Below are 576,716 nucleotides of genomic sequence, written 5' to 3'. Positions count from 1 at the left end.
TGGCCTTGGGCTTTTCTTCATTGGGAGGTTTTTTGATTACTGGTTTCAATCTTCATACTATTTATAGTTCTGTTTACATTTTCTATTTCTTCATGATTTAGATTTGGTAGGATGTATGTGTTCAGAATTTATTCATTGTTCTACATTTTCCAGAATTTTCATGTGTATTTATTCATAATGGGACTACACGTATGTGGTGTATATGTGTGTGTGATGCTGGGGACCAAGCCCAGGCCCTCACACATGCAAGGCCTATGCTCTACCACTAAGATTGAACCCTAAGCCTTAAAGTATCTTAGGATACTTGAGTCTTTTTAAAAAAGCTCAGTTTAGGTAAGGGTCTGTCAATGTTTGCTAATGTTTTCAAAAAAGCCAACTCTTAGTTTTGTTAATTTTTAAAATTATTTTCCTGTTTTTAAAAATTCTCTTCCAATGTTTGTTATTTTCTTCCTTCTACTAACTGTGGACTTGTTTATTCTTTCCCAGTTTCTTGAAGTATGCTTATGGGTCATTTATAAAACCTGCGAATTCAACAAATGTTTCAGGGGCTTATGAGGATAAAAATGATCCTAGCCTTTATTTAGAGTTCTACTTTTAGAAAAGTCAAATTATGAAATAATTTTTTGATGGTATTGAGGGTTGCACTCAAGGCCTCATGCTTCCTAGGCAAGTGCTCTACCACTTGAACCATGCCACCAACCCTTTTTGCTTTGGTTATTTTTGAGATAGGATCTCAGAAGCCACCTAGACTGTGAGTCTCCCCACCTAGAAGGGATTGACAGTGTGTACCACTTCACCAGCCATTGGTTGAGGTGGGGTCTTAGCGAACTTTTTGCTTGGGCTAGCCTTGAACTGTGATTCTCCAGATCTTTGCCTCCCCTGTGGCTAGGATTATAGGCTTTAACTACTCATGCTTGGCTGAAATAATTATTTAAGTAAGTCCCCAACTTAAAAATAGAATGCACAATGATTAATGGAGATTGGATAATTATACCAATCAGTTCATAACTCAAGTGAACATCTCCGGTCATCATTATGGTTTTTACCAGTCATTAGTTTTGATTTATTTTAATTTTTAAAAATTGAAACATACTATATAAACAGGTGGGAAGTATAAGACATTATTGTCTATAATCAAATAATATTAAATGAACACAAGAGCACTCACCACCAAGGTTAGAAATAGAACATTAACATTTTTTATCAGTCAAGTGTGCCCCTTCCAATAACATCTCCTTTCCTATCTGCCTACTAGAAGGTAACCACTGTTCTAGGTTTTGTACAATTATTCTTTTTTATTACAATATTTTAAACAATTTATTGAATATCTGTGGTATATCCATACTTACATGCACATACAAATTGATATACAAATATTCTCATTATATATGCATATATGTATATGCCCAAATAGTGTTTGCCTATTTTTGAATGCTCTAGAAGTGGAATTATATTTCATATGTTCTTCGATGATTTTATTGTTTCCTTCTTTAATATAATACGATGTTTTGAGATTCAGCCATATTTATGTTGAATTGACTTGTTTTCATTGCTATTTTACCATATAATTTGATTAAAACTTATTTGTATATTCCATTACTGTTGGATATTTGTGCCTTTTCTAAAAATATTCTTGTGTTTGGTTGCTGGTTGTATACAAACAGTATTTCCATAGTTGTTTATTTGCAAGTGGGATGGAGAGGCCATTGAGTAGGTGCATTTACAGCCTTTGGGTGGTGCAATACTGTTTTCCAAATGGCTGTAATAAGTTTTACTTTCAGTGTCATGAATAGGAGTTCCCTTTGCTACACGTACTCACCCACACTTACACTGACCAGCTTTCTAATTTTTTGGCAGTCAAATATGAAATAATATATCACAGTGTTTTGATTTTCTTTTCTCTGATAAAATTAAGGATCTTTTGATTTTAGTATGAGACATTTATGTTTCTTCCAATGTGTAGTGATGGTATTTACTTTCTTTTTGGTTTTGAGGAGGCTGTATTACTTGCCTTTTTCTTATTAATTCATTGATGCTTTTAATATTTATTTTATTTTTATTGGATAGTTTTCAAATAACTTTCTCTAGTATTTATATTTTCTTTTAATTCTTGTGGTATCATTTGATGATCTTAACTTCTAAATTGTATTGAAGTCAAAGTATTAATTTTTTCTCTATGGTTTGAGCTTTTATTTCTTAATAAGTTCTATCTTAATTATAATTATTTGTAATTTTCTTTCAAATTAAATCTTAAATCCACTTGGAATAGTTTTTATATACTTTTCCCAATAGTTGCAGCACTATCTGCTGTCATAATTATTTCTTTACTCACTGATCTGAAAATCACAACTACCTTCTTAATAAATTATCTCCATTTTCACATGGGCTTATTTCTGGTCTTTCTGATCTGTTCTACTCTAGTCATTGCTCTATTTGCCAATTCTTGTGATGGCACCCACCATTTGCATTAGCTGTGTAAAGTGTCTTCATAGTTGGCAGAAATGCATTACTTCGTTTTGTTCTCATTTCTTCCATATCAGTTTGTTAAGATTGACTGTCAGGTTGCTAAGCTTCAAGAAACAAATCTATCTAGACTAATTGGACCTCGTATGAATCAATTAGGAGAGTACCAATGGTTTTTTAATATTGATCTTCATATTAAGGTCTTTTCATTTCTCTACTGTCTTTAAAATATTAAAGGAAATACTTTTAACATTACATAATTAATGATGGTATTTACTATTTACTGTACCTTTTAAGAAAGTAGATCTCTTTTAACAGTTTGTATCAGTTTGCTAGTGCTTCCCTAACAAAATACCATGTGTTGCGTGACTAAATTTATTTTCTTACAGTTCTGGAGTCTAGACATTCAATAGTGGCTTCACATAGATTTTTGTCTATTTGTCTCTGTGTACCTAAATCCCAATCTCTTAGAATTACATCAGTCATATTGGATTAAGACCCATCCTAAAGACCACATTTTAATTTAATTACTTCTTTTAATGCCTTATTTCCAAATATGATTATATAGTGACATCCCTGGAGGTTAGGAATTCAGCATATAGAATTGAGGGACAATAAAATTCAGCCATAACACAGGGTAATAGCATAGAAGTGATTTTGAGAAGTATTGAATGCAGAAAAATTTGTATAGGCATGGGCAGGATTAAGGAAATGAATAGGGGAGGGTCAAATATCTAATGAGAAGCCTTTTATGTCCCCTGGACCTGTTTGCTGTTGGTTCACACAGTGAGAACTGGACTTGTGAACCAGGGCTATCTGATAAGAGTCATAGTTACAACCTGAGTTGCAGAACCCTCCACCATGATGGGGGGAACACCCTGACCTGCCTCCTTCCACCCTCAGATTTCTTGTTCACACGGACCAAACCCAACATGTAAGGGCACTAAGTGATACAGTGTTTAGAGTCTGGCACTCCAGAGCCTAGATCAAGGTTGAAACAGGCAGAGAACAGGTCCGGAGGGCAAAAAGCGAATAGTGAGCACTTCTCCAGTTCCCAATTTGCTGAGAGGTTTTATTATAAATGGGTTTTCATTTTATTGAATGATAGTTCTGCATCTTTAGAAAAAAACAACGATATGTTTTGCCTTTAATGCAGAGAATTACAAATAATTGGTTTCCTATTTTCTTGGGATACATCCAACATCATTAGGAATTATTATTTTATATTTCTTTCTGGTTTTGGTGTACCAATATTTTGCATGAGCTTTTCCCATTTGTATTCATGAGTAAAATTGGCCCTGTAATTTTCCTTCTTGTACTGCTCTTGATTGAGTGTGATAGCAAGGTTAGGTTGACTTCATAACATGTTTTGAGAATTTCCTGTCTTTCTCTCTTTTATTATTGGTAAGAATTTATATAGCCTAGAATTAGCTGTCTCTTGAATGATAGGATTTGGAAGGAAAGTTATGTGGTTCTAGTGATTATGAGAAAGGAGCTTACCTACTGATTCAATTTTTTATTGAAATTGAAATATAAATAGGTTATTGAAACATTTCTTTAAAAATATATTTTAGTGAGTTGTATTTTATTTCCCACAGATTTTTGCCCATCTTGTATAATTTGGACTTTTCAAAGATTTAACTTCTGGTTTTGCTAATATCTCTGCTGTATCAATGGATTTTATTTCATTAATTTCAGCTTTTATCTCTAATCTTTCTTTCTTTGAGTGTCTTTTCCTATTTGTTTATTTCCCTAAAGTCTTTAGTGAGAAGTTTGTAACCCATTAATTTTGAGACTTCATTTCTAATGTAAACATATACATTTGTTTCTAAGTGCTCCTTTAGATTTAAGGAACACATTTTTATATGTGTGGTAGGTTTATTATTTTATTCTAATTGTTTGTTTTAGACTCCACTATGACTTCTTTATTTTTATATCAGCTAAATAGAATATTTGTATTTTGAATTCCCAAACCTAAGTTATTTTTCTTAGTTCTTTTTTGTTATTGATTTTTAATTCATTTGCCATGTGGTTAGAATCTGTGATCTATGGAGTAGTCAGTCTTTAAAACTTGGCAGGGCCAGCTTATGGCCTCACATATGGCTAATTTCCTAAATGTTCAATATATGCTTAAGGATAATATGCATTTTCCAATTTGAGTGCACAAAAATATGTTGCTAAGCTGTTAAATTATGCTGTCGTACAATTTATGTCTGATTGATATTTTTATTACTGCTTCTTTAACCTTCTTTTCATGTCTGCTTGAACTGCATCATGTTTTACACACACATACACATTCGCCTTTTTGTATATACACATTCCCTCTTTCCTTCACACACATACTCTGTCACACACATTCTCTCTCACACATCACACATTTCTCTCTCTCTCTCTCTCTCTCCCCCCCACCCCCCCCCACAGACACATAGACTCTTTTGGGCTGCTGTTGAGAGTTAGCTGGCATTGCTATTCCTTGTCAGTGACTTGCTGATTGCCTCTGGCTGCCTTTAAGATTTTTCTCTCTCTCTCTTAGGCATTTTGCATTTTCAACTTGATGGGTCTCATAGTTGATTTATGCCATTTGAGAAACAGTTGGTTTACAGGTTCAGAAGAATGGTGTATTTTAAGAATTCTTCAGCATTCTGCAAATATTCAAATATTGCTTTTTGTAGCTTCTGTTGTCTCTTTCTGAAACTGGTTAGATTTCACTCTATTTTGTGTACTTCTTAACCTTCCTTTCATTTATGCCTGAACTTCATCCTGTATCATTTGGATTTATCTACATGTTTATAATTTGGCTTCATATTTACAAATTCACTCTAGCTATTTATAAACTGCTGTACTATCCATGGATTATTTAATTTCAGTTATATGTTTTATTTCTAATAGTTCTACCTAATTAATTTTTAATCTTCATAGTTATTACAATTTCTTATTCTCTGCTTAAATAAATTTTCTAATTACTCTTTTTTAAAAAAATAATGTGCTAGTCCTTCTTATTCCGTTTCATTTTCTGCTGCTTTAGTTACCCATGGTGAACAGTGGTTCAAAAATTCTAGAGAATTCCAGATATAAACAATTTATAAGTTTTGAATAACTTTTATTACATTATATTACTATAGTCACTCTATTTTACTGTTAGTTATAATTGTTAAATTTTTACTGTCCCTAATTAAGAAATTAAATTTTATTATAGGTATTTATATATGGGAAGAAGCATAATACATACAGGGCTGGGATTATCTGTGGTTTTAGGCATCTGTAGAACATCTTGGAATGCTTCCCCTGTGCTGGAGGAAGACTACCATATTGTTATTTCATATTTTGTGCTGGGTATTTACAATACTTAATGTTATTGCAGTCTGTTTCTGTTAATAGTGTCAATTGTTATAAGTTTTTTTTGTATTTTGTGAATTTTGGCTGTGGATTGTTTATGCTCATGGGATTTTTACTTGTGGTACTTCTTTGAGTACTGGTGAAGTTAAATTCCTTCTGAGAATTGTTGTATCTGCTTTTATCAATCACCCTGGCAGTGTGTTCCATAGTCAGGCTAGGCTAACCCACCCCAAGTTTCAGTTGCTTGACACAACGAAAGTTGATTTCCCACTTATTCAAGATCTGCGGTAAGTTCAGGCAACCCTCCAAGGCCTTTGATTTTTATCCAGAAGGATTGATTTTCCAACATTTCATAGCTAAATATGTGAAATACATGCCCTCCTTGGTCATGTCTCATCAACTCTGCTAATCTTCTGCCCAGAAGTAACTCATGTCTCTTATACCCAAAGGCAATTGATGAGAATTGGTCACAGGACCCTTCCCAATTACAGTGCTGAGAAATGTAAGGAAACCCTCTGGATACTGAGTGAACACCATTGTTTCTGCACAACTAAATACAGCAACATTTGACTTCAAGTCTTCCTTCAAACTTATTGATCACATACAAAATATGTATTGATCAAAACAAACTATGTATTAAAATCATCTTGGAAAAAACAATTCTTGCAGGAAATTTTTCCTTCACCTGGTACCCAGATTGAGATAAGCATGTTCCCATGGTGTCCTCTTTTGCACATCACAGTTATTTGTTGCTTGAACTTTACACTGAGGGTGTCACCCTTTGAGGCTCCAGGATCATGTGGAGCTCACTGCTTAGGTTCATTAGGGAACTCTTATGTCTTGTACCTTGTATCCTGTGCAGGAAACCAAGTGCATGTGGAAGCCCACAGTCTCCATGTTTGGCAGAAATGCTCAGGGAAAAGCTGTTTCTGATTTACCACTCATCTACCAGAAGTCCTGCTTTTATGAGATCAGTAGGCTCCTTCCTTCAGAATAGCTCAGCAAGGCATTTAAAATGATGATTTTAATTTTGCCTTAGCATTTTAGTTGTTTCTACTAAAAGGATCACTGAGAGTATCTAATCTGCCATATTACTGGAAACAGAAGTCTAATTTTAATAACTTTTAATTATTTAGTGTATTCATAGTCATATATTATTTAATTTATACCTATAATGGCCCATTAACTTAAATTAGGAAGAACTAGGTATATTAAAGTTGAAATAAAACTTAATGAGGAATATAAGAATTATCATAAATCTGCAATATCAATTTAAGATGACTTTGAGTAGATGCAAATTCATTTGACCAACTAGTCTATAGATAAAAATTCTAGTATTTCAAAAATTGACATGAGCTGGCAGAGTATCTCAAATGCTAGAGGGCTTGCCTAACAAGTAAGGTCCCGAATTAAAATCCCAGTACTGCTCCCCCAAAAATAGACATGAAAGAGAAAAAGTATCATGATAACTAAATCTGATTAGGATTTACATTCAGCAGTAAATTCCATCTCTCTCTTTTTTTTTTTAAACAAGATCTCCCTATGTAGCTCCGGATAGCTTTGAATTCTTACCCTCCCAAGTGCTGGGATTACAGGTAAACCACCCTACCTAGTTTTATCTGTATATTTAATAAGTAAGCTATAGAGACAGATGCTTGAAATTTTCCTTTTGTCTTGCCTGGTATTTGAAATAAACCATAGACAATATTAAAATGAGGCAATATCTTTGGTAAAACAAAATAATTCAAGGTTATTGTGACATTTCTCCCTCAATCTCAGTGTAAGAAAATGACTACACTTAAATCTACATTGTTACACTTGATACAAAACCAAATATGTTACAATATAAAATGAATTTACCAATAAATCCTGTATTTTTCTTACTGGCTTTGTTTCTTAGCTGACTGAGGTCCTTTTGCTCTACCTGCAGAGGAATTAAAGCAAGGTGAGGAAGTGCTCTTCTAGAACTGGCAGTCCTGGGCTCTTGAGTGCCCAGGGTCTGGGGGATGCACTGGAAGACTCAGATTGACAAACCCAGTCCTGAGAGGAAGGGTGTATTGCTCCAGGCTTCAGAGGCTTTCAAGTGAGACGCTTATTGCTCTGGGATTTAACCACCAGTGGCCATGGCATTTGGCAGCTATTAGGATCCTCAGATTCCAGCAGCAGTGGACAGTGCCAGTAGATATCAGCAAGTATCAGTGGGTGACACCTTCCAGTGTTAGAGCTCTCATACAGGCTTTAGGTGCTGGGACCCTCAGCCTTACAGTGATAAGTGTTACAGCTTTTGAGACTAGAGTTTCTGACCATAAGGTTGCAACTCTCTGGAACTCTTTCAGCGATGAGGGTTTGCAGTTTCTCATCTCAGCTCTTCACAGCCCTGGTTGTCTCACTTACCTCTGCTTCCTGTTAGCTCTACCCTGGCTACGCCCCACTCACCGTACTACTGCTACTGGGGTGGTTACTGCTGCTACTGCCTCTACTACTGCTGATACTTCTACCGTCCTTTCTTCATGTTATGAGCCAAGCCCTTCCTACTAATGATAAAGATCAGAAGCAGGCAAGAAAAACCACTCCAGAGAAGCCTTTTATTGAGGTCTGATGTTGCAACACCAGAGGGCAGCACATAAGACTGTCTTTTGGGTGGCAAGCAGAATAGCCTGCTTACATAGCCAGAAAGGGGGTGTGGCAAGAGTGTCTGCATCAATCCCAGAAGTACTTAATGCAAACAGGGACAGTGTTTTCACCAGTCATGGCACATTCCCTCATGCAATTAAGGGACCACACTTACACAAATCTCTGCAGTCCCTCATGAAAATGAAGGACTGTGTTTCTACCAGTCACAAGCCTTCTGCTGGGCCGCCAGGGGAAGTAATTCCCCTCTGGCCTAGGTGGAAATGGCTACAGGGTCATCTAAAGCTCACTGTGGCTTGTTAAAAGTCTGGCACAAGCTGTTTGAGACTGTCATGGTTGGGAAAGTGCCTTTAGGCACTACGGTTGTTCTTTGGTAACAAGCAACGGTGGTTGTCATGTAGTTTCCTCAAGGCATCCATGTAATGTTCAAAGCAGCAGACCGTGCTGGCATGAGGACAATCTTGCTGACTGGTTGGCTGATGGTCCTTTTCTCAGGGCAGCCGAGGAACCAGGGAAAAGCTTAATGGGGTCAGACCACTCTGTTTCCAACAACTTAGCTAAGTAAACACGTAAGTGATTCTTACAACATAGTGCTTGAATTCTTAGCCAGAGCAGCAAGGCAAAAGAAAGAAATAAAGTGGGTACAAATAGAAAATGAAGAAATCAAATTATTTCTATTTGCAAATGATAAAATCTTATTTGTAAAAGACCCTAAAAGCTAAGCATATGGTACATATCTGTCATCCCAAACTAAAAGCAAGGTAAGATTAGGAAGATTGCATTTCCAGGCCAGCCCAGACCAAAAAAAGCTCATGAGACACCTGCCCAATTCTCAGTGGGATAAGTGCTGTGCATGGCAGTGTGTGCCTGTCGTCCCAGCTATGGTGGGACGTATAAAATAGGAAGATTGTAGTGCAGATCACCACAGGCAAAAAGTGACCACCTATTTCAAAAATAAGCAGAGCAAAAAGGGCTAGAAGGGCTAGAGACATGGCTCAAGCATTAGAGCACCTGGCTAGCAAGCTTGAGTTCAAGTGCGAGAACAGAACAGAACAAAACGAAGACCAAAAAGCCCTTAGATCTGATATGTGCTTTCAGCAAAGTACCAGGATACAAAACAAACATGTAAAAATCAGCAGGTTTTCTATGTACTAAGAATGAACAGGCTGAGAAAGAAATCAGGAAAACAATGGCATTAACAATAGCCTTACAATACCCTGGAATAAGCCAAACTAAGGGGGTAAAAGACCTCTACAATGAAAATATAAAATACTGAAGAAAGAAACTGAAGAAAACACAAGAAGATGGAAAGACTCCCACATTCATGGATTGACAGAATTAATATTGTGAAAATGGCTATACCATCAAAAGCAATGTATGGATTCAATGCAATTTCCATAAAAATCTCAGTGTTATTCTCCACAGAAATAGAAAAATAAGCCCTAAAATTCATATGGAACCATAAAATTCCCTGGATAGTCAAAGCATATTGAGTAAAAAAAGAGAAATGCTGGAGATATCACAATACCTGATTTCAAATTATGCTACAGGGTCATAATAACAAAAGCAGCATGGTACTGGCACAAAAACAGACATGCAGACCAGTGGAGCAGAATAGAGGATCCAGAAATAAAAACCCACACAGCTACAGCCATCTAATTCTTGACAAAGGTGCCAAAAACCTATGTTGGAAAAAGATATCCTCTTCAACAAATTGTTTGGGAAACCTGGATAGCAACATGTAAAAGACTGAAACTAGATTCCTATCTTTCATTCTGTACAAAAAAATATTCAAACTACATCAAAGGCCTTCATGTAAGACCTGAAACTTTGAAACTACTTCAGGAAAACACTTTAAAGATATAGACATAAGTAATGACTTTCTGAACATGACTCAAAAAGCTCAGGAAATAAAAGACATCAATTGACAAATGGGATTACATCAAATTAATCCTCTGTACAGCAAAGGAATAATGAACAGAATGAAGAAATATTCTGAAGAATGGGAGAAAATATCAGCCAGCTATTCATCAGACAAGGGATTAATATTTGAAATATATAAAGAGTTAAAAATTGATCATCAAAAGAACAGATAATTCATTTAATAAGTGGGTAAATTAATTGAATAGACAATTCTCAAAAGGAACAAATGGACAATAAAAAGATGAAGAAATACTCAGCATCTTTAGTCATCAGGAAATGCAAATCACAACTACATTGAGTCAGACATCTCACTCAAGTCAGAATAGCTAGCACTAAGACAACAATCAAAATCTGGCAAAGATATGGGAAAAAGAAGCTCTTATCCACTGTTGGAGGGAATATAAATTATTGTAACCACCATAGAAATCAATATGGAGGTTCTTCAAAATAATAGAATGACCATATGGTCCTTTTACATCATTCCTGAACATATATAAAAAGGAATGTTAAATTAGCATACAATATAGACACCTGCAGACCCAAGTTTATAGAAGCACTGTCCCCAATAGCTAGGAAATGGAAACAGCATAGGTGCCCATAAACCAATGAATAAAGAAAACAACCAAAAATGTCATTTTTTCCTTCTTCTTCTACAAATACAGCAATATTATGAAAAACAGATCACACTAAGGGGAGGTCACACAAGAGGGATAGTTTGATAAAAGAGGGAATGAAGAAAGTGAATATGGTTGATGTACTCTCTATACAAGAATGAATATAGAAATTTTAAACCAGTTGAAACCACCATGAGAAAGGGACTAAGGTAGAATAAAGAAAAAATAGAGGAGATGAACAAGCTGGGGTTATAATACATACATGGGAAAGTCACAAGGAAACTCCCTGTGTAGCTATCTTTATCTTAAACAAGCAAAAATAGTATTTCTTTTTTTCTTTTTTCTTCTACAAAATCAGAGAAAAGGAGGGCAGAACAGGTCCTGTGGAAGGGGGGCTGGGTGAGTGGGAGGAGTTGGTACCAGTGGGAGGGGGAAAGGGTGACTATGGTGCAAAAATGTGTTGACATGTATGTAAATGCAAAAATGATACCTGTTGAAACTATTCCAGGAATGGGGGTAGGAGGGATAAAGGAGAGCAGTGGAGGGGGTTAATTTAAGTATGATATATTTGATACATTGTAAGAACTTATATAAATGCCACAATGTACCCCCACCCAGCACAGCAATAATAAATAAATAAATAAACAAAAATGTGGTATACACACAATGAACTATTATTCAGTCATAAAGAAGAATGAAGTCATTTATAGGAAAATGGACAGAACTGGAGATTATCATGTTAAGCAAGATAAGCCAGATTCAGAAAGACAAATATCACAGGATTTCTCTCATGTGTGAAATCTAGACCTTAAAAAGATAGAAAGAAAAATATTACATGAATATAAAATAGGGACTCTTTGGGGGTTGGACCCATAGAAGAAGGGGTGAAAAGATCAATGATTGTGATTGACATACTTTATATACATGTATGAAAATACAATATTAAAATCCATTGAAATTTTTAAGAGGAGAAGCAGGAGGAGGACAATAAAGAGTAATAGAAGAGGTGAGTAAGATCAAAGTATATTGTATGCATGTGTGGAAATGTCACAATGAAACTTCTGTACAATTAATACAAACATAAAAGTTAAAAAAAAGCAAACAAACAGGCTGTTACCATAAAGGCTTAAAATTAGCCTAATCGTGATTTGACAGTATTTAACAGTGTTTTAACAATCATTTCCTGCCCCAGTGCCCCAGGAAGAGGTGAGTGTCTCTAATTTGTCTAAGTTTAAAGCACATTAAATCATATGCATTTCAAAATATCTGTGAAAATGTCATTTCACATTCATATTTATAATAGATAAATTTGTTAAATTTTACTTTTTAAGTCTGTAGTGTTTTTATTTCTACATTTGATGGTTTTCATTGCAAAAAGATGAATGTTGAGAACAATTCCTTATGTGGTTCACAGGATTCTGTAAAAACAATGAAAGGGGCCTGAGAACTAAAACAGAATGGAAAAACTGCTCTACTGGACACCAGTGACACTGGTTCGATCTCTTCTCTCACCAGTCAGAAAGCGAGAGGCAGGTCAGTGAGTCCATCAGCTTGGGGGCAGCAGGAGGGACAGGGCCAGTGGCTGAGTCATCCCAAAGTGAAAGTGGCACTGTCCTCCAAGCTCACCCACAGGGGCAATGAGACAACTTGGTTGCTAGACCTGCAAGGCAACTGTAGGACACTGTATCTTTTCTTTTTTTTCCAGTATCCTCTTACATTTATTGAGATCTGGACACTGTATCTTGATGGACTGCGTCGTTCCTTTTTTTATCTCCCATGTGTTGTAGAGGGTAGGGTGAGGGTTTGAGTCCACCATTTGGCACACTTGTCTGTTTTATCTACTATTCATAATAGACTCCCATGGCTTTAATTTAATCTAATCATGTCTTTCTCTTTGTCAACCTAAAAGAAAAAAACTTAGCAGAGGTTAAAGTATAAGATTTAAAGAGCTCAAAGAAAAGAAAAGCCTGGAAAACTGGTTGGCTTGCAGGCTGTATAGTTTAATGTATTACCTAATATACTATTTAGTCAACAGGAAGGACTTTTCTTTGGCAATATTGAGTGCTCAACCTGGAAATGGGAGACCATTGTACACTTGGATGACAAAGGTCTCTTCCTAAGCCAAAAAGCTGTTTGGATGTGACCAAACGGGAGAAGAAAGGCTCATGGAGTCTTCCACCGTAACTGGACAGTGCAGGCACAGTTGTTTCCAAGTAAGTACAAGTGATACAGCTTTACCAAACTCAGCTTATATACAGAGCTACATACACAAGATTCTTTTTTATTTTCCTCTTTCCCAGTCCTCTTGTAAATGTTCAGTTGTTTACCAATGTGAAGATGAGTCTTTGGTGACTATGATACATTTTTCAATGGTCTAGTCTGTGCTTTCAGGATTGAGTGAGTGAAAGAAAAATAATTTCCTACTTAAAAGTCTTATTATTTAATTTTTCCTATATTCCTCACCCTCTTTCATCAGGTGTAAGGACACCTTTTCTTCTGTGCTAATGAGAGGTACAGCTGAATGTTCAGTCAATAAAAAGTGTTTCATATTCTTTTTTTCCAGTCACTCTGAATAAAATTTTCAATTTTTAATGGCTAGAATGACCTCTTAATAATTTCTCAAGAATTTGATCAACAGCTCCCCATTGTAGGACAGCACACAGAATCTCATTGTCAGAACCAGGTGTCTATATTAACCTAGAAGACATCAGCTCATTAAACCAGAAAAGGAAGGAGTAGAGTTCAACTGGCTATATGCTATTTTTGTGAGGAGTAGTTTAAGGGGTTTAGATTGGTGCTGCTTAATAGAAACGTAGTGTTGGCTACATATGCCATTTTATGTGCTCTATAAACCACATATAAAATAAAGTAAAAATAGACTAAGTAATTTGAATACTGTATTTTAATCTAATGTACCACAAATATATTTTCAGCTTGTAATTAATATAAATATCAATGAGGTAGTTTACAATCCTATTTTTGTTTGTTCTAAATCTTCCAAATTCATTCACAGCATATTTAATTTTCAACTAGCAACATTTCAAGTATTCAGTAGACACATGTGACTGCATGTGTGCATGTATAGTCCAAAACTTGAGCTCAAGATTTTCTCCCCCAGTGGTTCCAGAGAAGTGCAATGGTCTAGATTTCCCTTCACCAATGAGTCTTCCAATGTATTGTAGAGTTGCAACCTGTCTCTCCCCATGGCTAGTTTCCTTTTCGATTAGAGACAAAGTGTTTTTAACACTGGAGAACTGTGGTGTGCAGCTAGATCCATCCTGGATAACTTCAGTATAAAATGTGTTACAAGGTCATAGCCAATGAGCAGAGTAAATATTCAATCCTTTTGCTTTTGAGCTATGGTTTTTGCATACTTTGGGATTCCTCTGCCCAGTCTCCTGACTCTGCATGCCTGTGCCACTGTGTTAAACTTTCCATCTTGTGAAAAACACATGTGTTCTCCCTGAGGTGTACTACTTTGTGTAAATCTGTCAGATTTGACCTGCCTCATCTTGATTTCCTACTTTGGGGCAGGGGTTGTATCCCTCCTGTCTCATATTAGAAGCTCTTACAGATTCTTGGCTTCCTAGGTCAGGCTTCTAGCTCCCTGAAGCAGTCTCTGACCAATTCCTTTAGAGCCTATATTAATGCAGATCACCCAAGTTTTTGAACCAGGTTGGTATAATATAGAAGTCAAATATAATATTTTTTTTATGTTTAACAACCTGAAAACCTTTAACCAGAATAACATTGGCTTAAATGAGACAGAGTTTGTTTCTTTCTTGTGTAAGGTCCAGAGGTAAGTGGTTCAGAGACCGAAGAGTAGCTGTATTCCATAAGGCTGTCAAAAAATAGTTTCAGGTCTCACTCTACCACTTGAACTATGCCTCCAGACTGGTTTTTTCTTTAGTTATTTTTTATATAAGGTCTTGCATTTTTTCCTGGGGGTTGACTTTGGACCTCGATTCTCCTCATCTTTGCCTGCCATGTAGCTGGGATTACAGGGGTGAACCACCATGTCTGACCCTCAGAATTTTATTTTGCTATTCTGGTATTCCTATGTATATTGCTTTTGTCCACCTAGACTAATGTGGCTTAACATCAAGATTATTTTCAAAAGCAGCATAGAGACAGGGAGAAGAAAAAGCAGGCCTTGTCCTTCAAGGACATGACTTGGAAGTTCCTCCATAACTTCTTCTCATATGCCTTTGGTCAAACTTTAGTAATATGGCCGATAACTATTTGCACAGGAGCATAAGCTAAGTGGTCTTTATTTTAGGTGGTCTTGTGTCCAGCTAAAAATTGGGAGTTCTATTACTCCAAGAGCAAGAGAAGAGTAGATATCAAAGGACAACTGGCAGCCTTTGTCTTATACAAGGCTATGCATTCTGTAAGGTTTGCTTCTGATATAGCATCTTTCAGTGGTTACAGATTATCAGCCTTCTCATAAGATGGGAAATTCATGAAGAGATGCAAAATATAGATGTGACCCCTGAAGTTTGAATGGGTGGGATAGAGAAATACTAAAATTAAGGGCAAAGAGACATTAATGGGAGAAAAATCCTATTGACCACAAAGTGACATGGTGGTGGATTAGAATTTTTTCTATAGAACTTCTCTCTACTGTTCACATTTGCTTTGTCCCTTTGGCCTTCTGGCCAACAGTTAAACACACTTTCATGGTATCATGCAACTATTTTATTCTGTAACATTCACTGGTACCTACATATCACTGTCAGCACCATTGCCTAGTGAAAGGAGAGGTAGGTGATACATAAAACAGAATGGAGAAAGTCAATGGGTGTGAATAGTTGAGAGAAGATACATGAAAACTTTATCTTAAGGAAAAAAAAAACAACTGAAGCAGCCTCTATTGAAATCAGAGTGGTGATATTTTGGGGGGAGGAGAAGCAAGTTCTTCAGTAGAATGTTCCTAAATAATTGTCCTATATCGTGTTACTGTCTGTCTCAAGGCAGCATCACCTGATGATCCATCTCTGACATCTCAGGGTGAACTGCCACATTGAGGGACAGTAATGAGAGTTGTTTTTTGGGATGAAAGGGCCACAGAAGTACTTATCTGCCTTCTCACCCTGGGCTCTGTGCACCTTATGACTCTAATTCGACTTGCTTTGCTGTCTTCCCTAATGGAAGTTGCCCCTAGGGAAATATGACCGCCTAGGGGGGTGGGACCAGAGTCAGGTGTCTGGGCCCCTTTATAAGAGAGTATGGAGGAGCATACTCTCGAGGCCGGTCCCCAAGTCTTCAGAGTGGCTCTCCTACCTCCCTCCTGCAGCAGCCTGTGGTTGCCATGGCACTGCTGGACCATCTCCACTTTAGGTTAGATTGCTTCTGCAGCAATGTCAGAGGTAACAATAGCCTTTGTGGCTGTCTTGCTAAGGCTGACCCTTAAAAGCAGCTCTTCATCTTCTACAGCTAATGAGTTGGAATGATGTCCAAAGACCTCTTCCTGAGGTCTTTCTTTCTTCTTTTCTCTTCCTTCCTTCCTTTATTCCTTCCTGCTTTTCTTCCATCCCTCCTTCCCTCCCCCCTCCCTTTCTTTCCTTCCTTCCTTCTTTCTTTCATTCTTTCTTTTTTTCATTGCTTTTGGTGGGCTTGGGTGCCTTTGGAATGTTGCTCTGCCCATCTACTTATCATTGGGCCCTCTGATAAGAAGCCAAAAATAACAGTTGTAAATCAGGGGCTTTTTGATGTTTTTTGCACACTGCAACAAACTGCAGATTGAAAGGAGCCTAACAGAAAGTGACTGTCTTCTTTACATTACTTAAGTACTCACTCAGAAAGCAGAAACTATTGTCACACTGTCCTGTCCCTGGGGTGTGAAATAGCTATGGAACTTAGAAAGGCTCAATATAATATACTTCTGTGAAATACATTTGGACACCAGCTTCCCCATGATATACTGGAAGGTACCTTAATTTCTTCTATTAATCTGGGAAACAATTTATTATTTTTCATTCCTGTTCTATAGACACAATTTATTAAGATAAAGCCAGCTATTATCTTTGTTCAATATTGTTTAGATATTTCTACTGAATGTGTAAACTCATTTAGAATATTCTTTACTTAGTTTGTGAATTATCTCAATATTAATAAAATCAGTCTATTTTTCATAATTCCATAAAAATGAATTAAAGATTCAAGACACACTTCTGGAATCAGTTCTCTTATGTATGTGGCTTGGCATATTAGTTCAAAGGATGAGAATCTTCCAGGTTAGCAAATTCACATATTCACAGTAAGAGTGGCAGGACGTTTAAACAACCCACTCACCTTTCCAAATGACAAGTCTTCAGGTTTGGCCCATTAAAGAGCAACTTGTCCTGGGAATGTCAAAGCCAAATGTATCAGTTAAGTTTATATACTAATCCCAATGACTCAGCCAGATGACATTGTTTGCGGTTGAGTCAAAAAGTAAATTAATCATCACACTTCTCTCAATTAAATCATTAGGGTTCAAAAGTTGAAATGAAATTCTTTCCTCAGTTACTGAAGTATTGTATGTTATTAGCAATATTTAATTTTATCACTTGTTGCTTAATAAAGCATAAATCAACATAGATGTTTTGTCAAGCCCAATGACCTATAAATCCAAGCTGACCTTTTTATTATGTTTTGCAGTTTGTAAGTAGAGTTGGGTTTATAGTTATCTGCTTTCCAACATTTTGTGTCTTTACTCAAATGAGGAAAGTATGGAATGATGATCTTTAGGCTGCTAGTCAAGAGAGCTGCTTCTCTCAGCACTGGCTTTTACTAGGTCATAGGGTAGAAATCATGGTGGAGGTAGAAAACCATAAACCCAATCATCTGCCTTTTACTTGCTGTGTGACCTTGGGGGCAATTGCTCCATCACTCTGAGACTCATTTTGGTTTTGCATTTAAAGTTTATAAATCAAGTCCATAAAATAAAAATAAGACAGACGAGTATGTAGAAACTCAAGTGAAAGGTCAAGGTGGAGAAAACATTGCATTTACAAACTTCAACTAAGGCAGGAAGAAACTGGTAATGCATGAAAAAGGTTATATTTGGTACAACAATGTGCCAGAAGTTGGGAAACTAAAGCAAAAGGTGTTAGGAAACAAACTGACCATCTCAGCCAAAAATACAATCAACCAGAAAATTTGGAAGTGAAGTTGGAATCTGGACAAGGATCTGAACATCAGGAAGAAGGCTAAACAGCCTGGACAGAGCCTCAAACTAAGCTGATGAAAGACATGAGCTCATCATTTGCTTGAAGGGATCTTGGTGCATCTGTGAGCCTGACCCTATAGATAAGAAGGATGGGAATGGAGGGAACCCAGGCATCTGTGGAATCCAGGGAAGGAAGAATTGCTTTCAGGTGCTATGCTTTCTCCTTAGAAAATTTCACTTCTGAAGTAGGAGTAGAAATGAGTATTTGCTATAAAATAATATGTCAAAAATATAGCTCCTCAGCAAAATCAAGAATTTGCCATTTTAAATGGTTATTTTCCATAAACTTATGTGAATTTCTAATTCACATCTAATACAATTTTACCATTAATACAGTATAATTTGGGGATTGCTTATTCTCTCCTTTAGATTGCACTTAGGGGCAAGTGAACTAAACAGAACTTTCTCAAAAGAAGAAATTCAAATGGCCAAAAAACACATGAAAAAATGCTCACCATCTCTAACAAATTAAAACCACACTAAGATTCCACCTCACCCCTGTTAGAATAGCCATCATTAGCAACACCACCACCAACAGGTGTTGGCGAGGATGCAGGGGAAAAAGGAACCCTCTTACACTGTTGGTGGGAATGTAAACTAGTACAACCACTCTGGAAAAAAATTTGGAGGCTACTTAAAAAGCTAGACATTGATCTACCATTTGATCCAGCAATACCACTCTTGGGGATATACCCAAAAGACTGTGACACAGGTTACTCCAGAGGCACCTGCACACCCATGTTTATTGCGGCACTATTCACAATAGCCAAGTTATGGAAACAGCCAAGATGCCCCACCACTGACGAATGGATTAAGAAAATGTGGTATCTATACCCAATGGAATTTTACGCAGCCATGAAGAAGAACGAAATGTTATAATTCGCTGGTAAATGGATGGAATTGGAGACCATCATTCTGAGTGAAGTTAGCCTGGCCCAAAAGACCAAAAATCGTAGGTTCTCCCTCATATGTGGACATTAGATCAAGGGCAAACACAATAAGGGGATTGACTTTGAGCACATGATAAAAGCTTTAGCATACAAGGGAGGGGTGAGGATAGGTAAGACACCTAAAAAATTAGTTAGCATTTGTTGCCCTTAACGCAGAGAAACTAAAACAGATACCTTAAAAGCAATTGAGGCCAATAGGAAAAGTGGACCAGGAACTAGAAAAAAGGTGAGATCAAAAAGAATTAACCTAGAAGTTAACACACACACACAGGAAATTAATGTGAGTCAACTCCCTGTATAGATATCCTTATCTCAACCAGCAAAAACCCTTGTTCCTTCCTATTATGGCTTATACTCTCTCTACAACAAAATTAGAAATAAAGGCAAAATAGTTTCTGCTGGGTATTGAGGGGGTAGGGTGAGAGGGAGGGGGTGGAGTGGGTGGTAAGGGAGGGGGTGGGGGCAGGGGGGAGAAATGACCCAAGCCTTGTATGCACATATGAATAATAATAAAAAAAAAGAATGCACTTAGTACGCAAAAGCAACAATGAAGTTTTAAGTTTCCTGGAAATTGAAAACACATGACAAGCAAATTAGGTTTGATGCATATTTTTATGTTCCTTTTATATGTGCTACTTTTTAAAGGAATGAACAAAGATCTCTTCAAAACTAAGAAATCACTTCATAAAGGGACTAGCATCCAGGTAATGTCTAATTTGTAAATTTGAACCTTCATGTGGTGTTTTCAGTTATGAATGTGCCCTCACTTGGGACCTTCTGTCCAATAGGCACCATTTAAAATATTAAACTGTGCAAAGGATCAGAGAATGGAACTATGAAGGCATATACCTAACTCATCTTTGTAATGACTGTCTTTCAATTGGGAGCCCTCAGAAGCTGTGCTTGTTGTTTGTTGATAGCTTTGAAACTTATTCTCTAGTGGCCCTTTCAGCAATTCTAGCAGAAGGTGAAAAAAAAATGCTTCAGGACTTCCCAGTGGTTGAGAAAAGGAGACTTATTCAGGCCAAAAGTGAGAACAACATTTTTTTCCATAATGAAGGGCTCATAAATGTTTTGGAACAGCTGTTTTATAACTAGTAAAGTGAAGGGAGCAAAGTCATAATTCTAGGGGGAAGGTGGTTTGGAGGAGAGCCAGCTTCAGCAACATCAAACCTTGTATCCATGATTCAGCACTAACCACATCTCTATAACCCTCAAACACTCTGTAGAACCTAAGAGGGGATATCCTGAATCCCACATATCATTCAAAAATCATGGGAAAGCCATTCTGCTTAGAGTTAGAGTTCTCATTTCACAGATATTGAGACACCTTTCTCCATAGTTTTTAGGCTCAAAACTAGAGATTGTTTGATGAAATCTTCTCTATTTAGCCTTCCTAGGAAAACATTTTCAGCTTTGAAGCAATTCTAGTTCAAAAGACCAAATGCATTAATTCATGAGATTCCATTTGGAACATCCAATATGGTAGCAAAATTTAAATTGTATCATATGCCACGTGTTTCAGTCAGTGATGCACTGCACATAGGATAGTAGCTATACTGTATAGCTTAAGTGTGTAGTAGGCTATATCATGTAAGTTTGTATAAGTATACCCTATGATATGTAAGATGTATTTTGTTGAACATATCTCCTTTGTTAAACAAAATGAAATAAAATTAGTTCTTCAGAAGCGCTAATCACATTTTAAGTGTTCAAATGCCAATTGTGAAGCCCAGGCCACACATCTGTAATCCAAGCATTTGAGAGGCTAAGGCATGAGGATTGTGAATTCAAGGCTGGCCTTTACTACATAGCAAGTTTGAGATCAGCCTGGACTATAGAGACAGACCCTGTCTCAACCAACCAATCAACCAACCAATCAACCAAATAAACAAAGCCACTGTGATGAGAAGCTACTCGACTGGATGATACAGGTGTAGGACACATCTGTCATTATGGGCAGTGTTTTTGGACAGCGCTGTAAGTCTCATTTTATGATCACATATGACATCTGGGGACATTTTAGTGTTGAGTCTCATTATTAAAAATGTATGAGTGATTGGTATGATGGCACAAACATGTAATCTCAACTACTCATCAGGATAGCCCAGGTAAAGTTTGGGAGACTCTTTCTCAAAAACAAAGTAAAAACATAAAAGGCTGGGGGCTGTGACTCAAGTGGTAGAACACTTGCCAAACATGAGGTTATGGGTTCAGTCACCAGTACTAGAGAGAGAGAGAGAGAGAGAGAGAGAGAGAGAGAGAGAGAAACTTAGAAACAACCTGAAGTATGAATAATTCATATTCTGCAGAATAAGCCCATTGATGGCCATTGCCTTGCGTAAGAGAACTTACAGATTGCTAACACAAATAAGCAGTGCCTTTTTTTCTTTATTTGGCCACAGTATGTTCTGGCACTGCATATGGAGGTCATTAATGCACATTGGACATGTCTCTTTTTGTTGTGGGTGCTGATGGGTTAGCTGAAATTTATTGCCTTCCTCTTTGTTGACTGACTCACTTGGCAAAAAGAAAATTGTGAATAAAGAAGAGTTGTGCAGCACCAGTTACATAACTTATTTTGGTTACTGGCATGTATTTTTCTAACTTTAAAAAGTTAGCCAATAAAATTGTATACATTGATGGTATATAAAATGATGCTTTATGTATACAGCTGTGGTAGCTAAATCAAGCTAATTAGCACATGGACTACCTTGCATATTTGTGGCTATTGGCATTTTTAACTAACAAATGAAAGAAACATGGAAATGTTTTTATGTCTTGTTTTCTTTATTAGTGATGCAGACATCTTTTCTCATTAGGGGATTATTTCACAAAGTCACAAGGAATATATCCAATTTTCTTTTCAGCAAGCAGCCTAGATTCACAGAAAGATTTCACTAGGTGACTCCTCAGGTCATTGAGCCCTGATTAAAAGCAGCTATTGACTGTAGATGTGGTGAATTTGATTTGGTGAGTAGAGGATTTCTGGCCAAAATGCAACTGAGAAGATTAAAAATTAGAGACCCAGGCAGGGTTCTGCTTCTTGTGTGGATTATTTGAGGTTGGTGGGAACCTGGCATTGTCAGCATATTAGGAAAATATTGCAAAATCCAGGAGCAGATTTTTTTAAACCACATAACCCTTCCTGAGGGTCAGTTTACATAGCTGCATTGAGGTTTTACCAGGGAGACATGACTATGAATGAGTCATGCTCAAACAGTGTGTCTGCCTCTCTGATAAGAAGAAAACTGGTACTGAAAAATGATTCAGAATGTTAAGTATTTTAGGTGGCGACAATCCATGGAGAAGAGATGCAAAAGTTCTTCTACATAAAATTATTAAAACATTGAGGAATTTCTTGAAGTGATTTCATTTCAGCAGATGATAAACTTAAAAGGATTTCCCTGTTTTTAAATTTTGGTCACTATCTTAGCTTAGCATTTTCATAAGATTTTTTATCAGTAAATCAATGAATTACACTCATATGTGTGTGTGTATGTGTGTACATGTGTGATTCATTTCTCAAAGAAAAGCCTTGTGAGCCAATCTCTACAGTTAATGAGCCATGAAGTCTTTTCCAGCATTTTTTTCTGGAATAAAATATATATTATTTGAGCTAGTTAAGAAGTCTCTAATGAGGTTGTGACTGAAATATTTGTCAAGACTGCAGTCATCCAATGCTTGACTGGGCGAGAGGACCTGCTAGCAAACCACTCGTGTTCATTGGCAGGATTCCTCAGTTCCTGGTTCATGCCCTCAGTTTCTCTGTACACATGAGCCTCTCCATGTGTGAAATAAGGAAGTCTGAATGTCCTCAAACATGGCAGCTAGCCTTCCCTACAGTGTACAACTCAAGAGAAAGAGCACGAGGCAAAGGTCACTAGGTGTTTTATCTTCTCTCCTCAGAAGTAGCATACCATCACTTTGCCATACCTTGTATGACAGGCCAGTCCTAGTAAAATGTTTATCATAGGTTGGTGTCTCTGGAGCCACATTGGGGTCTGGGGACTGACTATCACACAGTATGTGGTCTAGAAAATCTTGATTTTTGGTAGATATTAGTAGTCCAGAATATTTAGCAATTGGATGCTTAAGAAATTGGGAGCCACATTTTCGTTCTGGTTCATATTCTCAGTGAACATCTTATAAGTTAGAAATCTCCCTGTACTTAAACCAATGGATTTCTGTGTTATCATTCTGTGCCCCTACCTCAGAAGAATGATGCCATAAGAAAATCAAACTACCATTTGCTGGAGTTGCATGTGGAGGGAGATATATAATATTTTATAAAAAATCATGTGAATTTTTAAACCCATTGAAATCACCATAACAAGGGGACTAAGGTAGAAAGGAGAAAAAATAGAATGAACCAATTTGGGTTATAATACATATATACATGGAAATGTCATAATGAAACTCCCCGCATAGCTATCTTAAACAAAAATGCCTTTTTTTCAAAACTGGAGACCAGAAAGGTAAAACAAGTCCCGTCTGGTAGTTGGTACCGAGAAGGGGGAGAATATAGGAAAGGGTGAAGGAGTGTGAATATAGTGGAAATAATATGTACTCATGTATGAAAATGGAAAAATGAGATTTGTTCTAACTATTCCAGGAACAGGGGGAGGGAAGATAAAGGAGAATGACAGAGAAGGTGAATTCAACCATGATATATTGTAAGAACTTTTGTAATGTCACAATGCACTCCCACTACAATAATACTATGATAAAAAAGAAAGAAAAGAAAAAAATCATGTACAAACAAAGTTCAGGCATCTTAAATGACATGGGGTATGCCAACTATTAGCAATACACTAACTAGAAGCTCCAGCATTTGCTTTGCTTTTTAATGACTTTTTCTTTATAGGTCTCTTGAGGCTGATGACAGTTCTTGAGTAGCCTTTGGGGTTGAGTGGTTCGGTTGATTGTGTAGCCCTCAGATTACTTTCTGAAAATTTACCCAATATGTAGTGGCAGTGAATTGCACAAAATGAGAAGATGTGGCCTTGCTTCAGTGGTGCAGAACCATTCTCATAATAGCTAATACTAGACAATTAGGTAGACATAGATTACAAACAAGTAAATATGAAATGAATAAATAAAATACAGATGTAGGCACTGAAGACCAACCCAGAGTGGTTTATCTTACAGTTTTGCCTTTCACTGGCAAATGGAAATGCACTTCTTACCTTATCCCACATGTCTTGGATGCATCTGACAAGAGGATCCACATTTACTCATCTTCAGGGACCCTTTCAGGGCAGAGTACAGATGCAGTCTTTATTGATTATGAGGTATCAGATAGGATTTGAGGTAGACTGTGGTCCTCATAGCACCCTCCTTTGCCCATGTTTAAACCAGGCTTGCTGAGAAGATGTATGGAACCGCTCTACTTCCTTAAGCCTTCGTGTACTTACTGAGGACCCCTATACAAGGCAGTGGCAGCTGCTGGACTTTCACAGGTATATATTTAATATACCAAATCTAGTGCCTGTGCAAATTTTGTAGACGAAAAGATAATTCTGTTATCAGTTGACCAAGTGAGGATCTGAGGCAAAACAAGTTGGAAAATTAAGTTTACCTCAGTTCTATGAAAATAGTGGGAGGAGAGAATTTAACTAAATCATTGAATTGCTTTTGGGGGAGGACAGTTACCCACTAATCACCACTTTGCCTCAAGAATAGTGATTTTACTTTCTTATTTACTACAGAATGAGCTTCAAGTTGAAATATTTATAATTATAGCTCAAAACAGAAAACTTACAATGATCAAGGATGAGAAGTCTGACAGGAGGAACTGAGGGTGTCTGTCAAGTTGTTCTCTAGACCATTTTAGAAAGCTCAGAGGTGGTCCTGGTCACATTAACTTTTTTAATGCAGTGCTGGGGAGTGAACCTGGGTCTTTATAAATGCTGGAAAAGTACTTTCCCACTGAGCCACCTCCCTAGTCCAGTCACACTGATTTATATTCAGAATTCTAATCACCAAATTACAGTGGAGGAAAACTGTCAAGTTTCTGAGAGCACTGATATGTAAGAAACAACTGAGAAGAGGAAGTTGGTGGATAGGAAAACCTTACCAGTGCCTATGTAGTAAAGGAAAAGCCTGTAAAATGAAAGAGAATTTGTACCTAATTGAGGCTGTTTGACTCATATTTGTTATCATATGGTTTGAATATTTTCTATATATCCTCCAGCTACTGGGGTGAAGAAAATAAAATTTGTTTTTAGTTTTTATCACTCCCCACAGTAGAAGAAATTCTTAACCCTGATGTTCCTCAGAGCTGCACTGAGAGAACAGCTGTCTCCTGGAGCTCCTCTGCAGGCTGCTGTCCTACAGCAAGCAGTACCTTAGCTGTTGCTGAAGGCCACACAAATGAGGGAAGATTTCCAAGACTTGCAAGTCCTACCTGTTAAAGTTTTCTGTAATGACAAGATGCTATTGCTGAATGACTTTTTAATTGTTTTCTCCAAGCAACTGCCAATTGTGTAATTATGCTACAGCTAATAGGTTTTAAGTTAATTTAAGACAAATGGCTGTGCTGTGGTTATTTGTGAGAGTATACTGATCTTAGAGTGTCTGATTCTGGTGTGGATCTGTCCTCTGCAGTTATGCTGCCGTAGACCGAGATGGCCAGACAGGCCAGTCTACCCTTGCATGGAAATGGCTACCACCTGTTTCGGGCAATTAATCTCCCCATCACACTACCTGAGGTCATTCCCTCAGGTTCAAGCTAAACTGGTATGTACTTAAAATGTGGAATTTTATTACTAAGAGAATTAATAATAGTAGCTTTCATGTGTTAAAAGCATGCTTGCATCCATTATATCAGAGTGCCTTAAAAAGCATTATATCAGAGCTAGAACAAACCTTGGAGTAGGTCTGTTCCAATCCTCACATTTTCATATGAATCAAAGAAGGACCTGAGAGGAGGAACCATGTCCCCAAGATTATCCAGATTTTATAAATAGGACTAAAACCTGGGACTTTTAATGGTGAGTCTTCTGTTAAAGTTCCCCTTTGTCCTCCTTGCCCCAAATTGTACCAATTTATCCGTCAACTCCAATTCTTTCAGGACAGGAAGGAAGTGGAGGTACAAGGATTTAGGCTAGGAGGTGGGAAGGAATATTTCTGATGGGCTGATATGCTTAACTCATGCTGCAGACAGAGGACAAGGTCTAGTAGGTTGGAGGGGTCAAGAAAAGACCTTGTGGCATTATTTGTTAACATTGCAGGACACTTGGATGCTAAGATCTGGTTCAATAACTTCAGTTTTCTTGCGGCTTCCTCTCTGTTTCCTCAAGGTCAACTTTTTGACTTTGTTATTCTCAATCATTCCTTGTCACCAGTAGTCTTTCTGTCCCATTCCCACTCTCCTCCCCTACTTTTGCTCTTGGTCTACTCTGTCATGATCTTTTATCTTAGTTTCTCCTTGGTTGTGTTTCCTTTCAGTTCTCACCTCCCACTTCCTGTCCAGTGTCTTCTCCACTGTCGTATCAGCTGATTATTTTATGCTTCATAGGTTTATTATTATGATTAAGTTAAAACCTGGAAACTTTTGAGAAAATTGTCTGAGGCATGACAGTATGATAAGCACTCTTAAAGGGTGGCTATTTTCCCTAATTATTATTCGATGTGTTTTCTTATCTTTCTCGTGTTCTGACAATAGTCTTATCTTTATATTGTGCTCATTTAACAAACTCTTATCATATCTCATGTCTCAGTTTTCCACTTCAATTGGAGTATCTCCTCTGCCAGGTCTCTTGCAGACCTGACATAACTAGGGACAAGCTGCTTCTTGGAGGTTCTTCACATCCTCCATGGGAAAGATAAAGCAGATGAGTTTAAAGTATTATTTTAAAATTCACATTTTACATCCAAAACAGCTGTATTTTATTATAGTTGCTTTGAAGGAGCTGCTTACTTTATTGAGAACTATTGTTGTCATAAAAATGAATTTTAACTCTCTTTTGACAATTTCAGAGATTATAGAATACTTATTTCTAAAGTTCATGAAAGTATAAATCTTAGAAGTAAAAAAAATTGTAAGTCTTTGGGAAAAAGCAAAAGACATTCAGAGAAAAATTTGATAAAAACGAGATAAAGTGAATGACTTTCTAAGTTTAAGAAAATCTTTAGATACAAAGTAGCTATAAAGTCATGCCAGTTATTTGTGATAATTGCAAAGACAGGCTCACTATCAGTTATCCTATTACAGATTTTTAAGTTTTAATGAATTTAAATATTTTCATTTTCTCTATTACTGTTAACTAATTATACAAAGTGTTTCATTGTGGTATTTACATGCATGCATATAATGTACTTTGATCAAATTCACTTATCTATATTACTCTTTCTTAACCCCTCTTTTTCTCCCTCCCCTTTTAAACTGTTTTTAGTGGGTTTGATTATGCTATTTTCATACATATATATAATGCACTTCAATCATATTCACCCTCCATGACCCTCTCCTTTCCCCCTCCCTCCTTCTGCTGGCTCCACTCCCACTTCACAAAGTTTTCACGAAGATAAGTGTGTCTATGTTGTATAGGTAAATCAGCACAGATGGAAGAGATTTGCTATTTGGAGTGTATGTGAGAAAAATAGACTATAAAATGGTAAGGTAGGTGCTGGATTATATTAATCCAGCTCACAGTAAGTTTACTTTTACTAGTCCTCGTTTGCCAATCTGGCTACTGCAAATGGGATAAATGTTCTATGTGTATTGCTTGAGACTGATTTAGAAGAACTTTGTGCGTACTGACTACCACAGAGGGAATTTCAATCGAAGGCTAGAACAGAAATGGCACGGCTTACAATTTCACCACAATCATTTTCAAAAGCAATGTAATTGCCTTTTCCAGACTGCAATACAAAAAAAAAAAATGATGCTACTTCTTACTGAGACTCCTTTGTCATTCTTTAATTCTAAATTGCTAGTAATACTTTAAGATTCCTAATTAGTGCACAAAAGAAAACAACAGGCCACCAAATCAAAGAATAGTCTTATCTCATATAAAAACCTAACCAAAGTGTACAGGAAGTTAAAAAATTATAAAAAAAAATGAAACTCAGGAAAAGCTTGAAAGAAATGAGGAAACTCATCACACTGTGTGCTATTACAAGATTGGTGGGGCACCAGCGTGGTAAAGGGGAAATTTTACCATGGTTGAAGTTTAGGTATTATTTAAGTAACAAGACATGATGGCTGTGTCTATTAACTACGTTGTGGTCATAATGATACCATTTGGTGATTTCCACTTCCTGAATGATTTACAGAAGATTAAAACCCTGCACCAGCATAACAGAAATGAGTATTACAGCCAAGTCCTTTAATTAAACTTTTTAGCCAATTGAATTGAATCATGAAGATAATTTTGTGTCCTGGACACATTTTGTCAAGTTTCTTATGATGTTTATTTCAGTTTCTTGAAATAGTTTGCTTAGAGATTGCAATCAATTTTATTTCCTGCCAAGCATTAATCTACCCCTTTCTGCTCCAATGGTCAAAACTGTTAGATAATAACAAAAATGTCTTAAAATTTCCTTTGAGAAGGTTTTAATTGGCCTAGGCAGAAATCAAGCCTAAGGACTCGAACCACACTGCTTGGTTGAATTTGAGGCCTGCCTTTCTTTGTGAATTGGATAGGTTAGTTAACTCCTCGGTGTCTCACTTTTGTCATCTATGACTGCATAAGCAAGGCAAAACTTCAATAAGACAATACTTGCATAGTAATAGTACAGTGCCTGGTATACGGTAAACACTCCCTACATGTCTCTTGAATTAGCAATGATGTGGGACCCTTCAGCAACCTCTTTGTGGTGCCCTATGTTTACTTTATAAAGGAAGTCATGGTAGTATGATTACTCACATAATTGTCTCCCTTCTGAGACTCTAGGGCTTATGAAGGTAGAGGCATGTGTGTCTTATTTCATGATTGATCACCAATTGATCTCGGCACGATCATGATGCCTGTCTCATAGAAACTTTAATAATTAATTTTCAACAAATGATTACATTATCATTAAATAATAGTTTCTGGAATTAGACTTTGATTTGAATTTCAAAACAAATGAACTGACAAGTCAGCATTGTAAATTAAATGAAGACTTTTCATCCCCTAAGTAGAGTTTTTTCAACCACCTACACATTGACAGTAGATGCAAGAAGGAGGCAATTTTGATGTAAAGCTGGAGCTGGTCCAGGTATCAAAGTATCAGTTGGGAGGCCTAGTTTTGAAGTTTACTCATTGTGGGGCTCTGGGAAGGGTCTCCCATCTCTTTGAGACTCATGTCCCTCAGCTCTAAAAAGGTACAAGAGATGAGAGATAACTAATGTGAAAATACTTTGTAAAGTTTACTTATTTATTACAAAGGTAAGAGATGGTTAGTAAGGGTGAGTATGGCAAAGTGAGAATAGAAAATAATAATTTACTTCCAAGAATATGATGTACTCACTTACAAGAAATTCATCTAGTGGCAAGAAGTTCTCTACTTAGTCCTAAAACTTAGTCCTATTATGACTCTAATATGGTCACCTGTCAAGGGACTAGTAAATCTAAAATTAAAAAAGGCATTCTAAGGATGAAAAATCTTCAAATAGTCCCAAATTGGAGAATATCTGATCCCTATTACTCTACTAGAGACACATATTTATCTACGGAATCCACTGATCAATATTTATGAATTTATAAATTGTAGAAAAAGCTACCTGGGAGCCCTCCAGTGATGGATATTTGTCAGGCCTGTCCATGGATGTGTTTGCATGGTGGGTCCTTTGACAGATGCCATCTCACAGTACCAATCATTACCTCTGCTAGTGAGCTCTGTGTCCATGCAGGAGAATAGAAGTGGACAGGCCTATTTTTCCCCAGTCCCAACTGCTTCAGTAAAACAGACTAATTTCCCATTTTCTTAGCTGTACTTCTCTCTGTGATGTGTACTTTAGGGAAAAAAAACCAGTCACTGGTTATTATTGTAAAGTTTCTATCAACGTACCTGACCATAAAGGAAGTGCAAATCAAAACCACGTTAAGATTTCACTTCACTCCTACGAGAATGACTATCATCAAGAACACAAACAACAAAATGTTGGCAAGGTTATGGGGGAAAAGGAACCCTCATACTCTGTGGGTCGGAATGTAAATTAGTACAACCAGTATGGAAAACAGTACGAAGGCTCCTCAAAAAAATAAAAATAGAACTGCCATATGATTCAGCAATCCTACTCTTAGGTATATTCTCAAAGGAATGTAAGTCAGGTTATGACAAAGGCACCTGCACACCCATGTTTATTGCAGCATTATTCACAATAGCTAGGGTATGGAAACAGCCAAGATGCTCCACTGCTGATGAATGGATTAAGAAAATGTGGTATTTATACACAATGGAATTTTACTCAGCCACAAAGAAGAATGATTTTTTTCGTTTGCAGATAAATGGATGGAACTGAAGAACATCATCTTAAGTGAAGTTACCCAGGTTCAGAAGGCCAAAAGTCACATGTTTTCTCTCATATGTGGAATGTAGACCTAATACAAATCAGCAATATTACGAAAACAGGTCATGATAAGGGGAGGTCACATACGAGAGGGGGAGGGTAAAGGAAGGAAGTTAAGGTGAATATGGTTGTTGTAGTCTCCATACAAGAATGAATATAGAATTTTCAAACCAGTTGAAACAGCCATAAGAAAGGGACTAAGGCAGAAAGAAGAAAAAAGAGGAGATGAACCAAATCGGGCTATAATACACATATACATGGAAAAGCCACAAGGAAACTCCCTGTGTAGCTATTTTAAATAAGCAAAAATGTCATTCTTTTAATTTACAAAATCAGAGAACAGGAGGATGGAACAAGTCTTACCTGGGAGGGGGTTGATACCAGAGGGAAAGGAGAAGGGGGAAGGGAGTAGGGGGGTGAATATGGCACAAATACTGTGTACACATGCATGTAAACAGAAAATTGATACCTGTTGAAACTGTTCCAGAAATGGGGAGAGAGTGATAAAGAAGTATAGTGGAGGGGTGAATTCAAGTATGATATATTTGCTATATTACAGGAACCTTTGTAAATGTCACAATGTACCCCCAAACACAGCAATAAAAAAAAAAGAGAGAGAAAGAAATACCAATGTCTTGCGGCCACATTCTAAAATTAAATACAAGAAGATTACAAAGGAAAAACTTAATTAGGATTAAAGTTTCAGCTAAAGCAACATATATATGTGAATGTTATTGTCTTTGACAATTGCACAGAATTTATTCTTCTTGTGACCTACGAGGACAGGTGTAGACTACCTACATTGTTGATAGTATGCAATGATCTCACAGGAAGCAGATGATAGCTGTTAAATGGGTGTATTGTAAACTCCCCCAAATTTAAATGATTTGATGTAGCACTTGACAGTACCCCCCTTTAAATGTTTAAATGAGGCAGTGATATATTGATGCACTCGTATAGTAAATATACTTATAATAGCAAAATTGAGAGAAATAGTAAAAGTGATAAGCTATAGAAATCTACCGAACTTCACTGTTACACTGTTCCTTGTACTTTCTGTGAATTCTGACAAGAGCACTTTACCTCAAACAAATGAAGAAAATCTTTCACCTCTGGAAAGAAATCCCTATGAGACAGAATTTAAAGTACAAATCACAGTCTCCTTACTAGATAAAGCATATAATTTTCCTCCTTAGGAGTGTGGATTTAAAACAGCTCCCAAGCCTACTTAATTATGGGCCCTCAGAGTCCAAGTAGAAATGACAGATTTTCATTTTGATAGCAACCGCATCAAGTGTTCATTTAGGAAGTATGGGTAATTATTCCAGTTCTTATTTGAAAAGTTTTTTCAACGTTGGTTGTATATTGTTAATGAAAGGATGTGATCTCAATGCATAGCATTTCAGGGCCTTTTCTTCTTTCTTCCCTTTTTTTTGTTATGGGAAATTTTTCTAAATTTAAAAACTGATTTCTCACCTACAGTACACAAACAATAATACCATCTCCAAAGAAGGAGGTGAATTACAGCATTTTTTTTGTTGTTTTGTTTTTTTATTTAAATCAGTTTTATTTAAGAATTTCCAACATTGACAACTCTTATAAAAAGCACCCAAGCACAGGACACAGAACTGCAGCAAACAGCGTTCTTATGTGTAGCTAACAGACATGAGAACTTGCACCCTTCTGGAGACACCCAAGCTCACTGGTGAACTCTGCTTCCAGTACTCCTGCAAAGCACACCCCAGGCTCAGTTCATGTTCTCAGCCCATCAGCTTCAGTCATATTCCCACACTTACAGATCAGTAACAGAAGAGAACACACACCACACAGCATTCACAGCAGTTGACAAAAGGGGAGGGGAAGTACAAGTATCACTTCACTCAACACATTCAACTGACCTGGGTTATCTAGGAACAAAACTCAGTCTTCCAACAGAAGTGGATGTCCTTTGAATGCAAAAACATTCGTACATTATTTGCTATCATTGCTCTCTGCGCACGCTCTCACCAAAGCCACAGGACTGAGAGACACATCTCGCCAAGTTAAAAAATATCCATTATGCACCACCAAGTCTCTGCACGCGCTCTGTTCTTTTCTCGCTCATACTAGCCTTTCATGCCTCGGCACCACATCAATCCCACACAAGGTTTCAAAAGTTCAAACAGCCTTCTGGTTCCATATCTGTATAGCATTGCGTTCATAGCGTTGATACGATTCCATGAAATAAAGAGTAGCGGATAAAAATGGGACACTCACCGTCAAAAACGCAGCCTGTGCGCGTGATGACGAATTCTTGGATGAGAAAGCATGTAGACAGACGTATTCCTATGGCAGAATATTTACAGCACTACTTTCAATGAAGTGCTTCTACCATAAACATTTGAAATGAGATGAACTGCAGAGATTAAATGAAGGCTTCATATTGTACTTTTGTATATGAAGGGAGACAAGTGTTAAAAAAACAAAACTAGAAGAACCAAACATGGTGACATCATGCTCTCCCAAAAGGAGATTTTTCTAAGGAAAAAATCCATATGGTAGGGGTTCAAATGAAAACAAAAAAAAGAATGTAGTTCTAACCAATGGTTTCCACTTTGAACATGCAAAGAATTCACTTAACGAGTCCAGGGATAAAATGTTACAGGAGAAACCTTTTGCTATCAATTGTAGTGTGTTGTTTTACCAATCAGGCAAATAGCAGTTCACTTTCAGCCACTCAATATTTCCACCCTTTATGTAACAAAGCTTATAAAACTCCTTTAGCTCTTCCTCTTTTTTTTTGGCTTATAAATAATTTTTCACAGTGCTGGAGGTTGGGAAGATCTAGATCCAGTGGCGGGTAGATTCAATGTCTGGTAAGGGCCCACTTCCTGGTTCATAGATAAACATCATTTTTCCAGTAACCTCTCATAGAAGAAAGGGAAAATGGTGATCTCTAGGGATCCATTTTATTAGGACATTAATCCTATTCATGAGAGCTTTGAAATGTCAAAAATACTGCTGAATATACTTCACACTGAACAAACCAATTCTGAAAATTCTTAGTACATGTTATTTTACAATATACTTACCGTGAGTTTAGAAAAATTTGAATTCCCACCATCCCACACCAACCAACCCTAGCCCACCCTTACATCCCCGAGCCGGAAGATTTAGAATCCATGCTCGAGCCAAAGCCTCCATTGAAACCACTACCTGACCCCGCATTCGATGCAGAGCCCCAGCCAATTGCCGCACCGGAGTTAGAACCACTGTAAGAGTTATTTCCAGAACCAAAAGTTTGATTTGGCTCTCTCTGCATGTTCCCCTGACTTTGGTTATTACCTGACGGGCCTGACTGGTTCCGCTGACTGGCTAACATGCCCATCATACCCTAACTGCTCTGCAGTGCTGCCTGGGCTGTAGCCATCATTGCTGGATTAATGCTGAAAGCACCGAAGTTCATCCCTCCACCCATATTACTACCCTGATTATTTCCCAAGCCAGCTCCACCCCCTCTACTGTTACCAAACCCACCCTGATTCCCAAAGCCACCTGGATTACCACCAAATCTTCTACTTCTTTCTAACTGTCTATTGCTATTGTGCTTAGGTTCGGCATTGGATGTATGCACGCTGATTCCTTTAATGATCAAGTCCTCTCCACAAAGAGATTGGGCAACCTGATCATCTGCAAATGTAACAAAGGCAAAAGCCCTGAATGGTTTTGGAATGAAGACATCCACCACTTCTCCGTATTGACAGAAGAACTGCTGCAGCTCTTCAGCAGTCATGTCCTCTGTACAACGCCCAACACCTTTCTGCTTCTCAAAGGCTCATCTGGGCTTTGCTTGGAATTAGGAAGCTTACAGTCACACCACCGTCCATCTATCATATGTCGCTGTGACATTACTTTCACCTGGGTTTCGTATTCCGTAAAACGAACAAAGCCAAACCCTTTTGAGTGACCAGTTTTAGTATCTTTCTTGATCTGCACCATAAGAACTTCTCCGAAGGTACTAAAATAGTCCTTTAGGTCCTGCTCAGTTGTTTTCCACGGGAGACCCAGCACTATTAAATCAGATGTTTTCTGGACCGCTCTTTTCACTTTCACTGCTGATGAAGCAAGCGTCTCATCCATTTTCCTTTTGTTATCTTTGGGATAGTTGACAACGTATACCAGATTTCCCCGGCCAGCATCCGGGGCGTGCAGAATTCCCTCCACCAGCCGGACACCTCTCATACACTGAGACACTGGATTCCTATGGCGCAGCCCGCAGGCCCTTGGAAACTGGGCTGTAACCGTGGACAGTAGCACTGTCGTCTTCAGACGGTATCTCAATGGGCTTGTCATTCTCATCTTCCGTTACCCGAATATATTCAGACATCTTATTTCTCCGCTAGGCCACAGCTAGGAAGAGCGACAGAGAAACTGAAGCAGTGAGGGGTCCGAGAGCAGCCCAGCTACCGCTTCGTTCCCACAAAATGGCCTGAATTACAGTGTTGATGGAAAAAAATTATGTTTCAGGGCAGAAAAAAATTCTGGTCATCAACTCAGAGGGTCAATATTATGGCCAACATTTCTTATTTCAGATCTTCAGTCCTTTATTGCAAAGCATTAAATCCATGGCAATGGTTCTAGAGGGAGACCCTTAATTTACTATAGGGAAGGGATAGAGGTGCCCACATAGCATTAGTTGATCTGTGGGATTGGCTTTCAGAGCAAGGAATAAGGTAGAACTTTGAGCTCCAAAATTTAAAGCTACACAAATAACAAACTTCTATTATTGTAACATGACTCTTTTAGAAACATTTTTTATTTCACTTAAATATTTTGAGGATAACGACAATAATTTAAGTAGGCAGAGAAGACATTTTTATTTCTATTTTAATTAATGAGTCTTAGGGATGGTAATTATTATAGTCAAATCAGACACCTATAGCACATTGGATGCTGGAATCCACAGCTCAGAACTCTTAGCACAGGTTTCTCTGTGTATGGCCATTGCTTCAGGTATCATAGTTAGGGCAGTAGCACCTAGGAGCTAATGGAAAACCAGAGGATCTTGAAGAGCTGCTTTAGGGCTGCCAGATAAAATGTTTACCTAGATAAATTTGTGTTTCTGATAAACAACAAAAGTTTTAAACATAAATATGTCCTATACTGTATTTGGGATATATAAGTTAAAATTATTATTAATTTAAAATTTTAACTAAACCTGGCATCTTATGATTTATTTGCTGAATCTGACAACCCTAGTCTGTGTTTCCCTCTGATTGGGCAGCCCAAGTCAAAAAAGCAGATAACACTGACACTTATAGGTCAGTACTGTAACTTATAGGTTGAGTTATGTCCCTTATAAAAGATGCTGGAGTCCTAACTTTAATTATTTTAGAATGTGATCTCATTTGAAAACAGTGTCTTTATAGGGGTGATCATGTTAAAATGAGGTACTGAGGTTGGGGCCTCAGTATGACTATGTACTAATATGTACATATTAGTACTATGTACTAATATGACTATGTACTAATATGACTGTGTACTTACACAAAGAGACAATTTGGACCAGAGATAGGCATGCACAGAGGAAAAAGATGTGAAGACACCCAGGGAAAAGATGGACCATACAAATGAACTGACATCTACAAGCCAATGATCACCAACAATTACTGGAAAACACCAGAAGCTGGAAGTCCAATAAGAATACTCCCCTAAAATTATCAGAGAAAGTATGGCCCTGTAGACAACTTGATTTCAGATTTCTAATCCTTGGAACAGTGAAACAATAAATTTTCATTATTTTAAGCCACACGGTTTTGGGGACTTTGTAACAGAAGTCTTAGGAAATGAACTTACCTAATAGAAGTTGGCATATAATTTATAAGTCTACTTTGTCATTTTTACAGGTTGGCAGAGGCCTCCTGGCCATAGTCATATTTAGTGTACATCTCATCTCGTCAGGAGCTTATTTGAATATTGTAAAGGTTTATGCAGCTTGTTAAAGCATTACAATCATGTTAAATCATGATTTTATAATATTACTCCACCCAAGGTCTTCCTGGGCCTTTTCGTTCCCCTCTCTTTCTATACCCAAATGAGAATAATTTGACTCTCATTTGAGAATATCTCCATCAGGCTGGTAGAGGGGTTCAAGCAGGAGAGCACCTGCCTAACAAGTGTGAGTTCAAACTCAGAACCACTGAGAGAGAAAGAAATAGATAGACAGGGAGAGAGAGAGAGAGAGAGAGAGAGAGAGAGAGAGAGAGAGAGAGAGAGAGAGAGAGAGAATATCTGTCTTTTATGGGTTCCATGGGTCACACTAAAACTTGTAAATGACATTAACCAGAGAGGTTTGCAAATGAATTGGGTTGAGCCTGGGCCACAAAAGTGACTAAAATCTCACCCCAAATTCTAAGTAGTTTGAAAATATTTGATATCTTAAAATGGTGTAATCAGTGCCATGAGAGGAAGGGAAATATAGCAGTAGGAAATAGTGGGAATCAAGGTGCATCTGGCCTAAAAAACACCCATTCACTGTAGCTTTGCTTCTTCTCTGTTGTGAGGACAGCCATTCTGAGTTCAAAAGAGCTGAGCGAATTGCACTGTGTGGCGTCCCAGCAGGTACATAATAACCTGGATTGCTCATCTCATTAAAAGATCATTTCTCTTATCCTCTCCAGTGAAAATTAATGGAGAGGGAGCTTCCTTTGAAGTAAGCACATGGAAGAAGTAAGGCAGGCGTATTTGCCTTCTGTGCTCCTTGCCCTTCTATGACTTTACAATCCCAGGATGGCAGACATGAAACATGACATTTTATTAATCTCCTGCAAACAATTTGATGACTAGGGACATTTTGACTCTAGAAGACTACTAAGTGACACAAAGCCACCCACTCTATTCATAGGCTTAACACTATGTAAGATTGTACAGAAGTGACCACGACCTGTTAAAGCATTCATCCCATTAACCTCCTGAAGTGGAGTATGAATTTACAGCCCAGGCCTTTGCTTTCCTGTGATTCTTCCTTCTGCTTGTTCTGCTTCTACAATTCTTCTTCCTCATTTGGTCTCAGCTTCAATGACACTTCCTTGGGAGTCTTTCTGAACTTCCCTCATTGTTTTGTCTTTCCCCATCTCCCTGTCTTAAAACTTCTAAAGTTCTCATTTGTATATTGGTTACATTAGTTGTCATCTCTCTCCACTCAAATGAAGACTACCAGAAAAAACCTACCTGCCTTTCCAAACATATTTGTTGAATGAAGGAATGAATAACTACTAATTCTGTGACCAGTGGTCATTATTCAGTAGTTTTACGTGTAAAATTGGAACAAAATTGGTCTCATAAATATTGTAAGAATTAAATAAGATAATGTTCTAAGACAAAAAAAATTAAAAGCCTAGAAATGAAGCCACCAGAGCTAATATTTGGAGACCAGTGAGAAAGAAATCCAAAGTGACTTCCTTCTCTTCCCTCTTTCTACTGATTGAAAATATATTCAATAATGAAAGTCACTTAATATTCTGAATTGGGAAGTTAGATAATGATGATGATGAGATAGTTCAATGTCATATGCACATAAGCACACACATATGTACACACACATATATATATGTTTCATCAAATAAAACATATTTATTTTCACTTTTTCTTCATTTTCCATATAAGAAAAAATGTATATATATTTAATGTATATTTTATATAACTTCTATGTTCTTAAATTGTCATTGGAACAAAGTAAAGGATTTTTTTGAAAAAGAAAGAGAAGTAATGGGAGATAAAAGGAAAGAATACTTATCGATTATGTGACAGAACTTCTGTGTTTTCATGATTCTGTCCTTATCTTAATTAATATTTTCATTTCTGACCTACTTCAGTCATTGTGGTTTAGAGAGGCATAAATGAAGATCTAGAAAGCATTTTTCAATTCATTAACTGTGATATAAACAGAAAACATAAAATAATTATAATATCTCTAAGACTCATAGTGATAAAGAATGCTATGCAACTGCAGAGGCTTACTAATTTGGCAAATAAAAAAAAGTTAAATGTGTACAACTTAGCATATATTTCGTCTTATCCTAAAATTAGGAAAGAATTTTACATTTTGATCTTTATTTGAAATCATGAATTTGTTGATGATTTTTTCTTGGCAAAACACCTTCATCAGGTTTTTAATGGGCTAATTTAGAGAACTAATTCACATTTTCCAATATCAAATCACTCTTTGATTATCTTAATTTTAATTTTTAAATATAAAGGAGTAGAGAACAAAAGATTTCATTTCTTCTAAAGTAAGCTGTCTAAAAAATAAGAAGGAAGAAGTTAGCGAAAAGACATTAAAATTAAGGGTTTTCTTATTTTAAAAAAATTGTTAAGTCTTCTTGAGGTTTAAAGGGAGAAAATAAACTCCATAAATTCATGTGCTAATATTTTATATACTGTACTAGAAGTACATTGGACTCCATTCATTCATTTGCTCATTCACAACTGTCAATCTTTCTACCCTGTTGTATTTGAAAGAGGTTTGTTGTGTGCCACATCTATACAATAAACCATGTCATATATATATATCACATATATATATATACATATGTACATGTTTGTATACATATGCATACAAACACACATACATATAAACTATGCATGTATAGTCCTTGCGTGCCCAATTCAGGGTTTTTGCACTTGTAAAATGTGTATCTTCTCCCTGGATGTCTGCCTGAGTCTGTTTCTTGCCTTTATGTCTTTGTAAGACATTCCTTGACACAAGAAATTTTAAATTTTCCATGCTTCCTCAACTCACACTACAGTTCCATTTCTTTCCCAGTTCCCTCTCCTGCCTCATTTAGTCCCCAGTACTTACTACCACTTTCACACTAAATATTCTACTTTTAAAAAATTGTCTTTTCTATTCCAGGAGGGTATGAATTTTTGTCTGGTTTCAAGCAACATGACTAGCACATAAATTGCCCAGTGAATATGTAAAACACATTCTATATTACTGTGCAATTTTAAACTGTGATATTAGGAACTACAATGGGATTCAGCACAGTGGTTCAGAGGTTGACAACATTTCACAAGAAGCATATTGGAGGGTGAGTTTCTGCACAATGAAACCTTCATATCAGCTTTTTTGAGCAAGTGAGTCTACCCATCAAAAGGATCCTAGAGTCCTGTCCTTTTGTCAGTATACAGAGAAGGGAATCCAGTCCTACACACAGGACATTCAGATTAGACTAAGAGAGGGTAGACCACAGGGCCACACCATTATGTGGCCATTTCCATAGTCCATGATCAAACACTAAGACCTTCCAGTCATCAGTTAAAAAGAAAAGAGAAGATCCTGTACCTGCTAGCCAGACCCAGATCAGAGCCACTGAAGACACCCATAAAAAGGACTGGGTTATGCCTGAATTGTCCTCCAAGCTGCCCTGGTCAGCAACTGTTCATTAGTGAAGAGGAATTAAAGGCTGATAACACATTCTTTGAAGGCCTGTAATTTTATGTATTAAAGATCATGATTAGCAAATACTTAACAGAGTTAAGTGATAATTAAATAAAATCACTCAATGAAGAGTTTTCATAGTGGCTAGCACTTTTTGTGGCTATTATTTTATTACATACAACCTTGCATAATATATAGTATGCCAGGAAGAATCATAAAAATCTTAAAATGGCAAAAAGAGAAATATTATTGGCTATACTGTCCATTGTCCCTTCCCAGATGATCTGTTGCTTTCATTGTTTTTGAGTAATTTCACTGTTTTATAAATTTTAGAAAACTGGAGTAATTGAATTATTCTACCCATGGAAATGCAAATGAATTTGTCTGGTGAAGATAGCATTGATTAATATCCCCTGGATATTGACAAACTAGTTGTGCGTCAGTGAACCCATGCAGTTCAGCATTTCTAATTGTTCATACATGACTCTGGTCTCCTCAGAATAAGTCGTGACTCATTATCAATTCACTTACTAATAGTTTGAGTAAAATCTTTGACATGATCTCATTTTGTATTTTTATGAGGATTATTATTTTACTTTTTCAAATTTTTTTAAACAAATACATAGTTCTTATTATAAACCATGGATTTGGTCATAAGCACCAACTCATTTTATTTTATTGACATCTTAGGTATGGGTCTTTTAGTAAATATTCAGAAAGCATATTCATGTATTAATTTGTGTTCAAAAAAATTTCTTAGGATTCAAATAAATTTCATAAAATTGTAATAGAGGAAGTTAAACAGATACAGTTGTGGGTGAATGCCAACAGAAAGAGGAATGAAAGAAACCTATGTGGCGGACTGAGGAGTTTGGATGTCGTTCTTAATGATATGGCCTCCATTTGAAGCTTTGGGGTGGTCTCCCCTTAAGGACACTGCTACAGAGCCCTTATTAACTTAAGACAATACCAGCTCTCTCTCCTGTTGTCGCGGTACGTTCTTCTTTCTGAGTAAATCAGTCCCAGTAGGTTTGGTAAATTAGATACAACCTAAAACCAGTTGGAAGTTGCCCTCTTAGTGAGAGCAGAACTCAAGAAATTTTCCTCTCCTGATTCCATGCCATTGACTAATATTTTACTATTAATTGGGATAGACTTGTCATGTGGAGAAAGAGAAGATTGTGCACCAAATATCCCAAGGAAGTTGATTCAGATGCTAGGGTGGGCAAGTAAAGACAGGTCTATTCTAGAATTTTTCCCTTAGCTGTCAGTGTCAAGAATTGTCCCTTTGTTAAGAGGAGCTAAAAATTAATACAACATTCTTTGAAGTTTATAATTTGGTGTATCTTTAGGTCTTAACTGTTAGAGTTATGAAATAATTAAAGTAAGATATTTTCACAGTGGATAGCCCTTATTGTGGCTATTTTATTAGCCACATCCCCTCCTATCACTCCCTAGAGAATTCTGTTCTTATGAGTCTTTTCTCTGTCTGAGGGTACTACATGTTACACAAGCAAAGTGAAAAAAAATATAGCTTATATAGAAGTGGGAAGATTTTGAAACATGCTATAAATTAGTCAGTTCCTTAAATTCACCAGAGTTGGTATGCTCCATAAAATTCCTCCATCCCACAGTCTACCTTGTCCAATGATAAAGTCTACCTTGACCTTTAGGGCATGGATCCAAACACATGGATGGCTCAAAGTCAATGTCTTTTAGTTTCAATGACCTTTTAAGATCAAGGCTTCAAAATGTGTGCAGTGTTCTTAAAATCATGATTGTGAAATAGATAATGTAATTTTTGGTTGAAATTATTGTTGTGTTTTAGTTCAATAGAGTTGATTTGAGCAGAATGCTAAATGGAAAGCAGATGGAAAACTTCACAGGGTATAAAGTTCCAGAGCCTGCTGCAGTAGTAACTCCTTGACTGTGTTAGACTCAGCATATCTAACTATCAGTAATTCCAAACTCCTACTTTCAAAAACCCAAGATTCAATCACTACAGCTATCATGCACTTTGCATACTTTGGGATAGAACTCTAGAAATTCCTGAGCTGAATATCTGCTTCTTTAGAAGTTGGCAACATATACAAAGAGCTATGTTGGATCATAAAAAGGTAGCAATGTTATCTGCTCACAAATAAAGACAAGGAAGACACAGACTCCTGGGCATCTTGTTGATGTAAAGAGGTTAAGGAATCTTCCAACAGGAAAGGGAGAATGTGGGCCATGTCCATTCAAGTTTCCTCCTGTTCTTATAGCACATTTCCCAATATGGAGAGTCCATTAATCTGAGGTGTAATAAGACCAGCATACAGAAACCTGGGTTACTGGGTCATTAGTTAGGTATATTTCTCAGTCTGCAAACTTCAACCTTGTCTCTAATTCCATCATATGAGTAATGTATACTAGAACTGCATATTCTAATATAAATTCCAATAATAACAGGAACATGTATTTACTTAACACTTTCATCTCTTCCCTTCTATAGATCTCTCAATAACCCCATGAGATAAGCATTTATTATCTCCAATTTATTGGTGAGGTTACTGATGTTTAGGGAGCTTAAGTAATTTATCCAAGATGACTATCTTGGATAACAACCCTTAGGAAGTAATTAAATTGGGAGTCAAATCCTGAAAGACCAATTCCAGATTTCATAGGTTGACTAGTATTCTTTAATTCCACTAGTCTCAGGGGAAAAATTAATCACCATGTGTCATAAAATACATGTCTATACATTTAAAATGTTCATTAAAATAAATGATATACACCAAATACAAGAGAAAAAACACATCATGTGTAAAACGCTTCTCACCCAATTTGTTTAGAATATATAGTTTGATGGAAAGTGTTCAGCAAAAAAGAAGCATTCATCCTGCATGTTTCAACAAAAATTATCCCAATAAGTTCTCAGAGTTCTTATCAGCAGTATCTGACTACAGCACCTTGGCACTAATAGTTAACTTATGGGACCCACATTGAGAATAAGCCATTGATCCAACCACTTTGCATGGTTACTTACAATAAGTAGTCATAAATCCCAGTGAAGTCAGCATTTTATCATCTCCATTTTACAGATGAGGAACTTGAGGCATTTGACTTATACAGGTATTGAGAGGCACAGCTTGGCTTTGAGTCTCATAGGCAGATGTAGAGTCTGTGTGCTAGAACCTTGAATGCTGTCTATTTTATCCTGAATGTGCCATCAACAACAGTTTCCACAGCCTAATTGCATGTTCAATATTTATGTCTGTTTTGTCTTTGTGTACGGCTTTTCTCAGTATTGGCAAAGAATTTCCACATACCATATGTTATTTGACATAACATTCCGAAAAAAGAAGGCAGAACTATTTCCAGAGAAGCCTGTCTCTTAGATGAGGGAAACAGAAAGTCAAAGAGATTGTTGTTTTCCTAAGGTTACATAGTTGAAAAAGGCAGAAATGAGAATTAAAATCTAAGTCTTCTTGCTCTTTGTAAATGGCTTCATGTTTCTTGAATCTGGTTAAGGGCAGTATCACAGTTGTTTGGAACTCACACATATCTGGGTTTTAGAGTAAGTTCTCAGTGATCACATCCTAAATGAGGGTGCTGCTTCTTTTACATACGATGCATCAAGGAAGTTCTACAGAGAGCTGGTAGCAGAGACACATTTAAAAAATGCCTTGGGGGGGATAGGCATGGTAACTTGTGCCTGTAATCCCAGCTACTTGGGGGGTAGAGATTGGGAGAATCACAGCTCCAGGCCAGTACCAGCAAGATCCCATCCCAACCAACAAGCCAGACAGGGTGGCGTACACCTCTGATCTAAGCTACTGAGAGGCATGGGTAGGAAGATCATGATCTAAGGTCAGCCCTGGGTAAAAAGTACGACCCTATTCAAAAAATAACCAAAGCAAAAAGGAGTGGGGGTGGTTCAAGTTGTATAGCATCTGCTTAGCAAACATGAGATTCCAAGTTCAAATCCCAATACTGCCAAAAAAAAAATACGACAGAGAAGTTTTGAGTATAAACTAAAAGAATACTCTATGAGTAACTTAGGGACATATGAAAAAAAGTTGGGTCTGCCTATTAATTTAGTTTCTAGTTCTTTCCTAACTACAGAAATATTTCTCAAATTCCAGTTGTACTTCCCTAAACACCTTGTGATTTTCACCTGACCAATGGATCACCTGTTCGTTTATGTAATATGATTTTTCAGTAGGTCTACTTATTTTATTTAATCTGAGCAATAAAATATGAAAGTAAAGGTTTGATATGAGCTACAATTTTTCAAATATGCATGAAAATCAACATGAAGTTATTACCTGAAGACATGTGTCAACAAATAAGAAGTTTGAGGTTGGTAAGGTCAAAGAGAGCTTGGCAGGAAAAGACTGAGCTAATGAGCTTGAGGTTACTGGAATTCTGTTCTGCTCTTAGTGCATAAATTTGCCCAGATAGTAAGCAAACAAAGCTTCCTTCCCTTTTGAAGTTTAATGAAATTGGGGGAAAGCTTTAATTGTGCAATGCTTAATACAGAAATATGGTGGGAATTCATTACAACGACCAGGAGCATACAGTTTTTGAGTGGTGAAATATCCCATAAACACAAAACTGAGCCTTAGCTGAAGGGCAGGAGAATCTAAAATTTTGCCAATCCTTTTGTCTTTCGGTGCAGGGAGGAGAGGGGACACTGGCTTGTGAGTTTTCAGAATGTTGTTGAGTTTCTCCATGGGTATTTGAGGGCTTTAATGTAACCCTCTGCTATGCTTCCTCCCAAATTCCACGTCACACTAAAATTCAGCATAATTTTCAATTGAGTTCCAGACACAGAAACTGCAACAGATACACAAGTAGGGGATTTCCAAATTGTTACTTCTGAAACTAGTCTTCTGTTTCAATCCAGGTAGTATGCTCACTCAGCTGTCTCTATGTTCATCACTTACGTGTTCATACATTATCTATACATGTGTTCAGGTATATAATGTGAATTTTTCAAGGACCAAAACATTATTTAATTTAGTTTAACTTAATCATTGAAATAAACTCTTATCATTTGATATGTCGACATTTTGAAAACAGAAAATAGGCTGAAAGGAATTTTATAACTTGCTCTCAGATAAAAAATGGTAGAGTTGTGATTTGACGGCCACAAAACATTTGTGTTTCTTCCATTGAAAGGTGTATGGAGATTAATGCCTCTTCCTTAGATTAGGGCTAGACTTAGTGACTTTCTGGTGACTAGAATGCAGTGGTAGTAACATTCTGGAATTTCTGGGGCTAAGTCATATAAAAGCTTTGCAGCTTCTGCCTGGACCTCTGAGGACCTCATTTTCAGGACACACTCTCTTGACCCTCTTGGATGTTGGCTATCGCACTTTGAGGAAACCCAAGTGACCCCATGAAGAGGCTTATGGGAGATCAGTTGAGGCCCCCAGGTGACAGTCCTGGCTAAACTGCCAGCCTACAGTAATGTCATTGAGTCATCTTCCATATCTAGCCCAGTGGATCCTTTAGATGACTGTCATATCAGCTGGTATCTTGACTGCAATCCTGTAACAGACTCCATTTCCTAGTGTTGACATAACAAAGTACCTTGAGCAGCTTTAAACAAGAGAAATTTGTTCTCTCAAAGTTCTTGAAGCTAGAAGTATGGAATTAAGGTGTCACAAGGGCCATGCTATCTTTGTAGGTTCCAAAGAAGGAACTTTCCTTGTCTCTTCCAATTTCTGGTTGCCTCAGGCATCCCTTGGCTACTGGTGGCACAATTCCACCGGTACCATTTTACTGTATGTGTCTGCTTACTGCCGTCTTCTCTATATGTGTCTGCCCGTTCTCTCCTTTTATACCAGAAATGTTAATCACTGCATTTATAGCCTAGTCTGAATCTAGGATGATTTCATTATAAAGTTCTTAACTAATTATACCTACCAAGACACTATTTTCAATAAGGTTACACACCGAAGTTCTGAGCAGACATGAATTTGGGAGGGATACTCTTCAATTCACTATAGATCCAAGCAAAAACTATACAGCCAGCCCTTTTCTGAAATTCATCCACAAAATCATAGTGTCTTAGTTAGTCTTTTTTGTTGTTGTGACAAATACCTGAGAGAAGCAGTTTAAAAGGAGGACATATTTATTTTGGCACATATTTTGAGGGGTTTTGGTACATGGTAGGTTGGCTCTGTTGCCGAGGGCCAGAGGCAAGGCTGTACACCATGATGGAGAGCATGTGGTAGTGCAAAGAAACTTGCCTCATGGCAGACAGGAAGTTGAGTGAGAGAGAGAGAGAGAGAGAAAGAGAGAGAGAGGGAGAGAGAAGGCCAGAGACATTACATCTTTCAACACCATGCCCAAAGTAATGCATTTCTTCCACTAGGCCCTACCTCCTGATAACTCACTCAGCTATGAGCTCATCAGTTCTGATACGAGCACTCACACAACCCAGTCACCTCTCAGTGGCATCACCGGCTGGAACCAAGCTGTCATTGGGGGGCACATTCTACATTCAACCCACAACACATAGACATAACACAGTGGTTGTTCTAAGCTGTTTTGAGGCAATCATGGAGTAATAGTAAGCCATGTCTTTTTACTAATTGTTATCAATTTGGGAAGGCTGTTTTGAATTAGGGAAAGACTCTATTAAATATATGTGTGTGTTTTTTCATAAACTTTTATATGTTTTACCCTAAGAAGAGGTAGCCCTAAGAAGAATGCTAACACTGTTACTTAGTAGAAGTCTTTAGAGATCTAATTTATAGAAATGATCATGTGTATGAGGGTATATAGTAGAGTATAAAGAATAAAAATTTACTTACCAGAAGTTTTCCTCAAATAGTTCTTAAGATAAAAGTATTCAAAATGAAAGCACTATGCTTTGCAGCATAGATTTAATGCACTAGGCCATTCAGAGGGAATCTAGGGAGCACTGAGCTTCTGGATTCTCCAGTTGTCTTAGAGTGACCCCATATGGCCTTTAAGAGTGAGCAGAGCATAAGAGGATTTACGACACTGGCATACTTAAGGGTGTGTATCTGTGTGACATAAATGGGAAAACAAAAGGCAAATCAGTAAAGTAAAGCTTCATCTATAAAAACTAAAGCCTACAAAGGAAGCTAAGGCAGACAAAAATATGAGAAGATAACAGAAAGGCCTAATGTCTTCTTATGAACTAAATACTGTGTTTTATGGCCTGGCAGCCAATCTCTAAACTCTCAGAGAGGCCTTTGGATAACCCTTCAAATAGATCCCTTTTCTCTCACTAGCAAACAGTTTCGCTTTAATGTGAATCCTTAATAAGAAAGAAATGGACTTTTTAACCAAACTTAAACTTGCACTACAAATTCAGATAAGTCTGAGCTTACATTTATCTTTTCAGTATAAACAAAGACATTTTAATGAATGTTCATCACAAAAACAAAATTAGAAGGCAAATTAAATCATCAAATGAAAAAAAAAAAAGGTTGGTTCCCTTTGGTTTTAAAGAATTGCCATGAGGCAAGCAAAAGTAACCTTGAATGTGTCAATCAATATTGGGTAAATCAAATTTGCTCAAATGTATTTGACATGTGAGTTGCATACTGACATGGAGAAAACCCCCAAGGGTTCATTATTTCTCATGTTGCATGAGAACAACTCAATTATACCCTGAAAGAAGCCCCCTGAATGTTCATAATTTTTTTCTTTTGTAAATATTAGCTTTATTTACAGTACACCAGACCCCTTCCCCACCTAATTTAGAGTGCACTTTAGGGAAGTTGTCATTAAAAAAATCAAAGAAAGATCACCCAGTAGAGGGTTATAACAAAATGTCCCAAATTGCAAACTTAAAATGTCCCAAAGTTTGTCATGCCTTCCCCAACCTCCTTCTGAATCTGACCCTTCCACTAAGCCCATCACCCTCACTGGTCAAGGAGCTCCAAAGTCTCCTAATGAGTTTCTTAGTTTAATATACAAGCAATTAATCATGAAATTCCCATTTTCCCTACATTTCTTTTTCCATGATTTGGTTATTCAACCTTTCATATCTAAATGCTTCAGACAAAATTCTTTGTTAGTTAATCATATCTACCTCCTGCTTTTTAACATCGTGATCTCATCATGCCATTACCTTACTTATAACCTTTTGTGGTTCTTCATTTCCCAGTACACTGAGTCTCAGTTTTCTGCATGACTTTCAGAAATGTCCATTGAACTGACATGTACATCTCTGTTACATCAATTATTTCTCTTCAACTTGGACTCCTGTATATTGAGAGACTGTCTCCATCCTTTAAAAAATACCTCATGCTTTTTCCTGCATCTTAAATCATAGTATTTCATATGAAGTCCATCCATCCCATCTCCATTTATCTCTCCTATGAAAGCACTCAAGTTCCCACCTGATCTTCTCATCCCTCCATCTGTTACATATCTTCTTCTTCAGCCTCTTGTATTCAACACAGTTAAGTCCTTTACTGTGGTCTGAATTAGAAGGTACTGAACTGCTTCAGATGGAGTCACTTCATTACTTCAAGTGAACTTAAGCTGCCTAAATTTAAACATCACTTCCCAAAGACAGCCTTCTTATTTGTACCTTATACCTTCAATTTAGTCTAGACCCCCAAAGTGCCTGTTCCCATCACTCTAGGCCTTCTCCATAATAATACTAAAGGATCTTATAGTTGCTTATCTGTTTCTTTAGTGGGCTATGAGCTTTTTTATGGCACCAATCAGAAACTAACCATCTTGGCCACCATTGTGTTCCAAGGACCAATGTGTCTTATAGTGCTTGGCATACAACAGTTGCCACAAAACCACATTAATTTCAAAGTAAGGACTGTGCCTTCAGATTTTCTTGTATTTTCCCCAGTTATTCAATGTATAACTTTTAGAATTTATAAAATCTGTCTTTAAATATGGAAAAAATCACTAATGACAGTTGAACTTATTCTTCATGATAATTAAACTGGGATGGTTTCAAGGTCACTTTTAAGAAGGAAATTTCAAACACTCTCATCGGTAAACCACAATGGAAAATAAGTCACCAAACCCAGAGGGGTCTGACCTTTGCAAGCCTGAAAGGGTGAAGAGGTTTCTTCCTCTTATAATATGTAGAAAAGAGTATGCTCTCCTGATCATAGCTAAGCCCAGCCTTAGGGGAAGGGTGAGGGCAGGTCATGGACACTGCATTGAGGACTTAGGACATATCCAGCATCCCTGAGTCCAAAGTAACCGTAAACCTGTTTGAGTCTGTAGCCTATCACATAAAACACTAGAACGAAGAACAACAGCACTTCATGCACTCCCAGTCCTAGCACTATTTTTTTCTTCCAAGAGTTCATCCTCATAAAACACCTTAGGCACAAAATGAGCCCAAATAATAAATTTGGAGCTTCCTCACACAAAACTGGAGTTTCTATGTCTCTTTAATCAAAATATTAATTAATTGTTTTCATTCTTTTCACAGATTTTTTGTTAACCCAAATCTCTGGAATCTCACTCTAGACTTCCTAGTTTAGAACCATTTGATTTAAACTATATGTGTCTAGGGGGAGAGGAAGGAAGAATATCTAGCTTCTTGGGGGGTCCTCCTACATACCTATCTCTTCTTTCATTGTCTTTGGGTTTTCTAAAGTCCTCAGCAGGAATTCTTAACATGAGGGTCATGGAAAGACCAGTATATCCTTGATATCTATGTATACAACCTTATAAAACTTTACAGTTAGAGGATCTGCATCTTTCATTGGATTCTCAAAGAAATCAAAAAGGTTAGGAACTACATAGGTTTATATGGGATTTTCAAGTCCCATTCTTTGGTAACCTTCTTTTTGCATTTTTTTCTTGATAATCAATATATTCATCAACTTTCTGTTGCTCTGACAAAATACTTGATATAAATCAACTTAAAGTAGGAGTGGTTTATTTCAGCTCATGATTTCAGATGTCAGTTCAGTGTTGGCTGGCTCTACTGCTTTTAGACCTGTGGCAAGGAAGAATACCATGGTGAAGAAAAATTGCTTGCTTCATGGTGACTGGACAGCAAAGAGAGAGGAAATGACTGAAGACAAAATATATCCTTCAAGGGCATGACCTCAATCACTTACTTCCTCCAACTCGACCCCACCAACTAAAGATTGTAGTACATCCTCTTAGCACATTAGGTTATGCACTTATACATGGATTAATCCATTGATGAGATCAGAGTCCTCAGGAGCCAATTATCTCCCAAAGGACCCACTCTCTCTACAACACGGTGTTGAGGTCCAAGCTTGTAACAAATGAGCTTTGGGGGAATTGTTATGGTTTCTATGGAAAGGTCCTTTCAAAAAAATCTTATGTTGAATTTTGTTTTCCAGCTGGTGATGCTACTGAGAAGTGATCAGATCGTGAGAGTACTAACTTCATCCATAGAGTAATTCATTGCTGAGTTTATAGATGAATGGACAATAAGGAGGTGGGACTTAGTTGGAGGAAGTAGGCCACTGGCATGCATTTAAAGAATATATCTTATCCTGAGACTCTTCCTCTCTCTGCCTCTTTGCTTCCATGAGGTGAGCAGTTCTTTTCTGCTATGTGCTCTCTGCCCAGATGTTCTGCCTTACCACAGGCTCAGAAGTAATGGAACCAAACACTGGTAGACTTAAACTTCTCAAACCAAAAGCCAAAATAATTCATTCCTCCTTTAAATTGATTTTCTCAAATATTTTGTCACAGTGACAAAAATGTGACTAACATAGGGACATTTCAGATCCAAGCTGGAACAGTCAAAGCACTCAGTCTAAGGGGAAAAAAAACCTATACTTTTGGTAACTTATGTGAAATAGGATCATTCATTCATTATTTCAACTGATAAAGACCATCTAATCTATGCTAGTCCTGGTTCTCTGCACTAGAGATATAATATAAGACAAGATGGATATAAGAAACTTACACATGGGTTAAATTATTTATCTTCTTTAATACTCAAACCCATGAAATATGTACTATTATTGTACTAGATGAGAAAACAGAGGCAGTAGCTAGACATAGTTTTCATAGTTCATAAATAATGGCTCTAGGAACTAGACTCATCTCTTTAAGTTTTCTCTTCAAATAATTTGAGGGATGCTAGCATAACCAGTCACTATCATTTTCTCTAAGTACATCATGTTCCTTCCTTATTCTGTATCTTAGGTCATTTTGTTTCTGAGTGAAATGTGGATGTGTGTAATAGAAAACATCATTTATGAGCCATAGTGACCTGCATGGAAATTGTGAGCACGCATGACATTCTGGTCACTTGCCATCTCTCTTTTCATTCTCATGGATTCCCTGATCAGTTATCAAACCTCTTTTATTTTTTCATCTTCTAATGTTCTTCTCATCTTTACTTATAGGAGAATAATACGTCTGAGAAGCATTAACAGCAGTATTTTTAGTAATAGTATTTTTAGGCAAACTTTGTTAGACCCATTACAGATCCAAATGGTATTAGTCATAAAATCTGAGTAATATTGCAAACTCTCTTTTCATTCATTTTAATCAATTTACATTTACTTGCAATTGTTTCTGTTCACCTAGAAATGATATCTTCTGTAGCTTAGTCAATCAAGCTACTTGACTGAATGTCCGTGTGTTCAAATAATCTTTATCTTATTTATGATAGGAGCTCTTATTCTTTTTGCTTCCTACCTTCTTTTTCTTCTTCCTCCTTTCTTTTGTCATATACATCTCCAATTTCTGTGTTTCTTCATATTGCTTCCAGAGATTCAAGATTTTGGATATTTATGTATGGATTAGATTTCTTTAGATTTATAAAAATATCTTGTATTTTAGAACAATAATTGTTGTCTTTGACAGACCTTTACAAAGAGTTATCTGAGAAGTCTGGTGATTGGAAAAGTAGACAAAACATGAGGATCTAACACAAGGTTTCCAGTATGGTAGTAACTAGCCTAATTGGGCCTTTGAGCACTTAAAATGTGGATAGTGACATGTGTGAAATGTATTTCATATATATTATGTTACATTAAATTAATTTGAGCCCCTTTTTTTGGTGGTACTGGGGTTTGAACTTAGGACCTTGTGCTTGTTAAGCAGACACTTTATCACTTGAGCCACACCCTCAAGTCATTTTTGCTTTGGGTATTTTTAAATAGGCCCTTGCATCTATGGTGTGTTTATACTTCCTACCTGTCTGGGATGACAGCTGCAAGCCACCAAGTCCAGTTCTTTATTGGGTAATATGTGTTCTCATGAACTTTTTGGCTTAGGCTGGCTTCAAAACTCAATCCTCCCAATCTCTGTCTCCCAAGTAGCTAGAATTATAGGTGTGAGCCACCATGCCCTGCTTCGTCCACCTATATTTAAGGTGGTTACCATATGTAACACATACTACATTTTTATTGTACAATGCTGATATTTGCAGACCAATTTCTTTCCCATCATTGTATGTAGCAGAGCAAAGGGATTCAAGCCTGTTGCAGCGGGTACTATGCTGGTCACCTATTGAATTGATGTTTGCTTAGGGATTAAATACCTATTTAATTGTAGATGTATATTTACAGACTAAATGAGAAAATGAAAGATTCAAAAAAATTTTTAGGCATAGATTAATATGATGAATATTACCTCAGTAATATTTGTTGGAAGCTTTTGTACTTGGCACTAGTTTGGGATTATTTTTATACTGAGAAACACTGGGGCCTTTTATGCTTTAAAAATTTTTTTTATTAGGATATATTCATTATATAGGGGGCTCATTGTGATAATTCCAAATAGGCTTATATTTTATATTGGCTAGGTCACTCTTACTGTCTCTCCCCCTCAACCCCCTCCCTGTTCCTCTTTGAGCAATTGCAAGAGCTTTCTTTGCTTTATTTCATATATGAAGTCCACCAACCATATTCTCTCACCTTAATCTCCTTTGTTCACCCTGCCTCCATACACTGTACCTATTTTATAGTCCTGCCTTTTTTAAAAATTAATTTCTAAGTCTATGTTCAAAGGGATTTCTCAATGTATCACTGTGGTAAGTATACTTTACTTTGGTCTGTTCAAATCCTTCCATTACTCTCCCTTACCCCTTACCTCTCACCCTTCCATTTTCCAACAGCTTTCAATACATATCCTTATATCCTCTACCTTCACTGATGTTATGTTTTATGACATTGTTGACACTCACTCTATCATTCCCTTCTCCTTCCCTCCTCTGAGTTCCATTGTGTAGTTCTATTTTCTACATTTGTATATGATCATGCTTGTTTTTGTGTATATATTTATCTTTTGACCTGTCTCCTACATATGAGAGAAAACATGTAGCCTTTATCTTTCTGAACCTGACTTACTTCACTTAACATGATGTCCTCCACTTGCATCCATTTACCTTCAAACTCCATGTCATTATTCATTATGGCTGAGTAAAACTCCATTATGTGTATATGCCACATTTTCTCAATTCACTTGTCAGCTGTAGGGCATCTAGGTTGTTCCCATAGTTTGGCTGATAAAAATCATTCTGCAAGTGTCTCTATTGTATCCTGGATACAATCCTTTGGATTTGTGCCCAGGAGCTGTATCGCTGGATCCTATGGCAGTTCTATCCTTAGCTTTTTGAGGAATCTCCATACTGCTTTCCATAATGGTTGTACTAATTTGCATTCCCAAAAACACTGTATAAGGGTTCCTGTTTCATTGCATCCTCACCAGCATTTGTTGATGTTTTTGCCCTTGAGCATGGACATTCTACCTGGGGTGCAATGAAATCTTAGTGTAGTTTTGATTTGTATTTATTTTATAGCTGGGGAAGTTGAACACTTACTCATGTATTTATTGGTCATTTGTAACTCTCCCTTTGAGAATTCCCTATTAAATTCATGTGCCCATTTCTTCAGTGTGATGTTGACTCTTTGGGAGTTAAGTTTTTTTTAGTTCCCTGTAGATTCTGGATATCAGGACTTTTATTCTATATCTGTTTTGAAAAATATTTCTAAGAGGGGATGAAGCCCTTGACTGTTTGTCCAGTGTAAACTCAAACTTAAAGTAATATTTTTTTAGTATTGATTTAATCAGACAAAACCAGTGATAAGCAATCAATTCCAGACAGTTGAAAGGAACTTTCAATTAATTATGAACTAGGACCACATCACAAATCTACATTAAAAACCATATATGCTTACAGAGTTAATGTACTTTGGATGCTTTTTTCATGGACATAAATTAGTAAAACATTAATTCATAAGCCAATGCTCTTGTACAGTTTCCTTGTATTCTGCAAAAACCAACTCTTGACCATTTTCAGGATTTTTTTCAGTCATAGACAACTGCACATGAGCTTGACCTACTCTGATCTAATGTTTTCTAATCTGATGCTGATATACATTATGCATGCTGCACACACCATATTAACCAGAAAAATTAGGCTTCCTAATAGATGTTATATAACTATACATTAAAACTTGATTGACTACCTTTTCTCCAAAGGAGCTCCCAAGTTTCTCTAAAGGAACTTGGATTCTAACTTTCCTTTTATATTAATGGCCAATTGAAGGGTTCTTTCCTGATCCTTCTTTATCCCTAACCTCTGAGCTGCCCTCGCTGCCCTTGTGCCTCAGCTTCGGGAAAGGAAAAATAATTGCCATTAAAAAGACAAAGGAGGATTTGAAAATTGTAGCCTTGGGTCCAACAGTGAGAGAAAACTCATCTTGGGTTAACCTCCCATTACAGCCCCATGTACAAAACCATACACTCTTATGTCAAATACCTGGGCTTAAACTCTGGTCTACTTCTTATTTCTGAGGCATGTTATTTACTAACCCCAAACTTAATTTCTTCCTTTGTAAATGAAGGTAATTGTTTTTACCTTTTACACATGAAGAATTGAGTAAGATAGTGTCTAGTAATTCCTTCATTTAGCACCATATCTGGCACATATCAAAATCTCAATAAATAAAAAAATTAAATCAGTTCTAAAGTACCGATGAGATATGAGTCTTCTTTCTGTGTACCAGTAGGCTTTGGGAACACAATAGAAATCCAACTGTATCATGTTCTGTCCAATCCTGGCTTAACCGTGACCTCTCATCAACCATTAAGTATTTGTCATTGTATGGGACTGTGTGGAGAGTTCTTGCCTTCACAGGCCAAAGAATTGGCTTGTGAGGCAGTGGATTAACTCACGAGACAAGGTCAGCACACGAAGTAGGATTTGCTAGAGAGAAAGGAAAAGCTGCCTCTAGAGATAGACATGGAGCCGGGAAAATTGGTAGCTCCCTGTCATTTACAAAGGTCTTTTAAATTTTTTCCTTTTTGTTGGGGAGGGGAGTCAGGAGTCAGAGCGGACTGGTCTTTTAACATATCTCTGCAGAAACATACACAGGCCTGCAAAAGCCTCCTGTGGCATTTTGAGGCATTCCCAGGGGGCCATGACTTGTGAAGCTACATGTCCCTTTGCAGGACATGGGGGTGGGGGCACTGGCTCATTTTGTCTTCTGATCCTTCAGACCCAACATCATCAGATTTATATTGCAGGGGCTACCTGTTGAAAGGATTTCTTTTAACTATGAAGTTTGTCACCTTTTACCTTCTATTTTTCTTCCCTATCCTTTAAAAAAATATGTACGGGCTTGGGGATGAAGCTCTGTGTTGGAGCGCTTACCTTACTTTGCATGTGCAAGGCCCTAGGTTCAATCCCAAGCACTGGGATTATATGTGTGTGAATTACCTAAGCATGAGTTTATTAGCTTATGAACACTCAAAAACTATTGGGTTATTTACTTTATTTGATTTGAAGAATGAATTCTGAAAGCACAAATACAGTTCACCTGTAACATCCTTAAAACACAAATGTCAGTGTATAGCTTAGTGGTACAGTTCTTGTCTTCCATGTACGAGGTCCTGGGTTCTAGCCCCACATATGCCATGGGTCTGTGTAACTACATGTAATATACAATAAATATTTAAACATACTAGCGAATCCATCAATATTATACAATATGATAACTTTGTTTTGACTTCAGATCTATTTTCAGTTACAAGAAGGATATTAAGGATTTTAAGAAACCCATGATGTCCTCCCTACTGCCTCTGACCTGAACACCCAGTTTCTTCTTCTCACTGTCTTTAAATGATAGGGCTAAGTAGTTTAGTGCCTTTGTAGTAAGTGAAACCAGAAAAAGTTCCAATAGTTAATCCTTTTTTGAAACAAGAATTTGCCAGATTAACTTGCTCTACAGGTACACTAGAATTTGTTAGGCCCAATTCAAGTTGCCATGAACTACTTAACTAGTCAGTATAACTACAGTGCACACTATAAGTAATTTGAGATGTACATACACATATGGACACACAAACAGGAACTTCCCTAATACTCATTTTTTGGCTGAATTCTTTGTTACCTATCTTTTTAACATCCAAAGTGATCCTATCTAAAACTGTTTAGAATCAAACTATCTTCTACATCAAATTTTCCCGGTTGAATATTTTTCAGCCAGAATATAGTTTTTCAGTCTAGGTATCATAGAATTAGATGCTAGAATCAGTTTATGTTGGCTCTTTAACAGATGTTTTCATGCAATCTTTTAGCTAACCAGTGTAACCCCTGAAACCTCATTAGAAATTTGTCAGTAAATGGCATATGGTTTTCTGTTAGTTTCTCAAATGACTTCAAATTTAGTTAGCTCCCAACAGCATGATTTTCTAAGAGGGTGTTTAATAATAGTGTTGACAGTTGCTGTAGTCACTAGGGAATTGTTCAAGCTCTGTAGAATCTCCCCACTCAGCATGCTTCCCAGGCTCCAGAGTGGAATTAGAAGGCTTTGCCATTTCCTGAGGCCCTTGGCAGAGAGTACTGTGAAGGAGGAGAGTGAAACATGAGGAGGCAAAGCTTTGACATTTGAAAAATTAAACAGCTTTACTTGGCAAGATGACATTTGTCTGTTGCTCTTTCCAGTCATTGTTTCTCTGCAATGTTGGAAATGTAAGGAAGGTGCCAAGAACCTGGATCATGCGATGAGTAGGTAGTTACCAGAGAAATTGGGTGGCTATGGTGTCAGCAGCAACACATTTTTTTTTTTTTGCCATACGCACTGATGATTTCAAATGTTTTCTTTAGATTCTGCCCACTGGAAGATAGTAGTATCCAAAGTGAACTAACAGACATATAGTCTCCAAGCTTGAAAATGAAAAAAGAAAATCATAAATCCAAAGGTGAAAGACAGTATATAACCCAGTTGTGTACAATATATCTGGTGGCAAAGACCCTGGTCAAGAACCTCAACAGAAATGGATGAACTTCGATGTGGCAGTCAAGAGGTGATTATTGGCTTGGTTCAGTTTGGCGTGAAACAGGCTGGTATCAAGCTCAAGGAGATGAGGAAGGCAACACTAGAGGGTACCAGGCTGAGTAACTTCCAACAACTGAGTCAGCTAGTTGTTACCCAGTCCTCTTGCCAGGCAGTGTAATATTAACAAAAAGCACAGAAACTCAGCAGCATAAACAGTGAGCCCCAGCTGGAAAGACGCATCATCATGAGGCAGAGGGATGAAGGGAGTCAAATATTAAATAAATGGTAAGGGATAGAGCTATGTACCAGATACCTGTCTACTTGCTGGGAAATCAGAAGAGTTAAATAGAAATAAGGTAACAAGTTATTTATAGTAACAGAGCTACAAAGACTGCAATTATTCAACCTTTCAATAGTCACCCAGTCAAATCTAACTTTTCTGCTTGATTCCTGATCTAGCCTCTTGGGTAGCTTTTAGGATTTGGAGGCACAAACCCCTCCCTCTCCTAACTTTCTCTGCCTAATTTAATTTCATTCCCACGTTTTCCAGTTTTGCTCTAATATAGGGGAAAACATCAACTTATTTCACCTAATTGGACTCCACATATCACTCATTAGAATTTATATCCTAGATGCTAACCTTACCTTTGCCCTTGGGATCCAGAGCACACTCATGCCTCCTTTCTTCATAGGACCTTGATCTATAGTAGACTGCCTTGCTGTGTACTTCACCATCACTCATTCTGCCCTCCTTGCCTACCCTGATCCACTGGCCCTCCCTCCTGAAGTTGGGTTAGCTGGTTGAATGACTCTAATGGAAAGTTCTTCATAGTAAGCCCTGAAAAAAGTATCCAAGTGCAAATGGTTTGTTTGGGAGCTATTGCCAGAACAAATGAATGGGACATGAAACCAACGGGAAGTGTAGCAGGAAACCGTAAGAGGTAAGCAATCAAGTAAATTACCACTTTGGGAAAGTGCAGCTGGAAATCTGGGAGACAGAATAAAACATGCACCACAGAATTATTCTACTTAAAGGAGCAGGGATATTTTGTCTGTTAGCTCCTCTCTGTCATTGTTTGAGGGCTGCTCTGAATGGTGATTATTCTCCAGCACTTCTGGGTTACCTCACATCCCTTGCTATTTCATTAAGACTCTGGATCCTCCTACTCAAAATTTTGCCACTCTACCTCTCTAATCTTCTGTATAAGCCATATTACTTTACTCACAGTCACCCAATCAAAACAGGCACATTCAGTCTCTCTACTCCTTTTCACAGCACTTCTCAACTGGCATGAACACTTTCATTCACCAAATCATATTCACACTTTAAAGGTAGACCTCAGGTCCCACTTTCTCCAGAAACTTCTGTCACCTAATCCATGCTGATCCTTCTTAACTAAATCTGTTATTACCTGTACTAGTCATTTGGTGCTTTGTTGTTCTCTGCAATTGATTAGTTTCGTACAATTTATGATATTTCTGTTTTATTGATCAAGAGAGAACCTTTCAAACTTTTAATTTCATATCAATATTATGAGATAACTATTATTTTCCTTATTTTAAAATGAATAAACTGAGTCAAGAAGGATAACAAGTTTGTCTGCAAGAAAATAGGTGACATTTTTTATTCTTTCTTTATAGATACAGTTTTATACATATTAGGAAATCAAAGTTTTGGAAGAATTTTCCTTAATGACTTTGAAAAGCAATTCAAGGGGCATGGCTGAAATTGGTTCAATTTTGTCTATTTAGTTAGTTTATTGATTGATTGATTTTTGAGTCAGTGTCTCATTGTGTTGCCCAGCTGGCCTAGAATTCCTAATCCTTCTGCTTCAGTCTCACAAGTGATGGGATTACAGCTGTGTGCTTCCATGCCTACCTTCTACTTAGCTTAAGAAAAAACTAATGACTTTTATACTGACTTGGCCCATATTTGGTGAATCTGATGGTCTTCAAGTTTTCTGAAATAACAAACTGTGTAATTGCTCATCTGTGTACTTGTTGCATATTTGTTGAGTGAATAAGTATTTTGGAGTCAATATGTCATTATGAGTGCAGGTTTATTTTAAACATTTCGAGAATGTGAACCATGTCATAAAACTATAGTCTTAAAAGAATGTAATAGGTGTATACGAACCTTAATTTTTCATTCTTTTCCTCATTATTTCTTCCTTCCTTTAAAATGACTGAACAAAAATTCCTAAGCATAAATTAATGTAAAAGTACTTTATATTATTTTCCTTAGGCATATCATCATTTTGTCATTTGATTAAAGCTATAGATTTTTTCAGGCAAAAATTTCTCTGATACAAACATAAATAAAAACTGATGTGCCACGGATGCTCTCTTCTCATAAGGTCTTTCACATGAGTATGTTATCATGTGAAAGAAAAAAGGTAAATCAATAACTTGAATGAGTAAGGAGGCATTTTGTCTACAGTTCCAGTGGCACAAAAGGAAAAGCAGCAAAGAAGTTTGGACTTGGCTCCTGCGTAGACAGCTCTTTGCTTTGAAAAGCATGTTGAGTTGAGAAAAACTTGAGGATGTTGTGACCTGATTGTCTCAGAAAATATTTAAGATTCCAAATCAGTTCACCTTGCACCCTCTGGTGAGGTAGAGACTAGGAAAACACATAGTAATTTTGACTTTTAAAATTTCTACAGAAATTTCTAAAATAGTCATTCTCATTAGGTAAAAAATTAAAATTCTAAGCTGAACACCTATAATCCCAGTACACAGAAGGCTAAGGCAGGAGGATAACAAGATCAAGAGCATCCTGGGCTAAATAGCAAAACCCTGTCTCAAAAACAAACTCTAAAATTTCCTTGTTACAGAAGAAAAATCAAAGCCCTTTTAAGTATTTGCCATATTAAAGAAACTAGTATTAGAAAATAACCGCTTTTTCTGTTTCTTGAACATAGTCTCCTTAGAAGAAATTTTACTCATACCAAGTAAGCCTCTTGGTCTCCCATGGAGTAAAAATTCCAGGAAAAATGGTAAATATGTATTGGAGTACAAATGACTGGCTCTAAAATTTAGCTGTAGGCAGAGAGAGGTATAGCAGAAAAATATGGGCTTTTGAGCTGTAAGTCTCCATTCAATTCCCAGTCTCATTATCTGATAGTTATATGACCTTGGAAAAGTTACTTATCTTCCCTGATCCTTTTATCAACAGAAAAACCTCTCTAGGTTTTTTTAAATGACTAAAGATAACAGATAAATTGTTTTTTGTTGTAAAGCTCTATTATGGGCTGAAATTATGAAATACAACTGCTCAGTGTTTCATATGGAGATAGGGTGTTCAAAGAGGCAATCAAAGCAGAATGAGGCCTCATGGGTTGGTCCTAAGGCAATCTGACTGGTGTCCTCATAAGAAATTAGAAATTAGACACAGGAAAGCATGGTATAGGAGAAAGACTATGTGAAGGTTTAACCAAAAAGGACACCATTTATAAGCCAAGAAGAGGCATCAGAAGGATCTAATCCTGCTGACACCTAGGACTTCTAGTCTGTAGAACTGGGAGAAAATAAATTTATGTTGTTTAAGCCACCCAGGGTATGGCATCTTCTAAGGCAGCCACAGTAAGCTAACACGGGTTTTATAACAGACCCTTGATGGATGAGTTATTTTGGTTTTCTCTTGGAACACCTGAATTTAAGTGACTAAGGTAGGTATAAAAAGGGCTGGCTCATAGTGAAAGGTAAGTACCCATCCACTGAATGAATTGAAGGACATAGCAAAGTATGACTCCTTAAGATTTCCCTAGTCAGCATGCCAGAGCACTAGAAATTCTCAACACACTTAGATTAAAGCATTGAGGGTCCTTTTAAAAGACCCATTTAGCCATTCTCTTCCATTAATGTCTTTAGACAAATAATTTAGAAGATTATAGCTAGTCTTATAGATAAGATCTCAACAGCAGATCATTCAGAGCAAGTAAATTTTCAACACAAGAAGGGAGAAAGAAATCCGTAGGACTAGGGCACTGTGTAATGAAACTCTTCTGTATGGTTGCTAATGACATAGCAAGGTGATGAGCCACGAGTCCTGCCACTGCCAAGGGGTCACTCAGACAGAATGAAGGTGCTGAGAAGGGCTGCTGAAGTCCTTCTCCAACCATAGGGACTCCTCTCCTGGACCAAGGTCAGTACAACTGAGCACCAAACCAGCAGGAGTTTGCCTAAGGTGCAACTGTGAGCCTCTGGTGCCTTGCTGGATACTCAGGGGAAACCCCTTGCTGAGGACCAGCCAAAAGCAGACTTCCCTGTGCCACTCCCCCTGTCTCTCTGTCTCTCTGTTCTTGTCTTCCTGAGGGACTTTCCCATCATAGTATTGGACCAACAGCTCCTAGCCAACTTTGGCCTCATGGCAATTCCAGCTTTGGGGGTGCTCTCTGCTCCCTCCCTCGGAGTCATTGGGGTACACTTTGTGCTGTGTTGGGGGAGGCCTGTTTGGTTTCTGCACCTGGCCTTTTTCTTCCTCCTCTACCTATCAGTACCCCCTTCTGCAGGAGGCAGTGATTTGAGAGGGGAGATTTTGTGTGGCTGACAGTGTTCCCGTGCCACTTAGAGGTAGCGACCTGAAAACTCACGTAATCTTTAATCCCTCAAGAGTGTGTCATGTCTTTTGGCTCTGGTCCCCCTCCCTCACCTAGGATGTCAGGTCGCCCTCCTGTCCCCACCAGAAATGGTGTACATACTTTTACTCACACACTCTCTCGCCCACCCACCACCTAATTTGTCTCTGTCCACCTTTCCCTCCCTGTGTTTACTGGGACCCTGACCTCCCATGGGAGACTCGTACCATAGTTTCTTATGACTTTCTTGAGTTAACTCCCACACGTTGTTTGTCATGCCCCTTGGTCCACACCGGTTCTGAGTGGGCTGCTGGATGCCAGCCAAAGCAAGGGCACCACAGGGAACCACGGCCTCGGGCATGGACCTGGAACGGGTGTGAGTACCAATGCGGGCCTCTGCACCACATGCTTGCCCAAACCCTCCGCCATCCCAAGTGTAGCCCCCACCACAGCTAAGACAGCCTATGAAAAGGTCCCAACTGGTGTCCAGAGTCACCGCTGCCATCACCACCAACTGTACAGCAGCAACCATGACCTGCTGACACCCCCCCAAAAAGAGTTAGAGGGGAAATGCTCACATGCATGTGCACGCAGGAGAGGAGGAGCACAGGCTGCAGGTTGGACCCAGTGAGGGTGAGGACTGCTATGGACCTCCACTCCATACACGCACCCTAACCCCCCACCCGCTCTGCAAGGGAAGGAGGGGAAGTGCTCACCTGCGGTGGGACACTGGCCAGTCCCACTAGGCTCCCCAGGTGCAGCAGTGCTCCCTTCTGTGACTATGACAATCCATGGGAAGGGCCCCGCTCATGTGTAGAGTTGCTGCAGCATGGACAAACTGCATCCTGCCACCACTCCCGTGAAAAGGGATGAGGGGGGAAACAAATGAATGCTTGCACACATGCCGGATGAGGGGCAGGGCATTGGGGTGGGCCTGGGCAGAGGGAATTGCTCATCCCTGATGTGGGGAAAGGCAGTGACTCCTCACCCAGCCAGGACATGCGCCCAGCCCTGCTTTGCGCCTGAGCCTGACCTGTTGCAGGAAATGGCGAGGGAAGCAAAGTCGCCAAAACCATTTTTACAGAAAACAGGGAATTTATTACACTAGCGGACTCAGGAAATAATTTCTCAAAGCTCTAAGCCCTGATCTGTGTCAGGAGCTGGGTTAAATACTTACAGTGTTTGCCCTCCACCTTTCCCCCCTATAGAAGGTGGTCACAGTTACAGTAAACTTTGCAGAGCTAACTAGAGGCTTACAACTTTACAGAGCTAATAGACAGCTGCTGATAGACTAAGAGTGGGGAAAACAAGGTAAATACTAACACAGTAAATCCCCCAAAAATAACCAAGCTGGCCCCAACAGTCGGACTCAGCCCATAGAGCCAATTTTTATCCCAAAGTTACAGTTCCTAAGAAGTGCTAATATAATCTTCCAGGAACAGCTGAAAAAAATGGTTGTTCCTATGGTCTCAGGACCTCTCATTTAAAACTTCCTAAGCGTTTGGCCTCAGCATAAAAAGTTTCCTCCAAATATTGACACTAGTCGTCCCTTTGTGGCACTATGATTGCCCCGGGGAATCTGTCTGAGTACCTGTCTCTCACTCTATAGGTGATTCATCCTTTTGTTAAAGAGGTAGCCTTCCATTGGCTGCTTGCTTTTGGTGATATAAGGCTAAAAGACAGGATCCTCAAGGTTTTCACTGAGTCAGTAAGGTGGCCACAGTCTGACCAGTCACTACATTTCTTTCAGTCCTGGCCACGGACAGCAGAAGGAAATCATGAGATAGGGACACCTGTTCTCATCATGTCAATTCCCAATCTAGACACTGACCAAAGGGGAGTCTGACAAGTTTTTCTAGATGAGACCTGCCCCCTCCAGTCTTCTGGCCTCAGTACCCAAGCAGTCTCTACTGGCCTATCTACTGAACTGTTGGAAGGACCCTAATAATCTCAAAAATAAAACCAAAAAAAAAATCCCCCAAAACCCCTCATATTTCTTTGTACTGAGGCTTGGCCCCAATATCCTTTGGGTGACCAAGAAAAGTGGCCTTCAGAGGGCTCCTTAAATTATAATACCATACTCCAATTAGACCTTTCCTATAAGAGGGGGGAAATGTGGCCTGAGGTCCCTTATATACAACTATAATTGCTATTTAGATACTCAAACACTGGTTGTTCTTTGTAAACCACAGGATAAACATGGGGAAGGAGGACCAAAAAAGTCCCTTACCAGTGACAAGGCCCCCATTCCTACTGCTCCTTCTACTGCTCTACTCTCTGCCCCACCTTCTGAGCCACCCCAACATTCATGACCTCCTATGGATGTTTTCCCCTTCAACAGGCAGTGGTAGGAAGAGGATGATCTATGTTCCCTCCCAGTTGTCAGATCTAAGGGTGATTAAAAAGGGTCTGGGTAACTATTCTGATGCCCCAAGCCAGTATATCCAGGCCTTTATTTCTGTGATCTAAACCTTTGAATTGGCATGGAAGGATATCATGCTTCTTCTGGACCAGACTCTTTCCTCATTAGAAAAGCAATGGGTCTTAGCCCAGGCCACTCAAGTTGGAGATGATTTCCATCTAAAATGAGACCCAATACCCATGGCACCTGGAAATGAAGAAATAAATATGCCCATGTCCATGGGAGCACAAGCAGTCCCCTTGGTGATCCACATTGGGATCAAAATGATGAGGGGGGTGAATGGCATTGAGGCCACTTCATCCATCTTATAGTGGAAGGGATAAAAAGGGCCAAAGTTAAACCTCTAAACTATTCCCAGGTGACTGTAGTACAACGAGGTCCTGATGGAAGACCCCTTACCTTTCTACAGCATCTTAAGGACACTATCTGAAAGCATACCTCAGTAGACCTAGAGTCACAGGTGGGAGAGGTCCTCCTCAAAGATAAATTTGTAACTCAGTCAGCCCCAGATATCCATAGAAAACTCCAAAAGTCCTTGGACCAACGCATGCATGCATTAGTTGTCTGCATATTATAACTGGGACCTCACTGAAAAAAAGAGAAAAGGATAAAAAACATCATGACCTAATTGCTGCTCTCAGGGAGTTCCCCATCTGACTGGGGCCTACATCCTGAGCTTACTACCATTGTGGACAAGAGGGGCTCTTCCACAGGGAATGCCCAAAAGGGGGACAGCCTGGAGGACAGCCCCAGCCTCCACTGGGACCTTGTCCCCTCTACAAAGGTAACCCTAGAGGTCTAAGTGCCCCCATCTCCAGGTGGAAGGCAAAGTGCCACCTCCTATGGATTTATGAGTTCCAGGACCAATTATCCAGGCTCCACTTCTTGACATCAATGTTGAGGAGCCTTAGGTAGCCATATAGTAGAGAAGTGAAAGGTCATCTTCCTTGAAGACAGTGGAGACCATTCTCTGTCTTACCATTCTCTCCTGTTTCCAGGTCCAATAACAAGGTTATCATTCGGGTCATATCTGGCCAGCCCCTAGAGCACTATTTTACCCAGACTCAGACCTGCACCTCTGTCACTCTTTTCTCATAGTCCCTGAGACTCCAGTGCCCCTGCTGGGATGGGATTTACTATCTCAACTACAGGCTCAAATTCTGCTCCCCACAGGAACTATCTCTGTTGCCTCCTCTTCAGGAACAAGTAGACCCCACAGTGTGGACTGATGGAATGACTATAAGCTGAGTGAAAATGGCCTTCCCAATTCAAGTAAAACTCAAAGATCCCTCACAGTTTCCACATCACAAGCAGTATTCTCTCAAGCCTGAGGGACGACAAGGCCTCTTACCTATCATAAATTCCTTAAAAAAAGGAGAGTTACTGATCAGTGTTCCAAGCCTTACAATTCCCCTATTCTTGCTGTCCAAAAAGGACCAGATAAATGGAGACTTGTTCAAGATCTCTGGCTCATTAATGAAGCAGTCATTCCCTTCCACCTAATTGTTCCCAATCCCTATACAAATACCCTCAAAAGCCCAATATTACTCTGTGCTAAACTTAAAGGATGCTTTCTTTTACATTCCTCTACATCCTGACAGTCAGCCTCTGTTTGCCTTTAAAGACCCCACTAACCCCTTACAATAGCCAGCTAACTAGTTCTGGTCCTTCTGAAACAACATATGGAACTGGGCTCTTTAGGCACTACCTCTGGCTGGATCCCTTTTTATGTTCCTATTTGGGCCCCACAGCAATTCTCTAGCTGTAGCCTTTTCTTTCTCTAATAAATCCTACTTTGTGTGCCAACCTTGTTGCCTCATGAGTCAGTCAGCTGCCTCACAAGCCAATCCTTTGACCCATGGAAGCAAGAACTCTCGACACTGGCCTGCAACACTCAGATTCTCATACAAATTTCCCTTGTAGCATCAGAATGGTCACAAAGGACCATGAGTTTTTATTTATTTTCAGACATTGAAGGTGAAGTGACAGCTCAGTTTGTCTATCATTAAGAGACTCAAGAAGAGAAGGATGACTTTATAGAAGGTTAATAAGAGAATTGAAAAATGAAGAAATAAATTGAGAATATGAAGGCATATGAAGGCTAGTCACAAGATAATAGAGACAAAGGAAATCCAAATTTTAGGAAACAGTCATTTACTCAGATAACTCAAAAGATTTTTTAGATCTGTTATGGTTGTTATCTATTTCTTGTCTATGTTTAACCCAAATCTGTATCAGTGCCTTCTTTTTAAAGATCTTTTCATGAACTTTAATCATTCTTTGACTTAGAGTAGTTAAAACTAAGTGAAGTAAAGAAGAAAAATATAGTAAGAAAGAAATTAATGCAAGTGAACCAAATATATCTTCTTGAAAACATAACTTTTATTTGACTGAACATTAACACAGGTGCCAAACCAATAAATCAGTCTAACTGGGTTGACGATAAATAGTCAAATCAGAAATTCTAAACTAGAATGAAACTTGTCAAGCTCAATCACCTCATTTACAAAATGATGGTGTCAGAGTAGAAAACCCTAATGTATATTCTAGGCATATTATTTTTGTGATTTTGTAACACAATGATTTTCTTTAAATTTTTCCACTCAGCAGGTATTGGCAAAGATTGTAATGGTCCATTGAGGAGAAAATGAAATGACATGACACAGTTCTAAAGATTTTATTATAAAAAAGAATCCATGCTAAATCAGACAATTTTCCAAATAATAATTACAAAAGTCATTTGGCTTTTATTTTTCGCATGATAATCCCAAAATTTATGGGTGAAGTCATTTCTTGGACAATTTCTTTTAAGTTGAGTTCTCCAAATCTGAGTTTCATTTACAATTTTTTCTTTGTTGCCCATTTTATGACAGTTCCAACATATTCACCAACAACACTTCTTTGTTTGGTACAAACTATGGAACTGAAGATGCCCTAAGGCAAACAACTGTGATCCTCCTGTTAGTAAAAACAAGAAAAAAAATCACAAAACCTTTCCATTACCTTAAAAATATCAAGGATGCTGTTTTATAAACTAATGATAAAAATCCTTCTCAGCAGAAGCACATACATGATTACAAAATACCTGTAGTTGACACTGAAGAACAGTAGCTTGCTTTACAAACAAAACAAGTTTCAGATACTAGACTTAGCAAAATAAAAACAACAGAACTCACTAACACACTAAAGTCAATGAGAAGTAAACTTCTGGTTTCTGCAGGCATGAAAACAGGATAGTTGGTGTCTTTATATTATTGCTTAAGGAGACTACCCTGTATCAAAGATAAAGATATATTTCTCACAACCCAAATTTACAAGTGTCTTTAGAGCAAGAGCCATTTCTCATTTCTTCATATTCAGGTCTTCACTGGCATTTAACTAATACACATTAGGCACTTTACACACATTAAGTTGAATATTTGAATGAAGTAGAACTTTTGTGAATTGGGGCAGGTTAGGAACATTAGAAATTCATATACCTATGATTTATAAAATAGAATTTTCTTTAGGAGGTTCTTATCTCATTAGAATGGAAAAGCCAGTGGAACAGGATGAGTTAAAAATGCACTTAAAGGAATTAACAAAATATAAATAATATGCAAATCTAAATATTTTGAGCTCTCTTATTTTGATATGAAATGAAACTAGACCCCTATCTACCATTCTCTCCAAAAATCAATTTAAAATGGATCAAAGACCTTGATATAATGCTGCAACTTTGAAATTACTAGCAGAAAACATAGGAGAAACATTTTAAGATATAGGTATTTCTTGAATTCAACTCTAATAACTTAGAAAACAAAATCAAGTATTGACAAATGGGTTATGTCAAATTAAAAGGCTTCTGCCCTGCAAAAGAAAAGATCAGCAGAATAAACAGAATGGGAGAAAATCTCTGCCAGTTATTTATCTGACAGAGGTTAGTATCCATAAAATATAAAGAATCATAAAACTACCACAAAGATCCATATAGCACAATGAAATGATAGCAAATGATCCAAATAGATATTTCTAAAAAAAGGAATATAAATGGTTAATATGAAAAATGCTCTTTAGTCATCAGGAAAAATACAAATCAAAATTACATTGATATTCTATCTCACCCTAGTCAGAGTAACCATTATTCCCTTCCCCATCAAATGCTGTTGAGGTTATAGTGGAAAATTAACACTTATACACTGTTCATGGGAATGTAAATTAGTATAGCCACAATAGAAAATTGTATGGAGGTCCCTCAAAGGATTAAAAATAGAACTACTATATATGATCCCACTATGGTTTTGTATTCTGTGAATATATATCTGAGGGAGACGAAGCCAGCCTACAAAAGAGATACCTGCATGCCCGTGTTTTTTTGTAGCTCTGTTCACAAAAAGTAAGTCATGGAATAAGCTTAGGCACCCATGGATAAAGAAAATGTTCCATATATACACAAAGAAGTATTACTAAGCCTTAAAGAACAAACTTCTGTCATTTTCGGGAAAATGGATGGAACTGGAGGAGATGCTAACTGAACTAAAACAGAAACATAAAGAAATTTTTCTCATAAGTAAAAACTAACAAAAAATAATGACAAGAACGGAGAAGAAGGACTGTTAGGGATTGTGAAGGGGGTTGAAGGAGGGAGGGGTTGAGGGAAAGTATAGGAGGAGGGAGGGTGGACATGATCAACACATGGTATATACATGTATGGAAATGCTACAATGATACCCATTAATTTATATAACTAATGTGCTAATAATTATAATAGAAATATGTGTGAAATAGTTCAAGTAAACAACAAGAGTTAAATACCATCCTGTTGAGGAACCCACTTGATTTGTTATTAAACAACTGTGTGTGGAATTGTTTCTACACATCTTTATGGGCAGCTAGTGAACATAATTGAAAGGGAATTATTTGTATATTTTTGTGAATGAGTGGTTAGCCTTGGCTCTCCTTGTCACACTCTTAAGCTTAAGAAAGTTAAATAAGCAGCTATGAGGGGTATAGCTTACTAGCCCAGTTTTAGGAAGGATGTATTCAGTGAAAATCATAAGCCTTTTCTAAGGCATTGCCAGGTTTTATTGAATTACACATTTGTGTTTTGCTACTGCAAACTTGAAGTGACATATTAATTTGGAAGGTAATACTGTTTTTTATTATGCTCCAGTATAATGGGATAAACAGTCAACAAAACATGAAATTTATTTTTTAGGTGCCCTGGAGTTTCTAATCCATGTCACTGAAAGAAAATCCAAGTATTTTGCTCCTCTGTAATGCTTAGTTCTCACATCATTCACAAAAAACTGGCTATATCCTCCCCTTTTGTAACAATGTTCCTGGAGTAACTGAAATCAACAACCTGCTTTAAGAAAACTATATCATTTAACCTATCAAACTAGAGTAAGAATTCACTTGCTTGAATAATCTAAGTATGACATTTAAATCAGGTACGTTATGCACATTTTTCCTTCCCTGTTGAGGGGCATGTGCACTTGGAAGAACAGACAGATCTTGTTGCTATCTGATAAGGTCAGAGAAGCTTAGCTAGAATGTAGTGATGTTAAAAGCTCATTGGTTTTGCTATGGAGCACAAGGCTGTTGCCATGACTACAAAGCTGCAGTTGCTACAGCATCTACAGACTCATCTGATGTCAAGGCTTCTCGGTGGCCTGGCACAAAAGCTATTACTTTATGTTGTTTTCAAGAAGTCTTTGAATAGTAGTGCATAGCTAAAATAATTCCACTTAAACAAGGTTTTCTATACTTTTTTACGTACACAGAAGGCTGTTTTTCAATGTGGGAGTAAATGATTGGAAACAAATCTATTTTTGCCAATTAGCCCTTTAGAAAGTTGAAGTAGAGTTAAAAGAAGAAAAATGTATACAGTCAGTATTAAAGTGCTGCTCCACATTGCAGTTTCTAATGTAAATTTAAATTTTATGGAGAAATTTTAAATAACCTCACAAAAATCTATAGATTATTTTTGGATTAATAAGATGTAACAGCCAACACACTGATAAGAATAGGAAGTGTTACCAAACCATAAAACAGTTCCAGAATGCACCAAAAGAGGAAACTCATTCACACTCTAACTTCAGAATAGCTGATATCAACTAATTATGGGTGTGTGCCAAATGAAATGCAAACCCTCCTTTTTTTTTTGGTGGTATTTGGGTTTGAATTCAGGGCTTTGCCCTTTCTAGGCAGGCATTCTACTGCTTGAACCACACTCCAGTCCTTTCTGCTCTGGTTATTTGGAAATAGGATCTTGATTTTTGCTCAGGTCAGCCTAGACTACAATCCTCCTATTTTATGCTCTCCATTATAGCTGGGATGACAAGTGTGTCCCACCATGCCCAGGGTTTTGTTGTTGAGATGGGGTCGCACAAACTATTTTCTTTTACTGGCCTTGAATCAGGATCCTCCTAATCTCCCAAATAGCTAGGATTACAGGAATGAGTCACTAGAACACAACAACATTTTTGTTTTGTAAGCCCAGGAAAATATTCATGAATATGTGTGTGTGTGTTGTGTGTGTGTGTGTGTGTGTGTGTGTGTGTGTGTGTGTGTGTGTGTGTGAGAGAGAGAGAGAGAGAGAGAGAGAGAGAAACTTTTAGGTCAGTTGCATTCTGTTACTGCATTATCCTTTTAACACTTCCATTCCTTGAGGCTTGTGTAGTAAGTCCCCACCCCACAAAATCTGAGTAATGTTTCAGATTGTATGGAACTTATGCTTTCTTTGGTGTGGGGGGCAGGGTGAGTAGGGTGAAGTGGAAGAGGGAAGGTAACAACTAATGTTCGAGTCAGTACTATTTGGCAGATACTGTGGTAAGCATCTTACACTCATTACTTCATTTAGTACTTATACTCTTACTATGAGGTAAGTGATCTTATTTTTAGGACTGAAGAAGTTAAATGCGAGTGAGTGGTTGATCTAAGACTGGGATTTATGCCTGTGTGATACCAAACATGTTCCTTCATCTGCTGTAAGGTGCTTCCTCGGGAGTGTTACCTGAATTGTGGATATCCACCTGTTACACAGCGCTTAAAGAGACAAGTGGTGGGAGGATTCAGAGCATTACAGTGGAACACCTGGAAAGGACATAAAAGATCTAACCCAAGCCCTGATGCCTGAACCACCTCTCGTCTCCAGTCATAACATCAACCAGACAATTACTCTGCTAATCAAGAACTCGCTGTCTCCTAGGGAAGATACCTATGTTAGATTGTTTTTCATTTAATTGACCCTGATTCTCCATGGGTAGGATCTGACAGCCGGTCAACCATTATGCTTGTTATCTAAGACCTGTCAGAGCTCATTGTATTCAGTGTATGATACATAGGCCTGAGCAAGGGTAGGGCAAACAGTAACTCTTGAGAATAATGATGTCCAGAACTGTGATGGGTCTAATATTTCATCCCACATTAGCTGACCAGTTTCTTGGATGCAGGCAGAAAACATGACACTCCTAGTTCAGAGGTTAGTAATTTTATTATTTACTGCAGTAGCAGTAGTCAGAGCCTTTGTGCTTGTTCCTGAGTCCCAATTTTCATGCAGCAATGCAAAAAGGGTCAGGTGACATCTGCACATGCCGTGGCATTTGTAATAGGCGAGAAAATGTAAGCTTGGAGAATCTGATGTTTTATAATGGGTAGTAAAAAGCCTGCCTGACATTTGTCACAGAGACAGACAATATTTCTATCTTCCAAGGTTGTTTGCTATACAAACATACTATGAAAGATAGTCTAGAACAAAGGCAGTTGATGTCTCTGTTTGCAAGAAATACAGAAACAAGAGAAATCCAAAGGGAATTATGTCCCAACAAATACACTCTTTGTTCAAAATTAGATACTTCTCTTAATATGACCTAGAAGCACACGCTCGTTTATTATCTTTTATTTTTGGTTGGACAGATCATATTGCTGCCTCATACTGAGTTACTGCTAACAAGAACTTCTTTTTATAGAACATAAAAAATGACACATATTGCCCCAAACTTTACTTGTGTGATTATATTTCCTAAAAAACTAAAGCACAGTCCTTTATAGTCATTCATAATGACCTATTTTAGAAAAGTGGAAGAAATAGCATCTGAATCCAAGCTGGGCTATGGCAATAGTTTCCTAAGGGGGTTCTCCATATTCCTTGTTCTTCTCTTAAATGTAGTCTCCAAGCCTAAGGTAAGGTTATATTTTTATTTATTTATGTATTTATTGGTTAACATGTATTAATTGCACATACTAATAGGGTTCCTTGTGATATCTTTTGATATGCCCATACACTGATCAAATCCAGCTTCCCTTTATCCACCCTTCCCCAGCCCCCTCTGAACCTCTAGTAATCACTATTCTACATTCAGTTCTACTTTGTGAAGACGCCCACATACAACAGAGAACACACTGTAATTGTCTTTCTGTGTCTGGATTATTTCATTCAGCTTAATGTTCTCTAGTTCCATCATTTTTGCTGCAAATGACATAGGAGAGAATGGAGATCCCATGAATAAACTCAGGCATCTAGAGCCAGATGATTCTTGACGAAGGTGCCAAAAACACACATTGGAGAAAAGACAGCTTTTCATAAACAGTGCTTGAAAACCTGGATCTCCACTTGCAGAAGATTGAAAACTGACTCCAATCTCTCGCTCTGTACAAAAATCAATTCAAAATTGATTGGAGACCTAAATATAAGATTATAAATAAGAGACTATGAAACTACTGGAAGAAAACATAGAGGGAACGTTTTGAGATATTAATATGGGCAATTAGTTTTTGGATAAGATTCCAAAACACAGGAAATCAAAGCAAAAAAGGAATTATATCAAACTAAAATGCTCTGAGAGTTTTTTGAGTGTTCTGAACTAATCACATCCTGATTTTTGACTTTTATTTTCAATGAAACAGAACCATTTTATAGCTTCCCTTTGTTTTTAGTATGAAGCACAAGTGTTGTGGCAGGTTGACAAGGCCTTACCCTTCACCCTGAAACATTCTTCTTCCTCCTATTACTCTTGCCATCGAAACCTTTTTGGGCCCTTAAAACAGGACATGACTTGGAGACGTCACATGTAGTCTTCTTTGCCTGGAATGCTCTGGACTCCTTTCTACCCATTAGTTTAACTCATTTCTAGTCTAACTTGCAGGTCTCAGCCTCAAAATCATTTATTCAAGGAAACCTTTCCTGGGCCCTGTGCCAGATGGCTTCTATATGCTGTGTTTCCAGAGTACTCAGTCCTTCGTAGAACTTACCACATGTGTGACTGACGGAGGCCTTCCATTTTAGACTCTACAAGGGCTAATTTGCTAGGCTTCCATCAACCAACACCATACTAATAATAACACTCAAAAATATGTGTTAACTGACTTAAAGTGTGAAGCTTATTTGGGAAGAGACACATTGTCTATTTTTCTTCAAGCGTAAGTTCACGGAATGAAATTATGGTTGATACATTTGGGGTTATATTGTCTAGCATGTTCCAAGGAAGACTCAGGTATTTATATCTGATTTGGCAGATAGGAGGGAGATGGTGTAGGGTTCTGACTGACATGTGATGAGGTTAACCTGGAGTATATTCACATAATTTCCTTCTTGGAACTGAGGGTACTTGAACCAGGCACACTGTGTTTGTTGTGTCTCCATTGCAGTGTCAGACCTCCAGAGTCACTGCCATTGATGCTTTTAAACACAGAGTTGGTCATGTGGATATTAGGAATCCAGAATTTGTCCATTATGTGATTTACAATGTTACCTGAGCATATGGAATTGTGAAATTTTCAGTTCTCTTGATGCCATCATGATTTTACTGCCAGTGCAGTCTGGAAGGGCTCTGATTTTGTATGGGGAGCAAAAGCAGGGGAAGACACTACCAGCATTACTTCTGTTTTTACTTAAAGGGAAAACTCATCATTATCCTACAAATGACAATCATTTTGTAAAACAAAATCACAAATGACAGTGTAAATAAGGTTTGAAAACAGAGGCAAGAAGACTGTTTTTCTCACTTTTATATATTTTTTTCTTTCTGTGAAGCAAATAGTTTATGGGTGGTGTTTAGTCTCTGAACAAATATTTCCTTATAAAACCTAGCCTTAGTGGATTTATTACTCAACAAGCAGGTGCAGGAGCTTCTTTTCCAGGTATTGATAACTCTTTATTGTCAAGTACCTTGTTCTCTGCCATAAACACCAGTAAACAACAGTGAGAAAAATTCATACTATTTTAGAGAGTTTTGTGAAATCTAACAAAATGCTTACTATTTAACTAAATGTACCAGTAAGACTATAATCTAACTTGGGGTACATTGGAACATTTTGGTTAGATGTGAACTTTGGAGTCTGGACAGAAACCCTGGCTCTGCCATCTACTATTTATGTGACTTTTGGTAAGTTTTTACTGAGTAACTTGGCAAGGAAGTACTTTCCACTGGAGTAGCTATTATTACTATCCTTGGTTTTTATATGAGAAACTGAGGCAGGGAGGTTAAGTTAGTTGCCCAAAGCCATATAGAAATTAGCTGTAAACACAGCTTTCTACCACTGGTGGTCTGCTTTCCAGATCTCACTCTTGTACTATAGTCACTATGCCTTTGTTTTTTCTCTAAAACATTTACAATGATCTTATGTCATAGGATTGTGGAGATTTAGATGACAAACTATATGTAAAGTGTGTAGGCCACTGTTGGTACAGAGGATATACTCATTAAATACTAGCTTTTATAATTATTAATAAATAAGTCTTATAATATTAAGGTATATTAACTGTAAGCTCAGTTATCAGTTATCCATGTGAATATTATCTTTTCTGAGCGGTATTATGCATGGTATGACTTTAGTCTTACATGGGTTTTATTCATAAAGTGGAACTGTCATTTGATGTATGTTTAAGAAATAACTGATACTGCTTGCTGTGGGGTGGATTTATCCAAGGTACAAAGTCAGAGTAGTGAATGTTTCAAGCTAGCTGACTTTTCTTTTTAACTGTATTTTGAACAACCTTAAAGCAAAGATATGTATCCATGCTTGGTAAAGGAATAGATGATAATGAAAAGGAGAGATATGTTTAAATGAGTTTTGAGTTTTCTGAAAAAAGTGAAGAATGTTTCTTTATCAAGTACATATTTTTTAAAGCTTTACACAAAAGTTATTTATTTGTGCACAGAACATAGATCCTTTTAAACTTCTATCTAGAATTTCCAGTCCTATTTGACCATTATTCTACCACTAACTGATTGAAAAATAATGAAGAAGGTAGAAATCAAATAGAATTTTGTTAGTTTGTGGGGTTTGCTCCCTTCAATTCAAAATTTCTTATCATGCCACCAATCTGTCCCAAGTGCCAATTCCATTTTTTTGTTCATTTTTTTTCTCTGAAAAAGGATACTATATTTTGGACATCAGCTTGCCTGTTTCTATTCTTACCTTAGGGATATGCCACACATTTGTACTTGTTACTGATTTTATATCCTCCCTTTTACCTTTTCTAGAGATAATTCATTTTCTCAATCAGAGAAATGTTCTTTGCTAAGTACTAGAGATAAATACAGAGGGACATGGACATTTAAGAAACAGAGGGGGAAGAGGATGACAAATAAAAAACCCAGAGCAGCAAGAGAGTTAGGTAGAAAACTAGACTAGACATGAGAGTATAATAGAAGTCCAAGGAAAAGGTATTTATTGGATTTAGCAGTAAAAGAGCTGGTTACTGTGAGTCATTTGATTAATGCATAGAAGAAATAAAGAAAATAGAATGAGTATTTTCTGTCTTTTATGCTATTTTCCTGTAAAAAGTATAACCTGTAATGTAAAAAGTATAACCTATAATTGAAAGATAGTGTTGATGGTGTTGTGTCTGTGTGCATATACTTTGTGCAAAACTTGAGTCTTTTCCATATTTTTATGACCTTTCTAATACTAAATAAGAGCCTGTAGAAATTTCCAGTTCCAGATAGAATATAACAAGTCATGGCAAGTCATTATTCTCATTTATACCAAATAAAAAACCTAAATAAATTCGGAAAGAAAAATTACATTCTTAAGTCCTTCCGTGAGCTATGAAAATAATGAGGTAAAACTCCAATCCCAGAGAGGGCAGACCATTCAATTTAGATATGAGGATCAATAGAATTTATTTTTACTGTGATTATTTGTTTCTGAGCATGGGATAGACTTCAGATTGGGCTTGGTCCAGGCAGAGGTAATTTCTGGAAAAAAAGAAACTAACAAAAGTTTGAGCAATTGCTCAGGGCTAGCTTGACAATATTGGAGAACTGACTGGCTGTCTACAAAAGACATTCGTTTAATTTTGAAACTTCATGAGAAGCTAAAGTGTTTGTTAGTTCCATAGCTTCTGGAAAGCAGAGTGAAATTTGAAGTCTCACAAAACAATGGGTTCTTTGAACCCCTGAACTATGTCACCTGTGCAGTTTTAGGGTTGAGGAGACATAGTCCACCAAACTGTCAGTAGAAGTCCTGGAGGACTATGTTCCAGTAACAGTGATGATCTAGGGAAAGACTGAGTTTTACCAAAATTTTAACCCTGTTCTGAGCCAGTTCAATCCCTGATGGGATTAGGTTGACGGTACTCTATTTTCCTTTTAGAGGAAATATTGAACCACATCTGGGGAATATAATGTCATCTGGGAGCTGAACAGTTCTTTTTAACCTAATGTCTGGAATAAAGTAAAAATTCAAGACACAAGATGTGGCAGGACCATTTGTTTATAAATAGTAAAAAAACTCACCAGTAGAAGCAAACCCAAAGATGATGTACAGCTTTAAATTATTAAATAAGAACTTTAAAATAAATATGATTAATATGTTAAAAACAGAGGAAACAATGGAGGAAAATACATGACATGACAAAGAATTCACATAACTGAAATCAGTAAGTAAATCAAATGCTCACTGTGAAATTACAAAATAAAATTTCTAAAATTTAGAATTCATTGACTGTATTTAATAAAAGATTGGAAGACTAGATTAGTAAATTGAGCAATAAATCAATAGAAAATGCCCAATGAAGTGCACAGAGGGATAACTATGTAGAAGAAAGTGGACTGAAGAGTAAGAATATGCAATTTTGAGGTATTCTCAAAATTAAAAAATATGTATATATATATGATTATGTATCATTGGATTCACAATTCACAGAAGGAAAAAAGATACAGCTGAGGCAGAAGCAGTTTTGTAACAGAAGCAATTTTGGAAAGAAGTTTTTAAAGTTAGTCAAAGATTTCAGACCATACACTCATGAAGCTCAGAGAACTCCAAGTAGCAAAAGTGTTCTCCCAAAAATAAAAAACCATACTCAGGCACAAAATACTTGTATTGGCTATAAATCACAGCTAGAATAAATCTTAAAAGTGACAAAGAAGACAATTAACTTTCAGAGAAACCACAGTAATGCTGATAGTTGACTTCCTACTAGAAGTGATAATAAACCAGACATAGTATCTGCTGAAGTACCTGATACCAAAATTTGTGGAGACTCATATCCCTTATATAAATGGTTTAGCATTTGCATGTAACTTGTGCACATACTACCATATACTTTAAATCATCTCTAAATTACTTATAATATCTAGTACAGTGGAAATGCTTTATACAATGTTGCATTGTTTAGGAAATAATGAAAAGAAAATGTCTACACAATGTTTTCAAATATTTTCTAGCCATAGTTAATTGAGTCTGTGGATGCAGAGCCTACAGACATGAAGGACTGACTATGTTTAAAATGAATATGATTTCCCAGGAGGTAAAATCAATAGGAGAGGAAGACAAGGCAGAAGAGAGAGACATGGCTGCCAGGGTGGAGAGGAAGCTACAATGTGGGCCAAATAAGGAAGCAAATAAAGCTAGAATGGAAGACAGATACTATTTGCCCATATCAGTCAGGAACTAGTCTTAGACACAGCTACACTGAAAAAGAAGTGTAATTATTCATTTAGTGAGCAGTTCAAAAACTATGATTTCAATAATTGGGGTTTAGTTTGGCAAATTGAAAACACTCTCATGAAACTTTTTCCCCGTGGATATGTAATCTATCTGAAGGGATGATACTTTTTCATTTCTCTCACCAACATAGTTTCTTAGAAGAGCTCTCTGATGTCAAGGAGGACTTTCTGTGTGACTCTCAAGAATATTTTTTATTTTTTCTAAGAAACAGAAAGTTACTCACTTTCTTTGAAGTAAGCAACCAGCATGCTGAAAGATTCTTGTTTTTGGTTCACAGCTTCAACCCCCAGGTAAACCAGATGGCTCTGTCAGTCTTCTACTGTACACATGCCCAATTGTTTCCTCCTTGCCCATGGGCAGTAGGATATACCTTTAGTTTAATAAGAGCTGTGTGCTGACAGGCCATGTGAGTTTTATGGGAAACAATTCAAGAATTATTTAACTGATTTTCTCATGTTGACTCACCAACTTTTAGTTGCAAATCATTATAACATAAAGCAATACAGTAGTATTTCACACATACAACCATGTTGCATGTTAGCAAAGAGCTAAGCATGCTTTCATATCCATACATGGTGAGAGATACTTAAAGAGGCTATTCATGTTTCTTATTTTAGAGACAGATTCTCATTAAATAGCCCAGGCTGGCCGTGAACTTGTGATTCTTCTGCCTCATCCTCCTGAGTAGTGGGATTACTGACATGCATTACAGTGCCTTGTTACTCCTGTTGTTCATATAAAGTGTTGTTTGACTATTCAGCTATCTGTAGAGCGGTTACTTAGTAACCATCAGATTCTCAGAGACGTCTTTGAAAATTTTTTAGACAGTATAAACCAGTAATGCTGCAGTAACAAATGAAAGCTGGAATATCAATTACTTAACATAACAATGTTTCACTTCTTGCCTATGAGTCCTTATGGAATATGGTTTGGGGGTAGGGACAATGACTGCACTATCTGGGTCATGGCCTTCTGGGTGGCAGGGAAAAAGACAGTATGGGAGAATCTCATTCCTGCTCTTCTATGTTTCCTTCCAGAAGGGGCACATGTCTCTTCTACTAACTCTAGTCTATTTGCAACAAAAAAATATAATGGCCCCATGAATGGCCCCACAATAAGACAGGGAAGTGTGATTTTTTTGTATTTCTAGAAAGAGGAAAATCAGATGTTGTTTTTCAAGAGAATAACTACCATGGACTCAAAGAGATGTGCATTAGATTAGAAATTTATTAAATAGACTAATCAAAAATTAATACCTCCTATTTAGTAGCAAGGACTCTGAAGGTACAAGGTAGCATTACCTATATCTGATTGATAAATAAGTATTAAAGGCTCTGAAATTTGGTAATAGGCCTCTTGAATTAAGGAAAGAGAGGACAGAACATAGAAGTGCCAGACAGGAAGAATAATGATTATGTCTTTGGTCACATGATTCCATCTAGGAAGAAACAAATTCTTTCAACAACTTACAGTAATTTAATATAGAAACAACCTCTTTTGATATAAAAACATAAATGACTTGGGTCACGGCAAAAATAGCTGTTGGTATGTTAGAACTGTTTCAAAATTTCACTTACCTCATTTTGGAGGTAAAGTAGAGTCGAGTGCACCAGGAGGAGGGACTTTTTTTTGTTTTGTTTTGTTTTTATTTTTTTATTTTTTTTTTTCATTTTTCTTTTATTATTCATATGTGCATACAAGGCTTGGTTTATTTCTCCCCCCTGCCCCCACCCCCTCCCTTACCACCCACTCCACCCCCTCCCGCTCCCCCCCTCAATACCCAGCAGAAACTATTTTGCCCTTATCTCTAATTTTGTTGTAGAGAGAGTATAAGCAATAATAGGAAGGAACAAGGGGTTTTGCTGGTTGAGATAAGGATAGCTATACAGGGCATTGACTCACATTGATTTCCTGTGCATGGGTGTTACCTTCTAGGTAAATTCTTTTTAATCTAACCTTTTCTCTAGTTCCTGGTCCCCTTTTCCTATTGGCCTCAGTTGCTTTAAGGTATCTGCTTTAGGAGGGACTTTTCAGGGCCACCCAACAGGAAATTTGGCCTTGTTTTACCCAGGGTCATTCTTCACAGTCACAGGATTTTCCCATCTCACCTTGACCCTTAACTGCTCAAAAACCTTTTATCTACCCATCAAGCTCAGAATGAACAGCAGCCTCCCCAGCATACACTGCAGAGTCCTGGGTCATCTCATCCTTGCCACTTCAGTTTAAACTTCTACCATGACCTCTCTTGGAACTCAGCACCTCACACAGGCTGTGACCATGTGGCTTTGGGTATTTTATATGTATTTAGCAACCAGTATAGAATAAAATAACTGGTAAAGACAATTTTTTTTAGAATACACTGATTTCAATCCTACCATCAAAAATTAACATTTGTTTAATGGCAATATATTTTCTTATTTAAGGTAAAAAAGAAAGAAAATTCATGCTTAGATTTTTGGATACATTTTGATTTCACATTCCAGTTTTTAAAAGCACAAATGTAGATTTATTGATATCAGAAAAAGTGCTAAGTCTTATAAGATTTCTTTCAATTTTAACTCTTTTTTTTTTGCAGTATTGGGATTTGAACTCAGGGTCTTGCACTTGGTAGGTAGATGCCCTACCACTTTTGCTGTTCTGCCAGTCCAGTTTCTTTCAATTTTAAATTTTATACATGATAATGATAACAGAAATCCAAAAGAGTATTAGCCATAATAATGTAATATCATATAATAATATCACACTAACAATGATTAGTATTAATTTAATAATTTCCAGCTCCATTTCTACCCCTTTAGATAATCAGTATAAATAATCAAACCTTCTGCTAGTTTCACCTTTCCCTATGTGCATATCACCAAAATAGGTAAACATATCAGTAAGCACCTGGGTTTTCACAAGTGACAGAAAACCCACCCAAAGACAGTTGGATGAGAGAGCTTGTTCCATTCCAGGCATGGCTGAAATGGTATGTTCACTCAGCATGGCTCTGCTCTCCTTTGTGGTATGGCTTCATTTATGGTGGTTCCATGGCTCCACCAACAGAAGTGGACGCTATATACCTTTATAGGTTCATGTCCTGTAGCAAAGAGACTGTCCTGGTTTGTTACCCTGCACTCCCAGCATTCTTAGAAAAAGCACGATTACACTTTCATGGGGTTGGATTATGCTGTGTTCTTGAGCTTAGTATGTTGCCACTTGGTTCATCCGCTTCACCCTGTCTTGGGGACAGAAACCCACATGACCTAAGATGGGAGTGATAGGTCCTCCAAGGAGATTCAGGGTCTATTACTCAAAGTTCAGTAAATGAGTGATGGACATAGGTTTATAAGGTTATGATTTTCATATTGCTGCCCTCCAAGTCAGATACTGTAATTAATTCCTTTTAGTAGTTCAACAATATTTTATACCATAGAAACATCACAAGTTTTAATCTAATAATAGACATTAAGAATTTTTGTCTGTTTCTTTTTCTTTTTGTGTATGTGATGGTTTCTTGCTATCTTGCTCAGGTTGGTCTGATACTTGAGATCCTCCTGCCTTAATTTCCTTAGTGCAAGTCATATAACCACGTGCCACCAACCTCACTCCGGCTGCAGAATTTTTCTGATTTGTTTCCTTTACCACAAACAATATTGTAACAAACATTCTTTTTCATTACTGCCTTTATTTTTATATGTATATTCTGAAAAGTTTTCCTCATTAATGTTATAATATTAGTAGGTATTAAAATTATATATATTACAATTTAGTACATATATTTTATTTTTAAATTGCTAAAATTGCTAAATCTTTTTAAAAAGGTTGTAACAACTCACACTCACAAATTTGAGAGTGCACATCTTCTTACAGATGCTTGAAGACTAGATGTTGTACATATCATTTTCTGCACATTTTTAAAAGTAATGATAATGATTATCTTTCCAAATATTTACTCAAATGGGACTTATGTTAATTTTATATTAGAGTGTACGAATGTGTATGTGTGCTAGTCAATGTGGAAACCCTCCTGATTATACTAGGATTAAATATTTGACTGGCATATGTGCTGTAACCATCTTTCATATTTTTCTCTTGACTTTTACTATAGTGCTTTGTTTTCCATAAACAAAAATGAGTCTTTATGTTAAATATATTGATCTTCACCTTATTTCCTGCATTTTCTCTTTTGATAAAGAAAGTCCTAACACTTCAAGGTTAGACATACTTTTGAGTTTTACCTGATAGTAATAATTAGCAATATTTATATATTTGATTTATTTGAAATTTTAAAGAATATGATTTGAAGGAGGAGTCTATTTTATCATTTGTATGGAGCCAATTTTTTAGAAACATTTGCTAAAATTATCCTTTGAATTAATAATTTAAATTTTAATTACTTGTTAATTAAACATTTATTAAAATGTATCTTTTTTCTACGACATTCACATTTTCTTTTTGTTTATTAAGTTTTCACGTATATGTACTTGGATATTTCTGAAATATTTCAGTCTATCCACTCTTCTATTTGTTTTGTCTTACATAATACCATACTATTTGGTGAAGTTGCCCCCTAATTGTTCTTTCAAAACATTTTTCTCAGCTGTTATGGACACTCTTTGATGTGAAATTATTTTATTTTATTATAAATGTATATTTTTGTCAATACTGGGGTTTGAACTTAGTATTTTGTCAATACTGAGGTTTGAACTAGGTACCTATACCCCTAGTCCTTGAAATGAATCTTAAATTAATTTTATCATTAATTCTCTCTCTGTCTCTCTCTCTCTCTCCTTCTCTCTCTCTCTCTCCCTCTCTTTCTCTTTCTCTCTGTTTCTGTTTCTCTGTCTTTTGCTCTGTCTCTCTCTGTCCCTTTTTCTCTCTCTGTCTCTCACACACATCTTTCTTAGTTTTGGCTGTTTCTAGTGGATGTAGTGATATTGGATTGTGCTTTTAACTTGTGTCTCCTTGATGAATAATGATGTTGAGGATCTGTTCATTCATATGTATTTTATCCAAACAATTGAATCTTTTGGGGGTGGGTGGGTCTCACTATGGTGCAGATTGGCTTGAAATTTGTGATCCTCTAGTCTTGCTGAGATTTTTGACATACACCACTGTGTCTGGCTCTGATTTATTCTTTTTATATTTAGAATGCAAGTCAATCCCTAAATATAGATATTGTGAACTGTGGCAATTTTATTTTCTTCATTTTTTAAAGAGCAGAACTTTTAAATTGTCATGAGTAATTTACCAATTTTTCTTTTATGTTTAATACTTTTTGTGTCTTACTTGATAATTTTATGTTAACCTAAGGATTAGGAAGATATTCTGCTATTTATTTTCTAGAAGCTTTTTGGTTTTAGCTCGTATATCCAGCTATTATCTTCTTTGAATTACTTTTTTATATTATTCATGGTAATTCTACACTTTGAGGTAATTATTTTGTGTCAGACCTTGTGCCTGATTCCCAATCTGAAAATTTGCAAGGTATGTCAGTCCCTCTAGTCCTAGAACCCACCTCGCTTTTACTTGTACATCTACCTTTCCTTCCCACTTCGAGAAGAGATTTCTAGGTATAAATTCCAGTTTGGGTCCTATTGTCACCAACAAAACTCCTGTAACTCATCACTCTTGTCCAGGTAGAACCAGCTACTTGATTCCTCAACCCATGTTTGTTGCTGTTCGCAATACTTACTGACACCACCACCACTGTCCTCTTCTCCAGGCTGGACTGAACTTCCTCAAAGTACCTCCATACAGTCTTTCTATCCAAGGTGTCCTTCAGACTAGACATCCAAGTCCAAGTCTCACATTTCCTATTCTGTGCTGTCCTTCCAGGCAATTTAATCAGACACTGCTTGGCCATGTGCAGAATAGTTACAGTAGTTCTTTCAGCATTTCTATGATCACCATGTATCACTCCTTTGAGGTAGGCATTGTAATTCCTAATCTCCTCTGTGATGGTTACAGTCCTTCACAGTATGGAAGGGCATCTGTCATCCAATGCCATAGACATGGCCAATATTCCAACAGTAAAGTTTTCTAGATAATTAAGAAATAAATAATAATAAAATGAAAAATTTTCTTATTAAATACTAAACGATTTTCATGTTACTCATTTTATTAGTGCATAACAATTATACAGAATAACAGGACTCATTGTGATATTTTCATACAGTCATATACCATACTTTGATCATATCCTCCTCCCCATTACCCTCCACTCCTCTTTCCTTCAGATCCCTTTCTTCTTTACTTCTACTTTCATGTTATCTGTCATTTTATTTAATTTTTGGTTCCATATATGAGAGAAATCATGTAATGCTTGCTTTCTGAATCTGGTTTATTTCACTTAACATGATTTTCAGAGAGAGAGAGAAAAAGAGAAACATACAGACACTGAAACATTCTCTTTAATCTTAGTCTCCCATGTACCCTGCTCCCATCCCCACCAAAGATAAAACAGGTGAGCATCCTTGTCAATTTCTTGAATATACTTCCAGAGGCTTTCCAAGCATGTATAAATTAATGTGCACATATATGCTAATTCCCAATTATCTTACAGAAAAAAAGGGCTTTATGGAGACCACCAATGTCAGCCTGAAAGTTTCCTGCTTTTTTCCACTTAAAATCTCCTTTCCCTGGCACCTTTTTTGGTCTGGGCAAACTGGGATGGTTGATCAACACAGTGGCCTTCTATATGCTCTGGAGATAGTTTCACGTCCTTGCCACAATCTTCCTCATTTCATTTTTATGTCTGCATCATTTTGTATATGTAACACTATATCACTATATATTTAAGTATTATCCATTGATGTATATTTAAGGGGTTTTTGGTAAACTTTTGCTATAATAAAACATTGCTATGATAAGTTTTTACATAAATATGTAAGTTAATTTCTAGGTTATATTCTCAGAAATAGACTTGCTGAGTAAAGGGAAAGTGCATTCAGCATTTTACAGATATTGTCAAGCGCACATCTATTGGACCTGTGGCTAGAGATCCATCAGAGAGCTCTTCTCCATAGCTGTGCCAAAGATATCATTTCTCACCCATCAAATTGGGAATAATCCAGAAATTTGACATCTAGGTAGAGTTTTAGCTTTCATTTCATTTTTTAAATAGTGAGACTGAGCTTTATTTGTTAGAAAACTTTTTTCAATTTCCTTTTCTGAGAACTGTTTATATCTTCTACTCATTTTTCCCTTATGAGAGTGAGTTTTTCCCCTTATGAGAAATATAGCACATGTCTTGTGGCAATTTATTTACCATATATTGAGTTTTAAATATTTTCCTCAGCTTATCATTTTGGTTGGCCTTCTCTAAATTTTAATTCAGGTTCCTTTTTTTAAAGAAAAACTTCATGCAATTGCAAGTTATCTAATTTTTAAATATTTTTCTGTTTATCATTTTGGTTGGCCTTCTTTAATTTTTTAATTAAGGTTTTTTTTTTCAAAGAAAAACTTCATTCAATGAAAATTATCTACTGTCCTTTATGGTTTATAGGTGTTGGGTCATAGGAAAACTATCTTCAGGGTTATAAAGAAATATTTTCATTTTTCTTAATATATTATGGTTTGATTTTTGTTTAGTCAAATCTCAGATTCATTTTGCATTCATTCTCATGGTTGGTGGGGGTACAGTTCTAACTTAGTTCTTTTCAAGATAGCTGCCTAGTTGTCTCAGTATCATTTATTGAATTATTCAAATTTGCTTACTGATTTAAAATGTCACAAAATCATACAATAAAGTTGAAGATATGTTTGGGTTCTTTTCTGAGGTAGTCTGCTCCATTGATCTGCTGTTTATGCCTTGGTGTCATACTGTTTTACTTACTGAGGAACTATCACATATCTTAATATTTGGTAAGGTTATTGTTATCATTACAGTTTTTATTTTTCCTGAGTTTTCATAGACTATTTTTCCATGAATATTTTAAAAAATCATTAATGTATTTATTAGGATTCTACTATCTTTATGTGTTTTCAAAGGAAAATTAATTTTTATCATAATAAATCATTTTATTTTTAGTCATCAAATTTTGTCTTGTTTGTGCTTTTAGCAACCTTTTAAAGTTTTCATCATATGCATCATATGAGTTAAGTTCATTTCTAAGAAATTTACCTTAATTATATTTATATATAACAACTATAAATCAAAGATAAAGTTATGATTATGTTTACTCCATGATTGTTTTGTATTAAAGTTATATCTCTTCCAACAGGTTATTGTTTATATGTGTGAAGGCAACTGACTTCTTACCCTTCATACTTAATGCAACTTCTTTTCTCAAATATTTTCATCTGATTCTTTTGAGTTTTCTGAGTATGTAATCATACCAATTAAAGTAGGAATAGGTTCATTTTCTTCCCTCCAAATTTTATATCATAGATTCTTTCCAATGCTTTGTCTTTTTATCTCCAATACAATGTTGAATTAGAGAGGAAGTAGTGGAATTCTTATCTTGGTTTTGAACTTACTGTTTTCTCATTAATCATGATGCTGGGGTTGACAAAGAAATAGCTCATTGCACATACTAATCTCCAACCCTATTTTAAGTATCTTAAAAAAAAAAGAATCAAGAAAGATTGTTGAAAGCTGTCAGATGCCTTTTCAGTTTGTTTGTAAATGATTTGTAATCTTCATAACTAAGTTCATGAAATTACCTTCCTAATTTTGGACCATCATTATGTACTTTGGATTAATCTCTACTTGAGGTATATTATTCCTTTAAGTTGTTTCTACATGTCTTTTTCTGCTAATAATTTTTTAGAATATTTGTTTTATAATTTTGTTCATCCTATAATCTTTATCAAATATTAATACAAAATTTTAGAACTTTCCCTTTTTGCACAGTGCTCTGAGTAATTTAATAGTAATGCAGTTCCTCAGAATTGATACAATTTATCTAGGTATGGTGCCTTTCTGAGGTTATTTTTTGAAAAAAATCATAATTTACCTTATTTTCTATGTAGTGTGTATTTTAATATTGTCTGTTTCATGTGGGGTAAATTTAAAATTATATGGTTCTAGAAAAATTTATTACTGATTTTTAATTTATTTGTCTAAAATTGTACAAAAGCTTTCTTATAATTCTTTAAAATTCTTATTTCACTCTTAATATTTTCTGTATTTATACATTTTTCCTTAAGGTAGCTAATGATAACATATTTTATTATGATTTTCAAACAAGTGGTGTTTGTGTATTTTTTTTGTTCTATAATTTTCCTATTTTATTATGACAGCCCTGTGTGACAGATACAAAACAGGTGGAGGGGCTGAGGGAGACCTGCTAAAATTTTTTTCCTATTTTATAACTTATTAATTTTTGCTTTTGTGTTTTAAACTCTTCTTTTTTTATTTTGTGTTTTTTGATATTTTAGTAACATGCTAATTAATTTTTTTAGTTTTTTTCTTCTTGTTCGCTTAAATATTTAAGACCCTGAATTTTTCTCTTATTGCCAATTTTCTCACTTTCCAAAGTTTGTTTGTTGTCTATAAATTCTGTAATTTTTAGTTAGCATTCTTCTGCGACCAAGAATTGCTGAGATAGTGTTTTTATGTCTTCTGGTAAAAACCATTTTTACAAGAGAATTCAAAAGGCACCTCACACAATAGAAAATGCTAATGTCCAATCATGGAAGTATTATAAGTTAACACCGTGGAGCACCATCATATGTCTATTGAAACAGCTGACATAAAAGTGAACGTATGGAAACAACCAAGGCAATGGAGCAGAATGTGGCAGAAGGGCATTTGCTAATACCTACTGCAGTGGAGTTACTGCAAGTGTTTCAGCTACCAGAAATATGTGCAAGAGTCCAGCAATTGTGCATGTGCTTATTTATGCATATTGCCAAGATATTATTCGTCATAGCACAAAGAAAGACACACCAAAGTGTCCATCACAGTGAACTAAAGAAATAAACTCTGGTAGAATCACTGAATTGTATAATAGTCAGCAATGAACATGAATGAATTCCATCTACATATTGCAAACTCAATAAACCTCGCAAACATAATATTGTCCAAGAAAGCTTTATGATTCCAATTACAGGACTGAAGGTGTGGCTCAAGTGGTAAAACAGCTGCTTTGAGATTGCCTACTTTGCAAGCATGAAGGCCTGAGTTCAAACCATAGTCCTACAAAAAAAAATCATGATTCCAATTACATAGGTTCAAGAATAATATTAATCCTTTGTACTTAATAGTTGTTCTAAAGCAGTTAAAGAAAGGAAGAAAGTGATTACCAAATAATTCAGAATATTGGTTATGCTAAAGAAAGCAGTGAAGTTATAGTTGGAAGACAGAGAACTTCTGGGATGCTGGCAATATTCTATTTGTGGATTAAAGTGATAGGTTTATGAGTTTCAGTTTGCTTAATAATCCATTTATTACTGTTTTATGCCTTTTTGTATGAATGTTTTTTACAAGATAGATACAAAATACTTTCAAAAAACATTTATGGAATACCCAGTGTTCCAAACACTCTGTTAGTATCTATATGGATAGACAGATAGATAGATGATAGATACATACATATGTAGATACATAGTTATAAGGCATAGTTCTTGTGATAAAAAGATCTACACCTTGGGAGAAGGCTTATGTGCAATAAGATTGAATGCCATGAGTGTTACAAAGGTACAATGCTGTGTGAGGACTGGCAACTTATGGTTAACTCAATTTGGAACTTTAACAGAAAGTACATGGGTTATATACTTTTTACATTACATTAATATTTCCTGATTCGGTGTCTATAGAACACCCAAAGAATCCTATAAATATAAAACAGAAGATTAAAATTGTCTATAACCTCACCACTCAGAGAGAACTATTAACAAGCAAATAAACATAAAAAGCTGATGTATTTTCTGTCAGAGTTTTAAAAATCCATCAGTTCTTGTTTGACATGTCATATTCTATGAGGTCATTCAGCAGTGACAAAAACAGCTAATTGAGCTTGTATTATAATAAATGTGTACTTTATGTGGTTACAGGTGGGCAGAGAAAATTATAGGCAATGAATACATAGTTGACAAGTATGAAATTTTAGTCATTAATAAGTGGCATGAAGAAGATGCAATGAGTTACTGTCTGCTGGTGGTGATGTTGAAAAGGCGGCTTTGCCTTCAATAGTGGGCTCAGGAACCGTCCGTCTGGGCCAGCAGCTTTTGCAATGAGATTTATATGATAAGGAGGCAGCTGTGGTAAGATCCTGGAGACGACTGTCTAGGGGTAAGAAATAGCAGGCCTAAAGTCTCTGAAAATGACAGCATTCGACTCTTAATGTTAAAGTGATCATAATCCTTTGTCATTAATTCTCAAACCCACCAATTTTCTTGTGGGGTTTCCTGAGGGGTTAGTCATAGGAAATCATCAATTTCGGTTATTTGCATCGTCAGTTATTTGCTTTTTTCACAATTGTTGGAAATTTGCATCATTTCCAAACTATTACTCATAAATAAGACTGTATTGAACATCCTTGAACATCAATCCCTGTTTATTTCTTTCCAATGTTTGTTTCTTTGCAATAGTTCAAAAGAGCAAAGTTACAGGTGAAATCAAATAAACATTCTGAAGGTATTTCCGTCTAACCAGCTTGTAGTCCCAAAGGTAAATTACTGGAAATGGTGAGTAGTGGAAATAATGAGTCACCGATATTTTTGCCTTTAAAAACACAGGAACAACAGCTCTGGAACATTACCCGACTTGAAAAACAAATTGTTTAATTGTTTTTTAATATTTTCATATTTAATTACTGATGAGGTCAATTGTTCATTATAACTTATTGACCATTTGTCATTTTCTTTTCTGAAATACCTATCTGTCTATTTTCTATATAGGTGTTTATCTTTGTTTTATTTCTAAAACCTCTTATGTTTATCACATAGATGACACACAATTTTCCCAACTTTTATTTGGCATTTAATTTTATGGTTTCATACTTATATGATGGAACTAATTAATATTTTCCTTGCCTACTATTTTTGCTTATTTTTGTTTACTTGATCATTTTCATCTCTAAATAAGAGAAATGCTTATCTATTTTTAAAATATTTTATTTCTGTTCCATGGGGATTTAGTTTGTTGTATGGAGTGAAGAACACACCTGTCATCTCTGGTTTCTGAACAGTTTTATTTTTCAAACAATTTGTTGAATGATCTCTCATGTCCCCACTGATTTGAGGTGCCACTTCAAAGAACACATGTCATCTTTATTTAGATCCTGGAATCTCTTACTGGGCTTTCCAATTCGTTCCATTGGTGTGTCTATCCATCACCAGAATGTTACTGTCTTTTGTCACGGTGTTTTCCTAGTAACGGTTTTCTATCCAGAAGTGAGGACCCATTTAACAACTATTCTTTCTCAAAATTCTTTTGAGGGAGCAAGTATGTTTGTAACTGTTGGAGGAAATTTGGGTAGGCACATGTTTGTAGAGGGAAATCTGTTAATGTCTATGAAAACCACAAAAGCGCAGACATTTGGTTGGATCCAGAGTTTATAGGGCTGAAACTCATGTATTTTGGAACCATCTTTAATGTTAAAAATAACCCTAAAGCATTATTATAAATACAAAAGAAATATGATGATGAACATTTATTCAGGATGAGGAAAGACCGCAATCATAAAATCTAAAAAAAATAATATGCTTATTAACTGTTAAATGTCTTCTGCAATTTTCTCCTTCATATAATTTTCTACATAGGCTGTGGTCACTTCCATAATATTTTTCTATAGCAAGAATAAAATATTGTGTTCAGAGAAAAGATGGATAATATAATCTCTTCTGGCATATTTGATCTTAAATCACTTTTGATTACTGTTTCAGCTTCACAACACTTTGTCAACAGTGTGATATGCATATCAAATTTGGAAAGCAGCTGCTACATAAACTGTCAGGTTTCAGTGCACATCACACTTTCGTTTTGTATTAGACTCTTCTTAAATCTGAATTGATGACATTCTTCAAATAGTTACTTGTCAATGTCCTCATTGTATTGGTATATTATGAGCTTCATGTTAGTTCACCTAAGACAGTATTTCATTTTGAATCATGAACTCTCATGAACAAACAAATTACCATAGTATTTATGACAATGTATTTGAGTACTGAGTATATTCCTGACAGGAATACATTTTCACATTGACCTGGGATGGCATTACTTTAGACATTTTGTTTTTTTTAAACTTGGGGCTATTTATTTTGGGGCATTATTTCCTATAAGTATCATAAATATATTTGAATTTTTAAAAACATAAATGACAACATTTTTAGTTCAACAGAACATTTTGCTCATACTCACATATAATCACTATGAAAGCATTTGCTGCTACTTCTGTTGTTCTATTTTTATTTGTGTTTCCTTTGTGATTGTTTCCTTTTATTTTGTCTGGTAATATGACTGGAAAATAATTATCATATTAATCTCTTATGATTGCCTTTAGCTTTTGCAAATAGGGAGACTTATATTTCTAGAATTTTCAATAGACTCTAACTTTTCATTTTTCTTCTAAAGGAGATAAGGAATCTGTTAAAGATTTACCTTGTTCTATCTTCTCAATTCCTCTTATTCCTCATTTAATGAAGAGTGGCAAGCCAGCTTACACTCAGAATATTTTAAACCATATAATCTTTATTCTAGAATTGGTTGTGGTTGCTTTCATTCAGCATCATAATCAATGTCCAGCAGATCCCACGGGTGGCCCACTTACATCCTTTAGAATTTAACCATTGACGTGTGTGATTTCCAGATTTCTGACCGCTGGATTGTGCAATCCAGGGGCCATGGAGGGAGCTCTGCTCAGTGTCTTTACCAGAAATGTGGGTGAATAACCCACTCAGTATCCTCAAGAAATGGGCTGCTGAGCATTGATTTATTAATACTCAGAGCATTGATTTATAAATTGCCTCTCGGGTGCAATAACTCTCGGGCACACATTTTTGCATGGTTTGTTGAAATTTCCCTTGGCATTAAACTCCAGTCACCCTGTGGAAACCAGCTCAACTATGTTGACTGACTTCCTTTTCTCTCACAGACTTCTACATGTTTGCTGACATCCTAAATAAAAGTGCTTGCTCTGAAATCCTTGCCTTGGGGTCTACTTCTGGAAGAACTCAAATCTAAATATAAATTTAGAAAAAAGAATGTTCTTAATTCCATATTTTAAATCTTTACTCAATCTCCACTGGTAGATGTAATTTTTTTTCACATTCTTGATACAATGTTTTTGATTAATTTCTTAGGCAGATGGAGTACATTTCAAATAGGTTGTGTTTCAACCAGGAAGAGTATATGATTTGCAAAGTATTTTGTTGTCATTATTTGAGGAGATTTGAATGAATTTCTCTTGCTTTGGCAGACAATTTAACTAGGGACAGAGGTCCATGTATTTTCTAATAAATGATCAAAAACCATATTCTGGTTCAATACTTTAATATTGACAATCATCCATATCAGGATGGTTTTTGTTTTTTTTGTAGGCAATTAGGAAAACTGTCGTGTTACTTTATTTTTTTTTGTACTTGAATAAATGTAAGATATTGTTTTAATCTAAATGTTTTCTAACAGACTGTGACATTCAAGGTAATTTCTCCCCTTCTCTCTCTCTCTTTTCCCCCTTCTCCCCATTGTGCAATTCTTTTTGAAGAAGTGGTTAATTTACATCACTTTCAAGAGAATTTGAGAGGAGGTCTCTCGGTACTGGCTGATCTTCCACAGCGCTGGTTTCATGGTGTGTGATCATGCAGTTACATGGGCTCTGTGCTCAAAAGGATCTGGTATATAGGCTCGCCTGTCACCATATGGAAATTCTACATTTTAACTTTGAATTTATGTCCTGGAAGTAAAGTTCACCTGAGCAAGGAGCAGATGCCAGTGTCTTGAAGCTTCAGGTCACCAGTGGCTCCACCTCTTGCTGCCATCACTTGCTCTGGCCACCCACTTCTAGAGACCTCTGTGACTGCTGCAACCTGAGGGAGTGGCATTGGGAACTGTGATTTGCATGCTGTCTTCAAATGGAGACCTGGTGTCTGAGAGGTTCTGCAATTATTCCATGAGTGTGCACTTGAACGAGCACATTAATTGCAAAGAAAAAAACACCACAGTAAGTACAGAAAACTGGGTTGTAGGAGAAAAGAAAATCCATTTCTCACTTTTTTGAACAAGAAATTCCCTATTTTCATTTCATGCAATAGCCCACAAATTATGCTATCAATCCTAGTAGTTCATCTTAGAGAAAGTGTCTCTGCCCTCAGAAGTTTTGAAACCTCAGTCCTTAATTGATTCCTGTATTCCCCAGCTTAAACCCATTGACTGTACCAGTTGTGCTGCCTCATTCTGCACATATCATCTTACACACTTGCTTCTTCCTGAAACCTAGCTCCATTGTCAGTCAGAGAAACAGTGTGAATTGAATACTTTAAATCCTTTTCAGTTTTCTTCATCTTCTTTCAGGGGTCTACATGCAAAAGGTCCTCTCTTGTTACAAAAGAATCAAAGAGGAAAGTAATAAATGGTGGAATGAGGAAACAACAAGTGAAAGAAGCAGGCACTCATTCTCACTGGGATTGTCTTTGCCGTGATATTTATTTTGTCTCAATGTTGATGGTGGGTTTTTCTAGTATGGCGAGAGGAGGTTTATTTAGTATGCCATCAAAAGTGTCTTGTGTAGGAGATTTACTTTCTAGCCAGTGGACTCTGTCTGCAAAAATGTCTTCATTAACTGAGAATTTTATTAAAACCTTTTTCTTTCCCAGACACCATATTCTGAGGAGAAAATCTTCTCAGGATTTCACTTAAACATGTTAAGTGAGTAACTTCAGAATCATTTTTATCACTTTGAATCAGTAGACATCCTTGCATAACTATGTAAAGTTCTATGTATTACCAAACCCAAAACATTTACCTTTGCCTTGACAAAAGTTTCCATTTCCATAGTGCATCTGGCATTTTTAAAGTTCCTAATCTTATAGATGCTTACTCTTGCTCCATGTTTATATTTGAAAAACGGCCAATGAATTCCTACAATGGAAACCTGCGTATGCAAATTCAAAGACTGGCAGGGTAACTTTTCTAGCTTTGTTTTCAATCTTAGTCCTAAATAATCTGAATTTCTCCATGACTAAGTGGTCTAAAACTTCTTTTCCTAATGTTTTAAAAAATCTTGGTTCATTTAGGTGAGGGACATACTCCTGATCCCACTGTTACTTCATATCCTTTTTATCCACAGCTTCACAAGGGTCAACTGTTTGAAAGTAAGTACTCTCTCTTCTCATGCTAAAGCGCTGTAACGCATTAGTGTCAAAAATGCTCTCATAGTAAGTGGGTTTTAATGTATTGTGTAATGATGTTTTGTCTTCAGAAGAGGACAGAGGGATGACCAGGAAATTGATCTGCGTGCCTACATTTGTTTTGACTGAATTTCATAAGATTATTTTTCTTATTTCAATCTTGTTTCTACCAAAATTTTCTAGTGGCACAGAATTTCCAGACACATATCATAGTGGTTGTACAGGAGAGGATCTGTTTGTGGTTAGAATCTTGGTCAGTGACTTAAAATGCATTTATATTTATTAAGCATCCTCTGGTGTTTAAAAAAATGAAGAAAACCATCTAGTAGTGTCCTCCATTAGTCATACCTCAGCTAACAGCAGAGGACAAAGATGGAGAAATACACTTGTCTACCAATGAGCCTGAAGAGCTCACAACTCAGGGTCCTAAACTGCAAAATATTAGCTTTGAAATTATTCTAGAAAGAATTCTCAAGAAAGTATTGAATGAAAACATAGTTAGACATCTTTATATTCATCTCCATTTCTGAATGTTGTTATATTTTTGTTTAGGTGAATTTTAAAACCCACAACTTATACATTTACTTCTGTTTGCCATGTATAAAACAGAAAAGTGCTTGAAAGTGGTTGAAAAGTGCTTTCAGATAATTTAGCTTTGTCTTCACATGGTCATATAAATAGATGAGTGTGGTGTTAGATTAGCATCAGCTTACAAATTAGGAAACTGAACAGAACAGCTCAGTTAATTTTTTTGACAATAGAACACTATATTTTTAAGATAAATTTTTATTAGGATGTATTCATGATACAGGGGGTTTCATAGTGACAGCTATGATTAGACTTGTATTGTACATTGGTTACATTGCCCCCATCGTTTCTCCCCCTCAGCTCCCTCCCCACTCCACTTAAAGCAATTGCAAGATGTTTTCTAGTTCTGTTTCATATAGGTATATGAAGTCCATCTACCATATACAGTCACCTTAATCTCCTTAGTTCACCCTCCCTCTCCCACTAATACCCCCTGCCCCACACACACTGCCTATTTTATAGTCCTGTTATTTTTTTTGCATTATAGGTTTTATTGAGGATTCTTTGTGATTTTGTATATGAGGATTTTTACAAATATTCGCAGGTGATTTTTAAAAATTCATTTATTCACATGTGCATACATTGTTCGGGTCATTTCTCCCCCTTGCCCCCCTCCTTCACCCTCTCCCCGCCCCCTTCACTTCTAGGCAGAACCTGTTCTGCCCTTATCATTAATTTTGTTGAAGAGAAGACATAAGCATAATAAGGAAGACAAAGCGTTTTTGCTAGTTGGGTTAAGGATAGCTATACAGAAAGATTCCTAGCATTGCTTTCATGTACAAATGTGTTACAACCCAAGTTGTTTCCTCTCTAACTGATATTTACACTGGTTCCTGGTTTTCATAATTAATATTTGAGTTGACTTTCAGAGGCGCGTCTCAAATGTATGCCCTCTGTAGGTGTGCTTTACTTTGGCCTGTTCAATCCCTTAGACTACTCTCTCTTACCCCTTTACCTCCCTCTCACTCCGATTTTCAACATCTTTCAATATACATCTTTATATCCTCTACCTTCACATCTTGTGGTATGTGATATTACTGATACTCTGTCATCCTCTTTTCCTTTTTCTCTTTCCCTAAGTTCCACAGAGTAGTTACACTGTTACAAACATGTTCTACAACTGAGTTTGAATATGATCATCCTTGTTTTTGTGTATGTGTTTGTCTTTGGATCTATCTTCCATGTATGAGAAAAAACATGCATCATTTGTGTTTCAGATCCTAGCTAACTTCACTTATGATGTCCTCCAATTGCATCCATTTACCTTAAAACCTCATGTCATTATTCCTTGTGGCTAATACTCCATTGTGTATATACACCATAATTTCATGATCCATTCATCAGTTGTAGGGCATCTGGGCTGTTTCCAGAGCTTAGCTATTATGAATAGGGCTGTGATGAACATCAGTGTACAGGTGTCTCTACTGTATCCTGTTTTACATTCTTTTGGGTAGATGCGCAGGAGTTCTACTATTGGATGGTATAGCAGTTCTATCTCTAGTTTTTTAGGGAATTTCCATACTGTTTTCCATAACTGTTGTGCTAATTTGCATTCCCACCATCAGTGTATAGGGGTTTCTGTTTCACCACATCTTTGCCAGCCCTTGTTATTGTTATTACCCTTGATTCTGGCCATTCTAACTGGGGTGAGATGAAATCTAAGTGTTGTTTTTTTTTAATTGTTTTATTATTCATATGTGCATACAAGGCTTGGGTCATTTCTCACCCCTGCCCCCACCCCCTCCCTTACCACCCACTCCGCCCCCTCACTTTCCCCCCACCCCCTCAATACCCAGCAGAAACTATTTTGCCCTTATCTCTAATTTTGTTGAAGAGAGAATATAAGCAATAATAGGAAGGAACAAGGATTTTTGCTAGTTGAGATAAGGATAGCTATACAGGGAGTTGACTCACATTGATTTCCTGTGTGTGTGTGTTACCTTCTAGGTTAATTCTTTTTGGTCTAACCTTTTCTCTAGTTCCTGGTCCCCTTTTCCTATTGGCCTCAGTTGCTTTTAAGGTATCTGCTTTAGTTTCTCTGCGTTAAGGGCAACAAATGCTAGCTAATTTTTTAGGTGTCTTACCTATCCTCACCCCTCCCTTGTGTGCTCTCGCTTTTATCATGTGCTCAAAGTCAATCCCCTTATTGTGTTTGCCCTTGCTCTAATGTCCACATATGAGGGAGAACATACGATTTTTGGTCTTTTGGGCCAGGCTAACTTCACTCAGAATGATGTTCTCCAATTCCATCCATTTACCAGCGAATGATAACATTTCGTTCTTCTTCATGGCTGCATAAAATTCCATTGTGTATAGATACCACATTTTCTTAATCCATTCGTCAGTGGTGGGGCATCTTGGCTGTTTCCATAACTTGGCTATTGTGAATAGTGCCACAATAAACATGGATGTGCAGGTGCCTCTGGAGTAACCTGTGTCAGTCTTTTGGGTATATCCCCAAGAGTGGTATTGCTGGATCAAATGGTAGATCGATGTCTAGCTTTTTAAGTAGCCTCCAAATTTTTTTCCAGAGTGGTTGTACTAGTTTACATTCCCACCAACAGTGTAAGAGAGTTCCTTTTTCCCCGCATCCTCACCAACACCTATTGCTCCTGGTGTTGCTACTGACGGCTATTCTAACAGGGGTGAGGTGGAATCTTAGTGTGGTTTTAATTTGCATTTCCTTTATTGCTAGAGATGGTGAGCATTTTTTCATGTGTTTTTTGGCCATTTGAATTTCTTCTTTTGAGAAAGTTCTGTTTAGTTCACTTGCTCATTTCTTTATTGGTTCATTAGTTTTGGGAGAATTTAGTTTTTTAAGTTCCCTGTATATTCTGGTTATCAGTCCTTTCTCTGATATGTAGCTGTCAAATATTTTCCCCCACTCTGTGGGTGTTCTCTTCAGTTTAGAAACCACTTCTTTTGATGAACAGAAGCTTTTTAATTTATGAGGTCCCATTTATCTATGCTATCTCTTAGTTGCTGTGCTGCTGGGGTTTCGTTGAGAAAGTTCTTACTATACCTACTAACTCCAGAGTATTTCCTACTCTTTCCTGCATCAACTTTGGAGTTTGTAGTCTGATATTAAGATCCGTGATCCATTTTGAGTTAATATTGGTATAGGGTGATATACATGGATCTAGTTTCAGTTTTTTGCATACTGCTAACCAGTTTTCCCAGAAGTTTTTATTGAAGAGGCTGCTATTTCTCCATCATATATTTTTAGTGCCTTTGTCAGAGACAAGTTGGTTATAGTTGTGTGGCTTCATATCTGGGTCCTTTATTCTGTTCCACTGGTCTTCATGTCTGTTTTTGTGCCAGTACCATGCTGTTTTTATTGTTATTGCTTTGTAATATAGTTGAAGTCAGGTATTGTGATACCTCCAGCATGGTTCTTTTGACTGAGTATTGCCTTGGCTATTCATGGCCTCTTGTGTTTCCATATAAATTTCACGGTAGATTTTTTGATCTCTTTAATGAATGTCATTGGAATTTTGACGGGAATTGCATTATAAATGTAGATTACTTTTGGGAGTATCGACATTTTTACTATGTTGATTCTACCAATCCATGAGCATGGGAGATCTCTCCACTTTCTATAGTCTTCCTCAATCTCTTTCTTCAGAAGTTTATAGTTTTCCTTGTAGAGGTCATTCACATCTTTTGTTAGGTTTATACCCAGGTATTTGATTTTTTTGAGGCTATTGTAAATGGAATTGTTTTCATACATTCTTTTTCAGTTTGCTCATTGTTAGTGTATAGAAATGCTAATGATTTTTCTATGTTGATTTTATATCCTGCTACTTTGCTGTAGCTATTGATGATGTCTAGAAGCTTCTGAGTTGAGGTTTTTGGATCTTTAAGGTATAGAATCATGTCGTCTGCAAATAGGGATATTTTGACAGTTTCTTTACCTATTTGTATTCCTTTTATTCCTTCTTCTTGCCTAATTGCTCTGGCTAGGAATTCCAGTACTATGTTGAATAGGAGTGGAGATAGTGGGCATCCTTGTCTGGTTCCTGATTTTAGAGGGAATGGTTTCAGTTTTTCTCCATTAAGTATAATGCTGGCTGTAGGTTTGTCATATATAGCTTTAATGTTGAGGAACTTTCCTTCTATTCCTAGTTTTCTTAGAGCTTTTATTATGAAATGGTGTTGGATCTTATCAAAGGCTTTTTCTGCATCTATTGAGATGATCAAGTGGTTTTTGTCTTTGCTTCTGTTAATGTGGTTTATTACGTTTATTGATTTTCGTATGTTGAACCACCCCTGCATCCCTGGGATGAAGCCTACTTGGTCATGGTGAATAATCTTTTTGATGTGTTGTTGAATTCGGTTTGCCATTATTTTGTTGAGGATTTTTACATCAATGTTCATTAAGGAGATTGGCCTATAGTTCTCCTTTTTAGAGGTGTCTTTGCCTGGTTTTGGGATAAGTGTAATACTGGCTTCATAAAATGTGTTCGGCAGTTTTCCTTCCCTTTCTATTTCGTGGAACAGTTTAAGGAGGGTTGGTATCAGTTCTTCTTTAAAGGTCTGATAGAATTCAGCAGAGAATCCATCAGGTCCTGGACTTTTCTGTTCAGGGAGACTCTTGATTACTGCTTCAATTTCATTTTGTGTTATAGATCTATTCAGGTGATTGATTTCCTCTTGGTTCAGTTTTGGATGGTCATATGTATCTAGAAATCTGTCCATTTCTTTAAGATTTTCAAATTTATTTGAATATAGGTTCTCGAAGTAGTCTCTGATGATTTCCTGGACTTCCATGGCATTTGTTATTATCTCCTCTTTTGCATTTCTGATTCTACTAATTTGGGTTTTTTCTCTCCTCATTTTAGTCAGGCTTGCCAGTGGTCTGTCGATCTTGTTTATTTTTTCAAAGGACCAACTTTTTGTTTCATTAATTCTTTGTATAGTTTTTTTGGTTTCTATTTTGTTGATTTCAGCTCTTATTTTTATTATCTCTCTCTTTCTATTTGTTTTGGGATTTGCTTGTTCTTGTTTTTCTAGGAGTTTGAGATGTATCATTAGGTCATTGATTTGGGATCTTTCAGTCTTTTTAATATATGTACTCATGGCTATAAACTTTCCTCTCAGGACTGCCTTAGCTGTGTCCCATAGGTTCCGGTAGGTTGTGTTTTCATTTTCATTGACTTCCAGGAACCTTTTATTTTCCTCTTTTATTTCATCAATGATCCATTGTTCATTAAGTAATGAGTTATTTAGTTTCCAGCTGTTTGCATGTTTTTTGTCTTTACTTTTGTTGTTGAGTTCTAGTTTTACTGCATTGTGATCAGATAGTATGCATGGTATAATTTCTATTTTCTTATATTTGCTGAGGCTTGCTTTGTGCCCTAGGATATGATCTATTTTGGAGAAGGTTCCATGGACTGCTGAGAAGAATGTATATTGTGGAGAAGTTGGATGAAATGTTCTGTAGATCAAGTAGGTCCATTTGATATATTGTATATTTTAGATCTTGGATTTCTTCATTGATTTTTTTTGTTTGGATGACCTATCTATTGATGATAATGGGGTGTTAAAGTCTCCCACAACCACTGTGTTGGCATTAATATATGCTTTTAGGTCTTTCAGGGTATGTTTGATGAAATTGGGTGTGTTGACTTTGGGTGCATACAGGTTGATGATTATTATTTTCTTTTGGTCTATTTCCCCTTTTATTAGTGTGGAATGTCCTTCTTTATCTCATTTGATCAATGTAGGTTTGAAGTCAGAGATAAGTATTGCTACTCCTGCCTGTTTTCGGGGGCCATTGGCTTGGTAAATCTTCTTCCAACCTTTCATCCTAAGCCTATGCTTATTTCTGTCAGTGAGATGGGTCTCCTCTAAGCAACAAATTGTTGGATCTTCCTTTTTAATCCATTTTGTCAAACGGTGCCTTTTGATGGGGGAGTTAAGTCAGTTAACATTAAGTGTTAGTACTGATAGGTATGTGATGATTCCTGTCATTTAGTTGTCTTAGTTGTTTGAAGGTTTGATTGTGTGTACCTAAGTTGAGGTTACTCTCTACTTTCTTGCTTTTTCTTCTCCTGTGGTTTGGTGCTGCCTGTCTTTTCATGGTTAAGTTGGGTTTCACTTTCTGTGTGTAGAATCCCTTGAAGAATCTTTTGTAGTGGTGGCTTTGTGGTCACATATTGTTTTAGTTTCTGCTTATCATGGAAGACTTTTATTGCTCCATCTATTTTGAATGATAGTTTTGCTGGGTAGAGTATCCTGGGGTTGAAGTTATTTTCATTCAGTGCCCAGAAGATCTCACCCCATGCTCTTCTTGCTTTTAATGTTTCTGTTGAGAAGTCTGCTGTGATTTTGATGGGTTTACCTTTGTATGTTACTTGTTTTTTCTCTCTTACAGCCTTCAATTTTCTTTCCCTAGTTTCTGAGCTTGTTGTTTTAATGATAATATGCTGTGGGGTAGTTCTATTTTGATCTGGTCTGTTTGGTGTCCTGTAGGCCTCTTGCATCTTTATGGGAATATCTTTCTCTAGATTTGGGAAATTTTCTGTTATTATTTTGTTGAATATATTATGCATTCCCTTTGCTTGTACCTCTTCTCCTTCTTCAATTCCCATGATTCTCAAGTTTGGTCTTTTGATGGAGTCGGTGAGTTCTTGCATTTTCTTTTCACAGGTCTTAAGTTGTTTAATTAATAGTTCTTCAGTTTTTCCTTTGATTACCATTTCATCTTCAAGTTCTGAGATTCTGTCTTCTGTTTGTTCTATTCTGCTGGATTGGCCTTCTCTTTTGTTTTGCAGTTCTGTTTCATTCTTTTTTCTGAGGTTATCCATATTCTGGGTGGTTTCCTCTTTAATGTTGTCTATTTTTGTCCTGAGTTCATTTATCTCTTTATTAATCATGTTTTCTGTTTCACTTTGGTGTTTATACAGTGCTTCTATGGTTTCCTTTATTTCTTCTTTTGCGTTTTCAAATTCTCTATTTTTGTTGTCTTGGAATTTCTTGAGTGTCTCCTGTACATTTTGGTTGACCATATCCAGTATCATCTCTATAAAATTCTCATTGAGTACGTGTAGTACGTCTTCTTTTGAATTTTTCTTATAGGCTTCATTGGGTTCTTTGGCATAGTTTATCTTCATTTTGTTGGAGTCTGGATCTGAGTATCTGTTTTCTTCATTTCCCTCTGGTTCCTGTACTAATTTTTTGCTGTGGGGAAACTGGTTTCCTGTTTTTTCTGTCTTCCCGTCATTTTCCTTGGTGTTGTTACTGTCCCTGTACTGTGTGCAATTAAGTATTTTCTAGCTTGTAATAATAACAATGGTAAGATTTAGAATGGAAGGGTGAGAGGAGATGGAAAGCAAGAAGTTAAAGAAAATGGAAAAACAAATAAACAGACAAGTAGGAGAAAACGAAACAAGGAATCAATCAAGGAAGTTACAAAGGTATAAACAGGGAGCATTAGTGTACTAATCGACAGTAAGCTGAACAGGCATTAGAGAGACAGAGAGAGGATTGAAAATAAAAAATAAAAAGAATAAAGATAAGAATAAAAATGAAAAATAAGTAAATGAAAGAAATATATATGTATAAATAAAATAAAACAAAATGAAAAATAGATAATAAAAAATAAATTAAAAAAGACCCTCCAAGTTCAAATGCAATGAAGTTTCAGTCTTAATAATTTTGGTGTCTGTCTCATTCTCCAATCCTGGAGATGGTGCCTTAGATGTTGTTCTGTAGTTGTCTCATCAAAGGGGACACATAAAGTAGAACAAAACTGCACAAAAAAACAAAAAACAAAAAACAAATACCCACAAAGTGTCCCAAGTTCAAATGCAATACAGTTTCAGTAAGTTTCTCAGCATGCAGGTTAGTTCGGTTGTTTTCTCATCAGAAGTAGGGAGAGAGAAAAAAAAAAAAGAGTCTAGAGACAGTTTTGTGAATGGTATCTGTGGCTGTGGCTTGCCTGCCTGCTGCTGTCAGCCTGCTGTTGCTGTTGCTGGAGGCGTTATTTATGCAGATCTCTGGGGTTAACTTAGCACTCACCTGGCCCTGCAGGCTTTGATTACTCGGAGTTCTCCTGTGTGTGAGCCTCTTCTACAAGCTTTCCCCTTTCCAAGCACTGGGAGAGGTGACACTGCACCTGCTTTCTCAGGCCTGCATGTTTGTTTACAGTTCATGTCGGAAGTGGGTCTTCCCCTCTCTCCTGTGGAGTTTTCTTCCCTCCTCTCACAAGTTTTCCTGCTCCTGGTTGCTGGGCACGCGCCCCGCTCCTGCCGGAGCCTTTCCAGCCTGCCTGGCTTGTTTATTTACAGTTCTGGGAAGGATTCCCTTCCCCCAATCTTCAGCACTCAGTGCGTCCCACCCTCTTTCCTGCATGTCTTTATTGTTCTAATTGCTTATTACTCAGTTTCTCTTTTTTCCCCGGATGGAGGTCGGTCTGTCCAGGGGGTTATGCTGATCTGGCCCAGGCTTGTCTGTGGGAGTACCAGAGAATTTGAACACTTCTTCATGTATTTACTGTCCATTTATACCTCTTCCTTTGAGAATTCTGTATTTAATTCATATGCCCTTTTCTTCATTGGGGTGTTAATTCATTGGGGGCTGAGGTTTTTGAGTTCCTTGTAGATTTTGGATGTTTGACCCTTATCAGATGAGTAGCTGGCAAAGATTTTCTCCCATTCTGTGGGCTGTCTCTTGAGTCTGGTGACCGTTTCCTTTGCTGTGCAGAAGCTCTCTAGTTTGATGCAGTCCCATTTGTTCATTGTTTCTCTTAGATGCTGAACCTTTGAGTTCTGTTTAGAAAGTTGTTCCCTATACCTATGTGTGCTAGTGTATTTCCTACTGCTTCTTGGAGTTGTTTCAAAGTTTCAGGCCTTATATTAAAGTCTTTGATCTACTTTGAATTAATTGTGGTATAGGGTGAAAGATAGGGATCTAGTTTCAGTCTTCTGCATGTGCATATCCAGTTTTCCCAGCAGCATTTGTTGAAGAGTCTATCTTTTCTCCATCGTGTGCTTTGGGCTCCTTTGTCAAAGATCAGCTGGCTATAGATGCATGGGCTTATGTCTGGATCTTCTATTCTGATCCATTGGTCTTCCTGTCTGTTTTTTATTGTTATGGCTCTGTAATATAGCTTGAGGTCTGGTATTGTGATGCCTCCAGTATTGGACTTTTTGCTCAGAATTGCTTTGGCTATTCAAGGTCTTTTTTGTTTCCATATGTACTTCACTATTGTTTTTTCTATTTATGTGAAGAATAATCATTGGAAGTTTGATAGGGATTGCATTGAACATGTAGATTGCTTTTGGTAGTATGGCCGTTTTCACAATGTTGATTCTACTGATCCACAAACATGGAATGTCTTTCCATCTTCTGAAGTCTTCTTTGATTTCTTCCTTCAGTGGTTTATAGTTTTCATTAAAAAGGTCTTTGTTTTGTTAAATTTATTCTGAGGTACTTGATTATTTCTGAGGCTATTGTAAATGGGATTGTTTCCCTGACTTCTTTCTCATTCTGTGTATTGTTAGTATATAGAAAAGCTACAGATTTCTGTATGTTAATTTTGCATCCTGCTACTTTGCCAAAAGAGTTTATGATTACTAATAGTGTTTTGGTCAAGTTTTTGGGGTTTCTTAGGTATATGATCATGTCATCTGAAAATAGAAATAGTTTGACTTCTTTCTTCCCTATTTAAGTCCCTTTTATTTCTTTCTTTTGTATTATTGCTGTAGCTAGGAATTCCAAAACTATATTAAATAGGAGTGGAGAAAGCAGACAGCCCTGTTTCATTCCTGACTTTAAGGGGAATGGTTTCAGTTGTTCTCCATTTAGTATGATGTTGCTCTAGGTTTGTTATATATAGCCTTTATTATGTTGAGGAAACCATTCCTTCTAGTCCTACTTTCCTCAGAGCTTTTATCATGAAAGGGTGTTGGATTTTGTCAAAGGCCTTTTCTACATCTTTGCATCTGTTTATATGCTGTATTGCATTTATGGATTTATGTATGTTGAACCGTCCTTGCATCCCTGAAATGAAACCGACTTGGTCATGTTATGACCTTTTTAACATGTTGTTGAATTCTGTTTGCCAGTATTTAGTTGAGAATCTTTGCATCTATAGTCATTATAGATATTGGTCTATAATTCTCTTTTCTGGTTACATCTTTATTGGGTTTTGGAATGAGTGTAATGCTGGCTTCATAGAATGAATTTGGTAGTGATCCTTCCATTTCTATTTCCTGGAAAAGTTTGAGGAGTATTGGTGTTCTTTCTTAAAGGTTTGGTAAAACTTGGCCATAAATCCATCAGGTCCTGGGCTCTTCTTTATAGGGAGATACTTTATTGCTGTTTCAATTTCATTGTTTGTAATGGATTTTTAGGACTATTTAGGTGGTTAATGGTTAATATCTTCTTGGTTCAATTTTGGTTGGTTGCATGCATCTAGGAATTTATCTATTTCATCTAGATTTTTCAGTTTACTTGAATATAAGTTTTCAAAGTACTCTCTAATTATTTTATGGATTTCATTGGTATTTGTGTTTATGTCCCCTTTTTCATCTCTGATTTTATTAATTTGGTTCACAAATTCCTTTATTTTTTACTTCTTGTGGAAGGTTTTAATTTTCCCTTCAATTAGGAAAGGTAGTTTTGCTGGGTACACTACTCTAGGTTGACAGTTGCTTTCTTTCAGGGCCTGAATTATGTCTTTCCATGACCTTCTTGCATTTAGAGTTTGAGTTGAGAAATATGCTGTTATTCTAATGGGTTTGCCTTTATATGTGACTTGTCTTTTCTCTTTTGCAGCTTTCAGAATTCTTTATTTGTTCTTTGTGCTGAGTGTTTTGATTATTATGTGTCTGGAGGTGTTCCTTTTTTGGTCCTGATTGGTGTTCTGTTAGCTTCCTGCACCTGGGTGATTCTCTGTTTCTTGAAGTTAGGGAAATTTTCTGCTATTATTTATTGAAAAGGTTGTTAATGCCTCTCCTTCTTCTACACCTATGTTTCTTTTCACAGTGTCCCAGATATCTTGCATGTTCCATTCATATTTTCATAGCATTCTTTCATGATCTTTTATTGTTTGACCTAATTCCTCTACTTTGTCTTCTGTTTCTGATACTCTGTTTTCAACTTGCTCCACTCTGTTTGCCAAGCTTTTGATTGTGATATTTATTTGAGATATTGAATTGTTTATTTCAGATTGATTATTTTTCAGGATTTCCATATCTTTATTGATTTCCTCTTTCATATCCTGGATAGTGTTCTTAATATCATTAATTTGTTTATTTGTATTCTCTTTGAGTTCATTTAATTGTTTATTCATATCCTTTTTGTGGTCAGGTACTAACTTTTGTGTTTCTACTTTAAGGTCATTAATCATTTTTACTATTACTTTTTGGAATTCATTATTTGATAGATCTTTCTCTATGCAGGTGTTTAGATCCTTAGTGGTGGAATTGGCTTTTGATGGAGAGTGGTTGTATTGCTGTTTTATTCTGCATTGAGATTTACACATCTGAAGTTGTTTTTGGTTAAGGCTTTAATTTCTTGTGCCCCTGTAGTTGTTTTGAGGTTTTTTTTTTTCCTCCTGGAGCTCCAGCAGTTTTCCTCAGAGAGGGGTATGCTGGATATGTTACCCCTTACAGGATTCTTGTTGTGGTGCTGATTGCCTCTTTTCTCCCCTCCATGAAGGGGCTAGGGTTCCCACTCTTTGATGGGGGCACAGGGCTCTCCTGCAGTCACAGTAGGGAGCACTGGGTCTCTGTGCACTGTGCAGAGTAGACCTCTTAACACCAGGGGAGTAACAGGTTGCCACTCAGTAGAGGAGCTGGAGTTCTCTCTTTTGGACAGAAAATACGTGATTCTTCTGCAGAGAGGTGCAGTGTGAAGCATTTGGCTTCTGTGCACCTTGGGGGAGCAGAGCTCTGGTGTAGACTGAAAAGTAGCAGGTTATAGCTTTCCTCCCTCAGTGGGAAATCTGACATTCTCCCTCTTTGACAGGGGAGTGGGGTTTCTTTTTCTGTCAGGAAGAATGGTGAGTGCTGAGCTTCTTGCATCTGTAAGCAGAGAAGCCTCCTGAAGCCACCAGAGTAGCAAAGCCTGGAGCATAGGACTCACTTAGGTATGTGGTGGCAGGATCCTGGCAAGTTGAGGGATTTTAATCACCTGTTATCTTCCCCTTGACTCAATTACTGTACTATGGTTGGCTTAGTCTTTGGCTAGGTTGATGTGCTATTTCTGTCCCCTGCTTAGGTGGTATAAATTAGCAATAACAAATTCAATGATTCAATGCTAGACCAGTTATTTACACACTATGTAGTGAACCCCTTGGTACCATTATCTATAATCTGCAAAGATTAGAGGGCTAACAGTTGTTTGGGTAGAGAAAGGGAAGGGTGAGAAGATGGAAAGAGATGAGAAAAAAATTGAGATAGAGAAAGTAAAATGGGGCAATAGAGGGCTGGCAGGTAAGCAGATTCCCTTGGTTGGGAACAGGTCAGCTGCAGGGGAGCACAGGCAGGTGGCAGACAGAGGTTTCGTGTCTGCTTGTGTTTGGCAGGTGTCAGTCTTCCCAGATGCTTACAGCAGCTCTCTTTCTGTGGTTCTCTTTGTTGCAAGTTTGCAGACACACTAGGGCAGAGAGAGATCTGTGCAGTGGTGCCATCAGAGGTTCTGTACCTGCATGTATTATAGTGGGTCCAGGTGCTCCCAGATGTTTTCAGGTCCCTGCTGTTCTCTGTGCTGTTTTAGCTTTACTGACTTGGGCAGGAGGGAATTAAGAGAGAGGGAAAAAGAAAAAAAGGAGGGAAAAAAAAGCAGCAGATAGACCAGGTCTATCTGACCTTGCTGTGGCTGGCTGTTCCCAGCCAGCAAACAGACAGGTGGGTAGACTGGAGCTGCCCATCCCTGCATCTGGCTGTTATGCTCTTTAAAAAGTTACTTTAAGAGTCAGTCAAAAACATGTGCCTGTCCAGTGTTGGAGGTATCTTGGCTGGCAGAAAAAGCGATATTATCAGATCCTTGCTGTCACAAAAATCTGCAGTAATTGTTCAAAATTGTGCAGGTCAAGTTTCCAGGGTCTGTTAGCTATTTGCCATCTTGATTCCTGCCCCAGTTTGCCTAACATCACACAGAGTAGTGAGACTGAGAGCTGAGATGGAATGAACAGATCTTTCAATTTCTGCCTCTCAGTAGAAAAACTTTTTATTACATTCTCCATGGAATAGGGGATGGTCAAGTCCTGTGATACAATGGTTACTTATGCTCTTTGGATTGGTGAATATTGAGTCAAGAGAACTGATCCTCCATGGCAGGTGTGTCCATATTCTCAGAGAAATGTTTTATTCCTCCTTTCTTTGATACTTTTAGCTCATTTTGTGCTTCTATAATAGAATACCAAATACTAGATAATTTATAATAAGCAGGAGTTTATTTCTCACAGTTCCAGAGGATGACAAGTCTAAGACCAAGGGCTGGAATCTGGTGAGGGACTTCTTGCTTTTTCATTCCATGGTGGAAAGCAAGAGGTCCACAGAGAACAAGAGAAAGCAAGAGTAAGAGCATGCTAGTGTGGAGGCTGCACTCATCCCTTGGGTAACAAAGCCACTCCTATAAAAACAGCACTAATCAATTTACGAGGATGCAGCTCCATGAACCAAACACCTCCCATTATTCCCTACCTTCCACTGTCATCACATTCAGGGTCATGTTCCCAGGCCTGAGCTGTAGGGCACACATCTCACTTCAACTCTTCCAAATTCATGGCCTTCTTGCTTGTGAAATACATTCATTCTATCCCAATATCCCTGAAGTTTTAACTCGTTTTTAGCACTAACTCAACATTATAAAGTCTGGAATCTTATCTAGAGCAGATATGGATAAAACTCACGGCAAGATTCATGATGAGACAAATTTCCTTCATTTCTACTTCTAAAATGCAATGGTGGGACACACAGGATAGACATTCCCTTTCCAAAAGGAATAAATAGGCAAGAAGAAAAAGATAATTTGTCCTATGAATCCCAAACCCATTATGGTGAACATCAAATCTTAAAATCTTAAGGGTTCAGAATCTTCTTCCTTAACTTCATGTCTAACCTGCTGGGCACACTGGGTAGTGATTGGACCTCCAAGGACTCAGGAGCTCCGGCCCCTATGGCTTTGCTGGGCTTAGCCCATGTGACAGCTCTGGAACTCTTGTGCCTATAGCTCTCAGACTGGCAGTACATAATGGTGGCTCCCAGGTTGGTGATTCGGTGCAGCATTCTCTCAGTGGTTCCACCCCTATGGTGATTCTTGGCCTTGACCCAAAGACTCTCCAGGGCATCCTTTGAAATTTAGGTGGAGGCCACCATGGTCCCACAGTTCATGCACTGTCTACAGAGTCAGTATCAGATGAACATTGCAAAGGTTTACCACTTGTGTCCTCTAAAGCCATGGCACTTGCTGCATGTGGGCCCACTTGAACCATGACTGAGTGCTCCAGGAAACTGTCTTCAGAATGCAGGAACAGATACTTGAGGTACAAAGCAGAAACTGCTGATTTCCCATGGGCAGCCTGGGTTACTCTCTTGGGGCTTTCTCAAAGATCTCTGAAATGCCTTCAGGGTCATTCTTCCATTGCTTTGACCAACAGCACCTGGCTTCCCTCTAACCATACTAATCCCTCTTTCAAAGGGTCACTTGACTATACCTTTGTATACTCTTTTGTTCTCTAAGTGAACAGGCTAGTGATGTTCCAAATTTTTATGTTTTGCTTACTTTTATAAATTCCATCTTTAAATTGCTTTCTCTCTCGGTCTCTCCCTCTCTTTCTCTCACCATATGCAGCTAAAATATGCAGTTACAAGAAGCCATGATGCTCCCTCATTATTTTGATTAGAAATTTCTTCTGCAGATACTATTTCATAGTTCTTATAGTCTACCTTCAATAAAGCCCTTGGCCCCGGGTGAAATTCAGCCAAGTTCGTTGCCACTTTATAATAAGAATGACCTTTACTCCAGTTTTCAATACCTTGTTGTTCATTTCTATGTGAGATTTCATCAGAATTGGCTTTATGCTCCAAATTTCTACCAATATTCTGGTCATTACTACTTACCTAATCTCTAAGAAGTTTCAGATATTCTCTAAGTTCTTCTCTTCTGAACCCTCACCAAAATTGTCTTTAACACTTCATTTATGATAATCTTTTTCTAGCACAATTCTTCCAAATTCTTCCAGCCTCTATCCATTATTCACTTCCAAACAAACTTTCACATTTTCAGGTGTTTGTTATAGCAGCACTGCACTTCTCTGGTGCCAATTTTCATAGTACATTATTTGTTGTCATAATAGAATACCACATACTGGGTAATTTATTTCCCACAGTTCTGGTGCTAGGAAATTTAAGATGTTGGGGATGACAATTGGTGAGGGTTTTCTTATTGGTGAGGGCTTTCTTATGGTAGAAGATAAGGGTAAGTGTGAGAAAAATACAAAAAAAGAAGGAGTTGAACTCATCCTCTTATTAAGAGCCCAGCATTAATTTATCCCTGAGGGTGATACCCTCAGGGCTCACACACCTCCTGTCAGACCTCACTTCCCAACATTGCCACATTGGGGATCTAACACATGAACTTTGGGAGCTACTTTCATGTCATAGCTTCTCCAAACAAATTCAATTGGTAAATCAAATTAATTCTGTTTTTTAAACAGTTGTTTTTATTACCATAATCGTTTATTCATTCTAACTCAGACCCTCTTCATGTTTCCTTAGGACAAGGTCAATAGCCTCCCCAGTGATCTTTCTACATTTCGTGTCTCATTCACTCTTACCCTTCTTTTAGTGCATCTTCATAAATAGTACCTACTACCTGTCAAATACAACACTAGGTAACAGGAAAAATGAGAACCATCTCTTGGCATTTACAAGGCTTTTACTCCTGCTATTGTTTGAATCTCAATTATCTCCCAAAGGTCCATGTGGTAAAGGCTTGGTCCCTGGCATGGTGCAATTGGGAGTTGATGGAAACTTTCAGAGGTAGGGCTGAAGGGAGAACTTTAGGTCATTGGAGGTACTCTTGAAGAGGATTCTGAGACTGGCCACTACCTTTTCCCCTTTTTCTCCCTGGCTGTTAAGTGAACAATTTTGCTCCAAAACTCCATGGTGTCCCACAGACACCAAAACAGTGGAGCTGATCCATCATGGACTGAAACCTCAAAAGTGTGAGCCAAAATAAAACTTTTCTATTTATAAATTGATTATGTCAGGTATTTGTCATAGTGATAGAATGCTGGTTAACACAAGTGCCTAAGAAGAAAGATAAACACATTGATTGTTTCCACCCAATATTGTGAGTGCAATGGCAGAAATACATATAACATACTATAGGTAGCAAAAGGTATCTTAAAATTGCTATTAAGGTTTTCCTCTGTTAACACATATTTGATCTTCAAACTCCTTCAGTGATAACCACCAGCCTACAATAGGGGTTAAAAACACAATTTCCTATAGATGGCCCCAGGTACAAATCTGAGTGATGTGACTAATATAATATGATAGGAAGTGGTCAAGGCTTTGGAAACACAGCACATGTCTAATTGAGGTGTCCCAAATTTCAACCTATGCATGTTGAAGCTGCAAATCTTTTTGTTCATGAAGTTTATAGAGTTAGGAATAGTGAAACTAAATGGATTGTGATTTTTTTCTCTTGCCTTTTTGGAGCACTGTTAATTTTGTTTTGACATTTTCTCAACATTTCATGGAAAATTAAGAGTATTATTCCCTTCCCATGTCTTTCCCTTATCACTATCCTCTCCCTCTTTTTATTATAATTTCCCTATAGTTTTTTTTTCTTTCTTCATCCTGTCAACACAAAGCTAATTGCTCCATTCATATCCAACTTCTTTACATATGTGGCTCCTCTATGTTTTTTTAACACAAGCAACTTTCCAAAAATTAGAGGAGTTTGGGGGTCCTTTAGAGATGCCAAAGGTCTCCATTCAGTGATATTCATCCTTACATCTTAGCAATATGATATATATATTATAAACAATCTATAGACAAAGAAATTACATTTTACACTTATTAATGCTAGTTCTTTATCAAATCCATGTTTTCATCTTCTCCCTTCACAAGAGTATATTTTCCTTATAGTTGTGTCCTTGTGACTAAGATTTAGTCAAGTACCATGGGTATAAATAAGTACCACTCACAGCTCTGGAGTTCTTGCTTTTGTCTGGTATAAAGAAGAGCTGCATGATGACCCTGGACACCACCTACTGAAGGTGGCAGAGCTTCCATCATTCTATGTCTGAGTGATTGTGTAGAAGAATGTCAGTCAACTCTCATTCACACACCTAGTAAACATAACTAAGAAATATATTTTCATTGCTTTCAGACCAGTATACACTTCTGGTCTTATTTGCCATAGAAGTTAGTATTATTCTAGGTAATATGATAATATTTTATTATTAAAACTCTCTGTGACATGTATAATTCTATTCCACTGACTCAAGCTAATCAAATGATTGCTCTCTTTTTTCTGATATATTTGCTGATAGTATTAAGGATTTTGTGATTCTCTTCCTTTCCTTGCTATATTAACTTCACTTTTATACATGTATACACACACACACACGATTTAATGCCTTTACAGAACACTCTTTTAATATTGGATTCCTCAATCAGTTTTTATTTCAGTATCACCACTTCTATGTTCTTCCTAGACTTTTTTAGCATCAGTTTAAATTTGTTATTCATAATTTGTGTTCTCATTCATGTTTGGGTAGAATAACATAAAAGTAAAGAGTAATTTTTCTCTTGTGGAATCTGAAATATATATGGCATGTGGTTTTATATTGAAAAATTCCTTACTTTCTTACTTGGACAGGATATTATAAACATTTGATTGCATACAGTATTTTATTTTAAAAATTATAATATTAGCTCTTCTTTATCAAATGCAGAATATGTGTAGGCTTATTTTTCCCACCCTTTGATAAAAGGATGCATTAAAAATAATGTCATTACTTGAATTTTTATTATAAAAGTAAAATATGTTTGATGTAAAAAGTCAAACAATATAGAATTTAAGAAAGTAAAAGCAAAATTTGACTTATTTTTCTGAGACTAAGTTCATGTAACGTTCAATGCTTCCTGCTTAAAAAACATGGATGCCATTTAACAGAGAGAGCGAGACGATGTGAGTAAACAGAGGCAGTGCCCTCTTGAAACCTAGTGTCAACATTTTTCCAAAACCACTTTAAAGAAAATCTGATTCAGAGCACGAGACAGAGTATTTGCCTTTAGATGTGAGAGGGGCAAAGCAGGTTAGGATACCATCTTCCAAGAGATCTAAGGGAAGAACTGAGAAATGGAATGCATCTTAATTTGGGGGAAAATATTTGTGAAAAAATGCAAGATGCTTGTACTATTTATAAGAAAGGAACTTTGAAAATTTGGTTGGAGACCATGAAGGCAGTATGGTTTCAAGGTCAGAAAGAAATGTAAGGACTTCCTCCTTAAGCATGTCCTCCCTGAGAAATAAAGAGAATAGATTTCCCTACAGTCTGCAGGCCTAGTGTTGGGGTACATAAGATACATAAATATGATTTATGCAGCATATGAAGGTCTTTCCCAACATGGGACAAAGAGAATGCATCAGAGGATTGCAGGTGTGATGAAGTCAGCTGTGAATCATTTAGAATCAGTGTCAAAGGGTCAAGTGATGTTTTTGGCAGCTTTGGGGAACTGTACCTGGTAACTTGGGACTGTTTGGTCTCACTCACCTGAGATCTACACAAAGACCTAGATCAGTGAGGGTTACCAACAGAAACAGGATATCAAGGTCAACATAGAGGTTCACATAAAAGTCATAATTGGTAATGTAGAAGGAGACAGTCAGCTTGAAAGGATCAGTCATCTTCCAGCACCAATGTAAGACTATTAACCACAGTGGAGGGGTAGGGATGTGCCATGGGAGACCTTGTTCCTTCTTCACTGTCCCTCCCTCAACAGAATATAAATAGAAATAGCAAAGGAATCAAGCCTTCAAGCTTGAGGGAAAGAGGTAATGTTGTGCTGGTTAACTTTCTTTGTGGGGAAAATGTGATTGTAGTGTTTGATGATTACCACAGTGGAAACAGGCAGTTTTCTTATTTTTGACAAAGGTACCAAGAGCAGACATTGGGAAAAGGATAGTCTCTTCAACAAATGGTGCTGGGAAAACTGTATATTCACATATGAAGAATTAAATTGGATTCTTATCTCAAAGGGGACTTTTGTACACTATTGAAGAAAATGTAAATTAGTACAGACATTACAGAATACATAAAAAAAATCATCTCCAAGTGGATCACAGACTTAAATATATACCCAGAAACTGTAAAACTGCTAGAAGAAAACAAAGAGGAAAAGCTTCTTGATATTGGTCATGGAAATAACTTTTTGGATATAACTCCATAAACAGGCAACAAAAGTAAAAGTAGACAAACTAATAAAAACTGAAAAGCTTCTGCACAACAGAGAATGCAATCAACAAAGTGAACACATAACTTATGGGATGGGAGAAAATATTTGCAAGCCAGATATTTAATAAGCAGTCAGTATCCAACATGTATAAGGAACTCAAACAATTCAATTACAAGCAAGCAAATAATACTATTAAAAATTCAAATAGCATCTGAATAGACATTTCTCAAAAGAAGACATACACATGGTCAATAAGTATGTGAAAAAATGTTCAACATCACTAATCATCAGAGAAATGCAAATTTAAATTGCAATGAGATAACTCCTCATAACTGTTAGATAAACTATTGTTAAAAAGGCAAGTATAGCAAGTGTTAGAATGTGGAGAAAAGGGAACCTTTGAACACTATTGGTGAAAATGGAAATTAGCACAGTCATTATGGAAAACAGTAGCAAGTTTCATCAAAAACTTAGAAATATAACTATGATAAGATCCAGTAGTCTTACTTCTGAATCTATATGCAAAAGGAATGAAATGAGTATGTTGAAGAGGTAAGTACACTCCCATGTTAATTGCATTATCATTCACACTAGTGAGGCATGGAATCAACTTAAGTGTCCATCAGTTGATGAAAGGGTAAAGAAAATGTGGTACACACACACACACACACACACACACACGCACACACACACACACACCTAAGACTACATTTTAGCCTTATAAAAGAAGGAAACCCTGTCATTTGTGACAACATGGATTAACCTGGAAGACATTATGCTAAGTGAAATAATGCAGGCCCAGAAACATACTGCATGATTTCACTTATGTGTGGAATCTGAAGAAACTGAAGTTCTAGAAGCAGAAATTAGAGTGGTGGTTGCTAGGCAATGGGGAGGAAAGAGGGAAAAACAAGAGATGTTGGTCACAGGGTACAAAGTTTCAGTTAGACAGAATGAATCAGTTCTGGAAAACATTTGGACAGCATGGTGACTATAATTAATAATATATATTCTCACTGAGAGAGTAGATCTTAAATATTCTCACCACAAAAAGTGGTAACAGTATGTGAAGTGATGGACATGTTAATTAGATTTAATTAATCATTTCACAATGTGTGTACATATTTCACATTCTATAACGTAGTACATACCTTTTTTCTTAGAGAATTATACCTCATAAAGCTGGAGGGAATTAGTTAAGAGAATAACTTTCATATTAAGAATTCTTACAATAATAGAATGTAAAATAAAACTACCGAAGAAGCAGAAGGAAACTTTTAGAAATGATGTATATATCTATGATTGTGTTGGTGGTTTCATGAGTTTAGGCTCATATCCAAACTTATCAAGTTATATAAATTAAGCATGTACAATTTTTATATATCCATTATGCCATGATAAAGCTGTTTAAAAAACAAATAGTGGCTACCCTCCGACGTGGTGGCTGGTGTAGGGGTACAGCTATAAACCCATTGCATGTGGGGACATCAAGTCTGAAACAAGCTCTGTATGATTCTGTGAAAGGCTGGTCTATCACTAGAAAAAGATAATAGAAAAATCCCTGCCTCCCTTCACTCTGTGGAGGAGGCAAAGAAAGCAGCCATAGGCTTGGGTTCGTTACCATTAAAAGAGCAAGCCATGAAGTGTTTTAAGCTTAATCTCTTCACATAAAAACTAATATGTAACAGGTGTGCTCTGGAGGGTGAAGCAAAGCAAAGTGATTGTGGAGAAAAATGTTCACATCTCAGAACACATGAGTTTCGTATCAAACACAAGCCGCTTTGGGGTTAATCTCACAGATTTTACAAACCGTTCAAAGAGGTGAATCATTCTAAAGAATAAATAATAGCAGCGGAGAAATGGAGGTAATTGTACTCCAAGAACAAAAAGATTAACATTCTAAAAGACACTTAAATAATTAGAAATTTAATATTTGATAAGATGAAAGAAGGAATAAAAGATATAGACAAGAAGAGACAAACATGGGAACAGAAATTTCAGATTTTAAAAAGAACCAAATGGAAATTTTGGAAGAAAATTATAGTCACTGAACTAAAACAATCAAGACTCATTGATTGTCTTCAATAGCAGATTAGACAGAAGATTGTGCAATTGGAAGATAGATCTGAGAAAAATTTCCATAATGCAGAATGAAAAGAAATAAGCAGAAAGTGTGAGTGGTCGAGAGACGTGTAGTATAATGAGGTGATATAATAAACAACTCAAAGGAGTTGTGGGGAGCAAAATTAGCAAAAAGAGACAAGGAGGCAGTGACTCGTAGAGGTGGTATCAACCTAAAAGCTGAATCCTTTCCTCTTTCTTATGTGTCGAGTGCCTCCATTCCCATGGCTACCATTACCATCTATATGATAGTGACTCAAAAACTTATGTCCTTAATCCAGAACTCAGTATTGAATTCCAGACTCTACCATCTACCTAGTCATATACTTATATATTTCACAGGCATCTAAAAATGAGCTTGTTGAAAGCTTCATGTTTTATTTTCTCTGAAATGATGTTTTCTGCATTGTAAACCATTGTTTACTTTTATACAGATGCTGGAGCTATCTGGGAATCATGTTTGAGACCTCCTTCCCTCTTTTCTCCAGATCTGATCCTTACCAAATCCTGTTTGTTGAACCTCCACAAAGCTTTGATTGCCATCACCTTCTCACCTCACACCACCACTCATGTGAACTTTTGCAAGTTTCATTAATCTCCCCATTGTCATTTCTGTCCCCCTCCAATTGATTCACCTCACAGCCTCCAAATAAAGTCTTTTAAAAATACAAACTATATCATACCATTCTCTAGCTTAAAATTTTCCATTGGGGTCTCTCTTTGAAAAATCTAAACTCCTTTTTATGGTGGTTGTAAGCAGAATAATATCTAATCCAAAGATGACCAACTTCTAATCCCAAAACCTGTGAGTATGTTAGTTTATCTGGTAAGGGGAATAACAGTTGCAGGTGGTGAATTGGCTGACCTTAAAATAGGGAGAAGTGTTATGGATTAGCCTGGTGGTCCCCATGTTGTCACAAGGAATCTTCTAAGTGGAGGAAGAAGATTGAAAAGAGTCAGAGCAGTGCCGTTTGAGAAAGACTCACCCACCATTGATGGCTTTCAGGATGGCAGTGGGCTGTAAGCCAAAAATGCAGGTAAAAGGGAATTTTCCTTTGACCCCCTAGAAACCAAAACAGTCCTGCCAATCTTCTGACTGTAGTCCAGTGAGATCCATTTTTTTACTTGTGACCTGCTGAACTATAGGACAACTTCAACTCATTTTAAGCCCTAAATTTAGAGTCATTTACCACAGTAATAGGAAGATATACATGGTTTATAGGCATCTGCATGATTTGGTTGGTGCTTCTCCCACTCATTGTGTTCTGGCCATCCTGGCCTTCTTTTAGGCCCTCTATGCTGATCTAACCTCCTTTTCCTTTTGTTGGAATGTACCTTACCCGATATCTTGAAGCTTTTTCCAGAAGCAAAGCCTGAAGTAAGAACTTGAGTTTAAGTCATTTACTTGGGAAATTGTTCCAGGAAACACAAGCAGAATAGGAGACTGGGTCAAGGAAAAATACAATAGCCAGTAAGAGTAGGCTGGTGAGCATATCACACTGTGGTCAGCAGGAACTATGTCCACTGGGAAACAACATAGAAGAAACCTATTTGGTATATAAACATGTACAAAACATATTTTAGGTATTTAATAAATATTTGTTGAATGAGTAAGTAGAGCATAAGTTAATGAATGAGCTGGTGCATGAATTTCAATCAATTGTCTTTGCTTTTCTATATTTCCAAATTTGCTGGATATAAGTCATCTTTTCTTCTGTATGCTCCATAGCCTCAAAATAGATAGTAAGTCTTTCTATTTAATTGCCTAGTGCTTTAAGTTCAGCTACATTCTTAATGTTCACCCCAAGGTATGGAGTAGAGTTAGGGGAATCTTGCACAATCACTTGCAAGTTTTTCACTATTCCCAAAGAGGTGGGGGAAATGGTCATAAACTAGTATCAAGGAGGAAATTTATATATGATGGAAAAATTCCTGAGTGACTTTGACATGTATCTCTTCCCTCCAACATTGACATTAAATGAGGAAAATCATTCTCACGATTTCATGATTCATTTCAAGCAATTATTGCTTTTATTTTTAAAATAATGACTTCTTCTGGCTTTGAAGCATTTTCCATCACTTTTCCACTTCTGAATTATTTCTTGTGTCTTTTAAGCTCCTGGTCTTGCAAAAACATTGACCTTTCTCGTCCCTTAAAAGCAACTTGTTAAAATTATAAAGTGTTAACAATATCATTCTGCTAAAAGCCTCAGAGGTGCTTTATGATACATGGCTTTTGCTCACAAAATTGTTCAAGAAATGGCATTTAAGTATTTGCTTTATGCATGCTAGGAATGAGAGGTTATTACAAGCAACAATAACTTTACAGAAATGAAGATCCATTCTATATTTTAATTCCATACATAACAGTTGTGTGTACATGTGCATGCATGCATGTGTGTGTGTGTGAATAGGGATGGATAGTCAGAATTAAATGACTGGCTTTTTCAAACTATTCCTCCCACAAGAAGCGTGGTCAAAATGGGTCACTGCTAACTGCAGGAATGTATATATATACACATACATACATACACATAGTATCTGTCCCCAGTATGTTAGCATAGGCAAAAAGTTGAGAGCTACTCTATTGTCATATGAAGATTAGTATTCTTAGCTCAGTAGTACAGTGTACAACACTGATTTCCCTTTTGTGATATATTCAATAAAGAACAAAGAACTGTCCTTAAACATACAGTCTTAGTGAAAGAAAGACAAAACCACAAATAACACAACCCATTTAAACGGACATCCTTGAGATGCTCAAGAAATGAAGTGAATGTATTCGGTGGTTTGGTTTTTGTCCACTTTATTCCTAGTGGTTCCTTGAGCTAATTGTTAACGGTTAGAAGTGATGACATAAGAAGTGGAAAGCTCTTCCTCTTCCAAGAATCTGCACAGAAGAAGGATCATGGAAGGCTTGTGTAAATGGTTCTGCTACTTACTGTTGGATAGAAAACTTGGTTCCTCCTAGTCCCTTTAAATATGAAGCTTTATTAGGAGTTCCAGAAAGAACGCTAGCTATTAAACCTTCAGAATCTTTATTGATTAATACTTGACTTTAATCAAGGAAGCAGAATGTAGACATCCATATTTGACTGGACTTACTTAAATTGAAATAAATATCCTTTGAGGACAGTAAAGACATTTTGATCACTAGAGTGATGAAAGAGGGCCAGAGATCCAAGGTGGACCCGTTTTGAATGTTAGGTGGTAAACTAGAGAACAAGAGAGGTAAGGCATAAGTATTGATTGCCAATTCTTCTAAAAACTGAAGTGGAAATCCTAATAGAGAAACCTTTTAATGGAGTGATTTATAATATATTGTGCCTCCTGCCTATCAGATGGTTTTTATATGGGGCTGTTGATCACTCACGAATGTGGGGAAGAGCAAGTAAGACTCATACGAAAGAAGAAAAATATCAAGGCTATTAGAGGAAAGGATAGGAACAAGAAAAGAGACAATTAGATATCAGAAATCATGGAAATGTTTTAAAAAATGTAATTAACACAAAGGAGGAAGGGAGAAATCCTACCTCTTAAAAAAATGAGAAGAAAGACAAGCATTGTTGCAAATTTCTCTTTGCTTGGGATGTACTTAAAGGGCTATATTCTTATAGCAAAAAGTTCAGTTACTCAACACATATTTGTTGGTGCCTAGAATGTACCAGGTTCCCACAAAGAACAAGGCAAAATCCTTGGCCACAAGGAGTTTGTATTTTACAGAAGTCAACCAATCAATACATCCAGAAGTTATCAGCATAATAAGAACTATGGTCACAATAAAAACAGGATGAAAATGGAGATTGACCAACGCGAGTTAAAGTGAACATTCAGGAAACGCTTGCCTGGAAATGTGACACTGGAAGAGCCTAGAATAACGTGAAGAGGCCAACTTCACAAAAACTTGGATAGATAGGCATTAAGTGTAGAATACTAGCAAACGTTCCAAAGGGCATTCCATTCATGCATATTTTCACTAACTCATTTGTGAAACAAATGTCTATCGAGAGCTTACAAAGTACCAGGCACTGTACTGAGTAATGTGGAGTGCATTGGTGAGTAAGACCTGCAGGGTCCTTATGCTCAAGGATTATGATCCAGTAGAATTCTATTAAAGTTTGCAGGACCTGATCCAAACATTTATCTTATGCCCACTTAGATAGACACAAAGGCTTAATTCTAGAATGGCACAAAAACACCTGACTTTTGTGAACAGGAGAATGTCTTTTGTTCTCTCCAATACAGAGATCTCAGAAAATAACTTAAAAATTTTTGTCACTAGCTAGTCTTATTTTATCACCTCTAACAATTAGAAAATCATGTACTTGGACTCATTAATACATTGATATCTGTGTCTCATTTTGAGTGACAATGTTTCTAATCAGTAGAAACACTAACATGATTTTAACAAGGAAGCTTTTAGACTGAACTGTGTGAAAGCCAATTTCTACTGTCTCATCTCCACTAGTCTCTGAGATCACTATCCCTGGGTGTCTTCCTGTTGGACACTGTGCCTGCTGATGATTACATAGTAAAGGTAAAAGAGAAGATAAGATGCTGACTGCCTAAAACCACTAAAAGTTGAAGCCTATTTCTGCTGGCAAATATAGCATTTACTAAAATAGTTCATTCTTATTAACAAATTAATATATTAGTAATATATGGTTTTGGCTATCAATCAAAATTAATATGACTTTAGTATCAATAATAAATCCCCTCTGGTTTAAGTCACAGATGGTTGACACTGTTATTTCTCAATTTAGAAAACCCACAGAGGGAAAAGTAAAATCATGTATCCTAGTGTGGTAGATAAAATGCCTAGAGTGGTAAACCAGGCAACAAAAAAGTTAAATTCAGCACCGTTTGGAGAAGTCCTGGAGAAAAGAAGATACAGCTGACTGGGATGATATTTCTGAAAACTGGTTGATAGTTGACTGTTGAACATCTCTCTTTGGCATATACTGGTTCCTCACAGGGAATGCTGGAAAGGAAATAATCAAGGATGGATGTGGTGTTCTAGGTTTGGGTAAAAATGGAAGATCTTTTCTCATTGTTTCTCACTTCTTGAAACTGTTGCAACATTTCTGCTATCAATTATAGTTCCCTAGACAAGAAATGGTAAGTTTGACTAGAATATTAAACAGTGCAAACCTCCTTATTTCTCTCTATATCTCTCGAAACCATTGCCAAGGTTGGTTCAACTAAGTGCCAGTTGCTGCATTCTGGTGTTGCTTTCCACCTGTTCTGCTACTTGCTGTTACCTCTTTCCACTTGGAGTTCTTGGGTTCTGATTTGGGACAGGAAATGTGTGTGTGTATATAAGATGAGGCACTCAGTTAGTCAGTTCTCCTACTTACTTACTATAGCATACTTTAAAATATAATCCCATCTATTTCCTTGAGATAAATGCAAATTGCTTAGGAACCTAGACTTCTCCTTTGACTCTCATCTCTTTACTCGGCATTTTCCTATTTTGTATGAGCAATTGTACCTATAGCTGACAGATGTGTGTTTAGGCTGAAGGGAGATAATGACACAGTAGAAACCACTCTGAGCAACAAGTTATAAGATTTAGCTTTCTCATCACAGCTCTGCCATGTGATGCAACAAGTAAGTTTGGTGTATTGAATTGTTCAGTAAAAATACAATTGAGTACCTACCTAGTATGCAGTAGGCACCAAGCCACACTTTTTTCATTTGGGTAATCAAGGGGGGGCTCCTAGAATGGTCTTTATGATCTCAATTATATTATAAACTATGAAAAATAAATCAAACATAAACTAGAAGAAATAAAGGCTTAAACATACCGTTTCTTTATCTAGGGAACTATTCAAGTCACGAGAATGCGTGAGAATAAACTATGGTTCATGAAATAGCAAATAGACAGCATCCCTGGATGAAAGAAAAAATCATCTGACAATAACACAATGTTTCATGCTGTAAAGAATGCCAAGGTGTGGCAGTACGTAATGAACTATCAAACAGTAAAGCCCAACCCCTTTTGAAGGGGGAACTTCTTATGACTAATTGCCTCGCTCACATGGAATTGTTCCTTTCACTTTAAGCATAAGTTAAATTCACTTACTTCCAAGTCCTAGAGACATGTCTTCCTAAGTAGGAAAATACAGATCCAGCATACACCCTAAAGCTGGAATGTCTAGTAAGTATATTTTCTGAGGATTCTAGTCCCCAGAGAGGGCTTATTGATGTACACTATAGCTAATACTTTTGCCATTCCAGAATATATTGTGAAAATAATCAGCTAGAGGAGGTCACTTTGTTCCCTGTGGTTACAGAAGCAAAAAGAAAGGGAGGAGGGAGAAGCAGAGGAGAAGAAACCAATGTGGTTAATCAGATAAAAGAGAAATTTTTCTAATAGGTTGATATAAAGAAAGATGTTTTAAAAAGATCAGTATCCTTAGTGCACACTTAAAATTTTTAAGGTTGTATTGATGATCTTTCTGTGCTTTCTTATAGGAAGAAATAAACTCTAGTAATGCCTCTGGGCTTCTTTTATTTTTATTTTTCTTTGGCAATATTGGGGTTGTTAGGCAGGCCCTCTAACACTTGAGTCACATGCCTAACCCTTTTTACTTTAGCTATTTTTCAAAGAGGGTATCATGTTTTATGCCTGGGACCAGTCTTGGAAGGTGATCCTCTGCATGGTAGGTATTGCAGGCATATGTCACCACACACTTTTTTTTTTAATTGTTGTTTTTTTTTTTTCTCCCCAGACTGGCTTTCAACCATGATCCTCCAGTTTCTACTTCTTGCAGAGCTGGGATTATAGATGGGTACCGCAATGCCTGACTGTGAGCTTTTAGATTTGACTCTGTTACCTATTGTCATGTGCTATTGGGCTAGTGAATTGTTATAGTCTGACCTCACTTCTTATCATTTAATTCTATCACTGGGGTTGCTTTAAGGAAAAGTTAGATGACACATGGACAATTCTTATACTTGACACGTAGGAATTGCTTAATGGCTTAAGATTGCCACGTTCTGCTTGCTTCTCTGTCAGTGTCCACAGCATTTTCAACCCATGTTTTTGATCTCATTCTTAAGGAATGTTTTAAGCACCTATCTGAAGTTCAGTGAGAAATCAGCACATTGCTACAAAATATCCTTTTGGATTGTTGGCCAGGAGAGCAGCAAATTAAGCTTCTGCTCATGTTTCATTGAATTTCCTGACCTCACTGAGTTCTTAATCTCTGTTCAGTACATCAGCCTCTGCCACTCTGCCCTGTGAGTTTGTGAATTTGTCTCTGAATGGAAACTTCATCCCAGCACACCTTTCACACACAGACACACAGGTAGCACATATATACTCCATTACTTTTGTTCCCGGAGCTCCATTAGTACAAGGTAATTGGATGAAGCTGGTTTTCACTGAAGGTTTGGGCTAATGGAGCATTTAATCCTTCACCCAAATCCTAATATTTCTCATGAATATGAATTTCATTTTCTACCCCCTACCCAAATAAATTCTCCCTTTGTTTAGAGGAAGCTACTTCTTTTCTCCTTCTCAATATAAACATTTGTATTGCTATTTCATTGTAACTTCCATTTATCTGGATATTTCAAATAAATTAACAGTGCACTACTTTTCTGAATTAAAGGATAGAGCCACTGTGAGCCCACAGATGGACACCTCATTCTCACTTCCTGTGCTCTAGGCTCTCTTGGTTGTGACCACAAAAGCAGTGTAGAAGGCCTATGAAAAACGTTCCAATTTCTGAAGAACTGACACTTTTGTAAAATGTGAATGAATTACCAGAAAACGAAATAAAATACAAGGGACAAACTCAATCTCCAGTTATTTTTTAATGAGATGTTAACAGGTAAAACAACTGTCAAAGTGCTGTATATGTTATTAACTGTATACTCTGTATTTCCATATTTACCTTGATGCACACGAATTAACAAAGGTTTCATGGAACCAGTCATTCTGAAGTTAATTCTCAGCTCTGAAACTATAACATTCTCCTATAGCATCTTACCCCTGCAGGTCTGACATGTATGAGCATTTCCCTAGTAGGTATGTGGAACATACAAGCCCATGTTGTGAAATTCAGTTATGAAACATCCTTCCAGCCTGCAAAGTCTTCACTGAACCATTTCCAACTTTCAGTATGATGGTGTCGTAGCAACCTGTGCAGTGGCTCTTTAAAATGTGCTAGAGGATGCTAGGCATGATTGTGGGAGCTTGGAGGATTACAAGTTTCAGGCAAGCTTGGGCTACATATCAAACCCTTGTCTCAAAAAATCTAAACCAAAAATTAAAATTAAAAAAGTGAAATGTGCTAGAACTCATTGTTTTAGTTTTAACTGAGATGATTTCTTCTAAGCAAGTTGGGTTTTGTTTAATTTATTCTGGGCCTTGAGGCTAGGATTTTATAAAAATTTAGCACTGCTGGATTTACTTTTATGAAATTCAGTTATTTTTCAGTCACTTTTTGTGTTTTTGTATTTCTCAAGAAGTTGAGTAATTTTGAAAATACACAGAATATGAAAAGCAAATTCTGCAATGAGTCTATAGAAACATTTCCTGTGGTGCTGTCGTTCCTTTCAAACTTGACCTCATGTTCTTGTATTTCTACTCCAAATCTTTCAGTGGCAAAAGAGTTGGAGGGAATGAAGAGAGAGTGATACAGCCCAGTTTAGGTTAAGATCCTTTGTGTATTTCAAGTCTTCAGTTCTCTTATTTCTTTAAAGTTTTACTTTAAATTCAATTCTACTGCCTTTGCTTAGTTTTTCAGGCTTAAAGTAGACTTGGGGGCAGGTGCTTCTTAACTGTTCTATAAGTACTTTTTAGAGTTGAAATGATTTTTATCTTGCATTAGAATCCTTTACCTTAGTGAGAAACATTAAGTCCTGTTTGTTTCTTACAACTTGTGAGTTTAGATATTTCCCAAGAGATTGCTTGATGAAGTAGACCAGGTTCAAGTAAAAGCCTACTTCCCCAAGATTTTAGTTCCTATAGTCCATCAAATCTTCAGAAGGACACAAATTTTAATTATGGGTCAAGACCTGGCATATAGACTTTAGTCGTTCTTTCACTTTTCCTTGCCTCTTCCCAAGTGATCACTTTTCTGAACATGTTGCTTCAAATTAGATCACACTGGACTTCTGTCCAATACAATTCTGTTACCATTTGTTGAGCACCTAACAGGTGTTAGACAGTGTGTTAGGTATCAATAATACAATGCTGTATAAGATACAGTCTCTTTAAGGATCTCATGGAACTCAATCTGCTTGTTGATTTAGTAATTCAAGTTACTAGAGAAAAGGTTAGATCAAAAAGAATTAACCTAGAAGGTAACACACATGCACAGGAAATCAATGTGAGTCAACTCCCTGTATAGCTATCCTTATCTCAACCAGCAAAAACCCTTGTTCCTTCCTATTATTGTTTATACTCTCTCTTCAACAAAATTAGAGATAAGGGCAAAATAGTTTCTGCCGGGTATTGAGGGGGTGGGGGGAGAGGGAGGGAGCGGAGTGGGTGGTAAGGGAGAGGGTGGGGGCAGGGGGAGAAATGACCCAAGCATTGTATGCACATATGAATAAAAAAAATGTTCTTATCCTTGTCTCTAAAGTAAACACATGTAATCCTCACCCAAAATTTTATATTTAATCATTGCTATTTTTATTTATTATTATTAAAGATATTAAAATACCAGAAGTTTAAATCATGATATTACATCTAAGACAGACTTTTTGTCCCCCATAGATGTGGTTAGACATAGCACTAATGTACATTCATAGAACTCTGCTCTCATAGAACATAACACTTTTGGTCATCCCAGTAAATGACTTATTATCTGGCTTCCTCAGTAGACTAGAGATTTCTAAAGGCAGGACATTTCAACCGTCACTGGTTGTTCAGAACCCAGTACATTTCCTGGTATACTTTAAGGTCTATAAATGTTAATTGAACTATTGGATAAACAAAGAAGGGAAAGGAAAAGCTCCATTTAGCTGTTATCAAAAACAGAATATTTATAATGCTTTGTTTTCTATTCATTCACTCAGCTCCCAGTTGATTTAGTAATATAAAAAATGAAAGAGCACTTTGAGACCCACTTCTCACCTTTAACAAGGGTTTCATGGCCTTGTTATACATGATAGGAGCCCTGTGGCTGAGACAAAATGGATACAGCATTAACATAAGGCCAGTGGCCTCCTTCCCAATTCCACCCCACAGAGGCGGTTTCCTGTTGTAATTGAGACACAGAAATGTACACAATTTTACTCTCTAGTTCTGAAGAGGTTAGCTGCATGATCTTGTGAAAATGGTAATCATTTTGAGCCAGTCTTTTCATCTGCAAAATGAAGGAACAATAGTTTTCTCATAGGGCTGTTGTGAGTAGTGTTAAAAGGTAAACTGAGGCACATTTAAAGTTTAGTTTACTTGAGCAAACAGTGGTACATGAATCCGGCGTCACTAAAATACAGGCAGTTCAGGGCTCCACTGAGAGGACCCAAAAGGAACATTTATGGGGTGTTCTCAGGAGCGAGAGAAAGACAATAGAGTGGTTTTCTCCCTGTGTGAAATGAACACATGCTCTATGACTCCCCTGTTGGTGGATACCTGAAACTGCACAAAGTAATGAACCCTATGTGTACTATGTTTGTTGCCAAGTACCCATACATACCTATGATGAAGTTTAACTTATAAATTAGTCACAGTAAAAGATTAAAAAGAAATAATGGAGAGTGATGGAGGGGGTGAATTCAACTATGATAGAACTTTTGCAAATGTTACAATGTATCCCTAGTACAATAAAAATTAAAACATAAATAGATGAGAACTAATAATAATCAGAACAGTTATGACAATATACTATAATAAAAGGTATATGAATGTAGTCTCTATTTCTTTCTCAGGGTGTCTTCCTGTACCTTACTTACCCTTCTTTATCTTTTGGTGGTATGACATGGCAAAATGCCTACAAGAAAAGATGAAGTGTGATGAATGACATAGGCATTGTGAGCTCAGCATAAAAGCTTTTCCTTCTTATTGAGGCTTGGTACTCAGCTAATGGAACTATTGGAAGTGACAGAAATGTCAGCAGGTTGGGTTGAACTTGAGGAAGTAGGTTATTGGGGGCTTGCCATTCAAGGATATATGGGGAATCTGGGAGCTCTTCTCTTTCTGCTTCCAGACCCCCATGAGGTGAACAGCTTTGCTCTATCTTTGCCACCATGATCTGCCTTACCATAGATCCCAAACAATGGGGCCAAGTGTCCATGTACTGAAATCTCTGAAACCATAGGCCATGATAAAATTTTCTTTCTTTTAAGTTGTTTACCTCATGTATTTTTGTCATGGGGATCCAAAGCTGAATAACAAACTTGCGCCCAAATTTTTACCTTTCATCTTGAAGCAGGCACTTTAGAGCTTCTTTTTGCATATCCTAATTACCACGTAAATGCACTTGTGCTTTGGTGTCATTATTCAATAAAATAAGTTACTTCAACACTCTAATAGCACAGCACTTGATTTGACAACAAAGATGGCTACTAGGCAAACTAATAAGCAGGTGGTATACACAATGTGGACACACTGGAAAAAAGGGGTAATTCACTTCCCAGACAGGTTGATGATGGGTGGTACAAGATTTCATCATGCTACCCGGAATGATGTGCAAGTCAAAACAGAAATTATTTATGAAATTTTCCATTTAATATTTTCAGAACATGGTTGACCACAGATAACAGAAAATGTAAAAAGTAAAACCAAGGATAAAGGGGACTCCCATATTTTATTGGTTGAAGTGAAAATCCCTACGTAAAGGTTAGTTGGGAATTTCTGATTGGTTAAGTTTCATTTTCTTAGGCAATGTCTACTTACTCAGAGTTGGGTTTTGATTTGCTTATGTAGGAACCACAAGAACCTCTCAGCCTAGTGGCCTCCCTGTTACTGTTGTTTTTAGACTGTAGTAAGAAGTAAGTACTTATAAAATGCTTAGAACATAGTCTCATAAATAATAAGCAATCAATTAACATTAGCCAGTTATGAAAGAAGTTATTTTAAAAAGTGAAGGTGTTTACATTTTTCTGAAAAAAATGTTCACTTTGCAATTACTGAACATCAAAAGGAACTCTTTCTGGAATTTGTTGGTCACTGCAACTCTGTAGCCCAGTTTTGGATTCTGGAAAGGAAATATAACTCTAAAGACCTGTATGCTGCTTAAGGTGGCAAAGAATAGGAGAGCTTTATTCCTTGGTAGTCTCAGTAATTTCAGTCAATATCTGATGATGACTTTGAGTCAGATGCACGATTTCTTAGGGAATACAGGTGCCCTGAAGCTTGATAACTGCCATATTGTTGACAAGCAAGCTCCCTCTGATGTCCACTAAGGCCAGATAAATTAATTTCTGACAGGTCAGACTCTGACCTATATTCTATTTTTTTCAAGATATGCCATCCATCACAATTCATTTTGACTTAAGCCAAGCAGTATGGAAAGAACCGAATAAGGAGAATTAGATATTCTGTATTATATTTGTCTTCAAGATAATTTCTATAAATTACTTCAGTGTTCTTCATCCTATAAAAGATTGAAACTTTCCTAGATTCCCTGACTCCATACTATTTATACACAACTATCTGACAGTACTGGGAAAAATTACATGCATCTGCACCCAAAAGAAGTCTAAAGTTTGTACAGGAAAATTATGCTTGCCAAAATACATAGTATAAAATTCAGAGTGCGCTGCAATGTGTCCTCAACAAAGGACATTTTTCACTTGGTGTAAAAACTTAAGTTTTCATGATTGCAGTTGCTGCATTTTGTGGGAAGCAATTGTTGCTTATTTTGTCATATTTCCTATTGAGTACAAATGTACTTTCATCTAATTTTTAAGCAATATTAAAGAATTCCACAATGCCAAATTCCTGTAAGAAATATCCTTTATAACAGAAGATTCAATTACCACAATTCTGTTGTTATTCTCAAGGTTGCTCTGTTCATTAGCAACTTTCTTCCAAAAGAAATCTTTGAAAAAGAGTAACACATTTTAAAAATCTCAACTTCTTAGGGATTTATAACAAATAATGCATGTTGGGGGCAGGGCTCAGTGGTGGAACACCTGTCTAGCAAACACCCTGGGGTCAAACCCCAGTACCACAAATAGAAATAATAGTAATAACAATGATATAATTCATTTGATCTTTGGATGTTCCTATACTTATTTCTTACTTAAATTGCAAGAGTTTGATGTAGCAGATTTTACTGAAAGACCCTCACCCAAGATGTAACTCAGGAAGATTTTCCATGGTTCTTATGAACTAATTTTCATATTTTTAGATTGCTAGATGCTGAACAATTCCCTGCTTGCTATTTTCTACAAAGGCCTAGAATTTAATTTTCCTTAGAGTATTATGTGCTATATTTTTCAAATATATTGAAACATTATCCCTTTCTGATCTCTAATATGATTAATAGGCTCTGGATCCCATTTATTTGCTGTTTGTTTTTAGCTTTAGAAACTGCACTACTGCCCCCCATTTCTCTTCATAATGTTTACAATGATTTGTGAGGGTTACTGAAGAAGAAATATAGTGATTCATGTAGTGAGCCAGAAACTGTGCATAAAAGATTTCCAGCTAGGACAGAACATACACATTTCTGCATATCAGAGATCTTGGTTGTCTGCCTTGTCTCCTAAAAGTTTGTAATTTTAACTACCATATGTATACTACTAAACTTGTGAGTTGGAAGATTGTTCAAGGTTAAGGTACAATGATGATATTTTTCAAAAGGATTTTTAATATTTTAAATTGAAATCGTGACCACTATTATTTCTAAGGTATTATTGTCATGTGTATAGCTTGCCTGATATAGTACTGAGGTTTACAAGTTTCCATGGAGAACTTCTACAAAGTCCAACCCTTCTTTTTGAGACAGGATTTCACTCTGTTGCCCAGGTTGACCTCAAATCCTGAGCTTAAACAATCCTCCTGCTGCAGTCCCCTGAGTAGCCTGAATACAGGTACATTGTCCCTTTTGAGTAGTGGCAGAACCATTACAAATAATGCAATTCATTTCTGAAATTGGCACCATAGTAATTTCTACTATTGTTGTAACAAATTAATACAAATTTAGTGGCTTAAAAGAACACAAATTTATTCTTATAATTCTATAGGCTAGAAGTCTGACACTAGTCTTTCTGGGCTAAAAGCAAGGTATTAGCAGGTCATCATCTTTTCTGGAAGTGTAAGTGAGAATGCATTTCCTTTTCTTCCCATACCTACAGGATGCTGCCTTCCTTGTCTGATAATCTCTTTCCTACATCCTAAAAACCAGTAATGTTGGCTCTATTTGATGGGTCTACTGTAGCCACATATACCTACTACTACATATTCTGACCAGGAAATGTGCACTGATTTTAAGGAGCTGTGTGATTTGATTTGGACCATCTAGATTCCTGGATAATCTCTCATCTCAAGTTTCTTAACTGAATTACATCTGCAAAGATCTTCCTATCATGTAAGGTAACATATTCATAGGACCAGATACTAAGACACGAGCATTTTAGGGGATCTCTTATTCTGTCTCCCATGGGTACTATTTTTCCTGCCAGTAAATAATAAAGTATGAGCACCTGTGGGCTCTAATAGTAAATAGACTATTATTTCTATTGACTGTCTTGAAATCTTTACTGCCATAGCTTTCTTTCTACTGAAAAATAGAGGAATAGAAATACCTATTAAAACTTAGGTTAACGGAGTTAATATGCTAAGGACTGTAGTGAAAAAAGTAGATAACATCTAAGAACATATGAGTGACATAAGCAGAAAGATGGGCACCATATGCAAGAGTCAAAAGGACATTCTAGAAAGCAAAACACCGCAATAGAACGAATGATCACTTCATTGTATGTGCCACGGCCAGAGGAAAAAAATATTCTCTGATCTATCTTCTGCAAATCATACAGATAGATGGGTCAATAGACATTCCTCAAACTAGAATATAAAGAAAAAAATGTATCAAACAAGAAAAACAGAACATCCTAGAACTGTGGGCAATTTCTGAAGATATGAGATACATCATCAAAATAAAAGAAGGAAGAGGAAAAGAGAATGAAGGACAAAAAATATTTGAAGGACATTCCAGAATTAATAACAACCCAAACCACAGATACAAGAAGGTCAGAAAATATCAATCAGAGTAAATATCCTCTACACACACACACACACACACACACACACACACACACACACACAGGTCCTATCATATTTTACTTTCAGAAAGTCATGGAGAAATCTTGAAAGAAGCTGGGAAGAGGAATCAAACACCTTATCTAAAGAAAAGCAATTGTAAGAATCATAGCAAACAGGCCATCAGAAACCAAAAATAAAACTGAAAGAAGAGAATAGGTGAAAAATATTGAAGAAAATAACCCATCGACTTAGAATTCTATATCTAACAAAAGTATCCTTTGAAAGTAAAGGGGAAATGAGTAAGTAAAGATTGTGTTAGACCATCAAAAGTTGGGAACTGTCACCAGTAGACTTTCCTTATAGGAAATATTAAAACAAATTCTTTTTTTTTTTTTCATTTTTCTTTTATTATTCATATGTGCATACAAGGCTTGGTTCATTTCTCCTCCCTGCCCCCACCCCCTCCCTTACCACCCACTCCGCCCCCTCCCGCTCCCCCCCTCAATACCCAGCAGAAACTATTTTGCCCTTATCTCTAATTTTGTTGTAGAGAGAGTATAAGCAATAATAGGAAGGAACAAGGGGTTTTGCTGGTTGAGATAAGGATAGCTATACAGGGCATTGACTCACATTGATTTCCTGTGCGTGGGTGTTACCTTCTAGGTTAATTCTTTTTGATCTAACCTTTTCTCTAGTTCCTGGTCCCCTTTTCCTATTGGCCTCAGTTGCTTTAAGGTATCTGCTTTAGTTTCTCTGCATTAAGGGCAACAAATGCTAGCTAGTTTTTTAGGTGTCTTACCTATCCTCACCCCTCCCTTGTGTGCTCTCGCTTTTATCATGTGCTCATAGTCCAATCCCCTTGTTGTGTTTGCCCTTGATCTAATGTCCACATAGGAGGGAGAACATACGATTTTTGGTTTTTTGAGCCAGGCTAACCTCACTCAGAATGATGTTCTCCAACTCCATCCATTTACCAGCAAATGATAACATTTCGTTCTTCTTCATGGCTGCATAAAATTCCATTGTGTATAGATACCACATTTTCTTAATCCATTCGTCAGTGGTGGGGCATCTTGGCTGTTTCCATAACTTGGCTATTGTGAATAGTGCCGCAATAAACATGGATGTGCAGGTGCCTCTGGAGTAACAGTCTTTTGGGTATATCCCCAAGAGTGGTATTGCTGGATCAAATGGTAGATTGATGTCCAGCTTTTTAAGTAGCCTCCAAATTTTTTTCCAGAGTGGTTGTACTAGTCTACATTCCCACCAACAGTGTAAGAGGGTTCCTTTTTCCCCGCATCCTCGCCAACACCTGTTGTTGGTGGTGTTGCTGATGATGGCTATTCTAACAGGGGTGAGGTGGAATCTTAGTGTGGTTTTAATTTGCATTTCCTTTATTGCTAGAGATGGTGAGCATTTTTTCATGTGTTTTCTGGCCATTTGAATTTCTTCTTTTGAGAAAGTTCTGTTTAGTTCACATGCCCATTTCTTTATTGGTTCATTAGTTTTGGGAGAATTTAATTTTTTAAGTTCCCTGTATATTCTGGTTATCAGTCCTTTGTCTGATGTATAATTGGCAAATATTTTCTCCCACTCTGTGGGTGTTCTCTTCAGTTTAGAGACCATTTCTTTTGATGAACAGAAGCTTTTTAGTTTTATGAGGTCCCATTTATCTATGCTATCTCTTAGTTGCTGTGCTGCTGGGGTTTCATTGAGAAAGTTCTTACCTATACAAATTCTTGAGGCAGAAGGGAAATGAAAATGATATTGGTCAGAATCTTGTATCTACATAAGGAAAGGAAGAGCTCCAGAAAAGGAATAATGTAGAATATTGATTTCTCTATTCTTAATGAGTCTAAAAGATCTGTATTTGTTTGAAGCTACATGTGTTGGGTGAATGAAGCATATGAAGTATGAATGCCAACTATAAACAGGAGTGAGGAATTGAAAATATTATTATTTTCTGCTTTTAAAGTTTTAGTAATGCAGAATTGTACAAAACAAAGAGAAATGAAATTCATTCCAATTTCTCAACTCAGAAATAACTAATTATTGCTAAAATTTGGTGGTTATCATTCTAGACATCATATATATATATATATATATATATATACATACATATGAAGTTAAGTTTAGAATTGAGATGATCTATTGTAAAACAAATTTAGTTTTACTTAAATTCATTGAAAGAGAAATACCACAGTAAAACTCAATTGCTGAATTTCAAATGAGGTTTCTTCATAAGAGATATTATTTTATGAAAATGTCACTCAGAGTAAAATAAGGTCTTTTTAAAAAGAAATTGGAGGGTTGTTTATATTGCAAGAAATTTTTGTTTATTTGCTTGTTTTGGTGGTGTAACTTGAGCCACACTCCCAGTGCTTTTTGCTTTTAGTTTATTTTTTAGATAGGGTCTTGCTTTTGCCTTGGCTGTCCTTGGGTCACAATCATTTTACCTCCATCTTCTGGGTAGCTGGGATTATAGAGGTGTACCACCATGACAAATTTGTTTTTGGGGACAGAGTCTTGTTAACCTTTTTTGCCCAAGCTGGCCTTGAACCCTGATCCTTCTATTTCCACTTCCCATGAAGTTAGGATGACCAGCATACACCACCACACTCAGCTGTCTGTGTTTTAAGATGCTGGTGATGGATCCCATCCCAAGCACGCTATGCAAGTATTCTACCACTGAGCTACACCTCCAGTGCTACAGTATGTTTTGAAGTCAGAAGTTTGATTCCTTCAACATTGTTCATCTCTTTCATGGTGTTTTTGGCTATTGGGATCCTTGGGGTGAAAATACTATTTAACTGTTAGAAAGGTTAAAATCCAAAACACTGGTAATACCAGTTGCAGGCAGAGATGTGGAGCAATGGGTACTGACATTTGCTGTGATGAGAACATAACATGGCAAAGCCATTTTGGAAGACAGTTCTGCAGTTTTTTATAAAGCTGAGCATAGTCTTACCACATGGATAGGTGTTTACTCAAGTGAGTTGAGAGCTTAAATACACACAGAATTGTTCATCTGAATGAATTTCTATAGTAGCTTTATTCATAATTGTCAAAAACTAGAAATCATCAAAATGACCTTCAGGGGTAAGTAGGTAAAACAATATGACACATCCATAACAATGAAATTTTACTTAGAGATAGAGAAAAATAAGATATCAAGCTACACAAAAATGTAGATAAATCTTTAATACACATTGCTGAATGAGAGAAGGCAGTCTGAGAAGGCTAAGTATTCTAGAATTTTCTTTATCTGATAATCTGGAAAAGAAAGACCATACAGATGGTAAAGATATCAATGGTTCCTAGGATATGGGGTCGGGGAGGAGGTTTACAGCAAAGGGATTAATAAGACAGCAAGACTACTTGGTATTATACTATAATGTTGGATATGTATTTGTCAGAACCCTAAAACTTCACAGAACAAGGAGTGAACTTTAAAAGATGCAAATAAAAATATTTTAGAATGTTATAAAAATGTTACAAGTGTGTGATATAGCCCCATTAAAGTTGATTAGGAGAAAAGGTGTTGACCTTTATGACTTAAGCGAACTCTGAAAGACAAAAAGCAAAAGACACTGAACATAATTGCTATACTCTAGCTGATAGGGTTACTTCCTGTGGGGGTATGTGTTTGCTATTCTGAAACCACTCCATGTGTATACTGGAAGTGAACAACAAAATAAACGTGTTGCAGATGTTTGGAGATATATTTATTACTGTTGGAGTGGGAGGTTATGGATAGGTAAGGTGGGCAGGAGACTATGATGTATGTAGCAATGGATCAGAGTTTGAAATATCGGTATAAGTTCATGCTCATCTTAATATAGAAACAGATACATATAGAACTATTTAAGGATATGTATATACATGTGAGTTAATGTATATGAATATTTTTCCTTGGCCTATCAGCAGAAAGGACCTAGAAGCAATGGTTCCTTGGTGGCAGCAAACACACCTAACACTCCAATCTTGGTTTCTGATACCATTCTCCATTAGGGAATCAGAATTCTTAGTGAAATGGATAATTCTAGGACTGTAGCAAGAAATATAAAAGATGAGCCTCAAATACCTTGCTGTGACAAAAAGTAAGGAAGTGCCAAAAACATAAAACCAAACCAAACAAAAACCAAAATGACAGGAGCCCACCAACCAAAGCTGGAACAATTTGAGGAAAAAAAAAACAGTATTGAATTCTAAACTAAAGTATAAAATAATTGTCCAAGAGTTCACACTTATATAAATAAATAATCCCATGAGTAAACAAATAGGGAAAAAGAGAAAAAATCTCCCTTGCAGAAAAATTATAAATTATTCGTGTACTTTCTCAGCCCTGAGGAAGGTGAAACATTAGAGTACAAGTCCTAGTTCTTTGTGTGTGGTGTATGTATAATGACTTCTTTCCAGAGTGAAGTCTAGAAAGGAAAAAATACCCAGCAATTTTATAGTGGAGAAACTTGATGAACGTTACCTGAGCCAGCTATTCGAGGTCAACATCAATAATAAGTTATGACAGGGTGTACTCTTGATATGATGTGATGAGAATGGTACTGTGGTCTTAGTCCCCAGATTTCATAACCCCAATCTAATTATAAGAAAATATCAATCACATCTCAATAGAGGAACTCCTCAAAACTTTCAAGGTCATCAAAAATAAGAAAACTTGCAGGCAAAAGGAACCTGAACAGGCTGGGTAACTAAATGTAATAAGGTACCTTGTGTAGGATACTGGAACAGACATCCATGTTAGATAAAATTAAGTAAATATGAATAAAGTGTAGACCTTAGTTAACAATAATGCATTGGTAATACGTTCATTAATTGTGACAAATATATCATACTAACATGTTATTAACTTGGGAATCTGAGTGTGAGGTGAATGGAAACTCTCTGGACTATTTTTGCAACTTTTCTGTAAATTTAAAATTATTCTAAAATAAAGAATTTTAAAAAGATGAGTTAATAAAAGCTCTACATTCCTACCAGGATAGTTCAAGTAAAATATTGTGACTATGCCAAGTCCTTATAAGGATACAGAACAAATGGGGCACTCATATGCTCTAGACTGGGATGGACTGTACAGCCACTTGAGAACTCAGTTTGGTAGTTCCTTACAAAGTTAATCACACATTTATCATTTGCCCTAGTAATCTTATGCATATGTGTTTACTCTAGAAAGATAAAAACATATGTCTATGCAAAAATCTGTAACCAAACAATTGGAAAACACAATATTCAATCAATAAACAAATTAAAATGTTGTGGTAGACTCATAAATGAAATGCTATTCAACAATAAAAATTGCTAAACTATTTATCCTCAAAACAACTAGTATAAATCTCAAAGGCAGTACAAGTTTCCATAGTCTATAATGCAGTTTTTATGAGATTATTGGAAAGACAAAACTGTAGTGATGAAGAACAGATTTTTTGTTGCTGGGGGCTTAAGAGTTTTTGGAGCCTATGTCTCTAGTGGGGTAGCATGATAGTATTTTTTAGGGATATGCAACTCTTCTGTGCTTTAGTTTCCACAAATCAATGCATGCATTAAAATGCATAAAACCATACATCAAAAAAATCAGTGTTCCTCCAGATTAATTTAAAAGGAAAATGAAAAGTGATAGAGTTTAGGACTAGGAGTGTGGCTCAAGAGGTAGGGCACCTGCCTAACAAATGCAAGGCCTTGATTTCAAGCCCCAGTGCTGCAAAAGAAAAAAGAAAAAAATGAGTAAAGTTCATATCTAAATCCATATCTACTAAGACAACTCCAACAACAGAATTTTGTGCCACATCTCTTACATATTTCTCTCTCTCAAACTTTAATAGTTGTTGTTTCCAACCTGGCTCAGTGACTCACACGTGGCTCAAGTGGTAGAGAAACTTGCTTATCAAGTGTGAGACCCTGAGTTCAAACCTCAGTCCCATCAAAAAAAATTGTTTCCTTTTAATGAAAGTATTCAGTAGCCAGGAACAAAAACTTAGAGCTTTTATACCTGTCCTAAAATGTTTTATAAATATTTCATTAATAATCAAATTATAAAAACTCGATTTAGGTTTTAGAGTAGGTCACTAATGTTCCTCTTTTCCTTGTCATCCTTATGTTTCAATATTGCTTTCTACATATAACTAAGAAAACAAATTTCTCTCTAAACTTTTTTTTAATCAACTCAGACTATAGAGAAGAAAGTACATTAAAAACAATGGAAGAGAGAGGTAGAGATACGACAGTTTTAAAATTAATCTTAGCGTGATTTATGTTCCTTGAAATGTGAAGCTTATGGGTTCATTTTGCTTTATAAATGCAGGAAAAAGTGAGAGAAAATAGTAGCTTCTGACGGAGACAATTTAGCTGTGACATTATTTTGACATTTCAGACTTTGTTGGGACATAAAGATTGCTGTCTTGGACACTTCAGGAGGTTGAGCAGCATTCCTGGTCTCTGTCCAATAGGTTGTAAGATCATCGCCCCCACACCTGCAACATCCCAAGATGTTGTCATATACTGTCAAGTGTCCCCTCAGGGAGCAGGAAGGCAAAATCGTCACATATTGAGAACGAGTATGATATGGCTGGGACCTGCAGGACTAAGGTTAAAGTTCATTCCAACTTCCCCAATTATTAGCTAAGTACTCTTAAAAAAATCATGTAACTCTTTGACTGTTGGTTTTAACAGGACTAAAATAGGCAAAGACTATTTTATAGGATTTCTATGAAGTTCAAATTAGTTAATATATGAAAATAAACTGTAAATGGTATTATAACAATTCTTAGTGAATGACACAAGTATAGACTATGAAGTGTAATTATGATATAGCTCTATAGAGAAAGTACTAATATAATGCAGTATAGTTCTCAACTTAAGGAAATTTTGTCCCTAGGGGGGATTTCACAGTGTTTGAAGATACTAAGACTTTAAGTTGTCACAAGGAAGGGAGTTTACTACTGGCTGAGTAAAAGTCAGGGAGGCTGCTGAATATCCTACAATGCACAGGACAGCTCCCTGCAATAAAGAATTATCCAGCTCCGAATACCAACATTGCTGAAGCTGAGAAGCCCTGATATAGAAGCAATGCCATTGTAAGACATTGGGTGGAGCATTTTTCTCAGTGACTCTATCAGGCAGTGTCTTGGCAGGAAACAAAAGGCTTATTCAGCTAGTATCTTACAAGAAAATTAATGAAGAGATGTTTTTAAACAGAATTATGAGCAACTTAAGAAGACTAGTAAGCAATATTGAGGTTCCCAGAAGTTAATAAAGACAGAAAGCTGCTACTTCCCATGGCATGAAGAATAGACAATATAAGTACTGTATTACTGGGGTCTTGTAAGAACTTAAGCAATGGGTGTGAAGGCTATGTGATAGGAGTTGTGGTCACAGATATTGTCAGAGCTATGATGCTAAGGCAGGGAGAGAGCAGGAGAAGAAATTCTTCAATCTTTCCTCAACTGCAGATCTCCCATTGAAGCAAATGGGAGAGGACAGGGATGCCCACATATTGTGGGCACCACCATTTATGCCTCTCAGGATTCAGAGAAGGGCAAAGACAAGCTGAGTGAGACTACCTGCAGTGAATGTTCATGAATGAGTTGGGTAAAGGAATGGCAACAGAGTAGCCTGCACTGTGGCCTTTCTTATTTTTTCCTTGGCTTGTTCTGTAGTGATAGGCTACAAAAGCCACAAGAGAGTCTGGCATCTATAACACCAATAGTTGTAAGAAGTGAAATGCCACTTTCTCGGGTAGACAGCTTGACTTTCAAGTCATTGCCATGCTTAGCAATTCTATACAGAGTCCAAACACTTGTTCTGCTCCTACATTTCACAAAAAAACCCCATATCTTAAGGGCAGCTTAATGCCTCAAAATCAATAGGAATCAGGAGCATGACTGATATGGGTCTCCTGAGTATAAGTGTATAGGATGGACAGAGACTTGGATTGCAGCAAGAAGTCAGTGTTGAAACCCAGTCCCAACTGACATTAGCCATGGGCCCTGGGGGAAACCTCAGATTCTCCACTTGTAAAATGGAGTAACTGGATAGAACTAATAACAGAATTGGATGGGACTAGAAAGATCTTCTAGTTCCATGTGAACAATTCCAGCCTAGGGTGGTGAGGAGAAACCATTGTTTATTTTTCTGGAACTTTTCCAGCAACTATGGCAAGAGCAAATCAAAGCAGTTCAAAGCCCAAAGCAAAAGCCTTGTTAGCTGCTGAGACTCTCAGGGGGCAAAACAATGAGTTTCACAACTTGATGAACCAAATTACTAAAATTTCATTTTTCCATTTGAGTAAATACTTATTAAATACCAACTGCAACTTTGGGATTCTGCCAGAGTCCTGAGCATCCAAAAATGTAACAGATGAACTCTCTTTTGTAAGGAAGTTCTCAGCCCTGTGAAAGAAATGTTTTTTGTCTTCATATACTCAGCCACTTATGATATTTTTGTTTTATTGATATGATTATTGAAGATTTTCCATTCAGTGATAATCTGCTCAGAACATCTCAAAAACAGTTCTTATCCACAAGGCTAATCTTTCCTTTTGGGACTGTGAACAACATATTTTGAGGTTCCATCCAGGATGGGTGTTTGCATATTCTGTTGTACTTTATCTAATCACTCCCCATAGGTTATTTTCTCATAAGATATCTTCAAAGTTCTCCATGTGTGGCGAACACACAGTCTATCCTGTGCTATCCCAACCCCTCTGTACAGGATCCTGACTTCCCTTCTTTCCATATATTCAGAAAGAACTTTTCTTCTGACAATTTCCTGTTTTACATTCTTCTCACATTCTAAGTTCCTTGAAAGTCCTCCCCAGGCTTTTTCAGAAATGGACTATTCAACTCCAAAATGAAGTGTATGTCATCATTCAGATTTCCTTTTGCTTTATCCTTTCTTCAATTTCCACTGCACATCTCCTTTCACTCCCACATAGCCCACAATGCGTGCAGTCCTAGCCTGGCCCAGACTCTATAGCATTTATGCAACTCTGCCAGTGTCTTGCCTGCTTGTGAGATAAGAGGCAAGGTCTTTGACACAAACTCCTGATGGATCAGCATTCTTGTATCTTAGGCCCTGGCCAAAGCTTTCTTATGTTCTTTTGAAGCCATTTTCAGTGCAATAGTGTTACAAATTCACCACCTCATCTTGGAATTCCTTTCATCTTGGAATTAGCCAGTGATGGAGCTAAAAATTTATAGCAGCCAGAAAAAATGTTTGACAGACTTCCTGTTACTAAATTGCAGAATAAAAATGTCTAGTCTCCTTAAATCTGAGGTGCTCTGAAGAGCTGTTTATAACTACAGAGTGTAAGAAAAACAATAAGCAGTGGGGTGTTTCTATTCCTTTAGTTGCATTGGTTACATTTCTGAAGTGGAACTGGAATGATGCTTCATTATTCTCATATTTTCTATTAGTTCTCCTCAATTACCTCTACCCCAATATCATGCAAAAGATCTGGGAGAGTGTTACCCAGAAGCAAAATTCTGATAACCTGGATTTGTGGAGAGCAGTGAGTTACTCATGCATATTAGTTGTCCTTTGCTGCATAAAAAATTGCCTAAACTTAGTGTCTTAATAATTATTTACTGTCTCACACAGTTTCTGTGAGTTGAGAATTTGGGGCCAGTTTTGCTGAGTGATCTGACATAGGGTCTGAGACTTAGGACAGAAGTCACCCAGGAATCAGTGACCAAAGGTTTGACTGGGGCTGGAGGACCCACTCTCAGTGCCCACTCCCATGACTGGCTAGTCAATGCTGGTTGTTGATGGGAGGTCGCAGCTCCTCATCTGGTAAACCTTTGTACAGGATTGTTTGGACATTTTCATGATGTGGTCCCTGGCTTCCTCCACGGTGATACAAAGGCATCTTTAGTGACAGTCTCAGGAGTAAGTCATGCCATGTCCATGAACACTGGGAAAAAAAGCTCATTGGAAGATATCATAGGACTATCTTCAAGTCTCGTTAGACATTAGCCAGGTCTAACATAAACCCATATTTTTAATAAAATGTACAAATAATTTAGTACTCAACATCTTTGTAATAAACCCATGTTTATTGCGGCACTATTCACAATAGCTAAGCTATGGAAACAGCCAAGATGCCCCACTACTGACGAATGGATTAAGAAAGTGCGATATTTCTTTTCAATGGAATTTTATTCAGCCACAAAGAAGAATGAAATTTTGTCATTTGCAGGTAAATGGATGGAACTGGAGAACATCATCTTAAGCGAAGTTAGCCAGGTTCAGAAAGCTAGAAGTCACATGTTTTCTTCTCAATTAAAAAATACAGACCTAATACAAATAAAGTAATATTATGAGAAACAGGTCGGGGAGGTCACATATGAGAGGAGGGTAAAAGAAGGAAGTTAGGAAGGTGAATATGGTTGATGTACTCTCTATACAAGAATGAATACAGAATTTTTAAACCATAAGAAGGGGACTAAGGTAGAAAGAAAAAAAAATAGAGGAAATGAACCAATTCAAGTTATAATACTATACATGGAAATGTCAAAAGGAAACTCCCTGCATAGCTATCTTAAATAAACAAAAATGTCATTTTTATTCTTTTACAAAATTGGAGAACAGAAAGCAAAACTGGTTCTTCTGGGTGGTGGTGGGAGTCGGTATCAGTGGGGAGAGGGAGAAGGTGGAGGAAATTGTGTGGGAAGGTAAATACAGTGCAAATACTGTGTATACATGTATGTAAATGGAAAAATGATAACTGTTGAAACTGTTCTAGGAATGGGGGAAGGGGAGATAAAGGAGAATGGTACAGGTGGTGAATTCAACTGATATATTTGATATATATGATATCTTGTAAGGACTTTTGTAAACACCACATGTACCCCCAGCACCAACAATTTAAAAAAAGACACTAAAAAAAGAAACTGTTTTAAATTTATGTCTTTACCATCCTTGAAGATTGAGAACATTTTCTTCTTTTAAAAAGCATTTTAAAATCAATATAGATTGCTATTATAAGAAGCAATTTAAATGGTAACTGTGATTCTGTCAATACTTTTTTGAATTTGTTGAAATTAGTTTGTTTATATGACACAGCTCACAGAACAATTTGGATTTCCAATTGCAGATCTGTATGTATGTTATCACATTTCAGCCTTAATAGTATATAGTAGTACTAGCAATTAGCTGGAGTTTGTATTTGGTCAAAACCCTGAGTTCATTTTCTCTTTAGAATGGTGTTTTAGTTAAATATGGTGTTGCAAAGACATAATGTTCCAGGTACAGCTGATTTGCAAAGGACCTTTTCTATGTTCCACTAGAATGACATACAGCATAATATGCTTTCAGGTGCAGCTTTTGGGAAGAATGAGCTGAGTGGGAAAAGATAGTACTGTGCTTTTAGTTGCAGACCAATGCTGGCTTAGACTCTCTTCAGCTCAATGTCATCCTGACATGTTGTTGCCAGGCTGGCATGTCTGCTGCCTGGTTTCCCAGATATTCTGATAACTCCACATCATTAGAACCCAAGTCTCTAATGTTTCTGTGTACTGCTCTTGCAAGGTGGTCATTTGGTATCCTTGAAGTAACCTTGACACAGCAAGACATTCACAATGCCCTGAGGTTGGGTCACATGTATTTGCAGTTACCCACCTAAAAGATTATTACACTAGTTTTGCAAAACATCTCCTTGAACTCTATCTCTAAGGGTTTCAGCTATAGCATAGCAGATATAAGTTCATAGGAAACACAATGGAAAACCATAATTATGGAATCCAAATGAAGCAAGGAAGTCCAAATCTATGATCTAAGAATCCAAATGAAGTAGCACTTGTAATCTGAAGGGATTTTTTTCTTCTTAGTTGTAAATTGACTCCCTGAGATAAGACTGAAGAAGCAATCGTTAATTGACATTATGGTGAGAGTCCAAGTCAGAGTTTTTAAGTACAGAGCAGAGAAACTGACAGCATCAAGGATGAAGCAGTTGAGAATGATGCAAGCCTAAAAGGCTAGCAAGGCATTGCCAGCAAAGATGGTCATAACTCATAGAAGTTTGGTATCATATGACTGGAATCAAACATAGTGTTCATTATAACACGAAGCATATTAACTAATCTTTGTTTTCCTGAGATGTCTTAGTCCATTTTGTGTTTCCATAATGCAATACAACAGACTGGATAATTCATAAAGAATAAGGGTTCATAGCCAGCTTGGTGGGACATGCCTGTAATCTCAACACTCAAGAGGACCAATACCCTATTTCAAAAAGAAAAAAAAATAAAATTTGTTGAAGCAGATTAGTTCAAGAGCATGGTGCTGGCATCTGCTCAGATCTAATGAAGGCTTTCTTGCTACATTATAACATGTCAGAGACCTTCACATGGTGACCCAGAGCAAGCTTGGCAGAGAGAGCTTGCTTTTGCAACAAAACCACTGCTGTTGAAATAAACCATTATTACCATTTATGAGGGCAGAACCCACATGAACCAGTCACCTCCCAAAATAACACCTCTTAACACTTTTCCATTGGAGACCAAATCTCCAACCTGTGAAACTTGGGAGATACCTTCAAACTACAGCATGAGGAAATCATCCAGTGAATTCCATATGTATTTATTTAATTGGGGTATTTAGGAATTTTTTAAAGCTTAAGTACTAGAGAGTTTTTCTTGGAGAAATATAATAAAAGGTTTTGACTATGTGGGAATTATAATTAGTATTGCCTCCTAAAAAGCAGTAATTTTTGGTTACAAAGTTTGAACAATATTTCATAAGAAAAAATAAAGGGAAATTAACTCAAAGCAAGCAAGCCATTCCTAGCAAAAATACCTGTGAGAAATGCTTAAGGTCTATGAAATCTAGACATTTTGATCAAAAATCATTAAATTGCTATAAGAAAAATAGTGCATCATACACCATACTACACTTTCATTTTATATTTTGTATTCTTTAGGGAAACAATGTTAGAACTTTTATAAAATTAAAGCTATTTGGCTGGATTTCACTCTTTACATAGAGAATTAATAGAGAAATGATGTGTTTTTTCTAATTGAAAACACTAGGAAAATGTGTTACAACAGTTTACTGAAGAAACCCAGATGGGGGAAAAAAAAGTATTTGTCATATTATAGTATGTTTTTTGTAGGTTTTTTTTTTTTTTTTTTTTTTTTTTTTTTCGGTGCCGGGGACCGAACTCAGGGCCTTACACTTGCCAGGCAAGCGCTCTTCCACTGAGCTAAATCCCCAACCCCTTGTAGGTATTTTTCAATCAAATAAAATCTATTCCCCAAAACCTTACTCACATACTAATTTAGGGAGGATGGTGGTAGAAGACAGCAGTTTGGTTTTTTAAAATGTATGGAGTATGGAATAGTTTTTAAGACATGTTTTATGGTGGATCTTAATGTGTATTACAGAAAGCAGATCAGGACCTAGAAGACAGTACTGGTTTCAGTGTGTTTTAACTTATGACCTTGGTAAAGTCATATCCTTTCAGATTCAACTATTTGTTTTATAGAGCTAATATAAAAACAGCTCTTCTGCCCATCTCACAAGTCTGATGGATGTTCAAAATGTGCATGAAATTATTTTGTAGACTCTTTAATGTAACATACTATTATTGCATTCAAGTATACACCATAGCAATCAAAGCTAATGAAGAGTTTTCAGGTACTAATCCTTAAGGGACTTAATTAATTCTTGACTATGATTTAAAATTAGCATTTATAATCTGTAATCAACATTGTGTTTTTAATTGCTGCTTCTTGAATGCTCAAAAGTAGTTTCTTCCAAGTCTCATTTCCTTCATGGTCTTTTCTTCATTATTATTTGCAAGTTTCCCTTGCTGTTGTTTTAATTCATTTATGAAGTGAATCATTACTAGATAATTGGTTTGTCTTTCCTTCAAAGAGCTTTGACAATGGGGACATAAGCTAGGATTGTATATAACTATAATTTAAAACACATATAAAATAATGTTTATAAGACAGCAGTTTGGTTTTTTAAAATGTATGGATTATGGAATAGTTTTTAAGACACGTTTTATGGCGGATCTTAATGTGTATTACAGAAAGCAGCCTAAATGCTGTTGATACTCAAAAAAAGACTATTTCTAGAGAGAGATTCAGAAAGTTTTCTAGGGAAGGTAGAATTTTATTAGGGAATTTTGGTTAAATAGCATACTGTAGGCAAACAGACATAAACCACAATGGAGGCGGAGGTGAATACAAATGAAGTACTTTATATGCATGTGTAAAAACAAAATAATGAAAATGGGGGAAGGGGAAATAAGAAAGAATAATAAAGGGCATGAATTTTATCAAAGCACATTATACGTGTATATGGAAACATCACAAGAAACCTCTTTATAATTAATAATTGCTAATAAAAAGAGTATGCCAGGTATAATTTGGCTGGAAGATACATTGTATGTGAAGAGTTAAGGAGAATTATGGCCATACCAAAAAGAATTTTGGAACTACAAACAGGTAGAACAAAAACCAACAAGAAGAGAAAAGTGGTGCTTCTTTCCTCCTAAGGAGTTTGTACCTTTTTCCTGCTTATAACAAACTCAACATGCATTATGTACAGGTTAACACTCATAAAACAACACAAACAATCAGGAGAGGATAATAGTTTATTCTCTCATAATAACTCTCGTGCTCTAAACTACATTCTATAGACTAAAATTCGGCTTAGAGAGGATACATACTGTCCATGCTCATTGTCTTGTACTGCATTATGTACCCTTTCTGACTGAATTTGCTGGAGCCCAAATCCCCAGTGTGATAGTAATTGATGATGCTGTTTGGGGAGGTAAGTATATTTAAATGACGTCATGAGGGTGGGATCCTCATGGTGGGATTATGTCCTGCCTTTATAAGAAGACATGCCAGAGTGCTCTCTCTCTTCTCTCTCTCTTTTTTTCCACATCTCTCTCCCTGTTCCTACTCTTATAGGAAAAAGAAGTCACAGGAGCACAAGGCAAGATCACTATAAATCAGCAAGAGACGTATCAATAGAGCACCATGCTGATACCCTGATCTCCGACTTCCAGCCTCCAGAACAATGAGCAAATAAATACCTAGCACTTAGACGTTTAAGGTGACTAAAAAACTCATGCAGCTGGTAAGTCAGAATTAAAGGCTTATACCTGTAACCAAGAGATTAGGTAAAAAAATATAATCTATTTCCCAAAGTTAAGGTTAATAATAATAGTAGCTAAACAAGGCTCTATTATCATTTAATATTTGCCATAAACTTATCAAGTTGGTTCTATTATGATTCCTTAATACACTGATAAAATAATTAAAAAATAAACTATAAATAAATAAATAATAGAGAATGATTAACAACTTGAGATACATTCTTACCAATGATAGCTTGGATTCAGTATATGTAGTCTTACTATATGCAACTCTAAATGAAGTTTTTGTTTTATTTTTACTTCGTTTTTGCCTCTAATTAATTCCTGAGCTGACAGTGCCCCTGGACCTAAATTTGTAATCTCATGCTTCAGATATTACTGACAAAAACCGATGACAGCCTTGAGATAGAGAACTGAAATGCATGATAGGCATATTCACAGGGGATATGAATATGCAGTCTGGCTCTGGGAAATGTTTATCAGTTTGGAAATCTGAACTTGAAGTTTTGCAAGATAATTCACCATGGGATACCTGACCGTCTGAAACACACCAGCCCTCATACATCATTAATGATCTGTCTAGGGAACAAATTATCTTAGTTAATAAGGACTTTGCTACCATGGAAAGTTGCCAAGGGCGAAAGAAGCATACTTGTTCATCAACGTGGAAGGATCATAAAGGAGCTAGAAAAGCATAATTAGTGGTAATTAAAAAATGATGACATGAGAGAATGAGAAGGAACTATTCTTATAAAATCACAATATTTTTGAATATTAAAATTATGAAGGACCATTTGAAGCTGAATAAATCAGAGATTTACTTAATCAAGTCATTTCTCCCTTGAGGAAAGATTTCTTTCACCTCCGCACAAATCCTCTGCCTTGTTTAACCTTTGTATGTTTTCTATGTCTTACAATCTCCTTTTCTTTTTTGTCATCAAATTTCATAATTTTGTTTCAGAAAAGCAGTGATTTTTATTTCAGAAGAAAAAAATTCTCATAGTTGGCCATCCTACAAAAATTGTTTTAAAAATTAAGCTATAACTGTGTATTTGATTCACTTTTGATAACATGATAGAAAATGCTTTAATCAAACAGCCTAAGCATCTAGGAATAAATTTTTCATTCAGTGGATGACCCTATAAGATAGATCCAAAATGTGTATCTAACAAATGCAGGTATTTTTGTGCTGTAGCAAGATCAGATTGATCATAGAATAAACATTAATACAAAAATGTGAATTATGTTTGTAGAAATTTATTCCCTAATTGATATAATAAAGTACATTTATTTCTTAAACTAGGATATAAAATAGTGGAGATAAGGCAAAGGAATCAACAAACAGAAATCCAAATAACTCTCCCTTGGTAAAAAAAAAATACTCTTTAGAAAATCTGGCATACCTCTGTAGAAATGTTGTGTTCCTCACACTAAATCCCCAAATTTGGCAGACTTAATGGTCAGCTTGGCCCTGGGAAGACCTACCTAACTGCAGAGGTGGGCCTGTCCCTGAAGAAGCAGAGCCAAGACTGATTGCAGGCCGCCAACACTTCAGGAGAAAGCAAAAGAAAGAACTCAGTGACACACATGTATAGCTTCCTTTCAAGTTCAACCATCAGTTATGTCTGAAAGGGCACAGACTGGCTAAGAATGTGAAGCTATGTCATATTCCTGTACATAAAAAATAACACCAGAAGTTAGGAAGAAGTGTTTCTGTGCTCATAATATACACTAAATCATTTTTGAAATGTATCACCAAAGGAGGCTTGAATTAATTCAAGGGTTTGTCTGGTGCAGGCCCCTTCTCCTATGTCATGCAAAAGATAGTCATTAATGATTCCAAAAGTGTAATGAAAATAACCAAACCCTTTCGTACACATTAGGATGGCTTTAAAAAACTAGAGACAATAAGAAATGTTGTGGGTGTGGTGGAGAAATGAGACCCTTGTGCATTTCTGGTGGGAATGCAAAATGAACACAGTATAGAAAACCATTTGGTAGTTCCTCAAAAAGTCAAGAAGAGAATTACTATATGACTTTGCAACTCTCTATTTATTTTGGCCATTCTGGGATTTGAATTCAGGCCTTTGATCTTGTGAGGAAGTCACTCTACCATTTGAGCCATGCCTCCAGCCTTTTTTGCTCTGGTTATTTTGGAGATAGGGTGCCATTTTTTTGTCCAGGACAGCCTGAACCATCTTTCTCCTGTTCTGTGCTTCTCCCATCACTGGGATAACAGACACATGCCACCATGCCCAACTTCTTTTTTACATTGAGATTGGGTCTCCCAAACTTTTCTACCCTGGCTGGCCTCAGACTGTGATCATCCCAATCTCAGCCTCCCTTGGGATGATAGGTGCATGGCACTGTGCCCAGGTATTGGTTGAGATGGAATCTTGGGAATTGTTTTTACAAGGGCTTGCCTGGAACAGCTCTCCTCCTAATCTCAGCCTCCTAAGTAGCTAGGATTACAGATGTGAGCCACTGGTTCCCACCTTGCAACTCTATTCCTAGTTATATGTGGTGGTTAATTTTGTGTATCAACCTAGAGTAGACATGGTACCCATTTGTTGGTCAAATACTGATCTAGATGTTGCTGTGAAGGCATTTTTGATGTCATTAACATTTGCATCTGAGTGAAGAGAGTCACATCTACACTGGGTAGATATACCTCATCCTATAAGTTAAAAGAAATAGGACTAGATTAGGAATTCCTTAAGCAGAAAGACTTCTCAATACTACCTTATCAGCTCTTACTTGAACTTTCAGCCTCTTGCCCTATTATAAGAATTTTAGACTTACCAGCCCCAGGAACAAGTGAGCCAATTTCTTAAAATCTGTTTTTATCTTTGAAGTTGTGTGTGTAGATAGGTAGGTAGGTAGATAGATGGATAGCTGGATAGCTGGATATATGGATAGATAGATTAGATAGATAGATAGATAGATAGATAGATAGATAGATAGATAGATAGACAGATAGATAGATAGATAGACACATAGATAGATAGATAGATAGATAGATAGATAGATAGATAGACAGATAGATAGATAGATAGACACATAGATAGATAGATAGATAGATAGATAGATAGATAGATAGATAGATAGATAGATAGATACTATCAGTTCTGTGCCTTTGGTGGCTTTGACTAATATCTTAGTATATAACCAAAGGAACTGAAAGCAGATACTCAAAAAAATACTTGTATATGATGTTCATAGCAGCTCAATTCACAAAAGCCAGAAGGTCTAATCAACAGAGGAATGGACAAAAAGTAAAGTAATCCATATAATGGAATATACTTCTAAACGGACATCTCAGACTCCTTGGTGAATTTTGCTTAAAATCACTGTTTCTGTTGATTCAACAACAGCAGAGAATATTAACTGAAAAGCACTTGAAGTGTTAGAAATGTAATATAAATGTAAAATAACATTTGCTAGTGCAGGAGCAGTAGCACTAAGTGATATGTTAGCAGAGCACACATATAGTAGAAGAGTAGTGGTGCTAACACTGCACTTGTGCCACACTGGGGCTGTATAGAGTGGTTTCTCGTGCAGTGGTTTCTGTGGATTGCTTCAGTCCCAGGATATGGCATAAGAAATTTGAGGGCCAAAGCGATTCCTTTCTCACGGTCATGCTAAGAGGCAGCCTGGCCTTTTCCCATCCCGGACTCTATGCTCCACGTTTCTATTTTTGATGAATGTTTATTTTTATGTCTTTCCTGTGTAGTTAATTCAAGTCCTTTCATTTGCCTTTGGCCCAATATCAAATTCTGAAGAACTAAATATCCAGAACTATTTTTACAATATAATACATTTAAAAAACGTTTGCATCATAAAGCTACTTTGCATAAATGGAAGATTTTAATTTTGTTAAATGCTTGCTGTAGAGTTCATAGGATACATAAATCTTTGGTTCATAGAGATAAAACTGAGTAATAGAAATATTTTGACATTTTTATTGCCTAATAATTCTTCATTTCTGTCTGGAACTAAATCAGGAGTTTCAACCAGCCACAGTGTAACTTTCACCTGCAGCCTAATCTGAGGCAAACCCATCATCTCACCTTCATCCTCAGCCTAACCCCAGTCAGCGTGAGAGGGCTGAAACTAGGGTCTTTTCTGTCCCTGGAAATTCTATAATTCTGTTATCCTCTCACTTTTGTAGACCAGTTCAACTATGAACTCTTAACTCTGCACAAATAACCATATTTTGCTTTCTATGTAAAAGAAGGTCCACATTGTGCTTGCCTACAATTTATAGTTATAGAAAAAATACTCAGAGCCTTTATCCCAAGGCCTCTGACATTTCCAATTGAATTCCAAGCATGGCTTTGGTTCAGTCAAAGCTCTGCATGGAGTCCACTACAGGACAATTTTTCTCTTAATTTATAAATACACATATAATTGATAGGACTGCTAATTCATGTCTTTTACATTTTTTGTTAGCTCTTATTCTGTGATTCATAACAATGTAAAAAACTCTTTCCATGTCTTAAGGATGCCTTATGAACTCCTCCTCCTCCTGCTCCTCCTGCTCCTCCTGTTCCTCTTGCTCCTCCTCCTCCAGGTGGCTAGCAAATGCTCTACCACTGCAGCCATGCCTCTAGCCCCTTTTTCAGATATTGTGTTGCTTTTGCCCAGGACCTGTCTGATACTGTTATCCTCCTGTCTATGCCTCCTGTGTAGCTGGGACTAAATGTGTACCACTGTACCTGGTTTGTTTGTTGAGATGCAGTCTCACTAAATTTTTGCACAGTTAGTGCAAAAACTAACTTGAATTGTGATCATCCAGAATAGCTGAGAGTATAGGCATGAACCACTACACCTGGCCTCAGGAGACAGAAATTGGGAGGGTAGAGGTTTGGGGCCAGCTAGGGCACAAAGTAAGTGGGACTCCCATCTCAATAAATAAACCACATGTAATGGTCCATGCCTGTAACCCTTCTGCACAATAGAAGGGTTACAGTGTAAGGTTGGCCCTGGGCAAAAAGTACAAGACCCTATTTGAAAAATAAGGCAAAAGAGGGTGAGGCCCAGCTCAAGTGCAGAGTACCTGCCTAAGAAGAAGGCCCTAAATTCAAACCCAGGACCACCAAAAGAGCATCACAATATTTCCAAAATAATTAACTTCATTCCTTCTTCCAGTTTCTAGACCTTTCTCCCAAAGGTATCATATATTATTGAAGGCAAAACTCGCAAAAATCTGTTTTCCCTAACAATATGAGGTTCAGAAGTAGTCAAAGAGGCTGTTCACTCCATTTTACCTGTGAGGCAGGTCAGCATTCCAGAACCAGGGCTCTGTTACAGCAGATGGGAGACTTTCTATTTTTTTTTTTTTTTTAGGATGTATTTGTTGTACGAGGAGGGAATTCATAGTGACAATTCCAAATAAGCTTATATTGTACATTGGTTAGCTCACCTCCATTGTCTCTCCTCCTCAACACCCTGCGTACTCCACTTAAAACAGTTGCTTGTTCTATTTCATATAAGTATATGAAGTCTATCAACCATATATCTTCACCTTGATCTCCTTCATTCACTCCCACTTCTACCCCGCACATGCACTGCACCTATTTTACAGTCCTATTTTTCATTATTTATATTTAAGTCAATATTCAAAAGGGTTTCTCAATGTACCCCTGCTGTGGGTCCACTTTACTTTGGTCTGTTCAACCCCTTTCATTACTCTCCTTTATCCCTTACCTCCTAACCCCCATTTTTCAACAGCTTTCCTTACACATCCTTCTATTTTATGATATTGTTGATGCTCTAGCATTCTCTTTTCCTGTCCCTCCTTCGCTGAGCTCCATAGAGTAGTTCCACTGTTACAAACGTTCTACATATGAGTTTGTATGTGATCATGTTTATTTTTTATATATGTTTATCTTTGACTCTATTTTCCACACATGAGAGAAAGAATGTGATCTTTGTCTTTCTGAGCCTGGTTTACTTCACTTAACATGCTGTCCTCCAACTGTATCCGTCTACCTTCAAACCCCATGTCATTCTTCCTTATGGCTGAGTAAAACTCCATTGTGTATATATACCATGTTGGGGTTCGGGCATGGTTCAAGAGATTGTAAACATGGAGGACAAAGGTGAAGGCACATCCTCCAAGACAGATGAAGGCACCAGTTCAATGTTTGATCCCCATAAGCCATGCCTGTGCCCTGACCTCTAAACCTTTATTTAAGAGTAATTGTAATTCCCGGCTCGATTGCTCTGATCTTAATCTGCTGTGCTCCCTGCCTTTCCTGCTAATGCCAGCGATATAATTGATTGCTTGCAAAAATATTTTTTGGCCATTTGCTGTACTCAATAAAAGCCGCAAGGCAAATGGATTCCGGGAGCTAGCTAGTCCCGAACTAGTCTTCCCCTCCGCCTCTCTTACACATATTCCTGCATTTCAGTAATCCTTCATCTGCCTCTTAAGGTGTGCTGGTCACAACCCGGCAATACCACATTTTCTTGATCCATTCATTAGTTGTAGGGCATCTGGGTTGTTTCCATAGATTGATTATTATGAATAGTGCTGCAATAAAATTGGTGTACAGGTGTTCTATTTATCCTGACTTACCTTCCTTTGGGTAGATGCCCAGGAGCAGTATCACTGGATCATAAGGCAGTTCTATCTTTAGCTTTTTGAGGAGTTGCTATCCACAGTAGTTATACTAATTTGCATTCCCAAAAACACCGTGTAAGTGTTCCTGTTTCAACACATCCTCACCAGCATTTGTTACTGCCCTTGAATATAACCCTTCTAACTGGGGTGAGATGAAACCTTAGTGTAGTTTTGATTTGCATCTCTTTTATAACCAGGGAAGTTGAACACTTTTTCATGTATTTATTGGCCAATTGTACCTCTTCTTTTGAGAATTCCCTGTTTAATTCACGTGCCCATTTCTTCACTGGGATGTTGATTCTTTGGGGGTTGAGTTTTTTGAGTTCCCTTTAGATTTTGGATATCAATCCCTTACTGGATGAATAGCTGGTAAAGATTTTCTCCCATTCTGTGGGTAGCTTCTTGGGTCTGGTGACTGTTTCTTTGCTGTGCAGAAACTCTTCAGTTTGATGCAGTCCCATTTGTTCATTTTTCTCTTCGCTGCTGAGCCTTTATTTAGGAAGCCATTCCTTATGCCTGTCTGTTCCATTGTATTTCCTACTACTTCCTGTAGTTGTTTCAGAGTTTCAGGCCTCATATTAAGGTCTGTGATCCACTTTGAACTGATTTTGTTACAGGGTGAGAGACAGACAGGGATCTAGTTTCATTCTTCTACATGTGGATATCCAATTTTCCTGGCAACATTTGTTGAAGAGGCTGTCATTTCTCCATCATGTGCTCTGGGCTCCTTTGTCAAAGACCAGTTGCCTATAGCTGCATGGGTGTATGTCTGGATCTTCTATTCAAATCCATTTGTTTTCATGTCTGTTTTTGTGCCCAAACCATGCTGTTTTTATTGTTATGGCTCTGTAGTATAGTGTGAAGTTGGGTATTGTAATACCTCCAGCATTGAACTTTTTGCTCAGAATTTCTTTGGCTATTTCAGGTGTTTTGTGTTTCCATATGTATTTTAGGACTGATTCTTCAATGTTGTTGAAATTTTGGTAGGGATTTCATTGAACATGTAGATTGCTTTTGGTAGTATGGCCACTTTCACAATGTTGAGTCTACCAATCCATTAACATGGGAGATCTTACCATCTTTTGATGCCTTCTTCAGTTTTTCTCTTCAGTGTTTATAGTTTTCATTGAAAAGGTCTTTGGTCTCTTTGATTAAATATATTCCAAAGTACTTTATTATTTTTGAGACTATTTTAAGTGGGATAATTTCCATGATTTCTTTCTCAGTCAGTTCATTGTTGGTATATAGGAAGGCTATTGATTTCTGTATATTAATTTTGTATCCTGCTACTTTGCCAAAAGAGTTTATGATTTCTAACAGTTTTTTTGTAGAATATTTAGGGTTTTTAGGTATAAGATCATGTCATCTGCACATAGGAATAGTTTGGCTTCTTCCTTCGCTATTTGAATCCCTTTTATTTCTTTCTCTTTCTTACTGCTCTGGCTAGGAATTCCAAAACTATATCAAATAGGAGTGGAGAAAATGGGCATCCCAGTCTCGATCCTTACTTTAGTGGGAATGGTTTCAGTTTTTCTCTATTTGTTGTGGGCTATAGGTTTGTTGAATATAGCCTTTATTATACTGAGGAACATTCCTTCTATTCCTAGATTCTTCTGAACTTTTATCACAAAAGTGTGTTGAATTTTGTCAAGGGCTTTTTCTGCATCTATTGACAGAATCATGTGGCTTTTGTTTATGTGTTGTATTAGATTTATAGATTTATATATGTTGAACTATCAATGCATCCCTGGAATGAAACTAACTTGTTCATGGTGTATGATATTTTTGGTGTATTATTGAATTCTATTTGTTGATAACCTTTGTGTCTATTTTCATTAAAGATGTTGGTCTATAATTCTCTTCTTTGGTTGCATCTTTATTGGGTTTTGGAATAGTGTACTGCTGACTTCACAGCATTACACTATGTAATGGAAAAACACTATGTCCTGGAAAAGTTTGAGGATTATTGGTGTTAGTTCTTTAAAGGTTTGATAAAATTCGCCCATGAGTCCATCAGCATCTGGGCTCTTCTTTGTAGGGAAGCTCTTTATTACTCTTCCATCTCTTTGCTTGTTATATGTCTATTTAGGTGGTTAATATCTTATATTAAATTTTGGTTATTGGTTCAATTTTGGTTGATTACATGCCTCTAGAAGTTTATCCATTTCTTCTAGCTTTTCCAGTTTACTTGAATATAAATTTACAAAGTACTCTCTAGTGATCCTCTGGATTTCATTAGTACTTTGGTTATGTCCTTTTTTTCACCTTTGATTTTATTAATTTGGCTTATTTCCCTCCTCCATTTTGTCATGTTGTCTGAGGGTGTGTCGATCTTGTTAATCTTTTCAAAGAATCAACTTTTTGTTTCATTGATTCTTTGCATAGTTTTTTGATCTTGATCTTGTTCTTGATCTTTATTATTTCTCTCCATCTGCTAGTTTGGGGTTTGGTTTGCTCCTGTTTTTCTAGAGGCATCATTAGGTTGTTTGAGAAGTCTATTTTTTTAATGTAAGCACACTTATAGCTATAAATGTTCCCCTTAGCATGGCCTTTGCTGTGTCCCATAGATTCTGGTAGGTTATACATTAATTTTCATTGAATTCTAGGAACTTTTTGATTTCTTTACTTATTTCCTCAATCACTCACCTATCATTCAGCAGTATGCTATTCAGGGTGTTCTTTAAATGTTTTCTGTAGTTTCTTTTGTTGTTGAGGTCTAGTTTTATTCCATTGTGATCTGATATGATACAGGGGGTTATCTCAATTTCTTAAATTTGTTGAGACTTGCTTTGTTGGAGGGGGCACTGTTTTCTCACTCCCTCCCTTGTTAAAATGAGCTTTCTCTCTCGCTCCTGGTTATTACTGAACTTAACTGGGTTTAACTAGGGGCTAATGGAGATTCAGAAAAGACATAGGATAGACAGACAGAAAGTGGAGTCGGCTGTGTTGGGTGCTCAGGTGAAGATGCCCAACCCTAATTGCTTCTTTTCTCTATCTTTTATTCTTTAAGGTCTTTCTCCTTGCAGCTCTTTAAAACCTTGCTTCTAAGCCTTCTTTAAAACCTTGCTTAAAACCTCTTTTCTTAGACTTGCACTGTCCCAAGTTTTCTCTTAGCTTATCTTTAGCTTAATCGCTTTTAGTCTTTTGCCCCCAACCTTGCAGCTTTTCTTTAGCATTCTCTCTTTAGCTTTCTTAAAGCCTCCAGTGCTCAGACTTGCAAAGTCTCGGTGCTCTATCTTTGCACTGTCCCATGTTCTCTTTGGCTTGTCTTTAACTTCTAAAGCCTATGTTAAAGTTTTTTCTTTGGCTTAGCTTTCTAAAGCCTATGTTAAAGTTCTTAGTGCAGACTTTCTATCCACCCCTCTTTAGCCATACTTTTCCCTTCAGCAATTTCCCTTTAGCAATTCTTTTCCCTTCAGTAATTCTTTTCCCTTGCTTCCCACACCAAAAAGTCCAAAGCAAAAGAATAAAGCCAAAGCCCAAGCCAAAGCCCCAAAGGTCCTCTAAACCAAAATCCAAAAGGCCAAAAGCAAAAAGCCTCAAGCCCTCCTTCAGTGGGCCTTTTATAAACAGCAGCAAACAAGGTGCAGCAGAGGCTCTTGGGAGGGGCATGAGAAACCAGCCTTCCTGCTTCTCTGAACACAAGCTTAGGAGTTGCACTGTTCTGCTTTTTCTGTTTCGTGGCCAGGGCTGTGCCTATCTCAGCCTACAGATGAAAGCAATTAAGCTGCATCTTACCTTGCTTACATCCAGTTCTCATATGGTTTTCATAATCTGCTCTCCATACTTTGTGTCCTGAAATATGGTCTATTTGGAGAAAGTTCCATGAGCTGCAGAAAAGAATGTGTATTGCATGGTTGTTGGGTGAAATACTCTGTAAATGTCAACCATGTCTATTTGCTCTAATGTGTGAAGTAGCTCTAAAGTTTATTTGTTCATCTTTTGCCTGGATGACCTATGTATTGGTGACAGTGGAGTAGTCAGGTCTCCTGCTAACACGGTGGTCTATATGGGCTCTTACGTCCATTAGAGATTTTTTTAAATGTAGATAGATGCCCTTATGTTTGGTGTGTATGTGTTAAGAATTGACATTTTTCCTCTGATGAATTGTTCCTTTAATTAATATAAAGTGACCTTCCTTGTCTCTTCTGATTTTAGTCTGAAGTCAATTTTGTCATATATGAGTATAGCTTCTCCTGCCTCTTTGTGGGGTCCGTTTGCTTGGATAACCATTCTCTATCCTTTGACTCTAAGCCAGTGTTTACTTTTTGAGTGAAATGAGTCTTTTGTAAGGAATATATGGTTGGTGCTTGTTTTTTAACCCAGTTTGCTATTCTGTATCTTTTGGTTTGGGCATTGACATTCATTGTTAGTATTGAGAGGTGCATTTTGTTTCTAGTCATTTTTATCTCCCTGTTGTTTACTTTTTACCTATTCCTTTTTTACTGTTCTGCTTGGTCAAAAGGGTTTATTCTTTCTTACATCCTCCTGTCTCACTCTAGTTTCTTCTTCTGTGTATAAAAGTCCTTGAAGTATTTTTTGCAGTGTCTGCTTTGTAGTCATGAATTCCTTTAGTTTATCCCCTGTTATGGGAGGATTTAATTTCTTCTTCAACTAGGAAAGGTAGTTTTTCTGGATAGGCTAGTCTAGGTTGACAGTTGTTTTCTTTCAAGGTTTGAAATATGTCTTTCCATGACCTTCTTGTGTTTAGAGTTTGAGTTGAGAAATCTGCTGTTATTCTTTCTTTATTTATTTAATTTTTATTATTCATATGTGCATACAATGCTTGGGTCATTTCTCCCCCCTGCCTCCACCCCCTCCCTTACCACCCACTCCACCCCCCCCTCTCCCTCCCCACCCTCTCGATACCCAGCAGAAACTATTTTGCCCTTATCTCTAATTTTGTTGAAGAGAGAATATAAGCAATAATAGGAAGGAACAAGGGTTTTTGCTAGTTGAGATAAGGATAGCTATACAGGGAGTTGACTCACATTAATTTCCTGTGTGTGTGTGTTACCTTCTAGGTTAATTCTTTTTGATCTAACCTTTTCTCTAATTCCTGGTCCCCTTTTCCTATTGGCCTCAGTTGCTTTTAAGGTATCTGCTTTAGTTTCTCTGCATTGAGGGCAATAAATGCTAGCTAATTTTTTAGGTGTCTTACCTATCCTCATATCTCTCTTGTGTGCTCTCGCTTTTATCTTGTGATCAAAGTTCAATCCCCTTGTTGTGTTTGCCCTTGAGCTAATGTCCACATATGGGGGAGAACATATGATTTTTGGTCTTTTGGGCCAGGCTAACCTCACTCAAAATGATGTTCTCCAATTCCAATTCTGCTGTTATCATATGGATTCCTTCATATGTGACTTGTCTTTTCTCTTTTGCAGCTTTCAGTATTCTGTCTTTGTTTTGTATGTTGAGTGTTTTGATTATAATACGTCTGGGGATGTTTTTTGTTTGTGATGGTTCGATGTTCTGTAAGCTTCCTGCACCTGAAAGACCCTCTCTTTCTTGAGGTCAGGGAAGTTTTCAGTTACTATTTTATTGAATAGTTTATGCCTTTAGTTTCTATCTCTTCTCCTTCTTGTATACTTGAGATCAGTAGGTTTGGTCTTTTCATGGTATCCTAGATATCTTGCATATTCCATTCATATTTTCTTTGCATTTTTTCATGATCTTTTACCGTTTCCTTGAATTCCTCTACTTTGTCTTCTGCTCCTGATACTCTGTTTTCATCTTGCTCTACTCTGTTTTCCAATTGAAGTTTTTATTTGGGATATTGAGTTGCTTATTTCAGACTGATTATTTTTCAGAATTTCCATGCCTTTACTGATTTCCTTTTTCATGTCATGCATGGTCTTTTTAATTTCATTCATCTATTTGTGTTCTCTTTGAGCTCATTTAGTTGTTTATTCACATCCTCTTTGAGATCAGACACTAGCTTTGTGTCTCTTCTTTGAGCTCATTAATCATTTTTGCTATTATTTTTTGGAATTCAGTATTTGATATTTCCTCCTCTTCACTGTTGTTTAGATCCTTAGTGGTGGAATTGGCTTTTGAGGGAGAGATGTTGCCTTGTTGCTTCATGTTTCTGCATTGAGATTTACATATCTCGGGTTGTTTTTGGTTGGGGTTCCAAGTGTGCTTGTGTTAGGGGTATAGGACTAGACAATGATTGAGCTCTGATGTGTTTTTGTCTCTTGATGGCGGGGTAGAGGATCAATAGTATTCTCTTCTGCTTCTTATTCTGGCATGCTGGATTCTACCTTCTGTTCCTCTTAGGGCAGGGAGGTTTACCTATTAAAGCTGCTACAGTTGTTTGACAGTAACAAATTACCATAATCCCTCATGAAGATCAGTTATTGCTACTGTTCCCTTATCTCATTGTCTATTGGAGAAAGGATGTATCTTTGTGGTCCTGAAAGGCTGGCTGTAGAGCAATAGTACAGTACCTGCCTAAGAAGTGCAACTCCCTAAATTCAAACCCCAATACCACCAAAAAAGTAGTAAAGAAATTTTCAAAAATAATTAACTTCATTCCTTCTTCTAACTTCTAGCCATTTCTCCCAAAGGGATTAAATATTATTGAAAGTGAAATCACAAAAATCTGTTTTCTGTTTTCCTTAACAGCGTGAAGTTCAGAAATGGTCAAAGAGGCTGCTCATCCCATTTTACTTGTGAGGTTCTATTCCAGGTACCAGGGTTTTGTTACAACAGATGGAAAATTTTCTTTTCTATCCTAATACTGCAAAGGAATTAAAATGAAAAAAAAGTCTTAAACATTTTTAAGGCATAGTCATTTCGAAATAAATTACAGCTTTAGAAGTCAACATAAACCAACAGGGAGAAGTTTATTTATAATGTTTGTAACACAGAAGTGGTATCATGAAGTCTTAGTGAAAGTAAGTATTATTACATTATAATTAGGTAGGCAGCATGAAGGAAAATCCCCAGGACGCCATGAGCAGAGCCAATGACAAACTTTTGTAAACAATTGTGTGTGATACTGTTGGGATAGGATGGAAAAATGTGAGACTGGTAGGCCTTTTATTGAAGAATATATTGTCTAACAACAGTGTGTGTGCTTTTGTAGACTCACACTCAGATCTCATTGACCTGTGTTGGGTTTCTCTGTTACAGTGCACTCTTCCAACAAAGTGGTTCTTCCCTCCAGTTCATTCCATCAAATATTTACTGCTCTGCAGATATGCTCAATATTTGTTAGTGTCTATTATTTAACAAGTATTTTGTTAGTCCCCAGAGACTAAAGAACACAAAAAGCACAATTTCTGTCCTTGAGAAAAATATAGTCTCATGATGGAATATCACATATCATTCCCACACATGGGCCTCTGTGGTGTCTATTTCTTTTAGGATTTCAAAGGGACATTTTGAGGGGAATGTGATATTCAATGATTAGATGGGTCAGTCCTCAAATTTTCCCTCTTTTGTCCTGGATCTATCATCTAATAATTAAATCATGTTCTGTGTCCTTTTCTTGAACTGTAATGTACTTAAATTTAACACTCAGTTATACACCAATATTGTAGAAATGTCCTAAGGTTATCCTCATTTTTGAAACTTTAGCTCTTCCTAATAACTTCCTCAATATAAGTATTAGAGCCATCAAAGGTGGAGCCTCCATTATCAGTTTCACAAACTTTAGCATGCACAGTATCAGCCAAAATGACCGAACATTGTGTGTTTTGGGTACACCTTTGAAAAACTACTGTTTTAGGCCTATGGTAAATCTTCAGAAATTTTAATAAATACCTTAGGAGTTTCTGATATATATAGTCCAAAGAATATACTTTGAGAAACCTTATTTTATTGAATGTCCATTCCCAGTGTAACACATGTCTTTCAGTTTGAGAAGGAGTTAGACAAGATAGCTCTCCTTGATATTTCTTTATTGAAATAAAATGCGTTCGTTCATCAAGTAAGGTATGGTTTGGCTGAACAAAAAGGAAAAGGTCCATAAGAGCCTTTAAAGTTGCATCATGAACATGCACATGGGCACGCATTTCTCCAAAGCTACTGCATCTTGTGGTACTGGAACCTAGAAGATACTCTACTGGTGCTATCATGGATGTGAAGGCTTGGAGCCAGAGCCCCAGCCTCAACACAGGTCCTGGTCAGTCATAGATGAGGGCATGTTTTATTCAAATTCCAATATAGTTGTGCTTAAACTTGATTTATTAAGTGTATTTTATTTAAATCACACTTAAGGAAGCAGTTCCAAGAGCTTGGGTACTGTTTTAAATGCTTTACAAATGTGAACTCACTTATTTTTCACAGGTACCCCTTGAGGTAGGTACATTTATTATCTTTATTTTACCAGTGAGGAAGTTGAGGTGCAGAATGATTAGCTTGCTTAGAGGGTGTTTGAAGTTCTATTTGAAACCCGGGGTTACTGAATGGGCTCATGCACCCTTTCATCAGGTGTCCAGACCCCTGGGGGAAATAAAGGCCAGATGAAAACTGTGGGTTTCCTATACCCCCTCACATTACCTTTCCTTAACACTTAGCTACTCAGTTTGCACTATTCCTGTTGGAAATTGAAGGCTGTTTTTTGCAAATAATGTGGATCATTTGTCTTTTGTTTTCTTGCAAATGCATGATTTGTGAGGATAGCAATTTGTCTGTCTTTTGTCCATGAGGGTGGCTTATAGTGTTTTGGACTACAATGCTTCATCAATTTCAATTCCTGGACTAGGTATGTACTCAGCAGGCAAACAAAGGTAGCTGCTGCCACAATTTCAGGAGACTTCACACAGAACTCTGGCATTCTCTGTCCATGAACAGGGGGATCGCTAAGTAAAGTTCTTCATCCAGAGAACCAGGAAGGGGCATACTACGCCTCCCACTCAGAGGCCATCCGCTGGCTAAGAGCTGCATACATCTGCTGCCTTCTCTCCATCCTTGTTCTCCTGGAGTGCTTTCCCAACCCCATCTCCTGTGAGTACCTATCTGCCACTGCAACAAGAGTGACAGTTGTAGTTCCATTAATTCTCATGCTCTTCTCCATCTTCCTCATGCACTGGAAAACTCTAAGGATTTCCATTTCCATTGTAACAGTGTAATGGATGCCCTGCTTTTGTTCATAGTGCCTCCAGTGCTGGAATGCTCACTTGTTTCCTCTCTATCTGACTTAGTTCCCAATTATTTTGAAAGATGCAGTTCTGGCATCAACCTTCCTCTGGAATGCAGGAATCTCTGTGCATAGTTCTGCCATCACATTTGTGACATTGGATTCCTATATTCTCTTTTGTGTGTCTATGTCATCTAGCAGAGAGGAACAATTTAAGCGCAGGCTTTTATGTATGAACTTACTCTAAGTGTCAAGCATAAGCTAGGCTCAAGTGGACACTCATTAAGGTGCATAGAATTAACAAATAAAATTTGATGATTTAGCCGACTTTGATTTATTCATTCATTCACTCATGCACACATCCACTTGAAACTGTGTTCCTTTGAAAGTGGGGAGGGACTATATGTTCACATTAAAATGTAGCAGTTAAGAACTGCTACATTAAATGTAAATGTTAGCAAGTCAGAAAAGTGAACTTGGGAGAACATCAAAGGAGAGGGTGATGGGGAGGTGAATATGATTGAAGTACTTTATATGCATGTTTGAAAACAGAATAATGAAGCTCATTAAAATTGAAAAAAAGGGGCAGGATAAGAAAGAGTGGTAAAGGGTATGATTTGATCAAAAAACATTATATGCTTGCATGAACATTTCACAATGAAATTATATACACTAATTAAAATAAAGGAAAACTGAACTCAAATGGTATGAAGTGCAGACATTTCTTAGGTCTCATGGGAGGAAATTCTTCAGATTTAGTCCAGAAGTTTGCAAATGTCATCAAGGAAGAACTTCCCTTCTGCCATTCATTGGCCCAGTGTCAGTTGATTCCTTTAGCACAGGGTTATGGGATGGCTAACTTTTTCATGTCCAGCAAAGCTGTACCTTCCAACAAATACTTCTTGTGCCAGATTGGGTAACAGGTTTATTCCCATGCTAATCTCTGTTAAAGGGGATGAGAACACCTTTTTTAAAGTAACTACACAGGATTTCCTTAAACTAAGGCCAATTCCCCAACTCTCCCAGGTGCATTGTAATAGTCAAGGAGGATTGTTTGGATGTTTGGGAGACAATCTCAATGCACACTACACGTACATACGTGGACCCACTGTGCTTTGGAAGTCCATCAGCACTGATTGTGGCAGCTTCTATTCAAAGAGGCACAGGTCTGCCATGCTATGAGTGGGAACAGAGGAAGCAGGGAAGCCTCAGACCTCAGTCAACTCACCTCTTCATTCTTCTTGTTTTCAAGTCATTGCAAATTAGTGGTTCAGCAAATCCACTTGCCAAACAATTCCAAGAATCACAGGTTTGTCAGCAGGCCTGAAGCTCAGTATTCTTTCTTCTGGCCTCAAGAGGATACCTCTCAGCACAGGCGAAGTTTGCAGAGTGTGGTGAGAGCTGGATGCAGAATGCCTGAGTGGAGTGTGATGATAAGGAGGAAATCGTTGTCCTTAATAGTGGACCAGAGTGTCATCATGGAGGCAATACCACCTGCTGCAAATAATTTGCTTCCTTTTCAGTGACCTTGAGAAGTTCCTGGAATCAGTGTGCCGTGAGGACAAACCCCACAGCTGAATGAGTAAGCCCATCACAGGTTTAGTCACGAGAAGAAAGCACAAATAAGGCTTTTGCACAGGGTTTTCAGCCCTATGCATTTCTCTTCCTCCTTCTCTCGAAAAATCAGGGGTAAGATTCATTTTTAGGTGAGAAAGTATTTTTCTCACCCTGATATGTGCTGAAAATCGGCCACTTCTTACCTTGTTTCTATTTTCTTTCCATGTCAACTAAAGTTCAGATTGACCCATGCAGCCAGACCAAAAAGCTCAAGTTAGTTTACTGTGTTAACTAAGCCATTGCTTTTAGAGTTTTATAAGCTCAGTTTGATATTTTGTTGTTATTTGGTCCCTGAACAGTAGCCATTTTCTCTGATTCAATTTCTCCTTACTCAGAAAAGCAGAGAATAAAAAAAAGTTAGAAAATCATGCTTCTCTATCTTGTCTCACTTTTCTTCTTAATATTATGGTTTGGGTCTAAACACTAAAGAAGAAAGAAACTTTGAAATGAGTGGATAACAAATAACTTGTAACATGAATGATGTGTCAGTACTTGCAGAACTGTAAAAAGCTATCTGTATATTCATATATATATGATTTATTTTGTTAACTATATATTATTCAAGTATATTTTATATAATAAATGCATAATATATTAAAATATGTGTTATATATTTTACAAGATACATAAATATATGAATTTTATAAAACATGTTAAGAATAATATTTATATATATTACATAATAAATACCACTTTGGTCTTCACAACAACCATATGATATGTAAACACTCTTTTAATATTCTTTAATGTCTGTCATTTACTGATGAGGCCACCTAGGGCAGCAAGATGAGATTTCTTGTGCATACCAAGCAAGAAAATGACCTTCAGATAGCAGTCCCACAGAGCCTGATTTCAGAGCCCCTACTCTCAGATCTCTGCTACGTTATGCTGTCATTTAAACTTTTGACAAAAGACTCAATCCTCCATCCTCCGTCCCTCTAGCCCTTGGTCAACCATCTCACTGACTGCTTTCTCTTGCCAGGCCATCTTCTAAGCATTACCAGGAAAATTGACTGACATGGTCTCTGATTTGCCTTTAGGAGCCTCAGTTTGTCCTGGATACTTGACAGCACCTGGTAACTAGCCTCCTTCAAAGCTTGCCCCTTAGCCCTCTCCCAGTATACAGCCTTCCCAATTCTTAGAATGTTTCCATTCTTGCGAAGGGCATACTGGAGTTAAAGAGCAGTGTTATGTCCCTAAAGACATTCAAAGAATATGTACAATCCATAGGAAAACAAATCTATGCTTCTATGGATAGCAGGGCTTTCATCCTGAGAACATCGAGGGCTTAGGGTAGGTTTTTCTAAAAATGTTCTATGGCACAGTTTGCTGGTTGGAATCCTCCTCTTCGCTCCCATGTACAAATACTCTTATCATCTTCATGAGGCTGAGATCTTGCACATTCATTATTTGAGTATTTATTCCCTTTAAAACGTATTTCTTCTGATAAAATTGAGATAAGGAACATAAGAGGAAGGACAGTGAAACATCAGTTTGTCACATCACATTAGTTAACCTTATGTCCATCTCTCCATCTCGTAGGACTATGACGCATTAGAAAGCATCAGTAGAGACCAGGAAATGGAGGGGTGAGAGACTGGGGAGCCTGATTATAAAGTCTTAGAAATAGTTCAAGTCCTTATAGTCTTCATTATTCTGCCCACCCTTTTGCCCTTTGTCCTTCTGACTTAGGATCATGACTTTGACATGTTTCTATCACTGCATTTGGGTTTTGTTGAGCACTTCCTAACTTTCTGGTACAAAGGTATGCTCCATGTTCCTTTTACATTTTTCATGTACCTATCTTGGTTCCATTTATATTTTCCCTAAAAAATGTTATTAGAAACCAAGATGTGGAGTACTAGCACTAGTCCATATTTTTATTAATTAAAATTCCTATAACTCTTGTGATTTACTTTACAGACTAGTTTGTTCCCAATTTTAAAACAGAACTTTTCTTTTTCACTTGAACTTCCACTCAGTTTCATATAGAAGGCTAATAGTCTCCACTTGGGCAGTATAATTGTGGCCACATCTTCTTTGGGTTATAATGCACTGTTATGATTCAGAGACCTCCATCAAATCTCACATATATTTTCTAACATATGAGGATGTTGGATAATATAAGGTCAGTTATTATTAACTTTTCATATTCTGATATTTGGGTTGTTTTCAAAGTAAGAAATTACAATTTTATAATCTGGAGGAGCCATATTTGTAGGATCTGAAGTTTTCTGTCCTCTGACATGCTGACGACTGCTCTTACTAGTCTCTTATTTCCACTAGTTCTGACTCTGGCAATAAATTTCACCACAAATGCATAAGAAAGATGTCTATGTACAGACACATACTGTAGTACTAACTATACAAAGAAAGATAATGCCCTGAGAGCTATGGAGATAACTAAAAAACAGAGGCTAGAGGAAGGAGGAGGAACAGTCTGCATTGAAAAGTCCCTAACAATTGTTTATGTTAGCTTACTGTTTCAGAGACACCCTTGATTTAGCACTGGTTGGAGTAATCATTTAGAATGTATTTTTCTCTCTAGTTCAGACAAATTGCAATACAACATTCAAATGCAGTTTCCAGAGCTATTGAAACCATGCTTTACATGAAATTTAGAAGTTATTTTGTAAAAAATATGTTTAGGCTATTGAGGTGTCGCTGAGCTCCCAGCACAGGATGGTTATGCAGCAGGTGCCAACCCCTTCTTAGAGCCCTGTTGAGCTCATAACTTCAAGGTAATTTATATGGAATGAAGAGGGAAGTTATAATTTGAGTCCAATAAACAGACCAGTTGGAGTCCAGTGTCTGTTCTGTCACATGACATTTAGTGCCCATTACTACCTAGCCCTATAGGCACTGGACAGAAACAAGCATAAAAAAGTTGAAACAAAACATACAAAATGAATTTTTGTGTTTATAGTTCTCTGGGGTGTTTTTCTTAGAGGTCAGAAGTCCATAATGGGTTTCATTGAGCTAAAATCAAGATGATGGCAGGATGACATACCTTTCTGAAATTCTGGGGTATACTCTGTTTCTGTGAATTTTCCAACTTCTAAAGCCTGATCACATTTCTTGGCTAACATCCCCCTCCTCCATCTTCAAAGACAGCACCAGCAGATCACATTCTTCTGACATCACATAGTGACATAACCCTGCAACATCATTACATCTTTTGACTCACTTTTACCTCCTTCTGCTTGTAAGAACACTACTTGTGGTTATGAATTCAAATGGTTTATTTGATAGGCTAATTCTCCTGTCTTAAAACAGCATATTAATCTGGATTTCTGATTAAGTGCTGGTAAAACAGCATATTAATCTGGATTTCTGATTAAGTGCTGGTTATTAGCAAACACATTTCTTCGAGCTTACTGAAGCTCCACATTCTTTTGCCTTCAATCTGTTATCTTCCAAACATATAAAAAGTTTTTTTGAACCTCCCCCTTTTCTTTTATTTTTTGCCTATATGCACAAAGTAGAGCTTATTTCACAAAAACCAAAATGCCTATATTTTCTTAAGCCATGATGTAAAACCAATGACTCTGTGGCTACCTGACATAGAACACTAAATTTTGTTCCCATGGCTGAACCTTTAGGGTGACTAAAAGTAATGCTCATGAAACACAGTATCTATCTTGGATGGCCATTTGATCTCTAAGAGATATTTTGCATACTTAACAGAACTCCTATTTCTTACTCATAGAAAATGATTTTCAATTTTAAATATGTTGACAAAAAGGCACTTTCTCCAAGACTTCTAAATAAATTATTTTTAACTGGTTTATCAAAATCTTTCCATACAGAAGCATATTAAATAGCATTTCTAACAAGTGCTTGACATCTACTTAGCTCTCTATTCCTTTTTTATTTTGTCTTGTTCTGTTAAAAGATTAGGAACTCCTTCAAAGAAGATAATTTCTCATAATTAAACAGCAAGATTCTCGTCCGTCTTTATGAAGTACCAAGGATGCCAGATGTTGATAAACTTGCACTTTCTTAATCTGAACACAGCAAACCTATAACGGTATCGCCATTGTACCACATGCGCATTCTTCATGTTAAACTGCAGCCACTGAAACTCTTCCCTTATCTTTCCTATTGATTTTCTAAAGTTGGAATATAATCTTTTCTCCCCTAGGCTGTGTGTTAACTGAGGCTTTTTCTTCACCATGACTTTATAATATCTAGTATACAATATTTCTACTTTCCATTTCTTCTCACTCACTACTTAATAAAGAAAGATGACCAACTAACAGGTGAAGTGTAGCTTCCAAGTTAGAGAGACAGCACTCAGCAAGATTTGGTCATATAATTTTGTTTACACATTGGGGGAACATTTAAATTTATTAAACATTTCATGTAACTGCATCCAAGTTTCGTCAGCCTGAAAACTTGAGTTTTTTCTGTGTATTGGCTTTTTTATTCTATTTATCGTAAGTTAGAGATTAAACTGTTTCTTTTGCATGATGTACATAGTGTCTCATGACTGGAGTTTGTTCTGTTTTATAGTACCTGTACTACTTGTATTTTAACAGATGATGTAGTTCTCCACTGAACCACCATAAGAAATAACACACAAATAAAACCCTCAGCCTGTTGGCAACCTTCATTCCACATGCAACCTTAGCTCGCCTTTGCATGTTTGCATGTTTGCATGTTTATAGTATTGCAGTTCTAGAGGTAAGGCCTTTGGAGCTATTGTTCCACCTACCACATGATTCTAAGCTAATGTGACAATCAGAATATTTTTATCTCTGATATTCACCTTAACTTACTCTTTCTCAGAGAGTAACCTGCCTAATAAAAATATATAAATAAAAATATACAGGCTAATCATTACATTTTCTTACTGTGACACAATGTACATCTAAAAATATTTAACATATTTGGAGAAGTGAGTGTGTGTAGAGGTTTTAGTTAAAGTTGAGCTGCTGAGCATTATAGGTGGCATGTAAATTACTGCAGTATTTGCCAAGTCAGCTACTGAAGCAGTTGTTAACCTTGGCTGTGTGTTAGTCACTTGAGACACTTTTAGCAATCCTGATGCCTGGACTATACTTCAAACCAATTAAAACTCAATATATAGTGAGTGGTTAGAACCCAGACATTAGTGGTTAGAACAGCTCCCAGATCATTCCAGTGTGTAGCTGGAATGAGAATTACCGCTCCATAGGCAAAGGCCTAATTCAGACATCTTTCTAAATTAAGTGGGAATTGGCCATTTGTTCATAAACTGCTAATAAAGCAGTTAGAATCATTAGAATTAATAATCCTTGGAAGTTTTAAATTAGTCTACATCTTTGATTATCTCAGATTCTTCCACCTTGTCAACAAGTCCTACTTTCCTTCATATTTTTTGGTCTTTCCCTGTTTTTTATTTTTGATACTTCAGGTAGTTCTCACATGTTTCTTAGGCTGGCCTGGATGACAATCCTCCTATGTACACCTTCCATGTAGCTGGAATGACAGGCATAGACCACCATGCCCTGGTTTAAAGCAAGTTCAACTTGTTTTGTTAGACTATTCAGTAGGAAATTTCCTATAAATAGATTCTTTTTCTGAAGCACTTAAATAATTATTTTAATCAAATTTTCTAGAAAGTACAAAAGAGGGATGGTTATTTTTCCATTCATGATAAATACTAAATTCTTCTTTGTCCTTGTTTCAATACCATGAGCACATACATATTGATCTTATAAAGTCCTCCTTGTTTGCCATCTTAGTGTTTTTCCTTAAAGCATGAAACTAAACAGGATTTTTAGAAATCTTGCAAGGTTCAGATTTTTGGATCCCACACCAGAATTACTGAATCAGAGTCTCTAGGGTGGGGCCTGGAAATCAGCAAGCATACTTGATGGTGTCTTCTTAACCACACTCTGGTTGGAGAAGTACTATACCCAAACATAAGCTTTCTCTTAGTGTGCTGCCACCCTTGTTAAAATTCTTAAGAATCTAGACACATTATCCGTTTGTATGGGTTTGTACTGTTGTGGTGTTACTTATTAAAAGATAGTTTCTTTGTGCTGCCTTAAGTATTAATTTATTAAGCTTTATAGATGGATAAATTTGTTTCAACTTGACCAGACATAGGTGCCTGGATTATACATTATTTACAGGTATGTCCATGAAGGCATTTTCTCACTGAACTAGCATTTGTATTGGTGGCCTCATTAGAGTAGATCACCCTCCCCAATGTGTTGAGGTGCCATCCAACCTTTTGAGGACCTAAATAGAACAAAAGTTAGAGGATGAAGGAATAGACCCCTTCCCTTATGTCCCTCATCTCATAATTTCTAACCCTCAGTCTAGGATTTTTTTTTTTCACTGACTTTCCCAGTTCTCAGACCTTCAACCAGCTGGCAGATGGCAGATGTGGAACTTTTCAGCCTCCATAATTGCATGAGCCAATTCCTTGTAATCTCTCTCTCTCTTCTTCATATATATATGTATGTATGTATATATATATATATATATATATATATATATATATATGTATGTATATATATATATATATATGTTTATGTGTGTATAGATCTAGATATAGGCATAGGTTTAGAAATACACATATAGCTACATCTACTATCTGCTTCTCTAGAGAACCCTAATATAAGCCCTGAAACATTTCCATATAGAAAGTTTTCATAGAGGAAGATAGAGATGCATTGTGTGTTGGCAGATTGACCAAAATTGAATAACAACAAATGCTAAGATGGACAAAACAAAACCCAAAACATGAAAGCACTTGATGTCCCCACTCCAGAGGAACTAATATAGAAACCTTAAAGTAACAGAGGTTATCATGAGAAGGGGATCAGTAACCAGGGTAAAGATCAATTAGAAATGAATCAACATGGGTCATAACACGTGTACATGAAAGCAATACTAGGACTATTTCTGTATAGCTATCCTCAATGCTTTGTCTTCCTTATTAGGCTTGTCTTTTTTCTTCAACAAAACTAGTGATAAAGGCAGAACAGGACCTGTCTGGAACTGAAAGAGGAAGGGGGGAGAGGGTGAGGGAGGGGGCCAGGGGGGAGAAATGACCCAAACAATGTATGCACATGTGAATAAAAAAATAATAATTAAAAACATTGAAAAACCCTATAGAAAACTATAGGTAGCACATTGTTGGGAATGGTCTCATGCAAGTCCCAGAAACAAAACTAAGGTGAGTTAAGTTTGGATGGAGGAAATGGGTAGAGCCCAGGAGTGAATGTTGTTGCTACATCACAGCAAATGAAACAAGGGTAAACTGAAGAAAATGTCTGTGAATTGCATAACTTGCTGCAAATTCTGCAAAACCATGTTAAAAATTAGTTAAACTGGTAAAAACAACAATAAAACATCGAGAAATACATAGCTCAAGGCAAAACATAAACCTAAAAGATAAAAATAAAACAAATACTCTCTGTTAGCCAAATAAAACAGCAGGACTACTATGGCTCTTATGACTTTTAGAATATTCTAGCTATTGTGTGGATGTGTTTCAAATCATGAGAATGTGCTTTGTGGTCTGGTGTTAAATTTAAGTAAGGCCTGCAGCCAACTTTAAAATGAAGTAAAGCACATGCTAAATAGAAAACTGGGGTTACAAAACAATACAAAGCATAACCATGGAAACTGTGATAAACAAAAGTGGAAGCTTCAAAGAAAAATTTGTCGGCAAGTAAAAATAAAAGATCTCTTTTCTGTACCTGATACTGAAATGTGTGTGCACAAACTATGGATTGAACCCAGGCCTCACACACACTAGCTAAGTGTTCTACCACTGGGCTATACCTCCAGCTCCCAGAAATAAATTTTTATTGACTCTTTGAATGTTAGTTTATATGGCCTTTGTCATAGTTTTAAAGAAGTATAATATAGGCAATATTTGATACAAATAAGTTTCCTAGGAAAAAAGTATAACAATTTCATTAGACAACCTCTGTTTGGAAAGTCTGAGAAGCTTGTGAGGCTCATAAATACAAAAAAAATCTGAATAATTAATATATGAATTTCATATGGGGCAGGAAAACTTCTCAACTGCAAAAGGCTAATGATCTTCTGAACTCTAAAATGTTAATTAATGCATGGTTCAGGGTCCTCAGCTGAACACAACTATTAAAATAAATAATGAAAGCTACCATCACATTTCTTAAAAACAGATCATGAATCATTGATGAAAGCCAAGTATCTTGTAAAAAGGGAGTGAAGAGTAAGTGACAGGGACTAGTCTGCTACATGAATGGAAGTGATCATTTAGAAAAATTGATTGCTCAAGGGATTTTGAAATAGTTGCAATTCCAAATGCAACTTTGAGAGTCTGTCCTGTGGATTTGTGCAGAATATGAAAGCAGAACAAAAAGAAAGCAAGTTCCAACAATAGATGCTAAAAACTGAGAACATATCTGTAGTACTAAACACAAATCCACTTTGCAGATGCAATTAAGATATGGAATAAAGTCTTCACAAGTATATATGTTTTCCCCTGTATATATTAAGCAAAAATTCTTATTATTTAAATATATAGGATGTATCTAAAATAATTTTTAGGATCTGGGGATATAGTTGAGTGGCAGAGCACTGGCCTAGCATGTGCAAAGCCCTGGGTTCAATCCCCAAAACTGCAGAAACAATGCAAAACAAAACAGTAATGTTCAGAATGTACCAGGAAGATACAAAGTGTTCAAGAACCTGGTGTTGAATTCTTCCCTGGAGAAAGGAACTACATGACTGGGGATGGAGCTGGGGGGTGCTTCCTCTGTTTGAAATGCTTCTCTGGTGCCAAGCTGACTGTTCACATGAGAGGTATCTCAATGACCCTGCCTTCTCTTACATCTGAGAGCAATTTTAGTCTGAAGAGCATTTCATTCATTATATATTGCTGCATAATATTATTTATGTTATTTAGTTACCATTAAACTTAGAGCTTACAATGATAAATCTTTGCTACTTCATAGTTTCTGAGGGCTGGTGGTTCTGCGTCAGAGAGTAACAAGAGATTGCAGTCAAGTGGTTGGCTTAGACTGAAGTTTTCTGAAGGTTTGACTAGTTTGCAGAATCTTTTCCAAATTCATTCATGTAGCTATGGACTCAGTTCCTTTTAACTGTTGATCAGAGGCTCAATTTTTCACTTTATGGATTCTAAATTAGCCGGTTTACAATATAACATCAGATCCCTTTTCTCAGGGAGTGATCTTAAAGAAAAGGACCAAGATGGAGGTCATATTTTCTTTTGTAACCGAATCTTAGAGGTGATGCACTATCACCCCTTTCATATCCTTTTGGTTGCACAAACCAAGGGTTCAATGAGGACAACACAAATGTACAAATACCAAGATGGGATTAGTGGGACCCACCTGGGAAGGAGCCTTCTACAGACACCATTTGAAAATACCACTCTATTAATCTTCTCCTTGTTATTTCCTTGAAAATAGGAGTTAAGTGATATAATTCCTTTAATTTTATCCTCCCAAGCGATATAGAACTTCTGGGAATCTTCTACTTTCTCTTGTTTTTTTTCACATGTATATAACCTAGATTTAGGATGCCAATCAATACTAACTTAGAAACTGTAAAAATAGAAAGAATTTTATTGGGTGCAGAGGTGGCATGTCATAGAAATTGCAATTAAGGAGTCATGGGTTCAGATAACTGATTCAGTATTCCAAGGAAGGCAGAAAAATTGGGAGTTTTTATGTTGAGAAGGAACAGAAGCTACATGAGTAGAAGATAAAGAAAAGTATGCATAAACACTATGAAAATATCCATAAAACAAGAGTCCCATAATCTCTTGATATGGAACTTGTGCTTTTAGGCATGATGTAATTATCCAGTTTAGGTCAGTTTGATCCAGATGTGGATTGCCAAAGGTACAATGTTCATGTACCAGTAAGCAGCTGGAATTAGTTAATGGTCTCCCTACTCCAAAGGATCTTTCAGTATTGCTTTCACAATAATTTTTCTTTTATTTTTACCGGACGGGGCAGGGGAAGCAGCCTCTGATTCCATCTGTGTTATACAAAATAGGACGCAGCAGTAGGAAATGAAAGGGTAACTAAAAGGATATTACTAATTTTTAAAAATATATTTCAAGGAATACTTGAAATGGACAGTTATACAAAGTAAGATATTTTTCTATGTCTTTTTGTATTTCACAAAAGTCTCCCTTCATGCTTTGCCATATCTGAGTGATTTTCAAGAGCCAGCTTTAGACAGCTTGACAAATTATTATTGTCTGCTGAAGATCCTTGCCTAGGACTTCTGGGAAGAATGCTGCCCTACAAACTGAAAACTTTCTCTTGAGATCTTCGGTTATAATAAAACAGCCACTGAACACCACTATTATTGCACTGTTTGAAATGATTTTAAAAGATGTAAAACTGAGTTTGACATGGGTTAACATGTAAATGTGCAGCTGCCAAAATATCAATGAAACTCTTTTCAACTGATGAAGTGTCTTAGATTTTTCAGCAACCTTTGTCATTTAGTTGCATCACTCTCTCAACTCCTTCCTTGTATCATTATGAAGACTTCTTTCAATGCTAAGTACAGGTTTTCCTAAACCTCTTGAATGGCCTCAGAAATAAGGAGCAATTATACCAGAGGTTGAATTAAAAATGTCTTTTAATCCTGCTCAAATAGCTCAAAACTTTGACTTGAAAGAGGTGGGAGAAAGGTACTTAAACAATAGCAATTAGTTTAGATACTAAATTATAGTAGGCAAAGAATGACAGATGATAGCCCCACACCTTAAATCAGCCAAAGCCAACACAATGCTGATAGCATTAACACAAAATCCTGCTTTTCACACTTAAGGATCTATTATTGAAGGAGCATATCTTCCCATCGCTAAAAACACATTTATCTTTTTCAAAGTACTTTAAAATTCATTGTCATTTTATCCACTCACCAGTCCAGGAAATTGAGACTTAGAGCTAATTATTCTTTCCTTTATGGCTCCTGTGACCCAGGAGCCTTTCCAAATAGTTCTTTGTTACAGGTCATTGGCCTCCTCATTTATATGACTCAAGAATTATTCTCCATTCTTCCTGTCCATATGAACTCTAAACCTTTTTTCATTTGACTCTTACTCATGTTTTCCCTCAACAAGTGTTAAATCCTCATGACACTTATTTTTTCTTTCCTTCTCAGCCATCTTGAACTTGAGATGAACTAAGGTCAACCCTTTGTATTACTGATGAGCAAAGAAAAGATCCTTCAGAAAAATTAAATAGATTTTCTAGGGTCACAGAAACTAGGGTCAAGTGATGCTTTTATTATATGGGTTCCTATGGACAAAATAATAATCCAATTTAAGTTTATGTTTATCCAACAACTTTATTCATTATATCAATGGGCTTTCTATCACTGTGACACAATACCTGAGGGCAAAAAAATCAACTTAAAGGAGGAAAGGATTATTTTTGGTGCACAGTTTCAGAAGTTTTAGTTCACAGTCAGTTGTTTCAGTTTCTTTTAGGCTGATTGTAATGCAGGATATCATAGCAGAAGTGCACTGGGGCAGGGGGCATCTCATGGTGGCCATGAGCAAAGAGAGAGAAGAAAGGACTGGGTCCTAATCTACCCTCCAAAGGCGTGTCTCCAATGACCTACTTTCTCCAACTAAGCCCTACCTCCTAAGCTTCTACCACCTCCCATAGCACCCCCAGCACCAGGCTTTCAACACATGAACTTTTTAGGGACATTTAAGATCCAAACCCTAACATGTATTCTTTCAGAGCTTTTGGACCCTCAGTTAGATGATTATGGTAAAACTAAGGTCAATTACTACACTAGAGAAAATAGAAACGTGTAACAACTCTTACCAAAACATCACGTGAAGCAAGTTAGTTTTGTTAGCTCATTTTCCAGATGAAGAAACTAAAGTGAAGAACTGTGTCTTGCCCTGAGTCATGCAACTAAGAGGTAGATCTGGGATCAGAAACTTTCACAGCCAGCTTTTGTTTTCTAACAAAGGGATGAAATAAACCCAAAGTGGAATATTTGGGTGCCTATATATTGTTTCTAGGATGGTATGAGGTTTGTGTGTGGGGCATGTTTACAGCATGACATGGATGTTTACCTTGGCTAGGTGATGGCAACTGTGGGGAACATGAGTTCATTACTGAGACAGCATGTTTTCTCAATAGCCAAGGCAGTTACTAGGGCTAGCTTAAGGACTGACATCCCCCTTACCTTTACCTTAAAATATCTTCTTGGCCAACTTCTGAATGTCCACGACTTTTACAAGGTGTTCATGCACACCATAAGAATGGGTGGGAGATTTTTTTTGGAGAAACTATGTATGTATAATTTGTGATGCTAAAGATATACTACCACTTCTGTTGCATAAATGTAAATAGACCTTTCTCTGTGTGTTTTCTATTCTATGTAGGATAATTATTCTTTTCATTCGTAGATATATATATTTGAAATTGAGTCTTAATATGTTGCCAAGCTGGTCTCAGAATCGTGGACTCAAGTGATCCTTCTGCTTCATCTTCCCAAGTGGCTGTAACTATAGGCATGTGCCACCACGCCTGGTTCCTATAATTTTATGCTGACTGGTAAGTCAGATCATGAGGGTAAAGACGTAATCTATAAAGATGACTGACCACTGTATTTGCAAGTCTTTGGAAAATGTCAGGTACATATAAATTTTCAACAATATTTTAAAGGATGACTAAATGACTGGGTTTTACTAAGAGGGTTGGCTGTTTCTGTTTTTGACAGCAAATTCTTCTGAGCCAGCACACCTAAACCAGTGATCAGAGCGACACCAATGGAAAGGTACATCTGGTAACAGTGTTTTAGACTAATGAAGTGGTTACTTTCCAGAGGACATTAGCAGCTTTTGGTCTCAATTGATTTGGAAACTCTAGAAAAACAGTATTGTACTCATTAAATGTATGGAAACAGAAGCTAAGGTACACAGTTTGAGTGATGAGACTTAGTCATGGAACTGATAATTTATATAATCTGGATGACAAACAAGGCTTCAAATCCCAGTTTCCACAACACAATTTAATATGTAATGAAATAATGGAACAGCAACCACTACCAAAAGAAGCATAAACAAACATCTCACAGTTCTTTATAACCATGCTGTCGATAGATTAGAACCAAAGGAATAAAGCACTATGACATATTTGCTCTTCAGAATTAAGTACAGAGAAAGAGGAGGGAAAAATAAAAGATCAAATAAAAGAATGCATCTGCTAATACTGAGAATAAATAATAGATGGCAAATAAACTAGCAAAATATGCTTGAACTCCCAGAGGTAACACATAAACACATAAAACTAACATGATAATAAAAAAGTCATGAGCAGCCAAATCAGACCCACAGGTTTGATCCTTTTGTAAATAATCAAAATGTCTCAAGTGTGACAATATCAGCCCAAGTATGTGGGGAGCCAGGGAAAAGGAGGAGACAGATAAAAGAGACTCTTTAGTGGATAAAGAAGAGAAGTTATAACACCAACTTTTAAAAAGTTGTACTCCAGAGATTCTTTTCCTTTTCCTAAATTTAATAAAGCCTGTTTTAGATATCCATGACTGAATACCACAGACTGAGAAATTTACAAGGGAAAAATTTATTTATTTCCAGGAGCGTGGCACTGGTAACTGCTGAGGGCATTCCTTCTGGGTCTTGTCATGGTGGAGGGCATCATATGGCTGAATAAAGCAAGCACACCAGAGAGAGTTTGTTTTCATAACAAAGCCACTCCTGAGAGACTCAACCCATTAATCCATTAATCCATCCATCCATGAGTGATGTGTTCATGTAGACAGAGGGCTCACCACCCCTCCACTCTTAAGACTTCCACTTGATCTCATTTGTTGGTACCTCACAATGGGGTTAAATTTCCCCATGAGTTTTGGTGGGGATATTCAAACCATAGAAAGGCACTGTTCCCTTTTAATTATGAATGAATTCTTACCAATAAGCACTTTGGAAATGAGTTCTCCTGACTATGACTTCCTGAGAGAGGTAAAAGCACACATTGACATAAATTACCTGACTTTCACTGAGACCACACAGGTGCTGGAAGCACACATTCATCTTATTTTAATGCTGTCACCTGAATGATAAATAATTATTTTCAATTGTGTTCTTCAAGGAAATTTTCAGCACCCATAGTATTAATCTACAACATTTGCCACCTCAATTTTCTCTTGCATTCATTCATTGACAATTCAACAAATAATTATTGAGTGCCTATTCTGTTGCAGAAATTAATAAGCACAATAAACCTCTATTATTAAGAGGGTGGATATAGGAAAACTCTACAGAACATATCGGTAATGATGTAACAGGCTTCATAGGCATCTCATCTTTAACATATTGATGACAATCATTTCTGTCTGACTCTCTTTGGTGTCTCTCAAATATCAACCAGCTTTCACCCCTCCCACCACTAGCAAGTCAGTAGGTCCCTTTTTCAGTGCTAAATATGGCACAAACTTTTAACTCTCCCAGGAAGTTTGTTGTGTATGCCACTCAATTTGGATTCCCAGGGTCAGATTGGTCTGAAATTTACCGAATATGGAGCCTGAGCCACCACTTTGCACAGGCAGTGGACTCTGTTTCATTAAGGAGAATCCTATCTGTTGATTTTGGGATGCATTCACACTGTGCCTTAGGATCAAGTATTTTGTGTTCCATCTAACCTCCCTTTGAAAGAAACCACACGGTCACAGGAAATGTCACTGCCATAATGGGGCTACCATGCTTCCTTCAGTGGTCCATCACTATATATTTTAATAAGGTGAAATCCTAATAGAAAAGGCTAAGAGTTGGACTTGATTGTATGTAGGAAGTAGGATTTTGGGTGGGAGAGCTCACTGCTTCTCCTGTTATTAGGGTTATAGATACTTGACTTATTTCTCTTATTTTTTAATTTTTCTGAGATTTATAGTCAACTATTTTAGACAAACAAAATAAATGTTATGATGAATAATTATTCACTTTGCACCTAAATTAAGAAGAAATCTTATCAATCCATTTTCTTTATATAGTTATATAAATTTATTCGTATCTTTTTAAAAACCTGGGGGATAGTTATGTCACCTCTAACATCTCCTTTCAGGAGATGAAAAAATTTCTCTAGAGTTTGTGCCCAGAACTAAGGATCATGATTCATGTGCCTTTCCAACTCTCCACAAACCCAGTAGCACTCCACAGGGATGCATCAATTCACACTCTTTCCGATCTGTAATTCCATTACCTACCAACATTTGGTTCTACTGTTTAAAAACATTGATTTTTTCAATCTACTAGATGTGAAGTACTACTGGTTTATTACAATGTAAATCAACATTTCCAAATGAGTTTGAGAAACTTTTCACACTTTCTTGGCTTTCCAATTATATCACTTATCTTGACATTTAAAAGGACAAATACTCTCCAAAAAGTCTAAATTTTTTAGTCTTTTTAATGTGCATGATTCTATTATGTTAATGCAGAAGTTTATCTCTTGCACTTACAAGCATACCTGTATTTGGTGTGTGTGTGAGGCTGGGATTTGAACTTAGGGCCTTGTGTTGAGTAGTCAGGTGCTCTGCCTCTTGCGCTACACCCCTTTTTTCCTTTTTTTCTGGTTTTATTTTATTTTATTTTTTTATTATTCATATGTGCATACAAGGCTTGGGTCATTTCTCCCCCCTGCCCCCACCCCTCCCTTACCACCCACTCCACTCCCTCCCTCTCCCCCCTACCCCCTCAATACCCAGCAGAAACTATTTTGCCTTATTTCTAATTTTGTTATAGAGAGAGTATAAGCAATAATAGGAAGGAACAAGGGTTTTTACTGGTTGAGATAAGGATAGCTATGCAGGGAGTTGACTCACATTGATTTCCTGTGCGTGGGTATTACCTTCTAGGTTAATTCTTTTTGATCTCACCTTTTCTCTAGTTCCTGGTCCCCTTTTCCTATTGGCCTCAGTTGCTTTTAAGGTATCTGCTTTAGTTGCTCTGCGTTAAGGGCAACAAATGGTACCTAATTTTTTAGGTGTCTTACCTATCCTCACCCCTCCCTTGTGTGCTAAAACTTTTATCATGTGCTCAAAGTCCAATCCCCTTGTTGTGTTTGCCCTTGATCTAATGTCCACATATGAGGGAGAACATACGATTTTTGGTCTTTTGGGCCAGGCTAACCTCACTCAGAATGATGTTCTCCAATTCCATCCACTTACCAGCAAATGATAACATTTTGTTCTTCTTCATGGCTGCATAAAATTCCATTGTGTATAGATACCACATTTTCTTAATCCATTTGTCAGTAGTGGGGCATCTTGGCTGTTTCCATAACTTGGCTATTGTGAATAGGGTTGCAATAAACATGGGTGTGCAGTGCCTCTGGAGTAACCTGTGTCACATTCTTTTGGGTATATCCCCAAGAGTGGTATTGCTGGATCAAATGGTAGATCAATGTTTAGCTTTTTAAGAAGCCTCCAAATTTTTTTCCAGAGTGGTTGTACTAGTTTACATTTCCACCAACTGTGTAAGAGGGTTCCTTTTTCCCCCACATCCTCGCCAACACCTGTTGGTGGTGGTGTTGCTAATGATGGCTATTCTAACAGGGGTGAGGTGGAATCTTAGAGTAGTTTTAATTTGCATTTCCTTTATTACCCTTTTTGTTCTTTAAGTTATTCCCAAATATGATCTCATGTTTTTGCCCAGGCCAGCCTAGAGTGTGATCCTCCTAGTCATGCTTCTGCCTTGCTAGATGACAAGTGTGCACTACCAAGCCCACCTTTTATTGATTGAGATGGGTTCTCGCTAGCTTTTCACCTGGGCAGGCCTCAAACATACCGGTATAGGTATCTCTATCCTATGCACGCTTCTTTCCTTTGGGTGTATGCCCATGAATGGTATAGCAGGATCATACGGTAGCTCTATTTTTAGATTTTTGAGGAACCTTTATACTGATTTCCATACTGGTTGTACTAATGTACATTCTTACCAGCAGTGTGCAAAGGTTCCTTTCCTCCATATCCTCCCCAGCATTTGTTGTTTCTGTTTGATTTTTTGTTTTCTTTGTGACAGTCATTCTGACTGGGTGAGGTGGAATCTCAAGGTTGTATTGATTTGCATTTCCCTGGTGGATAATGAAGTTAAACACTTCTTCATGTACTTATTGCCCATTTGTGCTCCTTCTGCAAACCATTTGTTCAAGTCCCTTGCCCATGTATTAATTGGATTATTTGTTCATTTGGTGTTTAATTTTTTGAGCTCTTTATATATTCTGCATATTAATCATTTGTCAGATAAGTAACTGGCAAAGATTTTCTCATTTTGTGGATTGTCTTCTTGTTCTGATAATTATTTTCTTTGATGTGCAGAAGCTTCTTAATTTGATGCCATTCCATTTGTTAATCGTTTCTCTTATTTCCTGAGCTACTGGAGTCTTATTCAGTATGTCCTTGCCTATTTGTTTTTCTAAGTTCTCTAGTAGGTTCAAAGTTTCAGGTCTTATATTAAGGTATTTGTTTAATTTTGAATTGATTTTGCATGGGGTTAGAGATAGGGGTCTACTTTCAGTCTTCTACATGTGGATTTCCAGTTTTCCCACCATCATTTGTTGACAAGACTGTTTTTTGTCCAATGTGTGCCTTTGGCACCTTTGTGAAGAAGAATCAGATGGCTGCAGCTTCATGGACTTCTTTCTGGGCTGTCCATTCTATTCCCTTGGTCTGTGTGTTTGTCTTGTGCCAGTACCATGCATTTTTTTATATTCAGCTCTGTACCAAAATTGCTCTTTTTTGCTCAGGACTGCAATGGCTGTCCTGGGTCTTTTGTGCTTCCATATGAATTTTAAGATTTTTTCCATCTCTGTGAAGAATGTCATTGGGATTTTGATGGGAATTGCATTGAATCTGTAGGTCACTTTCAGTAATGTGCTATTTTCCTAAGTCTAGTTCTGCTGCTCCATGAACATGGGAGGTCTTTCCCTCCTCTCATGTAGAAGCGTGCTTCTGAATGAGTTACTTAACCACTTGGACCTTCAGTTTCTCCACGGATAAAATGAAGCTATTAATAACTTTCATAATTGTTGAGTAGAGTAAATGTGATAACGATTCTGAAGTGCTTAGTTCTATCCTGGCAATACCTTAATGTTATTAACCTGTACATCTATTTAGTCTTCCTTTCTTCCTAGGTCATAGACTCTACGGTCTAGAGCAGCGATCTTGCCAGTCTCATTCATCATTTCATTCTCATGATGTAACACAATGGCTGGCACATGGTTGGTAGTCAGCAATTATGTGTTGAATGAATAAATGATAATTATTATTTAGTGAATTTTCTAGAATTTTTCTGTGCATGTACAAACATATCTAAAGATATGTTTTGTTTCTGTGAATGTTTATAAAGATGTGGTCCTTTTGTACACACTGTGCAACTTGCTTCTGTTATTTCATGCATTATAAACAAGTTCCCATAGCTCACAGGCTCTTGTATTCCACTACATACCTATGTCAACCGGAATTCTGTGGATGGATAGTTACATCATTCTTTGTATGTGGACAAAACTGTTGTACTCATACTTACACTCTTGCCATTGTGTCACTTACAGACCCTCAGCTTCATGTATAGCCTGGTACCATCACCAATACCAGAATGTAATCACTTTTTTGAGCCCACTTATTTCCAAATATTTTATGGTGCTTGGGTTTGATATCAAAAGCCCTGTGCTTGTGAGGTTGGTGCTCCACCCCCTGAGCCTTTTCTACTTTGGTTATTATTGAGATAGAGTCTCGTATTGATGCTGGTCTAGACCGTGACCTTCCTATTTACATTTCCCAAACATATGGAATGACAGTGGGGCAACACCATGCCCAGCTTTTTATTGGTTGAGATGAGGTCTCAGGTACTTTTTGCTGGGCTGGCTTTGAACCTTGATCCTCCTGATCTCTGTCTACCAAGTAGTTGGGAATACAGGAGTGAGCCACTGTGCTAGGCTTATTTCCAAAAACTTTTTAAGCATTCCTAAGTAAATGTCTCATTGTTACCTCAAACTCAATCTATCAGTTTGGAAATCAACTTTAGCTATATTTAGCATTTATTGAATGATCTCCTCGTTTGTTAGTTTTTTTAAATGTTCTTTTGTTTTGTTTTTGCTTTAGACATTTTTCAGATAGGGTCTTGTGTTTTTGTCTAGGCTAGCCCTGGACCATGATCCTCCTATTTATACATTGTGTATAGCTGGGATGACAGGTGTGAGCTACCATATCCAGCTTACTGGTTGAGAAGTGGTCTCCCTAACTTTTTTCCTGGGCTGACCTCAATCTGTGATCCTCTTGACATTTGCCTCCAGAGTAGGTGGGATTATAGACATGAGCCACCATGCCCAGACTTGTTACCAGTATTGGTGAAAAAAATTAAAATTTCTGTAGTCACTGATTTTGAGCAGAGTTGTTCAGGCACATTCCAGGATGAAGCACTGTGTAAGCCTGTCAGAGCCCACAGCTTGCATTGACTCAATTTCCCTAGCTATTTCCAGACTTATTTCCCACAAATCCTGTACATCCATTCCCAAGACCTAAGAAATTGACCATAGTGTTAGTATATTTTGTGCATTTTTGCTACAAGATTTTTTTAAACTAATGCCAAATTAGTCGATTCTCTTTACAAGTAAAGTCCTACCTACTTCTTCCTTGAGGCTTTCCAAAATGGGCTAGATCAATGCTTTAACAACTGACAATTTAGACAATCCCATTTCCTGAAACAGAGGGCAAACTCCCAAGGGTCATCTTCCTAAATCTCTTCGGCTTCATACATACTTTCAGCTTCAAGGTTTTCTAAGAGACAAGTAATGCTTTCAGGAAAACCAGTAGTTTCTCCTAATCTACAAGGAAAATATCAATTACTAAATGGGCAAATGAGCTGAATAGACACTTTTCAAATAAGAACATGCAGATAACCAATGGAAAAAATGTTACTATCTTTAGTCCTCAGAAACATGCAAATCAAAACAACATTGAGAGTGTCTTACACCAGTCAGAATGGCTACTATAAGGAAAACAAGACAAACAAAACAAAAACTGTTGCAAGGATGAGGGGAAGAAGAACCCTTATACACTGTTGGTAGGAATGTAAATTAGTGCAGCCACTATAAACCAGTATGGACATTTCTCAAAAAACTATACATAGGGGTACCAAATGATCTTGCTATGTCACTTGTGGGCATATACCAAAAGGAATGTAAGTCCACATACAACAGAGATACCTGAAACCCTGTGTTTATGTTTATGCTAGTCACAATAACCAAGGTATGGAATTGTCCTAGGTGCCCATCACCAGATAAGTGGATAAAGAAAATGTAGCATATACACACGGTGGAGTGTTATTCAGTCATTAAGAACAAAATCATGTTTTTGTAGAAAAATGAATGAAACTGAAGACTATGATATTAAGCCAAATAAGCCACATTTAGAAAGACAAGTTTGCATGTTTTCTCTTATATGTGGAATCTGGACCAAAAAAAATCCATGAACATGAAGGTAGAAGGGAAACCATTAGGCAACAGAAAGAGTTTCTGCAGGAGTGTGGGGGGCAGATAAGTAGGTTACAGGCAAAGGGAGGGCAAATGTGACCAAAATACCTTGTGTACATGGAAGAAAATGTCATAATGAAATCTGTTATTTTGTTCAATTAGCATACACAAATAAAAAAAGACCCGAGCCAATTTTCCAGCAATATTCCACTTAAACTCCTCACCTTCACATGCCTCAAACAATCTGTCCTATTAAAAAATACAATTTTCTCTCAGCCTTGTAGAAAAATAGTACATACTAAATGTTATATATATTTTTATTATTTTTATTTATACATATATTTTATTTAACATACTTATACATGTATTATAGAAAACTACAACATGTATAATATAATATAGCATGATGTGATAGCATTATTCATCATATGCATATTTAAAATGGAGAATTGCATGTTATGTGTAGTACACAATACATACAATGTATTTCAAGTTATAAGATACAATAATTTATTAAATACATAGTATATTTTATAGTAGATGACATAGACAATATATAGTTGTTTTACATGTTGTGCGTATTATACAAGCCATGCCTATTATATATAAGATTGTATAATGTATATCATGTGTGTATTTATATGATATAAAAACAGGTATTAAAGCATTTGTTATATACTTTTTCATCTGGGCTTATTTCTTTTTTTACCTCTTGACTTATCCATGCACTATACCTGAGGTTCTAACACATCATTAAGATCAAAGTCGACCTTGAAAATAAGCCAAGCTTTGTTTTCTTGCTACACATGTGATTATGTTACTGAGGCTCTTGACCCTGCTAAAAAGCTATTTAGCTTATGGTTAAAAATTTTAGCAAGAAAGTGAAGAAACCCTGAGATGCACCAAGCCTAAGGAGGGGACTCAGCTGGTGAGAAAACACCACAGAAAACTGACTTCTATTTGGAGAATGCTTTTAATATCAAAAAGGGCTTTCTAATTCATGGCAAAGGTCAATGGAGTAGCAAACCAGGTCTCAATCCTTCACAAAAGTCATAACCAAGCTGCCACCTATCACAGAGCAAATGACTCCCCTGGCTGGAAGTGAAATACAAAAACTTACAAAGGTGACAATACCTGCAAAAATTAATCAATTGGTTCCATGTCATTTCAATAAGAATATTTCAAAGGTTTTTTGGAGGAATTGTCTGTAGTGATTTTAAATTTGATATATGAGTTTATAAGATAATAAAGACAATATAAAGGTAATAAACTATGAGGGTGTACTCTAACAGAGATAACTCAATATTCTGCTTCAGTAATTACAACAGTGTGATATTGTTTGTGGAACAAACAGATGAAAGAAATGGAATTAATTGCCCTGAGAAAAAGATCCATATATTTATTTGAACTTATAAAAGGAGCATTGAATGTTATTGGGGAAAAGATTTAAAAAAGATTAATAGGTTAATAAAGGCCCATGTGACAATTATCTATATCAAACATAAAAATAAAATTAGTGATGAGTTTCAGCAAAATGGCAGACTGGAGAGTTCCAGACTTCATTCCCTCCCACCCCAAAGACACAAACTTAACAACAATGTAGTCTAAAAAGCTTTTATGTGAACTCCAAACACTAGTGAAGAGATCACAGCACTGCCAAGCAGGGGATACCATTGAAACAAGTGAGGGAAGCTGCTTCATTTCAACTTCATCAGCCCTTTCTTCAGGCCAGAATGGCTAAGCACAAACAGAAGACAAATACAACTCACACATTTTCCCTCAAGAAGGAAAGAGAAGTTGTAACTTAAGTTAAATGTTGTGGTTTCTGAGCGGCTGCCTGAGGGACAAGTTTCTGTGTTGCCTGACATGGAGCTGGATATTTTAGATGGCTGGGGACTACAGAGTACAAACAGCAACTTTGTGGCAACACTAGAGAAGCTACAGTACCCTTGAGAGACACCAGATGGAGCAAGATATCACCACACCTGGAAAAAAAATTTGACAAATATTACTAAATGGGGAATTGCACAAACCTAGAGAAACCAAACTCTATAAAAGGATTCAGAGGTCCCAAAAATCTTATCCAGACTTATTGATGATATTCTTACCCTGTATATATAGCCATTCTACAAAAATGGGCAAACCAAAAAGAGTGAAATGAACCTCCAGAAATTAGCTCTAAAGCAATGGTGATCTATGAATTAGTAATCTGACAAAGAATTAATACTGAGTATCTTTAAAAAGTTTAATAAATTATAAGAGAGCACAAACAACCAAACAAATCAAGAAAACTATGCCTGAACAAAAAGAGCATCAATGAAGAGAAGGAAAGTATAAAAACAGCTGAAAAGAATTCTAGAACTGAAGAATATAACATCTGAATTGAGAAATATAATAGTTGGCTCAGCATCATACATGATTAAGGAGAAGAAAGAATCAGCAAAGTCAGGGAATCTGATGAAGCATTTCTCAAAAGATATACAAATGGTCAAAAGGTCTATGAAAAGGTGTTCAGTATCAGTAATCATCAAGGAAAAACAAAGCAAAACCAAACAAGATATCAGCTCACATCTACTAGGATGGCTCTTATCAAAAGGATAAGTTGTGTTGAGTGTGTGGAGAAAAGAGACCCCTTGCACACTGTTGGAGGGAGTGTACACGGGTACACCATTATGGAAAACAGTGTGGAGGCTTCTCTGCAAATTAAAGTCAGAACTACTAAATGCCCCAGAAATCCTTTTTCTGAGTACGCACCCAAAGGAAATGAAGTCAGCACCTCATAGAGATAGCTGTGTTCAGTGTGCAATGAATGTTATTCATCATAAACAAAACCTGGAAACAACCTAAGTGCCCACAAATGGATAAAAAGAGAAAGAAATTGCAGCTATATGTGTAAAAACAAGATGAATAAACAGAGGGCCATTATACTAAGTGAAATAAGTAAGATACAGAAAGGAAAATTCTGCATAATTTCATTCATATGCAGCATATAAAAAGAAAAACATCAGATATGTAGAAACAGAAAGTTGGAGAACTGTTACTAGGTACAGATAAAAAAAGAAGAAACGTCAAAGGGTACAAATTTGTAGTTTGGTAAGATAAGTAAGTCTGGGGATGTAAGGTACAGTATGATAATTATAATGGATAATATTGTGCTGTATACTGAAAACTTGTTGAGCCTGTAGATCCTCTTAACACACACACACAAAGGTGACCATGGAAGGTCATATGTTAAGTTGATTGACTGTAGTAATCACTTCATTATCTAGCTGTGAATCAAAATGTTACATTGTATGCCTTAAATATATACAAACCAAAACAAAATAAAAAGCAAAGAAAGAAAACAAATCAAAAGACTTCATTGGATGCATTGAAGTGTAGTGACCACCTCGAAATTTAAAGTCTTGAAAGTCTGCTGACAGATGTGAGAAAGAAAATGTGGTATTTACATATTTTTTTTCATTTAATACATATTTATTGAAATTCTGCCACATATTAGTCACTGTGCTAAATACTGTATTGATTCTACTGTATCACTCACCCTCAGTCCCTAATTTGGGACTGAAAAAAATAGCATTAACATCCATCCAACATCCAAATCACAGAACACAAACTATCTTCAACATCTTCTTCTTTCATTGTTCCAAAAGCTAATCATGTCATCATGTCTCCCAAAATTCTACTTAATATCCCTAAAATTCTACCATTCTCTGTATTTTGACAGGATTCTTACAGGTTACAGGACTCCATGTTTTTGCACTTGAGTGATTAAAATAAACTGAAATGGTTTCATTAACTTCACCCTGGCCTTTTTTCCAGTTTTGTGGTTTTAAAGTCATTTGTGTACAAAATTCAGCTGAGGTACACATGAAAAATGCTGGTCTCCAGTTATCACCTCAAAGGGCTGAGTCAGAGACTCTGCAAGTTAAAGCCCATTGAAAAGCAAGTACTGGGAATGATTCTCCTGCTGGCTCTGAAGGTCCACATTTGGGAGATTCTGCCTCATCACTGACAGGGCAATCTTTCTCAAGGCAAGTGTTTCCCATCTTTTCCTTTGTGTTACCTTGTATACAATTCTTCAGTGGCTCTTTTTTTCTTTCTTTCAGCAAAATATTCTGTGTCTTATTGTTTTATTTTCTTTCACATTTAGTCATATGTGCATACATTGTTTGTGCCATTTCTCCCCCTACCTCCCGCTCCCTTCCTCTCCCCCCTACATCCTTGCTTCCAGGCAGAAACTGTTCTACCCTTATCTCTAATATTGTTGAAGAGAGAGTATAAACAATAATAAGAAAGACAAAGTGTTTTTGCTAATTGAGATAAGGATAGCTATACAGGGAGATTCCTAGCATTGCTTCCAGGTACAAATGTGTTTGTTACATTCTAAGTTGATTCATCTCCATCTAACTGACCTTTTCACTAGTTCCTGATCCCTTTCTCATACTGACCTCTGTCACTTTTAAGTTTCTATATTAGTTCCTCTGCAGTGAGGGTCTCAAATACTATCGTTTTTTTGGTTTCTTACCTATTCCCATACCTCCCATACGTGCTCTCCCCTTAGCATGTGACCCAAGTCCAACCACATTGCTGTATTTGCCCTAGATCTAAAGTCCGCATATGAGGGAGAACATACGATTTTTGGTCTTCTGAGACTGGCTAATCTCACTCAGAATGATGTTCTCCAGTTCTATCCATTTACTTGCAAATGATAAGATCTCATTCTTCTTCAGGACTGAGTAGAATTCCATTGTGTATAAATACCACATTTTCTTAATGCATTAGTCAGTAGTGGGGCATCTTGGCTGTTTCCATAACTTGGCTATTGTGAATAGTGCTGCAATAAACATGGGTGTGCTGGTGCCTCTGGAGTAACCTGTGTCGCATTCCTTTAGGTGTACCCCCAAGAGTGGGATTGCTGGATCATATGGCAGATCCATATTTATATTTTTAAAAAGCCTCCAAATTTTTTTCCAGAGTGGTTGCACTAGTTTGCATTCCCACCAGCAGTGTGGGGGTTCCTTTTTCCCCACACCCTTGCCAACACCTGTTGGTAGTTGTGTTGCTAATGATGGCTATTCTAACAGGGGTGAGGTAGAATCTTAGTGTGGTTTTAATTTGCATTTCCATTATGGCTAGAGATGGTGAGCATCTTTTGTTGTTGTTATTATTTATTTATTTATTTATTTTATTGTTTTATTATTCATATGTGCATACAAGGCTTGGGTCATTTCTCCCCCCTGCCCCCACCCCCTCCCTTACTACCCACTCAGCCTCCTCCCTCTCCCCCCCACCCCCTCGATACCAAGCCTAAACTATTTTGCCCTTATCTCTAATTTTGTTGAAGAGAGAGTATAAGCAATAATAGGAAGGAACAAGTGTTCCTGGTTGAGATAAGGGTAGCTATAAAGTGAGTTGACTCACATTAATTTCCTGTGTGTGTGTGTTACCTTCTAGGTTAATTCTTTTTGATCTAATCTTTTCTCTAGTTTCTGGTCCCCTTTTCCTATTGGTCTCAGTTGCTTTTAAGGTATCTGCTTTAGTTTCTCTGCGTTAAGGGCAACAAATGCTATCTAATTTTTTAGGTGTCTTACCTATCCTCACCCCTCCCTTGTGTGCTAAAACTTTTATCATGTGCTCAAAGTCCAATCCCCTTGTTGCGTTTGCCCTTGATCTAATGTCCACATATGAGGGAGAACATATGATTTTTGGTCTTTTGGGCCAGGCTAACCTCACTCAGAATGATGTTCTCCAATTCCATCCATTTACCCGTGAATGATAATATTTCATTATGCTTCATGGCTGCATAAAATTCCATTGTGTATAGATACCACATTTTCTTAATCCATTTGTCAGTGGTGGGGCATCTTGGCTGTTTCCATAACTTGGCTATTGTGAATAGTGCCGCAATAAACATGGGTGTGCAGTGCCTCTGGAGTAACCTGTGTCACAGTCTTTTGGGTATATCCCCAAGAGTGGTATTGCTGGATCAAATGGTAGATCAATGTCTAGCTTTTTAAGCAGTCTCCAAATTTTTTCCAGAGTGGTTGTACTAGTTTACATTTCCACCAACAGTGTAAGAGGATTCCTTTTTCCCCGCATCCTCGCCAACACCTGTTGTTGGTGGTGTTGTTAATGATGGCTATTCTAACAGGGGTGAGGTAGAATCTTAGTGTGGTTTTAATTTGCATTTCCTTTATGGCTAGAGATGGTGAGCATTTTTTCATGTGTTTTTTGGCCATTTGAATTTCTTCCTTTGAGAAAGTAATGTTTAGTTCAGTTGCCCATTTCTTTATTGGTTCATTAATTTTGGGAGAGTTTAGTTTTTGAGTTCCCTACATATTCTGGCTATCAGTCCTTTGTCTGATGTATAGCTGTCAAATATTTTCTCCCACTCTGTAAGTGGTCTCTTCAGTTTAGAGACCATTTCTTTTGATGAACAGAAGCTTTTTAGTTTTATGAAGTCCTATTTGTCTATACTTTCTCTTAGTTGCTGAGCTGCCAGGGTTCTATGAAGGAAGTCCTTCCCTATACCTATTACCTCCAGAGTGTTTCCTGCTCTTTCCTGTACCAACTTCAGAGTTTCGGGTCTGATATTAAGGTCCTTGCTCCATTTTGAGTTGATACTAGTACAGGGTGATAAACATGGATGTAGTTTCAGTTTTTTATAGACGGCTTACCACTTTTCCCAACAACATTTGTTGAAGAGGCTGTCTGTTCTCCATCATATATTTTTAGAGCTTTTGTCAAAAATAAGGTGGGCATAGTTGTGTGGATTCATATCTGGGTCTTTGATTCTGTTCCACTGGTCTTCATGTCTGTTTTTGTGCCAGTACCATGCTCTTTTATTGCTATTGCTTTGTAATATAGTTTGAAGTCAAGTATTGTGATAACTCAAGCATTGTTCTTGTTGCTGAATATTGCCTTGGCTATTTGCGGTCTCTTGTGTTTCCAAATGAATTTTAGGGTAGATTTTTCAATCTCTGTAATGAATGTCATTGGAATTTTGATGGGAATTGCATTAAACATGTAGATTGCTTTTGTTGTATAGCTATTATTACTATATTGATTCAACCAATCCATGAGCACGAGAGATCTCTCCACCTTCTGTAATCTTCTTCCATCTCTTTCTTCAGGGGTTTGTAGTTCCCCTTGTAGAGGTCATTCACATCCTTTGTTAAGTTTACTCCTAGGTATTTGATTTTTTTGAGGCTATTGTAAATGGAATAGTTTCCATATATTCTTTCTCAGTTTGTTCGTTATTGGTTTATAGAAAAGCTAATGATTTTTGAAACTTGATTTTGTATCCTGCCACCTTGCTGTAGCTGTTTATGATGTCTAGGAGTTTTGAGGTAGAGTTTTTTTTGTCTTTAAGGTATAGAATCATATCATCTGCAAAAGGGATATTTTACCAGTTTCTTTACCTATTTGTACTCTCTTCAATTCTTCTTCTTGCCTAATTGCTCTGGCTAGGAATTCCAGTACTATGTTGAATAGGAGTGGAGATAGTGGGCACCCTTGTCTTGTTCTTGATTTTTGGAGAAATGGTTTCAGTTTTTCACCATTAAGTGTGATGTTGCCTTCAGGTTTGTCATATATAGCATTTATAATGTTGAGATACTTTCCTTCTATTCCTAATTTTCTTAAGGCTTTTTATCATGAAGTGGTATTGGATCTTGTCGAAGGCTTTTAATGCATTGATTGAGATGATCAAGTGGTTTTTGTGTTTGGTTCTATTGATGTGCTGTATTACATTTACAGATTTATGTATGTTGAAGCACCCCTGCATCCCTGGGATGAAGTCAACTTGGTCGTGGTGGATGATCTTTCTGATGTGCTGTTGGATTTGGTTTGTCATTATTTTGTTGAGCATTTTTGCGTTCATGTTCATTAAGGAGATTGGCCTGTAGTTCTCTTTTTTGGATCTGTCTTTGTCTGGTTTTGGGATGAGTGTAATACTGGCTTCATAAAATGAGTTAGGTGGTGTTCCTTCCCTTTCTATTTCATGGAACAGTTTAAGGAGAGCTGGTATTAGTTCTTCTCAAAGGTCTGATAGAATTCAGCAGAGAATCCATCAGGTCCTGGACTTTTCTTTTTTGGGAGACTTTATTGCTGCTTTAATTTCATTTTGTGTTATAGATCTATTCAGGTGGTTAATATCCTGTTGGTTCAATTTTGGATGGACATAAGTATCTAGAAATCTGTCATTTCTTCAAGATTTTAAAATTTATTAGAATATAGCTTCTCAAAGTAGTCTCTGATGATTTCCTGGATTTCCATTGTGTTTGTGGTTATCTCCCCTTTTGCATTTCTGATTTTACCGATTTGGGTTTTTTCTCTCCTCATTTTAGTCAGGTTTGCCAGGGGTTGTCAATCTTGTTTATTTTTTCAAATAACCAACTTTTTGTTTCATTGATTCTTTGTATGGTTTTTTCTGTTTGTTTCTATTTCATTAATTTCAGCTCTTATTTTTATTATTTTTCTCCTTGTGTGTTTTGGGATTTGTTTGTTCTTATTTTTCTAGGAGTTTGAGATGTAGCATTAGGTCATTGATTTGAGATTTTTCTGTCCTTTTAATATATGCACTCATGGCTATAAACTTTCCTCTCAGGACAGTCTTTGCTGTGTTCCCTAGGTTCTGGTAGGTCATATTTTCATTTTCATTAATTTCCAGGAACCTTTTAATTTCCTCTTTTATTTCATCAATGACTCATTGATCATTGTGCAATGTGTTGTTCAGCTTCCAACTGTTTGCATGTTTTTTACTATTGTTTTTATTGTTGAGTTCTAGTTTTAACACATTGTGATCAGATAGAATGCATAGTATTATTTCTGTTTTCTTATATTTGTTGAGGCTTGCTTTGTGCTCTAAGGTATGATCAATTTTGAAGAAGGTTCCATGGGCTGCTGAGAAGAATGTATATTGTGCAGAAGTTGGGTGAGATATTCTGTAGACATTGGCTAGGTCCATTTGATCTATGGTATGATTTGGATCTAGGATTTCTTTATTGATTTTTTTGTCTCAATAACCTATCTATTGGTGATAGGGGGGTATAAAGTCTCCCACTACCACTGTGTTGGAGTTTATATATGTTTTTACATCCTTCAAAGCATGTTTGATTAAATTGGGTGCATTGACATTGGGTGCATATAGATTGATAATTGTTAATTTCCTTTTGGTGTATTTCCCCTTTTATTAGTGTGGAATGTCCTTCTTTATCTCATTTGATCAATGTAGGTTTAAAGTCTACTTTGTCTGAGATAAGTATTGCTACTCTTGTTTGTTTTGGGGGACTATTGGCTTGGTAAACCTTATTCCAGCCTTTCGCCCTAAGCCAGTCCTTGTTCTGCTGATGAGATGGGTCTCCTGTAAGCAACAGATTGTTGGAGCTTCCTTTTTAATCCAGTTTGTCAAACTGTCTTTTGATGGGGGAATTAAGTCTGTTAATATTCAGTGTTAGTATTGATAAGTATGTGGTGATTCCTGTCATTTAGCTGTCTTTGTTGTTTAAGGGTTTGATTGTGTGCAGCTAAATCCATGTTGCTCTCTACTTTCCTGCCTTTTCTTCTCCTGTGGTTTGGTGCTGCCTGTTCTTTCATGGTTTTGTTTGCTTTCACTTTCTGTGTGCAGAATTCCTTGAAGAATGTTTTGTAGTGGTAGCTTGGTGGTCATATATTGTTTTAGTTTCTGTTTATTGTGGAAGACTTTTATTTTTCCATCTATTTTGAATGATAGTTTCTTGGGTAGAGTATCCTAGGGTTGAAGTTATTTTCATTCAGTGCCCAGAAGACCTCATTCCATGCTCTTCTTGCTTTTAAGGTTTCCATTGAGAAATCTTCTGTGATTTTGATGGGTTTACCCTTGTATGTTATTTTTTTTTTCTCTCTTACAGCTTTGAATATTCTTTCTCTATTCTCTGTGCTACTTGTTTTACTGATAATATGTTGTGAGGTAGTTCTATTTTAGTTAAGTCTGTTTGGCATCCTGGAGGCTTCCTGTACCTCAATGGGCATAGTTTTTTCTAGATTTGGGAAATTTTCTGTTATTATTTTGTTGAACATATTATGAATTCCTTTTGCTTGCACCTCTTCTTCTTCAATGCCCATGATTCTCAGGTTTGGTCTTTTGATGTTTTTTGAGTTCTTGCACATTCCTTTCACAGGTCTTGAGTTGTCTGACTTGTAGTTCTTCAATTTTTCCTTTAATTTCCATTTCATCTTTGAGTTCTGATATTCTGTCTTCTGCTTGTTCTAGTCTGCTGGAGTGGCCTTCCATTTCATTTTGTATTTCTGTTTCATTCTTTTTTCTGAGATTTTCCATATAATGGGTTACCTCCTCTTTAATATTGTCTATTTTTGCCCTTAATTCATATATCTTTCTATTTATGATGTTCTCTGTTTCACTTTGGTATTTATTTAGGGCTTCTATGGTTTCTTTTATTTGTTCTTTTGTCTTCTTATATTCTTTATTTTTGTTGTCTTGGAATTTCTTGAGTGCCTCCTTTATGTTTTGGTTCACCTTGTCTAGTATCATCTTTATGCAATTCTCATTGATTACTTTCAGGATTTTTTTCTTTCAGGGTGTTCTTGTGGGCTTCCTTAGGTTCCTTGGTATAGTTTATCTTTGTTTTGTTGGAGTCTGAATCTTTGTATCTATTTTCTTAATTTCCCTCTGGTTCCTGTACTAATTTATTTTGGGGGGCAGAATAGTTTCCATCCTTTTTCCATCTTCCCATCATTCTACTTGGTGCTGTTACAGTCCCTGTTCTGTGTGTAATTTAGTATTAGCTAACTTACAATAGTAAAACTAATGAAACCATGAAGGAAGGGAGAAAAGAAGAAGAAAGAAAAGAAAAGAAAGAAGGAAAAAAATTTTAAAAAATAGAGAAACAAGGAAATCAACAGAGAGAGATGGCGGTCTAATAAACAGTGAACAAGGCAATCACTTAGAGAGAAGGTTAAAAAAAGAAAAAAGCAAAAGAGAAAAGAAAAAAGAATCCCAGGTTCAGGCACAATGAAGTTTCAGTCTTAGTAGTTCTGGTGTTACACCTTCAGCATCCAGTCCTGGTGTTGGTATTTAAGCAGTAGCTTTGTCATAGTCTCGCCAGGTGGTTGGGTCAGGAGACAGCTTTGTGAACTGCTATCTGCTCTATTTCAGGCAACATCTCATCTGCTGCCTGTTGTCAGCCGTCTACTATTGCAGGCTTTGTTTACTAAAAGTTCCCATGGAAAGCAGATCCTTGACCCCTCCTCCTCCCTTCTCTGGTGGAAGGATGTGCCTGCTGGCTACTATTACAGGCTTTGTTTATTAAAGGCTCCTGTGGAGTTCAGCTCCTTGCTCCTCCACCCTGCCCTTCTCCAGTGCACTCAGAGCACCCTGCCCCTACTGCTGCATGTCCTTTTCAGTTCCTTATTGATTATTCAGTTTTTTGTTTTTTTTTTTTTGCAGGGCGGGAGTCAGTCTGTCCAGGGGGCTATGCTGGGATGGCTGTGGGAGTACTGTGTGCCACTTATTTGCTCACCTGGTGGTCTGTGTCTCCCAAGCAGATTTGGATCTGGCATCTGGTGTCATGGGAGCCCTCAGTGTAATGTGGCATGGAGAAGCTTTGTGTGGGCAGAGGGTTTGGAGTGTTAGGGGGTTTGGAGTGTTAGGATTTTGCTTCTTCTTGGTGGTTTTTTTTTCCTGCCAAGTGTGGCCCCAGCATCTCAGTGAGATTTTTGATTTATGGAGCTCACTCTATCTGCTTCCTCCCTCTAGTCACCATCTTGGATTCCTCCTGGTACTTACATATGATAGACTATTACTTGGCCTTAAATGAAGGCCATCCTCTCATATGTATCAGATGAACCTTGAGGACATTGTAAGTGAATAAGTTAGTTACAAAATAGACAAATCTGTACTGCAAAATTCTATTTTATTTATGTGAGTTATCTAAATCTTAAACTTTTGGGGAGTTTTGGCAGAATTGAGGTTTGAACTCAGTGTGTTAAGTTGGCCAGACAGGTGCTCTAACACTAGAGCCAGCTTTTTTCCTCAGGTTGTTTTGGAGATAGGTCTTCCTTTATGCTCAGGAGGGCCTGGACCATGATCCTACTGTTTTGGTTTTCCTTTTTTGCTGGGATGACAGGTGCACTCCACTATGCCCAACTTTTTTCTACTGGCATGGGGTCTTGCAAACTTTTGTCCAGGCTGGCCACAAACCCTCCTGATCTTAGCCTCCCAAGTACAGATGTGAGTCACTAGTGTCTGACTTAGATTTTTTTGTTTTAAGATAGCATCTCACTATGTTGCCCAGACTGGCCTTGATTTGCAATCCTCCTGCCTCTGCCTCTCTAAGATCTTAGAAAGTAAAATGGTAGTTGCTAAGAAGGCAATGAGAGGAAGAGGAAAAAAGGAATTGTGTGATGCATATAAAGTTTTAGTTTTGCAAGACAAGACTTATCTAGAGATCTTCAGTATGCATACAGCTAACACTATTATGCCATATCCTTAAAAATGGTAAGATGGTAATTTTTATGTTCTGTGTTTTTACCACAAAAGAAAAAGCAAAATCAGACTTATGCTTGTATCATAAACAAAAACTCTTTATATTTTAAATATTTACTTTGAATAATTTTGGCATACATACACTTGCACAATACTTTCTCTTTCTCTTCCTTCTCTCCTTCTCCCTCTCTTCCCCTCTATAAATGTATATTCCTATATGTATATATACACATATGTGTATATATATATATATATATGTATATGTATATGTATATTAAAATCTAAATGGAGCTAAACTCATAAACTACCAATAGAATGGACATTTTAGCATAGCAACTCTTTCTGCTTCTATGGGGGAAGAAAATATTTTTGTTACAAGAAACTGTCAAAAGACTAACATTGTTGTTAGTAAGAATGGAGCACTTAAGCATCAATAATTTAGCCATTTGTGCTTTCAATATCGCTTGTAGAAAAATTGACTTGACCTTTGTCCACAGGCTGCTGAATCAGACCTTGAATGGCTTCTCAGTTATGGCATTCTCAATGCTTCATGACCACACAAAAACCTGAGCATCTTCAGAGTAGAATCAGTAAATTATATATCATTTCACAGAGAACTGGGATTTTTCAAGATGCTACATGATAAGAATTCAGATCAAGTCATAGAAAAACAACAAAAAGCTTTTCTACCACCTGCTCAGTGTTTATTATAAATTGTTTCTAATTGTACTCTGCCTGTGGCTATTTGCACAAAAGAATACTCCTCCTATTGAATCTGGCAGGGCACCTATCTGCTTGGACCAAGGAACTATGAAGAAACTCTAGAAGACTTCTGAGGCTTAGTCATGGGAGACCCTGAAGGTCTGTCTTGTTCCCGGAATGCTCACTAGAGCGTCCTGGGAGAAGTCAGATCTCCCCAAGTCCACAAGCATCTGGGAACTCAGTGTGTGAGAAAGTGTCACTGGAGCTCATCCTTTAAGTCATCCTATCCCAGTTGCCAGACAGGACTAAGGGGTCAGTTGTGGCAGTTAGCAGGTAACACACACACAACAATGTGTTTACTTAGGTAAATGGCCATTTGTTTTTGTAACATTTACAAAAGTAAAATATTTCAATTTGATTAAGGGTCCAAATCCAAAATCTCTGTGTGCTATATATCAAATATCTTATTTTTCAGAAAAGGCTTCCAAAATGATGTAAATTTCAGCCTCACAAACCTGGATTCACCCTATTGGTAAACATCATATACCAGAGCTCTCAGAACTTTCTGCATAAGGCTGAGAACAATTAAATGCATAGTGTCAGAGAATTTAAAAGCAGACAGAAAGGAAGCCCAATTCCTCTCATTATAAAATGAGGAAACTGGCCTCTAATCTTTGTAAGATCATAAACTCACTTTAAAATGTATTCATTCATTCATCCATCCATCTTTCGCTTACTCATTCAGTTTTCTCACACTAAGCAGCAGCTATTAACCAGGGTCTTGTTTCTACTTGAGAGTGAGGTGCCCTCTAGTTGGCTCCTCTTTGATTTCTGCATTTATGAGAGTGAGGGTGACAATCAGACACAGAAAATAAATGGGGCAGCTGAAGCGGTCTCCTCCCACTGGAGCTTCTAGAAGGAAGTTAGATCATCAGCATGAGAACACACCCACCCTAGCCTCTTGGGTGTGATCAGAGAAACTTCAATGAGTGACAGGTATTCTGTATACTTTTGAAAAACACTGGTCCCAGTTCACTTTCCACACACTTATTTTTGTTTCTAATAGAATTTCTGTCTTAAATGGTGGTACAAAAATGGAAGACTCTTAAATTTATGAAAGAAAATAACCAACAAAAGAAATGAGAGAAATTATGAGATCTTAAGTGTGAAAAAATGAATTTAACAGTAAATTTGGATGTCATTAAAATGAGAAGAATAAGAATCAGGACATTTGGCTTTATCCACATGCTTCAACTTAAAATATTAAAAACAAATTAATATTGAATGCATTTAAATGTTGATTGCACATATGAAAGAGAATGTTCTCCTAGGGTTTATTTTACATTCCTCATCAACTTTTGAACTATGGAGCTGATATAGAATGAAAATTTGAAGCAGATTTTGTTATCAAAATAAGAATGTCAGGTTATTTTTGGGGTGAGTGGAGCTGGAGACATGACTCAAGTGGTAGAGCACCAGCATAGCAAATGCAAGTTTTTGAGTACAAACCCCAGTATAGCCCAAGATAAAAAGAACAAAACAACAATAATAACAAAAACAACCTTTGCAGGAGGTGTCACAGTACCAATCTTTAAATTGTACTACAGAGCCATAGTAACAAAAACAGCATGGTACTGGCAAAAAAAGACACAAAGAACAATGAAACGGAATAGAAAGCCCAGAAATAAACCCATATAGCTATAGTCATCTGATCTTTGACAAAGAGGCCAAAAACATACTATGAAGAAAAGACAGCCTCTTTAACAAATGGTGTTTGGAAAACTTGCTATCTACATGTAGAAGACTGAAACTAGACCCTTATCTCTCATCTAGTACAAAAATCAATTCAAACTGGATCAAAGACATAAATGTAAGACCAGGGACTTTGAAACTATACAGAACAACTTAAGGAAAATTCTGGAAGATATCAGCTTAGGTAATTACTTTCTGAATAGGACTCCAATTACCTAGGAAATAAAAGCAAGAATTGAAAAATGGGGCTGCATCAAATTAAAAAGTTTCTGTATATCCAAGAAAACCCCACAATTATCAGAATCAAGAGACAGTCCGTACAATGTGAGAAAATCTTCACCAGTTCTTCAACAAATAAAGATTAATATACACAATGTACAAAGAGCTCAACTAACTTAACAGCAAAAGAAAAAATAATCCATTTTCTTCTTCTCAGAAAAAGAAATACAAATGACTAAAAAACAGATGGAGAAGTGTTCAATATCCTTCACCATAAAAGAAATGCAAATTAATATTACACTAAGATGCCATCTCACCCTAGTCAGACTGTCCATCAACAAATATAGAGTAAATACTGTATACACATGTATGTAAATAGAAAAATGAGAGCTGTTGAAACTTCTCCAAGAATGGAGGGAAGGGGATAAAAGAGAATGATGACATGGGTAAATTCAAGTATGCTATATTTGATATATTGTAAAAACTTTTGTAAATGCCACAATGTATCCCCAGCACAATTAAAAAAATTTTTTATAAGAAAATATCCAATAATAAATACTGGTGAAGATGAGGGAAGAAAGGGACCCTCATACATTGTTGGTAGAAATGTAAACTAGTACAATAACTATAGAAATCATTATGGAGTTTCCTCAAAAAATTAAAAATAGACCTCCCTGTGATCCTGCCATACCACTCTTGGTCATATATCTGAAGGAATACAATAAAGATAACTGCATACCCTTGGTTATTGTAGCACTGTTACAGTAGCTAAACTGTGGAATCAGTTGATGAGCTCAACAATCAATGAATGGTTAAACAAAATCATACATATATATATATATATACACACATATATATTAAGTGAAATATTATACAGTCATAAAATAAAACTGTGTTATTTGCAGAAAAATGCACAGAATTGTAGATCATCTTGAGTGAGATAAGCCAGGGTCAAAAGGCCGAATAGCCCACATTCTCATTCATTTGTGAAACCTATACCTAAAATGATGATGGTGATAATAATAACGGGACATGGATGTAAAATGGTCACTGTCTCAGTGGAGGATAGGTGGGAGTGGGGAAAGGAAAGGTTACTGAGGGGTAAAGAGGATTGAGTATGCTACATGCATGTACACATATCAATCAATCTATCTATCTAACATCTATCATCTATCATCTATCAATCACCTATCATCTATTTATCTATCTATCTATCTATCTATCTATGAATACACCATAATGATTCCCATCAGACATTGTTTGAAAAAGGGAGAAGTAGAATATAATCAAAAGGTGAATCTGTTCAAAGTATACTGTACACATGTATGGGGTTTTCACATTGAAACCCCCATATTGTTAATGTATGCTAATTCAAATATTAAATTAAATTTTAAAGAGTCAGTTTTTATTATGCTTACAGTGTATTGAAATCATCACTTTGAACATTTTCTTATGTGAATTTGAAGTGAGTATAATATTAATTCTTGTTGTACCTTCCCCCCATGTTCCTTTTACTCCAACTTTCAAGAAAAATAAAGAAAAAATTCCTCTAAATATAATATTACTTACTTTTTTGTTGTTGCTATTAAAGAGAAGTTAATGAAACACTGATTACTATAAAGCAACAATTTTAGGGCATGTGAGTGGATAGATGCCTAGAAAAAGATAGTAAACTTAGATAAAAGAAAGAAAACAAAACAATGCAGTACAATGAACTTAGTCACATCTGAAGCCTATGTTTGGTTGAGTCAATTTATTGACAAAGAGAAATTATGTCAAAAAGTGATGATGTAACTAGAAATTAACCATTATCTATTTATTCCACTTAGTAAATGATTTAAGAAAAATATTTTATGGTAAGGGCAGAATAGGTGACCAAACATTTATTAAGTGTCTACTGCATACCAGGTATTTTACATATGACGTATTTTGTTTTCAAGACAAATCTTCAAAGTAAGTATTACAACTTCATTTTACTTATAAAGAAACAAACTCTAAGATCAGTGAGCAGATCTAAGTAAGAGAAGGAGCAGGGCTTCAAATCAGATTTTTATTACTATAGTTTTTTTTTAATCTTCACAGAATAGTGTCATTTAACAAATAGAGAAAATATGGAGGCAAAATGTAGTCATGAGCACTGTATATAAACATTTATAATATATATTTTTGTTTAGTTTTATTGAAATATTAGTACTCATGACTATCAAATCTTCACTTTCAAACCCTAAGATTTGGGATAGATACTGCAGTGAAAGTATCAAAACTTAAGTGAGTCTTGAGGTGGTTGGTGCAATCTGGGAGCTGGAGGGGTTGATTTTTAGGAGTGATAGGGGTGACTTAAAGTTGATCCTGGCTGGGTTAAAAAACTGGAAAGGATCTGCTATTACTCAGTAAGATGGAGAGTCAAGGAAAAGCTGTCTGAGGTGAAATGGGGTGTGTAAACAAAAATAACCTAGAGAACTAGAGGCTTCCATTAGCTTAGAGTTTAAGTTCTTACTAACCTTCAGGCAAATGCAGCAATAGGAACGAAGCAGTTATAGTCAAGGCAGCATGAACTCTACCTTCCCACTTTCCATATGATGCTATTGACTTTCTTCCTGAGGTCCTAACACCCTGCTCACCTGGAGGGTTCTAGGAAGCCAGGACACAGATGCAGCAGTAGGGCCAGAGTGATAGGAACTTCATATTCCTTCTCTGAGCAGAGCACACATTTCTTGGTCCAAGACAGTCAACCAGAAGAGATTTTCTGCCATCACACATGAAAAACAGGAAGGTGCAAATTAGAAGATACATAGAATCCTATGTCCCACACCCCTAAATATATTTTTAGATAGAAGGAGGGTGAGAATGAGAGACTGAGACATGGAAGAGATCTTATTTTTCTGATCCACCCTGACTCCTTGCCTGAGGACATAGAATTTGTTTTCTGAATCATCAGGTAGCACCAGAACTTTGCATCCTTTCCAGAATGGAAAATTGCTTTGGCTATCCCTTACCCTTTTTTCAGGCAACCTGAGAGAAAAAAGAGCTTAATGATCAATAGCCCATCCCTAAATTTTGATAATTCCAGTTTCATCTGCTACTTCTTTGAAGAGGACTCTATAGGTATCTATGCTTCTGTCTGTGTCCTAGAGCCACACACACCAGCCTAGGAATTTTGGTCTGGAGTAGGTATGATTTCTGTGATATCCTCTTCACAGGTTAGCATTTGACCAAGAGGCTGGCTAACAGAAGGTTACCAATAGCCATAAGATAGTGCTGTATTGTCCAGGATTTGCAAAGTAAAGATTTTTCCCAAGCTTCAAATCATGGCCAGCAGGCAGAATGAAAATGTAAATTTCAGACTCCTAGTCCTACCTTGATTAAGACTCATTCATTAGTGATCTACCTGAAGGGGGAGAGTGAAATATACATTGAGTATCTTTTGCCAGTCCAGACATCAGAGATAAAACTTTACAAATTAGCAATGCTGAACTAAGAAAGAATGCTTCCAGATAACTTCCATGATTTTGCTATATGCTGATTAAGTAGCCAAAAGTCTTAGGAAGACTCTAAAAGTCTCAGAATTATAGATGAACTTAACCAACTTTATAGTAAGTAATATCCTCGAATGAATGTTATTTCAAAGGGTATTACAACACCCCATGGGAAAGAAATTGTCTTACTTTCTGTAAGAATGATGTGATCAGGGCTACCACTAACCCACGCAGTGCCTGTGCCTGAGTTAGAAAATGGCGCCCTCTATGGGTGGAGGGCACTGAGTTGGTGGAGGCAAGCAAATGGTGTGTTCCAGCCCCTGACCTCCTTGACCTCAGTACAGGGTTCCATAGTCCTATGGAACAGTTCTTGTTAAGTTATAATGAGTTTAGAGCCTCTTCCCACTTGGATGAAACCTAAATGGGAAGTGTCAATAAACTGCACAACTAAATTTGTGAAGAACCAAGAAGGGTGGTCTTGTAGAAGTCTTCATCAAAACCAGCCTTGGAAGTATTAGATAATTATTTTATGTCTCTAGTCCTCAGATACTTTCTCATACCAACTTTCAAGAATTAAAAAATATTTATTCAAGTGAACCAAGGGAAAGTTTCCTAATCAGTTATTCATTTACCTCTTAACCAAGATTTCAAAAAATGGATCTTCTATCCATTTGGGCAATTTACTTTGTTTTCAGAGACAAATTAGTCTCCATTGAAAGAAGTTGTCACAATGATTTTACATTATGGATGTGCAACTTTTGTTAATGTATTTGCAAATGCAGGGGAGGATACAGCCTTCCCTCCATCTGTACATCGAGTCGAACACAAAAACAGCTGAAGGTATAGAGCTAAAAGAAATGCTAAAAGTAAAGTAAGTGGATGTATATCTGCTAATTTCATAGTTCTTTGGGGGTATTTTTATACCCATAAAATAATGAACACTCATTTTAAATCATTCAAGTAATATAAAATATATAGGCTAAAAAATAAGAATTCCCCTTCGTTATTCCCCAAATTCCATAGACTAAGTGATCTAAACCTCAGAAGTTTATTTTCTCACAGTTGCAGAGGCTGAAGTCCAAGGCAGGTGCCAGTAAAGTTGATTTCTTGTGAGGTTTCTGTTTGGTTTATAGCTGGCTGCTGGGTTTTTTTTTTGTTGTTGTTGTTTTGTTTTTTTCTGTTTTCTCACATGGTCTTTTCTCTGTCTTTGCTTGAGGAGAGAGAGAAAGCTCTGATATCTCATAAAAGGAGCCCTACTCACCCTTATGACTCATTTAACCTTAATTGCAACCATAAAGGCCCTGTCACCAAATGCAGCCACATCAGTAGTTAGGGCCTTAATATATGAGTTTTGTGAGGACATAGATCAATCCATACATTGCTGTAAAAAACCACACACAGCAGTTTGAATTAAAGCAGTTTATACTCTCACAGTTGTGTGAGTCAGAGTCTAGATTGACTTGTTCAGGTTGGTTTCTCTGCTCAGAGTTTCTCAAAAATGAAACCATGGGCTCTTGTGAAGAGGCTCTAGCAAGGATCATGTCACAGCTCACTCAGGTTGTGGGAAGAATCTAGTTGCCTGCAGTTGCAGTTCTATTTATTTCCTTATTGGCTTTCATTCAGGGGTCAATCTTCACTTTTACAGGACTCTTTCTGGTTCTTGGGTGTGGGATTCTTCATCTTGGAGCTAAGAACAGTGCATCTCTTACATAAAATCCTTCTGACTTATTATTGTGTATTTTTAAGGGATCACATAATTAGATTGGACCAACCTGTGTAAACCAGCATTATCTCCCTCTTTAAGGTCTGTAACCTCAAACACATCTGTGAATTCCCTTGTAATATCATCATAGTTTAAAAACATAGACATCTTGGGGTCCCACTACTAAATTTACCAGAATTGTGCCTATACTAGAACTTCAAATCTCTTCAAGAGAGATTTCTGGAAGCAACATAAAAATAATGGCAATGAATGATTTGCTTTCGTTCTGGCATTTTCATCATTAGTATGATGCTGGATTTTGACTTGAGATACATGTATGAGAATATGTGTGCATCTGTATGTGTGTGTATCTGATTTTCATATATATAATATACATATATATTAAAAAGTGTCCATTTATGCCAGATATGGTGGCACATGCCTGAAATCCTAGCACTTGGGAGGTAGGAGCAGAAGGATATCCAGTTCAAGGCTAGTGTGGACCTTGTCTTGAAATAAACAATCAAGCAAAAATTATACATGTACTTTTATTTTCTAATTTTTTAGAATCAATAAAGGATATTAAACATTGTCAATTGCTTATTTCTTTATGTTTTGGCCGACTTTTTTGTAGTGCTGGGATAAAACCCAGAGCCTTGTGAATTCTAAGCAAGTGCTCTATACTGAACTACATCTGTAGTCCTTGGTTTTTAAAGAGAGGGTCTCATTGTATAACCCAGGCTGGCCTTGAACTCAAAATCTTCCTGCCTCTATCTTTTAAGTGTTGGAATTACAGGTGAACAGCATCACACTAGTTAATGGTTTTCTTATTATTGAATTTAGTCATAATATATATTAAAATCCATATTATGTGGGAGTTTCTATGTAAGCTTTTTAATATGATTCTGTTTTTCTTAATTTTTAAGCATTACTGCTTGTTCTGCTCTCTAAAACTTGAGACAATTTCTTTCTCTCCGTGCTCTGGAATTGTTTGAATAGTATACCAGATATTTCTTCTTGAAGAGTTTAAGAGCATTCATATGAAAAGGCAATAAGTCTTGGCTCATTTTGAAAGACAGTATCTTTAATAATTTTTTTACTTTTCCCTCTTTTTGGATCTTTTTAGATCAGTGCCTTATTTAATTTAAAAAATGTGGTTAACATCACTGTTTATCTCCCATAGTAAACATGTGCACACGTACTTTTGATAAACACCATATATACCAATATCTAAATGTTTTCTTATGATCAATGGACCTTATCTGATATTTTTTCTAGGTGAAACTGAAAATAATGCTACTTATATGAAGACAAAGCATTCTAAACTGTTTTACCAGCATTCATAGTAGCAAAACATGTCCCACAGAAATATGTCCACAGGAATAGAAAGAGATGGTAAGTTCTTAATTTTAGCTTATAATTTTTTCCCAAAATGAAAATTAAGCTGTATTTTCAAACTCCATCTGTAGTTTTTCATTAGTATTCAATTGTACTAATTTTGTACAATTTTTGCACAAATTTTAATGTTTTTAAGATTATAAATTTATATTATATTTTGAATAAAGAAATGAATTCAAAGGTATATTTCCTCAAATGGATCTTCCTTTAAAAAAAATAAAATCCTTTGCTGGAGGAGTGGCTCAAGTGGTAAAGCGTCTGACTAGCAAGCATGACACCCTGAATTCAAACCCCAGTACTACCAAAAAAAACAAAAAGAAAGAAAAGAAAATCAAAACTACCCATCAAATAAAGAAGGTTTTCAGAGTGACTTCTTTCAAATGGCAAATAGTCAGATCATAACCTATTTTATAGGTAAAATTCTCATTAATTATGGAAAATGTCACATTAATATTAGAAAATATTCTTTCATGCTTTTGGCTTTCAATTTAGCTGTGTGTGTGTGTGTGTGTGTGTGTGTGTGTGTGTGTGTGTGTGGTTGTTAGGGATTGGACCTAGGGCCTTGCACATGCTAGGAAAACACTCCACTGCCGAGCTACATCTCTAGCTCCTCATTTTATACTATCTGCCATTGAAAAGTATAGTGCATTCTTTTATTGCATTAAAGTATAAAATTAACAAAACAGAAGATATTAAGGGAAGGTAAACTAAGCTTTCCATTTTCTATTTTTAAAATATTGGGAGCAAAATACTAAGTTTTTGTAGTTCAAACATTCTCAACAGAATATTTCCCCTTGGAAATATGCAGCAATGGTTGTTTACAATCAACTTCCATGGTAAATTGAACAAAGACGAGAATCTCACTAGCCTGTATGAAGTTCACAATTTTCATTGCATGATTTAGTGAACTATTTAGGTCAGATGACATTTTTCATAGCAAGACTTTCTCGGTAAAGAAAGAAATATGCTCATTTCTGTGCTGCATGGCTTCTTAATTCAGATAACCACTTAATCCAGGATGTTATCCCATTATAGCAGCTGTATCACCAAACCAAACTCCTACACAAAACTTAAATTCTAAACCACACTTGTTGACAAAAGTAGACACACTTAAAAATTAAAATGATTGCAAAAAGTAATGAGTTGTGAAAATAAATGTTTACATTTTTATGCATTGTATACATTGAGGTGGTAGTTACCTAAAAATATCATAAATTGTGATTTATTTGGATATTTTCAATAGGATTTCTTATAATATGCTCCATTCAATCAGTAATATCTTAAATAATGCCCTTTGTTTTACTAGTATGCAATCATATCCTCAACAAAACCATGTCTTATTTCCAATAATTTTACTTCTCATTTTTTCTCTCTTCTAATTGTATTCAGTGGTACATCTAGAATAACTTCAACTTTAGCACTACTGACCTTTTCAGTTGGGTAGCTTTCATTATGGGTGAAGGGGAAGGCTGTCCTAAGCATTATAGAATATTTAACAGCTTCCCTGGACTCTGCCCACTAGATAGCAGTAGCCACATAACCAGCTCAAAATGTTAGTTGGGTGTCATACGAGAGCAAAGAAGATAGGAGTCGAAAGTAGGTATTGAAGGGAAAGATTTCTGTGCAGGAATGTGGTTCATTATGAAGCCACTCATATTCTTTTTGAATTATTATATGTGAGTGCTGCCTTAGAAATCAGTTATGCAATATAATATTATCTATTAAAAATCTGCAAAGATAAAGACTATAGGGAAAAAACTTTCAAAATTATTAGACCATTTACCTCTGAGTAGAGCATTCTTAGGAATTGTTTCACCTTTTAAATTTATGTTTTTGCTGATTCGATATTTTTAAAATTGATTATACATATTTATAACTCAATAATGTCATTTAAAGTATTGCTATACATAATTTTATAGCTGCTGATTAATCATAATTATGTTAAGAACTAGATCATTTAGAATGTTATAAAAATTAAAGATATTTATGGATTACTAAGATAACTTTGTAGTTTTCCAATTTTTAGTGACAAATGTTAATTTTTAGGAAGGAAGAATTTTTTGCTTTTTAAAGGTATTTCTTTTCCATTTGATCTATGGTATGATTTAGTTCTAGAGTTTCTTTATTGATTTTTTTCTTTGGATGACTTATCTATTGGTGATAAGGGGCTATTAAAGTCTCCCACTACCAATGTGTTGGAGTCTATATATGCTTTTAGGTCCTTGAGAGTATGTTTGATGAAATTAGGTGCATATAAGTTGATAATTGTTATTTCCTTTTGGTGTATTTCCCCTTTTATTAGTTTGAAGTGTCCTTCTTTATCTTGTTTGATCAATGTAAGTTTTGAAGTCTACTTTGTCTGAGATAAGTATTGCTACTCCTGCCTGTTTTCAGGGGGCCATTGGCTTGGTAAGTCTTTCTTTTTTTAACATTTTTATATTTATATTCTTTTGTAAAGAAGCCTTGATAAAAAAGCTTTGAGGAATGGTTATAGGAGAAAGTTGTTAAAGAGAGTTAACATCTCAGCAAATAATTGTTCATTGAAAAGCAATCTGAAAAATGTCCTAAATTGGCTTGTTGCTAATCTCTGTCCTAGGAGCTAGAGACAACATATATTGATTTCTTATTTTAAATACAGATGTGCCAGGATTACGTATGCAATTTTCATAGCCTAATATAAAATTAAAACGTACAGCTTTTTGTTCAAAACTTACTAAGAACTTCAAGGTAGCAATAACAGGATCAAAAAGTGTGGGAGGGTAGGTGGGGCTTTTTGAGCAACTCATGTCTATGAAACCCTTCTTGCCAAAAATATAATGACATGTTAATAAAGAAGAAATGGGGTCTGAGAGAATTTCAAAGTTCATAATAGGTAATGAAAGCCATGCCCCAGATTTGATAAAATAAATATGACTTTATGACATGATTATATCAGCTCATGGAAAAACAGTTTCAGAGAGTTTGTTTGGAAGTTCTTGAAAACTTGAATTCTGATTTCATAATTACAACTGAGAAAATGGAGGGCAGGTATATGAAAAAATGTTAAATAAATTTTAAGGGATTTTTTTATGCAAGACAAAAACAACGCATATTGCCAAAGGGGCATTTCTAGGAAACTATGGTGCTACATAATGGGACCAGAATGATGAAAGCTCAGGATGATGTGAGTGTTGATGGTGGGAGAGAAAGGGGACTTTAAACACACAGAAAATGGATTTGTGTCTGTATTAGAAAATGAACAAGGGAATGAGGCAGACAAAAGTGAATGAGCTACAGGCAGAAAGTAAAAATTCCTGGAAAATAATGTAGTAGAGATGCTTTTGTTTTGCATTGACCAGCAGAATTGTGAAAGTGCTGGATAGTGGATAGAAATTGGCTGAAGAAAATGCCCTGGTACAAAATAGTTTCTGCTGGGTATTGGGGGGGGAAGGGAGGGGGTGGAATGGGTGGTAAGGGAGGGGGTGGGGGCAGGGGGGAGAAATGACCCAAGCCTTGTATGCACATATGAATAATAAAATTAAAAAAAAAAAAGAAAATGCCCTGGTATATTTTTGCAAACTGAGCTAGACTCCATTCTTTTTAACATGCCATCAGGATAGACTAACAAATTAGGCAAAACTAGCTTGAACTTGAGCTACAGGGTGAGTTCCCGGTTAGCCTGGGCTACATAACAAGAGCCTGTCTCAAAAAAAAAAAAATCCAAGGGCTGCAAATGTAGCCTATTATGCTGAAGACCCTTAGTTTAATCCCCAGCACTACAAAGAAATCAACTGCAAAAATATAAAACATGACCTATCAATAAAAAACTTCAGTATTTAGATTAGCCCAAAATTTCTGTGACTAGGTTAACCATAGAAGAGTATTCTTGTCAGATCATATATGAAGCATAATTTTAAGGGCCAAACTGAAGATGGGGATGCCTATAAAATATAAACACAAAGAGGATGCTGAAAATATAGTGAAACTAAGTCATGGAGAATATATAGCAAGGGAAACTCCGATTCTGCCAGACTCTGTGGGTATACACCGTGGCAAATGTTTTAGAAAACAGCTTGATCCTATCCAGTGAAGTAAAGACATCCATGCCTTATGCCACAGTCCTTCTGCTTCTAGGTTTTTGCCCTGCAGAAACACTTACTTGTGGGCACCAGAATGCATGATACAAAAGGTTCGTAGAAGCAAAAGTGCACCACTTGGAAAGTCCTCAAAGATCTCAAGTATAGAATGGATTTAAAAATGTGCCATATTCATCCAACAGAATAAAATAAAAACAAAATACAGTCAGTCCTCCATATTCCATGTGTTCTGTATCTATGGATCAACCAACCTGGGACAGAAAATATTTGGGAAAAATATTGTGTGTGTACAAAGTGTGCAAAGACTTTTTTCCTTGTCACTATTCCCTTAACAATGCAGTATAACAGCTATTTACATAACACCTACATTGTACTAGGTATTATAAGTAAGTTAGACATGATTTAAAGAATAGGGGAATTATATAGTTTATATGCCAATACTACACCATTTTATATGACATATTTGAGCACCCAAGCATTTTAGTATCTGAGGTGGGGGAAATGTTTCTGGAACAAGACTATTATGGATAACAAGGAACTGCTGTAGAAGTACATATGTCAATACCGTGACCATTATACACAGCACATTAAACAAAGGAATCATGACATAAATGGCACTATATATTTCATATGTCCATAATATGAAGCTAAAGGAAATTAAACAAAACAAAACTAAAAAAATTTAGGGATATATCAAAAACCAGAAGCAATAATTACCTTACAAGTCAGTGTAGCATTTGTCTGTGGGGCACAGAGAGAGTAAGTGGATGTACGACAGGCTGCAGTGGAGTGAGGAAAATCGTGGTTCTTACAATGGGTAATGTTTAGAGAGGTGTTTATAATTATGCATTATGGTAGTTATTGATAATACTGTAAATTATATCTGATAGTCACAAATGCTTAAAGGTTAAAAAACATGAGAGTTTCAAAATAGTATGAAGACATTAAATAATCTCAAGTTGTGTAAAAGAGAGGGATACTTACAGGGAACTTGAGCGTTACCTTCAGAAAAACCCTTGTTCCTTCCTATCATGGCTTATACTCTCTCTACTACAAAATTAGAAATAAGGACAAATAGTTTCTGCTGGATATTGAGGGGGGGAGAGGGAGGGGGCGGAGTGGGTGGTAAGGGAGGGGGTGGGGGCAGGGGGAGAAATGACCCAAGCCTTGTATGCACATATGAATAATAAAAGAAAAGTTTTAAAGGATCCTGTGGATGTTTTCATTATTATTCACTTCTCATCCTGATTAGGTTTTTAGACCTGTTCGCTGGAAGTTATCCCGTTCCATTTCTCCTCCTTACGCCATTCACATGCTTCACAGCACCACCGATTTTACTCCCAGGCAATCTTTACCTCCCTCCCCAGCCTCCACTCCATACATATCCCAGTGGATTCATTGAGAGAACACCTGACTCAATCAGGTCCCATGGGTCTGTTTTCTCGAAATTTATTCATAATAAGGGATCCAGTAGGGCAACTGAAACTTATTGGTTAAAGTTATAGGGTAAAGCATTAGACTATATACAAATAATGTATTATTACAGAGTCAGTTTCTCATAAAATGCTTTTTTATTATTCATTTATTTACATGTGCATACATTTTATGGGTCATTTCTCACCCCATCCCACGTCCCCTCCTTCCCCCTCTACCTCTCCTTGCTTCCAGGCAGAATCTGTTTTGCCCTTATCTCTAATTTTGTTGAAGAGAAAACATAAGCAATAATAAAGAAGCTAGTTGAGATAAGGATAGATATACAGAGAGAATCCTAGCATTGCTTCCATGTGCAATTGTGTTATATGCCAAGTTGACTCATCTCTAACTGACCTTTTCACTAGTTCCTGATCCCCTTCTCAAATTGACCTCTGTCGCCTTAAGGTTTCTGTATTAGTTCCTCTGTAGTGGGGACATCAAATACTTTCATGTTTTGGGTTTCTTAGCTATTCTCATACCTCCAGTATGTGCTTTCCCCTTAGTGTGTGACCCAAGTCAAACAACATTGTTGCATTTGCCCTAGATCTAAAGTCTGCATATGAGGGAAAACATACAATTTTTGATCTTCTGAGCCTGGCTAACCTGGCTCAGAATGATGTTCTCCAGCTCCATCCATTACTTGTGAATGATAAGATTTCATTCTTCTTCATGGCTGAGTAAAACTCCATTGTGTATAAATACCGCATGTTCTTAATCCATTCATCAGTAGTGGGGCATCTTGGCTGTTTCCATAACTTGGCTATTGTGAATAGCACTGCAATAAACATGGGTGTGCAGGTGCCTCTTGGGTAACCTGTGTCGCATTCTTTGGGTATATCCCCAGGAGTGGGATTGCTGGATCGTATGGCAGATCTATGTTTAGATTTCTAAGAAGGCTCCAAATTGTTTTCCAGAGTGGTTGTCCTAGCTTGCAGTCCCCACAGCACTGTACAAAGGTTTCTTTCTCCCCACGTTCTTGTCAACACCTGTTGTTAGTGGTGTTGCTAATGATGGTTATTCTAACAGGGGTGAGGTGGAATCTTAGTGTGGTTTTGATTTGCATTTCCTTTATAGCTAGAGATGGTGAGGATTTTTTCACCATTTGAATTTTTTCTTTTGAGAAAGTTGTGTTTAGTTCAGTTGTCCATTTCTTTATTGGTTTGTTGATTTGGGGAAAGTTTAGTTTTTGAGTTCCCTGTATATTCTAGTTATCAGACCTTTGTCTGATGTATAGCTGGCAAATATTTTCTCCCACTCTGTGGTTGTTCTCTTCAGTTTAGAACATTTCTTTTGTTGTGCAGAAGCTTTTTAGTTTTATGAAGTCCTATTTGTCCATACTTTCTCTTAGTTGCTCAGTTGCTGGGGTTCTATTGAGGAAGTCCTTGCCTATACCTATTACTTCCAGAGTGTTTCCTGCTCTTTCCTGTACCAACTACAGAGTTTTGGGTCGGAAATTAAGGTTCTTGGTCCATTTTGAGTTAATACTAGTATGGGGTGATAAACATGGATCTAGTTGCAGTTTTTTGCAGATAGATAACCACTTTTCCCAACAACATTTGTTGAAGAGGCTGTCTTTTCTCCATTGTATATTTTTAGTGCCTTTATCAAAAATAAGGTGGGCATAGTTGTGTGGATTCATATTGGTCCTCTATTCTGTTCCACTGGTCTTCATGTCTGTTTTTTGTGCCAGAACCTTACTGTTTTTGTTCCTATTGCTTTGTAATATGGTTTGAAGTTGGGTACTGTGATACCTCCAGCATTGTTCTTTTTGCTAAGTATTGCCTTGACTCTTCTCAGTCTCTTGTGTTTCCAAATGAATTTTAGGGTAGATTTTTCAATCTCTGTGATGAAGATCATTGGGATTTTGATGGGATTGCATTGAACATGTAGATTGCTTTTGGTAGTATAGCCATTTTTGCTATGTTTATTCTACCAATCCATGGGCATGGGAGATCTCTCCACCTTCTATAGTCTTCCTCGATCTCTTTCCTCAGGAGTTTGTAATTTTCCTTATAGAGGTCATTCACATCCTTTGCTAAGTTTGCTCCTAAGTATTTGATTTTTTTTGAGGCTATTGTAAATGGAATTGTTTTCATATATTCTTTCTCAATTTGTTTGTTATTGGTGTATATAAAATCTAAGGATTTTTTGTAAGTTGATTTTGCATCCTGCCACCTTGCTGAAGCTGTTTATTGTGTCTAGAATTTTTGGGGTAGAGTATTTTAAGTCTTTAAGGTATAGGATCATATCATCTGCAAATAGGGATATTTTGACAGTTTCTTTACTAATTTGTACTCTTTTTATTTCTTCTTCTTGCCTAATTGCTCTGGCTAGGAATTCCAGTACTATGTTGAATAGGAGTGGGGATAGTGGGCACCCTTGTCTCATTCCTGATTTTAGGGGAAATGGTTTCAGTTTTTCACCATTAAGTATGATGTTGGCTGTAGGTTTGCTATATATAGCTTTTATAATGTTGAGGTACTTTCCTTCTATCCTAGCTTTCTAAGAGCTTTTATCATGAAGTGGTGTTGGATCCTGTCAAAGGCTGTTTCTGCATCTATTGAGATGATCAAGTGGTTTTTATCTTTGCTTCTATTAATGTGCTGTATTACATTTATTGATTTACGTATGTTGAACCACCCCTGCTCCCCTGGGATGAAGCCAACTTGGTTGTGGTGAATTATTTTTCTGATGTGTTGTTGGATTCAGTTTGCCATTATTTTATTGAGGATTTTTGCATTGATGTTCATTAAGGAGATTGGCCTGTAGTTCTCCTTTTTGGAGGTGTCTTTGTCTGCTTTTGGGATGAGTGTAATACTGGCTTGAAAAAATGAGTTAGGCAGTTCTTCCCTTTCAATTTCATGAACCAGTTTAAGGAGGGTTGGTATTAGTTCTTCTTTGAAGGTCTGATAGAACTTATCTGAAAATCCATCTGGTCCTGGACTTTGCTTTTTTGGGAGACTTTTTATTGCTGCTTTAATTTCATTTTGTGTAATAGATCTATTGGGGGGATTAATGTCCTCTTAGTTCAATTTTGGATGGACATAAGTATCTAGAAATCTGTCCATTTCTTCAAGATTTTCAAATTTATTAGAATATAGGTTCTCAAAGTAGTCTCTGATGATTTCCTGGAATTCCATGGTATTTGTTGTTGTCTCCCTTTTTGTATTTCTGATTTTACTGGTTTGGGTTTTTTTCTCTCCTCATTTTAGTCAGGTTTGCTAGGGGTCTGTCAATCTTATTTATTTGTTCAAAGAACCAACTTTTTGTATCATTGATTCTTTGTATGTTTTTTTGTTTGTTTATTTCTATTTCATTGATTTCAGCCCTTATTTTTATTTTTTCTCTCCTTCTGTTTGTTTTGGGATTTGCTTATTCTTGTTTTTCTACAAGTCTGAGATGTAGCATCAGGTCATTGATTTGCAATCTTTCTGTCCTTTTAATATATGCATTCTTGGCTATAAACTTTCCTCTCAGGACTGCCTTTGCTGTGTCCCATAGGTTCTCGTAGGTGGTGTTTTCATTTTCATTAATTTCTCAGAACCTATTAATTTCCTCTTTTATTTCATCAATGACTCATTGATCATTGAGCAATGTGTTGTTTAGCTTCTAATTGTTTGCATATTTTCTGCTGTTGTTTTTGTTGTTGAGTTCTAGTTTTATTGCATTGTGGTTAGATAGAATGCATGGTATTATTTCTATTTTCTTACATTGCTGAGGCTTGCTTTGTGCCCTAAGATGTGATCAAATTAGGAGATGGTTCCATGGGTTGCTGTGAAGTATGTATATTGTGCAACAGTCAGATTAAATATTCTATAGAATATTTCTATATGTCTATAGACATCAGCTAGGTCCATTTGATCTATGTTGTGGTTTAGATACAGGATTTCTTTATTGATTTTTTTGTTTGGATGACTTATCTATTGGTGAAAGGGGGTTATTAAAGTCTCCCTCTACCACTGTGTTAGAGTTTATATATGTTTTTAGGTCCTTTGGAGTATGTTTGATGAAATTGGGTTCATTGACATTGGGTGCATATAACTTGATAATTGTTATTTCCTTTTGGTATATTTTCCCTTTTATTAGTGTGGAGTGTCCTTCTTTATCTCATTTGATCAATGTCTGTTTTGTCCAAGGTAAGTGCTGCTACTCTTACCTGTTTTCTGGGGCCATTGGCTTGGTAAACCGTCTTCCAGCCTTTCACCCTAAGCCAGAGCTTGTTTCTGTCAATGAGATTGGTCTCCTGTAAGCAATAAACAGATTGTCGGATCTTCCTTTTTAATCCAGTTTGCCAAATGTTGTCTTTTGATGGGGGAGTTAGTCTATTAACATTCAGTGTTAATATTGATAGGTATGTGGTGATTTTTGTCATTTAGTTGTCTTTGTTGTTTAAGGATTTGATTGTGTGCATCTAAATCAATGTTACTCTCTACTTTCTTGCCTTTTCTTCTCCTATGGTTTTGTATGCTTTCATTTTCTGTATGCAGGATTCTTTGAAGAATCTTTTGTAGTGGCGGCTTAGTGGTCATACATTGTTTTAGCTTCTGCTTATCATGGAAGACTTTTAATGCTCCATCTATTTTGAATGTTAGTTTTGCTGGGTAGAGTATCCTAAGATTGAAGTTATTTTCATTCAGTGCCTAGAATATCTTGCTCTGAATGATCTTCTTGCTTTTAATGTTTTGTTGAGAAATCTGCTGTGATTTTGATGGGTTTACCTTTGTATGTTATTTGTTTTTTCTCTCTTACAGCCTTCAATATTCTTTCTCTATTCTCTGTGCTATTTGTTTTAACAATTATATGTTGTGGGGTAGTTCTATTTTGGTCAAGTGTGTTTGGTGTCCTAGAGGCTTCCTGTACCTGAATGGGGATAGTTTTCTCTAGATTTGGGAAATTTTTTATTATTTTGTTGAATATTAGGAATTCCTTTTGCTTGGACCTCTTCTCCTTCTTCAATACCCATGATTCTTAGGTTTGGTCTTTTGATGGAGTTGGTGAGTTCCTGCATGTTGCCTTCACAGGTTTTGAGTTGTTTGAGTAATTGTTCTTCAGTTTTTCCTTTAATTTCCATCTCATCTTCAAGTTCTGAGAGTCTGTCTTTCTTCTGCTTGTTCTAGTCTGCTGGAGTGGACTTCCATTGTGTTTTGTATTTCTGTTTCATTTTTTTTTCTGAGGTTTTCCATATCATGGATCACTTCCCTTTTGATATTGTTAATTGTTGTCCTTAATTCATTTATCTTTCTAGTTATGGTGTTCTCTGTTTCACTTTTGTATTTATTTATGGCTCCTATGAGTTCACCTATTTGTTTTTATGTCATCATATTTTCTGTTTTTGTTTTCTTGGAATTTCTTGAGTGCCTTCTGTACATTTGGTTGACCTTGTCTAGTAACATGTCCATGAATTTCTCAGTCATTTCTTACAGGATTTCTTCCTTCAGGATGTTCTTGTGGGCTTTGTTGGGTTTCTTGGGATAGTCTACCTTTGTTTTGTTGGGGTCTGGAACTGGGTATCTGTTTTCTTCATTACCCTCTGAATCCTGTACTAATTTATTTTTGGGGGGAGAATGGTTTCCTTCCCTTTTTTGTCTTCCCATCATTCCACTTGGTGCTGTTTCTGTCCCTGTTCTGTGTGTAATTTAGTATTAGCTAACTTGCATATTAAAACTAATGAAACCAGGAAGGAAAAAGAAAGAAGAAAAAGAAAGAAAAGAAAAGAAAAAAAATAGAGAACCAAAGAAATAAACAGCAGGGGATGGTAGACTAACAATTACTGAATAAGACAAGCACTTAGAGAGTAAGAGAAAAAAGGGGAAAAGGAAAAAAGAAAAAAGAAATAAAAAATAAAAATAATTATTGAACCAAAGAAATCTACAGGGAGAGATGGTGGACTAATAGATTGTGAACAAGACAAGATTGTGCACTTAGCAAGAGAGAAAATAAAAAAATAAAAATTCCAGGTGCAGGAACAATGAAATTTCAGTCTTAGTAGTTCTGGTGTTGCTATTTAAGCAGTAGTCCTGTCATAGTGTACTGACCCATGAAGGGGATCTGGACAGGGCACCAATAACATTTCTCATTGACATCATTTCCAAACCTACCAAAAGTCTGAGGATGGCACCACATATATTTTAAAAATGTCAAATTAATCACAAAGAAACACAGACAGAGCACTGCTATATTGAGTATTCTCTAGTCTCATGGGATGAATTGCAGAAGCCACCCAGATGCAAGAATTCTATCTTTTTGCCACCAAAATACTCTACATGACATAATATTTATAAAGAGGTGATATTGCAGATATCACACTGTGAGACTAATATATCAATAAATAATGATGATTAATATATTTTTCTATTTATTAAGGGCATAATTATAATTAATTATAAATTTGGCAGGCTACATCAAATTTTATCCTCTAAAAGGAACATCTGGAGGACTACACTGTGAGTGAGTCATATTAAGAAGAGAGTTCTGAAGAATAAAAAGGAAATCATTTCTTCTACACAGCATACTGCCTGTTTCCTATGTCCTACAATTAATCACACTCATGGATCTGAGAGAGCTGTCTTTTTGAGGAGTCTCAGCAATCATCTACTTTCTTTTACAGAAAAGATTTACTACCATGGTGAAGCCTTCTCTATCCCTTATCCTTCAGAGAATTGACTATCTTTTCTAACTCCACAGCTCCCTGTACAAACCTCTTCTTATTTCAGCACCTCCAATTGTATTTACAATGTTTATTCCTGTTTTTTCCTCTTCCTATAGTCTGTTTCTAAAATCTATGTATTAGCACACTATATGTACTCAGAACATTTTTTTCAAAGGAAAAAATAAACTAGTTTTTAGAGGTCAGGTGACTTGCACACATTCACTGCATCAGTTTCCTATTGCTGCTGCAACAAATTACTACAAACTTAGAGGCTGAAATCAACACAATTTTATTTATATTGCAATTCTATAGGTCAGAAGTCCAAAATCAGTCTTCAACTTGCATGTTCTGAGGGAAGAACTTGTTTCCTTGCCTTATTGAGCTCCAGTGACCATTTGCATGCCTTGACTTGTTTCCCCTTCCTCTGTTGTCAAAGCCAACAGTATAACATCTTCTAGTCTCTTCTGCTCTTCCATTCTCTTCCCTCCCTCCTTTCTTTCTTCATGGCTTCCCCATATTAGCTGTCACATCTTCTCCTCTAACTCTAACTCTCTTCTTTTTACAAAGACTATGTGTGATTATGCTGGTGTCACTTGAATAAACCAGAATAATCTTCCCATTTTAGTATCTTTAATCACAGAGACAAAGTTCTTTATGTTATGTAATATAACCAATGCACAGGGTCAGAGGACAATAAGGTGGAAATCTTTGAGTGGGGTGGATATTATTCTGTCTACCACAGTCAGAGCTATTTCTGGGCCACTCCAGTGGTTTTGTTTGACACCTAGAATAAAACCCTGATAATGGCTGGGGATGTGGTTTGCCTGAGTTTGATATGCAGCACTGAAAAAGAAAAAAGGAAAGGAAGAATAACAACAACAAAAAAACCCTAACTACATAAGCAACTTCAGTTGAAGTTCACCCCACAGATGTTTAGCTAATGTGACCAAATATTTGCTGTTCATCTCTTCTTAAGTGCCTCCAATGACACTGTGGACTCAGAATTGAATTTATCAGGTTGGATTAGGGTCCAGCCTAATGACCTCATTTTAACTTGGCTACAACTATAAAAGCTCTATTTCTGGATGAGGCAAAAAGGCATAAGACTCCAACATATCTCTTTGAGAAAACACAATCCAATGACTAAGAAGAGATGCCCTCAGTTAATTTTTATACTTATGAGAGATTAGGAAAAGCAAATATTAAGAATCTACTTTGTCTTTTCCTAGGCAAAGGAGAAAACACACAGTAGAAATATGGCAATAAATAAGGTAAGATGAAGAATACAATGTTCAGAAAAAATATGTAAATAATAACATACAAGCTTTATTCTATTTTTAAGTCCATATTAATTATTAAAATAATTTCCAAGTTTTAGAAAATTATTTGATCTATCAGATGCAATTTTTATAAGTACAAGTTATTTCATGGGGCACTCTGAATCTGAAATGAAACTAAAAGAAATAAATGGTGGATGGAGAATTGTTTTCACATGAGGAAGCAAAAAAGTTAATCCTGAACCTGGGGGAATAGAAAAGGAATAAAGGGATAATCAGAAACCTCAGGATATCTTGTTATTTTTCTTAGATTCTCCTACATAGAAGTAGAAGAAAGGATCAAGAATTCAGAAGAGCAAGAAAGCAGAACTTGGGTGAATTTATTCTTTCAAAAGAAAGTTATTTTTTTTAAAGCTGTCAATATGATACCTAATGGCAAATTATCCATTGTCACAGCTGCAAGGAGCTGCCAATTTGGGCTGCTCTGCAATCACCAGACCACCCTGAAGTGCTAGGGTACAATCAGGAAAAGAATGTGATTCAAAGCTCATAAAACTGGATAAGCTGCAGGTATAGGCTGATCAAGTGTGCTCCAGGAATTAAGAATTAATGAGAAAGCCATCTAAGTTTTCATCTTCTTCTCCCAAGATACTTTCTACAGCTAGGCATTTTCACTATTTGATGTGTATATCTTTGTTTAATTTAAAAATCGTTAATGGAATTATGGAAACATAGAGTTAACTTTAAAAAACATAGTCTTTAAAAAATAACACCATCACTGAATCACCTTCTCTCTTCTATTGATGGCAGACCCTAATTTTCAGTGAAGTAGTGCATGGTTTTTTAAGCACTTGTTAGATTCCGATGATTACTGGCACTCCTTGGCTTATGGCCACATTACTCTAATCTCGCATCCTCACATCTTCTTTACCTCTGTTTGTATCCAGTCTCCCTCTGCTTCTCTGTATGAAGATACTTGTGATTGCATTTAGGGCCCACCTGAATAATCCAGAATAAACTCCTTATCTCAAAAGTCTTAATGTAATCACATCTGCAAAGGCCTTTTCTAAATAAGGAAACATAATATTTGTGGGTTCCAGTGATTAGTACCTGATGTCTTTGGGAGATACAATTCAGCATAGTACAAATATTTAGCTTGTGAACCGAAAAATGTTAGTAATGATAGTAAACATGAAAGGCAATATTCAGTGGTGCTTAATAATGTCAGCATTGAAGTCATTCTGCTCCCCCCAGAGGTCATTTTAAGCAGGTAATTTAACAAGTCTGTTTCTCTCTGTCCTAATCTGCAAAATGGGGCTAATATAACTATCTCCATAAAAGGCAATAAGAATGAATAAATAGATGATATATGTAAGGCATTTAACACATAACTGTGCATAATTAGCTTTCAATATCACCTATCCATAAAACTAGTAGAGTAGTGTGGTAAAGCAGTACTTTGACATTTCCAATATTATCCTCAATTACTCTCTTTTACATTCAAAATTAATTCCTTTTGAATCATAGGAAAAGGCAGAGAACAGCTGCGCATTTTTATTCTACAGAAAAGACATCAAACTAACCTTTATAAAATAATGGAATCAATGCTGGGAGCAAGAGGTGCCACCAGCAGAAATGCTGAACATGAACAAAAGGGAATTTCTGTCTCAATAGTTTCCCTTACCACAGCAGACCAATACAGCATCGATTTCCAAGAAAAAGCACAAAAGCAAATAGCAGAAGTGCTTTCAAACTGGTAGATATTAATTGCTTAAAAGATGACTAGAGAAGCCATCATTTTGAATTCAGATAGAATATAAGTGGATGTAATTGTTAGTCTGAGCAATCCTTTTCAAAGTCTGTAGTTATGTATGGGTTTTTTAAATGATAAATACGGTCACAAAAGCAAAGGATGTTCTAGAATTCTATTGCTTCTCCAAGCAACAATTTACGGAATCCCTTGCAATGGAAGACACTCACCAGCATGCTTGCTGTTCTTTCATTTTGGTAGAGATGGTTTCTTATCTACCACTTGATCAAGCCCCCAGTTACATTGCTTTTAGTTTGTTTCTCAGATTTGGTGGTGTGATTTGCTAGGGCTGGTCTCAGACTGTGATCTTCCCATTACTATTTCCCACTTAGCTGGAGTTATAGGAGTGTAACACCATGTCTGGCTTGTTTTTGAGAGAGAGGGTCTCCCAACTTTTGCCCAGACTGGCTTCCAATGGTGATCCTTCTATCTCCACCTCCTAGCTGCTGGGATTATAGATGTATGCTTGGCCTGCATTCCTTTATTTTTGATTGAGAGTTGAAGAGAGTTTTGAAAGAAAGACATGTAGGAGTTTAGATCCACACAACATCAATTGTAAATTTCATTTAGGAGGAGAGTCTAAGAGAAGTATAGGTGAATATAAAGGAAATCAATTTTAGGGGAAGGATTCTCCAGAATCACAAAGTAGTCACTCAGCCTGATTCAATCAGTGAAACATCTCTCTTTTTCAACTTTATAGAAAAAAAAAAGAGACTGCTTTCAAAATGAAGTTTGTATTTTTTCCTGAACTTATGTTTGAATAATAATGTATTGGAGAAGAGTATATGGATGTGGAGGTTTATTTCTGCTTACTGACTCAGGAAGACTACTATTCCCTTCCCTGTCTTATCTTTATCAGTTCTTATCAATTTCCTTGTAATTTTGAGTCTACCAAAATCACTCCTGTGACACCAAATTCTAATGGGATTCTTCTTATTGCTTCCCAGTTATTGAATTGTTGCAAAGCCCTCTGTGATAATCATCAACACACCTTTTTATTATAGTCAACACAATTCATCTTAATAGGAGAGGCAGGTTGTGAAAAACACTTGTAAGAACTTTCCAGGTTGGCAAAATCACAGCCGGTAGGTTTGATGTAAGGTTTGGGATCTGCTTTTTTTTTTAAAAAATGTCTTTAGGAGCTTCACTTGTCCAATGGGTTTTTGTTTTGTTTTGTTTTCATCCTTTAACTCATGCAAAGTCTAGTTTGAAGACCTGTCCAGAAGAACGACATGTGCTACTGTGTGTGTGTGTGTGTGTGTATGTTACTGGAGATTGAATTCAGGGCTTCCCACTTGCTAGGCAAGTGCTGTATCACTTGAGATATGTGCTACTCTTAAAGAAGATGCTTTAATTCTGATGTCTCTGACCTTCTTAAATCAACCTTTTCCCCTGTGGTAACGGGGATCAAATCCAAGATCTCAGGCATGATAAGCAAAAACTCTACCATTGAGCTAAACTCCCAGCCCCCAAATTAAAACGTTGAGACTGAGAAGTCTCTGAACTAAAGGGTTTATTAGATGCTATAAATGCTAGTCAAATGTAAAAGGACTTGTCCTGGGACAAATTCCCTAAGACACCAAGAGTATGGACAATAGCAGTGGGAGAAATGCCCTCTGGACCTAAGAAGCCAGGGTGTTGTGCAGTGCTACCATCAAACCCAGGGCTTTGCACATGCTAAGCAAGTGCTCTGCCACTGAACTACATCTCCAGCTCAAGAAATCACATATATAGAATCAACATTGACTTAAGATAAGAGAAAGAAGACAACTCAAATTAAGAAAGGTCCTGAGATAGGAGAATCACCCATAAAGAAGTTTTTGCTGCATCTTTGTTGGGTGGTTCTAGAAGCAGAATGCAATGTGGCCTTTAACACTCAGGAAAGAAATGTGGAACAATTTTTTCTTTTGCTAGGTTGGTTTATATTGAAGCTGTAAGTTAAATTGAACTTCTCTTATCACTTTCTTTTCTCCATTTGCTGGCCTGTAACTTAATTTAGAACATCTCATGGGGGGTTGGCACCAGTGGGAGGGAGAGACTATAGGGAAAAGGTGAAGGAGGGTGAATATAGTGGAAATATTGCACTCCTGTATCAATATGGAAAAATTAGACATGTTGAAACTATTCCAGGAATGGGAGTAGGAGGGGATAAAGGAGAATGATGGAGGGGGTGAATTCAACTATGAGATAATGTAAGAACTTTTGTAAATGTCACAATGTTCCCCCAGTACAACAATAATATGATAATTTTTTAAAAAAGAGCATCTCAGAATTCTCTTGTCAACCCCTAGTGTTTGTCTGAGGCAATATTTATTCCTTCTGCTCATATGTGTGGCGTGGGGGAGCACATACATGTGCTTTAGAGTTTATATAATAATCCTTAATTGCTTCCCAAATGTTTGGAGAAATAGTGATTTAAGCTAAGAAATAAGAAAGAAAAACATGAGTGTTCTAATAGTTCAAAAACTTAAAATTATTTGACAATTGATTATAAGTCTTCCAACAAGGATTTTTAAAGGTACAATAAAGGTAACAATTGAGGTATAGTCTGGAAAACCACAGCTGTCATTGTTCTTATTTTTTCACTCCTTTATACTTATGACATTTTATGAATTTCATGCATCTTTGAAGCAGTTTTCATTTTTTTTCAGAAAAAAATGTCAATAATTAACAGTAAAAATATAATCAATGCTAGCAATGACTGACATTGAATTAACCCCCATTAAATGTTAGGTACTTTAGATATAACTTATTTAAGTTTTCAGTGGCAGGAGGAGATCCAAGATGGCAGATAGGGTAGGGAATCAGACTTCCTGAGCTCCATGACTTCAGAAACTACTTTGAGATGTGGGAGGTATGTTTGGGTAATTCTGATTGTTTCTAGCCAAAATAATAACAGCCAACACATTAGATGCACATAAAATTCAAGGACTGACCCTTAAAACAGCTTTTAATTGCACCTAACAGCCTAATGGCCAGTAAAATCCCAGTGCAGCACAGCCAGTAGGGCAATAAATTGTGTCTGCCTGGAGAAAAAAGCCCCCAAGCTGGTTCTCCCTTTTCTTTCTTTCTTTCTTTCTTTCTTTCTTTCTTTCTTTCTTTCTTTCTTTCTTTCTTTCTTTCTTTCTTTCTTTCTTTCTTTCTTTCTTTCTTTTCTCTCTCTCTCTCTCTCTCTCTCTCTCTCTCTCTCTCTCTCTCTCTCTTCCTTCCTTCCTTTCTTTTTTTTCAAAAAGCAGAAGATAGAGCATCAATCAGAATCAAACTCTGTGATATCCTGGCCCCCTAACCTGTGGAAAGCCTACCTACACCATGCCACAGTGAACTCAGTCCCAGTAAGTGTCTGCCTTGAGAAGAGCAGCATGCCATTTCTCCACACTGGCAGCCTGAAAGCTACCTGTGTAAACCTGCAGACCCAACAGGTCAGCAACATGCACCACACATGACTTCCTTACCTGCCCCCCAGGAACATAATACAGCACAGTCCCTGGGCAGATTGAATGCCCCCCCCAACAAAGCCTAAAAACATGATCAGTGAATTGTAATCTACCACTAACATTAGAGGTGGTGTGGAATGCTGAACCTGCCTCTAAAAATTGGAGTGGAACAAGGAGCTGAACTCTCAGTAAACAAAACTGGGACAAGGAAAAGAGGCTGAGAGTGGGGTAGGACGACAAGCCAACCCCCCAAAGCAAGGCTGTAGTGGATCTCTGAGATGGTCTCATGGCACTGAGGGTGGTACTCAAAACTGAATTGTCAGACCTTGCTGGAGGAGGAGCTGACCAGACAGAGGTGCAGCTATAGGGCCACACAGCTGCCACCTGACAAAAACAGCAACAGATGGGACAACCTTGTACAAACGGGCAGTGAGTTACCTCAGGTCCCAATTGCAACATGCACTGTGAACAGAAGGAAGCAAATACTGCTCAGAAACCCATCATCTGATGAGACCACTTCAGAGCTTCCACTTGTAACAGATGGCCCATAAGACGAAGGAAAGTAGGGCAAAAAGGCCCTCCAGCTATCCACCACCCAAGTGGTCCAGCAAGAGGGGCAGCACTCTTTCCCACAAAGCCCAGAATACCAAGTGCCAATACCAGGATTGGACACCAAAGGAGTAAGTCCAGGACTTCACCAAGCAGACTGAACTTATTGTGATTGTTGTACCTGGTTTTTTTTGTGTGTGTTATTGACATTACTATTACTCTTTTCTAATCCCTATTCTTTCCCCCTTGACTTTCTCTCCTTTTCTTGTGCAACAACATTGTTTTTCCCCCAACTACTCTTTGTACTCCTTCTCATCCACTCTCTCCCCATCTTTGCCTTCCCCTCCTATCCTTCCCCAACCTGTTACCACATTAACCCTCCCTCCTACACACTCACCACCATGAGTAGCCTACTTTACCAACCATACACACCCCAGCCCCAGTATCTCTAACACAAGCACCCTCCACTACATAATAGTGGAAATACACAAAAACACACACACAAGAGCCACAAAACCCTGCAGCCCCCACACTACTTCCCCCACCAGCCCCACACACCCCTTTTGGCCTCCCTTTTTGTGCCAACTTTACCAGTTACCCACTTTTCCATCTGAAGTCTAATAACAATTACCCACCTGAACTCCCACTGTTGTAGACATTATCACCAAGGAGTTTTCTATATACTAAGTAAACAACTGGTCTGGCAATGAACCTGTGAATTTGTTATTGCTAATTTACATCTCCAGGCCAGGGACAGAAATAGTATATCAACCTAGCTAACAACTAAGCTAATCACAACACAAAAATTAAACCAAAGGACAGAAAACAGGCCATTAAAACCACCAACTAGCAAATTAAGAACATAATTGCACAGCACCAATTAATACAATGTGGAGAAAGAAGGCAAGGAAACTACATGCCTCAAAAAAAAAAAAAACAATTCAGTAGAGGATTTAGTGGGAAATGAAGAAAATGCATACCCTATTCCTGACCCTGAGAAAACAATAATAAATGTCACTAATGATCCCATTGATGCCCACAAAAAAATCTCTCAAAGAGGAAATCATGGAAGAGATCACTTATAGCTTTACTCATGGAGAAGCTACAAGACACAAGTAACCAGAAGCACAAGATGCACTCAAGAAATTTCAAGACACTACAAATAAAAAAACTTTAGAAGACACAGAAACAAATAAATGAACTCAGAGGGGACTCCAGCAAACATCAAAGTGAAACAAAGGACAGTATAAAAAAGAGATATATGAAATAAAGAGGACAACACAAGATATGAAAGAGGCGTTGAACAAAGATATGGAAAAACTTCAGGAAGGAAAGAATCAAACTGAAATTCTGGAAATAGTACCTTTAGTCAAACAAAAAACACAGTGGAAGGGTGCTCCAGCAAACTAGAACACATGGAAGACAGAATCTCAGAGCTCAAAGATAACATAAAGAAAAAACAGAAGAACTCAGCCAAACAACTCAAGAGATGTGAAAGGACTATTTAAGAACTCAGCAACTCCATCAAAAGAGCAAACCTGAGAATCACAGGCATTGAAGAAGGAGAAGAGGTGTAAGCAAAAGGTATACACATATATTCAACAAAATAATAACAGAAAATTTCCCAAATCTTTAGAAAGAATTGTCCATTTAGGAACAGAAAGCATCAAGGATACCAAACAGACATGAGCAAAACAGAACCTCTCCATGGCATATTATCATTAAAAAAACAAATAGCACAGAGAAAGAATATTAAAGGTTGTAAGAGAGAAAAAAACCAAACAACTTATAAGGGTAAACTCATCAAAATAACAGCAGATTTCTCACAGAAACCTTAAAAGTAAGAAGGGCATGGAGTGAGGTATGTAGGGCACTGAAAAAAATAAATTCAGCCTTAGGATAGATACTCTGTCCAGCAAAACTATTGATGGAGGAATAAAAATCTTCCATGATAAACAAAAACTGAAACAATATATGACAACCAAGCAACAACAACAAAAGATTCTACAAGGAATTCTGCACAAAGAAGATGAAAGCAAACAAAACCATGAGAAAATGAGAAGTATCAAACCACAGGAGAAAAAAAGACAAGTAATCACAGGGTACCATTGATTCGGCTGCACACAATCAAATCCTTAAACAACAAAAACAACTAAATTGCAGATATCACCACATACTTATCAATATTAACACTGAATATCAATGTACTGAATGCTCACATCAAAAGACACCATGTGGCAAACTGGATTAAAAAGGAAGATTGGACAATCTGTTGTTTACAAGAGACCCACTTTATTGACAGAAATAAACACTGGCTTAGGGTGAAAGTCTGAAAAATTTATCAAGCTAATGGCCCCTGAAAATAGGCAGGAGTAATAATAATATATAAGACAAAGTAGACTTCAAACTTACATTAGTCAAATGAGACAAAAATGGTCACTTCATACTAACAAAAGGGGTAATACATCAAAAGGAAATAACAATTTTCAACCTATATGCACCCAATGTCAGTGTACCAAACTTCATCAAACATACTGTAAAGGACTTAAAAGCACATATAGACTCCAACACAGTGGTAATGGAAGACTTAATTCCCCTGTATGACCAACAGATAGGTCATCTGACAAAAAAATCAACAAAGAAATCCTAGAACTAAATGTCACCATAAACCAAATGGACCTAACTGATGTCTATAGAATACGACACCGCAGCCCATGGAATTTTCTCCAAAATAGACCATGTCTTATGGCACAATGTAAGCCTCAACAAATATAAGAAAATTGAAATAAACGCCTGAATTCTTTCTGATTACAATGCAATAAAACTAGAACCTAACAACAAAAGCAGCAGCAGAAAATACACAAATAACTGGAGGCTGATTGACACATTGCTCAACAATGAGTGGGTCATAGAAGAAATAAGAGAGGAAATCAAAAAATTCCTAGAATTTATTGAAAATGAAAAGACAATCTATCAGAACCTATGGGTCACAGCAAAGGCAGTCCTAAGAGGAAAGTTGATAGCCATGAGTGCATATATCAAAAACACAGGAAGATCTCAATTAAGTGACCTAATGCTACATCTCAAACTCCTAGAACAAAGGAGACCAAGCTAAACCCAAAACAAGCAGAAGGAGAAAAATAATAAAAATAAAGGCCAAAATTAATGTAATAGAGACAAAAAAATAGAATCAATGAAAACAAAAAGCTGGTTCTTTGTAAAAATAAACAAGATTGACAAAACCCTGGGAAATCTGACTAAAATGAGGAGTGAAAAGACCAAAATTAGTAAAATCAGAAATGAAAAATGAGAGACAATAACAAACACCAAAGAAATCCAGGGACTCATCAGGGACTACTTTGAGAACCTATATTCAAATAAATTGGAAAATTAGAAGACATGGACAAATTTCTATATACATATGATAGTCTAATACTGAACCAAGAGGATATTAATCACCTAAACAGATCTATAACACGAAATGAAATTGAAACAGCAATAAAGAGTCTCCCATAAAAGAAAAGTCCAGGACCCAACAGATTATCGGCTTAATTCTACCCAGCCTTTAATGAAGTACTAATACCAACACTCCTTATACTTTTCCACAAAATAGAAATGGAAAGAGCACTGCATAATTCATTTTATGAAGCTAGTATTACACTCTCCCAAAACCAGACAAGGACACATCCAAAAAGGAGAACTACAGGCCAATCTCCTTAATGAACATTGATACAAAAATCCTCAATAAAATAATGGCAAACCGAATCCAACGATATTTCAGAAAGATCATTCACCATGACCAAGATGGATTCATCCTAGGGATGCAGGGGTGGTTCAACATACGCAAATCAATAAATGTAATACAGCACATTAATAGAAGCAAAGATAAAAAACACTTGATCGTCTCAATAGATGCAGAAAAAGCCTTTGACAAGATTTATCACCATTTCATGATAAAAACCTCTGAGGATACTAGGAATAGAAGGAATGTACCTCAATATTATAAAGGCTACATATGACAAACCTATAGCCAACATCATACTTAAAGGGGTAAAAACCATTTCCCCAAAAGTTAGGAACAAGACAACAGTGCACACTCTCCCTGCTCCTATTCAACATAGATCTGAAATTCCTAGCCAGAGCAATAAGGCAAGAAGAAGAAATAAAAGGTAAATAAATAGTATCTCCATTTGCAGACAACATGATCCTATACCTCAAAGAAACAAAAAATTGCACCCAAAAACTCCTAGACACCATAAACACCTTCAACAAAATCAATTTACAAAAATCAGTAGCCTTTCTATACACCAACAATGAACAGATTGAGAAAGAATATAGGACAACAATTCCATTTACAATACCCTGAAAAAAATTAAATACCTAGTAATGAACTTAACAAAGGATGGAAATGACCTCTACAAGGAGAACTACAAACCATTGAAGAAAGAGACCGAAGAAGACTACAGGAGGTGGAACAATCTCCCATGCTCATGGATTGGCAGAATCAACATAGTAAAAATGGCTATACTACCAAAAGCAATCTACATGTTCAATGCAATTCCCATCAAAATCCCAATGACCTTCATCACAGAGGTTGAAAAATCTACCCTAAAGTTCATTTGAAAACAGAGAAGACCACGAACAGCCAAGGCAATATTCAGCAAAAAGAACAATGCTGGAGGTATCACAATACCCTATTTCAAACTATACTATAGAGCCATAGCAATAAAAACAGCAAGGTACTGAGACAAACACAGACATGAAAACCAGTGGAACAGAATACAGGACCCAGATATGAATCCACACAACCACACTCACCTAATCTTCGACAAAGGTGCCAAAAACATATGTTGGAGAAAAGACAGCCTGTTCAACAAATGTTGTTGGGAAAAGTGGTTATCTTCTTGCAGAAAACTGAAACTAGATCCAATGCTGTCACTCTTTACTAGTATGAACTAAAAGTGGATTAAAGACCTTAATATCAGACCTGAAACCTTTAACCTAATACAGGAAAGAGCAGGGAATACACTAGAAGCAATGGGTATAGGCAAAGACTTTCTCAGTAGAACTCAAACAGCTCAGCAACTAAGAGAAAGGATTGATAAATGGGACTATATGAAATTAAAAACCTTCACAACAAAAGAAACAGTTTCTAAATTAAGGATGCCACACACAGAATGGGAGAAATTCTTGCTAGCTATACATCAGACAAGGGACTGATAACTAGAATATACAGGGAGCTCAAAACCCTAAACTCCCCCCAAATCAATGACCCAATACAGATTGAACAACTGAACTAAACAGAGCTTTTTCAAAGGAAGAAGTCCAAATGGTAATAAACTCCTAAAAAAATGCTCACCATCCATGGCCATAAACGAAATGCAAATCAAAACCACACTAAGATTCCACCTCACTCCTGTTAGAATAGCTGCATCGAGAACACCACCAACGACAAATGTTGGTGAGGATGTGGGGGTAAAGAAACCCTCATACACTGCTGGTGGGAATATTAGCTAGTACAATCAGTTTGGAAAATATTGTGGAGACTTCTTTAAAAATTAAACATAGGTCTTCTAATATGATCCAGCAATACCATTCCTAAGGATATACCCTAAGGAATGCGACTCAGGTTATTACAAAGGCACCTGCACACCCGTATTTATCGCAGCACTACTCACAATAGCCAAGCTATGGATAGAGCCAAGATGACCCACTATAGACAAATGGATTAAGAAAATGTGGTATTTATACACAATGGAATTTTATTCAGCCATAAAAATAATGAAATTTTGTTATTCACAGGAAAATGGATGGAATTGAAGAACATCATCTTAAGTGAAGTTAGCCAGGCTCAGAAGGCCAAAAATTGCATGTTCTCCCTCATATGTGGATTATAGGCCTAAAACAAATGCAGTAATATTATTGGACATGGGTCACACACTAAGGGGAGAATGCACATGGGAAGAATAGGGAAAGGGAAGGAACCAAAATCTTGAATGTGTTTGATGTGCCCACTGTAGAGGAGCTAATAAAGTAATCTTAAACGGGCAGAGGCCACTATGGAAAGGGGACTAGGAAGTAGTGAAGAGGTCTGGTAGCGATGAACCAATGTGGGTCATAATACACATATGCATGGAAACAATATAAGGAATCTCCATGTTTAGCTCTCTTTATATCAAATTAGCAAAAATGCTGTGTTTTTCTTATTTTCTTCTACAAAATCGGAGAACAAGAGGGTGAAACAGGTTCTGCCCTGAGGCAGGGGTGGGGGAAGTGGCTCAAATAATGTATGCACATGTAAGTAAATGCAAAAATGATAAAGTAAAATATTTTTTAAAAACCATAAAAATAAAATAGAATATATTCACAGTGCCCTCTCAAAGAAAAATTACTACTATTTTTAATCTCACAGATGAGGAACTTGAGGCCACATAAAGTTAAGTATCAAAGAAGTTAAGTAGCACAACTGAAAGCTAGCTAGTTGGGTTGGTACTATCCCATGGAATCTATTTCCAAAGTTGACACCTCTTTCAAATAAACAAAACTATTAATATTTGAAGAAACAGAAATTTTCCAGGGCAGGTTTGTTTGCATCTTTGCGAAGTTGTGCATAAGAACATGAGCCCTGAGAAGGAATTTTCATTTCTTTGTTCACCGATTCCATGTTCTATGTCTGATTTCCAAAGGAATTCAAGTTGGCTTAAATGAGCAAATACAATGTAGGAGCTGGAAGCTTTAAGGACAGAATGTGTGGATAGTTGGCCACAGAAGACCTTGCTGAAATGAGGCCAGCATAATTCCAAACCGAATCATGACAACTAATGAATGAAAGATAACAGCATTTGGAGATCAACATTTGTTTTCTGAGTATGGTGTAAGAATTCTTGTGAGAATGATTTTAGAGAATTTTCTCTGTCTTTCCAGGCTTTCCTTATCAGTCTGACACAACTCCATGACATTAAAGGAAATTAAGGTTATAGTAGTGGAAATGTGAAGAGAAAAAAAATGATTTTCCTTAGTCATAATTCTCATAGTAGGCTTTCAAGAATAAAAATGGAAGTCTTGCAGTAGAATTTTTGTCATGGAAATAATTAGAAAGAGAAGATCATTATGAGCCATTCCTGAGAGAACCCATGAAGACTGTTGCCTGGTGGATGCATGTAAACAGCTGGGACACAAGGCAGGGTCCTCAGTCCTTAAAGGGGCAGGAGTGGTGTGGAGTAAAAAGCCTTAGCACAAGAGCTGGGAGGATCCAACCTACACTACACTGATGTATGAAGATTTGGTACTTTGCTGTGGCATACACACACACAGTGATATTCAAAGAGGTATTGACTACTGCCATAAAACAACACACCCCTTTACATTGCATTATTATCTTAAAATCACTTGTGAGACTGGTTTTCTCTGATGCTCGTGGCCATGTCTGTTAGTCCCACAGCTCTCCTAGCTCAGCAGTGGGCAGTCATGGGGTCATCTGTGGTTTTTTTCTCATGAACTGCAAGAATAAAATCCACAGACAAAGAACGGTTAGCTCAAAGAAAAGGTATTTATTTAAGGTAAAGGAAATGAGACAGAGTTCTTGACACCTGATGGAGGGTTGCCAGCAAACCCTCCATCTAGCAGGGTCTAGGGGTTTTTATTGACCTAGTTCTGGGTGTTGTTCAATCTCTGTGATAATTAGCTGTGCAGAAAGCAGCATTCCAGTTGCCTGTGGCCACAACACTTGCATTGGTCATGCCTTTAAACCACTGGGGTTTGAATTTCATCCAATCCAGACCACAGTAGTAGTAGCCCTCATCCAGGTCCATTCTACTTTCCTTTGCCTCCCTTTCAGGTCATAGGGAGGTCACTAGGGAAGTGGGTTCTTTTTCTCTGCTGTAGAGATGTTTTGCTTCTGTAAAGATGTTTTGCAAAAGAAGCAAACAAGGATTGTGTCAACTTCGGTGTATTGCTGGCAGCTCTCCCATCACAATGGAATTTTCCAGGGTCTCCTTTGTCCCGGCTATACTGCCCACCCAGGTACCTGGCTAACCTGCCTATTCACTTTCACATATGTTGTGGATGGTTGGTGAAATGGAAGGTTTTAAAAAATGACATTTTAATTTCAACTCACTTCTGTTAGAATGGCTATATCAATAACACAAATAACAACAAATGCTGGCAAGTATGCAGGGGAAAAAAAGAAAACTTACTCACTGATGGTGAGAATGTACATTAGTGCAATTGCTATGGAAAGCAGTACAGAGATTCATCAATAACTAAATATAGACCTACACTGTGATCCAGTGATAGCATTCCTGGTTATACCCAAAGAAATGTAAGCCAGGATACAACAGAGCCATTTGCACACCCATGATTATCGCAGCACTATACACGATAGCCAAGCTATGGAAATAGCCCAGATGCCTTACAACTGATGACTGAATAATGTCATAAATATACATAATGGAGTATTATTCAGCTATAAAGAAGAATGAAATTATGCTCTTTGCAAGTAAATATATGGAAATGGAGGTTATAATGTTAAGCAAAATCATCAGGCTCAATGTACAAAGGTAGCATGTTTTCACCCATATGTGGAAGCTAGATCTAAAAGATAAGTGTATATATAAATATAAATACGATCTTTATATACTTATATAAATGGGAGACAGAGAGACAGAGACAGAGAGAAAACATGATTTTAATAGTGGGTTTGTCTGGTGGAAGAAGACAAGAGAATGATAGTGTGTAATTCCAAAATACACTGCAGATATTTATATATGAAGATAGTATAACAAAATGAACTGAAGCTATTGAATAATAGGGGTAAGAGAGATAGAGAAAGAGTAAGTAATAGAGGGGGTTGATTTTAAATTTGATTAAAGCACAATATATGCATGTGTGAAATTCCATGGCAACATCCCATTTAACAATTAATATACACTTAAAAAATGAAAGACATGAAGGTAAAACAGCTCCTGTCTAGTGGTGGGTGCCAGTGGGAGGGGGAGAGTATATGTGTGTGAAAATTAAACAATAAAACATGTTGAAATTGTTCTAAGAAAGGGGGATGAGGGATGAGAGAGAATGATGGAAGGCATGAATCAAATTAAGGTCCATTGTCAACACATATGTAAATGTCACAATGAACCACCCCCCCACAACTAACATGTGCTAATAAAAATGTAAAATAATATAGAAACACATTTCAATAAATAACTCCGTAATCCCTATTTGCATACCCTCGTTCGCTGGAGGCCTTTGTACAATAAGTTCAATGAGTCTGCTTAGATATGTTTCCTTCAGGATTACAGACTAAATTAAAAGTTACTGCTCAGGGTAGCAATGGCTCATCAGAACCTCCTGGAGGGTTTATAAAAGTGCAAATTCATGGGGCCACTTCCAAATCCAGTGGGTCTGGGGTGGGGCCTGAGCTCTGGCATTTCTAACAAGTTCCTAGGGGATGCTACTCCTGGTTCTCACTTTGAGAAGCACCAACTTGAGGGATTTAGAAACTGGACGAAAGCACCACTGTAAACATTTCTCTCAAATACACATAGCCTCACTCAAGTGGGTATTTTCCAAGATCTGGGAATAAGCAAACACATAAAAGTACTTCCTCTGGTTCAGGCAATATTCCAGGTTCATTTCATACAGTATATCTTGTTGAGTAGGTGCTATTTTAAGCCTCATTTTGCAGACTAGGAGGCACAAAGAGTAACGTTAAATGACTTGCCCAACATCACACAACTGGAAGATGGCAGAGGTAGGATTTGAAGCCAGGTCATCTATTCATGCTGATGATACACTGCTGATGTCTCTGAGCAGGGCCTGAATTGCAGAGCTTCTATCTGACTGTATTAGATGTATAGAATGCAGATGGAAAATTGACCATTTGCTATGATGAATCACTGTAGTGCTTGGGAAGGAGATTAGGGAAATGGGTACACAGACCTCTGCATGGTGACTGCACCCAAGAGACCTATAGCCAGGCTCAGAGTGTCCTACAGAAAATGTCGGCAATGTGCCTAAATCCAAGACTTTATATCACTCGCTTTGGGAACTTAACCTTCCAAGGCTTCCCTTCTCATTCAGACTATGAGCCCAACCCTCCTGGGGCCTACAAGGGCCTTTCCCAATGTCAGCTGGTTTTGCCTGAGCATCCCAACAGAAGGTAGTGGGAGGAGAGGTAGGAAGGAATGTGTTACCCCTCTGATCTGTTCTTCCATGGCTGTGGCATTTTCCAATTTGTTCAATGCTTTGAAGTTCAAGGATGCCTCTGCTTTCAGTTGTACCCGGGCTTGAGTTCAACTCAGGAGCAAGGCAGACTGAATGCAGGCACGTTTGCAAACATATTATACACTTGAAAATTACAATATCAGAAAAAGTGACACAGTTTACAGGTGAAATGAAACTGAAACTGGCTTACCACAAGTTTCTGAACCTAGAACCTATATTGATACAATGTTATATATTTTATATATATACATATACATATATTTATATATGTTTTGGTTACATCAAGTGGAATTGGCAATCCATAATTATATGTTTTAAAAATCTAAGCAGGGCATAAATCCAGACTAAAAAGATATTTTCTCTTTTAGTCCAACAGTTTCTTTCATGAACTACTTGTTCAAAGGCTCAAATGATCAACAAAACAAGAAAACCCATTCATATTACGATCATTCAAAACTGGACTTTTTTTAAGCAAAGGGGTGGAGCAAAAGTAGTTACTTTCTCCCCAAACCTGCCAAGGGAGGTTTGGGGAGCATCTATGTAAATGCTCCACTATTTTAACCTGTGTTTGACATACACAAATATACTATTTTCTGTGCGTTTATGACATAACAAAGGATTTTTAGGGTACATTTTAGCAACTATTTACTTGACCCTTAAAAGAATTTTAATATGGCACTTGGAGTTGGCTAGAATCTGAGAGTGCTGCTGTTACAATAGTTACATTATTGTACACTAACCAGAAAATGTATCTCCTGGCAACAGAATGACTTAGTGACCTGAATTATTTAGCAAAGTTCATCTAAATGCTAAACAATATCTTCCTATTCAAAATTTGGCTTCATTTTACCGATTGAACATTCTGTTGCTCTTTCTTACAGTAATTTGTGCTCAAGCTTCAATAACTTCTTAAAGCAACTCATGAGACAGAAAGAAGGGTATTCATATTCCTGTTCAATGCTGCTTATGGTAGAAAATTTTTTAAATGCATAAATCACAAAAAAGAAATCTAGTAAGGGAAAACTGCTATTGATGCTCTAGTACAAAGTTTTCCTGACTCATGTGCACCTGGCATTATTTTCATAAAACTGTGTTCCTTTATGTTCTTTGTTTTATAACTTGCTTGTTTTTACTGTAATATATTGTGTACATTTCCCTATGCTGTTCTTCAAAGGTACTGTTTTCATCTATCATATTCTTTTAAGGGTATAGATGATAATGGATTTAATTCTTTTCCTATTGTAGATTTATATTTTCATTTTGCACATAACATTTGGATATTCAAAAAACACTTTTAGTATAAGGACTTATACCTTTGAAATGTGTTATTTATGAAACAATTATTATGTCGTCTCCTTCATTGCTAGGTTTTTGAGCTGCTTGTCTATGTGAAAACAATTCAGATGTCTTAAAAACATCAGTGTTAATATTCTATGACCTCCCTTTGAAAACATTCTTTCTTCATTGCTGAGCCTCATATTATTTCTCAATCATTGAGTGCTTTCTTTAAATTATTAACAATGGTGAATAAATGGGTGGTATAACTCATAAATCCTCCTGAATTGACTTCATATGTGACGTTCACTTTGGACTCTGACAGATATTTAGTGACATTTTTCCACTCAAAACTACATAAATATTGTCCAGTGTCTTTCCAATATTTAGGCAGAAGAAAAGTCCTGACCCAAACTGATATAAACACATAGACATAGACTTACTATGTGTAGCTATAGACATCCATATGTATTTGACATTGATAATATCAGTATAGCGATATTTTACAAAGTCTTACAAATAAAAATATTGTCAGATATATTTAAGTGTAGGTTTTTTCATTGATTTTTTTTCCTAGAGGATGGTTAATCATAAACTGCACACATGTATTATTGTTTTTTAGTTTTAGGAAAATTACTTTCATTGTTTCATAGGTTTTGCCCTTTCTTGTGAATAATAATTTTAATTTTGTTATATTTTCCTTTCTCTAGTTCTATGTACCACTTCCCCTTCCTTTGTGTTTCAAGACAGCATGTCAAATTAGATCTCCACAGTGTTTTAGTTGATTTATATAATTTTTGTTCTTTATTCCCTACATTGTTTTTATTTTCATGATGGTTTGTTTTCTTGATAATTTTTCACCATTTTATTCTTTTTCAACTTGAGCTATTCACTTTTTATTTAAAGTTGATTTCTTATACCATTATTTTACTGTTCCAAAGAAGCCATGGCTAATTTAATTTGATGAAGGAGCCAAAATCTTAAAACATTCATGATTTTTCCACAAATGCACTTTTCTTCTGAACCTTCCCAATACTGTTTCCTTTCTTTCCTTTCTTTTCCATTAGACCAAAGACATGGATTTTCTTGCTTTATTCTCATTTAACTTTTGTATAGGTCAAATTCCGTTCTCAGATTTGTATCTGGAGACTATGATGTGGACACATCCCAAATCAATTACCAACTTTTGTTATATATTCATTTTTTTTCAGTTTTTCCTGCTCTTCATCCTGTCCACAAATGATTTATTGATTTTTCTGGACAAATGGAGCAGATGAAAAACTATTCAGATTTGCTAGGTTTCTTTCTGCCTTTACCCTAATGTTTGAGTTTTTCCATCAGGAACTACACTAAATTTGTATTTGCTGAATATAAATGGACCCAAAATTAAAATGAGATGGAAGCAAGACACACTTCTCCCTCTATCTCTTAAAAAGCAAAGCCTTTGTGGAATAAGGACCAACTCCACCCCAGTCATCAAAGGGAGGGTGCACAGTGGGAGAGGTTAAAAATTGCTTACTTGTTTCTATCTCAGGTCATTTATTATTCAAAAGGAAAACTGGGCATGCATGAAGTAAAGTCTGCACCAGGTATTCTCCATATAAATCTAGCTACCTTGTGATTACAGGTGAGCTCTGACAAATTCTGTTTTTAGGGTGTTCACTCAAAACTTTCAAAAGATGTATACATGGAAATATCACAAGGAAACTCCTTGTGTACATATTTTTATTTCTAACAAGCAAAAAACTTGATTTTTTTCTTTAAAAAACGAAATGATCCTTGCTTTATAATAGCTTAATTTCTCATTTGTTCATCCATCTTTCTTAATTTTTAATCAGGAGTTTTTTCTTTTGTTTTTCTCTGTCCCTTTAGGTCTTTTATAGAGCATTAGTGTCATTAGTGCTGACACTAATGATGGAAAGGTGTGAGGAATGTTGTTTTTTTAAAGATTAGTTTGAATAAGAAATCACTTTTTCTAAAACCTGCCTTATTTGAACCGTTGGTCTTGCCATTCCAAATGTGGCTTCCAGTGTTACAACATCCAGACATAATTGCATACAATTAAATAAGATGGATATTCATCAAGATCTGGTACTGATTTTCTGTTGTTACTGTAACAAATCACCATGAGCTAGGTGGCTTATGACAATATGAATTTATTAGCATGCAGTTCTTGAGGTCAGAAGTCCAGAATTAGTTTCATTGGGATAAAATTAAGGTATTGGTTCAGCTACATTTTTCTGGAGATTCTAGAGGAGAATCCCTTTCTTCATTTTTCCAAGCTTTTAGAAGCCTCCTGCATTCCTTCACTTGTGATCTTTCCCTCATCTCTTCATTCTCACATCTTTTCTGACTCTGATCCTCTTGCCTGCATTTGATAATGACCCTTGTGACTACATTGAGTCCAGTAGATAGTCCAAGATAAGCAACCTTTTTTGAAAGCCTTAGCTTGATTATGTCTGCCAAATCCCCCTTGATATACAAAGTAACCTATTCACAGGTTCCATGCATTAGGATGTGGATTTCATGGGGGATGGGGTGTTTTCCTATCCCCCAGCACTTTTGCTTACTTTCCTAGGTAAAATCATCAATTGACAATTGTCAAATATGTTTTTCCCAATATCCCAATGATGTTAGTATCCATGTAATAGCTATCTATTGCTGCATAACACATGCCTCTAGATTTACTAACTTACAATATTTGCATCTCACAATTTCTAAAGGTCACAAACCTGCATAGAGTTTAGTATTTTGGTTCTGGCTCTTGGTCTCTCATAAGATTGTAGCCAAAATATCATGTAGGGTAATAGTGTCATTTGAAGGCTGGACTGAGATAGAATCCATTTTTCAGCTCAGCTATGTGCTTGATGCTTATAGCTGACATCAGTTCTTACATTGTGGACTTTTCGTAGGGATGCCTCATAACATGGCATCAGGGCTCTCCTGGGTGAGCAATCCAAGAAAGATCATGAGATATTATAATCATTTTGTAAGGCAAAATTCTTTTCTAACTTAATCTGAGAACTGATGGCACAACAGATTGCCAATTCTATTCTGGAGAAGTCATTTGATACAGGCACCTTACATTCACAGAAAAAGGCTTATGCATGAATATTAGGAAGTAGGGATCATTGTGAGAAGGGTCATCTCAGAGGCTGTCCTCTCCAGTTCCTCAATATCGTCATGGATTTCTAGTGCCCAGGTTACATAAGTCTTTCCCTTCCTCTATTTTAACACTTTCTATTTTCAGATATTAAATAATTCTAGAATATGTTAATGTTGGCAATAATGGTGCCGATAGGTTTCAGTTCTTACTGCACCCTTAAGCTTCTGTTTTCCAGGGTCACAGTCCTGCCTCAGGTCTAGCTTGAATCCTCCTCCTGCCCCAACCTCCAATCAGCATGAACCATACTCTCTCTACAACAAAATTAGAGATAAGGGCAAAATAGTTTCTGCTGGGTATTGAGGGGGGGGAGCGGGAGGGGGTGGAGTGGGTGGTAAGGGAGGGGGTGGGGGCAGGGGGGGAGAAATGAACCAAGCCTTGTATGCACATATGAATAATAAAAGAAAAATGAAAAAAAAAATCCTAACCAATCAGATCATGCCTAGTCTCACTGAGGGGTATTTAAGCCCCTGCCCCTCTCTCCCTATCTCTCTCTTGGCTCTCTCTGCTCTCTTCCTCTCCCATCCGGCAATAAAGAATCTCTTGGCCAGATCACTCTTCTCCATGTGGTCATTTTGGGGCCTGTATTTCCTTACAGTTAAAATATGTTTAATTAGAATAATTTTAATGGCTTTTGTAATTGTGTAATTCATTGTGAAAATGGAGAAAATGTAATAATGGACTTTCAAGCTATTTTATCTTACCAGTGTTTTTATTTATTTATTTATTCTGAGATTTAATTATGAGATTTAATTCTTCATGGCTAGTCATAATAGGAAGAGAGCACTAACCGTAGGCATATTCAATTCCAGCATAGCAATACTTCATTTATATTTCTTGAAGAGCAAGCATATTTTTAGCTTTAGCATTTCATAATTTTTTTATTAATTATTCATTTGTTCACATGTGCATACATTGTTTGGGTCATTTCTCCCCCCGGCCCCCTACCCTACCCTCTCCCCCCTTCTCCCCCTCAGTTCCAGGCAGGTCCTGTTCTGCCTTTATCACTCATTTTGTTGAAGAAAAGACACAAGCCTAATAAGGAAGACAAAGCATTTTTGCTAGTTGAGTTGAGGATAGCTACACAGAAATATTCCTAGCATTGTTTTCATGTACACATGTGTTATGACCCATGTTAATTCATCTCTAACTGATCTTTGCACTGGTTACTGATCCCCTTCTCATGATAACCTCTGTTGCTTTAAGATTTCTGTATTAGCTCCTCTGGAGTAGGGACATCAAACGCTTTCATGTTTTGGGTTTTCTACCTATTTCTATATCTCCTGTATGTGCTCTCCCCTTGTCATGTGATCCAAGTCCAACCACATTGTTGCATTTGCCCTAGATCTAAAGTCCACATATAAGGGAGAACATACAATTTTTGGTCTTCTGAACTTGGCTGACCTAGCTCAGAATGATGTTCTTCAGTTCCATCCATTTACCTGCAAAAGATAAGATTTCATTCTTCTTCATGGCTGAGTAAAATTCGATTGTGTACAAGTATCACATTTTCTTGATCCATTCATCAGTAGTGGGGCATCTTGGTTGTTTCCATAACTTGGCTATTGTGAATAGCGCTGCAATATACATAGGTGTGCAGGTGCCTCTGGAGTAACCTGTGTTGCTTTCCTTTGAGTATATCCCCAAGAGTGGGATTGCTTTTACCAGTGTTTTTAGAAATTGTTATTATTTGTGATAAAACTAGACACAAAAATATTAAAATTAAAGCTATTGCTCCAAATTGAAATACTCTTCAGTGCACTTGTTCCCAAGCTGCTATAAGCATTGTGTTTTGACAAATAGGAGCTGCCTTGCCCTTGGTAGGGGCAAGAGAGAGACAAAAAATAGCTAATGACTAAATAACATGGGGATAGAAAAGATCTGCCTTTTGTCTCAAGATATGACTGGCACCATGGTGGAATTTTTGCCCCAGGGCTTCCTGTAGGACCAAGCATTATCCAAGAGGGCATTCTTACTTAGCTTGTATCCCACATTCTTATTCTGCTTCTCTCACTTCTCTTGGCCAAAGATTATATCCTCAGTGAACACCATTTGCAGTAACCCACATCCTGGGCTCTTCTCTAGTGAGCCCAGCCAAAGATTCCATCTCTAGGTTTCATTCATCCCAGTGCCCCTCTTTAACTATCCCCAAGTGACTTCCTCCACCATCTCATGTGCTGGAAATGCACCACATATATACATATGTATACACACACACACACACACACACACACACACACACACACACATATATGCATAGAATCTACACTACGCATTTGAAGTGGAATAGGTTTAAGGGAATCAATCATTAAAACCCTAAAATATTATAATGGATGTGATCTGTTCTGTTGGAGAATTTAATTCTTTCTGTGGTTTGGCATGGGATACCAGTAAGTCAATTTCTGTGTTAGTTTCATCACCCTGAACCTAAAAGTGGAGAGAACTAGAATGAAGACTCATTAAATTATTTCAGTAACTCTCTAAGCTCTTGATAAGCTCTTTAAGAGAAACAGTATTTTCCAGCTCCTTTAATTCTCAGGCAATTCCAATGTCCCAAGTCTCTAAAGTAATTTTTAAAACTTTAGTGGAAGAATATTACTTCTTTGGGAGATGACTCTACCAAAGAGTAATGCCATATTTCATGATTTTTACTGCACAATGACACATAGTTAAAGTTGACAAAGAAAGTTTCATTTCTTTTTTGAGCACAGTGCTAGGAAATTGTGCTATGAGACTTAAAAAACAGTCTTGTCCTGAAACCAGAAGGTCAGGACAAAACACAGAAATCAAAATAGCTCAATCTCTTATAAGCAAATTTGTATGAAATAAATTTTTCCAGACATCTAGGACATTACCAAGAGCAATAAAACTATCTGCTGCTTCATTTTGTAAAGAAGTTAAGAAATTTGAGCAAATGGAGTGATAACATAGGATAGTTTCTTCCATGATTTTCTTTGATTCTTCTCTCCATAGTCCATGCTCTACCCTTAGGATATAGCGCTGTACTTTTTGATTCTTTTCTCATTGTAAGAAAATACACTGAAGTAAAAAAAAAAAATAAGTGAGTTGACAGCCAGAAAGACAAGACAGTATTTATTATATGACAAAAACAAAAATGCATTCCTTTTGCTATCAGTTTTCCAAATCTTAAGCTAGAATTCATCTGGGATTCATTTCATTTCACAACTTCCTCAGGAGAAAATATGAAAATGATTGGAAGCTTCTGAAAAAGAAAACAAATTTCTGGCAAGAAATTAAGTAATCCCAGTGTAGTATTCCATCCTTTTAAAACTTCAGAAAATTTAGAGTTCATGAAGGTTATGGTAACCTTTTGGAGATGTATCTCTGGCATGGGAGGCTTAATATTGCTATGAAAAGCATCTTGTCTAATGGGAATTCAGATATTTGAGTCCATTCCCTGCTTCACTACTTCCTCACTATGTAACCTTGAGCAATCACTTAGAACTTTCTTCTACTGAAACATTAGGAGATAATAACAACAATGCTGTTAATTGCAACAATAGTGATATTTATTGGGCACACATTGTATGACAAGCACCGTGTGAAGTATTTACATTTACCTCTCATATTATCTTCTCAAAAATCTCTTATATAGGTATTTGAATTCTCATTTTATTGAATTTATTTATTTGTAATTTATATTTAATTTCACATTTTATGCTTTATTATATACATGTTATGTAATTTATACATTGATCCAATTTATAATTGAATTTATTTATTGAATCAGTGTATTTGTTGTTTTCTTTTAATTTTTATTTAGATATACTCATTGTACAGGGGGGATTCCTTATAACAATTTTAAATAGGCTTGCACTGTGCATTGGTTAGATCATTATCACTATCCTCTCCCAACCCCCTTCCCACCCCACTTAAAGCACTTGCAAGAGGCTTCATCATTCTATTTCATATATGTATATGAAGCACATCAACCATATTCCTTCACTTCATGTCTTCCATTCACCCTCCCTATTCTTATAAGTAACCCACACACACACTGTACCTATTTTACAGCCCTGTTTTTTCATTATTAATTTCAAAGTCAATTTTCAAAGGGGTTTCTAAATGTATTCCAATGTGAGTACATTTTACTTTGGTCAGTTGAACCCCTTCCACAACTCTCCCTTACTCCTTCTGTCCCACCCCCCATTATTCAACAGCTCTCAATACATATTGTTGTATCCTCTACCTGCACAGATTCAATGCATTTCAATGTTGTGAGCTCTCTATTATTCTCTTTTCCTTTCTCTCCTTCCCCAAGTTCAATAGAGTAGTTCCACTATTAGAAATATGTTTTACATGCAAGTTTGTGTATAATCATGTTTGTTTCTGTGTAAATGTTTATCTTTTGGATCTATCTTTCACATATGAAAGAAAACATGCAGTTGTTGTCTTTCTGAAACTGGCTTACTTTACATAACACCATGTCCTCTGATTGCATCTATTTACCTTTAAACCACATGATGTCATTCTTCCTTATGCTTTTGGCATCAAATCCCGCCAGAAACCTAATAAAACTGGCTTATCCAATAATAAGAGTTATTTTCCATCATGAAAGTCTGAAGCTCTGTTAATTCAGCAACTCCTAATGTCCCCAGGGATCAACTTCCTTCTGCTGGCCATGCACTTGGCAAGGACATTGATTACTAAAGTTTGGCCCTTCCTGCTCACAAGATGGCTACCATAATTCTAAAACTCATATCCTTCTATGGTGATAAGCACTGTCAGAAGGGCCTACTGTTGCCTCTGGATCTCTTTCAGAACAACTACAATCTCTTCCTAATTCTCCCAGGTTGATCTCCTTTATGTGTCCTTTATGTGTTACTGGCCAGAAATTAGTACCATGTCAATTTCCAAAATAATCTTCTGCAGAAGGCATGTAATTACCATGATCTCTTCAGATTAACTCTGCTAGATCCCTGGGTCAAAGAACAGGATCTCCCTTTCCTAAATCACAAAGCTTGAAAATAGCTAACCAAAATTAGGGTGAGGGCTTCGTTCTTGGATGAATATTCTGGCACATGAGAAAACCAAGGGCCAAAATACGAGTACTTTCCCCAGATTCAAAGTTAATGAGTGGTAGATGCCAAATTTAAGCTTAAATCTGCCTGACAACACATCTTCTAATCTTTTCTGTAATCTTACCCTGCAACTGAGTGTATCTTATTTCTAAATTAAAAATCTTGCAAAAAAATCGAATCATTTGCAAGACACATTTTGGGAAGCTTTACAAACTGGAAATATTATGAACTGAATTAAGTTTGTCCCATCATCTTAGATGCTTAGCCTTTTCTTACCCCAAGATTTTAACTTTGCACTTGCAAATCAGGTAAAGTTATTGCCCTGTATTTTCCTTTCCCTCAGTCTTTCTGTGGTGGGGTATGCAGCAAACTTCAAGCCTGGACTTGATGCCACCACTTCTAATTAATGTACAAATCACCTTTAATAGAACACTTTCTATGAATCAGTATAATACTTACCAATTTCATTAGTATAGGAGGTGGCTAAATGGACAAGTGTGAATGATGAGATTGTTGAAGATAAATCTTCCCTGTCTCAAGTAAATGTATTCATTCTTTAAATTTACTAGCAGGAGAATAAAATCATGGAACATTGAGGAATGAAGAGGTTTGATGAGTAAGCATTGAAAAATCAAAAGCACAAAAAAGAGTGTTCATAAGAAATGGAAAAGTTGGTAAAGTCAAATAATTTAATTCCATAAAAAGAAGTTGGTCTATGAATAATATTAGATGGGGAAAATGTATTTGTTTCAGTAAAAGTGGAAGTAAAATGTATTGTTCTTGTTCTGCAGTGTAAATTATCAACTATTTGGCCATTTGTAGCATTTAGCATGAGCTCACTACTTCATCAAATTTCAAAGAAGTTTGAGTTGGAGAGACAGAGAGATAATGTAAAATACAATGTTTAAAGATTATTCATTATAACTGTCAGGGAATCAAAACAGATTTAGTCAACTGAATTGTTTTATCATATTATTACATCGCTTCTCACATTTCTTTTCATTGTTGTTTATTGGTAGCATATTTAAGAATAACTAATAAGTAAGTTAGCATCTGCACCTGAACAAAGTAAATATAAATGAAGTTTTTATATATGTTAGATGTACCTGTCACTGACATTTTGAGTTTCCTCTTTGCCACATTATCTGTGAGTTACTGACATGAAGATGACATTTTTGAGCTAGTCCTTTACTCTTTCCTTCAAAAGAGCTACAATTTCCCACCAATTAGTAACTACAGCATAGTGCTTTGAGTTATGCTTCTGGGAGTCCATTTTCTTTCTATGAAGCTCAGCTTCCAACTGGGAAATAACTGTGCCTTTAGCCCTTCTCCTGTATGATACAGTCCAGCTATCCTGGGCCAATCCTAGGAAAGAATACAACAGCAGGCGTTTCCTAGGCAACAGAGTCACCTCTCAAGAGAAAATCAACAGTAGTCCTGTGCTAGGAGCAATCAGGTGTATATTCACTGGTTGTTTCGACTCCCTGCAAACCCAGAATTTCTGCCATATTGGGAAAAACAGTTCAAAAGTAAGGCTTTCTTTCCTTATTCATAATGAGGACATATGTATATTCCTGTCAAAATTCCCATTACCTAATCAATTCCTAAATAAAGAGCTGATGCCCTAAGACTGAAAATGCCATTTCTTGAATGATTTGAGGGGTACTATGCTTTAAGTCGCAAGTCATTTTCCATTAAAAGTTGAATGTCCTGAGCTCTTTTTTCCCATTAATTAGTGCTCATGTTTGAGCTGCTGCAACTTTCAGCTGATAATATTGTGTATGGAAATGAAACCATGTGATCAACAAATGACAGTGGTATTTTCTGAAACAAAGCTGCACATGATTCCAGGTCAGCTCCAACTTGGGAGGTATATACAATTGCAGGGGGCTCACAATGTCTTACAAAAACATATAAAGAGTAACTTTATTTCATATCAAAGAGATGATTTGCTCTTGAGCACTTATTATTCTCTGATGGCTTAATATAGTAATATTAAAGATGAATATTATTAAATTGATGCTTGGATAAACTTTAATATAGAAAACTTTAATAGGTAATCTGAGGTAATTCAGTCTCTCTCAGTTTAAAGCCACTTTTCATGTTAATATTTCAACCAATCCCTCATCAGGCTTAGTTTGCCTGTTTCTCAAAGTACCACCTCCTTTGTTTTCCAAGATGGTGTCTGGTTGGAAGCTGGATTGGGCTGGATTTGAGAGAGTGGAGGAAATGGACACAGTGGGTTTTGGGAAAAGCCTACTTCTCCTTGTTCCATGTCTTCCTGTGACAGCTTTCCACTGGAATAACACAACTGATTCCTCACTGCCTCCTGCTCGTTCCTTCCCAGGAAAGGAAGAACAGTTGATTGGATAATGAATTGGGAAGAGAGAACTGAGTGTGGATGGCATAGTCCCTTCCTTCCACTCTCTGAATCTGTCCAGCTATAGAGCTCACTCAATCTGCAATCTTACCCTGCAAGGAAGGACGTCCAGTTGTGTTAATAACTGGGGACATTACTTTGTCAGTAAGTTTACTGGTTAAGCCAATTTATTTCCTTCAAGACCCTAAGCTATGTTCTCCCATATTCTTTTGGTCAGTAATCTCAATTTTCTTAATTCTTCACTTTTTCTTTCAATTGGGTCTCAACTGCAACAAGAAAGAACACATTATTTACTAGTCATCCCAAACCTTAATAGACATTATGGACAGTACTTTTCATAACTTTTGCTTTCACAGGTAGCAAAGCAATATGGTGGTGAAATGAACGGGGACTTGGGGTCAAGACAATGCTTTTTCGTTTGTTTGCTTTTAATGGGAACTATTACAGTGTATTTGAATGTAATAGTAATGATCCAATAATAAAGAAGCAGAAGACAAATAATAATTGAAGGAACAAAGTCATTCACTAGATGAAAGGAGAGCATGGACTCCAGTGCACACTTGGAGTAATTTCCTTTAAATGAGAAAGACAATGAATCATCCATTGTAATGCGAAAGAAATCAGAGCATGGTAGGTTGAATGAGCCATGTGTAAGCATAGCGAATTTCTCTCCTGATTGCTGCCATTTTCTCAGTGAAATGAAAAATAAAGACAATCTGCTTTAAAAATCTTCACCAAACTATATATGTTTGGATTGCATTTTGTTTGACTCCATCTAAAAACAACTCAGTTTCATCAAGTGCCTATGTGATTTCTTCAACTTTTAACAAAACTTGATGTCCTTAGCCTTGTATGGATTCTGCGCATTCTACCTTTCTGGTCTTATTTTCATTTCTCCTATTTTATGTCTTTGTTCTTATTTTAAAAAAACTATAAATTCTTTTCAAATGTAGAAGGGATTAGTGGTTAAATAAAACAAGTGCATTCTACTAATAAAACACAATAGCTATTCTTTGCCATAAGTAATTTTGTGTTAAACTATGCAACAGGGAAGCAATTCTGCATTCTATTGTAGTTTCCTTAGTGGAATTTTAGTGTTATTTTGCTGTCTACATAGAACCAAAGAAAATGTAGGCAACTGACATGAGACCTGCCTCAGAAGGTCTACTTAAAATATCACAATATTTTTACTTTTTGGTAATACTGGAGTTTGAGCTCAGAACCTTGAGCTTGCTAGGAAAGCACTCTACCACTTGAGCCACGCCCCAGTCCTTTTTGCATTTAGTTTTTTTTTTTTTCATACTGGGCTTTCACTTTTGCATGGGCTTGCCACAAACTGTGATGTTCCCATCTCTGTCTCCCAAGTAGCTGGAATTACAGGTATGTGCTTCCATGCCCACCTGCAATACTTCTTAAATAAACATTTGTGACTGGTTTTACTTCTCATTTTGACTGTAATAGATACAGATAGGAAATTGCCAAGAAGCTTACCCTAAATAGGAGAATGAATTTTTAAATGTATAATTGATATCTGTCAAATGCAAAGAGAATATAACTAATAGAAAATTTCTTTATCTCCCATCCTCCGTGATCTTATATGGTAATGTAAAAAGTGATCAAAGAAATTATTGAATAATGAAAGTGACAAAACTGAACACTCTTAGTTGCAAAATAAGAATCATTAAGGGCAAGTGAAAACACAGGCAATTACGGGACAGCAGAGCATCATGTCTCATTGGAGTACCAGCCATCTAATATCTATATGATCTAGATAAATTTTACATCTTTGATAAAATTGGTTGCTTTCAAAAATGGGCTGTTAAGAACTTTCTATTTTAAAAAAGTGTATTTTGCTTTTACATTGGATCAATAATTTAACCAAAGAAATAATCTCTAGAATTGAAGTACTATCAGACTTTCATGCCTTTAACAAAACTAATTTTCACATCTATGCCACTTATATTTTATTCCTTTCATTTATCAGAAAACAAGGAATATCAATAAATCAGTTCTTGCTTCATAAGTTTAAGAAAAATTTTCCTCAGAGTAAAGCTGGAAAAGTTTCTCTTGGCTCAGTTTCTTCTTGTGATTCTGCTTCCACATTTCAGAGCAGTGTAGAGGTTAATATGATTGGTTTTACTAGTTGGCATGGCCACAGTAAATGAATGTATGGAGTAACACATGCTCTTAGACTTCCAGCTTCTATATGCTTACATATGTGAGTTGGGCTGGGCACAGTAACTCAAGTCTGTAATCCTAGCTACTCTGGAGCTAGAGATCTGGAGGATTGCAGCTCATAACCAGCCCGGGTAAAATGTTCTGAAATCCCATCTCAAAAATAGCTGGATGGTGCATGGCATGTCTTGTCATTTCCAACTGTGTTGGAAAGATTGTGGTCCAAGGCCAGCCTGGGCATAAAGTAAGATTTATCTCAAAAATAACCAATACATAAACGACTGGAGGCATAGCTCAAGTGGTAGAGTGCTTGCGTAACAAGTACATATCACTGAGTTCAACTCCCCATTGCAAAAAAAAAAAAAAGTGAGTTGGTATGAACCTGAACCTTACTCAACTATAGCTCTTTTTTTTTCTTTTTTTTCATTTTTCTTTTATTATTCATATGTGCATACAAGGCTTGGTTCATTTCTCCCCCCTGCCCCCACCCCCTCCCTTACCACCCACTCCACCCCCTCCCTCTCCCCCACCTCAATACCCAGCAGAAACTATTTTGCCCTTATCTCTAATTTTGTTGTAGAGAGAGTATAAGCCATAATAGGAAGGAACAAGGGGTTTTGCTGGTTGAGATAAGGATAGCTATACAGGGCATTGACTCACATTGATTTCCTGTGCGTGGCTGTTACCTTCTAGGTTAATTCTTTTTGATCTAACCTTTTCTCTAGTACCTGTTCCCCTTTTCCTATTGTCCTCAGTTGCTTTAAGGTATCTGCTTTAGTTTCTCTGCGTTAAGGGCAACAAATGCTAGCTAGTTTTTTAGGTGTCTTACCTATCCTCACCCCTCCCTTGTGTGCTCTCGCTTTTATCATGTGCTCAAAGTCCAATCCCCTTGTTGTGTTTGCCCTTGATCTAATGTCCACATATGAGGGAGAACATACGATTTTTGGTTTTTTGAGCCAGGCTAACCTCACTCAGAATGATGTTCTCCAATTCCATCCATTTACCAGCGAATGATAACATTTCGTTCTTCTTCATGGCTGCATAAAATTCCATTGTGTATAGATACCACATTTTCTTAATCCATTCGTCAGTGGTGGGGCATTTGGCTGTTTCCATAACTTGGCTATTGTGAATAGTGCCACAATAAACATGGATGTGCAGGTGCCTCTGGAGTAACAGTCTTTTGGGTATATCCCCAAGAGTGGTATTGCTGGATCAAATGGTAGATCGATGTCCAGCTTTTTAAGTAGCCTCCAAATTTTTTTCCAGAGTGGTTGTACTAGTCTACATTCCCACCAACAGTGTAAGAGGGTTCCTTTTTCCCTGCATCCTCGCCAACACCTGTTGGTGGTGGTGTTGCTGATGATGGCTATTCTAACGGGTGAGGCGGAATCTTAGTGTGGTTTTAATTTGCATTTCCTTTATTGCTAGAGATGGTGAGCATTTTTTCATGTGTTTTCTGGCCATTTGAATTTCTTCTTTTGAGAAAGTTCTGTTTAGTTCACATGCCCATTTCTTTATTGGTTCATTAGTTTTGGGAGAATTTAGTTTTTTAAGTTCCCTGTATATTCTGGTTATCAGTCCTTTGTCTGATGTATAGTTGGCAAATATTTTCTCCCACTCTGTGGGTGTTCTCTTCAGTTTAGAGACCATTTCTTTTGATGAACAGAAGCTTTTTAGTTTTATGAGGTCCCATTTATCTATGCTATCTCTTAGTTGCTGTGCTGCTGGGGTTTCATTGAGAAAGTTCTTACCTATACCTACTAACTCCAGAGTATTTCCTACTCTTTCTTGTATCAACTTAAGAGTTTGGGGTCTGATATTAAGATCCTTGATCCATTTTGAGTTAATCTTGGTATAGGGTGATATACATGGATCTAGTTTCAGTTTTTTGCAGACTGCTAACCAGTTTTCCCAGCAGTTTTTGTTGAAGAGGCTGCTATTTCTCCATCGTATATTTTTAGCTCCTTTGTCAAAGATAAGTTGCTTATAGTTGTGTGGCTTCATATCTGGATCTTCTATTCTGTTCCACTGGTCTTCATGTCTGTTTTTGTGCCAGTACCATGCTGTTTTTATTGTTATTGCTTTGTAATATAGTTTGAAGTCAGGTATTGTGATACCTCTTGCATTGTTCTTTTGACTGAGTATTGCCTTGGCTATTCGTGGCCTCTTGTGTTTCCATATAAATTTAACAGTAGATTTTTCAATCTCTTTAATGAATGTCATTGGAATTTTGATGGGAATTGCATTAAACATGTAGATTACTTTGGGGAGTATCGACATTTTTACTATGTTGATTCTACCAATCCATGAGCATGGGAGATCTCTCCACTTTCTATAGTCTTCCTCAATCTCTTTCTTCAGAAGTGTACAGTTTTCCTTGTAGAGGTCTTTCACATCTTTTGTTAGGATTACACCTAGGTATTTGATTTTGTTTGAGGCTATTGTAAATGGAATTGTTTTCATACATTCTTTTTCCGTTTGCTCATTGTTAGTGTATAGAAATGCTAATGATTTTTCTATGTTGATTTTGTATCTTGCTACCTTGCTATAGCTATTGATGATGTCTAGAAGCTTCTGAGTAGAGTTTTTTAGGTCTTTAAGGTATAGGACTATGTCGTCTGCAAATAGGGATATTTTGACAGTTTCTTTACCTATTTGCATTCCTTTTATTCCTTCTTCTTGCCTAATTGCTCTGGCTAGGAATTCCAGTACTATGTTGAATAGGAGTGGAGATAGTGGGCATCCTTGTCTGGTTCCTGATTTTAGAGGGAATGGTTTTAATTTTTCTCCGTTAAGTATAATGCTGGCTGTAGGTTTGTCATATATAGCTTTTATAATGTTGAGGAACTTTCCTTCTATTCCTAGTTTTCTTAGAGCTTTTATCATGAAATGATGTGGGATCTTATCAAAGGCTTTTTCTGCATCTATTGAGATGATCAAGTGGTTTTTGTCTTTGCTTCTGTTAATGTGGTTTATTACGTTTATTGATTTTCATATGTTGAACCACCCCTGCATCCCTGGGATGAAGCCTACCTGGTCATGGTGAATAATCTTTTTGATGTGTTGCTGAATTCGGTTTGCCATTATTTTGTTGAGGATTTTTGCATCAATGTTCATTAAGGGGATTGGCCTATAGTTCTCCTTTTTGGAGGTGTCTTTGCCTGGTTTTGGGATAAGTGTAATACTGGCTTCATGAAATGTGTTTGGCAGTTTTCCTTCCCTTTCTATTTCATGGAACAGTTTAAGGAGGGTTGGTATCAGTTCTTCTTTAAAGGTCTGATAGAATTCAGCAGAGAATCCATCAGGTCCTGGACTTTTCTTTTTGGGGAGACTCTTGATTGCTGCTTCAATTTCATTTTGTGTTATAGGTCTATTCAGGTGATTAATTTCTTCTTGGTTCAGTTTTGGATGATCATATGTATCTAGAAATCTGTCCATTTCTTTAAGATTTTCAAATTTATTTGAATATAGGTTCTCAAAGTAGTCTCTGATGATTTCCTGGATTTCCATGGTGTTTGTTGTTATCTCCCCTTTTGCATTCCTAATTCTACTAATTTGGGTTTTTTCTCTCCTCATTTTAGTCAGGTTTGCCAGGGGTCTATCGATCTTGTGTATTTTTTCAAAGAACCAACTTTTTGTTTCATTAATTCTTTGTATGATTTTTTTGGTTTCTATTTCGTTGATTTCAGCTCTTATTTTTATTATTTCTCTCCTTCTATTTGTTTTGGGATTTGCTTGTTCTTGTTTTTCTAGGAGTTTGAGATGTATCATTAGGTCATTGATTTGGGATCTTTCAATCTTTTTAATATATGCACTCATGGCTATAAACTTTCCTCTCAAGACTGCCTTAGCTGTGTCCCATAGGTTCCGGTAGGTTGTGTTTTCATTTTCATTGACTTCCAGGAACTTTTTAATTTCCTCTTTTATTGCATCGATGATCCATTCTTCATTAAGTAATGAGTTATTTAGTTTCCAGCTGTTTGCATGTTTTTTGTCTTTACTTTTGTTGTTGAGTTCTACTTTTACTGCATTGTGGTCAGATAGTATGCATGGTATTATTTCTATTTTCTTATATTTGCTGAGGCTTGCTTTGTGCCCTAGGATATGATCTATTTTGGAGAAGGTTCCATGGGCTGCTGAGAAGAATGTATATTGTGTAGAGGTTGGATGAAATGTTCTGTAGACATCTACTAGGTCCACTTGATCTATTGCATATTTTAGATCTTGGATTTCTTTATTGAGTTTTTGTTTGGATGACATATCTATTCATGATAATGGAGTGTTAAAGTCTCAAACAACCACTGTGTTGGCGTTTATATGTGCTTTTAGGTCTTTCAGGGTATGTTTGATGAAATTGGGTGCGTTGACATTGGGTGCATACAGATTGATGATTATTATTTCTTTTTGGTCTATTTCCCCTTTTATTAATATGGAATGTCCTTCTTTATCTCGTTTGATCAATGTAGGTTTGAAGTCTACTTCGTCAGAGATAAGTATTGCTACTCCTGCTTGTTTTCGGGGGCCATTGGCTTGGTAAATCTTCTTCCAGCCTTTCATCCTAAGCATATGCTTATTTCTGTCGGTGAGATGAGTCTCCTGTAAGCAACAAATTGTTGGATCTTCTTTTTTAATCCATTTTGTCAAACGGTGTCTTTTGAGGGGTGAATTAAGTCCATTAACATTAAGCGTTAGTACTGATAGGTATGTGGTGATTCCTGCCATTTATTTATCTTAGTTGTTTGAAGGTTTGATTGTGTGTACCTAACTTGATGTTACTCTCTACTGTCTTGCTTTTTCTTATCCTGTGGTTTGGTGCTGCCTGCCTTTTCATGGTTAAGTTGGGTGTCACGTTCTGTGTGCAGGGTCCCTTGCAGAATCTTTTGTAATGGTGGCTTTGTGGTCACATATTGTTTTAGTTTCTTCTTATCATGGAAGACTTTTATTGCTCCATCTATTTTGAATGATAGCTTTGCTGGGTAGAGTATCCTGGGGTTGAAGTTATTTTCATTCAGTGCCCGGAAGATCTCACCCCACGCTCTTCTTGCTTTTAATGTTTCTGTTGAGAAGTCTGCTGTGATTTCGATGGGTTTACCTTTGTATGTTACTTGTTTTTTCTCTCTTACAGCCTTCAATATTCTTTCCTTAGTTTCTGAACTTGTTGTTTTAATGATGATATGTCGTGGAGTAGTTCTATTTTGATCTGGTCTGTTTGGTGTCCTGGAGGCCTCTTGCATCTGTATGGGAATATCTTTCTCTAGATTTGGGAAATTTTCCGTTATTATTTTGTTGAATATATTACACATTCCATTCGCTTGCACCTCTTCTCCTTCTTCGATGCCCATGATTCTCAAGTTTGGTCTTTTGATGGAGTCAGTGAGTTCTTGCATTTTCTTTTCACAGGTCTTGAGTTGTTTAATTAATAGTTCTTCGGTTTTTCCTTTAATTACCATTTCATCTTCAAGTTCTGAGATTCTGTCTTCTGTTTGTTCTATTCTGCTGGATTGGCCTTCCATTTTGTTTTGCAGTTCTGTTTCGTTCTTTTTTCTGAGGTTTTCCATATCCTGGCAGTTTTCTTCTTTATTGTTGTCTATTTTTGTCCTAAGTTCATTTATCCATTTATTCATTGTGTTCTCTCTTTCACTTTGGTGTTTATACAATGCTTCTATGGTTTCCTTTATTTCTTCTTTTGCTTTTTCAAATTCTCTATTTTTATTGTCTTGGAATTTCTTGAGTGTCTCCTGTACATTTTGGTTGACCCTATCCAGTATCATCTCTATAAAATTCTCATTGAGTACTTGTAGTATGTCTTCTTTTAAATTATTCTTGTGGGCTTCATTGGGTCCTTTGGCATAGTTTATCTTCATTTTGTTAGAGTCTGGATTTGAGTTTCTGTTCTCTTCATTCCCCTCTGGTTCCTGTACTAATTTTTTGCTGTGGGAAAACTGGTTTCCCTGTTTTTTCTGTCTTCCTGTCATTGTCCTTGGTGTTGTTACTGTCCCTGTACTCTGTGTATTTAAGTATTTTCTAGCTTGTAATAATAACAATGGTAATATTGAGAATGGAAGAGTGAGCTGAGATGGAAAGCAAGAGGTTAAAGAAAAGGGGAAAACAAATATACAGACAAGAGGGAGAAAGCAGAACAAGGTATCAGACAAGAGAGTTTCAAAGGTATAAACAGGGAGTGTTAGTGTACTAATCGACAGTAAGCTGAACAGACATTAGAGAGACAGAGAGAGGATTGAAAATCAGAGATAAAAAAAATAAAAAATAAGTAAATGAAAGTAATATCTATATATAAAAATGAATTAAAATAAAATGGAAAATAGAAAATTAAAAAAAAAAAAAACCAAAAACTTCCAAGTTTATATGCACTGCAGTTTCAGTCTTAATAATTTGGGTGTCCGTCTCAATCTCCAGTCCTGGAGTTGGTGCCTCAGATGTTGTTCTGTTGTTGTCTCATCAAAGGGGATGCATAAAATAGAACAAAACTACACACACACACACACACACACACACACATACACACACACACAAGAAAAAAAAAAACCCCACCAAGTGTCCCCAGTTCAAATGCAATACAGTTTCAGTAAGTTTTTCGGCTTGCAGGTGTAATTCGGTTGTTCTCTCATCAAAGGTAGGGAGAAAAAGAAAAAAAAGCGTCTGGAGACAGTTCTGAGAGTGGTATCTGCAACTGTGGCTTGCCTGCCTGCTGCTCTCAGCCTGTAGCTGGCCGCGTTATTTATGCAGATCTCTGGGGTGAGCTAGGACTCACCTGGTCCCACAGACTTTGTTTACTCAGAGTTCTCCTGTGCGGGAGCCTCTGCTACAGGCTTTCCCATTTCCAAGCACTGGGAAAGGTGACACTGCCCCCGCATTGTCAGGCCTGCGTGTTTATTTACAGTTCATGTGGGAGGTGGGTCTTCCCCCCCTCTCCTCTAAAGTTTTCCTCCCACTGCCACTTTCAGAAACTTTCCTGCTCCTACTTACTGGGTGGTGCTGCTGCTCCTGCCAGCCGCCATGTTTGTTTACAGTTCATGTGGGAAGTGGGTCTTCCCTCCTCTCACAAGCTTCCCTGCTCCTGGTTGCTCCCCGCTCCCGCCAGAGGCTCTCCGGCCCACCTGGCTCTTCAGCGCTCAGGGCGCCCCACCCTCTTTCCAGCGTGTCTTAACTGTTCTTATTGCTTATTACTCAATTTCTCTTTTTTTTTTCCCAGGTGGAGGTCAGTCTGTCCAGGGGGCTAGGCTGCTCTGGCCCAGGCTTGTCTGTGGGGCTACCACGGTACCACGAAGCTCACCTGGTCCGCGTCTTCCCAAGCCGTATGGGCGCCGGCCACTGGCGGCCCCGGGGGCCCTCCTCGTTTCTCCGTTTAACGTGAAGTGGAGATTCTCTGCACCGGCTGGAGATGTGGAGGGGTCAAAGTTATGCCTTTTCTCGGTGATTATGCCTGCAAAGTGTGTCTCCAGTGTCTCTCCAAGATTTCACTATAGGAGGGTCGCTTTCTGCTTCCTACCTCTAGCCGCCATCTTGGAATTCTCCCTACTGTAGCTCTTTATACTTCCTTGCTAAATGCAATAGGATTGATAAAACTAGGGACCCAGTCACATGCTTCCTCTTTTCAAACATCAGTGCAGTCCATTATTTTAGAATTGGCAGCAGTCTTGGGAATGTGGTCGGGGAGAAGAGAGGACAGCTTTTAACTTAAGCCTGAATTGCTTACTTTACTTTTAAGGGGAATTCTTCTATTATGGTATTAAGCAACAGTTTGCTAAAAATAAAGTGATAATTTGATTTCCCACTCATCATTGACTCTTCAATGTGTAAATACCATAAGATCCTCTAGAGAACAATGTACATAGGGCCACAGAGCAGAAATTACCATTTCTGGATCTCGTTGGCATCATAATATTCTGAAATCTTATCACCTGCTTATCTCTAAAAAAGACAGACATCTATACCCAATATCTGATATTCCTATTTGAATATGTCAAAACTTGGTTTAAGTGAAGACCAAAGGAAGAAATAATTTTAGATTGTAAGCCTCTAGTAGATCCTGTATTGAGATAGTGGAGTAGATATATGATTCCATTTCATAGGAGCAAGAATGATAGATATGGACTATGGCAAAAAATGACATAAAATATTTGAGATCTTTACTTCTTACCTTTCATTAAGTTATCATTTAGGAGTACATTTAGATAATATCTGAAACTAGCCTACCAACAGACTTGAATTTAATATTAGAAATTTCTTTATCCATGTAGTGGATAACAACACAATTTAGTAGCTGAGAACAGTTGACTTGCTGTCACAAAAGTGATTTTTTTGTTATAATTCCTTGGAAAATACTTTTGCTCTGGAACAAGCTGTGGGACAATGTCAAATACAGAAATTACTTCTGCAAAAGTAGTCAACAATGTCTTGATTCACTTATTTCATCAGTTTTTGCTTGATTCTCAGACAACACTTTTCTTGATCAGCTTGTACCTATTCTATTCATGAGTTCAGGTACCCAAATCTATTGCCTTTAATTCTGCAAAACCAATTTTGCCAACAGCAACAATGCTGTCTAAATTCACCTAAATTCATTTTTACTGTTATTCAGCTCAATTGTGTTATTAAGCTTTGAAGACAAAATGAAAATAGGCAAATAGAATTTTAACAACCTGAGAGCATCAAGTTATTTACGATTAGGAAAAATCATGGTTAACATTAGTGCTGAATAAATAGTCAATGCTATGGGAGACAGACAGTAAGACAAAGGAAAACATGGTTTCTATGTACAGGGAATTGGGCATGTGTACTGCTATAAAAGAAATTACCTCAAAATATAGCATCTTAAAACAACCATTTTATTTCACCCTGTAATTTTCTGGTCAGGAACTCAAGAAAAGCTCAGATTGGAATTCTCTCTTGTGGGCTCTCAAAACATTCCAGTAAAACATTGGTCATCTGAAGCCTTGACTTCCAAAATAGTTCACTCAGCTGGAGCTGTCAACCATAGGAATTACACATGGCCTCTCCATGTGGCTGGAGCCTCTCACAGAATAGCTACTGTGTCCTAAGCTACTTTATCCCAATGGGAAGAGACAGACAGCACAGATTCCCAAAGACAAGGCAGAAGCAGCATGGTTTTTTCCACCCTAGTCCTGGATGTCATACAGTGGTGCTTTCTTTGCATTCTATTGATTACAAAGGGTGGAGCTCTTGACTCTCAAATGTTAAAGAACTTGTAGCCATCTTATTTTGAAAAAGTTGTTTGGTTAACTTCCTAAATTCAGCTTTTCAGTGTCCCAGATTTCATCTCAGGAAAGGTAACAACCAGTAGATTTTATTTTAAGACTTTTAATTATCTACTACTTCTTTATAGGTTAAATGAGGAGAGTGATTATTGCCACTGGGATCGTAATATTTACTTTCCTCCATTACTTTGTTTACATTTGTGTACACAGTGAAATTCCCACAAGAATTGAAGAGATTGTTTTAATTTCTAGGAGATAATTTTTCATCTGCTTTTACTCTAGGCCATTATTTTCCACCAGATTTGTTTAGTATAAGTAGTAAAAAAACAAAAAAAATCATTATATTGTTCTCAATTGTTTTAGTTCAAATATTCACACTTTTTAAAATACAGCTTTAAAAATATCATCCATTATCTATGATATAGCAATTGATTATGCAAGGGTTTCTGATTTTGTTTAATATTGTCTAATGGATAAAAAGAAGGAACATAGCCAGGCACTGGTGGCTCACGCCTATAATCCTAACTACTCAGGAGGCAGAGATCAGGAAGATCAAGTTTCAAAGCCAGCCCAGACAAATAGTTCTGGGAGACCCTATCTCCAAAACACTCATCACAAAAAAGGTGTAGGCCCTGAGTTCAAACCCCAGTATCACAAAAAAAAAAGAAGGAACAATATATTTGGTTTTGATAAGTAATACTTAAGCAATTATCTGTTTGTGTGTTCATTTGTTTGTTTTATGCCTTGGAATTTTCCAGGGAACTTTCAAGCTTTATATTGTGGATTCTTATTCAGTATGCAGTTTTTGGGTAGGTTTAAGGGTTTCTCATTTTCTAGTAGTCCAGTTCTAAAGGAAATATTGATGCTTCTGGTTAACAGCCCACATTTATGGTATTAATTTGGGATACAATACAAATATACATGGACATGTCATAATGAAAGTCTGTGTATGGATATCTTAAGCAAAAATGTCTTTTTTCAAAAACAGAAGACAGGCAGGTAAAACAGATCCTATCTGTGGTTTTTCACCAGTGGGAGGGGGAGGATATAAGGAAAGGGTATATAGGAAGATAAATGTGGTGAATATATTATGTACTCATGCATCAAAATGAAAAAAGACCTGTTTAAACTATTCTAAGAATGGTGGAAGGGAGGATAAAGGAGAATGGTAATGGGGGTGAATTCAACTAGGATATATTGTAAGAACTTTTGTAAATGTCATAATGTACCCACAGTACAAGAATAATATGATAATTTTTAAAAATGAAGGACAGGTAAAACAGGTCCTGTCTCAGGGTTGGTAGAAGTAAAAGGAGGGAGGACAGAAGGAAAGGGAGAGGAGGGCAAATATGGTGGAAATATTATATAGTCATGTGTGAAATGGAACAGTAAGACATATTGAAACTATTCTAAGAAGAGGGGAAAGAGGAGATAAATGAATGATGGAGGGGGTGAATCTAAGATATATTGTAAGCACTTTTATAAATGTCCCAATGTACCCCCTGTACAATAATAATAATAAAAATTAATTTAAGAAGAATATATTAATTTAGAAATAATTGAATTTGACTGGCTGGGAGACATTGGGAGAGAGAGAGAACTGCAGAGACTTGCTATGTGCTTAGAGAGTCCACTGAGAGTAATACATAGAACTCTTCTTAAACTTTTTTATTTTTGCCTGTAGTTTTCAATGGTAATATGCATGGAAATACTTAAATATTAAAACATTAGCATACTACTTTACAATGAATGTTACTTAAATTAATTATGAGAAACATAAATGATTGTAATAGCTCATAATCACAGCTGATTCATGATTAAAAAATCCTTACAACATATTACTATAAATGAGGCTGAGAATCCATTTTTCTGAGAATAAAAACTAACTTGAGCCCTCTTTTTCTTCTAGCATTCATGAGGTGAGCAGTTTCACTCTGCCACATGCTCTCCCTTGTGATGTTGTGTCTCACCATGGGTCCCAAATCAACAAGTCAACCAACCACGAACTGAAACCTCTGAAATTGAGACAAAATAAAACTTTCCTCCATATAAGTTGTTTATATCATAATATTGATTCAGAAAAATAATTCAAGATTTCATTCTTGCTGGAAAGCAACCATATTTGCACCAGTAGCTACACAGAACCAGGCAAAGGGGTAGAAAGAGAACTGTAAGAATCTACATCAATCACTAAAAAATTAGCTAGCATTTTTTGACCTCAATGCAGAGAAACTAAGGCAGATACCTTAAAAGCAACTGAGGCCAATAGTAGAAGGGGACCAGGAACTAGAGAAAAGGTTAGATCAAGAAGAATTAATTGAGAAGGTAACACACATGCACAGGAAAGCAATGCAAGTCAACTCCCTGTATAGCTATCCTTATCTCAACTAGCAAAAACCCTTGTTCCTTCCTATTATTGCTTATACTTTCTCTTCAACAAAATTAGAGATAAGGGCAAAATAGTTTCTGCCAGGTATCGAGGGGGTTGAGGGGAGAGAGAGGGGGCGGAGTGGGTGGTAAGGGAGGGCGTGGGGGCAGGGGAGAGAAATGACCCAAGCATTGTATGCACATATGAATAATAAAAATAAATAAATAAATAAAAATTGAAAAAAAGAATCTACACCAATCACAAGCAATGAAGAACACAAATAGACTTATCCATACTGCAGTCCTCCAACACTGAAATAGTATAGTTTGAAAATTATTTGGAGAGAAAGAAAATGAAACAGAAAGAAGGCCAGAAAACAGAAATACATTACAGATCTATAGAACAAAGGGAATTAAAAAAGCTAGGCAATTTTGTGTATTGGTTATGAAAGAGTACTTTGATGTCATTGCGAACATTTTGCACAAATGAAAAAGCAGTGGTGACAGTCACTATGTGACAGTGATCTATAGTCTCCCTTTCTCCGAGGTCATGGTTAATTATATATGTATTTTTATATTTAGTATATTAACTTTGAATGAACAGTAATATTCCTTAAATACAAAAGAAAAAATAGAAGAGAAGAAAGACAATTTCTTATGACAGAGAGGCTCTTAGGTGGTCCCCATGATCTTCTCCTACACTCACTTATTCCTTACAGAATATGGCTGAGGGGGTAGGATGTACATGACAGTGTGCGTGTGACTAGATTACACAAAATTGTAACATCCATCTTGCAAGAAGACTCCTTCATGGCTTTGAAGAAGCAAGCTGCCCTACTGTGAACTGCCTAATAGAGACAGCAATGGAACAAGGAGCTGAAACCAATAGCTAGAAAGAAAATGTAGCCATCATTGTAATAGTCTTTAAGCCACTGAGTACTGCTAACAATAGAAGTGTGGATAAAGATTCTTCCCCAGTCAAGATTTTATACGAAAACTTAGCTCAGGGTACACCATAGTTGAAGCCTTGTAGAGTCCCAGCGAAACTGTGCTGGAACTTGGACCCATGGAATCTTGGAGACAATAAATGACATTATGTTAAGACAGCAAGCTTGTGGTAGCATTGCTGTATGCTATCACACAACAAAATGTCTAATTATTCATAGTAATTTGTGAATTAGAATTTAAAATTCCTGATATTACTTGACTTCATGTCTTTATGCAGAGCAGAAATTCCCAACCTTGCTATTAATGGACCTTTTAGTCCACACAATTCTTTGCTTTATGAATGTGGGTGTGGAGGATTTTCCTGTTCATTGAAGGGAGTTTAAAAAATTCCTGGATTCTGCTCACTAGATGCTAATAATATTCATCACCCAAAAAATCTCTAGGAACTTATACATGTTCTTTGGGGGAAAAAATAACCCCTTTTTGAAAACCATTGACAAATTTTTGACTTATCTCTATCCGTATTTTTTTCAGTGAGAGAGTTACTGTATGCTGATAATAGTGTTAGAATCTTTTAAATACAACATAATCTAAACATAAAATGGCAGAATGTTTGCTTTTCAAATTGTGAAAATAGGATGGCTTTCAAAAAACACACATACAAAACAAATTTGATAACAATGAGTAGCTTTAATTGACATCTACAGAATATCTAAAATTATAATATTAATTATAATGAATGTTGCCAAATTTTGAGACCAATGATTGCAGTTGTAGACTCCCCAAAATAAGAATTTCACTGACTCTTCCTGTAAAATAGTATATTTTACATAGTTGAAACAAATTGCTCAGAGTTGTCTGGTTTATAATTTGGCACATTCTTCAGGATCTTATAACATTGTCTGTATGCATTACACAACTGTAATAGTTACAACTGACTACATACAGCACCATCAGCTAGTATCCATGAGCATGGCCTTATAGACAGTGCCATCATACAAGAAAAAGAAACAAGGTGTAAACATCAAAAGGGCAGCAAAATTACCTGTAAATGATACAATTGCATGCTAAGAAAGGCCAAAATTATTGAAAACAAAAATGCCTAACAGAATAGGAAAAGTAAGTAATGATGTAAAAACAAAAACTAAAATCAAAAATCCCCAGAAATTATATCAAAAATCCCCAGAAAAGATAGAAAAGATATCTTTTATAATGGTAGCAACAAACAGTAACCATAAATATAAATGACTAATGTGAAGAAATCTATGAAACACTACTCAAGGTCAAGAAGAATAAGGATAGATAGAGCTACATCATATATTCCCAGAAAACAAGGGTCAAGCTTAGAAAAATGTTCAAGACCTTAAGTTCACTTAAAAGTTTTTGTTCACATGGGTCAGTAGATGAACTTAAAGTGGAATTTCTAAGAATAAAAGTGAAGCAATACATAAAGGAAAGTTAAACTACATAAAATAAATGAAATATGAAATAAACTCATTTTATAAGTTATTATAGAAAATTATAACATAAAATATAATGAGAAAGGTAGATAAAACAAAACTGTCCAAAAGCCAATGCTGGTGACATTTCATAATAAATCTTTCTACACTTTAAAAAAAAGAACATAGAATTTAAAAATAAGTTTTTAAAAGTTACTTAAATGATATGTGGTATTTTACTTAATATCTCACTAGCATTTCATGTTAAATGTATTTTTATAACATTGCTAATAGCTTTGTGATATTCTATAATGCAGGTTTTAAAGCAAATTTCCAATAATCCCCTTATATTTAATTTGTACCGTTTTAGAATACTATATTCAACCTTTGTAAATTCTCATTTTTGCATATGGTCTCCATTTAGTCTTATGAAATACTTGTGTAATTGAAAGTGCCAGTTTAAATGATCTACTTGTTTCTAATGTCTGCAAATATTAGTGCCATTTCTAATGGCATTTCAGAAAGACAATGACAAATTGCTCCTTCTAAAATGTACAAAATTTAACTTCCTCAAACTCAACCACTATCTTAACCTCTGCCAGTTTCCATGTGATAAATGAGACATCTCAATGCTGGTAATGCTGCAGTGAAAAAGCCACTCTCAAACAGAGCTAATGGGAGAGTAAGTCAGAAAAATATTTCTGGAAAACAATTTGTAACTGAACATTAAGAACCTCAAGAATATCCATACCCTTTGATCTATTTCTGAGAATATATCCTAAAGCAATGACTGAACATGTGATGACATAATTGTACCCAAATGTGCCTGTGCACATACTTTGATAGAAAAATTAAACATAGTTGTCTAAAAGTTAAGAGTTATGCAAGTTATGGCATATCTATTAAAATTACTAGACAATCTATTACAATTACTAGACAAGCAGATAATACATGTCAAATCATGATGAAAGGAAATATTTCCAGATTGCCAAAGAATGGGTGTCTGGGAGATGTGAAATTCGCATTGCCCAACTCAAGGAAGTATCAGTTACATTGAATACAATGTGAGAGCCCCACCCCACCCAGAGTTGGGCATTGAGTCCTTCAGAGATTATTGATGTGTCATCCCGTGGACTAGAGGGCATATGGTCACTCTGGTTAACGTGAGGTTATGCCCAAAGGAGATTCTCATGGGGAAGACAAAAGATAACTAATAGATAAACAAGAAAATGTTTACTGAATGCCCCAAATTACAAAGCTGAACAACAATACTAGAGGTGTACTGCCAGTGACAGCAGAACAAAATGTAGAAACACAGAAACAGTTACATTGTGGGGTGGTCTCACTACTTAACAATAACAAAATGTAATTAATCCTGTAATTAGGTTGATCCTTCAGCCCACATACTCTATTTAAGATCCTATTTCACCTGAGTAGGAAACCTAGGATACATGGAATTTGTCTCAGACATTTTTGGTATGAAGTCTGTGAAACCAAGAGCTTCCTTCCACCCCACTTTCTCCCTAAGCTCTAACTCATGCAATTTCTTACCATCATTGAAAGAGGCTTCTGGTCCATGGCCAACAGCATCTGTCACTGCTGTCTCTCCACTGAGTCTCAATGCACATACAGGGATAGCCTCATCTACTTCTGCTTTCCAGGCAAAGGCCTGGGGAGATCTACATTTTTCTCAATCTGATGGAGAAGACGCTCCTGAGCTGTGATCCACTTAGCCACTTCCTCCAAATTCTTGGAGCTAGAGAGATGTTACTCTTATTCTTCTGAATTCTTCTGGGCTGTGTACATTGTGAATGGGGTGAAGCTGTGGAGAAGAAGCCTCTCTGAGCATATTATGCTACCATTTCTCTTTTATGACTTCCTCAGTTGGCTTGGGTAGAAAGGAGGAGGGAAAACAGTAAAAGGCTACTCTGAAAAACTCCGTAGGATTCCTTACAAAGAAAATGAGGTACAAATACTCCTTGACCTCAGATTCCCAAAATGGTCCAAAGGTTTTATCATTTCTTTTACTTACATAATAGGGGCTGAGCCTCAAGCAAGAGAAAAAACACACAGGGTACAGGAACTCTCTTTATTTGTGTTCCTTTATTTCTCTCACATTTGTCCCCCAGCTAGGAAGACCCTTATCTAGTCTGTGTTGCAAGGATACCTGGCACCTCTCCTATTTTCTTTCCCATCTACTGTTCATAGGTAAATTATTTGTATCATAAAAATCAAAAGCCTCAGCATTGACATCTACTGATCCTGTAGTCAAGATCATGGCCCCTTAGGTCTCATTGAATTTGAGATGTCTTAACTTCAATGAAGCATCCTCAACAGAAGTCAAGAATGACCTTAGAGTAAGACCATCTCTCATCTGACCACTTGTAACAGGATTAAGAAAATGTGCCATTGTTGCCTGAATAAGACTAACCTCACTGCAAGATTCAATGCCTCCTTCAAAAGGAGTCAAGAGAAAGCCCCAGAGATCTTCCCGCTACTGCCACATCACCTCCTTGCTTTTCCTTGACCTGGGACTTCCCACTCTCTACATTCATGGGAAATAAATTTCTATATTTTATAAATGACTCGGTCTCAGCAGAAATGGACTAAGACACTCCCCATAATGAACTCTCCCTTTGATTTAATTTTTCTCATAAGTAATTGTCACAATAGTACAAATGTGGTTTTTTTTTTTTGCATTATCTGCCTATCTCTTCCTTGAATGTTAGTCTCAGAAACACTATTTATGTTCTATTTACTGCTGTAATGCCTCTTATTCAATAAACAAGTTTGGAATTCAGTATGGCAATAGTTTATTCAAAAGGATTATTCCCATAAGGGAAAAGGGACTGCTATGGCAGTAGAGGGAAATACTGCACTGGGGAAAGCACTCCAACATGAGACCCAAAAGTATCTCAAACATCAGATAAAAAATAACTTCCTTTTGCAAAAAAAAGTAAATGAAGTTAGAAAGAACCAGGGGTGAGAAATGAGATAAGCATGGTGACAGTTGATCAGGGAAAGCTTGCCCTAGGTCAGCCAAGGCTTGCCATTAAGGAGAGAGGAGAGGTTATTCCACACTCCAATATCAAGGGTATGCTACAGTTCTGTTCCTTCCTGGAGGAAGGTTAGTCAACCTAACTTAGTGTGCATAGGCCCTCTAAAATTTCATTCTCTTCCTAAAAATTGATAAAAGTTATGAACTGTTTGTCCCCATGGCCAATCTTGGCAACAGAAGGACAGGGAAAATTTCTCCCTCCTCATTGTTATTCAGGATTATGGGACTCAAGTAAAGTTAAAAATTGTCAGCCAAAGTCTAAAACAGTGTGTGCTGTAGGAAAGATATCCAGTAAATATTTGTAGACTGAATTAATACCATCTTAGCAAGAGAAGACATGTGAAAAGATAGGTAGGCAAGGTAGTCAAGCATAAAGAAGAGGCCTAGTTACTGTCTCAGGATTCATTATTTAAAATAACAATTAGTCATACACCATTGTGGTTATCATGTAGGGTTAATGTATGCCAAGGGTGCTGCTAATTGTGCTACATGCATAATCTGGTTTCAGTTCTGATTGAGCTTTGGCCAGTGTGTTGTCCCTTCCTGCTTGGCTTTTGCCCATTGCTATTTGAAAAGGGCAGATTTGCAGAGTGCAAATCTTACTGGGGTCTCATCCAAAATCTCCTTAAAATAAATAAGCCAGAACGATTTTAGCCTTCTCTTCTAGTTTTATGAATTCATTAAACCCTCAGTAAATGTTTTCTTTTAAAAGAATCAAAGGGCATGTCTATAGTCTTGGTAACCTGATATTTCTTGTCTCAACTTAGAGGCTGCCTAAAAACATACATATGAAATACTTTACAAGCTCATGGCAGAAATGTCAAGTTAAAAGTATAAGCATTCAATTCAACTTAATTCCTCAACAAAAACAGTATGTCTATGTAAATTTTTGCCATAGTCTTTAACAAGGACAGAAAGAAGAAAAGCCATTCCTGGGAATCCAGGATCAGAATTCCCTTATGTAATACCTCGAGGGAGACAACCTATCTGGATTTTTTGAAAGATGGTGCCCCTCTCCTTTGCTTCTAGAAGAATAGGGTCAATAATTGTCACTATCTGTACATGTATTGGATTCTTACTCTGTGAAGTGAACCATACTGAAAAGTTAACCTTTCTCCAAAAATTTACTCAGGCAATTCTGGAGTTCTATAATAAGTATAAAAACAGTGACTCAATATTGTATTAAGGTAGAAAAAAACAATAAGGAACTTTACCTTCAGGGAATAATTCCTCCTACCTCAGCTTTCTAAAGCTTCATACAAAGGAATTTCCACTGTGACTCACAAGTTTAGCTATTGTGACATATTTAATTACAGGAAATTAAATTATATCTGTCTTTAAAATACTAAGCCCATTATGTACTTCTGAATACACAGTGGTTAACAGTCTTTGCTGTTTAAAAAAATATACAGTCATATATGCTGAATTGTGAATTATAAAATTAACATGCCATACAAGGCCATATTTTAACAAGATTTAGTAAATAAATAGAACACTTAATTAGCACTTGAATATGAAGTCTTCATAAGGGTGCTTTCAAAAGCATTTTGAATGACTTAATGTGATTAGAATAGATAACTACAAATGCCTGCTGTGTGAATATGAATTTTCCAGGGAGGGGAGACATAAAATCTTCCTCCAAATTGGGAAGGTACCCACAGCCCAGTGCTGACAAACTCAGGTTGCCAAATAAATGAGTTCTGTTCAGTGTTTTTTTACAGAGCAGAGGGTGACTCTGGCAGCTGTTCCAGAAAGCTCCACCATCCCTTGATTAGATTTTTTCTTTTAACTACAGGCAGCAAGGGGGATGGGTAGTGAATAAAGATCACTGCAGGAGAGCACTTGTGGACAGTAACCATGCCCCTCTTCCTGGGAGGAAATGTTAATAGTCTTAAAGTCCATTACTCAATCAGTTTTTGAACAGTTTCATCTGTATTCTTGCCTCCACAGCAGGCCAGGGTATCTGGTCAGTCAGTCATCAGAGCATCTCCTGGAATATCAATTTTCCCATAATGCCAAGTGAAATAAAAGGAACTTTTACTTAATTTTTAAAATTTTATCATTTTTACATTTACTCACATGTATACATTATTTGGGCCACCACCTCCCAAAATTTATGTGAATATAGGTTCTCAAAGTAGTCTCTGATGATTCCCTGGATTTCCTTGGTGTTTATTGTTATCTCCCCTTTTTGTTTCTGATTTTGCCAATTTGGTCCTTTTCCCTCCTCAGTTTAGTCAGATTTGCCAGGGGCTTGTCACTCTTGTTTATTTTTTTCAAAGAGCTAGCTTTTTGTTTTCATTGATTCTTTGCTTTTTTTTTTTTGTCTACATTTCATTTATTTCAACCCTTATTTTTATTATTTCTCTCCTTCTTCTTGTTTTGGGTTTTGTTTTTTGGTATTTTTTCTAGGAGTTTGAGATGTAGGATTAGGTCACTTATTGAGATCTTTCTGTGTTTTTGATATATGCACTCATGGCTATCAACTTTCCTCTCAGGACTGCCTTTGCTGTGACCCATAGGTTCTGATAGGTTGTGTTTTCATCTTCATTAAATTTCAGGAACTTTTTCATTTCCTCTCTTATTTCTTCTATGACCTACTCATCATTGAGCAATGTGTCATTCAGCCTCCAATTATTTGTGTATTTATTGTTGAGTTCTAGTTTTACTACATTGTGATAAGATAGAATGCAGGGGGTTATTTCTATCTTCTTATATTTGCTGAGGCTTGCTTTGTTCCCTTAGATATGATCTATTTTATAGAAAGTTTCATGGGCTGCTGAGAAGAATGTATGTTGTGCTGTTGCAGAGTGAAATATTCTGTAGTCATCAGTTACAGTTAAGTCCATTTGATTTATGGTGTCATTTAACTCTAGGATTTCTTTGTTGATTTTTTTTGTTTCAGTGAGCTAGCTATTGGTGATAGAGGAGTATTAAAGTCTCCCACTACCACTGTGTTGGAGACTATAGGTGCTGTTAAGTCATTTAGAATATGTTTAATGAAATTGGGTGCACTGACATTGGGTGCATATAGTTTGATAATTGTTATTTCCTTTGATGTATTGCCCCTTTTATTAGTAAGAAGTGCCCTTCTTTGTCTCATTTGAACAATGTAAGTTTGAAGTCTACTTTGTCTGGTATAAGTATTGCTAATCCTGCCTGCTTAGGGGGCCATTGGCTTGGTAAACGTTCTTCCAGCCTTTCACTCTAACAGTATTTATTTCTTACATCAGTCAAAGGACTGATAACCAGAATATATAGGGAACTTAAAAAACTAAATTCTCCCAAAACTAATGAACCAATAAAGAAATGGGCACATGAACTAAACAGAACTTTCTCAAAAGAAGAAATTCAAATGGCCAAAAAACACATGAAAAAATGCTCACCATCTCTAGCAATAAAGGAAATGCAAGTTAAAACCACACTAAGATTCCACCTCACCCCTGTTAGAATAGCCATCATCAGCAACACCACCAACAACAGGTGTTGGCGAGGATGCGGGAAAAAGGAACCCTATTACACTGTTGGTGGGGATGTAGACTAGTGCAACCACTCTGAAAAAAAATTTGGAGGCTACTTAAAAAGCTAGACATTGATCTACCATTTGATCCAGCAATACCACTCTTGGGGATATACCCAAAAGACTGTGACACAGGTTACTCCAGAGGCACCTGCACACCCATGTTTATTGCAGCACTATTCACAATAGCCAAGTTATGGAAACAGCCAAGATGCCCCACCACTGACGAATGGATTAAGAAAATGTGGTATCTATACACAATGGAATTTTACACCATGAAGAAGAGCAAAATGTTATCATTCACTGGTAAATGGATGGAATTGGAGAACATCATTCTGAGTGAGGTTAGCCTGGCCCAAAAGACCAAAAATCATATGTTCTCCCTCATATGTGGACATTAGATCAAGGGCAAACACAACAAGGGGATTGGACTTTGAGCACATGATAAAAGCGAGAGCACACAAGGGAGGGGTGAGGATAGGTAAGACACCTAAAAAATTAGCTAGCATTTGTTGCCCTTCACGCAGAGAAACTAAAGCAGATACCTTAAAAGCAACTGAGGCCAATAGGAAAAGGGGACCAGGAACTAGAGAAAAAGTGAGATCAAAAAGAATTAACCTAGAAGGTAACACACATGCACAGGAAATTAATGTGAGTCAACTCCCTGTATAGCTATCCTTATCTCAACCAGCAAAAACCCTCGTTCCTTCCTATTGTGGCTTATACTCTCTCTACAACAAAATTAGAAATAAGGCAAAATAGTTTCTGCTGGGTATTGAGGGAGTAGGGGGGAGAGGGAGGGGGCGGAGTGGGTGGTAAGGGAGGGGGTGGGAGCAGGGGGGAGAAATGACCCAAGCCTTGTATGCACATATGAATAAAAAAAAAAGAGTATTTATTTCTGTCAATGAGATGGGTCTCTTGTAAACAACAGATTGTCAGATCTTCCTTTTAAATCCAGTTTGCCACATGGTGTCTTTTGATGGGGGAGTTGAGTCCATTAACATTCAGTGTTAATATTGATAGGTTATGTGGTGATACCTGCTACTTAGTTGTTTTTTGTTGTTTAAGGATTTGATTGTGTGTAGTTGAGTCAATTGTACTCTGTGATTCCTTGTCTTTTCTTCTCCTGTGGTTTAATACTTCCCATCCTCTCATGGTTTTGTTTGCTTTCATATTCTTTGTGTAGAATTCCTTGTAGAATCTTTCATAGTGGTGGCTTGGTGATCATATATTGTTTTAGTTTCTATTTATTGTGAAGATTTTTATTACTCTGTCAATTTGAATGATGGTATTGCTGGGTAGAGTATTCTAGGTCTGAAATTATTTTCAGTCAGTGCCCAAAATACCTCATTCCATTCCCTTCTTGCTTTTAAGGTTTCTGTTGAGAAATCTGCTGTTACTTTGGTGGGTTTTCCTTTGTACATTATTTGTTTTTTCTCTCTTACAGCCTTCAATATTCTTTCTCTATTCTCTGTGCTTGTTGTTTTAATGATAATATACCATGGGGAGGTTCTATTTTGGTCAAGTCTGTTTGATATCCTGGAGGCTTCCTGTACCTGAGTGAACAAAATTTTCCTAGGATTTGGAAACTTTCTGTTATTATTTTATTGAATATATTATGTATCCCTTTGGCTTTCACCTCTTCTTCTGCAATGCCCATGATTCTCAGGTTTGGTCTTTGGATGGAGTTGCTGAATTCTTGCATATTCCTTTCACAACTCTTGAGTTGTTTGACTAAAAATTCTTCTGTTTTTTCTTTAATTTCTATTTTATCTTTGAGCTCAGAGATTTTGTGTTCCACTTGTTCTGGTCTGTTGGAGTGGCCTTCCACTGTGGTTTGCTGTTGTTGTTATTGTTGTTGTTGTTTGACTAAAGGGACTTTTTATTTCCAGGATTTCTGTTCGATTCTTTTATCTGAGGTTTTCCACATCTTTGTTCAACTTCTCTTTCATATCTGTGTTGTCCTCTTTATTTCATATATCTCTTTTTATAGTCTCCTTTGTTTCACTTTGGTATTTGTTAAAGTCCTTTCTGAGCTCATTTGGTTGTTTCTGTGTCTTCTCAAGTTTTTATTTGTGGTGTTTTGAAATTTCTTGAGTGCATCATTTACTTTCTGTTTAAGCATGTCTAGTATCTTCTTCATTAATTTCTCAGTGATTTCTTCCAAGTTTTCCTCTTTGAGAGTTTTTTTTTTTTTTTTGTGGACATCACTGGGTTCCTTAGTGAAATTTATCGTTGTTTTATTGGGTAAAGAACTGGGTATCCATTTTCTTCATTTCCCACTGAATCCTATATTGAATTATTTTTTGAGGAGTGTAGTTTTCAACCCTTCTTCCCATCACTCCACTTGGTGCTGTGCAACTCTGCTCTTGAGAGCTTGTTTGGAGGTTCTAGCAGGGGAGTGCTGCTACTTGTATACCCTTGACCAAAGAATGGTCCTCCTCTATCAGGGATGGTCATCCTCTTTGACTGAGCATGCAGTTTCGGGAGGGACGCACATGGAGCGGTGAGGGAGGAAGGGGATACCCACTTAGCCAGCCAGATCAGCCGAATCAACCCTTGTGATCAATGGGGTGACAGATGTCACAGCCAGATCACCCTCACATCTGCAACTATGCTCTTGATAGGCTAGTTGATAGTTTTAATTACCTGTTTTCTTTCCCTTGATCTAATTTTTGTGTTGTGCCTGACTTGGTTGTTAGCTAAGTTGATGTGCTCTTTCTGTCCCTGGCCTGGAGGTATAATTTAGCAATAAGAAATTCACAGGTTTAATGCCAGACCAGTTGTTTACATATTATATAGAAACCCCTTGGTGATAATATTGACAAACAGTGGGAGTTGAGGAGGGTAATTGTTACTAGGGTACATGTAGAAATTTGAGTAATTGGTAAAGATGACACTAAAATGGGGGTGTGGAAAAGGGGTGGGTAGATGGGGGAAGAGGTTTGGGAGCTGCTGGGTTTTGTGGCCCTTGCATGAGTTTGGGTGTATTTCTGTTGTAGTGGAGGGTGCTTGTGTCATGGACTGCAGGGTGCTAGGGTTGTGCAAAGTTGGTACAGTAAGCTAGTTAGTGGATGGTGAGTATTTAGGAGGGAGGGTAGTGTGGTGACAGTAGGGTGAGGTGAAGACGGGGAGAGAGTGCATGAGAAGGGACAGAAGGAGTAGTTGGGAAGGAGAAAAGCATAAGAAGGGAAAGTGAAGGGGGTAAGAATAGGGATAAGAAAATAGTGATGGTGAAGTTAATAATACAGAAATAAAAAAAAATTACCAGGTACAGGAAACAACAAAATGTTCAGTCTTTTGGTAAAAGTCCTGGAGTTACTTCTTAGGCATCCAAACCTGATATTGGCATACAGGTGGGAGCTCTGATGTGGTTTCTCCAGGTGACTGGCTTGTTTCCACAGGGCAAGTTGCAATTGTGAGGTGAGGTAAGTTTGCCAGTTTATGCAGGGTTTTCAGAGATGTTGTTTTCACCAGGCAGCAGTGGTGTTGTCCTTTAGCTGTAACTCTGTTTGGTCAGCTCCTCCCCCAGCAAGGCAAGGCAATTCAGTTTTGAATACCACCCTCTCTCCCAGGAAATGTGCTCCGTGATCCACCACCTGCCCTGCGTTAGGAGGTTGATTTGTCACCCGATCCCCGCTCTCACCCTTTGTCCCTCTCCTGACCTCTGCTCAGTGTTAGTGGCAAGTCTGGGATGTTGGCTTTTTGCCTCACCCTTGCTCTCAGTCTTTGTTGCTTTTCCCATATTCGTTCTTCTGAGAGTTCAGCTCTTTGCCCCACTCCCATTCTCCAGGGCAAGTTCAGTGTTCTGCCCCCATCTCTGGTATCAGTATTAGATTACAGTTCTCTGTTTATGATTTTCAGTTTTGTTGGGAGAGGGTTCAGTCTTCCCAGGTGTTGTGCTGGATTATGTTTCTGGGTGGTGTGTACGGGAGTCGCATGTGGTGCGTGATGCTCACCTGTTTGTCCTGCAGACTCATGCAAGCAGCTTTGGAACCAGCTGCTGGGGAGAAATGGTTCAGCATAGGAAGGTATTCCATGTGTTAGAGGTCCAGGATGTCACAGACTTTGATTCTGATTGGTTCTCTGTCTTCTTGAGTCCTCAAGTGCTGCCACTGTTTGGCTTCTAGGTGCACCTCCTCCCTGTGAACACCTTATTTAAATATTAATTGAATTTTTTCTAGGGAAAAATACGGTATAGCATGTTTTTTAATTTTCTTGCCTTCTCTCTGTCATAAAATATTTCAGCATTTTTAAGTGCATTAGAATGACATTTGAAAAGGGGTTGGCCATGTAAAATCATTGCATGATATTTGTGAGAATAGAATGTGTAGCCATCAAGTGGTGGTAGTGACAGCCAGATATTGGGTTCAGAGGGTGTGTGTTCAAGTTGGCTTGAACAAGAAAAACCTCCTTAGACCTTGAAAAATTAACTCTGTGAAGCATTTTGCATGAGAGGATATTCCCTATTATTTCTGAAACCTCCCCATCTTGTTGAGATTTGATGTCTTGGTGTGAGATTTGTCTATGGATTCATTCTTCCCCAAAGTCTGGTGTCTGTTTTGCTCTACTTAGTAACTCACTCTGATTTTCTACCAATTATAGTGTTTGTTCCCCAGCCTGAGTCTTTGAAGTTCCATGACATCTAAGCTGATAGCTCTAGTGGTGCTGCTTTATTAACTAAGCATTTATATCATGCATCATATGGGCCAGGCACTGTACTAAGCTCTTATTAGCTATTAACTAATAGTAACTCATTTTATCTTCATAATAAAACCACATGAGAGTTGCTATGGTCATCAACACCATCTTATAGATGAGAAGACTAAGACAGTGATTTCAACAACTGAAATTCAATCCCAACGAGCAAGACACTGCCATCTTCATACAGAACTGGATGACAAGATATGTTCCAAACAGCAAACTTTACTCCATATACAGAGATGCCATATGGAACAAACCCCAAACATTCAAGACATGTGCATTCACTGTGTATTAAACAGATGCTACATTTTAAGATAATGGGAACAGTAGTTTATTGAGTATTTAAAAATCTAGAGTGTGATCCATTTCCTCCTTGCATTAGTTAGTTTTTATCCACTGTCATAAATACCTGAAAGAAGCAATTTAGGAGAAGGGAAGATTTATTTTGATCCACAATGTCAGAGGTTTTAATTCAAGGTTGGCTGGTTCTGTTGCTTTGGGCCTGAGGAGAAGCAGAAGATGATGGTAGTGGGAGTGTGTGGCAGAGACTGATGACCTCATTCTGGCCAGGAAGCAGAGACAGCAAGCAAAGGTCAGGGTCAAAACCCATCTCCAAATAGGCTCCACCTCCCAAATTCCTCAGTCTCCCAATAATGCCATCAACTAGGACTCCATCTATGGCTTCCTTCATTGATGAGGTCACAGTCTTCATGATCCAGTCATTTCCCCAAACTCCACCTATGAATACTGCTGCATTGGGAACCAAGACTTCAGTACATGAGCCTTTTGGGGGACACTTCATATCCAAACTGTAACACTGCTTGTCTTTACCTCTTCCTTTATTTTATTATTTCTCATATAATCTAATATGTGGTTTTGAATTAAACAGTTTATTTTTTACTCACATTGAGTTACAACCATGGAAATTGGGAGAGATTTTCCAAGTGTTCTGTCCCCTTCTTCTATGCCCAGTAGGCACTTAACTCCTCTGGTCCTTTTCTCTGGATTGTAAGCTGTCTATTTTCTACTTTTTTCCTCCTTTTTTATGGTACTGGGGCTTGAATTCAGAGCCTACACCTGGAGCCACTCCACTAGCCCTCTTTTGCATAGGGTCTTGTGAATTGTTTGCCTGGGCTGGCTTGGAACCACAATCCTCCTAATCTCTGCCTCCTGAGTATCCAGGATTACAGGCGTGAGCCATGGGTGCCTGGCTACTTTTTTCTTCTTAACTACAGGAAGAGCTAACTAAAGCAGCAGTTTTCAAACTTTTAGTCTCAGCCTCTTTATACCCCTATACTTTGTAAGACATTTAAAAAATGTACATGTGCATTAACCACATTAAAAATTAATATTTTAAAATATTTATTATTAATTAACTTAAAAATAAATCCATGACATAGTAATTCAAATAACATCTTTATAAAAATATATTTCCCAAAACCAAAAGTATTTTATGAGAAGAATGGCATTGTTGCATATTTTTGCAGACATCTTTAGACTTCAGGTTAATAGAGGACAGCTAAGCTCTCATGCTGGCCTGTCTATTCTATCTGTTGTGATACATGCAATGTAGATTCAGAGAAATTCATTGGCAAATGAGAGTGAAAAAGGAAAATAACTTCTTACTATTATTAGAAAACTAGGGGGGCTTGTGGCAATGAGATTTAAACTCAGGGTCTTGTGCTCTACCATTTAAGCCATACACTTTGTCCTTCAAAAAATAGCTTTGATTATATAGATACCCAGAAGAATCTCTGATAGTTTGAGAACCATTGGTTTTGAATGAGCAGATCGGGGGAAATGGAGAACAAATGGTTCCTTGGTGTCCTAATGCCAGCTGTCATTTTCATCCTTCTTCAAACATAGTAGGAGAGAAAAATGAAGAAAAGGTTAAAGGAAGACTTTCCTAAATTATTTATGAGCAACAAAACCATTGTAACTTTTTTTATTTAACCATGAAAAAGAAAATGGATTTCCTTTTCTTATGCTTATGAGATAAATGAGACAGCCTGCCTTTCTTTTCCTTCAGACCAGAATGTCCTTGAAGAAATGAACATGATATTGATTTAACAAGTATGACACTAGCCTGTTTGCCTTAGGACTCTCAGCAGCAAGTTGCAACTTCTATAAAATGTCTTGGGAGAGGGTAATACAATTTCTTGTTAATAAAATTTTGTGAAGGGGGACAGGATTTTTTCTTACATGCTAAGAATTTAGTCATGAACTAATTTTCACTACACTGAAGGAAAATAATAGGAGTAAGAAAACGAATTTTACTATAAGATGAGCACTAATATCAGAAGTAAGAACAAAAACAAGAATAATGAAAATAATAATACTTATATTCACTGTGTAGATGTAACTCATGAAGATTCATAGCTTACAAGTTCAAAAGAAACCATAGCTTCTGTCCGTTAAAACAGATGTCTGAAAGATGAATTTTATATAACACAAATTTTTGCCTCAACCAAAGCCCTAGAAGAGTAGAATCCCAGAAAGATAGAGCTCTGCACAACATTTTATCCAAAATCTTCATTTTGCATTTTAGGTAACCAAGGTACAGAAAAGTGAAGTGATTCTTCCCTGCTTCAAGTAGCAGAGCATTCAGTCTTTTAGAGAAAAAGAACTAGAAAACAAATTTCCAGACTCTAGTATAGAAAGTGTCTTTCTACACTTCCATAACTACAATAATAGCAAACATTACAGAGACCCTATTAAACACTCTTCTAATATGATATCTGTTTCCTGAAACAAACAATGTTAATTCTAGAGTAGTCTTTTCTTATTCTTTGTTTTTGTACACTGCTGCTTATTTTTAATTTCATATTCTGATATAAATGCTTAAGGCTACACATTTTCTGATAAATATTATTTTAGCTGCATCTCCCAAATTTTTGTATGTATTAATTGTTGCTCAATTCCAAATATTTTGCAATTTCTATAGTGATTTTATCCCTTTTAACAAATAAATGTGTAATAACACAATCAAAAATTATAGTATCAGAGCAAATAATTGCTGGCTTAAAAATCCAGCTGGGCATAGCAGTGCATACTTGTAATCCCAACAATTTGGGAGGCAGTGATTGAGAATATTGCAGTTTGAGGCCAGCCTAGGCAAAAAGTTAGCAAGACCTCATCTCAACAAATAAGCTGGATGTGGTGTTGAAAAGTAGTGGTGAGTAGGGCCTCCTTACCCTGCTCCTGATCTATGTGAGAAAGCTTTGTTTCTCACCATTAAGTATGATGCGATTCAGTGACATTTATTGGAGTGACATTTATTTATTCATAACAAGCCATGGAAACAGCCCAGATGCCCCACAACTGATGAATGGATTGAGAAAATGTGGCATATTAATGCAATGCAGTATTATTCATCCATAAACATGAATGACTGCAGGAAAATAGATGGAATTGAAGTTCACCATGTAAAGGGATGTAAGCAAGGTTCAGGAAAAAAGTCACATGTTTTCCCTAATATGTGGAAGTTAGAGCTAAAAATAGATGTATACATAATGCATATATAATCAGATATATATGTGTATGTATATAATTATAATATTGGGGTTGTTTGAGGGGACTGGGGGATGCAAGAGAGGACAATAGAATAACAGAGACTGAAAAAATACTGAGATGTACTGCATCTGTATATAAAAATGGCATAATGAAGCATACTGAAAGCTACTGAATAATAGAAAGCAAGAGAGAAAAAGAGAGAGGAATAGAAGGGATTGATCTGATTAAAGCATACTATTGGCATGTGAAATACCATGGCAAAATCCTTTTGAACAATTAGCACACTTAAAAGTGAAGGAAAGGAAGGTAATGCAGGTTCTGTTCAGGAGCAGGTACCTGGGGAAGGCTAAGGAGGGTGAACAGAGAGGGTGAAGAAGGGTGAACATTGTTGATGTACCTTCTATACTGCAATGAAAATACAACAAATGAAACTTGTTGGAATTGTTTTAAGAAGTTGAAAAGTAGGGACGAGGGAGAATTACAGGGTAGGTGAGTCTAATAAGATATATTGTAAGCATATATGTAAATATCACAATAAAATTTCCCGTGTACAACAAATACATGCCAATAAAAGTGTAAAAAACTGTCTAGAAATACTCATTTGATACTCTCTAGCATTTGTTATCTATATCTTCTTATATGGCATCATTTTCAATAGAAGAATCTATATTTGAAGCATTTATTTCTTTACCTTCCATTCATTCATTAATCTTACTATATAGACTTTCTCACCTTCCTTACAGTATTAAATTATAGCTAACAATTACAATTGCAAGTCACCAATCAGATTCTTTCCACTGCCAAACCCTGTGGTTCTCTTTTGTTCCTTAATTTTTCTTTTTCTCTTTATATTATTCAATAATGCTGAGTGTTCTGGTTTCCTGTCTTCTTTTGTCTCCTGTGACTTCACTCTCTGTGAAAGTCACCCCACTTTTCTGACTGCCCTCCCTTGGTCTCTCCTCTGTTGCATCCTTTTTCTATACTATCTGAAGGTTCTGTCCATGCTCTATAATCTTTCACAGGTGACTTCATCTCACAAACAGCTTTTTTTTTTTTTTTTTGCTTCTAACTACCCCTGGCCCTGCTCTCTACCTCTAGGGGAGACTCCTTTGCTGACTCCAGATGAATAGAGATGTTAGTGCAACTGCCTGGGGTGTGACTAGGTGGGGAAAACATGAGGCCTTCAAATGCAACACACATAAAATGAAGTCAGTATATTTTTAAATTTTGCTCTCTGTCTTACATCCCTTCCTCTCTTTTTAACTTTTTATCCTAAGTCCTACTGATTTTCACTTTTGCAGTTTTCTTCCCCTACAACTATTTTAATTTTCATCACTCCTAACCTAAAATATTGCCATATTTTTTTCTATCTGTTCCCTTTTCCTCCTTGCTGTAATATTTGCCTTACACATGGTGTTGAAGCTCATATCAGTCCACTACTGAAAACATCACTGGCACCCTATTGATGAGACTCCAGGGACTTTGACATGGTATTCCAGGTGTTTCACTTTACAGCACCACCTCTATAGCCTTATCTTGCACAGATTATACACATGTCTACTTTTGTCCTGCTGCCTCTTCTTTAGAAATGATACTAACTTCTGATGCCTTCAGATCACTTACTTTGTGCTACATAAATGTATATCTAAGCTACTCTCACAACAACCTTAAAATGTGGATATTATTATCTTCATTTTATATATATGGAAACTAAGTGTAGTGTGTTCAAGGGTCTTGCCAAAAGTTATATACATCTTGTCAATGATATAGTCCCAATTTAAACCTATGTGAACTTGCATCAAAACACACACACACCTAGCTACTGAGCTATATTATCGCTAGGCAGGAAGTATGCTACCAATATAACTGATTCCATTTTTGACCACAAATCATAGGGTATTTTTAGCTTATGATGTAGTGAAAATATAATGAATTCTTTTCAAGCAGCAATGTTTGTTTAATAGTTTCAAAATGTTTCTGCATAAGTTAGATTGCCCAGTATTCTTAAAACCAATATTTAAAAAATATTAGAGTGCCTACTTCTTAATGGGTATTTTGCTACATGTTGAGGAAACAAAGACCTTAGCACATGTTCCATGATATTGGCGAATTGTCCCTGTAACCTGCCTATCTCATGAACATGTATGTATGACAATGAAACAAGTTATTACAGGTTTGACAATAGAAGTGTTTACCAAAATTCTATAGTGAAGCTAAATTGATAGACTTCATACAGAAGGATAATCTTAATTTGTGTTTTGCATAATAAGTTGGGATCAAGGGGAAAAGATCATTATAGAAATCAGTATATTCTGGACTGTGGAATATAATAATGAAATATAGTGAGTTGGAAACATAGCCCATATGGTAGGAAATGAGAAAGGAGAATCAGTAAAAGGGAAGATGTTGATAATTGAAGAAGTTGACAGAGATAAAATCTTGCCTTGTCTTATATTAAAGGATTTGTATTTTATCTTCTAGGCAACCAATAGTCATTCCAAAGCTTGGAACCAAAATGGAGCATAGTGAGAATTTCACTTTAAAAACATTGCTCTTACTATAGTGTAAATATTGGATGAAGAGGTACATTTTTGAGCAAGGAAAGAAATTCTAAGACTATCACAGCTGCTCATGTGAGAGGAACTAAACAAAAAATTGGAAGCAATACCAACAGGGTTTGATCAGGGATTGAACATGAGAGATATAGTAATCCGTTTTGTTTAGCTGTGATCAAAAACAACTTTGGGGGTGAAAGGTATATTTTGGCTCATGGTTTCAGAGGGTTTAGTCCACTGTTGCTTGACACCTTGCACCTGGGTAGAATATCATGATGGAAGAACCTTCTTCACTTCAGGGAGGACAAAAAAACAGAGAAACAGGAAGGTGTCAGGGGCAAAATATCTCCAAGGTCCCACTCCCAGGGACCTACTTTTTCGAGCTAGGTCCTACCTCCTAAATTTCCCAAAGCCTCCTCTAATAGTACCACTGTCTTGGAAACAACCTCCCAACACATGAGCCTCTTGGGTAGATACTACATTTGTAACGGTGGGCTGTTAAACCATAACAAGAGCTGAAGAAACTTAAGGCACCTTGGATGATTTACAGTCTATTTTCTGAGTTCAGAAACCAGCTAGATGGTGAGGCCATTCCTTTAGATAAAAAACCACAATAGCAATTTTAAGGGAGAAGTCAATGAACTCTATCTAAAATGAAGGTTCTCCTTTCTCTAAGACTCCCTATGTTCATCTTTATGGTAGACTCCAACAGAATATTATACAGAAAACTTCTACAGCATCCTGCAAATCAATAAAAGGTAAATCTGATAATTCTCTAGAGATACTCTATGCCTGCTCAGTTGTTTTACTGATTAACAAAGCAGATGATATTTAGAAGGCATGTTTCAACTGTGATATCCTTCAAAAACTTAAAAAGTATGTTTTATATTCTTGAGTGACAGTTACATTCCAACGACCCATGACATTTTTCTTCATTCTTTCAAGCATAGATAGAAAATACACTGACTTTACAAAGTCATTTTGAATTATGAATGATAAATGAGGTAAATATGAAGACTCATTGTGATTTCTGTAGATTTTTTGGAGAATTGATACTACTGACTACATTTCTAAAACAAAAAAAAATATTAAATTGTTGAGCTCAGATGCTGTGTTCATTTTTATTTATTTTCCTGTCACCTAGTAGAGGTTTCTGAAGGCATGTGTTTTTCTTTATCAGGTGCACTGGTGATACCTTGTGGCTCTTGATTTCCAAAGTAACTTCAAGCATTCTTTACTGCCAAGAGTTCTTTACTTAAGAGTACAGCAGGTCTTTAAAATCTATAAATTATACTGGTATAGTTTTCACCAAAAGGCATACTGCTAGCAAACTCAAGTAAGATTAGCTGATAGTTAGAGCATTTGCTGAGAAATGATGCATTCATTTACAGAGTGAAAGGATTTCCAATTTTAGATACAATGTGCTGTGGTTTTCCTACTGCTTTTGAAGGTGATGTGGATGTATTATGCATTTCAGCTTCTGGACTTTAGGCACAACAAACCACTTTATCTGCCAACTTGGTGACCTATATTTATCCTCAGATTTGATGTGATAGACTGTGCAGAAAATATCTCCAATGTTTTGTTTTTCAAAGTACCTTCACTACCAGGAGAATAAATTAAATGTGGGTATTTTTGTGGTAAAGTTCCTAAGCAAAACTTACAGTAGTAATCTGGAAAAGCTTTTTAAGACAGTAATATGAAAAAGAGTCAAAGCAACCCATGGACTTGAAGATCTGCTGTTCATTTCCAATCTGAATGTCCTTGGTTGACTTGAACATCCTAGGAAGTATAGGAGCTGTACAAAGTTGTGCAATATATTTAATTGATATTACTTGTGCTTACTTATATATTACTTATTTCTGATGATAGGAATTTATCTCTAGTTTCTTTTCTCTTCAGTTATTAAAACAATCTGATACATGGAAGATGACTACAGTGTCTTTTTGGAACACTTTTCTCATCTATGCCTTTCAATTAAAGGACAATTAAATTTATTGAACTTTCCTGGTTATTGCTATATGATTTGTGTTAGACATCTTGGGGAATGCCAAGTTTTTATCTTCAAGGGTCTTATAACCCAGTAAGAAGAGTAGGAACATGCATAAGTAATAATAATTAAAGACCTAATATGACAAAAACTAGAAATCATATACAAACAAAATGCTATAAAAGCACAAAAGAGAAGAATAAGTATGAGTGGGGTGAAGAAAAATAAAACAGAAACGTTTATATGAGATTTGACATTTGATCTGGACATTGAAAGATAAAAAGATTACAATCTCATATTTCATTGAAGAAATGGAACAAAGCATTCTAGGCTAGGTACAACTGTCATGTGAGGAGCGATAGCTGTAGTGGTGAGTAATGAATGGCAGACGTGAACCAGATCCTGAAGGTCTTGGATGTTATGCTAAAAACTTATTTCTGTTTTGTTTTAGTATGAAAGCAAATGTCCCAGGTTTACACAAGTAGGTGACAGGATATATCTCTTTTCTTAAAAAAAGTTTACTGTGGGGCTTCTTGTTGACCTCTACCATGTAAAGAGTTTGGACATTATCACCCTCATTCTTGCCACAGTGAAAAACTGCAAAATCAACTATTTTTTTGACCAACCAGAGATTTGAGGTCACAGAGAAAATTGCCAACCTGAAATCAGGAATGTCGGGTGTGTAAACAATCATAGTCAAGATCTACTCACCCAGAGCTGAAGCTGCTAGAGCCATAAGTAGTGGAAATATTCACAAAGTAACTTTGATGAATTGATGGAGTGTGGGCTAATACAAGAGTGAGAAATTCATGAAGGTTACGGAGTTGGGATTGAGAGGTATATTCATATTTTCTTAATGTGAAGAGCCATCAAAAATCCTCTCATAGCTCCAACAAAGCATTTGTTGAAACAAAGCCTTTGGCATTAGCAAAAGATGCTGCCATAGCTTTGCTCTACTAGGGACAAGGGCATTTTCTGGATATGGCCAAGAAAAGAGTCAATGAGCTTGAAGATAGGTCAGCAAAAATAGAACAGAACTTTCAAGCTTTCAAGAACTGTGAGACAATTCAAACAGGTATAAAATGTGTCTCTGTTGGAAGACCAGATGGAGAAGAGAGAACAGAGCAGAAGAAATATTTGAAGTAGCAATAGCCACAAGTTTTCCAAAGTCAATGTCAGTCATCAAACCATAGATCCAGGAATCTCAGAAAACACCAAGACATATTTGTCAAAGACCAAGAGAAAATCTTGGAAGAAACCAGAGAGGGAAAAATAAAACAAGGGTAAGAATTATACTTTCCATCAGAAATCATACAAGCGAGATGTATGAAGTGAAGTATCTTAAGGGTTGAAGCTCGTTTTTGGTTTCAGAGAAAATGCTTTCAACTGTTTTTGATACTCAGCTGAATCCATGGATTTGGAACCCATGGATACAGATAAACCTGTGCTCAAGTTTATCTATAAATTCCTTCATATTCCTCACATGCTGATTTCTCTGAAGATGTTAACAGAAAATTATAGTGTAGATGAAACAATTGGTAAGATACAATCCCTTAAGTCTACAATGGTCTTCATGTTAACTGGGGCTCCTGATTTCCAAAAGTTTTAACTACACAAAGACAATCAGCTTTTGGAGTGAAATGGTAGGCACTGGGGTTATATTTTATGAAGCTTCCCACATAATGGTGACCTATTCTGTTTATAAACTGCTGCCCTTGAAATGGTCAAGCATTTTCAACCTGTACTACAAGTAAACAAGGCTATTTATTCTCTTTCTGCATATTTATCCACTACTTTGAAATATAATTTTATATGATATTTTTGCATTACTAAGAATGTTTTTATTTTACAATGGTGCTTGGGATCTAAATCAGGGCCTTATACAAGTACCGTGCCCCAGAGCTATATCCCTGGCTCTCTTCTACTTTTTGTGCAGCTTTATATACATACACACATCTATCTACCTACCTATAGATCCATACAGTGAAGTATATGATATGAAAATTGTTAGTAGGTAATACAGAAAGGTAAACATAGACTTTCTCTGGATTTGGCTTCCTGATCTGGAATATTTGCATTATTTGACTAAAAATTACGTGTATTTGCAGACTTGTCCTTATGCACCATTCATCAGAATAAAAATTCTATCTAACCTGATAAATGTAATAGAATTTTATGTAATTATTACTCATCACATCATCAGTATTTTAGCATACATTATAATGATTAGTTTCCTAGCAGCTGTTAAAATCTTGCCTTGTCTTTGGTGATACTCTGAGTATCTTTAATACAATTATTTGGTGAGTTTATCAGGAATCTAAAAAGAAATCCATCTGGAAGGTATATCAAATTAATAGAACTTGAACATTGAGTTCTACTTTCCAAAAACTAATTAGGCATAACAAATCAAACTTCTTACCAAATATAGATGCATTTTCATTATAATTTTACCACACGTTGCCTTTCCCACATCTGAGTGGTTTAGAATGAGTTGAATTTCTGCAGGGCTGTTATTAACTTGGTGAAATAGAATAGATATAAGTAATAAATAGCAGTTAACATCACTTATGTGTCTTGCTCTCCTGTTCATACAGATTATCTTCTAAAGGTCTGAGAAGATTTGATAATTCAATCACATACTCTGATCTGATACTTAAGAATATATTATGGACATTTCTAGAATCAAAAATAGGCATTCCTTTGTATTTTAATTCTTGATACCATTCAATATAACATGATTCCAGAATTTAGATTAGTATTGCAAGAATTCAGTACTCCCACAGGAGGCATGTAATCTGAAGGCAAGTTTTTTTCTCCTTAGGGATTTGACATAGTAAGTGTAGTGCTTTCCTATACTATATAATTCCCCAAGTGAAATTTGTGGTTATTGGATTTATAGAATTGTATTGAATTTGAAGTTTGTCATGTCTATGGAAGCCATAAAAATGTTTTCCCTCACCATCTAAGTTATTCTTTAAGAATTCATAGAAATAAAGATAATACCCTAGAAAGAAATTGATGTAGGCCAAAAAAGCACCCACAGATGCTTTTCCTTGAAATAAGTACACACACACACACACACACACACACACACACACACACCCCATCTCCAACTGACATTACAAGGAAGGGTTGTAAATACCATGGAGACTGGGAATCCATACCCAAGCAGTACAGGATGCATACCATGTTGTAGGACTGAGTTTGGCAATGATGGGACCAATCTGTAAAGACATGCACAAATTTGTCATGCCATTCTTTGGGTTTTTCGCATATCCTATTGTTTGTTTTTAAGTACTGTTTTTCATTCTCAAATTTTGTGTTTCCTACCATTTTTGGTTAAAAAATGTTTTTATGTGTAAAACTATGCCATGGAAGATACTATTTGCTTTTATGTTATTAAATTGAAAAACCAAAGAAGAAATATGACATGGAGGAAGGGGTGAATCCAAGTATGATATATTTGATACATTGTAAGAATTTCTGCAAATGCCACAATATACTCCCACCCAGCACAACAATAAAAAAGAAGAAAGATAAGACATTTGATATTGTCAATTTTTCCTTGTCAATTTCTCAAGTGCCTGAAAAGTTTATTAAATAGTTTATGATAGTCTAGAATTAAGAGCATACTGTGAAGGTTTCAATGAGTGAAACATGAATGTGGTCTGAGTAATCAGGCAATCCCTTATCAACCCTGTTTTGAAAGGATCTAAGATGGCTAGCAGACATTTACTGAAGACCTATTAGGTGCAGCTGGCCAGAATATTATGTCACATCTGATCATTTTAACTCAAGCAAGACATACTGGAATTAAGTATCATGAGAAGAATGCAGGGGTTAAAAAATGCTATGAGAAGGGAATCTTATCTGTTTCACTTTGTATGAACTTTGATAGTTTGCAACTTTCAAGAAATTTCACCTGTATCATTAAATTTGTTATCAATATGTTTCATTATTGTCTTTTAATGTCTATAGTAGCTGTAATAGTATCTCCTCTTCAGTTTTTAGCACAGGTAACTAATGCTTTCTTATTTACATAATAAGCTTGATTAGGATTTAATGTTTTCAAAGCATCAAATTTTGATGTTTAAATTTTTCTCTATTAGAATTCCTGTATGAATTTCCTTGACTTTTACTCCTGTCTTCCCCTTATTCTACTTACTTTATATTTTTAGCTTGCTTTATATTTTAGCTCCTTAAAATGAAAGCTAACATCATTGATTTTATATCTTTATTGTCTATTCATATAAAACTGAAGTAATACATTTCCTTCTAAGCATCACTGTAAGTGGTTTCTGACATATTTTCTGCATTGAACTTTCATTATCATTAAAAAAAGCATTTCATAATTTTTTCATTGGATTATGGGTTATTTAGAAGGGTTTGCTTAATGTATAAATATTTTTTAATTTTTCAGATGTATTTGTATTTTGATTTTAATTTAATTTCATTGAGTTCTATAAACTCAGTTGTTTTACATTTATTTAGATTTATCTTATAAGCTAAAGTATCATTTTTCTCAGCAAATGTTCTGTATATACTTGCAAATATTGTACATTGTTATATAGTGTTTTATAAACATCTGTTGCATAAATTTGGTTGATACAGGTTTTTTAAGTTTTCTACATCCTTAATAAAGGTTTTGTCTTGTTAGTCTATCAGTTACTGAAAGGGAAGTGTTAAAATCCCCAATTATAATTTTCTATATTTTTAATTTTAATTACAATTTTAAAATTAATTTATTGGATAGTCAGCTTTATCTTACTAGAGTTTCTTTTGAGGCTTTGTTAGCATTTACCTTATGGGTAAAGTAAAATAAAAATTAAAAACAATAACAATAAAATGAGAAAAACAAAACCATTTTCTTTCTGGATTTTGAACTGAATGCTTTGAGTGTTCATTGATTTTGCTCCACTCTGGCTGGTTGGAAATCCAGTGGCCCCTAACAATGTGCAACATACAGAATCTCCAGTTATACTCCCACAACTCTTGGCATGAATAGCTTTGTATTTGGTCAACCACTCAACAGGACCTCAAGCTAATTTCTAGAGTTCCTTCTCTATATAGTTTCTCCTTCACCATAATCCTACTCCTAAATTCCAGAATGATAGTTACATTCTCCTAAATGCAGAGGAATAGGAACCATCCCATGACACCAAAAAATAATAAATCATAAAACATAATAAATAGGGACCAAACCCCTCAGGCATACACAGATTCATGAGACAGCATCTGTTTTCTTATTGTAATGCAGGCACTCTATCACTTGAATAAAGCCTCCAGCTCTTTTTATTTACTCTTGTTATATTGGTGATAGGGTCTCACTTTTTGCCCAGGCCATCCTGTACCATGATTCTCCTATTTTAGGCTTTCTGTCATAGCTGGAATGACAGGAACATGCCACCATATTCAACTTTTTTCCATTGAGATGGAGTCTTTCAAAACTTTTTGGCATGGGCTGACCTGGAAATGCGATCCTCTTGATCTCACCTCTGGTATCTTGGGATGACAGGTGTGTGTCATGGTACCCTGTTATTGGTTGTAACAGTCTTGCAAATTTCCCTCTCTCCCCTGGTGACTGGTTTGGAAACAAGACCCTTTCAGCCTTAGCCTCCCAAGTAGCTATGATTATAGGCATGAGCTCAGCAGCTACAGAATTTGTTGAGAGAGAATTCTTCCACACACAGCTGTAAGTTTTGGGTATGTGAAAATGAAAAATAAACTTACTCCCATTTCTCACATGCTACTGGTGTATCTCAGGCCACTGGAGTTGTGAGGAAAGGTCTGTAACTGAGGGCTATCCATGATAATTTTAGGAAAGAAATCTGACTTTAATTAAAGAGTAGACTTTGATATACAACTGATCAGAAATCAAGAAAGCCAAGAATTTGATTGGTATACTTTTATTCATGACAGAATGTGTGGACTGGAGATTCATGAACCAGAATAGACCCAGATTATAGAGTAACTGGAAAGTCTGGAATATTGTGAAATGGCAGGATGAAATAAAATCAGTCTGTCACAAGTAGTTAGCAATACAGGATGGCTTATTGTATGCATATGGGACATTTAAATCATGATAAAGAAATACCTCTGCTGGGCTGACTCTTATAATTCTAGCTGCTTGGGAAGCTGAGATCTGGAGGATGGAAATTCATGGCCAGCCAAGACAAAAAGTTAGTGAGAACCCATCTCAGTCAATGGTTGGGAGTGGTGGTATACATCTGTCATCCCAGCTACAATGGGAAGCATAAAACAGGAGGCTCACAGTCCGAGCTGGACTAGGCAAAAAGCTAGACCCTATCTCTGAAGTAACTAGAGCAAAAAGGACTGGAGGCATGCATCAGGCAGTGAAGCACTGGACTAGCAAGTGTGAAACACTGAGTTTAAATCCCAGTACCACCCGAAAAAGAAAAAAAAAGTAAAGAAATATCTCAAGAGTAGAAGCATAGAGGATAACAACTCTCAGGAATTGCTCAACTCACCAAAACACTGATATCTGAAAAATACATTTTTAGAGATAAACTACAATAGAGTTAGCTGCAACACTTGGCACACAAAGATATTGCTGGGAAACAATCTATGAGTGAAATAAGGTTAGCATTGATCTGCACAAGTTCAGCGTTACTGTGAGAACAATTTGATTGCAGTCACCAAAGCTGAGGGGTCTTACTGATAATGTTTAATTTCTATATGAAAGAAAAAGACATGAATTTAGGGTTCAAAATGTAACAAATAAATTTTAAATTTAGATTTACTTTAAATTTAGCAGACTTAAAAGACTGATTTGACTCCTCTGGCAATTTCAGCACGGGAAAGGAAGAAATGAGAACAAGAATTCTGATCTGTCTCAGTTATAGAAAATATGACTCAATTTTATTTCATGGAATCAAGGTTTATTTGTTTGGTTTTTAACTTGATTTTGTTTCAAATACAATTACTTTTTAATATTGAAATTTTAAATGTTTACCTGAGAAAAGTGTAATCAGTATATAAAATAAGCCATGTGGATCTGGAAAACAAGACACAGAAAAGAAAGGATTATGTATGCATCAGTGTAAGATGATTTTAAGAATTCTGAAATAGAATTGAAAGTTTGCAATATTATTATTATTTGCTATTAAAAATAACAGCTGAAGATATCTCCTCTTCTGATAGCCTAAATCAACATTCATTTGAAAAAATTGTTGAGAAAGACATTATGAAGATTACAAAACTGAGTTGCTGGCCAAACTGCAGGCATTTGGTAAGAATCAGGTGTCCAGCATTGGAGTTAAAAGAAAAGCAGTTTTTTGTGTGCTTTCAGGAAAAAGATGGGATTGGAAGAATGGAGAAAGAATAGGTTTTGTGAAGGTGATGACTGATGACTCAGACCCCAAAGAACAGGCCAGACTGGTTATCAGACAGGATGTTGTCTTCTATGTAGAATGAGGAAGAAAAACAAGTATTGAGGTAGGAAAGGTGACACCAGTGAGGGAAATAAGAACAGTATTGTTAGAAAGTTTGTGATTTATATTTAAGATTGGATTGAGGTTACACTATAAAGAACTTTCAATAAGATATTTATCCTCCAGATATTTATCCTTCCATGGCTTTGAAATTTTATTGACCATGACCCATGATAAAAAAATACTTTTTATTGCACATATGCACATACATACACACCTAATCAATGTAACTACACCTACGTATGGACAACCACACAAAGCAAAAAATGTTCTTCCTTTTTCCCAAAATTCACACACACACACACACACACACACACACGTTTACTCTTATTACACATAGTCTTCTCTGATGTTTTCTATTTCAAGTTTATCCTTCACTTTTTCACTTCAAGTTTCTACAATGGCCCACTGAGGGCATTACATTATCTGGGTAATGGTAAACTGCTCTGCTGAAGTTCACAGAAGTGTCTGAGTGGAGGAATACAGCAGGACTTTAGGAATGTGAACTGTATCTGCTGCACAAGATGACCTGGAAGGGAAGAGCCAAGGACACCCAACCTACTGGCTATTGTGGTCACAAAAGCAAAAGTTTGTTGCATCAAAGGATGTCAAATGCACAAGTCAATTAATGCTGAGGAGAGGCAATTTGAGAATGATGGACGTTGCTGAGCAGGGAAATGACGAAATGTGAGACATGTGGAGGGCCAATTAAAAATTTTAAAAAGTTGCCTATGAATCTGTTTATGTGTGAATAAAATATTGAATTAGTCATAAATAAGATCAAAGGAGATATATGGACTGGATCCAAGATGGCAACTAGAGGGAGGAAGCAGACAGCGTGATCTCCATAAATCAGAAATCTTCCTGAGATGCTGGAGTGACACTTGGCAGAAAAAAACCACCAAGAAGAAGCAAAACTCCATCACCCCAAACCCAGGCCACACAAAGTTTCTCCATGCCACATTACACTGAGAACCAGGAGGGCTCCTGTGCTGCCAAATGCTGGCTCCAAACCTGCATGGGAGATGCAGACCAACAGGTGAACAAATGAGCAGCATGCGGTATCCCACAGCCAGCCCTGGGATAAACCAGCATAGCCCCTGGACAGACTGACCCCTGCCCTGCAAAAAAAAAAAAAACTGAATAATAAACAAGGAACTGAAAAGAACACGCAGCAAAGAGGGCAGGGTGCCTTGATCACACCAGAGAAGGGGGAGAGGCAAGGAGCTGCTTTCCACATGAACTTTCAGTAAACAAATCCTGCAAAAGTAGCCAGCTGGCAGTCCTCCTCACTGGAGAAGTGGGGAGGGGCAGCCCTCCTCATGAACTTTCAGTAAACAAAGCCTGCAACTGTAGACTCCTGGCAGTAGGCGGCAGATGAGGCACTGCCTGAAACAGGGCAGACAGAGGTTCACAAAGCTGCTCCTGACCCAACCACCTGGCGAGACTATGACAGAGCTACTGCTTAAATACCAACACCAGGACTGGATGCTGAAGGAGCAACACCAGAACTACCAAGAGTGGAACTTCATTGTTTTCCTTTTTTTTTCTTCTTTCTTTTTGCTCTTCCTCTCTAAGTGCATGTCTTGGTCACTGTTGCTTAGTACACCATCTCTCGCTGTTGATTTCTTTGGTTATCTATTTCTTTCTTTTTCTTCTTTCTCTTTCTTTCATGGTTTCATAACTTTTACTATTATAAATTAGCTAATACTAAATTACACACAGAACAGGGACAGAAACAGAACCAAGTGGAATGATGGGAAGAGGAAAGAGGGATGGAAAACATTCTCCCCCCAAAAGTAAATTGCTACAGGATTCAGAGGGAAATGAAGAAAATGGATACCCCGTTCAAGACCCCAACAAAACAAAGGTAGAGTATCCCAAGGAACAACCTGAAAGAAGAAATCTTGCAAGTAATCACTGAGAATTTCACAGAGATTTTACTGGACATGGTCAACAAAAACGTACAGGATGCACTCAAGAAATTCCAAGACAACAAAAAAAAATATGAGAAGACACAAAAACAAATAAGTGAACTCATGGGATCCATAAATAAATACCAAAGTGAGACAGAGAACACCATAAATAGAGAGACAAATGAATGAAGGACAAAAATTAACAATATCAAAAGGGAAGTGACCCATGATATGGAAAACCTCAGGAAAAAAAAAAAAGAAACAGAAATACAAAACACAATGGAAGGCCACTCCAGCAAACAAGATCAAGCAGAAGACAGAATCTCATAACTTGAAGATGAAATGGAAATTAAAGGAAAAACTGAAGAACTGTTACTCAAACAACTCAAAACATGTGAAAGGAATATGCAGGAACTCACCAACTCCATCAAAAGACCAAACCTAAGAATCATGGGTATTGAAGAAGGAGAAGAGGTGCAAACAAAAGGAATTCCTAATATTCAACAAAATAATAACAGAAAATTTCCCAAATCTAGAGAAAACTATGCCCATTCAGGTACAGGAAGCCTCTAGGACACTAAACACACTTGACCAAAATAGAACTACCCCATGACATATTACCATTAAAACAAATAACACAGAGAATAGAGAAAGAATATTGAAGGCTGTAAGAGAGAAAAAACAAATAACATACAAAGGTAAACCCATCAAAATCACAGCAGATTTCTCAACAAAACATTAAAGCAAGAAGATCATTCAGTGCAAGGTATTCTGGGCAATGAATGAAAATAGCTTCAACCCTAGGATACTCTACCCAGAAAAACTATCATTCAAAATAGATGTAGCATTAAAAGTCTTCCATGATAAGCAGAAGCTAAAACAACATATGACCACTAAGCCACCACTACAAAAGATTCTTCAAAGAATCCTGCATACAGAAAATGAAAGCATACAAAACAAAGAGAGGACAGGCAGTACCAAACCATAGGAGAAGAAAAGGCAAGAAAGTAGAGAGTAACGTTGATTTAGGTGCACACTATCAAATCCTTAAACAACAAAGGCAACTAAATGACAGAAATCACCACATACCTAATAATACTAACATTGAATGTTAAAGGACTTAATTCCCCATCAAAAGACAACATTTGGCAAACTGGATTAAAAAGGAAGATATGAAAATCTGTTGCTTACAGGAGACCCACACTTTGACAGAAACAAGCACTGGCTTATGGTGAAAGGCTGGAAGAAGATTTACCAAGACAATGGCACCCCAAAACAGGCAGGAGTAGCAATACTTATCTCAGACCAAGTAGACTTCAGACCTACATTGATCAAACAAGATCAATTGTTACCAAAAGGAAACAACAATTATCAAGTTGTATGCACCCAATGTCAATGAATCCAATTTCATCAAACATATTCCAAAGGACCTAAAAACATATGTAAACTCCAACACAGTGGTAATGGGAGACTTTAATATCCCCCTATCACAAATAGATAGGTCATCCAAACAAAAAATCAATAAAGAAATCCTAGATCTAACTCATACCATAGGTCAAATGGACCCAGTCAATGTCTACAGAATATTTCATCCAACTTCTGCATAATATACATTCTTCTGAGCAGCCCATAAACCTTCTCCAAACTGATCATATCTTAAGGCACAAAGCAAGCCTCAGCAAATATAAGAAAACAGAAATAATACCATGCATTAAAACCAATGAAATAATACCAATGCATTAAAACTAGAACTCAACAAAAAAAACAATAGTAAACCCATGAAAATAGTTGGAAGCTGAATAACACATTGCTCAATGACGAATGGTCATTGATGAAATAAAAGAGGAAATTAAAAGGTTCTTGGAAGTTCATGAAAATGAAAACATGACCTACCAGAACCTATATGACACAGCAAAGGCAGTCCTGAGAGGAAAGTTTATAGCCATGAGTGCATATATTAAAAGGACAGAAAGATTGCAAATCAATGACCTGGTGCTACATCTCAAACTTGTAGAAAAACAAAAATAAGCAAATCCCAAAACAAACAGAAGGAGAGAAATAATAAGAAATAAGGGCTGAAATCAATTAAATAGAAACAACAACAACAAAAAAAACATACAAAGAATCAATGACACAAAAAGTTGGTTCTTTGAACAAATAAATAAGATTGACAGACCCCTGGCAAGCCTGACTAAAAGGAGGAGAGAAAAAAACCCAAACCAGTAAAATCAGAAATGCAAAAACAAACACCACGGAAATCCAGGAAATCATCAGAGACTGCTTTGAGAACCTATATTCTAATAAATTTGAAAATATTGAAGAAATGGACAGATTTCTATATTTCTAGATGCTTATGTCCATCTAAAATTGAACCAAGAGGACATTAATCACCTGAATAGATCTATTACACAAAATGAAATTGAAACAGCAATAAGGAGACTCCCAAAAAAGAAAAGTCCAGGACCTGATGGATTCTCTACTAAATTCTATCAGACCTTTAAAGAAGAACTAATACCAACTCTCCTTAAACTGTTTCAAGAAATAGAAAGGGAAGGAAAATTGCCTAACTCATTTTATGAAGCCAATATCACACTCATCCAAAAATCAGACAGACACCTCCAAAAAGGAGAACTATAGGCAAATCTCCTTAATAAACATCAATGCAAAAATCCTCAATAAAATAATGGCAAACCAAATCCAACAACACATCAGAAAGACCATTCACCTTGACCAAGTTGGCTTCATCCCAGGCATGCAGGGATGGTTCAACATACGCAAATCTATAAATGTAATACAGCACATCAATAGAAGCAAAGATAAAAACCACTTGATCATCCCAATAGATGCAGAAAAAGCCTTCAACAAGATCCAACACCACTTCATGATAAAAGCTCTAAGAAAACTAGGAATAGAAGGAATGTACCTCAACATTGTAAAGGCTATATATGACAAACCTACAGCCAACATCATACTTAATGGTGAAAAACTGAAACCACTTCTCCTAAATCAGGAATGCGACAAGGGTGACCACTATCTCCACTCCTATTCAACAGTGTACTGTAATTCCTAGCCAGAGCAATTAGGCAAGAAGAAGAAATAAAAGGAATACAAACAGGCAAATAAACTGTCAAAATATCCCTATTTGCAGATGATATGGTCCTACATCTTAAAGACCCAACCCCCCCACCAAAACTCCTAGACATTATAAACAGCTACAGGAAGGTGGCAGGATACAAAATCAAGTTTCAAAAATCATTAGCTTTGCTAAACACCAATAATGAACAAACTGAGAAAGAATACATGGAAACAATTCTATTTACAATAGCCTCCAAAAAATCAAATACCTAGGAGCAAACTTAACAAAGGATGTGAATGACCTCTATAAGGAGAATTACAAACTCCTAAAGAAAGAGATCAAGGAAGACTACAGAAGGTGGAGAGATCTCCCATGCTCATGGATTGGTAGAATCAACATAGTAAAAAAGGATATACTACCAAAAGCAATCTACATGTTTAATGCAATTCCCATCAAAATTCCAATGACATTCATCACAGAGATGAAAATCTACCCTAAAATTCATTTGGAAATACAAGAGACCGTGAATAGCCAAGGCAATACTCAGCAAAAAGAGCAATGCTGGAGGTATAACAATTCCTGACTTCAAACTATATTACAAAGCAAAAGCAATACAAACAGCATGGTACTGGCACAGAAACAGACAAGAAGACCAGTGGAACAGAATCGAGGACCCAGATATGAATCCACACAACTATGCCCACCTTATTTTTTACAAAAGCTCTAAAAATATATGATGGAGAAAAGACAGCCTCTTCAACAAATGTTGTTGGGAAAAGTGGTTAGCTGTCTGCAAAAATCTGAATCTAGACCCATGTTTATCACCCTGTACTAGTATCAACACAAAATAGATCAAGGAACTTAATATCAGAACTGAAACTCTGAAGTTGGTACAGGAAAGATTAGGAAACACCCTGGAATTAATAGGTATAGGCAAGGACTTCCTCAATAAAACCCCAGTAGCTCAGCACCTAAGAGAAAGTATGGACAAATGGGACTTCATAAAACTAAAAAGCTTCTGCACAACAAAAGAAATTGTCTCTAAAATGAAGAGACCACCACAGAGTAGGAGAAAATATTTGCCAGCTACATATTAGACAAAGGACTGATAACTAGAATATACAGGGAACTTAAGAAACTAAATTCTCCCAAAATCAATGAACCAATAAAGAAATGGGCAACTGAATCAAACAGAACTTTCTCAAAAGAAGAAATTCAAATGACCAAAAAACACATGAAAAAATGCCTACCATCTCTAGCCTTAAAGGAAATGCAAATCAAAACCACACTAAGATTCCACCTCACCCTTGTTAGAATAGCCATCATTAAAAACACCACACCAGTGTGTGGGAAAAAACACACACACCAGTGTGTGGGAAAAAAGAAACCCTTGTACACTGCTGGTGGGAATGCAAGCTAGTGCAACCACTCTGGAAAAAAATTTGGAGGCTTCTTAAAAATCTAAACATAGATCTGCCAAATGATCCAGCAATCCCACTCCTGGGGATATACCCACAGGAATGCACCACAGGTTACTCCAAAGGCACCTGCACACCCATGTTTATTGCAGCACTGTTCACAATAACCAAGTTATGGAAACAGCCAAGATGTCCCGCTACTGATGAATGGATTAAGAAAATATGGTATTTATACCCAGTGGCATTTTACTCAGCCCTGAAGAAGAGTTAAATATTATCATTTGCAAGTAAATGGATGGAACTTGAGAACATCATTTTGAGCAAGGTTAGCCAGGCTCAATGTGGTCAAACTTGGGTCTCATGATAAGGGGAGAGCACATACAGGAGGTATGAGGATAGGTAAGAAACCAAAATATGATAGTATTTGATGTCCCCACTGCAGGGGAACTAATACACAAATCGTAAAGCAACAGAGATCAGTATGAGAAGGAGATCAGGAACTAGTGAAAAGGTCAGTTAGAGATGAACCAACTTGGGATGTAACACATTTGTATATGGAAGCAATGCTAGGAATCTCTCTGTATAGCTACCCTTAACTGAACTAGCAAAAATGCTTTGTCTTTATTATTATTGCTTGTACTTTCTCTTCAACAAATTAGAGATAAGGGCAGAAGAGATTCTGCCTGGAAGAGAGGAGGGTTGCGGGGGAGAGTGAGGGGGTGAGGGGTAGTAGGGAGAAATGACCCAAACAATGTATGCACATATGAATAAATGAATAAAAAAGGAGATATGTGAAATAATTGCCTCTAAAACTTCTGAAATGTTAAAAGAAACTGAGCTACACAAAATTCAGATACTGGTAATTAAATATAAAAGTCACATAAACTTAGGAGTTAAAAAAAAAGAAATATGCACTGAGCTTCTCCCTTAAGCCAGACATTAACATATGTATTTTTTCATTTAATTTTTTCAACTCTGTACAAGAAATATTGGTGCCCTCATTCTGCAGGTAAGGAAACTAAGGTTCAAGAGGTTAAGTAGATTTTCCAACGTTAAAGTGCTACTCAGATCAAATCAGACATCAAGACTCAGGCACATCCAGTTTCAAAGCTTGGTTAAGATTTATTGATAATGCAAAATTCCAATTATGAAAAACATTACAATTAATATTTTAAGGAACCAGGTGTATTTTTAAACAAATTGCATTTCAATACACATCATCAGTTTTCAAAACAGCTTGTGGTCTCAGAATAACTCTTTATAGTCTGCCCTTCATTAATTTACAGAAAAGAAATGAAGGTTTATGATTGAAATGACAGGTGATGCTTTTAAAAGGAAACCTTTTATTTATTTATAACAATTGCCATCAGACACTTGGGAGCCTTCTGCGCGTGCACAGGCACAGGTCTTACCCGCCAGCAGGGGGCAGGCGACGATTTCTGTCCTCTGCGACTGACCTCTGGTGTCCTTCTCTAATACTAGCTCCGGCTTGGATACGCTTCCTTAGCAACGGGTTGCCCTGGCAACAGGAGGACGCGGAACTGCCGGTTTGGATTCTGGCAGTTGGTAGCACCTGCTAGCGGTCGGAGGCGCGGGTGAGCCATGACTGAGATCCTCTGCCAGTGGCTCAACCAGGATTTGAAGGTGTCCCGGACCGTGAGTGAGTAACCACGGCCCGGGCGCGTGGGCGAGGGCAGCGGGGCGCGGCGCCCAGGTAGATGGAAGGTGGGACGAGGCGGAAGCTGCGCCGTGCGCATGGCGACCGCTCAGTCCAGCGCCATCGCCAGGGTCCAGTCCCCAGACGTTTGGTCCTACTGTGTGTCCCTAAGCCGTCCGAGGGTTTCGGGAGGACTCCTGTGCTCCTGTGGACAGGGAACTTTGCTGGCCTCTGCAGTGTGCTGCCAGGCCAATGAAATAGTAAGCTTGTGAACCAGTTACAATTTTCTCTGTGTGTGACTTGGATGGATCCATCACACTCCGCGTGTTTAACTGCTCGTGAATTCATGTGGAATATGTTAACAATTTTAGAAATTTTAAGCTCCAAATGCACAAACTTTTGCCACTTCTGGCACGATTTACCCTTGCCTAAAGCTGACGTTATTTACCAACCTGATTTTATCCAAGCCATGAAGTTACCACCCAAAGCTCCTAAAATCCCCAATCACAGAGGTAGTTTTATACATTTGCAGATTTGGTGACAGCTAACTACTTCCAGCGCAGTTCTACACTACACTGCACTTCCACTTGGTTGTTTTTTCAGTGGGAGTTCATTCTCAGTTGCTGTAATTTTTCCTCAAGGCAAGAGATTTTCAGTGCAAATCATTTCAGTCTGTCTTCCCGGAGGAACCATTGCACAATTGCCAACTTGATGCCAACTGAGCCTTAGGTCATCCAGAGAAGTCGCTAGATGAGCCGTGCTTCTGCAGGCGCAAACTGTTTATTATCAGCATGAGGAGTTTTAATACCAGTTGGGTTTCTTGAACCATAAACTTCAGTCTTTGCCAAACTACCATCCACACCCTATAAGCAGCAATAAATTCTTCCTTAGTGTTCTACTCTATTGTCTCTCGGACAGTTTCTCTCCTAAAATACGATGCTGACTTCAGGGCAATATTTAGGATGTATCATTAGTTTTTTCTTCTCTCATCATAGGGCACCCAATACAATATCATGCCCTAAGGTTATACTTTGTCAAAAGAACAGCACTTATGTATTGCTTAGTTTAATTTGGCTTATTTTTTATTTTGACTAGTAAAAACCACACCCTTCGCTGAAGTCCCTAGAACTCTCAGATTGAAACTTTGGAAGGAAATGCAAATAAAGTTAATAAGAAACATAAAAACAGTGGACACCGTTGTAATTGTAACCAGTTTGGGGAATTTTGGTTTTGAGAGGGAGAGGAAGAATTACTTCATTCTGTGAAGAATAAAAGCCTGGAGACTTTTAAAGTAAGAATTATAGCACCATAAGCTATGAATGGAAAATTCCCAGCATCTGCTTTCTCTAGTATAAATCTGGAAGCTGTTAGCAGAGACACTCCATCCTAATTCCTTTTCATTTGCCAGCAATACACATTTGTTTCTGGATCCCAACTGCTAGAAGTTGTCCAAGGACGCAATCTTTGAAGTAACCCAATTCCACATGTAAAAGGCTTTCAGAGTATAAGGAGCACACTCAACTGTGCTTGAAAACAACAAGATCGGATCTGTGTACTCCCCAGGTTCTGCTACAGATGTCCCACCTTAGATAAGTTCTTGGGGTGCAATGGAAGACTTTGAAGAGTTTGTAGAAATCATCATGGAAGAATGGTGTGTGGAAGCGCTGGAGAAAGAAATTTGGCATCTTCTGGGTAAAGGTTGTATGAGAACAAGGATTTGGAGGCCAGATTGCCTGGGTTAAAATCTCATATCCAATGCTTAACAGCTAGTGACCTTAGACAAATCATTTACCTAAATGTCATTGTACTTTAAAATAGCAGTAATAATGTGGTAACGTATGTGAAGCACTTTTTTATTCATTTATTCACATGTGCATACATTGTTTGGGCCATTTCTCCACCCTGCACCCTCCCCCACCCTGCCCTCCTCCCCCCCCTCCTCAGTTTCAGGCAGGTCCCGTTCTGCCCTTCTGATTGAGTTTGTTGAAGAAAAGACATAAGCATAATAAGACAAAGCGTTTTGCTAGTTGAGTTAAGGATAGCTATACAGAAAGATTCCTACTATTGCTTTTGTGTACCCATGTGTTACAACCCATGTTGATTCAACTGTAGCTGATCTTTACATTGGTTCCTGATCCCCTGCTCATGATAACCTGTCGTTTTAAGGTTTCTGTATTAGTTCCTCTGGAGTGGGGACATCAAATGCTTTCAAGTTTTGGGTTTTCTACCTATTCCTATATCTCCCATATGTGCTCTCCCCTTTTCTTGTGATCCAAGTCCAACAGCATTGCTGCATTTGCCCTAGATCTAAAGTCTGCTTATGAGGGAAAACATATAATTTTTGGTCTTCTGAGCCTGGCTGACCTTGCTCAGAATGATGTTCTCCAGTTCCATCCATTTACCTTCAAAGGATAACATTTCATTTTTCTTCATGGCTGAGTAAAATTCCATTGTGTACAAGTACCACATTTTCTTGATCCATTCTTCAGTAGTGGGGCATCTTGGTTGTTTCCATAACTTGGCTATTGTGAAAAGTGCTGCAATAAACATGGGTGTGCAGGTGCCACTGGAGTAACCTGTGGTGCATTCCTGTGGGATTGCTGGATCATATGGTAGATCTATGTTTAGATTTTTAAGAAGTCTCCAAATTTTTTCCAGAGTGGTTGCACTAGCTTGCATTCCCACCAGCAGTGGATTAAGGTTCCTTTTTCCCCACATCTTCACCAACACTTGTTGGTGGTGGTGTTTTTGGATGATGGCTATTCTAACAGGTGTGAGATGGAAGCTTAGTGTAGTTTTGATTTGCATTTCCTTTATGGCCAGAGATGGTGAGCATTTTTTCATGTGTTTTTTGGCCATTTGAATTTCTTCTTTTGAAAAAGTTCTGTTTAGTTCAGTTGCCCATTTCTTAATTGGTTCATTGATTTTAGGAGAGTTTAGTTTCTTAAGTTCCCTGTATATTCTGGTTATCAGTCCCTTGTCTGATGTATAGCTGGCAAATATTTTCTCCTACTCTGTGGGTGGTCTCTTCAGTTTAGAGACCATTTCTTTTGTTGTGCAGAAGCTTTTTAATTTTATGAAATCCCATTTATTCATCCTTTCTCTTAGTTACTGGGCTGCTGGGATTTTGAATAGTACATAGTGCACACTAAATCCCTCTTTTCAGCACTTATCCCATGAAATCAAAACATCAGTATTTAAGGATTTAATTTAATTGAACAAGGATATTTATTGCTATATCGATTATAGGGATAAAAGAAAAACTGGAAACAATCTGAAAATCTTTCAATAGAGTGATAGTTAGGTAAAATCCATAGATTTTATCTATGGATAACTAAGCAATTATAGACAGAGTGAGTTATTTGCAATAATTTTTAACCTAAAGGATTTTCATGCATTTTGTCAAGCAAAAAGTAAGTTATAGCTCATTATGACAACTGTTACTGCATTTTTGTTTCAACTAGAAAATGCAAATATGAATACAGATGTTTATTTATATGGCTATAGAGTCAAGTATAGAAAAACATGTATAAGGGTCAGGCATGGTGGTTCACACCTGTAATCCCAGCTATGCAGGAGGTGGAGATGGGAGGACGGTGTTCCCAGCCCAGCCCCAGTGCAACAGTAAGATTCTATGCAGAAAATAAACTAAAAGCAAAAAGTGCTGGGGGAAGACTGAGTGGTACAGAGCTTGCCTAACAAACTCAAGGGCCTGAGTTCAAACCCCAGTACTGCCACAAAAAAAGGAAAGACATGTACTAGATTGTTGACAAGTATAAGAATCTTCATACTTTGGTTTATACAGGTATAGAAAAAATTATAGCAAGGTATAAACCAGTGTGTTGCTACTGGTTCCTCTGGGGAAGGAGGGTTTTTTCTTTCCTTTATAAATTTCTCTTATTTGGTTTATTGCTTACATTGCTTTCAGAGCTTGAAATAAAAATTCAATATAGCATTAAAAATGAAAAATTCAAACCCCAGTACCACCATAAAAAGAAGAATTCAAAAGGGGAAGTCAGACTTCATTATAAAATAGGAGAAAAAGAAGTTTAATACTTTAATAGAAATATAGTAAACATCTTAGAGTATTGTGTGGGCTCGCGGAAGAGTTACTTCTCCAATGAAATTAATGATTGAAAGAATAATTATGTTAAAAGTTATCCATTGATGAGCACTTGTATGCTTTCACCAAGCTCTGTGCTTAGCCTGTTGCATAGGTTTTTTTATTTGATGTTAAAAACAACACTAAGAGGCATTTCCCCAAATGTATAGAGATGAATAAGTGATGGTGAGATTGCTTGGTAATTTGTTCTGGTTGCACAAATAGTAGGTTGCAGTGCTAGGATTTAAACCTCCATCAGGTTTGTGCTTTTAGGCACTATATTTAGATTAGAATATATATAAACATACACATACACATACACATACACACATATATATGTTAAGTATATCCAAGTCTTGATATCATAGTATCCAAAGTAAGAATATACACACATATATACATATTTAAAATAATTTGAGCTCCCTTTTATGGGTAATTATCCAATTCAAAGGCAACAGAAGTACAGAAATTTGACCACATAAGCATGTTATAACCTTACAGGGCATAACCTAATTCCTAAACAGTTTGGTGACAAAGTTAAATTTATTAGTATTTAATTAAATGTAATTCAGTCTATTCATTGTTCATAGGGCAAAAAAAAACCAGAGAATTCCAAATAAGTGCCTTTTTAAAGACTAAATAATAGGTCCATCATCAGCAAGGCAGCAAAATCCAATTGAGTTTTTGATTATTCTGACCAGTAGATGATATTTAGATACATCATATTATATTGATTTTTTGCCTGGACTACCCTGGATATCAACAGTATAGAGAATACATTCCAATAATCTCAATAGTAGACTATTATACTACTTAAGAATTTGGCAAAGAGCTGGTAGAGTGGTTCAAGTGGTAGAGTATCTGACCAGCAAGTGTGAGGCCCTGAGTTCAAGTCCCAGCACCACCAAAAAAAAAAAATTAAAAAAAAAAAGAATTTGGCAGTTGAGGTCCTTGGAGACTCAATCAGTCCCAACAGAAAGATTCTAAACTATATAACCAAAGCTAATAATCTTCAGTGAATTAAATTTAATCCAATCATTTCTCCTAGAAAATAATGCTTAGAGGTATAAACTAATGAGATATCTCATAATAAAAAGAGAGTCTTGATGAACAATGACATCTGGAATTCAAGAAATAGTTTTATAATGAAAAGCAACATAGAGTAATGTTACTGAAAAATTGTTTTACAGTTCTTTAAGGACTCTCAATTATTATTAAGAGTAAACATTGCCTCTGATTACAAAATTTATGAATTTATCATAGAAGAAACTAGCATTAGAATGTCATAAATGAATAGATGCCTTCAAATCCCATGTGTACTACAAGTCATGTATCACATGAGGACACCTAAGTGAGGTAACGAGGTAAAGTGCTGTTTTAGATTGACTCTGTTCATCTTGAGAGGTCACACTGGGTTCTTTGATCCTCAGCTTTGTGATTTCAGAAACTTAAGTTTTATTACTTCAAACAAATTCTTTGTGTAATACTACAATTGTACTTGGGGAGTTTATAAGCCAGGGTGCCAATTTTCTCATGAGGAAAAGACCAGTAAAATAACTGATACTGGAAAATGAACATGATACATGCCCATGGTGTAAACAAGAAGACCAAATTTGTAGACCAAATTGTTTACTGATGTTCAGGAATTAGACATAATCAAAAGTCTCTCAAATCAAGATAGTGTTTGAATTGTTTTGCTTTTCTGAGCTGGATGTATTTTATTGACAGAGCAGTGACAATGATTATAGTCTTAACTCTGCACCCCACAGAACTTAAGGAAGTTATACTGTATTTTTAAGTGTTGGTACTATTACGAAAAGCTTTTGAAATCACTATCTTCTATTGCTGGAAGATATCTTTACACTTAATAAAGTTAGTCAACACATACCAAGAGTATTTTACATGATATGTAAAATTTTAAGTAGGTAAATTTTTGTGAGTTTTAAAAATATTTTATACTCTTTGTTTATTGGTTTTTAAAAATGAGTAGATGACTAATCCAACCCTTTTATATTAAATATTATTAGTCTTTGTTTTGAAGGGTAATATGTTCTATTCTTTATTTTATGAGCGTGTTTTATTGGAAACCCTTGTGCATTAACTAATCCTTGTTGATTTGTTCTTATGTCTAGACCTTTTTAAAAGTCTCAGATCTTATTTAAAGAAGAGATATCAAAAGTCCTGTTGAATATTTATATATTTTACAATGTATTGTGTGATCTTACCTTATTATAAAATAGTATACTTTTATATCTGAAAAAGAATCTTAAACTTTGCTGTGGTTTGTCCTCTCTAAAACTCATGCTGAAATTTAACTAATCCTGACAGTATTAATAGTGGTGCCTTTAAGAGGGGTTTTGGTCATGAGGGCTCTGCTCTGATGAGTGGATTAAGGCTTTTATCATAGGAATAGAATGGGCTCCTATTCCCTCTCTGTTCCAGCACACGGTTTCTCTTCTGCCCTCCGCCATGTTATAATGCAGTGGGAAAGCTCTTGACAGATACTGACACCGTGATACTGGACTTTCTCACCTCAGAACTGTGAGAAAATAAGTTACTTGGGCTGTAGTATTCTATTCCAGCAACACAAAATGAGCTGAGGTAGACATCATTTTATTCTTGCTGGGCAGATGAAGAATTACATCAGATTTGTTCAGAGCTTTGTTTCTGGTTAGGCAGATAGGACACTAGCCTTTGTTGCCTGTTAGTTTGTTCTTCCTTTAATCAAATGTCATTAAGCCAAACACTTTCTCAAACTTCAACTTTTAGGGTCATTAGAAAATATGTTGCTTCTGATAGAAAGCAACAAATTTTCTTATTTCCCAGATAGCTTAGAAGCATTTTTTCTTGATTACAGCTTGGATTTAATTCATTAGAAATTAGTACAGCAAGTATAATATTAGAAGGCTAGTATATACCTCAAAGCCAAAGGTTTAAGTTACAAAGTTCAGAGAAAGGAAGATAATCCACTATTTTCACCATCAGAGGGAGTTATGACATAGAAATTATGATTTAGTTCAGATAATAAATCTTGGAACTAAGATAAAATCTTCAAAGAAATAAAACTGTTAAGGTTGACTATCCTGTGCTTAAACTTAAGGAAAAATTGTCAAAGAACTCCAGCTTAGCACCACAGGACACAGCTAGAGCTGAGCAAAGTTGAGTTTACTCAGCCGTTTCAACCAGAGAACACTTACCACCCTGGGGCCAGTGAGGCGTCTCTGTAAGAGGGTGTTAGTAATGACTTGGGCTTGTGTTTGGTGGATGCAGAAGGTTCCAGGAAACAGTGTTTTATTCTGAATTGGAGACTTTCAAGCAAGTCTATGATTTTGTTTTAAAATAAATCTTATCTAGACAGGGAAAGATTGAAGCAAGGCAGAACTGTGATTAATGAAGATATAACCATCACTTATCAGCCAAAATGGGGGTATGGTTGGTTATATTTTGGCCAGCCAATATGTTTGTTTTTGTCTGAGTTCAGACATGATTTCAGAGTGATTTGGTTTTTGTCTTGATCCACCAGGGTCACAGGGTGGTCTTGTCTGATGTTGCTATGCTAGGAAATTGATTCTGATCAGCAGGAGAAGGGCAAGGCCTTGTTGTGAGTGCCGGACCAGATCCCTGGAACACCAGTGCCTTAGAGAGTTAGCCCCGAGCCAGCAGCCGTTGTTTTACTCTCTTTCTCTCTCAAATACAAGTAAATTATTGTTTGATTTTTAAAAATGCACTTCACTGCAAGTTGGGTCTTTGCTCCTGTAATAAAAGAGGAGCAGAGACCACTGAGCACAGAATGGTGTAGGTCTAACGTCCCTTAGCTGTATTGCTAAAGTCAGAAGCCTCTAAAAACTCAAAATTTGCTCTCATTCATTTGTAAGCAAAACCTAACTGGGATGTCACAAAGCTGTTTAATGTCTTTATTTATTCCACTGAATGTGAATATTTAAATATTTTGCTGCAGAAATCAACTGATTCTGTGTTCACCCACACTAGTGGGGGTGCTTTATCCTATCTGGCCCTAAGAGTGGGCCTGCATCTGAGTTTAAGGACAGTGTCAATATTTACTTTCTAAGTACTGAAATGCTGTCAAATAAATATGTTTGTACTGTGGTTATTGAGGGTCTTTGTTATTGAGTTTGCAGGGTGCACAGTGACAGGTGGCATTTGGTACAAGATCAAGTCAGTCCTCACTTCAGTAGCGCCATGGGGCACTATGACAGGTGACGCCATATTACAGCAAGGATAATTGAGTACCTGGGTAATAAAGTGCCAGCTTACGGTGCTGCAAGGGGGTTCCAGGAAGTATATCACAGCTAGGTGAATTATAGAACTAATGTAAACTCTGAATTACAAATCCTCCTTCTGGAGGTACAAGTTCTCTAAGAATAATCTCTCATGAGAATCATCTGTGTTTCAAATTAATACACAGCTTGACAAGATCAGACATGACTGATAAAGAAGGGCATCACACCATCAACTTGAAGAAAAGGTACCATGTTTTAGAATGAGATCATTCTGTACTGAATAGTTTTAATATAGTGATAACAATGGGTCTGCTTAAGGACAAGCTGGCTAAAGCCCACTAATAGGGGCCACGCTCTAAGAATAAATGCAGTGTGTCTCCCACCATGAACCACAGATGAACACACAAGTTTAGGCGGCTAGAAGCTTTCATCTTCCTGGAGTTGACAGTTTTATATCTTTACTTGTTGCCAACACAGACAAAAGAATTTTGTATCTTGATGTTTTCCTACTCTTTTGTAAAGTGAATCAAAGATTACATAACCATGGTCAGTGGATTCAGGTGCTAGTCAGTACTGAAGCTCACCCTAAATACACTGATAGGGAATAGCTTGCATCCTGGCAAACTACCATTATTATTTTATCAATTCAACCTGAGAATTGGGATATTTTTCAGAATACTAAATACTATGAGAAAGTCTTGGATAGAGGTCCTGAGTTCAAATCCAGTGCTGCCAAAAACAAAACAAAGCAGTATATAAGAAAGTCAGATAAAATTGTGGACTGGTATGAGATATTCACAGAGCCTTTACTTATGAAAACTTGCAGTCATCTGAGTAAGGTCTCTGTGCAGTGACCTTGGTGAGGCAATCACCTTGCAACCCTGCAACTCTAAATCAGCATCAACTCTACAAATCTACACACAATCAAACCTTCAAACAACTAAGATAACTAAATGGCAGGAATCATCACATACCTATCAGTACTAACACTTAATGTTAATGGACTTAATTCACCCATCAAAAGACACCGTTTGACAAAATGGATTAAAAAAGAAGATCCAACAATTTGTTGCTTACAGGAGACTCATCTCACCGACAGAAATAAGCATATGCTTAGGATGAAAGGCTGGAAGAAGATTTACCAAGCCAATGGCCCCCGAAAACAAGCAGGAGTAGCAATACTTATCTCTGACAAAGTAGACTTCAAACCTACATTGATCAAACGAGATAAAGAAGGACATTCCATACTAATAAAAGGGGAAATAGACCAAAAGGAAATAATAATCATCAATCTGTACGCACCCAATGTCAATGCACCCAATTTCATCAAACATACCCTGAAAGACCTAAAAGCATATATAAACGCCAACACAGTGGTTGTGGGAGACTTTAACACTCCATTATCATCAATAGATAGGTCATCCAAACAAAAACTCAATAAAGAAATCCAAGATCTAAAATATGCAATAGATCAAGTGGACCTAGTAGATGTCTACAGAACATTTCATCCAACCTCTACACAATATACATTCTTCTCAGCAGCCCATGGAACCTTCTCCAAAATAGATCATATCCTAGGGCACAAAGCAAGCCTCAGCAAATATAAGAAGATAGAAATAATACCGTGCATACTATCTGACCACAATGCAGTAAAAGTAGAACTCAACAACAAAAGTAAAGACAAAAAACATGCAAACAGCTGGAAACTAAATAACTCATTACTTAATGAAGAATGGATCATCGATGCAATAAAAGAGGAAATTAAAAAGTTCCTAGAAGTCAATGAAAATGAAAACACAACCTACCAGAACCTATGGGACACAGCTAAGGCAGTCTTGAGAGGAAAGTTTATAGCCATGAGTGCATATATTAAAAAGATTGAAAGATCCCAAATCAATGACCTAATGATACATCTCAAACTCCTAGAAAAACAAGAACAAGCAAATCCCAAAACAAATAGAAGGAGAGAAATAATAAAAATAAGAGCTGAAATCAACGAAATAGAAACCAAAAAAACCATACAAAGAATTAATGAAACAAAAAGTTGGTTCTTTGAAAAAATAAACAAGATCGATAGACCCCTGGCAAACCTGACTAAAATGAGGAGAGAAAAAACCCAAATTAGTAGAATCAGGAATGCAAAAGGGGAGATAACAACAAACACCATGGAAGTCCAGGAAATCATCAGAGACTACTTTGAGAACCTATATTCAAATAAATTTGAAAATCTAAAAGAAATGGACAGATTTCTAGATACATATGATCATCCAAAACTGAACCAAGAGGAAATTAATCACCTGAATAGACCTATAACACAAAATGAAATTGAAGCAGCAATCAAGAGTCTCCCCAAAAAGAAAAGTCCAGGACCTGATGGATTCTCTGCTGAATTCTATCAGACCTTTAAAGAAGAACTGATACCAACCCTCCTTAAACTGTTCCATGAAATAGAAAGGGAAGGAAAACTGCCAAACACATTTTATGAAGCCAGTATTACACTTATCCCAAAACCAGGCAAAGACACCTCCAAAAAGGAGAACTATAGGCCAATCTCCTTAATGAACATTGATGCAAAAATCCTCAACAAAATAATGGCAAATCGAATTCAGCAACACATCAAAAAGATTATTCACCACGACCAGGTAGGCTTCATCCCAGGGATGCAGGGGTGGTTCAACATACGAAAATCAATAAACGTAATAAACCACATTAACAGAAGCAAAGACAAAAACCACTTGATCATCTCAATAGATGCAGAAAAAGCCTTTGATAAGATCCAACATCATTTCATGATAAAAGCTCTAAGAAAACTAGGAATAGAAGGAAAGTTCCTCAACATTATAAAAGCTATATATGACAAACCTACAGCCAGCATTATACTTAACGGAGAAAAATTAAAACCATTCCCTCTAAAATCAGGAACCAGACAAGGATGCCCACTATCTCCACTCCTATTCAACATAGTACTGGAATTCCTAGCCAGAGCAATTAGGCAAGAAGAAGGAATAAAAGGAATACAAATAGGTAAAGAAACTGTCAAAATATCCCTATTTGCAGATGACATGATCCTATACCTTAAAGACCCAAAAAACTCTACTCAGAAGCTTCTAGACATCATCAACAGCTATAGCAAGGTAGCTGGATATAAAATCAACATAGAAAAATCATTAGTATTTCTATACACAAACCATGAGCAAACTGAAAAAGAATGTATGAAAACAATTCCATTTACAATAGCCTCAAACAAAATCAAATACCTAGGTGTAAACCTAACAAAAGATGTGAAAGACCTCTACAAGGAAAACTATACACTTCTGAAGAAAGAGATTGAGGAAGACTATAGAAAGTGGAGAGATTTCCCATGCTCATGGATTGGTAGAATCAACATAGTAAAAATGTCTATACTCCCAAAAGTAATCTACATGTTTAATGCAATTCCCATCAAAATTCCAATGACATTCATCAAAGAGATTGAAAAATCTACTGTTAAATTTATATGGAAACACAAGAGGCCACGAATAGCCAAGGCAATACTCAGTCAAAAGAACAATGCAGGAGGTATCACAATACCTGACTTCAAACTATATTACAAAGCAATAATAATAAAAACAGCATGGTACTGGCACAAAAACAGACATGAAGACCAGTGGAACAGAATAGAGGATCCAGATATGAAGCCACACAACTATAAGCAACTTATCTTTGACAAAGGAGCTAAAAATATACGATGGAGAAATAGCAGCCTCTTCAACAAAAACTGCTGGGAAAACTGGTTAGCAGTCTGCAAAAAACTGAAACTAGATCCATGTATATCACCCTATACCAAGATTAACTCAAAATGGATCAAGGATCTTAATATCAGACCCCAAACTCTTAAGTTGATACAAGAAAGAGTAGGAAATACTCTGGAGTTAGTAGGTATAGGTAAGAACTTTCTCAATGAAACCCCAGCAGCACAGCAACTAAGAGATAGCATAGATAAATGGGACCTCATAAAACTAAAAAGCTTCTGTTCATCAAAAGAAATGGTCTCTAAACTGAAGAGAACACCCACAGAGTGGGAGAAAATATTTGCCAATTATACATCAGACAAAGGACTGATAACCAAAATATACAGGGAACTTAAAAAACTAAATTCTCCCAAAACTAATGAACCAATAAAGAAATGGGCATGTGAACTAAACAGAACTTTCTCAAAAGAAGAAATTCAAATGGCCAGAAAACACATGAAAAAATGCTCACCATCTCTAGCAATAAAGGAAATGCAAATTAAAACCACACTAAGATTCCACCTCACCCCTGTTAGAATAGCCATCATCAGCAACACCACCAACAACAGGTGTTGGCGAGGATGCGGGGAAAAAGGAACCCTCTTACACTGTTGGTGGGAATGTAGACTAGTACAACCACTCTGGAAAAAAATTTGGAGGCTACTTAAAAAGCTGGACATCGATCTACCATTTGATCCAGCAATACCACTCTTGGGGATATACCCAAAAGACTGTTACTCCAGAGGCACCTGCACATCCATGTTTATTGCGGCACTATTCACAATAGCCAAGTTATGGAAACAGCCAAGATGCCCCAGCACTGACGAATGGATTAAGAAAATGTGGTATCTATACACAATGGAATTTTATGCAGCCATGAAGAAGAATGAAATGTTATCATTCGCTGGTAAATGGATGGAATTGGAGAACATCATTCTGAGTGAGGTTAGCCTGGCTCAAAAGACCAAAAATCGTATGTTCTCCCTCATATGTGGACATTAGATCAAGGGCAAACACAACAAGGGGATTGGACTATGAGCACATGATAAAAGCGAGAGCACACAAGGGAGGGGTGAGGATAGGTAAGACACCTAAAAAACTAGCTAGCATTTGTTGCCCTTAATGCAGAGAAACTAAAGCAGATACCTTAAAGCAACTGAGGCCAATAGGAAAAGGGGACCAGGAACTAGAGAAAAGGTTAGATTAAAAAGAATTAACCTAGAAGGTAACACCCACGCACAGGAAATCAATGTGAGTCAATGCCCTGTATAGCTATCCTTATCTCAACCAGCAAAACCCCTTGTTCCTTCCTATTATTGCTTATACTCTCTCTACAACAAAATTAGAGATAAGGGCAAAATAGTTTCTGCTGGGTATTGAGGGGAGGAGCGGGAGGGAGTGGAGTGGGTGGTAAGGGAGGGGGTGGGGGTAGGGGGGAGAAATAAACCAAGCCTTGTATGCACATATGAATAATAAAAGAAAAATGAAAAAAAAAGGAAAAAAAAAATGAAGAAGATCATTCTTCATATTCAGTTAGACACCTCATAATTAGTCAAATAAATAAAATGGAACAATCTGGTGTAACTGAGTTTACAATACTGCAGTGACATCTGGTTTTTTGACAGCTGTTGTACTGTAGAACAAAGCATGTTAACGATTTATGCAGAGTTTTGAAATCATTTGAGATTTGGTGGTTTTGACCGATGAAAATATTATTTTCTCTATCAATTTTATATATTGTCCTTAAATACCATGTAACTGTACCCTTGACTCCTAAAAAAGACAAGTGACTCAGAACCAAGGACATTTTTTAAAGCAAATTATACATAAATTTTTTGTGGACTGATAGAGTGGTTCAAGTGGTAGAGCTACCTAGCAAACACAACACCCCCAACTCAAACCCCAGGACCATTAAACAAAATTTTTGAACTTATCGTTACGTGCCTACTGTGTGACAGTGTGGCACCTAGTAATTATATGAAACCAGACATTTTTAACAATGGAATACCATTCAGCTAAAAAAAAATGAAATGAAATCTTTTCATTTAAGACGATGGATGTAACTATGGATCATTATACAAGTCAATGTGGAAAGTACCACCTGATCTCACTCATACATGAAATCCGAAAAAATAAAATTATCTCATTGAAGCTGACAGTGGAATGATTTGCCAGAAACTAGGGAGAGTAGGAAGAAGAAAAGATGTGGACAGGTTGAGCAATGGGTACAAAGTTACAATTAGATAGAAACAAGAAATTAAAGAGTTACTATAGATGGTAAGAATGAACTGTACATTCCAAGAAGCTGGATAAAAGGATTTTGAAAGTTTTTTCCATGAAGAAATGTATGAAGATACAAATACATTTAATCTGATTTTAAAATAATGTGATGTGTATATGTACTGGAACATTACATTACCCCATTAGTATGTATGCTTTTGTTTATGTGTATCAGTTAAAAAATTTAACCAAGAATTTAAATAACTCTCTAAGATACAATACAAACATAGTCATCTTTATTGTAGTGATGAGGAGACTGAAACTCTGAAAGGTTAAACAGCTTACCCAAAATGACACAGCTTGTAGTGGGCAGTGAGGCAAGAGTCCAACACAGAGATTTCTGTCTCCATGCCTAATTTTCCTCTGAGATATTTTCATCATTGCATGGAACAAAACTGTATTATGGTGACCTCTTCAAAACACGAAGCAAAATCTTGATTATGTTCAATAGGGTTTAATTTAAAAGGGTCAGGTGATTTTAGTAATCTTTTCATTGCTGTACAGGATAAAAAAATTATTTATTTAAAAAGTTAGATTGTAATTAAGTTGTCCAGAATATGTTGTCACCACAGGCTGTATGAGAAATTAAAATATTAGAATGCAGTTTTATTAAATATCTTCATTTTAGATCTAATGTTAATTTTTTCTTTATAAGATAAATTTATTAAATAATGACATCCCATTTAAGGTTATTTACAAATCAGATTATCTTTTGTTTAATTTGACTCAAATTGTTTTCTTCTTTCAAAAATTTTTACCAGCTACTGATTTTTTTTATCTTTGGAGATTTCTATATCTTCTGATAAGCTAAAATCTTTTACTTTGGTTATTAAAAGCTATTTCTAGAAATATATACATGGCATTTTGAGTTCAAGTTAAATTAAGCAATTTTGACTATGTAAACATTATCTTGCAACATTATATTCAATTTTTTATCTCAATATTTTAAAATTCAGGTCCCAAGTCATTTGCAAAAGCATTTTCCAGTGGCTATCTGATTGGAGAAGTTCTGCACAAGTTTGAACTTCAGGATGATTTTTCAGAATTTTCAGACAGCAGGTTAGTGAAATTATTTCTTGCTTAACAAAAAATCAATTCCTTTAGCATTTGGGCCTTTATTGTCCCAGGCATGCAACAAAGACCACATCTACAGATAGGAGTTGTTTTAATATCTTGCAGTTGGAGGCGAGATTACTTTCTCTTTTGTTAACTGGTTCCTCCTTCTTTTAGAGAAGAAATAGAACAATTGGTATTATTCTTTGAGTTTTAAAATTATAAAATAAAACTTAATTACTAATAAAAAATCTATGTTGTTTCTGTTGTTTTTAGCAGCTATGATGAAATATAGTTATGCCATAATTCACCAATTCAAGTATACAGTTCAGTGGGTTTTAGTGTATATGGGAGTTCACAAGCATCACCACTAAACACTGAGCCCCTGGTGCTCACTAATATATGTCCTGTCTCTGTGGGTTTGCCTGTTCTCTGCAGTTCATATCAATGGAATCGTAAAACATGGGACACTGTGTGCTGGCTCCTTCTCTTGGATAATGTTTTCAAGACTCATCCACTTCCATCCTTCCCATTTACTTCAATTATCTGGATGGTACTCCATGCCACATTTTGCTTATCTATCTGCCAGCTGATGGATGTTTGATTTTCCATGGTTTGGTTTTTATGGATAATGTGTTACGAGCATTGTATTTTTATGTGGATATGTTTTTATTCCTCTTGGGTATATGCCTGGGAGTGGAATTTCTGGATTAAATGATCTATCTTTACATTTTCAGGAATACCTGAAAGAGTTTTTTAAAGTGTCTACACTGTTTAAATTCACATGAGCTGTGCATGAAGCTTTCAGCTTCTCCATCTCCTTATCAACACTTGTTATTGTCTACCTTTTATATTGCATCAACCTAGTGGGGGTAAAGTGGTATTTCGTGTGATTTTGATTTGCATTTTCCTAGTGACTAATGATGTTAAAAATCTTTTCATTTGCTTGTCATTTGTGTAGCTTCATTGAATTGATGTAATGTCTCCTGAGATCACTTTTTAAAATCGAGTTGTGTTATTTGTATATTTTAGAGAAGTCTCTTGTGAGATAAATGATTTGCAAATATTTTGGCCAACGTTTTAGTTTCTTAATGATATTCTTGAGGCACGAAAGTTATTCATTTCGATGCATGAAAATTTACCTATTTCTTGTGTTTCAGTTGTGTTTGGATGTTACATATATACACTGTATCCCTTTTTTTTAATTTATGGAAGGCCTTTAATGATATTCTTTCTTTCCATTCATGATTTTAGTAATTTGAGTCTTCTCTCTTTTGGTTTGCAAACTTTGATTTTTTTTTCAAAGATTCAATTTATGCCTTCATTATTTATTTATTTCTATTTACTGTTTCATTTATTCTTCAATAATCATCATCATTTCTGGCTTTTTCATTTTTTGTGGTACTGGGGCTTAAAATCAAGGCCCACACTTTGAGCTACTCCACCAGCTCTTTTTTGTGATGTTTTTTTTTGAGATAGGGTCTTGTGAACTATTTTCCTGAGCTGCCTTCAAACTGCAATCCTCCTGATCTCTGCCTCCTGAGTAGGTAGGATTATGGAGTGAGCCCCTGGTGCCTGTTTTTTTTTTTTTTTTAGCATATATTAATTGTATAAAGGGATTTCCTTGTGATATTTCCACATGTGTATAATGCACTTTGTTCAAATTCACCCTCTCTTTTACTCTTTCTTGATACCCCTCCTTTGTAAAAATAATTTTTAATTCATCTCATTATTCCAGTTTCTTGAAATGGATGGCTAGCTTTTTGAGATCTTCTTTTTTGGGGGGAGTGGAGGCAGGTACAGAGTCTCTCCATGTAACCCAGCTGGCCTCCATCTCACAGTTCTCCTGCCCAGCCTCCCAAGGCTGGGCTTACAGGAATGTGCCACTACTCACAACCTCAACGTCTTTTTAACATTTGCAGTTCCCTTTAAGTGTGGCTTAAAGTGCATCTCATAAGTTTTGGCAGGTTATTTTATATCTTTATTAATCTCAAAAACTTCTAAATGTCCCTATAATTTCTTATAGATTTTTTTTTTAATTCAGGACCATTTTGTTTAATTTTCACATATTTGTGACTTTTCCATATTTGGTCTGTTAGTGATTTCTACTTTAATTACATTGTAATTGGAGAAAACATGTTTAAACTTACCGATTATTTTATATGGTCTAATATATGGACTCTTTGAAAGTGTTTCATATGCACTTTGAGAATATACAGTCTGCTGTTATGTGGCAGAGTGTTCTACAGATATCTTTAGGATCTGTTGCTTACAGTGTTGCTCAGATCTCACATTTCCTTGCAGAACTTCTGCCTAGTTACTTGCTGTACTCATTCTTGAAAGTACAGTATCAAAGTCTTCAATGATTGCTGAGGAACTGGCTGTTTGTTCCCCTATTTGTAGATTGCTGTTCAATAAATATGCTTACAATTTTATGTCTTTTTAATAGTCTACTATAGTTCTGAATTATCATGCATTAAGAACACAAAGGGTTTATTGTGATAATTCCACGCATGTGTACAATGCACTTTGAACAGGCTCCTCCCATCTCCATTGCATTCCTATCCTGTTGCATCCATCCTTTCCCACTGTTTTTCAAACAATGTTTGGTGATTTCATTATGCTGTCTTTTATATATGTATATATAAATGACAATATATGATGATCTTCAATTCTGTCCATGTTCCTGCAAATGATGTAATTTCAAAGGATTGACCCTTACTACCTAATACTAATTTTTATCAGTTTTTTTCTGATGTTAGCCCAGCCACTTCAGATCCCATTTGATTATTTGCATGATATATATTTTTTCATTATTTTTCTTTCAGTCAGTTTGTGTCTTTGAAACTAAAGGTGTATTCTCTTGTTAGCAGCATGTAGTTACATTATACATCCATTCTGCCAGTACCTGCTTTGTAATTATAACTACTTAATCAATGTATCTTAATGTAATTATGGAACAAGTGGGAAGTAAATCTGCCATTTTGTTTTTGTTTTCTATGTCTTCTGACCTTTTTGTCTTATGACCTTACTGCCCTATTTTGTGTTGACCAGTTAGTTTCTAATACAGTGTTAGTTCCCTTATTGTTTGTTAACCATATTGTTTGGTTATTTTCTTAATTGTTGCCATTGGGGTCACAATGAACATTTTAAGTTAAATCAAATTAGTTGAAATTAATACTAATTTATTTTCAGCAGTAAATGAAGTCTTTGGCCCAATGCAGCCCTGTTATCTCCCCCTCCCTTTGTGCTATTATTTTCATACAAATTAAAACTTGAGCTTATCAATTCAGTTTTATAATTATTGTTATAATCACCTTTTAAGTTGTTATAATCCTCTTTTAAAGAGCAATAGTTACATATATGTAATTAACGCTACTGATGCACAAGTTACTGTTTAGTGTTCTCTCATTTAGGACTTAAAAATTCCCTTAATATTCCTCACATGGTAGGTATGCTGATACCACATTCTCTTTTTATTTATCCTTCAGTTTTGATGCATAGTTTGCTAATTACAGAACTGTTGGCCAAAAGTCTCTCTTTTATCACTTTGAATGTCATCTTACAGACTTCTGACATCCCTAGTTCCTGACGAAAAGTCACTGCTTGTTTTATTGAGAATCCCTTGCACATAATGACTTGTTTGTTATTTTTATTTTTATTTTATTCATATGTGCATACAATGTTTGGGTCATTTCTCCCCCCTTCCCCCACCCCCTTCTTTACCCCCCCACCTCCTCTCTCTCCCCCCCACCCCCTTGATACCCAGCAGAAACTATTTTGCCCTTATTTCTAATTTTGTTATAGAGAGAGTATAAGCAATAATAGGAAGGAACAAGGGTTTTTGCTGGTTGAGATAAGGATAGCTATACAGGGAGTTGACTCACATTACTTTCCTGTGCGTGTGTGTTACCTTCTAGGTTAATTCTTTTTGATCTAACCTTTTCTCTAGTTCCTGGTCCCCTTCTCCTATTGGCCTCAGTTGCTTTAAAGTATCTGCTTTAGTTTCTCTGTGTTGAGGGCAACAAATGCTATCTAATTTTTTAGGTGTCTTACCTATCCTCATACCTCCCTGTGTGCTCTTGCTTTATCATGTGATCAAAGTCCAATCTCCTTGTTTTTTTGGTTTTTTTCTTGCTGCTTGACCATATCATGTTGAGACATCGGCATCTTTGAGGGCAATCAACTTGAAGTTCATTGAGTTTCTTGAATGTGTTCATTCACATCTTTCATTCAATTTGCAAAGATTTTGGCCATTATTTCTCAAAATATTCTTTTTGCTCCCTCCTCTCATTTTGGGACTCCCATTATATTTAACTCACTATTTTGATGATGATCCACAGTCTTTGAGGCTTTGTTCGTTTTTTGAAACCTTTTATTTTAGAAAAGCTTCAAATTTTCAGAAAAATTGTGAGGATAGTACAGAGAGTTCCCTCATTGTTCATGATCAGTTTACTCTATTTTTAACATCTCACATTGGTGTGGTACTGTGTTTTGATTAATGTGAATGTCTGATACAATCTTATCAAATAAAATCCATGTGATGTCCTTAGCTTTTACTCAATGCGTTTGTTCCAGGATTCCATCTTATATTTAAGACTCTTCCCCAGGCTCTTCTTGGCTGTCACCATGTCTCAGACTTTCTTTGTTTTAATTGATTTTGACTTTTTTTTTCTTTTTTTCTTTAGTACTGGAGACTGAACCTAGGGCTTTGCACTTGCAAGGCAAGTGTTCTACCACTTGAATTATGCCCCTGTACACTTGTGTTTTACTTCAGCTTTTGAGACAGGGTCTCACTGCTACTTTCTCTTGGGGTAGGCTTGAGCGCTTAAGCAATTCTGCCTCCACTTTCTGAATTGCTGGGATTATATGCATGTACCACCAAGCCTAGCTGATCTTAGTAATTTTGAAGAATACTAGTTAAGTATTTTGTAGATTGTCCCTCAAATGAGATTTGTCTGATGTTTTTCTTATAGTAGAGTGGATTTATTTGTTTTGAAATTCTGCTTATTGTCTTCTTTATTTTTCTTATTGTTCTTCCTCTTAATAATTTCACTTCACCTATCTTTGAGTATTCTGATTCTTTCTTCTGCCAGTTCAGATCTGCTATTGAACTCATCTGGTGAACATTCCATTTCAGTAGTACATTTTTTTATTCTTTATATTTCATTATTGGTATTCTGGGTTTTATTATTTTTTTTGCTAAAACATCTTTCTCATTTTTTGCAATTTTTTAAAAAGGTTTCATTGAGTTTTGAACGTATTTGTAATAGATAATTAAAGTCTTTGGCCTAACCTTCCTCAGGGAGTTTCTGCTGCCCCATCTCCCTTCTGCATAAGCTGTACCTTCTTATTTCACTGTGTGTTTCATAACTGTTGAAAAGTGGATGTTTTAAATAGCATAATGCAACAACTCAGATGACCACATCTCCCCAGGAGCAGAGCTGCAGCTGTTTGTTGCTCCGGCTGCTGCTTTTTGTTTGTTTAGGGGCTTTCTTGGACTAATTCTGTAAAGTCTGTATTCCTTGCCAAGTACAGCCACTGAATTCTTTGTTTAGTGGTCATTAGACCTTTTGAACCAATATGTTTTCCTTTACTTAGGCTTCTGTGAGTGTTTGAAGCATGTTTTTAGTCCTTTGGCAGTTTACAGGAAGTCCTGCCTTAGTCTTGGGTCCTGCTTTTACAATACCTCAAGCAGGCAAAGGCATGAAAGGGGTAGACCTCCTCAAATCATCTCTAGGCACCCATGCTTTCCTACACATGCATATGGTCTTATATACTCCAGGAATCAGCCAAGCTTCAAAGACCTCAACGTACATCTTGGGCTTAGGTTTTCTTCTTAACTTTTGGTTAAGCCCTTGTTCCACTGGTATCACTGTCTCAGGAAGCTGTGATTTTCAATAATTGCCACTGATTGGTTTTTACTAATACCCTTGAAGTAGGGCTTTTTCCACTGAGCAAGAAAGTCAGGCCAAATAATGAGAAGGTCCCAAATAGTGATTTTTCTGTAGTGCTGTCAGGCAGACCAAATAGTAGTAAGGCTCTAGAGTTAGCATTTCTTTGTTGTTTTGGCAGTACTGTTGTTTGAATTCAGGGTTTCATGCTTGCCAGGCAGGTACTCTATCACTTGAGCCATGCCTCCAGTCCTTTTACTCCAGTTATTATTGGATATAGGCCCTTACTTTTCATCCTGGCAGGGACCAGGATCCTCCTATTTTATGCTTCCAGCCATTGCTGGGATGGCAGGCACGTGCCACCATGCCCTGCTGTGGGTTGAGATAGAATCTTGTGACCTTTTGGCGAGGGCTGACCTCAAACCACGATCCTCCCCATCTGTCTCCCAAGTAGCTAGGATTACAGGTGTGAGCCACTGGTGCCAGGCTGAGGTAGGACTTTGTGAGATGCTTCAAATCTATCTTTCTTCTCCAGTGACTATGGAGAAGTCACTGGAGAATGCTGCTTTTTATAGCTGTCATGTTTGAAAGGCTGCTGGTTTTCAACACCATCCTGGAACTAGAAAGGAGGAGAGATAGAAAAAGTTAAAATGATAATAAGCTCTCTGTTTTTACTTTAAAGTAAGCTGTGTTTCTTAAATGTTCTTTGAATTGTTTCAACTCTTTATCTACTTTTCAGAGTTATGAAAAAGTTAAATTTTACAATTTTGTCAGTGTTCTTTTAAAAAAATTGGTAACACTGGGGTTTAAACTCAGAGCCTTGTGCTTGTTAGGCAGTTTGCTATACTCCCAGTCCTTTTTGCTTTATTTATTTTTCAGATAAGGTCTTGCACGTTTGCTCAGGACCGGCTTCCACTAATATACTCCAATCTTTGCCACCTATGTATTTGGAATTACAGTTGTGAGCCTCCATGCCCAGCTTGTTCTTTGAGATGGGGTCTCAAGAAAGTTTTTTGTCTAGGCTGGCCTTGAGTCATGATCCTCTTATTTCTGTCTTCCAAATAACTGGGGTTACAGGTGTACACCATACACCCAGCCCTTTGTCAGTGGTCTGGCTGCCATTATGGAGGCCAAAGTTTTAGAGTTCCTTCCTCTGTCATTCTTGATGATATGCCACAAATCCATGCTATTTTAACCTATTACTTCCCACTCAAGTGTCCCTTAGCTGTTTTTATCTCGGGGGTAAACTCTAGGGAGCTACACCTATGTTGCAGTTCATGTGGTCAGAAGAATTTGCAATACTTCCACTTGAGAGGTGAGTCATTCCTTCACAGATTCAGATGACACTAGCCATAGAAGTAAGAAAAGCCACACATTGGAAATATACTTCCATACCAACCAAACCCCTTTGTGCTAATCCTAGCCAGGCTCTTGAAATTCTGGGGTACAGCATGGCATTCTGAGTACCTGCACCTCATACCCCATATGTGCTCCTCAAGACCATGGCATGCAAGGTCCTCAGAACTGGCCCCAGTTGCCCCTGTTCCCACCTGACACCTGCCCTGCATCCCTTCCATTCTACCTCTGCTGCCAATGAAAGAAGCGGACTGGCCCCCAAGGTGTAAGCAGTTCGGGGCAGGTAGCAATGGCCTTACCCTTCTTTTCTCTTTTGTGCTCTCTCAGGAGCTCTCACAGCATGGGTTGATGGTAGTGACGTGCAGGTAACCCGGTTCCAGTCCTCTATAGCTGTAGTTGTGACTGTTTATCTCCTGAAAGAGAAACTCACCTCACACGTTTGCAATTGTGACACTGATGACTTTGTTGTCTGTTTCTTTGAGTTTCTTTTACATTTCACATTCAAACTCCTTGAAGGTGGGGGTTTTAATTTATTTTTTCCTAACATCTCAAGAGCCTAACATAGGCCTGACACATGCTTAGCTTGCAGAAGATGTTTTTGCAGTTATTGAATGACTACATCTCTGGTGAGCTCTACAGATACACATTGCCTACCAACCAGGAGTTCCTACCTAAGCTCCCTTGGCCACCACATGCATCACACAGTCTTGTTGAGCCAGTTCCTTTGCATTTCGATGTTCTTCTTCCACTTGCACAATTTACTCTTAATAGCCAATTAAAAATTCACCTATTCAGACTCTTTATTTCCCAACATGATCTAGCTCCCTTCTTCTCTTTGTTCTAATAATGCTTTGAAACCTCTTTCTCTTAGCACATCAAGCTATGAGTGTTTATTTACATGTAAGTTCTTATTAGAGTATCTGCCACACACAGAATGCAAAAATGTTTGATGAGTTACTAAATGAATGTAGACTCTCAACTTGACTGCAAAGATCCTAAAAGTTGAAGAGCATTTTTTGTATGCTCCAAGCATTGTCCTTGGCCCACAGTGGATTAGTAATACTGTTTCCTTAATAAATAAATCAGTGATATAAAAAAGTATACCTGATTATCCAGAGAGTTAAAGGAAAGTCCTGACCTGATCACTCATGCAGTATTTCAGGTACACAGTGGGCCATCCACCTCCACATACTCTGTGTCCTTGGACTCAAGCAACTGTGAATTGAAAATATTCAGAGAAAGAAAATTGCATCCTTACTGAACAAGTACAGACTCTTTCCTTGTCATTATTCCCTGCCACAGCACAACAAATTATTACATAGTATTTGCATTCTATGAGGTATTATAAATAATCTAGAGATACTTTAAAATAGAGGAGATGAGCATGGGTTAAATGAAAATACCATTGCCATTTTATAAACATCCAAGGACTTTGATACTCCAGTGACTCCTGTAAGTAATCCCACTGGAGACCAAGGGAGGCCTGTTCTAAATTGGTTCTTGTGACAGGGCACAGAAAGCCTTGGGGTGAGACAGAGAAAGGGATCCCAGGTAGATGAACACAACAGGTGCAAGTCTTATGAAGAGAGAAGACTTTGAGTGAAGCAGGCTTATGTAAGGGACAGGGCTTAGCAAGCCAAGCCCACAATGGATTTCATATCCTTGCTCCACATTTGGATGATATGTGTCCTGTGTAAGTCTCATCAAGTCAGTAATCCTGCGTTCCTGCTTGTCATCCATGGTGATTGTCTTTGTCTCCCACTGAGAGTGGCTGCCTTCTTTAATGTGGACTGAGGGACTTGCTTTTACTGACAGCCAAATATCATCTATCTGTGGTTCTGAGCACAGCCTATCTTTTCCAGGATACATGGTCTTTTAAATAAAGTGAGGATGAGTAAATCCATGGTTATGACACTCTTCACAGTATAATTGATAGGGGAACGATTCTTTGTTCTCAAAGCCTATTTTTCAGGCCACTGGGGGCATTTTATCTAATAATTTTAATTTTGTTAATCTGAAGTGAAAATGATAAACTCTCTGTTGCTGATAACTTGAAATTATGTATCTGAGAAATGACTTACGTTTAAGAATAATTCATCTGACTCTGAAATAATTCTCTGCTTTAGAATATTTTAATTCCTTGCTAAGGGTGAATATTGAGCATATTTTTTCAAAAGAAAAATGTAAACAAGCAAGAATATTTCTAGGGAGGCAACTTTACTTATTTTGCAAGAAGTTGTGTTCTCTGGCTGGGTGGCAAGGAGGGAAGGGGAAGGAGATCCCTTGGTGGATTAGGACTACAAGTAGAGAGCGAGAAGACTCTTCCCAGAACACATTCCTTACTCCCTCAGAGGTCATCATTTACATCATATATGCTGTCTCCAGAGCGAAGATATCCCAGTGGTTTTTTTCTGTGTTCAAAACAACTGTTGATTATTCTGTTACGTTGATCAGGCACATGTTTTAACAAGTATGGACTTCTACCAGTTTACACAGAAGTAATATTACCCATATTTAACTTGATTGACTGGTTTGGAAATTTGGAATATTCACAAAAACTTCCAGAAAGAAGTATTGCTCTAGCTTGAACACTTTGGCCATAATAGGTAACAATGCCATAATGTTTTCAGGAATACACTGCATTCTGGAGGTCACATAGCACAAGTGAGAGAAAGGTATGTGTTCTTCCATTTTCTTGAGTACAGGGCTAAGCTTTGACAAAATTTGGAAATGGCTAATTCCTGATTTCATATTCTCCTTCCTGAATTATGGTGCTCCTAACCTTTGCAGCCCAAGTTTTGACTCAGAACGCAGCTCTCACAGGGACCTGTCAAGTGTCTATCCTTCTAAGGACATGTAATGAGTAAGGCATGTGGACTGTAGGCATTTTGTTTCTAAAGACACTCAAATGAATGGCAATTCTCTCTCTCTGTCATAAGGAATCATTTTTGATGGGAAGTGGACAGAACTTTGACTTAAAGTCAAGGATATTCAGTATATATCTTTCCATTAAAGAACATTGCTGAATCTTTAAGTTAAAATAAGGAGAAAGCATGACAATAGCTAAAACTGACATTTCTATCCAGTTTTATCATAAGGAGTTACAGGAGTTGAACATGCATTCAGTATCTTTTGCCTCCCATCTGTCATCAAATCCATAGGTTCCTTGACAGGTGTAAATCATTTGCATTCTCTACTACAACATCTACCACCATTTGTTACTGCTTTTTCACTCATTTGTCTTTCTCACTAGCCACGAACTCCTGAAGATCAGTGACTACCTATTATCCATCCTTTAACCCTTCAATCTATTTGTAAAATTGTATTAAATTTAATAAATAAGTTAATTTTTGGTACATATTTTATTAGGTAAAATGATAATTGAAACAGTAAATTAATGAATTCATTAATCAATTCTTCTAAAATGTGAGACTATTTCACAATAAATTATTCAAAAGTAAATATAACTTCTAATTGAGAAGTCTTTTATCAGTTTTAAAGTAGTAATATAAACTGTATACTGATGATTACCTAATGAGTTGATTGCATAGCTAATATTTAGTTAAATATTAATAGTGGGAGGATCATTTCTAGAATTGTTATTGAAACATTTGATGCTATTTTCAGACTTTAACAATAATGTCATTTAATGAAATGAACATTTAAACCACAATTTTGCTTTTTTAGTAAAATATTTTTCAAAACTAAATTAAGTTTTCCATTAAAAAGAAGGCATTTCAGGCTCAGGAGACCAAAAGCCACATGTTCTCCCTCATATGTGGATATAGACCTAATACAACTTTGTATTAGGCGACACCTAAGTGACTTTGGCGACACCAAAGTTCGTGGACAGGACACACAGCAATAGTATGAAAAACAGGTCACATCCAGGGGAGGTCATATAGGAGAGGGGAAGGGTAAAAGAACATTGAGTAATTCCTAATAGTGTACCATGACACTACCTCTATTATTTGGTGCTTGTTTTTAATTCAGTTCTAGTGTCTAATTGTATGAAATATTTTAATATCTAGGGTTTCATCTGCCAGACTTAATAATTTTTCCCGCTTGGAGCCAACTCTTCATCTTCTGGGTGTGCAGTTTGATCAGAACATGGCCCAAAGCATCATTACCGAAAAGCCTGGGGCAGCAACAAAGCTTTTATATCAATTGTACATTGCTCTTCAGAAAAAGAAGAAAAGCGGACTGACTGGAGTAGAACTACAAACCATGCAACCACAGACAAGTGTGAGACTTCAAAACATGAAAAGTGAGGCTTTCCGAGAGGTAGGCACACCACCATGTGAACGTGGTAAAGAGCAATGTGCTGTGTTCTCAAAGAACTCCCATGCCTCTATGTGTGTTAGGAACCATGCTTGGTCTTTAATATGAATATGTTGAATTCATTTACCCACTTTTGATGTCTTCCTTCTTCCTATTCACACTGCCAAGAGCTTATCAAATTCTTTTTCTCGTTCCCAGTACTTTTGTGCCTTTTTTTTTTTCATTTCTCCCTCATCAGATGTACTCAGGTCTCCTTTTGTGCTAATGCAACAACCTGCTACTATACCTTCCGAGCTTCGTAATTTCTGCTAGAGGCCAAATGACTGCCAGGTGAATCTCCCCTAAATTCCAGATTCATTGGATTCTTTGGCTCAGGAATATATGTCAAACACATCCTATCTCTAACTTAGACTGACCTTAAAAATCCTTCTCTAAACAGTCTCAACCTATCTTCCCAACATTATGTCTTCATAGTCCTTCACATAAAGTCCATGTTGATTGACAACAAGTCCTGAATGTGAGTCGTACATTCCTGTTCTTTCTTCCCTCCTACCTTTCTCATCTCTTCTCTTTCCCAAACTTCTCTTTTGCTTCTTCAGCCTTCCCAGTACACATGCATTCTTCCTTTGGAACTCATAGGGCACAGGTAATTCTCTCTCTGGGTGTTAACTTTGTGATACTGATATGTTGGCTAACTTCACTTTTTGTCATATGACCTCAAGGATTTTAGTACCTCAGATTCAAGGAATATGACTGCTACAATGCTTTGAACTTTGCAAATAATCAGTAAACATGTTTTGTCAACTTTTAGTTGACAATTCTCTCCAGTCCCTATGCTATTTACTTATGCTGAGTAAGTGCATTAGCTTTTCCAGGTCACTGTATTAATGGTGAGTGATGCATTGTTGGGACACACTAAATATAAATGGAAATAACTAAAAATTTTAATTTAATTTATTAAGCATCAATGACATAGTTCATGTGAGAGCATCACTATTTTCAGATTTGTCCATTCTTAATTGACATTCTTATAAAAGTGGTAGTGAGATGACTCAGCACCCATGGAAAGCAAGAAATAAAGTTAGGCTTAAAGCCAAGTAACTTAGTACTGCATTCTTCTCCCTTTACATGCAAGCTGGTTCATGTCGAACCAGTGCCTGTGACACTTTCAGCCTTAATTTTTCCAATTGTAAGACAAGGGTTATTATCTCTACCTGCCTCAGCATTGGGCTTTTGTGTAGCTTCAAGAAGCCAATATATATAATAGACTGCACATCAGTTGACATGAGTGCTGGAAGAGCTGCCATACATGAGAACAAACAAGAGCTTGTCAGGCTTGATGCTGCCCAGGGTGGCCTTCCAGAGCTAATCATTCATCATTAAGCAGATATTTGTTAGGTTCAAGCACTTGCAAATGAACAACACAGGGAAAGTCCCAACTCTCTTAGCGCTTACATTTTAGGAAGAGAAAATGTCTGATTACGGTGTGGGATGGTAATTATTTGAACAGAAAGTTGAAGATGAGAAAGAAGGGAGCACAGATGATTCTCTCAAGAAATATGGAAGTAAAGGAAATGAAAAATTAAGAACAGTAGCTGTTCTCAGTTGGAAGTGGGAGATCATTTATTTTATGGCCATAGAAACTAGGACAAGTTGCCAGTTGAGAAAAAGAGTCAGTTGCAGGAGATGGACGTGGTATGAGAACTTAATGGAAATATGTGCTCTGGGGAAGAAAAGAGGAGGCAATCAACAGTTTGTGTGGAGGAAGGCTCAGGAAAGAAGTAGAGATGCATTTTTCTTACATCAGATGGGGGGAGGTGCAGGTGGCCCATTATATAGAAATATTAACCATGGCTGGAACTTAGTGAATGCACACAGTGATACACCATGCCCTGTTCTTGGTGCTTTATCCATATTTTCTCACTTGATCTTCACAACACCCTATATTGTGAAGTTTTATTGTTTCTGTTTTACATGTGATGAGACTGGGTCACTGAGAGGTTAGGTAACTTGCTTAACTTCAGGAAGCTAGTAGGTGGTAGAACTGAAACTCAAGCCTAGGAAGTTTTACTGTTCAATGCTTTACTAGGGAGAACATTAAGAAATGGGAAGAATCTGGTTTCTTAGATTATCTTTTATATGTTGGGATTGGCCATATGAAATTATTTTTGTGAAAATGTTTTTCCAAGACTATAAATACGTTTCACTGAAAATCAAACTCAGGCAAAAATAAAAGTATAAAAATGTATGTGATATTATTTGGTAAGAAGGGATTCAAATCATATTTTACCGCCCTCAGGTCAGTTAAAGCGTGAGTGATTGACATGAGGTTTGAATTTAATTCTCAACAGTGGTAATTCGGAGAAATTTACTTTGAAGACAAATTTTATGTGTGTTTATAATGACAATATGCTCTTTATTCACTGGTAACAGAATCTTTTGAAATACTTTTTTCATTTAGAGACTTAAAAACCTGATACCACGTCAAACTGATTTTGATCTGATGCGGGTTGCACACAGGTTTGAAGAAAAATATAGACGCATGAATGAAGATGTTGCCCGAATGCATTTCGAGAAACTTGAAAGAGTTCAAAAACTTGAGGAAGATCAAAGATATTTTAATATTGAAAAGGTTTTATAGAACAATTTTTCCAGAAACTCATTAGTGCATTGTATAGTATTTGTGATTTATGCCTGTAGTGCACATTGATTTATGCCTAGAGTATGCAGTAACATAGCACGAACTGCATTTTCCTGATTCGTGACTTTACCCACCTACTCCCTACCTTTTCCCCTTCTCTTTATCAGCACTCTTGCTGACTGTTACCTCCACTTGTGGCTAAGATAATAACTGCCATTCCCTGGAGTGGCAGGACAACTTGACCTCTTTCATGGGTGGAAATATATGCTTCAGCTGTTTTAGGATGGATGCTTTTCAAAAGTCCGTAACCACTGTCACCAAGGGAAAGTGGACACTTTCCCTCTTCTCTCCTTTCTTTTGCAATCCCTTGGACTTTCTATCTTGTCTTGTTCTCTCTTACGGGGTAATTCTCTGTTTGCTTCCCTTTCTAACTGTGTTAAACATCTTTCAGCATCCTGGTTCTTGATTTCTGCTTTGGTTAATTCCCTGCTGCTTCTAAAATTTCTCTTAAAATCTTTAATGATCTGTATATTTAAGGACACAATTAGAAATGACATACAGAATCATTGAAAATGTAAAGAGAATTTCTGGTGACTGGGTATATGGGGTGTGTAAAGTACAGGCAACAGAATTATAGCTCTTCCTATTGTACTTTAAAATCACTTCCCAAGTTTCTGTGATAAGAAATCTATATGCCCTGAATGTAGTAAGGTCCTCATGGGTAAGGAAGGGGGAAGATGAGAGGCAAGCTCTGGAGGGTTTTCTGACGCTATCACTTGGCAGAGTAAAAGATTTCACTTACCCTTGGCACTGCATGGTAGCGACAGGACACTGTTCAAGTCATATTTTAAGTTGGTTCCAAGGGCTGGGACTCTATAATTTATATGAAGCCAGGCTGTCCAGCTTTGAAGTTCCAAGTATAATGCAGACAACCTATGAGAAAGTTGGAGAAAAGGAAATATGCCACTAATTATTTTGAAGTAAATTGTGTTAAAATAATCAGAGCCTATAACTTCCTGGTTTTGGTAAGAAAAAAAATAAACATATGATAATTAAATTTAAAAATCACATTTTTAAAAGTGAAATAAAAACCAATAAATGGTCTACAATTTCCACATTTTGATGGTAAATTTAATTTTCTTATCTTTAGATGTAGGAACTAATGATCTTATTACTTCTAATGTAATGCTTTAGTGGTAAATTCATGAGCACTTTCATGTTACCTCTTAAATATTTGATTTTAGACATTTTCTCTTTCAAATATGTCCTTCTGCTTATTTTGTCCTCAAAATAATTACTACTTGCATACTGAAGAGATTATCTAATAGTGACAAAAATAATGTCATTTAATGTTAGGGGTGTCTGAGGTCATCCCTGAACTCATGTGCAGGTGTGACTGGGTATGAGAACCTGTCATTTCTACTGGGTACCCAGAACCCCTCTTAGAGACTGTCTCCTGGATTGCATTTTCCCTGCAGACCATCCTCAGAGACAGAATTTTTTCTTCCCATGATTGGGCAGGTCATGAGGGTGGGACGGGGAAAGAATAAGAATCTTTGTTCTTAGAATATCTTTATTACCCTTTCATACCACTGCACTGAATGAAACCACATGCATTTGACAGTTATAGTTTGAGAATTACAAAATGTTTTAAGATCATACTTTTAAAAATAAATCATATTGACAAGTGCATTGGTTAATTACTGGGTTCTGAAAATTTCAACAGATAAATCATGTATGTGTATATGGGTATATCTGTGCATATATTACATTGCCTGTTATTCTGACAAACTGAATAACTCATGTGTATGGGATACTCAGCAACGCTTAAGCAGAAGACGACAAAATGAAATAATGGCCAAAATCCAAGCAGCTATCATACAGATTCCCAAACCTGTGTCCAATCGCACTTTGAAAGCACTTGAGGCCCAAAAGATGATGAAAAAACAAAAAGAAGCAGAGGTAAGTGATAACTGTTTACTATTGTGCTATGTGTATCTTAATTAAGGATCATCCTTCCAGGCTAGGCATGTAATCTCAGCACTGGAGAGGCAGAGGCACCAGGATCTCAAGTTTGAGGCCAGCCTGGGCTGCATAGTGTGAGACTTTGTGTCAAGGAAAAACAAACAAACCGTTGAATGATCTTTCCCTAAAACACATAGAGAGACCTTCCAAAACTTATTTTCTTTTCAAATTATCTCTGGCCTTGTCAATTCTTATTAAAAATTCCTCCAGTCTATGCATATCCAATAATTTTACATTGGTATATGTTCAGAAACAGAGAGTGTAGCTTTAGCCAGACACGTTAAACTCTTATTAAACTCTTGTATCTTTAGAGTGATTCTGTGATTGCTAATAAAGGAGGCAAAGATGATAGCTTTTGTGATGGCTCATAACTGTTGTGGGTACAAGTTGAGAGATACATACCATAGATATGCCATTCTGCCTCACCATGTAGCACTATTTGGCTATGAATCCCAAGAATGCTAAATTACTTGAGTATGAGTAAATTCGATACCACTTTAGTTACATTTTACTAGAGCACAGCAACTGTTGGCCATTCCAGTAGGGTAAAATCTGGCTACATTTCATAGGAGGGCGATACTACATTTTGAGGCTAACTCCTGATTGTCGATATTGTCTCATGTGACCTCCTCAGGATAGTAGCTGCCATTTACTGGGTGTTTTTTATAAGTTAGGCTGTGGATTGGCACTTTGCTTTATTGTTAACTTGTTCATAACTCTTGAAGTAGAGTATTACTTTCCCATTTTTTAGATAAAGAAATGGAGACTATGAAAGCTGACATGTTTTACTCAAGTTCACCCGTGCTGGTAAAAAAGGGACTGGCATATGTCCCTGATCCCTAAATCCACTGAACTTGAATCAATTCACATTTCTTTTCTAAAAAATACTAACAAAATGCCTTGTACTTATATTCTAAAAAGTATTACCCATAGAAGCTTCTTTTTAAAAACATGTTTACTAGCACATATTAGTTGTACAAGGGGGTTCACTGTGACATTTACATCCATGCTTACAATGTATCTTACTTAGATTCACCCCTCCATTGTTCTTACTTATCTCCCAACTCCCTTCTTAAAACGATTTCACCATAGAAGCTTCTTCACGAGCCCATTTTAGTATTGGATGCCCGTATTTCTCTGAGTTGACCAAAGATTATTAATAAGGATTTGTAGTACATAAGCATGAGCTGAAGTTAATTTTTAGAGAATGAATTGATAGTATAAATAAGGTTGCATCAGAAATTTTTAAAACACCCAATGCAACAATTTTTACAGAGATATATATATCCAAAAAGTGCATGTGGTGACTCATTGATAATCTTCATTTTCATTAACTACCTTTTGGCACAGTATTAGACTCATGAACTGAATGATTCAGGTTAGACAATTTTCGCGCTCCAAAATAACAAATAAGAATTACAAAAATATTCTAGCATGCAGCTTTTCATATCTTGGCTTCTTGCTATTTTGAATTAGTAGTGTGTATCACCTAATAAGTTTGGATGAATATGGTAAATGAATAATTTCAATGGTTTTTAGAGGTAGAGAACTGATGATGGTTTTTCTTTAAAGGATGTGGCCAAAGAGATTAAGAAGTTTGAAGCATTAATAAAAAAGGATCTCCAGGCAAAAGAAAGGTGGGAGGTGAACTATTTTAGTAATCACAAAACTGTTCTGTTCTATGCATAAGTTATGAATGTTTAGAAGGAATTTATCTAGTGCAGCTACTCCAAGTATCTTTCACTTTGGAGAAGCTTCATTTAGAGAGTAGATGAGGGAAGCTCAGGTCAGTCGCTCGTTAACAACTTGTATAATGATCAAGAGGGCATTATGAAAAGTGAAGTTGATTTATTTTTTATGCTATGCTTATTCTTCTAAGTTCAGAAATATTTTTAAACATTCAAAAAAGTACTCACTTCAGCACCATCTATACTAAAATTGGAGCAATAGAGAGTGAGCATGGTCCCTGAACAAGCATCACATACAAATTTGTGAAGCATTTCATATTAAAAAATTAATAAAATTGTATCAAGTTACCACTAATTTAAATTTGTCACAGAAAAGCCTTCATTAGACTCTAGTTTGGTTTCTTTTATGTCGTAGCCTTAGCATTTAGTACAGAGTCCAGAAATAAAGAGTTGCTAGATGACTTTGTTGACCAAATGTTACTAAGAGAGTCAGTTTGGTAAGTTTTATGCAAATGGTGCCTCATTAATGGTGCCTAAAGGCAAACATTCCCTATCCCTTTGCTGACTATTGTAGGTAAGGGAAAATAATTGTAAAGGAGGGTGAATATAGTTGAGATACTTTCTGTGCATGTATGGAACATTGAAACCTGTCAAAGTCATTTTCAGAAGGAGAGTGGGGGAAGAGGGAGAATAAAAAATTCTTCCAAAAATAAAGTTCATATTCCATGGTTTTCTCTCCTAAAAAAATGAAAATAAATAAAATGGAAACTATCCAAACTCTACTCATGTGTGTATTATAGGCCATGGAAGAGTCTTTTGTTAAAAAAGAAAAACAGAATCAAACCATTTCAGTTACTTACTAATGTTTCTGAAGGAAGGGATAATAGAGGAAATGAGGAGAGGAATAAGAAAGAGTCAGGGAAGAAATAGTGAGAAGGTCAGGTGTGGAAGGAGAATCAAGCAAAATGGAGAACACATACTATTGTTCCTCCAACCCTCTGCAAAAACCCCTGATCCCTATCTGACACTCATATTCATCGCCGTTGCTCCTTACCCCTAAAAGCCTCAGAATCCAAGCCTACTCAACTGGGCAGCCACCACTCCACTACACCAACCCTGACCTTGACCCATGAAACCACCTAGTTTCTTCTTTCATTCACCTCATCCGCCACAGGTTCAGTGGTGTTAAACAGATGAAGCCCACCAGAAACACCATCTCAAAACACTGAAATACTTACTACTTATTGGTAGATCATATTCTTTATAGCTCCTTTCCTGGGACCCCTCAGTTTCCACAAATTTAGCAGCCAGAGCACAGCAGTGTTTTCCAAACCCTGTGTCAGCATCCGTTTGACTGATTACTCTCCTTGCCATGTCAATTATTAATTTCAAGATCATGCTGAACAAAAGAGCCACAAACATCTACCCTGCTCTTTATTGCCGCCCCAACCTGACTCTAGGTCTCTATCAGCTAGTGTTAGAAACCCAGAACAACAGGCGTTAGATAGAAGGTTAATTTTCTCTGATGTTGGAAATTGGAAGGTAAGCAGCCCAGCATTTGTGTTGGAGCTCCATTGTCATCAAAGACTAAGGCTCCTCTTGTTTCACTTTTTCTCCACTGTGCTGTCACATTCATGATACAAGAATGTGCTGGGTCTCTGGAAATTAGGCCTTTAGGGAAGTGAGTAGGCAAAAAGTAGGTATCCCATCTAAAAATGCCCGTGTTAAAAAGCCTTCCAGAAATTCCTCATAACTTTTCTTCTTGTGTTATTGACCAAAATGCAGTCTTGGGCACATCAACAGAATGACAGATGGAAATGCAGTGTATACATTGTTCTCCTGAATAAATTTGGGATTATGATTTGAGAAAAAGGAAGGGAAATGGAAGAGTCTATCACAGATTTCTTCTTTGCAGAAGTCTGCACTTAGTCCTGCCAGTTTTCCAACTGAGGGCAGGGCTCATAATGTATTGACAGCTTCACTTATCAGAGCAGCATTGTAGGGCCGGGGACAGCTGGAGTCCTGGGATAAACAGCCTCACCTAGAACTAGAAATCCTTTCAGTGTGCTGCACAAAGATTGTTTTCTCTGATGACCACAAAATGAAAATTTAGAAAATGCTGATCTAAAGAAAACAAAGGCTATGAGACAATAGAGCCTTCATAGTCCTTTTATTAATCACTACTTTTTAAAGTTTATTTTGATTGTTTTTAGCTTAGAATCAAGTATGTTCTGGTCTCATTTAGAAACTTCACACTAAGTCAATACTAGAAAGCACTAAAATCTTACAGCTTGACCCTAAGGAGCAATTTCTGCAGCTGCCTCTTTTCACAGCTAGCCCCTGAACAATCCATCAGAGCCAAAGATGTCACCTCAAAATCCATCTTTTTTATGATGTGGAAGAGTGAAATGTTTCAATACTGGCAATGCAAGCGCTCCCATCACTGTTTTCCCCATACCATGCAAGGTTTATCAGGTGTTTTTTAGACAAATAATAAACACTCTTTTCTGTTTGTTTATTTATCTGAGGTTACTGGATACTGTAATGTAGTATTTGGATAAAAATATTTATCTCAGTCTTTTCCTAGCAACTGCTTTTTCGAAATACAAATTTCACCAGTTTATATTATTGATAATTCATACCTATACAATCACAACCTCTATATAATTCTGGCAAGCAAACAGATATAAAGAAAATATGGGCACGGCCCTTAATAAATCAAATCTAGAAAAATCATGAATGTTCAGGTAGCTATCATATTATTTTCTTTTTTAATTAAAAAATTCTTTTTACTAATTATTGTCTTAATTACATGTATTTATGTGATACAGTGTGATAATTTGATACATATCTTCAGTGTGTGAAGGGCAAGTCAGAATAGTTAGCATTTCCATGTTCTTAAGTATTTTAAAGAAGTTTTGATAAACACATAATTGTATATATTTAGGAAATACAGTATGATAAATTGTTTACATTTTACAGTGTATACATTTTACTGATCTGATGTATAGTGATCAGATCAGAGTATTTAAAATTTCCATTATATTATCATTAATTTGTGTCTGAAACCTTTGAGCTCCAATAAGACATTTGATGGATGGATGGATGGATGAATTAATGGACTGAGTGATAAAATAAGAGTATTATGTTAAGTATGTTATTGGCAGTACAGATGTTAGGAGAGCTGCTAACCTGTGCTCAATCTAGGACAGAATCTAGGGCAGAATCTTTGAAACACACTTAGGTAAAAGAATGATAAGAATTTGGATGAATGATCTAAAAGTGTCATCCCACACAATTTTCATAATTTTTAACAATTTTCATAAATATTAATTTTATTAGATCTTAATAAATAAATAGGTTTAAACTATGACTTTGACCTTTTTGAGTCTTTGATAGCTACATAATTTGTGCTTAACTCCTCTCAGTGACAGAATACAACCAAACATTGAGCCCCTGTTGATAAAATAATAAGAATATCAGTATCTGAATTTTACATTTGTATTGTGAATATTAGCATGTTATTTGAATTTTAGGAGACCCCAACTACTTCTCAGGCATGCTAAGCACTGGTAGAAAGGAGGAAAACAGTATGCTTCTCTTATCAGCTCAGAAGTCAGCTGGGAGTAACACACCTACGAATTTTATGATCTGCAATAAGATCTGTATTATAAATGTGCAGTTATCACATCATTAAGCATGAGTTAACTAGATTTTTACCAAAATACTTCTGTCTATATGAGATATGATAGTTACTTAGTCCCTATATACTTTAATACTATGTCCTTGTTTTTTGAATTAGTTTGAATCAAATCAAACATATTAATTACTTAGGACATTAAAAAATGATTATAACATTAAAATCATTATTTTTGGCAAATAACACTATGGTATGTCTTATGCTTTTTACTGTTGTGTTCTACTCACTTTTTAAAGAGGTATGCAGATTAGACTTGATAATGCAATAGTTATATACATAAAAATGTATCTTTTACTTTTAGTGATAACTTTTGAAGGAATCTATAAATTCTATACCAAGACACCATTTGTCTCACTAAAATTAATGTGTTTGTTTCCTTTGGGGAAGACCACCAGGGCTTCTCAAATCCTTTTCTCAGGATCCTTTAAATTTTGCATATAAGGTAGAACATGAGGTCAGTTTTTGTCCTACCTGTGGATGTGTCATGACAAGCAAGTATGATAAGCTTGTAGGAAAGACTGAACCATTGTCCTAAGCAGTCAGAACTTCATCTGGGAGTTCACAGGGTAACGTGCATCGTCACAGGTGAAATGAGAGTGGTTGTGGAGGGGACTATCCATAGAAATTCTCCCCTGACATTTGTCTGTCTGGGCTACTGTTATTGAGGTGTGATTTCCCTGACTACCTACTGTTGTCTTAAAACAGAGGAAGCAAGAGATCCAGGGTCAGCAGAAAGATGAGGGAAAAATATCCAGACTCTCTAGGTAGGTTGAAGATCACAACAGGAGAAAGAACAAAAAAGTTATGGACCCATTAAAAAAGCTATGCTAAGGAGCTCACTGATAGAGTTCAGATATGGAGTGAAGCTATGAGTTTCATACTGAAGATATGGCATTTGCATTAATACTTCTATTAATAAACTAACAGAAATCAAGGGACCCTTCCCCAGAGGTCTTCAATAGTCACAAGTAGTGATATGTGATCACATTATTTTTGAAATCTAATATAAAAACTCTTGTGTTTAGTGCATCCAAGACTTACTTAGATCCAGCAGACCAGACAGCTGCTGATTTGTTAAATACTTACTCTGATGATGACTACATTAAAAAAATCCAGAAGCGCCTAGAAGAAGATGCTTTTGCACGAGAGCAAAGGGAGAAAAGAAGGCGGAGGTTGTTAATGGATCAGTTAATAGCCCATGAAGCACAGGAGGTAATATATTTAGATGTTGGTTAAATGACAGTGCTGGGAACTTTATACAATGTAGTCTTCTTTAAGTCTTCCATGTATCTTGTACATGTATTGTCTGCCATTCTGAGTCAAATATCCTTGATATATTGTTACATGTAAACAACAGATATACTTAGAAAAAACCTACATATTTACTAAAGAATCTAAAATGTAAAGCTGGATGCCAGTAGTTTACACCTGTAATCCCAGCTACTCAGGAGACAGAGATCAGAAAGAGCATGGTCCAAAGCCAGCCCTGGGTAAACAGTTTTTGACACCCTCTCTGGAAAAAACCCATCACAAGAAAGGGCTGGTGAAGTGGCTCAAGTAGTAGAGCACCTGCCTAGCAAGTGTAAGGTCCTGAGTTCAAACCCCCATGCTGCAAAAAAAGAAAAAGACTAAAATCTAGTGATAGTTGCACAGCATTGTGAATTTACCTAGCTGAATCATACACTTAGAATGGTGGAAATGGTAAATTTTATGTTATATATATTTTACCACATTAAAAATACAGAAATAACATATTTCCATTTTTCTTTATGGCTGAGTAATATTCAAGGGTGATAGATAGATAGATGGATAGATATAGCCTTTTTTTGCCTATTCATTGGATGTTGGGGTGTGCAGGTATCTCTTGTGTATATATTTATACTCTTTCAGATTATGCCCGAGTGCCATGAAGGGGTCATAATGTAAGTCTCTTTTCAGTTTTTTTAGGAATCTCCATACTGATTTCCATAGTGGTTATGCTAGTTTACATTCCCATAAACAGTGTAGAAGAAATAAAAGGAATCTAAAAATGTATGTCAGTCATCTAGAGGCAAAAGAGAACTTTCAATGGAAACAACATGGAAGAGTTGTTTGTCCTCTCACTGGTCTACTCCAGTTATTCTCCAAATGTGATTCCTGGAGCAGCAGCTACAGGAAGACAAACAACTCTACCCAACCAGTCGAATCAGGTGGGGTCCCAGAAAAAGATTCTTATGTGTCTGCAGCTCTTACACTGAGCACATATATGCACTGGACCTCTTATGCTCTTGGTACTTTTTTGAGGTGCAGAGACACAATAGTGAGCAGGAGTAACAAGAAATGTGTGTCATAAAGCTCATGATTTAGGGAGGATCTGTGAACAAGCAAGGCCACTGGAGAGAGGGAGTGCTTTGAAGGCAATGGGTAGGTGACAGAGGAGGAAGGTCTCCTGGCTTGGTTCAGGGGTCACTGTGTGGCAGATGAGAACAGAAGTATGAAGGTCTGGAGTCCACTAACTGAAGAAGGAGGTGGGTGTGGTGGACAGGGGCAGTTTCAGGAGCTGGTGAAATTATGGAACATGAGTGTGTTTCCAGAGGAGATACCATCGTACGGAAAGGTCATACCAGAGGCCAAATCATGATGAGCTCTGTAGAGAAATAGGTTTTACAGTTTCCCATTTGAGTGCAAAGGGGAACAAGAGCAACAGGATCAGATTTAACCTTTAGAAAGATCATTCTGGCTTTGGTTTGGAGAACAGATTACAAAAGGATAAAAAAAGAGATTATTCAAGGTCAAATTTAAGGTAGAGGCAATGGCGATGGAGAGAAGTGACTTCAGGAAGTATTCTAGAAGTAAAATCAATAGGACCTAAATGACACAGTAGACATGGGGAAGTTTAAAAGTGGGACAAAAAAATTTTCCAGCAATGTATCCGGGTGATGGAGGTGTCATTTGCTAAGAAAAGGAAAATGGGTTTGAGCAGGAAGATGAACTCAGCTTTTAAGTATAAATAGAACAAATTTGCATCTCTAAAATACAAAAACAATTTAAAGAGGCTCAGTGAGTCAATTCACTACAGGGAAGCCAGGCTTTGTGTATTAAGAAGTAAAACTTTATCCAAGGACTTTACTCCTTTCCTAGTGAAAAGTTCAAACCACAGCTCTGAGACATCTGTGTACTACAAGGTTATTTCTTCAGATTCACTTATATCTTTACTTAGTCAACTCAATTTCCTTTTAATTAGAAGAAGTATAAATTATGAAAATTAGATAATTGAAAAGTAAATTTAAAAATATGTACCTAGCTCAAGTTTTATCATTTACCAATGAAACTTTGCATTTTTGTTACAAAACACTTTTGTTTTGGCTGTATGTCTTTTCTTAGTTTTTTTTTATTTTTTGTTTGATTTTTTTCATTGTTGTTGTTATTTGTTATTTGGTGTCTCTTTTCCATATAATTTGTGCCTGGTGTTTATCTAGGAAATTGGGTGAATAAATCCTTTCAGGTTTTTCACATTTTTTCCTGCTAGAATGCTATTAACATTGAATTTTCAGGACTAAAGTTGGAGACATGTTTTACATCTTTGATGATCCAGCAACTTAAGGAACATAAGAGGGAGTCTGGGCTCTGGATGTCACATCTCTTGCTGTTGCTTCTCTGTCTTTGGGGAAGCTGCCTTTCCTAAAACCAGACCTGAGATATGCAGCAAGGGGTCTGTCTGTACTCCCACAACCTTCTTTTCATTAGCTGCAGTGCGTCCAGCCTCCCTGTGCAGCTGACAGAAGTGACATGAGTGCACATGGTGGGGTGCCATGGCCGCCTTCCCATCCACTCTTCTCCCTTCAAAGACAAAATGTTACTTATCAGCAATCAGCCTTCCTCTACTTCCTCTTATACCTGCTGCTTTTCAGAGCATGACATGAATACCATGTCAGCTCTACATGCTTTTTTTATGGCTCCATTTGCACTGAATCTATTAGAAATGCCCCCAAAATATCTTCCCTAGTCTCCAAGTTGTTGCAGTTTCCCCTTAGAATTTACATAGTCTTGTTTTTAGTTCAGTTAGTGAAAGAAGGCTAGGGAAACCTTTGTTCAACTTGATATCCTGCCTAGTATTTCATAAATAAATGGCATTGTGTCAATTAAATGATAAAAGAAAGTTCATTTTCACTTTTTCCCACATAAGTGTTGAGAGCAGGGTTGGAAGGTGAGGCAGAGTAGGGAAGGACTCCTGTTGTCAAGATAGGCATTCTGTTAGTGGGTATAGAAAGGAGGGGTGATTTTAAAACAGACATAAGAGGTGAAATGGGCTGCTGGAATAATTGGATACTATGAGTGGTAAGAGAGGAATGAACTTAAGATGGCTTTAATGTCTTAGGTATCAGAGTAGGTTATTACATTATGATCAAGAGATAACCATATATAGGGAGAAAGGCAGGAAGAAGACCAGGTCTGAAAGGGAGTTAGTAGTTTACTTTTAGACTTGTTGAGTTTAAAGTACTTCATGGGTGTTCAAGTGAAGACATTCGGATTGGGAACACAATTTGGCTCTCACCTGGTTTTGCATCTTGGCTAGTTCTTGGAGTTTGCTTAAAATCAGGAATCTCTGCCTTCCAAGAAACTATTCTATGCTATTTCCTTGAAACTAGAATATGTGTGCTACACCCCTCTTCATTTCATAGCTAAAAGACCTTGTAGTACTTAGTTATTAGGACTTTCCTGCAGTGGTCCATTCTGCCATGACAGTTTCTTGGACCTTTTTGGAGAATTGGGCACTGGTTGTAGATCAAAGCAAGCTATGAGCTATACCTCCTGGAAGAAGTAGAAGGTCTGGCAGTCAAATGGAGACTGTTCTGGGTTATATATCTGTTGAAATTCTCCCCAAATATGGAAAATATAGTTAAAATGCAAGCAAGTCTTCTATTATTCATTGCAAAGATAAGGTATTCCATGTGTGTTCTAGGTTTGCAGGCTTCCCTGAAGTTTAATGAGGTGGTCTCCAGTTCCATTCATTGTCCTGCAAATGGCACAATTTCATTGTTTGTTATGGTTGAATAACCTCCACTGTATCTATGAGAAACTGTATTCTGTATCCCATTAAAATTTTGGGAAATGATCTGTTTCTAAAACATGAACTACTTATATAACAGAACAAAAAATAAATCTTCTCCACTCAACTTTGGGTACAGATACTACTGTATTTTCCGGTTCTTCATACTGAAAGTTCATATTCATAGCATTCACTCAGCCATTTTACAGTAATTTCATTCTTTTTTTCCCCACTTTAATCACAATGTGTTGTCAACCAGTTATGATCAAAACAGATTAATCCAGCTTGTTCTTTATAAGAGTTGAATGACCAGAGCACATCTTGACAACTAAGTTTCTTACTGTATGAACACAGCCTAATCTCATAGAATTTATTTGAAATAATAAAAATAATTTCTTATTTTTAAAATGTGGTTGGGACTGACCACCCCAAAATGCAGTAGACAATTAAGGCTGGTCTCAGCTAGGCTTGCTCAGTTGTTGGCTGGCTGGGGCTGGCTGACTTACAAAATACAGGATAGTCTGCAAAGTTGTTACTGAAAGTAAAGGAAGAACTTGTGTCCATTTTTAATTCTACCTCATTTTCAATATCAAATCTTGAAAGGAAACCAACAATTAACACTAAACTGTTTTAACATTGAGATTTCATTTCACCACTGTCAGAATGCCTATCATCAAAAAAGCAACAACAAATGTTGGTAGGGATTGTGGGGGGGTGGAGGTGGGCAAGGGGGCAGAACAACCCCTATACACTGTTGGTAAGAATGTAAATGAGTGCAGATGAGTGCAGGCTCTATGGAAGTAAGAATGGAGGTGTCCCAAAAAACTAAAAATAGAACTGCCATGTGATCTGATCCTATTAAACCACTCTTGGACATACCTGAAGGAAAGTAAGTCAGCATACCCTGGAAATACCTGCACACCAATGTTTGTTGTGGCACTATTCACAATAGCCAAGTTATGGAATCATTTAGGTACCCATCAACAGATAAATGGCTAGAGAAAATGTGCAAGATAGATAGATAGAGACCTGTACACATATATATGGATTATTATTCAGCCATAATAAAAAAGGAAATTATGTCATTTGCAGGAAAATGAGTGGAATTGGAGAGCTTCATGTTAAGTGAAATAAGCCAGATTCAGAAAGACAAATACTGCATGTTTTCTTTCATATGCAGAATCTAGATCTAAAAAATGAAGGTCATGAACATAAAAAGGAACTATTGGGATGGCGGAAGCACCAGTGGTGGGGATGGGGGGAAAGAGAGGGTAAGGGGCAGAATATGATCAAAGGACATTATGTGCACATATTAAAAAAGACCATAATGAAACCCATTTAAAATTTGTAAGAAAGTTAAAAGGGAGGAGGTATAAGAAAGAGTAATAGAGTAGGTAAACAGATCAAAGTACATTATATGTATACATGGAATTATCACAGTAAAGCCCTCACTTTGTATAATTAATATATGCAATAAAATAATTTTATAAAAACATTAAATTTTTATAATTTTATAGCTAGATAAGACGTGTTTCCAAGTTGCTCATGGCTTTTTTAAATATATCTCAGACATCTTACAAACAGAAAAAGTTCATATTTGTTTTCAGTTGAACTTTAGTTTACATTTTCAAATAATTCCCAGGTGTCAGCATTTACCATAGATAGTGTTATTGTTATCTATGTCTTAGTTCTACTAAATGTACAATATTTATCCTGTAATTTGTAGAGATCATTTGAGACAGTGTCAATAATTATCCAGATTTTCTTCCTAAATCATTGGAGTGTAAATGGAACAATCTAATAGTCTCCATTGAGAACCATAATTACCTCCTCTTTCCACATGATGTCTCTGTTTAGACAGAGTGCAAGCTTTGTGGGTTCTGGGAGACCATCTTACCTCTAAGTCTCTCATTGTTACCTTCCAAGAAACAGGCCTGCAAAACTGAGCTACTTTCCAGAAGCCACACCACTTAGTGGTACAACTGGAGGTGCAGCACCCAGCAACTCTATTTCCCAGTTGATGCTTTTTCCACTCTTCGTTTACCCCCTTCCATTCTCCTATAACAGCTAAGAATATATCAAGTTTTCTGTTTCAGGTTGTGACTTCTCAGATTTTCTACGACAAGCATCAGGTCATTTCTAATTTAGCTGGTCTCCGGTCTTCACATTCTATCAGATTTTAGCTTTCCTCATAGCTGTATTGAGATGTATCACTGGGCCCTGACCAGATCTGTTGTCTGTTCCTGGACAATGTCTGCATTTTCTTTACAAGTAGTAGTTATGTTAGAATGCATATTCCACATTAAGTAAAACATGCTTATAAATTAAGAATTATAGCACTTATTTTTGAAGACTTGAGAAGAAACATCTATTTTTTTTATCAGATTTTAAAAGAACTAATAACTTATTTAAAGTAATTATGAGTTTCAAGACCATAATGCTTCTAGATACCAAATTATATAGCCTCTGTCAGGAATTTCCTTTCAGATAACTTTTTTTTTGTCATGCTCAAATTTAAATCAAATAGCTAAACTTTACTTAGATGAATATTATTCCTTTTATACATTACTTGTACGTAGGCTTCTTCACCAACTGGGAAATCTGTACTGGGCTTTGACAAATTGTTGGCCTTGTGCTGGTGTTGACAGGAGGCCTACCGGGAGGAGCAGCTGACTCACAGGCTGATGCGCCAGTCCCAGCAAGAGCGCAGGATTGCCGTGCAGCTCATGCATGTTCGGCATGAAAAGGAAGTTTTGTGGCAAAACAGAATTTTCAGAGAAAAACAGTATGAGGAAAGACGACTTAAAGATTTCCAGGATGCTCTTGATCGAGAAGCGGTAAACAAAATCTCCCTTAAAAGTCTTCCTGAGGTTCCTTTTAAGCCTTTCTATTGAGTCATGGCAAACAAAGCTGTGTTTTGTTGTTAATTGCCTAACAAAAGTTAACTTATTTTATCTGCCTGTTTTTATTTTTATGTAACTGCACTGATAGGGTCACTGCATGCCACACTTTCTCCTTTCAGACTTGAGTGTTCTGCTAGTGAATAAGCATTTAATGCCCACTGCCAATTCTTATGTGTAAGTGTGTCTGGTCATTTTCATCACTTGAAGCGCCTTCTCCAGATGATTCCTCAGGAAAGGCTCATCGCAATAATATTCCCTGAGTTCTTCTATTTGGGTAAAATGTGTGACTTCCACACTTGATTATCAGTTTTGCTATCTATAAAATACATGGTTTGCCTTTTCTTTCCTTGAGTATCTGAAATACCCCACTCCATTTTCTTCCTGTATGAAGGATTACTGTCAAAAAGACTGACGTTATTATCTAATCTTTTCCTACATTCCTTTTCAGTTCTTCGAGTTACTATTTTTTTTACCATAATGCCTCAAATCTTTCTATTCCTCTAACATCTACCAGTGTTACTAGTGTGCAACATTGGTGTGGTGATTTTAAGTGAATAATCTCAGGTAGTGAAAGGTTTTAAGCTGCTTCCTTTCAACAAGACACCATTAGTTTTTAATATACGATTCCTTACCTTCTAATAAAACAAGATTTCACCTGCTGTACTGCTCCTTCCTCGGGGCTAGAATGAACCATTTATCCGGGCATCTTGGTACTCTGGTGCATTGTCATTGAGAATGGTGCCCAGAAGACAAGATCTGGAACCTGTTATGCCCTTTGCTACTATGGCATCATTGTGTCTAGGCCTTTTTATAACTCAAAAGTCAAAATATCCAGTCTGTTAATTATCTAATATACTATGTTCATCCTGAAATATATATATATATATATACACATATATATACATATATATACACATATTTTGTAATGCCTATATAGAGAGTAATCAAAATAGATTTATTTAGTAATGGAATATGTAGATCAGATGGATCAGTTCTTGCCAGTTCCCATTGGAGAAGTTCCAGATTTATTTAATTAATGCAGATTTGATTGAAGAGAACTAGAACTTATGTGATGGCATTTTAGATAGCTTGTATCTACTTCATAAACATTCATAAAATGAGGCTGTACCAAACAGAAAGAAAACAGGAAAACAGTGCTTTACTTATCAACTTCCTAGCTTCCACTGTGACTCTCCATGAAAATGTAACGCAGCATAGCATGGGCAAAAATCATGTAATTCTTAGAAATATCATTTGGAAACTACCATATTCTTATATCAGAAAAGGAAACAATGTTTTGTGTTTTGTAGAGCAAGCATATCCTAAGCAGGGGGATGGAAGCCCTGCCCCATGAGTTTGAGGTATGTGAATGTTGACCTTTCATGTTTTCTCTGACTCCAAAATCTAAATTATCTGGAAAGTTTTTTCCTCCATCTCGTTGGTGGGAGTAGAATAGATTGAGTAACATTAACTTCAATAACAAATGATGTGCTCAGCTCTCTAACTGCCTACTTGAAGAATATGTTTCCTTCGCAAGCCCAGTTAATTAAGCACAAATAGCAAAGCTTTTTTAACTGGACCAATTTCTCTCTGATGAGAAGCATATAGCTGTTTTTTTTTCATTCCCTTTGAGACATGGTCTTGCTATGTTGCTCAAGATGACTGTGAAACTGTAGGCTCCTGTTTCAGCCTCTTGAGTAGCTTGAACTACAACATGCCACCATGCCCAGTTCAATGTTCTTTCTTTAACTGGCCTTGAACTGACGTCAGAGAATTGGAACACACAGTTCTGCTAAGAGCTCAGAGTACTAACATGGGAGGATCTGGGAGATCCTTGCAAAAGGACATTCCTTCTCCTCATGATTGCCTTTTCCTACAGCTGAGGTTCCTTCTTCCCTGGCTTTCTCCCTAAGAGACGGCTGGATTTCACAGTTTTCATCCACACATGTTAGATTTACCAACTTCTTCAACAACAGAGGCAGGTACATAAGGAAGAACCCATTAAATGTGTTAAATTCAGCTTGTCAGCTACACACGGATAGCTTTTCTTTTCAATGCCATTTACTAGCTAAACAAAATACATTTTATTCCCTAAAGCCTCATCATTCTACCACTTCCTTTTTATGAGGAAGGGAGAAGTTTTAAATTGTTGTTTTTCTTTAGTTTTTATTATTTTTTCTTGTAGCTTTTATTATTTTTGTAAGTGGCAGGAGGGAGAATTCCAGAAGAGACTTTAAATATACTATTGTAATGTTTATATTAACAGGGTTGATTTTCATGATCACTTTCTCTTGAGTTCTGCTGTGGACAGCACTTTACTAGTTCACCTCCTTTTGCAGGCTCCTTCTCCTCTGATACCAAAACACTTATTGTGAGTTCTCCTTAGAGTTTAGTCCTAGGGTTCATTCTTTCCTTGTGTATCTTATTTCCTCAGACAATCTCATTTGCAACCATGTGAGTATCATTACTACAAGAGATGGATGACTTATGCATTTAGGTCTCTGCCAGCTGATGTGGAGATCAATCCATAGCTTCAACTGTTTCCTTGACATCTCTAGTCATAACCTCAGGGACACTTCAAACTCAGCCTGTTCAAGGTCAAATTTATCATCTTTCCCACTGGCCTGCCCATTTTCAAGGTTCATATCTCAACAAATTAGCCCAATTCTATAATTCCAAAGCCTTGTGGTCCTCTCAAACCTACATCAACCTCATTTCTCTATATTAAGTCCTATCAGCTTCAAGTACTAACTTGTTCTTCAGTTTGTCACTTTTTCTACATTTCTGCATCACCCACCCCTAGTTTCTAATACTGCTTCTGTTTCAGCTACTGCTGCAGCTTCAGTGATTTCTTTCATCTATTTTTTTCTTGTGTCAGTACTGGGGCTTGAACTCAGGGCTTTCTGCTTATTAGGCAGATACTCTACCACTTGAGCCACACGTATAACCCTTTTTACTTTGGTTGTTTTGGAGATAGGCTCTCAGGCCAGCCTGGTCCACAAGCCTCCTATATTTTGTTTCCCACAATAGCTGAGATAACAGGTGTGTGCCACCATGCCTAGTTTTTTTTTCTTCCCATTGAGATGGAGTCTCACAAACTTTTTCCCCTTGGCTAGCCTAGAACCATAATCCTCTCAATCCCAGACTTTTGTGCATTTTGGGATGACAGGAACACACCACTGTGTCCACCTATTGGTTGAGATGGGGGTCTTGTGAACATTTCCCTTGGGTTGCCCTTGAACTGTAATCTTCCCCATCTTAGCTTCCCAAGTAGCTGGAAGTATAGGAGGGAGCCAGCTCTCTCCACCTATTTTTGATGTATTTGAATTGCCAACTACAAACTGCAGTATGCAAGAACATAACAATATTTATATTCATTAAGTCAATCTCAGTTGGACCCCAACAACTCACCTCAGAGATGTAGGATGCCCCAGGTTGCTAGGGCCAAGTCATCAGAGAAACACTGTACTCATCAGGCACAAGACCAGTGTTAGCACTGGGAGCCCAGCTATCTTGTGAAGACTGTTCCAGACTTTGTGGGCTCCCCATATTGTCCCCTCTGAGATTGTGCTGCTTCTTAAGAGGTTATAGGGAAAAGGGGTGCATGTCTCTTCCTCTCTCTGTTTTTCCTCAAATGTTTCTACTCTCTTTTTGGGAATCTACATTACTTTTGCCTTCAAATTTGGTGTTTTACAAACATTAAGAGGGTCCTTCAAAAGTTTCTGCTTTTGGTCCTGCTGAAATTCTCTAAAATGGGAGTTAAAAAGACATGCTTGAAATGAATTGGGACAAGTAGAGATAACATACAAGTCACCTGTCCACCAATCCATTCTCCGTTCTGTAGCCAGGGGCATCCTTTTGACTCAGATCTGGCCACTGCTGCCATGTTCAGAATCTCATCCTTGTCTGCCCATCAACCACATCCCTGCTTATGACCACCTCCTCTTTGCCACCCAGAATCTGGCCACATCTGTAATCTCTTAGCAATACAAGAAAGTCATTTCTTTCACCTTTCCCCTTATACCATGTCCTCTGTCAGTCGATGCTCATCTTCAGAGCGCTGTACAAACATCACTCATGTCTAGGCCAGGACTCTGTTGTGTACACTCATCTCCACAGTCTAGCTCTAGTGACACTCATCTCCATGTGTAACTAGACATTTATTCCTGCAGGTTTTTTGTTTGTTTGTTTGTTTGTTTGCATATCCCACTGTCACAGAAGCTAAGGAAAACAGAACCTTCCCTAGGGTCCTGCTGCTTCCCACTATTGTTTCTCCAAAGCTTAGCCCAATATCTGCCACAGTTTAATAAGGATTTTTTTTTTTTTTTGGCATAGAGTCGCTTGGACCAACTGCAATTCTTCTACTTACACCTCCCACATAGCTGAAATTACAGGCATGAAGAACTATGCCTGGTTTTTTTGTCTGTTGCAATGGGGGTCTGGCTAACTTTTTTTGTCTGGAATGGCCTTCCTATCTCTGCCTCCTGAGTAACTGGGACTACAGGCATGCACCATGCTCCATGTCACATTTTTGAACATTTGCTTTAAGTATTGCACTATGCCTACTGCATGCATATAAGATTCTTGTAATAGTCACAGGTGGACACTATTTTACACATAAGGACGATAAAGCTTAGAAGTCTGAAAGTCACACAGCTTGTCAGAGGTGTAGCAAAGCCCACTCTATCAACCTCTAAGTCTAAGCTCATAACCACCAAGATTTACTACCTCCCACAGACTTCCTTTTTCCTTTCCTTCTTTCTCTTTTTAGGGCTGCAGCCTGTTTGCTGTAATGAGACAGGAAGTTGTGTGGGCTGAGCAGAGAGTTAATGGTAGAGGTAGAAAAGAATGAGAAGGAGGATCATATAGCTAGATGGAAAGAAGGCAGGGAAGGAGGAAGAAAGGAAGGGAGGAAAACATGGAAGAAGGAAAAGAGGGAGGAGTGAGATAAGCAATACTAGCAACCAAAATTGGAAGCTGTTCTGTTGCTGATCAAGAAATTCCATTGTTTCCCTCCAGGCTTTGGTTCCATCATGTCCTAAATCTTTCTTCATGTTTCACAGACACTGTGGTAAATCAGTCTCATGATCTATTTTGCTGTTACTCTCTCCATAATATCTCATCTAATATTACTGGTCTCTTAGAGTCCTTCGTCATCTGAACCTTTCATATTTCATGAAATATGTCATAAAGCTTTGCACCAAAATTGTATTCTTTTTCCATGAAAACAGAGTTGATGAAATAATATAAGAATGACAAATTGTGGTGTAATTCCTAAATCTGCTACATGTACTAAATTGATGTAGGGGTCATCCATCCCAACCAGTTGCCCAACAAACAAAATAAGCACAGAAAATAAAACACGGAGGCAAAATAAATGATGGACCTTACACAGCCATCCGCTGCCATGCACCTAGCCATTCATGAGTAGTGTCATGATATGTATTGGCTCTGATGAGATAGTTGGGTTAATTTTTGTGGATATGCTAAGCATGACTAATATCCCTGTTTTGAGGAAACAGAGCTTTAAGGAAACTAAAGATCTTGCCCAAGTTCTCACAGCTAGAACTTGAATTCTGTACACAGTTGGGGCTCGAATTCAACCATACCCCTCCAAAGCCCAATTTTACTTCCACTTTCCACTGGCTGAGTTAAGTTACATGAGCCAATTCCTTTTTCAGGGTCAGGCTAGTACATGATGAACTTTCTCAAGAAGCTGCTATCATAGCTTTCTGAAAAGCCTCATTTGATCATTTGAATTCCAACAATAGATTATTGTGTTATTTTCAGCTTGGTAAGGCTGAGTTGACCTTTGTATTTTATGTGAGGAAAGAACCCCCCCACCCAAGAAAAATAATAATACAAACCAAGTAAAAGGTGATGATAAAATGGTTAAACATGACATTACTTTCTGCAGAAAAAGATGTTTCTACAAATCAGAGTTATCAATTTATTAAGACCATAATAGAAGAAAGGTTTAACACACTTAACATTTATTTTCAAATATGTGATGATCTCAAACCACTATAATTGGGGAACTTCCAAATTATTTCTTGAATATAAATCAATATCATAGAACCCCACCACTGAAAAACAAAGGACAGTAGTCAGGGTCCCTGGGTGATTGTGAGGAGCTAGCTATGCTTGCCATCTGGCACAGACTTGTCCATTTTTATATCATCCCTGACTTTTTACAACCCATGAAATCAGGACGTTCTCATGAAAGCCTTGAGATCCAACTTATTTTTAACCATCTTGGTCTACCCCTGGAATGACCACTTTTCACTGTACTGTGTTGTTGATAGCTAAAGGTAGATTATTTCTAGCATTGGCTGCCATCCTACTCAGTACTTAATGTATTAAGGAGAAAGTGCTCGCTCATGATTAATTGTTCCTGAAATAAAAGGAGATTTCTTTATATTTTTTAAATTTTGGGCTATGATGACATTTTTATTTGAATCCTAGGGAAGTGATAGTAACTTAAAATATGTTTTTGCCTTCTTAGGCTCTGGCAAAACAAGCCAAGATTGATTTTGAAGAACAAATCCTCAGAGAGAAGGAAATTCATGAAAAGATTGCTGTGGAAAGGGCTCAAGTGCGTTATAAAAAGCATTATGATATGTGTGGAGAAATTTTGGATCAAATACTTGATTTGTCCACTAAAGTGGCAGACTATCGAATGTTGACAAATAAGTAAGTGCATCTTTCTGTAATTTATTCAGTAGAGACACTACACACAATGAGAAGTAAGGTTGTAATGTAGAGATGTGGCTGATAAGTAATGAGAGACAAAAATGTTTCATGAAAAGAAAACTGAAAAGGATACTGAGAGAGATCTTGATTACTGACTTAATTTACCTGCCAACCAGCCTTATTTGAGGTATATGCATTGTTTTCCATTTAAAAATTGTATCTAAATTGTCTTTAATTTATTAGGGCAACTATAATAATTTATTTGAAACACTTGGAACTTGCTAGAAGTGTGGAATTATTTAAATATCATTTTGCTAATTTTTATTTATTTCCATCACAACTTGTATTTAGAAGGAATCAACACATTTGTAAGGAAATATTCCAAATATTAAAAAATGAGCAAGTCAACATAGTAACAAAGGAAAATCCTAATAAAATAGAAAGTTAAGAATAGGGAATAAATTGAAATACAATTATATTATATACAACTTGCAATGAAAGCAATGAAATCCAGATGGCCCACAGGGTCAGAAAACAGGAGAGAAGAGGGAAAGCATCCCATCACCCTGACGTGAGAAGTTTTCTCCACTTGTCTCACTCCTATAGCCATGTGTCTAGCCCAGTGCCATATAAAAAACTGCCAAAAGAAATAATTTGATGATGAAGACATATCAAAAAAAGCTAGGAAGACATGAGACTGAGAAAAAGATTAAGAATACAGACAAGTGAAAAGAATTCAAAAGTGATGTTTAATACAAATTTAAAACCTGAGAAATTTTAAAATCAAAATGACTCAGGCACAGTGGTGAATTTCCTGAGTTTTCTTTTTGCCTCATATATCTTATGTTAGGTCTAAATTTTCTGGCAACAAATATATCAGTGGAACAGACTATGCAGTAAAGGAGCGGGCTAACAAGATGAATACCTTCTAGATGAATACTTTGTTACATCCAAATTCTACAAAAAGGTGGCCCCCTTCCACTTATGCCAGAAAAGGTCAGTTAGAAAGCTTCACCTCCCAGCCTCATAAGCTGTAACAAGGAACCCCAATGTACCTTCCAGGATGATGTCAGAGAAGGTTAAGAAGGAAGCACTGACTCCCACCCCTTACCTGAGAGTGATAGGAACCCCTCTTCCCACTGGTCAGAAGAGATCTAAAGGACAGTGAGAACTTTTGCCTCCCCCAGTGATAACAAGGCCACTTCCACCAGTGTTACCGGAGACCATGTAGAGACAAAATTCCCACCTCCCAGCAGTGACAAGAGTCTCCTGCCTCTGGGTGTCAAGGGAGGATTTGGGGACTTTCCTTCACACTTGTCAGTAACAAGATGGTCCCTCCAATTTCCTTTGTCAGGAAAAATAAAGCAGCTAAACCTCAAGGTTTATATAAGACCCAAAGTCTTGTAATGTATTACAAAAAAATGTCTAAATTCAATAAAAAGTCACCTGTCATGACAAGAACCAGAACTCAAACTGAATGTAAAGGACAATGCATGTATGGTTCCTGATATGGGTCAAACTATATCCTCCTTCAAAAGATATGGTGAAGTCCTAATCCCAGTACCTCAGAGTGGGACCTATTTGGAAACAGAGTCATGGCAGATATAATTAGTTAAGATGAGATTTTACTTGTTAATTCAATTCAGTATGACTGGTGTCTTTATAAGAGATACACAGAGAGGAGACACTCTCTATTACAGCAAAGACAAAGAGTTGCCAGCATACCACCAAAAGCTAGGAAAGGCAAGGAAGGACTTATCTATAACTCTCAAGGGAATCTGACCTTGCCAATCTCTTGATTTCAGACTTCTAGCCTTTGGAAACATGTGAGACAATTTCTGCTGTTTTGTGCCATTAATGGTACATTTTTACAGTAGCCCTCAGAAATGAATGTGCTGTGTGATGACAGAGATCTTAGAATTATCTGATAAAAATTTTAAGGTAACCATGGCAAAATGTTTCAATTATAAGCATGCTTGAAACAAACAAAAAACATGATTTTATCAAAAATTTAGTAATAGCAAAGAACTGTAATACAAAGAGGAATCAAATGGAAATTTTGTAACTAAAAAAATGATAATCAAACTAAAGAGCTCAGTGGGCTCAACAACAGAATGTGGGGAACAGAGGAAAGAATCTGTGAACTAGAAAATAGAGCAATAGGAACTGCTCAATCTGAATAAAAGTAAGAACAAAGACTGAAAAAAAATTAATAGAGCCTTAGGGACTAGCCACCCATGTTGATATTGTGTTACTTATCTTCCCATCACTGTAACAACAATTTGGGATAAGCCATTTTATAAAGATGAAAACTTAATTTTGGCTCACAGTTTCAGAGGTCCATGTCCATGGTTGCTTGGCCCTGTGACTTTGGCCCTGTGTCAAGGCAACACACCATGGTGGAAGAATGTGGCAGAAAAGACCTTGTCTTTGAGGTCCCAATATTTAAAGTCATGTCCCCAGGAACCTAACTTTTTCTCAATAGTTGTCACTTCTGAAAGGTTCCTCCATGTCCCAATCGCACCACAGGCTGGTGACCAACCTTTAACAAGGGGACTTGGGTATCATTCAAGATCCATACTACAGCCCATGTCACCACTGTCCTAGAGGTATAGAAAAAAGAAGGTGGTGCTGAAAAGTGTTCAAAGAAAGAATGGCTAAAATTTCTCTGAACTTGGTAAGTGACATAAATCTACAGTGTTATAAATTCAAAAAGCTGTGCAAACTCCCAAGTATGGTAAACCTAAAGAAATCCATATAATATACAACATAATTAAGTTTCTGAAAATTGTAAAACAAAACATCACGAAAGCACCCTGAGGAACACAATAGCTTACCTTTAAGGGCAAAGTAATTACAATGCCAGAAACCCTAGAGACCAAAACGAAGTGCCACTGTCCTTTTCAAGTGCTGAAGAAAAAGAACTCTCAACCCAGAGTCCTGGAAATACTCAGTAAAAATACACTTTATGATTTAAGAGGAATTTTGTTTGTTGCCAGCACACTCACCCTTAAATGAGTGACTAAAGGATGTTTTCTAAACAGAAAGAAAATCATTTTTAAAAGCAGGAACCTTAGAATTTCAGAAGAAAGACTTGGTAAATCCAAATATGAGTAAATACAATAGGATTTCCTTTATCCCTTGAAAAGGCAGTTTAGCAGCTGCAATAAAAATTATAATACTGTCTGATACAGTTCTAAATGCATGAAGAGTAAATATTTAAGAATTATATTGTGAGTGGATGAAGATAAAGACTTACAGGGAGGTCAGGCTTCTATAATTGACTGATAAGATAATGATACTGATAGATGTGATAATGCCTCACACAATCACTTAACAACTAATGCAAAGAGATACTGTCAAAATACTATAGGTAGGTCAGAATAGAATTCTAAAAATTAGTCATTGAGCTAATAGAAAGCCAGGAAAAGGAATCAGAAAACAAAACCAATTAAAATATGGATATTGGAAAAATAGACATAAAAACATGACCAACTATGTGCTATCTACAAAAAACCCATAGCAAATTTTATTATATGGGCAGGTAGAGGGTAAAAAAATGGAAAAATCATCCCATGCAAACATTAATCAAAAGTAAGGAGGCATTATTATATTAGCATCAAATAAAGTAATCCTCAGAGCAAAAAAATATATATCACAAAGACAGAGAGGGACATTAGGTGATATAAAAGGGTCAATGCACCAAGAATACATAACAATCTTGATTGTGCATTTGCCAAACAACAGAACTGTAAACTACATGAAGCAAAAACTGATACAACTGAATATAAGTAGAGATACCCACAATCATTGCTGGAGACTTCAACAATTGATAGACTACTAGACACACCAGTAAGGATACAGAAGAAATGAATACCACCAGTCAATCAGGTCTAATCAATATTATAATACATTTCACCCAACAGCATAAAAAATATCCATTCTTTTCAAGTCCCACAGAACCTATTACAAGGTAGACCATATATATCCTAAGCCATAGGGGAAAAAAACCCCAACATATTTACAAGAACTCATATCACACAGAATTGTGTTCTTTGACCACAGTGGAATCAAAACAGAAATCAATAACAAGATAGGAAGGAAAATCCCAAACATGAGGAAACTCAGCAACACACTTCTAAATAATCCTTGGACCAAAGAGGAAGTCTCAAGAGAAATTAAAAGTGCATTTGAATGAATGAAAATAACAAAACAATATATCAAAACTTGTGGGACGCAGCAGAAACCATGCTGGCAGAAATTTGTAACTTTAAATGTTAGAAGAAGGAACGGTTCAAATCAGTAATCTAAGCTCTCACCTCAAGAATCTAGAAGAAGAGAAAAAGAAATCCAAAGCAAGAAGAAAGTAATTAAATAATAAAAAACAGAAATAAATTGAAAATAAACAGGTAAACAAAAACAGTAGAAAGGGTCAGCAGTGTGGAAGTGATACAGTGCTTGCCTAGCAAGCTCAGGGCTCTGAGTTCAAACTTAATGCTGCCAAAACAAAATCAAATATATTAAACAATAGAGAACCTGACAGAAACAAAGAACTAACTCTTTTAAAAGTTTTGTACATTGGCAAATCTCTAGCAAGACAAATGAAGAAATTAAAAGAGATGACATGAATTATTAATATCAGGAATAAAGCAGAAGATACCACATTAGATCCTTTAGGCACTAAAAGGATAAGGAGATATTATGAATAACTGAGCACATATAAATGTGTCATCTTTGAAGAAATGATACAATTCCTCAAATCACAAACTGCCCAGGTGGGTTCACTAGAGAATTCTAAACATTTAAAGACACCAATTCTATTCAATATCATCCAGAAAACAAAGGAAGGAATACTCCCTCAATTCCTTTTATGAAACAGCCTACCCCTGACAGCAAAGCCAAACAAAAAACAGAAGCAAGAAGAAAACCAGAGACTTGTATTATTATTTATGACTATAGATGTAAAATCATTAATGAAAAATTAGCAAATAGAGTTCAACAAAATGTTACTCCACATAATAAATTCTCTCCAATTTGTTACAGTTGTTTAATCATTCCTTTCAAAAGCAAGAGTTTTTTGTAGATATAAACAAGACTATTCTATCATTGACATGAAAAGCAAAGTAACTACTCTGGCTAAAACAATTGTGAAAAGAAGAATATATTGGGAGGAATTTGTCTGCCTAACCTTATGATTTATTATGTAAGTACAGTCATGAAGTATGTGGTGTTGGAAGGAGGATAGACAGACACCTAGATCAGCAGACTAGATAGAGAATCTGAAGTAGATTCCCATAAAAATAACTTTAAATGTTATCACCTGATTTTTGACAAAGGTTAAAAAAAGCAATTTGATTAGATATGCATAGGTAAAAATCAAACAAATTTAAGTAAATCTTGATCTACTCACATATCATATAAAAACTAACTTAAAATGGATACGAGGCCTAAATGTAAAGCATAAAACTAGAGTTTTTTCTAACTAGCAGAAAATTTGGTGTTTTTATAACTGTTGGGCAAAGAGTTCTTAGACTTGACACCAAAAACATGATCCATAAAAGGAAAATTTGGCAAATTGAGCTTCATTAAAATTAAAAACTTTTGCTCTGCAGAAAATAAAAGTTGATAAATCTAACTGCTAAGATATTTTAACCTTTTGCTTTGCAAAAGATAGAAAGTCATACAGACTAGGAGAAAAGATTTAGAAACCACAGAGCCACCAGAGGAGTATTATCTAGAATACATATTCTCAAAATTTAACAGCAAATAAAATAAGCAATCCAATTAGAAAATGGGCCAAAATATGAAAAGATATTTCACTGAAAGGGAAATACAACTGGCAAATATACACATGAAAAGAAAATCAGTGTTCTTATCCGCTGGAGAAACTCAAATAGAAACCACGGTGAGATTATCACTTCACGCCTATAAGATTGTCCACACAGAGGAATATTAACACCAAATGCTGACAAGTATGGAGAGAAAATTTACTCATTCATTGCTGCTGAGAATATAAACTCATCCAGTACCTCTAGAAAACACTGGCAATTTCTCAAAAAGTTAATGTGCAACTTCCATATGACACATGTGGGCATTTTATGTTCACAGAAAAGCTGTATCTGGATGGTTTATGGAAGTGTTATTGTAATGATAACTGTCCATCCAGGTGTTCTTCAACAGATGATAGTTGAACTGTGGCACATCCATACCAGGTAATATTAATGAGCAATAAATAGAATAAACTATTGATGCATGCCACAATCTGAATGAATCACAATATAATTAGGGTGTGGGGGGGCAGCCCTAAAAGTTTACATAGGTGTTAAGTTTCCATTTATGTAACATTCTTTTATTTGAGACAAGGTATTGCTATGTACCTCAGACTGACATGCAACTCAAGATCCTCCTGCCTCAGCCTCCCAAATGCACCACCACACCAAGATAGAAGTGACACAACTATAGAAGCTATGAACCAAAAAGCAATTGCCAGGGACTAAGGAAGGGGGTTAAGGAAAGAATGAAGTGCCTATGGCTATAAAAGGGCAGCATGAAGGATTCTGTGATGATGGAAATAGTCTTTATTGTAAGTGTGTCAATTCAAATCCTGATTGCCATACCAAACTCTAGTTTTAAAAAATATTATGATTAGAGGACATTGGGTAAAGGATATATGTCTGTGTGTTATTTTGTACAAGTTCGTGTATATCTACAATTACCAAAAATGTTTAATTTTAAAAATCAAAGTTTTAAAATAACAATAGAATAACACACAAGGATCATAAGTGATTCAGAGACTACTTGTTTCAGGCCCAGCATTTAAAGTCAAAAGCTCATTCTGAAGTGGAAAGACATTAATACTACTGTTAAAGAGCCCTTTGTTCAATTGAATGGCATTTATTCCTTACTTTATTTTGAATTAACGATTGCTTCACCAGGCCAGGCTGATCTGAAGTGAGCTAATGGAATCTGGATCATTGGAAAAGATGGAACAGCTAGCCAAATATGTGCATGAATCTTAGAAATTTCAGCTAACAATAAAGGACAGTATTCAGGCCCCAGAAACTATTGCAGGTGGTTTTCTTACTCAGGACTCTCAGCAGATCAGAAAGGGAACAGTGAACACAGAAAGTTGAGGAAAAGAAGTCTCGGAAAGAAGAAGGAAGCCAATATTCTCTAAGATAGAGAAGCTGTTTTAGAAGTATCCCTGCTTTTGTCATTTTATCTGTTTTTATTCTCACATCCTTACATATGAGAAGAATTTTACAGTAAAGTTCAAATAGTTATTTTTTTATTCTTCTAATTTTTTTCAAAACATCTGAACTTTAATGGATTGCAGTCACAAAGCCAGAGACCACTACAGATTTCATAGTAGAATTACTATTGAAATAGAATATTAAACGGTGATAAAGAGGAACACAGGTAATTTTAGTTGTAAAGCCCTGATAAATGATGGAGAAAGAAAGAAGGGAAATGAGTCTCCTGGCTATAAGAGCAGATAGTGCTTAGAGCCTGACATACAGCCCTTTAGACAGGCAAGTTCATTAGGTCTGTACCATTAAGTAATCACTCCCCATATTCTCTCCTCCCAGTGCCTAAGGGTATCTATTGTCCATGATTTTGTCTTTTCTAGGTGCCTCATTTAAAGTGGGATTTTACAACATTTGTCCTTTTATGTCTGGGTTATTCATTTAGCATAATCTCTTCAAGGTCCATACATGTAGCCTGTTTCAGGATGAAATACTACTTAAGTTGTAATTTCAAGTTGTATATGAACTGTTTCTGAAGACATTTGTCTAAATCACATCAGGTTCTTTCTCTCACATGTTTTGTTCTTGGAATTGTTTTCTGTCACTGTGCTGGCTGCCTCCTAGGCATTCTTTAGGGCTCAGTTTAGCAATCGTTTCTTCAAAGATACTTTCCTTGAGCAAGTCAAATCATACTCATATTTTCCCATTGCATAATTCTCATTCAAAAAACATATTTATTTATGCATATTTTTCCATTATCCCCAGAGGGTGCAGTCTGAGACTAACCATTCAAGTTGGTATTACATCCCTAATAGCTGGTGAAATGCCTGGAATTTATAGGCTTGAATGAATGAATGTTACTTCCTTCACACCACCAGTTCTTCAAACTTCCTTATTGATGGTCCTGTAGTAGGACAATATATCTAAAACTAATGAGCATGATCAGAAAACTTGGGTTTTTAATTCAAGCTTTGAGAGCAAATTACCTTAGAACACAATTTAAATGCTCTAAAGAGTCCTCTAAGATAACAGTTGGTTTACATATTTGTATATAATTATAAAAGAAAAACCTTGTGCATGTTTGTTTATTGTCTTTGTACATACAGTAACCTTTAAAACTCTTTCTAAATAATCATTTCTGTTTGTCTGATGAAAGCAAGTCAATTACATAAATGCAATAAAAAGACCAAGTCTTGAGGTGTATATTTGACTAACCATTGATTCATCTCTTCCTTATTTTTTGTAACAGCATGATTCCATACAAGTTGATGAATGATTGGAAGGAACTGTTTTTTCATGGAAAACCCATATATGAACAAGCCACTAGCAAACATGAAATTGCTAAGTCTTCTGCAGAACAACTTGTAGAACTGGAGAAAAGGGATTTGCTAGATAAAAATGATTATGAAGAATATAAGGTATATACTGATATGGAATAATTAAAGAGAAAATGCTATAATAAATTTTCCTTAACATTAATTTGTTTTATTTAACTCTTATTAATAATAATAGAGTCTTATGTTTACATTGTCTCTTATATTAATGTATTTTATAGCACTATTTTTTAGATGTGTTAAGTATTCATAATCTGTTATCTGGTTTTCCCAGTAATAATAGAACACAGTCTGAAAATTATTAAACAAAATACCTTGGGCAGATATCAGAATTTTTTAAATGCCTTATTAGCATTTTTCTTTGTATGTGCTGTCCACCTTTCTTCAAAAACTGCTAAATGAGGTTTTTGGTAGTCTACCTCAATAGTGTATTGTTTTTGTGGGCGAAATGGAGGAGAAGAAGGTTAAGGTTTTATGAGTAGCATAAATTTACACAATATTTTATTCAAAGACTGAAAAGTATTGGACATCAACTGTGCTTTTCATATGTCTCTTCATTCAAAATTTTTTATTTTAATAATTGTACATATTTATGGGGTGCAGTATGATAATTTGATGCACTATATAACACACGTGGTAACTATAGTTTAAAATAATTTACTGTGTATTTTGTAAAAAACTAAAGAGAGGAGTTTGGGGAGTTCCAGCACAAAGAAATGATGAAAGTCTAAGGAGATGTAAATGCCAGGTGTACTTTTGGGAAAACTGTCAAGTAGGCTTTGGGATTAGACCAGAGCTCCATTGTTGGCACTGCCAATACTAACTGTACACCGTAGGTGACTAATCCCTTGGATTACTAAGTGATTCAGTTTCCACATTCATGACATGAGAATAATAAAATACATATCTATTTTTGTTGTTACAAAAGGAATGCCTATTATTATCAACACTCAGCCGTCCCTATCCCACTCCACCTCACCCTTAGAAGTAAAAATGCAAACATTACAGCCCTTGGATATAAGTTATGAGTAGGTCAAAAGGCACATAATGAAAAATAAGGCACGTGTTTAGAAATACCACTGAATAAGTTCCACAAGGGTAACAAATGCAATAAGGAAAAGCAGTGAAAAATAATTCCAATCAGTTACTGATAATTAGCATATACTCAATAAATGTTGTTGTAATAATGAATGAATACAATGAATTAATGGCAGTATATAGGGAAAAGTATAAAATATCACTAATAAGTAGCTATTAAAGGAAGATATGGTTGTGGTTAAAAAGTTAAGGAAAGAATACGAGGTTATGAGAAACTAAAAGCACACCATATTTTAATTGCACGGATTATGTCTATATCACTAAGAGAACTATCATTTACTTAGCACTGTCATTTACTTATGGATTTGATTTGGTTTGGCTGTAGAATATTCTGTATCTAATATGTCAACCTAAAGTAAATTACCACATAATAAAAGGTTTTGATAATATCAAGTTATGTTAAGACATTCCTTTCCATTGTAAACTAAGAAGTCATTTTAATTGACAAGATAAAATTCTTATTTGACAGATTTTTCTGATGTACAGAATATTTGTTTCACAGTCATTTCTTGGTTTTTGTTTAATATTTTCATTAGCCTTTATTAATTGTACAGGAGGGTTTCAGCGTGAAATTTCCATATATGCTTACACCTTGGTTAGATTCAGCCCCTCCATCATTCTCCCTAAGCCCCTTTCCCCTTTTAAAAAAAATTCAGTGGGTTTATTGTTCTATTTTCATGCATATTTATAAAGTACATTGATCATATTCACCCTCTCAGTTATTTCTTAAGCAGTTTAATTTACTCTGTTTTGTTGTTCTCACAAATCAGGAGACCCAGTAGGCTACAACTTGTCAAAGATTTGTCTGTCTAACTTCTTTTCTTGTTTGGGAAATGGTTACCACAGGAACATGCTTGTCGTACCCACATCCTGAAGCAGCTGGTATGTTTCTTTTGCAGGAAATTGTAAACTTTTGTTAGGAGTTTGTGAATGTCTGGCAATGTAGTTTTATCTTGTGTAGTGCCTTTGCTGTTTTTCTAGAAATGAGAATTAGCTGGCTTCTGATATGTGTTTACATAACTTTATCCTTTTAACTACATAGTGGAGAAATATGCCCTATACAGACTTTCATATATCCTGTAACTTATTTCATTATCAACTCTATTTTTGAAGCTTTTATCTCTTCAAGAACATTTGTATGTATTCCTACATACAAATAAAAAATATGTTTCAACTTATAAAATATATTATCTGCCTTAAACAGTCTATGATGAGAGACAGAAGGGCAATGCAGCCTGGCTTAGCTAATGAAAACAGTTATCCATATTTATTGTTGCAAATTTGGATTTTTATTGCTACAAGTAAATGTATAACTTAGTAATTAATCTTCAAATAGTTTGTATTCTTAACTTACTTTATAGATAGCTGTACCCACCATAAAGAACTGATACCTCCCAGTTTTGAGCCTTGCTTTTAAAAGTGCTTGCACTGCAAGAGTAAGCTATCACACATAAAATTTCTTAATATTATGCCCAGAAATTGGCATAAAGGAGACTTTTGTTTATGTGCATATTATATTTAGCCACTAAAAATTTCACTCCTATTTCTTAACATTATTGCTTAAATTATCATACTCCATTTATAGAATGGCTACAGATAAGGAAACTCTAGCCAGGGAATAGTGTTCTTAGAAAGATTTCTCTCCCCTAAGAAGGAGCAATATCTCTGTGAACCTTAACTCCCCTAGTCCCAATAAGAAGTCGGTTCTCTGATTCTCACTGGCAAATGAGTCCTCTTCCATAGCATTTTGGTTTTAGGTAAGTTGCTTCCTAGAAGTTACTTACTGAATGAACTTAAGAATGAATCTAGAGATTCCACAGCCAGAGATCCAACCTATCACATATCAAAAATATTTGATGATAAATTTCATCGGTACTAAACATGTACAGACCTTTTTTCTTGTCATTATTTCCTAAACAACATAGTATAACAACATAGCACTTACATTATATAAGGTATTATCCTAAGTGATCTAGAGATGATTTAAAGTATATATGAGAATTGCTTAGGTTAAATGCACAAATATTACATAATTTTCTATAAAATACTTAAGCACTATACACTTAGGCATACACGAGGATGGGTGTTCTGGAAGCAATCCTCCTTTTATAATGAAGGATAGATGTACAAAAATTTGGTATTAACAAATTAAAATAAGTTCACAGCTGTCATGTCCTAAAGACCCAGGCTTTTCTAAGTCTCTGCAAAACTCTACTGTGTATGCCACAGCCAAGTTGTAGTTGAAATTCTTACAATTTAAAAGGATGTTTTGTTCCTAGCACATCATCCGTGTTATTTCAGCTGCTTGGTAATGATCATTAATTGCTGCTGTTTTTACTTTTACTGAAAATTGCTGTTTAAGTTCATGTTCAGTTTTTACGCTAGTTGGTTGCTTATGATTTTCTAATTACATTTTAAGTTGTGTTCATGTGTTATGTTTAATGTCCATACTCCTGTCACTACAGCAACATACATGCCTATCTTCCAATTTTTGTATACAATGGCATTATCACCAGGCTGTTTTCCACTGAATAGGAATGTGGGACTAAATGGGTCATAGAATTGCTTGTTCTCCTAAGAAGTCTCATCTAATTTGTTTCGGCCAAAGACTCTAGACACAATCTTGACCATCTGGTTCTTATTCTCTAATCCTGGTGTTGATCAGTGACTTTATAGACCCAATTTCTGATAGTAATTCTCTTCTCCAATATAGTTTTCACCTTGTTCCTGACTTCTCAGTGACTAGCCTTTATAGTTTATTATTTGTTCTATTTCTTTATAAGCAGAATGTCAACTTGAAGTCTGTACTACTCATGTGACATTGCTAGATAGCTTGATCAAGCACAGAAAAAGGTTTTAATAAATGAGGGTTTTAATGGCATGCAATAGGTCTATTTTTATCATTTAAAATTATATTAGGCCAGGGTGCCATAATAAAAAAATCTGTAGACTTGGTGGCTTAGATAGAAGATATTTATTTTTCACAATTCTAGAGGCTGGGAAGTCCAATGTATAGGGATTAACCAATAGGGATCTAAAAGGAGAGCTGTTTTCTTGGATTTCAGCTGGCTAATTTCCTGCTGTGTCATCACAAGATTAAGAGCAAGGGAACTCTGGTCTTTCTCATGAAGACACTTATCTCACTGTGGGGTTCTACCTTCATGACCTCCTCTAAACCCAATTGCCTCCTAAAGGCCAAGTTCCAAATTCTATCACATATTCACATATGTGTTTGGGGAGGAGGACACTAACCCTCAGCCCATAATATTCATATTTATTTAGGGTGCTTACAAAATGTCTCAAAGTAGAAATGTACTAATCAAAATGAAATTGCTTGTTTCATGGCCTTTTTAAATCCTCTGTTAGGAAAGTGGTCTTAACCTTGTCTTTTGACCATTTTAATTATTAATCTTACATGTAAGTGTAGTGAATTTTTTGTGGAATTCTGCAGGGCTCTGGAAGACGTAATGTTTTCTGTTTTTGAATAGGCAGGAATACAGCTCACTTTTAGGCAGCCTTAGTAAGTAGTTGCTTAAAGAGTAGAGTTAAGTTGTCCGCTGAGGCCATTGTACTATGAAAACTCTGCCTGTCACTTTACTTAATGTCACATTATCACTCCTTTGGATTATGGTATCAGCACATGATGAAGTACAAACATTTCCTAAAATAGTAACATGAATCATGATCAGTCTCCAAAATAGAAGGGAACTGGGAATGAAGTTTGATGCTGAAAGGAATATTCCCACTATCATTGTATTTTTGTGTTGAAGATTACACATTTCATAGCTGCAGTTTTTCCTCTCCATTTGCTTAGAGTTTTACCTCTAAGTTTTTTCAGTAATAGTAAAGCTACCTGACTAGCTTTTTTGGCCTAATCCTCATTATATCTTGGCTGGGTCTCCAATATCTCCTAGAATACTCACCTGTGGAAATAAGGATAGTAATTCTAACTTACAGAGCAGAATATCAGGGTATTAGTTTTGAAAGGCAATTATAGCTATCCCAGCACCATAGCTGCTGTAGGCTAAGGAATTCAGAGGGCTAGCTTTGCTAGAGATCTGAGACTTGTGTTGTGGAATAGAGAAAGTAGAAGGGGAGATAAAGTCATGGGAAGGTTATTCGGCTTCTAGAATTTGAAACGAGTTAAGTTCATTAGACAGCCATGATAGGAAAAGTTGAATTAAGACATCAAGTTCAAAACATGGAGCCAGAATTGATAAATAGTTTATGAGACCAAAGAATAAACACTTGGATAGAAGTAGAATGAAATGGGAGGTAAGATGGCCAGAGCCAAATAAAGGAGTCCTGGATGAGTGGTATAAATAATATTAGAATGAGTGCCCACCACTCATATTTGCTATTGATCATATTGATAGGAAGAATAACCTTCTGTCAGACTATATTCTATCAGGAGCCAGGCAAGACAGGGGATGGTCAGGGCTTTTCTAAGCTTCCTACCATTGTTTTTTGTGGTTTGTCTTCTGCCTACTTTGGCATTAAGTTCACTTTCTCTTCAATCAATCACTCAAAATTTCTACTTATTATTGTAGAGAAAGATACATGGCTATAAACTTTGCAATCTTGTCTTAGAAGATAAATATAACAAGAAGACAATAAGACTGATAATCTCAAGAAACTTCAGTAAATCTAGAAAATTCTTTGAATTTTGCTGTGGAGAAGATGTGTTGAGCTGAAAACCAGAAACTTCCATGATTACTATCCAGTGCCCAGGGCCTATCAGCCAAATTCTTTGATAGAATGAAGTTATGCTACTCTTTGAGACATTAGTCAGTGCAATGAATAAGAACTATAGAGGTGATAGTTGTCATTATTATGCAAGAAAGTATTCTGTGTAGAAAATTCTGTGTGAATTTTTCAGTTTTAAGATATTTGGATCAGGCTGGGGATGTAGCTCAGTTGTAGGGAGCTTGTTTACACATGTAAGGCCCTATACTTGATCCCTAGTACCACAAAAATAAAAGAAGAAAAAAAGAGAATGACAGGTAGATCAAATTATAGTGTCTACATAGTTTGTGACAGCAGAGAAATCCTAACTATGTCTCTCTGTGTGATTATTTCTGGCTGGGCAATAACTGAGGATAGGTGAATTTAGAGGGTAAAACTGCTGCAAAAGTTCCCTCTTTTTTTTGAGCAGAAAGACCATCAAATTAGAAGTGATCTTGAGGTAGGCCATCACCTCCATGATGAATAATGCATAGTTTGAACAGTTAGTTCATAAAGACAGCCACCATTGCCTTAATTGTTTGATGACTCCAGCAAGGGAGAGATCTAATATGAGATCCAGTGTGCTGCTATCCCAAGGCATTTGTGGGTCAGGGGAAATGCAGCAGAGTTAAAGGTTTTTTCTCTCTTTCTTTCTTTTGTAAACCTAGGCTATTGTATTTTGGAAAGCACTGGACTGCTGTAATTCACATTATGCTGTATTTAATGTGCTGGAAGGGCCAGCGTGACTTATCAGAGCAGAGAATGGAACCAGTAGTAGAAACCTGTCATTTTTGGGTGACTAAACTACTCTCCACTGGTCTAAGTGAGTCACTTTGAACACATACGGAATCAGAGTATTAGGCAGAAGCTTATACTCAGCAAATAGGCAGAAGCTTATTTCTCACTGAATTTCTGCAGCCCTGAAATGTTGTTTTCAATAGAGGACATTCTCAGTACCTCAGTTTCAGTTACCCCTTGTAATCAGACTTGTAGTTAGCTCAGTGATTCTGCTTGCCTGATATACAACTAAGTTTTTTATCAAAGTTTCAGAAGAGGGATCCTGTCACTGCTCACAGTGTTAAGCTTTCTGAACCTCTAAAGTTATAAACTACAATGACTGAGTTGCATAATGGGGTGCTGGACTCCCTCAGGTGTGAGTCCATAGGCCTTGACAGTGATCTTTGTCACATGATCGGTAATTGTTTATGGCCAATTAAAATAAGCATATAGTAGATAGAGTCTGTAGCCTTGAATCTTCTTTTGTGATGGATTAGAATTAAATATGGGTGTTTCCATATGGTTAGATCATGACAGATTAAAGAATACTATTGGGACTAAAGTGATTGGGTTACTAATCAATAGTCATATTAGATCAAGACAATATCTTTAAATTTTCTGATGATCCAGAATTAACCATGGGGTATGTCGTGGATGAACTATGTTAGAAACATAGGCAAGCATGCTTTTGTCTTTCCACAATGTCAGAATTTATCGAATAGCAAGAAGTTCAAAATGTCAATTGTGAATTTCAATTGTCAATTTCATTGCCATTCAGTTTGCCAAGTACTGCTGATGTCACTTGACAGCTGTGAGCCATTGGCAAATAGGTTCTTTTATTCCAATCTTAATTACTAATATTAATTTTTATACCAGACATTACCCTTAACAATGATATATAGGTTACAGAATGGTTAAGAAAGGGTTAAAGTAGTGTAGGGTTCAAAGGAACATTGATGAAGGCAAGCACAGAAATCTGATACAGATGAAAAGAGAGCCACTGTAGGTGGTTAGATAAGATAAGCACAGAGCTGGTTCAAGGCCCACTGCAGGTTCAAGGTACAGAGCTGGTTCCAGGCTTACTGTGTCTATATGAGTGACAATTCTGCAATTTGAATGGGTCACATAAAGCAGGGGGGTGGTGCTGAAAGGAAGCCCTGGGGACAGAGTCAGGAGTTGGTAGACTGTCAATCTATGAAATGTATACCAAATGGTCTGATGATGGGTTGGTGGATAATGCCATACCCTAGTGTTAGATGGCCTTCCTTTTTTGTGATCCAGGTGAGGGTGATACATCATTCATTTGTCTGTTATGTTCAATAAGCTCAATGAGCCTGATTTTCTTATATGGGTTTAATATGTCCATGTGTCCTCATGTGTTCCTGATTTAATTTGATAAGTTCATAGGTAGTAACTTTTATCTCCATAAATAATTTATCATTGTGCATAGATGGTGGTTGTTTATTTGCAAAAAGATGTAGAGCTATTCTGTCCCATCATTTGCACTTAAAATAAAACAAACTACCATTTTAGAAAGTGGAGTCACTTGGGGCAAGGTACAGCCTGAAAGTTACTGTTCTACACAATATGGAGTAACTTTGGAACATGATACAGCTTGGTTTCCACAGGGTGGATCAATAGGCAAGACATTGACTACTCATAATTTCATTTCTAGCCAGAACCCTCTCCAACAGAGCCTGGGGCTCCAGAGGGTAAGTAAAATAGAGCCAACTTATGCCTCCCCCTCATTACCATGGGCTATGTTTTTATTTTTGGGCAATAGATATGACCTCCTCTCTGGAGATATACCTACTCTGCCAATGTCAACAAGAAGTAGACATCCTGACCCCCTGGCTCTTTGAAATCTGATGGCAAGATTGTGTGGCTGAAAGATATGGTCAGGTAGCTATCCATACTTATACCTAACTAAAAGTCAAGTGACTTAGCAAGACTGCCAGGCTCACTCAACAGGGTAAATCATCTTTTAAAGTTGTTTTGAAACTAGGCCTTGACACAAAGCCCATTATGTAATAGCTCTTGGATGAGAATTCTGAATTCAGTTACACCTCAACTAATCACCCTCTCCTTTCTTCTGCCTTGTCAAAAACAGGACAAGTAGCATCCATCTTTTCCATTGAAAACTGGCTACCAAACAGGTCCTACAAGGGTTCAAGAAACCCTGTGGGGCAATCAGATTACACAAGCAGAATTGGCAGTCAGGAAAGATATATAGCCACCCTTTTACTTCCTCTGAGAATCCTGGGTAATTGTCATGAATTTTTAAATTCAGGCAGTTCCTCCAGATTCCCTTGGGAGTTTGGAGTAGTTGAAGGATAAAAAACCTGGGAAGAGACAACAAAGAAAAGAGAGGCATTAAAAGCTGCAAAGTCTTACCTTATTTCTTCCCTGTGGAGTACAACTTTTTTCTGAGTGCCACATTTCCCAAGCATAGTAACTGAAATATTGCCACAAAACTTTCCATGTTGCCACAGCGATAGGTATGCTTCTATAATATTTGATTTCCTTTGGTAAAAGACCAGGTTGGACCATGCCAGAAAGCCAGCCAGGAGATCTAGTGCCAGGAGTTGAATTCTTAGAGCTGGAATCAAGATAGTCAAAATAGTTTCTCTGAAGTGACCAAAACCAGGAAGAGGCAGAGATGGAATGGAGCCAAGTCCTTTGAGCATGCCAACCAGGCTGGAAACAAGCAAAGCTGGCAGGTTAGGAGCCGTCAGAAAGGGAACAGAACAGGGCTCCAATGCTTGGAAGCAAAGTGAGGAGGTCCTGGGCAACTGCCATAGACAGATGGAATGTCCGCTGCCGACTTGTATTATCTGCCAGTTCATCTGGTACACATTGGGTCATCCTAGACAAGGAGACTTAAGGAAAATATTCAGTTAGGATATGAAATTTAGCAGATCACAAAGAATTTCTTCCACAGAACAGAAATTACCTACCCATTCATAGAAGCTGTTCTTACCCTCTCAATGCAAGTGCTTGGATTTTCAAAACTTTCCAGCTCTTTATCATTTTAGACCAATGTTAAAAATTAAGACTCTACTGAGATAAGCTTCAGAAAACTAATATATCGTATTCCTTTTATACTTGAAAATGGCATTATGATGTTTCTTAAGTCTCTAGCATAGTTTCTTAAAATGTGACATTTATATATACGTATATATGGATATATGTTTCTCGTTACTTTTTATATTAGGTAGTTTTTCTGACATTAAAAAGGATTCCTTAATTTAATGAAGATGCTATCTTAACATCATACAGTCTGTAGGCTCAGAAGGCCAAAAGCTGCATGTTCTCTCTCATATGTGGCATACAAACCTAATTGTACCTAATGCATTTAGAGTACAATTTAGCATTAGACCTAATACAAGCACAGCAATATTTTGAAACACTGGTCACACTAAGGGGAGGTCACAAATGAGAGAGGGAGGATAAAGGAAGGAAACAAAGAAGTTGAATATGGTTGATATACTCTCTATACAAGAATGAATATAAAAATCTTAAACTTGCTGAAACCACCATTAGAAAGTGACTAAGATAGAATGAAGAAAATTAGAGAAGATGAACCAATTGGGATTATTATACCTATGTACATGGAAATATCACAAAGAAACTCCCTGTGTAGCTACTTTTATCTCAAATGAGAAAAAATGTCATTTTTTTCTTTTTCTCTTTTTTTCTTCTACAAAATCAGAGAACAGGAAGGTGAAACAGGTCCTGTGGGGGACGACAGGGGAGGGGGGACTGGTGCCAGTGGGATGGGGGAGGTGAAGGGGAAAAGGGTTAGGAGGGTGAATACAGTATAAAAAATGTGTACACATATATATAAATGCAAAAATAATACCTGTTGAAACTTTTCCAGGAGTAGGGGAAAGGGAAGATAAAGGAGAGCAGTGGAGGGGGTGAATTTAAGTATGATATATTTGATACACAGTAGGAACTTTAGTAAATGCCACAATGTATACCCACCCAGCACAACAATAAAGAAAAAAAATCATGTAGTCTGTGCCAGGTGCAGTGGCTCATATCTCTAATCCCAGCTACTCCGGAGGTGGATATCAGATGGGTCATGATTTGAGGCCAACCCAGGCAAAAAGTTAGTGAGATACCACCAATAAATTGGGCATGGTGTAATCCCAGCTATGTAATCTCAACTGCGTGGAGGTTGTAGATAGGAGAACTGCCTTACAGTCTGAGCCAGCCATGGGCAAAAATGTGAAAGATCCTCTTTGAAAAATAAAGTGAAAAAGGGCTGATGATGTGGCTCAAGTAGTAAAGTAACTGTCTTGCAAGTTCAAGGCCTTTAGTTTAAACTGTGCTGCCAAAAAAACAACAAAAAAAGTAGATCACAATAATCTTACAGTGTGTTCCTCCTAAGGATTTTTCCTGTAATTCCAGACATTGTGTATAGAGTCTTGTTAGTTACTGTTTATGAGGATGACACATCCTTTTGACACTGCTTTTGCTCCTAGTTTGGAGGTTCAATTGTGTATGTCTATCTTATTTGGAGAATTAAGTCATCCTTGCACTTCATCAAAATCACTAAAATTTTGCTTATGTATTCACTGTCTTTATTTAACTCATATGTATTTAACCTATATACTATTAATTGACTTTTTCAATCAATAACTGTTATTGAGTGCCTATTTGTGCCAGCAGTGCTCTAGGTATTGGGGATATAAAGTTGGTTATTACAACTTTAAGGGAGATCTCTCCCTCCTAGTGCTTACAGTGTAGTGAGGATGACAGAAAAAACCAGTCTGGAAATGGTGCTAATGTGGAAAATAATGAGAGGTTATGGGACAACTTGAAAAGGATAAGAGTAAGTTGATTTTTAAAGTATGTGTAAATATCAGTTGATGTAAAGTTATTAACTCAAAATTAACCTACCCTTATAAATTGAGTTTATCCTCACCTGACTTTATATTTTCTTCATTTAATTTCAAGCATGTAAGGCAAACAAAGCTCAGAGAGCTTTGGTGTCCTTAGTAAGACTCACCTCTCTCATGAAGGGACTATTCAGTAACTTTCGAATGTATCAGTGTAATGCCTAAAAATCTTTAAGATGAACTATGTAGATTGCTCAATGAAGTAGAATATTATAAATTGGCAATTGAGTTGCGCCTGGTTAAGATATTATTTTCTGCCCAAAATATTTTGGCTTGAGTTAACAAATAACTTCATCTCCCACTCACTAATTCTTTTTGCTTAGGTACAACTTAATGATTACTTTGTTTTTCCAATGAGCTTGAATTTTTATTGCATTTTAATAATTATACTTATCCTATTTGGTTATTTATTGTTGAAAGAGTTTGCCTCATCCAAATTATGAAATTAACTTATGGGTCACAGCCAATAGTTATTAAAATTGGAAATAGAAAAAAATAAGATAAATAGCAATAAGATGAAATGCAATAATACGGGAAATAATTCACAAAGAAAGTAGTAAGAATAAGTAGTCATAAAACTCTTTTTCTTTTTGTTAATTTATTCACATGTAAATACATTGTTTGGGTCATTTCTCCACCCTGCCCCCTCCCCATCCTTTCCCCCTCTCCACCCTCAGTTCCAGTCAGGTCCCATTCTGCCCTTATCACTGATTTTGTTGAAGAAAAGACATAAGCATAATAAGGAAGACAAAGTGTTTTTGCTAGTTAAGGATAGCTATACAGACAGATTCCTACTATTACTTTCAAATACCCATGTGTTACGACCCATGATGATTCAACTCTAACTGATCTTTACATTGGTTCCTGATCCCCTGCTCATGATAACCTGATGTTTTAAGGTTACTGTATTAGTTCCTCTGGAGTGGGGACATCAAACACTTTCATGTTTTGGATTTTCTACCTATTCCTATATCTCCCGTACGTGCGCTCCTCTTGTCTTATGATCCAAGTCCAACCACATTGCTGCATTTGCCCTAGATCTAAAGTTCACATATGAGGGAGAACATACGATTTTTGGTCTTCTGAGCCTGGCTGACCTCGCTCAGAATGATGTTCTTCAGTTCCATCCATTTACCTGTAAAAGGTAAGATTTCATTTTTCTTCATGGCTGAGTAAAATTCCATTGTGTACAAGTACCACATTTTCTTGATCCATTCATCAGTAGTGGGGCATCTTGGCTGTTTCCATAACTTGGCTATTGTGAATAGCACTGCAATAAACATGGGTGTGCAGGTGCCTCTGGAGTAACCTGTGGTGCATTCCAGGAGTGGGATTGCTGGATCACATGGCAGTCTATGTTTAGATTTTTAAGAAGTCTCCAAATTTTTTTCCAAAGTGGTTGCACCAGCTTGCATTCCCACCAGCAGTGGATTAGGGTTCCTTTTTCCCTACATCCTCACCAGCACTTCTTGTTGGTGGTGTTTTGGGTGATGGCTATTCTAACAAGGGTGAGGTGGAATCTTAGTGTGGTTTTGATTTGCATTTCCTTTATGGCCAGAGATGGTGAGCATTTTTTCATGTGTTTTTTGGCCATTTGAATTTCCTCTTTTGAAAAAGTTCTGTTTAGTTCAGTTGCCTATTTATTAATTGGTTCATTGATTTTAGGCAAGTTTAGTTTCTTAAGTTCCCTGTATATTCTGGTTATCAGTCCCTTGTCTGATATATAGCTGGCAAATATTTTCTCCCACTCTGTGGGGGGTCTTTTCAGTTTAGAGACAATTTCTTTTGTTGTGCAGAAGCTTTTTAATTTTAAAGTCCCATTTATTCATCCTTTCTCTTAGTTGCTGGGCTGCTGGGGTTCTATTGAGGAAGTCTTTGCCTATACCTATTTGTTCTTGTTCTAGAGTGTTTCCTGTTCCTTCCTGTAGTAACTTCAGAGTTTCGGTCTGATATTTAGATCCTTGATCCATTTTGGGTTGATACTAGTACAGGGTGATAGTCATGGATCTAGTTTCAGTTTCTTGCAGATGGATAACCACTTTTCCCAGCAACATTTGTTGAAGATGCTGTCTTTTCTCCATCATATATTTTTGGCACCTTTGTCAAAAATGAACTGGGTATAGTTGTGTGGATTCATATCCAGGTCCTCAATTCTGTTCCACTGGTCTTCATGTCTGTTTTTGTGCCAGTACCATGCTGTTTTTAAGTCAGGTATTGTGATATATCCAGCATTGCTTTTTGCTGAGTATTGCCTTGGCTATTCGCAGCCTCTTGTGTTTCCAAGTGAACTTTAGGGTAGATTTTTCAATCTCTGTGATGAATGTCATTGGGATTTTGATGGAAATTGCATTAAACATGTAGATTACTTTTGGTAGTATAGCCATTTTTACTATGTTGATTCTACCAGTCCATGAGCATGGGAGATCTTTGCACCTTCTGTAGTCTTCCTCGATCTCTTTCTTCAGGAGTTTGTAATTCTCCTTGTAGAGGTCATTCATATCCTTTGTTAAATTTACTTGTAGGTATTTGATTTTTTTTTTGAGGCTATTGTGAATGGAATTATTTCCATATATTCCTTCTCAGTTTGTTCATTGTTGGTATATAGAAAAGCTAAGGATTTTTGTAAGTTGATTTCATATCCTGCCACCTTACTGTAGCTGTTTATGGTGTCTAAGAGTTTTTGGGTAGAGTTTTTGGGTCTTTAAGGTGTAAGGTCATATCATCTGCAAATAAGGATATTTGCACAGTTTCTTTACCTATTTGTATTCCTTTTATTTCTTTTTCTTGCCTAATTGCTCTGGCTAGAAATTCCCATACTATGGGTTGAATAGGAGTGGGGATACTGGGCACCCTTATCTCCTTCCTGATTTTAGGGGGAATGGTTTCAGTTTTTCTCCATTAAGTATGATGTTGGCTGTAGGTTTGTCATATATAGTCTTTACAATGTTGAGGTACATTCCTTCTATTCCTAGTTTTCTTAGAGCTTTTATCATGAAGTGGTGTTGGATCTTGTCGAAGGCTTTTTCTGCATCTATTGAGATGATCAAGTGGTTTTTGTCTTTGCTTCTATTGATGTGCTGTATTACATATATAGATTTGTGTGTGTTGAACCATCCCTGCATCCCTGGGATGAAGCTGACTTGATCATGGTGAATGATTTTTCTGATGTGTTGTTTGATTTGGTTTGCCATTATTTTATTGAGGATTTTTGCATCGATATTCATTAAGGAAATTGGCTTAAAGTTCTCCTTTTTGAAGGTGTCTTTATCTGGTTTTGGGATGAGAGTAATATTGTCTTCATAAAATGAGTTAGGCACTTTTCCTTCCCTTTCTATTTCATGAAACAGTTCAAGGAGAGTTGGTATTAGTTCCTCTTTAAAGGTCTAATAGCATTCAGCAGTGAATCCATCAGGTCCTGGACTTTTCTTTTTTGGGAGAGACATTTTGTGTTATAGATCTATTCAGGTTATTAATATCCTCTTGGTTCAGTTTTGACTGGTTGTAAGATTCTAGAAATCTGTTCATTTCTTTGAGATTTTCAAATTTATTAGCATACAGGTTCTCAAAGTAGTCTCTGATGATTTCCTGGATTTCCCTGGTGTTTGTTGTTACCTCTCCTTCTGATTTCTGATTTTACTGATTTGGGTTTTTTCTCTCCTCATTTTAGTCAGCTTTGCCAGGGGTCTGTCAATTTTATTTATTTTTTCAAAGAAGCAACTTTTTGTTTCATTGATTCTTTACATGGTTTTTTGTTTGTTTGTTTGTTTCTATTTCATTGATTTCACCCCTTGTCTTAATTATTTCTTTCCTTCTGCTTCTGCTTGTTTTGGGATTTTCTTGTTCTTGTTTTTCTATGAGTTTGAGCTGTAGTGTTAGGTCATTGATTTGCAATCTTTCTGTCCTTTTAATATATGCACTCATGGCTATAGACTTTCCTCTCAGGACTGCCTTTGCTGTGTCCCATAAGTTCTGGTAGGTCATGTTTTCATTTTCATTAACTTCCAGTAGCCTTTTAGCTTCCTCTTTTATTTCATCAGTGACCCATTGATCATTGAGCAATGTATTATTCAGCCTCCAACTATTTTCATGGTGTTTACTATTGTTTTTGTTGTTGAGTTCTGGTTTTAATGCATTGTGTTTCAATAGAATGCATGGTATTATTTCTATTTTCTTATATTTGTTGAAGTTTGCTTTGTGCCTTAAAACATGATCAGTTTTAGAGAAGGTTCCATGGGTTCCTGAGAAGAATGTATATTGTGTAGAAGTTGGATGAAATGTTCTGTAGACATTGGCTAGGTCCATTTGACCTATGGTATGAGTTAGATCTAGGATTTCTTTATTGATTTTTTGTTTGGATGACCTATCTATTGGTGATAGGTGGGTATTAAGGTCTCCCACTACCACTGTGTTGGAGTTTATATATGTTTTTAGGTCCTTTGGAGTATGTTTGATAAAATTGGGTTCATTGACTTGGGTGCATATAACTTGATAATTGTTATTTCCTTTTTGTATATTTCCCCTTTTATGAGTATGAAATGTCCTCCTTTATCTAGGTTGATCAATGTAGGTCTGAAGTCTACTTTGTCTGAGATAAGTATTGCTACTCCTGCCTGTTTTGGGGTGCCATTGGCTTGATAAATCTTCTTCTAGCCTTGTGCTTGTTGCTGTCGATAAGATGGGCTCCTGTAAGCAACAGACTGTTGGATCTTCCTTTTTTATCCAGTTTGCCAATCGGTGTCTTTTGATGGGGGAATTTAGTCCATTAACATTCAGTGTTAGTATTGATAAGTACGTGGTGATCTTTGTCATTTAGTTGTCCTTGTTGTTTAAGGGTTTGATTGTGTGCAGTTGAGTCAGTGTTACTCTCTACTTTCTTGCCTTTTCTTTTCCTGTGGTTTGATTTTGCCTGCCCTTTCATGGTTTGCTTGCTTTCATTTTCTGTGTGCAGAATTCCTTGGAGAATCTTTTGCAGTGATGGCTTGGTGGTCATATATTGTTTTAGTTTCTGCTTATCATCGTAGACTTCTATTGTTCTATTTTGAATGATAGTTTTGCTGGGTAGAGTATCCTAGGATTGAAATTATTTTCATTCAGTTCTTGGAAGACCTCACTCCATGCTCTTATTGCTTTTAATGTTTCTGTTGAGAAGTCTGCTGTATTTTGATGGGTTTACCTTTGTATGTTATTTGTTTTTTCTCTCTTACAGCCTTCAATATTCTTCCTCTAGTCTCTGTACTTGTTGTTTTAATGATAATATGTTATGAGGTAGTTCTATTTTGGTCAGGTCTTTTCAGTGTTCTGGAGGTTTCCTGTACCTGAATGGGCATAGTTTTCTCTAGATTTGGGAAGCTTTATTATTTTCTTGAATATATTACACATTCCTTTTTCTTGCACCTCTTCTCCTTCTTCCATGCCCATGATTCTCAGGTTTGGTCTTTTGATGGAGTCAGTGAGTTCTTGCATTTTCTTTTCACAAGTCTTGAGTTGTTTAACTAATAGTTCTTCAGGTTTTCCTGTAATTGCCATTTCATCTTCAAGTTCTGAGATTCTGTCTTCTGTTTGTTCTATTCTGCCTGAATGGCCTTCCATTTTGTTTTGTAGCTCTGTTTCATTCTTTTTTCTGAGGTTTTCCATATCATGGGTTACTTCCTCTTTAATATTGCCAATTTTTGCCCTTAATTCATTTATTTCTCTGTTTATGGTGCTCTCAGTTTCAGTTTGGTGTTTATTTAGGGCTTCTATGATTTCATTTATTTGTTTTTGTGTTTTCTCATATTCTTTATTTTTGTCCTCTTGGAATTTCTTGAGTGCCTCCTGTACATTTTGTTTGACCATGTCTAGTAACAACTCTATGAAATTCTCATTAATTACTTGTGGGATTTATTCTTTCAGGGTGTTCTTGTGGGCTTCGTTGGGTTCCTTGGTGTAGTTTATCTTTGTTTTGTTGGAGTCTGGATCTGGGTATCCATTTTCTTCATTTTGCTCTAAATCATGTACTACTTTATTTTTGGGGGGAGAATGGTTTCCCTCCCTTTTTCTTCTTCCTATATTTCCACTAGGTACCATTTCTATCCCTGGACTATGTGTAATTTAGTATTAGCTGGGTAACAATATTAATACTAACAAAACCAAGAAAGAAGGATAAAAAAGAGAGAGAGATGGAAAGATAAAAGGAATAGAGAAGAGAGGAAAGGAGAAAAAAAAAGAAACAAAGAATGGGAGAGATGGTGGATGATCAAACAGCAAACCAGGCAGCAAATCCCTTAAAGCAGGGAAAAAAAAAACAAAACAATTCACCAGTTCTGGAGCAGTAGAATTGCAGTCTTAGTTGTTCTGATGCTAGTTCTTAGCATCCAGACCTGTCTGTGTGTGTCTCTTAGGTAGGTTTGGAGCCTTCCTGTGGTGAGTGGCAGGTGGGTGGGGTCCCACAGGCCTACATGTGGAAGCCTTTAGCTGAAGTGGAATAGCAGGCCTTCAGAGCGTGGGTCTGGCATGTCTGAAGGGCTTTGCCAGAGTGGAGATCCTGCGTGTCTGTGGATCCCCGGCTTGACAGGCCTTGGTGGGGTGCGGACCAGCAGAAGGGAGATAATGTGTGGGTGTCTCAGGCATGGCAGGCCTTGGGGATGTGGCCCAGTGGAGATCGTGCAGGCCTGTGCAGGCCTGAGGACATGGCCTGGCAGAGATTGTGAATGTTTGTGGATCCCCGGCTTGGCAGGCCTTAAGGGCTCATCTGGCAGAGATCCTGTGGGTCTGAGGGGTGGGAGTTTGGGGTAGCCCAGCCCTGGCAGGGCAAAGGAGCGGGGCCAGAGGATCAGAGATCACATGAGATATGGAGCAGCGGCTCTGCGGGCCTGTGGGGCAGGGCTTGGTGTGCAGCGCTGGCTGTTCTTCTAGTATATGGTGGCATAGAGAAGACTTCCACAGCTAGGGGTTCAGAGTGCTGATGTTTCAGCTCTCCCTGGTGCTTTACCTCAGTCAAGTGTGTCTCCAGCCTCTCAGCAAAGTCCCTGGATGGCAGAGGTCAGAATGTCTGTGGCTGTGTTCCGGTCACCATCTTGGATCCCTCTTTTTCTTTTCTGATGTTTTTCTTTTTCTTTCTATTCCTATATTAAAAATCTAAGTCACAGTGCAGAGTGTGTTTCTTGCATAGTATCCTGGTCAAAAATCTATGAAAGCCACTGTCTTAGAAGATGTGGCATAGTAGTCATTGTGCTCCAAAAGAAACCAAAGCAACTCAAGGGGTGCCTTCAGGGGTCCAGACAAATAAAAATGGGCAACTTTGGCAAAGAAGGTATAAGTGCAAGTCTCCAGATTCATCACCACCACCTAGGAGGTCCAGCTCTCCCTGTGAATTCTTGTCTACCCACACACTGAGATTATAAGGTTACAAAACAGAGGAAACACTCTCTGCTCTTGATCAAAAGTCACAACTTGTTCTCTGGTGTTTTTTTTACTGACCTACACCAACTTTTCCAGAACCTGAATTTTGAGTTCCTGGGCTAGTATCCATTATTATTTCACCTTGATACAGACTTACCACTCTGCTATCTACCTGGAATATGAAAGATCCAATCTGAAAGTCTTATCATAACAAACATAAATATAATGTCCCTTGAATCTGAAGACCGGTAATGACTCTGATGACCCCCCAAGGCTGCTAATCCCAATCTTAGCTACATTTCAAGAGTCACAAATTCATCTCTTCTTCACATCCTTCAAAGTAATGTGCCAAGACAAAGTCAGTCAAAGTAGCTGCAAAATGAGGGCAGCTTGACTGTAATCCTCTGGTGGAGTTGTGGTACACTGACTACACTGTGAAGGGGACATATAGATTCATTTTGTAGAGTTACTAACTATGAAGTTTCTTGAACTAAGTTTACTGGAAGCTGCTTCCCTAAGTCCTTTGGCCACTGTAGCTAAAAAATCTGTCTATTACTGTGTTTTATCAAATAAAGGTAAAAAGAATGCACTTCAAGGAAACTAGCAGGTGCCAAAAAATGTGTAAGCATTATATCCCCTGAAAGGTCCTTTTCCACTCTTAGAGGAAAAGGCACTTGTCTTGTCTTTCATCATTTCATCAGTAATTGAATTGTGAGTTTTCAAAAGCCTACCATACTGGGAATACCTGGGGCACATCAGTCCACACAGATGTTGGAAGGTTCTAGTGATCTGTGAAGACAAACCCTAGATAATGTGTACCTGTAGACTTGTACCACCGCTCTACCAAAGTTATATTTCAATGACATTACTAAATATCACTGGCATAACTCAATGGTGTTTGTTTGTTGAATACTGTGCTAGTGTCCCTCTGAGATTTAATGGACTGATGAGTATGTCCTAAGGACCAGGTTCTGTTTATCCAAGACCAAAGTAAACCATATGTCTTTCTTTTTTAAAATATTAAGAGCTCCATTCCTAGCTCAGATGTTTAAGAGTGGCAAGAAATAAGAATGGCATACATGTGGCTTTGTCCCAAGGGCAACTATTATGTAGGGAAGTAAACAGAATCTATTCAGTTGGTCATGCATGCCCACCAACAGCAGCATCCAAACACTTGAGCAGTGTTAGAATCAAGAAAGGATTCTCAAGAACACATAGAAGATCTTTGTCTTGTCCTTAAATTATACAACTCATCCTAAATTTAAGCACATGTGTTCCCAAGAAAATGCTGTTTGTAAATGCTTGTGGTGGTTCATAACAAGAAGAGCAATGACTCATCAGGACATTGGAAACCAAGAGAATATGACAGAGTGAAAGTGTCAAGATAGAAGTCTGGTGAGTCATTGGGTTTCTACAAAAAGATATAGGAATGCACATAAGTACATTGGATCCAGGATGGATGGCAGAGTGGCAAGTCCATGTATTGTGTGAAGATAGAATCATGAATACTATGGGCCTAGAGATTCAGAATACAGGTTCTGGAAAGGTCAGTATAAGTCAATTAATAAAAACTGCTAGTGAGCAGGTTTTGACTTTTGTACAAGAGCAGAGACCACTTACTCTGTGTTGTAATTTTATGATCTCTGTGTGTGGGTATGTAAGAATTCACAGGGAGTAGTGATCTTGAATCTTGCACTTATATATTCTTAAAAATGCATAGTGATACTTATGTAGACACTGTAAAATATTAATATCATAATAAAGATTTATTAATAACTATTTCCTAAATATGCTTGCTGGTTTACATAATTCAATCCATAGCACATCTACACAGAAAAAATATCTTGCTAGAGCAATAGTTTGTACTAGGTGATTCTCGCCTGGTTTGCTCACTTTGGGCATCAGAATCTTGAAACTATTAGCTTTGCTCTTTTTCATTCATCGTGTTCTTATTATCGTCCTTGAAGTATTTACCTTAGTCTTTACTCTTGGTATTTGCTTAGAAACATCATAAGCTCTGTTTCTAAATTGATTCTGCTCAGTGGTTTACACCAAATTCTGTACCTGCTTCTCTCCACAAGTCAGGTTTAAATTCTTTTTGTAACCTGAACATTCTGTTCTCTTCTCAGTATTCTGTTCAATTGTGGTTGGCCACAATCTGTAACTAGTGCAGGAATGGAACAGGGCTTTTATCTTGATCCCTATGTGAAGAAGCATGAAATGGAATGTGATTTATTCCATTGGGGGGGAAATGTGATGCTGTCACTCCTCCTGTGTGGCATTATTTCATGTTTCTGGCAGCACCTAAGAACTTCTTAACTTTTTAAAGTCAGTGTTCACATAGACTACTTACACAAGCATTATTTTATTTAATCTTTACAACAATCCTTTCAGGTATATTATTAGTATGGTACATCAAAGATAAAGAATTGAGAAGAATACAAGAGCAAACAAACAGCAGAATCACTATGGGAATGTAGTCAGCTGACGTACTGCTAAGACTGCTTCCATTAGAAAGGGTTGAATGAATGCACAGCTCAAAATCATTACAACACTGACAAGTTTCACTTCAACTTGGCCTTGTAATTAAAACTTTGGTTTTTGTTTTCATATTTGATTACTTTATGGTTATAATTATATTTATCATTTCTCTAATTAGGTATAAAGCAATTCCAGTGAATGAAAGCAGAAGTAACTAATCAGTTATAATACAACAAAAATTATCCAAATTTTTTACTAATTAATTTTGAACAGTGCAGACAATTATAGGTACTGAATTGCTTTAAAAACAAAGGTCAAGTTAAAATAAAAATTTAAAAATAAAGAGTAGTTTGTATAACAGTGACAGTAAAATGTAATTATATTTATAAATTAATGAATTCTACCAATTTAAAAAAAACTTTTTATGAATACTTTGGATGATTTTTGTTTGTTTGAAAAGTACTTCCTTATCTTCAGTGCTGCCATATCATAAATTCTGGCATCAAGACAGGCAAGTCATTCATACTACTTATCAAATTTGACAACTTATATTCTGAGCAAGCATTTTTTTGGTCAGATACTAAGTATTTGAAGAATACTAATAAAAGGAAAAGGCAGAACACATAAATGTATATACATGACACTGTATAAGTATAGAAATAATGTCAAAATGACCCAAGCAGGATAAAGTGATCAATGATTAAAATTTAAAATGATTAAAATCTTAAAATATATCATAAATGACATGCATGTCTATTCTTTGTTTCTGATAGATTGTGGGTAAAATAATATCAGTGTAAACTTGTTATTAAATATAAATGTATTGAAGGTCATTTTTAAAGATCATTTTATGGGACTTAAGAAAAATGTCATTTTATCTAATATTTTCAATCCTAATTATTAGCTCTCTTGTATTTCTTAATCATTTTATGATCATTAGCAACTTTGAACTCTTTAGAAAATAAGACATATCAAGGTACCAATTTACCTTCTCAACACAGTGAATGAGAATTTTGACTCAGTCTTATGTTAGGCAACTATGATGCATTGATGTTTACTTAGATATCCTTTTGCTACTATGAATCTGAACATTTCTTCATAAACCCTTTGGCCATTTTATTCTACTTTGAGAATTACCTGTTCATATTCTTTTTGTCCTTTTCTTTTTCACATCATTATAGCTTTTTTGTATACAGACTCTTGTCTTTTGTCAACTACAAGTATATGGTTTGCAGATATTTTGCTTCTGCTTTCATTCTTGAAGTGTGTGTGTGTGTGTGTGTGTGTGTGTGTGTGAGAATGTGTGTGTGTGTACTGTGTGTTTTATATGTGTTTGAGGGTGTGCAGAAGATTTTATTACTATGTAATCAAATTTATCCAGCTGTCTTTTCCTATGTGGTTTTCAGTATTGGTGTTGTGTTTTAAAATCATCTTGAATCATACAAAAATATTCACCCAAAGTTTTTGCCTTTATGATTTCTTGTTTTCATCTTTCATTCTTCTGGAACATATGTTCATGAAAATATGAGGATATCTAACTTAATTTTTTCCCAAATATATAACTATTATTCAAAACCACTATAAAACAATCTATTTTTCTCAGCTAATGTGAAATGTAAACCTTATTGCATACTAAATTCTTACATATTAGATCTTTTTCTATAATTCATATTTTTGGGCACTGAATATTTTGTTCCTGCAACTCTTCCTTTTCATTACATGTATTCTTAACAAGCATTTTAATATCTTTTTTTTATTATTCATATGTGCATACAAGGCTTGGATCATTTCTCCCCCCTGCCCCCACCCCCTCCCTTACCACCCACTCCGCCCCCTCCCTCTCCCCCCACCCCCTCAATACCCAGCAGAAACTATTTTGCCCTTATTTCTAATTTTGTTGCAGAGAAAGTATAAGCAACAATAGGAAGGAACAAGGGTTTTTGCTAGCTGAGATAAGGATAGCTATACAGGGCATTGACTCACATTGATTTCCTATGCGCGTTGTGTTACCTTCTAGGTTAATTCTTTTTGATCTAACCTTTTCTCTAGTTCCTGGTCCCCTTTTCCTATTGGCCTCAGTTGCTTTTAAGGTATCTGCTTTAGTTTCTCTGCATTAAGGGCAACAAATGCTAGCTAATTTTTTAGGTGTCTTACCTATCCTCACCCCTCCCTTGTGTGCAAAAGCTTTTATCATGTGCTCAAAGTCCAATCCCCTTGTTGTGTTTGCCCTTGATCTAATGTCTACATACGAGGGAGAACATACAATTTTTGGTCTTTTGGGCCAGGCTAACCTCACTCAGAATGATGTTCTCCAATTCCATCCATATACCAGCAAATGATAACATTTCGTTCTTCTTCATGGCTGCATAGAATTCCACTGTGTATAGATACTACATTTTCTTAATCCATTCGTCAGTGCTGGGGCATCTTGGCTGTTTCCATAACTTGGCTATTGTGAATAGTGCCGCAATAAACATGGGTGTGCAGTGCCTCTGGAGTAACCTGTGTCACAGTCTTTTGGGTATATCCCCAAGAGTGATATTGCTGGATCAAATTTAAGTAGCCTCCAAATTTTTTTTCAGAGTGGTTGTACTAGTTTACATTCCCACCAACAGTGTAAGAGGGTTCCTTTTTCCCCGCACCTTCGCCAACACCTGTTGTTAGTGGTGTTGCTGATGATGGCTATTCTAACAGGGGTGAGGTGGAATCTTAGTGTGGTTTTAATTTGCATTTCCTTTATTGCTAGAGATGGTGAGCATTTTTTCATGTGTTTTTTGGCCATTTGAATTTCTTCTTTTGAGAAAGTTCTGTTTAGTTCACTTGCCCATTTCTTTATTGGCTCATTAGTTTTGGGAAAATTTAGTTTTTTAAGTTCCCTATATATTCTGGTTATCAGTCCTTTGTCTGATGTATAGTTGGCAAATATTTTCTCCCACTCTGTGGGTGTTCTCTTCAGTTTAGAGACCATTTCTTTTGATGAACAGAAGCTTTTTAGTTTTATGAGGTCCCATTTATCTATGCTATCTCTTAGTTGCTGTGCTGCAAGGGTTTCATTGAGAAAGTTCTTACCTATACCTACTAACTCCAGAGAAGTTCCTACTCTTTCCTTTATCAACTTTAGAGTTTGTGGTCTGATATTAAGATCCTTGATCCATTTTGAGTTAATCTTCATATAGGATGATATACATGGATCTAGTTTCAGTTTTTTGCAGACTGCTAACCAGTTTTCCCAGCAGTTTTTGTTGAAGAGGCTGCTATTTCTTCATCGTATATTTTTAGCTCTTTTGTCAAAGACAAGTTGGTTATAGTTGTGTGGCTTCATATCTGGGTCCTCTATTCTATTCCACTGGTCTTCATGTCTGTTTTTGTGCCAGTGCCATGCTGTTTTTATTGTTATTGCTTTGTAATATAGTTTGAAGTCAGGTATTGTGATCCCTCCTGCATTGTTCTTTTGACTGAGTATTGCCTTGGCTATTCGTGGCTTCCTGTGTTTCCATATAAATTTCACAGTAGATTTCTCGATCTCTTTAATGAATGTCACTGGAATTTTCATGGGAATTGCATTAAACATGTAGATTACTTTGGGGAGTATCGACATTTTTACTATGTTGATTCTACCAATCCATGAGCATGGGAGATCTCTCCACTTTCTATAGTCTTCCTCAATCTCTTTCTTCAGAAGTGTATAGTTTTCCTTGTAGAGGTCTTTCACATCTTTTGTTAGGTTTACACCTAGGTATTTGATTTTGTTTGAGGCTATTGTAAATGGAATTGTTTTCATACATTCTTTTTCAGTTTGCTCATTGTTAGTGTATAGAAATGCTAATGATTTTTCTATGTTGATATTATATCCTGCTACCTTGCTGTAGCTATTGATGATGTCTAGAAGCTTCTGAGTTGAGGTTTTTGGGTCTTTAAGGTATAGGATCATGTCGTCTGCAAACAGGGATATTTTGAGAGTTTCTTTACCTATTTGTATTCCTTTTATTCCTTCTTCTTGCCTAATTGCTCTGGCTAGGAATTCTAGTACTATGTTGAATAGGAGTGGAGATAGTGGGCATCCTTGTCTGGTTCCTGATTTTAGAGGGAATGGTTTCAGTTTTTCTCCATTAAGTATAATGCTGGCTGTAGGTTTGTCATATATAGCTTTTATAATGTTGAGGAACTTTGCTTCTATTCCTAGTTTTCTTAGAGCTTTTATCATGAAATGGTGTTGGACCTTATCAAAGGCTTTTCTGCATGTATTCAGATGATCAAGTGGTTTTTGTCTTTGCTTCTGTTAATGTGGTTTATTACGTTTATTGATTTTCGTATGTTGATCCACCCTTGCATCCCTGGGATGAAGCTTACTTGGTCGTGGTGAATAATCTTTTTGATGTGTTGCTGAATTCGGTTTGCGATTATTTTGTTGAGGATTTTTGCGTCAATGTTCATTAAGGAGATTGGCCTATAGTTCTCCTTTTTGGAGGTGTCTTTGCCTGGTTTTAGGATAAGTGTAATACTGGCTTCATAAAATGTGTTTGGCAGTTTTGCTTCCCTTTCTATTTCGTGGAACAGTTTAAGGAGGGTTGGTATCAGTTCTTCTTTAAAGGTCTGATAGAATTCAGCAGAGAATCCATCAGGTCCTGGACTTTTCTTTTTGAGGAGACTCTTGACTTCTGCTTCAATTTCATTTTGTGTTGTAGATCTATTCAGGTGATTAATTTCCTCTTGGTTAGTTTTGGATGATCATATGTATCTAGAAATCTGTCCATTTCTTTAAGATTTTCAAATTTATTTGAATATAGGTTCTCAAAGTAGTCTCTGATAATTTCCTGGACTTCCATGGTATTTGTTATCTCCACTTTTGCAATCCTGATTCTACTAATTTGGGTTTTTTCTCTCCTCATTTTAGTCAGGTTTGCCAGGGGTCTATCGATCTTGTTTATTTTTTCAAAGAACCAACTTTTTGTTTCATTAATTCTTTGTATGGTTTTTTTGGTTTCTATTTCGTTGATTTCAGCTCTTATTTTTATTATTTCTCTCCTTCTATTTGTTTTGGGATTTGCTTGTTCTTGTTTTTCTAGGAGTTTGAGATGTATCATTAGGTATTGATTTGGGATCTTTCAGTCTTTTTAATATATGCACTCATGACTGTAAACTTTCCTCTCAGGACTGCCTTAGCTGTGTTCCATAGGTTCCGGTAGGTTGTGTTTTCATTTTCATTGACTTCCAGGAACTTTTTAATTTCCTCTTTTATTTCATCGATGATGCATTCTTCATTAAGTAATGAGTTATTTAGTTTCCAGCTGTTTGCATGTTTTTTGTCTTTACTTTTGTTGTTGAGTTCTACTTTTACTGCATTGTAATCAGATAGTATGCATAGTAAAATTTCTATTTTCTTATATTTGCTGAGGCTTGCTTTGTGCCCTAGGATATGATCTATTTTGGAGAAGGTTCCATGGGCTGCTGAGAAGAATGTATATTGTGTAGAAGTTGGATGAAATGATCTGTAGACATCAACTAGGTCCATTTGATCTATTGCATATTTTAGATCTTGGATTTCTTTATTGATTTTTTGTTTGGATGACCTATCTATTGATGATAATGGGGTGTTAAAGTCTCCCACAACCACTGTGTTGGAGTTTATATATGCTTTTATGGGTGAGTTGACATTGGGTGCGTACATATTGATAATTATTATTTCCTTTTGGTCTATTTCCCCTTTTATTAGTATGGAATGTCCTTCTTTATCTTGTTTGATCAATGCAGGTTTGAAGTCTACTTTGTCAGAGATAAGTATTGCTACTCCTGCCTGTTTTCGGGGGCCACTGGCTTGGTAAATCTTCTTCCAGCCTTTCGTCCTTAGCCTATGCTTGTTCCTGTTGGTGAGGTGGGTCTCCTGTAAGCAACAAATTGTTGGATCTTCCTTTTTAATCCATTTCGTCACGCGGTGCCTTTTGATGGGGGAGTTAAGTCCGTTGACATTAAGTGTTAGTACTGATAGGTATGTGGTGATTCCTGTCATTTAGTTGTCTTAGTTGTTTGAAGGTTTGATTGTGTGTACCTAAGTTGAGGTTACTCTCTACTTTCTTGCTTTTTCTTTTCCTGTGGTTTGGTGCTGCCTGTGTTTTCATTGTTAAATTGGGTTACACTTTCTGTGTGCAGAATCCCTTGAAGAATCTTTTGTAGTGGTGGCTTTGTGGTCACATATTGTTTTAGTTTCTGCTTATCATGGAAGACTTTTATTGCTCCATCTATTTTGAATGATAGTTTTGCTGGGTAGAGTATTCTGGGGTTGAAGTTATTTTCATTCAGTGCCCGGAAGATCTCACCCCACGCTCTTCTTGCTTTTAGTGTTTCTGTTGAGAAGTCTGCTGTGATTTTGATGGGTTTACCTTTGTATGTTACTTGTTTTTTCTCTCTTACAGCCTTCAATATTCTTTCCTTAGTTTCTGAACTTGTTGTTTTAATGATGATATGTCATGGGTAGTTCTATTTTGATCTGGTCTGTTTGGTGTCCTGGAGGCCTCTTGCATCTGTATGGGAATATCTTTCTCTAGATTTGGGAAATTTTCCGTTATTATTTTGTTGAATATATTACGCATTCCCTTCGCTTGCACCTCTTCTCCTTCTTCGATGCCCATGATTCTCAAGTTTGGTCTTTTGATGGAGTCGGTGAGTTCTTGCATTTTCTTTTCACAGGTCTTGAGTTGTTTAATTAATAGTTCTTCAGTTTTTCCTTTCATTATCATTTCATCTTCAAGTTCTGAGATTCTGTCTTCTGTTTGTTCAATTCTGCTGGATTGGTCTTCCATTTTGTTTTGCAGTTCTGTTTCATTCTTTTGTCTGAGGCTTTCCATATCCTGGCTGGTTTCCTCTTTAATGTTGTCTATTTTTGTCCTGAGTGCATTTATCTGTTTATTCATCATGTTCTCTGTTTCACTTTGGTGTTTATACAGTGCTTCTGTGGTTTCCTTTATTTCTTCTTTTGCTTTTTCAAATTCTCTATTTTTGTTGTCTTGGAATTTCTTGAGTGTCTCCTGTACATTTTGGTTGACCATATCCAGTATCATCTCTATAAAATTCTCATTGAGTACCTGTAGTATGTCTTCTTTTAAATTATTCTTGTGGGGTTCATTGGGTCCTTTGGCATAGTTTATCTTCATTTTGTTGGAGTCTGGATCTGAGTTTCTGTTCTCTTCATTCCCCTCTGGTTCCTGTACTAATTTTTTGCTGTGGGGAAACTGGTTTCCCTGTTTTTTCTGTCTTCCCGTCATTGTCTTTGATGTTGTTACTGTCCCTGTACTGTGTGCAATTAAGTATTTTTTAGCTTGTAATAATAACAATGGTGATATTTAAAATGGAAGTGTGAGCTGAGATGGAAAGCAAGAAGTTAAAGAAATGGGAAAAACAAATACACAGACTGGAAGGAGAAAACAGAACAAGGTATCAGACAAGAAAGTTTCAAAGTTATAAACAGGGAGCTTTAGTGTACTAATCGACAATAAGCTAAACAGACATTAGAGAGACAGAGAGAGGATTGAAAATCAAAAATAAAGATAAGAATAAAAATAAAAAAGTAAATGAAAGAAAAATCTATATATAAAAATGTATTAAAATAAAATGAAAAAATAGAAAATTAAAAAAAACCAAAAAACCAAAAAACCTCCAAGTTCAAATGCAATGAAATTTCATTCTTAATAATTTGGGTGTCCATCTCAGTCTCCAGTCCTGGAGATGGTGCCTCAGATGTTGCTCTGTAGTTGTCTCATCAAAGGGGACGCATAAAGTAGAACAAAACTACACACACATGCACAAAAAAAACCCCACCAAGTGTCCCCAGTTCAAATGCAATACAGTTTCAGTAAGTTTTTCAGCTTGCAGGTGTAATTCGGTTGTTCTCTCATCAAAGGTAGGGAGACAAAGAAAAAAAAAAAGAGTCTGGAGACAGTTCTGAGAATGGTATCTGCAGCTGTGGCTTGCCTGCCCACTGCTGTCAGCCTGCTGTTGCTGGAGGCTTTATTTATGCAGATCTCAGGGGTGAGCTTAGCACTCACTGGCCCTGCAGGCTTTGTTTACTCAGATTTCTCCTGTGCGGGAGACTCTGCTACAGGCTTTCCCCTTTCCAAGCACTGGGAAAGGTGACACTGCACCCGCGTTGTCAGGCCTGCGTGTTTATTTACAGTTCATGTGGGAGGTGGGTCTTCCCTCCTCTCCTGTGCAGTTTTCCTCCCTCCGCCACTCTCACAAGATTTCCCGCTCCTGGTTGCTGGGCTCATGTCCCCACTCCCGCCAGAGGCTCTCTGGCCAGGCCGGCTTGTTTATTTACAGTCTCGGGAAGGATTCCTTCCCCCAATCTTCAGCGCTCAGTGCGCCCCACCCTCTTTCCCTCTTGTCTTTATTGCTCTTATTGCTTATTACTTAGTTTCTCTTTTTTCCCTGGGTGGAGGTTGGTCTGTCCAGGGGGCTATGCTGCTCTGGCCTAGGCTTGTGTGTGGGATTACCATGTACCATGAAGCTCACCTGGTCCGTGTCTTCCCAAGCCATCTGGGCACCGGCGACTGGCGACCCAGGGGCCCTCCTGGTTTCTCCATTTAATGTGAAGTGGAGATTCTCTGTGCTGGCTGGAGGTGTGGAGAGGTCAAAGTTATGCCTCTTCTCAGTGATTATGCCTGCAAAGTGTGTCTCCAGCGTCTCTCCAAGATTTCAGTATAGGAGGCTCACTTTCTGCTTCCTCCCTCTAGCTGCCATCTTCTTCACATCCAAGCATTTTAATATCTGATAGGGCACTATTCCCTTATTACTTTTCTTTTTTAATGGATATCTGTTATATTTACTTTTTTCCACTTCACCCTTTAAGAAAGAATAAAACCAAAAACAGTAATACCTTTTTGTCATTCCTATTGAATTAGATTAATTGGGGGATTAATGACATCAGTTTGAACCTCTTATGCTGTTCTTCATTCAAGCTAGTTTTCTTTTTCTTCTCTTTCTTTCTTTTTGTTGGTGAGACTAAGGTTTGAACTCAGGGCATCATGCTTGCTAGGCAGGTGCTCTACCACTTGAGCCACTCTCCCAGCTCAAGTCATTTTTCTGAATCCATCCATATGCATAGGCTCTCTATATTTGTTAATTCTAATGAGTTTTGTTAAACTTTTTAATTGAAAGCAGCAAAAGTTGATGCATGCTGAGTAGACAAATTTATTCAAAATATCCTGAGTAGCTTAAAGAATCAGCAGGGAGGCTGAAGAATGGGGTTCAAGATAAAAATCTCAGGGAAAATGACCTGAACCACTGCAGTAAGGACCTAGGTGAAAATGGTCACTACCATGGACTAGAACTGTTCAGGTGCAGTTACCACCTCTGCACAAGGAACTTCACTCTGCAGCAGCTACCTCTGCTTCTAAGGAAAGAGCTGCTTCTTTCTCTCCCTTATGCTGTTGCACTGGCTAGAAATTCCAGGAAAAAATGTGGCTAATAGTGTTAATGCTTAGCATTTTGTTTTATCCCTGACTTGAATGGGAAATATGTAGCTTATTTTTGTTCATTACACATTGGTCCAAAGAATATTAGGGGGCTCATTTTCAATTCATAGATTACTAAGACATTTAGGTTTTTAAGGTTATGTTTGTATTTTTAAAATAAGAAGTGAATCTTGAATTTTATTAAATACTTCTTGGCAAAAATGATCATATATCTTCTTTTAAATATCAGTATACTGCTCTTCCTATACCAGCCTGAGGTGACCTATGAAAATTGTTCACTGCTACCCTCTTGGCCCCAAAAACCCCACAACATCCTGCAAATCGAGGGCCCAAATCTTTGTGTTCACTCTAAGAACACCCAAGAAATTGCCCAGGCCATCAAGGGTATGTATATCTGAAAAGCACCAAGTATCTGAAAGATGTCTCTTTAAAGAAGCAATGTGTGCCATTCCGGTGTTAAAATGGTGGAGTTGCTAGGTGTGCCAGGCTCAAACAGTGGGGCTGGACATAGGGTTGGTGGCCTACAAAGTACTGAATTTTTGCTGCATGTGCTTATAATTCTAATTTCCTGTTTTAATATGAGGATTATTTGAATTTTAAAAATTCAAGTACTTTTATATTTGCACAGCTTTTAAAAGTAAATTTCTAGTTGTATTATACAGAATGTGATCTATGTTCTCTCCCACACCCTAATTGTTTGATTATTTCAGCAAGAAACCCAAAGAAAAATTTGAACATGGTATAGTACAGTCAGTTGGACATAAAAGTTCTCTTTCTTTCTTAGCTTAAAATATTTTAAAAGCTTATCTCTTACATAAGATAGAATGTAAACTATTACATGCTATCTTTTATCTGTTTACTACTCTTAACATTAATTTAAATGTCTTAATTCTCAACCTAGATTAAAATGTCTCAATAAACTTAAAATCCTATCTTTATAAACTAAGATAAAACTAAGATTTCTTTGTTTTTCTAAATTTTTTATGAAGGAAGTTCATTTTTCTATTCTCTATTATCAAAGTATTATTGATTGTACTACTTTTATGTAACATAATTAAAATATCAATTAAATTGTATTTGCTATAATTTGGATTTACTTTTAATAATTAATGTTCTTCTATGCTAAGATCCCACTTTTAAGAGTACTTATACTTTATTTGTTTGCTTGTTATTTTTCAGAACATCGTTGGTGAGTGGGCCTTACCAGAAGAAATGATTGAAAATGTGCCACCCCCCAACAATTACATATTGGGTCATGTACTTCACAGACTAATTGAAAAATCTCTTCCTCCTCAAGTTGAGACAACAGAACCTGAATCACCTTCACTTGCTGTTAAAGGATGCTTACTGGGGAAAACACTCAGTGGAAAAACTACCATTCTGAAGGCTATTCAAAAAGGTAGAATTCCTTTTTCTCTTCCATATTGGATTCCATTTACACTGCCTTCATCTGTAAATGTCCATATCTATAGGAAACACATAAGAGACTGCTAATTCATTGGAAAATCTCTATCATCAAAAACTTTATGATATAGTGGTCACATTACTGTTGTCCAGGCCACAATTAGTCAGTCATAAAAATTTTTGAGAGAGGTACTGATACATGCTTCAACATGGATAATCTTGATAACATCATCCTAAGTAAAAAAGCCATGTACATAAGGTCATGTAATGTGTCATGTAACTCATATGAGATATCCCAGAATGGACAAATCCATGGACAGAAATTGATTGGTATTTTCCAGGGGTATGGATATGGAAATAGGGAGTGATAGCTTAATGGGAATGAGCTTTCTTTTGGGGTTATGAAAAATACTCTAGAACAAGGTAATCATAATGGCTGCATAGCATTGCAAATGCTAAATGCTAATAAGTTATGCCATTTGAAATGTTACTATGGTCAATTTTATGCTATGTAAATTTTACCATAATAAAAACATCTTAATCCAAAAGACTATTCTAGGAACCCCTAAATACAGTGTAATAGAATAAAGCCAGAACACTAGGACAATGATGTCAATTACCTAAATGAAAAGCTGTGTATAAAACCATCTTTTGTATTTTAGACTTCCCTGTTCAGGTCCTTTCTATTGATACTCTTGTCCAAGAAGCTATCCAAGCATTTCATGATAAAGAACAAGTCATTGAAGTCCCAGCACTTCACATAGAGAATGAAGGACAGGCTCTACCTGATGACATACAGGAAGACCATAAAGAAAGACAGGTAAGTGTGATTTTAGTTTCTTTTCTGTAATTAGTATAATAAAGACATGAGTCTTGATGAAATCTAAGAATCTCTAGAAGAGAGCTCTTTTCTATAAAGAGTCAGAGAATAAATATTTTAGGTTTTGTTAGCTAAGAGACAAAATCAAGGAATATATATATATATATATATATTCTCTTGAAAATATATATTCAAGAGAGAAACCTCCTGCTTGCTCCACATGCATTGGTTTTCCTGGGTGGACCATCCAAAGTGATGGGCTCACTTTGAACCAGTGACTGTAGGCTGGAAACATTCTCCAGAGGACAGAGCCACTGTGACTGGAAGGGGGGAGGGGTGAATAGAGTGATTGAATTTCAGGGGTTGGGAGTGTGGCATATGAGTCTTTTGTGGGAACTGAATTCACTAACCCCTAGGCTTGGATCCCATCACTCAGTGCCTGAAAACTGCTTACATTGAGGTCCCCAACAAGTTGTTGAAGACCAGTCCTGGCCTGGGCAGTAGATGAGGCAGGTTCTGGGGCCCAGAAGTGACAAGGGTAGAGGGAGATACTGTACTAGGCCACTCTAATGGAGTCATATAAGAAGTTGTTTGGTTAAATTTGGCTCAATGACATAGTATACCAACTAGTGATATAGAAGGGTAGATCTCGACACAGGGTGAAGGTGATCTACATATGGTATATGAGTATCTCACATTCCCTCATCTACATGCATCACTTCCATCATCACTGCATCACATTACATTATTGCATGAAAATTCTTGAGGCTTTTGGGGATAGAAAAAGGTGGTCCCAGTTTGAGAATTATTTATGTGTTCATCCCCTTTATTTTACAGAGGAGACAGGAGAAACCTTAAACATGAATTGGTCTGTTCAGTGTAAGAAGGCTTATGTATAGCTACTCCAATTCTAAGATCAGAACACCTTCTCTAACCTTATAATGTCTCTGCAAGTGGATAAATTACCAGAAAATCATTTCCATAGGCTGCAAAGTAAATACCATTTAAGCATAAATTTTGAAAATAACAAGGGTAGTTTGTGTCATTGTGGGCCTCCCCTTCCATATTGTATATTCTTTCTATTTTAATCAAGAGTAATAGATAATGTACAATTTCCTTTATTTTCATATGACTGTGACTGACACATCTGAGATTGTCGTTTTAAGATGTTTTCCCTAAACTCTACATTTGTCTCAGGTTCCATTTTATTTTCAAAATAGCAGTTACTTTATTTTAAATAGAAATTGAAATCCGTTCAGAAAATAGATTATACCACAGGTTACTATGTGCTTCTATAGGAACAATTATCATCAAATTTTGCTTGTTTTTGGAAATCATAATTTAGGACTGAAACCAATCCTCTTTAATAACATTAATGTTAAATAAAATGGCATGTTTATTTTTAAGCCCTTATTTATAGAAATAAAATCAGTAGGGTTATAAAGATATAACTATGTTAAAATCTCTCTTTCTCTCTCTCTATCTCTCTGTGCATGTGTGTGTGTCTGTGTGTGTTTTCTCCCTAAAGGATACACAAAATGTATTATCAACTGCTCCAGTTTCAGATGAACCATTACTGGAAACAGGAGATGAAACTGTACCAAGTAAGTAAAATGTCAAAACAAATTGTCATTTATATTGAAGAGATAGACAAACAGTAGAGACAAGGGGGCCTCTGCACACTTTCCAACATTTTCATTCTACAATGAGAGCAAAATAACCCTTATTTACATCTAAGGATAAAGGTGACAATTACAAAAGGAATCCTTTATCCTCTTCCTTCAAATACTTGCTCAGTTTTATTGTTACAAAAATCAGCCAGGAGATAGTGAAATCTTGGAGAGACGCTAGAGACACACTTTGCAGGCATAATCACCGAAAAAAGGCATAACTTTGACCCCTCCACATCTCCAGCCAGTGCAGAGAATCTCCACTTCACGTTAAACAGAGAAACGAGGAGGGCCCCCGGGGCCGCCAGTGGCCGGCGCCCATACGGCTTGGGAAGACGCAGACCAGGTGAGCTTTGCGGTACCGCGGTACCCCCACAGACAAGCCTGGGCCAGAGCAGCATAGCCCCGTGGACAGACTGACCTCCACCCAGGAAAAAAAGAGAAACTGAGTAATAAGCAATAAGAACAGTTAAGACACGCTGGAAAGAGGGTGGGGCGCCCTGAGCGCTGAAGATTGGGGGAAGGGAATCCTTCCCGGGACTGTAAATAAACAAGCCAGGCAGGCCGGAGAGCCTCTGGCAGGAGCAGGGCACGAGCCCAGCAACCAGGAGTGGGAAAGCTTGTGAGAGGAGGGAAGACCCACTTCCCACATGAACTGTAAACAAACATGGCGGCCAGCAGGAGCAGCAGCACTGCCCAGTAAGCAGGAGCAGGAAAGCTTCTGAAAGTGGCAGTGGGAGGAAAACTTCAGAGGAGAGGGGGGAAGACCCACCTCCCACATGAACTGTAAATAAACACGCAGGCCTGACAACGCGGGTGCAGTGTCACCTTTCCCAGTGCTTGGAAAGGGGAAAGCCTGTAGCAGAGGCTCCCGCACAGGAGAACTCTGAGCAAACAAAGCCTGTGGGACCAGGTGAGTGCTAGCTCACCCCAGAGATCTGCATAAATAACGCAGCCAGCTACAGGCTGAGAGCAGCAGGCAGGCAAGCCACAGTTGCAGATACCACTCTCAGAACTGTCTCCAGATGCTTTTTTTCTTTTTCTCCCTACCTTTGATGAGAGAACAACCGAATTACACCTGCAAGCCGAAAAACTTACTGAAACTGTATTGCATTTGAACTGGGGACACTTGGTGGGACTTTGTGTGTGTGTGTGTGTGTGTGTGTGTGTGTAGTTTTGTTCTACTTTATAAATCCCCTTTGATGAGACAACTACAGAACAACATCTGAGGCACCAACTCCAGGACTGGAGATTGAGATGGACACCCAAATTATTAAGACTGAAACTGCATTGCATATAAACTTGGAAGTTTTTTGGTTTTTGGTTTTTTTTTTAATTTTCTATTTTCCATTTTATTTTAATTCATTTTTATATATAGATATTACTTTCATTTACTTATTTTTTATTTTTTTATCTTTGATTTTCAATCCTCTCTCTGTCTCTCTAATGTCTGTTCAGCTTACTGTCGATTAATATACTAACACTCCCTGTTTAAACCTTTGAAACTCTCTTGTCTGATACCTTGTTCTGCTTTCTCCCTCTTGTCTGTATATTTGTTTTCCCCTTTTCTTTAACTTCTTGCTTTCCATCTCAGCTCACTCTTCCATTCTAAATATTACCATGGTTATTATTACAAGCTAGAAAATACTTAATTACACACAGTACAGGGACAGTAACAACACCAAGGACAATGACAGGAAGATAGAAAAAACAGGGAAAACAGTTTCCCCACAGCAAAAAATTAGTACAGGAACCAGAGGGGAATGAAGAGAACAGAAACTCAGATCCAGACTCCAACAAAATGAAGATAAACTATGCCAAAGGACCCAATGAAGCCCACAGAATAATTTAAAAGAAGACATACTACAAGTACTCAATGAGAATTTTATACAGATGATACTGGATATGGTCAACCAAAATGTACAGGAGACACTCAAGAAATTCCAAGACAACAAAAATAGAGAATTTGAAAAAGCAAAAGAAGAAATAAAGGAAACCATAGAAGCACTGTATAAACACCAAAGTGAAAGAGAGAACACAATGAATAAATGGATAAATGAACTCAGGACAAAAATAGACAACAATAAAGAAGAAAACTGCCAGGATATGGAAAACCTCAGAAAAAAGAACGAAACAGAACTGCAAAACAAAATGGAAGGCCAATCCAGCAGAATTGAACAAACAGAAGACAGAATCTCAGAACTTGAAGATGAAATGGTAATTAAAGGAAAAACCGAAGAACTATTAATTAAACAACTCAAGACCTGTGAAAAGAAAATGCAAGAACTCACCAACTCCATCAAAAGACCAAACTTGAGAATCATGGGCATCGAAGAAGGAGAGGAGGTACAAGCGAAGGGAATGCGTAATATATTCAACAAAATAATAACAGAAAATTTCCCAAATCTAGAGAAAGATATTCCCATACAGATGCAAGAGGCCTCCAGGACACCAAACAGACCAGATCAAAATAGAACTACTCCACGACATATCATCATTAAAACAACAAGTTCAGAAACTAAGGAAAGAATATTGAAGGCTGTAAGAGAGAAAAAACAAGTAACATACAAAGGTAAACCCATCAAAATCACAGCAGACTTCTCAACAGAAACATTAAAAGCAAGAAGAGCGTGGGGTGAGATCTTCCGGGCACTGAATGAAAATAACTTCAACCCCAGGATACTCTACCCAGCAAAGCTATCATTCAAAATAGATGGAGCAATAAAAGTCTTCCATGATAAGCAGAAACTAAAACAATATGTGACCACAAAGCCACCATTACAAAAGATTCTGCAAGGGATCCTGCACACAGAAAGTGACACCCAACTTAACCATGAAAAGGCAGGCAGCACCAAACCACAGGATAAGAAAAAGCAAGACAGTAGAGAGTAACATCAAGTTAGGTACACACAATCAAACCTTCAAACAACTAAGACAACTAAATGGCAGGAATCACCACATACCTATCAGTACTAACGTTTAATGTTAATGGACTTAATTCACCCATCAAAAGACACCGTTTGACAAAATGGATTAAAAAAGAAGATCCAACAATTTGTTGCTTACAGGACACTCATCTCACCGACAGAAATAAGCATATGCTTAGGATGAAGGCTGGAAGAAGATTTACCAAGCCAATGGCCCCCGAAAACAAGCAGGAGTAGCAATACTTATCTCTGACAAAGTAGACTTCAAACCTACATTGATCAAACGAGATAAAGAAGGACATTCCATACTAATAAAAGGGGAAATAGACCAAAAGGAAATAATAATCATCAATATGTACGCACCCAATGTCAACGCACCCAGTTTCATCAAACATACCCTGAAAGACCTAAAAGCACATATAAACGCCAACACAGTGGTTGTTTGAGACTTTAACACTCCATTATCATCAATAGATAGGTCATCCAAACAAAAACTCAATAAAGAAATCCAAGATCTAAAATATGCAATAGATCAAGTGGACCTAGTAGATGTCGACAGAACATTTCATCCAACCTCTACACAATATACATTCTTCTCAGCAGCCCATGGAACCTTCTCCAAAATAGATCATATCCTAGGGCACAAAGCAAGCCTCAGCAAATATAAGAAAATAGAAATAATACCATGCATACTATCTGACCACAATGCAGTAAAAGTAGAACTCAACAACAAAAGTAAAGACAAAAAACATGCAAACAGCTGGAAACTAAATAACTCATTACTTAATGAAGAATGGATCATCGATGCAATAAAGAGAAAAAAAGTTCCTGGAAGTCAATGAAAATGAAAACACAACCTACCGGAACCTATGGAACACAGCTAAGGCAGTCTTGAGAGGAAAGTTTATAGCCATGAGTGCATATATTAAAAAGATTGAAAGATCCCAAATCAATGACCTAATGATACATCTCAAACTCCTAGAAAAACAAGAACAAGCAAATCCCAAAACAAATAGAAGGAGAGAAATAATAAAAATAAGAGCTGAAATCAACGAAATAGAAACCAAAAAAACCATACAAAGAATTAATGAAACAAAAAGTTGGTTCTTTGAAAAAATACACAAGATCAATAGACCCCTGGCAAACCTGACTAAAATGAGGAGAGAAAAAACCCAAATTAGTAGAATTAGGAATGCAAAAGTGGAGATAACAACAAACACCATGGAAGTCCAGGAAATCATCAGAGACTACTTTGAGAACCTATATTCAAATAAATTTGAAAATCTAAAAGAAATGGACAGATTTCTAGATACATATGATCATCCAAAACTGAACCAAGAGGAAATTAATCACCTGAATAGACCTATAACACAAAGTGAAATTGAGCAGCAATCAAGACTCTCCCCAAAAAGAAAAGTCCAGGACCTGATGGATTCTCTGCTGAATTCTATCAGACCTTTAAAGAAGAACTGATACCAACCCTCCTTAAACTGTTCCACGAAATAGAAAGGGAAGCAAAACTGCCAAACACATTTTATGAAGCCAGTATTACACTTATCCCAAAACCAGGCAAAGACACCTCCAAAAAGGAGAACTATAGGCCAATCTCCTTAATGAACATTGATGCAAAAATCCTCAACAAAATAATGGCAAACCGAATTCAACAACACAGCAAAAAGATTATTCACCACAACCAGGTAGGCTTCATCCCAGGGATGCAGGGGTGGTTCAACATACGAAAATCAATAAACGTAATAAACCACATTAACAGAAGCAAAGACAAAAACCACTTGATCATCTCAATAGATGCAGAAAAAGCCTTTGATAAGATCCAACATCATTTCATGATAAAAGCTCTAAGAAAACTAGGAATAGAAGGAAAGTTCCTCAACATTATAAAAGCTATATATGACAAACCTACAGCCAGCATTATACTTAACGGAGAAAAATTAAAACCATTCCCTCTAAAATCAGGAACCAGACAAGGATGCCCACTATCTCCACTCCTATTCAACATAGTACTGGAATTCCTAGCCAGAGCAATTAGGCAAGAAGAAGTTATAAAAGGAATACAAATAGGTAAAGAATCTGTCAAAATATCCCTATTTGTAGACGACATGTTCCTATACCTTAAAGACCCAAAAACCTCAACTCAGAAGCTTCTAGACATCATCAATAGCTACAGCAAGGTAGCAGGATATAATATCAACATAGAAAAATCATTAGCATTTCTATACACTAACAATGAGCAAACTGAAAAAGAATGTATGAAAACAATTCCATTTACAATAGCCTCAAACAAAATCAAATACCTAGGTGTAAACCTAACAAAAGATGTGAAAGACCTCTACAAGGAAAACTATACACTTCTGAAGAAAGAGATTGAGGAAGACTATAGAAAGTGGAGAGATCTCCCATGCTCATGGATTGGTAGAATCAACATAGTAAAAATGTCGATACTCCCCAAAGTAATCTACATGTTTAATGCAATTCCCATGAAAATTCCAGTGACATTCATTAAAGAGATCGAGAAATCTACTGTGAAATTTATATGGAAACACAGGAAGCCACGAATAGCCAAGGCAATACTCAGTCAAAAGAACAATGCAGGAGGGATCACAATACCTGACTTCAAACTATATTACAAAGCAATAGCAATAAAAACAACATGGCACTGGCACAAAAACAGACATGAAGAACAGTGGAACAGAATAGAGGATCCAGATATGAAGCCACACAACTATAAGCAACTTATCTTTGACAAAGGAGCTAAAAATATACGATGGAGAAATAGCAGCCTCTTCAACAAAAACTGCTGGGAAAACTGGTTAGCAGTCTGCAAAAAACTGAAACTAGATCCATGTATATCACCCTATACCAAGATTAACTCAAAATGGATCAAGGATCTTAATATCAGACCCCAAACTCTTAAGTTGATACAAGAAAGAGTAGGAAATACTCTGGAGTTAGTAGGTATAGGTAAGAACTTTCTCAATGAAACCCTAGCAGCACAGCAACTAAGAGATAGCATAGATAAATGGGACCTCATAAAACTAAAAAGCTTCTGTTCATCAAAAGAAATGGTCTCTAAACTGAAGAGAACACCCACAGAGTGGGAGAAAATATTTGCCAACTATACATCAGACAAAGGACCAATAACCAGAATATACAGGGAACTTAAAAAACTAAATTCTCCCAAAACTAATGAACCAATAAAGAAATGGGCACATGAACTAAACAGAACTTTCTCAAAAGAAGAAATTCAAATGGCCAGAAAACACATGAAAAAATGCTCACCATCTCTAGCAATAAAGGAAATGCAAATTAAAACCACACTAAGATTCCACCTCACCCCTGTTAGAATAGCCATCATCAGCAACACCACCACCAACAGGTGTTGGCGAGGATGCAGGGAAAAAGGAACCCTCTTACACTGTTGGTGGGAATGTAGACTAGTACAACCACTCTGGAAAAAAATTTGGAGGCTACTTAAAAATCTGGACATCGATCTACCATTTGATCCAGCAATACCACTCTTGGGTATATACCCAAAAGACTGTTACTCCAGAGGCACCTGCACATCCATGTTTATTGCAGCACTATTCACAATAGCCAAGTTAATGGAAACAGCCAAGATGCCCCAGCACTGAGGAATGGATTAAGAAAATGTGGTATCTATACACAGTGGAATTTTATGCAGCCATGAAGAAGAACGAAATGTTATCATTCGCTGGTAAATGGATGGAATTGGAGAACATCATTCTGAGTGAGGTTAGCCTGGCTCAAAAAACCAAAAATCGTATGTTCTCCCTCATATGTGGACATTAGATCAAGGGCAAACACAACAAGGGGATTGGACTATGAGCACATGATAAAAACGAGAGCACACAAGGGAGGGGTGAGGATAGGTAAGACACCTAAAAAACTAGCTAGCATTTGTTGCCCTTAACGCAGAGAAACTAAAGCAGATACCTTAAAACAACTGAGGCCAATAGGAAAAGGGGACCAGGTACTAGAGAAAAGGTTAGATCAAAAAGAATTAACCTAGAAGGTAATACCCACGCACAGGAAATCAATGTGAGTCAATGCCCTGTATAGCTATCCTTATCTCAACCAGCAAAAACCCTTGTTCCTTCCTATTATTGCTTATACTCTCTCTACAACAAAATTAGAAATAAGGGCAAAATAGTTTCTGCTGGGTATTGGGGTGGGGAGAGGGAGGTGGCGGAGTGGGTGGTAAGGGAGGGGGTGGGGGCAGGGGGGAGAAATGAACCAAGCCTTGTATGCACATATGAATAATAAAAGAAAAATGAAAAAAAAATCAGCCAGGATACATCATACTCACCCTCCTGGTTTTGCAGTCTTTCTGTATCTCATTGTTTTTTCTTATCTATGTAATCTATACATACATACATACATACATATATTTTAGGTCTAGATTCTGCATATGACCAAAAATATGCAACTTTCTTCCTTCTGAACCTAGTTCATTTCACTTAACTGGAGATCTCCAGTTCCATCCATTTTCCTGAAAATGACATAATTTATTTTAATCTTAATTACTTTAATTTTGTTATTTTTATGACTGAGTGATAACCCTCCATTGTGTATATATATGTATCACATTTTCTTTATCTAGTTGTAGGGCATCTAGGCCGAATCTGTAGCTTGGCTGTTATGAATAGTGCTATGATGACCATGGGTGGGTAGGTTTTTCTGTTGTATCCTGACTTACATTCTTTTGGATATATGACCAGAAGTGGTATCACTTAGTTTTTTTTAGGAACCTCCATACTGATTTCCATAGTGCTTGTACTGATTTACATTCCCCCCAAGGGTATATAAGTGTTCCTCCCCAACAACCCCTGCATCCCCATCAGCATTTGTTGTTTTGTGTTCTTGATGATATCCATTCTCAATGGGGTGAGATGAAATCTTAATGTCATTTTGATTTGCATTTCCATTATGCTCAGGAATATTGGGCATTTCTTCATCTATTTATTGGCCATTTATACTTCTTTTGAGAGTTATCTGTTCAATTCATTTACCCACTTGTTAAATGGGTTGTTAGTTCTTTTGGAGTTTAGTTTTTGAGCTCCTTGTATATTCTGGTTATGTATCCTTTGTCAGATGAATAACTGGCAAATATTTCTCCCAGCCTATAGTCTGTGTCTTCATTCTAGTGACTGTTCAGCTCTGTGGTTTGATCCAATCTCATTTTTTAAGCCCTGCTATTATTTGCTCAGCTATTGGAATCCTGTTCAGGAAGTTGTTGCTTATGCCTACCTATATCTTCCAGTATTTCCCTGTAGTTTCAAAGTTTTAGGTCTCATATTACAGTCTTCGATTTGCTTTGAATTGACTTTAGTACAGGGTGAAAGACAGGGATCTAGCTTCAGTCTTTTATATGTGGATATCTAGTTTTTCCAACACTATTTGTTGAAGAGACTGTCTTTTCTCCAACATGTGTTTTTTTACACCTTTGTCAAAAATCAACTGACTCTCTTTGTGGGACTATATTATAGCAAAATATGGGCTGATATTTTAGCATAAAGCTCAGATCCTTCTGTTTTGCCATTATTGCTGTCACCATAGAAAAATGTTTAGATTTACTGTGAGCCTTCAATTCTTCCATAGCAGGTGCCGTTTCCATTTTTTAAAGTGACTATCAGTCTCTTTTCTCAGTTCTTTCATTTCTTAAGAGATAACTTTAATGACTTTTAAATTTTTGTAAGTATTTTATGACATTTAATTATAGGTATACTGAAACTTACTTTTTCCAAAAAATTTAACTACAAATTCCTCCGACTGTTATAGTTGTTTGCTTATGAATATGTTTATTATCTATAACTTGATAATCCAAGAAAAAAGTATAATGAATTAGCATCTTTAAACCAGTTTTTGAGAAACTTATTTGGTTTTCTGAAAAAGAGGACTTGATTTGTGTTAAAGTATTTCTGATGATTTGTTGTGAGCTCAGTCCATGCCAGAAGGAAGTAGAAAACATCAAGCCACACAGGGATCAAGTAATGAAATTGCACTACTTTCTTCCTCTGAGTACAACTCTTATGTACAAAGTCACAGAAGGTCAACATGGTTATTAGATGTAAACACTAGAGATTTGTTCTTACTACTTTTTCTCTTACTAGGTACCAATACTAATGAAACACCAACAGTCGAAGAAGTCAAACCAAGTGATAGTTTCTTAAAAGTAAGTATCATGGTCTAATTTTGGCTGTAGTATATTAAAATGAGTCATCATACATGGCACTTTGGTGTATCTTCAAATGGTGTAAAATAGCAATGATTTTTCCTTTGGTTTCTAATTATATTCAATTGTAAGATGTTGGCTAATTTGAGTTTATTTGACATTCTTTTCTTCTTTTTCATCTATCTAGAGCAGTAAAAATTGTTACTCAGTTTTGCTAGATAAAAAAGTGTATGTATGTGTTTTAAGTTTTGGAGCTATGTAAAATTTTGTTTTTTTTTTTTACTTACTTCTTTTATTTTTTTATTTTATTGTTGTGCCAGGTAGAGGTATACTGTGGCATTTATAAAGGTTCTTACAATATATCAACTATACCTCAATTTATGACTTTAATTCCCTTCCATGCACTCTAGTTTTAAGGATTTTTTTCATAATTTAACCTTATTGGTGACTGGACAAAATTCCTTAGCAATCCTAAGAAAATGTTTACAACAATTTCTCAACATTGTTTCTATGGAAACTAGCATTTTAATAAATAATATTGCTTTAATATATATGGAAGCAATTTTTATCATTAGATCAAATGATCATAATAATCAACTGGAATTTTGTTTACTTAACTTTCATTATATTTGATTATTATACATTAAAATCAGGGAAAACAATTTCATTATGTTGTTTTTTCAATACTTACAATATTTCAAAATTTATGAAATATAGAAAAAATAGATTATACTCCAAAGTGGATTTAGAGAAAGAAATAAAGGGAAGTTTTTAATTTTCCACTGTGCATTTGAAATATGAATTAGCAGAAATGTGTTTATTTTTATAATTTCATATATTTATCTGCAAAAATCCAAATTCCATATTTAATTCAATTCAAAGAGCCCACTTTTTATTTGTGTACTGTTTTAATTATTTGGAACAAAAAAGACATAGTCTCCTGTCCTTATGGAGTTCACATTCTAACAGAGGAAAGACAGATAATAAACACATAAATAAATGAAACTTATAACATGTTAGATGGTAATAAGTTCCAGGAAGAAAGAAAAAGTAGAGCAGAACAAGAAAAGAGGAAAGGTCACAATGCTCCACAGGGCAAGCCTCTTTGAGAAAGTGAGATTCAGTTCAGAAAGGCAAGAGAATTGGTCAACTTGATCTAGGGAAGCAGTCTAGGCAACACAAATAAGTGGACACTGGACAATAGCTATGAGACACACAGGTGTCTGGCCAACAGTTAAGAGAAAGTTAAGGGATAAGATTAGAGGTATGACCAAGAAGGTAGAAGAGTCAGGTAACTTAGAGCCTTGTAGGCAATTATTTGACATAAAGGGGGAGCTTTTAAAGTGTTTTGAGTAGAGATATAATATCATTTGATACAAAATACTAGTGGATGAGTTAAGTAATAGACTCCCTGATGTAGTTATACTGCATCATTTGTATTAAACTAACTCTCTTATAACTAATAACTAACTATAAATGCTGCCAAATGAAGACAGTAAAAAGCAAAGCAACCAACAAGGAAGCTGCCAAAATCAGACTGGAAATATCTGAAGTTTGACCACTGAAAGAAAAGAGGTTCACTGGACAAGAGCTATTTGGATCCAGTTCTTTCCCCAAAGGACTCACTCCCATCTGCAGGGCATAAGTGACTACCATTCTATCAGAAGATGAATATGGGATGTCAGTGAAGCTGAAAATTAAGAAAGGGGTATCTTGGAAGGGAAGGAACTCTAAAGTGAGTCTTAAAGTCTGTATGCGAATTTGCCTTAAATGCTTCCTTGACTCCAAAATTGTGCTAAATACTCAGTGTCTTCATCAGAGAGCTTGGCTCTGTAATTGGATTTTTACCTCCAAACATTTAAAATATTTAAATTATTTGTAGTCTACCATTTATAACATTTTTTCACAGCTCACTGTGCGTGCTCAGCTTGGTGCAAAATCAGAACAATTGCTGAAGAAAGGAATGGGCATTCCAGACGTGTTGCTAGTTAGCATCATGGTAAATGCTATTAAGTATGTATGGCATTTTTCTTTCTTGTATCAGTTTAATATATTTATGCTTCAAAAATATTATGGAAATAATGTTTTTGTTTTTAATATCTAATATTAAAAAATACTGTTAAGGTAAAGATAGATATAGTTACATAGATTTGCATGCCTATATTTCACTTCCTCCCCCTTATGAATCTGAATACTTTCACCCTTCTTTTCCCCTTTTGGGAATCCAAAGAGACTGGATAATTAGAAGAGCCAAGGGACAGTATGTGGAGAGAAGAGATCCTAACTGTATGATCACAGGCCACTGCGCTTGCTCATTTAGTGTCTGAGGAAAAGAGGTCAGGAGCTGAGCCCAGGGTCCCAAAGGTTGAACAGTGTTAGGCAGGCAGGCAATGGTGCACAGGCAAGAAGCAACATAAATGCATAGCACAGAGATGATACGTGATAGAGGATAAAGAAAAAAATCAAAATAGCTTGTCACTTTATAATCTCTGTCCTTAGACAGGAGAAAGATTTCTCCTTAGACTCCCATTTTAATACAGAAAATGGAGAAATTAAAAGACTGCAGTTGATCTGTATAATAAAGGAGTGAGTCCAAGCAGGACGGAAAAACTTAGTTTAAAACACTCTTGTGAAAGAGTGTTGGGGAACTTAAGAGTGGGTGAGAAAATAGGATTGGTTGACTGCGGTATGTGGGAAACATTAAAACACATGAGAAAGGAGATTTTAAAAGACTACACTAAAGCTTTAAGTTCCTTCTCAGTTGTAATGTATCTAGAAATTGGACCACAGTGCTGCTGTGCTCAGAGCTAGAGGAGGCTACATTTTAATAATTATAACATTTCTCAGAACTACCATAAAGCATATTTCAGCCATGAAATTCTTTGTTCAAAGAAAAATAGATATGCAAAGCATCCAACATAAAGCAGTTCTGTGCTTTGGTTGCAGTAGTGCTACACGCCATCATCAGAAGTCCATTACCTTCCCACCACTACCACCATCACCATGACATTGAGGCACTTCCAGAGGACATTAGTTTTAAATCCTTTCATCCAGTCTAATGAAGAAAGGGATATAAGGCTAGTGATGAAGCCCAAGGTAAAGTCCAGATTTTCTGACTTCCTGACCTTTGGTGTCTTCACTATACAAGTGAACAAATGTGGCCCTCACCAGCTCCTTTCTCTGAGGTGGTTTCTGAAACTGTGGGCCAGTCAACCCTGGCAAGGTACTCAAGAAAATTCTCTTCTCCTTCTTAGCCAAATGAATCATCAAATCCAAACTATGTAAAATGCTCTACCAAACTTTGGAGAAGTTATAAAAGCAAAATTCAGACTTTTCCTACTCTTAAGAGCTCAGTGCAGGAAATAAAGGCCCTGAAGGAAGAGTAATACCGTAGAAGGATCCCTGGATTCAGGGCCCTTTGCAGTTTTATGACTGACAAAATTAAAAAATATCTCTCACTTCTTCCTGCCACACTGTCAGAAGGATCACATGCAGATTTAGAAATCCCTAGGTAGGGGATTCTATTTTTTTTAATATGAGTTCTAACAAAAAAGAAATGAAATCACGTCTTTTAATCCAAGGCCTAATCTCAATTTTACATACCTTGAAGGTCTAGAAGAGCAAAATTGAACTTTATGTCCCCTTTACACTGTTTTCCAAGGTGAAAACAACACAATTGCAAACTAAAATAGTACTTGGAATAGTCATTCTCCATAGAAGACATCACACTGAGTGAGAAAATTCAATAAATGGTCCTTATCCTTTACAATTAAGATTTTTAAAATGCTTGAATTTTTACATTGAGAATATTTTACTTGTATGGTGAAATGAATGATAATCAAAAAAATTTGGAGAAGACTGTTGTGACTATACAGTAGTGGGTGGAATGGGAGGAAGTCTCCAGGTTGGCAGTGGGGTACCCAGAATGTGTTGATCCCTGTGCTGGGATTGTTAAACTCACCATTTCAGTTAAAACTCATAGCCATCCACTGAGATATGTATGTTACCCCATTGTGTAGATGAGGAAACTGAGATGTAAAAGAGGAGCAGCTTATGAGTTCATAATTCATGCTCACACAACAATGTGAAGCTCCATTAGTCTGAAGTTAATGCTCAAAACTGTTAGAGATTAAAAGTTATGGAGACCTAAGTAGCAGTCAGATAGTTTTAAGTGCCATGTTAAGGCCTCTGGAATAGATTTTGAGGGCAACAGGGACCACAGAGGAATTTTAAGCAAGGGTGATTGTAGCACATTAGTAAACCTAATAATCTTTTTGCTATAAAGGAATGAAATCCAAGCAGTAGGAGGTAATTGTGGCATTGAAAGAGAGATATAGTCAAGACTCCATGTATTATTATTTTTAAAGTACTGTGTCTATACAAATGTTAATTTATCATTCATTTGAATTTAGTGAGATACCTGTGCATCAAAGCTGGGTCCTTGATGGCTTTCCAATGACATTAAATCAAGCACAACTCCTGGAGGAAGCTCTCACAGGCTACAACAGAAACTTCATAGAAGCAGAGAGAAAGAAAACACAAATACCCACATTGGCTATTGATCCTGCAGTTTTCAAAGAAATATCTCTTCCCTCTTCTGCATTCGATTTTGTTATTTTACTAGACATTTCAGATAATTCCTCACTTAGTCGCATTGGTAAGCTGGACATCTTTTTATCCTTTGAGACTTCTAAAAAAAATCACAACTTTTTATTTGTTCTTTGATTGGATCAGTGAATATTTCTATTTACAATTGTCAGTAAGAAAGACAGAATCAATTTTTAATAGCCTTTCAAAGAATAAACTGGCTGAGTACATATGCCTCTTGCTTTAACAGCACCAGAGGTCAAGCCTGGAATTAGAAGAGAATTCTAGGCCAACTGCAGGCATATCACAAGACATTTACCTCAAATTGGCAGCTCTCCAGGCACGGAGATGACTGTTTGAGACTTGCATGCATGGAGGAATTCTTTGTGGCTATCTAGTACATCTTGGTGAGTCACCATAGTGATGGTCACAAACTACATTTATGCTGTAAGTGAGGAACTGGTAGCATCTTGGATTGTATGTTAACTCTGAGGAGCAAACATCAGTTTGCTGAAGTTCCCACGGGGTAAGGTTGAACTTTGTTCATTTTTAGGTGAAAATATTACTCTTATTCTGTAATTAAATACTTATGAGTAAAAGTACATATTTTTGAGCCCTGGCCTTCCCATGATAGTATATGTATAGTATGAACCATTGTATTGTTAGGTTTAGTCAATGAAATTAAACACTTTGGATTATTTGGCATGCAGTAACTACAACAGGAAAAGTTGTGGAAGATTTTGAAATGAACAGACAATTACTGGATTTCCTTTCAATAAAAGGAATATGGCACTTTGAAGGTCAGATTCTGTCAGGATCTGTGCCTTTCCTTGACTTGGCTTGGCTCTTATATAACTCTGTAAGGAAATTGCTAGCAATTCATATTATTCTTATCCATAAAAATGCAAATGAATCTTGATCAGTTGTGGCACAACTTCCGCATTGTAAAAAAGATTATTCCAAATATTATATTGCTCTATAGATAGTAACCAGTTTTTTAATTTATTAACAGGTATTTCAGCATCCCTGATTACCTATAAATGGATGTCATGCAGATTCTCATTTGAACTGTTTGTAGCATCTCATCAGTTTTCTCATTAACTAAAGAGTTAAATGATGTCTTTGACACATGTTCATTTTTCTTTTGAGAGTCTTGATTTTAGCATTTAAAAACCCTGTCTTTTAAGGATGATAACATTTTGTCATTCTTTTGTAGCAACTAAATACATTTAAAGCATGAGTACTTAAGTTGTCCAAAGTCACTCTCATCCTTATTTTGACTCTGCTTTAAATTGAGATCTTGTTTTTATTGTTTATTTAAATAAAATGACAAAACCATTAGACATTACCTAAGTCACTGAGCCCAACAGTTTAAACAAGATGCTGTCCATTATATCAAAAAAGGGAGAAGTTACTTCTTTCTGTTCAAGGGAGTAGGAGCCATGCTGACAGTAGAGATGAATCTGCTTCTTCTTCCAATTCCCTATTCTTGCTCAGGGAATAGCTGAGGATAGCCTGCCAATCCATGGCCATCTGATAGCAGAACAGGATCCCGAACACCAAGATCAATCTGACTTGAAAGTGGGTGTGACAAGTTGTTATAAAGTGCACACACACCCCTATGACCAAGAGGATCCCTGAAAGCTTATTATAACCCTATGAGGGCCTCAGAATACTTGCCTATCCTCTTGGGAATTCCAAAGGAAGCATATTGTTCTGTGTTTCGGAAATAGAAAAAAAAAAATCAATGCCTGAGAATTTTTTAAGAAATCCAGTTTGATTTCTTACTATCAAATCAATTTTCTATCAAAACTATATGATGAGTAATTCTGGCACATTTGTTAAACTTGGTGTTAATACCCAAATAGTTTAGTTTCCTAATTTTAGATGCTTGATTTATAGTTATGCTTAAAAATATTCTCTGCTACTCCAGAGTTTTCTCTTTGTCAGATTCATCTACTCCCAGAAGTTGGTCTTAAAATATAATATGACTTTTTCTTTAAATAATATATTCCTAATATTATCATAAATTACTAGTTTTGAGGTGAATTAAACCAAATGCTGGAATAGTACCATCTAAACCATGAAAACAAGTATGAAATCATGAATTTTCTAGTTCTTACGTATTTTGTTTAAAATTGAGTTCACAAAACATGTCACAATTTTGAAAGTCAATATGGAATGCCCATATTCTAGTATTTAAAGTTAAGAGTGTTATTCTTTCATATATTAAGATTTTTCTATCTTAGAATATAAAATTTGAGAGAAATTTGGAAGGTCATTTTACCAATTTACTCCCTTATATAAAGCAAGATACAACTTAAACTATTTTAGACAAATGGAAGGCTAGTAAATATAATAGATTATAGATGAAGATCCCGGGAGTTACAGTGTAGCGTTGTGCTGTCCAACACAGTAATCACTAGTCATGTGTGACTATTTATATATTTGAAATTGACTTGGATGTTGTGGTACATGCCTGTAGTTGCAGCTACTTGGGAAGCAGAGATAAGTAGGATCGCAGTTCAAGGCCAACCTGGACAAAAAGCTAATAAGACCCTCATCTCAACCAACAATCTGTGTATGGTGGCTTGCAACTGTAATCCAAACTACATGGGAGGCCATGTCTCATTGTCTGAGGCCAGCCCTGGGCAAAACAAAATACCCTACTGAAAAATAACTAAAGCAAAAATGATTGGGGTGTGGCTCAAATGATAAAGCACCTGCCTAAACAAGTACAAGGCCCCAAGTTCAAACACCAGTACCACAATAATTAATTAACTAGCTAATTAATTAATTGTAATTAATAAATGAAAATTTCAGCTCCTCAGTCACACTGGTCGTGATTCGTGCACACTTCACATACACATGTGGCTAGTGGCTACCCCATTGGCAGCACTGATCCGGCATGTTTCAGTTATCTCAGAAACTTCTATCTGAAAGCACTAGAATGGAGTGATAGGAGTTAAGAGAGATCACTAGTGAATATTCATCTAACATTCATGATGTGCACACAGTGATATGTAGAAATGAAGGGCAAGTTCCCATCTTCAGCAGTTTGCTAATAACAGATGTTTCCAGCATGAGGAGAAGTTATCCAGACCAAAAAAGGAAAGAAAGATAGAAACGCGTTTTCATTGCTTGGCAAGTGATAATAAATTGCTCATCTAGAGAACAGCAAAAACTGCAGTAGGGCTGAGAGGAAGAAAGATCTTCAGAAATAAGCCTGGAAAGTAGCCAGGGGCCAGCTTAAGAGTCTGGCATTAAACTACAAACTATGGTTTTAAGTTTTCATTCTTTATTTAAAGCTATGTGAAGTCACTGAATTACATTAAAGCTAGATATAATACAATTAAATATGTGTTTTATAATGATCTTTTTGGCTGCAGTGTGGGTGACACATTGGAAGGGGAGTGAGAGTGAAAGCAATTAAATATGTCAGAAAATTATTACTATTTAAAAATGAGAAAAATATTAAAACAGCAGCAAGAGGCAAGGGAGGAGCAGTCATATTCAAGTGGCATTTATGCGTTAACTGCAGGATACAGCTACCAGGGGAACGGGAGCTATACCCCAGGGAGAACAGAATGATTGCACTTCTGATTTGGCCAACTCTTTGAATGTTGATGGTATGAAAAGAAACACCTGGAGTTCCTTTTGACATATGCTGATGTCTTGATTAAGCTAAAACATTCTGAAAACAGTTATATATGCAGATCTGGATGTTAGGAGGGAAGTGTGTACTAAAGTTAAGGATTTTTAAGGTGAGGAGAATCATCTAGAAAGAATGCGTGAGAAAAGATCCAGGGTGACCCCTCAAAACATAATTTTATGGTGCTAACAAAGGAAGAATGTTTATAAGAAGCAGCAAAATGGAAAGGAAAAAGCAAGAAAGAGTAGTGTTTCTCATGAGCAAAGGGAAGACATTTTCAGGACATAGTTGTCCAGTCCCTCCCAGTCAGATAGGAGCCTGGGCCTGGCTCTGGAAATTAGATCACTAGGATTGGATGCCTTCTTTGAAATTAATGGATAATCCAGAAGAACATCACAAGAAAGTACACACTACATCCATGTGGGCTGCAAAGGCTGAGCATCAGTCCAGATAGAGCTGGGCAGAGAAAATAGTCCATATTCAAAGCAAACAGGCAGGAGACCAAAAGTCCTAAGGAGAAGGAATCACCAGCAAGGGAGAAAGGCTGTCAGAATGCAAGAGTAGGGAACTGCCTTGGCTGTTTAGTCGATGCCTCAGGGCATGGGTCAGCCTGACAAGGAGCAGCAGAGTACATAGTGTGGTGATAGGTACTGAAAGGTTTTTGAGTCCAGATTCTGGATGCTTACCTTTGTGACTAATGGTGCCAACCTACAAGGTTGATAATGTTTGTTTCTTAATCTAGATGCTGTTTTTAGTTTATTAATTCATCTAGCCATACATTCATGCATACATTATCTTTTGAGCAGATATAATAGAATAAAGAGTATAAAAATTTTAAAGTCCAAATTCTGAAATCATATTGACAGGAATTAAATCCCTTCTGTACCATAATAAAAAGTGAAATTTGGGGCCAAGGATAGAATCTCAATTCTATTTTGCAAGTTTTGTTGTAAATATAAAAATAGCAAAATATATGTAAAAGCATATTGAAAATTCTGTGTTAAATTCTATCTATACATGTTATAGATATAAGTCAATTATGACAAAGACTGAAATGTATCCATTGGCTTTGTCACTTTTGGTGACAGAAATGAATACTCTTTCATTGGAGTTTGGATTTGGATAAGTATGGGTTGTGGTAGATAAGGTACCATTGGTAGCTGAGGAGGTGAAGAGTGTGAGTAGAGACAACTTGCCAGAAGTTTACCTCTGAAAAGAGAGACTGTGGGAGCAGGGTATTTGTTATTCATTTATTTATCATTTAGTTCTCTTTCTTTCTCTCTCCTGTATTTACTTTAGGAAAGGGCACATTTGTATGAAAGAGCTCAACTTGTTTTTGTGCTAGTGAGAATACATAGTTGTATCTTTTTTTCAGAGATGTCTACCACAGTGTAAGACTAGGTAAGAGAGATGAACCTGAGGCTTATGTAGCAGGATGACACAGAAATTGATGTTAGGTGTAAAGAGAATTTAAAGTGTTTGAGCATGTAATTTAGGTTTGCTAGAAAACAAAGACAGGATAAAACTGGTAAATTTGAGTAAAAGGATGTGAGAATTCAGGCACTGAATATTGTTGAAGAGATTCTTCAGCTACACAGGACTGCTAGAAGGATCAGAGATCTTCTAGACTCCAAATAGAGAGCCATTCGGAACCAAAACAAAGTGCACTGATCATGGTAGTGAGTGCTGGAAATTGAAGGGAAAGAGGCCAATGGCTGGGCAGGATTGAGAGAGAGGAATCTAATGCATGTGCTGAGGTCTTGGCAAATGTGACAGAGTGACCATGAGATGATGTATGATAACATCTCCTGAGAAGAACTCCTGCAATTTTCTTTAATCATCTGTGTAGCAGATGGGGAACAAATGATTACTATATCCTGTGACGGCCTTCATTTTCTTGAACCATTAAGAAGAATAATTCTTCTTAATCTAGTTCAAGGCATTTTTTCTGGCTTTGGATGTAGTGGGTTTTATAAATAACTAAAAAACATTATTCTGTATTCTAAATCCATTTCATCCTATTTTATCATGAAGGTGGATAGGGAACAACTGATTGCTACACAGGTCCTTCATTTTCTTTAATGTTGTTAATTCACACTTCAGCGCTCCTTTGCTTTGAGTAATTCTGATTCCTTCTCATCTAATTCAAGGCTCTCTTGCCTCTTTATCATTTTCCATTTATTCTAAATTTGCAAGTATTCTGTATTTTGTAACATTAATCCAGAATAGTACTCAATCAGAGCTTTTGAAATTATTTTTGTTTTTTCATCTCTTGTGGTCTATTCTTTTATGTCTATTCTACTGGGAGTAGAAGGAGAAATAAATTATTTCATGGTATTATAATATTAATAAATATATTTGGCTTTATGGCCACCTTGTTATTTCATTCTTAATTTTTATTTCACAGTGTTAGTTTTCTTCCCAAGTTTGTTATCCATGGGACTCATAATTTTAAATCCTCATTTATTTGTACTATTAAATGTTTTAGATGAAGAGGTCTCTGAAATAATGGATTTATTGAATTGTTACACATACTAGCAAAAAAGAAAAAATAATTAATCCTGCAACATCAAGGTGACGTCACTTTGATGGTCAAACTTCAACACACAGGAAGGGACCACAGAACAGATTTTCTTTGTTGGATTATCTTAAAGCTGTCAGTTAAAAGAAACTCTTGTTTTCTTCCTTCCTTCCATCTTCTAGTGTTTAACTTAATTTAGGACATCTTAGAATTCTTACTGGTAGTCAATCCTAAATCCTATATCTTAAAACTACAACCTCCTGTTTAATATGTGTTATCTCATTTTCCTCAATTTCCCAGAAAAAATTAAATTCTCATTCCAAAACTATATTCTTTCAATATCTTATTAACTGTTTTAAGTAAGATTAGACCAAAGATAGGACAATATATATTTGTCATATTGCATAAACATATTTTAATAATAAGTAGAAACTTTGATTGCTTTAGAAAATAATCTAATGAAGTATTTTTCATACCCTAGCTGAAGAAATTTCACAAGAAGTTATCAGTCAACATGGAGCTGCTGAAAACCAAGATAAGAATGTAGACCAGAACTTAAGAGATCAGATACAGCATAGGTTAGTTTTGAACTAAGTGCTCTGTTTCTTGTTCCTTGCCTTTCAAGCATACTGACAATTAGCTACTTTAGAATCATTGGATCAAAAAATTATATGTATTTCCTAGTTTTCAATCTTTTACATGTAGGACCAAACTGACTAGTTTTGATGCTGAGTGAAATATTTATGCAATCGCTTTCATATTCAAAAAACAAATCATTATAGTCTGAGAAAAGAGGTCAATCAGGTAAAACTTCCCTTTAGGGTTACATGAACTTGTAAGTTAATTATATGTAATTCAGTGTTCATTAAAGAAATGCCAGGGAAGATCATGGAACTTCAAAGAGCTGGGTGTCAGAATACAAAGTGTAGTTCTAGCACAACTTCTGTTTTGCTAAAGTGAAGTTTTGTGACATTCTTTGAGTTGTGTTCAATTTTCCTTTGAAAAGGAAAATTTAGACAAACTTAGACAATTTTATGAAACCCCAAGAAATCTAAAAATATCAAGTAAGCCAGAGGAAGAGTAATTTGAGATACATTAAGGCTATCTCCTCTCCAGAAAGAAAAAAAAGTTTCAAAAATAATTTTAAGAATACTTAAGAGTAAAGCAAATAAGTCTGAGCCGTCTAACTCTCAGAGACCACTTTGCTTTCTATCTCTTAGAAAAGGTGAATGACCTTGGTTGGTTGGTCTACAGCTACCATTAGAAGAGGCTGTGGGTCACTCTACCATTAGTGCAAATGTTTCCTTCGATTTTCAAATAACATTTGAACTTACACCAATGGTTTCCTGAATTTGTAGCATTTTCAAATCATATTTACTCTAATACATCTCAAAAACATCTCAATCGCATCAAACAAGTTCTTCTTTAAATTGAATAATGTTCCACTGCCCGTAGGTTTCTTAAAGTTGCATGTTCAGGTTAGCTGTATTGACAACTCATTTTGTCATCATGCATGTCAAATAAATCATGCTTAATGTCATGCTTCATGTTTCTTCACTTAAATATTTCAATTAGTATGAGATATTCATGTAACACTTCAATTTTGCAGGATTGTAGGTTTCTTGGATAACTGGCCTTCATTGGAGCACTGGTTTTCAGAGCCAGAAAATATCTTGATAAAAATCAATGCTGAAATAGATCAAGAGCCTTTATTCCAAAAAGTAAAAGACATTTTTACAATGGAAATAGTGAAAAAAAAGAATAAAGGTAATTACACTTCTTTATAATTTTAAGCTTATGTGACTAAAATATGTGATTTTGATGATAAACTGATTAAATGAGCTTTAGGTCATCAAGTGAGGAAATAAAAATGTGAATGCAAATTCTTACATTTGGATTATACTATTTACAAATAACTTTAGCATTTTGCTGCATAATCTGAATAAAATAGGCCTTTCTTTTCTTTTAAAATTAATTTAATCCAAAAGAGGTCATCTCACAGAAAACATTGTTTTCATTTTAAAAACAAAAGCAAGGAATAGCAGAGTTAACATTAGGATGTTAATTACCTCATCTACCTTGAGTATACACAATCTTCATTGATTGATTAAATATTTTAAATTAAAAATTAAGGATGTTCTAGAGGAAAGATTTAAATTTGTTGCCTTAAGCATTATTAGGAAACAGTATATGAATTCTCCTATTTCAAGGAAACCAGTAGGCAATTAACTTTTTGCCAAATCTACCTATTTTAGTATGAGTTTATTGATTAATTCTTTTTTTAACCCATTTCTGTGCCTTATCTCCCCCATATGAAAACTGTAGGACTTCATTCCTCCTTCATTTAAACAATAATAATTGCCTATTAATTTTTTCACAGAATTGGAACTTATTATTGAAAGGGATTTTAAGTTTAGCCCATTGCTAGAATTCCATTGGGATTTTTACCTTTGAAAAATGATTTGAAAATAAAATCTTCCCTTTTGTCAATTGCTCTTAATTATATTTCCAATGACAATTTTTTGTTATAAAGAAAATTGTCAGAATTCTGAAGTTGCCTCATTAGTGGCTGTCTCTTGTCACCAGGTTTATAATGTAATTACCATAGTGTTATCAGTGAACTGACACCAAAATTACCCATCATCATAAGCCATCATCACCACAGGGATACAGGAGCTTGCACTTAGAAAGACAAGCTCCTATATCTATATGTCTGCTTACAACAAACAAACAAAAATCCCACCAATGTGAGGCTTTCAGACAAAACAAAAAAATAATCCAAGCAGTATTTTAAGAGGCTTAACCTGTGAAAGAAACTGGACTGAACAGAGAGAGGAAAACTTCCATGGCAATCTTGGGCGGAGACACCACTAAGTGATTCTGGTCTGTGAAGGCTCAAAGCTGGAGGTTAGAATCAGTTTGTGATTACAGCAGATTAAACTTCAACATTTTTCCAAGCATTTTTCAATCTAGTTACCGACTACATTAAAAGGTTTAACTATCGCTATTCCAATTAGCTAACTGTCAATCACTTTTTAGTGAACATTTTATCATTAAAACAATAAGTTACCTAGCCTCATGCTATGTATTAAACATTCTAATTAAGTTAATACAGTAAGAGGATGTGGTACTTGTGTGTGTGTGTGTGTGTGCATGTGCGTGTGTACTGGTATATACTGTTAGGTAGGAAAAAGCAGTATATCCATGATAGGCCCATTTTTTGTGTTATGTGTGTGTGTGTGTGTGTGTGTGTGTGTGCAGAGAAGAATGTGGCAGTTTATACAATAATTGTTGTTGAAGGGAAGGAGAAGGTCACAAAGACTCCACAGGTAGTTCTCTTTTCTGCACATTTGTCTAAATTCACAGATGTCTTAAACAATAATTGTGTGTTACTTTTATGAGAAAAAAAGACCCTAATTTCTACTTTAAAAGAAAATCTAATAGAACGAAGCCTCCTTGCTTGCTGAATTGAACAGAATAATCTGAGGGCTGAGAGAGACCATGTAAAGAGAAACAGTTCTACAGAGTACAAGTATTCCTTGCCAGTGGCCAGACAGCCACAATGTGGGCATCTGCAGTGTGGAGCTACAGAGGCCAGGGTGGTGGGGAGGGGTGAACCAGGAAGGGCAAAACTGCATCATGACAGACAAATGGCCAAAAGAATCACAGAGCTTAGAAAGCTACCAGCCAGTCATGCTCCAACCTTCAAGGCTTCAGGGATGACTGCCGCCCCTGCTCTGGATCATGCTTCCATTGCACTTCCACAAGGTTCATTCCCCAACTTTTGTGCAAATGTCTCCTTAACAATGGGCCCACAGAGCTTATTACTCTATGTGAAGCTGAAAACGCTGCCCTATTTTCTCTGTTCTATTTCTTTTCTCAGTAGTGGATATTACCTTCCAACCTTCTGTATAAATTAAACCATTTCTCAAGTTTATCAGCTGTCTCCTACTACTAGAATGCAAGCTTCAGAAGAGCATTGTTTTTCTCTCTTTTTAGTGTTGTATCTTCAACAACCAGAACTGGCCTACTGTTGTTTGTAATATCATCATCAGTAGTAGTTGTAAAAGTAGTAGTTTTACGTTATTGTTATCGCCTCTCCTTCACTTCAAGGAACAACTTAGGTTCAGTAAATAGTGCATGGCTGGGTTTGATGGCACACACCTATAGTCCCAGCTACTTGGGAAGCTGAGACAGGAGGATTCCTTGACCCCAGCAACGTGACACCAGCTAAGGCAACAGAGTGAGCCCCTACCTCAAAAAAAAAGAGAAAGAAAGAAAGAAGAATTGTCTTAAGAATGAATGAATTGCTGATATTTAATTGAGGGGTACGTCCATGTATCTGCATACTTTAAAGTCAGTGCTGCACGTCTTCCCCTCCATTTCCTCCTCACCCCCACCTCTTTGGTCACATTGCTTTTATCTTCTGTTTATATGCTTTAGATGCATTTCACCTTGCCTTTCCACTAGAAATATAATCCCTTATTTTGATATGGCAATAATCCTTTATTTCCCCATTTCTTTTACATTTATCTGCCACACACACACACACACACATACCATCATCCCAACTACTCCTACTGTTACCACCACTACCATCAAGAGGTAAAGGATACCACAGTTTTGACGAGCAGAGAAGGCATAAAGTCTTAGTTTTAAGGAGTAGATGATCAAACATAAATGCACATTAAATCAGTAAGTATAATTTTATGTTAATTTCAGTTTCTCTTAGTTCAAGTGAAATAGTAGGTCTCTGGAGCCCTTAATGAAAGTTCATTCTTATCTTTTTGAAGTTGAAAAGAAATTAGAAGAAAAGGAAGCTGAGAAAAAAGTAGCAGCTTCCCTGGCTGAGCCTCGACCTCTTTCTCCTCTTCGTCCTGAACCAGAAAAAGAGAAGGAAATTCACCCACACCACATGGTTTCAAAATCTCCTCCTGCAAAAGGAAAGCCACAACCAGGTGACTGACGGAGTGCTTTATAATCCTGTTTGACCGTTTCTCTTATGTTCACTCAGGAAAGAATTTTGAAGTGTAGTGCCAGTCTCTTTGTCTAGATTCAAGACTTTGGCAATTTCAATCATATGAAACAAAGATCTATACTCAGATGGAAGTGGAAAATCATCCTCCCCCTTTTTTTTTCTTGTGTTGCTGGGGATGAACCCAGGGCCTCTTGCATGCTAAGCATATGCTGTACCATTGAGCTACATCGCCATCCAAGAAAAAGCCTTCATAATAGCTAGGAACATAGTCTTGAAAGCTCAAGGTCTTTGCTGCTTATTAGAGAAGGTGGAGTCATCACATTCAGGCCAACTGATTAGAATAGGACCACAGACTGAAGAGAAAAGTTGTAGAATAATAAGCAATACTTTGGAGCAGATTGAAAAGACAGCTGTCTATTGAACTATAAAACTGCATTTCTGTAAAGAGTGAGGATATCTTAAAATTGAGAATTAGCATAACCACTTGTCTTCAAGAATAAGAGAAATAATCAAGAGCATTCATTAGAGACTAAAATTTATATGTATCCCAGACTTTAGGACTATATAATTATAAAAGGATAGAAATAAACACCTGACATCTCAGTAAACTTATACATTTATGTATATATAAAGAATCTTATAGTTTTTTTTAATTCTTTCTAGATCCTTAGCCACTAAAGATCATGAATCTAGCCTTAAGTGGTAGAAAGTGAATATAATGACAAAAATAAAGCGCTCAATTGTTTTCCTATATGATATTGATAGAATGTTGGTATTAGTTTGGTATGTGTATATGCAACAAATATGGCCCTAGTTTTTTGTTTCAGCTTCATAAATGGGTAGCCATGTAGTTGCACAAGTCTATGATGTGTCATGTCTGAGTCCATAATTTTTCTGCTTTGTGTATATTTGAGATGGGTCTGAATTTCTTTTAAAAGTTAAATTCACTCATAGTAGGCAAAGAAATTTGAAAACTTCAGTAATACATATCATGGTATACTAAAGATCATTTTACTCCAGCAAATTGAGAGTTAACAAAAAGCAAAATATAAAAACCTTAAAAATGTTTTACCATATAACAATAAAATTCAAAGTCATGAATCAAACATACATCCTTTTCCTATTACCTCATTTAGAATTAGAAAAACAATTCAAAGGTGAGTCTGGAGTAAAGATGCAGATCTTTAAAATGCTACCTAAAACTGAGGAAGAGATGGACTGAAGTTAGTCTAGATTATCCAATATGGTCTTTTAAGCTATGGTCATGGCTCTACCCATCTCTTTCTCTCCCTTGTCTTACTTATAATCAGAGAATCAATGTCTTTGAGCCATTCCCTGAAACCAGTCTCTAAACTGAAACTAGATCCATGTCTATCCCTCTGTACTAGTATCAACTCAAAATAAAGCAGGGACCTTAATATCAGACCCGAAACTCTGAAGTTAGTACAGGAAGGAGCAGGAAACACTCAGGAACTAATAGGTATAGACATAGTTCATTCTTTAAATTCCTAAAGTTTGTTTGCAATTTTAAAATTGTATTCTTGAATACTGTGTGTTGGAAGAATAATAAATCTATTGTTGCTTCAAAGACTGGTGTACCTGTCTCTTTTTTCCAGGCTCGTGCCTGACGTTTAAGAATATGTAAAAATGTTAATCTCCAAAGTCCTAATTACTGCCATCTAACAGTAGTGCATTGCTGGTAGGAAATCTTGGTCCTCACAGCATTGATAGGGCAGTAGAGCAGAGTGTGTTGCCTGATAGCTCAGAGAAGCTTGGTTAAGCAATTTAGGGGAGGGAAGAGTTCAACATGTTTCTTTTTAATTTTTATATGAATATTTCCAACTTTTTTCAAAAGAGACTATTTTCTGAACTGAAAGCCTGTACTTCTCAAGGTCCAATTAATAATCTTCTTTAGATGTTGAGATGAGAAAAATGAATTATTTCCTAAAAAATCAGTGTGAAAGTGGGATAGAGAAGGCAGCAGTAATAGACTAAGTCATAAAGATATTTTGTCCAAAAATAGTTCTGTTTAATATAGCTCTGCATTTTACATCTGCTTCAAGTGCATTTGAGAATTAGTTTGAAAAACTTCACAGTTGTGCTCCATTGAAAGGTTTATTATGAAACCCACCAGCAACTGCCAATACTTAATTTCAAACTAAGGTTCTCAATATGATAAAATATGCTGCTAATTTAGAAGATTTCTTGAAATTTCAGAATATGTATTGGAGCATATTAAAAGGGTGGTGGGAAAAACATACATGCTACCTCCACTAGAAATAGACTTGCCCACAATGCTTTGTAAGTCCAGTGTCTTTTACTTTCTTTTCTCTGTCATCCCTTGCATTAAAGTTTAGACCTAGTTACGTGTTTGGTTATCCAGGATATTTTTTATTAATGAAAGTATGTTTATTAAGACTTTTTGATTATTAAGCTTATTTCTTTGAAATCTTTTTTGTTTTTGAGTTTGGTAGTCAAGTAATTGGACCTTTAGAAGTCCTTTTAAAGAGGTTAACAAAGTTTCAAGGGTAAACCCTCTATACCGTTCACTTGTTTTGTTTCTATGGAATCTTGATTATCAGAGATACTCAAGTATAAGTGATGTGTGCTGTGCATTTACACATTTTCATAACTATTACTTCTTAATACAAAAAGTAGGTCACATGAGGTCCCTCCATCACAGGCATGTCAACTGCTTATTCATCTTTCCAAGGAAGAAAAACAAAACTGTAGATCAAGATTAAGAGAGAGAATGGACTGATTTTATTAGTGAATAGCACAAGATATAGTGAGTTTTCCCAAGACATTTATTATTTGAGACATATTAATGACCTTCATATCACCAGATTCTCAGTTTCCTTCCCCAATATATTTTTGAACTAGATTCCAGGGAATCCAAAACAAGTATGCCCAAACCATCCTCTGCATTATATAGTCAACACAAATGGAAATTAGAAGTCACAAAGCAGTTGAGTGTGTGGTCAAGAGAAATTTAAGAATGCACCATATCAAAATTGTGTGGTTATTTAATTGTTCTTCAAAGTGCTTTGAGATCATCTTAACTACAGGATCAGTTGTCTTATTGAATAAATATCATTTCATTAAAATAAATCCAAGTAGAGCCATAGGTTTCAAATGGACTTGTAACTTTAAAATTCTGTAGTTCTATTAGAAAGGATTATGATCAAATCCATTACCAAATGTTAATATTAATTATACTAGGACTAAACTTCTCTGTATGACAAAACAGGGTAATGCTATCAGAGCTATCATTCAAAAAGATTTAATCCATAGTCTGTCTTCAGATTCATTTTAACTCACAGAAGAGACTTGAACCATTTTATGCTGTTGACAAATATAACTGTTTATCTATGATAACATCTGATTGTTTAGAAATCATATAGTCTAGGCTACTGAAGTGAGTCATCAATGATATTTGTGTGTTGAATTTTATCTAGAAACCCAGCATGGTAAACAAGAATCTCTCCATGAAGGAAAAGGAAAGAAAGGTGAGACTGCACTGGAAAGGAAAGGTACAGAACATAAAGATAGATACTACTACATGTAATCATGTATTTTATGATCATCTCAGTGAAAACAGCTAGCTTTTTACAGAGTATACATTGACTACTTCTCTCAGGCATTTGTAAATGATAATCCCCTGTCAAGGACAATAGCCTCAAACTCTGTGCAGCCTGCCTTTAGCAAAAACCCTGATGAGAAAAGTGACACTTGCAGTGAGTAATTTAGAGCATGTCTAATGGGCAGAATTCCCATCCACTATAGATATTATAGATGTTATCTGTGGGCTAAGCTTTGCCATCAGAAAGCTACATACAAAACTGTATTTTCTTTGACCTCTTATTGAATTGCATTCACTGGTAAGCAGTTTGGCATAAATCCCTCCACTTCTTCTTTAGCATATCAGTGGAGGTAAAGCTTTCATTATACCAATAATAACCTACTATTATATTTTCTCATGGGATAAGATGTTCACCTCATCATTCAGCAGCCTCCTATATGAAATCCTAGGTGAGAAATTTCATTCAAAATCAAGGGACAGGATAAGTTTTCTTCCTCTGAGTGAGTGCTTAGGTAATGAGTACCTCTAAATATAAGCTTTTTCCTTTTTGTCTCAGCTGTCCAGAAGTTCAGAACCAAATTAGTAACTCAGGTTCAGTATCTGTACAAGGTTTTAGATTTCAATCCTGCCTTCTAATTTGTCTCCTGGGTTTGATCTATTTAAAGGGTTTTTTTTTTACCTTTGTTTTATTATTTTTTTTCTATTTTACTTTAACTATTTCTCTGAAATAAAGGGAATAAAATTTTTAAATTAATAGTTTGCAGAAAAAATTCCAGACCGTAAGACATATTATTTTATGTTAAGTTGCTAGAGCAACCAGTTAAAGATCGAAATGCAGGTATGAAAACGTATAGTTGACTTCCTCCAGAGTACATTCCAATGGCATTGTCATTAAGTAAGGACCTTTGTTTAACTATTCATCACAAATTGGCAGTGCAGTTGCAGTCCAAGAGTGTGTACTGTTCACAAAATGATATGCTAAAAAAGATGTTTATTTTGGCATTTAAATGTATATATATATATAAAACTGTGTTTGTCAAAGAGAATCTCACACTGCTCTGATTATGTAACATTGTGGACTTACATTAGCTAGAACTGGTTGGTGAGTCAACACTGAGATAAGAAACATTAGCTAAAATTCTAACAGTTATAATTTATGCTCAGCTTTCATCTATTTACTAATAGGGTAATTTTCCCATTTTTTGTTACTGATCCCTTGCTTTCTCATTAATATTAAAAAAGCAAATGAAGCCTCATCAGAAATGGAAATTAAGTACACTTATGCAAATTAGGTACCAAATCATCAAATTAGACCTAATAATGCACTTGTTCTAAGAGCATTCTTAATTAAAAGCAGACTCCAAACAAGCCATAAGCAAACACCCAAGTTCAAAGAAAAAAACATACATTAGAGCCAGGTATTTAGCTCAATTTAGCTAATTCCCAAAATTTCCAAATTTTTTTGGCTTGTATTTTACTAGTGTTAAGTAATATTTGAGATAGATGAACTCTTGATCAAAATGTAGAAGTCTTTTTGTTACATACAATAGTATAAAAATGTTTCTGCTTTGGCATTTGTAACAGGATTCCTTCATGAAGAAGTTACCTGATTTTATTTCTTAATATTTGAAATTAATACCACTTAATATAAACACTATTAATCAATTATCTGTTTATCTCATAGGCCATTTGATCACAATTATAATTTAAATTATCTCTTAGAAGTTGAGAAGCCAGCTCTTTTCTCCTTTTTTGAATGCATCATTATTTCCTGCTATTAGCAGGAAATCTTTGACACATTCATACTTTTCTCTGCATATTAGGTCAACTACTGCCCTTGTACAATCTTAACATGATATTCCATTCACAGTTATACTCAGGTGATCTTAGAATATTTCCTATCCTCTTTCAGCCGTTGGCCATTGTCCCATTATGTTCCTTCACACAACAGAGTCTTTCCAACTTTATAACCTTACCTACAAGATAAATAGGAGCTAAGTAAGGAGTTTTTCATAACCGACTAATTTCAGAAAATGCCAACTTACATTAAGTTAGAATGTTTTTAGTTACGGGATTATTTTTCTATGTCAATGTGCATCTCTCGGAGAGTGGGAGAGGTAAGAGATAAGACCCCTGAACATTTTAGCAGCAGAATTCTTCCCTGTTGGAGCAATGTCTTTTGGGACTAGATATAACAATTCAAAAATAAAAAAAAAGCAAGCTTTTCCAGGATTAATTTCTAAAATAAATTTTTATTACCTGGAATTTTAAACAGAAGACAGTTATGTGACACAATATACAAAGTCTTAATAGATTTAATGGATTTGCTATGTTAAGTTTCATCTTAAAGTTGATACCACACATCCAAAAATTGATGATTAATTCAGGTCCATGGATCATGTTTGCAATATAAAATTTCAATTAAAATCTCCTTTTTTTAAAATTAATTAACTTATTTTGTGGGACTGGAGTTTTATAACTTTGTGCTTCCAAAGCAGGTGCTCTACTACTTGAGCCATCCTCCAGTCCATTTTGCTCTGGTTATTTTGAAGACGGGGGTCTTATGAACTATTTGCCTTGGCTGGCCCCAAACTGCAACCCTTCTAATCTCAGCCTTCCAAGTAGGTAATATGACAGGCGTGAGCCATGGGCACCCAGCCAATCTTCTTTTAGTATATAATTCATAATCATATTAACAAACTACCTCTTATGGAGTCCTATTATGTACCAGGCACCACATAAGATAATTTGCATATATAATCTCACTAAATTCTCACACTCACCTATGAAGTTGAAATTATTTTTCCACCTCAAAAATGAGGATATTGAGAGCCAAAATAAATCGGCCTTTTGTTAAAAGCTGTTAACTGACAAAACAAAGGAAAGTTAGAGCCTCTTCACTGTGTCAAATGCACCATACATGCCACATAGACTTGCAACATTAAATTTCTTATAGCTTCCCTGGATTCGGTTATTATAGATTAGTAAGGTAAATAATATTGTTGTTAAGTATGAGCCTTTTAATGAATCTGTTTTTCAGCCTGTAATTGTTTTTTAAACAAGTTTTTCAGAAAATGATCAATTATATATTATATATATTTGTATCTATTTATATGTATTCCTTTAAATAGAAAATAAATGTAAAATTGATTTAAGGGACAAGTAGATAGTATTATAAAAATCATGCTAACATTTTTAAATTTCTAAATATCAATTTAGTGAACATTAAGGTATAGATGGTAAAAGGCAATCAAGTATGACAGTCAAAACCTTGAAGTCTGGAGGCAGCCTGAACTTCTCACTCTGTCATTTGCCAAATAGGTGACTACAGGCAAGTTACTGTGTCTTGATATGCCTCAGTTTCCTCATCTGTAAAATGGGAAATAAGAGTATCTGCCTTGTGTGGCTATTGTAAGAAATAAGTAAATTCAGAAAATGTAGATAAGACTGTGTCTGACTTAGAGTAAACTCTAAATATAGGCTACCATTATTGATTGCAAGTTACTAAAGATTGGACAGAAAGGGGAATCCCCTGTAAAGTTGATGTAGGAAGTTCCCCATCACTTATCACTGATAAGTAAAACTATACTAAAATTAGTTTTACAAACTAACTCAGATTGTGAGTCTCATTACTTTATAGTTGTCCACATTTTATATCTCTGGCTTCACACAAAGAAGCAACATGAATTCTAGGATGCTGAGGACAGAAAACTTTCCCTCCTTAAACTTTTCCAGGATACCTTCTCCAGAGATTTAGAAAATAAGCTGGTTCATGTTCAATTTGTAGCTCCTTGTCACTTCCTGGTTGTACTGGTTCCATTTCTAAGCTAAAATTGTCACCTTATGTGAGTCATCCTGAGTCTCAACTTTAGATGCTCTTTGTAGCACAGGCAGCCATCAAAATTATCTGTTAAGAAAAAGTTGGTTTTTAATAAGCATGGCTGACCCCAAGAAATAAGAAAGCCAGTGAAAATGTTAATTAAACCAAGTCCTACAAAAAATATTTGGGGATTGAAAGGTAATAATAATAATGACACCTTTCTCTGAAAAGTGTGATAAATCAGATTTCCATATATTTTCCTCCCTCCTCACTCTCCTTGCGAAGTACTAATTTCATTTGAAATGTTTTGATTTTCTTAATTTCCTCTCTTCATCAATTGATAGAGTCCACTCTTATCTTACTTAGCATTAACTATTTACTTTCTTGGTTTTAAATCTTGTATACAATTCTTGACTTTTAATTATTCAGACCTTTACTAAGTTGCTACTGCTGTTTATTTATTTATTTATTGCTTGTTGAAATCTGTTGCTCTATCATTTCATCTTTACTTGACCATTTATTAAATAAATTTTATAAGTAAAATTCGTTACTTATAACACTTATTAAATAAATTCTGTCTTAAAATTGAATTTTTCTTTTTGCCTTATTCTATTTTTATTTATACCTCTTCTAGTTTTGGTCTGACACCATCAGGTTTTTATGATAAAAATTTGGTAAAACCTACTTATACTATATACTAATTACAGATTATGCACCAAACTTTTCCTGCATGTTAAATGGCTACACTAAAGACTCAATGATTCAACCTTACAAATGAAAGTAAATTTCAATTAGAAACTGAAGCCTTCAAAGGAAAGTTGCTTGTTACATTAAGGATTCTGATAGAGTTTCATTAAAAGAAATCAGTTTTCATTCACTATGTCATAGATACATTTTTATCCTTTCAAATCTCAAATCATTGTCATTGTTAAAAATTAGATAAAATTACATGGAATCAAAGCAAAAAATTCACTGTCTCTCTTAATTTGCACTGAAAATTTTGATGCCTATGAAAAGAAAAGTAATGTGTTCTAGTCCTCAGTTTATAATTGCAGCTTTTCTTAGGAATTCTGCTTAGAGAAACTCATCATAAAGTGGGTATAAAGACAGATATTAGTTTTATTTCACCAGAGATTCAAAGATGATGAATCATCATATAAAAATATCAAATTATGAATATTTTTGGCTATTTCCTGAACAAAATATTTCTTAATTTTTTCTATATTTTCAAAAATTTAGATACAACTTCAGATCTGTGGATAATGGATAATGGCTTTAAATATATAAGTAGAAATCACCTAACATGCCCACAAGACATAATTGACAAGTTCCTCCTTGACTTGTAAGCCATTTATTTTTAGCTAACATAAAAGTGGAAGGTATATTTACTTTTCTAAAAGGCATCATCATTAAATAATATTCATTAGAAAGGTATATTTTGGAGAAAATACCCTCCATGTCACAGGCGTCATTAAATTGCATGTAAACTATATCAATAGCTAATCTGAAGGGAAATTGAATTTAAACTGAGTGAAATTCTAAAGGATAATAACCTTGATCCTTTCAGGGAATGTCAGTGACACAGTCTGAGTTGAAGAACAAGGTCTTTCAGACCATAAGGGTGCTACTTAAGTATTCTAGGTTCCCCTTTTGATGCTGACATGAAAAGTAGGTATCTTTTTCAGATTCTAAATTAGAACAATAGACCTCCTTTTCTTCTTCCTACTTCTTCCTTCTCTTTCTCCTCCTCCTTTCCTTCCTCTCCTTCTTTCCTTCCCTTCCTTTTTTACCTCCCCTCCCTTCCCTACTCTTTTCCTTCTATTCCCTTTTCTCTTTCACACTTTGATTCAGCCAGGTTTACTGCACAGCAACTATCTCCTTTCTTAATTCTGTGACCATAACAAGAAATACAATTTATCCTCAAAAACCCAATGTCATTGGCAAGGCCTGTGGGAAGGGTCAGGAGCTGCAATGGCCTCTTCTCCCCTGCCAGTAAGAGATGGTAACTCTTACACACCATCCTTCCTCCCAAAGCTTTGCCTTGGGCCCCCAAGAGATACAAAGACTACTATTCATGTTCTAGCCACTCCCATTCTCATTCACGGTGAAGAATTTAATTTGCCATTTTCTTCATTAGGAAGTGAAACACACTACAGTCTAAACTTTATAAGAGCCATGCTTATTGTGGAAGCAAAGCTGAAAATAAAATATCAAGCTGTTTTGAATAGTCAGTTGGATAAGAACCACTGGATCACTTTAAACAAGAAAACAACTCATTAGTAGTAGTAGTATTGGTTAATTTGGAGGCTGTGGTGAATTAAGTTTTTATTTTTCTTCTGATTTGGTAAGACTGTCGAAAGGGGTTTAAAAAGCACTTAATTTAATTACTTGAAGCCTATGTGAATAATAGATTTATTTTTCCCCAGAATTCTCTCCTGTTCATCTTCTTGTAGAATGATTTAATATGCATGTTTAAGTTTCTCCTAAAGGAAAATCATCAGTAGGAAAAACACCAGGAAAGAAATCACCTGCTGGCTCTGCAGAAGTGTCACCCACTCCAGTAGTGCCACAGGTCCCTAAGCCAGGACCAGAGGAGTGGGTCTATGTGGAGGAGCCAATTCCTGAGGTATGGCAACTTAAATCAAGCTAGTAGAATCCATTCTTTCTCCTATTTATAGTAAGAGTCACACCATTATTTGCAACATCAAAAAACCTTTCATAGATGGTAATATGTTCTTATCAGAAAGCTGAAATAGGGCTAGGGGTGTAGGTCAGTGGTGGAACACTTGCAAAGCATGTGTGAGGTTCTGAGTTCAAGCCCCACCACTGCAAGAAAATAAAATAAAACAAAAAATCTAAGATAAATTTTCTAGGACTTCTCACTGAATCACATCTCCATTTTTTTCCTTCTCATTTGAGTTTCTGAGTCATGCTCTGAACTGCTGTTGAGTACTGAAATCAGGAGAACAAATGGGCTCTGTGAGGACTAATTTGCTCCCTAGGACAAGAGGCAAAGAGACAGTTTCCTAGAAGAGTGGCTTCCACTGAACACATATCCAGTACATTTATAGCCCTCTATCCATGTTCTAATGCCCACATCATAATGCTTTTAGATAAAGTTTAATGTCTGACTTTTTAGAACTGTAGGAAAATTTGAATATAACTAAACCCAGAAACAAAAAACAAGACAGCTAACTGACCTGAGATCCTGAAATGGGTGTGCTAGACAAAGAGGGGCCCCTGGGGAGCCCACTGTCCTCTGACCTTTGCAAAAATCAGTTGCCACCTAAACATTTCTGGTTGTTTTACCAAATAAATCATCCTGGGAAAATTATACAAAATAGTGATATTTTTTTTAGATCATGTCTTGCCTTTTTTATTGTAGTCCCTTGTGGTCTCTTACTCTGACAAACTCTATAAGGGCCATCTGTGCCAGGCATCTGAGAACCAAACCTACACTGTAGCATTTATAGTGTTACCATCATTATTGAGCTCTCCTAGGGATACCTTATCTCCCCAACTGGACTATAAATTCTTGGGGAGGAGGAACAGGTGGAATAATTTACTCTGTTCAGCACAGAATTAAATACAGTGCAGAATATGTAACAGATTCTTGAAGTTTCCCAGTGAATTAATTAATTAACATTGAGGGAAAATTAGAATAGAAGATATTTTAAAATGATACTCTTAAGTGATTATAATTATGGTTACATATAATTGATATCACTCAGTCAAATGGAAGCTAGTTTAAATATATATTTAATATATTAATATATAATATATATTCCAAATCTGCATAGAAGCAAAATATGCTAGAGCTTTGGGGCAAAGAAATAACATTTAAATTATTATTTGATAAGGGGTACAGTGTGATGAGGAAAAATAATGAAATGCAATCCCTAACTTCACACCTGGAAGCCCTTAGAAAAAATAAAGCCACAGAGCACAAAAGGGAGATGACAAAAACAAAAAATAAACATTATCACTGAGCTATACTAGCTCCCATATCCATCATTTGGCACTAAGGATTCTGATAGAAAGCAAATGAAAATTTGAGAAAGTAGAATAAAGCACTATTTGCAAATGTGTGCACAATAAGGAAATCTACAAGCATTAGATTATTCCTCCTGAGGTAGGGATAGCTGGGAGTCATTATGAACTCAAGGCTTGAGAAAAGATGAAAGGGAGCAGGACCTTGAGCCTCATGAGAACTTTCTCACAAAGAGGGCATCTGACAGGAGCTGCAGCCTTTGCCAAGGGGTCCCCATGGGGCCAGCAGAGAGGAATGGGTCTAGAATACTGTTGACAAGAGGTGGAGAGCAGAGGAGCTTCCTTGAAGCTGTGCAGGGCACTAAGTAGGGTGGAGAAAGTTATGAAATTGGCCTGGAGGGACAAAAAATAGAGATACACAGAGACCTGCAGTTAGCCAAGTAATGCCACTAAGAAAACAGTTGTTGCTACAGCAAGGCAGGTCAAGTGAGCCAGGCTAGTCCCTTCCCACCCCAGGCTTCCTCACATGAGCCATAGAACTCACCTGCCAAGGAAGAAGAGAGATACCCAGTTAAATTCGGATTTCAGATGAGCAACAAAATTAACAAGGCATTTTCTACTCTGTCTGGTACTCTATTTCCAGACCTTCTGAGGAGCCCAGGTATGCTTTACCTAAGTAGGTATGACCATAGAGAACCAAGGAGACAATCAGAGTGAGAGCACAGATTCACAAAAGACAGGACTTTGTAAAGAGGTAGTTGTGCCTTGGACCCTAGTGTACTTCCTCACGTTCAACCTGTAGCAGCCCTCCTCCTTTTCTTCCTCTTCCTCTTCCTCCTCTTTCTCTTCACCCTCATCCGCATCCTCCCTGTCTTCCTCTTTCTCTTCCTCAAGGCTAAGGCTGAGTCAGGAGGATATAGGACTATGTGTGCTGAGCTTGGAAACCCATCCTCCCTAAGAAAGCTGACAGACATGGGACTCTTCTGCCCAAAGTGTAACATGGTTTGATGCAGAGATTCTATCCAATTCTCAACTTTCCTTGCTTCAAATATAGTAGTAGCCCCCCCATCCTTAATTCCATTTTCCATGTTTGAGTGTGCTTAAATGCCTAAATATTTCAGAAAGGTACATGGGACTTGTTACCATAAGAACTATAATTTACACATTAATCACTGACAAAATCTGAGATTAAATTATTAAACACATGACTTCTGAATACTTACAAAATATAAAAATTATCACTGGGAAGATTAAGTCCTATTGAACTTAATAAGAGTTCCTATTGAACTCCTTTTTCTTGATAGTATGGTGGAATAGGTAGATTGAGGAGTATGATAGACATAGGATATCTGGAGATCAAGATAGTATTCAGTACATTCCTTATGAAGTTATTACAGATAAGTGAGAGTTAAGAGAAGGATGTTAATCCAAATGAGGCCCCTTTTTTTTTTTTTTTTGCAGTACTGGGGCTTGAACTCAGAGCCTACACCTTGAGCCACTCCACCAGCCCATTTTTGTGATGGGTTTTTTAAGATAGGGTCTCTCAACCTATTCAAACCACAGTTCTCCTGATCTCTGCCTCTGAGTAGCTAGGATTACAAACATGAGTCACTGGCACCCAGCTGAGTCTCATTCTTAACTCTAGGCACACAGCATTGAATTGAAGTAGACCTGGAAGGGAGGGGTAGAAGTGGGCTTAATTTACAAAGGTCCTCAGAAACATTCTGGATACTACTTTCTTTAAGGGAGATTATGACAACCTGGAAACCAGAAAGTAGAACTAGGCCAAGGAAAGGTGTTAAAATAATGTTAGAGGAGCATTAAGGAAACTGTGAATGTTTACTTAGATAAATGAACACTTGCAATATGGTTGGCCATGGAATCTTAGGCTTTTAAAACTGGGCGTAGCCAATCTCTCTCCACAAATTTAATGATAAGATGGTTCAGGACAAGTCAGCTTATGTCCATATGAAAATCCATTGAGTACCTGTTATGTGAGAACACAACACTCGCCTCTGAGAACATAAAACAAGCAAGTTGCAATTCCCATGTCCAAAGTATAAAGTGTTATAATAACACAGAGAAGAGAATTGTACATTTAAAAAGCTCCCACTATATGGTATGTTTTAAAGTGTGATTTCATTGGGTAGGAATAGTGAAGAAGAATCTGAGTCAGAGAGAATAGCTTTGTTATTGGGGAGCAGAAGGTTTGAGGATACAGCTTCAGGAGGCAAATCTAGCAGGAATCAGGGATCAGACTCACCTGGATATTAAAGCAGTTCTGAAGTGTTTGAATTTTATCTGCCAAGTAGAGAAGCCATATAATGCTCTTCAGCTAGTCACAGGGTCTAATAATTTATACATTAATACTAATCTATTTTCAAAACAATAACTCAGAGAAACAGGAGGGTGTATTGTTTAAGCATAGACTGTGATTAAACTACCTTTTTTTTCACATCCCATGTTTGTCACTCAGCAGCTATGTAATATATGTTCCCTTTTGTTGCCTCAATTGCCTCTTCTTTGAATGGGAAAGCTAAGTTTTCAATATATATTAGCTGGTTTTGGAATGTTGTTGAGAATATTACAAAGAATCCTGGAGACTTGTCAGGAGGCCCCTGTACCACTCTAGACAGCCACTGAAAAGGGCCTGAGTGGCATTGGGAAAGGTGACATAAAGGGACAGAATCTGGGAACAGTCTAGGTCTTACTTCTCAGACTTGATTATTCTCCACTTCCTCTCTGTTCCATGAAACTCTACCCATACTAGCCCGAGTTCTTTCCCCTGAATACGCCATGAACGCCATCACTACAGGATCTTTCCTCCTGTCTTCCTTCTGCAGGAAGGAAGATTTGTTCTTCCCCCAAATCTCCCTTCTTCTCAATACCAATTTTAATGACATTTAAAAAGAAAAGAGGCCTTCCCTGAACACCCAAAATAAAGTAGCACCTATGTCACTTACAGTACTTAGAACCTGAATTAGTTTCTTATCAGCTTACTAAGCTGCTTAAGTTTTTATCTGCTTGCTTACAAATTTACTTAATTAATTATTATCTCTTATGTCTTCAGTTGTCTCTCTCCCACTAGTATATAAGCACCCACAAAACTTCCCTAGAGCAATGCTACATATCACGGCCACTCAATAAATAAATTTGGGGTTTTTTTTTAATTGGCTTGGACAAAATAAAACACTTAAGTAATGAACGGCTTGGACTGGATCTTATGAATCAGGTACCCTGGTCTGATTCTTTCTTCACTAAGTACACCTGTCATGCTGAATACATCTTGAGGTCCACAGAGATCAGATAACTTATCTCTAGAATTTGGCATTTCATGATTGGAGAGGAAATTATCCCAGATGTTGTTTAAGGTCCCCATATGTGATTCCCTGAGTAAATAAATGTACAGCTGAGAAGAGAATAATTATACAGAAAGTTTTTACTTAATATAATGTGTCCTAAGTTTTATTTCACTGGGGTTATTTCTAATCTTCGATTGCTTATCTGTGCTATTGAACACAACATAAAAGAAATGTTCTCATTTCCATGGTGCACACAGCAAGGATACAATGTCCTGGGGGAAGTCAGAGAAGCAACTCATCACCACCTTGACATGAACACCAGGTATCCTCTGTGTGAGGCAGTTTTCCAGCTGAGGCAAAAGATGATGATTGAATTCATCCATTCAACCTATTAGGTCCCAGACATTGTGGTAATTACAGGAAAGAGCATATAGTGGTAAACAAAGAAACTACAGTCCTCGACTTAACTGGACTAACATTTCAGAGTAGAATTCAAACACATAAATGAGCAATTAAAAATTAATGTCATCAATGTCATAAAAAATGGAAAAGTACAGGGTAATGAGGGAGAACCTCAGAGCATCTGAGGGTGAACTTTCAAATGCTGGGTCAAGAAAGAATTTCTGGAAGACGTGATGTTTGTGCTGAGACATGAGTGGGATAAGAGCAAGTGGGGGATGGGAGAGAACAAAGCACTTCACAAGGCATGCTTTGAGCATTTCCAGCTGTCTTGATTCTCTTGTTTAGTAGTGTTCTTTTGACTCAATTATTCATAAGACTCTTCATTTTGAAACTATTTCTGTGCTTTACCGTTTACCAGGAATTACCTTCATTTTTAGTACCTTACTGGGAACTTATAGAAAATTCCTACATAAGCACCATCAAAACTGTACTCAGGAAACTGAGAGAAGACCAGTATTCTGTGTTGACTTACTTATATGAGACTAGGTAAGTGAAGTTGCCAAAGTCTGAATTTTGCCACTTACAGGCATGACAGAAGACCCATGCCTTTCTCTTAATACCTTGCAGAACAAGTTTCCAGGAGTTTCTAAGGCGTCCAGATCACAAGCAAGATTTTGTAGCTCAGTGGCAGGCTGATTTCAACTCTCTTCCTGAAGACCTGTGGGATGATGAGGAAACAAAGGCTGAGCTACACCAAAGAGTGAATGTAAGGACTACTGTTACCTGTTGACCAGGGTCACCACACTTTCATACTTTGTCCAAAATCACAATTCATTTCCTTCTTACCTTCAAGGATGCAAGGATGAGGAAGGTAATGGTTGAATTGTTACCCAGTTAACATTAAAGAGCAGTGGCTCTTCTGCACTTTGATTTCAGAATGAAAATATGGTGGTACCACTTCTGGTAAGAGAAACATTCTTGGCTTGGTGTCTGCAATGGAAATTCTTATCCCCTTTTTTGGTGTATGTAGCTGAGTCCGCTCATCACATGCCTACCTTGAATGTAGTTACACCTTCACTTAATGGCAAGGAGAAAAAAAATGAGGAAAACACAAAAGGTTGCCTCTATGGATACATGGAGGCACCTCCTCTTGAAAGCAGATACCAAACCCTATACATCTTTGTCTCTACAACAATTCAGGCTGACAGATTTTCATAAATTCATAAACATTTACTACTTAGATGCTTTAAACAAAGGTGTCTGATGCACAAGACACCTGCTTTCAATCTTGTAACATTCATACATTCATCTTTCCTGTGTAAATTGACAGACCCCCTTTTTACATCAAAAGGATCTCTTGTCACTACCTTAAGCACAGCCTACTAACTGTCAAATCTGGTTATGACCCCCAAAATTATTTGTGCAGCAAATAATAGTGCCAACAATTTCATTGCCAAATGACCCCAGCAGCCCATGATCTGCTCAGAAAATATTTATTAAGCACTCTTCAAAGGGCTGGTGGCCTCATGATATTTACATTCTGGTAGCCAGGAGATAGAGAACAAGTGACAAACAAGAGTGATGGGGAGGGCAAGAAAGCAGAACAAGGGGAAAAGAAGCATTTCCATGACCATATTGCATAATTCTATGGGATGGTTGTAAAAAATTCCTACTGGGACGTTAACATTTGGACAGACCCAGGGCAGAGGTAATGGAGTGAGCCATGTGAACATCTACAGGAAGCTGTATCTGGCAGAGGAAAGCAAAGGCAAAGTAGCAAAGGGAAAGATTACTTGGTGTGTGTGAAGAACAGCAGAGACTGGTGTGGCTGGAGCTAAGTGAACATAGACAAGAGGGTTAGTGATAAGATCAGAGAGATTGTGGGGAACCATATTATCTAAGACCTTGAAGGTCATTTTAGAGTATTAGTGTTGATCAGAGTGAGCTGGGGAGCCTTGGCTTTTGGTTTTAAAAGATGCTATAAGAGTGAAAAGAGTTGCAAGACCAGTTGGGAAACCAGTTGGGAACTGTGAAAATAGAGGCCAGGCATCATGGCAGCCTGGATGATGGGGAGATACTGAAGTTTTTGACCTAAATCTTAGTAAAACTGAAGAGTTTTATGTGTTCTTAGGCATTCCTCAAAGTAACAGTTGTAAATCCTACAATTGCCTTTTTTTTCTATAATTTTCCGCCTATTCATAAAACAGGCCCTCCTGTATTCTTCTCCCCATATCAGTCAGATGATTGTTGGTGGAGAATGATATGTAGAAATTGAAAATATCTCATTTGAGATTTTTTTCTAATTCCAAATGGACTATATGTTTAGTGTAAATAAGTTAGATGACAAAAAGAAGCAAAACTTAACATGACAAATCCATAATTCCACCTCTGATAACTACTGTTACTATTTTGGTACATACTACATGTATTTCCAGATTATTTTTGTTAAAATGCAATTACAACATGTAAATTACAACATTCTTTTTTCATCAATACAACATGTTTTCTTTTTCAATAAATATTGTTGTGTGACATCATTTTTATGTCTAAAAGTATGACTAATGATTATATCATAATTAACAGATTTTATTATGAATCATCATTTCATTAACAAATTTTGTTAAATGCCAATTTTTATTATAATTATATAATAAATTCACATCCAGCTAAATATTGACCACGTCCTTAATTATTTCCTTAGGGCATTTCTAAAAAAAGTGGATAAAAGTGTTAAGCCCTTTTAAATAAAAGATACTATTTTTAAGGTCTTTGAAACACATTAAAATTTTTCAAATGTAAAAGATTTTGCACTAAAAACTTAAATTTTCCTCTAAGCAACAGGTTATGTGACTATATCCAATATTATATTATTTCTTCTTCATAAATCTTTGACAACTTAATAAGTAAAACTGTGAATATCTTTTTATATCTTGCATTTCTGCTTTTGCAGTAAAAAAGGGACAATATGCTTTGAACTTTCTTCCCCCAACTTTAATGTTCATTTATTTTCTTCCTCCTGAGTTCTATTTGTGATTTCTGCCTACATTTCTGTTAAGGTGGGCTCTATTTCTTATTGATTTCTATGACTTTATATATTAAGAATATATACCGTCTGTTGATCATATGTTACAAATATACTCCCAATTTAAAGTTTGCAGAAAGTTTTTAATATTTACATAAATATAACCCCAAGGTTAATTGCAAGTAAACCACTATTTTAAATACTTTTATAGTGTTACATTTTGCTTTTAAATATTTAAATTATGTTACATAGATAGGGATCTCATTTTACATGTCTTCATTGAATTGCATATGACATATCTATATATAATTATTGCTCATCTATCTACTTATTTATACATGGTGGATATATTCCCATTTGGTTTTTTCCTTGAATTATTATTAGACATGAAACAAAAAAATAAGTGTGCCTTGAGAAATAAGCTAGAAATCAAGCCTAAGAAAAAGAGAAAAGAGATAATGACAAAAAGCAGAGTTGACTACTTGGCAAATAAACAAAACACTAAACTTGGCATATCAACCCAGGTAATAATAGATAGAAGACTACTCTTTAGCAAGAATACTCAAGGAAAAATACCAAATAAACACATTGTATTTGAAGTAGAAATTTTGATATTAGAAAATATGCATGGATACAGTATGTAGTTTCTACTTTGAAGGTTCATGAAGCTTTGACTAAATCAATCTCATCGAAGATAATATAACTCTTTTTATCAGTGGATCCTCAGCAGGAATATATAGTAGAGAAACCTGTGCAGCAAAAAAAAAAAAAAAAAAAAAAAAGAAAACTTGCTTTTGCTTCATGCCTATGAGTAATTAGAATTAGACTTAGGATAGGCTCTCCTTCATTTTTAAAAGTGTTACAGTTAATTCTGATTGAAACAACAGTTTTGTTTTTTTTTTACATTTTTATACTTAGATGATTGTGCAAAAACTAATGGAAGAAAGTTTAAAACTCCCATGGTTATGACATTTCTGTCCATTTTCCTTGCTACTTTTTGACTTATAGTTTATAATGCAGCAGCAGTGACAGCTGTACTGAGCACTCACTGTGTGCTGGCACTGTCTTATCGCACGCCCATAATGATCCAGGAAAGAACTGTAATAGACATGTTTCATAAGTGAAGAAATATGGCAAAGTGGTTGACATAGTAAGTCCTAGCATTGGGATCTCTGCTCAATGGCTGGTTCCCCATTAAACTACTTCCCCAATCCAGCATTATCAGACACATGAAGGTGCATTATAAGTTGTGTCTACACAGTATTTCACACCTGTTCATAGTATAAAATAGCCCCTTGCCCCCAAAACACTTCTTTGTCTTGAATCTGACTTTTATATAATATCAATTCTGTGAACCTTGTTTTATTTTTAGTCACATTTGCCTCAGGGAAGTTTTACATTGACCTGTTTGTGTCTTCTGTTTTATGTGAGTCTCAAGTCAGCACCCTATAAATTGAATTGACTTTTTTACCCAACAGAAAATATACGCCGCATTTGTAAAAGTGAACCTTTTTCAATATTGATTGTCTGCACAACTTTCTCTTTAGTTGTCATGAGTTTTTCTTAAATCCAGTCCACCTCTGGTCATTCAAAAGTATTTAGTTCTTCCCTAATTCTTGCCAAATAAAGTGTGAAAACTGATAATGCCTCTGGGTAAAGCCATACTAAACACTCATTATTTTAATCCCCTTTAATCTCTGGTAATATTCTCTTTACTCTGGGATTATCTCATGCCAATGCTATGATGCTGATGGAACGGTTCTACTATTACATTGTACTCATTTTGCTCATTGGAAAACGGAGCCCCAGAAATGTCATTATTTACAAAGGTTTCACAGTGAGTCAGTCATAGTAGGAAAAAAGAAAACTAGAAGCCAGGTCTCCAGAACCAGGTTTTGTACCTTATTTCCTGTTGTATTCTCTTATATGGCATGGTAGTTTGGGCCTGTAATCCTAGCACTTGGGTGGCAGAGACAGGAGAATTACAAGTTTGAAGTCAGCCTGGCCGACATAATGAATTTCAGGTCAACCCAGGCTACATAGCAAGACCCTGTCTTAAAAAAAATAGTAATAATAGCCAGGGACCCATGGCTCAAGCCTATAATCCTAACTACTCAGGAGGCAGAGATCGGGAGGATTGCGATTGGAAGCCAGCCCAGGCAAATAGTTCTTGAGACCCTATCTCAAAAATACCCATCACAAAAGTAGCTGGCGGAGTGGCTCTACATGAAGGCCCTGAGTTCAAGCCCCAGTACTGCAAAGGAAAAGAAAAAATAAAAAAGCAATAATAAAATATAAGTATTTGATGGTCACAAGTTAGTATTTGTTAAATTCTCCACAGAGCATTTGTGGAGATATCATGAAGATGTCAAGATCAGCTCTAAAATGATTGCATAGTGTTCTCATGAAAACAACTTAGGATATTTTCATTTTGGGTGCAGCCTCCACACGGTAACATACCAAAATGCTTAGGTATGAGTTCAAATACAAACTTCCATAAATACAGCATCACACAAGTAAGGCACTGGAATCAAAATGGTTCGGTTCTGGGCTGGTGGAATGGCTCAAGTGGTAGAGTGCCTGATTAGCAAGCAGGAGACCCTGAGTTCAAACTCCAGTACCACAAAAAAAAAAAAAAAAAAAAAAAAGGCTAGTGTTCAAATTACTGGCTCCACAAGATCAAACCATAGGCAAGTGACTTAACTACTCTATGCTTCAATTGTTTCCTTGGAAACCCGCATATCCTGGCTTTACCACTTATTTGTTATGGGGCGCCTCTCTGTGACTCAGTTTCCTCATCTGCAAAATGAAGAAAATTGTATCACCTAAAGTTGTTGTGAAGCATTAAATGGGATGACAGAAGCTTAGCAGAGTGACTTATGTTCTAACACATCGACACACTCAGGAAGGGCTTAGTGCCTGTGACCATTGTTATTTTATTATAGTTAAATATAAATTATAAAATATACAAACAAATAAATTATATATTTAAATTATCATGTTAGTGTATTACACATAACTATTATATTGCACATCAATACATTATATTGATCCTCCTTTTTGTTGCTCAGAATCTAGTATGTGGCAGAGACTTTTTTTTACTGATAGGTCTTTACTACAAAACTTATGTTTGAACCACCTACTAAGCTCAAACTATATTTTTTTGCAAATGAAATGTTCCACCTCTGATTATTGATTGACAAGCCTATGCCCTTGGTTTTAATGAAACTATGTAGCTTTTTTACATCAACAATATATGATTTCCCAAAAAAAAATTTATGGAAAGGATTTTTCACCCAAACAAATTTGTTGAGGAAGGATTGAAGCACACAAAACATAGTCGTCCATGATAATGTGACAAGTGGATTTGTGATGGATGGGGCATATGATTTGAGAGTAGAGGCAAAATAATTACTGGTTGAATGAATGAGTGCAACACATGAGCACACTGGGTTTTCACTTTCTTTGGGGACATTCTTAAGAGAAGCAAAGGATTTTAGGTTAATTACACTGAGGTAATTCTAGCCATGATTCCTTAGCATAACCGCACTGTTTTCTTTTCTCCTCAGGATTTGCGGGACCGCCTATGGGACATTTGTGATGCCAGGAAAGAAGAGGCAGAGCAGGAGCGGCTTGATATCATTAATGAGAGCTGGTTACAGGACATTCTTGGAATAACAATGAATCACTTCTTCTCACTGATGCAGGTAAGAGCAGCTGGTCACCATGACACAGACAGCCACATAGCTGTGTAACAACTTCTTCAGGAACGTGAGGGGTCTGCTCAAGGATCAGTTTGCTCATATATTCTGCCTAGTGTGCATTCTAGCTTGCCAAGTAAGTTAGTTAACAAAAATCATTTGGTCCCAGCCAAACAAGCACCCAAATTGGGAGCATCCCAAGCAGCTACTTACCAGCTTCACTTGCAAGTGGCCTTGATATGTGATATCCCTGCATGGGCTAGATCAGAACTGATAGACATTTGATTCCTGAAAATAGAACATTTTCCAGTACTGGAGTAGAAAAATGTACCACTCATCAGAACATCCTGAGTAATTTGTATTTACAACCTATTAAATCAAAATCACATGGGACAAGATAAGAAGACTGGCGTCAGTTGTGTTCTGATACTATTGCCAGCAACAGGAGAAAGAACACAGACCAGACTTTGGCACCTAGCTTTGCCAAGACAAAGTACTAAAGAGCTTTTGAGAGTTCGGGTCAGGTGAGGGTGAGTGGTCTTAGGCCAGATGTGTTTGCTAATTGGTTTTACCCAAAAGAGAAAAAACTTCCTCTTGTCTTCATTAAAGATGGTAGTATTTCCATTAAAATAGGAAGGCACCTATTGATGCTAGGCTTCTTCTCTCACCCTGAGACCTACAGGCAATATCTACCTGGATGATTAATTACATATCAAAGAGATTGTTCTCAGGTCTTAATCAGTTACAAACTGATAAGAGCTTTTAAAAAGATTTACATCTCAAAGAGACAGAGAAAGGGGTTCAATGACCAGTTTTTTAAAGTACTCTCAAGAGTGAGGTCTGGGGCCTATAGTCCGGAAGAAGCCTTTCAAAAATTGACTCAAGCTGAGGAGAATAGCAAGGCTATATTGATTTAGCTATGCTTATGAGAGTATCTTTTCCTAAAATAGCAGGGACGATAGAGAGTAAAAAAGGGTACATTTCTGCACTTCATTTGATTAACTTATAAGAAGAGATACTGCAGGAAATGGGAATATTTCTGTGGCAATCTCTAGAGCTAGTGCATATGCATACTAGGTGTTCAGCATATGGTCAAAGGATACTAGCAGGTCCAGCTTCCACAGGGACAACCCATGGCACAAGGGCAGGCCTGACCACAGGAGGCCTAAAAATTCTGCAGACACCTGAGGCCTGGGAACAGCCTCCTTTGTTACACCATGGTTTCAGCTGCCTTCAGTCAACTATATATCAACTATAGATAGATGATAGATAGATAGATAGATAGATAGATAAATAGATAGATAGATATTTGGGTTTTTTTTTGTTTTGGGGACAGAAAATCTACCTATGTTGACAAGGTTGGGCACAAATTCTCAAATTCCCGGGCTTAAACGATCCTCTTACCTTAGCCTCCTAAGTAGTTGGTATTATTTCATGTGCCACCACACCTGTAGTTCAAAAATATTAAATGGAAAATTCTGGAAATAAACAATTCACAAGTTTAAAATTACACACCATTCTGAGTATCATGATAAAAATCTCTTACCGTCCCACTCTGCACCATCCTGTCCTTTTCACCAGCGTTGGAGCATCCACACTGCATATGCGCCCATCTAGTTTATCATGCTATCTGTCCTGCATCTGCAGTGCTTGTGTTCAAGTAAGCCTTACCTAGTTCCCTAAAGCCATGTCGCAATGCCTGCATCATCCACCTCACTCCCTCTCATCACACAGGCATTTTATCACTTCAAATCCTTACAAGAAGAATGAGTACAATACTTTTTAAATATTTTGGAGGAACTATTTCAAAATATTTTGAGAAAGTTGTTTGAAAAATATTTTGAGAAAACCCATATTCACATAACATTTATTACTCTATATTGTTATAATTGTTCTATTTTATTTATTTTTATTATTAATTTCACTGTGTCTCATTTAATTAAAACTTGCCATAGGAATGCATACATGGAAAAAGCATATATAGGTAAGCTACTATCTGTGGTTTCAGGCATCCACTATGGGTCTTTAAATGTACCTTTCAGGGATACCAGGGAACCCCTGCATTAGATCCAGGATCCAGGTGGGAGGATTAAAGAAATCAGGACATCAGGTCAAGGAAGACCTTTGTGGGAATGCTACAAAGCTATATTGGGAAGAGAAGATGGAATTTTTTTAAAAGTTCAGTATTCAGTGAAACCAGAGGACAGAGCTGAGCCATAAGCCATGCAGCATGGGTTGTGCAAAGAATTAAAGTGAGGTGCCCAGGAAGCTTAAATTACTCTCAGTAGCTTCCTCAGGATATTAGTTTAAGCAAGCAGAGAGCAAAGGTTAGGAAGGGTGTGCCAACAAATTTATGGTAGCTGGTGTGGTGGCACATACCTGTAATCCCAGCACTTGAGAGGCAGAGGCAGGAAGATTGCAAATTTGAGGCCAGCCTGAGTTACATAGTGAGCTCGAAGCCATCCTGGGCTACATAGAGACATCCTGTGTCAAAAATAAACAAAACAGAATGAAGCAAAAACAAAAGCTTATGGCAGAAATAGCTGAAATCCAATAATACAGACGGTTGTGAATCATTCTCATAAGTGCAAGCCACCCGTGACTCTTCTGGAAATGTTATGACTCTGACATTTCTTCAATATCTACATCTAAGCCTCTCATTCTGAGAAACCAAACTAATGGTCCACACTAACTAGAATAAGATAAAGGAAAGAGCAATAGATAAATGCTAACATTTGTTAAGTTCTTACTGTGTACATGCCAGACATTATCCTAAGGACTTTTAAATCACAGTAAACCTTCACAAAAACTCTGTGCTGCAAATTCTATTATTATCCTCATTTAACAGGTGAGGAGACTGAGATAAACACAGGTAAGATGATTGACTCCATGTCTCCATACTAAAGAAAAGCAGGGGTTTGGACTGAGTGTGCCTGTACAGTCAAATAGTTGAAGATTCACCAATAGAACAGAGAGATCCTTGTGAAAACCAAGGGCAGACATGGCAAGAAGAGTAGCCTTCAGTTCAGTATATGAAGAAAGAGCCTAATGCTTCAAACTGCTCATCAAGGAACAGACTTTTGAGGCAATAAGCTTTTTGTCCAAGAAACTCAAGAGCAGAAGCTTTGAATGCTTGTGGAAGACTGAGGGAAAGTCTTCAAGAGTCTGTGGTACTGGTTATCAAACTTATCAAATAGCTAAGCAAGTGCTTCCCAAAGTGGGTTCCATGGAATGCTCACCATCTATGTTTCACATAACAAGGAGTCTGTGGTCAAATAACTGTGGACAGTCCTATATAACTACCTTTCCCGCTCCCTCTGGGATTAACAAGCATATTGATGTATTTAGACACCAAGATGCTCTACAATAAGGAAACCTTTTGGTACTCTGACCCAGCATTTTTTAAACTATTTGAACTTGGAAAGTTTTTATTTATTTTATCCTTAACAAGGTACACATTAACAGCTCATAGGACAAGTTTTCTGCACAATAAATTTTAGAAAATGCTATGTTGGATGATTTTAAGGAATCCTTTCAAATCAAAGATTGTGTAACAACTAGGAAAAACCAGAAGAGAGCATTATTTACTTGTTATAATGTGAAGGGAATCTTGATTAGTTCTTCTTGTATGGGAGTCCTGGATATAGAATGGCATCTGACTCAGATTTGGCATGTACTGTGCCCCTTAAAAATCAATCTTTTATATAAAGCAATCATTATAATAAGGTAAGCCTAAGACACAGATTCCAGGACAGCCCCAAATACCAATTGTAGAAAACAGGCTTTACTAAACCTAATCATTATTACAGACCTCAGTTCTTTAATTTAATGAGGAAATAATGTCCTGGTTTCTAAACTTATTTTCCTAATAATATAATGCTATTTTGGTTTAATGACTATTAATTTTTAGTACCATATCATACTTTTTTCCATTCTCCAAAATTATTTGTCAATACCCAATTTGCACAAGTCAGGTTTGTATTTACATGCTATTCATTGTAAATGTGGTATTATGCAAGTTCTCGTGAGCATAATTACAAGACTCATTTTCTTTCTACAGTTTTACCAAAGCTAAGCATGACAGGTGCAAACACTCATTATCAAACTACTATGAGATTAGTGCACATATGAATAGCTTAATTCAACTGGGTTTCTTTGCAAAGAAAGAGAAAAATATTTAGTTTTCCTGGCTATTTCAAAATACTAGTATGAAAAATTACTCAAATATATATTTATACTCAAAATCCAAAAATTCTGTTTAAAACATATTATATAGTTTAAAGTACTATGTGGATGTTAGTTTTATTTTATAGGGTAGATTCAAATTAACCAAAGGAATTTATTCCTGTATGTCATTTAGCTAGAAAAGTTTAATGTTACAAAAAAACATCTTTCCAGGAGCAACTCAACTTATCTTTTTTCTGTATAGAATACAAATTTATTGGGGACTCATGGGCAAGGATGGCAGAGTAGACGTTTTCTCCATCTGAACTCCATAAATGAGAAGTCAGAGTAACAAAGGAGGGACTCTCTTTGGCAGAAAGAAAGAGCACTGGCAGCCATGAAAGAAAGAAAGGACAGCTAAAAAGCCCAGAGAAATGGAGAGGCAACAGAATAAATTAGGAAACAGTTCGCGCAGCTATAGTCCCAGATCCCCCAGGGGGAGGGTCTACCACAAAGTAAGCCAGAGGGCCTCGACAGACCTGGCTGTGGGACAAAAAACACACCTTCTGCAAACCTTAAGTGTGTGGGGAATTGATGGGACAGAGATTCATGCAGCATGACAGGCAAGCACTGGACAAGAAACAGAATAATTGCAGCTCAAGGAGTGTTTGGACACCAGGAAACAATGATAGGGAGAAAGCCATGGGGAAAGAAGGGGCCTGACGTGAACCCACCAAGAAGTTTAAGCAGCTAGTAGCTTGGGTAGTGAAGGGCACAGTGGTTAGTGGCCCTGCCCTCCATGACTAGAGCAAGCCTCATTGACTGATGACCACAGAAGCAGAACACCAAGTCTCTGGCAGGCAGAATGCTCTGCATCCAAGAGCTGTGGATGTTTGCTACCAGGTGGAGCTGAGAACTCTGAGCACAGGATCCAAGTGATCATGTGATCACATGATATCCCCTTGCCTCTTACCTCCCACAGGGTGATGAACTACTGGGCAGAATCTAAAGAACTCAGGCCTGCAGGAATAGCACCTGAGTTCCTCATTTCTCTACCATCAGTGCCAAACTCAATACTCTCTTTCTCTAACCCCATTACCAGACACATTTGGATGACACCCCTAGTCTTGCAGGTATGCTGCCCCCTGGGGGCACAATCTGGGGGCCCATAGAGCAAGGGGGACCTATCTTGACCACAGAGTACAAAACTTCACGCGGCCAGCAGCAGCTTCCACTACACAAAGAAGGAAAGCTTCTAAGGTGAAAGAAACACAGAAATGACAACTGACCCTTGGCTGGCTCTGCCATCAAACCCCGTATAAGACCAATCCACACACAAGGAACTACAAAAAACTCCAGCTACTTTTCCTCTGTCTATATGGTGCTGGCAATCAGGTCATGTACTCTAAGCTTGTAGGCAAAAGATTGGCTACTGAGTTACCCCACGGTCCAGTGGTGAGAAACTACACCATAATTCTGCTACTACACAGTCCTACCTGAACACTGACTCAGCTGAAAGACTAAAGGAGATTAAGGCCTCAAAAAACAAAAAACTCTTTATCTGATCTGCATTTTTGTCAAAGTAGCAGGATACAAAAAGTCAGTAGCTTTTCCATATACCAATAATGAACAGACTGAGAAAGAAATCAGGAAAACAATTCCATTCACAAAATACCTGGGAGTAAACTTAACTAAGGAGGTGAAAGACCATTACAATGCAAACTATAAAAACTTGGAGAAACTAAAGAAGACGTAGAAGATGGAAAGACTCCCATGTTCTGGATTGGCACAATTAACGTTGTGAATATTGTAAGGAAATATAGGCCCCAAAAATGACCATGTGGAGAGGAGTGATCTGGCCAAGAGATTCTTTATTGCTGGGTGGGAGAGGGAGAGAGCCAAGAGAGCCAAGAGAGAGAAGCAGGAAGGGCAAGGGCTTAAATACCCCTCAGTGGGACTCAGCATGATCTGATTGGTTAGGAGCTTATGGTTCATGCTGATTGGAGGTTGGGGCAGGAGGAGGATTCAAGCTAGACTTGAGGCAGGACCGTGACCTTGGAAAACAGAAGCTTAAGGGTGCAGTAAGAACTGAAACCTATCGGCGCCATTATTGCCAACATTCCTCCCTTTTTTGTTTGTTAAGGAAGGGGGGTGTTGTGTTCGCTCTGGCTTCTTCGAGCTGGCAAGGGGCGGCGTAGGGGAAGGGAGGGTTAGTTGGCAAACAGTGTTGGGGTGCTGAGCCTCATGATGGCGTACACCCAGGCTCTGAAAATGAAGATTTCCTCTTCCCTGAAGTTGATGAAGGTCCCTTGTAGCCATAGGTCATAAAGAGTCTCAAGCCAATCCTCTGACCTCCGCATGGTGGGTATCAGCCAACTATCCTGGCATTTTGGAGAGGTTGGTATCCCTGGAGGTACAACTGGTTACATTTTTGGTTAGCACTAGCAGACATGTAGTATGATACAGGGAGGAAGCTTAAGAATAGGAGAGCAAGAACACAGGCATCAGGATGGGCATTGGCCAGGAGAACCACTGTGAAATGTTGTTCCCTAGACAATTTCAAGAGTCCTCCAACTACAGGGAGAGAAATGGGTGGCCATACATTATCTAAGACCCAAATAGGAATATTAAGAGGAGTATAAAAAAGGTGTCTGTTCAGGGACTACATACCTAGGGATCTAAATTCTGCAAAATCCTATAACTGCCAGGAAAGCTGTAAGCTGTCTTATGGTATGGGGGGTTGGGAAACGGAAGATTGGGTTGATGCATTTATGACTCAGGGAGTGAGTCTGTCCCTTTAAGGCCACACCTAGGTAGGTGACCTGTAGGAGGCAGGGGCTGTCAGGATTTAAATGTAACACTCTTGGATAAAAGAGAGCTTTAGCTCACTATTTTATATAAATTGACACTTTTAACCTTTTAAATGTCTGTACCATACTTAGATAAAGTATAACATAACACTGTTACAAGGTGGTCATTTAAGACACATAAGCAAATATGTAAATGAACTCTGATTTAGTAGTACTTGAAGCTTGACAAGATCAGCAGAAAACACAAATAATTTCTTTGATAAAATCTTTCTCTGTAATGGTTTTTTGTAAATGTTACTCAGAGCAGAACAATATTAAGATAACCTTGTTATTTTATAGACATAGAGGATTTGATTTTAGTTTGACATGACCCTAAAAATCTTTTAGGCAACTCTTAGATTATATTCAACTTTAACTTTATCACACACTGAAGCTTTCATTATACACTTTTCAAACTTACTCAGACCTTCATACAACATACTAGACCCTTGGATGGTTTGTCCTTATCCTTCCTATTTGAAACAATCTTTAGGACAAACCCTTCTTTCCAAAATCCCTTCTCATCCAAAAAACCATTCCTTTTTCCTTTAACTTCTCAAAAATACATTTATTACCTATCTATATCCTTTCCAGTTGTTTACTTTGTAACTTGTATTTTAAAATTAACCTTTATAAGAATTTTAAATGTATTATAGGGGCTGGAGCAACTAATTAGTAGCCCTTGTTGTTTTTAGGAATAGGCATAAGGCCTCATCCTCCCTCAGGCTTGAGGGGATATTGTTTTAGGTGTGGAAACCGTGAGGGATTTTTGAGTTTTATTTGAATAGGGAGGGCCATCCTGGCTCCCCCTACACTCATCTCATCAGTCCACACTGTGGAATCTCTTTGTTCCTGAAGGAGGGGGCAGCAGAGATAGCTGCCTGGGGGGAGGACAATTTGAGCTTTTAATTGAGATAGTAAATCCTGTCCCATAGGGACACTGGAGTTTCAGGTACTATGGGGAAAGAGTGACAGAGGAGGAGGTCTCCCAAGAGCAGGCCAGAGGCCAGGTAAACTAGTGCTGTAGGGGCTGGCCAGGTTTGCCCTGAACAATAACTTTTATCATTGGACCAGGGACCAGGAGAGAAAGGTAAAACAGAGAAACAGGCTCCACTGTCTAGGAGGAAAATGGCCTTTTGTTTTTCTGCCATTATGGCTCCTCAACATTGATGCCAAGAAGTGGAGTGTGGACAGGAGGCTTGGACCCATCAATACCTAGAAGGTGGCACCTCATCTTCCATCTGGTGACGGGGGCACTTAGACCTCCAGTGGTTACCCTTGCAGAGGGCAGGGTCCCAGTTGGGGGTGGGGCTGTCTCCTGGGCTGTCCCCCCTTAAGCATTCTCTGCAGAAGCGCCCCTCCTGCCCACCACGGTAGCAAGTTCAGGATACAGACCCCAGTTGGGTGGGGCCCTATCTGAGAGCAGCAGTGAGGCCATGGTGTCTCTTATCTTTTTCTCTCCTGTTAGTAAGGTCCAGGACATACAGACATAGCCATAAATACAGACATGGCTAGCTGTGTTACTTGGTTCAATGACTTTTCTCTTCAGCCACAGTCTGAGTTTTTATGAATATCTGGGGCTGACTGCTAGAAATTTATCTGTGAGGAGAACCTCTCTCACCTGTGACTCTGAGTCCACCGTGGTATGCTTTCTGATAGCATCCTTAAGATGCTGTAGAAAGGTAAGAGGATTTTTTTTTAAGTTGTTGCTGTAAAGTAAAGTTGTTATTTTACATTGACACCTGACATTCTGGAGAGCAAGTCTCTGAACTGTTCTGGGCCTCAGTTTCCTCACTTGAAGAATGAGGGATCTGGTCTAGGTTAAACTATATTTTTCTACTATGAGATGGATGAAGTGACATTAATGCCACTTATCTTCTTTACCATTTTTTTTTTTTTTTGGTAATGCTGGGGAGTTGAACCCAGGGCTTTGCACATGCTGGGCAGACATTCTCCCACTGAGCTACTTCCACAGCCCCAAATATTATTATTATTATTATTTTTTACTTTGGCTGTACTGGGCTTGGAACTCAGGACTTTAGGCTTGCAAAGTGGCACTCTACTGCTTGAGCCATATAATCATTTCCAACCTGAATGGCCTGGGCCAGAATCCACTGCTTTTCTAATGAGAGAAATTTGTATAGGGGACCTCAGTTTACTTTTACTTTTATAGAAAAGGTCTAATTGGAGTATGTATTGTAATTTAAGGAACCCTGTGAAGGCCACTTCTCTTGGTCACCCAAGGCATAATGAAGCCGACCTCAGTACAAAGCTTCCAACATCTACCAGCCAAAGACTGGAATATGCAGGTCCCATCTAGAAAGAACAAAATGTTAGGATCCTGTCTTTTAGCTAACAGCAGGCAGCCTCTTTAATAAAGGCTACATTTTTAACAAAGAAATCATTTGTAAAGTTAGAGAAGGGCATTCAGAGGGCATTTCAGGCCAATAACAGTGTCATACAGGACAACTAGTGTTAATATTTGGAGGGAAAAATTTATGCTGAGGCCAAAGGTATAGAAAATTCTAAATGAGAAGTTTAGAGACCACAGTAATGTCTGTTTTGTTATTTCTGGAACTATAACCTTGAGCTAACAATTGGCTTACAAGGGCTGGGTCTGATGCCCTGAGGTGTGAGGTGAGGCTAGGAGCAGGACTTGTGCAAGGCACCACTCCCTCCACACATACCTGGGACAAATGACCTTGACTGCCTAGGCCTGATCCTGCAGGCCGTTGTTCCTCCTCCCTTCCTGTGTACTCTGCATGCGTTTATTCTAGGGGAAGCGGCAGCAGGCTGCAGCCATCACCACGTGTGGCTGGTGGCCCAGGATGTACTGGGTCCTCTCTATGGGTTTTCTTAGCTATGGCAGGAGTTTTTGCTGTGTCCAGAAGCCGGCATCCTGTGCACAGGTGCGCCTGTTTGCTTTCCCTCCTCCCCTTGTGGGGGGTGGAGTTAGAGCATAAGCTTGGCAGCTGCAGGTTTTTGTAAGCACTTTTGTAAAGCAGTTGACTTAAAATTATTTTAGACTGAGAGGCCTGGCAAACTAGTTGGAATAACTTAAGTCATAAGGTACCATGCTACAGGTTTTTCATGGGAGGCAGGGTCCCAGTAAGCCCAGGGAAGGGAAGGCAGACAGAGACAAATGACACGTGGGAGGAGACAGATATGGTAAGCAGTGCAAGAAGTCTGTTTATATGGGGAAGGAGGAGGTTTGGAGAGGAATTGGCTGATTTAGAAACTGGTTTACAGGCTGATAGAATCTGTGCAGGGGAACAGAAAGTACAGAGGGAGGGTTTGAAGTCAGAGAGCCAGATTTAGACGGAGGTATGAAAAGGCTTGGACATAATGGAATCTCTCCCCATCATCCCAATCGCTCACAATAGTTATATGTCCCATAAAAGGTTGGGATTTAAAGACCCAAAAAGGGGCCAGTGATTTTGGTTGTCTAAAGGATAAGTGGGCCAGATTTGAGTGCAAAAGTGTATTAAATTTTTTGGTTTTATGTCTGGGGTCAAACCCAAGGTGTCTATATTATTGAGGAGGCATCTCAATGGGGAGTCATATGGCAGAGAAGATGTAGAGGCACCCATTATGAGGGACCTGGTCCCGGAATGGGAGAGGAGGATATTATGTACTGTGGAGCATCCTCACGCAGCACAAATATCCGAGAAAATGCAAAGTGTACGAGAATCAGTCGTCACTGAGTTCAGGTGGTTTGCAGGCCAGAGGCTGGCGGCTTGGATTACCTAGGCCTAGGTTTTGTAGAGTCCCGGACCCTGTAAAATCCAAGCCCTGCAGAGAAGGGGATCCCTCTACCGTCTGAGCTGCCCAGAGATAGCCCAAAGCAGGGGAAGTGTTCTAAAACCCCAGAGACACCAAAGGGAGAGACCACAAAGGGAGCCCAAGAAGGGTATGTGGACTTACCAAAGAATGTCCGGTGTTGGATGCAAGTGAGGGCAATCAGGAGGATGAGTCCTGGCCAGTCACGTCTTCAGGGTGGTCGTGGGATGAGTAAGTCAGAATCAGGGTCCCACCAGGATTAGTGGGGAGCCCCGATCTGAGTCACGGCACCAAAATGTAAGGAAATATAGGCCCCCAAAATGACCACGTGGAGAGGAGTGATCTGGCCAAGAGATTCTTTATTGCTGGGTGGGAGAGGGAGAGAGCCAAGAGAGAGAAGCAGGAAGGGCAAGGGCTTAAATACCCCTCAGTGGGACTCAGCATGATCTGATTGGTTAGGAGCTTATGGTTCATGCTGATTGGAGGTTGGGGCAGAAGGAGGATTCAAGCTAGACTTGAGGCAGGACCGTGACCCTGGAAAACAGAAGCTTAAGGGTGCAGTAAGAACTGAAACCTATCAGCACCATTATTGCCAACAAATATGGCTATACTACCTAAAGCAATCTACAGATTCAATGCAATCCCAATCAAAATCCCAATGTAATTCTCAGATAGAAAAATCAACCCAAAAATTCATATGGAAGTATTAAAGACCCTGAATAGGAAAAGTAATCCTGAGCAAAAAGAGCAATGCTGAAAGCATCACAGTACCTGACTTCAAATTATACTACTAAACTATAGTAACAAAAGCAGCAGAGAACAATGGAACAGAATAGAACACCCAGAAATGAAACCACACAGCTTCAGCCATCTGATTTTCAACAAAGGCAACAAAAGCATATGTTAGAGAAAAGACAGTCTTTCTACAAATGGTGTTGGGAAAACTGGATGTTCACTTGTAGAAGACTGAATCTAGATCCCTATTACTCTGTATAAAAATCAAGACCTAAAACTTTGAAATACTACAAGAAAACATAGGGAAAATGCTTGAAGATACAGCCATAGCCTCAATTTTCTGAATAGAATTCCCAATTACTTAGGAAATATGAACAAGAATTGACAAATAGGATTGTGTCAAATTAAAAAGCTTCTGCACATCAATAGAAACAATTACCAAAATGAAGGGAAAAAAACCTACAGAATGGAGGTCTTCATCAAACAAAGATTAATATGCAGAATATATAAAAAGCTCAAAAAATGCCAAAAGAACAAATAATACAATTAATAGATAGGCAAACAAATCAAACAGAGAGTTCTAAAAAGAAAACATACAAATGGCTAGTAATAAGAATGTTCAACATCATTAACTATAAAGGGAAATCAAATCAAAACAGCACAAAATTACATCACATCCCCAGTCAGAATAGCAATCATCAAGATAATAAACAAAAGATGCTGGTGAGAATCGGGGCCAGGGCAGGGAGACAGGAACCTACATACACTGTTGACTGGAATGTAAATTAATGCAGCCACTGTGGAAGTCAGTATGGTGGTTCCTCAAGAAACTAAAACTAGAACTATCGTATGATCCTGCTATACCACTCTTGGCATATACCAACATAAAATAAAGATAACTGCACATGTTTATATCAGCACTACTCACAATAGCCATGCTATGGAATCAGCCTCGATGCCCAACAACCAATGAATGAGTAGAGAAAATGTGTTGCATATACACAAAGGAGTATTATTCAACCACAAAGAAGAATGACATTATGTCATTTGCAGGGAAATGGGTAGAACTGGAGATCATCATGTTGAGTGAAATAATCCAGGCTCAGAAAGACTTATATTCTTGCTCATTTGCAGCATCTAGACCTAATAAAATAATAACAAAAATAATAATATGACATGATTATAAAAGGGAGGGGGAGAGGGTAACAGAGGGTGATGAGGGTAAATATGATTAAAGTACTTTATAAAAATGTATGAAAAAGGCATAATTAAATCTGCTAAAGACTGTTAAAAAGGGAGGAGGAAGAGGAAGAGTTAAACAGTAAGATGGATGGCATGAATACATACATACATCTGTACATACATTATATGCATGTATGAAACATCACAATGAAACCACTTTGTACAACCAATTTATGCTAACAATTTTTTTAAAAACATAGATATTGCTGTTTTGTGGAACTACTGTGCAAAAACATTCATTTCTTTATTCTCACCTGTGACTACTGTAAGACTATTTTTAAGTGCTTCATGCAATGGATGAAATATAATTATTTGAAAAAATGTAGGGATCCTTTCATAAAATGTTCCTGGGTTAGGTTTATCTAAAGGCTTTGAACTAGATCAGTTTTGTTCTTTTTTAAGCAATGCTTTCTGCAAATAAATGGAAATTATTAAATATATCTGTAGAAAAGTTTCAATATACTGGCTTAAGCATCCCCCACCAAAAAAGGAAAGCTAGAGGTCATTTTTATACTACCACAAAGCACAGATATACCACATGATCTAATCCCTAGTGAGAGAATGGGTTGGAAAACTCAAGGTACATTTGTAGCACTGATAATGTGCATGCATTTCAGCACATGTGTACCACAAAGAGAAAAGACCTGTGATAGGGAGTCATCACACGTGAATAACTGAGGCTTGTATTGCTACCAACTTCTCTGTGCTGCTCCGTTTCCCTCATGGTTCCTCCTGGCAACCCTAGTAGAGGAGTATAGCTGTGAGCACTGGATGAGTTATTTCCGTACTGCACACATTGGATAAGAGAGAAACTGCACAAAGAGAAGTATTCATTATCACTTCATGTTATTGTTTGTCATGCCTCCACTAGTGTATGTTATCCTAGAGGACCAGACACTAGTCCTTTTGTTGTTATTGCTTTCATTGCTGCTTTTGTATTTCTGTGTAAAGATTTTGTTATCTCCCAAATCAAGTAATGTGTTGACTATAACAAAGAGGATATTTCAGTGTTCATTAGCATATTGGTTGATTGACTCTAGAACATGGTAAAAATTCCTAGTATCAAAATAATGCATTACTTCAAGCACCATGCAGACTGAAACTTTTCATCACAATATCAAGAGGCATAAAAATTTCATCTTGTTAAATGGAATCATAATAAGTACAGAGTGCAAAATTAGTAGTTACATTTAATTTTTATGAAAATTTTAGATATACACATATAAGGTTCTTTCTTAATCCCAGACAATAAATTTCAACCTATATATTTTTAAATAATGCTTAAAGAGTCTTACATGAGAGTTATAAACAGATCAGTCTGTTCTTTTGTGGGTATTGATATTCATATTTCCTATTAAAGGCAGAACTGAACCGTTTCCAAGACACCAAGAGAGTCCTTCAAGATTATTACAGGGCAATGGAAGGCAAAATCCCAGTAGAAGACAATAAGAGATTTACTCGAATCCCATTGGTTCAGCTGGATGGCAAAGAAATTTCAGAAAGCCAGCATAGGTAAGGCAGGTCATAGTGTTACCTTGCACTTGTTGGAACATAACTCTTTGTGAAAATGTCACACTACTTTTTGCGAAAATCCCCAAAGGCTCTTAAAACTGAACTTTTTTTCCTCTGACTTTGGTGTGTCATTGACTTAATATTACTAATATGCATTATTTATCCTGTTAATAGGGACATTTATTCCTTTTTCTGCAGAGTTATAGTGTGGATATTAAGAAAGCCCTCCACAAGACTCTGCTGGGATTATTATGGAATATATTATGTACCTAAATTCTGAAGTCTAAAACACTTTTGACCCCAAAGACCTGCAGTAAGGAACTATGAACCTCTAGCACTTTAATGAAAGGAACTCAACTCACTCGCTCTCTCTGTCTTTCTCTCTCTCTCTCATTATTGGAATTGAGAAACAGTAAGGACTCATTCATATGTGATTATGACCTCATAAGAGGAAAAGAGGTATTAATAGTTTGACATCAGATTCCTGCTGGCAAGAAAGTAAACTTGGTGGTAGGATGAAAGAAAAATTATATTTTTAGTCAAACAAACAAATCTTATACAATATATAAACATTTGTTTTTATAGACCCAATGGGTAGGATCAGTAGAAGGACAAAATCCCAAAGTCTAAGAGGCTATGAACAGAGAGAAAAATGTCATCAAGAAATGGGACATGAGAATGGGGGTAATTCAATTCCTATGATGTGCTTTCCAACCAGGAAACACTAAAAGGGAGCTGTTTCTACTTACTTTTGTATTAATTACAGCAATTAAGAACAGAATTTAAAATCATTCAGAAGTAAATATGTTAACTAAAAATAAATTAATATGAGGATAAGTTTAAAAAAGTATTCTCTGTTTCTGAGGAGATGAGCTATGTATTTTACACTGAAAGTAGTATACTTTTTCTTACAAACCTGCTCAGTGAGTGCAAGTGGTAGGAGTAGGCATAGCAAAATGTACAGTAGTGATTTGAAGACAGATCTGGTATCAATCCTGGATCTGTCACTTTCTAATTATAAGTAGGTTCAGACAATTTATTTCTCTGGTCAAGTCACTGCAGTTGTCTTTAAGCCTTGGCTTTCTTGTCTGTAAGACATAATTATGAGGATTACAGAAAATAAATCTATAAATCTATAAAGCATTTAAGATTCTCATGTCTGAGAATCAGAAGACTAGTCCTAGTAACTCTCAAAAAATGCTGGTTATTATTGTTGTTGGATAATATATACATTCTTGCTTATATGCACCTTTTCAGTTGTGTCTATTTATGTTCTTGCTGTATTTATTTTACCCTCCCTTGTTCCAAAAAGGATTTGAGATCATCTGAACACAATAGTGTTAGGCAGTGATCCAAGGTCAACTTCTCTCTATAGACTTCTAGATGATACACCTACTGCCATCATATCCATGCCATGTCCACATGTACACAATAATACACAAGAGGGAAAGTATGAATTCTCTTCTTGTTACAAATCAAAGAGAAATGTTCAACAAGGTGCTGTCTACACATGTACAAATATGGAATTTTGAAACCTGTCAAAATCATTTTAAGAAGGGGAAGCAGAAAAAGAATAATGGAGGGGATGAACCAAACTGGGTGTATTGCATGCATATATGGAAATGTCACAAAGAAACCTCTTGTACAACTATTATATACTAGTACAAATGTTTTTAAAAATTCCAGAGGAAGTATGAACCCTCAAAACTATCAAAAGAGGCCAAATTGCAATGTCTAGTGTGGCAGTACATTCTGTTCTTAGCACAAAGTAACAAGTTAGACATAATAGGGAAGCTTATAAACTCTGGTTAGCAAAATACAACTGGCAAAAGAACAACCAGTTCTTATTTTTGCAGAGCAACTCTGCACCAATCTCAACCTCAAATCATTGCTGTGGCTATCTGCTGGAAGCATCAGTCTACCAACCAACCAATTAACCACAGTTTCCATAACATATAGAGAGAGCCAAGCACAGCTTTTTTACATAGTTTTCCTACTTTATTCCTCTCAACAATTTTATAGCAATAATACTAGTACTAAGTAACAATATTTATAATATAGTAGTATTAGTTGATAATGATCAATAATTTTTTATTTGCAATATTCCATTTTTTGGGGTACAAGAAAGTCAAGAGGCATACCTAAGTTCTTATCTACTAATAGTGATAGAGCTGCCTAGACAGTTTTTCCAGTAAATAAATTGTAAACCCAAATTCTTTTCCAAATGATATGCTATCACAGCTGTCCTTCAAAGTAAGGTGTTGGGAAATGTGTCTTATACCATCTAGAAATGATTGCACAGGCTTTACCTTAGTTCACTGGACACATGATCACAGCTGAGATGGAGTAACTATGACTTGGCATTATTTAATTACTAAATGTAACTTAACTTATGGGTAGATGAATGCTGGATCCTCAGTACATTGCCTTCATAAGCAGGCATGGTAGACTGTGAGAATGTCAAGCACTGTAAGAATAAGAATGCCAAGTTCAAGAAATCTTGTCTGATGCTTCAAAACAAGACCAAGCTAATTGTTCACTGGAGTTTACAAACATCTTCCTCAATCACTGTTTTGTTCTTCAGCAATTGAAGTCTACAAAATGAATACAGGTTCTATTATTGATCTTGACTCTCTTCTTAAAGTTCCAGCAAAGGCATCTTTGGAACTATGCTTTTCACATTCCTTCCCCAAGTTTAAGGCCTTTTACACTTTCTGTCACCAAATAATCATTCCAACCACAACAGATATTCTACTTTGTGGATCTCCTTCAGTGAACCTGTGAGATTCTGGGATCCTTTAAGTATAACACAATGCCAGGGACTTCTTTAAAATTTCTACATGGGATCACAAATTTGGTGGAGGGGTGGCTGAACACAACACTTGACAAACACCACAGCCACCAACAAAACTTTGCTGCCTCTATCCAGTAGTTCTGTTCAGATCTCACATTGACCATTTCTTCCTGCGTAACTATCTACTCCAGTATGCCAGATGATATTAGTCATCTTAAAGAAGCCATACAAGTTCTATTTGATTTACTTTTTCATGACTGATTTATCCTTCATCAGAAGTGTGTACCCTAAACAAATTTCAAAAGTACATTTCTTCATTTCTTTCTCTTCATAATGACTGAGAATTAATCTGGAAAATGATGCTTTGTTGATGTTTGTTTTGACTTTCCTCTTATTTATAAGACTTTCTAGGCCACAGAAACTTGAAAACAGTGATTTATAATCTATTCCCCTTAAAAATAATTCTTCCAGGAAAAATTGAAAATGGAAATTAAAACAAGACAATGAAACTCATCAAGTAACATGGCTACAAAAATAAAATTTTTAAATAAAATCTTTGTGTTTCTTTGGTTCATTTTCCAAAGAATTCCTCTAGTTCCTCGAATATCAATTTCTCCGGAAGCAGCTACACCGAAACCAAAAGTAAAAGCAATTCTGAAGGGCAAGATTGATTACTCACTAGAAAATGTGGAGTCAAACTTTGAGGCAGATGAGAAGTTGGTAATGGACACGTGGCAGCAGGCTTCGTTAGCAGTCTCTCACATGGTAAGCAGTGCTTATTTTTACATTTCTGTTCAGTAATACCTGTGCATCAATAAAGTGCCAAAGTTGTTAATATCTCATAAATAGAAAAATTATATGATGTTCTCTAGCATTGTATGAATGTATGCCTTCAAAGAGTTTTGTTTTGCTTCTGAAAGAAATAGGAAGTGAAATGATTCAGTCAACTGAGATCTTGAAGGAAGAGAACCAGCACCAAATTATTTTCTGTGCTGGGCCAAGGTTCCAAGTGCAGTGGTCTAGTGGATAAGTTAACACAGAAGTGATTGTAAACTCCTCTCATTATCTAGCATCTTCAAAAAAACATTTTGGTGTGGATGTTGACATACATGTGGACAATGCATGTGATATAATTTTCTGGGTTCATGGACCAACAAAGTACCCATGGCATCTTGTACCGGGAGAAGTGGAACCAGGTCTGCACCAGCCAAGTCCTTTTTTTGCCCCTTACCATTGTTTACTCCCATTGTCTCCATCAAAAGGAACCACCATTCTGCCTTGAAGAGTTTTATCACCCAAGTCTGCATTTCCAAAGAGTATCATAGGTTTTGCTTGCCTTTGAGTTTTGCATAAATGGATTCATACTTTTTGAAAACCTTGTTGTGCTTTCATTTGTAGAACACCATTAGTGAAATTCATCCCATATTGCTAAATGTAGTGGTGGTCTGTTCTTTTTGTTGCTGTGTGGTGTTCATAACATGACTGCTTCATAGTACATTTAACTAGAATGCTACTGATAGACTATTGGGTTTCTATTTAAAGGTCATTGTGGACACTGATACTGTGAACATTCTTACACATGTCTGCTGGTTTACATGTGCTACATAATTATTAGTTTTGGATCAAGGTATATGTGCTATCTTCTTTATCAGTAGACAGGAGTACACAAAGCACTTAAGCTTTCATAGGGACGTAGAGATATACACAGATACATGGACATACCTATACCTTTCATTGCTTAGTGTAAATGTAAAATTATTTATATGTAAAATATATATTATTTATTATATGTAATTCCAAAATGTATATAAATAAATAATATATACATATATATCATTATTCAGATCTTCTTTGTCTTCATTACATTTTTTCTTCTTCTTTGAATTATCACAGAAGTTCTGATAAAATCATCCCTCATGAGAGTGAATTTCCTCATTTCTAATAGTAGTCTGGTCAATTTTTGCCTTACATATTTTTGCCTTGCAAATATATTTGTGACAATAAAATTGGGCTTATGCAAATTTTAAATTATTAAATCTTTCTGGTGAATTGAATATTTTCTTACCATGAGATAGTCTTTACTTATAATGCTTTTTTGGAAATTATACTTTGAGATATTTTGTACATGTCTTAATGCTTTTTTGGAAATTATACTTTGAGATATTTTGTACATGTCTTATCTTTTTGTCTCCTTTTATTTTCAAACTTTTTGTATCTTTCCTTTCTTACTTTTTTTCCTCTATAACTTTGAAACTCATTCAGTCTATTACTGTTTTCTCAGTGGTTACCATAGGAATTATACCATGAATTATTAACTCATTGATGTCTACTATTTAGTCAGTAATTAACTAAGATGGTGTAATTCCTAGAATGACCACTAAATGAATTATTATGTGTTATTTCTAAGTTGACATAGGGTGAAAATGAAATAATTTAAAATATTTAAAACAAAGAGAGAAAGGAGATCCCAAAGATATTTGGGACAATATAAAGTACATGTCAAGAAAGTTGATTTATATATCAAATATACCTATAACTATATTGAATTTAAAATGTAAAAATGATCCAGACACACAAAGTAATCATTAGATTATTATTTTATAAAAAGGCATATAATGCTTATAAGTATACAGAAATGATCTCTAATTACAGACCCAAAAGGAGAAGAATGTAACATGATTATTTCCAATAGCCACCATAGAATCCCAAACCCTGACCTAGAAGCCTAGAGGCTCAGCCCCCACATTCTTGCCAGTACCAACTCATCAAACCCTCTCAGTACACTCACTGGATAGTACTTGTTCTATTTTTCCATGGACAACTCCAATTGAAATACCATGGCTTATGCCATTTTTCCCTTCTAAAATTTTCTTCACCTTTTATTTGCTTAAATTCTGTACTTTATTTAAGTCTTTAGAACCAGTTCTTCTTACCTTGATTCTTAACCAGTCAATGTAGTCTCAGTCTTCTATGATCCTAAGCTCTTCTTGTCTTTGTAGCAATATTGTCTCTCCCACTCATTTAGACCTTAGTTATCCCAGGATATTCTTTACAATTTTTATCTTGTTAGTTGTTTTCCTGAATACTTATAGATTCCAAAGCAAAATTCATGTGCCACAACCTAGCACAATAGTGCTCAGCTCTTAATAGTCTTGAGATGCTGTTGTTGTTGCTTTATTCCCAATACTAATGCAGTAGTAATGGTGATGATAACAACAACAATGATTACCACAAAGACCACAAGACATATGAAGTACAGAGTATGGAAGGAAAACTAGAAATAGGTACTCTGGAAAAAATATGGATTATTCTTACTGTTAGTTGAGTTGCATAAACACGATCTATAAGTCTTACATAGCTCACATTAAAATTGCCTGAAGAAATGGGATGTCAAAATATTGCATTTTTAAAAAGAGAGTATCATACAGTCAAAGAGCACTGGCTACATCTCTTGATTACACCATATGTTTTTAGGAAAACCTCTTAACCTCTCTAAGTCTTCACTTTCTTCTCTGACACACAGATTTTCTTGAAAGGTTGAAAATATCCAACCAAATAATGTCCATGAGAATGTTGTAGAAACTATAAATATTTAAAAGTGTATCATTTTCTTTTGACCTTTCAAAAACCTAATACAAAGCATGAAAAGGAGAGTGGTTAGTAATTAATACTACTAATAATTATGCATCAATCCAGCCTTACTTTGTTTCTTATAGACTTTTATAACTCTGAAGTCATGTGATCAAATAAGCAGACAAAAAACCAAAATATATTCATGGTTTTAGCACGTAGAACTCTGGATGCTTAAACTTCTCCTTGGTAGAAAACAAACATTTATGGGAACTTTGAGTTCCAATTGAGTCAGGTATGATTCAATACATTGATGCAGATGGAAAGTATCAACTGAGATTAGTGCAATTGAAATAAGAACACTTTAATGCTTTTTCTACAAAGCATTTTACCAAGAGCTATTCATTTACTATGTTAATTTTTAGCAAAACTTTCTTCTAATTAGTAGGTATGCATGATTTCAAAGAAGTCACATTTAATGCCCATGGTGTCAAAGCATTATGTTTAAAATTCTCTCAAGACTTAGAAGCTTGATTGCTGAATGTATTGTAAATTGTGCTCATTTTTAAAAGAGAACCAGAGGTCTTTGGGGAAGAGGACCAGAAAAATTCATATTATTATCATTATTATCATCACCATAATCATCATCATCATCACAAGGTTGTTTACCAAAGAGATAAATCCAATTTTAAAGGAAATTGCTAACTTACCGTACTTTGCAAGAACAGATTTTAAAATGAATTGCTTGTAATTTAGGGAGGAATGTTAATTAGCCTGTTTTCAGCTTTACCAAGAACTTGAAAGTACAGTATATAGCATGAAATCCATTTTTATCAAAAGTACATGTGGGAAAAAAAATATCCAACAAAGCTAGAAACAACAACAGCAAGAACCCTCACTTGCTCTCTGAATCCCCTCAAGGTACTGTTGATATTTAAGAAGAAGTGGGGAGGTCATCCTGTGGAATCTGATTATAAAAGAAATACTGTCAATAAATATTTTCTGGGTACCCCATGTGAGCATAACCCAGGAGCCCAAAGCTATGAAGCACAAAAAGCAGGGCTGGCACTTAGCTTTGAGGAGCACAGAAACCCATTTTGAGGATGGGATAAGACTTAACACTGGTGGGATTAGTTACATTTGAGGTGTGGCAGACATTTGGAGAAGGCAGGAACTGCACAAGACTACTATCAGGGACATTGAGGGAAATATTAGACTTTTTTATCTTTTCTTCTCATCTTCATCAGTCTTCCTTTCCTGCCTTTCCCTCATCCTATTTTCCCCAGAAATAATATCAGGCTTAAACCCAGTAAGAAGTTCTCATTGACAGTTATCTTTGACCAGTTACTTTATTAAGATTTTTCTTTTCAATTATATATTGCTACTACCTCCATGATGCATGTATGTTTTGTTTCTTCCTTTAGGATTCTTTCCTCAGTTCTCATTAAACAGCATTCACTTTTCCAGAGGAAGCTGAACTAATTCTAACTAGGAATGACCCTAGTGTCACAAGCCTTGAGACAAGGGACATATATAAAATACATACATACACACTCATATGTGTGTGTGTGTGTGTGTGTATATATATATATATAATATACATATATATTTAAATTTTTAATTTACAAGTAGTAATTGCATATATTCATGGTTTCCCATGGGATATTTTGATATTTGCAGACATTGTGTAGTGATTTACTCAAGCTAGTAACATATCCATAACCTCATAAACTTGTCATTTTTGTGATGACATTTAAAATTCACTCTTTTAAAAATTTTGAAATGTATAATATATTATTAACTATAGTCTCCATGCTATGCAATAGGTCACACAACTTATTCTTTCCATCTAACTGAAACTGTACCCTTTAACCAATGACTCTTGTTTCCACATCACGTCTATCCACTACCCTGCCCTGGTAACCAACACTCTAGTCTCTATTTCTGTAAGTTCAACTTTAAGATTATACATGTGAGTGCGATCATATAGTATTTTTTGTTCTGTGCCTAGCTTTTTTACATTTAGTACAATGTCCTCCAGGTTCATCCATGTAGTCCTAACACAAGATCTGCTACAGTCTGCAGTGTAGAGCCAACCTCAGAGGACTGGTGGAGGGATATCTGTAAAGGCCTGGCCCAACTAGGTGGGGAAGAACAGGGCTTCCTCATTTGATGGCTAGCATGCAGTGACAATACAACCATTCTCTATAATCAGGACACTTGTGAGAGTGAACAGAGTGGCTTGTTGAAATACAAAGAAGCTGAAAGTCAGTTAAGTAGAGGAAGCCTGTGGGACAGGTCACTCTTTACACAAGCACTGAGTTTTCAGGGAGACTGTCTAGTTTTAGAATGGAAGCTCAGTGTTCAGGTATCCATGACCCAATTAATATAGGTCATGAATTCTCCAAAGTTGTTTGGAGAAACATGAAAAAATATCATTTTATGTATAATGAACAGATAGACACACAATACATAAATATACTTTTGCAAAATTGAAATTTCATGGGGAGGAATTCAATTAGGAGAAAATGTCAAAAAAATCTCTATGGGGGTCAATTATGAAAGAAGGGTTAAGAAACACTGACATAGGGGAATGCTTTCAGTGGAGACCAAGAGATAATAAAATTTTGTATCAGGTGTTAAATTCATAGAGCCTGAGAACGAAAAGAAAGGAATTTTCGTATAACCACAGAGTTGTCACAAGCTGGAGATGGCAGTGAGGACATGTAAGGACGCTTTGCAGACGGAGCTTGAGATTGAGAAGGTTAGAGCCCTGCTCTGCAGGGGCAGCACCTTGAGACAGGACCAGTAAAGCTCGAGCACATGGGCACAGTTGTTTACAGCGGAATAAGGCTTCAATGAAATCTAGTAGTGACTAAATCCAAGTGGTTATCATAGTTCATAAATGTGTCACTAACCATAGTATTGCTCTTACCAGGTGGCTGCTGAAATTCATCAGAGGCTTATGGAAGAAGAGCATGAAAACCAGTCAGCAGACACAAAAGAAAAGTCTCCTCAGACGGGTGCAAATAAAAAGGCCAAAAAGGAAAAGGAACCACCCAAGAAGAAAAAGGCAGAAAAGAAAACAAAAGGTATTCATGGCTTTAGCACCCAGAATCCTGGATCCTTCAACTTGTCCTTGGTAGAAAACATGTCTTTAACTAGGTACATTGTCCTCTAAGCCACTTGGATACTGCTCATTAGTTTTAAGCTAGAGATCCAGGTTTCTATAGATTAGTTGGCAAAATCTCCTTGCACACAAGTTCCACCTAACTTGTTTATCCAAAACATGAGTGTATCAAAAGTGAAATAAATCTCAAAGGGAGTTTTAAACATTTTGAAAAAAAAACCTTCCAAGATAGCACCATGTGAGCTGTGAAGTCTGTGCAAAGGGATTGGCATTTATTTTTGCAACCACAGTAAGTTAAAAACTCTATGTATGCAAGTTTCAGGGGTACTTGAATTCAAGAAAGTCCTCTTCTGGAGCCCTCCTGCCTTAGTCTTTGTCTCAAAGCCATGAAGGGAAAGTAAAGAGGAAAGAAAACTCAGCTGGGAAAGTCCACCATTATCCTTAGGGACAACTCTAACATAAGCACTGTCCTCCTCTCTGGAATGTTTCCACTTGTACATTTTGAGGTAACTCAAGGCAAGAAAGGCAGGGTGAGAAGCACATAAAGATTGTCATGATACATTTATTATGCACCTACTATTCAAAATACCCTACAATGGATGCCAAGGACACAACTGTGAATTAAAAAAACTCAAAACCATGGTCCTTGCACGGATACAACTATAGTTTAACAGCAGAGGCAGATATTGGCCAGTCATTGATTTTTGATAGGGAAGGTACAGACCTTGAGAACAAGGTCAACTCATTCCATCTAAGGGGAACACTTGCCAGATGGAGAACATTTAAACAAACAAGGAACCAAGGGAAAGCACCAAGAATGATGAAAACAGTGACTAGTGGTTCTTGAAGCAAAGGGAAGAGAGGCATCTCAATAAATAAAGAATACATCACTTTAGTTAATCTCAGATGATTAAAAAAAGAAATGTGCATTTGAAGGAAATGTGTCTGTTTACTTTAACGGAATAGTTGGCTAAGTCCCTTAATTACACAGATGACAAAGCAGAAATCCAGAGAGATTCATTTCTCCTGCATTAATAATACACACACATCTATTATTATAATGACTATATATCATTATAACTTCTTGCTTGATGTTTTGTCTTCCTCATAAGGTCTGTACTCCTTGAAATCAGACCCTCAAGAAAGATTTGTCGCACTGAGTAGAATTGCATAAACTGGGCCTGCCATTTCCCGTGGATAAATCCTCAGAAAACTACTAACAAATTCTTATTTTCCAAATCTTTAAGGCAATCGTTGAAGTGCTTGTAGCTGAATACTAATTAAAAGATACTTAAGTAGATTACAGATTCTTGACCCTTACCTAAGTTCTAGCCATATCTTCTTGGGGTTATTTATTGGTCTTTTCTTGGTGAAGGTGTGGGAAACACTGCTAAGAAAGCAATCCCTTATGGAGTGGTACTTCTGCCAGTGGTTAATGACATCTCCAGTATGTTGAGATTTGCTCATTTCTGTCCCCAAACTCTGGATTTTACCTTCTTTGGATTCTGTAATCATCTCCGTGCTTGCTATACGTTTTGTATTCATGGCACTGCACAAATGTGCTTTTATATGAGTCTAGCCCATAGAGCACATGGAGAAATCTCAAGACAAAATTATCAATAATTCATCACTCATACTGGGAAGCCCAAGGGTCCTTGATTCTAATTCACTAGAGGTTTATGACTGCATAAATTTTGCATTGTAGTTATTTTGTGCAAATACCATGTGTACATGCTTATATTTTGGCAGTTAACTCAGCACATTTCATTGCCCTTCTAGAGAAATCACCACCCATGGCAGAAACCACTCCTATAATGTTATCCCCAGAACAAATGGCCGAAATTGAAAAGAAAAATGAACTGAGGCTCAAAATAAAAGAAGAACATCTTGCTGCGCTGCAATTTGAAGGTAGTGGTGGGAAACAAAGATGGTGGTGCTTTTCGGTGAAAAGTAGACCAATGGCTGAACAGCCCACAATGGACTCATCAGTGGCCTCAAACTGTGTCTGTGGGAACACAGAAGAAGCCATCTGAAATGCAACATTCAACTGGTTGTTTCATTTGCCCATAAGAGGACTACATTTGACTGTGGTCAGATGTTTTGGCTTCACCTAACCAGATCCTACTTGTCTGAAAGATTTCAGAAAGAGACAAAAAGAAGTAGAGAAGAGTTAGAAGATCCAGAGCAGTAACTGAAATCTCAGAGTAGAGAAACAAAAGGAAAGTGTCTGTGAGTTGGTGTGGAGTTGCAGGATTAGGTAGGAGTTACCTAATATAAGTAGTTTTATATTGCAGTAAGAATAATTTAGGCCTCTTATTAGTAAAATAAATCCTAACAAAAGGCTAATAGGCCCTGAAAGTGAGTTACTGGGAGCAGAGGCCATAGAAGAGCCTGTCACATATCTCTAACAGTCAAGGACCTCCTTCCCCTTAAGACAGCGTTTACTCTATAAGACATATTCTTCTATGGCTCTTCTCATTGCCTTACAATGCAATCACAATGGAATTTGAAATATCAGGAAAGTGAGCAAAAAAGCCTATGGAAGAGAATCATGATTGTTATCTTAGATGACAAAACTATAAAAATGCAGTATTGAGTCAGTTGGATGCCTTTACTCAAGACCCATTATCTATTATGGATACTTTTTAGCTCTTGCTTCTTTCCTTTTCTCTCCCCTTCCTCTCACACCCTCATCCCCATCCTACTACCACCTGCATCCATAATCCAACAGTAAAGCCAGAAGCATCCTGAATTCAGAGAGCCCTGAGACATTAGGATAGTTGGGACACATGCTTCTCCCTTATTGCCTGTCCTCACATCTGATTCTACTGGCTTCCAGTATACTTCATCTTTTAGTTAATTCTATGCATGATCCTTAGAGCAGAGAAATTCACTCATATAATAAAAGTTACTGCATTTCTACTATAGACCAAACGCTGGGGTGGTTGCTAGAGATACACATATATATGCACAAACATGAAACAAACAAACAAAAAATAAATAAAACCTAATCTAGAAGTGGTATGCTAACAATCACATATAATGTATTGTGATACTGGAGATAGGCATGTGGGATTCCAGGATCCAGGGGTGGGAGATCAAGAAAGACTTCCCAGAGGAAGGTGAACTAGAAGAACATGGAGAAATTTTCCCACAGGACAAACTGGGGTAGGAATGTAGATACCTATGCCAAAGCAGAGAGGGGTAAAGAACATGTTTGGTGACCAATGGTGAGTAGCGCGGGAGTTTGAGGCACATTTGGGGAAGGAGTGTCCTGGGAGATGGGAAGCCAGGCCATGAATGGTCTAATAAGCTCTGCCAAAAAAATTGTATTTTCCCTATGGCAACTGGGAGCTAATAAAAATTTTGAGCAGATCTACAGGTGAGACAAATTATTCAGATTACTCTGAATAGTGGAGAGGTGAATTTGGTGTTGAGTTGGGGAAAGTAAGTTAGTAAATGCAGGATTGAAACTATTTCAGTAATTTAGGTGAGAGATCATTGGTACCCAAACTAGGCAAGTGACATTGGAAAAGGCAAAGAAAGATCGGAAAGATATTTTGGAGGTAAAATGGATAGACTCTGTAATGTGCCAAGAATAGCAAAAAGCCCAGGGACAAATAAATTTTGCCATACATAGTGTTTGAAATGCTGAGAAATATAGTGGCCACCTCCAGGGCTCTAAAGCAGGGAGAGAATAAGGAAGAGGCTTTGTCCTCCCACTTTTTGAAAGTCAGAAGTTGTCTGTGTTTTTGTCCATTCCACTTCGTAAAGAATACATTGTTGTAAAGCACAGTAAAGGTAAAGCTCAAGTATAGTTTTGGTTTAATTTCTCAAATGACTCTACCACAAATTGCATTTTGTTTCTCAAAGAGATGGATGACCTTATCTGCATTGGTATATTGAATGAGAACCTGAAACTTCACAAACTAAAGCATGATTGCTATAAAACTGAATCTGCTTCGTCAGAAGCAGACTTACTCTGCTTATGGCTTATTTCTCTTTTTAAATAGAGAGAGCCACACAGTTTCGACTTGAACTAATAAGAGCAAAAGCATTGACTGTCCTTGAAGATTTAGTAACAAAGGCAGTAGATGTCTATAAGTTCATGGAAAAATGGCTTGGTGAGAGGTATTTGAATGAAATGGCCAGGTAAAGTACTGCATGACTGTTTGAAAAATACACTTTGTTAATTCCCAAGTGCCAAAATTGACAAGGATTTTTAAGGTGTTTACAAATTTAAGTTACCTTTACAAATATAAATTTTGACCTTTATGAAATCACATCTATAAAATCATGAAGTGAACTTTGCCATTGTATATGTGTTGCTTCTTTTCAAACAGTAAATCATTTATCAAAGGGTTTTATTGCAATATCCAATTTTATACTTTATTCATGAGTTCAGTTTTCACACTGCTCATTGGGAACCTTAGCTAACAAGGTAAGATGATAGACAATTTTTAAATAATTTTCAGAAGTAAAATAATGCTTCATATCTCTCTCATACTAGACTTATTATCAGTCAGAGCCAATTAGTAGAAGATTAAGAAGTTATTCACTGGAATGTTTTACTAGTTAGGCTGATTTCCTGGTAAACATGAGACTCAGTTCTACTTTTCAAATGAGTTCCCAGGGCTACTTGTCTCCTCATTGGTAGCTGCTAGTGAGTGGCAGGGAGTCTCATTCTCTATGTCCCCCCTTTAAAAGGCATGAAGAGGCAGCTCAGCAGAGTGGAAATCCCTCGTCTGAGAGTCAGGAGACTTGATTGTATGGAAGACTAGAATTCCCACATTGTCCACAAATTAGCAGCGTGTCTGATTGCTTCAGGAATTATCAGCTTCATCTATAAAAGGAACATTCCAGTCAGGCTGTTTCAGAAATTTCTTCTTTGAGATAGATTCTGTAATGCACTGCCATTTGCAATAAACATTTACTGAAATTTTAGCAGTTACATGTTAAATAGAATTCAAGTGGCAAGCATTCTCAGAAGCAGTAATTACCATCCAAAAAACAGTTTTTATGGTGTTTTCTCCAGACCTCATCTCGTGATGAAAGTTCTACCATAAAATCTCCAGCTTAGTTGTTTAGAACTGTTACTCCATAGTTAAAAAAAAAAAAAAAAGATTTAAACATACATTTTAGTCCAGTAACATTGCTGAAGTAATCTTACTGCTGGATAGCCACCTCAGATATTATCGGCCTCACAGGGCAATATTAGTTAGTCCTGTTCTCTGCCTGCCACTTAGAAATGAAAGCATTTTGTCTTCATTTGTTGGATGCATGGCTTCCATCCACCAAACGTAAATGGATTTTATTTTTATCCATTGTGCTCACAGTTCTCATATTTGTTTTGGGAAAATCTGTGCCCTCTGAATCTAGATACTGTCATGTATTGTGGGCACAAGAAGTGAGCTAGGAAAATGTTATAATGCAAAGAGACAGAGGGGAACAGAGAGGGAGAGGGAGAGGGAGATTGAGGTTGACAGAGAGAGAGAGAGGGAGAGAGAGAGAGAGAGGGAGGAAGAGAGAGAGAGAATGAATTCCCCTTTGAACTCCAAATCTATTTTCCTGGCCTTTTTCCTTGGAAGTTACTTTTAGTAATCTTCCACTAGGTGGCGTGCACCCATTTGATTTACTGATTCTGTTGGGTCTGTCTGCATATGGAGACTCCCTCATGTAAAGTCAGTAGCTATCCCATGTTTTTCTTCCCTGTTCCCTGACACAGAAACACCCTAAAGCATAAACTAATCAACTATTACATTCTATGTGGACACACAAATACAGCATTCAGGAGTTGAATTAAAGGGCATCTTTTGAAATATAGCAACTAATATTTCTTGTTAATTTTTCAGTATTTTGATGTTTCTAATTATATAAAGGCAGATGGGATATACATTTTTCTCGTGTTGTTCAATCTTTCACTATAAAATGGAAACAAGGTCCTCTCTTCAAATACAGTGGCATTGTATTTATTTGTGTATAAAACTTCTCAGACCTTTAAAATGACCTTTAATTAGGACATTAACTATATCTACACAACAGTTGAAAGGCTTGACCTATGATATTCCACAATAATTACCACAATAGAAAGAGTGATGTGTCATTTGCTTTACTGAAAAGATGAGGAACTCAGAGAGCCTTATCTGACCACAGGACCCATGGCTAAGGTGTGTCTTAGGTGAGAGTCCAACTCCCAGCACTCTTTCCACTATGCTGTAGTGGTCCCTAATTGTTGCTGCTTATAGATACAGTGCTTAGCTGGGAATTGTCACTCTTAATGAGGAGAGAAGTATAGTATCAATGGATTTTATGTATCAAGGCTATTCTGGCAAATGTGTCAGAGTATGATGTAACATCACAATTCTTGATATAAAGTTGGAGAAAAGCCACTTTTCTAGAAATATATGCATTCAAATTTGACTCACTCTGAAATTGATCCTGATTTCAAATAAATGTATTGTTTTGACAGTTATATATTATATTGCAATCTGTTGTATCACCCTCTTCTGGGTCGTATTTAGAATGAAATCTAACCTTTGACTTATCTTGCTTACATAGTAAAATATGTTCTAATAGTAATAAAATATATTTAATGGAATCTCTTTTTGTTCAGCTTTGTACAAAATGTGCAACTGTTAGCTGTATAATAAGAATATATTTTGTCTTTAGTCTGCAGTACATTATACCGTCTTTTTACAAAATAGATTTGAGAAGAAATTGTAATTTTTAAATATGCAGATTGAATTGTCTATTAAATTTGTTTTGTGTGTGTGTCTTATAAGCAAACACTATTAGTCTAATAGCATCTTTTACTATTTTCAGTGTAGAAAAATTAACTGAAGTAGCTCGCTATTACATTGAAACAGCTACAAAAATTCAGCATGAGCTTTATTTAAGCCAAGAAGACTTCTACATTAATGGAGATATGAAAGTCTTCCCAGATACTCCCCCACCAACATGTCCTCCATCAGTAGAAAAGGAAGAAAATGGCACCCTGACAATTGAACAGCTTGACAATCTTCGAGAACAGTTCTTAGATGTGGCACCTCAAGGTAGGAAAACCAGTTATAGAAAGAGAGCAAAAAAGGTTAAGATTAAGCAGGATGGCCATCACTGGGCCACAAGTAAAATGAGCTCCATTGGAGTGTGAGTTAAACAAACAGGAAAATCATAGTGACTGATACTTGAGCAGTGTGACGATCCTCATTCCTGATAATTCTCTCCTGTCCTTCCTTTCCTTTTCTACCCATTGTTAAATTTAGCTGCTACTCTATCTAAGATATCCTTTGTACATCTAGGTCAGGTATTGTATTGGAATTACGAGTTTGTGTTTTCTAACCTGTGAAGGGAGATTAGGGAGTAGAGGACATCCTTTTTCCCTCAATGCTCCATAGACCATGAGTCACCCAAATAAAGTGTTAACAAATATTTGCCCAATTAATTGATTTGTTTACAGGTATATGAACATGTTATTTTCTGCATACAAATTCTTTAATCTCTTCACCCTTTACCATTATGGCTCTATAGCCTCTATACAGACTTTTTAACTCAGGCTTTTCCAACTTCCAGATATTCTTCAGTGAGTCTCTTTAACTGATAACACATGTAATTTAACATTATTATCTCCATTATTTAGGACTGAATGCTGAGTTAGTTGAACAATTTGTAAGTTAGTTGAACAATTTGCCTTCAGTCATAGATCATCTATGAGTTAATGGTCTGTGAGCAAACAACATACACCCTTTTCATGATAACCTCCACTACTCCATTTGAAAAAATATATATATTCCATATGTTGCTTTTTAGGAATATGTAAAATGCTTATCACAGTGTTGGGTATTTTATCAGTAGAAGTGATACTCTGTTTGCTATCACTATAAAGGGAAGGGGAAAGTAATAATCATTTCATTATCTGCATCTTAGAGTCATAGCACAAAATTGGAGACTCTACTGACTCCCCCACCCACCCAAAGTCAGGCACCAAATGCTGACATTGTCCTTCTTGAGAGAGTCCAATAACTACCATTCATCCCTTCTCACCATCTCTTCTGACCCCATAAAGTATTGTTTGGTTTCAGTCTTTGGTCTTCCATTCTGCAGTTGTCATTTCCTGTCTTTAATAATGCATACCCATTTGTCTTTTTTTTTTTTTGATAGGTTCAAGGGGGAATAAATTTTCACCCCTTTTGATAATTTCCAAACCTTCCATGTTGAACTTATACTTTAAAAAATTTGAAATATAATTTATATGCAGAAAAGTATAACTATTGCAAATGTACAGATCCATGAATTTCTGCAAAGCACATACAACAACTGTGTAGGCAACTCCTTGCTCAAGACACAGAGCAGTGTTTGGTCCATTTGGTGCTCATTTCAAGTTACCACTTTCACCTCCCTTCAAGGTGTAGACTAACCTGATGTCTAACAGCATGGAGTGGTTTTACATGTTCCAACATTTTAGGTAAACAGATGAAATCATGCAATTTTTAACTTTTTGGTATGGCTTCTTTTCCAGTATCATTCTTGAGATTTATCCATGTTGTTGTATATCATTGTAAATCATCCTTTGTTTTTGCTATGTGGTTTTTCCTTGTGGAGATTAATATATTGCAACAATTACCTGTGCCACTGTCAATGGACATTTGACTGCATTAGGAACTTTTTTTTAATCAACACATAGTAATTGTGTTGATTTTTGGAGTGTAGTATGATATTTGATACATGTATGCAGTGTGTAATAATCAAATTAAGGTGATTAACATATCCATCACCTCAAACATGAATTGTTTCTTGTACACCCATCCATCTCTTAAATGAAAAGTTAATGTTTTATTCCTTTCAAGGATTTTACTTAATGTTTTATTCCTTTCAAGGATTTTAGAACAATATTGTATGATGCCTTCCATTGTATTTACCTTAGAACTTCACAATTTTGAAGTACAATCTTAGTTAAAGTGATAAGAGCTTTGAAACTATGGAACAATTTGCTGCATCTCTAAATATGTGATTCTGTAGAACTTTCTGCTTGAACTTGTTTTTAAGCTAAGAAATCTGAACAATTTCTTATGCCTTTTTTATATGCCTACTTAAACTATGATATCTAAGATGCAGCTTTCAAGTTTAGTAAAATATGTTAAAATATGATCAATAGATGGATTTTTTTTTCTAGGAGAAAGCATCCATATTTGCATATAATAATTATGTTACTAGACCTACAGTAAGACTACAAAAGCATTTATAAAGAATATTGATGCTATTAAATGACCCTTTGAATTTTTAATTATGCTTTAAAAATTATTAAGGGAAATAGCCTTTGGTTAAAGCAAATGACTTAATACTTTAAATTCTTGCAAGTAATTAGTACCAGGATATGAAAGGAAAGAATTAAAGCTTAAGGAGCTTTCTGTCAAGTATTGGTTAACCCATTTAAAAACAAGTCTTCATCAGAGTATCCCTTACTAAGAGTAATATAAAATTAAAAATACATTATATATTATAATAGTTATATTTAAGACTCTTTTTCTGGTCAAATTCTGCCACCAGTGATGATTCTAAATCTCCTTTGCCAAAAGTAGTGATTAGACATAGAGCACTGTTTGTTGATATGATTGTCACAAATATGCCAAAAATGACCTATGCATGACAATTAAACAGCATCGTGTAAAATGCAGAGAGACAATCAACATTTTTGCATTTCTGCTGCCACCAGCAAAAGTCCATCTGTACTTTAGAGATAGCCATCCCTTCTGCCAGTCATCACAGGAATCATCCCATGAGCACTCTCCTGGCCAGGAGCGAGATAGGGCAAATGTTTTCTGAATTCTAACAATAGGAAATTTTGCACAGTCACTATGTGTCAGCCCCTATGTTAGCATTTTCCACATAGTAATGCAAACTACTTATCCACCTCAACCTATGATGGGATGGCTAGAATGACAGCTCATTTTCAAGTTCACTTCTTGTCAAGTGATTTTCCTGTGATCTCGGGCAACTTATTTAATAGCTCTTCCATCTCTTCCTGTGTAAAGCAATAGTAATGATACTTATTTCATTGAGTCATTTAAAGATTAAAGTAATTAATATAGTTAAAGTACTTAGCACGGTTGCATAATTTAAGCATAATATAAGTCATTATGATTTAATTATATAATTAAGCAAATGTCATTTTAATTTCAAATATGTAATTAATGTAAATTTGTAAACATACATAGTAATTAATAATGTAAATATGTAAATAATACATAGGATTTTATAGTGTTGATTGAAACTATTCTTATCATTATCTAAAATGCTAACTTGGTGTCCTGAGAGTACAAATACTCAAACAGGAACCTGCAGTATTATCCTAGTGTGCATCCAGAAAAAAAAATTATGCCATCTGGTGTAAATAAGCCACAAAGTGATCAAAGTAATGTGGATCCTTGGGGGCTATACATGTCCAAAATTGAAAAAAAAACAAAACTCATTTTTTCATACTGAAGTAAACTCTGATAAGTACATCTTGTCTCCAAACATGAAGTGCCAAGTACATCAGAAAGACAGCCTTTCTCCAGCACAGATTCAATTTGTAATCTATTGAATCTGGAACAGTTTAACAGTGTTCCCTTGTCCCCACTTAAATCATAAGAACTTTTTTTCTTTGCATGCTCCTAGGTACTCCATGTAATACCTGTAGAGATTGGTTCAGAATTATTTTGGCCTCTGCTGAGGGGCTATATGGAGAGAACATAAATTGTACATAAGCACTCTTTTTTTCAAAAGAGGCAGCTTCTTGGTGTTCAAGGCCTATAATATTCTTCTACAAACAGTAAAGGAGCCCTCCTTTGAACCCCATTTAATGACAGGGCTCAGCAACAGAACGTACACATTCGGAACTCTAGGCTGTGTAGCTAAGCTGAATCATTCAGCTGTACCTTAACAGGTTCTTAACAGGAGTTCAAAGAAAAAGTTAGCCCTTGCTGCCTATGTGGAACGGCGTGGGAATCAGTGAAGAGGGGGCCTTGAAACTGAATCTTCCAGGAAGAGAAGCAGAAGGGTTGCAGGAAAGGAGGAAATGGAGTAGACATGGAGACTTTGAGGTTGCATAACAGCAGACTGCCAGGGGACAAGGGGCAGAAGGTGAGACCACAAAAGGCTGTGGTCAGTTGTAAAGTCTCTGAGTAGCATGCAAAAGGCATGCAGGAGAAAATGATCAAGGATATTTCAAACCAACTGGCAGGGGAAATGCTTGGAAGGGGGGCAAAGACTATGTCTGAGATGCTGCTAGTCTCCTACAAATCCTTAAGTGACTGAGGGACAGGATTAAGGGCCCCTGGGTTTTCGGCTGAAGGGGTAACTAGAAAGTTCTGTGGATTTTCCCAGGCTTGACATCTCTGAGAAAATTATAAAAATATAAATTTCCTGGTAGGTATTTTGATCTGAAAATTGCTGAAATTAGTCTGACATTTTCTAAGATTTCTTAGAAAAAGATGATGCAGAGGCATAGATAATATTAATTGGAATATCTCACTACACAAAAAAATCTAGAGCTCACAGCAAAGAGGGTAATGGCCTACATATCTTGTGGTTCCCTCAATGGTGAACTCCTCTTTCTAATCACATTCAGATTATAGAAATGCAGCAGTGAATCTAAAAGGCTTGTACTGTTAAAACTATCTATGGGAAGAGTTTCAAAAGTGTCTTCAGGATGAAACTTCCTCATGAAGCCCAAGCACTTCCAATCTCTGGCAAATGAAGGTATTATTTCATTGTCAATATATCTTGAATATCAGTTTTCAAGATAACATCTTCTAGAAAATCTGCCCTTCAAACTAAAAACTTAAAAGCTAGCTAGCTAAATGCATTGTCAAAATCAAGGCCTTGTCTTTTGACAAGAGACTTATTTTCTCATCCTTTCATTCACTTACTGGTCAGCATGTATGTGAATACGGCAGGTGCCAAGCATAGTCTCGTATGAAAAACTGACAAACAGCCCAATGCATAAGTAAGAAAATGAAGGCAGTAGCTGTCAACCACATGGAGACTAAATGTAAATGAACCAGAGTAATATCTAGAACTTGAAAAAAATAGGGATCTGTTTTAACAAGTGCACAAAAGACTGATTAAAAGGCAAAACAGAAGTTACATGCAAATAAGGTATAAAAGGTAGAGGCAGATCAACTATTATCATAGGTTTTCAATTAAAAGAGCTTAAAAGATGTGAGATCCTAAAAATCAATTAGGAAGGATATTTATTTCCATAAAATGTCTATGAAGTACTTAGCAGGTAGCACAAAAGAATTAAGTGATCAGAAGAATTTAAGGTCTAGTTAAGGATTCAGAACCTAGAGCCATAAAGCATTGCCCAAAAGTTTTATTAAAAAACACTGGCAGTTTACATGAGTTTACAGCATGAGATACTTTTCACTGTATAGCCCAGGCTGGTCTGGAACTCATGATTGTCCTGCCTTAGCCTCCAGGGTACTGGGGAGATATTTTAAAATATCATATAAGCATAAATTCACTGTTTTTATTTTATGATAAAATAGGACCATGTACAGGTGGCTTCCCAATTTATGATGGCTCAACCTAATGATGTTTTGATTTTATAATGCTGCTAACATCATAGACATTCGGTAGAAACTGAACTTCAAAGTTTGAATTTAGGTCTTTTCCTGTGCTAGCCACATGTGATACAAGCTTCTCTGGTGATCCTGGGCAACAGAGAGACATAGCTCCCTGTCAGCCCTAAGATCACATAGGAAGCAAACCACATGTTGTGTTCAGTGTCACTAAGCTAGACATTCAATCACTTAGGTGTAACAAATGAATCTTCAATTTAAGAGATTTTCAACTTATAATGGATTTATGGGCTGCAACCCCATTGTAGATCAGGGAGTATCTGAAATTTAATGATCAGTTAGGTGAAATAATTTGTAGAAGGGACAAATACATGTAGTCTAAGCCCTTTATGTTCAGGAGGAAGCTATTATTTGAGGACTTTGTTTTGTGTAACTTTTATTTTCTGTCTCCTCTCCAGATAAGTACATTATTTCCTTCTCAAATGATCAAATATATGTAAAAATTAGATTTTTAAGGAAAAGAAAAAGATGCTGCATTAGACAGTTTCTCTGTCAAACCATCTGGCAGGTCTAAAAATCTGACACCTTTTCTGTAAATTAACAAAGATGTTGCACTCTTGCTGGAGAGGGTGAGACTGGGTAGGGGAGATACCCTTGGCACATCTTACAGACACACTACCTTGCATCTGTAAGCCTAGTGTTCATTTCCTCTCATCCTGGGAAGGAAATTGAAGCCACAAGTGGTGCTCCCCTTTTCTGTGAAAAAATGGATTCTATAATGAAGAGCACCTTAGTACACTTGCCAAGAACAAGAAATGCATAGCATTGACATACACAAACACATGGTGGTGAAGTAATTCTGCCTCCTGGTGAATCCCAGCTCTACCACTTGTGATCACTGCTACACCACACAGATCAAATCCAATTATTTTTATCCACAAAATGGTGATAATGATAATTGATCTATTTTGTTAACTAAAAAGAAGGGGTAATGGGTTATGTTAAATGATACAAACCAGTTAAGGCAATCACCAGAATGCCCAATAAGTAATAAGCATTCAATATAGTTTTTCCAGAAATAGTGAACAAGTAGGGGGTGAACAGAGATCAAACACAACTGAGAGTCGACAAGTTGTGATTTCTTAAAATAACAATGTGGAGTTATTTTAAAGGCAGGGATCCTCCGGAGGATGTGATTCGAGTCACCAAAAAGCAGAAACAGCCATGGAAACTTGACTACTGCTTTCCAAACAGAAACAATCAATTTTTGAAAATTTGGCTAAAAAAATACCCTTGGCTTGTATATGATGACATATTAAATCTTATGTTCTGTACTCTGTGTCGTAAGCACGGAGTGAAGTCGGGGAAGTCAAGTAAGTTTTTTTATGGCACTGACAACTTCAGGACTGAATTTCTCAATGTGCATCATCTCAGTGAGGTTCATGCCAAAGCTTCGCTGATGGAAGCAACAGGTGGATCGCCAGTGAACAGAGCTGCCACTGAACTAATGGTGAAGACCATGATCAAAGCAATTCTCGGGAGCGTAGAGAACTTATTCGGATCATGCCATGCTATTGCAAAGACTGGACGTCCCCTCAAAGATTTCACTTGGATGTGCAAGTTGAATGATAAGGAGGGTATTGACTTTGACCCAGTCTTCAGAACTAGCAAATCAGCAAGAACATTTGCATATCTTATTGCTGAAGTAGAACGGAAAAATCTCGGAGAAAAACTAGAAAAATGTAAATTTTTCTCTATTATCAGTGACGGAATCATAGACAGTTTAATCAAGGAAGCTGTACTTGTGCATGTGCAATTCGCATATGCAGGAAAAGTGCATTGCCAAATTGTTGGGGTACAAAGAGTAGAGAGGAAGGGTCCTGTGGCCATAAAAACAGCCTTTGAGAAAACTCTAGAGATAAATCTTCAACTTAGGCTGTCCAGCCACGACTGGAAAAAGAAACTGGTTGGTTTCGGAAGTGATGGTGTCCCTGCTGCAGAGGGAGAGAATGGAGCGGCCCTGCTTGTGAGGGAAATCCAACCATGTGTGCAGACTGTATATTGCTTTGCACATCAACTCAAACTATCTTACAAAGCATGTTCCAGGGCATTCCTCTGTACAATGATGTCAAAGAACTCCTACACAGCCTTTATCACTTCTATCACAATTCACCTTTTCATAAGAATTCTCTGATAAAGGCCTTCAAAGGCCTTCACCTGAGACCTGTGGTGCCCTCTCAAACAGGAGGTAGAGGCAATGGCTTCACAGATTACAGGCAGCCCTCCAGAACTTTCCCAAGGAATACCAGGCGACTGTCCAGCAACTTCATTCAGTAAGTAGTTTTACCCTGTTATTATTATTTTTCCAGAATAACAAATACGTCTATTGATCTCCTCAGAATATCTTCATAAAAAGATGACCACATACCATTTTATTCCCAACCTGTGTCACAGGCAGGTGGAAGCAGTTAACAGAAAGCCAAAGAACTTCTCCATCTCCTTTTCCAAGCTGACATCGTCATATTTGCCCATTTCCTGGTGGATGTCATTAATGTCCTTAGCATTCTGTGCCGGATCAATCAAAACAGAAATTCCTCAATTGCTGACATATTTGCCACCTTGGAGTCAACACTGGAAATGCTCCGGATTTATCAAATAAGGTGAGGAGTTGAGAATGATCTGAGGCTTTGTCAAACCGGAGAGTTTAACTTGAGAACTTGTTTTCCAGGTGCTTTTTCATTTAATTTTTTATTTGGGTGATTTTTTTTTCTACTCAGACCTGAGCCAAAAGAATGCAGGGTGGATTCAGTCACATACTTTCATGGTAACTGCCTGAGAGGAAAAGAAAACATTTCTGCCATGAGAAATGTGGTTTTGACACATCTTATCAGGAGGTTGCAAGGCTGTTTTCAGAGATGCCAACCTAGATGTGGTGAGAGCAACTATGATTGAAAGTTTTAAATTGTGGCCCACAAAGATAAATCAAGGTATATGCCCTGTCTCTAAATTTATTCTTTGATTGTATGAGTTTTTTCTATAAGCAACTTTTGTGTGTGTGTTGGTTGCAGAATTTGGAGAAAAAGAGGTATCCATCCTGACTACACATTATGAACTGGTATTAGAAGCTGCCAGTGTGAAAACTGATGAAGTGGACACTGAATGGAGTATGTTAAAATTAGAAATTTATGCCAAGTAAGTGTGAAAGCAAAATGAGTAAACCAATTAATATATATGAATATTTGTGTAAAAATTAGGAGTCTCAATCTTTTACATTTTTCATCTTCCCTCCTAGGTTTCAGAACATCCAGAAATTGACCTGGGATTTTATGAATTCCGTTTACTCACACAAGTTCCAAATATTCTGATGCTGGTTGATTTAGTGTTGGCTCTCTCTGCAAGTTCAGCTGAAGCAGAATGTGGCTTTAGTCAGATGACACACACAAAGTCACATATGCATACTAAAATCAGAGCTGAAAGTTTGACTGATATCTTGATCATTCAGTTGAATACTCCAGACATTAATAATTTTGACCCTAGGAAAACTATCCACTTATGGAACACAAGGACACCATCTTCAACTGGTGACACAGGACCTAACTCAGATTGCTCATCAGACTCAGAAAGCCAAGATGAAAGTGATGAGTAAAGTGACAAGTATTGACTTCATTATTGCTCACAGGAAAAAAAAAAGTAAAATGAAATGATTTTTGAAATTTAAAAGTGAAACAGTAGCCATGTAACCAATATTTATCTCAAACATGAAAGATATTTGACGTCTTCCAAACATACAAAGCAAAATGAAGATGGTTTTCCTGTAACTTTTGACTTTGTTTCTGTGTTCACATGTTCTTCTGAATCCTTCAGATGGTAGTGCATGCTTTTAAGCCATGGTGTTATATTGATGCTGAATTTTGAGAATTCTATTTTTAGGCTGAACAGATTGATTGTAGTCTTAATTCTCTTAGGTCTGACATAAAATTAGCTATTTTTCCTGGCTAATTCTAAATGGTAGTTGCTTTAGGTAACCAACGTGGGACCAAATTGAAAGAAAGCTTCTATGTGTTCTATCTATAAGAAAAAATTTTAAGTGAATCTGTTATGGCATTATTTATGAAAATCGTATCATTTCATATTGGCCACATGAGTGGCAAGGTTAAATATTAAATGTATTTCACATTTTACATTAAGATCCTTCGATAACTATTCCTATGTAAAAGAAAGAATTGGTTTGCAACTCTTTGCTTCCCAACCTCACCACTGAACACAGTGTAAATATGTCACACACTTACCAGAATTTTTAAAGGTTTTGTTTCTCTTTAAAGTTTTAATACATTGCATTTATGATTCCATCTTGAGAAACATGGTTGATTTATTTCTAACATATCTAAAACCCAGTGTGGCATCATATTAGGCTTTGCTTACTGAAACATTTCTACCAGGAAAATGTTCTCATCGCTGTAAAACTGGATACACAGGTGTGACCGAAGGCATTATACAAGCTATTTCTGAACAACGTGCTGCGTGGCCCATTATATCGAAGGGATAGAGGTTCTACTCTTACTACCCAGAATATTACCTTAAATTTTGAAAGCTTATATTTGGTTTGAAGCACTGACATTTTAAAGGGATTTTTGCATTTCTTTAGAGGTTAGAGGAAATGATAAAGTTCACGTGGACTTTCAGAAATGGTAAAAACATAGTTGTAAAAAAAAACTGTGGAATGCTATGTCTATGTTTCACTCTGTTTATTCCCAAACAAAGAATATCTGTATGCTCTGAACTGAAAGATCCCTGGATACACATTAGGAGTCTCTCCTGGTTCTAGAAGGTACTTCCAGGTTATCAAGTCATTTTTTAAAGCAGATTCACTTATTTTATTTTCCTATTTCTTATTAATGCATGTGTGTGCAATTTGAAATGAGACCCAGACAAAGTAGAGATCTCTTTTAGATAGGGTAAAGTAGAATGGTGTATAAGAACAGATCATTTGAATATTTAGTGATAGTTCATAAATTATTCAGACATATTGCTCCAATTAAATGATTAAATTAACACTTGGATATATTAGGCCAATTAAGTGATTAAATTATCATATTTCAATCTACTTATTTAACAATTCAAATCTTCCTATATTTATAAAAGCAAGTAAATATATTCTGAGCTAAAGGGCAACATGAAGATAGATGTGTTACCTTGATTACAGAGGTGATTTGTATTTTAATCTTGTGTCCTACTATATATAGGAAATGTTAGGTAATTTTTTTTAATTCAACCTATTCTAAGTAAAAGATCAAAGAAAATTCTAAACTAAAAAGTATGCAGTTTCCATATTTTGCTCAATCTATAATGAATTATTACTAGGTCATAAAAAACATTTGGATGCAGTTGAGAAATAATAAGAATATCAGAGAATTATTTTCATGTTTTTAAAATATCTCCTGTTCCTCTAAAGATTGTAGTTCTAGGTGATATTAAGAAAGCAATTATACAAATACATTATCTTTTCTATTTCAACAAAAGGAAAACTTACCACATAAGTGACTAGATATTTTTCTTTGTGTTGTAGGAACAATGGGAAATAAAGCATTTACTGACATTCTTCTTGATTTGGTGACTCTGAACCTTGGGACAAACAACTTTCCTAGTAGTTGGATGCATCTCACTCAACATGAAGTAAGCTTCCATTTTATTTGGGCTTAAAAGCCTTTCATTATTATTATTATTATTACTTGACCAATGATTCAATAGTTCTAAAATAGTTCTAAAATAGATAGTTCTAAAATAACTAGTACTTACACAGTATCTGACACTTAGGATGCAATTAATAACATTTGAATTAATGAAGTGGCTTGAAATTAAGACTCATAGAATGCACATGCTCAGAATTCCAAGAGTGCTGATGATCTCACAGTCAGTGAGACATTACAGAGACTGTGGGGCTCACGGTGAGTTTGTATGCATTACTTCCAGATGGAACTACCCAGTAGTAATAGTAGATGATTCTGAAAGTCCTAGCTTTTCATCATATTCTTTTCCTTAAGAATGTCTCAGAAAACAAAATGGATAAAGACCATTTCCCAAGGCTGGAGTAAGATAGGAGGATCATGGTTTGAGGCCAGCCTGGGCAAGAGTTAGCAAAACCATATCTCACAAAGAAGCTGGGCATGATGGCACCTGCTTGTGGTCCCAGCTATTTGTGAGGCAGAGACAGGAGGATCAAGATTAAAAGCCAACCTAGTGGGTTTTTCAAGACCCTACCTGAAAAATAAGCTAAGAACAAAAAGACTGGAGGCATGGCTCAAGTGGTAGAGTATTTGCCTAGCAAGCTCAATGCTGTGAGTTCAACCCCTAATACCAAACAAGCAAAACCATTTTCCTTGTGTGTTACAGAGGCCTTGTCCTGCACAGTTACAGTCTTTACTCCTCCTCTGTTAAAAATGTAGTAAGCAAAAATCACTAAAGTCAAGGAAGAAAAAAGTGAAACATTTTCTAAGTGATGTGAGTCAGCTGGTAGAACATGGAATTAAATGAATCAGTCATAACTGGCTCACTCTATTTGCCAATATAGCATTCTACTTCTTTCATCTGAACCTCACTCTGAAAGTCTGAACAAACAGAGCTTCAAGATACAGTCATAGAATTATTCCCATGACAGTTCCTATTTTCTTCTAGTTGCAGGAATTAACATCTTTATTGACAGTAAACTTTGAGTTCGTGGACTGGCGGAAATTCCTGTTACTAGCAGCGATGCCTTGGCCCATCCCCCTGGAGGAAGAGCTCCTGGAGACCCTGCAGAGGTTCAAGGCTGTGGATGAGGCGCAGTTGGGCACCATCACTTTTGAGCAGTTTATACAGGTTGATACCAGACCTGGTAGACCAGTAACACCAAGATACTTTTGACCTAAGAAGTATCTTATTCACTGACATCACAGATCTCAGGCCAGGGTATTGCTCCTCAGCAAGCAGTATTTAAGCAGCAGAGGCAGTATCAAAATCCCAAGCAGAAATGTGACTTCCATTTCCAGGAAAAGCATCTGAAAAAAAAATTATAACTTCCTAGAGAACAAAGATTACTGAAATAAGTCACAAAATGTTCGTCGTCCTTACCCTAATTTCCTAACCAGTATTTCTGGCCCTTGGTACATCTGCAAAAGCCAGGTGCTGATGGCTCACACCTGTAATCCTCCTGAGACTGATTTGGAGGATCAAGGCTTCAGACCAGCCTGGGCAAATAGTTTGTGAGACCCCCATCTCTGAATAATCATAGTGAAATGGACTAGAGGTGTGACTCAAATAATAGAGCACCTGCTTTGCAAGAGCAAACCCATGAGTTCAAACCCTAGTCACACCATAAAAGAAAAGTCATCTACAGAGCTTTTAATAAGCCCACTATCCAGCACCACCCAGTACTCCAGAAGTAGCAATAACAGTGACAAAGAACACAGCAAGAGGAGAAGATTTTATTTTCTTTGGGGTGAGATAGTATATGATGAGACTCCTCTTGAAAGGTTGAGTTTGAAATGTCTGTGGAATATGTAAGCAGAAATGTCCAAATCTGATATGAGAGATCCAGAATGTATTGCAAACCCCTATCATGGAGGCAGTTGTTAAAAGTCACGAATGGATGAGCTCACCCAAAGAAAGTGACGGATAATCCAGTAGCATAATACCTGTCCATTGGACTTGGCAGGTGGAGTATAACCGGTAATTTCTGCCAGAGCAATTTTAATGGAATATTGAGTCCAAAAACCAGAATGAAAATGGTAGGGGAAATAAGTTGGTCATTAGGATGACAGACGGATAGGTAATTAGGTATGTAAGTAGATAGACAGACAGATAGATAGACAGACATACGTTGTCTAATAAGTCAGACATATGGAAATTCCACTCATTTTTGAAAAGGTCAAATAACAAAGGAGTTGTTACATAACTGATAAGGGTCTGAATTATTAATTTTGTGCCTACTAATTGAATTCATCCTATTGCTTACATTTCACATTACTGATAGACAACAGAAGAAGGAACTATTCATACAGAACTTATTTTGACACAGGGTGACAGTCTTTAAGTGCCTGTTTCTCACATGTGTTTCATCACTGAAAGATCACATCCCTTCCTGTCTCTCTTTTCTTCCTAATTAATAGGTGGCATGCGTTTTTGTAGACAGTTCTGGGTTTCCCATGCTCACAAGGAAATAACACTTATCTCGAGAACCTTCTTCATGGATGATCAAGACACACGTTTGGATAATTGGGTTCTGGTATATTTATTTCTCAAGTGCAGCAATTTATAAATGCTGTCCTTGACTAATAATTTATTAGGGTGAATTTGTTTGAAAATGAAAACAGCAGAGTGCAACTTACACTATTTCCATAGATGGCTTAAGATTTTAAAAAGTGGGCCCTTGTGAAGCCCTTCGCTATTTACAATACGTATCATTAACACAGAATATCAAATTGCACATCTTTTTATATAAACATGAGAAGAACAAAGGGTGTTGGAAATGTTTCCCAAACCAAAATGCTCCTTTGCCAAAGGTGTGAATTTCTTAGACCAAATTGGATGCTACATTTAGCCGAAACTCAAAAATACTTACCTGAACACTATATTTTGGGGACAGTTGTTTTCTGAGTTGTACTGTGTCCTCTCCCCTCTTAGTTTCTACTCCTCAAAAGTTCCAGATACCATTTGGTGATATCATTTGGAGAGGCCCACCGGACTTTCCCATATGCCATCTATAGATTTTCAACACTTGCCAGCACACACACACACAAATGTTTCACGAGAAAAATTAAAACACATTCAAAGGCAAAATTAACAGTGTGCTTATTTCTTCAGCTTCTAAAATGAACAAATACACAGCATTGTGAAGTCCTTAGGGCATGCCTTGGCTAGGCAATGAGCGTGGAAGCTTGTTTGCCCCTTGCTCTCTCTGGTCTTGCAGCTGCTCTCAGATACTGGGCTCCATCCTATGTAGTAGCAAGAGAGTACAAAGAACATTTACACATTTTAAAGATAAATAACCTAGTGATGCAGTGAGACAGGATAGAGTTGATTACACCTTGCTTCTCAATTTAAGCACATTACTACATAAGCTCAAATGTAACATTTCAGGTAGCTAAAATTTTTATGGATGATATTTTAGAAACCAAATTTGTTTGCTTTCTAATATATAATACTGTTATATGTGAAACCCTTTGAAATAATTTTTCTAATTTACTAAATAGCACATATTTTAGGAAACTAACACAAACAAATCCTTGACTAAAAGCTAAAGAATCAGGAATTCTTGTGCAGTAATGTGATTGGATATAGAATTGATGGCCAAAAAATGGAGAAGGATCTTACTTCGTTTCTTCCCCTCCCCACCTATAATTTTTTTCAAATTGCCTCTTTATTCCTGCTTTAGGCAGTTTGATTACTGTGTTCCTTGGTATGGAATTCTTATTTCTCTTGCTTGGGGTTTGTTGAACTTCTTAAAGCTGTTGGATTGTAGTTTTTATCAAATTTGGAAATTTTTCAAATATTTTTTCTGCACCCCATCTTCTCAGACTCCACTTTTATGTTTGTTGACTAAACAATTTGGTAATGTCCTACAGATCATGGATGCTTGGTTAATTTATTGCAATCTTTTTTCCCCTCTGGGAAAAAAGGCATTTCTATTGATATGCCTTCAAATTCACTTACATTTTCCTCTGCAGAGTCAAGCCTGCTATTAATATCATTGATTCTATTCTGTATTTCAGATATTGTAGCTTTTAATTTCTAGGGTTTGAGTTGGGCCTTTTTCATATCTTTTACTTCTTTCTTCATTATGTCCATGTTTTTCTTTACCTCCTGAAATAGGATAGCTATTCTAAATAGTTGATCTATATTTAGAATATCTGTTTTAATATCCCACTTTAACATGTGTTTTAGCATTCATTCATTTCATCATGCCTCATGATGTGTTGGTGTTTCTCCTGGATATGGATCAGATTCTCTGTCTTTTTTTGCATGTCCAGTAATTTCAAATTAGAATTTTGAACATTATCTTATTGGATACCCAAGTTTTTGTATACCTTTAAGTACTGACAGACATACAGTGGTGTTTCTTAGAATCAGTTTTATCCTTTCATGGTTATAATCAATAATTCTGAGGGTGGATTCAGAGCACCCTATAGCATAATCCTAATCTGACTCCACTACAAAGGCAATAGACATTCTTCTGGGGGCTCTACCCAATGTCCTGTGCATTAGGAGGACCTCTCATTCTGAGTGGCCTCTGTCCAGGTGGTAAAGTGAAATAATCCCAGCTCTTTGCAAGTTTTAGGAATTACTGAGCTTATTACTTTTCAGTGATTCTCCAATTTTTGGTACTTTCCACCCATACCTACACAGGTTGTCTCTCAGTCAAGACTTGAGGAGAATCCTGTGCACATCTCCAGAGCTCCCTCACTCTCTGTGCGTAGTTTTGCCCTGTGAATTATAGCCACCTTGGCCTTCCTCAAGCCTAAAATCTGTCTTCTCAACTCAGCAAGATCACTAAGCCTTAGATGTTCCTCCTGGCACTATAGGCAGGAGCAAAGGCAAGGCTCCTCGTTTTCTTACTTGCTGGCTTTTGGGAAGGACTATACTGTGTTGCTCATTGTCTAGAGTCTAGAAAATCCTGTTTTATGTGTTGCTTAAGGCAGGAGGAAAATTCTGCCCTTTATCACTCCATCATATCCAGAATCATCAATCTTATCTAGATTCCCTCTTAGCCTTTGCAGATGAGCCATTGGGCAAGGATTTCCTCCTGGTCAATGCAGAAACCTCTTATGTTTAAAGTTTGAGCCTGTGTTAGACATTAAGCTTCTTCTGATTCTTATAAGCTTGTACAGAGCCAGTATTCCTTTGTTCCAAATGAACAAAGTCATCACCTCTGCAGGCCAGCCAGTGTAATCTCTCTTTTTACTTCTTGAAAGAAAAGATGAAAGACCCAGAGCATAGACCTGAGTCAGGTTAGGCAAACCAGTGTTGGCAATAAGCTATGCTGAAGATAGGTTTTCACCCTAGATGATGGTAAGGAGCAATACGTAGGAGCAAAACAGTTCTATAAATGAAATGTTTCCCATTAGACCAGGAAAGATGTATTCTTTGGACTCAATAATTTACACATGATTTTCAGCAGCAATCATGAATAGCAACTCAAAAGGAATGGTTTATGCCCAAATGCATAGTATAAACAAGTTCAATTGGAATTCAGAGTTTAAATCAAAGAGTCTCTATGAGAAGGTGTGATCTTATTTTGCCTAGAAAGGTGCATAGGGACTTCCCTGGGTGGAAAGGAAAATCACCTAAGATATGATGGATAATGTAATCAGGACAATGAGAATAAGATATGTTTTTGAACAGAGAATGATAGGACAATATTAAAGTTTTGAGAGAATCAACATGGTTGCATAAGGAAAAACTGAAACAGATAAGAAGGAAACTAGAAACAAAAATAGCTTGAGGTCACTAAGTGACCTGTGGTAGATGTCAGGAGTCTATACAGCAAAGTGGAAGCAGTGGGAAGGGAAAGAGGAGAGAAGCATAGCCAAATAGGAATTGAGGGCTTTATGTGACACATGCCAGATACTAAGAGAGGAAGGGATATCATGAAAAAAAAAGGCCACTGAAATCCTGAGTGAGTCATCCAGTAATTCAACAAAGATCTTCTAACATGAACAGTGACCAGCACAATTTAAAGCTCTGATAGCTCACATTATGCAATGTGGGCTTAATCAATGGTAATAACTTCCAAGCTTAATTATGTGTTCCAACAGTTAAAATATGGATAGCACCCCTACAATGTGGACTTTCATTTATAAATTATAAGTGTACTATATTTTATATAATTTACTGTAGCAGTAGTACATAACGTACACTGTCATGTACATGAAAAAGAAGAATGGAAGGATAAGATAAAAAAGAAATATAAATGCAAGTCCTAGTATTTTTTCCTGCATACTCATGGTTTCTGCAAACTACTTTGGAGACCACTGCTCTAGAGACTAGAACAAGATTGGTTCAGTACCTGGCCTTAAAAGGAACTGCTAGTCTCAGCATAAAGCCTTAATGATTTTCATTCTTATTTTTCACATAGGCTGGTCTGTGGTTTTCAGGAGATGAAGACATAAAAATTCCAGAAAATCCTCTTGAACCCCTGCCATTTAATAGGCAGGAACATCTTATAGAGGTAAGTACTGAGCTCTTTAAAACATTTGGCACTGATTGTTTCCTTCAGGTTCTTCATCTTGGGGAATTTTCCTTGGACTTTATTCCTACCCCCAAAGTGTGAACTTCGTATTCTTTGAGGAAAAATCATCGTAAAGTTCTAGGGGAGAGCACAAGGGCACAGACTCCCACTGCACTGTCAGCCACAGGATCTTGTCATTTCCATAGCCTCTCTGAATTTCACTTTTCTCATCTGTCAGTTAAGCTGCTACTTGACACACCTGTCTCTAAATGTCCTTCTAACTCTAAAAGTTTAAGATAAAAATTCCGTCATTTTACCAATGTTTTTGTCCATTTCCCTTTGATCTTATTGAACATAGCAAGGATTTGATACGCTATCACCCATATAGCCCTCACAGCCTTCTGTCCTTAATATTATCAATAACAGCATTATTATTATCATCTTTTATTCCTGAGCAGAACCTTAAAATCTGAAAGCCACTCTGACCTCTGTATAAATGTTTAAAATATAAAAATATATCAAACATAGCTACATTCTGCAAGATACAAGAAAAGTTGCATGATAGATTCAGGCATTACAGAAAACTGTCAATCAAGGGTCCAGCCATGTAGCTGTTCATTGGGCAGTGAAACAGAAAAAGACCATTTGGTACATAGTGAAAGCATGGCTCTCACCTGCTGCTGGAAAATTACATCAAGGAAAGGAGCAAAGTCAGTGGCAGAGGCAGGACTGTGAAGCCTGAGAAGGAAGTGTTCATATGAGGCAAAAGATGGCTGAAAGCAGAGTATGTGAGTGGGTGTGAATGTGTGCACACACATGCGTGCATGCACATACACACACACACGCACACACACACACACACACACACACACACACACGATGTCCACGGGACAGAAAAGATGAAAGGTGTTATATCCTCCCTCCCGTGCTCAGTGTCCTGGATTTTCAGAATACATAAATCTAACTGCTGTTTAAATGAGATAAATGCACAGAATGCATTGTTTCCAGGCTGTGAGGTCTCCATGGCCTCCTTTCTGTACCTTGCTTTTTAAAATTCTTTCTGTTGTGCAGAGTGAGTTCATATACATGGCACACTTAGAACAGTAATTGGCACACAGTAGCCCTGTGTAAGTGTATTAGTCAGCTTTCTATCACTACAATGAAGTACCTAACACAGGCTACTTAGGAGTAAAGAGATTCATTTTAGCTCATGGTTCTGGAAGTTCAAAATTAGACAGTCTTATGGGTTTGGGCCTCTGGTAAGGGAACATCCTATAGTAGAAGTGGGAAGGCAACACACTACAGTGGACATAGGGGGACAGTGAGTGCTCATATCTCAAGCCAGGAACAGAGAGGAGAAAAGAGAGGTCCTATAATCCCTGTGGAGGGCATGCCCCTAATGACCTGAGGACCTTCCAGGAGGCCTTGCCTCTTAAAAGTTCACAACACCTCCCAGTACCATCAGCATGGGGCACTCATCCAAACCACAGCAGTGTTTGCCAAACAGAAACTAATCATGCTAAGTAAACATGGCTGGAAAGCAGTTAGTGGTTAATATGCTAAATAAAAATAAGTAAAAAGAAAATATAAAACAACAAACACTCTTTACTTATTTGGCTGCAAGTAGAATAGCAAAGGACAAATCAGAGGGGAAATGACCTCATTAAGGAGTTCTGGAGGTTGGGAACCCTGAGATCTGCTCACAGTTGGAACTTAAATAGCTCCTTTCCTCTCCCAAGGCCTCTATATCCCCTTAGAGAGAAGGCTTGGGCCACACTATAGGGCCACACTCATCTCTCTTGCTTTTCCATCTCTATCCTATGACCCAAGGCCTACTTCCGAGCCATATCCTGCAGGGCTCCTGGAGACAGGCCATACCACTGACCTTAGGCTTATCTAAGTTTAGAGACTCAAGTACTGGATAGAAGGTAAAGCTACACCTAAAAACAGGACTCTAAGACACCTCATGTTGCAACCACACTATCTGTTGACAATAACAGTACACTTTCTTATGACAGGTTGTGTCCTGACTTCCAGCTCTCCATCCAGCATCAAGAGTGACCCTCCCTGTGTTCAAGAAATCCCTAGGGCTTTCCTGAACAAAAAAACTTGCTTTACTTTTGGTGTATCAAAATACACAAGTACTGTAATATTCTCTTCTCCACAGCTTCTGTCAATGTGACATCTTTTCAATCCCTCAGGATGCTTAATACTTGTTAAAGCCAAGCTCTTGGTTTATAATACCAGTTATTTGCTAACGAATCCCAAATGTCTGTTTCTATCACAAATTTCTCTTTCAAATGCCTGTTACATTTGTGACGTCTCCACTTGAATATGCTAGTAGACATCTCAAACTCACTGTGTCCCAAACTGGGTACCTAAATGGTGGTCCCCACCACCCTCATGTTCACATAAATTACTCTCCATCTCAGTCAATGTCAACTTCGTCCTTTAAAGTGCTCACTCAAAGCCCTAGGAGTTATCCTCAATTCTCTTTTTTGAAAACCTTTGAAATCCTGATACTTTTACTTCAAAGTATACTGAGAATCAAACCACTTCTTGTAAGCCTAATGCTACCTCCTGGAACAAGCCACAGTCTACTTCACATAGTGTCTCAATTGCCTCAGGAAGGTGTCTCTGTTCCTTCCTTGTCTTTGCTCAGATTGCACACCAGATCACAGTAGCTTCTGCTCACACTGTCACAAGGCTTTGTGCTTTACTCAGACAAAAAGGTCAAGGCCTTAAGTAGTTGCCTGGACCTTCTAAGTTATGTTCCTTTTACCTCTCCCACTTGCACTTACTGCTGGTCTCCTCCCTGCCCACTCTTCATTACCTCCACTGACTTGCTCACTGACAACCAAACACATAAAGCATGGTTCTTTAGGTCACAGGACATTTGCTTCAGCAGTTTCCTCTGCCTGTGATGCTCTTTCTCTGGATGTCCCACCTGGCCATCTTCCTTCCCTCTTCCAAATCTTTGTTCAGACTTCACTCCAGTCCTGAAATCTACATCCCCCCACCACACACATATACACATACTATGAACTCTCAATTTCCCTTTCCTTAGTCACTATTTTTTGGCCTGTGTTTTCATAATCACTATGTAATTTATTTATTTTGTTAACCATTATTGTCTGCCTTCTCCTTCAAGAAAGTAAGCTGAGGTCCCCAAGAGCTGAGAACTTTATCTCCTATCTAGTGATTATCTCTTAAACACCTAGAAAGTCTAAACCTAGTAATTAAGGTACTCAACAAGTATTTGTTGAATGAATGAAGCAATGTATTTGTGTTAATTTTTGATGCTATCTAATAATTGCTATTTCTTAGTGATCTAAAACAACACTCATTTATTATCTCATAATTCTGCAAGTCAGAAGTCCAGGCATAGCTTAAGGAGGTTCTCAGCTCAGAGCCTGAAACTGAGGTGCTATCTGCAGTTACAATCCCATCTGAGACCAATTCCAAAACAGACTTTTTAAATGGGCTGTTGACAGAATTTAGACCTGTGCAGTTGTAGGATTGAGACCTTCAGTTCCTTCAGGCTACTATTTATTCCCCTTCACATGGTCATCTGCACAAAGTGACAGATTGCTTGTTTATGGCGAGAAGGAGAACATCCCTCTCAAATTTATCCCATAAGGCCTGAGCCGTTTTTAAAATGACTCACCTGGTTAGATCAGGCCCAAGGTCAGATTCCCTTTGCACTAACTCAAGATCAACAGACTAAGGACCTTAATTATGTCTGATAAATCTCTTTATCTTTGTCATATAAGGTAACCTACACATGGGAATGAATTTCCCAGCATATTCACAAGTCCAGCCCACACTCAGGGAGAGGGGTTGATACAAGGTATGTACTCCAAGGGTGAGAACTCTTGAAGCCTTCTTAGAATTCCATCTACAAGAGTATTTTAAGTGATCTTTGGACTATTACAATCATTACCATTTTTTCACTGTCCAATCCATTGATTTAAACTCAAGCCTATAATTACAGAAAGAGCCTATATATGAGGTTACTTTATTTTTGCACCTCTTCCTTCAATAAAAAAAATTCAGTTTACTTGTAAATGGAAACAATGAAGATTTTCACTTGCATATCACTTATAAGAGAAATTCAGTGGAAATCATATTCAAGAGCAAGTCTTCCTATGAAAGAAATGGAAGCTAAGTACTCAGGGTCCTTCTGACTCTAGTCCTAGTGTGTATTCCTGAAATAACTCAAGACAAGGGGGAAGATGAAAATGCAATGTCCTGAAGGAACCCAGCAGTTTGATTGTGACTTCTGAGAAAACTCAAGGGATACCTAATTGTCAGAGAATGTTTATAAGCCTCTCAACCTCTCTGTGTCAGGCTTAGAGCATGTAGCACATGTTTGATAAACAGTGGCTGAATAAAAGAACCCATAGATTCTACTGACCTGTAAAAATTCTGCTTTTGAGCATAACAGATTTCATACATTTGCCTATCAAAGTTATTTTTATTTAAATTTTTATTGATAATGTCAAATATCAGAAATTATTTTTCCATTGTTACCTTCATGTTGATCTAATTAGATTTGTTCATAGTTGTAAGGGTTGTTGGTAGCAAACAATATGATGGTGGAAATTCCCTCTGGATCTGGGTGCTTCTCAAAGTGTGGTCATGACCAGCAGCATTGGGATCACCCAGGAGTTTGCTAGACATGCAGACACTCAGGTGGTTCCAGACCATCTACTTAATCAGAATCTTTGAAAATATTCTCCAGGTCATTAAGTACACATTTGAGAAGAGTTAGTCAAGGAAGCTAGTAGGCTTCCCCAATAGGAAGGACCCTGTCTGTGTCTCAGTGTAGCCTGTATGTTCCAGGGACCAGACTTCAGGTTGGCAGGGTCCCAGAGAATATAAAGTTCTTGGGCATGCACTCTCCATGCTGTCAAGTTTGTAAGACACTGTGGAAATCAGCCTCATCATTTAGAAAGTGAGAACTGCCCAAGAAACTGATAGTTAGGCATGCTTTCTTCTTTGGTGTGAATTCATTTTGAAAGAATTAGCTTATGGGAAGCAGTTCGAGTAAGAAGTTCAGAACAGATGAGCCAGGTTAAAGATTTTAATGATTAGAGAGCCACTAACTTTGGGCTTCTTTGCTTTCCCTAGCTACACTCCCTACAGAAAGGGAAGCACCAGAAGTCTCATATCCAGGGCGGAGACTCAGTTTGTTTTGATGATGCAGAGAATAATGGGTCCTTGCTCTTGGGGCCCAGTACCACTAAGTAGCACACATGTTTTTTTTAACTTTAGAATTTAGAGCCCTACTTCTTACCACTTTTTAACTTAACATATGCTTTTTAACTTAGCATTCATTATTATGTTGGCTTTACTAACTCAGCCCTCAGAAGATAACTTTAATCCAACGTTCCTGGACGGATTCTTTATTGTCTTGTCTACTGACTTCCAGAGCTAACTTTTATCTTTTGTTGAAATTCTTTTTATGTAACAGTTCTTTTTTCGGCTGTTTGCTGACTTTGAGAAGGACCCACCCCAGCTTGACTATACCCAGATGCTATTGTATTTTGCTTTCCACCCGGACCCTGTGGAAGGTGTCTACAGGGCTCTCAGTGTGGCTGTGGGAACACATGTCTTCCAGCAAGTTACCACTTCTATGATGACTGCAGAAAAGGTAATGACATTCCAGAAAAGCACTAGTTTGGGGCTTTGAAAGGGTGCCAGAAGATCCTAACCCCCTGATAACTGGGTCTTGATTCTTTCCTTCCCCATTTCTCCTGAGGTGCCTAACACAACGTTTTACATATACCAGGTCTTCAACAAATCCTTCCCCAACTACACCAAGAACCAGAGAACCAAATTCAATTCCATGCTTTTGTAGTAAAATCAGAATCTATTCAGTTTCTTGGGAAGCATGGGCTTTATTTATAAGCATGAAGTGCTGATTATGATAATCAAAAAAAAGCGAGTATTGACCCAACTTGTTTGTCTTATTGGGTGGAGATTATATTTGAAAACAAGCTCAGGCCTCAGTGCATACACATATGTGACTCTTTGATGGCATTCCAGGCCAAGGCCTAGACACCCAGATCTAAAGGCACTTTGCATCACTTGCCTCCAAGTACAAAGAAACTTAATATCTAATTAAGATGCCACATACATTCTTGAGATTTCCGAGGGATAAGCATTCCTGGATTTTTCACATGGAAAAGCCTACAGGCAGTGCACTAAGTAATGTGCTTCCGTGGTGCCCATTTGCACTTTGTGTGTCTTTCCATTCTTTTGCTCTTTTGGGAGCCGAGCTGTGTCCCTCTGATAGCATGCTTGTTTCTGGTCTCTTTGTGGACACAGATGGAAGAGACCTGCTGTTCAGTCCAGACTGTTCAGATGTCCCAGCCACTTCTTTGCTTTTCATACACATCTGCCAAGATAGAGATAATCTATAAGAAATGAGAGGTTCCTATGACAGCATTCACATGTGGGGAGAGATGGGTTATCTTAGATTTGAACCTGAAGTTCAGCCCTGAACACATAGGACCAAGGCCAGACAAAGCTAAGTAGATGCCTGCTAAGCTAACACAGGGCTCTTCAGTCCAGTGTACTGTAGATACTGGTTCAATACTTACATAGGGCCACCAAAGAGTGTTTATTTCATGCAAGAATGGTATCTTCTTAAACAGTAGTGGAGAAAAGTGAGGGGAAGAGAACTCAGGCCACCATGGAGACCTTAGTTTAACTCTGCTGTGGACAAAATAAGAAGTCCTTGGAAGAGCTGACTTAAAACATTTTAGATAGAATCTCTATTTGCTCTGTGGAGAACAAATAGAACAGAGGAGGGAAATGAGATTTAGTAATTCATATAGAGTTTTGTTTATCTGTTGAATCCTGATTCTGAGTCTGGGATGACTTGTAACCCAAAGTAACTTCACATAGCAAATGCTCAATTAATGTCTGTGAGCAAGGAAAGAAGGGAGGAAGGGAGAAAAGGACAGCAAAAAGAATGAAGTCTGGTCTTTAGGGTTAAGAAGTGGAGGGCAGAGGCAACAGCTAGATCCAGGAAGCTACCTCCAACTGGAAAGACCAGGGAAAGAAGCTGTGCTACAGCTGAGCTGTTGTCATAGCAACAGACAGCCACCTCAGTGGGTGGCAGCCAGTCCACCCTGCTCAGGAGGCTTGTATTCCTCTTGTCCCTAAACCAGTCATTCATCTGATGCTTATGCTCCCACCCACAAAGCAACTCCATTGGAGTGTTGCTCTAAAGAGCTCTTTTAAATTCCAAAGACATTGTACAGGAACTGCACTACACAACAGAAACCACAGGTGACCCTGGGGGCTGGGCATGTCTTTCTCACAGACTTGTGGACCTGTTTCTGGCTTAGAGTGAACCCTAAGAGCTTTTGAAACACAGGAGCTGCCTACCTCCCTCATTCTCTCTCACCCCCGGTCCACACTATCTTGTCTCCAATTGTGCTGCTCCATTTCTGAGTCATCTCCACTGCGTTCTAGTTTCCAGGGCAACCTCATCCCAGAAGGTGTTACTGCTCAGAAGTAACACCTCCAGCTGTTTCATGCTCACTCCCAAGACATTCAATCAGATCTCTGCTCTTGCTTTCTGTGTAAGCCACAGAAAATCTCTCTGTACCCTCCTCTCCCCCATATTTCATTCTTCCTTCCTCTACTACTTATGCTGATCTTATTGATCTTCTGTTTAAAGCCAGGCTCTTTTTAGTAATTTTTTTTTTATTGTTGTGCTGGTTGGGGGTACCTTGTGGTATTTACAAAATTCTTACAATGTATCAAGTATATCACTTGACTTTCCCCCCTCCACCACCACCCTGCCCCCATCCCTGGAAACATTTTTGCTTTTACATACATGTATATACAGTATTTGCACTGCATTCACCCTCCTATGCCCTTTCTCTACCACCTCCCCATTCCCACTGGTACCAACCCCCCCCCAAGACAAAAGAAGCCCACAAGCAAGGTGTTCATCAGTAATGCCCTCGTTCTGCTGAATCTTTAAATAAATGAAATCTGGGGGAATCTGCTCTTTCTGCAACCTGTGTGGCATGGGTTCATGATGTTGGAATTTAGTAAATTGTGAGCTTTACTCTCCCACATAGCAAAGTCTTATAAAAGCCACTTGACAAGAGTGTTTGAGGCCCCAGCATTCAGGTGTTCAAGGTATTGCTGGGTCTGGAGACCTAAGGCAGATGAGTGAGTATCCCATCCCCCATGGAGAGCACTATGGTTCCTGCATCCTGAGAAAGAGTTGTAAATCTGCATTCCTACATCCTGGGAAGGAGTTATAAACCTCCATTTCTGCATCCTGAGAAGGAGTTGTAAATCTGCATTCCTGCATCCTGAAGAGAAGATACAGGTTCTCATAAATCAGCCACAGGGCTAATGAGCAAAATGCTCTCAAGATTGTCTCCCTCCCTTAAGGGGAAAAAAAAACAGTTCATCTAAGAAAGCCCTTGAATCCACAGCCAATGAAAAGAGACCACCTAACCTTTACCCAAACCCAGAGTTAAAACATCCATAAAAGCCCCAGCCTTCACCTGACCAGCAAGCTACTGGTTTCCAGGCTCCACTGCACTGCTCTAGCTGTAGCCTTTCCTTTCCTTCTAATAAATCCTACTTCAATACATCAGCTTTGGCTCACAAGTCAATCAGCTGCCTCAGGAGCCAGTTCCCTGGCCTGTGAAGGTAAGGACCCTCGACATTGGCCCACAACACTTCAAATCAGCACGTAACAAAGGCACATAAATTTCTATTCCATTCTTTCCTTTGACACTTTGCCCACATTAGTTCCCAGAACTGACCGTATTTTCAGCCTTTTGAAATGTAGGCCTGAGCTAACTGAATGATAGAAATGCAAGGTCAGGAAGATGTGCAGGCACTGTTCCTGTGATGCACTTATTGAAAGTTGTTGAGGCCTATCTCTGAGAGTTAGCCCAGAGTCATTGGTTCCGTGTTTAGAGAAAATGTGACTCTCAGAGTTTTGATACCACTAAAAATTACTCATTCAAAATTGCTGACTTAAGGTGCTCCACTAGTGATGAATGGATTAAGAAAAATGTAGTATTTGCACACAATGGAATTCTACTCAGACATAAAGAAGAATGAAATCTTATCATTCACAAGTAAATGGATGGAACTGGAGAACATCATTCTGAGCAAGGTTAACCAGGCTCAGAAAACCAAAAATCGTTAAGTGTAAGAAAATATAGGCCCCAAAAGTGACCACGTGGAGAGGAGTAATCTGGTCAAGACATTCTTTATTGCCAGGTGGGAGAGCCCAGAGAGCCAAGAGAGAGAAGCAGGAAGGGCAAGGGCTTATATACCCCTCAGTGGGATTCAGCATGATCTGATTGGTTAGGATCTTATGGTTCATGCTGATTGGAGGTTGGGGCAGAAGGAGGATTCAAACAAGACTTGAGGCAGGACCGTGACCCTGGAAAACAGAAGCTTAAGGGTGCAGTAAGAACCGAAACCCATCCGCACCATTATTGCCAACAGTAAGTCCTCCCTCATATGTGGACTTTAGATCTAAGGCAAATACAGCAATGTGATTGGAGTTGGGTCACATGACAAGGTAAGAGTGATGCACGGATGACACGCGCAGGAATTTCAGGTGCTCAGGGTTCTTGAGTCTGCTCTGAGAATGAAAGCACAGACTCACTCTAACAGCAGAGGTCAGAAAGATTTTATTTGTAGAGAATTTAGTTGGAGAAAAGAGAAGAGAAAGACTGCATATTGAGGAATGCAGGGGGACCCGGAAACCGGTGATCCCATGGGCCAGGGTAGGGAGTGGGGTTTTATAGCCTATTTTTGCATTGCCTGATGGTGGAAGATGCCTTTCAGATGCAAACAGGCGTTTCCTAGGGAGGAGAAGTGTCTCCTTGACCACTTACCACCTTTTGGGACCTCCTGCAGTCCTTCAGTCCTTCAAGAGCACACTCGGGAGGTATGGGGATAGGTAAGAAACCCAAAAAACGATAATATTTGATGTCCTCAATGCAGAGGAACTCATGCAGAAACTTTAAAGCGACAGAGGTCAATAGGAGAAGGGGATCAGGAACTAGAGAAAAGGTCAGTTCGAGAAGAATCAACTTAGAATGTAAAACATTTGTACATGGAAGCAATGCTAGGAATCTCCCTGTATAGCTATCTTTATCTCAACTAGCAAAATTGCTTTGTCTTTCTTATTATTGTTTATACTCTCTCTCCAACAAAATTAGAGATAAGGGCAGAACAGTTTCTGCCTGAAAGTGAGGTGGTAAGGGGGAAGAGGGAGGGGGCAGGGGGGAGAGGGAGGGTGTGGGGGGTAGTGGAGAGAAATGACCCAAACATTGTATGCACATATGAATAAACAACAGCAACAAAAAATTGCTGGCTTTTCTCCTAGCTGGCATCACTGGTTTTGTTCCTATATTCACATTCAAAATTGCTGTCTGTTGGAGAGGGCAACTTTTCTTGCATACCCTTCAGACACCCCTGGATGCTGATGCTGGCTCCTTCGCTCTGACCTCATCATTTCTTTTCCTTCCCTGTGAGGCACAAAGCCTATTCTGTCCCAACCTGAGGGAGCAAAAACAACAAAAATTTAAAAAGCATCCTCTGACATTAGTAGGCTAAGACTTCTTCACTCTAAAAGGTCAAATGTTTAAATTGTTACCTTTCTCATAAAAATAAATTTATGCCAGAATGCTTTTACTAAGCTTTTAAAAAGTACTTCCCTAATTATTGAACTGGTTATAGAGATTATACTTTTCTATTTGTTTAATTTTGGTATTGTCTGCTTGTCTAACCAACTAATCATTTCTAACCCACAAATTTTGTTTTTGTCTTGTCCACACACTACCTGTGTTATACTCTAAACATACACTGATTCATTCTATACTCACTCAGATAATTGCTTTTGCATCTTATGTTCCTATCCCTATATTAAATGTTTTATTGTCTCAGGAAATTATTGATGGTTAATCCCCAGCAATCCCAGGTAAAGACACCAATGCCAGTTTCATATTCCTACCATGTAACATTTCCAATTGTTTTAAGGAATTGAAATATATATTATGAAATATATTACATATTATTTATTTATGTCTATATTTACCTATAAATATATATTTAATCCCCAAATCTTCAACTGTTATAGTGTTCCCTTTTCAAGATTCCATTAAATTCTCAATTTAGTGAAGGATATAAAAACTCAACTAAAGCAAGGTGGCCACCCAGAGCTAAATCAAATGCAACCTATTTTCTAAAACAGGGCCCAGAGTCTCTCCAAAATCCCTTATAGGGGTACATGACTACCAGAGATTTAATTCTGTCTCATGCTATAATTCTTTTATGCATAATGCATGATTATTTGGAAAGAAGTTGAATAACCTATGTATATACTTACTACTTATACTGAATTGAATATTTGCAGACATTGGCACCCTCCTAAATTAGAATTTTTATATCCTTGGGAAAAAGGAGAATCAGAACTCAGATGTCCTTTGATATCTAGTCAACCAATACTCAAAATAAATCATTTTCCTATGGAAAATGATCAAGTGTAAGTTACCTCACCATCAGAAAGCACACCACTGTTCTACTCACAACTCATACCTATAGGTAACCAGTGCTCACTCTTTAATGTATGTGTATTCTTTATTTTTATTGATAAGAAAATGAGAATCCCAGTGTATTATTTTGTTTTATTAAAGCTTTTTCATACATATTCTTCTATGACTATTTCCTCATATTATATTCTTCTAAACCATAATTTTCATAACCTACTATATTCCATTATAGACATAGATGTTATGTCACCATTCTCCTATTTTGGAATCACAGGATTTCTATTTTTTTCTGTAACACTGAATGTGCATCATATTCAAAAATATTTATGTTTGCGAATTCTTATTCAGGATTACTCCCTAGATCTATACCTACTGAGCCAAATGATACCAATATTTTCTATGCATTCATAACTAAGAAATTATTTCAGAAGACACTTACTTTTTATGTTCAAAATGTAAGAGCCTGAATTCATGACTTTTTGCTGAGGAGAATAAAAATCTCAACCTAATTTGAGAATGAAATTTGCCATAACCTCAAATACAATCAAAATAAAATCCTGTTAAAAAATCATGTGTATAAGTCTGGCACCACTTCTACCAATTTATCCCAGTTCAATTTGAGAAATTTGAAGTTGCTATAGTATTGTAAGTGCAAGGATTTGTGGGAGTGAATAGGACACACCCAATAGTGAGGCCTCTCTATGCTACAAGTGAAATTGGTCTAAGATTTTAATGTTGCGACTTCCAAAGAAGTCTGCATATTCTGTTCTAATCTTCATTTAGTTTGTGGTAGGCTTTATCCATTGCATGGTACTTGTGACGAATTAATGCTTTTTATATGCTTCTATGACTGGTAGAAAGACTTTAGTCTGACTTCATGTTCTCTTCATTTAATTTTGCAGACCTCCTGCTCTACTGATATAAGTCCCACTGAGGAATTCCCTGAACCTGAAGAAAATGTTGCAGGAGAGGAAATGGAATTAAAAGAGCAGAGAGATGAAAGGGAACAAAAGGATGAAGAAATCCCTGAAAATGCAAACACTGAAAAGATTTCTGTGGAAACACTACTCAAAGTGTTCAGAGGAGGAAATGAAGCCCAAGACCCTAACAGATTCGCCAGCCACATGAAGATAGAGAACATTTATGCAGAGGTTGGTCAGATCATTTTGTAAAATGAGCAAGCTGTTCATTAGGAAAGGTACCTTCAATTTTGAGAGTATGTGCATGTATCATTGTATAGAAATTACGGTGAATTACTTTAGTACATAAAACCATTCTTTAATGTCTACAAGATGGTAAAGTGAATTAACTTAGTTTTCTTCTTTAAAAGAGCTTCATAAAGACATTTCAGGATCTGGGTGCCAAGAATCTGGAGCCAATTGAAGTTTCTCTTCTCTTGACGCATCCTTTCATTCAAGACTTGATTGCAAATTATTCAGACTACAAATTTCCTGTAAGTATGACCTTGGCAGAAAGGTAGCTCATTCATTTGTTAGTTTATTAGTTAGCTAGTTAATTAGTTAACTCATTGTCAGAATGCTTCTTTAAAATATGCATGAGTCAGCTCCCTCAACTCTTGCTCTCCTTGCCCTTCACATCTCCTCCCTGTGGCTGCTCTGAGGAATCAAATGAGAGGACAGGCAGCTACCACAGTTGGTTCTCATTGCTATGACTATTAATCAAGGAGAGTTGTGCCAATGACCTGGAAACCCTAAATTCTGAAATTTAAAATAAGAGAAGGTACATTTCCAAGGAGATACTCAAAGCTCATTTTTGCTAGCAAAAATAAATACATGGAAGGAAGGAAGGAAGGAAGGAAGATAACAGGAAAAAAACTCTTGAAGACTTGGGGGCTATCATGTTCACCCTGTCACTTTTTTGTCCAGATATCCAAGTGTAAGTAAATAGATCACATTTGAGAAATGAACTTTAACCACAGTGGTGTTATTTGAAGATTGTTAAAGATAAGTAGAGCAAAATCTAGAGTGTGGTTTTTCAAGGTTAAAATGTTGTTTTCTGTTGTAAATAGTGGGGATTAAAGGCTGTTGCCTAACAGCTCTGTTTATATGGTCTCTGTGTAAAAGCTGTGACATTTCAAAATACATATTTGAAAAAAAGTGAGTATGTGTAATGATGATGACATACTTTATTTTTGTTACTATTATCAGGTGGAGTGGCTTTGCACTTAAGAGTTCTGGAGCCACTCTTATGAATTGTGTGATCTTGAGTAAGTGACCTCACAGTATCATGGTTTCCCTATTTGTAGAGTTAACTATGATACCTACCTCATAGGGTTTTTGTGTGGATGGAATAAGTTAATACATATAAAGTGCTTAGATAAAAAGCCCTCAGTGTTAAATGTTATTCCTTCTACTGGGCTATGGTAGTTGTAGTGTCTGAGAAGTACTTAGGTGAAATGAGCCCTGTGATACATGGATGGATGCCCTAATGAGCTGGCATTTCAACTCTTGAATGCACGTTTTCTCCTTGAAAAAAAACGCTTTCCCTGGTGCAAGGCCATGGTGACAAAGGGTCCAAACTGAATTTCCAGAAGACCCAGATGGTTGATACTTCTGTGGAAGTTCCAGATTTTGAGTTGGATTTAATATATCTTCAATTAATGTCATGTCTTACGCTTTTACTTTCATAGACCCTGTACAAGACAGTTATTTTAAAGAAATGTTTCAAAATTATTAAGAAAATAATTTGGTTACATACCACAAAGTCAGTGAGGATATTGTAACTGGGTTGCTGATAAGCAAGGTCAATTTCCTGTGACAAACTATTTACAAATGTAACTGAAAAAATATTATTTCTAAAAACTTAATAAATGTTATTTCTTATGCTAAAATTTTTCCAAAACAATTGTAAACTTCTTTTAGCAAGCCTATAAATCAAGTACATTGCTTTATGATTAAAGTTTACATTTAGTAGGAGATAGTAAGAAATCTTTCAGTGTTAGAATCACAAGGTCACAAGAGATTACCGTATAAACAAGTGAATGAGGACCCAATTACACATAAGCATGACTGAAAGGGGCTTTCACCTACTTTGTCTTCAGGGAATCTGACTTTAACATATTCTTCAACCTTATTTTTATCTTTACATTAAAATATTATGGCTGCTTCAGTATTTTGAGTTTTCAGAGTGCTGGTGCCAAACATTTTTCTTACCCTCTCAGGCTTTCCTCCATTCATTCCTACCAATGATTCTGGCCCCTGATTTCAACTATGAATTTAGCCAAGACTGGCTTAAATATATTTGAAGCATTTTGCTTTTCCTATGCTATGGACTGTCAGATAATCATAGAACAGCCTGCTCCTTAATCCACAAATTAACTTACCAAACTTACAATTAGTTATTATAACTATGCTATTTGAAGAAGACCTGTCACTTAGAATTACAGTAGGTAGGACCTGAAAAGTCAGTGAGGAGCAGCTGCTCTTTCCTACTTGGTCAACTCAAGGTCGACCTTTGACTTTAGATCTGTGTCTCTCAAAAGGGAGAAGATAGACTGTCAAGAGAATGATTCACTATGATTCCTGGCAGTGGCTGATATAAGTAATGTTTATGTTAGTCAAGAATGGCCATCTCAGATGGTGAACTAACTGATGTCTTTATATGTAAGATGACCACAAACTGAAATATTTGGAACTCAGATCTGACGAAAATAAACTTGTTTCCTTATAGCACTTCCTTAAATTCATGAAAAAATTTTAAAAACCACCTATGGGTAATTCTACTTTTTCTATATCTGGTATCTCTTCTAAGATCATGCTGGTGGCATGGCTCACATGGTAGAGCCCTTGCCTAGCAAGCAGAAGACCCCGAGTTCAAATCACAGTATTAACAAAAGACAAAAACTCTACACATTTCTAGATGCAAATAAGTTACTATTATCATTTAATTTTAATAGAAAATGAATAGTGTCTTTTATTCATTCATAGAGAAATAGTCTCTTAGCTTGCCTAGTACATGCCAGAGTCTTGCTTTTACAAATGTTGTTTAATCTAATATGATAACTCCACTATTAGATGAGGAAACTGAGATTCCAAGGTCTTAGATATCTTCCCAATGGCTCAACTACTCAGTTTCAGAGTGGGATTCCAATTAAATATAGAGCTGTTTTCTCAAGGGTGAAGAAAAGAAAAGGAAGAACAACTTACAGTTTAATCATCATATACAAAGTGATTATTAATCCTGAATTCTTTATAAATATTTGTAACTTCTCTTTGAATATTTTCTCTTAGGATATTAAAATGATTCCTCAACGGAATGAACATGTCCAAGGAAGTGATGGAGAAAGTTCACCTTCAAGACTTATAGAGGAAAAGAAATGAAGACAAATGAAAGTGTTTTTTATAATTTAGCAATGAATCTTCCAAAAATCAAATGTGACTATGGTATTTGTTATACTGACTATCATTGTCAATGTAGACATGACTCCTACAGCTTATGAGGAGCCCTGGAAAGGGAACTTTGCACAATTCAATATTCTATCATAAAACTTAAAGAAACAGCAAAAATCCAAAGTAAGCAAGACTACATTTTGAAATGATTCTAAAAATAGGAAGAATCAGGAATAGTATACTTAGAAATAAATACACACACATAAGTTACAAAGATTTTCTACAAGAAGTACCTACATTAGGTGAATAAACTGAACATTCCCCCAAAACCCAACATCGGGGGAGAACTACTCTGTACATCTTAAAGCTCTTGCACCCCATATGTCATAAAACATCAAGGTTCATTCTAGTATCCAAGGAAAAGGCTGCTTTATTGTGCTTCTAGTACACTGGCTTTATCATCTATTCAAAATTATTTCTTTTTTGTGTGTCTGCTACTTAGGTTCGAACTCAGGGCCTCATGCTTGATAGGCAGGTGCTCTACTACTTGAGCCACATCTCAGCCCTTATTTCTTGATAATAGAATGTAATTTTTCCCCATGCATAGCTGCACTTGTACAAATGTATCTTTTTACTTTATGAATTAGAGACTCAAATTCAATGAATCTTACCTCTTAGAGAAATGAGTGGTGGTGGATTCTAAGAAGCTGGTCTTCCATGACACCCTCTGTGGTCTTGTCACTGGCTGTTGCTTCTGGGGGTTTCCTGGTGGAGACTCCTACTTCCAAATGTTGGATGACACCAACAATCATCCTTCTCTATCCACAGCCAATTTCTGAATGACTCATCTATGTCCAAGACTCTGTGGGTGCCATAGAGATGTACAACCCCGAAATTTCTATTCCCAACCTCCCCAAAATTCAAGCTTCTCCATCTTAATAACCATCTGATTGCCACATGGATGGCTAGTGGTGATCTCAGCCTCAACAGTTAAGGGTGGAATTCTTGCTTTCCCTCTCCCTCATACTCTCCTCTACATCCTTTTGGACAACTTTGTCCCATTGTTCAGGCCAATGACTGGGAAGTCATCTGTTACTTTGATCTTTCTTTCATAGCTTACCTCCAGCTAATCATCAGATCAAGAGGACATACCTTCAAAATGGATCTATAATATATTCTTCTTTATTTCAGTCATAAGAAGTCTTGTCCAAGCCACAGCAATTTCCTGCCTATATCATTATAGTAGCCCCCTATCAGTCATCAGGTTTCTACTCTTGCTCCCCCTACAGGTGGTTCTTACCACAGCAGTCAGAGAGAGCCTTTGATAATGCAAGTCAAGCCATGCCATCGTTCTGCTTAAACCCTCTGTTGGCATCGTATTTCACGGAGAACCCAGCACAAATCCTTATCTTGACCTTTCTGTCTGTGTCCTCTCTCATCTCACCTTCTATTCTCCCCCTTTCTCTATGTAAGCAAACTCATGTTGCTTATGTAGGAACACATCAGGTACACTCCTGCCTCAGGACATTTGCATTTGTTGTTCCCTCTGGTTGAAATGATTTTTCTCCCACATCTCTGTATGGCTTGCCCCATGACTTCCTCAGGTCTCTGTTCAAATGTCACTTTGTCAATAAGGCCTTCCCTCATTACAGAATAGGGACAACCTACCATAACTTACACACACACACACACACACAGTACTCTTACCAGTATCTAACAAACTACATACTCTTTTGTCTGTCACTCCAGTGAATTGAAAAATCCACAACTCAGGATTTTTGCATATTATTTATTCCTGTACCTAGAACCTAAGACTAAAATCACAGCTCATAGATCTAGTAACTGGACACATCCCAGAGATATAAAAGAAAGTCTCTCCACCACAGGTCCTGAAGCCAGCAAAGGTAGACCTTCACACTGAAACCAGAGACTGTATAGATTTCCCAGAGAAAAGAAGGCTGTACTGGGAGCTCCTGAGGGCCTGTCGAGTCTTACAATATGTCTAATGAATCCCACCCATCTGCAAATCATCCTGACAACAGCTTAGGATGTCAAAGCCACTTCTTGTTACACACACACACACACACACACACACACACACACAGACACACACTGTGGATTTTAAACACTTTTGTAGCATCCCTGTAGCCAAAAGAAATTAATGGCATATTAAAGTTAAAAATAACTGAAGCTTCAAAGCCTTTGTTTTATGGGCTTTAATTAAACCACCTTCCATCTTAACATTTAGCACTGTAAAAAAATAAAGAGCAGGTACTTAGGTAAAATCCGACTTTCAACTTAGCCCTTATATTTTGTCATGGTGTTAAAAGAAAATTTAACATCAGTTTCATCATCAAGAAATGCATATGGTCTGCTTGTGAGGCGACACACCTGTCTTTGTGCCCGGCTTGTGAGGCGGCACATGTGTCCTGGTCCCAAACATCCAACATTGACATTATATGTAGTTTCCCCTTTGACTCTCCTGATCAACCATGTTCCCACTCTGAACATAGTAATCACTAAATTATTTTTCTCTATGTCTCATTGCAATAATTTATATAATATTATGCATATAATACATATTAGTTGCATTATATATTAAATATTATATACTTTATATAAAACAAAATATTCCACCTTAGCCATTTTAAGTCTACAATTCAGTGGCATTAATTATTAATCACAATCGAACCATTATACAACCACACCACTATTTCCAAAATATTTTCATTTCTTTCAGTAGAAACTCTGTAACCATTAAACACTAACTCCCCTCAACTTCTTCCCTCTAGCCTCTTGTAACCACTTATCTCTCAGTCTTATTTTCTGTCTCTATATTTTGCAGAAATAGAATAATCCATTATTTGTTCTCTTAAATCTCCTGAAGAAGGCTATACATCTCATTGCTCTGTACATTCCACCCAAATATCAATTTTGAGAAACCAACTCTGGAAAGTTCATTTTGTCAGCAGGCCATGAACAGCTGAGATAGCCACTCTACCAGGCAATGGTTCAAGTGTACTTCATTGCACTTTTAGTTTAAATTAGATTTCAAAAATTTGAAATCACCTAGAATTCGTTTTAGAACTCTCAAAAAACAATATTTCTGGGCATGGTGGCACATGCTTGTAATTAGAGCACTTGGGAGGCAGAGACAGGGTGTTTGAGGCCAGCCTTGGCTACACAAAGAGATCCTGTCTTAATAATGATAGTGATGATGATGATGATGATGATAATATAATATTCTTATTAAGAGAAAGGGAAGCTGATACTACTTTCTACTCAAAATGAATATATCACTAATGATAGAGTAATGAAGGAATTATCCAGGAAAGAGATGCTAAAGGAAAGTGAAATGTCCATTAACATAGGTACATGCAAAAAAAAGTGCTTTGTCTACCACTTTCATTAGTTCCTCAGTACTGAAGGGATAACAGCTGTGAAACTCTTCCTCTGAATAAGTGTGAAGGAAGTGAACTCTCAGTGTTCATTTATTTCAAAGAGACAGTTTTTCCTCTTTAATAAAGACTGACATTTTGGATAAATTTCTTGGGAAAACCCACAGGAGAGGTCACTATTTCTTCTAGATTATAGGTCAAAGAGTGTGACCATCAGCTGCTTACAATAGCTATTTTCTGATCATGTCCTGATGACACAGCGTTGGCCTCATTGAAGTGTATGACATTTCTCCCTATAGCTACCTTCTTATGGCCACCATCATCAAACTCACCCCCAATACTGTCACCTCCCCAGCACCTTCCACTATTTTTACCTTTACCTCTTGCCAGTATTTGGTTATCATAGCATGATTCATTTCACACAATCTCATTCTTATCTAACCTACTACTACTACATTATTTTGACATCTTTAATAAATTTTTCACTGCAATTCCCACAAGCATAAAGCCAAACTTTTTTAATTCCCTGAAATGTTAGTACCACCTCTCTTTTCTTCATAACCAGGCAAAAAGAATGAGAATATCACGGTCCAAGCAGTTGCTATGTGCTAGGAAGCAAGCATAATCTTATTTCTCCAATGAATTCAATTTATTTAATGGATATGGGATTCTTAAGATTATCTCTTCTTAAGTAAGCATTAGTGTCTTTCACTGAATTTGTCATTACATCTGAGTTTGTAGACATATAAACTGTTTACAATATTCCCTCATTATCCTTTTAATATTGGTAGCTTCTGTAGTGATGACTCCTTTTTCATTCCTGATGTTGATAATCCATGTTTTCTCTTGATCAGTCTGGCTAGATATTTATCATATCTATGAAACAACATTTTATTTCATTATTTTTCTCTATTATTTCTTCTGTTTGCAGCTAATTTTTTATTCCCCTAAAACATTTAGCCTTCTTATAACTCCACTGAAACTTACCTCACAAAGGTCCTAAGTGACTGCTCAATTAAAAAAATGTGGCAGTAGATTCTCTTTGTAATTTCATATTATTAATAAGTCCCTCATTTTTAAAATTCTCTTCTCCCCTAGATTCCATGACAATTAACTCTGATAACCTCCTTTTTGTTTCTTTAATCATTACATGTTTGATTCTTATGTGTAGCTACTTTTTCTTCTTTGTATGCCAGAGCAAATTCTTTCTTGGTTATTCCAATCACCTACTATCTTCCACTCTGAACTGTTTGAAAATGAAATAATTTTTTTCACATCTCTGACTTTTATGACTTCCAGAAGTTCATACACATTTTCCTGCTAGCTTGAAAGTCCTGCTAGTTTCCTTAGAGATAAATCTTCATGCCTGAGATTTTTATCACAGCCCACCACCTCTTCCCAGATACAGGTTATTTGGGTACCAATGAGTCAATTACAGTATTATTTATGCTATCTTAATTATATCCTTGGGAACAAAGTAAACAAATATAGGCTATAATAATGGCAAGTGAATTTTTAACTGTTGAGTATCTTTAGCAAACAGAAGATTGCACACATTCATTATTTGTCTTTTTCAATAGACTGTTGGCTATATGAGATACTGACCATGTCTGTCTTATTCACTACTGTAATAACAACATATCACTATAGATATTCAAAGAAAAGTATAATTATGTTAACTGTAATTATGGTTCACACAATGTGGGAAGAGTTTTGAAATGAATTATGTTTGATGAGAGAAAGAGGATCCAATAATTTCCTGAAGAAAGCATGCTACCTAACAAGATGGAGATAAATACCTACCTAAATAGATGACAATAAATAAAATAGGTAGTATTATTAAGGGTTTCCTACGAGCCGGCAACTGAGTTCCTTATTTCATCTAGTTCTCACCATGTACTCTTAAGATTGTTGTTTACATATGATGAAAATGAGGTTTAGAGAGATTATGTAACTTGATCAAAGTCACAGACCTGGTAAATAACAGACACAAACCAGAAACCCAATTCTAACCCTCAAAGCCAGCATTTTACTCAGTTTTCTATACTTGGGTACAAATAACCAATTGGACAGGTACAGTATGGAGGAAATGTGGCTTAGGAGTGCTTAAAAACAAAAACAAGCATCTTTCTTCCAAACTAAACTAAATCTAATTTGCTATGCTATGTGGCCTCTAAAGAATCCAATATCCTCAGAACATTTGTGATAGTATAATAGATAAGAAATATGCTAATTTTCCTCTGATCTGCTTTGGTCAGACCTCAATTGCAATTCTGTTCAGTTCATAATCACACACTATAATATATGCAGAGGAACTAATTCTGCATATATGTAAACATTATGTATACTTACATACACACACACACACACACACATACACACGCACAATGTATTCAGATATGAAGAAACTCAAAACTCCTTAGTCTATGCTTTGAGAAGAGAAGCTTCAGATTTAGGGAACAACAGTCTTCTCTAACCATTTGTAAAGCTGTTCGGGTGAAGTTGGCTCCCCACGGATAAGCCAACACTAGTGGTGAGTAAAAAAGCATGACACATTTCAGCTGACGGTGAGACTCCATGAGCTCTCTCTTACCAGGAGTATGTAAGTCTTCTGATAGAGTAAGATATCATGCAGCAGGGTTGTAGGTGGCCTGACCAGAACCCAATACTGTACCCTTGTCTTGTTCCCACTGCTATTCTATGTTGACTGAATTGGTCAGTCTGTCTCTCAACTCTGCTATTCCAGCTTCTATCTCCCCAATGGACCTCTTTTTATTTGGTCTTCACTGAATGTGTGTGTCTCTCCTTCCTCAAAAACACTTTGTCTAGCCTTATGCCACTGTTTGAGCACCCTGTATTTCCTTGCACTACACCTAACTTTGGAGTCTAATATCTTACAGCTGTGTCCCTAGGGGAAATTACAGTGGGAACAGAGGGGATGCAGGTATTAAATGGGGCAGTTGACTGAATTACTCTCTGGCCTCATCTATCTCTGAGGTTCTCTGGGAAGACTTCCTTCTCCTTGATTTTCATTTCTTTATTAATGGCAACAGCTGAGGTTCTCCTGGTGGCCCTTGCATCCTTCTGTTCTGCCTTTGCATCCTTCTCCATACCCAACCCTTACTGGTCACTACTTGAAATGTCTCTCACAACTATTTTGTCCTTTCAGATCCCACAGTCATTACCTTATTTCTAAATACCTCCAAATCTTCCTTTTGTATTTTTGGAAAAGCCTTCAAAGCTTCCCCAATTTTCTGCATCTTTTCCTACTTCTCTATTTTTATACCCAAGTCCAGCCTCTATGCTATACTCAACATAATCTTTCTGAAACTATAATGTCATATTTCTGCTTAAAAATCTTCCCTTTGCCAACAAAATGAATTCCAGACCTCTGAGAGTATTATTGAGAATCTGATTTAATCTACTTTGAAATACTTACTCATCTTTTTCTCACACTCAACACCCAATGCAGCTTCATTCAACATAGTTTCTGACACTTATTGTATATTCAATATGGAATGAATTAATAAATAAAAAGAAACATCTCCCTTAAACACAAATACTAGGACATAGAGATTAAGTTTTAGAGCAAAGACATTCCTGTGATCTTACATACCACTTAGGCTAAATCCATAGATGGAACTGAATTCCCCTTTACATGATTATTTGTGAGAGTGTGTGTGTGTGTGTGTGTGTGTGTGTGTGTGTATAAGTGAAAGGAGGATTACTTTTCCTTTTCCCCAACTGTCCCTATCCTCTCCAGTGTAGAATGAAAAAAGTTGGGAAACATCAGAATATAGCTGCTAGAGACCTTTCATGAGAGCTAATAAGAATGATAGAGTCTATTATAATCAGCTCCTTTTAGCACCTGAACCATGCTGACCTCTAGCCTCTCTCCTCTTCCCTATTCATCTTCTTCCTGAACAAAGGTGCCCTGACTGTGCTTCAACCCCCTTTACAATGTACCCATCTTCTCTCACATTTTACTGGACTTGACTCAATAACTAATTCATGTTGCCTGTTGGCATAGCTCCTCTGCCTCCAATAGCTTTTCTGACAAGTTCTCTGGTAGAGAACATTCTGTTGAGCTAGGAATAAGCAAATCTATGAGCAGATTCACTATCAGATTTTTAGCATAAAGAAAAGTAGAATTTTGTTTTCAAGCTTGTTTCAAAACAAATCTGGAAAGCAATGCCACCCGAGTCTTGTGGCTGCAGTTCAAAGCCCCAAAGGGCTGCATGGGTCACAAAGCAGTACCTTGAGCACTGAAGCTCCAAACACATGCTTCTTGTATCTTTGCTCACTTCACACTAACCACAGGGAGACAGCAACACTGAGAACTGCCTCCGAAACAGCCTCACCTTGCTGTGCCCCCACAAACCAGGCTGAAACCACAACATCCTTCTTGTGTATGGCAGACTTCACCATGCATGCTGGAGGGGAAAGGCTTATTACTTCTTCTCCCACTACTTTCACTCTTTTGGGCCCATTTCATGGCAAAGTTTCTATAAATCAAGGTGAGTATTTGCTACCATACCACCTTCAAAAGTGTCTAAAGACCTTGCCTTGATTTGAAAGGCACCACTTAGCTTCCTTCTGAATTTAAAAGGAAGTTGGTACATTATTCCAGCAGCATGACTTGGAAAATTCCTTTAAAATGGTAAAATGCCACTTGCAAAAAATATGTTGCAGTCACTTTTAGAAGGGTTATTACTCCAAATTGAACACCATCTTTCTAAAATAATGCATTTTTCCTAAAGAAGGTGGAAGAAATAACAAATGGATAATGGTAATTACTTATTGGATATTTGGCATGTGTCATCTACTGTTCTAAGCACTTTGGAAGAAGTAGCTCATTAAATCCTCATCTATAGACACAGGAAACCTTATAAGGTGGGCAGATTACTATCTTCTTGGTGTAGCAAAAGAAGATAAGGCATGAAAGTGTTAAGGAGCTCAGCTAATTAACACAGCTAGCAAGAGGCTAGGATAGATACTCAGGAAGGAATCTGTATCCACTTTCTAACCTTAATGAGTCTACTGGACTGGACTGCTTCTCTGTCACCTGTGGGTTGAGTTAGAGGCATCACCAGGTAGTATCAAGTGCATAAACTTCCCAAGAACTTCCCTGAGCTAAGGACTGGCTGGACTTTCCAAGTCTTTACTTTTTAAGTAGAACCTTGTCATCAGGGCCTTCACTTATGAAATCAGACTACATCAACTGACATACCCAATTTTTTGTAGTTGCCTGCTTTGCCTCACCTATATTCCTAATGTCTCTGCCCCAGTGCCTTTATTCTGAGCTCTTATTTCTGACCCCATTTTTTTTGTGGAAATGTGTACTCATTCTTCCAGGACTGAATTAGTAACCATGACAGCAGTTTAGCAGATGACTTTAGAAAGTGAGTTTGGATTCCTTGGCTTGTTTCTCTCTCTCTCTCTCTCTCTCTCTCTCTCTCTCTCTCTCTCATCTCTGTACCTCCCTACTTTTAAGGTATACCTGCCATATGATATTATCTACCATGTTGTATATTGTAGTATGAGGCTCTAACCAGATGATGCCAACTGATCTTGGACTCTAAGTCTCCACACTTGTGAGCCAAGCAAACCTCTTTTCTTTATAATCACCCAGCCTCAAGTAATGTGTTGTAACAACACAAAACAGATGAAGACAAGGTCTGAACCATTTGTCCTGATAAACACTTATAACAGATAAATCCCCAGAATATAATTCTCCAGCAAAGCCCTCTACTGCAGAGGGATCATAATAAATCAAGATTCTTCTGTACTACTTATAACTGAATTTAATGGTCAAATGAAGGAGCATGCACCATAAATGAATTTCTCTGATTTCTTTACCTGCATTATCATGAGACTATATGACAAGAGATCATCAGTTGTAAACACAAATGTCAAAGTCATGATAAGAAACCTAAAAAATTGTAGCAAGCCAGAGTTTTGGAAAATAACTTCTTATTCTATCTTTCTAATGTGCCCACTTATTAAAAGGAGAGCACGGTATAAATTTCACTTGTCTTTCTATTTCTTTTAAAAGAAAACACAGCACAATCAGTATGATAAGAGCAGTTAAACTTCATCCCTAGTGCTGAGGAGGTCACAGGGCATGGCAGGGCCATGTGACACACGAATTGCCTCATGACAAATGTTACCTGGCCAGAAATTCAGATTTTATGCAAAATCTCTTAAATTTTAAATAATGACAAGCTCAAACTTTTCATAACACTGTGTAGTCCAGTCTTGTATAAAGCAAATAAATATGTCCAAGGATCTTGTGTATGGCCTGCATCCTATTGGTTTTCCCTTGTCAGATTCCCAGTCAGAACCTCTTCAAGCAAGTCAGATTGGTGTTGGGCTTGGCAGTGAGAGAAGAGGCTCCAATGTCAAGGCTTCATAATTAAAAGTTATGTGCCCGCGTTACCACTAGGTCATCCAATGCCCTGTGCCTCTTTGGAAGGGTGAATTATTAAGGGACATCTTTTGCTTCCGTTTAATGCAGCAGAGTAGCTGAGTGTTCAATCCCTATTCTCCTTTCAATTGTTGACTTTTTGCAGTGCAAAAACCACTCAACCATATGTATCAGACTTGATGTGGCCCCACATAGCGTATCTGGATGCTTCAACAATGTGGGTGAGCAAATTTAGAAATCAGAAGTAGTAAGACAACCATCACCCAGGTTCTCCAGTTGATGTTCTGCAATTGTGGGGCTACCAAACATTTGACCCCTGGGAGTCTAGGACTGCACAGTTGAATCAAAATCAGAGCTACAATCCTTTCTACAGCCATTTTTCCCATCACCTGCATCTCCAGCTCATGCTAGACACAAAAATGTAGAAGAGGGATATTATACATATGCATGGGATGAGGTTGAGCCTTGAAGAAACCTGGAAGTGGTAAAGTAATACAGGCCCTAAACATATTGCACAATCTCTTGATGCATCATGCAATTGCCTGCAAGTTCCTAGCAATTGGACATTAAGCAATGCACTTTTACCTAACTCTACTATAACTGCAAAACTGAACTGGAATGGAAAAGCCAACATGGCTTCCTGTAGTCACCTCTTCCCGCATGATGAGGAATGGAGTAAGGACACTGAGGTGGTGATTACTAACCATCCACATATCAATTGTGATCAGACTGTTGGATCTATTTCCAAACTGGCACAGTCTCTGCCTTCCTCTCACAGAAATTCTCGGGGGCCAGAGAGAATAGTCAGAAGATGTGTTCTCCATACCCACCCTGTCACTCTGTCATTTTCCACAGCTACCTCTGATCAATAAAATAAGACTGAAAATAAAATGTTATCTCCTGAAAACCTCATTATCAAGTCCAGTAGAGCACAGGATTCTAGCCCACCCATTGTTCTCCTCCATACTCTTATTCTCCCAACCCAGCCACCCATAACAAACACCTTTGCCCACGGAAGCAGCTCTTTAGTGTCACTGGACCTGAGAACGGAGAATATTCTCCTCCTCCTCCCCTGAACTTCCAGTGAGGTGATGACTGTTGCTCATTCCCACACAGGATGGAACTGCTCTCCATTTTCCATTCCAGAGACAGCAAGAGGAAGTAGCTATAGATGAGGCAGGACTGGCCTTGCTGTGGAGCCTCACTTCCCTTAAATGCCCTCAAGAGCTGAGCATACGGTATCTGCTTAGCTGTGAAACCATTGTACTCAAGACCAGAACTCAGAGAAACCCAGTAAATAAACCACCATTTCTCATTAGTTTCTCATAGTTTCTATGGTAGATGGAATAAAACCCCAGTACAGCTTAATCTGGAATTCACAAGCCCATACACAGGAAGTAAAATCTTGGGACAAAATGTCACCTGAGCACAGAATGAACAAGAAGCCATAGGCTGTGACATGACATGGCCATAGAGTGTTTTCTGTTACTTGGATATGTTTTCTACCAAACCTTTCTTATGCCCATGGTTTAGAAGACTGGGAACTTAAGTAAATACTAGCAGGGTATTTCACTAACACCCTGGAATTTAGTGTTTCTACAAGAGAATGTCACTCAAAGAAGAGAGACTAGGTTCTTTTCCTCCTTCCAGAAAGAATGTCATAAACTTTGCTTGTTCCACCCCACATACTGCAGCTATGGCTAGACGCAGGAGGTGCCCACGGGAGGAATAAGATGTTCTGCAGAACAGAAACTTCCCTGGAAAGAGTGAGGGTGACCAAAGAAGAGGACAGATTCAGTGAAAAGTAAGAGATACATGACTCTTTGTTAACAACCAGGTTTGTTTATGAACATGTAAGAACATTTCTCCCAAAAGCAGGACAACATTGTTTTAGTAGAACAATGGTCCTGAGTAAATGAGTGGACTTGAGGGTCAGAGAAATCTGAATCATTGCTTTTTCAGGTAAAGTCATTTAGATTCTTCAAGTAGAGACACCTGGAGAAACTAGATTTAATAGACTTGGGTATTTTAACCTCACAATCTGTTTAGAATTTTGATATATTGTAAGAACTTTTGTAAATGTCACACTGTACCCCCAGTACAACAACTATAAAAAATAAAATAAAAATAAATTAAAGAAATTTCTATGTGCTTTCAATTTATCCTGCGTGTTTCCTAAGAATAAGTTGTATATTCAATGCATCCTTGAGGTAAAGTAGGACTTCCTATCCTAGGAATAGTTCCAGGAACCAACGGGGTTGTGAGGATGCTCTATTTCTAACCTAAAGTGGCAGGGCTCTCTACCTTACCTTTCACATGGTCAGAAAACCAAATTGTAGGCTCTGCATTCAAAATGTCTTAAGGATTCTTTCCAGCTCTCTGATTCTCAGCAAACCTGAAACCCTTATATTGCAAGAAGTCTAACTGGTTGCAATTTTTAGTGCAATCTTCTGGTGTTGAGAAATCCTTTATTACTACAAATTTAACAGTGAGTGGTGATCACAATTCAAACTGTGGAGTTGTGCTGAAAAAAGTTTGAAAGTTTCCTGTGACATTTACTCATTATCTGCCTCACCAAAAGTTCTCAAATCAACCCTCATTGACATCACTGCATTTTCATATCCTCAATAGACAAGATACGTGGCTTGAAAAATTTTCTCTTATTGCCACACCTAAACAGTAGCATAATAACCAGTGGTGTGTGGAGAGTATATATGGGACCTCAGTACTCCTCTCCTCATGGAGACTTGAGGGTAGAAAGAAATTGTTGCATTTGCAAAAAATTCCTCCTAAAATTTTCCAGATAGAACTGGGTGCTGATGACTCATCCCTATAATAATACTAGCTACTTGGGAGGCTGAGACTGGGAAGTTAGCAGCTCAAGGCAAACAGCTTCAGAAACCCCCTTCTTCAAAATAATCAATGCAGAACAAGCTGGAGGTATGGCTCAAATGGTAGAGCACCTGCTTTGTCAGAGGGGAAGCCCTGAATTCAAACCCCAGCCCCACCAAAAAATTCTTTTTTTCCAAAGAGAAACTGGGCATGGTGGCTCAAGCCTGGAATCCTAGCTACATAGGAGACAGAGTCAGGAGGATAGTGGAAGCTATCCTGTGTCTATCAGGAAGCCAAAAGTTGCAAAAAGTTTGCAAGTCCTCATGTCAACCAATGACTGGGTGCAGTGATGAATGTCTGTCATCTCTGGCTACTTGAGGAAGCACAAATAGGAGGATCTCAGTTCAGGCCTCTCTTGGTATAAAGAAAGACCATATCTCAAAAATAACCAGCACACACACACACACACACACACACACAAGGCCTGGAGGAGTGACTCCAGTGGTAGAGGGCCTGCCTGGCAAGATAAGGCCCTGAGTTCAATCCTAGTATCACTCCCCCAAGAAACCCAAATAAAGGATATATGTATATAAAAAGTGCAACTTTATATATCAAATGTTCAGTGACAGCAAATCCCCATCTCAGGCTTATCTGTCAGTTCTCAAGTTTTCCACCTAAGAGCCAACCACTGTTACTGCTTTCTTAATTGTCCTTCCAGAAAAGATATTACATAAATATACTTCCAATTTAACTGATTGAAAGTGATTTAAAACAGTAACATTCAACTATTAAAGTTACCCAGGGATCTTATTAAAATACAGACTCCAACTCCAGCAGGGGCTGAAGTAAGGCTCTGACTCTGCATATTTAACAGCTCCCAGGTGCTGCTGCTGCTCCTTGTCCCTGAACCACACTTGGAACAGACAGTATTTACAACTTTGCATTAACTCTAGTTCATCCTAATAGAAATGTGAATTAATAGATGATTTTTAAAGTGCAATTTTACAAAAGTTATTAAAATTTAAAATATCTGAAGTCTGTAACCCAAAAGTCACACTTAAGCATTGATAGAGAAATATAAGCATATAAATATAAATATTCATATCTATACCTCTCTGTTATACATAGCAAGCTATGTGTGGTGGGACAAAGCATTGCAGAAGCTGAGGCAGGAAGCCTTGTCTATAGAGCAAGATCCTGCCTCAGAAAATATGTACATATATACACATATATCTGGAAAAACATGTATACATATGAACATATATATAGATATTTTTATATATGGAAATAGGTGGGAGATAAAGGGAATAATTGAGTGAATTATAGTATATTCATAAGGTATTACTTTATATAACAATTTTTTAAAAGGGAAGGACTTTAGAGATAACTAGTTTATTTGGAGAAATTTCCACAACATATTTTGAGTATATAGTCAGGAAATGCTTGGGTAAATATGTATTATATGATCCTACTTTAGCAAAATAAAACATAAAAACCGAACTGCATACATTTATGTTTTTATATATGCATGTGTGTAGTGCTTATACATATATGTGTGTATGCTGTATATGATTCTATGGCTACATAGAAAAACATGGAAGATACACCTTTAGTTTTTAGCCTAAATTTAAGGTTTAAGAGTATTATGTCAAGGACAAACAAAAAAAGAAAATGAGAGAAAAAGTGCATCAAAATAACATATTCAATATTACATTCATGGAAAAACTATATGTATAAGATAGTTCTCAAAAGAATAAGTACAGATAACCAATAAAAACATGAAAAAATATTCAACATCTTTAGTCATCAAGGAAATTCAGATCAAAACCTCATTGAGATTTCATCTCACACCAGTCAGCATAAGTATCATCAAGAAAACAAACAACAATGAATGACGGAAAAGATGTGGGAAAACAGGAACTCTTATATGCAATTGGTTGAAATGTAAATTAGTCCAGTCACTAAGTGGATCAGTATAGAGGGCCCTCAATTAAACTAAAATTAGAAGTACCATGTGACCCTGCTTTACACACTTGGGTTTTACCCAAAGAAATCTAAGTTAGTATACAACAGACACACCTGCACATCCATGTTTAATGCAGCACTAACCACAAAACCAAGTTACGGAATCAACCCAGGTGCCCATCACCAGATGAATGGTTGAAAAAAATGTGGCACATATGCATAGCAGAGTTTTATTCAGCCATAAAGAAGACTTATGTCATTTGCAGGAAAATGTATGGTGCTGAAGGTCATCATGTTAAACAAAATAAACCAGAGTCAGAAAGACAAGTGTCACTGATTTTCTCTCATTTATGGGATCTAGATTTAAATTTAAAAGATAGGAAAGTAGAAGGGATACTATTTGGGAAGAGGGAGGGGACCATTGGGAGGGGGAATAAGAAAGGTAACGGGGGTGAATATGATCAAAGTACATTAAAGACTTGTTTGAAATTCATGATGAGCCTCATTAAAATGCATAAAAAGAGAGTCAAGAATGAAAAAACATACATATTTATGCAGTGTGTTTACAGATATAGAAATTAAAGAAAAACATTAAGCATGCTATCAAGAACAAAATGCATTCATACATTTTAAGATTAAATAGGATACTACAATAGTCTTAGAGCATGCTTTCTCAACTTATAGAAGTGATTTTGGTATGAATGTTTGAGAATTCTTGCTTAGCTCCTTAGTACCTACATAACACCTCTCAGTTTGCTCTGTGCAGGGGAAAAAAATGACAGTGAAGACTGATATCTCTAGTGACTAGGCAGGATGTGATTTAAGACCCCCCCAAATCAGTTACTCTTAAAGGTAGACACCATAACAGTGATTAAATCCTCCTTATTTCTTCCTTAAAACAGTTCAAGGAATTCCTCTTCAGCCAACTCAGAAATTGTCACTGATCTGTGGCTCCTCTGTCAATGCCTGATCTTTATCTTTTCCCCCATCCCAAGCTCTGAAGAAATAAATGCCACATTAGCAGTCTCTGTTCTACATCGTGGAAGAGAATGTGGGGTAGATTATCAAAGTATGTAAGATGCATACAATTTGAAGTCTTTTTATCAGCATTATTTTTTCCTTCCCATTACTTACCCACATCTGAACACAATCCAACAGACACCTAAAATACACATATTGCAGATCAGCTAGAAAAAAATAAGGCCACACTTGCATTTTGTTTTGAAGATTTTCAGATACTATCAAAGATTGTTTCCAAGCCACAGTCCTAGATTCACAGTCCAGGGCAATGCTTTCACCATTTCAGAAATAGAACTGAGTATAGGTTTCTGGTTCTTTCTTTGTGTAACATCCAGACAGAATTTAGTTTGAATTCAATGCAGACTGTTAAACCTAAATAAATACGTTATCTAATGCATTCAGGTACTGTCATCCAAAATGTTTATTTTCATGGTAAATTGAAAAGTAGGGAGACATCAGCTATATGCTTCTTTCTTTATTGAGATATCTTCCTAAAGGAATGCTCTGACCGTGGATTAGAATGAAGACATTCGTCCTTATTTCATTTTTGTTGTTACCTGAATTAACTCTTTTTAACAACAATGTTGATGGGCAGTGTACTGTTTACTGATGTTTTGTTAAAGAGAATCTGCTCAAGTTGTTCAAATAGTCTGAAGTGCCATGTAAATGTAAACATTTAGTTTTCTTTGCAAGTACAGAAGGCCTCAAGTCTTCAAGGATGAAATGGTGATAGCCATTACTAAGAACAATTGGGATTGGGAGAACCACTGCCTCTGATCTATCACAACTTTTTCTTTCAGACAAATGACCTACAACTGGGCCTACTCCTCACCCCATGAGGCATTAGTTTAGCTAGAAAGGCACCAAGATGATGTGGTTCCACTCTGCCTCTTCCTTAGCATCTCAAGACTATTAAGGTGAACTGAAAATTCTGGGCTCTACACTTGTTGTGGGTTCCTGAAAATATATCCAAACAGTATTTCAATAGGTTATAGGATGAGCCATAGATACTTCATGATGAGATATAAACATGTCACACACAAGTCATGTGCTTTGCAACATGAATACCTATCTTTCACAACTTCACAGCCTGGTTAGTAGTTATTTACATGATTTGACAGGAAAGCCTCCTGAATTCCGGAAAAGCATAAGCAATTTAATATTCTCCAAGGAGTGCAATTTTATTATTTCTAAACATCCAATGCATACATTTATATGTGCTAGGGTGACAACCTACTTCCTGATCAAAGTGTATTTTTTCTTTAGATAACCTGTGTTTTTTCACAAGTTAACATCTCTGAAATTGTAATGAACTTAAAAATTAATGTCATCATAGATTTGATGAATTGCAGTAAGAACAATATCAAATTCACATATCAAGTTTGTTGGTTCTAGAGTAATTAGAAACACTTATAAAATAAATTCTTCTCTTAAACCTGCTTTATCAGGGTTTTTGTATGCTTGTTGACTTTTAAAAATTATGTTTTAACCTAAGAAGTATTTCCTTTATTGATAATACTTAATTAAACTTCCCTCTAGAATTTATTAGAATTCTGAGGTATTTAATGTCTTAGTCATGATATTTTGCTCTACAGGTCATTTTTACTATTATAGTCTACCTATTTCTATCCTGGCTTGAAATCTGCCTAGGTGGTCTTATTACTCAGCCCAATTCCATTTGAGTAGTTTATCACTCTGAGAGGAGGACTATACAACTCTAACTTCTTTCCTTCTTGTTGTCAAATGTTACATAGATCTTTGTTGTTAGAGATGAACTCCCTTTTAAACATGTAGAATTGTTCTTAGCAGGACATAAACTTGACCTACTTTGATAGGAATGTGTTGCACGGTTGCAGCTCTCTCACCACACTGGTTGGGCTGACCTATTTCTAATTCTATAAAGCTTCTCCAAAACACTTATTGAGATGGGCCATGAATTAAAATCATTATGGAATTGCTCCTTCTATCTGACAGGAGGAAAATGACAGAAAAATGCTAGTATAAAAACTTATTCTCAAAGTTTGACAGAGACATCTTCTTCCATGATGTTCATTTTTTCTCCTGAGTGTTCTTAATGACTCACCATCATCCTTAAGAATCAAAATTTACCCTTTAGTTAACTCATCTCCTCTCGAGTGGCCACTTTAATTATCTTACTAAGATGATGACTCATATCTGAGTAAACTTCTTTAAATCTCTGAATTCAAATACTAGTTGCAGGCCTTGATCGAATTATCTAGTGAATTTTTTAAGTATCATGCAAGACATTGCTTGAATATCATATTAATAGCATATTTTACACTGAATACTGCTACATATAAAATATTATCTAGTTAGGACACATGGAAATGTAACTAAAAATTATACCAGATAAAGCTTTTAGAGGATCAAAGTGTTTGCAAGTTTGAAAAACCATCCATCCATCCATCCATTCATCTATTATATCATTGGCAAAATGCTGATTACATGCATTTTGGGTGTTCCCTTATTGGGGAAAATGTTTTTAACACCTAGAAACCACAAGTAGAGTGTCAGATTAAACAAAGCTTTTTGTTCCCACAATTTGTTCAAGAAAAATTTGTATCCGTAAGCAAAACTTGATATCAGCATGGTTTTAACCCAAAGTGCTGACTTAGACCATATGTTGGCTCACAGCTCAAAAGGTAACGGGTCTAGAGTAAGAAAGGACCAAGAATGAACCGGACTTCAAAAGCAAACCAAAAGAGGGCCAAAATGGATGCTTTTAATTTCAGTTAAAAATTGGCTCACATTTTTTATTTTGTTTTTATTGCCTAGAAAAGAAAGACTAAATCCTATCTATTTGAAAACTCAGTCTCATAGAACACTATTACTTTAAAGTGGCTAAAGCAAAATGAATGCCTGGTGCATCACAAAAACAAAAGCCTGTATCAAGACAGAACTGTTGTCTAAACTATGTAAACAGGAAAACCTAATCTCTCTAAAGTTTCCTACCTAAACACCTTTTTTGTTGGTGGTGGTGTTCAGCAAGCATGTTGGTACACCATCAGGAAATATTAAGAAGCTGTCTACAATTGTTAAAATATTGATTCTTTGACTTAGTAACTACTCACCACAAGACACTCAAGATGGGAATGGTGGTAGTCAACCCAAACTGAGCTAATTGTGTGTTAGCTACACAAAAAGAGAGAAAAGAAATTGGGTAGTAAAGATAGACAAAAATGTGTTTAAGATTAGGCCTTCACTGGAAATTAAAATATGAATATGAGGGTGAACTGAGCAAGGATGACTACTAACTCAAATTGAAGTCAGCTTGTTTCCAGATTTGAAAATTTTCAAAGAGAAACCACTTTGTCTCTGAAAGAATGCCCCGTTCTTATTTGTTTCACTGCTACTGTTGTCTTGGATGGTCAGAATATTTTAGATTGTAGAAAATACAATGTTTGTCTCAGTGCTGACAAACATTTGCTGACATCCCAAATCCTATTCTGTGATTTTAAACCAACCATGAGAAGAAGTGCTTGGAGAGCTAACAGAGAATACTCATTTAGACAGCTGGAGGGCCAAAGGATGATGAAGTAATCAAAACATATAAGATTTGAGATTGCTCTTCCTGGAAGGAAGAAGATGTGCATGTAATTTAGTAATGTTCTCTATGATTATGAAGACTTACCTGTGAGAAGTGGCCGTGATCATGTGCTGGCCATGATGAGGATGGTGATGATGATGACAACAGCCATGACCGAGTTCAATCAGCCCCATATGCAGGCATTTGCTCACTCTCACTCTCACTAAACTTTTTTTGGACTTGCTGCCAACTTCAAGCCTAGTAGAAGTTGCTCTCCTCTCACCATAATGTAGGCCTTCAATTGCACTGCTTTTTTTGTTAACACCATTAGCTGTTAACTTCTCTCTTCTGCGTAGGGTTCTTTTGATAACAGTTCTCATGATTCTCAAATTATCTGCTGCTATTGACAATTAACTCCTACTTTGCATTATAGTCATTCCCCCAATTGCTTCAAAAACAAACATTTCTTGTAATTGCAAAACATCTACCTAGAAAGTTGAGGGAAAGAGGTAGTGACATTGGTTTCTTTTTTCAGTGTTAATCAGAGAAAGACTGAAAGTGATGCTTTATGACTAAACTTTTGAAGAAGTGAGACTATTCAAGTTGATGAGGTCTTTCTCTGGAATCTGTGGTTAGCATTAAGTATAGACTTCCAACATCCTTTTTTGTTATCTTGACTCAGTTTTTAAAATTGAATTTCCCAGATGATGAAATTTAAAATTTCCAACTAACTAAACATCATGAAATATGCATTTGAATCCCATCTGTGAATGTGAAACACAGCAATGAATTTTCATCTTGATGACCAAAAAGGAGAATAAAGTTCTGAGCAACAGTGAACCAAAATCTATGAAAACACAAAGGGGAAAAAAATTACATTAAAGTACAAGGAAAATAACAATAAAAACATTTATTTATTTATTTATTTGTTTTTGGAAAAAGAGAGAGGCAAATAAAAAACTCATATAAAGTGAGCAAAAAGATAAGTGTAAAGACAATTTGTCCCCCATAAAGCATTAAAATAAACAAGGACAACAGGGAAGACTGCTTACTTCACATCCTCTGTCCACAGAAGAAGAGTTTTTTAAATGACTCCAGAGTGAGCAGCCATGCTTCTTCTTCTAGATTGCTAGGACCATGTTGATTTGGGAGACATTGCTCATTACTGTCTCTACACAGCACCAGTGCAAGAGGATGAAAGAGGAAAAGTTCGGAGCACTGTACATCTGACCTACAAAAAAGACTACCTTGATGGTTTTTCCTTTGATTTGACTAACTCCAGGGATTGAATTTTAAAAAAGAGAAAAAACAGATTTGCATGAATTCAAACCAAGGAGGCTAGGTAATAGAAGCAACCTTTCATCCTGAGGAGAATAAAGACAGCTGATCTGATGGCCCAGTCAGCATAATAGTCACCATTTGCTGACGGCCTGTCACAGCCAGGTTCTTGGTAAATGGATTAAGACTCATAACTGCCCCTTTAAAGGGCATCATTGAGTGCATTTGAAAAACCAGAAAACTAAGACTGAGAGGAGTGACTTGCACAACCGGTCTTTACCACTGACTTATGATGAGATCTGTGGCTTTCTAATGGTACTTAACTCTTTTTTGTGTTATATTGTGGTTATCTTTTTAAATTACTTCATCCTCTCAGGTTTCTTAAAATGTATGTATTTTTTAAATGTTTCTATATCTTTCAGATCTAGTCCCTAATAATTTTTAAATGAATGATTACCACAATTAAAAAATTTTGTCTACAGGAGTTTTTTTTAATCTCTCCATTTGTTTATTCCTTACTGTGAATGTTTCAACTGTGTGACTTTGACTCAGTCATTTAACCCTTTTTAAGCTTTAGCTACTTCACCTATAAAATGAGAATTATACTACCATTTAAAAGGATTTCATAGTGAGGCATAATAAAACAATAAATGCCCATGCAAATAAACAACAAAAGTGACTAGTGCAGAAGGTCTCATATTCTATCAGGAGTGGAAATTGAGCAGTAAGTTGGCAGAAATAGAATAAAAATTAGAAAAATTAAAAATTCATAACCTAAACTTTAAAAAACATACTAATATAAGTTAACTTGCAACACCTTGACATACGGGTAATGGTTTTTCTTTGAATTTAGTTTCTTTGCTAATGCTTTCCATGTATGTTCATGAGGTCCCATCTAGCAGTTTCTAGTTTCTCTTTCTTTCAAGTGGAGTAATTAACTTATGATCCTTGTGCAAGTGAGTGAACCACACATGTAGATGTTTTTGCTTTTTTACTAACTGTAACAATTGCCTCATATGCACTTGCTGCAATATCTCAATTCGATGGATGAATTGGTTTATTTTTTAAATTATTCAAACATGCCATATAGAAACAATTTTTCATTTTACATTGATAGTTCATCAATTCACATAGTATTTAGCAACTACATTAACAATTACATCTGGAAGATAAACACAAGTTGTCTTTGGTAAATAACTCCACTGGTTCGAGCAGCATACCCTGAGAGGTCAGCATGACTGAAGAGTCAGTTATGAGAAGATCGGACCATTGTACATGATTATTATTGTTGTCCTCCCTTTTAACACACAGCCCTAGACAAGAGTATATTAAACATTACAGTCAAAAGAAAAGAAGATGGCTGAGTTTTACATTGTTGGATCAATTTAGTGGGTTATTGATCCTGCTTTACCTCCTGAGTTTCTCATGGAATAATAAGAGAAAATGCCAAGAAAGGCAAATGAGAAAAGGATAAAAAAAAATGTCAAATCTTCCATTAGACAAAGATAAAAGTATAGGGAATTGAGGGCCAGGATTAACAAATCTGCCTTTTCAAACTTAAACCACTAGAAAGTTTAAAAGATTAGATGTATCATTTTATTTTTAAAATCTTTTTCCACTTATTCCATAACACCATAAAAATTGCATTAAAAGTCAATCAGATCCATTTTTTCAGACAGAAGTCTTTAAGAATTTTGTAATTCTTAAATGAAAATACTTTTAAGAATAGCTAATATTTTAATAAATATTCATTATTTAATAAATGGGAGGTAAAGGTGTAAGGGAAAATAATGGAAGGGGTTGACCAGACCAAAGTAAAGCACATCCACAGTGGGAATACATTGAGAAACCCCTTTGAATATCAACTTAAATATTAATAATGAAAGACAAGACTGTAAAATAGGTATGGTGTGTATGGTGGGAGGGTACTAGTGGGGGGAGGAGGGTGAATGAAAGAGATTAAAGAGAGGTTATATGGTAGGTGGACTTCATATAACTATATGAAATAGAGCAAAGAAACCTCTTGCAATTGCTTTAAGTGGGGTGGGGAGGGAGTTGAGGGGGACAGACGATAGGTGCAGTGTAACTAATGTAAAATATAACCTAATCAAAATTGTCACTATGAATCCCCCCATATAACAAATACACCCTAATAAGGATTATTTAAAAATAAAAATATTTTAAATAAATAACAATGATAATTGTTATTATTAATATTTTAATGCTTTTTTATGGAACTGGGGTTTGGACTTAAGGCTTTGCACTTGCACTTGACTCCACTTGAGTCAAATTTCCAGTCTGTGAATTATTTTTTCAAAGTAAAATTTTGAGAAGAGTTTCAATATGTTAAAAAATTAACAAGGGACTTGTACTAATAATAGAGGAAGAAGGTTGTGCTATTGCTATCCCCTCTCAGTGTCCCTTGAGGACCTTTATGAAGGACCAGAGCTCTATGGAAACCATAAACTACTGCTGCAGCCTTGCTTTTGCCACATTGTTCATCTAAATTGTTGTATTCCCCTCTCTCTCTGACAATTATAACTATATAGATTTTAAGTTTCTTGAGAATATGGATCAGAGGTTTACATAGGACAACACAAGTAAGAGAGCCGAAGACTCGTAATTTACCAAAAGTTCTGTGCTGTGTAGCAGCTGCCACATTGACTTATAGTCCTTTTCTCCTTGGTTCTTCACCCTCTTCTCTAGTCACTCATGATCCCCACATCCACGCCCATACTGACCCCATATATCACATCAAATGATCCTTTTTGAAAATAAAAGCAAGCCAGTAGTCTATCAATTTTAAAACCTGGTTATTATTCACACATGACCACCAATTGCATCTAATTCTATGCTGAGAGGGCTCCCCGACACTAATCTTTTCCAATCCCTTACACCCAAAGATGTAACTCAGTGTCCTCCTAGTCTGACATGATTTTCACTGTACTTTAAGCTACCATGAAATAGAGTGCTGTTACAAAGAAGAGAGAGCTCTGACCAATGTGCAGATATATGACCATATCATGGAGTGACATAAGATATTTTTGATCAGTGTTACTAGAGTCCCATAAACAATGTATAATTCTTCAAATCACATCATTTGAACTATGATTCATCTCTTCCTATATTTGTGCAGTGTTTCTAGCTATCCATAGCAGAATACTAACATATGATTCTTTTGTCAGTAGTGCTTTTCCCCATCAGATATCAGAGAGGGAATTTAAGGGATATTTTTGCCAGTGTAATGCCCTCTCCTCTTCTCTCCCTCAGTGGCTTGACATTAGAAAGATGCTACTAAAAAGGACAACAAAATTGACAGAAACTTTTAAGTAGACTGACCAGAAAAAATATGGAAAATGTAGGTCCCTAAAATCAGTAATAAAAGAGGAAACATTATTACTGATGTTGTAATTATAAAATTAGTTATAGGGGAATACTATGACTAGCTATGACTAGCTATATGTCATCAAACTTAATAACCTAGATGCTAGACAAATTCAAGTAAAGATGAAACACCAAAAACTCACTCAAGATGCAATAGAAAATCTGAGAAGCTCTAAACAAGTAAAGAAATTGAGTTAGTAAAATTTTTAAAACTCCCCACAGAGAAAAGCCCAGGCCTAGACTGCCTTGGTGATGAATCATAGTAAACATCTAAAGAATACTTGATTCCAATACTTGAAAAATTCTTCCAAAAAATGAAAGAGGATGGAATACTTCCTATCTTGTCATATGATGCCAGTATTATTCTATAGTAAAATCAGACAAAGATATCACAGGAAAAGAAAAACACAGATCAATGTCCTTTATGAATATAGATACAAAAAGAAAATGCCAGCAAACTTGAACTCCATGACATAATAAGTCCATGAATGAATGAAGATTATCCCAGGAATGGAAGTTTGGCTTAACATATGAAAATCAATAATATTAAGACAGTATATTATTTGAATAAAAGATAAAGCACATATAATCATCTCAGTAGATGCAGGTAAAGCATTTGACAAAATCCAATAACATTCATGATTAAAATACACAACAAAGCAGGGATAATTCCTCAACCTGATAAAAGACTTCTAAGAAAAATTCACAGCTAACATCGTATTTAACAGTAAAAGACTGAATGCTTTCCCTCTAAGTGCAGGAAGACAATGATATCCAGACTCACAACTTTGGTCTGGCTGGTATACTCCTTTACTTAATTATTTGACTTAATGTATTTGTACTTTCCTTTTAAGACCTCATTAGAAAAGTATAACTTCATTAAAACAAGAAAAAGGAATTTGCAGCATGTGGATGTGGACAGGCAGGGAAAGATAGGAGGTCTAACAATCAGAGCTGGTGGTAAAAGCTGTACCAACAGCTCAACCCCCAGGGAAAGTGAGTGTTTCTCCACCACTTCTACATCTGCACTCTCCTCTGGGCCTGTACTCCATCCTAGCAGATATTGATGTTGAGCTCTAGGTCAAGGGCAAGACTAGACAACCTAAACTTCACATTTCCATAGTGAGTCAGATCCTCAGGCAGGGTTGAGAACCCCTGGCAAAGCAAATCATGGAATCAGGTAGTCAGGGAATCAGGGGCAGCCATGAAGACTAAGGCCTTGACCTGAGATATTGGTGTCCTACTTCCCCCCTCATTAAGCCTATGGGCAGTTGTTTTATTAACACATTTGAGATCACAGACTCTTGGGAATTTGAGAAAAGATATACATCTTCTTCCCAGAAAAATGGCCAGCAAATTTTGCATGCTACTGTGTAGAGTTCCCTTGCCTTACCACCCCCCAACCTTTGCATCCTTTGTTAGGGCACAATGGACGTGCTCCATCAGAGCCCTGTCTAACATCTTTTGTCATTTACCCCATTTTAAAAGAATCTTCTGAAGAGTTATTTTTCTTCACACACATTTAACTCCTGAAACTGAGACCACTGTTAAACCTGGGATCCTCACTGCATGAGGGTTATTCTCATTCTCACCCTCTAGAGATGACCCACTTTCAGTCTATTGAAAGTATATTCATTTCCTAATCAACTTTACTATCACTTTCACTACAAAAAAATAAATAATTATAGGAACCTCTCACTGTGAAAAAAAATGAGCCTGACATGTTATTTGGTAAGCTGTCCTGCAAAGTTTTCTAGTTTTTTATTTTCTTCCCTAATGAACCTATGATACACAGAAAAGGTGAAAGCTAAGATTAATAGCTGGGGATTCAGGATCCAATTTCTCATTCTTCAATTCAAATATCCTCCTCTTTCTTATCACTTTAAATAATTCATATAACCAAAAAATTGTAGAATTTTAAATGGATTGTGTTGGGGGGGGTGTTGTGCTTAGGAGATTTTTTTATTTGGATCCCTTCTTAGTACCCAAAAGTGCAATGAGCTGTAGAGCCATTTAAGTACCTCCCAGAATGGGTCCATGAAGTCATGGCACAGCTTTGTATGTAGAGCTCCTTTAAGTGCTACAGGTAGATGAACTAGGATGTTGTCTAGAAATAGTTTAGCTTTGTGGGAACATTTATAAAATAATAGATTCTTGCTGAGCTCTGTTGAGGCCTGCATGTTCAACCCTGTTTGCCTAGGTTTGATTTGGTCCTAACCACATAGAGGTTGTGCTATTTTTCAAGGTGCAGAAAACACTCAGTTGTATGAAAAATGTGGTCCATTTTTTCTGCAAATCAATTTCATGTTTACCATGAGTGCTTGTACTACGAGATTGAGTTTGCCAATTTAGAATAAAATTTGTGTTTTGGTTAAAACTTAATTAATTTGGAATTTTCTTCCTCCCTTGCTCTTTCTGCATAGTTGACATTTTGTTTTGTCTAGAATTTGACATAAGCCATGGTTTTGTGATGTCATGTCATCAGGGAATAGTGTGGTCCTTGAGCTCATAGTCCTCCAGAAAAATTTCGTCTCTCGCTGATCTTTTCAGTAAAGTGCTATTTCTCCCACACTTCACACACTACTTCTCTCCAATGGCATCTACTGAGGCATTCAAATTTTAACCCGGTCTCAACACCTCCATGCATATGGAATCTATTGAAAGCACCCTAGAGAATCTAGTGTCATATCCCACAACTGCCAACAAAGCAGAGAAACCATTGCTCTTCTTCATTAGCTCTTGGGCACAAAGAGACTCAGTGAGATGCCTCAACTCTTCCTACCAAAGCACTTTAGGCAGCCAATCCAAGGCTTTGGTGGTTTAAGAAAACCATGGGGATGCCCACCTCCTACCACCATGCAGGTGAGAAGTGAAGTCAAGTGCTTCTATTCTTTCATCTCCTAAACCTCTCTGGGGACATTTTCCCCTTCCTTGCATTTGTATTTCAGAATAGCAAGGTGTCAGAATGTAGGGCTCCATCTCATAAGTGCTTCACAAGCTCTGGTGCTCTCTCTCTCTCTCTCTCTCTCTCTCTCTCTCTCTCTCTCTCCACCCCCTCCCTCTGTTCTCTCTCTTGTAGCTGGCTTTTGATCTTGAAAGACATAAAGTATCATTTTGCTAATATGACAATTTTAACTTGGAGTAATGAATACCTGGATAGAAGAGGCCATGGGGGTAGAAGTTACTGGGAAGAGGGAGACATACGATTTAAAATTTTATATCAGTTGCCGTTTTTGTCATCCTCATGATGAAAGCAGGCATTAGAGAAAACTTACATGTACTAAATTCCTACATTACAGGCACTGAGCCATGTGCACTGATTGTAGAATGACCTTAAGCATTAAATATCATTCCCCCATTTTGCAAATTAGGAAAGTACAGTTGGGAAGTGCTGGCAGAGATAGAATTGGAGCCTAGGTGTAATGACAGACCATGCCCTATTCCTTATAATTCAGAGCTCTTTGAATTTCATGCATTTATTTTCCAAATAAAATCCTACACAGAGAGGTTCAATATAAAGGATTTTAGTGGGAGACAGTATCATTCTCTTATGATGAGTCCCTCAACTCCTCAAGTCCATAGTGGGGATAAGGAAGAGCGAGAATTTTCTTTTTCCCAGTTCTAGCACCAATCTGAAGGTCCATTGATATACCTTGCTTTTCTGGGGCCTAGCAAACTTTGTCTCTGGAAAAGCCATACCATATTGGATCGTTGACCATACTGGGCAACCAAAGGGGAAATTGATGGCTCTATTGAAATGAAGTCCTTTCCAGACCCCATGGGAAGAGCTGGAGAGCTTTCAGAAGCCTGACTAATGTCAGTGTGGAGGGTGCTCCAGAGAAGATAGCCATGGAAGTTTGACTCACTCCCAAGAAGATCAGAGTGTTGGTGGGTGGTTTAAATCACAGGCTCCACTGTTTTCCAGCTGAGCCCTTCCTTAGATTCATTCCCTCTTGGCTTGGGATTGTGGTCCTGTTTTCCCATAACTTCTCTCCATTCTCTTCTCCCTCAGTATTAACCATTTTCTAGTCTGTGAGATGAAAGAGCTGGTATTAGGGGCAAAAGAAATTGGAAGTGTCCTCCTTCTTCTTCAAAATTATCTTTATCCAACTCTTTTACTATTTCCAAGGCTCAGACTTTTAAAATTTAAAAGCTAGAAAGAGACTCTTTTCTTTGAAGCTTTAACTGGCACCTTTTTTCCCTGAGTCAAGGATTCACAATACCTCACTCTGAATGAGGAATGGGATGGGAGAGGGGATCAGATGATGAAAAGCACGATAATGAGAAGTAAAAACTCACAGGCAAGGGAAGACAGAGGACAATGATTAATATATCCAAAATATCACCAAGCTGGAGCTAGACCCACAGGCTCTGACTCAACTCCCTCCTCTTCCCTCGTGATCCCTAAGTCCTTTCTGAAAATTCAGGTACAGAATACTGTCCAATATTATCTAAATTTTATTTAAAATAAAAATTTGACTTTGTGAATGATGTGAAAAAACCAGCTGAAATTCAGATTCTCTTATGAACTGGAATATCTGAGACCTTTCAAGAAAACACAAACATAAAATTAGCACTAGTTCAAAATTAAGATTTCCTGCCTGCCCACCCACCACACACACACCTTCATTATTCTGCATTTGGCAAATTTAACTCCCTTCTTTTGGCTTCCAACAGTAGAAGAAAGTTTGACTAAAAAAGCACACGTCTTAGATAGGGTAACAGACAGACTATGCTGTTTGGAGAGAAGACAGTTGTTTGGGAAAGGGGACAGGCATTTCTCAGAAAGAAGAAAGTGAGGGGTACCAGGGTCTTGGCCCACTCATCTGATAGGTCAGTTTAATCCTTTAATTTCAAGGTCAAATGCCTCCTCCCAAAGGTAGATATTGCTACTGCATCCCATGATCTCCATGATGTATACATTTGCATAGCTACCAAGTGTGTAACTCTTGCAGAGGTTGCGGTTCTTCCAACATCTGTTCATCCCTTCTTCCTTTCATAATAGAACTCCAGTTTTAGTTGAGCACATAGCAGCTCCTCTTCAGACTGTATTTGCCTTCCTCCCTTGAAGTTAAAGTGGCCATGATGACTACTTTTTGGTCAATAAGTTATGAGCAAGTAGTAACTTCCAGATCAGGTCCTTTTAAGATTTTTTTTTCACTTTCTTCTTTCATCTACTTTTCACTGATTGCAATGGGATTATGGTGCTGGTGAAATACCCTCAAATACATAGACAAAGGCAACTGCCTACAAAAGGAAAGGGACTGGATTCCTGATTGAAGGAGTTCATAGCACTGCCTACTTTCCATGGATCGTCTACTATGAACAAGCAATAAATTTGCATCTTTGTTAAAGCCAATGTACGGCTGGATCTCCTCAATTTAGCAGCATAGCCCAGCAACAACAACAAATCTTATATTGAATTCCAAAGTTTCCTGAGGTCAATAATAAAAGCATAAAGATTTAAATGTGGGAAATCAAAAGTCAGCAACAGTTTACCATTTTCTTAGAAAGATTCTGGAAGTGACAATTGTATCTTAAAAATACAGTCCAGGCTTAAGTATTATAACAAGAGACAGATCCCTTGCTTTTTCTACTTTAGGGATCCATGGATCCTAAAAACATCTCCTCAGGTGTTGACTTTACATAGTTAGCTTGGGAAATTATAGGGTACCAGAGTTGTTCTTGGGGATCCTGTTAGCACAGAAGCACTGGGTTCCAAGAGGGCAGGGAGATTTGAAATAGAAGTGAGGGTTCTTTCCACTTCTGCCAGGGATTTTGGTTGGGATATGACTGGCAGAGTGTGGCAATCAGCTGCAGAAGGTATTTGGCAGAAGGGCAAGCAAGATGCTCTGCGGAGGGGCTTAGGCTCAGGCTCTGGTCACTTAGTCCAGACCTTTTCCCAAACCACTGTGGGACACTGTGCCTAACATCATCCAGAGTCTGCAAGGGAGAAGGTGAACTGGAGGGACACCATACCTGCCAGAGAAGCATTTGGATTCAGCCTTTTCCCAAGAATTAGCCCTCTCTTTTACTCATGTTTTTATCAAAATTTGGGCATATCCTTAAGTAAAAATACTCACTTTCTGATATAAATGTATTCACCAAAGAGCAAAAAAGTTGATACTCAAAGATTTCATTTTTGTTGCATTCAGAAATATAGGGTAAAGTATTATAAAGGCAAAACAACTGTTATATTTCAAACTGTGCCCAGATAAGACAGAAACAACAGCAAGATATGGGGCTGAAGATACGTTGTAAGGAGGAAAGGGAAATGAAAGAAGAGCCACAACAAGGAAAATGTTGTGCTCCTGGAAATGAAACTTTAAGATGCTGGGATTCCCCCTCAGAGCCCAAGCGACTGACTCAGCACATGCTGGTGAAATTTTGAAGACGGTTTGTCTAGGACTAGAGCAACACTGGGTTTCCCTTCAGCCATCTTCACCTACTTGATACCCTTGGGTGTTTTCACTTCTTTTTTTCCATAGCTCTTGGGATCTCCATTCATTTCATTTAACAGGCCCATTTTTCCCCCCAGGGGGAGGCAGGTGCTAAAGATTGTTTCTCACTTTAAGGATAAATCCTGTTAATTAAGGAAGATAAGCTGTCAGTAGGAAGAGATAGTCAATAACAGATTTCATAGAATGTGACTTGGAACTTTTTGAGTATTTGTCCAATATCCTGATATTCCTGTTGCAACACATACTGCCTATTATTGTGGTTTTTGTTGTTTCACTTTATTGTACTTAATAGACAAACAAGGTGAGTGAATTTTTAAAATACTCTCACTTTGGACAAATTGCTAAATACATATAAAAAATAATTTATATTTATAAAAAATATAAATACATATATAAAAATAGCTTTTATAGACTTCACCTAACAGCTGACTCAGAGAACTACTTTTTCTCTAGGGACAGCTTATTTCCCAAAGGTGCTGAAAGAGAAATGCACTGATATTTATCTCATTTAATTTATAATTTCTGTAAAGAATAGAAGGGAAATGTCTGTTTCTAAGAGATGAGTCCAAATAGTAAATATTAATAAGAAGTTAAGATGCTGATCTTGAATTTGCCCAGGAAAACTTTTGCCCTTCCTGACTGGGAAAAAGATGAAGGACATTGGTCCTCCTGGTTGGACCTTGAGTTAACCAATAAGAAACAATCAAGAAAAGAATTCAACTGTACCATTCCATGATCTGAAATTTCATTGAAAGTTCGGCTGTGTAAACTCTTCAGGCCTCTTCCAGTTATATACAAACACCATGTAAGTTTTTGTAATATGAAAATAAAAAAAAGTATTTTTATATACTTTGCTTCATAGATGGTCTGAACAATCTCAAAAGTAAAGAAGACAGGAGAAACATGACCAGCTGATATTGAGAGCCATGTGACATCGATATGTTTTGCTTGCATATGAGAAACAGTAAGATGGATTTCCTTTTCAATGATTCACCTCATCCTGGGACCTCATGGAACTAAAGAGAAATCAGATAAACTGTCAAGCCCACCGACCTGCTTAACCCATAGTCCAATGCTTGAGCACTGATTTTGCAGTGGGAGACTCAGGTACCCCGCAGAGTCTTCCTCATCCTTTCCCTTCTCTCTGTCTTTATTGGTCTTACAAACAATAGTGACAAAGCAATACTGTAAATGTCTCTCCTCTGGGGGATAGGTGAAGCAAGGCTGTTTTCTTCCTCAGTTTTGTCAGTTACAAAGGACTAACAGGACCTGGGTAAAGAAATAGAAACGGTACAAATTGTTTACCCACAATCTCTAGAAGGACTAGTGATGCTTCTCATTTTTCTTTGAGCTCCCCACACTTTTATTTAGGTTTCTCTCTGAGATCCTTTTGGTATCTCCTGCCCCGCCCAAAAGGGTAAGCACACAGGTGGAAATCCCCTGAGCAAACTAGCACATGCTGTACCAAAATATTGTGTCTTGACTTTGTTCTTTTACATCTTCACAACTAAAGGAAAGAGATAGAATCAAAATGATAGTCCAGTTAAATGATAAACAAAAGAATTTAAAGAGACACTACCCAATTATTCACACATGGAGTGTCGATCCATGATACCTGAGTTGGTGAATGAACATAATTTGTGATTCCTCCTTAAACATTTGCTTAGTTCATGGGATATTATAATTACAGCTTTCTAGAGAGGGAATTCAGCTCAAAGCTCAAAGCATACTGATTTTTGTGAATAAAGCTTAGAATTTTCTAAGCTTTCAAACCAGATTAGAAATGAGTACACAAATTATTATCTGATGCACAAAATCCTTACTGTTTATTTGTTTTTTTCAGGGCAGGAGGTGATTAAACTGCCAAAAAAAGGCTCAGACAGATGGAGGAGATAGAATGTCTTTCAGTTGGATTTTTGCTCTAAATCTTGGGCATTTGGTCAAGAAACTGGCATTATAACTGGTGCAAATCCTATCTGTCCCTGAGGCTCCCTCAAAACTGAGGAGTTTCCAGAGACTGGTACAAATACTCCACTTTTTAAATTCTCATTTTATCAGATCATCATAATAACTATTATGACACTGAAATCTTATCCACTGTTAAGATTCTTAGCTAAGAATTTTTCAACTCACATCAAACAGAACATTCTCTTTATCAATGCCATGCAATTTTACAAGTCATTGAAGAGAATTATTTCTTGGTTACAGAGCAATTCTCTGTTAATTTAGCCATTTTCACAGGACCAAAGGACCAATTCTAACCAAAAACAGGGAATCAAACAATCTCATATTTCACTGTCCACTCAGTTTCTCTGAACGTATCACCTTATAATTGCAGTCTTATGGCTTCTTGCCAACAAAGGCATGGTGAATGGAAAGCGTGCTGTTTTATGCCCTTCATCCAAGTTAGGTGATTCCTTTGAAGACCTAAGCAGATGTCTTATAGGAGGCATTGTCTGCTCATTGGTGATATGACTACTAGCAACCCAATAGTAGGTCAATAGTAATCTTGATATGTCTTAAAGAAAGCAATCCATCAGTTACCAAGAAGTCAACCACATCCAACAAATGCAGCCAGTTAACCATGAGGCCATATTGAGAAAATTTTAATTAACATACAAGTTTAAGAATAGTTCAGATTATCTATGGCATTGTCTTAGAGTTCTTCCCTGAATATGTAGGTCCCCTTATGGGTTGTATATATTCTTTATTCTGAGAAGTTGGGTGGCAATTTGATTTTCACAAATAGAATTCTGTTTTAAATACCCTAATAAACTATTTTGTATTTAAAACAAGAGATCAGCAGCATTTTTCTACAAGGAGTCAGATGGTAAAGATTTTATGATTTATGCATCCTATAACCTTTGTCTTGTCTGCTCAGGTCTGCCACTGTAGCACAAAAGCAGCTGTAGATAACACACAAATGAATGGGTGGAATGATGGTCCATGATGAGCAATTTACAAAAACAGATGGTGGGCAAATTTGATCCCTAGGCCATCATGTGCCAATACCTGAATTAACAAATAACTCTTGAATGCCTATTAGGAGAAAGAGCTGTACAAATAAGTACTAGGGATACACAGAGAAGAAAACAGAAACAACTGCTGTTCTTATGAAACTTAGATATTTAAAATAAACCAACAATTACTTTTTTAAAAGTACACAATCTCTCTTTAAAGCAAAAATCATCCCAGTGACTGATTGATTAATTTTGCGAGTTTACTTTTTTGTCTTGTGATTCTTAAAAATTAGGTCCTAGCTTAAGATTGCTTTAACCCACATAAGAAATTTACTTGGAAGTAAGCACGGTAAGTTTGGGGGCTGCAAGGACTATCTGAGAGGCACAATGATTCAAAATGCTGTATCTCTTCATTGCTTCAACCTCTGCTTACAGCAGCAATCCTTTTACTCAGACTTCCTGTTTCTGGCACTTGCCTTCTTTTATGCTGTATTTATACTTCCCCCGTCTGTGGTTGAGTAAGTAGAGAGCTGCAGACCTAGTCTCCCTCTCTTTCTCTCTCTCTCATTCATTTGTACACAAAGGCTCACACTTCTCTCTTCTCTCTCTCTTTCTCTCTCTCTCTCTCAGAATGACAATTCTAGGTACAGGTTTTGGTATGGTTTTCTATTTACTTCAAGCCGTTTCTGGAGAAAGTGGCTATGCACAGAATGGTGAGTCATTTCTAACTTTTTTAAAAAGGATTATGGATTATTTCTAGCATATTTTTCAGGTTACTCAGTTCCCTAACAAACCTGAGCTGGGCACTGGGTTGGTAAAGAGCTCAAGAACTTAACATGTATTATCATGTTCTAACTACCAAAACAAGGAAATTGGGAACAATACCATAGGTGGCTTATAATGCATCAGAATTATCAACAAAGAATGCATTTGACTCTAAAAATGCAAATTGTAGAGGTTGATTAATGTCTCTGATCTTACAAGAGAACACTCACATAAGCACATGAATTACCCTTGTTAAAAAAACTCCAAGATAATTTTACTTTGTCAGGAAATCAAGCAAGATTTGTTTTGTTTGGCTTAAGAGGTTCCAAAAACATAATTTTGCATGATAAGATAATATCCAGAAATAATAGCTTTGTCTGAATTGACTGGTGTTATATCCCTAGAACTGAAGTTAATATCTAGAACATAGTAGTCATTCAACAAGTATGTGAATATTTCTTCAAAATACTTTAGCTTTAACAGATTCATGTTAGATTATTAGTTAATAGCTCACTAGAGATCTGAATGAGTTGTTTCATTTAAATACGTGTAATTACCTCCATAGTCATTGTATGCAATAATTCTCTTTGAAATGTTTAAAGTGCTTAGTTCCTAGAGGCAGATCCTAAGTTCTTAAGAAGCATATTATAATTATAACAAGATTGTAATTAAAAGTGATTGGGAACTGCCCTTTCATTTTAAGAGTTAAGAAGTATATTGCTGAGCTGACATGATGGCACATGTCTTCAAGCCCAGCACTATGGAGGCTAAGGCAGGCAGATCATGAGTTCAAGGCTAGTCAGATATAATAAGTTTGAGACCAGCCTGAACTACATAGTGAGACCCTGCCTCAAAAAATATTTTTCCTTATAGACGATATCAATACATCAACCTAGTGACTCAGCTTAGATTTTTTGAGTCATGTTTCCTTTCATGTTTCCTCAGCTTAGATATTTTGAGTCAATTTACTTAGTAATTATCAACGATGGAAAACCCTGGCATTTTCTCATTAAAGGAATTGTCAGAGGGGTGACATTTTTCAGTGTGACCATGTATTAATCACTTTGTGAAGGATGATCATTATTCTATGCAAAATGTTTCCTTGGGTTTGCACAAGGCCAGACGTGTGGTAGGAAGCATGAAAACTTTATTGTGCTTTGATGTAATATAGTTTCACTATTTCTTTTTAAAAGAAATAAGAATTCTGATTGAAAACTGGGTTTTCACTTCAACTTTTAAAATTTCAGGATTTTACAAGATCTGTAACCATTGGTATACACCATCATATGAAAATATTTCTCAGTTAAGCGTGTAAGGAATTCACAAATAACTAGCTGCTTTGGGTTGAATGGTAAGTTAGCTCACTGATAACTACAATTATGTTCAAGACAAGAAAGGATACTTTTTAAAAGTCCCAAACATTTAGACTGTTAATCATTGGAAGAAGTCTTCAAAACCACACTGCCTTGCTTATTAATACATTCTAAAAAACTTAATTTTCTACACTTAGAGAATTTTAATTTATATGCTTATATACTTAAATATTACCAATATTTTGAGCACTTATTGAATAATAGATCAACTCACTGCTTATAAGAGCTCTATGTAAAACCATAGTAATAATAACACTTTCAATCAATATAGAACTCTTATTCAAAAGAACAAATTTTTCATATGTATTTTCATAATTAGAATTCTTATTTTAACTTTTCATTATTTATTTTTAAAAATATAACAGAGCTAACATTTATTGAGTGCTTATGGAGCTCTAAGCTAAGTCCTTGTGTAGATCTATTCAAGGATTCCTATAATATGAGTTTCTGTATCAGAATACTAACTCTTACAGAGAGTGAGTAACCTGATAGAGGACCACAGCTATCCCTATAGAATAGCTAGGCTGTAAACCTACATCTGTCCAGCAATGGCACTGAACTCTTAACCACTGTTAAGACTCTTAGCTAAGAATTTTTCAACTCACATCAAATAGAACATCCTCTTTATCAAAGACATGCAATTTTACAAGTCATTGAAGGGAATTTTTCTTGGTTACAGAGCAAGTCTTCCCAGTATAATCTGCTAAGGAATCAATGAATGACTTCTTAAAGCACAGCCACTTTAAGTATAAGGAAAATTGTATGATTAGTTATTTGCATGTTCTGTGAGATTATACAACAGACATACTTTCCCAGACTAGATGGCTAAGGTCAGTGGAGTCCTTTCTTCTGCTAGTACCTGGCATGTGCTACAGTATGCTCTCTCCAGCTTACATTGTGTATCGAAAAATTATGGAGCTATAGCTGACCCATTGGCTGTCTGAATCCAAATAGTAATGTTATCTGCTGTATAGGATTGGTGGAAGCTCCACGGAAGAGAAAAATCAAGACAATGGAGAACTGCCATGTAAAGGCAGTCTAAACCAAACAAAATTATTTCATTTTGAAAGCTGACAGCTCTTAGGGGAAGAGATCTAAGTCTATAAAATTAAAATTAAACATGTTTTGAAGTATAAGCCCTAAAGGCTTCCCCACCTTACTTACGGTCATCAGGAGGCATGCTATACCTTGCTGAAATGACACAAAGAACATTGCTGGTGAAGGAATTGTGAGCTGGATGGATTCAGTGAATGGTCAAAAAGACAAATACGTGTGGTCGTGAGCAGTACTCACAGCTCTTGTCTAGCTGGGTTATTGGAGAATTTTTGCTTTGACTAGTCATTCAATTGGTTGGTCCTTCACAACCAACTTTATTAACTTTCCCTCAGACTCTTGGGTTCAAGAACACACAATATAAACTGCCCATGAGTTCTGTTCCATGAGTTCTGGAACACTCACCTGGAATTCAATTTTAGTACATTCAATATCTATCTTAAAGCCTTACAAGCATCAAATTTCTCGTACTGATGGGCTAAAACACTTTGAAAACAGGCCTAAGTTCATACTCCTTTACTCTGAACTCTGAGAATGACTTTGATTACTCTAGATTTTTTGAGGTCCTATTTGGAGTATATTTGCCAGCAGGTTTTACCACCCTCACTTTTCTATTATATATTCTATAAATGTTCTATTAAGGTGCAGCCCACCTTAAGAAATCAGACACTATTTGTGACAAATCAGAATTTCCAAAAGTGGTTGCAAAAAATTAAATCTGGTTCTTCACTTTCTTCCAGAATATTGCTATTACAAGTAGGAAACAGTATCTACAGAAGAATCTTTTAGGAACAGAGATAGACATTCAAGGAGAATAAATTTTTCTAATCATATTTGCCTCGATCATTGGCTTAAGACAAGTTACCTGATATTGTCATACAATGGAGATATCAATACTGTTTTTAGTCAGGATTTCCTTATTAAACAAAGGGAAGTAACCACTTAAAAAGTGGTTTTTACTATAATACCTATCATCTTTCATTTGGAAAAAAATACTTAAGAGAAAATGAATGAAGACCAGTCATAAAGTCAAAACTTGAATTAGGTAGTTTAGAATTATGGAAGCAGAGTATCTTGCATTTAAATTGTACAGACATTAAAATGTAACAAAGATAGCAGAAGAAATTCTAGGTTAAGTAAGGAAAGAGTCTGTTCAGTGCCTCTTTCTAATTCTCTGATGCACTAACACAATGGCAAAAATATCTGGAAGTTATTTATTAACTATAATGAACTTTTTTTCTATTAGAAAATTCTGCATATTGGGTTTTGTTTTTGTAACCTTTTTCTTATCTTTGCCCTTGGAGTTTCTTTCTTTAGATAAAATATAATCCCTCCTTCATGTCTGCCACAAACAGCTGACATTTTACTAAAGCCACACCATATTTTAAAGGAATGCCTTTATTTGTCTAACTAATAGCTGCATGCCTGTTCCTCTTCAGGGGATTTGGAAGATGCAGAGGCGGATGACTACTCATTCTGGTGCTATAGTCAATTGGAAGTGGATGGATCCCAGGACTCATTGACCTGTGCTTTTGATGACCCAGACGTCAACCACACCAATCTGGAATTTGAAATATGGTGAGAAAAGTGGTGCTTAGGAATAAATCTTCAGTCTCTCTTTAATGTGCTCTTTTAAATATTTGCAAAGGAAGGAGTGTCTAGCCTAATTATCAAATGTTAAAATTTATTGAATTCTCAAAACTTCATGAAGTTCTTCAAAACTTCATGAAGAACCTTGTCCTTTGCCAAAAGACTCAAGCAAATCAATTCTCACTGTTCATCTGATAGGTCCCAATACTGCAGCTAAATGCTTCAATAGATCTTAGAGATGCTACATCTCCCCAGTTTCATAGAAGACTTTAAATCCTGTTCTTCCTGTAACAGTCATTTCAAAAAAATTTATTTGCCTACTGTGAGGCAATTTAGTGAGTTCAAACTAGATTTTGCAATGAAGTTGTCTGATTTGTATTCCCAATACCAGTACTTACTCCCTTCTTGACTAGCAGCAAGGTATGTAACTTCTGTAAGCCTCAGTTTCCTCACCTGTAAAAATGAGATTACTGGTATCAGATGAAAGTTGCAGTGATTAAATAGTTTAATACACATAAAGCATTAAGAATAATCATCCAGTGTGTAGTGAGTAATGGAAAAGAGACATTGAATCCTAAGTCTGTGAATACACACCTAAAACTTCCATCGTTTTGAAAGAGTTTGATTCCACATGATCCACCCAACGTCAGTTTTCCCAAAATCCAAGGGAATATGTTGGCTCTTGGTTTCATAAGACCTCAGAGTAAAGGCAAAAACAAAATGTCTTTGGTTTGAAAGTTGGTAGAGAGCCCAGGGAACTTTATCTTCTCCATTCCCCATAAGTCATCTCTTGTTGCCAAGGGTTACTATCTCTAGTGATTTGAAAAAAATACTCTAACATGAAATTTTGACTTGTGGGTATCTCCAAATTCATATCAGATGACCTCATTTTTTTTCTAGTTTCCTAGTGAAGAAAGTATGTCAAGATCCTCTGGTAATAAAGAGGGCCTCTTTTATGGGTTTAAAAACCCATAGACACTGAAACAATTCATTTCTGTATATAGTTCAGACAAGCTCGGAATTACATTTAATTTTAATTTACAGGAGCTTCCTGCATATATTCATGCAGTGCTTTCTACTGCAATTAGTGAATGAACATGGTCTTGGACTTCAATATCAAAATGTGTTCTCAGTATGTCTCTTAGTTTATTTCTGTAAAGCACTTCCCAGAGAGATCAGGAACCTACAACTAGACTATGCTAAAGCAGTTAAACTCATTCAAACAATATGCTAGTTTTTATGGGAAAACACCTTCTCACACAGAGGTTTGACTTTGAGTTGTCCAATGAGCTTCTTGGTGAGTATTTGCATACAGCGCTTTCTCTTGGCTAAGCTGAGGCTGACCTTTCCGTCCACTTTCACTCACAGGTATTTGACCACTTTTGGTCAAATTGAACAAATTTGGCACAATTGAACAAATTTGTGTTCTTCCTTTAACCAGTCTCTTGACTTTTCTGTCATATTTTAATCTGTCCAGAGCCTCCATTTAGGTTTTCTAATCAGATTCTGATATCTCGGAAAACGATTATCTTAAAACATGCATGTGTGGCGGGAGTGTGGGTGTGTGTGTGTGATAGTAAATGTGAACTTAGTAGGGCAAGATGCTTTCAGGGAGCAGCATTTTCATAAGTGGTAGCTATACCTTAAGTAGGCGATTCATTCTTCTCCTGGGTTCAGAACAATTACATTCAGTTAAACAGGGTTCTGTATTTGCTGGTTAAGCAATCTTTTCCTTTATTTCCTTCTTTCTTCCTCTTTTTTTGATTCATTATACATTAATCATATGAGAAGGTTTCATTGTGATAATTTCATACATGTGTACAGTGTAACTTGAATAAGTTTACTCCATTATACTCCCATTCCACCCCTCTGTTTGACCCCCTCTTTCAAAGTGTTTAGTGGATTTCATTATGCTATCTTCATATGTTTATATGCAGTGTAATTCCATCCTCTTCAGGACTTAGTATTCTTTCCTTCCTCTCTCTCCCCTCCAGTGATTTCCTCCCCAACAGTCCTTCATATACATTCATGTTCCATTATTATTATTATCATCATTAGCTCTAGGTTAAATGAGTTAGCAAATATAAGATTTAGCAAATATAAATTTGCTAAATGAGTTAGCAAATGTAAGATTTGTCTTTCTGAACATGGCTTATCTCACTCAGTTCCATCCATTTTCCTGTAAATGACATAATCTCATTTTCCTTTCTGACTGAGTAATATTCCATGATGTGTTTATATACCATATTTTCTTAATCTATCAATCAGTTATTGGGCACTTAGCTTGATTCTACAATTTGGCTACTGTGAAGAGAGCTGCAATAAATATGGATATGCAGGTACGTATCTCTCCTTCAGATATATGCCCAAGAGTGTTACGGTGGTGTCTTAAGCAGGTCTATTTTAAAATTTTTGAGGAAACTGTTCTGATTTCCATAATGATTGTACTAGTTTACATTCCCACCAGCAATGTATGAAGGTTCCTTTTCCCCCTTATTCTCACCAGCATTTGTTGTTTGTTTTCATGATCATGGTCAATCTGACCGGAGTGAGATGGAATCTTAGCATGGTTTTGATTTACATTTCCTTTAACATTTCCTTTACATCTAAGGATGTCAAACACTGTTTCATGTATTTATTAGCCATCTGTATTTCTTCTTCTGGTAACCATATTCAATTCATTTGCCCATTTATTAATTGGATTATTTGTTCTTCAGCTGTTTAATTTTTTGAGTTCTTTGTATATTTCGGTAGCTTTTTGGAGCATTTGTTGTTGTCAGGTAATATAAATTGATAAAGAAGAAATTGGAACCTTCTAAAAATGGGGTTGAAGTTGTGGTACTTATGTTTTTCATTTTGATTTTCATTAAAAGTATCACCAAAAGGTTTTTCATATATAATATAGAGATGAAATAAAGAGAATTTACTGATTTTTAAGATGTTAATTTAATTCATATCTCAATGTGTTTTTTAAAGAACTAGTCACTATTTAAAATCTGGGTATCTCATTTAAAAATCAGATCTGATAATGCTGGTTCCATACAGCAAAAAGCAGCTAGAATAGAATTTTGACTTTTTCCTACAAATGGGTAATTTAATCTCAGTATTGAAGTTAGGATCATTTCTCTCATTTACATAGAGAATTTACAGACATTTTAATTTGAGACCCTAATTTTGCGATGTTTGCATAATTTTCAATAGCTCCCACAAAGCAATCATATTTCCACATTCTTGGAGGTACAGCGATCACTCCCATGTAGTGCCTACAGATGCACTTCCAATATATATTATTTGTTTTCATCAATTACTGCCACTGTCACAGGCTTGCACCCTGATGTTTTAGACTTAACTACTAAGTCAATATTTTTGAGCTAGAATCTGTCTTTCAGAGCCAAGTCATGAATGAAACCAACAGGTTTTTTTTCCCTATTATTTCCATGTGACTATCTCTTTGCACCATCAAGAGAAATGTGTCTCTCCCACTAAACTATATATGATTGGAGGAAGTGTAGGACGATGGAGGTGGAGCTAAAAACCTGGTCCCAAAAGTTCCTGCCTGTTTTCAGTTCCAGGAGATTTGAATGAGTGGCTTGCATTGATTTCCCCCAAGAAGGTCCTACATGACCAAAATCACCCGCCTATTGTAAGATACTTGCTTTGATCTTTGCCCCCTAATACCCTAGAACATCTCTGTCCATTAGAAATATAATGCAGTCTACAAATCTATGAGCACATATGGAATTTTGAATTTCCCAGTAGTCACTTTTTAAAAAAAGAACTAGGCAAAATTAATTTCAACAATACATATTATTAACCCAAATAATCTAAAATAGTATTTCAATACATAATCAAAATGAACAAAATCCCATAAATGAGATTTTTTCATCCATTTTTATATTGAGCATTCAAAATGTACAGCATATTTTATACTTAGATCACATTGTAAGTTGGACCAACCAAGTCCAGGAGTTCAATAACCACATATGAGATCATGACTATTGTTCTGGAGAGTGGAGCCTTAGAACATTGCTGACTCAGGCTATTCATAGTTTGTAACCAAGTAAATTGGTAAAGTTGAATTGGAATGAATTGAGTAGGACGGTGCACAGGGATTAATACTGTTTTCCTCCATCTGCCTGAAGTGAGGGTCAGTGGTACAAAACAAGGATCCTTGTTCTAGTCTGCTGATTGTATCTTAGTTTCTCAGCTCAGCTTTCCCTCCATTTGGGGGCAGCTCCTGGAGTTTTGAGCCCCTAAAACAGGTGGCCAGACTCGCAATATAGCTTTATGGCGATCCTTTATGGTCCATTGATCATTGATCTCATCTGTGAGACATGGGAATGAGCTGAGCATACCATTGTAAATCCTTCTTAAAACCCTAAAGTAGCAGAAATGTTTTATAGGCTTAGGCTCCTTACTACATTTAAAAAATGTTTTCCTCTAAATATTTTATAGTTGTAGAAAAGTTCATATTTTCCATACATTTAGTCAACTATTTCAGGGCATTTGCTAAAAAAAACTTTCTATTCTCCATTGAATTAATTAGGTTGCTGTCAGTTAATACAAACTATACTTGCATGTATGAGTCTCTTTCTGAAATCACTATTCTTCGTATTGATCAATTTATCTATCTTCATGCCAGTAGTACATTGTTCTGACTACAATAGATTTCTACCAAATTTTTTGTAATTTATTCATTTAAATTTTATTTTGTCATTTACTTTTACATGTACTTACATGTGTATACATTATTTGGTTTACCTCCACCCTTAATCCTGCCTCCAGGCAGAACCTGGTCCACCCTCTTGTTGAAGAAAAAGCATAAAAGATAATAAGGAAAACATAGCGTTTTTGCTAGTTTGACATAAGGATAGCTATGCAGGGACAATCTTTGTGTTGTTTCCATGCACATGTGTATTGTAACCCAAATTGATTAATTTCTACCAGACTTCTTCATTAAGGGGCTTGAACTCAGGGCCTTTATCTTGAGCCACTCCACAAGCTACATTTTTGTGAAGGGTTTTTCAAGATAGTTTTTCAAGAACTATTTGCCCAGGCTGGCTTCGAACCGTGGTCCTCTTCATCTCTGCCTCCTGAGTAGCTAGGATTCAGGCATGAGCCACCAGCACCCAGGCACCCAGCACATTTTATTCTCAACTTTCTCCTTTCACTCTCTTGTGTCAACATTTACTTCCTTACTCAAGACTCATATATTACAATGGTTGGTCCATTGTATTGCCTTTGTTCCTTACTAAAAAATCAATTGGCTATGAAAAAAAAAAGCCTCATATATTTGTCTCCCAAGAACTAAACACAAATTATTAATTAAACATCATCAAATTCAACAATACCATACCTGAACTCATTATGCCTAATACCCTTTTTTTGCTCTTGGATAATAACAGGCATCTAGACCTTAGGAAGTATCTCAAATTCAACTCTGACTTGTTCTTCCTCCTGCTTGCATGAGACTTTAAATTTTTATGTGCATTCAAGTCTACATCCAAAGAACCATCCTGACTTCCATTTATTTTCTTTTCTTCTGAAACTCCCTGAGTTCCACTCATTTGGATCCCCTGAATTATTGCAGCATCTTTGTAATGACTCTGCTGTGGACTATTTTTTCACCTATCTTCTACTCTTCTAAACTAACAGTTACTTTTTTATAAACCAGAAATTATGATTTTGCTACCATATTTCAAAACATGATACTGTCCTGAAACTCCCTGTCTGTGTCTTTGCCCACTCATCTCCATGTGGCTCTGTCTGTGCCACCTACAGTTCTCATTCTAGTCATGGTAGAATCCTTGCTTTCCACAAACCACCGTCACCTATTATGCCTCTGAACATCTGCTCAGCCAATTTCTTGCCCACCAGTCAGGTTACTCTTTTTCTTTTGTATTTATTCATTCAATCATCCTACAAATTATGCAGTTTAAAATTTCCTGGGGAAAGCTGGGTGTGGTAGTACAAATCTCTAATTCTAGCACTCTGGAGGCTGGGGCAGGAAGACCATGAATACAGGACCAGCTTGTACTACATAGCAAGACACTGTCAAAAAAAAAAGAAAAAAAATTCTTGGGAAAGACAAGAAAAAATAAAAAAGATAATACATATAAAAATATATTTAAAAAATATGATAAGCATGATGAGGTAAACTAAAAAGGGGTTTAGGTAAGAATGCTGAAAAGATCATATCTAAGCCAAGACTCTCAAGAATGGAAAGCAAGCAGCCAAGATAAACCCAGAGTCCTGGAAGAAGTTTTAGCAGAGATGAAAAAAGAGCTCAAATGCTCTGAGTCTTCCATATTTGTTCTATACTTTTCTGTGTTGTTTTGGGTATTATGAATTCCTTATATTTCCACATAAATTTTGAATCAACTTATTGTTTAAGAAATCATTCTATAATTTTGATTAATATTATAGAGCTCAATTAGGAAAGATTCTATTTTATCAATATTGAATGTGTTAATCAACAAACAGAGCTTTCCAATTATTTAGATTTCTTTTAATATCTCTCAGCAATGTTTTATAATTTCTAGTTCAATGGCATTGAACATTTTTTATAAATTTTATTTTTGAGTATTCTGTGCTTTCATTGCTAACATAAATGGAACTGTCATTTTAAACTTCATTTTCCTATTGTTTGATGCTATCCTATAGAAATATAACTGACTTTTGTCTAATGGCCCTGATGAATTTGCTTTATTTGTTCATATAATTGTATTGGAGATTCTTTATAATTCTCCCTATGAACAAATCTATTTTCTTCAAATAAAGGAACAGATTTCTTCCTTTCTAATCTGAATACCTTTTGTTTGTTTCTCTTGTTTTATGAACTAGCTAGAACCTTCAATATATTGCTGAATAGAAATGTAAAAAGTGGAGATCTCTCTCTTGTTCTGATCTTCAGGTAATAATTAATGCTCACAACTTCACCATCAGATATGATATTAACTATCTTTTTGTAAATGGCCTTTATTAAATCGAGGAATCCTGTTCCTTGTCAGTTGAGAGATTTTTTTAAATCATAAATGGATGCTGGGTTTTATCAAAAGTAAATTCTGTATCAATTAAAGATGAACTGAACATTTACATCTTTTATTCTGTTAATTTGGTAAGTTTTATTAATTGATCTTTGACTATTATACCTACTTTGGTTCCCTGGGACTCACCCTACTTTTTCCTAATGTATTATTATCAATGCTCCTCAATTTTTTTGAGGAAATGTGAATATACATGTTTGAGGGATACTTGTCTATAGGCCATTTTTCTATAATATTTTACCAGTTTTGGACACCAGGGTTAAGCTAACTTTATAAAATAAGTTAGGAAGACTCTATTTCACCTTTATTTCCTGGAAGAATTTTTGTAAGATAGACAGAACTTTTTCTTATACATTTAATAGAATTCACCAACCTATAACCATTAACTATAGAGCTTTATTTGTGGAGTATTTATTGGTAATAAATGTAATTTCTTTAAAGAAAATACAATTATTGAGATATTCAGTTATATGTGGCTATGTCTCACCAACTTGTATTTATAAGATTTTTCTACTGCATCAAAGTTATCCCATACAGTAGCATAAATTTTTAAATTTCCTTATTAGTCTTTTCATATCTGCATGATCTGATCTATAGTGATATGGCCCGTTCATTCCAGATGTTGCTAATTATATCTTGATTTCTTTTCTTGATCAGTCTTGTTAGGGTTCACAGGCCAAAAGTGCCTAAGAAAATCCCTTAAATTACTCAATGTATATAATCCTTTAGATTATTTTAGGATTTCCCTTAATCCACTTATGGGGGAGACAGTATCACTATTTCTTCTTCTACTTATTCCTATGTAACATCAAAATAATGATTGCTTTCCTGTGTAGATGAAGTATTTAAATGAAGTCTTTGTTTTTCAGTGATCACGTATAAAAATCCAGGATTTCTCCCTAATTTTCATGAGCACACTTTGACTATTTCAGGTTCTTTTGCATCTAATGCTGGAGTAAATCATCACTGATTATAAGCCATAGCCAGCCACATTATTTTCCTCATTATCTTTCTTAAACATTCATGTGCCCACCCACATACATAAGAACACTGAAGTTGAAGTCATGCAACTGAAATGTGCATATAGAGTTATTCCATTGTATTCAGAAACTCCTACCTGAATCAAGACAGACTGCCTTTTGTTTCTACAGTGGGGCTCTTATGGACATAAATTGCATGAATTTTAATAAACGGCAAGAGATGTATTTCATCAAGACAAGGAAATTCTTACTGGTTGGTGACAGTAACATATGTGTGAAGCTTGGAAAAAAGAATATAACTTGCAAAACAGTGAACATAGCCAAGATAGGTAAGAAGTTGTTAAGAGCATATGGTTGTCATGTTTTGCATATCTGCATATCTGGATGTTAAAAGTAGGCAAACCATGGAAATAACTTCCAATAAACAATAGTAAATTCTCTAGTTCAATATTTAATACATGAAAAATTTGACTTTTATATTACTAATTCCTACTGTGAAAGAACTCTGAGACTCTTCAAACTGAGCTATGAAAGTTCAAATTGACAGCTACAGATTGAGAGAAGGCAAATCAATATAAGGTATCTAAACAGAGATGAGCCTTCCTTAAATGTTATCTATTCACATATGTTCTTCCCTTATTCATCTTGCCTTATCCTGAATTCTCTATAGTCTTCCCTACATATTCATGGCATATTCTGAGTGTATTCAGCTACATTATCAAGCTATTTTTAAAATGTAACTATGCTTTCTGTATTAGAGTTTCCCACAGAAAGGAAAAATAACAAGTGGGAGATATAGATATATATATCTTTCAAATATATATAGATATATATATCTTTCATATATATAGATAGATAGATATCTTTCATATATATATGTATATATATATATATATATAAAAGAGAAAGAGAGAAACTGAGCTGGCTCATGTGATCATGGAAACTGTCAAGTTTGGTATCTGTAGGGTAAGCCTCAAGGCTAGAAATTCAGGTTAAGAGTAAATGTTAGAAAGTTCAGGATGTTGTGATGTTGAATCCAAACTCTGCAGGACAAGAAATGCAAGCAGATTTTCTTCATCATATATAAACAAGAGAGGCAGAGTACATATTCTGCTGGTAGCACGGGTCGCTCTGGAAGGGATGGCATTGGAAAGCACTCCTGGGAAAGCAGGATGAGAAATAGTAGAGATGAATCTGCAGCATCTTCTGCTAGCTTCTAATGTGACATTTCAGTCATGGAATTACCACTTAATTGAGTTTAAACTGAATGATCCTGATTGAACCCAAGAGCTACAGCTTACCTTCAACCGTTTACTCACGTTCTTCTTTTACATTAGCTGCCCTCTGCCCAATAAGGCTGGAGACGCATATTCCTGTCTTCCCATTTTGCTTAACATGGTAGACAGATACGATTCTTTAGATTACATTAGACTATATTATTTTTTAAAAGATTGCTTAAGGAATAAACAACTTTTCCCAATTTGCTGATACATTTGCACTAGAAAAAGAGCTGTCTGGAGAGCTCTGGACAAGCTAATGGAAGATTACAAAGCAAAAAATCAAAGCTAAATGAAAAAGAGCAAGCATCAGAAGTAGACAGAATTAGACTCAAATCCTGAAAAACCATTTTATGTGAGCTGAAACTTAAGTTAATTAACCTCTCTGAGACTCAGTTTCCTCTTCAGTGTAGTGGTAGTAAATGACCATTGTTCATTGTATGCTAAGCATTCAGAACTTAGTTGGTATGCAATATTTGATCTGGTCCTTTCCAATTCCCCTCTTATTGAGAACCCATGGGAGATAGGAATAGGCAGGAGCTCAGAAAATTAGCAGCTTATTAGTCTTGGAAGCTTCTGTTGAGAATATGAATGAAAGGCAGGTGTAAGAAGGTCTCTGGGGCTCTTGGGTGGGTTATATACATCTACCATTTCCCTCCTGCTTTCCTGTGGGGAATCTTCTTTTTTTATAGTGCAGGGAAAGGTAAAATAAAAACTTTAAAATTCTGCCCTTTCACAATAAACAGCCAAGGATAAAGAAGGAACCACCATTCCTTCTAGGACAATATAGGAGAAAGGTAGGCAGTCACCACAATGAACAAGTAAATATAATACCTGAGCCAAACTCAGGAGGGTCTCATTTGATTGTGCCAATAGATCAGTCTAAACCTCAGCCCAGATACTCATGAATCCAGATCAGTGTAAAAGAAAGTCAATAAAACATCAGAGTGGAAATCAATGAACACACACACTACTTTTATTAATAGGGTTTGAGGTCAGGTATATAAAAAAAGAGCACCTCATCCCTAGACAACAAACTTCTCAAACTGCTATAAAAGTTGCCAAGATCAGGCCAAGAAGTTTCAGGTCCAAAGTGTAGAGGCAGCCTGATGCAGACTGTTTCCTAAGAAACCAATATCTTTCTCTGGGATTGTTCTGCCTGAAATAATTTCTATCTCCCTCTAACAACATATCTTATGTGGCACATCTGATCTTAAGGACAATTTTTTGTGGCAGGTAGACAGAAGGACCATGAAGAGTTAAGTATTAAGATAATTGAGACTTTCTGAGGAGATAGTCTGAAGCCACTCAAAAAGTTATGAGCCAGATCAGGATGCATATCTTCACTTCTGTGTAGCAGAGATGAGCTGCCGAGGTCTTTAGCTATTACTCTGTTTTATTAGAGGAATGAAAAGTCAAAGTTGAAATACTCCTGCATTGGAGCAGGTTCTCTAGTATGCCAAAGGCAAAGAGAATGTATTTTAGTATAAAATTAGCACTAGCATCTATCACAAAGAGGAAAGGAAGTCTGGGAAATATGGCTTGGATGTGAACCCCCCCAAAAAAGAAGAAATCACCTTCTGAATAATTATTCAGTTGCTGACATAGAAAGGGTCAGAATGATTTTCAGAGTAGATGGATTTTAAAAATTATAATAATTTCCTTGATGACTTTATAGACTGACTTCATTTCCTTTTTTTTCCCCAGTGAAACCTGAGGCTCCTTTTGATGTAGAAGTCATGTATCGTGAGGAAGCAAATGACTTTGTGGTGACATTTAATACATCACACTTGAAAAAGAAGTATGTAAAACAATTAATGCACGATTTAGCCTACCACCTGGAAAAAGATGGAAATAACTGGATGGTAATGTAGATTTTATTAACCATGTTAACAAAATAAAAACTTCTTAATGATATACATTTTATTATCCCAGAAGTGCATCTAGCTTGAGAATGTTTAACTAATGATTTTGTTTTCAAAACTTACCCTTTATCCAGTGAAACTCCAGATATAGTGTCAGCTTCAGACCCCACAAAACCTGCATCTTTCCTGGCCCATCCTGATCTAAATTTGGATTTTATTCCTTGTTCCATTTTTTGTCTTTATAATGTTTCTAAACTTAGTTAGACAACAATACAAATGGAGACCAAACTGATTCTTATTATTCAAAGCCTCAAAAATTGTCCTGTCTAGAACCACATCCATGGACAAATGTGAAAAAAAATATCTCTGAGTAGCATCACCAAGACATAGCCACAATTCAATTTATAGAATTTGTAGCAGCAGAATGAGGTAAGGGGAAAAAGCAGAAGATTTTCTGTGCTTTTTTTTTTTTTCAATGCCTGAGGACTTAGTCATTGAAGTAACAACATAATATTCACTCTACATCATCTGGTTGGTTATGTAATCTCTCTCTTCATGACTTACTGAGGCTGGAATGATCTGGCTGTCCCTGCAATCTTTTTTGGGTAGAAGGTGGAACAGGTGGTTTGGAACAGGTGGTTTGGAACAGGTAGTACATTTCTATAAGTAGCATACTGAAAACAAATAAGGGTTATCCTGGCCTGAGTAAAGCAAGTAGTAGGCATAAAGAAGCATTCTTTTTTTACTGAGAAAGAGAAACCATCCATTTTGTGTCCATGTGGTACAGAAAAGACAGAAGTTCAATTAACAAGGTAGGAAAAACCTGATAAGTTGGTTTACTCTACTTTTCTCCCCACATGCATCCAAACTATATGATTTTTATTCTACTCTCTTCTGTTATTCATCTGAAAATTGCACCAATGTACAGCAACTCTAATTCAGAAAAGAAGGGTTTTAAATAATTTGTTCTGAAACAATCAGATTACTGAAGGTCCTGAAGGTCCAGGAAAAATTGAAGTTAAATGTCTAGTCTCTACCTTAGGCTTATCTGTGTCAACCCACATAACCAAATTTTTAAGTCAAATTGAAAATTAAGATTAAATTGCACATGTATAGCTAAATGACAGCATATCTATATAAAGAGAGCTTATAAATAATTAATAAAGAGGCAAATATCACATGACCAAGTGTGGTTTCTCATACCTGTCATCCCAGCAACTCAGGAGACAGACTGTGACCATGGTGGTTCAAAGCCAGTCAGGCAAAAAGACGGTGAAACCCCATCTCAATCAATATGCATGTGATACTAGCTATATGGGCGGCATAGGTAGGAGGATTACAATCTGAGGCCAGCTCCAGAAAAAATGCAAGAACCCACCTGAAAAATAACTGTAACAAAAAGGGCTGGGGCATTTCTCAAGTGGTAGAGCACCTGCCTAGCAAGTGCTAAGCCCTGAGTTCAAATCTTAATACTGCCAGAAAGAAGGGAGGGAGGAAGAGAGGGAGGGAGAGAAGAAGGAAGTAAATATCACAGTATAAAAATGAGCAAAAAGTCTACAAAATTTTCATAAATAAGAAATATATATTTATTCAGTTAATATAAAAAATTAAGAAAATAAATGTAAATAACAATGAAATATTACTTTTAGCTGTCAAAATGATAGAATATTTTCTTTCTTTTTTCAACACAGAGTTAGGGAGACTATTACCTTTATATTACTATTAATGGTGTAAAATGGTTTATTTCTGGAGGGAAATGATTCCTACTCATTGGCTTACTCTTTGTCTCCTCTTGATATGAGAAATGGAAAAGAAAAGAAAAGAAGATATAGAAGTGGGAAAGGAAGGTGGGAACTTGGAAGTGATTTATATTTTCCCAAAGTGAGGAGAGCCTCATTCACCTGAATAAGATTTATGAGCTCATAGACTCTGTCTCTACTTTTGCTGCTGACTCCTCCACATAGATAAGCTCCTTAGTCTAACAAATATTAGAGAACCTCAAAAGGGTACTTACATGACTAAGATTTGAGAGAGTTAGACAGCATGGCATTTTCCATCCTAAAAAAGTAACATACTTTTTACTCTTTAGCATATGAATTCAACTAGCACAACAATGACACTGTTGCAGAGGAAACTACAACCTGATGCAATGTATGAGATTAAAGTGCGATCCATCCCTGAAAACAACTATTTTGATGGCTTCTGGAGTGAATGGAGTCCAAGTTCCCATTTTAGAACTCCAGAGACCAAGAGTCTGGGTGAGCAGTAGCTATAGAGTCCTCATCTCCCCTACAATGCTTTCTGTGTCAGAGTGTGCGAAAGTGAGGAGATCGACCTGAAGGTTCAGATTCCATGGAAAGCCTTCTTCCACTTTGTTTAGAGAGTGGCTTGCCTGCCATCTTTGTCCTTTTATGAAGAATAAGAGAGCAGTGGGAGCAGTGTCCATAGTAGCTGATAACTGCTACAAGTTGTCTTGATGGTACTGCCTTAAATGTTCCTGGGAAGCATTAATGATTCTGAAGAAAATCTCCACCCACTACCTCCCGTTTATGATTTAGTCTGGGATCCCAATGGCTGGCCTTGCTAAGACCCCTCAAGGGAACAATTATTTTGATGGCAGGTGGACAGGCCAGTGTGGCTGTCACATGTCTCTTTTTTCCAGGATCATAAAGATGTCCTTGGGGTTTAGGAATTAATAATGTCCAGAAGAGCCAAAGGACATGGCTAAGAAAGTTACCTAAGCACCCCACACAGAACTTCCCTTGGGGGGTTGGAGAGACTGTTCTTCTCTACCAATTTCCCATCCTCACCCTGGAATTTGTTGCAACTGGAGGGTAAATGCTTATGTCTTCATGCCCCGCTTTGGCTTCTTTTCCTTGGTGGTGGAAATTGGGAAGGGAATAGTGGTTCCATGGTGATGGAGCACTTTTACATTTCAAGTGGTCAATTTCTTGCCCTGCTCACACAAGTCAGTGCCACTTAAACCAGGCACATCTTACTATTTACCAAAGAACAACCTTCAAGAAATAACAAATGAAGCCATGTTCCTAAATAAACTCAAAACACCATGAAAGTCTACACTACTGCATGTTTACTGATGCTAACCATGATATATCCTTGTATTCCAGGAGAGATGGATCCTGTTTTACTAACTATCAGCATTCTGAGTTTTTTCTCTATGGTTCTGTTGGTCATCTTAGCCTTCGTGTTATGGGAAAAAAGGTGACTATTTTTTTAACTAATCATGTGGCATCCCAGGCAGGAAGTGCTTGAGCCCCACTTTTTGATGAGAAAATCCAAAGGGGAATTAGCAGTTCAGAAACTATACTGTCCAGTATCCCTTCCCATTCTCAGGTTCCAGTGGATTTCCATGGTTGATTTAAAAAAGGCAAAAATGTGTAAGGCAACTCCTCTTCCAAAATAGGAATTCTTTATGTAGTGTTTCCCAAACTTTTCTTCCAAAGTCTCGTAAAGGACACAGAAGAAATTATACACAGCAATGCAAAATGTACTTAATATCTTGACTTTCAGCACAAAAATTCATGGGATTTTTTTTGTATTCTATTCTATGATAGAGTCTTGCTTGTTTCATCATAAAATGATTTTTTAAATTATGTACCAGCTAAGTTTCTTAATATTCTAGGAAGATGCCCTCTGCAAAGAGTCACATATCCCTAAGACTGCAAATACTCCAATTTGAAAAATACTGCCTTAAAGCAATTACCATGAGTAACTTAGATCATATTCACTACTTCCATCAAAATAAGATCAAAGAAGTTACTGCCAATCATGAGAAGGGGCATAAATGACCAGGTCAAATCTTAATTCCACAGCCATACCAAAATGATGTCATTGCAAACCTCATTGTTCCTCCCTCTAGGGCTCTTGCCCTCAGATGTGTCATTGTCCTGCCTTGTTCACAGAGTAGAGCAATAATAATGAGCTTAGATTCAACTCCTCCTTGGACATATAGGGCACTGGGACCCAAAGAAAGCAAGTCACTTGTCCAACTCACCCATCTAGTGTGGCAAAGCGAAGACCAGGACAATGTTCTTCTAATTCCTTGCTCAGAATAAGTAGATAAATCTATTATTGTGCTTATTCCTTCTGCCATTCATTTCGCCTATCAGTGTCCTCTGATTTCAGGATTAAGCCTATTGTATGGCCCAGTCTTCCTGATCATAAAAAGACTCTGGAACAACTGTGTAAGAAACCCAAAAAGGTAAGTTCTTCTGTAGTTTAAGTAGCACTATATTTATGGCATCCCAGCAGCCAAGAATGGTGCTCCAAAACTAGGAGCAGCTGATGCCACTTCTAGGGATATAACCAAAGGAATGTGACTCAAGTTACTATAAAGGCACCTGCACACCCATGTTTATTGCAGCACTATTTACAATAGCCAAGCTATGGAAACAGACAAGATGCCCCATTACCAATGAATGGATGAAGAAAATGTGGTATTTATACACAATGGAATTTTACTCAGCCACAAAGAAGAATGAAATTTTGTCATTTGCAAGTAGATGGATGGAAATGGAGAACATCATCTTAAGCAAAGTTAGCCAGGCTCAGAAGGCCAAAAATCGTATGTTCTCCCTCATATGTGACTTTAGACCTAAAACAGATGCAGTAAGATTATTGGACATGGGTCACACACTAAGGGGAGAACACGCACAGGAGGAATAAAGAAAGGGAAGGAAACCTAAAACTTGAATGTGGTTGATGTGCTCACTGTAGAGGTGCGAATAAAGTAAACTTAAACTGCAGAGGCCACTATGGGAAGGAGACCAGGAAGTAGTGAAGAGGTCTGGCAGAGATGAACCAATGTGGGTTGCAATATACAAGTACATAGAAGCAAAACTAGAAATCTCTCTGTATAGGTATCTTTATCTCAAACTTGCAAAAGCATTGTGTCTTTCTTATTATCTCCTGTGTTTTCTCCTCAACAAAATTGGAGAAGAGGGCAGAACAGGTTCTGCCAGAAAGCAAGGCTGGGGGGAGGATGAATGGGGAGGTGGCCTAAACAATGTATACAAATGTAAGTAAATGTAAAAATGACAAAATAAAAGACAGAAAAAAAAAAACTAGGAGCTGCTGAACATCAACCTTTGGTTCCTTGTAATATCATAGATGAGGCTTACTTGAGGAAGAGAACTTAAATAGGATGTGAGTCTTAGAACTTGTAGGCTTCCTGGGCTGGAGGGCCCATCAGTGGTCACTTCAAACCCTGCAGTATCACAGCACATCCAAAAGCAAATAGTCTACTAAAAAACAAGAGGGTAATTCTTTAACATTCCCTGGTAAACCCATCAGAAAGATTCTTAGACTTTATTTTCTAATATGAACATTTGGTTGGACCTCTGTCTGGAAGTCATCTTAATGCCTCTCTCTTTTTCTGTGCAGAATTTGAATGTAAGTTTCAATCCTGAAAGTTTTCTGGACTGCCAGATTAATGAGGTGGATGGCATTCAAGCTCAAGATGAAATTGAAAGCTTTCTGCAAGATGCTTTCCCTTCACAACTAGAGGAAACTGAGAATCAGAGGCTTGGAGGCAATATTTGTGGCCCCAACTGGCCATCTGAGAGTGTCCTCATCACACCAGAAACATTCCAAGGAGAGTTACCTCTCAGATGCCTGGCTGGAAATGTCAGTGCGTGTGAGACTCCTATACTCCCCTCCTCTATGTCCCCAGACTACAGGGAGGAAGACAAGAATGGGCCCTGTGCATACGAGGGTATGCTGCTTAGCACTAGAACTACAAACAGCACCTTGCTCCCACCATTTCCTCTCCCATCAGGGGTTCTGACACTGAACCCAGTTGCTCAGGGGCAGCCCATTCTCACTTCCCTTGGACCAAGTCAAGAAGAAGCATATGTCACTATGTCCAGTTTTTACCAAAACCAGTGAATTGTAAGAAACCCAAAAACATACATACCTATTACAATCAACAATGGTTACTGAGAGGAGAAGTCTAGAGTTCTTTCTCTCCCTAGCCACACAAAGAAGACAAAAATTAATTCAACCCCACTACAGGATTCTGAGACATCACCTTGACCTCTTGGTTCACTGGCATTTAACACAAGGCAGAAACATTCTGCTTCTATCATGTCGATTTGGCACTGAGATTTCAAGTGACCCAAGAAAAAAAGAAGCAATCTTGTATCCCTCATATATATAAATACTATCCTGAAGAAAGGAGGAGATAACTCTAGGGTACTATTGAGATCCTTCTCCAGCTCTAAAATCCTCTCTGTTCAGTGTTGTTTAGCACTTGTTATTATTTGAATTTGGTGTGTGTCTGTATTTTATTGGAAGCATCTTAAATCCTTATATTATATTCATATAATCATAACTGCTGCTAATGCTTGACTATATACTCAGGGACAACATATGATGTAAGATTGCACACTGGTTCAGCCCAATCCTCTCTTAGACTTCATAAAAAAAAAAGAAAAACTCCTGGTTGAAGACAATGTGTAAAGCAGGAATGTCAACTGCCAGTTCCATATAATGTGAAATGAAAAGAGAGCTGAGAAACAGGCAACCAATATAGTCCAAAAAAAAAAAACTATGCCTGCGTACAAGGGACCCACAGTTATTCAATTTGTTTTCTATAAGCCTTTGTGCTTCTCCTCAATGTGGTTCCACTTAGGAATTTGCTGCATCAAAGCCAACTATAGGCTATTTCAGATGAACAAATTGTGTTTTCTTAGGTCTTCTGATGGTGCTACAAGGTTTGGAACTGGCCAAGAATATAAAAATAAGAAGAATATAATATAAGTAGAGCACCTGGAAATGATACAACTCAGAAGGCATTTTTTTTCAATCAGCATTTTACTTTGGGATTCTTAAAAAATACCCAGCATTCACTACAGTGAAGGTCTCGGATTTGACTGTACATTTCACATGCATTACTAACATTTTGCATAGCTGCTACAGATATAAGTATGTGATGTGTATTACCATCTCATATTTAATTAAATGCTAAGGGACTTTTCATGGCTGTACTGTCTTTTGTGACAGATAGCAGGATATCCAGAGTGGACCCCATGTTCTCAGCCACTAGAAACACTCTGGGGTCATTTGCTGTCATTTTATGGGTTTGGGTTTCCAGAGAAATCTTTTTTTCAGAAACTAAGTAATTAATAATTAATAGTCACTTATTGAGGAGCCACTCTGTGCTACTTTATACTCTGCTAGGCACTAGGATTAGAAAGATGAGATAGCGTTCTCCCAGGTCACAGTTACATGGGGCAAATGATATATAAGATACATAGGAACACTACAGTGTTATACCATTGCCTTATGTTAAAATATCACTCAGGATTCTTAGCTTTAAGCAATAGGAATATCTTGTTCTACCTATTTGCATGTCTAACCCCAAACTTTCCTTTTTTATAAGGATATTAATCTTACTGGATTAGGGCCCATCTTAACAAATTCATTTTAATTTGACTATCTTTGTTAAAAACCTATCTCCAAATAAGTTCACATTCTGAGTTATTGGATATTATGACTTAAATATATGAACTTTCTATGGATATGCTACAGTTTGGATATGATATATGATCCAGAAACACATGCATTGAAGGCTTTGTCCCCAGTATAATATCCAGAAGTAGAAAAATTAAAAATGAGTTTGTTAAGATGAGTCTTAATCCAATATGGCTGGTGTCCTTATATAGCCGTGCACACAGGGAGAACAGAGATCCTAGGTGATGTTTCTACAAGACAAAGAATGCCCAAGACTGTCAGGAAATCACCAATAGCTAAGAAAGAGGCATGAAACAGATTCTCCCTCATATCTCTCATATCAAGATGCCTGCCCAGCATCTTGATCTCAAACCTCCAGTCTCTAGAACTGTGGGGTATTAAATTCTGCTTGGTAAAGTCACTTGGCCTGTGGAACTTTGTTACTGCAGTCCTAGAAAGCAAATTCACATGGCATTTGGGGAGGGACAGGGCCATGTGCCATTCTGGACTCCTCTGAGGTCTCAGTTCCTACATTGTGTTTTAGATATTGCCTCTTTCACTCCATCTATTCCTCATAAATTGAAGTCTCAACATGTTCCCTCTGACTTGCATGATCCATGGTCTTTTCCTTAAATGGGTCTCCATGTGTTATCCATGAAGCCTTTTTTATATTCTAGTCCTCTCTGACTCTTGGAGCATGGAAATATTTGGGTGCTAGCCTGGGCCACTCAGGAACACCCATGAATTTCTGAGAAGGTCCAGGTCCATACATTAACCCTTGAAACCTTATTAACTTAGTGCAAATACTTTGAAGATTTCCTTCCAGAAGCTTAAATATCCCTTTTCCCTTTCTTTTCCCTCTTCCTTCCCCTTCCTCTGCTACTGAAGAACAGAATGGTCATGGTCCACCACAGTGACAAGAGGTGAATAAACTCTCTGGCCTGAATCCATAACTGTTACTCATTAAAATTAAAAAATATATCTTTCCCCTATTCTTCCTTTCCAACAATGCAATGTATGGAATGTGTCCTTCCCCTTCTGTAATTGCAGGGACAAAATCATCTGGGTACACCAATGCAAGCAGGGTGGCACCGTAACATTTCCAAGGATGAACTGGCTACCGATAAGTATCTTACATGAGTACAACAAGAAAGAAATTTGTTTTAAAATGTACTCATGATTAGTGGAAAATCACTAGAGCCTAGGCCCACTCCAGAAACCCAATAAAAAACTTATTCCTCTCTGTTCTCTTCTCAACCTAAACCCCCTTTTCCTCCTCAATTAAAGCCTTTGCCTGTATGTCCACACTGTTTGCCTCAGCTTTATTTCTATTATCACTGAGTCAGAAGTTCCTTCAAGTCCTCTTTCTCCCCCTACTCCTTCTCCTCCTTCTTTGCTGATGTAACTCCAGATCCTCCATGGATAGGGACTAGAAGTATGGGGAAAACAATGTGTTTTCATTTAGATCTAACTGATGGTCATTTCTTCTCTGGCTAACACTCATTGACCATCAGTACATTCTGCATACCTAGCATCAAACACTATTTAGACATGTACGTGAGAGTTAAGTATGTGTGTGGATGTGTTTCTTTGAGGGGGAGAGTGTCAAATAGTCCCCACTGTATTTTTGGCCAGTTTTCCTTCTCTGATCCCCTTCATGGTTCCTGCCTTATTTATGCTGGGATCTCCTGTCCCCATCTCTCTAAGAGTCTGATTTAATTGACCTGGTGTAGATATTGGTATTCATAATGATTTAAAAACTCCTCCAGGCAATTAAATGCTCAACTACCAGGCTTGAGAACCACTTTTAAAATGATGATTCCAATCATATGCAATTTGAGCATATACCTGAAATTTTAGTAGTAGCTATCAAGTTTATGGTGATACATGAGATATACTTCTTAGTTCAAATACTGAACTTCTAGCAGCATGGAAAATAAACACAGAGCATAGATAGTATGTGATTTAGTACATAATTAACAAAAAATTAGCTTTATATCAAGTTCCAACATTTTCATTTCACTAACAAAAAGGGTATTATCCAAAGTAATGATTCTCAATTGTACCTACATAAAAATCAGTCTTATTCTTAAATATTAAGAATTCCCAGAGAGGAATGACCCAAACATTGTATGCACATATGAATAAAAAAAAAGAATTCCCAAACAGAAGGCCTTTGCACTTTATGTTTTCTCTGTCCAAAATAATTATCTGGATCTTTTTGTGTCTGTCTCCTTCTTATTCTCCATGTCCTAGCTTCTATGTGATCTCCTCACAGAAGAGGTTATCAAAGTCATAGCCCTCTTCCTGTTATTCTCTATCATAACTCCCTGTTTATTTCCTCCAAACCCCCTCTTATGATACCAATTACCTTGTTTATTTTTGTTGGTTATTGTTCTTGTTTTTCTCCAATTCTAAAATGCAACTTCAAGAAAAGTTCTGCCATCTATTTTATTCTTAGAATAAAATGGGTATCTAGTAAATACCAGAAGATAAAAATAAGAAAGAGAAGGAGGAGCTTTTCTGACTAGAAGAAGACATTGGCATGAAGACCTGCTTTATCTTGCCTTAGGTTCACCTTGGACTTCATTGTAGCATCCTCCAAATTGATAGAGAACTCACCTCTGCCTTAGCCTGGTTCTCATGTAACCTGTCTTCCACTTCACTGAAAATCTGACCAAGTCACTCCCTTAGCTAAAATCCTTCAGTGGTTTCCCAGCATGGAAGAGAAGGGTCTCAATGATCTAGTGTCTTCATTTCTTTGGCTGCTGTTACAAATTATTACAAACTTAGTGACTTTAAAAACCACAAATTTACACTCCTACACATTAGGCAGTCGAATGTCTAAATTGAGTCCTATGAAGCTAAAATCCAGGTGTTAGCAAGGCTGCATTACTTTTAGAGGTTCCAGAGAATAATCCATTCCTTGCTTTCTCCTTTTACTTAAGCCACCTTTATTTCCTAGCTCATGGCCTTTTCTTCTTTTTTCAAAGTAGATCATTCCAACCTTTTTTCTCATCACAGTGATTTCTCTTACTGTGACACTCTTGCCTTCCTCTCATAAGAACTCTTATCAATACCATGTATCTGTTCTGAAAATCAAAGATAATCTCTCCATCTCCAGGTCCTTAACATAATCACATCTGCAAAATTCCCTTGGCCATATGTATATGTTGCTGAGATTAAGATATGGGCATCTTTAGGGTGTCATAAACCTACCTTACCTAGTTCCTGCCTTCTTTTCTTTCTTTTCCTCTTGCCATAGTCACTCTCAGCCTTGGTTTCTAAGTCATTGGCCTTTACACTTATCACTCCCCACTACCCAGCTAGTTCATACTAGTCCTTCAAGATTCACCTCAGGCATTACCCCCTCTGTGAAGTCATCCTCATCTTCATATTAGCCAGGATATAGCTCATTTCTTCATCCCTATATCTCCTTATGCTTGTTCCTATTGTTGCCACACTGATTTATAATTATTTAATTGTCTGACTCCTTTATGGGATTTTAAGTTTTTTGGTACAGAGAACCATGATTGCTGGAGTTTAGATTTCTTGCTAAACATAATACATAAAATCTAGTGGGCACTCAGTTACAAACATGGAATGACTTAATCAAAAAATGAATGAACACATTAGCAAATAATGTTGTACTAGTCAACTTGCTTCTACATCACCAATCAAAATAGAAGAATGCCAAGCTAAGCTATTCAGATAGAACCAATCATCAAATCCCCGAGAAGTATTACATCTGGGCAGCCACGTGCAAGGAGTCAGTTGCTTTCCCCATTCACAGTACTCTCCCCAGCTGCACTCTTAACCACTGTAACCACAAAAGTGGGGAGATGATAGAGTAGGGTGGGGTGGGATGAGAACTTTCCAAGCTTCATTTCTTTTCTGATGAATACCTGCATTGAATTTTGTTTGCTCATGTATTTAGTTTCTTTTAGATCCATATTTATGTCCACTCTAATTTCAGAATTTTGATGGCTTGTGGTACTTGCGTGGGCATTTGTATGTAGCTTGAAATAACACAACTGTTCAGACAAAGGAAGTGTGATGTCTAAAACTTGGTGAGTCCTAGGAACACATTAACAGTCCTTCAGACACTGGTAAAAAATCAAATGAAAAAACAAGAGACAAAGCCCCTGAGGTTTGAAAAGCAGTTTAAATGCTAAATTTTACTGAAACACTTGAGTTAATATGGAATTCTCCTAAACTGTAAATTATCAGAGCCAATTTTCCTCTATTCTAGATAAAAACTTCTTATCAAGAGGGACAGTAGAACCTATAGACTGAAAAGGAGATTTTTATGCAAAACTTATTCCTGCAAAGTGTTAACTACACTATGCAATAATCAGAAAACATTTTAATGTTAAGCTTATCCACTGATGGACTGAAATATTATTTACATAACATGAGGAATAGTTAGCACGACTAGAAGTTCAGTATTATATGCTATAGCATGAGACTGATAAACATAGTATAAAATTCATTTTTACATAATATTTTTAAGAATCTGAGTGTGAAATTTCAAAGTAGTTTTAAATGATGATGAGTACTTTATTTTTAAGATAAAATATTTAGTAAAATGTGATGATTAATCTTAACTGTCACCTTGATTAAGAAATACCTAAGAGATTAGTAATGCACACTTGTGACTGTGTTACCAGAGATAATTACATCATGAGAGCTCTGACCTAATCAATTAATTAATCCCTTGATGGATTGACAATATATTGGCATCATTTGGAGGTAGTGAAAGGAAGAGCTGGCCTAGTTAGAGGAAGTAAGTCAATGGAGGCATGTCCTTAAGGCTGTATCTTTCCTTAAGCCATTCCTGTACTCTCTTTCTCTGCTTCCTGGCATAATATGAACTTCTCTACTCTGCCATGCTCTCCCCACAATAATGGACAGACATCTCCAAAACTATGAACCAAAATAAATCCTTCCTCCCTTAAGTCATTTATATCAGGTATTTTGTCACATCAAAGAAAAGCTAACACATAAAGTAACAATAGAATATAATCCAATGTCATAATCAATAGTAAAATGTTATAATTATTCCATTAAGTTAAGGATAAGATATTCTACTGTCACCACATTTAACATTGTTCTAGAAATGCTAGGAAATGCAATTAGATAAGAAAACAAAATAAGAAGTATTGAAAACAAAAGTATTGAATAGGAGGAACCAAATTATCATTATTGAAATACAAAATTATGGTATATTTGGAAAATGTGAGGTGATCAAGGAAATATTTAAATACACAAAGATTTCATTAAGGTTTTTGCTTCCAGCATTTCCATATGTTTATTTATTTAAATCCTTATTGAACCTTTATTAGTTAACTAATATTTATTTATGTCCCCAAATTTAAGAAACATAGGTATGTATAATATAACAAGTAAAAGTTTTCACTCTCTAATTCAACTCCAGAAATAATCATATTTAGTAACTGATATGTTTCCTTCCACATTCTGTTCTGCACAAATTCTTTAATCATAATATCACATGGAGAAATAAATATTCAAGAATAGCCTGCACAATTCTGAGAAGAAAATAATTCAGAAGAGACTAATTGTACAGGTCATTTTAAAATCTGATTCAGCAGGAAATGATAGAATAATCAATGGCATAGAACAGGAAATCTGTAAGTCCAGATTCAAGTAACTGTAAAAAATTCATCTATTTCTAATTAGTGGAAATGAATAGATTATTTAATAAGTAAGTTTGGAACAATATCCTAGGCATTTGCAAATAAAGAAAAAGCCTATCTGACTTCTTATTCCAAACTAAATATCACATAAATCAAAAGTAAGATTAATTTTAAAGAAGAAAATAAATATGCTAGAAGAATTGAATCAACCATCTTACACTTTTTGAATATGGCAAGCATTTCCAAATAAGACATGAAATACAGAAGCCATAAAAAATTTATATATTACATAAATTTAGAATATTTGAAATTTGTTTATTAAATTTTAAAATGTCAGTGACAAAAATATGAAATAAAAATAAACTGGAATACAAAGTAACACTGTAACACATGAAAGGGATAGTAACCTGCTACCCAAAGGTTTTAAAAGATGGAAATATGGTCCATCACAATAAGATTACATCAATGCAAATGAAATGAATGTGATAAATGTTTTGTCTTTTGAATTGCATCTGAAACTGGAGAAAAGTCAACTGGGTGCAGCTAGGTTCAGATGGCACTTCCTCTGCTCCATGAGTTGTGTATCTTTCCCCTGAAACTAGAAATTAGTCTAGTGTTCTTTCACAAAACAGGGGCATACTTACAGCAAGAAGAAAAAAAGCTCACCCACCCACCATTCCACTTCATTCTATTGGTCAAATAGGTCATATGACCAAACCTCAAAACAAAGAGTGAAGAAACATACCCACTCTTGTGCAGAAATTCCAAATGACAAGAGAAAGTGGGTGGATAGAGGAAGGAGTGAAGAGTCAAGACATTCATGCAATCTCCTACACACTTAAGCCAATCAGGCCACATTTACCAGAGAACACAAATGCTAACCCCACCTGAGGAAGCTCTTCCTGTCTCATACATATTGCAGCAGGACCAGGACCACCTTCTTCCCATCACTTAAAGGAATGACTTTTTGTCTGTACCAAAATTGAAAAACTTTGGGAAGGAAAAGAGTGTTCGGCCCATGGAAGAATTTCAATACCTGTGGATTTCTTAATCTAATATAAAAAAACCCATTTCTTAAGGAATTATTACATTAAAAATTTCCTTTCCTAAACATAAAATGAAAGTTTTTCCTTTTAACATGACTGATCCAACTGAAACGTGTACATCCCTGGACCAGTGACAATCACTAGGAGAATGTTATACAGTGATTGACCTGTATTTGGCTCACCTTCTCTAGAACTAGGGATGGGATGGGTACCTGGTCAAATCGGAGGTGATAAAGGAGGAAGCAAAAAAGGATGTTGGAAAAGCAAGCACAAGTGTCTACTACAAAAGGAAATTTTTAACTAGAAACAGACAAAGGGAGGAAGGCACACTCATGTACACACACAAAACACACAAACACACACACACACACGAGGGAGAGAACACCAGAATGTATGTATAAGAAAACATACAGAAGGCACTGTTTCAAAATGTTTTCAGTAATTGTTATTGGAAAAATAATGAAATAATGAAACTTCCGTTTACTTATTTTGTCCTCTTTTCTTCTTTTGAGAGGTAGAGTGGGGAGGGATATATGTATGTATTAGTATTATCATAAAATAATTAAAATATTTTCAATATAATTCTTAGTTAGAATTACCATTTCTATATTTTCTATCAAATAAAAAATACAATAATCTTGGTAGTGATTTATTTTGCTGTTTAAGAGTCATAATCTTATTTCTTCTTCGTGAGATGAAGAGTTCAATAGTGCACTTCAAGATATGTATCTTCCTATATTTTAAGTAATTATTAAATTCCAGCAATTTACAGAGTATCTCTTCTGTGTAAACTTCAATGATAGATACTATGAATAAGGTGATACAAAATGTCCCCGCAATTCACCTCTCTACTTCAGTACTCTATGGCTGAACTGCCTACATAATGTTACAAAGTGGTGTCAATATAAATTTAGGTTTTCCTGTATTTACACTTCACAGTGCCCTTTCCCAGTATCCTTAATAACTACTGCCAAACCTTCGTTTTGCTTCAATTCCTCCCTTGAATCTAGCTCTTCTGATTCCCACAATGTGATTTTGCCTATACTTTGAAAAAAACTAGGAGAAAATTCATGTTTCTTATCTTCATTTAAAAGTTCCAGCCCCCCCATACATCCTCACCAACTTCTCCCCTAGCTAAAGAATAAGATGTCTTCCCATTTGTAGAAGACAAAACCAACCACTAATGCCTCTCCCTCTTTCTAACACCAGAGCCTTGCTTTATCAGTCATCTGATCTTTCCTATAGCTTGTCTTCACTTATTCCAATCATTGGCTCTTTGCCTTCAAGATTTTCTGATCCATCTAGAACTATACCTTAAACTTTAGAGCCATGTCTTCCAGACAGAGCTTCCATGACGAAATATATCTTGTTTCTTTCTCCAAGGCTAGATCCCTAACACCTAGAACACTACTTGCTGGTAGTGTCCAATATCTGACCAATAAATATTTGTTGATTGAATGAATGACTGAATATCCAACTGCCTGTTAGATATTCACTTACATATCTTACTCCAAAACTGAGCTCTTCATCTGCCTCACTAACAGCTTTTCAAAGTTGTCATTTTCCAGGTATGAGAGGTTACCAAAATTCTATGAACTTAAGGGGCCCTGAAAAGGAGGAGAGACTATCACAGGAACATCCTTTTTGAACTGAGGTTACATACTTTCCCCTTTCTCCTGAACATTTTCGCATTGCTTCAGAACCAAGAACCATAGCACAGAAAGACTTGAGCCACTTTTGTGCTCAACTCTGAATGCCAGTTACAGAAAATAAAATAATATTTCTTCTGTATCTGACAAGTGGACTATGATAAAGACAACATATACTCAACCAAAAAGTTGTAGGGGAAATAGAGGCCAAGTTGAGTTTGAGGTAAGCATTTAAATACTTTAACTTTTGAATTGAGCCTTGAAATATAAGCCAATTTAATGGACTGTGACTTACCTTCTTACTTTTTCTCAAGCCCAAGTGGATTGACTACAATTCAGTTCTTGTAGTAACCACTCAGCATTAGGGAAGACACCATAAATTACACAGAAAAATCCCTAGCAAGACTGCCTTTACTGAAGATACTTTTTGCTTATCTAATACACTTCTGTATTAGAGAAACAGAACTTGGTGTATATGTGGTGGGAGGGAGAGAGAGAGATGAATTTTAAGAAATTAGTTGATATGGTTGTGAAGGTTGGCATGTCTAAAATCAATAGAACAAGTTAGCAAGCTGGAAACTCTAGTGTTAATGTTCCAATCTTGAGTTTGAATTCTTCATGGCAAACCAGGCAAGTGAGAAACTCTGCAGGGTTTCTATGTTGCAGTTTGAATTTATACTCAGTTCGTTAAATTTCAGACTTTTACAACCCTATAACATTCAATAATTTGCTTAAAAAAAGGAAGTCTCGGAATTTAGGAAAGTGATGTATTTATAATTACAATTTTACTATAACAGATACAAATTATATGTATCAACCAAATAAAGAGACAGGTACAGTGCTATCTGAGAGGGAATACAGTGTGTCCTTCTCTTGTGAAATCAAGGCACATCGTACTCCCACCACGTCAATGTGCTCACCATCCAGGAAGCTAAATTTCACCTCACTGTTCAGAGGTTTTATTGGGATTTATTTTGCTGGGATGATTAATTAAATGTTTGTGCATGTGACTGAACTCAATCTCTAATACCTCTCCTTTCCCCAAATGTTGGTGATCTAAATTTCCAAACTTCCAGTCGCATGGTTGATGTTTCTGGTGATCAGTCTTATTTTGCAACAGTCTGAATCACCCCATTTACATAAAAAAAAAAAACACTCAACACTCAGGAAATCCCAAGAGTTATGGAAGCTCTGTGCCAGGAACCCTAACCCACAATACCTACAACTGAAGTAGGAGAAATGGAAAGAATGCCATGGAAGATAGCTCTGAAAATAAAGACCAGAGAAAATTCTGGAAGATTAATTACAAGCTAAGATGTCTGAACTTGTGAGTTGAGCTTAGGGAACTACTGAATGTCATTAGAAATGAAATGGTGTCAATGAACTTGAAGATTAGGAAAGGTCCTTATAGAACTAGTGTGAAAAATGGATAGAAAGGTATGATTGTATACAGGGGAACACTTGGGAGGCTATTTCTACATTTAAGGTAAGATGAACTAAAACTGTAAACTGGGAAGAGAGAAATATCACTCAAAAATGCAATCCATTGACCATAGCAAGTAATGTTAAATAATAGCAGACACTTCTACAGAGCTTATGTAGTTCCCAGGTATAGTTCCAAGAGCTTTTACCTCTACTAACTCTTTCAATTCTCAACCTACAAGGTAGTTACTATTATTATCTCCATTTTGACAAGGAAATTAAGGTTTAAGGAAACAAGTAATCTTTCCAGGGCCATATAATAAGTCACACAAAGCTGTATTTTAAACAGTGCAACGGCCCCAGTGTCCCCTCTCTTAACATTCTGCCCCTTAGCAAGAGAAACAAAAAAAGTCCTTGAATTTCTAACCCAGACGGTTGGAAGAACGGTGCTGAGATACTAGGACCTAGAAGCATGCTTGATGCCAGTGGAAGATGGAGTAGGGTTAGTAAAGGACAGGAAATTTCTATGACCCAGGCTACTGCAACCAAAGAAAGTAAAGTCTTTTATTGCAAAATTTTTAGTAACGGACAGTAGATGTTAGGTTTTTAATTTTTCCCTACAGTCTCCATTTTAATCCTATTCAACTTTAATTACCAGTTTAGTACATTTGCAAACCCATGTTTCCTTCTTGGGATTTATTAAAACCTGTTGATTAGCTATTATAATTAATCAGGTTCTTTTGGTTGATTGAGTTCTTCCCTCTAAAATGACAATGAGAAAGCATCTGATTTTTATAGCTAACTTATTGAGGCTACATTAAGGCACAATCAACATAAAAATAAGATAGCACTCAGAGAGAGATTAAAATTGCATGATAATTTATCCACAATGAATTAGAGATATCTTAGTTCAATCAGGTTGCTATAACAAAATACCATAGACACAGTAGTTCCCATAAGGAAAATAATTTTATTTCTCATAGTTCTGGAAAAGATATTTGTATATTCTCAAGCCAAGAACAAAGCAGTTGCAGATTTGATCAGGCCCAGGACCTGTTTCCTGGTTGATACCTTCTTCCTGAGTTCTTATATGGTAGACACCTTGGATAAGTAACAAAGAGCATATTTCATAAGAATAATTCCATTAATGAGTGTTCTACTCTCAAGACATAATCATTTCTCAAAATACTCCCATCTTCTAATACCATCAATGTAGGGGTTAGGAGTTCAACATATGAATTTCTTGAGAACACAAAATTCAGAACATAGCAAGAGCTATTTAAAACACCCTTACAGAGACAAACATCCCTCCTATCCGCTGGCAGGAAAATTAGGCTAAACACTGAGTGATTTCATTTAACATGTATAATTAACAAACTTACTATGAAGAGTATATCTCCTTCAGGTGGATATTTAGCAATGTAGTATTGAAAAAGAAAGATCAGAGAGGAAGGACATCTAAGACTCCAAAGACTCATGAAAGAAGTATTATGGTCTCTATCAAAATGAAGGCATTGAACTGTTAGCCTAATTTCAGTCGATGTTATAATCTTTAGAGCTCTTGTTCTGATTCCAATGACCAAATAACTTCATAATTAGAACAAGGAATCTCTCTCTAGGACAAAAAATTTCTCATTTACCGTGTGATAGGAAAAATTTCCCCACAGAAAGCCCCTAAGTTTACATAGTTAAGAAAAAAATTTGTTTTTTTTTAAGAAGCCTCCATATTGTTTTCCAAAGTGGTTGTACTAACTTACATTCCCACTAGCAGTGTATGAGGGTTCCTTTTTCCCTGCATCCTTGACAACATTTGTTGTTGATGGTGTTCTTGATGCTAGCTATTCTAACAGGAGTGAGGTGGAATCTTAGTATGGTTTAGATTTGCATTTTCCTTATGGCCAGAGATGGTGGGCATTTTTTCCTGTGTTTTTTGTCCATTTTGATTTCTTCCTTTGAAAAAGTTCTCTTTAGTTTAGTTGCCCACTTCTTTAACTAACTTCTTGGGGGAGTTTAGTTTTTTGAGCTTCCTATATATTCTGGTTATCAGTCCTTTGTCTGATGTATAGGTAGCAGAGATTTTCTCCCACTCTATGGGTGGTCTCTTCAGTTTAGAGACCATTTCTTTTACTGTGCAGAACCTTTTTAATTTTGTGTAATTCCATTTGTCCATTCTTTCTCTTGGTTGCTGGCCTGCTGGGGTTCTGAGGAAGTCCTTGCCTATACCTATTGTTTCCAGGGTATTCCCTGCTCTTTCATGTGCTAACTGCAAGGTTTCAGGTCTGATATTAAGGTCCTTAATCCACTTTGAGTTGCTACTAATACAAGTGTCAGACATGGATCTAGTTTGAGTTTTCTGCAGGTAGATGGCCACTTTTCCCAGCAACATTTGTTGAAGAAGCTGTCGTTTCTCCATCCTATGTTTTTGGCACTTTTGTCAAAAATAAGGTGGGCCTACTTCCTGGTCCCCTTGCCATAGTGGCCTCTTCCAGTTTAGGATTACTTTATTCACTCCTCTACAGTGAACACATCAACGACATTCAAGTTTTAGATTTCCTTCCCTTTCTCTATTCCTCTTGGGCATGTTCTCCCCTTAGTGTGTAACCCATGTCCACACTGCATTTTTTTTTAGGTCTATAATCCACATATGAGGAAGAACATGTGATTTTTGGCCTCCTGAGCCTGACTAACTTTGCTTAAGATGATGTTCTCCACTTCCATCCATTTACTTGCAAATGACAAAATTTCATTCTTTGTGGCTGAATAAAATTCCATTGTGTACAATACATTTTCTTAATCCATTAATTGGTAGTGGGGCATCTTGGACGTTTCTATAACTTGGCTATTATAAATAGTGCTACAATAAACATGTTCAGGTGCCTTTGTAATAACTTGAGTTGCATTCCTTCAGGTAAAATGCTATGTCTTTCCTATTATCTCCTATGTTTTCTCTTCGACAAAATCAGAGAAGAAGAGGATGGAACAGGTTCTGCCTGGAAGCAGGACTGGAGGGTGGACCAAACAATGTATACACATGTAAGTAAATGTAAAAATAAAAGAAAGAGAGATCTTAAGTTTTGTGATTTACATGGAAGCTGGAAACCTGAGGGAAGCCCTTTGTCTGTTCCCTTCCACTGGTAACACCATGACAGTGTTAATTACCACCACATTCTGATGATTTTGTTCCCAGGCCAGGCCATTTGTCTCAGAAGGGATGCTTCTCCACTCATGCTTTGAGAAAATACAAAGAGGAAGATCCAAGATGGTGACTAGGGTACAGAACCAGAAAGCGTGAGCTCCTTGATACCAAAACCTTGCTGAGACACTGGAGCCACCCTTGGCAGAAATAAAGCACCAAGGAAAATCAAAACTTCAACACCCTGAACCCCTAGCCCATAGAAAGCTTCTCCATGCCACATTACACTGAGAAAACAGGTGGGCTGCCACTGCTGTCACCAGCACCACCACCACTACCAGCTCCAAACCTGCCTGGGAAACATTCAGCAGACCAAACAGGTGAGCACCAAGGGTCACACAGTATTCCCCCCAGCCACCCCCAGGATAAACCAGCATAGCCCCCTGGGCAGACTGACCTCCCTGCAAAAAAAAAAAAAAGCCCATAAAACTGACCAATAAACAATGAACTGAAAACTAGCACACAGCAGAAGGGGCGGGATTGCTGAAAGAGCACTGGAGAAAGGGGGAGGAACAAGGAGCTAATCTCCATGCAAACTATCAGTAAACAAATGGCTGGAAAGGCAGGAAGGCCAACAATGGGAGGGTGATAAGCCACTGCCTGAAGCAGGGCAGGTAGCGGACCACAAAACTCATCTCCTGAGCCAGCAAGCAACACCTAAAGTCAAACGGCTCTGCAAAATTTAAAAACAAACAGCAAACCATCACAACACACTGACAGCAGGGGTTGGCTGATGGATCACTGACCTTGCCCCAGAGAAAGGGAGCAAGGCAAAGAAACAAGCCTCCAGTAAACAAGCACAACAAAAAGCCACCTCCAAAGCAGGACAGCTGGTGGACTCCAGAGCTGATCTCCTGAGCCCAAGGAGAGCATGTAAACTTAAACTGCCACACGTCACTTACATAGCAGCTGCCACTGAAAGACAGAAGGAAAAAACACTACCCATAAGCCAAACACCTAATGACACTACAACAGAGCTTCTGCTTAAATACCAACACCAAGACTGGATGTTGGAAGAGTAACACCAGAACTTAAACTAAGACTGAAATTCTATTGTTCCTGAACCTAGAGTTTGTTTGTTTGTTTGTTTTTGTTTCTTGTCTGTTTGTTCATCTCTCCCTGTTGATTTCTGTAGTTTTGTTTGTTTGTTTTGTGGGTTTTCTATTTTTACTTTTACTCCTATTATCTTTATTTCTTTTCTCTTTCTATACTATCAACTTAACCACCATCATCCTTTCATCCATACTCTCACTCCCTTCACTCTCCATCCTTCTCCTGTGCTAAAACCCATTGCTCCCCTAACCAACAACTGGTTCTGCCATCACACTCTTCCTCCAGCCCTCTCTTCCCCCTCCCATTTTCCCCTAACCTGTCACCAGACTATCCCTCCCTCCCTCACACTCATCGCTCACTGAACAACCTACTATACCAGCTTTACACACCCCAAACCCCTACAATCCCTAACACAAGACACCCTCTTCTACAAACAACAGGAATATACTAAAGCACACACAAGGACCACAAAAACAACAGCACCAACACTGCTTCACCCACTCACCCACCCCACTTCCCATCTCCACCTTATCCAACTCCCCAAATTTCTATAGCTAGCACTACAAACGTTAACCCTCCCAACTCTGATTGTTTATAAATATTACCTCCAGGGGATTTTCTATATAACACATAAATGACTTGTCAGGTACTAAACCTGTGACTTAGTTAATACTAAATTACACCCAGACCAGGGACAGAAATAGCACACACACACACTTAGCTACAAACTCAAGACAGCCACAAAACAAAAATTAAATCAAGGAAAGAAACAGGTGACTGAAACCACCAACTAGCCTGTCAAGAACATAGTTGCACAGAACCAAGTGGAGTGATGGGAAGAATAAAAAGGGATGGAAACCATTCTCCCTGAAACAATAACTTAATACTGGATCCAGAGGGAAATGAAGAAAATGGATACCCAGTTCCGGACTCCAACAAAACAAAGATAAATAACATCAAGGAATCCAATGATGTCCACAAGAACACACTGAAAGAAGAAATTCTGCAAGTAATCACTGAGAATTTCATG

At 36.8% G+C, this 576,716-nt stretch overlaps 2 protein-coding genes, 1 long non-coding RNA gene and 1 pseudogene across 9 annotated transcripts; 2 read left to right on the top strand and 2 right to left on the bottom strand.

The window, feature by feature from the left end:
- Positions 1 to 33,616: 33,616 nt before the first annotated feature.
- LOC109690879 (TAR DNA-binding protein 43 pseudogene) lies at positions 33,617 to 34,995 on the bottom strand (annotated as a pseudogene).
- Positions 34,996 to 298,733: 263,738 nt separating this feature from the next.
- Positions 298,734 to 505,301, top strand: Spef2 (sperm flagellar 2). Of its 2 annotated transcripts, XM_074077627.1 has the most exons (37): positions 298,734 to 298,868; positions 314,215 to 314,317; positions 325,593 to 325,845; positions 328,304 to 328,474; positions 330,305 to 330,445; positions 332,081 to 332,145; positions 336,922 to 337,108; positions 343,574 to 343,762; positions 350,334 to 350,521; positions 359,018 to 359,186; positions 391,117 to 391,336; positions 392,004 to 392,161; positions 393,690 to 393,765; positions 402,908 to 402,969; positions 404,879 to 404,982; positions 407,382 to 407,626; positions 414,211 to 414,307; positions 415,339 to 415,496; positions 418,523 to 418,687; positions 422,166 to 422,240; positions 428,588 to 428,736; positions 434,223 to 434,350; positions 434,432 to 434,570; positions 440,396 to 440,533; positions 454,658 to 454,809; positions 458,188 to 458,368; positions 464,112 to 464,265; positions 466,083 to 466,211; positions 468,317 to 468,455; positions 471,126 to 471,355; positions 482,430 to 482,536; positions 483,536 to 483,718; positions 488,973 to 489,065; positions 494,542 to 494,721; positions 501,526 to 501,774; positions 501,954 to 502,076; positions 504,874 to 505,301. In XM_074077627.1, the coding sequence occupies exons 1-37, from the start codon at positions 298,811 to 298,813 to the stop codon at positions 504,961 to 504,963; spliced, it is 5,448 nt and encodes a 1,815-aa protein (XP_073933728.1). In that variant the 5' UTR covers positions 298,734 to 298,810; the 3' UTR covers positions 504,964 to 505,301. The 2 variants fall into 2 exon arrangements, with proteins under 2 accessions (XP_073933728.1, XP_073933727.1); XM_074077626.1 differs by lacking the exons at positions 328,304 to 328,474; positions 422,166 to 422,240; positions 428,588 to 428,736; ... (14 more) ...; positions 501,954 to 502,076; positions 504,874 to 505,301 and having other exon boundaries at positions 418,523 to 420,254.
- LOC141424216 (uncharacterized) lies at positions 493,605 to 544,094 on the bottom strand. Of its 4 annotated transcripts, XR_012449192.1 has the most exons (5): positions 543,620 to 544,094; positions 543,424 to 543,478; positions 524,267 to 525,008; positions 499,535 to 499,631; positions 493,605 to 495,468 (listed from the first exon to the last, which is right to left on the bottom strand). It is a non-coding gene; the product is annotated as an uncharacterized lncRNA (long non-coding RNA). The 4 variants fall into 4 exon arrangements; XR_012449191.1 differs by having other exon boundaries at positions 543,424 to 544,094; XR_012449193.1 differs by lacking the exons at positions 543,424 to 543,478; positions 543,620 to 544,094 and adding an exon at positions 525,214 to 526,162.
- Positions 538,756 to 561,190, top strand: Il7r (interleukin 7 receptor). 3 transcript variants are annotated; one of them, XM_074077628.1, is made up of 9 exons: positions 538,809 to 538,957; positions 540,257 to 540,360; positions 542,875 to 543,013; positions 551,223 to 551,380; positions 554,036 to 554,193; positions 556,283 to 556,451; positions 557,322 to 557,415; positions 558,340 to 558,415; positions 559,597 to 561,190. In XM_074077628.1, exons 4-9 carry the CDS (start codon positions 551,233 to 551,235, stop codon positions 560,098 to 560,100), a joined length of 1,149 nt encoding a protein of 382 aa, XP_073933729.1. In that variant the 5' UTR covers positions 538,809 to 538,957; positions 540,257 to 540,360; positions 542,875 to 543,013; positions 551,223 to 551,232; the 3' UTR covers positions 560,101 to 561,190. The 3 variants fall into 3 exon arrangements, with proteins under 3 accessions (XP_020038847.1, XP_073933730.1, XP_073933729.1); XM_020183258.2 differs by lacking the exon at positions 540,257 to 540,360 and having other exon boundaries at positions 538,756 to 538,957; XM_074077629.1 differs by lacking the exons at positions 540,257 to 540,360; positions 557,322 to 557,415; positions 559,597 to 561,190 and having other exon boundaries at positions 538,757 to 538,957; positions 558,340 to 559,302.
- Positions 561,191 to 576,716: the final 15,526 nt, after the last annotated feature.

This window comes from Castor canadensis, chromosome 6 (assembly GCF_047511655.1).
Source record: "Castor canadensis chromosome 6, mCasCan1.hap1v2, whole genome shotgun sequence".
In the NCBI taxonomy this organism is placed as follows: Eukaryota; Metazoa; Chordata; class Mammalia; order Rodentia; family Castoridae; genus Castor; species Castor canadensis.
Note: the sequence above shows the minus strand (reverse complement) of the source record. Positions and strands in the feature narration are given on the sequence as shown.

Excerpts from the sequence above, each read along its gene's own strand:
- Spef2 (XM_074077627.1), top strand. The coding sequence starts at position 298,811 with ATGACTGAGATCCTCTGCCAGTGGCTCAACCAGGATTTGAAGGTGTCC. Across the intron at positions 325,846-328,303 it reads AAAGTGAGGCTTTCCGAGAG|AGACTTAAAAACCTGATACC; the intron begins GTAGGCACACCA and ends TTTTTCATTTAG. Across the intron at positions 350,522-359,017 it reads TATCGAATGTTGACAAATAA|CATGATTCCATACAAGTTGA; the intron begins GTAAGTGCATCT and ends TTTTTGTAACAG.
- Il7r (XM_020183258.2), top strand. The coding sequence starts at position 538,876 with ATGACAATTCTAGGTACAGGTTTTGGTATGGTTTTCTATTTACTTCAA. Across the intron at positions 543,014-551,222 it reads AATCTGGAATTTGAAATATG|TGGGGCTCTTATGGACATAA; the intron begins GTGAGAAAAGTG and ends TTGTTTCTACAG. Across the intron at positions 551,381-554,035 it reads AGTGAACATAGCCAAGATAG|TGAAACCTGAGGCTCCTTTT; the intron begins GTAAGAAGTTGT and ends TTTTTTCCCCAG.